The sequence below is a fragment of the Podarcis bocagei genome, assembly GCF_964188305.1.
Source record: "Podarcis bocagei genome assembly, chromosome: 4".
NCBI lineage: Eukaryota > Metazoa > Chordata > Lepidosauria > Squamata > Lacertidae > Podarcis > Podarcis bocagei.
Window position 1 is genome coordinate 15,931,687 of NC_138128.1, and position 576,716 is coordinate 16,508,402.

The 576,716-nt window shown below is 45.1% G+C and overlaps 5 protein-coding genes and 4 long non-coding RNA genes across 21 annotated transcripts; 5 read left to right on the plus strand and 4 right to left on the minus strand.

Annotated features, from left to right (window-relative positions):
* Positions 1–7,949: 7,949 nt before the first annotated feature.
* PLD1 (phospholipase D1) lies at positions 7,950–143,713 on the plus strand. Of its 2 annotated transcripts, none has more exons than XM_081190054.1 (26): positions 7,950–8,073; positions 71,573–71,755; positions 74,858–74,985; positions 76,515–76,660; positions 77,892–78,000; positions 80,510–80,575; positions 88,151–88,209; positions 88,767–88,859; positions 93,891–94,043; positions 95,437–95,586; positions 96,791–96,874; positions 99,824–99,905; positions 103,851–103,961; positions 104,816–105,022; positions 106,112–106,331; positions 107,013–107,141; positions 110,262–110,380; positions 111,230–111,343; positions 114,904–115,014; positions 117,376–117,464; positions 125,235–125,348; positions 126,756–126,805; positions 129,064–129,198; positions 135,457–135,610; positions 136,163–136,277; positions 137,237–143,713. In XM_081190054.1, the coding sequence occupies exons 2-26, from the start codon at positions 71,602–71,604 to the stop codon at positions 137,459–137,461; spliced, it is 3,117 nt and encodes a 1,038-aa protein (XP_081046180.1). In that variant the 5' UTR covers positions 7,950–8,073; positions 71,573–71,601; the 3' UTR covers positions 137,462–143,713. The 2 variants fall into 2 exon arrangements, with proteins under 2 accessions (XP_081046180.1, XP_081046179.1); XM_081190053.1 differs by lacking the exon at positions 7,950–8,073 and adding an exon at positions 26,471–26,754.
* Positions 23,132–37,170, minus strand: LOC308585215. The gene is made up of 4 exons (XR_014007160.1): positions 37,076–37,170; positions 33,398–33,534; positions 32,090–32,166; positions 23,132–23,459 (listed from the first exon to the last, which is right to left on the minus strand). It is a non-coding gene; the product is annotated as an uncharacterized lncRNA (long non-coding RNA).
* LOC308585175 lies at positions 34,142–37,060 on the minus strand. The gene is made up of 2 exons (XR_014007114.1): positions 36,278–37,060; positions 34,142–34,917 (listed from the first exon to the last, which is right to left on the minus strand). It is a non-coding gene; the product is annotated as an uncharacterized lncRNA (long non-coding RNA).
* A 39,890-nt stretch (positions 143,714–183,603) lies between the features above and the next one.
* Positions 183,604–481,014, plus strand: TNIK (TRAF2 and NCK interacting kinase). Of its 7 annotated transcripts, none has more exons than XM_081189958.1 (32): positions 183,607–184,262; positions 231,675–231,740; positions 344,596–344,652; positions 348,319–348,444; positions 359,328–359,438; positions 367,260–367,350; positions 368,771–368,901; positions 377,431–377,485; positions 378,531–378,609; positions 386,561–386,736; positions 389,771–389,837; positions 392,011–392,215; positions 411,928–412,035; positions 415,196–415,282; positions 417,652–417,855; positions 431,873–432,037; positions 435,157–435,396; positions 440,544–440,650; positions 443,595–443,758; positions 444,695–444,792; positions 452,806–452,990; positions 455,489–455,615; positions 459,551–459,715; positions 461,844–461,958; positions 463,432–463,602; positions 464,782–464,925; positions 466,612–466,746; positions 470,083–470,183; positions 473,313–473,462; positions 473,797–473,956; positions 474,218–474,357; positions 474,617–481,014. In XM_081189958.1, the coding sequence occupies exons 1-32, from the start codon at positions 184,206–184,208 to the stop codon at positions 474,698–474,700; spliced, it is 4,071 nt and encodes a 1,356-aa protein (XP_081046084.1). In that variant the 5' UTR covers positions 183,607–184,205; the 3' UTR covers positions 474,701–481,014. The 7 variants fall into 7 exon arrangements, 6 of the variants coding, with proteins under 6 accessions (XP_081046084.1, XP_081046083.1, XP_081046087.1 ...); XM_081189957.1 differs by having other exon boundaries at positions 183,608–184,262; positions 411,925–412,035; XM_081189961.1 differs by lacking the exon at positions 435,157–435,396 and having other exon boundaries at positions 183,608–184,262; positions 411,925–412,035.
* LOC308585223 lies at positions 282,580–325,545 on the minus strand. Its single transcript, XR_014007169.1, has 2 exons — positions 325,452–325,545; positions 282,580–282,709 (listed from the first exon to the last, which is right to left on the minus strand). It is a non-coding gene; the product is annotated as an uncharacterized lncRNA (long non-coding RNA).
* LOC308585168 lies at positions 362,982–375,986 on the minus strand. 3 transcript variants are annotated; one of them, XR_014007103.1, is made up of 4 exons: positions 374,829–375,396; positions 369,304–369,449; positions 364,872–364,923; positions 362,982–363,306 (listed from the first exon to the last, which is right to left on the minus strand). It is a non-coding gene; the product is annotated as an uncharacterized lncRNA (long non-coding RNA). The 3 variants fall into 3 exon arrangements; XR_014007104.1 differs by lacking the exon at positions 374,829–375,396 and adding an exon at positions 375,886–375,986 and having other exon boundaries at positions 363,008–363,306; XR_014007105.1 differs by lacking the exons at positions 362,982–363,306; positions 374,829–375,396 and adding exons at positions 363,349–363,785; positions 375,886–375,986.
* A 17,471-nt stretch (positions 481,015–498,485) lies between the features above and the next one.
* Positions 498,486–524,303, plus strand: SLC2A2 (solute carrier family 2 member 2). 3 transcript variants are annotated; one of them, XM_081190349.1, is made up of 11 exons: positions 498,486–498,506; positions 510,165–510,260; positions 511,126–511,301; positions 513,065–513,189; positions 514,444–514,559; positions 515,759–515,921; positions 518,277–518,467; positions 518,737–518,841; positions 521,136–521,237; positions 522,308–522,511; positions 523,995–524,303. In XM_081190349.1, exons 1-11 carry the CDS (start codon positions 498,501–498,503, stop codon positions 524,196–524,198), a joined length of 1,488 nt encoding a protein of 495 aa, XP_081046475.1. In that variant the 5' UTR covers positions 498,486–498,500; the 3' UTR covers positions 524,199–524,303. The 3 variants fall into 3 exon arrangements, with proteins under 3 accessions (XP_081046475.1, XP_081046474.1, XP_081046476.1); XM_081190348.1 differs by lacking the exon at positions 498,486–498,506 and adding an exon at positions 502,269–502,438; XM_081190350.1 differs by lacking the exon at positions 498,486–498,506 and adding an exon at positions 506,798–506,889.
* Positions 524,304–541,056: 16,753 nt separating this feature from the next.
* EIF5A2 (eukaryotic translation initiation factor 5A2) lies at positions 541,057–550,884 on the plus strand. Of its 2 annotated transcripts, none has more exons than XM_081190697.1 (5): positions 541,057–541,252; positions 543,920–544,109; positions 545,478–545,582; positions 546,736–546,867; positions 547,829–550,884. In XM_081190697.1, exons 2-5 carry the CDS (start codon positions 543,945–543,947, stop codon positions 547,886–547,888), a joined length of 462 nt encoding a protein of 153 aa, XP_081046823.1. In that variant the 5' UTR covers positions 541,057–541,252; positions 543,920–543,944; the 3' UTR covers positions 547,889–550,884. The 2 variants fall into 2 exon arrangements, with proteins under 2 accessions (XP_081046823.1, XP_081046822.1); XM_081190696.1 differs by lacking the exon at positions 541,057–541,252 and adding an exon at positions 541,380–541,759.
* Positions 550,885–551,958: 1,074 nt separating this feature from the next.
* On the plus strand, positions 551,959–556,607 carry RPL22L1 (ribosomal protein L22 like 1). The gene is made up of 4 exons (XM_081192304.1): positions 551,959–552,024; positions 553,761–553,853; positions 554,930–555,051; positions 556,272–556,607. Exons 1-4 carry the CDS (start codon positions 552,016–552,018, stop codon positions 556,414–556,416), a joined length of 369 nt encoding a protein of 122 aa, XP_081048430.1. The 5' UTR covers positions 551,959–552,015; the 3' UTR covers positions 556,417–556,607.
* Positions 556,608–576,716: the final 20,109 nt, after the last annotated feature.

Consider the following 576,716-nt stretch of genomic DNA (forward strand, 5'->3'; position numbering starts at 1 on the left):
CTAAAAAGTAAGGGGAAATGTGTGTGTGTCTTATGGAGCAAATGCAGGTGGGAGGCTCTGCTCAGCGCTCCCTTTAAAGAACCCTGTGGAGTGTGTGTGTGTGTGTGTGTGTGTGGCTCTTGGGGGCTTTTCCCTGAGGAGGGAGAAGGGCCGCACACACGCACCGCGTGCTCTTTAAAGGGAGCCTTCATTCCGCTGCCCGGGAGAGGCTGTGTGCGGCTATCCCATAAGCCAGGACAGCAAGAGGGATCGCTGAGCAGCGATCTTGAGTGCAGGGGGAGCCTTGAGGGCAGGGGGAGCCTTCATCCCACTGCCCTGAAGAGGCTTCACGCGGCTATCCCAGAAACCAGAACAGGAAGAAGCTATCCATGAAGCCAGATCCATCTTGATGTTCTGGCTTCTGGGATTCAGAATATTTTTTTTCTTGTTTTCCTCCTTCAAAAACTAGGTGCGTCTTATGGTCTGGTGCATCTTAAGTTGTTCCCATGATGCCTCACCATTCTGACGTCAATTTAGAAGCTTGGGAGGAGCTTCGGGCAAAGTTTGCCAGTCCCACTATGTGAGCTGTGGGGAACAGACGCAGGGCTGTGATGGCTGCAACTAGCCCTGGAAAAACCTGGGGAATAAAGGAATAAAAGCTATAAATAGACAAACGGGACTCTGTGTGTTTGTCTGGAAGTTGAATCAAGCGGGTGACAGTTTTACACCGCTGTGCGAAGCTCTGCTGGGCCGTGACGGTGAGGAGCTGGAGTGGAAGCGTGCCGGGCAGCTAATAAATCGCTAATCGAGGTTCGTAAATCAATTAGCGGGGGTCACGGCTGATCAAACAGCACAGGTTATGGATCATCATCGCTTGTAAAACTGTCACAGAAGATACTGCCGGGAGCTTTGATCTGCGGTGTCGAGCAGGGGGCCGGCAGGAGGCGGAAGGACTTTTTGCCTGGTGTTAAGGGGCAAAGGAGCAGCTGCGGAGTTTGAAAGCAGCTGGCTGCAAGACGCAGAGAAGTGCCTGTGTTGCTGAGAACTGCCAAGGAGCTGAGAACAGCAGGGAAGCGTTTCTCCACGCCAGGGGAGCTGGAAGTCTTGTGAGTACAGCTTGGGGGCGACTTTGGAGAACGGGAGGCCGGAGTCTGAGGCAAGCAGGCAAGCAAGCTGAAGCCGCTGTGCAGAAAGGCTGCAGAGAGCTTGGAAATGTGCCTAACGGTTAAAGGCAAGCTGACGACGATGCTGAAACCAGCTTGGAGTTCTGCCTAAAGTTCAAAGAGGCAGGGGAGCTGATCTGCTAGACCGGGAGCTGAAGAGCGGCTGGGTGTTTACGTGAGTACGCTGGGCCCCGGGGGAAGTTGGCAGATGGCCAGGAAGTGATTCAAGCTACGTTTGAACAGCTTGAGGAGCGGAAGACAATGGCAGGCAGCCAGGTCTTGGAGGACATTGCGTTTGAGCAGCTCACTCTAAGAAGTTGAGCATGGGCGGCTGGGGATGTGCTGCTGTGTTTGCTATGGAGCTTCAGCAGGAGGCCAGAGCCCTGGGGAAGGAATACAAAAGCCTAAAGATGGCTGGAGCCCCTGTTCCTGATGCTTTAGCCTCAAGGAGTGCTAGTGAGCAAGAAGGGGGGGGCGGAAAGTTCCAAAGGCAAGTTTGAAAACTTTTCCACTGAACCTGCTGGGATGAAGCGGCAGTTCAGGGGGGGCGGATCTGGCAAGAGGTGCTTTTCCGGGAGGAGGAAGGCCAAGCCAGCTGGGAGGAGCCCCAGGCAGTGTTTTTCCACTGGAGTTCAACGTCTGCGTGGCAGTTGCCCCCACCGGAGCAGAGAGACAAGACAGGATGTTTGCAAGGTCAAACTGTTGAATTCTCATGGGAACCAGTCGGGTTTCCATGGCAACTGGTCTGGAAAAACAACCAGGCGTGAGACTGAGGCTGGTGAACGTGCCAGGTGCCAGCAAGAGACTCGTGGGACAAGGCCAGAGCAGAGTGTTGTTATTGGCTCTGCTGCTACTTGCATCTTGATTCCAGAGACATCTGCTGGGAAGCTGCGGAAATGCAGGGCTGTTTTGACAGGGATGACTGTTAGGTTCACAGACGGAACACAAAAATCAGTCTGTGGTGTGATGGCTAACGTGTTTTTCTCTACTTCACAGGAGGAGCAAAAGTTCTACGTTGTGCCGGGACTGAAGTGTTGTCTTTTATATGTATCAGCTCTAAAGAAGCAGGGATACAATGCTCGTTTTGAAAATGACACCTGTTCCATTTTCAGAGGGGGGCGACAACGGGTCAACATGGCGAAGAGCAAGAACAATGTCTTTGTTCTGGAGTCACCTCTGGAGGGTTGTGGGAATGCTGGTAAAGCACAGGTGCAGTGTGCTAAAGCACAGGTGCAGTGTGCTAAGGTTCCCAGTCATGTGCAAAAGTTGCACAGGTGCACAAAAGGGTGTAAAATCACACAAGGTGGGAGGAGGTCCCAAGGGTGCAGGGCATGCACAGGTGCAAAGGTGCTTGGTTTTCCCGGGTTTGGGAGGGTAACCAAAGAGCCCTTTGAGCTGGTTCTCACAGATCTGTCAGGACCCAAGAGGTCTGAGAGTCTGGGTGAGGCCAGGTATGTGCTGTCGCTGACAGGTGACCACAGCCAGGTTGGCTGGTGTTTCTCTCTCAAATCAGAGGGGGAGGTGGCGCAACTGATCCAGGATTGGGTTGCGGGGGTGGAACGAAGGTTCTCCACCAGGGTGCAAGGGTTCAAGAGCGACCGAGGGTCACAGTTTACTGGGTCTGCTCTGGAGAAGTTTTTCAAGGAAAAGGGAATACGTCACGAGGTGACGGGTGCAAAGTCTTCTCAAGGGAGAAGGGAGGCTGTGGCTGAACCCGGTGACGGGGACAAGGTCCAGAATCAGGGTTCAGATCCCGGTGATGAGGACCAGGTCCAGGGTCAGGGTTCAGGGCAGGTTTGGGCATCTCCAAGGGTTGTGAAAGGAGTGTCCAGGTGTGAGGCTTCATCTCCGGTAATGGAGAAAGCTCACGGAAGGGTTGTCAAGTCAGAGGGGGAAACATCTGACGGAGAAGACACAACTGCTGGCCCTAATGGGTCAGTAGGGTATCAGATCACAGGTGCGTGGAAAAGTGTCGCACAGTGTGATTCTGGGAATGTTGAAGGGGTTCAACAGGTGCCTGGGAAAGATGCCGGGAAGGGGCACAAGGCAAAGGGGAAGGTGTTGAACTCAAAAAGGTGTGGTCAGAATGTGATGCAAGGGGGGGTGTTGGAGTTGGAACTTAACTGGTTAAGTTGTTCCCATGATGCCTCACCATTCTGACGTCAATTTAGAAGCTTGGGAGGAGCTTCGGGCAAAGTTTGCCAGTCCCACTATGTGAGCTGTGGGGAACAGACGCAGGGCTGTGATGGCTGCAACTAGCCCTGGAAAAACCTGGGGAATAAAGGAATAAAAGCTATAAATAGACAAACGGGACTCTGTGTGTTTGTCTGGAAGTTGAATCAAGCGGGTGACAGTTTTACACCGCTGTGCGAAGCTCTGCTGGGCCGTGACGGTGAGGAGCTGGAGTGGAAGCGTGCCGGGCAGCTAATAAATCGCTAATCGAGGTTCGTAAATCAATTAGCGGGGGTCACGGCTGATAAAAAATAGCACAGTGTGCGGCTATCCCATAAGCCAGGACAGCAAGAGGGATCGCTGAGCAGCGATCTTGAGTGCAGGGGGAGCCTTGAGGGCAGGGGGAGCCTTCATCCCACTGCCCTGAAGAGGCTTCACGCGGCTATCCCAGAAACCAGAACAGGAAGAAGCTATCCATGAAGCCAGATCCATCTTGATGTTCTGGCTTCTGGGATTCAGAATATTTTTTTTCTTGTTTTCCTCCTTCAAAAACTAGGTGCGTCTTATGGTCTGGTGCATCTTATAGAGCGAAAAATACGGTAAATAGCTGCTGGTGTTCTATTTAGGACAGCACAGGCAGGTACTTATGGAGACAGGTGGTCCTTCAGTTGCCTTTGTCTTGGTCCTTAGCTATGAAGGGCTTTAAAGACCAAAACCATCGCTTTGAAACTGAGCCCAGAAACAGGCTGGGAACCATAGCAGTTGGCACAGCACAGGTATAAAATGGCCATAACATCCAGTTAGAAATCTAACAGCTTGCATTCTCTAAATAGCCTTCAAAGGCAGGCCCATGTATAGCACAGCACAGTAGTCTTTCCTAGAGGTAACCAGGAGCATGGGTAACTGAGACTACGTTATTTCAGTTGAGGCAGGGCCAGGTGGCCTATCAGCAGTACCTCAGATACAGCTTGCCCATCTCACAACAAAAAGGTCAAGGAACAAGACCCTCAAGCTGTGAACCTGTTCCTTCGGTGGAAGTATCATTGGGAGCGTTGAGACGAAAGTCAGTTTGCACTGCAGGCTGACTTGACTTCGATTTCAGTTTCGATTTCTGGGAATGGAGTTGAGAGACGACCTAACCTGGGGAGAAAACAGCAAAGACTTGATGAAGAGAACACAACAGAGGTTTTATTTTCTAAGAATCCTCCGGAAAAACAATCTCTCAAAGGACCTGTTGATGGCATTTTACCATTGCACTGTGGAGAGCGTATTAACTTATGGTCTGTGTGTGTGGTTTGGGAGCTGCACGGCCAGGGAAAAGACAATGCTGTCCAGGGTTGTAAAGACTGCAGAGAGAATAATTGGGTGCACTCTTCCCACCTTAGATCAAATCTATGCTGTCAGGTGCCATAAGAAAGCTGCAGAGATAGCACAGGATAGTACGCACCCCGGAAATGATCTCTTTCAGCTTCTGCCTTCCGGAAGAAGGTATAGGGTCATAAAGACCAGGACTAGCCGCCTGAGAAACAGTTTTTACGCAAATGCAATTCTGGTTCTAAACGCAGCATAAGGAGTCTCTCTAGTATATTGTATTTTAAAATGGGGTTTCGGAGTTTTTAGGGGGGTTAGAATGTTTTGTGTAGTTTTTCAATTTCATTGTTCTGTGTGGGACAATGACAATAAAGATATCGTATCGTAGATACCTTCAAATCTTCCTAGACTTACCTTTTTGCACTGACCTCCTTCAATGTTAAGACTGATTCTCTCAGGACTGGTGACCTCATTTTCTTCTCCAGCCTTTCCTTGGGAGAGGAGACATCTTGGTGTGTCTCTCCTGCTGAGATGAAAGAGCAAGCATAGCTCTTTGCATCTTCACCGTACATAGTTAGAACTAGCATTTTCCCTATCAACAGTGGCGAACCTACATTTTTGGGGCCCTGAACTGTTATGGGCTCCCTTTGCAACCAGAAACAAGATTTGGGTAACCACACTTATCTTCTTCAGTGGAGTTGCTCCATGACAGATCACCACACCTTTACAACATCTCGCGAACTTTGGGATTGTTGAAATATATACAAAATAAAAAAAAAATGGTAGACCCAAGTTGCTTCTGGGGCCCGTCTGGGATTAGGGGCCTTGAAGCTTAAGCTTCATTAGTTTTATAAAGGTAAAGGTACCCCTGCCCGTACGGGCCAGTCGTGACCAACTCTAGGGTTGTGCGCTCATCTCGCTCAAGAGGCTGGGAGCCGGCGCCATCCGAAGACACTTCCGGGTCACGTGGCCAGCGTGATGAAGCTGCAACTGGCGAGCCGGCACCAGCGCAGCACACGGAAACGCTGTTTACCTTCCCGCTATAAAGCGGTACCTATTTATCTACTTGCACTTGGGGGTGCTTTCGAACTGCTAGGTGGGCAGGAGCTGGGACCGAACGACAGGAGCTCACCCCGCCGTGAGGATTTGAACTGCTGACCTTGTGATCAGCAAGTCCTAGGCACTGAGGTTTTACCCACAGGGCCACCCGCGTCCCTCATTAGTTTTATAATGCCTGCCTTTTGTGTACTTCCTGCAATAGATATAGCTTTCTTGTTTTCCCAAACTCAGAGTCTCTGTGTGATTCTATCTAGTGTAAAATGCGCTCCTCCAGCAGGAATAAAACGTTCTGTTCAGCTTCTGTATGTCAACTCCAAACACCAACAAGTACACCAGAATCAGAAAGTACCTGAAAGCAATTTTAGAACTAATAGCAAATCTCCTGGCCACAGGCTGCTCTAACTCAAGGGCGGAGAACCCTTTTCACCTCGAGGGACGGATTCTCTTCTGGGTAATCTTCCAGGAAAAATAAATAAATTGTATGTTTGTGCAGTAAGACAGTTCCTCCGCACACTCACACACCCTTCCCCATCCAGGCAGTAGAGAAGGCATCATCCTAGGGCAAATTCCAGCCAGGCAAACACACTGATGGAGAGTGAAAAGCAGGGCTGGCCAGGGCTGAGGCCTGGGGCCAGGTCGAGAAGCCTTGAAGGCTACATCCAAGCCACCTAGGCCCAAGGTTCCCCATCTCTGAGGTAACCGCTCTAGCTGCCGGAAAGAATGCTATGGACACGTAATGCTCCCCGTTTGCAAGAGAGAGTCGAACTTGCCTCAGGGAACAACTCAGTGATGCTTTCTGCTAATTGGCACTCGAGGTGAGGCCCTTGCAAAACCGGTTGCGTCGCTCGTGTTCATTTTCATAGGCCTACGCTGGAGCGCTTCTTCCTCTCCCGCAAGGGTTGCCAGTCCAGCAGACACACCTGCCATAAGGAGCACTTATTATTCTGACAACGCACTGTGATTAGGAAGGTGTAAGAATGCCAGCCGTGGCTTCTCCTCATCCAGATGGACACTTCAAGGAGCAGCGCAGATCAAGGATTGCTGCCTGACAGTTTCGGAAGAAGGAGGGATGCAAAATTTTGTGATAGGTGGCTGGTGTTGCTATGACACATTGAAGATGGATGGAAAGCACCACCTGAACGTCTGCCCACCCCCCTCCCAAAATCAGATTGCTTATGATAAGAAAAGTGACTTGAAGATGCATGTCAAAGCTTAGGATTATATTTGCTTGACTTTCCAGGGACAAACCTGTCAGTAGAGCACGAGGGTTGTGGGTTCAACTCTCACCTTGGGCAAAATATTCCTGCTTTACAGTGGGTTGGACTAGATGACCCCCAGGGTCCCTCCAACTCTACAATTCTATGACACAACATTGTATATAACCTTTGTATAATATGCAGCTGTCTCATATGGGGTTTCGAACTCGCAACCTTGGCGCCATCAGCACCACGCTCTAACCAACTGAGCTAGCGCTTTCCCAGCCTGAAGCCCTTCAGCTGCTTTGGACTACAATGCCCATCATCCCTGACCACTTCCCATGATGAGAATTAATAGAATCACAGAACTATAGAGTGGGAAGGGACCCTGACGGTCATCTAGTCCAACCCCCTGCAATGCAGGAATTTATGTGAGATTTTGTAGTCCCAAAGCTTGGGGAGAGGGCACCAGGTTGGAGAGGGTTGTCTTCTCAAAGCCTGGCCAGCGTTTCCTGGAAGCCAGCTCCCTCTGAATAAACACATCGAGGAGGCAGCTGCCTTTCTTTGAGCCTGCGGCCCAGGCCTTAGGATCAACAAGCATTGTGCATTGTCTGTTGTTCCTACGAGGAATGCCCCTTGTTGTTCGCACTTCCAGCAAGCGGACAGACAAAAGGATTGTTCCGGGAGATGCCCAGCAGATGTGAATAGCGAAGATGCTGCATTAACAGAACTGCTGCGAGAGCGTCGCATGCACCCAGAGGAGCGCAAGGGATCGTGCAAAGCGCTGCGCCCGCCCGCAGCCTCGCCAGATGCTGCCAGCCCTATCGGGCTCAGTATTGCCTGCACGGACCGGCAGCAGCAGCAGCAGGTCTCCTAGATTTCCCAGGAGATGCCAAAGGCTTGAATCCAGGGCTTCTCAGCTGTGATTCCACCACGGATGAAGCTCCGCGGCCCTCCTTCCCCTTTCGAAGAATCGGAGGCACCCAAAGCCAAGGTCTCCTCCTCGCCGGAGTTGCGCACCCGCCTCCTGTGGGCGCGGGACAGCCGTGACCCCGCCCCGCCCCGCTTCAGCTCCACCAGCCAGGCAAGAGGACTCCTTTCCCGGGCTCCTCCGGCTCCTGGCGTCGTGCGCCCTCTCTATCTTTCCGCGGTGGGATCCAGCTGCGCGCTTTTTGCGCGCGCGCCACAAGCAGGTAAGCCGCGCGCGCCCCCCCTCCCGCGCCAGCGAAGCGCCCTGGCGAAGAAACGCGCCACGATGCCCCTCGGCGTCGCAGTTACTGCGATCCGGAAATTTGCTAGACAGCAGCTCCGGCTGCGTCGATTTGCAACTTCTCAGGAAACTTTTGAAATCGCTACCTCTTTCCCGCTCCAACTACGACTGACAGGGAGAGGGGGAGAGAGAGAGAGAGAGAGAGAGAGCCCCTGGGGTGATCTCCCTTTCTCTCCTTCCAAGACCAGCTACCTGCCAAAGGTGGAACTTCAGCCAATTCAATAACAGATATCGCTCTTCCTATGATGTCATTGTTTGCTGATGGGAGTCCCCCCACCCAGGGGCGTAGCCAGGGTGGGGGTGGGGGACAGCTGCCACCTGTTCAAGTAAGTAAATAGAAATACTTAACTAAAAGTAGAAATTGTAGAAAGATGTTGACAGATTTTTTTCTTAGTTGTTGTTTAGTCGTTTAGTCATGTCCGACTCTTCGTGACCCCATGGACCAGAGCACACCAGGCACTCCTGTCTTCCAATGCCTCCCACAGTTTGGTCAAATTCATGTTGGTAGCTTTGAGAACACTGTCCAACCATCTTGTCCTCTGTCGTCCCCTTCTCCTTGTGCCCTCCATCTTTCCCAGCATCAGGGTCTTTTCCAGGGAGTCTTCTCTTCTCATGAGGTGGCCTTTCTTAGTAAAAAGGGTAAAGGTAAAGGGACCCCTGACCGTTAGGTCCAGTTGTGACCAACTCTGGGGTAGCGGCGCTCATCTCGCTTTATTGGCCGAGGGAGCCGGCATACAGCTTCCGGGTCATGTGGCCAGCATGACTAAGCCGCTTCTGGAGAACCAGAGCAGCGCACGAAAACGCCGTTTACCTTCCCGCCGGAGTGGTACCTATTTACTTGCACTTTGACGTGCTTTCAAACTGCTAGGTTGGCAGGAGCAGGGACCGAGCAACGGGAGCTCACCCCATCGCGGGGATTCGAACCACCGACCTTCTGATCGGCAAGTCCTAGGCTCTGTGGTTTAACCCACAGCGCCACCCGTGTCCCTCAGCCTTTCTTAGTACTTGGGGTCAAATTAAAACAACTGTTTTTGAGACACAGATGGGTGTCCTGCCCCCGCAACATAAATCCTGGCTACACCATAGCTGTGAACCTTCCCTTTTTTTGTGGGAAATTCCCTTATTCCAGAGCTGCTTCCCGCTGCTATCCCGGATTGAGAGCCAACCCCTCACCCCGGGACAGGTGAGGCTGCTTATCCCTTATTTTCGAGGCTGCTGATCCCTTATTTTCAAATCTGAAAGTTGACAGCTATGGGCTACACCCATGCCCCCACCCACCTTTTGCAAACTTTGAAATTCTTCTCCCCACCTTTGTACAGACTTTTGCTTGTGTGTTTGTTATTCCCAACCAGGAAGTATTTGTTAATTGTTATTGTTTTGTAGGTTTTTTTGTGTGCACACATGAATAATCTGAGGCTGAGTGTCTGGTCTCTCTCAGAAATTCCACCGTGAGCCCATCTCATGGATGCAGCTGAGAAGCAGATTTGCTCCAGAGGAGCCTTACTGTGGGAGGACCTGCGAAGTTTCTGGCACCTCGCTGTGGCTGATACTGGGACTTCCTGGTGTTCTCTTTCAGAAAGGGCTGTCTTCTCAGTGGTGGGGGGACAGGGGACATTACCAGACCTGCTTTCTTCTTCTTCTTGAAATGAAAGGTTGTTAGACTTCCATCAGCTCTTGCATACATGGCCAAGGATGGTGGGAGGTGCAGCCAAAAAGCTGGATGGCTGCAAGTTTCAGAGAATGGTAAAGTTGGAGGGGACACCAAAGATCATCTAATGCAGGCACGTCCAACTTCCAAGAGACTGTGATGTACTCCCAGTATAAAAATACTGTCAGTGATCTACTTGTTGACCTTTTTTGGGGAGCATTGCCCAGAGTTGTTGAGCGATTGACCCCCTATGGTGCAGAAAATGAATTTAGGTCTTAGTTCAAGTTGAACAGTGTTGGGATTTGACTCTTAGAGATGCCCAATTTGCTGTGCAGGGAGGTTATAGATAGGAAGCTGCTGTCATCAGCCTTAATTGCACAAACCCAAATTTATGGTAGGCACTTGAATGCCTCCCATGAAATTCTGCAAGTCTGGAGGCAAACTGGGAGCCGTGTTTGTGCCTGAGAACTTGCAAAACTGTAATAATCTGAATTGTGGCATGCATATCAAGCTTCATTCATTTGTTTCTTAATAAAACCTCATTGGGGAGCACTTGGTGTGTTTTACAGAGTACCATAAACAGAAGTCAGATCTCTGGGCCCAAGATGCTCACAGACTAAATTTAGAATAGGGGAAGGAGGAGAAATAGACAACAGGGGGAGCAAACAGTTGCAGATAGCAAGCAAATGCAGTTGCACGTACAGTAAGCCTGCAACTTTTGCGGAGGTTACATTCCGAGGATCATGCCTAAAACCAAAATCGTGTATAGTCAGAACATACTGTGTCCAATGGGATTGCCAGAGTCCCCTTTCCCTGACTCCTGCCCCCTTTCCTCCCTCTTTTTATTTTAATGTGCTTAACTTGCATGCTTACTGCACTTACTGCCCCATTCTATGCATGTTTACTCAGAAATGTCCAGCATCTTGGAGTCACACTTCTGCTTAGAGTAGACCTATTGGAATCAACAGAACTTAAGCTAATCGTAATTCAAGTCCCATTGATTTAAATAGGTCTGGATCCAACCTTCTCCCTCCTGGGCTGTAAGCTGAGAAGAAGGTCATATGCTTCCTTTTCAATCAATCATTCAATCAGTCAATAAAATAGTTGCATGTGTGTTTTACAGCATTACCCTTATTCAGAGAATTTTGTGTGTGGAAACAGTTTTCTGCACAGGGATCAGTAATAATTGGGTGTGCAAAAGCCAGGTACCAGGGCTCTGGTTTAATAGCAAAGCAAGGGATGGGAGTCCACACCTAGCAATCTGGTTTATCTATTTATGTCTTTCCCAATGGCTTGCATATATACTTTTACTCAACAGCAACACCTAAAAAGAAAACGAATAAGAAAACCATCTAGCCAGTAACAGTTTTTATAAATGCAGATAAAACCACCTAAGTTATTATTTTAAAATCTATTAAGTCCTCGTCTGCATCATATCTGAGTTGCCAAAAGCTCTTTGAAATAAAAAGTCAGGCCATACTCTTGTTAGGACTGGCCAAAATGCCACACAATTGTGAATGAGTTTTCAAGTTCTGTGTCAGGTTGAATGTTGAGCAGGAGAGGAGAAGGCCTGACACTGAACCCACAGCCCTCTGCATTTAATCACAGTCTCAAGGCCAAACTAAATATGCCTCTTTCAGTTGCATTGGCTTAAGAAACCCGGTTAGTTGTAGGTGTGTCAGGTTTTCATGAGGATTGTGGCAGAGAAGAAAAGGATTGACCATCCAGATGAAAATTGCTCTTCTGGGCTTAAATAAAAACTCACACAACTGCAAATGGTATGTTTTGCCTGCAGTTTGGTGGAGCGTTGGAGGAAGTTGCACACTTAGTTGGACAGTGATAGGGAACCTGCTGCCCTGCCTGCCAGATGAAGTTGGACTACATGACCAATGATCAGCCAGCATGACCAATGATAAGGGATGATGGGAGTTGTAGTTTCCAGCAGCATCTGGAGTAGGGATGTAAGATGGCAGCAATGCCCATCCTTTCCTGTGTGTTGCAATCAGCACTGTTTCTGTTCTACTGCAATTCGGCTTCCACTAAAATATACATCGTTCATCTCGCTGTTTGTGATAGCTGAAACAAACTAACAATGTAGTTTACTTCAGGGCATTTCAGTGGAAAGGAAACATCAAAAACAATGCAGAAAACAACACAATTATTTACTTAATGTGCACAGTCTTAAGGAACAGAAATAGCTAATCTCACACATATTAGCTTGTGTAATTCCCATTCCTGATCTCAAATGAATATGCAAATTGTGGCAATTTGTACTCCCATTTCTGACATAGGGATGCAGGTTTCCAGGCCTTCTCTGGTAGATGCTATGCAGAGTTTATATTGTCGCTAGGGCTGCTGGGACAAAGAATCAAATAATGACTGATCCCACATTCTTGAAAATATATGTTGGATTTGTTGTTCCAGCAGGCCAAGGTGCAACCAGGGACCTCACAGAGCCTCTTAAATTAAATCTGCAATCTCTTTCTACTTGTTTATTTTGCTGGCATATGTCTGTCCCTGGAGACAATTGCGGAGTGTGCCTTTGGGGGTGAGGTCAAGCTCTTGGAAGGTAGCAACGCTTGCTGTGGCTGTAGAGACCAATGTGGGAGAGACATGTTTTGTTGCAGCCAGAGAAGATGGAGGCGTCTGGTTGTGCTGCTGCAGTTGCACCATGACGTTTCTTTTCCCTGTTCCCAGTAGAAGGGAGAAGTAAATCAGCAGGCTCTGTATTGGCCTTGGATCCAGTCTCATGCTATCTAAGAGTACTGGGTGGCTTAGTCATGTAAATAGGTGTTCCCCATACTTAAGCAAATAGATTGTGCCTTAGATAAACACTTAGGCAAGAGGTGTTTTATTGTTTCCTCTGAGCCACACTGGAGAATGTTTCGCCCGATTATGAACTGCTTTATGACTTCCCATTCAGTACTGGCCAGGTGAACGCCAAGGTTTGGTGTGCGGTCTAGGTGCTGAATTGGACACCAGTTGCAACTTGAAACATCTCCAGTTCACCAGTTAGCTGCCCAGCACAGCTAACTCTTGCTGTAGATGTGTCCGTCCTGTGCCATGTGACAAAACCATGGGCAGAATTTCTGTCCAAAGTAGGCCTTTATCTTGGCACACCCACTTTTGATACAGGCTCCACCTGCTTTTAGGGGTTGTCACCAAATTACAACACCACGCACGCATCAAATAAAATATCCCACCTAGCCCGGAAGATGGTGTTTAGGCAATACATCAAAACAGCAATCCAAATAACATAATTTCCTATTGTAGAGCTGTCATATGTTCTCTGCATCATCTCCTCTAAAGTGCGTCCTGTTATGTCTTTTTGGTGGAAATAATTCTGATTGCCAACAGAGAACTTCCTGCACAAGTTCTTTCGTACTGTTTGCAACATTGCATGTTATGTATTCAAGCCTGCGGATCAAAATAGCTCACAGCATTGTTCATCAGCCACTGACTGAAAAACCACTGACTTTTGCAATACATGAACACAATGGCGTAAGGTGTTGGAGGCTGCCTAACATTATCTAGTCATTAAGAGGCGTATAAAATATGAAGTAATCTCTTGGAGACCTCACTGACTTGGCTTTTGTTACACTGTGCTTCATGGGCTGTTCATTAATCTCCATGAAATATTCAGAATGCACAGTACCTCAGAGGATTCCTGTACTGAAATATTAACCATTGGGACTATGTGCTATGATACATATATATATTTACTATAAAATAAGCATTTCTTCTCTTTCACAATAGATCTAGTGCCCTGTCCTGAGACAATAGTTCACTTTGCATCCAAATCTGTTTAAGTCTCTTGATCTCGAAAGGGACTTGCATAAAAAAAATCTGTCTAACTAATCCGGGGATAGAGAACTTGTGGTCTTCCAGATGTTGTTGGACTACAGTTCCCACAAGTCCTGACTGTGTTGGCCATGCTGGTTGGGGCTGATGGGAGTTGGAGTCCAACAACATTTGGAGGGCCATAAATATATAATAGTTTGTATTCAACCCTTGAGGACGTGACGCTTCGTTTTACTGCCTTGAAAATACCTGTTCCCCAATCCAGCACATCTCATGTGAAGGGGAGCAAGTATGTGCCTGTTCTTCTAGTGTGTTAGCCTCACGTCTTCCAGCCCTTCCTCACTGAGGTGGGATGGCATGTCCATGACATTTAGGATCTTATGCATCCAGTCCATGGGAGTGATCTTTGTGGCTGGACAGGGTTTTGAACTTGGGCCTCTCCAGTCCAAGATGAAACACAGATGAATTATAAACTGTTGATGGGTAAAAGGATCTCGACACCTGATGTTTAAAGGCTTCACCTGCCTCTTTTATGATTTCACAGTAAGCTCACAGTAATTAGTACTCTGCTGATCGCTTGCATGCCACTCACATGGCAAGTCATGGGTAAGAAGTGGGAGAAAGATGTAGGAGTAAATATACCACAGGAGCTGACAAGCCACTCTTGGAAGTTTATTTACTTAGGTTTGTATCGTGTCCTGTTCCCAAGGCAGCTCATGCAAATGTTTACAAACCTATGTTTTAACAAGCAAAAGGAGAAAAGGAAAGAGAGAGAGAGAAATGCTTCTGGGTTGCCATAAAACAGAAGTGGGGAGTTGTGTGTTGTTGGATTACAACTCCCATCATCCCTGACCATTTTGACCCCGCTGCCTAAGACATCTGGTTGAAGCCCAGTAACATCTGGAGGGCCGCCGGATTCCCCATCCCCAAGAACAGCCATACTGGATCAGGCCAAAGTCCCGTCTAGTCCTGCATCGTGTTCTCACAGTGCATAGCTGTCAACTGTCCCTTATTTGGTGGGAAACTCCCTTATCGCAGCACTGTGTCCCGCTGCTGTTCCTTATTGATGATGTCCCTTAAATTTCCTGGGTTTCAAAGGAAGCAGCTCCTCTCCCTCCCTCCCTGCTGGATAGGGAGGAGGGAGGCTCCAACTGTGTTGCTTGGCTGTGTTGCTCACCCAATAAGGAGTCTAAGAACGACTGGGGGGTGGAGCTTGCATGCCTTGTGCCGATCAAATCGGCCGCGTTGCCTGGGGACTCGCCTTTGCTCAGCGCTTCCCAGCGGAGAGGTGACGGTGGTTTTCCTTGCTGCATCCCCTTTGCCGGGTTGTTGCACTATGGGAACCACCGCTTGAGGCTTTGTTTGGCTGCTGGCTGGGCCTTCTGCCTTTGGCTCGGAGGGGCTCAGAAATTGAACATACCTGTGCTCGGAATCGGATGGATATGCCATCAACGGCCCACTCACCCTTGCCAAAAGGTCTGTCTGGAGCGGGGGCACATGGTGGAAAGAAGCTGGATGAGTACAATGGTGGGCGGCGATCTCATGGGATCTGTTTTAGAGGCTCCTTCGATTGACTGTTATGGGGGAAAGGAAATGAGCTGGTTGGCTAAAATCCCTTATTTTGGCTGCTGATCCCTTATTTCCGAGGCTGCTGGTCCCTTATTTTCAAATCTGTAAGTTGACAGCTATGTCACAGTGGCCAGCCAGGGGTCCACGGGAAGCCCAAAAGCAGATCCTGAGCATGACCGTGCTTCCTCTGTTCGAGATTCCCAGCAACCCATGTAGAGAAACCTCCAACCTGGGAGGCAAGGAATAGCCATCCTGGCTTGTAGCTCTGCAATAAATCAACACACAGGAGACAATAGAATAAGGGGAGGAAAATGGATGGAGGGCCAACGGCAGAAGTCTATGCTATTATTTCATTCACACGTACTTGGGATTAATCGCAGCATACAAAATGGGGCGTGAAGAGGAAAGATAGCCTGCTGCGAGGTCTTTGGTGCAGCTTTTTTTTTTTTAAAAAAAATATTTTTATTAAACACTTTCAACATACCAAATTATCAATCCAAATAATCAATTGCATTATTTTTCCCCTTCCCCCTTCCCCCCCCCACCAAGGACTTCTCTCAGCTCCCCTCTCTGATTTCTTTGCACATATTGTTCTCTGCATGTTATAAAATTGTACATATCCTTTCCACATCTGTCATGCGTTCAACTAATAAATTTGTGGATGTTTATTCAAAACCTGCCAAGGAGTCCAAGTCATTTTGCTGTCTTTTTAGATAGTTTGTAAAAAGTTCCCATTCTTCCTTGAAGTCACGATTGTCTTTGTCACGCAGTTTATATGTCAATTTAGCCAGTTCTGCTTAGCTCATCGGTTTTTCTCGCCACTGTTCCTTCGTTGGGGTTTCCTCATTCTTCCATCCTTGTGCTAACAAGACTCTTGCCGCTGTTGTAGCATACATAAATAAGTTCTTTATTTTTCTTGGCAGGTCTTGTTCTACAATCCCTAACAAAAATGCTTCTGGGTTTTTTTTTTACAAATGTCATTTTAAACATTTTTTTCAATTCATTTCCCAATTTTTTAAACTTCTCTACATTCCCACCACATATGATAAAAAGTACCTTCTTTTTCTTTACATTTCCAACATGTATTCGGCCCGGTTTTATACATTTTTGCCATTTTTACTGGTGTAATATACCATCTGTACATCAAGAGTGGTACAGCTTTCAGTCTCCTCTCCACACCTGCATTCCATCCCAGGGAATTCCCTCTCCTCCCTGTCCAGGTGAGAGGCCAACCCAGAGCACAGGTTTCATTTTTCCTGGGCGGGACCTAGATACTGTTCCATCCCTGTCACACTGTTGTGAGGCCTCTACACCCACAATCCAGCTCCTGGTGGCTTCTGCCACAGGGGCTGTAGAGCCTGGCAAGGCAAAGGAGGAAAGCAGCACAAAAAATTCTTCAACGCATCGTTACAGGCCAAGTAGCACACATAGCTCTAATCTCTGGCGAAGGAGAATGGCTGTGTCTGAGGGGCTGTTGCCCCCCAGAATCTGCCTCCTGTGGCGATGGTCTCACTCTGACGAATAACAGGGCCTGTTCTTCTTCAGATAGACATCTTTTCTTTCAGCATGAGCCTAAAAGCGAACAATTTGGATGTGACAAAATAGGCGTTTGAAAACAGTCGCATCACGCAGGCCACACGTGTGTACAGTGGCAAACCCACACTTGTTTCTGTGCAATGTGTGGCGAAACTGGCCTTACTTAGTATTCATGCTCTGCTTATCAAACAGGTATTTAGATTACGTATGGCATTCCCATCGAGCACCTTATCTTTAAAGATACGCTCCTGCAGTCTGCAGATCTCAACCTGTGTTAAGTCAATACATCAGCTTGTGCTTTATCAGGTCCTGTCTATCTGATGAATCAGTCCACAACCATTATTTGGCCACGATACATCTTGTCCCCATATTTTTCCACGGGGCCACAAACTTCTTATTCCGTTTGCACCTGAAATTCCAACAAGGATATCAAGCCTGAATTGTAAATCACACAACAGCTCTCTGAAAAGATTACGCTGAGAATTTAGGACTTTCCCAAGACCAGATAGTGAGCTTTATCACTCTGTAGAAATTTGGACCTGGGCTTCCATCTCTTTAGTCCAACAAGCTAGTCACTACAGCCAAAAAAGAAAAAGAAAAAGAAAGAAAGGATTGTCTTTAACTTGAACTTCTCTTCCCTTTCAGTATGGCAATGTTCTCCCTGATCATCTTTTTCCTATGTGTTATTGCTGGCTGGAGTTTTATGTTTTGTTCTACTGTGAATTATACGCAAGGATGCTGCCACTAGGTGGCAGCCTAGTGGTTTTGTGTTAGCAAGAAAAGAATGCCATCCTTGTTTACAGAGGCAGTTTCCCTCTCAAGTTTATGTGATGCATTTATGTTAGGCCTTTAGCAGAAGGAGAGCTTGTCTGGATCAAGCTTGATGCTGAGGAGAGGACGACAGCCTGAGGCACATGTTGCTTTGGGTTCTGTAGAAGTGTTTGAGTTCACTCTTAACAGGAGAATTTTAGCAGCAAACCAGATATTCAATCTCCCAATGCCTGTTTAGTTAAAAGCCACAGGGAGGGGGAGATTTGAACTGAATATGTGCCAATAGGGGAGGGTTTTTTATTTTAAAAGACTCTTTATCTCAGGGCCATAAGTCAGTGACAGAATCTGTGTATTGAATGCAGGTGGTTGCAGGTTCAATCACTCATATAGTAGAATCGTAGATTCTTAGAGTTGGAAGGGACCCTAAGGGTCATCTAGTCCAACCCCCTGCAATGCAGGAATCTCAGCTAAAGCATCCATGACAGATGGCCATCCAACCTCTGCTAAAAAACCTCCACGGAAGGAGAGACCACCACTTCCCTAGGGAGTCCGTTCCACAGCCGAACTGCTCTTACCATTAAAAAGTTCTTCCTTTCTTGTATACTGAATCTATTGGTCCGAGTTCTACCCTCTGGACCAGGAGGAAACAAACCTGCTTCATCCTCCGCGTGACAGCCCTTGAGATATTTGAAGATGGCTATCATATCTCCTCTCAGTCTCCTCTTCTCCAGGCTTAACACACCCAGCTCCCTCCTAAGGCTTGGTTTCCAGACCCTTGAACATTTTGGTTGCCCTCCTCTGCACATGTTCCAGATTGTCAATATCCTTCTTGAACTGTGGTGCCCAGAACTGGACACAGGACCTGACCAAGGCAGAATAGAGGGAATTCCCTTCATTGGGATACTATACTTCTGTTGATGCAGCCTAGAATAGCATTGTTGTGACGTGGGGTTTGTGATTTCAGCTCTCTTGACATAATATGCTGGAGACAGTTCTCTAGTAACACTTCTTTATTAAGGCAAACAAGACTGAAGCCTGAGGAGGGGAAAGCTACATTTATAGGGACAGGGAACTAGCTAGAAAGGATACATTTTGGAGGGAACAATATCAGGCAATCACAGCCCTGCCTTTTGGAGGAAACCAATAAGACAGAGGATCCAAATACAGCAGCTTAAATGAACCAATAGTAGCTGTACCCTTTGAAACCAAAAGGCAGTTACTTTACCCTAATGCAAATACAGACAATAATAATACAGATATACAATCCTTTGACTCAATACACAACAAGCATTAGCACTTTTTTTCCTTTTTGCTGCTTTGTTTCATATTGACTCATGTTAAGCTTGTGGTCCATCCCTCCCTGAGTGCTGTGGGCCACTAAAACCCCTAGATCCTTTTCACATGTACTACTGGCATAAAAGTAAAGGTAAAGGGACCCCTGACCATTAGGTCCAGTAGTCGTGACTAACTCTGGGGTTGCAGCGCTCATCTCGCTTTACTGGCCAAGGGAGCTGGCGTACAGCTTCCGGGTCATGTGGCCAGCATGACGAAGCCGCTTCTGGCAAACCAGAGCAGCGCACGGAAACACCGTTTACCTTCCCGCCGGAGCGGTGCCTATTTATCTACTTGCACTTTGACGTGCTTTCGAACTGCTAGGTTGGCAGGAGCTGGGACTGAGCAACGGGAGCTCACCTCATACATTGAACATGACCTCTTAAATAGTCTCAAGGTTGGACACCCACCCACCCTTCCTTCTGTTATGAGCAGAAGAGAGGTGCAGAGAACGTCTCTGTGCCAGCAGGAATGGTGGCTGCTGATAGTTGCAGCTTTCTAACTGGCTGATGGAAGAGGGGCCATGCCCAGTAAAAGTCAGGTTATGAACCCCAAGAAGCATACATAACTCCAAAACACTAGGGGGAGGAGTGTCTGAGTGTTATTCAACTAAGTTTACTCAGAGTAGACCTATTGAAATTAACAAACATGGCCAAGTTAGGCCTATTTGTTTCAATCGGTCTACTCTGAGTAAAACTCAGTTGTAGATGACCTTCTGTCTTTTTTCTCTTCTGTTTCTGATAGCTTTGGTTTGCACGTCGCTTTGGGTTGCCTTGGGCAAGTTAACAAATTTAATAAATAATAATAATTCTAGCTTTGGATGGAAGAGGGTTGATTTAAGCCAGGGAAATGGTGGCATATTGCCACCCGTCCCTGAGTATCGTCCAGTTCTAACACTTTCCCCCTCCCAGTCAGCTGCTTTTAACATAAGGGTGTCCTACGTAGTCTGGATTTCAGAGATGGACATTTGGGGATGAATCATGAAGGTCTAGGGATCCGTTTGTTGTGCAAATGGCTGCATTGCTAACTACAGATTTATCTAATGAGTTTTGGCCTGTGTGCGAATGTCTTGCTTGTGTTCTCTGGCTTTGATGCACACTGTCCCCTTTCTTTCACTAGAAGAATGCCTAGGAGAAAAAATAAAAAAGGAAACTTTTCACTAGGTCACCGAAAGGCACTGTATGAGTCAGGAAACAAAATATTCAACGGAACATTAATAAATCTCCCAACAGCCTTCCTTTGTTTATTTCCTGTGCTTTATGAATGGCTCTTGGATGTCTCACTGTAACTTTTTGTCTAGTCGCAGCTTGTGATCCCCAGCATACCTATTTGGAAGTTTTATTTATTTATTATCTACTTAACTTCCAACAAACCGCGCTTCGACATAAAATAGCATAAGAAGGTAAAGGTAAAGGTAAAGGGACTCCTGACCATTAGGTCCAGTCATGAACGACTCTGGGGTTGTGGTGCTCATCTCACTTTATTGGCCGAGGGAGCCAGCATACAGCTTCCGGGTCATGTGCCCAGCATGATTAAGCCACTTCTGGCGAACCAGAGCAGCACACAGAAACGCTGTTTACCTTCCCAGTGGAGCAGTACCTATTTATCTACTTGCACTTTGACGTGCTTTCGAACTGCTAGGTTGGCAGGAGCAGGGTCCAAGCAACGGGAGCTCACCCCGTCGCGGGGATTCGAACCGCCAACCTTCTGATCAGCAAGTCCTAGGCTCTGTGGTTTAAACCACAGCACCACTTAAATTCCAACAAACCACACTTCGACATAAAACAGCATAAGGAGGTACACAGGCTAAGAAACACACTTAGCGCAATAAAAGCACCAGCCGTATCTGTAAGAGCTGGTTGGCCAAGAATCTCAGTTTTGAAAGTCCTGTCTGAGTAATAATACAGTTTTCAGGAGACATTTAGGGGGCAAGATTGGCTGAGATGGGCAGCTTACTATGTAGTATCTGGCTCAGCCGGCATTAAGTCCCCAGCCCCAGCTCAGCCAAAGATACACTGGCTCAAAGGTAAAAGTGTCGGATCTGTGTGATGGGGTGAGCTCCCGTGGCTCTGTCCCAGCTTCTTCCAACCTAGCAGCTGAAAGCATACCAGTGCAAGTAGATAAATAGGCGGGAAGGTAAACAGCGTTTCCATGCGCTCTGGCTTCCATCACGGTGTTCCGTTGCGCCAGAAGCGGCTTAGTCATGCTGGCCACATGACCCAGAAAGTTGTCTGTGGACAAACACCAGCTCCCTCGGCCTGAATGCGAGATGAGCGCCGCAACTCCATAGTTGCCTTTGACTGGACTTAACCATCCAGGAGTCCTTTACCTTTCTTTATTTTATATATCGGCTCAATTTGCCAAACTGGGGAAAGGGGTGTTAGTGGGGGCAGGAGCAGAGTGGGGAGACTTAGACCAGATCCTAAGCCCATTCAGGATGGAGCGCCATTTTAAAGGCTTGTTTTCCCTCTGCCAGGCCAGGCTTAGGAAGAGCAGCAGCTGCAGCTGTCCAGCTGCTGAACGGGGTTTGAATCTGGTGTAGGCTCTACACTGGCTTAACATCCAGCTTCTTGTGCAAAGGATTGCTCCCTTAAAAATGAGCAGGGATGGCTCCTGCCGAAGCCCTATTGGCAAGGAGTTCCACAGGGCAGGGGCTGCCCCAGGGAAAGGCCAGTCATACCTGGGATTACCAGAAGTGTCCTGTCAAAAGACCTCAGAGGTTGAGATGGAGCATAAAGAATCAGGCAGTCCTTAAGGCACTTTGTTAAGGGCCTTGTTCCATAAAATCAAAGTGATGAGTTTTCCGGAGTAACCGGGAAATGACATGTCTGATGCAATATGTAATATTTGTTTGCTTGGAAGCCCCACTTTGATGCTCGTTGAATTGCCGTGTCGTCAATGGCCAAATTGCTTTGCAAAGTGCAAGAGGAATTTGCAATATAAAATTAAAACACAGAGGAGACAATGGAGGAAGGGAGGTGGAAATGATGGAAGCGGTAAATGGGGAAAGAATAAATATGCATTTGGTTTAATTAAGCATACTTAGGTTTATGGTTTGGGGATTGCAGAGTTCAAGAGGATGTGGTTCCATTTAATTGTGTTTAAAGATGGCAGCTTCAGGTCTATTATCCTTATGAACTGAGCATTCCTCTGTTTCTGGTTCAGTCCCAGACTCTTCCTTATTAGCCTTGCCAGGCAAGTATGTTTAAAGGTGGGGCTGCTATATTTCTAGTTTCTAGCCATGCCAACCAGTGCCAGTTTTCACCATTAGCTGCCGCAGGTTCTCACTTTCATTTCTTTTTTTCCTTTTTTTAAAATGTCCTAGCCCTAAGAGTGGCACTATTTTGTCCCAATATGTTGTGGCAGATGTATATATAACAATATAAATTCAAAATGAAATGAGGAAGGCCCTCCTGCAGAAAATGAGTAAATCATTCCCTAAACAGGGCTGCCTTCAGATGTCTTCTAAAAGTCAGGTAGTTGTTTATTTCCTTGACATCTGATGGGAGGGCGTTCCACAGGGCTGGCGCCACCACCAAGAAGGCCCTCTGCCTGGTTCCATGTAACCTGACTTATCACAGGGAGGGAACCACTAGAATGCCCTCGGAGCTGGACCTCAGTGTGTGGGCTGAACGATGGTGGTGGAGACGCTCCTTCAGGTATACTGGGCTGAGGCCGTTTAGGGCTTTAAATGTCAACACCAACACTTTGAACTGTGCTCAGAAATGTACTGGGAGCCAATGTAGGTCTTTCAGGACCGGTATTATATGGTCTCGGCGGCCTCTCCCAGTCACCAGTCTAGCTGCTGCATTCTGGATTAGTTGTAGTCACCTTCAAAGGTAGCCCCATGTAGAGTGCATTGCAGTAGTCCAAGCGGGAGATAACTAGAGCATGCACCACTCTGGTGAGACAGTCTGCGGGCAGGTAGGGTCTCAGCCTGCGTACCAGATGGAGCTGGTAGACAGCTGTCCTGGACACAGAATTGATGTGCGCCTCCATGGACCGCTGTGAGTCCAAAATGACTCCCAGGCTGCGCCCCTGTTCCTTCAGGGGTGCAGTTAAGCCATTCAAGACCAGGGAGTCCTCCACACCCTCCTGCCCCCTGTCCCCCAAAAAGAGTACTTCTGTCTTGTCAGGATTCAACCTCAATCTGTTACCGTGGCAGTAACATGAGAAGAGAAGACTCCCTGGAAAAGACACTGATGTTGGTAAAGATTGAGGGCACAAGGAGAAGGGGATGACAGAGGACGAGATGGTTGGACAGTGTTCTCAAAGCTACCAGCATGAGTCTGACCAAATTGCGGGAGGGAGTGGAAGACAGGAGTGCCTGGCGTGCTCTGGTCCATGGGGTCATAAAGAGCCGGACACGACTAAACAACTAAAAAAACACACAAAAAAACAATGGTGGGGAAAATACAAGAACGCAGAGCTGAGATTGAGGATGCATCTAAACGGTATTTTATTTGCAAATAAGTCTTCTGAGATAATGTAAATGGTTCTTTGGCAACCAGGTTCTTTTGCATATTGGCTTTCCCCCCCAGGAAAGGGTAAATCTGAATTAAATCAGGGTTGTGGAGATACAGACAGGTATTTTGATTCCAGTGATGTTATGCCACTGCTCCAAAAGTCTTTCATGCACAAAGAGCTTCTGACTACAATCAGAAGTGTAGGGGGGGGAGAATTTCTATTCAGTTAGCATTTAAAGGTGAATCTGTCTCATTAACTCCTGGAACAATGGAGTCAAAATACAGTCCCAAATTTTCCATTGCAATTCTCCAACCAAGTATTGTGTACAAAAACACATGCACTAGGTAGAGTATGCTTAAAAGCTGTTATTATTATAGATTTCATTTATCAATAGTTTCCCATGAGGCAACCCGAAGCGATTTGCAATGTGATAACATGTTTAAAGAATGTACAAAACAAATTTTAAGAAGCAATTATAGATACAAAAACAGTTTGAAACAACAACAAAACTTACATAAAACCAATTCAAATCCAAGACGGATACATATTTGAATCAGTGAAGGTAATGTACAAAAATGCACTACATTAGGGTAAATTCCTTGCAAAGATATGCACACTGCACCCAAAATGTTTACGTTAGAAGAAATTTGCAATGAAATGTTGGTGAATTTTCACAAGGACGTAAAAGAATAAATTCACAAACTGATGTGGAAATGTGCAAAACTGCACCGAAGGTTGAAAAAAGAAACTGAGAGAAACCGGTTTTGCTCATCCCTGCCTACAAGAAAAACCCACAAATAAATTCATCTGTCTCTTTAAGTGTGAATTATTACACATTTTTGCATGTAATTTTGTCTAATACATTTTTTTTGGCCCTGCTTTAGTGCATTTCTGTATGTTATTTTCACCAAACCTGTTTGTTCTTATGCACACTTTGCTGCAACATTTTTGTATACATTGCTTCGCTGCAGAAGTGCGTTGTGGGATTAGGAGAAATGCGAATTTCAAAGGGCGACTGCGTTTCAGTACTTGTATTGTTTCAAAACCAAATGATACATGTTTGCCTTTAAATGCAAGCCAAACCAAAGTTCTTCCTCATCCCTATCTCAGACTGTCAATCATGACAACTGGGGTTGACAGAAGTTGGAGTCCAATGACACCTTGAGGGTGCTGGGATCTCCCGTCCCCCCCAGCCTTTGCAGTAACAATGAGTAGGCAAGAAATATGGCTGTATCGTTTTTTGAGAGGGCATACTTGTGGTCTGAAGCAGTGGCGTAGCGTGGGGGGTGCAGGGGGGCGGGCCGCACCGGGCGCAACATCTGGGGGTTAGGGTTAGGGGGCGCAAATCCATGGGTTAGGGGGCGCAAATCCACAGGTTAGGGGGCGCAAATTACTTGCCTTGCACCGGGTGCTGACAACCCACGCTACGCCACTGGTCTGAAATGAGGGGAGGGAGTAGGAGTCATGCCCCCCACAGTTTCTAAATTTATTGTGGTTGTTCTTTATTAATTTTACATACTGCCTGTATGCCAGAATGGCTTCCATGTGGTTTGCAACTCTAAAGCAACATTTAATATTTAAAACAACTTGTTGGAAGACACCCTGGGGAGGCCCGACCAGGTGGGCGGGGTATAAGTAATATATATATTTATTTATTATTTTAACTGCTTGTTTTCCCTCTGCCAGACTTTGGCTAGCTCAGCCAACTTTATCCCCACTGCTGAACAGAGTTTGGATCTTGTGTACTTTAGGCAGGCTTAATTTATGATGGTTTTTCCTACACTAGCTAAAGGTAAAGGTAAAGGGACCCCTGACCATTAGGTCCAGTCATGAACGACTCTTGGGTTGCGGCGCTCATCTTGATTTATTGGCCGAGGGAGCCGGCGTACAGCTTCCTGGTCATGTGGCCAGCATGACTAAGCCACTTCTGGTGAACCAGAGCAGCGCACAGAAACGCCGTTTACCTTCCCGCTGGAGTGGTACCTATTTATCTACTTGCACTTTGACGTGCTTTCGAACTGCTAGGTTGGCAGGAGCAGGGACCAAGCAACAGGAGCTCACCCCGTTGCAGAGATTCAAACTGCCGACCTTCTGATCGGCAAGCCCAAGAGGCTCTGTGGTTTAACCCACAGCGCCACCCACGTCCCCCTACTTGTGTGTTAAGATTGCTCCCTAAGACACTGTAAGTGTTCTTGCTTAATAGAAGGAAAAGAACAGGGAAACCCAGAAAGATAACAGGACAGTAAGAACAGCAGTAAAAAGCCTTTCAACCTGTTAATGCAGACATTTCAGCTATTAGAATTAAAACATCTTATTTCAGACTTTCGTAGCGGTCTGGGTGTCATGGACTGTGGGTTTTGTACCTGTCATGGAAGTAGCTGTTGAGAGAGGAAGCGAAGCTCAAGCATCGCTATTGAAGTCTGCTAGATCTCAGTGAAAGTTGCTTTCTGGAAAGGCTCCAATCCTATGCACACTTTGTTTTGGGTGAATTTTCAGTGAATGGGATTTGCTATACATGTGCTGAGGGTTGCAGCCTAAATAAGAACTCCTAGCACATTAAATAATGATCACTGTAATATGCATGGTTGTGTTAAGAATGATATGAATTCTGTACCCAGAGTGTGACTCTGTTGCTTTGTCGAGGGAAGAGTTGAGCAGCCACCGTAATGAAAAATTGCATCAAGTCCTTTTCTAGGTTTCTCCCACCTCTTTGCATTTGCAATTGGGGTAATAAACACCGACTGTTTAAATGGCTACGATAGACACACCTGGTTTTACAACAGCGGCATGTGATCTGTAGGAACCGACACTGAACAAGCATTGAAAATTGCAGCCTTCTTCACTGCGAACTGCTTGACTTTAAAGAGGGTTAAAATGCAGTGGAATGAATAACATATTCCCTGCAGCCGTCTTCAAAGGGATGCACAATACAGTTCATTTGCATTGTAAACAAGCTGCAGAATCTTGCGCTTTGTGGGTCACAAATACCTTGAAGAGATGTGGGTAACCATTGCAGATGAATATATCTCCAATGAAGTTCATCTACCTGCACCGTTTAAAAAAATAATAATGCTCCCCTGGGTTTTGAGAGAGAGTGTCTAGTGGCAAAACACAGAGGGCTTAATAAGCTCATTCAGACTGTGGCTTTCCCTCTCTGCCTCCCTCCCATTCGAATTGGCTCAAAGGGGAGTGGCTTCCCTTTGATCAGCTCGACTTCATAGGCTGAAGGATCTCGTGGGCTGGATTTTCCCTTAAACTGCCTCTGTGGAACAAGCTCAAGATCTCTGAGCTAAAGAAGCACTTAGCTAGAAGCCGTTTCCCAGTTTCTGAAGAGACCCTGGGAGCTCAGTTGCCTTTTCCTGAACACTGGCATGGTCATTTAACTTAACACTGAAGGAGAGTACTTGGCTATTCTTTTTTAAAAGGAGAAAAAAACACAGCAGAAGGACAATGGGTCGCTTTCCTCCCTCGGGGCACAAGGTTAGTAAACTTCAAACTTCTACGTGTATATGTCAACTGTCCATGTTGATTCTCTCAACTTGTTGCCAAGCTGTCATGGAGCTGGCGACAGCCCTAGGCAGTCGAAGCTTCAGCTTCCTGCCTGCTAACAAGGGGAGAAGGATGACTTTATATTGGGTATTTTTGCAGAACAGGAGGGGTTGCTTTCAATGTAAACGATGGCAGGGATCTGGCTGTTAAAGGATTAAAAATGGAAATTTCTTCTGGAAGGCTATCTGTCACCTTCAGTTTCAGCACGTACGATTTAAAATGACTTTTCTTGCCGGGTTTCGCTTTGCTTTTGATTTGGCTTCGCTCCCAACGCACTGAGCACCCCAGAAGTTTGGAAGGGGAACAACTCCTTTGCAAGGGGCTGGCCTCTTAAAAGATTATGTAATGGGCTTATTAGAAGCTATGTAGTGCCCGAATGTATAGATCCGAAACCTCTGTAGATTTCAGACGGCAAATGGGCAAAGATGGATAGCTCTTAATGAAATAAACTTTTCTGATAAACCCTCAAAGACCTTTGCCAGGCAAAGAGAGCCAGTCCTTCTCTTTCTCTCCCTCTCGTCACTAGAGTGGGCAGCCACAGTACAATGTCTGATGGTCGTTCTTATTGGTTTAACCAGCAGTCATTTTGTTGTAACCACAACTTGCTCCTGTGAAGAAGAAAATGTGCAAACTTGTGTTGATTCCTCAGGTCCAAGTGCTAGCAAGCTCAAGCCCAGAATGGATGGAGAAGTTATATGGCTATGTCCTACCTCTTGGGAATCCTGGTCCCCTGCTTGCAGGATCCTCTTAGGCAAATTGGTTGGCCACTGTGAGAACAGGATACTGGACCAGATAAGACTTTGGTCTGATCCTGCAGGCCTTTTCTTATGTCCTTAAGTGCATGGAGCAGAAGGTCCAAAGGCCTGGAAGGAGAACAATCTGGCACCATCGAGAGAGGGCCTAGTGGCCTTCTTGGTGAGAGCCAATGTTGTTGTTGTTTACAAATCTCTTCCCTTGAGGCATCCCAAAGGAATTTAAAATAATAGGTATGTATAAAGAGATCAATATCAACTTATGCAAAACAGCTGCATCTAAAAGGATTGCATGTGTAAAGACAATATATTAAAACGACAGCAGTGCATGCATAAAATCAATTCAAAGACAGATGCCAACTGGGAAGAAGATATGGATGGGCTCTTGACAGGAACGTCTTTAACAGGTGCCAAAAAGACCATAGGGATGTGCGTTGAGAGGGAGTTCCACAGGACAGGTGCTGCCAGACTGAAAGCATGATTCTGACACTGCGCAGAATGGACCTCCTGATAGGGTGGTCTCTGCAGGACACTCTAGTAGTTAGAGACCTGGGTTCAGAAGCTCACCCAGCCATGAAACACATTCAGTCACCTTGGAGACTTCAGCCTCGCCTACCTCATGGCTGATAACAGGGTACAAGAGGCGAACATGGAGAAGGACCATAGAAACTACCCCTTGCATCTTGTTGGTATAAAGACTGGCTATTGATGCAGATGAAACTGTCAAGGCTGAGGGACTATGCTAGATCTTAGATCTATATAAACAGGCAATGGCATGGGGTTGGCCATTTAGGATTACCTGGGTGATTCAGGTCTGTGGTGCTAGTGACCTGGCTTAAACGGCCTCGGGTTTCTTCCACCACAGAGATGTAGGCGTCATGAAATGGTGTCTTCCCTAAAAGTCTCCCAGGTGTTGACACTATGAGATATGCAGGTGTGTTTTCAAACCTGCTATGGACATGCTAAGGATTCTTTTCTGCAAGTTGCTGTCTGTCCATGCATCTGACTTGCCAGCAGACCTGGTTCATTAGTGCAATTCTTGGGAGCAAGGCCTGGGACTGACTCCTGTGTAAAACTGGTGTGTGTGTGTGTGTGTGTGAGAGAGAGAGAGAGAGAGAGAGAGAGACAGAGACAGAGACAGAGACAGACGAGAGACAGAGAGAGAGAGAATGTGCACACACACATGCTTATACAAAAAATATATTGGGATTAGTTTTGTAATTATTTGGAAAGTAAGCAGAGTCCTAGCTTCCTAGCCAGCACATTTACCTCAGGAAGAGTTCCGTGAATGGCCAGTTCTAGCATAAACACTTCAAGTGCATGTGATCAGGGGCAGTTGGTGCAAAAGGGTGACATCCTATTAGTGGGGATGTAGTGATTACAAGGGACGCGGGTGGTGCTGTGGGTTAAACCACAGAGCCTAGGACTTGCCGATCAGAAGGTCGGTGGTTCGAATCCCCGCAACGGGGTGAGCTCCCGTTGCTCGGTCCCTGCTCCTGCCAACCTAGCAGTTCGAAAGCACGTCAAGTGCAGGTAGATAAATAGGTACTGCTCCAGCGGGAAGGTAAACGGCGTTTCTGTGTGCTGCTGTGGTTCGCCAGAAGCGGCTTAGTCATGCTGGCCACATGACCCGGAAGCTGTATGCCGGCTCCCTCAGCCAATAAAGCGAGATGAGCGCCGCAACCCCAGAGTCGGCCACGACTGGACCTAATGGTCAGGGGTTCCTTTACCTTTACCTTTCAGTGATTACAAACATGAGCATTTGAAGCAATAAAAGAGGGGGGAACCAATGTGTTTTTAGCTTTTATTAGCTCTTTATCAGGGAAAAAATAGATGCAAACTGTTTTCTCATGGGATCCCTGCAGGAGTTCCACTCTCTGAGCATCAAACGTGGGAATTGAGCCAGAGTTAATTGACTCTGCAGAGAGTTATCTAAGATAACAGGGATTCTATTTTTATTTTTTAAAAAAGAAATTCTCAGAAAATAATCCCTTAAGCATTTTTGTCTCCTCTGGTGCCTCCCAAGTTGCACAGGGAGCAATGCGCTTATTAAATTACTTGCATGCCATTCCTTTAATAGAACTTTTGAAGAAGAAAAAGGGAGTCTAAGTGTCAGCCTCACTTTTATCTCTTGTTTATTGCTGGAGTGGAGTGAACCTGGAATTTCTCTAGATAACCAGGGAACAGCCCAAGTCTGCCAAGGTAGCCTAGGGGAGTTTTAGGTCACTAAGACTGCCTTCAGGCTTGCTTGGCAGGAAATCTCTGAAGAGGAGCTTCCCAGGTGTGAACTTGGACCCTTCTGTTTGCCACTTACCTGTTTTACCACTGAGTTCCAAACCCCCAGCCAATAAGCCGAAATGGCCTTGTTACCTACTACACATGTGATTTTTGCTCTCCAAGGTGGGAATTGTGCTGTTAATGGATTCCAGTCTGCTGCTGTTTTGTTTTAATATGTTCCTGCTCACTAGGGTCTAGGGTAGCACCAGTCCATAAAACTGAGGAGCTCTAGACCTGAGAGCAGTTGCAAAGACAGATTTCTAATGGGTCTTTCTCTTTTTTATTTATTTTTATTATATATTAATTTTTAACATATCAATTCCAACAATCATTTAACATAACTTCTTATACAATATTTTATAAGATTGTTATAACTTCCGTCAACAACCTCTGAAGATTTTCCGTTCTTTATCACTTGTTCTGCATTTCTTAATTTCTCTATTACTTTTAATTGTCCTTAACTAATAATTCTTTTCAATATTTCACAAAGTCCTCCTGACAGAACTTCTTGTAGTCCTACTAGTGCAATCTGTTTCTAATGGGTCTTTCTCCTGTCTGATGTTAGAATTTGTTCTCAAGTAAGGTGTTTTGGTCCACCACTCTTCATGTAAATACAGTGGTGCCCTGCAAGATGATGAAGATGAAAAACTCGCTAGAAGGAGTTTTTCGTTTTCTTAGCCACTTCGCAAGACGCATTTCCCTATGGGCTTGCTTCGCAAAACGAAGCTTGCCCCGCAAGCTCCGGGGATAGCGGGGAAGCGCAGCGCGTCTTCCCCGCTGTCCCCAGACCTCTTTTGAAGCAAGGGGCGGCGGGGAGAAGATCACTTCTCCCCCTTGCCAGACCCACAATCTCCGGGGACAATCTCTCTCCCCGCACCCCTTTTGAACCAAGGGGTGGCAACGGGGAGAAGCGATCTTCTCCCCTACGCCCCTTGCTTCAAAAGAGGGGACAGAGGGGAAGGCGCGCGCCTTCCCCTCTCTCCCCGACCCCTTTTGAACCAAGGGGCGGCAACGGGGAGAAGCGATTCTCCCTGCTGCCCCTTCCCTTGCTTTAAAACAGGTCCGGGGACAGAGGGGAAGGCGCGCGGCGCTTCCCCTCTGTCCCCGGACGGTCTCCATAGGAACGCATTGATTGATTTTCAATGCATTCCTATGGGAAACCATGCTTCGCAAGACGAAAAACTCGCAAGAAGAAAAAACTTGCAGAACGAATTAATTTCGTCTTGTGAGGCACCACTGTATTACATATTTCATAGAATCATAGAGTTGGAAGGGACCTTGAAGGTCTTCTACTCCAATGCAGGAATCTCAGACTAAAGCATCCATGACAGATGACCATCAGCCTCTACTTAAAAACCTCCAAGGAAGGAGAGCCCATCACCTTGTGTGGGAGTCCATTCCATTGTTGAATAGCTCTTAGCGTCAGAAAGTTTTTTCTGATGTTTGGTCATAATAATAATAATAATAATTTATTATTTGTACCCCACCCATCTGGCTGGGTTTCCCCAGCCACTCTGGGCAGCTTCCAACAAAGATTAAAAATAAATTAAAATGTCCCAATATTAAGAACTTCCGTGAACAGGGCTGCCTTCAGATGTCTTCTGAATGTCAGGTAGTTGTTTATTTCCTCGACATCTGATGGGAGGGTGTTCCACAGGGCGGGTGCCACTACCGAGAAGGCCCTCTGCCTGGTTCCCTGTAGCTTTGCTTCTCGCAGCGAGGGAACCACCAGAAGGCCCTCAGCGCTGGACCTCAGCATCCGGGCAGAATGATGGGGGTGGAGACGCCCCTTCAGATATACTGGGCCGAGGCCGTTTACGGCTTTAAAGGTCAGCACTAACACTTTGAATTGTGCTCAGAAATGTACTGGGAGCCGCCCCCAGTCACCAGTCTAGCTGCCGCATTCTGGATTAGTTGTAGTTTCCGGGTCACCTTCAAAGGTAGCCCCATGTAGAGTGCATTGCAGTAGTCCAAGCGGGAGATAACCAGAGCATGCACCGCCCTGGTGAGACAGTCCGCAGGCAGGTAGGGTCTCTCCTTTCTTGTAACTTGAAGCCATTGGTCTGTACCTCCTATCCTCTGGAGCTGGAAAACAAAACAAAACAATCTTACAGGACCAGTGGTCCTGCTAGCTAGGGATGATGGGAGTTACAGTCCAAAAACAGCGGAAGACCTCTGCAAAAACACCTCTGCAAATAGACTGCACCATTTGCAACAACAACAACAACAGTGCTTACTGGTACTTCTTTTGCACAGCTTGAGAGTTTGCGTATGAAGAGGCATGTTTCAAACTCGATGGTTGGCTTTGCAGACCCTTGAATTAAGAAAATATGTTGTGAAATAAATGCATGAAACTTGTATTTGGCCCCTTGAGAGCAGCGGCATTTATTTATTGATTCTAGGGATTTATAGTCTCCTTCAACAAGTTCCCAGGGTAGCTTACAAAAACATTAAAATAAAAAAATTGCAATATAAATCCATTCATGTTGTTACGGTGTGATGAATGCACAGGTGAAGAATCACCAAACATTGCCCAGCCATGCACTGAGCTGGTGGTTAATTAGATAGATAGATAGATAGACAGACAGACAGACAGACAGACAGACAGACAGATATAATGTTACGGTTAAAACATTGTGTTGTGCTAGCACATTTCAATTTGGAATATGTTTTGAGCCTCCACCTTAAGCTTAGAACATCTGTATTCTTTCTGTCTCATCTGTCTTACTCATTGAATATAGTTATTGAACTGGATTTCAGTGAAGCTAATCTATTTTGACTCTTTTCCCCAGGATCACTTGAAGCCATATAACATGATGAGCAGTTGTAAACTAAAGTTAACAAACCGTAGCTTATCCTAAAAACCCCCAGAATAGGTGTAGCTGCTGATGCAGAAGAACCTGTCCCTGCAAAAGGCTGTAGAGCACAGTGTCCCTTTCGCTTCTGGGGTGGGTGGGTTCAAGGGTTTGTGAATGTCCTTCACTAGTGAGTGACCCAGCAGGGTTTCCTCCTCTTACTACTGTCCTGTATGTGACAGGATTTGCCACTGGGTGTATGCTTGACAGCCAACCCTAGTTCCTGGCACCCCATGAGGAACAGTTGCAGTATTTGATAGGTGACATGATAGACGTTTATATAATTATGTATTGCATGGAGGAAATGGATAGGGGACGCAGGTGGCACTGTGGTCTAAACCACTGAGCCTCTTGGGCTTGCCAATCAGAAGGTCGGTGGTTCGAATCCCTGCGAAGGGGTGAACTCCTGTTGCTCTGTCCCAGCTCCTGCCAACCTAGCAGTTTGAAAGCACACCAGTGCAAGCAGATAAATAGGTACTGCTGTGGCGGGAAGGTAAACAGCATTTCTGTGCGCTCTGGCTTCAGTCATGGTGTTCCATTGCGCCAGAAGCGGTTTAGTCATGCTGGCCACATGACCTGGAAAGCTGTGGACAAATGCCAGCTCCCTCGGCCTGAAAGCGAGATGAGCGCCGCAACCCCATAGTCGCCTTTGACTGGACTTAACCATCCAGGGGTCCTTTACCTTTTTACCTTTTACTAGGGGTTGGATGAGTTCTTCCTTTTGTCCCATATTCCTCTGTAGTTCTGCTTGCATGTGAGTGTCTCCTTCTTAGAACTTCTTAAAATGCTCTTAAACGTTTGGTCAGTAGGGAGTCTAGAAAATTGCCCTGTTTGAGGAAAGAGACTGTTGCTCACACAAGGACCCTGGAAAGCAGGCATTCAAGTTGCAGCATTTCCGTCTGTTCGCATGCATATAACACCTTTAAAGCACATTCACAGCACAGCCCCGAAACGATTTGGCATGTTAGTTTGTTAGGGGTTGCTTGGAATTGCAGCTCTCTGAGGGGTAAACAACAGCAACCAGACTCCTTTGAGGGAATGAATGTGCTTCAAATGTGCTTTAAAGGTACAGTGGTACCTCGGGTTACATACGCTTCAGGTTACAGACTCTGCTAACCCAGAAATAGTGCTTCAGCTTAAGAATTTTGCTTCAGGATGAGAACAGAAATTGGGCGGCGGCAGCGCAGCAGCAGTGGGAGGCCCCATTAGCTAAAGTGGTGCTTCAGGTTAAGAACAGACCTCCAAAACGAATTAAGTACTTAACCTGAGGTACCACTGTATAGTGCATACAAAGCCCAAGTCCAGGCTGTTCAGATCCAACAACAGTTTATAGCACAACAAACACGAGAAAAAGAAAGATGGCTACAACCAACCAACAGGATTTGCAGAGACATACACAGAGAAAGATGTAAATAATCGAGACCAGGCAATCTGTGAGAGTCTGCAGCTAAGCTCAGAGCTTGCTGAATCCTGAGGTTTAATTTCTGGGAAAGCAGTGTCTTAATATTTGGAGGGACCAGTTCCTGCAGCAGCAGCAGAAGAAGAAGATAATGGATTCTGCTCTACTGGGCTGAAGGTGACTGACTTTGAACAGAGAACAGATGTCTGGTGTCATTCTGAGAAAGCCACTTGACAATCCTGAGATACCATCAGGAGCTTGAACCACCTTCTTTTACTATCAGTTGTCAACACTAGCTAGTGACGATATTCTTTTATATACATATTTGCTGACGAGTTGGGGTGGGTGGGCAGAAAGTGTTACCTTTTGCTGAAATGATGCCCATACCTTCACCTGGGAAGGAAGTTGGCGTCTTTCAAGCTCCCCGTTTTACCAGTGCTTGCAAAACTGGATTGTAACTCTTTGTGTACAGTATTTATGTGTATCTCTTCGAGCAAAATCTGAGTTTAATGGTTATTTGTTCCTCTTTATATGTGGGTGGAAAAGAAAGAAAATGATCTCACTTGTGTCGCCCAGTGTAGAAACAAAAATATGTGGCCAAGAATTGGGAATGAGCTACAGCTGGCCACAGGTGGATCAGAATTCAAAGCCCAAGCTGATCCATATCTCAGAGTTGAAAGTGGGGATCACCTTGCAGTAGGAGGCAGGAGCGCAATGTGTGAATGAATTTTTCTGCCTTTTTTGTAGCAAGACGTTTGCACCAGGACTTAAGGCTATGGTATTCCCTTCCTGGGGGGATCCAGTAAGCGCCCTGTACTTTAAGCAGGGTGGATAAAAATCAACGATTTAAAAAAATAAAAAATAAATCAAATGTTTAAAATAAAATGCTTTTGGAGGAAAAATCTTTCTAAAGATAGTTTTCTGTTTAAGGAAATAAGGATTTGTTTTAAGTTTTTCATGTGCGCTAAAACTCAGTCTAAGTTGTTTTTTTTAAAAAAAAAATTTTGAACCACATCAGTTAACGAACATGTATACATATGCTATAATATTATTGTTTGAGTTAAATAAATTGTCTAGATTGTTACTAAGGAAATGATTATTTTTCTCCTTCCAATAAAGTACAGCAGAAAAGTTGGCTGTCCAAATATAAACAGTCAACTTATTAAACCTCACAATAATTTCATAATTATCCGTCTATGTATTTCTAATAGTATAACCAAATCAGTAATTTTTGATAGAACTGTAAAAACTGCTCTGGAAATTTATTATTGTCTCAGGAGGTACAAATGATATAGGTTCATGAGCCGAATTGAATTTCTCACCCATCTCTAAACACTCCATTCCAAATTACATGTTTTGAATTTATATAGTGTTTGGTACCTGAGTATTCATAGGCAAGTTTATAAAATTCTCACTGAGACCTTCAGACATCTGTAAATGGGGATATTCCTGTCGTACATCATAAGCCCATGGTTAATTAGGCTCTAGAATTCAACCTGTTCCTTCTTCAAATTTTTCTTTCCTCCTTTCATTTTTTCTTGAAGACATTTTTCTATTCCCAGGAGCTTTACAGTCTAACGGGCCCAATCCTCTCCTCTTTTTAGAACTAATTTAACACAATTCAGGCATGGAGACAGTTGATTTCATTGCTGTGTGTTGTTCCCATGAGTATCACTAGCTTAAATATAAAATATAATTTATTATGATTGGGGAAGAGGGAGAGGTTATTTCACTGCATTTCTTCCTGCCAGAGTTCCACACCTGAACTTCAATCCCAAATCCAGGAGCGGCGGCTGGGAGGGGAGAGGAGTAAAGTACTTTGGAAAGCTGTTCTTCTTTGGAAGTCCAGTCATCATTACCAAAAATGAAAGATGCTATCTTGGAATAATTACAGTTATGAAATAGAGTTGAGTCATGAGTCCTCAGGCCTGCCTATAAGTGTCAGGCACAGTAGACCTTGAAGACAGGCCTGCTTTGGTGTTACATGCATACAGTAGCGTACTCAATGTGAACTTCAGGATAGAGCCCTCACAGAGTGCTTTTTGCCTGGTTAAAATGTGTCTTTTGAATACAGCTGTGGCGTTTGCCCATTCGTTTAGAAAATGTCTGTACAGGGGAGAGAGAAAGGGTTAAAAATGTAGACCAATAGGAAAGCCGGAGGCGGAGCCTACCTGTTTATAAAATGGCTTAGCCCGAGGTGTGAGTTAGTTGTTGGTGGGTAGTTGGTTGGTTTTAGTGGGTTGGTTGGTTGGGAAAGGCAGTTGGAAAAGCAGTTGGCAGGCAGTTGGAAATAGAGACAGTTAGTGCTTTTGAGTGAGGGAAGGTAGAAGAGATAGAGAGAGGAAAATAAGACTAAGAAAGTAAAGAGTAACAACGTTTGGAATGCCGTTAAAGTTTGTTTGTGTCTGAAATAAACTACACTCTTCTTTTTTAATTTGAAAACCTGACTGAGACTGAAGTGATTTTTCCAGGGAGGACCTGGTTGGTGGCAGCGGATTAGTGGTGTATGGGTCAATAGTCCGTGAAACGACTGGGGGCTCCGTACGAACGCCACATCCGCAATACTTCTTGCTTGCCTGGGCAGATAGAGAAGAAGGAGGCAGTTCAGAATTACAACAGGGGTCTGAGGGAGATCAAAGCTCAGAGGCAGATGAGGGGAAAAGCTGGGAAATAATGGGAGAGGAGGAAGAAGAAGGAGCACCAGAGGGGGAACAGCTGAAGGACAGAGTGTCTTTAGAAAGCATTCCAGACGCCTCCCCCCAAAAAACTTGGCGGGCATTGAAAGTAGGAGAGCAGAGAGCTCAGAGGCAATCTCAGCACCTGTACTGATGATGCATAATGGGAGAGAGGGAGCGGGTGGAGACTCACTTGACTCCCAAGTGGCTGCCTGTCTAAGCCTCTCTCTGTGAATATTGAATAAAAAGCGCTGGTAAGAACTTTCCTTGTCTTACCAGTTCCTGGTAATGTACTGTGGGGGGTTGGATCCTCTGACACCTGACAGCTAGGTGGGCCATTGGCCTGATCCTGCGGGCTAATCTTACGTTCTTATGTTCTGGAGGGAGGGAGGCGGTGGGGAATAAATGTGTAGAAGCCTTTGGCTTAGTCTAATGTACAAAAGCAAGGTTCGCATTCCTTGCTCCACCCACTTTTGTCCCGCCCCCCTCAAGCGATTCCCCTGAAAGGGATGGGGGCTATTCTGCTGGAGGGGGGGGGGAAGGACCGGTTGTAAGCACTGGCTGCAGGGTTTCAGCAAGGGTTGAATTTCACATGAGCGAAGCCTCTGGGGCCAGTTTAGAGGTTGCCCGCAGAGGCAAAAACAGCCGTGCCTTTGCTCGGTATTCCACCTTGCGGCGGCGATCAATCATAGTGCCCAGCAGATGTTCCATTTTCATTGCAGCTCTCATGTCGTGTCCCGTTGTGTCTGCCAGACTGCTACCCCGAGCATACATAATAATAAGTAAATCCTGTCAAACAAAATGGGCCTAAAGTCAATGTGTGTAGAAATAGGCTGTCAGAATGATGGATGGTGCCGCTAGACCCCCCTAGCTGAGTCTGTTATGAAGCTTGCCCAGCAACTTCTACCTCATTTTTTGCTGGACTCAGACCCTATCTTCACTAAAGTGGTATGATACTGCTATAAATATATAAACAGTCGTGACTTCCCTCAAATAATCCTGGGGATTGAAGTTGGTTTAGGGTGCAAAGAGTTGCCAGGAGACTCGTGGTCCCCTCACAAAGGTACAATTCCCAGAGTCTCTGGGAAGAGCGATTGACTATTAAGCCGCGGGCGGAGAAAGGACTCCTGACAGTTAAGTCCAGTCGTGAACGACTCTGGGGTTGTGGTGCTCATCTCGCTTTACAGGCTGAGGGAGATGGCGTTTGTCCGCAGACAGTTTTTCCAGGTCATGTGGCCAGCATGACGAAGCTGCTTCTGGCGAAACCAGAGCAGCGCACAGAGATGCCGTTTACCTTCCCGCCGGAGAGGTACCTATTTATCTACTTGCACTTTGACGTGCTTTCAAACTGCTAGGTTGACAGGAGCTGGGACTGAGCAACGGGAGCTCACCCAGTCATGGGGATTCGAACTGCTGACCTTCTGATTGGCAAGCCCTAGGCTCTGTGGTTTAAACCACCCGCGTACTAATGTAGGCCTTTGGCTGTATGCAATAAATGGAACTGACAGACAATAACTTTCCTTCCACATTCTCCCACCAAGTCACACATGTTCATCCAACTGGAGGCCATAAACAAGACCTGGGGTGTGTGTGGCACCTTTGCATGCACTCTCCACAGGAAGTAGCTCAGTATGGGAAGGGCTGTGTGGCAGAAGTTTGTGTGCAGTCCCAGCTTCAATCCCCAGCACCTCCAAGTAGGATTGGGAACGTTCCTAGCTAAAAACTTGGGAGAGCCGCTTAGACATCCCCCAGCCAGATGGACCAATGGCCGGACTCTGTGTTAAGGCCGTTTCCTATGTTCCTAGAGGTTCCTGTGCACCGCCGAGCTACAGTGCTTCCCCAGAGCATCGTTTGAAAACCCTGCCTAGTGAATGCCTGCATAGTTTGGCTTTGATTTTGTGAAACGATTGCATTGACACAGCAACAATGCACTCTTTGATACAGGAGGCTTAGGTGGCAAAGCTTGCCAAGTGCTGGCTTCTCTGCCTTATTTCCCCAGTAGTTTTGTGTCCCTTCTCCTGCAATGAGTGGGAAGAGAAAGACATGTACACACACTGAAATATACTCGGAGTCGAGAGTGGATTTCATGCTCTTTATTCAGCTCATAGTGGTGAGGAGGAATGGAAGTTCCCCCAGAATGTCTGCTTTATATACATTCTTTACACAATGGGCCCCACGTGATTGGCTAATTCCGGGATTCTCCTGCAGGCCAATCAGGTTGCGGATTCACTTCCACCTGGAGCTGGATTGGGTGGCTCCTGTGGACCAATCAGACTGCTGAATTCTGGATCCTATTGTTCTAGGACCAATCAGACTGCTGCATTCTGGATCCTATTGTTCTAGGACCAATCAGACTGCTGCATTTTGGATCCTATTCAACTCACTACATAACACCCACATACACAACTTTGTCGCTGGCTGAATTGCTGAGGCCGGCAAAGCAGGGAGCATGCATGCATGCATGCATGCTGGCCAATGCTGCATGCGCCACTTCTCAAGGTACGGGGAGGGTGCATATCTGCGGCGCTCGCTGCCCACACAACTTAAGTTATATAAGTAAGAAACTCATGCTTATTGTTCTGATTGCTTCTGGTTTTGACACTTTCCCAAACCCACCGATGCCTAGTCCCCTCCCCGGGCCCCAGAATGTTGTGGGTGTTTTCTCTCAATTAAAAGCAGATGAAACAACATAAGTGAAAAATTATATAATCAAATCCCAGACCCTGCTCTTCATTTGTCAGACAACTCACCCACTCTCTGCCTGCGTTTCGGAGGTGCTCTAATCACAGAGAAACCATCTGTCTAAACAGACGGAAGAGGGGAGAAGAATGTTCTGCGGACTCCCAGGCGTGCGAGAGTGTTTATGTTTGGTGGCGTATGTGTGGGAACAGAGGACCTCAACATTTTGTAGATGGGGACATCCGAGTTTAACTCCTGCAGTGTGCTCCTTGCTTCTTAGAGTGGCGACAAGTTCCAGGAGTAACAGCACTAGTTGGGTTTGGTTCCCTTTTGGTCATGGAAGCAGATTAAATCTGCTTTGTTTACAAACCATACAAGTGGACTTTAAGCGAAAAGGAATGGCAGGAGAATGTGCAAGGCTGCCAATCCGGCTTTAGCCGTCAGCTCACTCACAGCTTGGCCACATTTGCACCATACTTTTAAAGCACCGCTAACGCTTTAAACACCTGTGGCTTTCCCCCAAAGAATTGTGGGAGCCATAATTTGTTAAGGGTGCTGAGAATTATTAGGAGACCCCTATTCCCCTCCCAAGTGGGGCGCGGGTGGCGCTGTGGGTTAAACCACAGAGCCTCTTGGGCTTGCCGATCAGAAGGTCAGCGGTTCGAATCCCTACGACGGGATGAGCTCCTATTGCTCGGTCCCTGCTCCTGCCCACCTAGCAGTTCAAAAGCACCTCAAAGTGCAAGTAGATAAATAGGTACCGCTCTGGCGGGAAGGTAAACAGCGTTTCCGTGCGCTGCTCTGGTTCGCCAGAAGTGGCTTAGTCATGCTGGCCACATGACCCGGAAGCTGTACGCCGGCTCCCTCAGCCAGTAAAGCGAGATGAGTGCTGCAACCCCAGAGTCGGTCACGACTGGACCTAATGGTCAGGGGTCCCTTTACCTTTACCTTATTCCCCTCCCAGAGCTAAACTAGAGTAGTTTAACAATCCATCCCTCTTCCCTGGGAACTCTGGGTATTGTAGCTCTGGGAAGGGGAATAGAGCCCTTAACAAACTACAGCTCCCAGGATTCTTTGGGGGGAAGCCATGAGTGTTAAAATAGCATCATAGTGCTTTAAACCAGGCATAGGCAAACTCACCTCTCCAGATGTTTTTGGCCTACAACTCCCATCATCCCTAACTAACAGGACCAGTGCTCAGCGATGACAGAAAATGTAGTCTGAAAACATCTGGAGAACCGAGTTTGCCTATGCCTGGCTTTAAACGCATGGGGTGCATGTGGCCTCATTTTCTGCGCTTGCATATTCCAAAGGCAAGGTGGCGTTTCTGCACAGCACCTCCCCTTGCTCTGTGTGTGCAAAGAAGAGAGAGGCCTTAAGGAGCCTAAGAGAAGCGCTGCAGGATCAGGCCCAGCGTCCTGCTCTCACAGTGGCTTACCATATGCCTATGGCAAGCCTGCATGCCCTGCTTTCCCAAGCTATGCCTGATGTCGCCTTCAAAACTCACAGGAGATGCATTCACCATCTTGGGCCCTACAATATGCAGGGAATGCTTTGCTGCTGGCGCCGATCCACTCAGTGAAGTTTTCAAGTAGTGGAACGCCCTTTCTCGCAAGGTGGATCTGTCCCCGACATTATTGGAGGTGGCGCAAAGAGTCAGTGTGTCTGGCTGTTAATCAGGACGTTGGTAGTCCAAGCGCACCCAGGGACAGCTGTGGGCAGGATTCCTGCATGGGGGGGGGGGTTTGGACTAGTTCACCCTCGGGGTCCCTTCTGTTATGTACTGAAGTTCTCACCCTGGGCCAGCAGGGGGATACTGTAGATAGTTTTCACTCAGGTCCACATATGCAAATAAGGGATTGAAAGTGACGTTCAGTGATTGGATAGTTGCAGGAAATGGTTACTGTTGCGTTCTAGTGGAGCTCTATATAAGCAGGCTGGCTAAACCCTTCAGTTCAGTTCTGTTCTGGCCTGTGAATAAACAAGAGCTGTTTGAAGAATCGCTGTGTCGTCTGATATGTTCACCCACAACTTAACACCTTCCAATTCTGCAATTCTACGAAGTGTCAGGAAACCATTTGCTCACACGAACCAGTATTTAGGGGATATTAACCACCCATTACCAAGGAAGCTGTGGCCAAAACATGACTGTTTCCATGTCCTGATGTCCTGATCTAAAGGGCCAACCTAGGCATTTGTTTAATATGTAACAGGCAGCTGTCTATCTTGTTTTTCCCTAACTAATTACTGGCAACAGGGAACCTGAATCTCACTGTGAAGAAAAGTACAGTGGTACCTTGGGTTACAGACGCTTCAGGTTACAGACGCTTCAGGTTAGACTCCGCTAACCCAGAAATAGTACTTCAGGTTAAGAACTTTGCTTCAGGATGAGAACAGAAATTGTGTGGCGGCAGCGGGAGACCCCATTAGCTAAAGTGGTACTTCAGGTTAAGAACAGTTTCAGCTTAAGAACGGACCTCCAGAACGAATTAAGTTCTTAACCCGAGGTACCACTGTAATCCCAATAAACCTGCCCTCTTCCTGTGTTTCCGTTGCAGATAGAATTGGGCTCGTCCAGGGTTGTTGTTTTCCCAGCTGAAACCCTGCTTCTCAGGTGGGCGCCATTGCCATTGTAAGAGAAGAGGGAGGTGTTCATGGTGATTTCTGGCACCTCATCGCTTCCCACCTGTAATTAGTTAAAGGAGAAGCAGAGATTAAGCATGGTGTCTAGTTGGTCTGCTTTTTTGGCCTGTAGTAGCAAATTGCAGTTACTTCCCAAAAGACTTCACATGGAACAGAAATACTATAGCTCCCTAGTGCCCATGGAAAGTTGTAATATAAACTCAGTAAGTATTTAATCAGTCTGGTATACCTCCATGTAAAAACTGTATTTGCCTTATCTTTCCCCTTAACCATTTTTTTAAAAATCCATTTAAAACATGTATATATTCTCCAAATTTGTTAGGGTGTGTGTATCCGTTTAGTATGATCTAATCATCATAATCTGTTTAGACTCCGCTATTTGACATCTGACAACCGTACAATATCCTTTTGTTAACTATAAAAGTGCTGATAGAATGGGTGGCATTATGTCACCTGGGTCAGATAAGAGATATTGTACGTCCCCTGTCCCCCCCCCCCCCCCGCATATCATAATTAAGGGAAATACAGAATTTGAGTGCTTAATTGCATCTATTAAAGCTGAAAAGCCAAATGAGAAAAATGTATCCCCTTTTGTTAAAATTAGGTATGGCATGGTGGCCAATTATAGACATAAGTGAGAGAGAGAGAGAGAGAGAGATTGGGATAATTATTTCTTTTCGGAAAACCGTTTCTGATTTTGGGGGGAAAAAATCACAAGTGCTAACTCAAACGTAAGGCACAGTTTTTCTGGGATTTGATGGGAGATTAAAACATACGTGTATGTTTTTTGTGTATATATGTATGTACACTGTTACCTCTGGTTGCGAACGGGATCTGTTCGCAACATAAAAAGTGTGCAACCTGAAGTGCCATATCTGCGCAGGTGCGAGGCGTGATTTGGTGCTTGTGTGCATGCGCAAGCGGCGAAACCCGGAAGTAACCTTTTCCGGTACTTCTGGGTTGCCGCGGGACACAACCTGAAAAAAGTAACATGAAGCAAACGTAACATGAGGTATGACTGTATATGTATATATATTTGTGTTTGTGCAAGATCTGTTCTCAATATAGCAAGAATTTAAAGAATTTAAAGTGTGTATCATTTTATTTACCCAGAAATAGTACTTTTGGTTTATCTAACACTGATGCCACAAATTGTATCTTGAATTATTCTACACCAAGGTGCCTTTTCGTTGGGAAAACACCATCACTGATAGATTGGTTTGAATGCCTTTAGACTGCTCCATCGAAGGTGGATTTGCATATCTCTCTCTCTCTCTCTCTCTCTCTCTCTCTCTCTCTCTCTCTCATGCAATCATTCTTGGCACTGACATTACTAACAAGCAAGTGAGAATGTAAGAGCAACTTGGATGCCTTTGAAAGGTGATCCAGAGGGCATGGAATTGGTAGCCAACCCCTTGGGATGCTGCTGGAGGGGTGGGAAAATACATGCGCCTCTATCCTTCCCACCTCCCACAAACTCAGGCGTAGGAGGCCCCCGGTGTTCCCTGCCTCTCCCTCTCTCATGCACACGCATAGTCACACACACCAAACAGCTGGTCAGGGAAGGATATGTGTCATAAATGGCACTGGGCAAGCCTGAGACGCCTCACCCAAGCCCCATGTGAAGAAATGTGAGACCTAGAGTATTTTTTACTATTACTACTATTATTAATATTCCATCCTTAGCCTTAAGATCTCAAGGTGGGTTAAAACAAAGCGCAACATTAATCAAAGTTTTAAACCACTAACTCTCTCCTGCAGCAGGTCTAGCCCTTTCCCCCAGAAACTTATCTACCATTTCTGCCCTTTTCATTTGAAAAATCCTGCCTAAGCTTCCCAGAAACATCAGGTTTCCCCAGCCAAGCAGTTCAGAAACCTCTTCGCTAAGCATTCCATTGGGCCCAGCACTTTTGAAAGCAAAAGTTGCTCAACCTTGCTTTCTTTCATGAGGTGAGCATTAGGAGGAATGTTTGTTTTATCTTATGGAAACAGCTCTCAGCCATTGGACTTTCCCCAGCTTAACACATTTGGTTTTTATATCTAAAGGATCAAGCAAACTGCACAATAACCTTCACCTCTGGTATTCTTAGCTTGAATCTGTAGAGCTGAGTAAATCGCTTCGGTTTTGTGGGTGCTCGGCGCTTGAGTTCCTGCTGTCAGTCTATTGATCTCAAAATTTGACTGTGCTTTCGACCTTTCTAAACACTTTCCCACTGCTTAATGTACAAAGAGCACTGCAAGGCCGGCTGAGAGATCCACTTACAGCCCAGGTATCGTAGGAGCGATGATAGGCTGAACAAGCAGCTGTGTCCAATTTGGCTTTGCAAATGTGCTCTATATCGATGATAAATGAACACTTCCCACAACTGTGTATATAAGGAAGTGAACAGAATTCAAGGACATTTTAGATGCTATATGTGGAATGCCTCGTAAAAGCCACTGGCTCGTAAGAAGAGTTTGATTTGATATCCCGCTTTATCACTACCCAAAGGAGTCTCAAAGCGGCTAACATTCTCCTTTCCCTTCCTCCCCCACAACAAACACTCTGTGAGGTGAGTGGGGCTGGGAGACTTCAGAGAAGTGTGAGTAGCCCAAGGTCACCCAGCAGCTGCATGTGGAGGAGTGGGGAAGCGAACCTGGTTCACCAGATTACGAGTCCACCACTCTTAACCACTACATCACACTGGCTCTCGTAACCAGCAGAGTGTTGGACTGGAAATCCCTGCTCCGCCACGAAGCTCACTGGGCGATCTCGAGCCAGTCTCTTGTCTCTCTCAACCTCACCCACCTCAAAAGGGTTGCCGTGAGGAGAAAATGGGAAGAGAAGACCTCGTGCTATTTATTACGACTTTTACCTTCACCCTGCCTTCATATGAAATGCAGAATGGCACCTGCCTGTCATTGGCCCTCCTTCCAACTATTGCTGGCATCCTTGTCTTCTATCTGACCAGCCCCAATGCACTGGTGGATGAACAGGAGTGCAGAGGGAGCACCACTATTCTGGTAGGGTGCCATTGCAGCAGTCCCCCCCCAGACACACGCCATGCCCACATCCTGCGCCGGCGTCACGCCCCCACAGGCGGTGTGTCACGCCCCCAGAATGCACACCATGCCCTTGTGAGCGGCATACCATGCTCCTGTGGGCAGTTTGCCACGCCCCTGGGATGCTCGCCACACCATCCAGGGGGGCCACCAGCTGCGCCCCCGCTTGCTCTCTACCCCCGGTAGCGGAGCATGCAGCTTTGCCACTGCCCCAATGGCCATCGTCAGCCACTGTTAATGAACATGTGTGAGACTGGCAGGGTCAGAAAAAAGACTGATGCTTCCATCTGTAATAGGACCTCTGAGAACCACACCCAGCCAGAGGAGACTCGGTTGCCTGAGTCTGCATAAGACAGCCGACAAAGGTCCGTATAGTTAAAGCTATGGTTTTCCCAGTAGTGATGTATGGAAGTGAGAGCTGGACCATCAAGAAGGCTGATCGCTGAAGAATTGATGCTTTTGAATTATGGTGCTGGAGGAGACTCTTGAGAGTCCCATGGACTGCAAGAAGATCAAACCTATCCATTCTGAAGGAAATCAACCCTGAGTGCTCACTGGAAGGACAAATTCTGAAGCTGAGGCACCAATACTTTGGCCACCTCATGAGAAGAGAAGACTCCCTGGAAAAGACCCTGATGTTGGGAAAGATGGAGGGTACAAGGAGAAGGGGACGACAGAGGACGAGATGGTTGGATAGTGTTCTCGAAGCTACCGACATAAGTTTGACCAAACTCTGGGAGGCAGTGGAAGACAGGCGTGCCCGGCGTGCTCTGGTCCATGGGGTCACGAAGAGTCGGACACGACTAAACAACAACATATTCTTTAAAACAGGCATCCACCTTTCTTTCTACATACTGTGCCGTGCAACCTTCAATTTGTCCTTATTTGCCCTACAGATCAGGGATAACTTCTGACAATTAGAATAGTGCGCTTCCAGAATTATATAAGTTAACACTCGTTATTCTAATCATTTCCATGGCAACACGCAACTGATGTCAAGTCATCTCACTAGGAATTGGGAAATAAAAGCCGTGGTAGCATTTGAGAGATTGATTCCTATTCAGTGCTTCTGCCAGCAACATGGCATTCACTAATAAGCTGCCAGAGGTTTAGAGATGTATGCAGAAGACATTTATTTGTATCCCCCCAAGGAGCTCATACATGGTCCTCCCCAGTCTTACCCTAACAACAACCCTGTGGAGTAGGCTAGGCCGAGAGGCTGGGAGTGGCTGAAGGTCCCCCTGTGAGTATCATGGCTGAGATTTGAACCTCTGGCCTCACAGGTCCTAGTCCAACACTGTAACCACTACACCACACTCTCTCTCCAGTGTCAGATGTTATAAAAGTCTCAGATGTTATGAAATGTATTACTGTTGCAGATAAAAGTTCAGTTCCAAACAAAACAATTTGCCCCAGTTTATTCTTATCCAGTGTCTTGTGTTTGTTTATTGCATTAAAATTATACACTGCTTGATTGTAAAAAAAAAGGAAAACAACCCTCAAAGCAATTTACAAAAAGATAAAATCAAGACAAATCTACAGCCGTACTTAAAAACATACAAATGTTAAACGACTAAAACAGATTAAAGTTACATCAGCTGTCAAGGATGTTTTAGCTGGGCATTGGACTAGGCGACACTTAGGGTCCCTTCCAACGCTACAATTCTATGATTCTATGAACTTTCTGAACATCTGGGTAGACTTGTCTAAACAAGGATGCTTTTAGCAGGCACTGAAAAGAGTACAGCGAAGGTACCTGCTTGATTTCACCAGGCAGGGAGTTCCAGAGTCTAGGTGCTGCCAAACTAAACGATCGATTTCTTAAAATGCATTGTCTTTCCAACAAATGTAATCAAGATGTGTGCACAAAATGACTAAATATACATCCCTCTCAAATATATAAAATGAACATAATTTTTAATGGATGTAAAAGATTGCAAATGTGGTCTTTACCTCTACTACCTGCCTGTGGGACTTTGCAGGGACAGATTGATCCCTATGGTGTTGCGTGATGTCTGTGAGATAGGCTTGGGTTCCAGCAGATATCTCTGCCCTCAGAACTTCCTGTTTCAGGGTTTTTTTTAGTGGGCTCTGATGGCAAGATGCAAATACCTCTGCTCAGTCCAACCCCTCTGCTCCCTCAGCCTGGTATAAAATGGTGGGGGAATTTGATTGCTCTGCCCTTCTGTTTTCATAAATTCCTCAGAGAACACAGCACCACTTTAAACTTTTTAAAAAATATATCTATTGCCAGCATTAAAGTAAATACTAGTAGGATGCTGGAATATTGTACAAAAAAAAATAAATCTTCAGGAAACAAATTTCACTTAGCTACCTGTTAAGAGAAAAATTGGTACAATCGATGTATTTTATAAGTTAAAAGTACATTATGGCAGGTACATTATAAGTTCAGAACTGCGACACTGAATATGCCAACAGTTTTGCATTCCCCTTAGTTGGGCACATACACACAGAGAGATCTTAATTATTTAAATATCCAGACAGTGAAGTATCATGAATCTAGTTTCAGATCCTGTTTTGGAATGGAGGCAAGCTGCAGTTTCTTGTTTCGGCTGTAACAGAAAACTATGGCACAACAACCCCACAAGTGTTCCATTTCGGGGAGCATGTGGGCACAATATTCACCCTCATTCAGTCTAATAAACCATGGTTTCTTAGACTGAGCTTAACTGCTTCCAATCTACAATTAACTTGTTCTGTTGCCGATGCAATCTGAAGTGTACTTAGGTCATAAGGTGTTTCAGAAGATGCTCATCTTCTACTGAAACAGCAGCCCTGCCTCTTCCTTGTTATCTCCCAGCAATCCAAAGTATGTGATGTGAAGTTGCCAAACTGAGTGTCTCTCTTCCTTCTTCACTTCATGGCCATTTGCTGGGGCAAAGAAATTCTGAGCAAGCTGGTGTTACATTGCATGTGTTGTATTACAGTAAGTTACCGAGGATACAGAGAGAGGAGCAAACTACAAGCGATTACTGTTATGTGATCCCTTGGGCTTGTGGCTCATGAGAATCCAAACCATGCTCTTGACTCCCACTTTTCAATGGCACCAAGATACAAAAGTCACATCCATGTGTGCAGTTTTTTCACATCTATCATTGAACCCACAGATATAAGCTGCTCTTCTGACTGATGGCCGCAGCTGCCCCATACATTTCATTCCTAACTGGCCCTGTATTTGAGCTTGGCTGCAGGTCGAGGCATGCAGTCCTGGGAAACCATCTCTTTCACCAGCTGTAATTTCAGAACTCATAACATCTTATCAGGCAGATAAACCTGACATCAGAAAGATGGAGAGCATTTCCCCTGTGGGTTAAACCACAGAGCCTAGGACTTGCCGATCAGAAGGTCGCGGTTTGAATCCCCGCGACGGGGTGAGCTCCCGTTGTTCGGTCCCAGCTCCTGCCAACCTAGCCATTCAAAAGCATGTCAAGGTGCAAGTAGATAAATAGGTACCACTCCGGTGGGAAGGTAAACGGCGTTTCCGTGCATTGCTCTGGTTCGTCAGAAGCGGCTTAGTCATGCTGGCCACATGACCCAGAAGCTGTATGCCGGCTCCCTCGGCCAATAAAACAAGATGAGCGCTGCAACCCCAGAGTCGGTCACGACTGGACCTAATGGTCAGGGGTCCTTTTAAAGATTTTTTCTTAAGATTTTCCCATAATACAGTAAAATTACAACCACAGAAGATACAAATCAAAAAAGGAGAAACAGAAGGAAGGAAGAATAGGAAGAAAGAAAGGAAAGAGAGAGGGGAAAAGAAAAGATTTGTTTTAAAACTTGTGTAAAAAAATATAACTCTTTTTTTTCTCCTCCCCTGTTTTACACAGGGTGTTCTTTTTCACAACCGCCCACATGCGTTTATAGGAATGACAGATAGTACTGATTGATATTTCTCAAATGTTAATTAATGAATTAATGTTGGTTTTGTTCATTTTCAGACTTGATGACATTTTGAGATTTAGATTTTTTTGTCCTAAGGGTAACTTCCATTTTGTTCAGATGAGATTTGTACAAAAACAAGTTTTGTTGATCTTTACAATGCGTCACGATGGCTGAACCTTTGGGATTGAGTAGCAAAAACTAGTTCATTGTCATATACTCTCAGAAGCAAACGTTTAGGCAACGATGTTTTATAATTGTTTTCTGTCTACTCACAAAATTACTATGTAGAATATTTTGGAAGTAAGAAAGAAAAAAATGTGAAATGTGAGTTGTTTATTTCCCCCCCCCCCAACAATTATAGGTTTAAGCTTAAAGGCCCTAAAGGTGTAAAGAGTATAAAACACGTGTAAGATGAACTAATTTGTTCAAAGTTCTACCCCCCCCCCAATAATAATAATTTGTGTTCAGTTCACTCAGCAAATCAACATCTTTATAATGGCCATAGGCCAGTATTAGGTAAAAGCACCTATTTAGAGCATGCTAAATAGGTGATAGGGCAACTATAAGTGCAGAGTATTTGTGGACCGGGACATTCATAGGGAAACCAAAATGCTCATTTACAAAGCTCTTGTACTACCAACTTTACTGTACACTTGTGAAACATGGACCACTTATAAACGCCATCTCCAACTCCTTGAACGATTCCATCAACAGTGTCTCCAGAAAAATTTACACATCACTTGGGAAGACAGTTGAACTAGTGTCAGTGTACTGGAAGAAGCAAAGATCACCATTGTTGAAGCAATGATTCTTCAACATCAACTTTGTTGGACTGGTCATGTTGTTTGGATGCTTGATTATCGTCTTCCAAAGCAGCTACTCTATTCCCAGCTTAAGAATGGAAAACAAAATACCGATGGACAACAAAAGAGGTTTAAATATGCTCTCAAGGCAAATCTAAAAAAATGTAATATAAGCATGGATAACTGGGAAACACTGGCTTGCGAGTGCTCCAATTGGAGAACAGCCTTTACCAAAGGTGTCGTGGACTTTGAAGAAGCACAAACTCAAGGCAAGAAGGAGAAACGAGCTAAGAGGAAGGCACTTTTAGCAAACCCTCACCGTGATCAACTCCCGTCCGGAAACCTATGTCCCCACTGTGCAAGGATGTGTGGATCCAGAATTGGCCTCCACAGTCACTTACGGACTCACTGTGAAGACCATGTTCAAGGAAGACAATCTTAATCAGCCAAGAGTGGTCGCCAAATATACTCAGTCTCTCAATTACTACAGACCAGGATAAGATAAAAACACCTAAGGTACATAAATCAAAGAAGGTGTATACCTATTTTAAGGTACAAGTCACAGATTTTTGAACCAATTCCATCAACTTGCTGTTAAACCAAGCTAGTTCAGTCCAAGCATTATTTTGCAGGAGATCATCTTAAAAACCACCGTCAGCTTTCTCCTGTTCTTTGCCATTGACTCCCTTGCCTTGCCTCTCCTACCAAACAAAACCAAAGCCAACCCCAGCCACTCAAGGCATCGCTGCATAGCATATAGGAAGCAAGTGTAGTATCTCTCACTGCTAGTTGGGAGTTAATCAAGGCCACATTTATGCCATGATTCTGTGAGAACAGAGGGCACCCACAAAATATTGCCTCGGACACAGAATTTCAGCTTCCTTACAACTTCCGCTTTCATTTTATAGAAAGCACGTTTCTAGACCTTATGGTTGCGAAGCTGTGCTTGAAATTATATGTTTTGAAATCTTGGGGGTTAGAGGGATGTTAGAGAAAGCTTTTCAGGCTTCAGTACCCTTCATAGCAAAGCCAGAATAATGTACAGTAGTACCTTGGTTTGCAACCGTTTTAGATTACAACCACGTCAAACCCGGAAGTGTGTGTCCCTTTTTTTGGATTACAACCCATTTTTTTTTATTACAACCCCCCTTTTTTGAGGCCCCATTGGCGAAAGTGCGCCTTGGGTTACAACCTGTTTTTGTTTACAACCGGACCTCTGGAATGGATTGTGGTTGTAAACCAAGGTACCACTGTAGTATGCCTGGCATAATATGGTATGCAAAGTGAGGGAAGTATGCAAAATTTGCTTAACATTATCATGGTGCAGAATCCAGCTTTTCTTAGAAACACAAGTGTGGGTTTTTTTATTTAAAAAAAAATCATGCAGCCTTGGACTGCAGGCTATAGAGAGAGTTATATACACTAGCAGGACTCCAGTCAGCCTAGTGAATCCCTTGCACCCGGCCAACAAGGATTTCTGGACCATCGCCGTTAATTTGATCTTTGTGGATCTGAAAGGTCTTCCCCTCTCCATGACTTAAAGAGGCTCACTAAAATGCGAGTATCTAACTTAGCAGGGCTGTTATTAACGCGGAGCCTTTCATGTCTGGCTTCTTCAGCTCTGCCTAAGCCTGGCGAATGCAGTCTGAGCAGAGCGCCAGCAGAATCCCTTGCTGTCGTTCATCTTGTAGTACTTGAAATTTAATGCAGGAATATGACTTGGCAGGTGGTTATTTTATCTGCCTACCCCACATGTATAAATCCCAGAATAGCTTTCTGCCTGATGCACAAGAACGTTCACGCAGGGCCTTGGCCACCTGCCTTATGAGCGTTTAAGATAATTAAAAGCATGCAATGATTTTAAAAGGTTTTTCATTTTGCAAGTATTTTTGATAGCCAAGGAAAGCTTGGATTGGAAACGAAACTGAATTAAACATAGCTGCCTGGGACCTTTTCATTAAGCTAATGAGCAAAACTAATGCGTGTAGCCTAGTCATTCCTTATCCATTCATTATTGCTCTTGTTTAAACTGCAGAGACTCCTGGGTTATCTGTTCCTAGTAGTTGTTAACCTGGGACCAGAAATTGGTTACCTTGCAGAAATGCTCCTTATTACAAGCCATCCTACTTCACTAGAATCAGTGGGAGTTAGCTGCATTTCTGGGCATGTTTACCTGGGTGAACTCACTTACTTCTGAGTAAGCACATACTCAAAATCGTGCTGTTAGGCGATACAGTCCAACCTTGGTTCTCAAATGGCTCAGTTTCTGAACTTTTCGGCTCCCGAACGCCAAAGATCTGGAAGTAAATGCTCTGGTTTTCGAACGTTTTTCGGAACCCGAATGTCCAACACAGTTTCCATTTGAGTGCGAGAAGCTCTTGCAACCAATCGGAAGCCATGCCTCAGTTGTTGGATGTTTCAGAATGGTTTATGTTTGCAACAGCAGCAAGAATTCTCATCGCAAAGCACTGGAAGACACAGGATTTGCCCACTCTGGAAGAATGGCAGACGCAACTGATAGACTACATGGAACTGGCTGAAATGACTGGCAGAATTCGAGACCTGGGAGAAGAGACGATGGAAGAGGACTGGAAAAAATTTAAAGACTATCTACAAAAACATTATAAGCTGTATGAATGTTAAGAGAATGCACGATAGAAAAGAACATGGCATCAGCAATTTAGCTGTAAGATATATGAGAATAAGTGATGTTTAAGAAAATGATGAAATTTGAAGTAATATTATGTTTAAACTAAGCAGTTTAGTACATGATAAAAATATTTAAAGTTCGGGACATAATATTTGAGAATTACAAAATAAGAATTGAAATAAGGTAATAAATTGCTGCTTATAATTATATGATTGAGAACGCAGGAAAGGGTGATGTGAGGAAGTCCAAAGATTATGAAAGTATGATTTATGGATAATTGTTTTTGTTCTATTCTTTTTTTCATTCTATGTCTATTTTCTAATTTCTTTTTGCTTTTTTTGTTCGATGTATGGTGATGGTTTTATATATGTTTGGTGGTGTATTTTTTTGTGTAAATTTGCAATAAATATCTTTATAAAAAAAAAACACAGAATGGTTTATGTTTGACAACTGAGTTTGACTGTAATTGTTAAGCATACTTGCCAGAAACAGCCCCAATGAACTTGTGAGATTTCCTTAATTAACCAAAATATGCTTTTCAATAGTTAGCGAAACCATGGCTTGCACACTTGCTTAAGGCTCTTGCTGGAACTCCTGAAACCTCTCACTGCTTTGTGTACGTAAAACATCTCTCCTGCAAATGCCTCCATTTGTAGGTCTATAAAATGTATAAGGCACAATTCTGTTTTATTATTTGCTTGGCAAACAAACTCCTTGCAAAGGTAAGGCTGTATCTAGGTGTGTGGAGATGGGCTAAAGGTGAGGAGGGGTGGTGGTGGATTCAGTTCAGTTCACATTTAATCCAGTTTCTGAAACAATACACAGACTGAAAAATTCACATTTGAAATTCACATTTCTCTGAATTGTGCAATGCGGTTTTCCAACCAAGCCATGTGTACAAAAATGCATATACTAGGGTAAAATGTGCTTATAAATGAATATCAGCAGAGAAAATAATGCACACATTTGCATTATGAAGGGGGATATTGCTTTGCAAAAAATGTACATATTAGGTAAAACTGTGTATTACAGTGTTTATGTTTGGAAAATTTCACCGTAAAATGCTGATGAATTTTTATGAAGGCTTAAAATCAGAAACTGGTATGGAGATGTAGAACTAAAGATTGGAACAAGGAGAGACTGGAATAAACCAGAAACTGGCAGATTCGCCTGCTCTTAATCACAGGTGGATTGAGAAGAGGAAAATGCAGGAGCGAGCATTTTCATTCCCGCCCAAGTATGTACGCTGTCCTCTAGTGCTCACATATTAACCATTAACAGATATAGGTGAGGGAGGAGGATAGGAGGAGGAGGAGCTGATAAGTATTCTTAGCTGTTTGTATAGGGAAACGCTTGGGGAGAAAAGCCTGGAAGAATTTGTTAGAGGGAAAATTGACGGCATCCCTGAGCAGCTGTTGTCAGGGGCTGAGTCAGGGGCTGCCAAAACGAAGACGCTACATGGCGTATAATTACATAGAAGTGGTAGCTTGTAATTAGGAAAGTGAAAAGTTCTGTTTAGACAAGAGATTGACCCAAGCTGCTCGCAAGAATCTTGTTTTTAATACAGTGTTGTTCGACTACATCGAAAGCATAAAGAAACGCGGACATTTCCTCTGCCTCTTTTGAAGTTTCTGCTTGGAGGTTTTGAAGCAGAGGTTGGACGGCTGTTTATCACGGATGCTTTAGCTGAGATTCCTGCATTGCAAGGGGGTTGGACTAGATGACCCTTGGGGTCCCTTCCAACTCTACAATTCTATGATTAAGAACAAGTAGCAAGGAGCTTGTTTACTTGGTCGATAATCCCAGGCTCGTTTGGGAAGAACTTTGCTCCACTTTTATATATATAATTTTTATTAAATTTACTGTTTTACAATTTAAAGTATATTTTTACATACTTAAGATATCAGTGACTTCCCTTCTTCTCTTTCCATGGTTCATTTTACATATCATGAATCCCTGCATATTTTTTAAAAACTATACCATTCAGCATTCCATTGCATCCATCAAAACTTGTTTACACTGTTGAATTTATCTTAATGCTGCCAGCATTTTCAGCTGTATACAATTATTTCCCATATATTCAATAAATGTTTTCCAATCTTCTTTAAACGTATGTTCTTCTTCTCTTATTCTGTATGTTAAGTCTGTGAGTCGTGCATATTCCATCAGTTTAAGTTGCCATTCTTCTTTCGTTGGGACTTCGCTTGTTTTCCATTTTGGGGCTAACAAAACACGGGCTGCAGTAGTAGCATACACAAATAACCTTTTTTGACACCTGGGTATTTCAATCTGAATTATCCCCAACAGAAAGGACTCTGGGTATTTTGGGGAAAGTACTATGAAACCTTTTTTTCCAATTCATTGTGGATCATTTCCCAATACAGTGGTACCTTGGGTTAAGTACTTAATTCGTTCCGGAGGTCTGTACTTAACCTGAAACTGTTCTTAACCTGAAGCACCACTTTAGCTAATGGGGCCTCCTCCTCCTGCTGCGCCGCCGGAGCACAATTTCTGTTCTCATCCTGAAGCAAAGTTCTTAACCTGAAGCACTATTTCTGGGTTAGCGGAGTCTGTAACCTGAAGCGTATGTAACCCGAGGTACCACTGTACAGTGGTACCTCAGGTTACAGGCGCTTCAGGTTACAGACTCCACTAACCCAGAAATAGTACCTGAAATAGTACCTCGGGTTAAGAACTTTGCTTTAGGATGAGAACAGAAATCACGCAGCAGTAGCGCAGCGGCAGCGGGAGGCCCCATTAGCTAAAGTGGTACCTCAGGTTAAGAACAGTTTCAGGTTAAGAACGGACCTCCAGAACGAATTAAGTTCTTAACCCGAGGTACCACTGTACTCTTTTGCCCTTTTACAAGTCCACCAAAACTGTGCTCCACCTTTAATGTCTCCCTAGGAATTGCTTTAGGAATGGGTCAGCACCATTGAGAATATTATGATTTTTATTCTGTACCTCCACTCTCTGAGACAATAAGTTTCAGAATGCCGGTTGCTAGGGATCAGGCACGGGCAGAGTACTCTTGGGCTCACGTCCTCCTTTGGGGCTTCCTGCAGGCATCTGCTTAGCCACTGTGAGAACAAGATGCAAGACTAGATGGGGCCACTGGCCTGTTCCAGCAGGACTCTCATTATGTCCACCCTCCTCCCCACCTTCCTCCATGGAGTCTTGTCCCCATTTCATCTCACAACAACCCTGTGAGGTACTTTAGGCTGAAAGGCAGTAACAGACTCAAGGTTATCCAGAGAGCTTCAGGAATGCGGAAGGTGATGTTGGTCAGGATTACATCCAAGCTGTTCAAGATTGGAAACCCCATATAGACTTTGTGGGGGGGGGGAATGAATTTACGATATCTGGGTTTGAGGATTGAAGAAAATATTGGTTTATGGGAAGTGGAATTGTTATTGTTGGGTGTTATCTTGGAGTGGATGTTTTGAATATATATATATATATTCACATACATACACACACAGTGGGACCTCGGGTTAAGAACTTAATTCGTTCTGGGGGTCTGTTCTTAACCTGAAACTGTTCTTAACCTGAAGCACCACTTTAGCTAATGGGGCCTCCTGCTGCTGCCGCGCCGCTGGAGCACGATTTCTGTTCTCATCCTGAAGCAAAGTTCTTAACCTGAGGTACTATTTTTGGGTCAGTGGAGTTTGTAACCTGAAGCGTATGTAACCCGAGGTACCACTGCATATATAGAGAGAGCGCTGACTGACAAAGAATTGGAAGTTTTCTCTTTTTACTCCTTTCCTCTCTCTTTTTTCTTCCTTTTCTTTCTTTCTTTCTTTCTTTCTTTCTTTCTTTCTTTCTTTCTCCCTCCCCACCCCCCACTTCTGGTTTGTGTTTTTATTTAGATTAGTTTATCGTTGATAAGAAGATATTAGGTATTTATCCTTTGTATATTTTTCTTCAAACTTTAATAAACATTATTGGGGGTGGGGAAAAGAACAGATGTTCTTCAAAAGCAAGGAAGGAAGGAAGGAAGGAAGGAAGGAAGGAAGGAAGGAAGGAAGGAAGGAAGGAAAGGATTCCATCCAAGCAAAAATTAAACAGCACAAGGCTGCGAGCAAAGGAATCTGCACATAACAAGATGGGATTCTTCGAGTAAAGGCAGCATGTGTTATGCTTTGGGTCTGCTTGTGAGTGCTGCTGTATCAACACCCAGTAGCTGTTTGTTTAATATTGCAAATACCTAATATATTTAAATCATTTGCCAAAGGAGAGCCTCAACAGTGAGGTGTGCTATGCACAATGTCTGAAGTGTTTATTAACATTCTGATTCTGACGGGGGGAGGCGGGGAGGAAACAACCAGGCTCTATTTCCTAACCGTTGCCAAAGTTATCCCATTAAGCAGACTCGCTGACTCATGGTCTGACAGTCCGTTTCCCTTCCGGGCAAATGGGAGACAGGAATTTTAAATCGATTTAGCTCCAAGGCCGTTCATTCTAATTGCTTCAGTCCCAAGTATGCCAGCAATGAAGCCCTTTTCCCCATTAAATCGGGGGTTGCCAACCTGGTGGGCTCCTTTGCAAGCAAGAGAAACTGTTGAGAGCAGCACACACACACGTCAGCGCAGCAGCCGCCACAACCAGTTATGCTGCCTAAAATAAAATGCTGCTTTTAAGGCTAAATTCAGAGGGGGGCAGGGGGGCACTGTGTGTCCCAGTGAAGGCCCCTTGGGACACCTGGGCACCTGTGGGTGCTGCGTTGACAACTCCTGCATTATATTGTGCATGCTTAAGAAAAAAAGGCTATATGGCAACATTGCAACCCTCTGGATTCCTTTATCTCGCATCCAATATCATACTGGAATCTTTAGTATTCGTTGATGGGTTAGGTTTTGTCATTGAGGAGTCGTTTAGACAGTTATTGCAGGAGCAATGTTGAAATGTGGGAAGCTTCTTCATACTGAGTCAGACCACCTAGCACAGCATTGCCTACACGGACTGGCAGCAGCTCTCCAGGGTTCCAGACTGAGTACATTCCCAGCCTTACCTAGAGATGCTTGAGGATTGAACCTCAGCTGCTCTGTTGCTCCACAAATGCATAAGACTGATATTTTGGAGATCACACCGAGTGGGGCAAGAGCATGGTTATTTCGAGTCTGTAATTGGCCGAATCCCTTTTTGACACCATTTACCATCACCACGAGGGATGCGGGTGGCGCTGTGGGTTAAACCACAGAGCCTAGGACTTGCCGATCAGAAGGTTGGCGGTTCGAATCCCCGCGACAGGGTGAGCTCCCGCTGTTTGGTCCCTGCTCCTGCCAACCTAGCAGTTCGAAAGCACGTCAAGTGCAAGTAGATAAATAGGTACTGCTCTGGTGGGAAGGTAAACGGCGTTTCCGTGCGCTGCTCTGGTTCCCCAGAAGCGGCTTAGTCATGCTGGCCACATGACCCGGAAGCTGTATGCCAGCTCCCTCGGCCAATAAAGCGAGATGAGCTCCACAACCCCAGGGTCGGTCACAACTGGACCTAATGGTCAGGAGTCCATTTACCTTTACCACAACTCTCGTGGCAGAAAATTACAGTATTGGACTGAATATAAGCCTCAATTTCCCCCCAAATTCCGACATGAAAAGTTAATGTGCGGCTTATATTCGCGACTTTACGGTATGCAGCCAGGAGCGCGGGGCAGCGGTGGTAATAACTGTAGAAGTTTAAAGACTATAGTAGGATTAAAATAATTTTTGTGATGTGTATAGGATGTTATTAAGTATCTGCGAAAAAAGAGAAAATTCCATATGAAAACCTGTTGAAGGGAGGGAAGGAAGTCCGTGCGCGATAGAGTGTTTAGAAAATAAGTAGACATAAGACTGTGGAATGTATTCCACAGTATTTATTTATTTTGTTTGTTTATATTAAAGAAAACTCAATAAAAAGCATGGGGGGGGAAGAAACCTAGCAGGCCAGGGAGAAGTCTAAGCCAGCACCCTCTCCCTATGGTAGAGACAGTGGCGTAGCGTGGGGGGTGCAGGGGGGCCGGCCGCACTGGGCGCAACATTTTAGGGTTAGGGGGCGCAAATTACTTGCCTTGCCCCGGGTGCTGACAACCCACACTACGCCACTGGGTAGAGATCATGGTTTGCGTGTTCAGTCCCCCAGCGATTGAAAAAACCATGCCCAAAACACTGGAGAAGCAGCTACCAGCCTACATGGACCATTGGTCGGGCTTTGTATGAGGCAGCTTCTTAACTTCCCAGACATGCTAGCTTTCTGTATGCAGGGAATTATGAATATAAGACAAGCCTGCTGAACCAGGCCAATGGCCTACCTAGTCCAGCAAGATACCTGTGGGAAACCCACAAGCAGGACTCCCCGCCATGTTTTCCAGCAGAGCAGATGGTTGTATTTGTTGCGTCACATGATGGAATGCCCGCCCCAGAAAAAAAACCCTGTTCATGGAAATCTAGCATGTCAGACACAGGATCTACCCACCTTGGAAGAATGGCAGATGAAGGTGATAGACTATATGGGACTAGCAGAAATGACTGGCAGAATCCGAGACCGGGGAAAAGAGACGGCGGAAGAAGATTGGAAGAAATTTAAGAACTACCTTAAGAAATATTGTAAAATTTATGAATTTTAGAATAATGTGGCTTTTAAAACTAAATGGAGTACAGCTGTAAAGATTTAAGTGAAAGGAAAGTAAGGATGATAATTAGATAAAATCAAGGGTGAGGATTTGCTGAATTGAATTTTTGAAATGGGAACGCAGAAAGGGGAGGTATGAGGAGGTCGGTCAAATAAGTTTTAAGAAAATAAGGTATTGAAATTATACTTGTTCTTTTTTATGTTATCTTTGTGTGTGTGTGTATTGTTATGTTTGTTATAATTTGTAAAATCTTAATAAATATTTATATTAAAAAAAAGGAAATCTAGCATGTCAGGAAGGAGGCTGAGTTAGAATCATTCTCTCTGAAATGCTTGCTTTCTCTTTGTGGAGAATGTCTATATTTGGGGGGGGGGGTGCGCATTTAATACACAAGCCACCTTCTGCAGTCTGAATCACTACCAAGAACTAGGCCACAAGCCTTTCTGGCAACTGAATTAGAGGAAAAGAGCAAAGGGTTCCATTATTGTTCAAGGTCCCGAAAAAATCACAAATCTAGCCTCGTCAGGGCAGAACAAGCAGCTTTGTATCGTGCCGGGTCCTGTCCGGTGCTGTTCCCATAGCAGCATTTAGTCAATAGGAGGAACTGTAGGATATTTCCAAAGAAACCTCGCCAGAAGGGTCACTGGTTGCAAAGGGTTGTGGGAACTGGGCTCTGAGTGGGGAGTGCAGGGACTATGGGCTAAGCAGTTAAGAGTCACTGATGTGGGGCAGGGGAGGCAGAACAGTGCTATAAAAGTCCGGATTTTATCCTGAAATAGATTGTAATATGTTTGTCCAGGCACCTAAAATAACCTGCATCAACATTGTAGCCGCATTAACGGCTCTTGCCGAAATGTTAGGCTGTTATGGATTGGCAAGCCTGAAATGCAAAGGGAGGAATTCATATATGATTACACAATCAAAACAAAATACACCTCTCATCAGGCTTGGGAGCCTCAGGACCGGAGGCCCAATGTGGCCCTCTGAGCTTTCATATCTGGCCCTCAGGAGGCCTCTCCTCAGGCTATATCCCTCGTTGCGCCTGCCTGCCTGGAATGTGATTTCTTAATTGTGGTACAGTGGTACCTCAGGTTACATACGCTTCAGGTTACATACGCTTCAGGTTACAGACTCCGCTAACCCAGAAATATTACCTCGGGTTAAGAACTTTGCTTCAGGTTGAGAACAGAAATCGTGCAGCAGCGGCAGCAGGAGGCCCCATTAGCTAAAATGGTGCTTCAGGTTAAGAACAGTTTCAGGTTAAGTACGGACCTCCGGAATGAATTAAGTACTTAACCCGAGGTACCACTGTATTGCTTTTTGCTTGGTGGAAGGGCAAAGTGTGTGCGTGTTTGTGTGGATCAATGTGTTCCCAAACCTCTGACTTCCTGCATTGCTGGAATGTGGCCTGTTTTATGACTCGGATGGTGAAAATACTGTTCAGTTGGCAAAGTGACACCCTCAGTTCACGAACTCTCTCCTCTTGCTGTCTGTGAGCAAAAGAAAGATGCTATAGTTGAGATGGGTGGTTGAGATTATCGGCCAGTGGCTTGGTGTCAGGAGTTATAGGGAGTCTTTTTGGGGTGTGTGGATGTTAGTAATGTTGGTATGGTTGTTGAAGAAGTTAACAAACACCTGAAGTTGTGGTTATGCAAATGGATGCAAAACCAACACGCGCCCCTTTCCTTCCTCCTATAAATTATGCTGTTGCCCCAAGGTTAGTTGCTACTCAAAACATGTTTTCGTAGGGACGTATTGCCAAGCAAGTACCAAGTGTGGCAATTAACATGGGTACAAAGTGCACACTTATTTATTACGGTCACAAGTGTCTTTAAAATCCAGATCACCACAAACCTGTGCTCTAAAATCTTTATACCTTTCTTTCTCGACATTTCTCTTTCTTCCTCACTCTGCTCTGGAGGGATGGGCAGGGTCTAAGTGCTGCCATTTATTTCCCAGCAGGGATGATGATGATGATGTCCTCTGCCCCTGGGACACTGTTTGCCAGTTCTCTGTATGCCAGATAAACAGGCCTTTCTCAGAGAGAAACCCAGTAGGCGAGCTGAAGAGGGAAATAGATTACATTCCCATGCATGCCTAAGAGTTGAACGGCCAGCCTTATTTTGGAAAATCCCCAAATCCATTTTTTAATAACCAATCTAAATATCTCAAAATAGCAAGCAAGCTTTTGAATTCACCAGAGATCTTTGCGAGGATAAATGATATCCAAAATCAGGGTGAATGGTATATGTTTGTGAGGGGGGAAACATGCTTTGTGTTGAAAGCCACAATTTTCTGCATTGGTCAAAACTTTGTTTTTGTTGTCATAGAATCATAGAATAGAATCATAGAATCATAGAGTTGGAAGAGACCACAGGGGCCATCAAGTCCAACCCCCTGCCAAGCAGGAAACACCATCAGAGCACTCCTGACATATGGTTGTCAAGCCTCTGCTTAAAGACCTCCAAAGTAGGAGACTCCACCACACTCCTTGGCAGCAAATTCCACTGTCGAACAGCTCTTACTGTCAGGAAGTTCTTCCTAACGTTTAGGTGGAATCTTCTTTCTTGTAGTTTGGATCCATTGCTCCGTGTCCGCTTCTCTGGAGCAACAGAAAACAACTTTTCTCCCTCCTCTATGTGACATCCTTTTATATATTTGAACATGGCTATCATATCACCCCTTAACCTCCTCTTCTCCAGGCTAAACACGCCCAGCTCCCTTAGCCGTTCCTTGTATAGCCCTAGAGTAGGGTTTGAGAACACTTTTTCAGCTGAAGATGGGAACTGGAAAGCTAGGGGAAGGATAATGGAATCCAGTCTCCTGGGAGAGAGAGTTGGCTGTAACACTGCAATATTTTGTTGCAGCATCCTACTTCAGTCTTCCTGCTTCTTGGTTTTAAAGAACAATCCTTCCACAAATGGGAGACCCTTTGCACATGGGTGCTGTTTGCATAGTCAAAGTTAATAAAACCATGATTTTGTAAATTCTTTATCGCAAGTGCTATTTAATCTTGCCCGACAAGACTTAATGGCCCTAACCAGCCAATAAATTATCTTAAGTCGATGTCAAGGATGAGGGCACAGTGGGAGAGAAAGAAAATAAGAGTCATCTTGGTAGTGCCGGCGTTCCACCTTGTGCCTGGCACAGCCAGGCCTCACTTGTCAGATGAACTTGCTTTGTACATTAATTAGTAAGTTATTAACTCATTGCTGCAAACACCTGTTTTCAGTCGACTAGGCAGCAGGATGGCAGGGAGCAATGCCTCCTCATCACTGTGTTTCAGGAAGTGCCGTTTCCATGACTCTCCTTTGCAAAATACTACAGCCAATAGGGGTGATTTAAGATGCCCAAATTTTAAGCTCAGCTAAACCAACTGAGCCTCTTGGGCTTGCTGATCAGAAGATTGGCAGTTCAAATCCTCACAATGGGGTGAGCTCCTGTTGCTCTGTCCCAGCTCCTGCCAACCTAGCAGTTCGAAAGCATGTCAAAGTGCAAGTAGATAAATAGGTACCACTCCAGCGGGAAGGTAAACGGCGTTCCCTTGCGCTCTGGTTGCCGTTACGGCGTTCCGTTGCGCCAGAAGCAGTTTAGTCATGCTGGCCACATGACCTGGAAAGCTGTCTGTGGACAAACGCCGGCTCCCTCGGCCTGAAAGTGAATTGAGCGCCGCAACCCAAGAGTCGCCTTTGACTGGACTTAACCGTCCAGGAGTCCTTTACCTTTACCTAGTCTGTTAGGGGGAAATATGTAATATCACCCAAGCTCCTAACTGCCTTTTGAAACAAAATATCAACATGTCCAGGTGGTAATGCTTTGTTGTTGTTGTTGTTGTTACAAATAAGGTGCCGTCTCATTTTGTTCAATTGGACTTACTTCCATATGCCTGCATAGCTTTCCAACCTGCTCAGTGAGTTTCATGGCCAAGTGCTAGGCATTTGAACCCAGGTCTACATCTCCAGTTCTTATGCATCACATCACCCTGCCTCCGCTCCGTTATCCTTGGGACATGGGAGCTAGGGCTCATTTTATGGGCTTTCCCTGTGTCCAGTTCTGGGCACCACAATTCAAGAAGGACACTGACAAACTGGAACGTGTCCAGAGGAGGGCAACCAAAATGGTCAAAGGCCTGGAAACGATGCCTTATGAGGAACGGCTAAGGGAGCTGGGCATGTTTAGCCTGGAGAAGAGGAGGTTAAGGGGTGATATGATAGCCATGTTCAAATATATAAAAGGATGTCACATAGAGGAGGGAGAAAGGTTGTTTTCTGCTGCTCCAGAGAAGCGGACACGGAGCAATGGATCCAAACTACAAGAAAGAAGATTCCACCTCAACATTAGGAAGAACTTCCTGACAGTAAGAGCTGTTCGACAGTGGAATTTGCTGCCAAGGAGTGTGGTGGAGTCTCCTACTTTGGAGGTCTTTAAGCAGAGGCTTGACAACCATATATCAGGAGTGCTCTGATGGTGTTTCCTGCTTGGCAGGGGGTTGGACTCGATGGCCCTTGTGGTCTCTTCCAACTCTATGATTCTATGATTCTATGATTCTAAGTCAATGACCATTGTTTCATCAAAGAGAGGCACAGCCTGTACCTACTGCGAAAATAAAGTCGTCACTTAATTTGTTTCTAAGTGTCCCCATCTGTGGGAGAGCTATGGATGAATATGTTCCCCTAAACCATTTAGAATATTTGCTGCCCACTATCATGGAAATTTGCCAACAATCTTGTTCCTTCAAAATAGGTACCAGCAGAATTAGTTAAAGCATGCCTAGGAGAATCCCTCTTAAGGAAGCAGTGATGGGTAATAAATGTTTATGAGAGCTGACGATTGCAAGAAGTGTACGGACATACAAAGAGCCTGACTGCCAGATTCAGGCCATAGGCTCTTCTCACAGTAGCCAACCAGAAGCCCATGGGAAGCCCACAAGCCAGACATGAGCACAATAGTCCTTTCCCTGCTTGTGATCCCTAGTAGGCAGCACCAACAATGGAGGCAGAATATAGCCATTGTGACTAGTAGCCATTGATAGCCTTTTCCTCCTAAAAAGTAAGGGGAAATGTCTGTGCGTCTTATGGAGCGAATGTGTGGTCCCTGGAGCTGAATTGCCCAGGGGCAAAAAGCAGATCGCGCTCTTTCTTTCTTTTTTTTTTAGAAAGAGGGAAGGGAATGTGGAAACAAAGCCGCTGAGCAGCTGATTGGCAAGCGATGGGGAGGGAGATAAGGGACGCTAGCGATAAAGGAGGCTGCCTGGGAGGGGGGAGGTAAAAGCCCATGGATCCTCAGGATTTTTGCATTGGGTCACCCCAAATTCACCATCAGATCACATAGCATGTCCATGGCTACAGCCTGCACCAAAAAATCACGCATCCACTGTTGTGTGGGGCCGCAATGGCACAAAAACATGGTTACAAAGTACGGATCCACATGGATCCCCAGGATTTTTGCATTGGGCTACCCCAAACTCACCATCAAATCACATATCATGTCTGTGGCCACAGCATGAACCACAAAAATCATACATCCAGTGTTTCGTTCAGAATATTTTTTTTCTTGTTTTCCTCCTCTAAAAACTAGGTGCATCTTCCGGTCAGGTGCATCTTATGGAGCGAAAAATACGGTAATCCTCACTGGCTTGATGCAGTGAGTAGCTCCTCTTACAGCCTGCACTAGAGACTATATTAATGGCACATTTTTATCCTGCCCTTCCTGTAAAGACTAGAATAAAAGCTAGAATGTGTGCAGAGTAGGGCAGCCAAGATGATCCAGGGTCTGGAAACCAAGCCTGATGAGGAACAGTTGAAGGAGCTGGGTATGTTTAGCCTGGAAAAGAGGAGACTGAGAGGAGATATGGCAGACGTCTTCAAACATCTCAAGGGATGTCACATGGAAGAAGGCGCAAGCTTGTTTTCTCCTGCCCTGGAGGGTAGGAATCGAACCAATGGCTTCAAGTTACGAGAAAGGATATTCTGACTAAACATCAGGAATAACTTTCTGACCGTAAGAGTCATTCGACAGTGGAACAGTCTCCCTCGGGAGGTTGTGGACTTCTCCTTCCTTGGAGGTTTTTAAGCAGAGGCTGGATGGCCATCTGCCATGGATGCTTTAGCTGAGGTTCCTGCAATGCAAAGGGGTTGGACTAAATGACTCTCAGAGCCCCTTCCAACTCTACAATCATATTGATTCTGTGAAAAGCCACCCAAATTGGTGGCCCTCTAAGATTGTAGGCCATTGGTGGCACATTGGCCATTTTTGTTAGTTTTTAGTTTCCTGGTCTTCTCAACGGTTTGGGGTAGCTCATGAAAGATATGTTTTATCACCGTTGCCAGTTTGCAAGCGTTCTCGAAAATAGATGCCCAAACCCAAGAAGCCCCTTGGTGTATTTGCTCAGTAAGGGTTGCTGATGCGCAGAGAGAAGGTTTTCGGGTTTTTCCTCTAAAACCGCCTTGCTTCTCCCAGCCGCTGATGCTCACGGTTCACAGGAAGAGGAAGTCCAATAATGAGCAACTGACTCACCTCCCACTGACAGGGTCAGCGCTGTGCCAAAAGGAGAGAGATTTCTATATGGAGTACGTTCCTGTGTGGAAGAGCTGTTAGTCATGGAGATGACTGGAGGGAAGGTGAACTTCGGCTCAGTTCCAAGAGGTGCCAAAGATCTACTACAAAGTGTAAAGAGTAGTCACACTGGTTGGGAGCAGCGGCTGTAGTGCTATTGAGTTCAACAGAAATGAAGGGGTTGGCTAACTGTAAGTTGAAGAGGGTCATGTCTCTCTAGGAGCTATTGCAACATTTTTTTACAAAAAAGATGGTACCCACAACTGCATAGGATAGTTGCTGTAGTCTCACTGTGCGAACAACACAGGCTTGGGCCTTTCTAGGGATTGGGGCAGGTATTCAGACCCTTTAAGTGAGGGATTCTACAATCAAGTGGAATATAAATTTTATGAAATCAGTAAAAATAAGTATCACCCAGGATTAACAACGCGGTTTATTTGCGGTGAAATTAAGTGTGCAATGAATGTGATTAGGACCTCCTAAACCCAAGGAGGCGGGCGCTGATGGAAGTTAGTGGAAATTGTTCGGTTTGGTTGTGTACCTTTTGATGTTTATTACTACTTTTGTTATATTTGTAGTTATGGAATTTGAGCATGGTTTTAACTTTGGAAAGGTGGCATACAAATAAAATGATTGATTGATTGATTGATTGATTGACTGATTGACTCTACACCCCTTGGTCTTAAACCCATTCCCACCCAACAAATTCCCTCTACTCTCTCCCTTCTCCATCTTCCAGTTTACAATAATCCCTCTGCCCCCCAACTGTTAGGCCATGCTCCTTTCAATTGCTTCCTCCCACATAGCATTCTGTGCTGCAGGCTCCCTGCTCTGCCCCAAACACAAACACAAAACATGGCTTGTTAGATAGGCATCCCCTGTGGTGCTATCCCACATGGTTATAGTATGTGTGCAAATCCTGTAGCCATCTGGATAGGGATGACTGCAGAGGTCTTCCCCAGCCAACCTAACAATCTGGTGGGAAAGGGGATTAGAATATTCACACACACATACCACAACCCTGCTCTTTGTGGTGCTACAGGTCTGTGTGCGCACAGGTGTACACGAAGCAGGCCACAAAGCGGTGATATTTGGTCCACTATGATACAAAACACACCTTAGGTTAATTGGCGAAGGTGTATTATGCATCGTCTTTCTCTTTGCCAGTTTGTTTGTTTTTTAAATAAACAATTAATAGAAGAGCTTAGGGAGACAAATGGATGCTTGTCGGTTTTCAAGGATCATCCTGACAGCAACAGACACTAATGTAGGTTGCTTCAGCTAGGCACATCTCAAATGGCTTTGCATCTTATTATCCTCCAACCCCCGGAAAATGCAGCGCCGTTACTTAAGTTCATGGTAAGGCTGAGCCTCACGTCTGAAGCATTATTGGCCTGAATCAGAACTGGTATTCCACGTGCTTCAGTAATGCATTGCATTGTGTCTCTTCCCTCTCCTGTTAAATGTATGCAAAAAACACCTGAGCGTGGGCATTCAGAGATTAGGGTTGGCGGTGCTGGTAAGGGCCTTTCACTGCTGCAAGGACCAGCCCTGTGCTGTCCTTACCTGTGATCAGGAATCCTGATTCAACCAGCGCCACTGATTCATGTGTAGAAGCCCTACCAGTTGTGTGCACATAGGGGCCCATTCTCACCTTTGGTTCCAGCGCATGGAAGTTGGGAGCAAAGCCCTAGATGTGTTCACTCTGCAACGTCGCATGCAGGCGGGAACGAAGCTAAAAAGGTTTTCTTATGCTTGCTTGTGCTGTGGCTTGGGTAACCACAAACGCAGGCAACATCCAATTTACGCGGGAATTACGTTCTGCACCTCTGCGTGTGTAACCAAAATTGTGTACTGTATATTTGGAGCACCCTGGAGAGTGCGAGGAGACCCTCCCCAGACCCCAAAGAGGATGTCCTCTTAGGGATCTGGGGAGGGTCCTCTTGTGAGCCAGGGGCGAAGCGAGACTTTGCTGAGGCCTTCCCTTCAACAGCTGACATGCGGGGTAGCGTAGCAGTAGCAGCCACTTCCCTGCACCCCACTGTCTCATGCGAACTGGAAGGACAGTGTGGCTCCCTTGACCGGAAGCTTCCAGAACGAGCAGAGGGATAATGGGCCTTGCACAGGTGACGCATGGGGAAGCAGCTGTTGCAGCTTTGCTACCTTGCATATCAGCTCTCCTCTTCAGGCTCTGGGTCTCCTCGCAAGCCAGCAGGACTGCCCTGAGTTTCCCCCCTGCTTCTGGGTTCCCAGCACCGCATGTGTGTGTGGTCACACGCAAATGCAGCATGCATAAATGGACGTTTCCTGTACAAAAATTGATCATTATGTAGCCAATGGCGGACAACATATTGAGGCTGGGAACGGTGAATGTCAGCATGTGGTTCCATGCATAATCCCAAAGGCTTCCCGCTTAAGCTGTGATCAAATTGCTTTGCTCTTTTCCTGGGAAAGGAAAAACATGAGAGCTATGCATGTAATGAACTAATTACCCTGTTCTTTGCTTACAACCTGTTTCCTTTAATTAACCTCACGCCCCTGTTTAGTGGCTTGTCCGATGATCTGGGAGCATTCAGTTCCCACAAACGACCCAAAATCCCCTCTGGACAGTCATCATTGAAGAAAACTCATCAGTTTAAAACTGCTTTGGGCTGCATAATGTTGACATGCCTTTGAGATTGCATAATACTCACCAGGCAGGAACAATGCAGTGTAAATAAAAGTGGAAGAAAAGACACAGAGATAGTTAACGGAATGAGGAACAGATTCTTCCTGCTTCCCATGCAGTTTTGTCACTCCTGAGACAGCAGTGCTTTTGATGAGTGAGGTCACCACTCTACTGCCCTTCAACATGTGGCAACGTTATTATTTTGACCCCACAGGCAGAACCTGAGGGGATGCATTGCAATATGGGGACATAAGGAAGCCACTGTGGTGTTGTGGTTAGAGTGCTGGACTAGGATCTGGGAGACCAGGGTTCAAATCCCTACTTAGCCATGAAGCTCAGTTCCCTTTTGCCTCGCCCTGCCCCACACATTTGGGTTGGGAAGCCAGAAGACAGCAGCACTGCCCTTCCTGTGCTGCCCCACTCCTGGCCCTGTGTCTGCAGCCGGAACAACTTTTGCTCGTCTCTAGAGCCCTATAGGATGCATGAAGCCCGGCGCAACTTGAAAACTCAAAAGCAATTGAAGTTGCTTCAATAAAGGATACTGCTATCATTGGTTATTTGGCTCCAGGGCAAAAAGACTTAACCCTGGCGCTTCGAGAAATGTCAAGAGCTTTATTACTTTTGCAATTACGCTGCCTGCAAGAAGACCAGCACATATATGAAAGTCAGGCGAATCTCTTGGGCTTTGTCCTCAAGCTTAATGGGTGAAGCAATTCAGTTCCTACGACTCAGGCACATGACTTGGTGTGAAAGACTGCTGATTGGTTGTACAAAAGGAAGATATTGCTTCCTGGGGCTCATCCAGTTCATTCAAGCATGTGTCATGCTGTTTCCATCTGCCTTGAGTTTTCCTGTACAACAATGCTTTTTATATATATTAAATATCTTACGATATTTGCACTTCCCATTTCTGATGGGCTGTACCAGGTGTGTAATTCCAACCCTCCCATAAAATGATGCTTCCTACAAATGCCAGGCTGATTCATTCATATAATTAGCTGTGCGTTTCTCTCTCTTTTATTGGAATATGCATAGAATGAGCTTGCAATAAGGCATTTGGGGTGAAATGAGTGTGCCCAAATGAGCCTTTGTGGAAGCCCAGGAAGGCTCACAATTAGACCTCGAGTAGGAGAGCTGCCAATATATTTCACATCTAGCAACCCTTTGGTTTCAGATCGTAGATGGGTAGGCGAGTCTAAAAAGCCCGGGACACCTATTTTCATGGGCCTCTAACAGCTATAGTAGCTCATTTACCAGAAGTAATGCATTTAGCATTAACTCTTGAAGTATATACCCAATTCTGAGCAAACTAAGCCTCCTGAAGCAAAAGATACACCAGGAGGCATAGTTTGGTCAGAATCGAGTGCACACTTCCAGAGTATATTCCATTGAGCCTTGCAAAGCAAGACCACTTAGAAGCCAGACCCTTCTCCAGACATAAACCTAGCTTTCTGGTATTATTTCACACTTGGTGGTTTGAATCCTTCATCCAAGTACAATATACTCAAGCGCTCTTACATTTCCTGTCCTATTGGAGTTGTACCTTTTAAAATACTTGGCGGTGGTGGTAGCGAAAGGATTGTGGTGTCTACTTTTGAATATTTTAAAGGGATGCATCCCTTGTCATACAGAAATGTGCCCTTCATAAATGATGAAGTGCTTTGTCCTTAAATATTTATACAAACCAAAGGCTTTTAAATTTTAGAGAGCTCCAGAGAGCTGCGTTGGGGAGGGGGCCAGAGAGGGTTGTGTGTTGTTGTTTTGCTAAGGTAATCAATATAATCTTATTTCAACCAGCATATTCTGGAGTAGGGGATCCCATTTTCCTTATTCCAGTCTCTGCCTTGAATGGAGAGAAACAGGTTGCCTCAAGGAACACCCAAGGCCAGGAATTCATTTTCCGTTCTCGCGCTGAGCTCACAGCCTGTTTTACACATGTTTATTATTTATACACATGTTTATTATTTATTCATAAAATTTATACCTCGCTTGATTGTAACACGCCTCAAAGCTGCTTACAAATAGATTGTCGGCGCTTTCCTTTCTCGGTGGAAGGGGAGGCGTATGCCTTTGGGGGTGAAGTCAAACCGTTGGAGAGTTATTGTGCCTGCAGTGGCTGCAGAGACTGATATGGAAGAGACATGTTTTGTTGTAGTTGGGGTAGAGGAAGTTGTCCGGTTTTGCTGCTGTAGATGCACCATGGCGTTTCTTCTCTCTGTTCTCCTCTTAGCGGTCATTCCTCCTCTGGTCACTCTTATGAGGTTGAATCCTGACAAGACAGTACTGTTCTTGGGGGACAGGGGGCAGGCTGGTGTGGAGGACTCGATGGTCCTGAATGGGGTAACTATGCCCCTGAAAGACCAGGTGCGCAGCCTGGGAGTCATTTTGGACTCACAGCTGTCTATGGAGGCGCAGGCCCATTCTGTGTCCAGGGCAGCTGCTTACCAGCTCCATTTGATACACAGGCTGAGACCCTACCTGCCCACGGACTGTCTCGCCAGAGTGGTGGATGTTCTAGTTATCTCCCGCTTGGACTATGCAATGCGCTCTATACCTTTGAAGGTGACCCGGAAACTGCAACTAATCCAGAATGCGGCAGCTAAACTGCTGACTGGGGGCGGCCGCCGAGACCACATAACTCCCAGTACGTTTCCAAGCACAATTCAAAGTGTTGGTGTTGACCTTTAAAGCCCTAAACGGCCTCGGCCCAGTATACCTGAAAGAGCGTCTCCACCCCCATCGTTCTGCCCAGACACTGAGGTCCAGCTCCAAGGGCCTTCTGGCTGTTTCCCCACTGTGAGAAGCAAAGCTACAGGGAACCAGGCAGAGGGCCTTCTCGGTAGTGGTGCCCGCCCTGTGGAACGCCCTCCCATCAGATGTCAAAGAGATAAACAACTACTTGACATTTAGAAGACATCTGAAGGCAGCCCTGTTCAGGGAAGTTTTTAATGTGTGACATTTTGATGTATTTTTAATCTTTGTTGGAAGCCGCCCAGAGTGGCCGGGGAAACCCAGCCAGATGGGCAGGGTACAAATAATAAATTATTATTATTATTATTATTGATACATGACCTGACTGACCATCTCTAGTCAGATAAAACAATAAGATCAAGGGGGAAAATCACAACCATACTTTCGAGCTCCCCCAGAAATAGGGCAAGCCGATGGCTCTTTGACGTTGCCGCAGATTTCAGGTAATAAGAGTAATGGAAATTCTTCGTTTTCTTCACTCAAACAGCCCCCCCTGGGTGAGTGTGAGCCTTTAAGATGTCTCTCAGCAATGAAAGGAAATTGAACACCTCAGCCTTGAGGAAAATAGCCAACGACATGACCAACATCATCGAAAGCCTGGACACAAGGGAGCTCCACTTCGAAGGGGAGGAGGTGGATGCGGACGTGCTGAATGACCCCAAAGCACCTGGTGAGTCAGTGGCGCAAAGATGTATAATAAGGGCCTTCTTCTGCAGCAGAATCGGACTGCTTTGGAATCTCTGGGTTCATTTTTTTATTATTATTTTAAAAAGGTCAATTTGCTAGTCCTCATGAGAGTAGTGCAGGGGGAATCAAATTGTGGGTGGTGCTTGGGAAAATCTCAAAAGGGATACAGGCTGAATGAGAGATTTCGCAGTCACAAGGGAAGTCTTCAAGGAGCTGCGTCACTTTTGAATGTAGGAATCTGCCTTATCCCAAGACAGACCATTCGTCTATTTGGCTCAGTACAGTGGACTCTCAGGTTGCGAACATGATCCATGTGGGATGCACGCAACCCACAGCAGCGCGTCTGCGCACACACGGGTTGCGATTCGGCGCTTCTGCGCATGCGCAAAGTGCGATTTAGCACTTCTGCCCATGCGCGACTGCCGAAACCCAGAAGTAACCCGTTCCAGTACTTCCGGGTTTCAGTGGTCTGTAATCCGAAAAAACGCAACCTGAAGCGTCTGTAACCCAAGGTATGACTGTATTGTCAACATGGACCAGCAGTGGCTGTCCAGGGTTTCAGACACAAATCTTGCCCAGCCCTACCTAGAGATGCCAGGGACTGAACCCGGGACCTTTACGAAGCAAATTCTCCACCACTGTGCCAAAGCCTCTTCCCCAAAGTTTCTTGCTCATCCACCTTGGCTAGTATTTCCTTATTTCCTGTGCTCCAGCAGCCTTATCTCCAGTTGTCATAGCATTCTTCCTTCTGTTACCTGCTATAAAACAATCCACTTTTTTAATGAAAGGCTGCTTTGCTCTAAAGGCTCTCTCAAAACCTGCTTCTTCTACGAAAGGTCGAAGTCAAACCAGTTTTGGTTCGGCTCATCATGGGAAGGAGCAAAGAGCTATGCAAGATTCTCTGCTGGAATCTTCTAACATTCAGCTTCAAATTCTAGCGTTATGAGAAAGGAAGAGAAATTTTTCCCTAGCCGCTTTCTGTGCATAATTTTATTTACTTCTATAAAATGCTGGCTGAGATCCAGAGAGGCCTATAGATGCATGTAATGTTGTCAGTGTTTGACTTAGGATCCCAAGTTCAGAGCTCCACTCAGCAGAATGAGCTAAAGAGCCCCCTTTTCTGGGAAAAAGGGTGGGATATACAGTAAATAAATATAATAACAATATTATGGCCTGAATCGCCATGTATGTCGATCCCAATTTCTGCTGTTGCACATGAAAAACAGAACACGTAGCTCTGTGCTTTTATAAGAAGCTAGCACACATACAGCAAAATAATAATTTGAGCAGGGAGCTTTACATTCTTCTTTGTACACAATGGAAGCTTGTTCCTCTCTGCCAAGCTGCCTGTCTCCTCTGTATTGCTACTTAAATTGTAATATTCCCCTCCTTTCATCACTTTCCAATCTTTCAGTTGCCTAAATGAATTAACTGCAAACAAATAGCTCGGAGGTTGATGAAATGTCGTTTATTTTTCTGGCTTCCTAGTTTCTGCTGGTTTCCAAGAGACTTGTGTAGAATTTATGGCAGGAGCAAATCGGCAAACCCAGCCCAGTAAATAAAAGGAACTGCTGCACCAAGCAGGCTGCGCCCCCACTTGTTTGACAAGTAGAGTTTAGTTTAAAATTCATCTGCATCGCTGAGCAGCAGTAAATACTGTGATGCATATTTTCTTTAACAGGAACCATAGTCTTTATCATACTTTTCATAGAACTGTAGAGTTGGAAGGAACCACAAGGGTCATCCAGTCCAAGCCTCTGCAATGCAGGAATCTATTGTCCAACATGGGGCTCCAACCCACAACCCTGAGATTAAGAGTCTCGTGCTCTTCTGACTGACCTTATCCCAGCAGTATCTCAGTTGCTGCTAAATCTTCTCCCATGAGTTAGAATGCAATGGGACTTTGATGTGTGAATTGAGGGATAACTTTGGAATGAGCACCGCCAGTCTGCTTCAGGTTTTCTGTGCCTCTTCAGATTAAAATCTGTGTTTATTGCAAGGAAATGTAGGACACTCAGCATATGATAGGACAAATTCCTTGGCACATAGAACTCCTTGTTTTTTAAAAAATAAATTTTGTGGATTTTAGCTGTTTTTTCTGCAGTTTAATTATGTAGGTTGTCACCTGAGGCTCTTGTTCCGAGTCTCCCGGGTAAACACTAAACTTTAAGACCAGATTTTCTGAAGCTGCCCCAGTCACAAGGATTATTATGGAATGTGAATCGTGGTGTGTGTAATGATCCACCCCCCTTTTAAACAGAGAAACAGACCAAATTCATGGGTTGAGTAAATGCTTTAAAACCCCAAATTCAATCCCTGGCATATCCAGTTAAGGACTAGAGATGGGTGTGGGTTTTTTGGGTGGGGGCAGGATAAAGAAACACACCTGATTGGTTTTCATGACAACCTTTTTTTAAAAAAAATCACAAGCTGATGTAGAAATATGGTGATGTTGTTAAATTTATTACCTGTCGCTCTCTCTGAGTTCCCAGGGTGAATAACAATTTAATTTAAGAGTGAAAAGGTGAGAAACTGAGATTTAACAGAAAATGACAGAATCATGCATTGCTAAATGTAAAGGTAAAGGTACCCCTGCCCGTTATGGGCCAGTCTTGACAGACTCTGGGGTTTGTGCGCCCATCTCACTCTATAGGCCGTGGGCCAGCGCTGTCCGGAGACACTTCCGGGTCACGTGCCCAGCGTGACAAAGCTGCATCTGGTGAGCCAGAGCAGCACACGGAACGCCGTTTACCTTCCCGCTGGTAAGCGGTACCTATTTATCTACTTGCACCCAGGGGTGCTTTCGAACTGCTAGGTTGGCAGGCGCTGGGACCGAGCAGCGGGAGCGCACCCCGCCGCGGGGATTCGAACCGCCGACCTGACGATCGGCAAGCCCTAGGCGCTGAGGCTTTTACCCACAGCGCCACCCGCGTCCCTCATGCATTGCTACTTGGTTGGAAAAAAATATCCGTTATGTGCTGCAATGTCTCTTATTTAGCAGCTTTCAATATTAAACTTTTGCCTGCTGTGTTCCAAGCTGTGCTTTAAAGGACTGGTACCAAAATTGCCATTTCATCATTTGCAGTGGGCATTCCGTTCTCTGCCATTTATAACACTAAAGGATTTAAAGAGGCTCATACACAGCCCTACCTAACTGGGTGTCCAATCCGAGTGCGAGTTTTGGAAGTGGAACGCTGTACCTCAACAACAAAGGTCAGATCTTATTTTCCAGTGCAGCGCTTTAAAATATATATATATATATATATCAGTTCACATTTCATGATGCATCCATGTTTCTGTTGCTAAGTGCTTTGCTTTTTGAGGTGGAGAGTGGGATGGAAAGTTGCATGAAAATAAAATGGTAAACTAAGGACTGAATTCAACTAAGTCATTGCAGTAGCAGAAGCCAACTCAACAGAACTCCTCCCCTTGCATAACCCTGCACCCTCCCCAAATCGGTTCAGGGGATTGGGAGACACCCCACCCCCCCAGAACAGGGCAGGGAGAAGAGGGGAGCTTGTTCCACCTGGGAGGCAGAAATGTTTGCACTGATTAAACTAGGCATAGGCAACCTTCGGCCTCCAGATGTTTTGGACTACAGTTCCCATCATCCCTGGCCACTGGTCCTGTTACCTAGGGATCATGGGAGTTGTAGGCCAAAACATCTGGAGGGCCGAAGGTTGCCCATGCCTGGATTAAGCAATCTTGTTAGCAGCTCACCGTTGAATTCCAACCTGCATGTTTTATCAGACATACATAACATGACCCACAGAAAACTGCTATTCTAAAACAATAGGAGACCATATGTGGTCCATCTGTAGAAGCTGATGAACACGCTGACTACTAATTGGAATTTGCATTATGGGACCTGAAAGCTTTTTAAGGCAGAGATTCTCTCATTTTGACATGGTGAAACTTTGCCAAGTAAAAAATAATAATAATTCAATTGTTCAAGCTTCTCCAAATGTAATGAAGACTTGTGGAACTGACACTTTTGCAAGCGCCACATAATGTCCATTCTGCACTTGCAAAGAATTGATCCTTCAGTGTGCTCTTAAAGAAGCTCTTAAATGTCTCAGGTAGAGGCCTTTCCTCGTCTTGCTAACTTACATGTCCTTCAGAAATGGTAAGATTGACAGGATCCAACCAAAGAGTCCCCAGCAGTGCAAGGATTTCCACTTGTGCAATGGAACAACACCCCCCACTCCTCCTCGTGCACCCCCTAAATCTGTTTTGGGAGTTTCCCCCAACTCTCCGGAGCAGATTTGGGGAGGGCACAAGCCACACGGAGGAGATGGGAGAGGAAGTTCTGTTGCACAAGACGAAATCCTTGCTTATAGAAGTCATTCGTTGGATGCCACCCAAGGTCTCCCAGTTCCAAGGTCAACTCTCTTCCTAAAGGTTACCAGAGCATAGATGACAGAAGTTAGGCTGTCCCTGTCCAGACAAGGGGCGCAGCTGGACCACTAGCCGAAGCTGATGGAAGTCACTCTGCACCATCGAGACCACCTGAGCCTCAAGCGACAGCAAAGGGTCCAGAAGTACACCCAAGCTACATACCTACTCCTTCAGTGGGAGTGTAACCCCATCAACAGCAAGCAATCTCCCATCCATCTGGTCTGGGGAATGGCCCACTAACAGTGACGCCATCTTATCTGGACTACAGGAAGGTTGTACAAACCCAATTTGTTTTAGGATGCAATGGGGTTAGCACCATTAAACAACTTTGTTCTTTCCTGAAGGTGCCGAGTCTACATGTTTACACCATTGAGTTGACACACGGGGAATTTACATGGCAGGTGAAAAGGAAATTCAAGCACTTCCAAGAGTTTCACAGGGAACTGCTGCGGTACAAAGCTTTCATTCGGATCCCCATCCCTACAAGAAGGTAACAACGGCGCAAAGGCCTTTCTAGGCCATGATTTGCTTGTGGTGGAATTTTAGGTTTCACAGGACATAAGAGCCATTTCCAGAAAACGAATGGAATACCTTGAACGTTTAGCGCTCATTTCCGTGTTATTCGATTCCAGAAAAAAAACACAAAACTGTTTGCAGCCCCTTTAACCCTAAAAATCACGGGAGTAAAAAGTGACAAATTTGGAGGAACCAAAGTACAAATGTTTGGAATGGGTGGCTGAGTAGTGACATCGCCCAGTGACGTTCTTCGTTGTGTCACGTATGAATGAAATTTAGCACTACATGCTAGTATACTTATTGAAAAGCCACAATTCCATAACATAGCAGGTCCTGGAGTGTAGAAGGAACATTAGAAAATGGGACACAAGCACTATAATCAGGAAAACGAACGCAATATTCCTCATGTCCATGCATCTATGATTAGATGGCTTATATCCAGAGGCACTTTATGAGCACAGCTACACCATATGTTTAAAGCATGCCCATAGCTCATTTTAGCAGTCATGGAAACCCCTGGGAAACTGTAGTTTGCTAATGAAGCTGGGAATTGTCGCTCTGTGGGGTCTGCAGCCTTAACAAACTGCAGTGGTATAAGAATGCTTTCAGTGTAGCCTGTTTACCTTAACATGTGAGATTCTGTTCTCCTGCATGGTGGGCAGAATACATGAACATTGTAAAAATTTGAAAACCAATAAAAAAGATTTGGCAAAAAAATCCCCCCAGACGACTGGCAGAATCCGAGACCAGGGAGAAGAGTCAGTGAAAGAAGACTGGAGGAAATTTAAGACTTATTTACAGAAACATTGCAAAATTTTTGAATGTTGATGACGTTGAAATGAATCGAAGGGGTTCTAGCAACAAGGTAAAATGTAAGAGGAGATTGATAAATAGACAAATTGAATTGGAATGAATTTGCTGAACCAACTTTAAAAAAGGGATACAAAAAAGGGAGGCGTGAGGAAGTCAAGAAAATAAGTTAACTAAAGATGAGTTTAAAAAGAGGGAGTTTTGTTTTTTTTTCTTTGTGTGTTCTTCTTTTTTCTTCTTTTTTCTTTTTTGTGTTTAATGTTTGTAGTTTTGTATTTTGACTTTGTATTTTTCTGTTTTTGTATTCTTTCTGAATTTTTTCACTGATAAAACTTAATAAAATATTAAATTAAAAAAAAAATCCCCCCAGACAACCCAATCGCTGTATTTTTCAGACACACGGTCCGAAGGCAGACCATCAAAAGGGGAGAGGCAAGGCAAATGCCAAACCTACCGCGCACCTCTGACAATATGGCCAGAGAAGAACACCTGTCCAGCAGAAGGGTAAGCGTCCTTCCTCTTGTGGATCGTCTTCAACCCTATTCCAAGCCCTTCTCTCAGGCCCTGGGGACTCTCCCTGAATCACACACCCTCTCCCCAGGCCACGAACCCTCTCTGGCTCTGCTTCACAACTCAAGTGTTTCTGCCTGGCTGGAATTTGCCCTTGAACTTTGATGATGCTTCTTGCTTGGTCTGGATGAAAGACAGAGAGGGGAGTGTGAGTTTGTGTCAGGAACTGGCTGGATACTGATGACTGAGCACCGGGAGAAAGCTGGTTGGAGACTGACTTTGAAGAAGGGATCCATGATCTGGGGGAGCCTGTTACAGCCAGGAGAAGAGAGTCAGAGGCAGGAGAAGCTTTAGGATTGGAGAGGGAAGAACCAGGTGCAGGAGGAGGGAGAGAGGGGTCAGGCTGGCTTCCACACCTCCTCCTCCTCTCCCCGTCTCTCCTGCTCCACTGTCTCCCAGGACCAGTAGAGGGGCGAAGAGGGAGGAACAGAAGGTTACCTGCAGGCGTAGTCTTCGGCTGACTGTGCACAGCTTGGAGGGGGGAGATACATAAGTTGAAGTCGGGTGCAGGGCCTCTCTGTTGCGGCAGCTGCCTCATTGGGTGCACATCTCGGAGTAGCCGAGAGATGTAGGACTGATGGACATGCCTTTTCCTAACATGTAAGTGTGCTTTTTGACAATAGTTAGTTCCTTCCTTGCCTGGCAGTGCTGTGACAGTTTGTGTAGAAGCCAACTTGCAGCACACGGGTACAATTTGCATTCATTGTCCTACCCAGTCCACCACTCACATGTGGGAATGTGGCTTTCAGGATGATAAATGTGCACTACCCCTGCCTGGCCTATTGATATTGACTTAAACTTATTGATATTAACAGCTGACCATCCCTAGCTTGACCCGAGTGGCGCCTTGGACAACAGAATGGGATTTTGCAGTAACAACAGATGTGCAGTGCTAACTCCCCAAGTCGATGACTGGTGTGTGAGTGTATGTGTGTAGGTTCTTCTCTGCCAGCATCCAGCAGCCAAGAGGAGTGTTACTGGGGGTGCCCCACTGCAGTAGAGGCCCTAAGTACCTCCTAGCAATTCTGCCATCAGCGTATCAGGGCACAGATAGGGCACTGGTGGCTTTGGATGCAAGGAGGGTGCTGTTATTGTTGTTGTTTAGTCGTGTCCGACTCTTCGTGACCCCATGGACCAGAGCACGCCAGGCACTCCTGTCTTCCACTGCCTCCCGCAGTTTGGTCAGACTCATGTTTGTAGCTTCGAGAACACTGTCCAACCATCTCGTCCTCTGCCATCCCCTTCTCCTTGTGCCCTCCATCTTTCCCAACATCAGGGTCTTTTCCAGGGAGTCTTCTCTTCTCACGAGGTGGCCAAAGTATTGGAGGCTCAGCTTCACGATCTGTCCTTCCAGTGAGCACTCAGGGCTGATTTCCTTAAGAATGGATAGGTATGATCTTCTTGCAGTCCATGGGACTCTCAAGAGTCTCCTCCAGCACCATAATTCAAAAGCATCAATTCTTCGGCGATCAGCCTTCTTTATGGTCCAGCTCTCACTTCCATACATCACTAAAAAGTGATAGTGGAGAGTTTTGACCAAATGTGATCCACCTGGAGCAGGAACCGGCAAGCCACTCCAGTATCCCTGCCAAGAAAACTTCATGGACAAAGACAAAAGGAGGGTGCTAGCAAGGAGAAAAGGGAAAGGAAGCCGTTGCCCCACTTTCCGCTCTGGCCAGCATGAGTTGGCTGGGCTTTGGATGCAATTTTGGCTCCTGTCCTGATTCTCCCAGACCCCAGTTAAGTTCAGATCGCTCTGGCTGTCGATGCTCTTGTAGTCGAACAGGCAGAAAGAGACAAATCCAGGAGGAAGCACGACAAATGTGGGTTAGACACAAGCATCGCCCACCTACAGTTTCTCACTGCAAGCAAACTGTTGCTGGCAGTGGAGGATTTGTGAAAACGCAAACGTTTCAGGTGCGAACCTGCCCATAGTCTTGTGCGCAACACTTAAACATGCTTCTTGTTTTGCATCCATTGTGTTCACCATGAATAAATGCAGTCAGGCGGGTTAGCTGCATTGTGTGGAAGGAGTGGAGTGAGTGATGGATTCGTGGGATGGAGATCCTTGCTGATAATCCATACTAGACAACTGTAAAAAATGCTCTGGTTTTCCTGAATTCTCTGTGCTGTTTTCCTTTTACTTTTCTGCAGATGTCAAGTTTCTAGTCATTCCACGTAACACTTCCCCTGGCGCCTGGGATCTCTTTCTCTTTCCTTTCCCCTTCATTCGTTCGACACCTGCTATTAATCATTCCTCTCCCTTTCCTTCTTCCACTCCTGCCCCCTTTTTCTCATGATGGAGAGCAACAGCTAGGTTCAGGTTGCTAGTTCAAATGGAGACTTGCTTGTTTGTACTGCTTGGACTTTTCTGATTCTGAAAAGCAATGATAAGCCAAGTAAGAAATGAGATTCAATGGAGTATTTTGCGTTTGCCTTGCAGAAACAACTGGAAGATTACTTAACAAACCTCCTAAAAATGCCGTTGTACAGAAACTATCACGGAACGGTAAGTGATGAACCGTGACATGCGCCTCTTCCCTTTGATTTTGTTTGCTAAGTTTATTTATTTTATTATTTATTTCATATTGTTTGTATGCTGCTTGATTGTAGAAAAACAACAACAACAACTCAGAGCTGTTTACAAAAGTTCTTCCAGGGTCACACAGCAGTTGCACATGCAGCCTGAGGTGCTGCTCGGTTAAAAAAAAGAAGAAGAAGTCTTAGCCAATTAGTTGTATCGGTTTCAGTGTATTTAATTTATTTTTAATTGGTTTCAATCTGCATAAATTTTTCTTATCAATAGAAATCGTATATTGCTTTTGGTTACAGAAGATGCATGGAAGGCAGAGCTATAGTAGCTAATATGGTGCCCTCCAGAAGTTGCTGACTACAACTCCCATCATCCCATGGCTGGGGTCATGGGAGTTGTAGTCCACAACATTGAACAACGCCACATTCTTCACCCACCTGATGTATAGGTTGCGCTAGGAGCCATCACAGAAGAGGTAGAGTGGTACCTTGGTTCTCAAACTTAATCCGTTTCAGAACTCTGTTCCAAAACCAAAGCGTTCCAAAACCAAGGCGCGCTTTCCCATAGAAAGTAATGCAAAATGGAGTAATCAGTTCAAGACTTTTAAAAACAACCCCTAAAACAGCAATTTAACATGAATTTTACTATCTAACGAGACCATTGAAAGCAGTAAACAATGTACTGCAGTCACACAATCAATCAATCAATCAATAGCTGAACTAGGTTCTACATAGTCACAAAAACAAAACAAAAAAGAGCCACAAAAATGCAAAATAAATAGCAAAAACAGATAGATCTCAGTGTAACACTCAAAACGGAAGTGTGGCCCTCAAAACAAAGCACATTCGTCTTCCAAAAAAAGTTCGCAAACCGGAACACATACTTCCGGATTTGCTGTGTTTGGCTTCCAAGTTGTTTGAGTATCAAGGCGTTTGAGAACCAAGGTACGACTGTATTCCCTTCTGCGTGACATGAAAAGAGAATACCTTTTGCTGTCTACAGATTTTTGTAAATATTAAGATTAAATATAAGTAATACAAGTAAATGTTTTTTTAAAGTGTGCTTCCCGATAAATCTTTTTTTTTTTTTTGAGAATCAGAACATGCCTAACTGATTAATATATCTGATTCATTTACTAAAGACTGCAGTTATACAAGTCATCCAAGTACACTTCTAGGGATGCACTCCAGGATCCCTTTCCATGTTGCACAGGATACTTGGAGCGGGACAGATTTTAGACCCTGTGCAAGCATAAACTTAACCATAGTTTGTTTTCCCTAACTATGAATGAGCATGAACATCTGCACTTAGTCAGCCTTGATAAAGGCAGCTTCCCACCTCTTAAAGTTCTCTGTTTTCAAGGCAAATAAGGGCCCTTCCTTGTGTTTCCTGATAACTGCTCTCTGAGAGTAGGTCTTAGCTTGGCAGACTAAACCATGGTTCCACCAAATTGCATACAAAATGTGCATATTAAGAGAAATTAGCGCTAGAATGCTGATGAATCTTCATGAGGGCTTTTAAAAAAATCACAGGCAGATGTAGAAATGTGAAGAGGTCTGGGCTGAAGATTGGAAAAATTGAGAGAAACCAAGTTGACAGATCTGCCCATCCCTACATGGCAAATGGTTGTGTATGTTCTATGCTGGTGATCTTCCCAGAAACATCTGTCTGGCAACTGAAATCCCTTTGAAAGGTTTCCTAGGAAGCGATTCATAAATCGAATGAAATAAATGAATAGTTTTAAAGCAATTGCAGGACTCGATGGACCCTTGACCCAGTGGAGCTCTTATATTCCTAGCAGAGTTATTGCAACAAGTCTGCAGTATATGTAGGCTTAGATTAGCATGCATGTGTAATAATATAATTACCTTTTGCTCTTAGAAGCAATGCTATGCCAACTTGGCGCCCATAAATGTTGAGTCATTGGAGAAGCTTAAAGTACATAATGCTTTGTCTAAAATTCTGCTCTTGTGTGTGCTGCCACACAGAGACAGCCAAACCTCCCTCTTTAGATCTGGCAATGTTTTTCAAGGGTCATGCACTGTGTGGGGAATATTTCTCTAACACATCTTAAATGAAGGCTAGTCCTGGCAGCAGAGATGAATTAAAATACGTGAAGGAGGTCATTTCAGGCCAGAGTCTACTGGCCTCTTTTTGTTTTGACTCGTGAGACACAGGCTCTCTCCTGCTATCACTCATTTGCAGAAAGACACACACAAACAACACACACAAATAACACACACACACACAGAGAGAGAGAAAGAACATTGCCTTGTTTTTCCTGTGATTTTAGATTTAGTTTCATCCTGGGATAGCTCAGCCGGTAGAGCGTAAGACTCTTAATCTCAGGTTTGTGAGTTCGAGCCCCATGTTGGGAAAAAGATTCCTGTATCACAAGGGGTTGGACCAGATGAAGGAGCGTCTCCACCCCCATTGCTCTACCCGGACACTGAGGTCCAGCTCCGAGGGCCTTCTGGCGGTTCCCTCACTGCGAGAAGCTAAGTTACAGGGAACCAGGCAGAGGGCCTTCTCGGTAGTGGCGCCCTCCCACCAGATGTCAAAGAGAACAACAACTACCAGACTTTTAGAAGACATCTGAAGGCAGCCCTGTTTAGGGAAGCTTTTAATGTTTGATGTATTACAGTATTCTAATATTTTTTTGGAAGCCGCCCAGAGTGGATGGGCGGGGGTATAATTAATAAATTATTATTATTATTATTATTATTATTATTATTATTATTATTATTATTAGGGGGCTAAATTCTCGATGGTTTCAAAAGTGGCTTACTGTGTGCGCCATGGCAGGCAATTCCCAATGTTTTCAAAATAGAAGCTGAAAAATAAACAGAAGCTTCCTAGAACTAGAGGGGCAGTTCTTTGGGTTCTGACCATAGAATATTAACTCTATCAGCCTCATACCTGGCATTGCTCAGGAATTCTGAGAAACCGAAAGAATCAGTGCAGTTTTGTAAGGTTCAGCCCACTATCTTGATTCAAAATGGCACCCAACTGTATCCAAGCACAGATCCAAAATGTGTTTCTTGGTCTCGGGAACCATTATGCAGAATTTGGTTTCGACATCTTAAGAAGTAGCAAACAAATAAGCAGCTTTCAAAAATATACCGTAGGTGCTACAAGAGCTACCATATTTGTTTCCCACGTAAATGGAACATAAAAGAAATAGCTGCCAGAAAACGAGGCCCGCTGCTGGTGCCAACATTGCATCAAGTTTTCCTTCAGTTTTGGCTTATGAGAATCTGACTTGTGCAGTCAATGGGCACAAAAGGTCCATTGGGTTTATCTGCACCTAACAGCTGTCACTTTGCTGTTTGTTTGTTTGTTTGTTTGTTTGTTTGTTTGTTTTGCATTTCATTATCCCTTCTCCCTTCAGTTGATCCCTCCTCAATGTTCTTTTGATGCAACAATAGGCATTGATACCAAATCCTTCACATTCCTCTGCTGCATAGCTAGGCTATTCCTGCCACAGATTATTCAGAAACCTGAGTGGGTTATTGGGCCTTTCTGAGGACAGCTGGGAGAGGGTCAAATTTCAAGCACAGACACAGAGGATGTAGTTATCCTCTCTATATGTCATTTCTTGGTGATGGAAGCCTGCAGGTTTTAAAGGCATCCTGTGTTGCTCTTAATGATCACTCGGGTAACATTCACAATTTGAGTGACCTGAAAATCTGCAGAAGCAGAGCCTTACTTTAAATAAATGCCTAAGGCAGTTAGGGATGAGTGAATCTGTCTGATTCTCCCCGATTCTCATTTTTGAAATCTTAGCTTCAGTCCTCCATATTTCCACATTGGTTTGCAATTAAAAATAAATAAATCATGAAAATTCATCTGCATTTCAGTGCACACTTCTCTGAAAAATGGTTTGATGCAATTTTGCATAATATACATATTTTTGCCAAGTAATTTTCCCTAATAGAATGCTTTTTTGTTAGCTATTGTACTAATATATATGCATTTTAAGGTATGTTTTATCCTTGTATATGTATTTTTGTACACCTTACTTATCTGGGGAACTGTATTGCAAAATTCAGAGACATACCAGTTTTGAAGGATGACTGTGCTTCAATTTGCATATTGTTTTGACAAATCTGAATTAGGTAGATTCATTTTTCAGGGTGAGCTCAATCAAAATTCTCCCAAATCCCCGATGGCAGCCATAAAAAATAATCACACACACATACATACATATTTTTCATTTTACTAAATGAACAAAGTAATGTGCTAAAGATAAAATGCAAGATTTTAATGATGATAACACTGATGACTCTTAGCACAAGTTACTTTTCTCAATCACTGCTGTGAGAGAGAAAATAAAATATTGTGGTTTCAACTTCCCGATACCAAACCACACTTCTTCTATTCTAGTACTGAGACCTGGGCACCCAGTGCATTATTAAAATGACCACTAACCTCAGATTATGGAAAAAGATTAACCTTGTTTGTTTTTAAGAGCTAATGCACTTTAACTTTCGTTATGTAAGGTTTTCGCCAAACGCAAAGTCAAAATGTTTATTCGGCTTTATGCCCATCATAAAGCACAACACACAAAACAAATCAAATAAAACAGCGGTCTCGTACAAGTCACAAGTAATATAACACAATTCACAGCTCACAAGGACAAATATTGGCAAATCAAAACAGAAATTTAAGATTAAAGTTAAAAATTTAGGCACTACGCTAAAATCAATATCTGATGTCAATATCAAAAATTCTTATAACTATCAATAATCAGCTAACATTCCATTCTGTCTCTTGTACGAGAGGACGGCTGTTAGGAATTTAGCAACCTGTAGAGTAATATAAGGATCTACATCTTGAAGAACCCAGGCAAGCTGTAGGTCTACTGGTTTGTCAGCCATAGGCTGGATTATGGAGTTTAGTATACTAGCACGAGCTGAACTGTACATAGGGCAGATAAACATAACATGATGTAAAGATTCAGATGTTTTCATTTCACAAGCACACATTGAAGGGACTTGGCCCTTAGTGAATCTATGTCTCAGCACGTTTGTTGGAAAAACATTGAACCTGGCTCTAATGAAGGCATATCGGTGAGATGCGGCTATAAGCGATGTTAAGTAGGACGGAGCACAATAGATAGGGGTTATGCCGAGATTTAACGGCGAGCAGGCTCCACCACCAGCTAAGAAATTTTGGCATAGCTCCACATCATCCAGCCTTTGATTTATACACCTTTTTGCCGCGTTTAGATCCAGTTTGAGCAATTCCGTGGGCGAGATCTCATAGGACAGCAATTTGGCATGGATTTTTCCTGACCACAAATTTGTGAAGTCATCCCGCCACATGCATTGAATGAGATAGTGGTTCGGGAGTTTATGCCATAGGGATATCCAATAAATCAAAACTCTCCTCCATAAAACTAACTCCACTGAGGGGATCTTCATTTCTAAGCGAATAGCCGCATTACTTACGCATGTTGGTAGTTTTAAAAGTCGGCGTAAGAATTGGCTTTGAAGCGACTCTAAAGGCAGCCCATAAAGGTGCAGCATAGGCCATTGTGGCCATCACTTTGATGCTATACACTTTCAAGGTCGCAGGGATGAATAAGGCCCCCTCAGAGTAGAAAAAGCGGAGGAGGGAGTGTGATAGGGCTTTTGTCTTGTTTTGAAGATATTCAACGTGCGCTTTCCACCCTAAATTATATTGAAAATAAATTCCTAAATATTTAAATTTATGTACTTGTTCGATTTTCGTGCCCTCCAATTTCCATGAATATAATTTTCGACTCCTTGAAAATATCAGTACTTTGGACTTGGTGTGGTTGATAGACAGATGATTAGAATGGCCAAACGCAAAAATTCATGTATACAAAAAATGATGCACAATGTCCGGAGATCCATACAGCTACAGCATATCGTACATACCTTGTGGGGAGGAACTATAGCTCAGTGGTAGCACTTTGCATGTAGAAGGTGCCAGGTTCAATCCCTGTCGCCTCTAGTTAAAAGGGTAAGGTAGTGGGAAAGACGTCTGCCTGAGACCCTGGACATCCAAGGCCAGTCAGGGTAGATAATATTGGCTCAATGTTCTGACCCGGCATGCATTCAACTCTGCTACAGAAGACACTGTTGGCACTGCCTTCATTGGAATCTCCAGTTCAGAATGCAATGTGTGCTTGGATTCATGAGGCAAATCCAGATGTACAGGGGTGAGGTTCAAAAAGTATTTACATGCTGCTTAGAGAATAACTTGCACCTAAATATTAGCAAGGACGCGGGTGGCGCTGTGGGCCACAGAGCCTAGGACTTGCCGATCAGAAGGTCGGCGGTTCGAATCCCCGTGACGGGGTGAGCTCCCGTTGTTTGGTCCCTGCTCCTGCCAACCTAGCAGTTCAAAAGCATGTCAAAGTGCAAGTAGATAAATAGGTACTGCTCTGGCGGGAAGTTAAACGGCGTTTCCGTGCGCTGCTCTGGTTTGCCAGAAGTGGCTTAGTCATGCTGGCCATATGACCTGGAAGCTGTACGCTGGCTCCTTCGGCCAATAAAGCGAGATGAGCTCCGCAACCCCACAGTCGGTCACGACTGGACCTAATGGTCAGGGGTCCCTTTACCTTTATCTTTAAATATTAGCAAGACAAAGGAGATGGTGTTGGACTTTCGGAGGAAGAGAGGGGAACTAGCCCTGTTGTATATCAGGAGGGTTGTATGGAGAGAGTCTCTTCCTTTAAATTCCTGGGAGTTTACCTTAGTGAAGTCCTCACTTGGAAAAACAATATAACTCAGGTGGTTAGGAAAGCCCAACAGAGACTCCATTTCCTCACGGCCTTGCGAAAGAACAATGTTAAACAACAGTTGATGACTTCCTTCTACCGGTCCACAACAGAAAGTGTCCTCTCATACTGTATCACAGTGTGGTACGTTGGCTTGACAGCCACGGACAGAAAGTCTTTACAGAGGGTGGTGAACACAGCACATGATATCATGGGCTGTCCCCTGAGCCCGCTAGATGACATCGCAAGGGATCGTAGCATTTGGAGAGCGAGAAAAAATATCAGGGACGATTCACACCCCAGCCAGCACCTTTTTAATCTTCTACCTTTAGGCAGGAGATATAGAAGTATAATCAGTCGTACCAACAGGCTAAAAAACAGTTTCTGTCTGTGGGCTTTTAGGCTGCTGAACGGAAAATAATATAGTGCAACTGACCTTCGGGGTTGGTGTGTTGTGCGACAAGCACACAGAGTGCAATGAGATTGAGTGTTTTTTGGGGGGGAGGCTCGGTTAATTCCATTGTACACAGGTTGTACATTGACAATAAAGGTATTATTATTATTATTATTATTATTGCCAGGCCATTGTTAGTCAGAGGTAGAATAAGGATGGGTTCAAAGGCAAAGCCCGTACAGACTTCTTGTCCCCATCACAAACCCACAGGGTAGTGGTGGTGGTAAGGAAACAGCCACCTTTGAGCGTGGGTCCTGTACCCCCCCCCAAAAAAAAGTGCCCCAAACCTTCAACTATTTTCTGGACTTTTGCATTCAGATAATAGGTGTCCTTTTTGCATTTTCAGCTGGAATTCCTTGGTGTAAGTCAGCTGTCATTTATCCATGATCTTGGACCGAAGGGCATGTAAGTTTCGTTGTTTCCTTGCTTCTAAAACATATATCCTGCCCTTTGCCCATAGACCAAGTGGAGGCCTCTTTCTCAAGACTGTGCCTGCAGAAGTTTCGGGGTGCATGTGCTGCCCCCCTCCAGACAGCAAGCATGCGGTAACGCTGGGGAAGCATTGCAGAGCAGCTAATCAATCAAAATGATGTGCAGACAGCTCAGTACTACTGTTGTATCAGGGACATGTTGCATAATACACATGCAGAAATGCAAACAAACCCCAGTCTGGAGGGGCCCTTCGACTAGGAAGCTGTTCACCTGAACAAACAGGAATACATTAAAGGCAAGCCCCTTATGGAAATTGTTAGGAAATGGAATCCCCTATTGGAGATCATTTCTGGTATGTAAAATGGGATTGCATCAAAGTCTTCTTGTATGACTGTAATCTGGCTCAAAAGTCTTCAGTAGTGGTGAGACAGGTTTTGCGTATAGACTTCTCTTCGCAACAGGTTGCGAACTATTGCTTCTTCCAAGTGCTTGCTAAAGCAATGTTTTCTCTCTCTGCTCTTTGCTTTCAGAGAGGGCATGATTATGAAAAGGTCTGGAGGACATAGAATACCTGGTTTGAATTGCTGTGGGCAAGGACAGCTGTGCTACCGGTGGTCAAAGAGGTACTTTTATAAAAATTGACTTTTCAGGTTTGTACAGCAGGGTGGGAAAGTATTTTTCCAGCTTTATGCCAAAACTTTGGGCTCCAGTTGTGTGTAATGCTGAGCCTAACTACGGTTTAACATGAATGAGAAAACATGCCTGGGCACATTTAGAAAATTGTAGTTACTACACTCCTGTCCTGGTCCCACTGCCGCCATGACACCAGGAGCTAAACCATGGCTTGGCTTAGCAATACATTCAAATCTAGACTTGTGGTTTGTCTCCCCTAAACAAACCATGAACAGTGAGACAAACCATGAGCCCAGATGGAGATGCAAGCCGTATAATGCAAAGCCCAACAATGTCTTCATCATTCCCAGTAGCATGGCAGCAGGAGTGAAGTGGCCTCGATTTTCCAGACATGCACTGGCATGTTTTCTCATTTACGCTAAGCCATAGTTTTGCTTAGGATTTACATGCAAAGCAAGCTGACAACAGCAAAAGGAACTGCTTAAGAAAAAATTTACCTACAACTAATCTATGATTTCACACTTAGTTTAGCATCTAGAAGGATCTTACACACCTCCAGTTTTCTAAACTAAACCCCAAATGTAACCTGTAACGTAAACATAGGGGAGTTGATCCAACACCTTGGTTATTTTGGTTGCCCTTTTCTGAACCTCTCCCCATTCTTTCTGAGCTGCAGCAACCAGAATTGGGCCACACTTTCCCAAGTAAAGAATCCTTTTTAGTATACCCTGGTTAAAAGTGAGTACATCTTCTAACAATCCGATAAATTGCTTTAGGATAGAATTCAGCTTCCAGATACAGTCTTTTGTGCCTGTCCATTAGGACGGTTGAAAGCTGGGGCTGTCTTTTAAAGAGCAAGAATGAGGAGTTTGATTTGAGAGAAGGTGCATTAGTAGTGACTGGAGTGAATCGATAAAAGGTCTGTGTGAGTCAGGTCTTGGCTGCACACTGAGATCACCTGTTGAATTAAGATCAATTTGAATACTGTTGCTAATGCTCCCAAGATTCAATTTTTGCAGGTTTTTGGGACCTGCTCAGAAAACACTCCTGTCTAAACAAACTATTTTATAGGCAGGCTTATGTGTTACGCATCCAGTTGAACTGTCATACTTTTAACTTTCAGCAGTTTGTGTTTCTAATGTGTGTGGGGCTTTGAGTATGAATATTCAGTACTGAACAGAACAATCCTATGCCTGCTTATTTGAAAGTTATTTTTGGTAATTAATTCTTCCAAAGAGTGCTGCCTTAGTAGCCTTTGAGTGCTTTTTAGACAAATGTATGAAGTTGGATTCAGACTTAGTCTTGTTCGTTTCAGTGAGTCCACACTATATTTGATTAAATCTGGATCCAACCCAATAGTAGCAGTACCCTCGATTTGGCTGGCTTTAAGATATTTTCCCATTCTAGATTCAGTCTGATGCTATCAGCCTGTCTTCCCCTTTCCCCCTGTCCCTGTGGTACAGTGGTACCTCAGATTAAGTACTTAATTCGTTCTGGAGGTCCGTACTTAACCTGAAACTGTTCTTAACCTGAAGCACCACTTTAGCTAATGGGGCCTCCTGCTGCTGCCGCGCCGGCGGAGCCCGATTTCTCTTCTCATCCTGAAGCAAAGTTCTTAACCTGAAGCACTATTTCTGGATTTGCAGAGTCTGTAACCTGAAGCGTATGTAACCTGAGGTACCACTGTATATTAATTGTGCCCCTTGCAATTTTCACCCTCCCAGGTTGCAATCTAAGCAAACTCTCTAAGGCGTGAATCCCACTGAACTCTGCTTAGCATTGTAGTGTCAAAAGACTCAACCTTAAGTCCACCTCTTCCTTGTTCAACAACAAAATTCTCTTAAGCCTGTTTCCCCTCTTCCTCCTTAAAAAAAATATTATTTCGTTATGCGCCAGAGGCAGATGTGAGACGACCTTGAGCGCCAACTCAGCAAAAGTGCATTGTGTTCCCTGCCTCATTGTCCCTTCCGAGAAGTACTGGACTGTCCTGAGGCATCTCACAAAAACTCGATTCAGTCTGCAATGAGAACACGATGCTGAGCTCTGGTCCTGGCCAGGCTGGGGTCAATGTTACACTCAAGTCATTGTCTCCACCAACTAGCTTTGCCACCAGAGAAATGACCTCAATTCCTCATGTTATGGGGCATCCGATGTCTGGCTCAACTCCCGTCAAGGGGAAGGCAGAGGCGAATCCCTGGCAGATATGCCAAACAGCAGAATCCCCCAAGGCCTAGTCTATCTAACTTACTGTGAGCAGCTTGGCTTTGCTGTGAGGTGGGGTGGAGCCCCTCGCTTAACTGAAGGGAAGCCCCACCTTCCTCATCCTGTTTGGCAACACAGTTATAATATAATAATAATAAATTTTATTTATACCCCGCCCTCCCCAGCCAAGACCGGGCTCAGTGCAGCTAACAACCAATAATAAAAACAAGTTGATTGAAATACAGCTTAAAAAACAAGATTAAAATACATTAAAACATTGAAATGCAGCCTCATCACAGGAGGAGAAAGGAAAAAAGAAAGACAGAGGGGGAGTCAAATTGATTCTAAGCCAAAGGCCAGGTGGAACAACTCTGTCTTACAGGCCCTGCGGAAAGAAATCAGATCCCACAGGGCCCTGGTCTCATGAGACAGAGCGTTCCACCAGGGTGGAGCCAGTGTTGAAAAGGCCCTGGCTCTGGTTGAGGCTAATCTAACTTCCTTAGGGTCCGGGACCTCTAGGGTGTTGCTATTTATGGACCTTAAGGTCCTCCATGGGGCAAACCAGGAGAGGCTGTCCCATAGGTACAAGGGTCCTAGGCCGTGATGGGCTTTAAAGGTCAAAAGCAGCACCTTAAATCTGACCCTGTACTCCACCGGGAGCCAGTGCAGCTGGAAAAGCACTGGATGAATATGCTCCCATGGCAGAGACCCCGTGAAGCAATGCAAGAGAGGGGAATGAGAGGGGTTGGCAGGTGTGCTTTGCACTCAGGTCCTGCTCCCAGGCTTCCCATCGTTGGCCGCTTCCTGGCATCTCCAGTTAGGGCTAGGAAGAAAGGCCTGTCTGAAACCCAGGAGAGCTGCTTCCAGCCAGGTGTAGGGGACTCAGTCCAAGGCAACTTCCTTAGTTCCTATGTCTCAGGTTCTCCACACAGGGCTGTGAGAGACCCCTGCTGGAAACAATGGACTACTGCTGCCAGTCAGTGTGGGCAGTACTGAGCTATTTGGATCAATGAGCTGGCGAAAGAACATTCCTATATTCCTAAGCGCAATTTCCTTCCCCTTGGGGTAAATGCATGCATTCCAAGAACGAAGCTTTGCAAAATGTTCATTTCAGTACACCAATTACGTGTGCCCATGCCCAGCTGGTAAAAATAGCTTTGAAGAGATTTTAGCTATAAATCAGCTCCTCCTCCCACAGTTCTTAGGAAGTGTATGTTGAAGAAAGTGATTGCCATCTCTCCCCACCCAGATTGGTGGCTGTTATGCTGCGGAGCCTGTTGCTTGGCAATTAAACCTTTCTCAAAGCATTGCAGTACAGTGGTGCCCCGCAAGACGAATGCCTCGCAAGACGGAAAACTCGCTAGACGAAAGAGTTTTCTGTTTTGGAGGTGCTTCGCAAAACGAATTTCCTATGGGCTTGCTTCGCAAGACGACAATGTCTTGCGAGTTCCTGCTGGTTCCCCCCCTTTTTTTTCTAAGCTGCTAAGCCACTTATCAGCTGATCCGATCAGCAGATAAGCCGCTAAAAGCCGCTAATAGTGCTAATCCGCTAATCCATCAATGGGCTTGCTTCGCAAGACGAAAAAACCGCTAGACGAAGAGAATCACAGAACGGATTCTTTTTGTCTTGCGAGGCACCACTGTACCCTTCCCATTAACTTTACTGGAATTAAGGAAGCATGCCTTTATATATAAACCATTTGGAATTCTGATTCACATGTCTCCCAGCCCTGCAGGGCTGGGCCTTAGGTGCTCACACAACGAGATAAATCGGGAGCTGGAAGTCACAAGCCAAAGGGACGGGAGTGAGGGCTGGTATTGTCAAGGCACAAATCCCAGTCTAACCTGTAAGCCTCATTTATTTCTGGGTCGGGCAAGCCAGTGGCAGGTCTGCATGGGCCACTAGCCCAGGCTCCATATTGTGGCTTACCATGTTGGGCAGGATTACCCTGGCCAGGCCCACACAGAGAGACAAAATCAAGGTGGTAGAATCCTGAGGTGGCAGAGTAGGGGCGAATGAAGGCATCATGACACCCGGGGCAGGGCATCGCTACGTAGGGCGCATGTGCAGCGTCTCTACGTACAATGCATGCACCCTACATAGTGACGCTGCACATGTGCTGAACATAGCAGTTTGCTGCCGGCGGTGCTCCAGCGCCGTACAGACGGTGCTGGGATCCCTCCTTCGCTGCTACAGCCGTGAATGGAGAATCCTCTACATGCAGCTGTAGCGGCGATGGAGGGATCCACCTCCTGTGATGTATGTATGATTTTTTTGGGGGGTGGTCTTGAGGTACAGGGTGGGCAGTTTCAAAAGTCTATATAAGGGCTGTCACACCATTGTTCTGGGTTCCTCGTCCCTCCTGCGTGTGGTTAGTGAGGACCATGTTGCAACTGTTTAATAAAGATCAGGCTTACTAGCTGCTTTGCTTCTCAATATTCTCTGGTTGGCCGCTGTTATTTTCTCCTACTGATAGGGAACCCTCTTAAGGACTCTTATACGGCCTCTTGGATACCCCATAAGGGAAAAGGAGCAGTTTTTTCCTATAACACTAGAGATGGCGAAGATTGTACCCATGACTTTCTGTGTGCGGAGCAGATGTTCTACCACCGAGCCACAGCCACTTGCGATTTCTGCAAACACATGTATTAAAAAACAATTAACCATATAAAAAAGCCTGATTAATTAGGGACAGTTTTGTAATTGATCACAAAGGGTTTTCGTTGATTTAGCTACCGATTCATGGGCTAAATGTTGAAGCCCTGATGAATATATGTAATTTTGTGTGTGTTTGTTTTGTTTTGTATCTCTTTCCTAGGTGGCTAGTAGTCAAGGACTCTTTTCTCTTGTACATGAAGCCAGACAGTGGAGCCATTTCCTTTGTCTTACTGGTAGATAAAGAGTTCAGCATAAAGATTGGCAAGAAAGAGACAGAAACGAAACACGGGCTACGAATAGACAATCTCTCCAGGTGAGACCTTTTCACACCACGGCTTGTGGTTAGGAATGTGGGAGAGATTCGATTCAGTTCACACTGAAAGGCAAACTTTGCATCTCCTTTGCACCATTGAAACAATACAGCAAATTGAAACACAGCCATTCTTTGAAGTTCACACTTCTCAAGATTGGGATTCAGTTACACACCCACGTAATGTGTGCAAAAAAAGAGAAAGGGTATATGCTAGGATAAAAGTGTATGCACACACACGTATATATATTCAAAGTAATGTATGCAAATGAATTAGGAGAAATTGTTTTGCAAGAATGTTTATATTAGGCAAAATTGCATGGGTATTTGTGAGGCAAAATTCACACCAAAATGCTGTGGGGAGGGAAATGCAGACTGACATAGAAACATGGAGAACTGAACTTAATCCTGGGAAAACAAAAAATAAAGAAGCCATAGTTGGGATATTTGCCCAACTCCCTATTCGTGACACTCTTCATTATTCACCTGACTGAACAAGACTTGTCAAATATTGATAACCCATTGATACATAACCACTTGCTCTCTGTGCCTTGGGCCTCCTTGGTAACTGTAAGAGCTGCTATATATAGCCCAGTCAAATTCAGCATTGTGGCATTTGTGGAGAAGGGTCTTAGTGGCTGTTAGCTAAACGAAGGTGGGCAGGGTAGTGTGAAGACCTTGCTATGGTACCTTCAGCCGCCATATTCGGGGCCAAGGAAGAATTTCTCTGGTAGACGAATTCCCTCATTTCCTGTCTCAGCACAGTCTACAAGGGAAAGGCTGTAGCTCAGTTGTAGAACATCTGCTTTGCATTCAGAAAGCCCTGGGTTCAGTCCCCAGAGTCTCCAGACAGTGGTTTGGAAAACAGCTGGTGCTGCAGAGGGCAGCAGATTTTGAGGGAAATGTCCAAAACGGCCCCACTGTGTTCGTTCATCCATCTACCTGCATGGATATGGGGCATTGCCTTTGGATCACCATCTCTATATAGTGCCAGCTTCTGAAACAAAGCCACGTACCTTGTTAAGCGATCATCAGTAAAACGAAAATAACCTGCTTGCCCAGTCAACATAAGAAAATCAGAACATGGCTGGATCAGACCAAAGGCTCATATATTCCAGCAGTCTATTCTCACGGTGGCCAGTCAGATACCTATGGGAAATCTGCCAGCAGGACCTGAGTTCAGGAGCTTTCGCTCTCCTTGTGACTTTCAGTAACTAGTATTCAGAGAGATACTGCCTCCCAAATCAAGATTTTATTGTTTGGTCTTCCTTTTCTTTTCTTTTAAAGTGAACCGCCCTGAGACCTTCAGGTATAGGGCAGTATAGAAATAAAATTAATAATAATAAATACAGTAATTTCCCCCCTCTCGTTCCATGGCTTTATTTCCCCCTTCCAGGTCACTGATTTTGAAGTGCAACAGCTACAGACATGCTCTCTGGTGGTGCCAAGGGATAGAAGAATTCATTCAGAAAAACGGCACTAACTTCCTCAAACATCACAGATTTGGCTCTTACGCAGCTGTCCAGGAGAACACCTTGGCAAAGTGGTAAGAGGTGGCTCACTGCTTTCATAGCTTTCCCCGGCGTGAGATGCAGTGAGGTGCAAAACCTGTTGACTGCCTGCCTGTTCATGACACAGGAACCATAACATCTAAAAGGGGGGAAGGCGGCAATCTTGTTCTCTAAGCTAGTTTCTGTGGACTCCAGCGTGCAAACCCCCAAATGTGATGTAATTATACTGCGAAGAATCTCTGCCTTTCAGCTTTTTGTAGGAAATTGGCCTTCCTGATGAAACTGTCTGCTACACCTTGATTAAGAGTTAGTAAATTGCCGAGCAAAATTCCCCCTCAAGCTACTGCTTGTCCAGTGGGAGTAAACATCCAGGAATTATGCAGCTGGAGTTTCAACTGGAGAAATGGAACTGCAGGGAAAGGATGTTTTTTTTAAAAAAACAACAACACTCTGGTCCCAATCTATTGTGGCTGCTTTTATTACATTACATTACATTACATTACATTACATTACATTACATTACATTACATTACATTACATTACGTGGGTGGTTATATGTATGGATGCCCTACATTCAGGACTTTTCTTTATGACAGTCCTCACCACTACAGGACACAAGTATTTCTTCTTTCTTTTTCTGTTTTTTTCTGTCCATTGAACCATTTTGTGTTAGCACTTTTATCAATGCATGGGTGGGGTATAAATAAATTACCAACATCTTTTTTCTTTTTCTTTTCTAAAAAAAAGGAGCACTCTTACATCACATCTACTTTGGCCTCTAGTGACCCAAAATATTCTTTTGAGGCACACAAGGGCAATTTTCTTGGTTTCTGGATAGACTTTTTGTTTGTTGTCAAAACTCATTTGTTTTGTAACACGTTCATTAAAATTATAATCAGTTCATTCTTTTTTATTTTTGGTTCATGCTGTAGATTCGAAAAAAAATAAATTACTTAACCTTCAGTCTGTGTGTGTAGCAGACAATAGATACCTCACACAGTGGCCGGGGGCTATTTTGGGGTGAGGGTGGCAGCTGCCAGGAGCAGCGAATGAAGTCGCTTCTCTTCCCGCCGCCAGCGAATGGCTCTTCTTTTCATATCTGTTTGTGTCCCTCTGTCTTTGTCCCAAACTACATGAAAAGTTAACCATATGAGGCCTGCTGGGCATACCTCTGCTATTCCCCTTCCTCCTCTTTCCCTCTCAGTTGGACAGAAATCAAACTACTGTCGTTGCTTTTAGGTATGTGAATGCAAAAGGGTACTTTGAAGACGTCGCCAACGCCATGGAAGCTGCCAAGGAAGAGATTTTCATCACAGATTGGTGGTTAGTATTTAATTTGCACGGTTTGATTCTCTATCTCCATCTGTCTTGTGTGAACACACACATTTACTTCCTAAAGCGTTCCCTTTGCCAAAACCAGAGGTTTTGGATTGGAACTCCTATCCACCCCCAGTCAGCAGGTCCCCAGGCCAAAGTGTTCAATGTCCGCACAGCACTCACGCCACTAGCGACAGAACCAGGTTTGTGGGGTTCAGAAAAATCCAGCTAGATTCCATGTTACTTCACAAACCATGCTGACTAGGGGCTGATGGGAGTTGTAGTTCAAAACATCTGGAGGGCACCAGGTTGACTGCCTTCCATTAAAATGTTCTAAGGCTGCTCTGTTAAGGGCCCTTTCATCCTGGAGGCTGAGCAGCGGGGCCAGATGGTTTGGAAACAGACACAACCGTCGCAGAGACAGGGTGTTTAATGTTGCTTTGCTGTAAAGGTCTTTTCAGGACACTTGGCAGCAAACCAAAGTGGAACCAGCCAAAAATGAAAACGAGAGAGAGAGAGAAGTAACTTTTCAACCAGTGCTTAGTTTTCCATGTTTGCATTTTCACCTTCTTGTGAAAAATCGATGTTTATAAGCTGCCTTCTCTTAACACTTAGCAGCCCAATTGAAAGATGTGAGGCACAAAGACTGGTGCTCAAATTACAGGGGAGCGGATACTTGCCCATTTATCTTTTCTACCAGTTCTCTAAGCTACTGTTTCCAGAATCTTCCAGCTCCCCACTTCCCCCTTATCATTCAAACACTGGAGCAGACTGGATTTTCCATTTGGCAGGGATGGAAATGTCATTATCCACCCAGAGTAAGGACTAAGATAGACATGACAGTGGCAGCCATTATTATTATTATTATTCACACACATTAGTTCCGTTCCCATATAAAGGGCAATGTTTACATCTAAATATGCAACATAGAAGTGAGGCAAGCGGAACTAGGACTGAGTGAAAATGTCACCCACCCACACCCAAAAAAATTGACTGCTCATTTACAGTTGGCAAAATTGGAGAGGGAGGGAAGGTGTGGATTATTTGCAAGTTTCTGTAGTGCTTGCCTGGTAACATTTCTGGCAGTGATAGGGCAAAAGGTAAGGAGACCTAACAGTAGGTTGACCGGCAGAATCACCCCTTGACTGGTCATTAGTAAGGCCACATTTGCACCATACATTTAAGGCACTCTGATGTCACGGCTTCCCCTCAAGAATTCTGGGAGCTGTAGTTTGTTAAAGGTGCTGAGAGTTGTTAGAAGAGACCACTTTCCTTTGCAGATCTCCAGTTCCCATAGTTCCCCGAGAAGAGAGGTGGATTGTTAAACCACTCTGTGAGGGGAATAGGTAGGGTTGCCATATTTCAAAAAGTAAAAACCAGGACGCAACAAAAGTTGTTGAACTTTTATTATTGCCTAAGATCCAGGACAAAGTACCGCCTTTCGGAAATTCTGGGGCAAGAAGTTCCATTCTGATCCATGTTTGCCATATTTAGCTCTGTTTCCATTCTTCATTCGTTTGACTTCTGACAAAAAACTATGTTATTTCTCTTGTTGTCAGCTGTTTGGCAGAACTTTACATAGTTAATTATGTAATTAATTACACAGTTAATTATGTAATTATTCTGTTACTCCATACCATTCATTTCGATGGGAAGGAAACATCAGTTACGTATTGTTTGGAGACTGAAAACAGCAAACGGCGATCATATCTGTCAAATTGATTTGCATTCCAGATGTGGGATGAAAAAGTGAACATTGGCAAGTTAAGCTTCTGTTTCCATCAGAATTCTCCAATGCTCCGTTCAGCCTAATGAACCAGCCTCTAGTGATTTTCAGCTGGGCACTTTTCCATTTTGAACGTATGTTTTTAAATAAAAAAAACCAAAACCACTAGTACCATCAATTTAGCCCCCGCTGCAAACCACCACCACCCTTGCATAATGTAGCCTTGATATGAGAGGCAATTTTGTGTGTGGAAAATGCTAGGACCTAAAAAATGGCCACCCAAAATCTACCTCAAAATCCGCTTTCGTCATCTGAAACCGCCCCATTTTGTCCTGACCCCTGATTTCATGCCCCAAATTTGTGACCAAAAAGCTCCAACACTTCAGGGACTTCTCTCCTCTGCATGACTCACTTTCAACAATGGATTCAGGCTGGAAAAAATATTCTTTGGAACAGTGGCGCATGGGGCAGTAGATTCAATTCACCTAGCAAAAGGTGTGTACCTTTTGATTTTGGGGGAAAAAACACACCTCCCATTCCTTTACAAATGATAAATATGGCAGCCCCCAACATGTTGAGCTCACGTACTGGGGAGTACATCTTGCGGCACCCGCTGGAAAGTAAACACCATTACATTTTGCGCTGCATGAATGGATTTGGGTCTAATTTACAAAACAGCTGCAGTAATTTCAGAATAATTCATGTTGGCTAAGATAGCATGGTGTCCTGCATGTGACTCTGGATTTAACAGGAGCTTCTACTGCTGCTCCTCCTCAGAACTTGAGTGACAAATTCCTCCGTGAGCTCACTCCACAAACAATAGATTTGTTGACTCAAATCACAGATGTCGGCCGTCACATATACTGCAGCATTGTTGAAAACAATGGATAAAAAGCACATTCAGAAAATAAATCATTCCAAGGGGTTTTTTATTTACTAATGCATCAGGGCGGATACGCTGTTTTTACAGATGTAGGTAGGAGTGGCCTTCGATGCCTGAGATTTGTGTTTTCAGAACCTACCCTATTCTTCTGAAGGTAGCATGCTGAACTGTTTTTAATTCTGAGTTTTTAATTGTTGTATCCTGCCCTGGGACCTGCTTTTGAAGGGCAGGTAATAGATCTACTACTAGTAGTACTACTGCTAATAAAAACAATTTCCAATAGATATGCTTATATTTGAAAATGTATTTGAAGTTGGTGCAACCAACTTTTCTTTCTTTCTTTCAGGCTGAGCCCAGAAATATTCATGAAACGGCCAGTGGTGGAAGGCAACAGGTGGAGATTAGACTGCATTTTGAGGCGGAAAGCTGTAAGTTTTCTGTGCTCTCCAAGTCTTTACACAGCTCTGAAAGCTAAGCCCAGAGGCACTGAGTTCCGCCTGACTTGGGGTGGGCGCTCGTCGTGTGTGTGTGACATCACACATTTGACACACGCTTGTGACATCATGTGTGTCTGGAGGAGACCGCTAGGCCTGACAAGGCCCAACACCACTATTAAGCCTCCCCCCACATACTTTAGGGGGCTGAGGTGTCCTCATCCCCATAGAGTTAGCGCCTATGGCTAGGCCAGTATTATCCCCATACTGCAGACAGGAAACTGAGGCTGAAAGAGGGTGGTTCACTTGTAAGCACTTGATGAAACTGAAGTGTTATAGTAATTCTAAGGTCTCAAATATAGAATGAATGTTGACAATTGCACAAGGCAAACACATATACATAAGTACATAAGCCATAAAATAGTAGAGGAGAGCAATCCAAAAGACATCTTGGCTCTCCTAAAGGCTCTAAATATTTCCTCTGCCTCCTTAATCCCCCTTAGCTGAGAACACATAGGCAGACAGCAACCAGGGGAAGTTCTTGAAGAGATTCCTCTCTTATATCTATGAACTTCCTGTGTCTTAATGGTCCTTGTTTGCCCAGATGCTCTGCATTGAGGGATGTCTGACCGGCATCCTGATGGTCTTACCAAACCCTGTTCCCCCTCTGAAACAGCCATAGCTTGAGGACAGGGGAAGGAGTAACAAGAGGTAGAGATTAGGAGCCTTCATTGGATGCAAACCAGGGTTCCAGAGCCTTTGTAGAGTTTATAGGTGTTCCATCTGAACTCTTAGGAAGCCCAGCTGATTTTTGTTGTAAGCTGAAGCAGACTTGCCCGTCGTTAATCCTGTGTTCCTGCCTGGTCTTGGCTGTACTCTTCTCTGCGTACTCACTTTGGCCAACTGCGAATGATATAAACATTGATAACGGTAGATAGCATAAATTGGCTTTTCGAGAAGTTGCCATCGCAGTGCAGCCTGATTTATAATACGTGCCTGCTTTCAGAATGGATTCTCATTACACGGATAATGGTTGGCATCAATCTCCTCCAAGGGAGATAGAGATCTAATTAGGAGAGAATTTCGCTTGGCTGTCTCCATACTCCATACTCTATTCTTATGTGGGCCGGAGCGTGATATTGAGCTTGAGGTGAAAGATTATTTTAATGGGATCTTTCTGTCATCATCATAAAAGGCCTCGGTCAGGAAAACCTTAAGTGCCTTCTCAAGCATTTACGGGTCAGAAAGGATTACTCCCTTCGTGGCAAATGGGCTCCTTCCCTGAATATTGCCTTGCACTCTGGGACTGAGATAGAAATCAAACAATCCATAACATTCAGACTCACGAAAGAGTAGTGAGTAGATGCAGAGAGAACACAAGATTCTTTATCACACTAGAGGGGAAAACAGTTTTCTTGGACGCTGCACGCGGGGGCGAGTTTGTTCTGATTTCAGAACTTGGGATTTCTAGGCCAGTCCTGTGATTAGTATTTTTTCAGGGTTGGTGTGAGGAACCTTTGACTCTCCAAATGTTGTTAAACCTCAATTCCCATTACCTCTGATCATTAGCCATGCTTTCTGGGACTGATGGGAGCTGTAGTTTATCAACACCTAGAGAACCAAAGGTTCCTTGCTCTTGCTTTGGGGACTAACGAGATTTTAAACGCTGAGTATTGTTAGAGTGAGTTTTTGGTTATTAAAGTATTCTTTATTTAGCTATATAATTATTTATAGCCAGTCTAAATTGGCTATAAAACACAACGCAAGAAAAACTTACAATAGCAGCACTGTTAACAAACATTTAAAAGCATAGACCAGCTAAAATAAATGTCCTTTGCAATATAGAATAGCAGTATAGACTGTCTTGCCAGAGTGGTGCATGCTCTAGTTATCTCCCGCTTGGACTACTGCAATGCACTCTACGTGGGGCTACCTTTGAAGGTGACTCGGAAACTGCAATTAATCCAGAATGCGGCAGCTAGACTGGTGACAGGGAGTGGCCGCCAAGACCATATAACACCGGTCCTGAAATATCTTCATTGGCTCCCAGTACATTTCCGAACACAATTCAAAGTGTTGGTGCTGACCTTTAAAGCCCTAAACAGCCTTGGTCCTGTATACCTGAAGGAGCGTCTCCACCTCCATCATCCAGCCCGGACACTGGGGTCCAGCGCCGAGGGCCTTCTGGTGGTTCCCTTGCTGCAAGAAGTGAGGTTATAGGGAACCAGGCAGAGGGCCTTCTCAGTAGTGATGCCCGCCCTGTGGAACACCCTCCCAGCAGATGTCAAGGAAATAAACAACTATTTTACTTTTAAAAGACAACTGAAGGTGGCCCTGTTTAGGGAATTTTTAATGTCTGATGCTGTATTGTTTTTAATATTCAGTTGGAAGCTGCCCAGAGTGGCTGGGGAAACCTAGCCAGATGGGCAGGGTGTAAATAATAAATTAGTATTAGTATTAGATCCAGTTTGCATGCAGCTCTAAACCAAACCATGGCTTAGCTCAAACAAGCAAATGTGCAGGTTTCTGGTGCAAAGATTGTGGCCATGGTGTTCCTCCACTGTAGAATCATAGAATCATAGAGTTGGAAGAGACCACAAGGGCCAACGAGTCCAACCCCCTGCCAAGCAGGAAACACCACCAGAGCACTCCTGACATATGGTTGTCAAGCCTCTGCTTAAAGACCTCCAAAGTAGGAGACTCCACCACACTCCTTGATAGCAAATTCCACTGTCGAACAGCTCTTACTGTCAGGAAGTTCTTCCTAATGTTTAGGTGGAATCTTCCTTCTTGTAGTTTGGATCCATTGCTCCGTGTCCACTTCTCTGGAGCAGCAGAAAACAACCTTTCTCCCTCCTCTATGTGACATCCTTTTATATATTTGAACATGGCTATCATATCACCCCTTAACCTCCTCTTCTCCAGGCTAAACATGCCCAGCTCCCTTAGCCGTTCCTCATAAGGCATCGTTTCCAGGCCTTTGACCATTTTGGTTGCCCTCCTCTGGACACGTTCCAGTTTGTCAGTGTCCTTCTTGAATTGTGGTGCCCAGAACTGGACACAGTACTCCAGGTGAGGTCTGACCAGAGCAGATTACAGTGGCACTATTACTTCCCTTGTTCCTGCTTTCTCTTGGGCTAAGCCATGGTTTGGCTCCCCATTACCTCCAGACCTAGGCTGGTAGTTTGTCTCTCCCAGGAGAACCATGAGCTGCAACCAAGTTTCTTGATTTACTGCTCGTGGTTTCTCTGGAGGTGGCAACGATGTGGCTGCAGTCTTCACTCTGCCAACCTGAATATTTGCTTGTCCATGGTTAAAACCAGGAGGAAGGATCAAGAAGCAACCCGTAAGTCAGTATCAGGAGACAGGACCAAAGAACAAATAAGGTTATAGGAACACTCCAGAGCTCAGGAAGACCTTGTTGTTCAAGTGAAGCTCAATCGGAACAGAAAGTCCTTTTATACTCCTGCCTGGATGGGCAGAGTTAGTCCAGGGCTTCAGAACAGTTCACTGAGAAGCTGCTAGAGACAGCTCAGTAGCTTGCCATAGCAGCTCATGCGAGAAGAGTCCACATAAACTTCCCTGGGAAGCAAATTCCACAGCAGCATGCCACTACCAAAAAGACCCTGCTCCTAGTTAATCACCATAAGGTGGGTCTGGAGAATGATGGCTTAAGTATATGGGCAGATTTATCTAGGGAAATGCCGTTCATGACTAGCAGAAGCAAAATAAGGAAAAGATATACAATTATTATTATTATTATTGTACCTTGTTTGCTGTACACAGGCAACAGACTTCCGTTTTCCTCCACAGTGGGAGACCTGGAATTTGGTCTTGCAAACGAAAGAGAGTGTGTTATAAAATGACCACAAACCATCTTGTTTCTCACCGGTGGTCAGGTCTGCATAGAGTCGTAATTCCTGTTTTGTTTCTTGACAGCAACAAGGGGTGAAAATCTTTGTGATGCTCTATAAAGAGGTGGAGCTTGCTCTTGGCATCAACAGTGAGTACAGCAAGCGTACCTTAATGCACCTGCACTCCAACATCAAGGTATTCGTGCCCTTTATGATGTGCATGCTTATTAATTCCTTTTATAAAATTCATATTAAAAAAGAAATACTGTATTTTTCCGCGTATAAGACGATATTTTTTTCCTTGGAAATAATAGGCAAAATTATTTCGGGTTGTCTTATACACGGATAGCAGAGGGGGCACGGGCGATTAATGGCAGCAGCCAGCAGGAGATTGGCAGCGGCGATTGGGTGTGTGATTGGTTGCTGCGGCAAGGCCTGCTGATGATTGGCTGTGGGAATTGGGCCATCTATTTATGGTAGCGGCGAGGCATGCGTGCAATTGACTGTGGTTGCGTTGAGGTGGCAGGTGGGCTTTTGGCAGCGAGCGTGCAGCCGATTGGTAGCCACGACGTTGCATGCGATTTGCAGCGGTGGGCAGGCTGTAGAGCGATTAACGGCTATTTGGACTATTTTGTTGCGGTCCAAAAAAAGGGGGAGGTTGTCTTATACACGGGGGCGTGCTATGCACGGAAAAATACGGTACTATACCATCCTGAGGTTGTATCTTCAGGATCAGCTTAGGAAGAAGCAGCCCTTTTGGAGAGGATGCCATGGTTTTTTTAATATATATAATAGGTGTGACATTTTCAAAGCAGTTTCCCCTCAATTAGGGAATGGAGTATGCTGGAGAGGACGGAGGTGACTGTCTGGTACACCGAACAGAACCTCCCACACTGTAGCATTATGCTGCTGTTCTCACTTGTAAATTGTAACCGTGAAATGTAAAGTCTTCTCAGGGATTTAGAAATTGTCTTTGAAAACCATTGGCAGCTTTTCTTGCAACATAACCTGAGCTTAAAGTTGGGTTTTCCCCCTCTCTTTTCCATGCAGGTAATGAGGCACCCAGATCACGTGTCTTCAACCGTTTATTTGTGGGCTCATCATGAGAAACTGGTGGTCATTGACCAGTCCATAGCCTTTGTCGGAGGCATCGACTTGGCTTATGGCAGGTGGGATGACAATGAGCACCGACTGACTGACGTCGGCAGCGCAAAACGAATGACAGCGACCAAGTCTGCATCTGTGGTCAACCTCTCAGTGAGTTCAGATCCCACAATCACAGCTGTTGGTCTGGGGGATGCATAGATCTCCAGAGCTGTATCTGAGATTGCTTCTCTGTTCATACTTGGGGTAGATGAATCTGTCGGTTTTGGTTCTCTCCATTTCTCATTTTTAAAATCTTAAATTCAGCACTTCACATTTCCGCAGCAATCTACAATTTGATTTTTTAAAAAAATCCTCAGCATTTTAGTGCGAATTTCTCCTAATAAACACAATTTTGAATGCAGCTATGAAAAATATACGCGGGTGGTGCTGTGGTCTAAACCACAGAGTCTAGCGCTTGCCAATCAGAAGGACGGTGGTTCAAATCCCCGCGACGGGGTGAGCTCCCGTTATTCAGTCCCAGCTCCTGCCCACCTAGCAGTTCGAAAGCACATCGAAGTGCAAGTAGATAAATAGGTACCACTCCGGCAGGAAGGTAAACGGCGTTTCCGTGTGCTGCTCTGGTTTGCCAGAAGAGGCTTAGTCATGCTGGCCACATGACCTGGAAGCTGTACACTGGCTCCCATAGCCAATAAAGCAAGATGACCGCCGCAACCCCAGTCTTCCGCAACTGGACCTAATGATCAGGGGTACCTTTACCTTTACCTATGAAAAATATACACTTTTTTTTTGCTGTATGTACATTTGTAGCCCTGGTCCCGGCCCTCATTTAGGCTGACCCACAGTTGGGGGGGGGGCTAGGAGCATCTCCTTCTTCCCTTTGCAGTTGAGATTCCTGCCTTGCAGGGGGTTTGACTAGTGACCCTTGGGGTCCCAACCAACTCTACAATTCTATGGGACTATGATTGACTTCATGGGAGAGAATTTGGCTTTGCAATTGCTTGGAGAATGTTGATAGAGCCGTTCGTGGATGCATGCAACCAGCCCATCAACCTTTCCAATAGCCTCTCGCGTGCAAGTATATGAACCCTTCTAGCTTTCTGCAGGAGTGAGTGTTCAGTCATTTTATTGGCCCATCTGCCTTCAAAACGGCCTTTGAAGACTGTACCATGTTCTCCCCACCACCACCACCACCACCACTGTTTGGACGAGCCCTTAACCTGTCTTCTTTCCTGCCTCAAGCCTTCAGCTGAACCCACTGATGAACAGCCAGCCACCATGCCTCAACCAGAGCCCCCAATGAAGCTGCAGTTGCAGGAGAACAACGATGAATCTCTGGACCCTTTGAGGATGAAAGGAATAGGGAAACCCAAGAGATTTGCCAGGTTCAGCATCTACAAGCAGCTCCACCGGCACGGCCTACACCACGCAGACAGCGTGAGCAGTATAGACAGCGACTCCAGTGAGTGGGTCTTCACTGTTTTGATGGGCGGTGGGTATAAGGCAAGAAGGACTTAAGATTTTGCCGTCACGTGAATGTTCAGTCAAGAAAGGCTGTGGTGTTTATCGCCTCCTGGATCTCAAAGCAGGATACCATCTAGGGAAAAAAGTTAGCTGTTCCAAGAACAAAAATGCTTGGCGTTTATATTACATTTATGTCTTCTGTCCCTGAAGTAGATTAGGCTGAGAGACAGTGAGCTTTATGGGGATTAAAGCCAGGATCTCCTCACTCCTAACCACTCCCCTGTGCTGGATCTCAAGGGTATGTGAAGTGCTGATATACGTTATATTGGCAATCCTTTCCAAAGTCGTGTGTAAGCGCTATTATAGCCATAACACAGATAGAGCAATTGAGGCTTTGAACCCATTTGCTTGCTTCGGGGCTTGTTTGTTTATCAAAGGATTGAAATTGCTAGGGACATTGCCAAAATTAGAAATGGCAAAAGACTTTCTAGGTGTAAAAGGAAAGAATTAGGAAAGAAAGCAAAGGAGAATAGAAGGGAAGGGGTGAGCTCCTGGCGGCTGTGCAGTTTGAACCAGGGACTAGCTTTGGCATCCATGCTGGGTGTTGCCCGTGGGGTAACGTTGATGTGCGGTTTGTTGAGTTCTCCAATAAATCTCTGTGTTTTCCTGTTTGGGGCAGATAAAGGCTCTATCCGGAGCATGAAAACTGGCGTTGGAGAGCTTCTGGGTGAAACGAGGTTCTGGCATGGGAAGGATTATTGCAACTTTGTCTTTAAAGATTGGATTCAGCTTGATAAACCCTTTGCTGGTAAGCACTATTGCAATTGGGAACCAGTATCATTTCTGCACCCATTTTGTCTTTGGTCAGGGGAAACTCCCCAAACTGGTGTTCCTTGGTGTGTTGGGTTCAGTTGCATGGCGAATTCCCGCCTCCCCCCGGTGGAAATAAAGACACATGACACAAATATTTAGGTTAATGGGCAAAAAATGGCCACAACTTTATTGGTTACAGGAATGAGCGGTATTGGCATAAGCATTGGTCCTAACCGACTATCCAGCTTCAGCCCGATTGCTTGAAGACTGGGAAGGGTTAACCACCAGTAGAGGGAGTCCTGCTGATGCACATCAACTAGGAACTCCCCTGGGGTCACCGCTCGGGGGCGTGCCTTAGGCCCTCACCTCCATAGGCTTCGGACAGGGCCACACCTCCCAGAATGCTTTACCAGACTACCCTTCGATATTTGGGGGAGGTGATGGCGCTTCCTCCCCCCTTCATCTACATGACAATACCCCTACCAATGCCTAACCGCCAATGCTGAGGACGTTGTGACGATTTGCTAGGCGAAAAACCAAGTGGCTGGTGCCAATTTGCCAAGTGGAAAAAATTCCTACTAGGCCCCTTAACGGTAACCAACCAAGGTCCATAGCAAGGTCAAAAGGAAAACCTAAAGGGTGGGAGGGTGGGAAACCCGATGAGCTGAGGTGGCAAAAGAGGGAGATTCCCTGGCTGCGCCAGTGTGATATCGCACAAGCCACGCTCCCCCCAGGCCAGCTGATTGGCTGACCAGGGGATGACTCAGCCAGGGATCCCCTCAATCGTGCGGAGGCTGAGATCCAGCCCCCGCGCACGTGGAGAGGGCGTGAAGCCCGCAACTCCACCTCCTCTTGAGTTCGGAAGTGGTTTTCACACAGCACATTGGGACTGCTGCTGCTGCTTCTGTCTTTGATGATCACTCATAGCCGAGTAAGGTTGTCTTCCATGAACACAGTCTTCACAGTGAGTCAGTAAGTGACTGTGGAGGCCAATTCTGGATCCACACATCCTTCCACAGTGGGGGCATTGGTTTCCGCATGGGAGTTGATCATGGTGAGGGTTTGCCAAGCGTACCTTCCTCTTAGCACGTTTCTCCCTTGCATCCTGAGTTCAAGCATCTTCAAAGTCCACAACAGCTTTGGCAAAGGCTGTTCTCCAATTGGAGCACTCGCAGGCCAGTGTTTCCCAATTGTTGGTGTTTATACTACATTTTTAAAAAAGATTTGCTTTGGGAGAGTCTTTAAACCTCTTTTGTTGACCGCTGGCATTGCGCTTTCCAATTTTAAGTTCAGAATAGAGTAGTTATTGGGGCAGCAACTCCCACGCTATTGAGCACAGATCTTTGAAGGTTGTCCACATAGTTTTTAAGAGAGTTGAATGTGGGTTAAGATGCCTTAAAACCAGTTTTTCCAGGATCCTAGCATTTATCACAACTTTTTCCAACCTTCCCCCAGCTCCCCACAATTGGACATTTGAGATGTAACATGCATCCTTCCTTCCTTGGAGATTTTTAAGCAGAGGTTGCATGGCCATCTGTCATGAAGGATCTAGTTGAGATTGCGGGGGGTTGGACTAGATGGCCCTTGGGGTCCCTTCCATCTCTACAGACTATGATTCTGTAAGCCATGATTTCCTGCTACATGAATGTGTCATGACAAGCCTTAGGGTCATGCCCTTCCCCACCTCCTCTTTTGTGCACCAGCGGATATTGAAAGTTTTTGCCTGTGGTTTTAAACAAACCACGGTTCCCGATAGTGTTCAAATATACGGAACTGTGGTTTGTTTGAATTCTAGTTAGTGAGAACAAATCAGACCAGGTCATGGTTTTAGTGCTGGCCCCAGACATTTTGCTTAAATAGTGTCCTACCCCATTGCTAGGCTCAGTGCTTCAAAAAGTCTTGCTGCATCATTCAGACACTAGTTCCTGCCTTCACCTATTCTCCTGCTTGTAGCACAACCTGATGCACTTAACCTGCTGCATTGCAGGGTCAGGCCTACAGGGCTTTAGGTCATCTTTGTTAATCAACCAGAGCATAAGCAAACCAGTTCGCCAAGATTGAGCGTCATAGGAAAGTAGGGTTAGTTTTAAACTGGAAGTAGAATCTTGCAATCTCTTTAATGGCTTGAAAGAGGAGGAGGGAAGTGCTTTGACTAATTCGTTTCCTGCTGCATCTTAACCAGCACTTGATTTCATGGAACATCTCCATTATGAGCTAGTGAGTCTGTAGTGTAATGAATCATACCGTATATAGTCCAGCACCTTCTTTGCCACATTACCCAAGCAAATACCTATGGGAAGCATATCTAGGGCCCCTTTTAAAGCACTGCACATTTAAAGCACTATTATACCACTTAAAGTGGACATGGGTTTCCCCCAAAGAATTCTGGGAGCTGTAGTTTGTTAAGGACATTGAGAGTTTTTAGGAGACCCCTATCCTCCTCACAGAGCTACAAGTCTCAGGACTCAGCTGCAAATAAAACATTTAAAGTGTGTTGTAAAGTGCATTATACAAACATGGCACTAGATGGCGAAGGTGAGCTATGGCAAATTCAATATATTTTTCAAAATTTATTTTTTAATAAAAAAAGCATTTTCACAACTTTTTTTTTTGTGTGTGTAGATTCTACCTCAGAGTGGTTTAACTATCAGTCCCTGTTCCCAGGAATCTCTGGAGAGGGTATCTTCATGAAGGGAATTGTGGCCTCATTACAACACCCATAGCTAACTACAGTTCCCAGAATTCCTTGGGGTAGGCTATGCCCGTTTAAAGTGGTATGATACAGTGGTACCTCGGCTTACATATGCTTCAGGTTACATATGCTTCAGGTTACAGACTCCGCTAACCCAGAAATAGTACCTCGGGTTAAGAACTTTGCTTCAGGATGAGAACAGAAATCGTGCTCTGGCGGCGCGGCAGCAGCGGGAGGCCCCATTAGCTAAAGTGGTGCTTCAGGTTAAGAACAGTTTCAGGTTAAGAATGGACCTCCGGAACGAATTAAGCACTTAACCTGAGGTACCACTGTACTGCTTTAAATGCATAGTGCAAATTGGACCAAAATTCCAGGTGATACTTCTCAGGTAGATCATGTACGCTTCCTTTTCTGCCTACATAGACTTCATTGATCGCTACACCATGCCCAGGATGCCATGGCATGACATTGCCTCGGTGGTACACGGGAAAGCTGCCCGGGATGTGGCTCGGCATTTCATTCAGCGCTGGAACTTCACAAAGGTGAGTTTGTGTTGATGGAAGCGCTGAGCCTGCATAACTACCTCCTTGTAGTTTCTTAGTTTATACGCTGAGTTCTATGCAGAGCCCCATTCTGAGGCTTGACCTACAAAGGCAGCAGAATGAGGAGGAGACGAAACAGGAGAGTTCTAAGGTGTGAGAATGGGACGTGGGTGGTGCTGTGGTGTAAACCACAGAGCCTTGGGCTTGCCGATCAGAAGGTCGGTGGTTCAAATCCCCGCAACGGGGTGAACTCCCATTGTTCGGTCCCAGTTCCTTCCAACCCAGCAGTCTGAAAGCACGTCAAAGTGCAAGGAGATAAATAGGTACCACTCCGGTGGGAAGGTAAACAGCGTTTCCGTGCGCTGCTCTGGTTCGCCAGAAACGGCTTAATCATGCTGGCCACATGACCCGGAAAAACTGTCCGTGGACAAACGTCTCCTCCCTCAGCCACTAAAGCGAGATGAATGCTACAATCCCAGAGTCGTTCGCGACTGGACTTAACTGTCAGGGGTCCTTTACCTTTAAGGTGTGAGAATAGACTGCACCACTTCAGTAGGCAGGGAAGCTGGGCAAAAAACTTTCTCTCTGATTTTCAGGTGGGGTGGGGTTGCTCACAGGGATATGGGCCTGCATAAGGAAGCATTCACAAATTCTATGAAGTTTTTAATGGTTGATGTTTTATTGTGCTTTTAGTATTTTGTTGGGAGCTGTCCAGAGCGGGCAGGGGCAACCCTGTCAGGTGGGGGGCGTATCGGGGAATATGCATAGGATTGTAACTTGATGTTAAAACTGAACATATGGAAGTCTGACAGTGTATTTTATGCTTCTTTTGTGGTTGTTCTTTCCAAGATCATGAAGCCCAAATACAGATCCCTTTCCTACCCCTTTCTGTTGCCGAAATCTCAGCAGACGGCTGACGAGTTGAAGTACCAGGTCCCCGATGCCGTGTGTGCCAGCGTGCAGGTAAGGCTGCCATTTGTTGTAGGCAATTTACAACTTACACACACATACACACACAGGCGTAAGGTGAGTTTTTAGAGTTCTCATGAGAAGCCTCGTAAAACACCCCTGAAACTGAAACTGAAACTGCCATAAACTACTAGAACAAATGCCATTTCTTTTTAATAGACTGCACTAGATCTTTGACATCTCAGGAGACGCCGTAAAAGAGATGTTTCCTCTCCAGTCCTCCTTTTTAGCACTCACAGTTCTTGATTAAAAGCATAGCCATAGGTAAAGGTAAAGGGACCCCTGACCATTAGGTCCAGTCATGACCGACTCTGGGGTTGTGGCGCTCATCTCGCTTTATTGGCCAAGGGAGCCGGCGTACAGCTTCCGGGTCATGTGGCCAGCATGACTAAGCCGCTTCTGGCGAACCAGAGCAGCGCACGGAAACGCCGTTTACCTTCCCGCCGGAGCGGTACCTATTTATCTCCTTGCACTTTGACGTGCTTTTGAGCTGCTAGGTTGGCAGGAGCAGGGACTGAGCAACGGGAGCTCACCCCATCGTGGGGATTCGAACCGCCGACCTTCTGATTGGCAAGTCCTAGGTTTAACCCACAGCGCCACCCGCGTCCCTATAGCTATAGAGAACCTCAACTAATAACAGAGCGATGATGACTCAGAAGTGAGTCCCACTCTGTAGTCAACATGTTTAGGACTCCAGCCTAAATTACTAGTCCTTGTGGCAAGACAGAGAGTCTTTGAAAATATTATTATAGCTGTATTTTGTAACCATAAGGTTCTTTAGTCTCTATTGCGATTTATGGGGTTTAATGGATGATGTTGGATATTTGGGATAAGCTGTACTCGAGTTCTCTGTTACATCTCTTGAATTTCGTTAATGACATGAGGCACTCCTTGGCCCAGACTGTATAGAATTTTTGCACAAATGATCTTCTGAAGAACTGTGTGGACTCAGTCTGCCACTGAGCTCTCTGCTCAGTATTAGAAGCCAGTTCCGTTGCTGCAATGGGGATGAGATGAACTTGTCAGGTTCTCTTTCCTCAGAATTGTTGGAAAAACACCCCTGGAAATGGCTGCCAACTTCCCAGGTCTTTGGAGCATCTCTCTGGTGGTCCTCCCTGGCTGTAAATCTCCCTCAGTCCAGAGAGACCGGTGATAGGCGTCCCCTCTCTCCTGAAAAGAGCACGCTAGTCTTCTGGCATATCATAGCAGAAAAAGGACTCAATCGTAGTTCTAAAACTACTTTATTTACAGTCTTATACAGTGGTGCCCCACAAGAGGAATGCTTCGCAAGATGGAAAACTCGCTAGACGAAAGAGTTTTCTGTTTTGGAGGTGCTTCGCAAAACGAATCTCCTATGGGCTTGCTTCGCAAGACGACAATGTCTTGCGAGTTCCTGCTGGTTTTTTTTCCTCCCCCCCCTTTTTCTAAGCCGCTAAGCCGCTTATCAGCTGATCCGATCAGCAGATAAGCTGATAAAAGCAGCTAAAAGCCGCTAATAGCGCTAAGCCGCTTATCAGCTGATCCGATCAGCAGATAAGCCGCTAAAAGCCTCTAAAAGCCGCTAATAGCGCTAATCCTTCAATGGGCTTGCTTCGCAAGACGAAAAAAACCGCTAGACAAAGAGAATCACAGAACGGATTCTTTTCGTCTTGCGAGGCACCACTGTATACAGAGACTCCATCAGTACGTCTGTGCTCTCTGAACACCAGCACAGAACTGCGACACAGGCAGAAGTGAAACTAACTTCCACTAGTTCTTAGCAGGAAGAGATAATACAGACTTCCTTTCTCACACTCTCTCAGACACTCACATGATGTATACAAATCATAGTACCACTCACTGGTACAGCTGGAGCAGCTCGGATTGATAAAAATGCTAACACGTACCAGCTGCAGAAATGGTCAGGCATTGGTTGCCAGGGGCCAGGAGACTCTACAGATCATCATCAGTCAGCCTCTGACTTTATCTGCAGCTCCTTCTGTTCCATCTCCATCTTGCGGATAGAGAGCTGGGATCTGTCAGGGGCCAGGACAGATGATCCCCAAATGCACACTCTGAACTTATCCCTAATTATAGTGCACCTGTGTTTAGATCCGAATCGTTGCCTGCTTTGGGAGCCAGTATTGGCTGAATAGCATGGTTTACATATAATCAATTAGTAAGCAATAAATAAAATGGCAACCAGCAGGATACAGCTGCTGAAAGGACCATAACCCCTGGAGCAGGTAAGCCTCTCCAGGGTGCAAATGAGGAACGAATGAGTTCCCGTTGCTCTGTCCCAGCTCCTGCCAACCTAGCAGTTTGAAAGCACACCAGTGCAAGTAGATAAATAGGTACCACTGTGGTGGGAAGGTAAACTGCCCTGGCTTAATTCTGGTTTGGTTTGCTGCCCTGCCCCAGATGATTGCCTGGTGTTTCAGTCAAAGTTTCGATGTTATTAGGGCTTTTAAGATCTTCTATATACTGTTGATGTTCCCTACAGCTAGTTTAAAACTAGATTTAAAACTAGCTGGATGGAACATCAAGAGTATAAAAGATCTTAAAAGCCCCAATAACATTGAAACTTTAAGACTGGAACGCCTGGGGAAAGGAAAAAAATCTCCACCTGGTGCTGAAAAGACCCCAACTTCGGTGTCAGGCCAGATTCTCTAGGGAGGATGTTCCACAATCAAGATGCCAACACAAAAAATACCCTGCCCCACATAGGTACCTCACAAACCTCATTTGGCAGGGGCAGGCAGCAAAGGACCTCATGCAACGTTAAGATGTGGGAAGGTGTATATGGGAGGCACAATCCTTCAAGGAACTTGATCCCTAGCTAGTGTGGGCAATACTGAGCTATATACGAACCAATAGTCTGACTCAACATTTGGCAGCTTCTTATATGCCTCCCCAAAAGCACTGGCTCTCAGCTTTCGTTCCCTAATTGCATAGTGGAAGGAATATTGACCTGCCTAAGAGGACAGAAGTGTTAGAGATTCTTTTGTACATTTAAATATATTATTAGTCATATTAATGGCTTTTTCTTTTCTTTTTTTAGAAGCAAGCACTATATATATATATATATATATATATATATATATATATATATATATATATATATATATATATATATCGCAAATGTTTTCCTTAAGGCACAGGTCTGAATTAGCAAAACAGGACAATTCAATGTTTCTCAGTTTTTGCAATGAGGATAGGTGATTGCAACGAGATAAAAACTTGACTGGTACATGGATGATTAAAAAACAAGGAATAGATGGGTGATAGATGGATAGATGATATATAGATAGATAGATAGATAGATAGATAGATAGATAGATAGATGGATGATAGACAGATAGATAGATAGATGATAGATAGATAGATAGATGAGAGAGAGAGAGAGAGAGAGAGAGAGAGAGAGAGAGAGAGAGAGAGAAGCATTTTAGGCCTTGTTTTATTGCTGGTTTTTAATGTTAACATTATTTTCATTGTGTGAATCGCATCAAGGGACTTCATATAAAAAGCACCTAATAAATATAATTCTAACGAACACCTGATCTTTCCCTTTTTAGGTGCTCCGCTCTGCTACGGACTGGTCGGCTGGGATCAAGTACCATGAGGAATCCATTCATTCTGCTTATGTTAGCGTGATAGAAAACAGCAAACACTATGTCTATATAGAGGCAAGTAGTCGCCATCTGTAGGTATAAAGAACACAGCAGGAAATCAGCACCACATTCTAAAAGTATTATTATTACCTGCATTGTTTCTGCTTATCTGTTCGAAGCTGTTCTCGAAAAATCTCCAGTCGTGAACATCTTTACCTTTTAGTAAAGTGTGTATTTACATATACAGTAGTACCTTGGGATGCGAACGGGATCCGTTCCGGAGCCCCGTTCGCATCCCGAAGTGAACGTAACTCGTGCCCGCTCTTCTGCGTGTGTGCAGGTCACGTTTCAGCGCTTCTGCGCATGCGCATGACGTCATTTTGACGGTCTGCGCATGTGCGCGTGGCGGAACCCAGAAGTAACGCGCTCTGTTACTTCCGGGTCGCTGCAGAGCGCAACCCAAAAATGCTTAACCGGAAGTGTATTCATCCTGAGATATGACTGTAGATGTGAAACACCAAACAGATTAGTCATCTGGGTGAAATCCAGACAAAGTAAAGATATATTAAAGTGTAGCTGGCACCCATTGAAACTGCTGGGGCAGAACAGCAGCAGGTGGATTCATAGAACTGTAAAGTTGGAGGGAACGCAAGGGTCATTTGGCCCAATCCCCTGTAATGTAGGAATCTTTTGCCGAATGTGAGGCTCGAACCAACGACCTTGAGATTAAATGTCTCATGCTCCTATCTTGAGTTAACCCAGAGACAATGAGAGGAAGAGCCAACTGATTCCAGTTTTGTTCCCAACTTTTGCCCCCATTGCCCCATACTTCCCATCCCACCCTGCCCCACACCCCTAGTGGTAACTGGTGGCCACTGGGGCTGGTAGGGCAGAAGTCAGGTAGCCCAGCAGTAGGTGGCACCAGATCCAAGGGCAGGCAGAGCCAACTAGTTCTCGTTTTGTCCCCATCCTCCTCCCTAGTGAGTTCTACAGAGGCAACATTGAGACTAAGAGGGAGGAAGCAGTCAGCCAGGGCTACCGTTGGACTGGTTGTAAGTGAGAAGGTGGACAATGTCCAGGCAGACTGAGGTTGGTGGGGCAGTGCGCCATTTTGTAGAGTCATAGAATTGTAGGGTTGGGTGGGACCCTGAGGGTCATCTAGGTTAAACCCCTTCAGTGCAGGAATCTCAGCTAAAGCATCCATGCCAGTTGGCCACCCAACCTCTCTGCTTATTTGAAGATGGCTATCATATCTCCTCCCAGTCTCCATTTTTCCAGGCTAAACATACCCAGTTTGACCCAATGGACCAGCCTCCACCGATTACAATGAATTTGAGTACAATTTGTATAGGTTTCACTTCCTTTGGGTTGCAGCCTGACTCAGAAACATCCTTCTCCTAGGGAGCCCCTTATCACCAGCATATTGGTCTTCTGAGAAACCCCCTGTGTGTTGCCAAGGATTGTGGGATCCATCCCAGGCTGCGTTCTTTGGTTTCACAGTGGGCTGGCTAGACCTGTTAATAATAATAATAATAATAATAATAATAATAATAATAATAATAATAATAATAATAATAATAGATTTCATTTATACCCCACCCTCCCCAGCCAAGACCGGGCTCAGGGCAGCTAATAACCAATAATAAAAATAAGTTGATTAAAATACAACTTAAAAAACAAGATTAAAATACAACATTAAAACATTAAGATGCAGCCTCTTCACAAGAGGAGAAAGGAAAAAAGAAAGTGGGGGAAGGAATCAAATTGACTCCAAGGCAAAGGCCAGGCGGAACAACTCTGTCTTACAGGTCCTGAGGAAAGAAATCAGATCCTGCAGGGCCCTGGTCTCATGAGGCAGAGCGTTCCACCAGGCCGGAGCCAGAGTTGAAAAGGCCCTGGCTCTGGTTGAAGCCAATCTAACTTCCTTAGGGCCCGGGACCTCTAGGGTGTTGCTATTTATGGACTTTGAGGTAGGGCATACCGGGAGAGGCAGTCCCGTAGGTACGAGGGTCCTAGGCTTTGCCATTGGGTTAGACTTTGCCATTGCCTCAGACAAATGGAAGGCACTGATAACACCCCCTTGCCAGCTGGTTTAGGATGACAACTCACATCTGCCACCACAGACATGCTTGCTGAGGCTGATAAGAGTCATAGTCCTTATGACTCTGGAGGCATCAGACTGATGGACCTAGAGTGTCTCTGGTGCTCTCCTAAGGTTGCACAGGAAGACTGGTAACTGGGCAGGCACTCTTTCAGAAGAACCTGTCTGCTATTACTGGTCTCATCACCAGCGTAGCTATGATAAGTTTCCAAGGAGCCTCAAGGTTCCACGTTTGAAAACTACTGCCTTGGCAGGTACTTCTTACAGCCGTTATCAGATTTATGAACAGCGCAGTCATTTCCCGCTTCTTTCTGTTTTGCTTTCCCACACCATAGAACCAGTTTTTCATTAGCTGTGCGGACGACAAAGTTGTATCAAACCGGATTGGTGATGCCATCGCTCACCGCATCCTCAAGGCGCACAGGTAATCTTGCTGAAAAACACAGTCTGGGTGGGGATGAAGAATGCAGCAGGGGAAATTTTGTTCCTAAGCCAAATAACTCAGCACAAACTTTAAAAAAGCATTTCTGGAGTCATTTTTCAGGGAAAAGTGGAGAACTCAAAAAACGTTTGCACGGGGTGAACTTACTGTTAAAAGACAAGGTGACTAGGGTGAGATGGGAGCACAAACTGGTTTTCCTCTAGTGATTATAATATATGGAAACTAACATGAAGATAACTAGTTCTTGGACTTGGTAAACCACAAAGACAGTCTTTACCAGTTCATGTAAAATTATTTTAAGTAATTAAACTTTTGGACCTGGTGGGACAAATGATCTTGCAAATGATGTCAGGGTCCTGGTAGGCACTGCTGTCTACATTGTCTATAATGACACCATTTTGCTCATCATGTTTTGCTACCACTTCCATTAGTGGTTCTGGCATTCCTTGCAGCTTGGGGCAGCTTGGTGTGTATAATGTCTGTCTGAATTTTCAGGGAATGGGTGGAAATCTTTGATCCAGCTGCAGATTAACTGAGTTACAAGTGTATATACTACAGTGTGTTTTTCTGAGTAGACCTTTGCGACAAAGAGATTGTGTGTGTTCAGTTCAGGGGCACCTGGGCACTGCAACATCTGGGTCTATTATCCAGTATATATCTCTACTACCTTCTTCTTCTTCTTTGGCTATCACTCGTAGCCAAGTAAGATTGTCTTCCATAAACACGGTTTTAACAATGAGTCCGTAAGTGACTGTGGAGGCCAGTTTTCGATCCACACGTCCTTCCACAGTGGGGACATTGGTTTCCGGGTGGGAGCTGATCACAGTGTGGATTTGCCAAGCGTGCCTTCCTCTTAGCACGTTTCTCCCTTGCATCCTGAGTTCGAGTGTCTTCACTTGGTAAACTCTGTTCTCCAACTGGAGCGCTCACAGGCCAGTTTATGACTGGTATAACACTGGAAAGGGGCCTCTGAAACAAATTCACTCCTAATAGTTATTTGCACCCGCTTACTTTTGGGGGCTCAGGTTAAAGCTGACAGCCTGGTTGTCGTTCTTCCTCTCCTGCTCCTAAATGCCTGAGGGGATACCTTTGGATGTTTGCATTTCTGCTTCTTTAATCATTTAAGCTCAGTGGTGCAGGGCGTGGGTGATTTCTCGACAGAAAGCAACTGGCTTTTAAGCAGGAAGAATAAAGGCTCTCCACCCACTGGGGATTCTAATATGATTAATCTGTGGATCGTTGCAGTGTTCCTAGGCCTTGTCTCTGGATAGTGATCGAGGATGTTTACAGTCTGCCCTGCGTTTCCAAAAGGCAAGCTAGTATATCAAGCCTTGCAATCACGAAGAGCAGGCTGCATTTATCTAAAGCTGGAGAAGTCAATATAAATAAAGCCGAGGGTTTTCCGCGTGTCCACAAGATCGCTGTGAGAGGAAGGAGTTTAAACAGCGATCTAAAATATAGAGGGTTGAGATGGGAAACAACACCCAGCACAATAAAACTTCGTTTAAGAGATACAGACAGAGTCTCAGAGAAGAAAAAAACAAGTAGGTGTTTTTCTCCCCTGCAGAGGGTAGGGGCGATTTGGATCAGGAGAAGGGAATAAGTGTTTCCTCCTCCAGTCCTGTTGCTTCAGTTGAATGTGGAGCGTTCCAGCACATGCATTAAAGTAATTCATAAACAAAAAACAGATCACAGATCTCCTGAGCAATCCATCCATAGACAGGGTCAGGGCCAGACTCACTAGAGCTGAGTGTGGTCAGGGCTTGAACCTTCAAGCGTTTCTTAGCTCTTTCACCTTCTCGTATGTCTGCTGTTACCTGACTTCCCTTGTTGTAAACTGCCTGTTTCTCATTCCTTCCTTGGCTGAAAGTGTTCCAGACATTTTTGCAAAACCTGGGGATCTTGTTAGCGGAACAAATTATGCAAATGCACACACACATTAGCATAATTCTAATTGGAAGCCTTGGGTTTCCATGGTGCAGAAAATAGCACTTTTTCTTTTTAACAGCACAGTATATGCTTGCCTTGGTATAATTGTGATTCAGGTGGTGCAGTCGTCGTAGCAGAATGCATTCCTGTCAAATCAAACCAGTTCATTCACAGCCTCCAGAGCCATTTCCTGCAGTTTGCAGGAGCCTGTTCTCAGTCCGAGAGACTTGCTTCGCATAACCTGAACCCCACAACCAAGCTCCTCAGCTTACAGAGCAATAAGCCCGTTACAGCTATTTCCCATAACCCATCTTCCTTGCAGATGAACAAAATGTTCATTATCACAGAGTGTGTGAAATGTGGAATAATGTGTTTCTACATGCTCTGAACAGGGACGCAGGTGGTGCTGTGGTCTAAACCACAGAGCCTAGGGCTTGCCGATCAGAAGGTCAGCGGTTCGAATCCCCGCTACGGTGTGAGCTCCCGTTGCTCGGTCCCTGCTCCTGCCAACCTAGCAGTTCGAAAGCACATCAAAGTGCAAGTAGATAAATAGGTACCGCTCCGGTGGGAAGGTAAATGGCATTTCCGTGCGCTGCTCTGGTTTGCGAAAAGTGGCTTAGTCATGCTGGCCACATGACCCGGAAGCTGTACGCCGGCCCCCTTGGCCAATAAAGCGAGATGAGCGTCGCAACCCCAGAGTCGGTCACAACTGGACCTAATGGTCAGGGGTCCCTTTACCTTTATATGCTCTGAACAGCTTTGCACCACCACCTATAAGCATCCACTGATGGTCAAACTATACATGAAGTTAAATAACTTTCATTCCATGCAAATTTATAACCACATAAATGATACACTTGTGTTTATGCCACCCACAACCTCGATCCAAGCAAGGTTGGGTGGCGTTGTGGAACAGATCAGTTCCCTGTCTGATTGCCCAGTGTGCAGTCTGACTGCCAAGGAATACCCTTGGAAATTGCCACTGGCGCAACCTCATCGTGGCACAGGCCATGCAACTGGGGTCCTGCTGGCACCCAGAGGTGTGTGATATTATGCCTGGGCAACCCAAGCTCTGGCTAGGAGCTTGTGCACCACCTCAGGAACCCTTATGGGGATTTCCTCACCTCCCTTCTGGGCAGAGCAGAGAAGTTTCTGCCCCCTCTCCTGCCTCTGGCACATGCCTGCCTGCTTTTCCCCAGCTACCCAGCTCAGATGAGCTTGGAAGGGGCACCAAAAGCCAGGAGGCAAGGTGGAAAAAGAGGGCAGTGTCTGGCTGGGGGAAGGTGGCCGCGCAAGGGAGGGAAAGAAGGAAGAAGGCACCAACTTGCAGAAAATATTGGGGAGAGGGGCTGGCTCCCCTAAATATTTTTTTGGGAGGTGAAGGGCCCCAAGCCCCACAGAGTTGGCACCTATGGTCCATATGCATGATCCATATGCAGTGTGCATGCACTTTTCTCAGTCTTTTCGTCCAGCAAGTGAGAATCGGCGTCTGCATAGAGATCTCCCTTGTTGGATCAAGGTGAATTAATTCTAATGCTATTACAGTATGTTCACTATGAAATTTTTGAGGGTGGCTTGAACGGGGAGTAGGTACTAATATATGAACCCCCTGGGTCTCATGCAAAAGACGAATTAGCTCTTGCATAAATATTTCAACCTTAATGGAGGGGCTTGATGGAGTTTTCCACCCAAGCGTAAGGACCTCTTTGTTCTTTAGGCAGTACACAGCATATATAATTAATTAGCTCAATATCGACATTCGTAGATTTTCTGGTTGTGGTTTCCCCTCCTTCTGAGCTGGCCATGCTGCTTTTGCATGATGAAAATGGGAAGCTCATAAGTGATTTATTTTTGTAATTAATTTTGGTAAGTATCAACTAATACTCCTCGCGCCCAAGCTCTTTGCCTTGTCTCATGCAGACACCTTTAATTTAAGGCGAAACCCGTGGGTCAGAATGATAACAATGAGCGAATGTACCTCGATTTTCATTTTTTTACAGAAACAAAAATGCACCACTTCATTATTTTCACGTGCCGTTCATTTTAGGAAGCGGTCGGTTAAAAAGACTATATACCAACTTTTCCCAACGGTGCCAATTTCAAACACCTATAGTGGTGTTTGGGAGTGCCACAGTGTAGATTGTTTGAGGATTGCAGTTTTATGACCCGATGTTCAATGTGACTTGGGGTATGTTGAAAGCACTTAACCACTAGAATACAGGAGCTGCCTTATACCAAGTGAGATGATTGGTCCACTTTGGTGGCTCTTATCTACACTGATTGGCAGGTGCTCTCCAGGGTTTTATGCCTTTCCCATCCTTACCTGGAGGTACCGAGAATTTTACCTGGGACCTTCTTCATGCAAAGCAGAATCTGTACTCCTGAGCTATGTCTTACAAGGCTGTTCTGTGCTGAACAGATGCTTGTCTGTTGGGATAATTCCTAGTTCTCCTTGCCTGTCCTGCTGATGTCCTTGTGATCCTTGTCGATCACTTTCCTTTGCTTTCTTTGCTGCCGAACTGCAGATTGTAAACTCCCTGGACGGCGGGATGCAGGCTGCCTCTCTTTTGCCTGTGTTATTCTGTAGCGCTCCATGCATTTTGATGACACTGTAAAACAATGAATAGCGAGCTGACAATCACCTTACCTATTTGACGGGGCTGGATTTGGAGAAAGCGGTGCTTGGATTCAACCGTGCATATGCATGCTTATGGGGCCTTTATAGCCAGAAGAACAAACTATGCACAGATACTCGTGCAACATATGGGTTGAGATGGGTTTCCTAATTTATGTATCCCCCCCCAAGTGCATTCTCAGTTTTACTAATGGAAATATTTTAATTGCTTTTGCAATCTAGAAAATTATTTCAATTATGACTTTGTGGTAAAAGATGGCAATGTTCCCATTTATTTCTGAGCCCAGTATTAACTGCAGAAAATGAATTTGAATATTTGTTGTTTTATAAATACTAGTTCTAGGAAGAATTACTAGGAAATGCTGTATCTGCCTGGTGGAATCTCTAATGGTTTTCAGTGTTTCCTGGAGTTTTATCCAAACTATAAGATGCTCGCCACCTGGTGGTTGTTTCCTACCCTTTTGGCTTACGAAAAAAGCAAGTGTCACTCAGTTTTCACACTCCTGAATTATATTATGGGTGCCTGGAAAGTCAGACTCCATATGAATGCTAATTAGCTGAGATGTAATTGCCTGGCAAATTACTGAGTTAAAAATAAATAAGGAGAGGGACTCAAAGGGTGTCTCTGGAAATGAAACTGTACAGAAATTGACTGGCCAGCATAATAATCATCTATCTGTCAGCCAGAATAAAAACAAATATGTTATAAGGGAGAACGGAGTTTGCAAATTGCTCTGCAATTGTGGCAAGCTTCTAATGGACTTGGCTGCTGAAAACACAGGGTGGGATTCACCTAATGAATCTCGGCAGTGGAAGCCCTGTGCAGGGACTACTGCACGTGCAATGCGGTTTCTTCCTCCTGCCCCCTCCCCAGAATTGGCTCTGAGAAACCCCAGAACAGTGTGCAGGGGAAAGAGAGGGAGGAATCATTCCATCTGGCCAGCTGAAATGCCAGCGGATGGAAGGATAGGAAGAGCGGAACGTTGAATTCCACCCACTATTTCTATCATTTTTTTAGAGGACGCACTCAGAAGTAAAGGTGTGTGAATTCTGACCTTGAGCACTAACAGCATTTCTGCACAGCAAACTTATATCAGTTTCTAGCCATATATCCTGTCTGAGCTGTCATGGATTCCACCAGAGAATTATGGGAATTGTAGTTTGATGAGAGTGTTGAGTTCCCTCTGGGCCCTCACCTGACACTCACACACAGACCGGCACTAAAGTACCCAGAGTTCATTGCGGAGACACACAGGTGATTCACACAGAGCACAGCTAAACTTTCAAAAGACGCAGTGATAGCTGCCACAATCGCTATTAAACAAGTCTGCAGTGTATATGTTTTCATTTCACCCGTTGAAGGTGAAGGGAACCAGCTCCCAACCCTTTCTAGAAATTCAATAATGGCCTGTGACAAATCTGTGGTGCCACCACGCTTGAAATTCTGGGTATATTTATGGTTGAGTTGGAAGAGGTGCAGAAAAGGGCAACTGAAATGATCAAGGGATTTGAACAACCTTCCCGTGAGGAAAAGGGCACAGCATTTGGGTGCCTTTTACGCCTGGAAAAAAGGTCAAGTAAGGGAGACACAATAAGGTTGCAGCTATGTGTGGTATGGAGAAACTGCGGGGGAGGGGGAATCTGTTGCTCTTCATAAACTTTGGATCATCATTTCTGTCAGCCCTAGTAAGCATGGCCAATGTTCAGGGATGATGGATGTTGTAGTTCAGCATTATCTGGAGGGCTACAAGTTCCTCATCCCTGGAATCAGGAGACATTTTCCTCTCTCTCTCTGTCTGTCTCTATCTCAAGTACCAGGAGACATGCAATGAATCCAAATGTTGGACGATTCACACAGAGCACAACTAAACTTTTGGAAGACACAGTGATAGCTGCCACCATCAGCTTGAGGCTTGTCCAAACTTACCCTTCATCCCTTCTTTCTGGGCATGGACTGCACTTTAAAGCTCTGGGTTTGTTGGTTTGTTTTGCTCTGGTGCTTCCTCCGTGAAAACCTGCTCTTTAAAGCTCCGTCGGAACAAACAGTATTCTGTGGAAAACCTAAATTCATGGTTACTTCGGTGGAGCGCTAAAGAGCAGGTTTTTGCAGGGAAAGCTCTGGGGCGAAACAACGACGACTCGGAGCTTTTAAGTGCAGACCTGGGGCAAAATGTAAGCGTGGATAAGCCCTTCTCTGGCTATACGCCTGGCAGACAAATTCACGAAGGAAAAGGCTAGGAATGGCTACTAGTCATGATGGCTGTAGGCTACCTCAGAGGCTGCTTGTCTCTGCATACCAGCTGCTTGGGAACACAAGTGGGAGAGGGCTGTTTTCCCTCATGCTCTGCTTGCGGTCTTTTCACTGAGCATCTAGTTGTCCACAGTGGGTAGCAGGGATGCTGGACTAGATAAATCTTTGATCTGACCCAGCAGGGCTTTTCTAACATTCTTACAATATATTCCTGCCCCAGTCCCTCGCCAGTGCTGTGGGGATATGTTCACTGTTCACACTGGGGAGCCAGTGTGATGTAGTGGTTAAGAGTGGTGGACTCGTAATCTGCTAAACCGGGTTTGCGTCTCTGCTCCTCCACATGCAGCTGCTGGGTGACCTTGGGCTACTCACACTTCTCTGAAGTCTCTCAGCCCCACTCACCTCACAGAGTGTTTGTTGTGGGGGAGGAAGGGAAAGGAGATTGTTAGCAGCTTTGAGACTCCTTAGGGTAGTGATAAAGCGGGATATCAAATTCAAACTCTTCTTCTTCCATGTTTTTTCCTTTCTTATCTTTTTTTGCAGGGGGGGGGGGAGAGGAGCAGTATCACTGAACTATAGAGGCCAGAATTATGGAAGGTCATATCCAAGAGCAATATTATGATAGATCATTACCTAACACCAGTGTTGGCAAACAGATATGGGGGGAAACCAGCTTTTAAATAAAATCTCAGGCTGACTTAAGAACTTCTGCAGCCTCTTGTTATCATGATAATTTCAATTATATTATCATACATATTTTGGGTCCCCCCCCTTTGTATTTAACAGGCTCATCAATGGCTATTTAAATTGGTTAACTGCTTTAATAAAAGGAAGAACTTCTGCATTTCATAAATCACACCACTATTGGGAGTTTCAGGGTTTCTTGTTCTGGGACTGAGGCAAGGTTGGCTCACCTTTTCTTGTGTTTTCTCTCCAGGGAAAACAAACGGTACCGAGTCTACGTAGTCATCCCACTGCTGCCAGGATTTGAGGGCGATATTTCAACAGGAGGAGGAAATGCACTGCAGGCAATCATGCACTTTAACTACAGGTATCTTGGGTTGTTCCGACTGCCCCAAATTATTTTGTTCTCAGCGATATGCTGTGGTGTGTTAGTGAAGGGAATCTAGGCAGCACACAGCTGAGGTCAGCATCGGTCTTCTGTGGAGTCTCTCAGGCAAAGGGATAAAAGGGGATCTCTGATTCAGGCTTTGCCCCAGGATCCAAACACCTGACGCACGGAAGACCTTGTGCACCAGCTTGCACTCTGCAGGATAACAGTGTAATTTAAAAAAAGGTAAATGATAAAATGTAAGGGGGTAGGAGATGTTGGGGCCACCGGACAGAGCTGGAGGAACAAAGTTGGAGACTTGGATAGTATCCAGTGTCCTCGTTCCAATCCACACCCTCTCCAAATCTGCTCCAGGGGTGGGTGAGGGGCATTGTGGAAAACCCAGAGCAGATTTAGCCGGTATGGAGGAGTGGGAGAGAGAAGAGAGAAAAGTTCTGTCTTGCAAGCATGAATTCTTGCAGTAATGCAAAGAAGGACTTAGCATCACTGTGGAAACCAGCCCTTGGATTTATAAACAGAAGCTTGGAGGGAGTGTGTTTGGTGTGGAAGGGTATTTTATAGTCAGTTGCCAAAGCATGCTGAAGAGTTTTCAACCATTCCTCTCCTCAGAGGCCTCCGTCAGAGGCACGAAGGGCCCTGTGTTTCCTCTTGCCAGTTCAAATGAGTATGTGGGTTATTGCACATTTCTGTCAAATAGCCAGCAGAGGGAGCACAGGCTTTTTGTGTTGGGCCTTGCTACGAAAACCTCACAGGGCACATTTGTGCATTGGCTTTTTAATTAAGCTTTCGCCTTCTATTTCCTAGTATCTCGCTTACAGACAACAGGCTGCAAAAGCAAGAGACCACAGTTAGGTGCCATTTCCCCCAAACATCATTTTCCTTTTTAAAAAAGTTGCTCGATAGGCCTGATTCGTGCACCATGACTTGGCAGATGTGCCATGGCTCCCTCTGAGCCAGGCCTGCGACATGCAGCCGTGTTGTCAGAGTGACTCATGTGTATGATCCACTCCCTGGCGGGCCCATGGATCACTTAAATCATCCCGTGTCTGGAAATGGTGTTGGGTGACTGATTGCTTCTGGCTTCCGACACATGTGGTGATTTAGGAGCATAAGACAATGCCTTATCCCAGATCAGATAAATCTAGCCCAGTGTTGTCTATTCTGACTGATAGTTGCTCTCCAGGATCCCAAGAAGGGATCACCAGCCCTGCAACTTTTTGCCTTCCTTATGTTGTGTTGCGTTTTCCTTTGGAATCAATAGTGTTGCTTGACACCACCCACCTGCTTTATATATGAACGTATCTGTTGATTTTAATTAGCCCCATCCTTGTCACCCATTCACATACCGCTGCTTCGTGAGTTTAATCATGGCCTTAATTCTTCCAGGACCATGTGCAGAGGAGATAATTCGATCCTGGGACAGCTGAAAGCAGAGAGTAAGTGCTTTGCTTGGCTCTGTGCGCACTGCACACTGTTGGGCCTCGAGGATACTAAAGTTTGATTGATACGCCATAAAGCACCCGTTAGCTGGCATAATTGCAGGATGGTAAAACCAGTAGCATAGGAGGCCTCTGTTATGTCAAGGAGATCTTCAGAATGAAGGAAGCGAAGTAGCAAAACAACATCTGGGTGTCTGCTGAAAACAGAATAGAGCTGCAGCTCTTGGCATCCCTTTGGATGCAGCTGAAAATGAATTATTCCCTCCCACCCCCAGCATTTTACTTGATAATACTATGGTGAGCAGACTCCCTGGACTAGGTTATGTGATGGGTCGCTGTTAGGTAGAGTTGAGGGATGAATTCAGTTCAGTTCCCATTTTTAGTGAGAACCGGCACAAGGTGAAGGGGACGACAGAGGACGAGATGGTTGGACAGCATTCTTGAAGCTACTAACATGAGTTTGACTAAGCTGCAGGAGGCAGTGGAAGATAGGAGTGCCTGGCGTGCTCTGGTCCATGGGGTCACGAAGCGTCGGACACAACTAAGCAACAATGTCATTTGCACTTCCCAGAATAATGCAGACACCAAAACGCAGCGACCCTTCGAAATCCACACTTCTCCAACCCAAAACATGTGTGCATCATGGGAAAGCATGCATTAAAATGCATACATTTGCAAAAATGTGCATGTTTTGCAAAACTGTACAAAAATGTTTATAGTAGGAGAAATGCAAACTAAAATGCTGATGAATTTTTGGTAAGGACTTAAGTTAGAACAGAACAAAACAAATGCAAACTAATGTGGACGTATGATGAACTAAGTTAAACAAAAATTGAGAGATTTGTCCACCCCTAGTGTCAGGTATGGGGTACATTGTAGGTTCTGTTTCGGGACAATTGAGTGAACAAACTCTGAACCATAATTATTTCTTGATTATTTTTGTCTTTGGTTTTCTGCTACCTATAAGGTACAATAAGGAAGCTACAGCTGTTAACTCATAAGTTGATCTGGTAAGGTGGTCAGTACTGCAACTATTCTCAAACTGCAGTAGCAGAGATGCTTCCTAAACTTATATTTGTGATATCTGACTCCTGGTTGGCTTCAAAAAAGTGTACAGGCTGCTTCCTCGTCTTTCTCGGAGACATGATCAAGATCAGGCAGGGCCTGGAAAGTCCTGTGGAATTGTAGACGTTATTGTTGTTGTTGTTAAATTATATACAACACTTCATCCAAGAATCACCGGATGTTTTACAGTATAAACACACAAAAATATATAACATAATAACAATACAATACCCCCCCTTATTATTAAAGTAATCAGGAAGATAGAGTGACAAATTAGAACTATACCCAATGGTTATTCTAATGGGAAACTTAAGGGGGACAATGTTCAGAATAGATAAAACCTTGCAAATGTGCTAGTGGTAGCCAGAATTATAATTGCCAAAAACGAGGCAGGTGGATTGGGGGAGACAGAGAGAGACAGAAGGTGTCATCTATAAAAGAATGGAAAAAACAATCTGGCACAATATCTTAGTGTATTTTAAAAAAAATGCCCATATTGTACAAGAAGTATGGGAAGGAGCAGTTGATATGCAAAAAGCTTAATTGACAGCTTGGCAGACATTTATTATTGGAAGAGCAAAACAATGTATTCAAATATCAGTAAAGCTGTTTTGTAGGCAATTTAATTAAAGAGCAATTTGTGTATGTCTATCTGTCATCTGTCTATCATTATTCTATATCTATCTATCATTATTATTTTTATTTTTATTTATTTTGTCTATGAACCCTACTAAGCTAGGAAAGAAAAGAAAAACTATCTGTATTGCCTGTCCAGAAATAAGAGTTGTCACACCAAACAAAGAAAGATGTTCATACGACAGTTTGCACCTATAGTATGCCTTAAGGGCTGGATCTAGACACATTAAAAAAAAAGTTTCAGAAAAACGCAATGTAAAGCTTATAATGGGAAATCACGTGCTGAAGGAGCAAACTCCTTAGCACCACCTGGTGTCACAGTGTTGTAACGCATTTAAAACGCTTTAAAAAATACACTAATGTACTGTAGCTGAGCCCAAGGTGTCCCAATAAGAGTAATGACTACCTCTTAGTATTCTTACTATTCCTACCACTTCTGTGCAGCTACTATAGCTGCTTTATATGGTGCTGTTCGTTGTCCCACTGCCACACTTATTCCTAAAGCCTCTTTGTTTCCCTTCACTTTCCCACCACCTGCCACTGGCACGCTTCAGTTGGAGACCAATGGATTAATTACATTTCGTTCTGCGGACTCCGAAACCACGCCGAGCTGGAAGGGAAGCTTGTGACAGAATTGATCTACGTTCACAGCAAGCTGATGATTGTGGATGACAACACAGTCATCATTGGTAAGTGAGAAGCTTGTTAAATAAGAGTGTGTTGTTACAAAGCATTTCAATTAAAACTCCTCTGCAGGTTTTTGGGTTTTTCCTAGGGTCTTCCAATCCTAGGACTGGTGGTGCTGCTGCGCTGATTGCTCAGCTCAAAGTAGCATCCTTAAGCTGATACAGTGGTACCTTGGTTCCCAAACTTAATCCGTTCCAGAAGTCTGTTCCAAAACCAAAGCGTTCTAAAACCAAGGCGTGCTTTCCCATAGAAAGTAATGCAAAATGGATTAAACCGTTCCAGACTTTTAAAAACAACCCCTAAAACAGCAATTTAACATGGATTTTACTATCTAACGAGACCACTGATCCATAAAATGAAAGCAATAATCAATGTACTGTCCTATAAAATAAATAAGACAGTATTGTAGATGATAAAAATATATATATTTTTCTTACGGGCACTGATGACAGTCATTGTTTGGATGTGGGGCTTTTATCCATTTCTGCAGTCACACAGTCAATCAGTAGCTGAACTGGTTTCCACACAGTCGCAAAAACAAGTCGCAAAAAGGAAGTCACAAGCCAGTCACAAATCAGTCCCATAAAATGAAGAACAAGTCACAGTAAAAAAAAACCACAAAAAGCCACACAAACAAAAATTCAAAAAAAGAGCAAAAACAAAAGCTCCAAATATCACCTCTGTGTTGCGTGGGTGCTTGGGACTCAACAGCCGACAGATTCGACAGGAAGCCTCTGATGAGCAGCGGGGGACTCAATTTACAAATGAAACACACTCAACAGGAAGTGGAACATGTTCAGCTTCCAAGGCAAAGTTCACAAACCAGAACACCCAGGTTTGCAGCGTTCTATTTCCAAGCTGTTCATAAACCAGGGTACCACTGTATTAGCATCAGGAGAAAGTATATTCCCCCCCCCCAAAATGCAACATAAATCGTGACGAGCAAATGATACAGATCAGCCATGGGACACTGGAAGTCAAAGACTGAAGGAGCAAGCTGTGAGGGAAACTTGAGTTAGAGGGAATCATAGAGTTGGAAGAGACCACAAGGGCCATCGAGTCCAACCCCCTGCCAAGCAGGAAACACCATCAGAGCACTCCTGACATATGGTTGTCAAGCCTCTGCTTAAAGACCTCCAAAGTAGGAGACTCCACCACACTCCTTGGCAGCAAATTCCACTGTTGAACAGCTCTTACTGTCAGGAAGTTCTTCCTAATGTTTAGGTGGAATCTTCTTTCTTGTAGTTTGAATCCATTGCTCCGTGTCCGCTTCTCTGGAGCAGCAGAAAACAACCTTTCTCCCTCCTCTATGTGACATCCTTTTATATATTTGAACATGGCTATCATATCACCCCTTAACCTCCTCTTCTCCAGGCTAAACATGCCCAGCTCCCTTAGCCGTTCCTCATAAGGCATCGTTTCCAGGCCTTTGACCATTTTGGTTGCCCTCCTCTGGACACGTTCCAGTTTGTCAGTGTCCTTCTTGAATTGTGGTGCCCAGAACTGGACACAGTACTCCAGGTGAGGAATGAGTCAGTACAGATTCAGATGTTTGCAGATGTCCAGGAAGCAGCTGACCAGACCCAGGGATGTTTACGTGGGACTTTCAGTCCTTCTGGGAGCAAATGAAGGCATGAAGAAATGATCTGAAGAAACTGCAGTGAGATAGAATGCTTTGCTGACACATTTCAGGCCCTCTCATTCAGATTGCAAGATTGAGGGTCCCCGACGCTAAACTCTAGGCCCAAAGGAGGATCAACTCCTTTTTTTTTTTAATTAAAAAAATACAGGTAAATTATGTAAGACTTTTGCAAAGGGCACCCAGGGCTCAGTCACCTCTATCAACCTGTAAGCAAACCCCGCTAGACATTCGCCCTCTTGCATTTCTCCTTGTGCTGCAGCTTTGACAAAAGCACACCAGGCACAAAAGGAACGGCAACTTTTAAGCGAGACTCCCCTGGCTTGATTATTGCACTCGGTGCAGTTTGGCATAACTGGGAGGAAATGATGCCCAAATCACCGACAGGAAAGAAATTTGCCCTTCTCTGCGACGGTCTTCTGCGGGGAACTGGGCCCATCTGGCGCGTCTCAAACTTGGGATCTGCCTTGAAACTTTGGCGACTTGTCATCTGCTCTTCAAAGTACAGAACATGCTGTGAAATTTGGATGCTTTACGCTGACATGTGTGCTCCATCGGCTCCTTTTCCAAGGGATTTGGGGAGGGAGGAGGGGGATGTGTTGACAACAAGGCAGTCATCTTCCTGCTTATCTTCTCTCCTGCTAGTGGTTGCAGAGGGCAGACTTTACTCATTCTCCTCCTTGATTTCAGAATAGGAAGTAGACACAGCCTTGTTTAGGTTGCCTTCCAAGAAAGCTGTTGCATCAGTAGGAGCCTTGTGTATGGTAGACATTTTGCCTAAGAATCCAAAACTGCAAAAATCATGGTGCTGCTATTTCCTGTCCCCAGAGTGTCGCAGTCCTGTCTACAGGCGATTGAAGTCCCGTCTGAGGACGTCGGGACCGGGGGCAGGATGGTGGGGTGGGAGCAGGAATGCGAGTCCAGAAGCCAAGGGGTCCGAGGGCCAGGAAACACGGAGTCACAAAGTCAAGGGTCAGGGTCAAGGAGCCAAGGTCCGAGGATCAGGAAGCAAGGAGCCAAACGCAGCAAGGCAGGAAATGTGTTGCTGTGGCAAAGAGCTGAAGCAAAATGCTGACCTTATATCCCTTCCCAGCTCTTGCCACCAGGTGCAGTGAGTTACCAAGCGGCCTCACCTGTGCGGCCGCGCCTTGCCTCTCCAGAACAAACTTAGGAAGGCCCCAGTCCTGCGAAGCCCTACTGCTCACAGGGCCTGGCACACACTCCTGACACAGAGTAGTTTGCTTATTGTATTACTTAAATGTTTCTCGATTTTAATGAAAACTACCCAGAGTGATTTGCAGCACATTCACACAACATCAATGAGAACACCTGGATACTTGTAAACAAATCATCCACTGAAGCAAAGGAAGGCACACCTCTGGAAGGTATTTCTTACATGGCTGTCATTAAGTGGAGCTGAAAAGGCTTCCCTCAAAGAAAAGTTTTTGAGTAATGATAAAGAGAAGGCTGGGACGTGGATGGCCCTGTGGTGTAAACCACTGAGCCTTGGGCTTGCCGATTGGAAGGTCGGCGGTTCGAATCCCTGCGACGGGGTGAGCTCCCATTGTTCAGTCCCAGCGACTGCCAACCTAACAGTTTGAAAGCATGTCAAAGTGCAAGTAGATAAATAGGTACCACTCTGGCAGGAAGGTAAACAGTGTTTCTGTGCACTGCTCTGGTTCACCAGAAGCAGCTTAGTCATGCTGGCCACATGACCCGGAAAAGCTGCCTGCAGACAAACATTGGCTTCCTCGGCCAGTAAAGCGAGATGAGCACTGCAACCCTAGAGTCGTTAGCGACTGGACTTAACTATCAGCGATCCTTTACCTTTACCTTTAAAGAGAAGGCTAAAGTCTTGGGGGGGGGGGAAGTCTCATCGTGGAGGTGGGTTTCATGGATTTTTGCCTTAAAACACCATAATTTCCTAATCTAGCAATGCTGTGTAAGCCAAGGAGGTTAATGAGGCTAAAATATTGGAGCAGGTAACCAGTTTCCAGGTAACCAAGGCTGAGTCAGAACCAAACTAGACTTTGCACAGGAGACACACACAGAGAGAGTTCAGTTATTTTAATTAAAAGCATCCACAAAAAAACCTTGGATTTGATTGGTGCCATGGTGATATGACAGGAATGGTTTGGAGACTGGGGCAAAGCTTTGAACCTTTTTTCCTGTAAGCGTATTTTGTTCAAAATCCCTACTTTTTCACCTGCAGGGAAAATGTGTTTTGGCTTTTCCTCTATGGATTTTAAAAAAACATAGAGCTGAAGGGAGGGTTTGGTTTTTAGTATGAAAATGGGCAGAGTGTTAAGCTGCACCTCCCCTTTCCGATTGCAGCCTTCTGTGTCTTGTTAGTTATTTTTAAAAGGCCTGGAAATAGTTTCTTTCCAGGGCCCCTGCATATCTCTGTTTTATTGTGCATTCGTGATGTTTTGTGTTCGAGATGCTATCAGGGCAGTCATACGTGACACGTTTTCAATCCTGTTTGTGTCTGCAAACGTTTTGGGGCAGGCATCCTTGCTTTGTTTCCAATTGGCGCGTATCCTGTCTATATGCTTCTCAGGTGAAGCAAACACTACTTCCTTGTCCCTGGGATGGATGAATAGATCCCTGTGACACTGGGCTGCTGGCCTCACAAAAAGCAGCAACACTGACAGCTACCACAACATTTCCCATGTTCAGCCTTAGGCAATTTTTTTCGGTCTTACAGTGTAGTTGCATCGCTCTGCAGAAACAGCTTGGAGCTTCTGGAGAAATTAAGCTCCAGACTTCTTTCTTCTTCATTTGGATTGAGAATTGTTTAACCTCTCATATGCTGGAGTTTATGAAGCATGTGTTATGTCTTCCTCTCTTTCCTGCTTCTTCTTCTCCCCACTGTGTCATTGGCTGATTTTATGGGGTTTTGATTCTTTGTACTAGGAGCTGCCTTTGACATCAAGGCTGCCTTAACAGATCTTCACGTCCAGAGCCCCCGTTGCTCCAATTGTGGATAATGTTCACAAGGTATTTACTGTATTTTTTGCCCTATAGGACACACTTTCCCCCCTCCAAAAATGAAGGGGAAATGTGTGTGCGTCCTATGGGGTGAATGCAGGCTTTCGCTGAAGCCTGGAGAGTGAGAGGGGTCGGTGCGCACCAACCCCTCTCGCTCTCCAGGATTCAGTTCCCGCCAGGCTCCCAAGGCTTGCAGATAGCAGCCTGTTCTGGGGGCTGGGGTTGAGGGAAGCTCGGGCTTCCCCCGCCCCAGCCCCACACCTGGGGGGGAAATAATTTTTTTTTCTTTATTCCCCCCCCCCCAAAAAAACTAGGTGCACCCTATGGGCCGGTGCGCCCTATAGGGCGAAAAATGCGGTATATTGGTCGCCTTCAGAGTTTGCACAAATCAGCAGAGGTAATTCAGCCTCCACTGCTCTGTTGCCTGCTGGTGTAAGGAAGAGTTTTCAGCTGGTTGGAGAACTTATGTGGCCCCGTGGATAGTTTTAATAAATGTGAAGGTAGTACGATGGAGGCACTGTTGCCCATCAAAACAGATTTTGCAGGTATTCGTAGTTCTTTGGTTGGTAAAAAGATGTCTGGAGACCAGGAATGAGACACAGCATATAGAAGGGGGTCTTGGGTGACCACTTACATCTCATAAAAAGAGGTGTTTTTAAAGAAACAGTTACCAATTTGCATAAGCTCATATACACATGCACATTTAGCAACGATTATTGTAATTTCACTATGCATCTTGCTGTAGTGAAGAAGACTATGGCCAGGTGACCTGTGTGCCTACTGGTGATGGGTGGCTTCAGGTTCCCTGCCGCTCTTCCTTTTTGGGGATTCTTTTAAACTGCACTAGGACTAGATGGAGGACTCTCCTCTGTAAATTAGGATCCACTTCACAACCCGCGTTGCAACCTTTGTAGGTTTCAAAACAGTGTTTCCCAAACTTAGGCCTGTTTTTTGGACTACAACACCAATCATCCCTAGCTAGCAGGACCAGTGGTCAGGGATGATGGGAACTGTAGTCCAAAAACAGCTGGAGACCCAAGTTTGGGAAACATTGTTTTAAAAGAAACCCTTTTGCAAACACTTCCATGCCTGTCTCTTGACAACCACAAAGAGGGGTAACTTATTGCCAGTGCTTATCCTATTCTCAATCCAACAACAAATATGTTCTGTGAAGACGAAACATCCTACAGATGCTGCACTGGGATATAAACTGAATTATTATTATAGGTCTCGTAATCTGTGCTGCAGTTCAATCTGAAATATGAGCGTCCTTTGTTTGGTCAATTGCCAGGTGGTCTTTTTTGTTAAGTTGTGGGTGAACATATCAGACGACACAGTGATTTTTCAAACAGCTCTTGTTTATTCACAGGCCAGAACGGAACTGAACTGAAGGGCTCAGTCAGCCTGCTTATATAGAGCTCCAGTACAACGTTACTGTAGCAACTTTCTAAAACTATCCAATCACTGAACGTCACTTTCAATCCCTTATTTGCATAACTATCTACAGTATCCCCCTGCTGGCCCAGGGTGAGAACTTCAGTACATAACACTTTTGAGCCACTTTAAAGCATTAACTTACACATACCATGTTTCTGTGTCTCTTCCTTTCTCCCTCCCAATGTTTTCATAGGCTCTGCTAACATTAATGACCGCAGTATGCTGGGCAAGCGAGACAGCGAAATGGCCGTCATCGTGCAGGATACAGACACCCTTCCTTCAGTGATGGACGGAGAAGACTACAAAGCGGGGCGGTTTGCTCAGTCTCTCCGCCTTCAGTGCTTCAGGTACCACCGCAGCCCAAAGCTGCTTTGTCAAAAGTAGGGCTGCAAGCCAACTTAAGAAGAATGAAAAAATAAATTGTTTCATAATAGGAGGTTTGGAGTGCAATCCTATCCATGTTTGCCCAGTAGTAAGTACCTACAGGTCCTGCTTACCAAACACAATGCATTCCCAGGAGATCATTAGGCGACTGTTCACTTAACGAGTCCACAATTTCCATTGATTCCTATGGGAACATTTCTAATCTGTGATTTGTTCAGTCTCTCCCCGCTGTCCCTCCATGGTTTCTTCCTGAAATGGCTGCAGCCAACTAGCAAAAGAGAGACAAAGGAAAAACTGATTGTCCATCTCCTTCCCTCTATCCCTACATGATTTCTGCCCGAAAATGGTTGCCGATGATCAGCAAAGCACAAATAAGTAAGGGAGTGGGGAAACTTCCGATTGTTTGGATATCTGAATCAGGTGTTCGTGTAGTGAGGTTTGGGCATAATTCTTTATGTCTCCAATAGTGTATAATTGCCATACCCTTTTTTTTTTCATCTTCCCCCAATTCTCAGAGTTGTCCTTGGCAATTCAACAGACCCTAATGATATCCAGGATCCTGTTTGCGACAAATTCTTCAAGGAAGTGTGGGTTGCAACGGCTGCACGCAATGCCACTATATATGATAAGGTGATATATTTACTCTTGCGTTCCACTCTTCCTTCGTGAAAGTTATGAAGGAGAATAGAGAGTGCCCTCGCTTTGTGGGTGGGGCATTTAAAGGAGGGGCAATTCTTCTAGAACCTTCCACAAGAGGAAGCAGGGAGGGGCAGAGTAACCGCTTTGGGGGCATTGAGCCCCAAGAAGCTGGGCTCTCTGCCCTTATCTGCTGTTAGATTTAGCAGAGTTTGGTAGTTTTCAGTTTTGTCTGGAAAATAGTTGCAGAAACCCAGGCGTACATTTCAGGTTTTCCTCTGTAGTGGAATGGGTGAGTAACTTAAAATCAGTCAAAATGTGTGTATGAACTTTAACATGGGTTCCCCCAAAGAATCTTGGGAACTGTAGTTTGATGTGAGTACTAGAGGGGGGGAGAAATGCAATTCAGTTCACATTAAAAGGCAAGCATACATAATCGCACTTTCCAAAGAATATGTGAACCAAACACAGCTATCCTTTGAAATTCGTACTTCTCTGAATTGTGCAGCGCAGTTCTCCAGCCAAGAAGCATGCACAGAAGTACACATACTTGGATAAAGTATGCATAAAAAGGCTTACGTCGGTGAAAATAGCATACAAAATGCATTGCGTTGGGGGAAACGGCTTTGCAAAAATATATATATTAAGCCAAACATGTATATTAGGAGAAAACCATACTAAATGCTGAGTTATTTTATGAGGTGAGGGGAAACATTTGCAAACTGAAATGTAAATATGGAGAACTGAACATATGTTTGGGTGGGGAAAGGAGAAAAACCAAAGCTGACAGATTTCGGTTGTCTGTTTGAGATCCCTAGCCCTTGGCACACACCTGCAGTTCCGTGGGGAGAGGTGCTGCCCATTAAGCCCCTTGAATAAGTCTCTGGTGTAGATGGGCTTTTGGAAAGACTTCTGTGCTCACATTCCTTTTCTTCATCCATCTCTTGAATTAGGTTTTCCGAAGCCTTCCCAATGACGAAGTAACTAGCTTGGCCAAGTTACGGGAGTACATCACTAAGCCGAAGCTCGCTTGCGAAAATCCTGCCAAAGCAGCAGAAGAACTCAAAAAGATCCATGGGTTTTTAGTTCAGTTCCCCTTTGGTTTCCTGCAAGAAGAGAATTTGCTTCCCTCCGTCGGGACAAAAGAATCAATGGTGCCCATGGAGACTTGGACATAAGGATCCAGCATATGTTGGATTTAAGAAAGCAAAAAGCAAAAACAGGGTTCTCTGGAGATCTGCTGAATCGATTGTGGTTGCATGGGAATCTTTTTGCCAAGTCCGCACCGATCCAAAAGTGCCTTTTGGTGGAATAGCTTCAGAGAAAACAACAGTGTAGCAGGGCGAAATGTCGAAAGCAACCGATAACTGACAAGTTCTGCTCACAGATAAAAGAGGACTTGCAATTAAGCAACCCAGGAAGGAAGGGAATTGCAAGCCACTTTCTTGAAAGACCACAAGTCACATTGCAAGATGCCACTTATTCCATGCATGCTTGCTCTGTTTGGCCGAAGGCCTCAAAGGGAATTCAGAAACTCATTGCCATAAAGAACTGGGAGAAAGTGCTTGTTCGTCCCACCTGTCTTTTACACTGGAGAATGTTTGGCAACCACTTGCCACAACAATAACTAAGGCCACCACTTCCAAGGAAGTACCTCTTGCACTAGGCAAAGTGAATTTGCACCCATGTGTCTGTCATGAGCTGTGCACAGAACACCGAGTTATTTGCTGCAAATATGCACGTACTGTCAATGTAATTATTACACCCCTGGTGGATTGTGGGCTATAGCAGTTGGTTAAATCTTTGGCCGTAGGCTACCTAGCTAGAATTTATTTCTTTTTCTTTAAACTCCTGTTTTTTGCGGGGGGGGGGCAGTATTCTGTAAATTGACTGCTGAGAAAACACTGCACGCTGCCACTTTGGGCCATGACTGTGATCACTGTCTGTCTGTTGGCACTCAGCTCTCCAGTGCTGTGTTTACAGCTTCTAGTTTTGGAGTGCTTGCATGCATCCCATTACATCAGTATGGGCTGGAACATTTGGAGGCAACGCTCAGGTTTAGTTCCCACTGTTCAATGCACTGGTTTGCATAAAAGCGCTTTTGACGCCGTGGATCGCCAGGGTGCACAGTCCCCCAGCAGCAAGGGTGCTGGCAATGAAGGGTCAACACCACCAAGTGTGAGAGCCCGTGTGGTGTAGTGGTTAAGAGTGGTAGACTCGTAATCTGGTGAACCGGGTTCGCTTCCCCATTCCTCCACATGCAGCTGCTGGGTGACCTTTGAAGTCTCTCAGCCCCACTCATCTCACAGAGTGTTTGTTGTGGGGGAGGAAGGGGAAAGGAGATTGTTAGCCACTTTGAGACTCCTTAAAGGTAAAGGGACCCCTGACCATTAGGTCCAGTCGTGACTGACTCTGGGGTTGCAGCGCTCATCTCTCTTTATTGTCCGAGGGAGCCGGCATACAGCTTCCGGGTCATGTGGCCAGCATGACTAAGCCGCTTCTGGTGAACAAGAAGCAGCACATGGAAACGTCGTTTACCTTCCCACCAGAGCGGTACCTATTTATCTACTTGCACTTGACGTGCTTTTGAACTGCTAGGTTGGCAGGAGCTGGGACTGAGCCATGGGAGCTCACCCCATCGTGGGGATTCGAACCTCTGACCTTCTGATCGGCAAGTTCAATTGATCCATTGTGCTGCATAACGTCATTTAAGTCGTGCCCTTGTTAGCAAAGCACCTGCGGTATGGATCCCCTTCTTCCCAGTGCGATGGCTTCCTGGGGCACAGCCAGTCACCATGGGATACAAAGGTATTTTGGGCTGCAGCAACAGGAGACCTGACAGATGCTGTAGCTAGTGCCCAAGGAAGACTGCTCCCTTGTCCAGACAAGGCCCCAAAGCCTGAGCGGTAGTATTTATTACCTGGAAAGCTGTCTGCAAACTCCGGCTTCCTCAGCCTGAAGCAAGATGAGCGCCGCGCCCCATGGTCGCCTTTGACTGGACTTAACCGTCCAGGGGTCCTTTACCTTTACCTTATTTATTTAAGGCCACCATCTGTAAAGGAGACTGCGATTCGGCAGTCACAGGGAATTCTGATTCGAGATATGCAGCCACCTGCCAGGGGGAATTAGATAAATGATGTTGTACTGTATCCTTTAGCTGTAGAAGATTATGACAGGGTTATATATATATATATATAGACTCCCACCTGAAACATAACTGGCACCTCCATCTTCATTTCAAGCACCTTGTTGTCTGTATAGTAAGCAATTTCATTAGGCGGAGGACAGTCTAGTGCTTTGCATTATGCTGATAAATAAGAAAACACTTAACATTCCTCAAGGGCAGGCCTGCTGCCCGGCTTAGTTTCAAGTTGCTATACAGTGCCTGGCATTTCATGCTGCTAATCCATAGCATGGGCAGAAATCACATGCCTTCTTTGCCGACGCTGAATTAGACGTCTGTCGTGATGGTTCAATAATTTATGCACAGCATCCTTTTAGGAGAGCAAACTGCATGGCTAATGTATGTCTCTGTGACGTGCTGTCCATGGCTTACGATTTCTCAGGAAGTGTCGGCTTTCGAATTCGTTCTGCTGCTGCTGCTATTTGCAAGTGGACTTTGGGGATAATTGGTGGGAAATCGGGTTGATTCGGAGGACTACTGTGATGTGAAGGCACTGTTGTAGATGGAATTGGGTCACCATGGAGCTTTCAGTTCAGTCAATGCTATTCTGCATATTTCCAGGCCAGGGGTCACCAACATGGCATCTGCCAGTATCCCCCTGCCATGGCGCCCATGGAAGGTCCCAGTACATAACCCTGCAAAAATCCACAATACGTGAAACACAGTTTGTTCTTCCTCTTCAGTTCCTGATTGCACTGGCTCAGCCTCTCCTACTTCGAAACCACGATGCCGCCGTTAGGATCCCCTGCTCTCGAGTAGGACCCTGGCAGAGACACATGCCCAACTGGCATGTTCTCTCCCTCCTGGTCGATTGTTCGGGAGCTTCAAAAGCTTTCTTCAGCCCAAACATCACAGCGACTGATGCCAAGAAACATCAGCACACTTAGGGATCCACAGAGTTTGCGCAGTTGCGTAACAAAACTCAGCAACTCAGCATTTTTGCTAATCTACTTTATTTACATCTAAACACACACGGAGCACTGCAACATGGCTCCCTCTCTCTCTAGCATCAGACAGCAAAGAGAGTGAAAAAAGGACAATAGTCCCACTTCACGGAACACAGTAACACAAACATCCTGTCTCCGTCACTTCCCACTCTGTGGAGTCAAAACATACACCATCATGTGATAGACAAAAATCCCATGACTGCAGACACGGGGAATGAATCTTCAACAGCCACACCCAAACAGCAGCCATTTTGTGACTGGTACCCACGGCACTTTCTTGAAATTCCAAAAAAGTCCACCGGCCCAAAGGCGGTTGGTGACCCCCGTTCTAGGTCAAGGGTGGCACAAGGAAAGAGAACAGGAGAGAAGCATGCAATCCTGTCTGCCACTCTCATAGTACGCTGCTGCCCAGGCTGAGCAGACTAGAAGTAAAACCTTACTGAGTCCTTAGGGGCACTGTTGCAATTACACTATCTCATACTTGGGCATTATCTGGTGCTTCCGACTTCACTTCCGGAATGCTGACCCCCAAAGGATGGCCACTATAATCTGGGCTGTGATTGTTTTGTGGGCGAATTTGTAGCCCTCTTTGTAGTTTCACGTTGTGAATTATCGGTTCTGTGTTAGCAGCATTTGCTTTGTAGCCTGAAGGCTTCACGGTGAATACTGTTGCATCAGGCGCACTGTAGCGTCACTAATATAAAGCAAATAATTTCAGAGAAATGTGAAGACCTATAGATTCACCATAAGAAACACTGAATGCGGTTTTGCAGAGAGAAGGGTTTACTGGCCTGCGTGTTATTATCGGTCAGCTTGACTACCAAGATAATGTTCATTGATAGACTGCTTGTGAACTTGGTTGGCCCTTTGGATTATTTTATAGGCACTGCAAACTCTTCTCCCGGAAAAAAATTACATGGCCTAGACAAATGGCAGCTTCAACTGCTGACCTCATGCCCAGTTTACGGTCATTTAAGCTGGTATAGTAAATTTGCTCCATAAAGCTATCTGTTTTGCTCTAGCTATGTTACCAATTTTAACATTGGCATGGATTAATGTTCCTGTGTAGTGCCTCCCATCTATAAAACTTGCTGTAATTTAAATTTTGTTTAAATTTAATTTATGAAAATTAATTCATAGAATAACGCTGAAACATTGGATTCCTTAGATAGGGGTGCTTGCTATATCACACGGCCAGATTTACGAAGGCTTCCATAGCAAACTACTAGGCATCTCATGGCAAACTTTCTGGCTGTGGATCTGTTCAGTTTGCTTGTCCAGTTCATCCATTCTTTATTCTCCTTTTAACTGTATACCCACAATCAGTCATGCCTATTTATTGCTGCTGAAGCGTGTCCGGACCCCTTGGTAAATCATTCCAACTTGACTCGCCTTTCTGGATTAGGCTCTTAGTGTTTTGCTGACTTTGAATCCCTTGTGCTTCCATCTATATAGTTATTTCCCTTGTAGCGTATGGGAAAAAAATTCAGTCTGGTTTGCATTGTAATGCAAATCTACTTAATGTTCACTTCTCAAAACTATCCACAGCTCTCCTCTGAAATGCACACTTCTCTGAATTTTGCTATTCCATTCTCCAACCAAATAATGTGTACAGAAAAATGTGCATATTAGGGAAAAGTGAGCATGAAGATGCATCTGTTAGTGAAAGCAACATACCAAAAAAAAGGATTATAATTGGGGGGAAAGGCATGCTCAGACGCTAATGAATCTTCATGAGGATTTTTTAAAAAGAAAAATTGACAAACTGGTGCGGAAATTAAAATGAGCTAAAGACTGGAAAAAATGAGGAAGTGCAAGAAACCAAAATGGGCAGATTACCCATCCCTATTCTCAGTTACATGCCTTTCAGGCAGAATGTCCTGGGTTGATCCCTGATCCTGCAGCTAAGCAGGAGAGCTCTGTGAGTCAGAGCAAGCAATTCTGGACTAGGTATATCAGCGGTACGAGATAGCTTCATATAGTGTCCATATGATTTACAGAGCCTTGGCCTACTGAACACCATGCAAAAAAATTGCAGCTGATAGAACATCCATTTTTATCATACAATTTCTTATTTTAAGAAGTTCAGTACCTTTATTCATGCATTGAACCTGCCAGAATCTCTTGGCCATGCTTGCTTGGGGCAGAAGGAATTTGGGAGTTCAACAACCTCTGGAACACCATGGCTTCCCCACTACCAAAACATAGGACAGGGTTGTGGCACCCAGACTATGGAACTCTGCCCTGGGAGTCTTGTCTGCCTTGCAGGGGGTTGAACTAGATGACCCTTGTGTTCCCTTCCAAGTCTACAATTCTGTGATTAATTTCTCTGTTGGCCTTCAGGTGTGAGATATAGAAAGTTTATTCCACTGCACTTTTGGCATGAGTAATAATTTCAGGTATTTTCTCTCCTATTGTGTGCTTTAAGCTGACTACTGTTATTTACACTGGTATGCCTGCATCCCTGATACTGTATCACAACACTGATTGCTAATTTTCTGCACTTGTTCTCATGGCTGATTGTTAGCTACCTTGGGGGGCCCAAATGTGGATGAAAAGAAATGTTTCAGTTAATAAGTAAAAGAGGAAGCTTGTGTGGCCAAGACGACATCCTGTTCCAACCACCACTACTCATGTCACTACTTTGAGGACTTTCCAGAAAACTCATCCATTGCTGCTGTAATTGATAAGCCTCTGAAGCCTGCTGAATCAGGAATCCACGAGGTTGAAGGACAAAAGTCAGTATTGATCGAAATAACCTGCAACCAGCGCGGAATCAGAATGGAAAGCCACACAGACAAATGGAATCCAGAACTTCTTTTCCTCCTGACCTTTTAAGGAGTAAAAACAAAACATGCTGTCGTCTTTGTTTCCCCCGCAATTGTTGCTGGGCCATTTGCACCATCGCAGTTTCTTAAAATAGCTGTAGACGCCAAGAATAATTGTAATTTACTTGTCTCCATCCTTGACGAAGAGATAATGGGAGAAAAACAAAGTTAGCTTTTTAATTGGCTGGTCAAACCACTTTCTCCGGATTAACTGAGCAGTAAAACAAGCCTGCATCTTTGTGTGTGTGTGTGTGTTTTTCAGAGGGGTTGGGACAATTCTAAATATCTGTGCAACTACATGAACACTGTGAATATGCCTTCTGTGAAGGATTCGTAATCGTCCTCTGTTTTTGTTTTGTTTTTGATATTGCTAATCTTGCTAATGGCTGCTTTTATTATTATTTTTCCTTCTTCTGTGATTGTGACTAAAACGTAATGTATCTGAAAAGAAAATTGCATCCGGGCTCTTCATTTTGAGAGTTGCTTCTTTCTTCTTACAGCCAGGGGTGGGGTGGGGGGGCACACATTTTTCAGTGCAAGAGCTGTTATTCCCTTCTGGGCAGCTTTCCTGGACCAAATGCTGGTCATTGAGTGGAAGGAGTGAAGCAATGGATGCTAAGTGTTACTTTTCTATAGTAGATTACTTCCTACACACACACCTACACCTGTCTTGGACTGGTTGGATGCAGAGGAAAAGGTGGGAGGAACCAACTGGGGAACCACCAAGGAAAGAGGGCTCAGAGCTTGGGGATTAGTGGTGGAACTACGACGAGGGAGAAGAGGGAGAAGATGGAGAAGACTGGGAAGAGGTGGTGTCAGAAGCTGAAGAGGCTGGGGCAGAGATGAGTCCAGGCTTAGAGGAAGATGCTGAAGCAGGTGAGTGAGAGGAGGGAAGCCAAGAAGCAGATATGAGTCAGGTGGGGGAAGAGGCACGGGTGTCTCCCCCTCCTGCTACAACAAGTTCTCCCAGAACCAGGAGAGGGCTGAATCGGGCAGAGCAAGGAGAGGCTGCACATAGGTGCTTTCTTCAATTGCTTGGGGAAAGCCCTGGAGAAGAGGGGGACTTAGGTGGCTGTGAGGAGACGGGGACATTCCGTCTCGGCAACTGATTCATGGGGTGGCTACTGGGGATGAGCTGCTTAGGCCTGGCCCTCAGCCAAGTCTGCAGAGATCATGCTAATAAAGAGTTAACTCCAACTTGAGCATTGTGATTTACTGCCGGCTCGCTCTTTGACATCAACCCTCTTTATCTTCCATCCAGAGGTGCAAGAGGGTCCATTAGAACCATCCAGCTACACAAAAAGACACAAGGAGAGGGCAAGGTAAGGTCAGTAAAATGGCTGCCCTTAGAAGAGTCCGTAGGGCCAGGTAGAAAGATGTGAAGGGCCACATTCAGCCCTGGGCTTGAGGATTCCCCAATCCTGTACTAAAGGCACAGCTAAGATAATGTTATTTAAATAAGCGCTTAGCCGTGAATGGGGACCTGCAGTGACAGAAACACATTGTTGTTGTTTAGTCGTTTAGTTGTGTCCGACTCTTCATGACCCCATGGACCAGAGCACGCCAGGCACTCCTGTCTTCTACTGCCTCCCGCAGTTTGGTCAGACTCATGCTGGTAGCTTCGAGAACACTGTCCAACCATCTCGTCCTCTGTCGTCCCCTTCTCCTTGTGCCCTCCATCTTTCCCAACATCAGGGTCTTTTCCAGGGAGTCTTCTCTTCTCATGAGGTGGCCAAAGGATTGGAGCCTCAGCTTCAGGATCTGTCCTTCCAGTGAGCACTCAGGGCTGATTTCCTTCAAAATGGATAGGTTTGTTCTTCTTGCAGTCCATGGGACTCTCAAGAGTCTCCTCCAGCACCACATAAACACATCACCAGGAACACATAACACATAGCCAGCAATAAATGTTGTTGGGACTCTGCCAAAGTGGCAGGCATGGGAACCCAGAAACAGTCATGCAAGGACCCTAGAAATGGCATTGCAAGTTGTAGAGATGGTGATGGGCAGTGATGAACCTGTGGCCCATACCTGGCAGACCAAAATGCAACTGCCAGAGCGCCTTTCTGTCTGGCCCCATTGCTAGCAAGTCTTATCAGCCAGGAAGCAGGAAGGGGGGGGCTCCATCCTTTTTGCTTACCACAAATGCCTCCTAGCAATTTTGCTACACCAGTGTTGCCATATTTCAAAAAGTGAAAATCCAGGCAGAAAAGTAGTTGAGCTTTTTTGCCCAAAGTTGTTGAGCTTCTCTCGCAAGATTGCAAAGAAATTGGACGTCTTGATTTACAGAGCTTATTCTCATGGCTAGAAGCTGATTTGCTTATGGAGGAACATAATGATGGGTTGGGCACACAGCTCTCTTGGGAGTTGTATCCAAGAGATTCGAGTGTTGGAGTCATGCAGTGCTATTGCAATTCTGCTTATGAAGAAAGCGTAGGAACAGAAGAATGGTGCTGCTGCGTCAAGGCCAATGGCCCTTCTCGTCCAGCATCCTGATCTCACAGTGATCAGATGGATCCCTATGGGAATCTCACAAGCAGCAATGCTCTTATCCTTCTGAAATTTCAAGCAACCGTTATTCAGATGCATTACTGTCCCCAACAGTGGAGGTAGAAGATAGTCATTGTGTCTAGTAGTCATTCGTAGCTTTCTCCTCCATGAATTTGTCTAATACTCTATGTCTAAATGAATCCAAAGCACCAGGAGACAGCTCAACCAAGCCTGCAATCCAGGCTGCCCAATTCGTTTGTGAATAAAAAAATCCAGGAGATCTTGAGAGAGGGCCACAGATTTATTGCAGGCCTCCAGGAAAAATGTAGACCAAAGCTGCTGTTAGCACTTTCACAGTTCTTTTGCAAAACTCCCAATGCCTGTAACTTTGTTTTACCCCCTCCTAAGCTCCTTGTGATTGGCCGTCCTCACCACTTACTGGAGAGAGAACTGTTTTCTCCATATGCAAATTAAGAAAAAAAGGGAAGGGACATAGAGAGGCAGGGAAAAGGACCGAGAGAGCTGGGGACTGCTGATTGACAACCTGTAATCCTTGACTGCTGAGACTTCTGTCTCCCAATTAACTATCCGCTTGCTCCTTGCCGATTGACATGATTACGGATGCTAAGATCACTATAGCACAGTAGGTTCCAGTCAAGGCCCATTATAGAGACCTAGCTGGAAAGGGATATAGGCAGGATGCCATGAAAAAGTCAACATTTGCCCAGCCAATACCACATTGTTTTAACAGCTGTTTCCTCTTTCCACCACATGATGATTTGGTAATAAACTACCACGAAAGAACTGTCTTAAGATCTTGTTTTTGGATTGCATTATCCTTAACACGCCTCTGGCTCTTTACGAGGGCAAGGAGTTTTTATGTTACAAAGCCGCATCAGGTCTCCACGGTGCCTGTTTCAGGCATTTTCATCCAGCATTGAGAGGCCAAACAAGCAAGATTCAGGATGCTTTTCATCATCAAGAAGGGCACTTCTTTAGCCAAGGAGCTATGAAACAGAGTTGTAACAGCTTGTTCACACTTCTAGGTTCCTCACAAGAGATCGTTGTGACTATCTTCAGAGATAATTGGAGACTTCCAGCAGGCTTCCCATGTTTATATGTAAATCTATAGTAGGGTTACCAGACGTGCCCGGTTCCTGGGGACAGTCCCCGGATTCACCAATCTGTCCCCGGCCAAAATCTGTGCCTGGATTTTGATTACTGTCCCCTGATTTATGCCAGGGGACTTCCGGCAAGGCAACATGGCGGGTGCCATGGTAGCAAGCAACACCGGAGGTCCCGGCCACGTCAAAGTTCCAGCCAACCAATCTGCTGGCGGGGCGGGGGGCTATTTAAACCGAGGCATGAGCCAGAGAGCTTCCTTCTGGCTTGCTTCCTTGATCAACGCTCACCCCGAAATCACGCAGAGCCCCTGGCGCTCTTCTGCTGTGGGCTCTGCGCACCCGAGTTGGCAGGGGCGAGCGAGGTGCTGAGGTGGTGAAGAAGAGAGAGAGAGAGCCTTGTGTGTGTGTTTTTAATGTGTGTTTTCCAAAGACCAGCGAGCCCCTTTACTTGATCTCTCCCCCCCCCACCTCTTTTTTGGGGGCGTTTGTGTGTTTGTAGATGGGCTTCTCCACCTGCCTTGTGTCGAGGTGCACACCTGACAACTTTGGGGTTCCCCTCCCAAAAAAGGTCAAGAACTCTGGGCAACCCTTTCCTAAAATAATAAAACATTAAATAAAAAAAAAAAGTGTCCCCGGATTCCTGGAAAAAAATCTGGTAACCATAATCTACAGTGGTACCTCAGGTTACATACGCTTCAGGTTACATACACTTCATGTTACAGACTCCGTTAACCCAAAAATATTACCTCGGGTTAAGAGCTTTGCTTCAGGATGAGAACAGAAATTGTGCGGCGGCGGTGCAGCGGCAGCAGGAGGCCCCCTTAGCTAAAGTGGTACCTCAGGTTAAGAACAGTTTCAGGTTAAGAACAGACCTTCAGAACGAACTAAGTTCTTAAGCCGAGGTACCACTGTATAGCCCAGTTGGGGAGTGCACACCCAGTGCTGTGTCCCCTGCCAGCTCCCCCCTCTGTTGGGGGAAGAACATTTGCAGATGGAAGCTCCCCCCTTCCTGCCGGCCACCATGATTTAGAAGCCTACATGGTCAGTGATGTGTTGGGCTTCAGGGAGCAAGCCATACAAAGACGTTGAAAGACAAATGTACTTTACTGCAACATAACCAGGTTAAGGGAAAGATCCATCCAGCAGCTGGAACTGGAGAAGATCTACAGGACCCCCATCAGCCCCCAAAAGCAATAATTTAACCCATTAACACCCACAACCATCAGGGTTCCAGATCTCACATGGGAAGTCTCTGTAAATGTAGCAGCCTTCCATCTACACATATTCTCCCTCCCAGCCTTTGGATGAAAGGACCAAGAGTGGGGGCCTGGATAGGACTTCTGTTGCACCTGTAACCTTTGATGCAACTAAAATGCCTAGCTCCCCAATGCTAAATCTATTTACTGTATATGGAAGTAAGCAGTGTTAGAAACTGAGATATAAAAGCTAAGAGCTAAATGGCACCTTGAACCTAGGTTTATGGGCGCACCTATGGAATGTCTAGACATGCCTCTTTAATAACAAGAATACAACGCTGAAAATGAATGAACTGCAGCTGTCAGGGGTTTAGGTGCAGAGGCACGGGCAAGGGAGGAAACAGAGAGCGAAGGGGAGGAGACAGAGGAAAGGATGAGTGATGACGACGACCCGAGATCTCCCAGTCTTTCCAGTGAATCAGAGGATTCACAGAAAGGAGCACCAGTGGCCAGGGCTAGGGGGGCGTCTAGGGAGGCACCCCAGGAAGATAGAGCCAGAGGAGACTCAGGGGGGAGCAGCTGGAAATCGGGACCAGCGTCACCGCCAGGAAGCAGGGAAGAGGAAAGGAGCCAGGAGGGAAGCGCTGGCAGCTCACCACAGGAGGGAGGGCAGGAGTCAGGAGTGGCCACACCTCCATCGGGGAGCGAAGAAACGGTTAAGAGGAAAGTGGAAGGTTGGGCGCGCGCGCCAAGTTCAAATGTAGAGGAAGGCGGCGCAGCGAGCAGCCCCGAAAGGGAACCGGGTCCTAAAGCCCGGCGCAAGGAGGCAGAAGGGTCTGGGTCAGCGTCAGAAGAATCCCGGAAGGAAGAAGCCCCGGGGGGTAGAGGGACCCAGAGGAGGACAGTCAGGAGGAAAAGGTGGAGCAAGGCTAGGATATTAAGTTGGTGCGCACGGGGCGGAGACTCAGACGGAGCCTCGCCGATCTAGCTAGTAGACGTAGAGTTGCAGACAGCAGCGTGAGAATGGAAACTGTAATTCAATAAAGACTTTTACTTAATGACCGCTGGCTAGCGTGATCCTCTGTGAGCTAGGATCTTGAAGCAGCTCTGACAGTAGGCTCCGTCTCAACATTGTGGGCATCTGCAGCCTCGAGGAGAGGAGAGAAACAGGCGCCCACTAGCGAGCTCACGAACGGCAGGAGACATGACGGCTGAGCAGCAGATAGAGGACCTCAGAAAAGCAGTGGCACAACTGAACGCCGAGGTTCTCGCATCCAGGAAGAGAGAGGACGAGGCAGCTGCCGCCTGCAGGGATCTCCAGGTCAGGTTAGACGTACTGGCAAAGCAACCACCCCGGCAGGAGGGAATTGGGTTGGCGAGACGGACAGGCGGGCTGCTCTCTCACTTCGATGGGAACCTGCAACAGTATCCCAACTTTAGAGCCGACGTACTGTGCGCACTGCAACTGTTGCATAAAGACTTTAGAGATGAACAGGAGAGAGTGGGGTTCATCATGTCCCATCTGCATGGGGAGGCGAAAGCATGGTTGCGCAATTTATGGAGAGATAACGATCCGGCGCTCCAGAATGCGGATGCCTTTATTAAAGCGATGGATGAGTGTTTCTTATCAAGTATTGACATTGATCTTGCACGGAAGGAGGTGCATGGGCTGAGACAAGGGAGGGCCAGCGTCAGACAGTATCATGCACGCTTTTTCGCCTTGGTCAGCGCCCTGGAATGGGACAGAGATTCGGCTCCTGTAAGAGACCTCTTTTGGGAGGGACTGCACAACTCGATTAAAGATGAGATAGCGAGGGGGGAGAGACCCCGAACCACCCAGGAGGTCGTTCAGAGGGCACTGGCCGTGGGGGTGAGGCTGGAAGGACGTCCGTGGAGCAAGGACGAAGGACGTGGAGGGCGCGAACCAGCCGGGGGCCCCTCCTTCTTTCCCAGAGAAGCAGCGCGAACGCAATCCACGCCTCCGCCAGGAGGAGGAGCCGAACCTATGGAGGTTGGAGGTGCAAGGGCTCAGTCAGCAACCAGAGCCCTAGCACCGGCAGCAGTGAAGGCGAAGCCTCCTAGAGGGACCAGGAAGTGTTACGTCTGTGAGCAGCCAGGGCATATGGCGAAAGAGTGTCCCCAGAGGCCCCACAAGCTTACTGCAGCCTCAGCAATGGTGACTGCAGCAACGCAGCAGGGAGGACCACAGCAGGGAAACGACAATGTCTGGCTGGAGGAAGAGGCACTGGGGCCCAGCCAGACGTGTTAGTGACGCAGTCCCCAGAAATTTTACAGCCAGTGAACCCCCTCCCGCCCAAACCAGTAGTGAGGCTCACAGCATCTCTCCAGCTGCCCAATGGAATCACCATGGACGTGCCAATCACCATCGACTCCGGCAGCAACGCGGACTTTATAGGGCAGGAATTTGTCGACAGGCACGCTGTGCAGTTGCTGCCGGCCACACTGCCCCTGCAGGTTGTCACGGTGGATGGCAGGGAGCTGCTAGGGGGGCAAGTGGTGAAGCAGACGCCACCAATGGTGATGCGACTTGGGAATCACAGGGAAGTCATCAGCTTCAACGTCACTCAACTGTCTGACACGCCCATTGTATTGGGTATGAGTTGGCTGGACAAGCACAGCCCAACGATGGCTTGGTTCCAGAGGCAGCTGGTCTTCGGCTCTTCCTTTTGTGCTGAACACTGCATCGTACCCAGGCAGGAAGGAGAGGAAGAGGAGTCACAGCTGCTGCTAGGCACGCTGCAAGCGATTCCCCACAAGTACGCAGAATTTCTGGAAGTTTTCTGCGAGAAGGAGGCGGACAGGCTGCCCCCTCACAGACCATATGACTGCAAAATTGACCTGCTGCCGGGGGCGGCGCTGCCTAAAGGGAAGCTGTATTCCATGTCTGAGGACGAACTGCAGGAACTCAAAGACTTCATCGATCATAATTTGGAGCGCGGTTTCATCCGGGAGTCTAAGGCAGTGGGGGGCAGTCCTGTATTCTTTGTTAAGAAGCGAGACACGCCCCAAAAAAGACTCGTAGTGGATTACAGGATTTTGAACAGTGTCACCAAGCCGTCGGACTTCCCCATGCCCCGCATCGACGACCTCCTGGCGAAGGTACGGAAAGGAAAGGTGTTCACCAAGTTGGACCTGCGGGGGGCGTACAACCTCATTCGCATGCGGGAAGGTGATGAGTGGAAGACAGCCATGTTCACGCCTCTGGGTACCTACGAATACAGAGTTATGCCTTTTGGACTGCAAAATGGCGCTCACGTTTTTCAAGCATTTATGCATCACGTGTTGGCGGGACTTCTCTACAAGACGTGCGTCTGTTTCTTGGATGACATCCTGATCTTTTCGGAGTCGCAGCAAGAACATGACAAGCACGTCAAGGAAGTGCTGGGCAGGCTAAAGCAACACAGGCTCTACGCCAAGCTGGAGAAGTGCCAATTTGACGTGCCGGAGGTGGATTTCCTGGGCTACAAGCTGTCTGCCAAGGGGCTCGCCATGGACAGCGCCAAGGTTCGAGCGGTGTTGGATTGGAAGAGCCCACGCAACCGGAAGGAGGTCCAACGGTTTGTCGGCTTTGCGAACTTCTATCGCAAGTTTATCAAGGGCTTCGCGATGCAGACGGCGGCCATCACTGACACCCTTAGCTCCAAGAAGAAGAAGTTCATCTGGACAGAGCAGGCGGAGCAGTCCTTTCAGGCCCTCAAGCGTCTCTTCGCGTCGGAAGAGCAGCTGCTTCATGTCAACCCCAGCATGCCGATGAGGGTGGAGACAGACGCTTCGGACAGAGCAGTGGGGGCGGTCCTGCTGCAGAGGGACCCGCAGGGCGTGTGGCGGCCGGGAGCGTTTTACTCCAGGAAGCTCAGCAAGTCCGAGCAGAACTACACCATATGGGACAGGGAGTTGCTGGCCATTCATGCAGCGTTCAAGGCGTGGAGGCACTTTCTGATCGGCGCCAAGCACACGGTGCAGGTTTGCACGGACCACAAGAATCTGGAACACTGGCGCACGGCACAGTTCCTGAACCAGAGGCAGATACGTTGGGCTGAGTTCTTTGCGGACTTCGACTTCCGAATAGAGTATGTCCCGGGGGACACCAACATCATGGCAGACGCTCTCTCCCGCAAGCCACAGTATCTGGAGGACGCAACACCAGCGGCCGCCATGCACATCTTTGCACCGACAGTGTGGGCGTGCGCCGCGGCGACCGTGGACCTAGAGGCGGTGCGGCGAGCGTTGCAGGGGGACTCCTTCGCACAAACGAAGATGGCAGAGGTGCGAGGGGGCAAGGCAGCGGCCGACGGTTTCCAGCTACGAGATGGCTTGCTCATCCGTAAAGGGGCCATCTACGTGCCGGGTGACGAACTTCGAGCCAAGGTGCTACAGCAGCTGCACGACGCACCCACGGCCGGGCACTTTGGCAAGGAGAAGACGGTGGAATTAGTAGCCAGGGATTTCTGGTGGCCTGGAATGAGAGGGGAGGTCGCAGACTACGTAGCGAGGTGTGACACCTGCCAGAGGGCAAAGCCGGTGCACAAACCGCCGGCTGGACTGTTGGAGCCGCTGCAAACTCCGGTCGAACCTTGGGAAAGGGTGGCTCTGGACTTTGTCACGGATCTGCCCAGCTCAAGGGGCAAGACGGCAGTGTTGGTGGTGGTGGACCTGTTCTCCAAGATGGCGCATTTCATTCCGTGTGCTAAGGTGGCCACGGCGGAGCAAACCGCCAAACTGTTCATAGACCACGTGTTCAAGGTTCACGGTCTGCCACGGTCTATTCTGTCCGACCGCGGGCGGCAGTTCATCTCGAACTTCTGGCAGAAACTGATGGGCTTCCTAAACGTCAAGATCAATCTGGCGTCGGCGAGACACCCGCAGACCAACGGGCAAGCGGAGCGAGCCAATGCCATCATGCAGCAGTACCTGAGATGTTATGCAAACCAACAGCCTGCGACGTGGGTGGATTGCCTGCCGCTTGCAGAGTTTGCCTACAACAACACGAAGCACGTATCCACGGGCGTCACGCCGTTCTTCGCCAACAACGGGCGGCACCCTAGAACCTTTCCGGGACTGGAATGCAGGGGAGAAGGGGAGCCGCAGTCAGCAGATGCGTTCGCGTCGGAGCTGCAGGAAGTCCACGATCAGCTGCGGCGCCACCTGGAGCTGGCTAAACACGCATACAAGGTACAAGCGGACAAACACAGAAGGGTTGGCGAAGAGCTCCACGTGGGAGACTGGGTCTGGTTAGCAGCCCACGCAGTGCCGGCCAGGTCGTTGGCCAAGAAGAAACTAGGGCATAAACAACTGGGGCCCTACCAAGTCGAAGAGCAGGTCAACCCGGTGGCTTTCAGGCTGACGCTTCCGGAGGGTTCCAGAATGCATCCGGTGTTCCACAGATCGGTGCTCACTCCCTACAAGGCACCGCACAGGTTCCAGGAACCCGGAACGGCGCCGAGTCCGCTCAGAGAAGGAACGGGGCACGCGGGAGTGGCACAGGAGGAGCGCATCAACGAAGTCACGGAGATTTTGGACTCCAGATGGGGGGAAGAGGGAGTAGAATACTTTCTCGCCAGGGAGGGCACCCCGGCCAGTGCGAACAGCTGGGTGCCGGACTACGCTTTAGACGAACCTCTGCTCAAAGACGAGTTTCATGCCCTCTTCCCACATAGACCTATGCCAGCAGACTTTTTCGACGACTGGCTTTTCACGCCCACGCTTTCGGACAGCACGTTCAGGGGGTTCGACTCGGACGAGGAACCAACACGAGACGTCCGTTCCCCGGAGGGGTCACCCTCGGGATCGGTCTCAGAACCCTCGTATTGGTGGGACGATAGGCCGGAGGAGCAGTTCCGCAGGAAGTGGCTGGACTGTTCCGGCCGAGCAACGCCGCCTGGAGGAAGTGCGGGAGAGACGGACATGGACATTTTCGGGGACGACCCTGGTTTCGAACACGGCGGCACAGAGATGGAAGAGGAGGTGACTGTCGTCAACGAGAGCAGAGAGGAAGACCTGGAAGAGTTCCGCTGGAGGCCTGCCACGGGAAGCGACCGATATCCGACGTTCGTCCCTTTGCAACAGCAGCCCCCAGCTCCAGCACCGGAAGGAAGGGAGGGGGGACTGGGGGGCTTCGAGGGGGGGATGGATGTCAGGGGTTTAGGTGCAGAGGCACGGGCAAGGGAGGAAACAGAGAGCGAAGGGGAGGAGACAGAGGAAAGGATGAGTGATGACGACGACCCGAGATCTCCCAGTCTTTCCAGTGAATCAGAGGATTCACAGAAAGGAGCACCAGTGGCCAGGGCTAGGGGGGCGTCTAGGGAGGCACCCCAGGAAGATAGAGCCAGAGGAGACTCAGGGGGGAGCAGCTGGAAATCGGGACCAGCGTCACCGCCAGGAAGCAGGGAAGAGGAAAGGAGCCAGGAGGGAAGCGCTGGCAGCTCACCACAGGAGGGAGGGCAGGAGTCAGGAGTGGCCACACCTCCATCGGGGAGCGAAGAAACGGTTAAGAGGAAAGTGGAAGGTTGGGCGCGCGCGCCAAGTTCAAATGTAGAGGAAGGCGGCGCAGCGAGCAGCCCCGAAAGGGAACCGGGTCCTAAAGCCCGGCGCAAGGAGGCAGAAGGGTCTGGGTCAGCGTCAGAAGAATCCCGGAAGGAAGAAGCCCCGGGGGGTAGAGGGACCCAGAGGAGGACAGTCAGGAGGAAAAGGTGGAGCAAGGCTAGGATATTAAGTTGGTGCGCACGGGGCGGAGACTCAGACGGAGCCTCGCCGATCTAGCTAGTAGACGTAGAGTTGCAGACAGCAGCGTGAGAATGGAAACTGTAATTCAATAAAGACTTTTACTTAATGACCGCTGGCTAGCGTGATCCTCTGTGAGCTAGGATCTTGAAGCAGCTCTGACAGCAGCTAAAATATTATGTTCGTTTTTCACCTGGTCTAGTCCTTCCCCTGCCCACCCCCCTAATATTCTTCAGAGGGTCTCTTCTCCAGTCTTCAGAGAGTAGCTGGAAGTGGGGAGGCAGGGAAAGGTCTGTTGGGATACTGCCAGGGAGATAAAGTCCATCATGGCCCCCAAGCCGGCTGCCGGACGATCCATCTCCCGTAGTCACGCAGTATGAGCTATTAGCGACACGAGTTTCCTGGAAATACCTTGCCACATTCCAGGGCTCATGCACACTCTTATCAGCAGATAATGCACAGCAAAAGTCGCACCCAGGAGAGCATTATTTACAAGCTTTTATTCAGCGTTGATCAGAACAAAGAAAGACATGACTGTCTGCGTCAATGTCTTCGACAGTATCCCAACAAGGTCCTCCTTTCCTTCCACTCTGCAGTTTTAATCTGAAATCTTAGGCGCAGTACCGCACCCAAAGCTCAGAAACTGCTTGTGCTGCTGAAATCCCGTCGCAAAATGTGCCTAGTTTCGAAGACTGGACTTTCACTTCCAAGAACGGATGCATGCCATTGATGATCCCTCAAACACCCTTATCTAGGGTGTCGTCATGCTTTGGAATATAAAAAGGTAGATTTCCCCTTTCCACTCCTTCAGTAGAGTCAGAATTAGAGGTAGGTGCTGGGCATAGGGGAACACCAGGCACAAGTAGTGCCCGGGCACTGTGGTTGGTTCTCCCCTTGAAATTAAGATGTAATGAATCAGAGGCTGGCATGGCTTTATGAGTTGCTGTCCAAAGAAATCAGACTATGTAAAAAGGCCTTTTTTTTAATGTGGGCCTGCTTTGGGGGGGGGGCATTCAATGCTCAGGGGAGTGTTCTCTTGCCTCCCACCATATTTTGGGAGGACCAATCTGTTGAATGGTCTCTTTAAATTTGAAGGATCATTATTGTTCCACAAGATGTGTATTTCTTTAAGGGTGAGAGCAAATAACGTGACCCAGTTTTACAGCTGTGAAGCAGTATAGCAGGTGATGTTAAGTTATGTTAATTAAGCTGTTGGGTATAGTATATAAAGAGCAGCACCTAGCTCTCTCAGTGCCCTGGGGGGTGGGTCATGCTTATTGATATATTTAGTGTAAAAGGAGTTTTTGTTATTGTTATTAAAACCTCGCAAAAGTTATTTTGCATTCCTTGTAATGTGTGGTCTCCCCAGCATGCTTTCTGCAGTGCAACTAATCTGCAAATAGCCAACACAATCACGGGTTTTTGGAGCTCAAATCAGAGTTTTGAGGATGGCTCTATATGCTGGTGCTTCATCCCCAAACCCAATAGCAGCCAGTGATCCAGTATTTGACTATTGAGGGCCACACACACACACACACACACACACACTTTACTTCAGGTGATCTCAGGAACTTTGCCTTGCTATTCGGCCTTGCTATCTAGCATCTTACGCTCTTATGAATGTCACATTTATGGAGGACCACTAGCCATAACTGCTGCAGGAGGTAGCCTGCCTTGGCATTCCAGCTGCTGAGAATTGCAGGTGTGAAGAGCCATTGTGAGGGCATGATGTTGGAATATAATTGCAGGTGTGAAGAGCCATTGTGAGGGCATGATGTTGGAATATAATGGGTCTTCTGCCTAATCCAGCGAGGATCTTCTTATCGTCTTATGCTATGTCTTCAGGTGACAGCAAGAAAATAAAATATAAATTAAAAATTGACTTCCTGTCAAGGCAAGAAATTTCACCCAGGAAAATATTCCATTCATCCCAGCCTACTTTTGGCTGACCCTATAATTGACAGAGACTGTCTGCTTTCTTCTCCAGTTTTTGTTTTGTTTTGTTAAAATGTAGTGGGTTTTTTGGGGGGAGAGGGGATATTGTTCCAGTTTCTGGGTCGCATTTTCTTAGGCTTTGTTTCCACGCAGGTACCTCTCGTCCAGTCAAGTCTCCAAGCATCCTCCCTCTCCCTCCCTCTCAAATACACAATCAATCTGAATTCATTTATCCACAGCGCACGTGTCAGCTCATCACGTTTTGCGTACCATCCCTCAGAAAGCACCGATGCAAGCAGACTGATGGGTTCTGCGAGCTCAAATCCCAAAGGGGTGGCGGAAGAATACTCATTTTTTATTGGAAAAATCAAAAGTGACGGGAACAAAATTGGTTCTACCGTTTTGATTGATCACAGGGAATATTTAGCTGGGAATGATTACAGCCAGAGTTCTCATTAAAGCTGTTTCTAGGATGGAAATTAATTTCAGGGATTTTTAAGAATAAAAACCCTTTGAGAGGGAGAGGATATATGCACACACATGAATGTGCTGGCACACATACACACACACACACACACACACACACACACGTAAATACACACACAATAATCACACAATATTCTGCACTGGGTGACAGTTTGTATCATGATGAGAAGTTCTTACTATGATGAATCTGAATTTTTTTAAAAAAACAATGTCTGAAGTAAAAGGGAACCAGCATTGCAGATTGATAACGTTATCATGCTTCTCCAGATTTCTGTTATCTAGAGATTAGTTTGGCCCAGGAGGAAATGCAAGAGTGGTTAGCATGCTGTTCGACAGCACAGCTAATGGTCTTTCTACATTGTCTGTCCCTTCTGGGAAATCTTGCTCCAGTTGAAGTTTTATGCATTTAATCCACCTTAGGAAACCCTTAGTGAAAGGTGGATAGAACACCCCAGCTAGAAAGATCAGAACCAGTGGAAGAAATTCTCATCCAGAGAAGCTGGGCAGTGGAGTCAGTGGCTTGTGGGTGCTGCTGCAGTTTCTTCTTGAGGGTGGGAAGGTATGTCAATAAAAGGTTGTGTAGGCATGGGAGATGAGCAGGTCCTTTTGGCTGCAGAAACAGACTTCACTTAAACCAAGATGGAAATGTGATACGTTTTTTCCCAGCCTTCTTGTACCTTGCACAGACTAAATCATAGATGCACTATACCCTCACATGTAATAACTACAAAACCCATTGTTATGTACTGAGCTGAATCCTAGAACAATAGGATCCAGAATGCAGCAGTCTGATTGGTCCGCAGGAGCCACCCAATCCAGCTCCAGGTGGAAGTTAATCAGTGACCTGATTGGCCTGCAGGAGCAGCCAATCAGGCTCCAGGTGGAAGTGAATCAGCAACCTGATTGGCCTACAGGAGCAGCCTGGAATTAGCCAATCATGCAGGGCCCATTGTGTAAATAATGTATATATAGCTAGATGTTTTGGGGGAAGTTTCATTCATTGCTGTGGGATGTAAACACAGGAGCAGTCAATGACAACATTCCTAGAGTGTACATGTTACAACATGGGGAGGGATGTCTGTCTAACAAGCAGGTAAACTTCCTGGGGACGGACTTCCTCCGCATGTGACCAGAGGTGGGTGTGGCCTCACCTGTGCAGGTAATGACAAAAGCACAGGGCAGGCAGCCATCTCTCTCTCTCTGCCATCACCTTTCGAAGAAGCAGGATGCCCTCTTGGCTCTCAGCCAAGAGAGGAGAGGGCTATCTATCCTATAAGATAGATTCTAAGTGTATTTTACCTTTTTAAGCCTGTCTGCCATCTGGGATCATACTGTGAACAGATCGTGAGTAAACTCTTTATACTTTTATAAAGACTGTGTTGTGTCTTGTATTTTAAGAGGGAACAAAGGGGAAATTACCAGAGTAATTATTATAGAGGTTCTAGCGAACCTGTGCACACGTTACCGTTGCGAACTTAAAGGGGAATGTCTATAAACTCTGCTGATATTTTGGGAACTTGTTAGCACAAGTTGGATTAGGATATAATTAGTCAATATATCCCCTCCTGCACCCCAGAACATTCCCACAATTGCTACTATAGCTGAATGAAGAGCATGAAATTCACACTCTGAGTATATTTCACCCATGATGCAATCCAAGTGTCGACACATCATCCAAGCCATATTGAGCCCTGCATACCCATTGCCCTGTGATGATACATTAATCCCAGTGCTTGTTGCCCTGATGGTTTCAATAGTTTTTGCCCTGCCAAGGAAAACAAGCACCAAAATTGTGCAGTCAAATCAAGATTTCCGCAATTTCCCATTGCATAGTTTATCCCTTTTGTTCTCTTTTGTTTTCTTTAGACACCTGCCATGTAAAAATAGGAAATATTACCAAACATCAAATTCATTTATTAATTAATATTGATAGATATCTACTATGTATACATAACCTCAAACATAAATAGGATGCACTATGTATATCTTTCAGTGATTCTTTTTATAGATGTTACCATTGTGACAAAATCTGACTTCGTACATCTGCCATTGAGTTATTCTGATTCGAATAAACTATAAATGGTTGCCAATTTCCCTTAAATAGGTCAGTGCCATCTGTTCAGTCGTTCCTCATATATAGAGCGGTACCATTATGTTGTTCATTAACCTGATGTGCCAAACATGTCTAAGCCTTTCCTTAGTGGTTGGCTGTTTTGTATTGCTTTGCTTTTTCAGTTCCTTGCTGTAATAATTCTGGCATTGGCTAATTCCAGCTGGTTCCTTAAGGGGGAAAAAAGGGATTTACTCATTTCTTCAGTTTGTTCAGAAGAACCGCTTGGAATGCAAAGAAGACACTGTTTCCTATTATATCACCTGTATTTTTAAATATCTTCTCCCAATAGGATTTTAGGATTCTGCAATTTCACCAGATATGTAGCAAATTTGCATTTTTAACCCTACACCCTCCATGGCACATCTCCCATGAAAATATGTATAGGACTGCAGCCTAAATTTCAGGTGCATAGGAATTTCGAAACAGTAATTTGCAAAAACTTACACTTGTTGCTATATCTAGAAATACTAGTGGTCCTGCAGTTCAAATGGGCTTCCATTTATTTTCAAATACCCGGTACATTCAGCTGCCAAATCTTTTCCCTGTTTCGCTTTTCTTCAAGATAATGGTGTGCATTTTTTAGAAGATGCCTTTATGGGGATTGAATGTTATTATCAACAAATCAGATTGGCTCAGATCCCTTGTTCAACTGCGCTCTCTTTCTATCTTTAAAATCACATTCCTCATCTCTGGATGTTGAGGAAAACAGAAGAGGCACCTTCACATTCTATGTCTTGGCTCATTATAAGTTACACATTTCTTTTCAGCACATCAAACATATCGGTGTGTCAAGTAAGCATTTTTCCATACACAGAACTTCTTCTACCAGAATGTCTAGTACATGGGTAGGCAAACTAAGGCCCAGGGGCTGGATCCGGCCCAATCGCCTTCTAAATCCGGCCCGCGGACAGTCCAGGAATCAGCGTGTTTTTACATGAGTAGAATGTGTCCTTTTATTTAAAATGCATCTCTGGGTTATTTGTGGGGCATAGGAATTCATTCATTTTTTTTTTCAAAATATAGTCCAGCCCCCCACAAGGTCTGAAGGACAGTGGAGCGGCCCCCTGCTGAAAAAGCTTGCTGACCCCTGTAGTTCCCAAGAAATCTAGTGAGTTGGCACTCACAGCTTGCAATATTTCTCCTAATGTTTAACGTAATATTTCATGTTGCTTTTTCTTCATCTTCTTATCTATCACCTTTCTACTGGCTCTGTTCATTTTAGCCCTTCTGTTAAGAGCCCAGGAATATTTTGTGTGTTGTCGTGGTTAGAGTATTGGACTAGGACATGGGAGTCCAGGGTTCAAATGTCCACTCGGCCATGAAACTCACTTGGGTGACTCTGGGCCATTCATGGCCTCTCAGCCTAACCTACATCACAGGGTTGTTTTTACATTTTTATATAATTGTAACTGCTTTACTATTTACTTTTTAAAATATATATCCTATGATTATATTGTTTTAGCCACTCTGGGACCTTCACGGGAAAGGACGGGTAAGCCTTCTTGTAAATAAATAAAAATAAAAATATTCCCAGCAAATTCTGCTCTGATGGTTTACGGTTTCGTAGTTTATTCCTTTCCTGAAATGTGAATGTTCCCGTTGCAGAATAAAGACCATTTTTTTCTTTCAAAGAGAAACAAAGGTATCCAGTTCCTAGGGCTGCCATACGTCCAGGATTTCAAATTGATAGAATTTCTGAAAGGCAGTGGTTTCCTTAAAAAAAAAGATCAGCAATTTTGGGGTCTCCTGGTTTTTACTTTTTGAAATATGCCAACCCTACCAATTCCCAAATCTCGGGAAATGGATTTGAAATGACTCAGAAACCAGGAGCCATCTTCTTCCTGTCCTCTAGATGGCAGATGCAAACAAAACATGATTAAGTTACTGTAGAGAAGAGGAGGAGGTGCCATTCCATTGAATGAAAATGTCCCTGATTTAATGAAAGTTTAAATATGGATTGTTCCTTATTTTTTTAGGCCAGGCCCGCTTAACAGGCTAGAGAGATACGGCAGGGGGCAGAGGATGTTCTGATTTTCAATTAAAAGACGAGACTCCAGGTAGGGTTGCTTAAAACCCTGGAGAATCTCTGCCGCTCATTCATAGCTGTCAACTTACAGATTTGAAAATAAGGGACCAGCAGCCTCAAAAATAAGGGATCAGCAGCCAAAATAAGGGATTTTCCAAACACAGGTATGTTCAACTTCTGAGCCCCTCCAAGCCAAAGGCAGAAAGCCCAGCCAGCAGCCAAACGAAGCCTCAAGCGGCGGTTCCCACAGCGCAGCAACCCGGCAAAGGGGATGCAGCAAGGAAAACCACCGTCACCTCTCCGCTGGGAAGCGCTGAGCAAAGGTGAGTCCCCAGGCAACGCGGCCGATTTGATTGGCACAAGGCATGCAAGCTCCACCCCACCAGTCGTTCTTAGACTCCTTATTGGGTGAGTAACGCAGCCAAGCAACACAGTTGGAGCCCCCCTCCTCCCTGGCCGGCAGGGAGGGAGGGAGGGAGGGAGAGGAGCTGCTTCCTTTGAAACCCGGGAAATTTAAGGGACATCATCAATAAGGGACAACAGTGGGACACGGCACTGGGATAAGGGACTTTCCTGCCAAATAATGGACAGTTGACAGCTATGCGCTCATTGTGAACAGTACCGAACTAGATCAACCAATGGCCTGACTTGGCATAAAGCATCTTCCTATGACATTTGACACCCAGTGGTGCCAAGTGTCCAGTGGGACTGGTGGGACCGAAGACAAGGAGACCAATGGCACTTGGAGTCAGTGCCAACGATTGACGGAGCCAGCTAACTCTAGCTTCATCCCCATCCTTCTCCCTGCAAGGGCGGCACAGAGAATAAGGAGGAGGGAGATGACAGGCCCTGCTGGATTGGTTGCAAGAAAGCAGGCAGGCAGGTGGAAGCTGGCTAAGCACAGACTGAGGTTGATGGGGCAGTGCCCCATTTGCTCCAATGGAACAACCTCCACTGCCAGAGGCAGCAGAGAGATAAGAAGCCAGGCAGGAACTGGGAGCTGCTGGGAGTTGGAAAATAATAATAGTTGTTGTTGGCACCCACCTGTCTCAAGAGACAATGAAGTGTGCCTTTTTCCACCTGGCCGGGGGTTGGTGTGTGGCCAGGACTGACTCCAGCTACAAAAGCTGAGGCTGCTGAACAGACTCTTGGGCGGATTGACTGGGCGGATTGTCGCTGTTGTTGATATTATTATTTTTTCTACCTTTGTTCTAGATGTTATTATGATTTGTGCGGAATTTCTTTCAGTTTGGTTGTGTACTTTTTGACATTTCATTTATTGCTTCTGACTACTTTTGTTATTTTTGTAATGATTTGGGGGGTTTTCATGCTGTAAGTCGCCTTGAGCATGGTTTTAACTGGGGAAAGGCGGCATACGTGTGGTAGACCTGTTGACAACTGTTAATGACTGCAATTGGTCTTACAGGAAAAAGCAAGGGGTGAGATGGCCAAAAATAACTTTATCGTGTATAATGATAAAGTAGGAGAACACTTCAATCTCCCAGGACAGTCTATACAAGATCTCAAAGTAGCTGTCATATTACAAAAGAATTTCAGAAATAGACTGAAAAGAGAAGTTGCTGAATTACAACTTATTACCAAACTTAAAACTATGGAGAGACCTGGTCTGAATAGAGACATTAGATTCTTATCTCATTGTACCAAGAACAAACTTACCCAAGACGCACCTAGTTTTTGGAGGAGGAAAGCAAGGAAAAAAATATTCTTAATCTCAGAAGCCAGAACAGCAAGAAGGATCGCTGTGCAGTGAAAGCAGCAATCCCTCTTGCTGTTCTGGCTTCTGGGATAGCTGTGCAGCCTGCATTCGCTCCATAAGACACACACACATTTCCCCTTACTTTTTAGGAGGGAAAAAGTGAGTCTTATAGAGCAAAAAATACGGTAGTTGGTCTCTTAATGTGCTACTGGACAGGGTTTTTTATTTTATATATATATTTCTACTGCGTCAGACCAACACGGCTACCTACCTGAATCTAGAACCTCTTGCTTGTCAGGGCTGAGGATGGAGAAATGGAGTCAGGGCAGGTGTCAAAACCTCTGGCTTTTGCGTGGCTGGAATGTAGTGTGCAGTACAACTGAGTTTTAAATTGTCATAACCTGTTCTGGGACCTGCTGGCGAAGGGTGTGCAAGCCAGTGAAGCATCTTCATCCAGGTGACCTCATTCCTGCTATGCTGATTTTGGCTGGCGTGTGAGTTTTTGTTTGTTTGCTTTTTGTTTTTCACAAGGGAATATTTTAACATGATAAAGCCTTCTCCCTTGCCACCTGCACTCCAGTGAAAGAGCAATATTATCCTTTTACACCATTCTGAGCATCACACACAAATTAAGTAGTGTTAATTTATCTAATACAGATGTGGGGGACCTTTGCATATCCTCCGACGCGTCCAGGCGAAAAACCAAAATGGCCGCCGTGTTCTCATGCAAAAATAAATGGGATGTCCCGGTTTTATCGGGACAGCTGAGGGGTATGCCTTTGGCCCTCCAGATGTTGCTGAACTGCAATGCCCACCACTCCCAGACAGCATGAACAATGGCCAGGGAAAATGGGAGCTGTAGTTCAACAACATCTGGAGGGCCAAAGGTTCTCCACACTTGATTTAAAAGGTTTATATCCTGCCTTTCTTCCACCAAGGACTCAGGGTGGCGCATGTTGGGATGTTAAGCATTTTTCCTTTCTTGGACTTGACATCTGTCTGTTTCCAGATAAATGGATTAAAGAGTGGGTTTGCAGATATTTTATTTGCTTCTTGGGGTATAGTTGCAACTGGGTTTTGACTGTAGCATCGGAATGCTACTGGGAAGCCATTACTATCTCCAAAGGGAATTGTAATTATCTCTTTCGAGGACGTAAAGTGTGAACAAGCTGTTACAATGCTACTTTTCATTATACTTCCTTGTATAAGTAAGTATAATTATTTATGATGAAATACATCGTATAACTTGCTTGCTTGCCCTTAAATGCCGTAGTTAAATGTTCTTCCCAGAAGGTTGGATTTACTCTCAAATTATGAGTCACTGGAATGCATAATCACCCCCCCCCCCCAAGAAAAGGTCCTTGTGGCCTATAATATTATGTCATCAATTTTGTTTAAAACTAGTCTCACAAACCTTTTTCCTGCAGTGGCATCATCTCAACACACACACACACACACGGAATACCTTCTGAGATATTCGGATGAGAACCTAGATGATGGATCTAGAACATGGGTAGGCAAACTAAGGCCCGGGGGCTAGATCCAACCTAATCGCCTTCTAAATCCGGCCCACGGACGGTCCGGGAATCAGCATGTTTTTACATGTTTTTATTTAAAATGCATCTCTGGGTTATTTGTGGGGCCTGCCTGGTGTTTTTACATGAGTAGAATGTGTGCTTTTATTTAAAATGCATCTCTGGGTTATTTGCAGGGCATAGGAATTCGTTCTTTTTCTTTTTTCTTCCAAAATATAGTCCGGCCCCCCACAAGGGACAGTGGACCGGCCCCCTGCTGAAAAAGTTTGCTGACCCCTGATCTAGAATGACTAACCACTTATTTGCCAAAGCTGTTTCAGTCAGCAACTTTGGGTTTCCACACTCTGACTGGGCAGCTGTGGTTCAACAGATGTCTTGCATAGACCCAGGTGTCTTTCCTCAAGGTAGTAACATAGTTAAACCTTCATTGTCTGTGCTGCTTTCATTTATTTTTAGTTTCCTCTCCTCGCTGATCAAACCAGTTTTGCAAATGAACGCTGCCCTTTGAGATGCACTGGGGGGGGGGGGGGGACAAAGAAAGAAATGAACAACCAGGAGAAATACCAAATCTGGTATTGATTTGCTGTAGCAGATATGTGCGTATGTTGGTATCACTATCACTTATTGGGTAGTACCCATGACGAATATTTTCCCTAAACAAACCACAATTGGGAAGCCAAGAACAAACCTTAGCTTTTGTAGCTGTATTGTAGTTTGTTTGGAGATAAACAAGCCACGAGCTGCTGTTCAGATGTCACAGTAAGCCAAGGCTTATGAATGGTTGCTCTCACTGTTGCAGCAATTTATGTATAGATTGGGGGGGGGGTTGCCCCTCCAGCAGATTTCATGCACATGCAGCCCACTACCTAAATCAGCACAATCACTTTTGTGACTTTTGTGATTTGTCCCCACAAAACACTTCATCACAGTTTCTTCCTATGTATTCAAACGGCCTCTGCTACACAATACCAAATGTAACAATTCACTGATGAATGTATCTATGTACTGGCTCACTGGGTAAACTTCAGAAATTAATATAGACGTGAGCTCAGCTACTCAACAGCCCCTCTGCCTGAGTGATAATTCCTGGCATTCTGATACCTGAGTGCCAGACAGGTAGCCATTCCAGAAATAACAAACCCAGATGAAGACAAAAGGGTGTGGTTAACTTGGTTGGGAAACAGGGAAATTTAAATATCTCTTTTGTTACACTTGATGGGTGTTTGGTGGAGGACAAGGAGAACCATGGGGCAGGGTCCAGGATGCTCAGATTACTGCCACCAGACCTCCCCTTTCATGATGTAACCGGGATGTATGAGTGATGTAGTTTGGGGGGGGGGTAACATGGGGATTAGCAGCTAATAAAAGTTTGGGTTCTCTTTTGTTCGGGGCTTCCATCTTGTTCCACCTTGTGGCAGGTGGGAGTCCTGTCGCGATAGTCTTCAATAAAGACCAAGCCTACTGGCTATTGTTTTGCTCTGGTATTCCTGGCCGGTGTCCTTGTTTTTTGTCCAAGGGAGCCCTCAGATTTCTCCGTTAACATCACTCAGCCACCCAGTGTGACTGGGGAAACCCAGCCAAATGGGTGGGGTATAAATAATAAATTATTATTATTATTATTAATACACACACTCCCAACTCTTAGCACGAGAGGTAATCTCTCTCTCTCTCTCTGTGTGTGTGTGTCTTTTGATCATGCAAAGTAATGTTTAACCTGAAATTGATTAGATCAGGAGCTCCTGGCAAACAGTCTAGGTGATTTCACCAGTCTAATCGCAGGTGTGCAAGAGGACACACCTGCAAAACTTGTGACCTAGAAAGCCAGTTCCCAACTCCTTGTATTCTTGGTCAGCAAATTATGAAGCCAAACTGAAGCTTCCCGAGGAAGGGAATTCCATGGTCTTGGCATCACCATGGAAAAGGCCTCATAATAATAATAATAATAATAATAATAATAATAATAATAATAATAATAATTTATACCCCGCCCATCTGGCTGGGTTTCCCCAGCCATTCTGGGCAGCTTCCAACAGAACACTAAAATACAATAACCTATTAAACGTTAAAAGCTTCCCTAAACAGGGCTGCCTTCAGATGTCTTTTAAAAGTCTGGTAGTTATTTTTCTCTTTGACATCTGTTGGGAGGGCGTTCCACAGGGCGTGTGCCACTACCGAGAAGGCCCTCTGCCTGGTTCCCTGTAACTTGGCTTCTCACAGCGAGGGAACCTGTAACCTGGCTTCTCACAGCGAGGGACCCGCCAGAAGGTTCTCAGTGCTGGACCTCAGTGTCCGGGCAGAACGATGGGGGTGGAGCCTTGTCCTTTATCTCCACAATCCTTGCCTCCTAAGGCAAAGGGACATGGTGCAAGGATGGCTGTGATTCGCTGGTGAATCCCAAGGTGAATGAGGCCACACCTGAATGAGGCCAAGCGATGGAATTAGGAACAAGTAAAACAAAATAAACAGGCTTCTGCCTCTAGGGTAAGACTTCCAATCTCCATTACATTTGCAATGGCACCTAGTTTACTAAGCAAAGTCATTAATTGAAAAGAATTGCTAAGGTCGGGAAATTCCCTGCTCTGCTCCACATAAATGATTGTCTACCCACAGAGACATTTCCCCAACACTGTGTGGAATGAGAATGTGCAATTGTCATAGATACCTCCTGGGAAATGTTCATGATATCACCGGAGATCAAGGGACAACTACACCATTTTGTCAACTCTTACAAGTATTGTTTATAAATTTTGTTGTTGTTGTTGTTGTTGTTGTTGTTCTTTAGTTGTTTAGTTATGTCCAAGTCGTGACCCCATGGACCAGAGCATGCCAGGCACTCCCGTCTTATAAATTTATAAACTTCTGTTTATAAATTTAAGGGAATATAAATTCAAGAGATTATAGATTTCATATCAAATGATTCAATAGTAGTATTATTATTAGTATTCAAATTTGCAGAGGGCACAAAACTGGGAGGGGTAGCTAATGTTGTAGAACATGGAATCAGAATTCAGAATGACCTGAACAATTGGAAAACTCGGCCCAAGCTAACAAAATGAATTTCAATAGGGGCTAATATAAGGTTCTGCACTTAGGCAGGAAGAACCAGTTTGCTGGGCAGTGTTCAAAACTCCCATTGTTCTAGGCGCATTTTGTGACAGGTGATTTCATCAGTGCGAGCAGTTTCTGAGCTGGGTGCAGTACTGCACATTAAAACTGCAGAGTGGAACATTAGAGGGGTGGGCAGGGGAAGGACTAGACCGTGTGAAAAATGAACATAATGTTTTAGCTGCAGTTCATTCATTTTCAGCTTTGTCTTCTTGTTATAAAAAGAGCGTGCCTAGACATTCCGTTGTGGCGCCCATAACCTAGGTTTAAGGTGCCATTTAGCTCCTAGCTTTCATATCTCAGTTTCTCACACTGCTGCTGGGGTTGGTTTTGTTTTCTGTTTTGCTTGTTTGATGACGTGCAGGTCCTTTTCTCTAGGGCCAATTATCCTTTATTTTAAAAGTTTTGAACACAAGGCTCCTCCTCCTTATTTCCTCCATTAAGTGGGGATGGGATTTTCTGCTGGGTTGCAAGCAGCTTCGGCATTGTGCAAATTCAAAGATCAGTTCCTGTTGTTGCTTTAAAAAAAATCCCGAAAGGCCCCCAGTCAGCAAACCTGACTTTCTGCAATGAAGCTCATGTCAACAGCATAATAAGCTGCTTATTCTCTGTATAGAAACCTGAATCATCTAAATCATTATTGCTTCCCTCCTCCATTTCAGGAGTTTGAACAATTTTGAAAAACTGGATTAAAAAAAAAAATGCCAAGCAGGAGAATGCCAGCGGCAGCAGCAGGAGAGAAGGAGCAGCTGGGTCAACTGCAAAGCAGGTAAAACTTTTGTTGCTATCTTCCTGCTTTGCTATTGCTCACCCTTGAAGGGAAAGGAGAAATGCTGGACCATCCCTAGGGGACACTTGACCAGGCATAGGCAAACTCAGCCCTCCAGATGTTTTGAGACTACAATTCCCACCATCCCTGACCACTGGTCCTGTTAGCTAGGGATGATGGGAGTTGTAGTCCCAAAACATCTGGAGGGCCGAGTTTGCCTATGCCTGCACTAGACCCACCAGCCACTGATTTGCAACAACTGGCCTTGATACCCAACTTCTGGGTGGGGTGCAGAGGTTAATAGGTAAAAATTGCTGGCTTGATGTGAATAATTTTTGGACTAGGGGGATGTTGAGGTTCTGTTTATTTGTTAATTAGAGGGTCTGAGTATTGCTTTGTTGAGTATTTGAGTACATGCCCTCTGATATTTCTCTGATGAAATAGGAACAACAACAACATGCTCCAGCCACTCTGGGTGGCGCCCAACATGTATAAAAAACATTAAACATGAAAAAACTTCCCAGATGTCTTCCAAAGGTTGTAGAGTTACTTATCTCCTTGTCTGGGGTGGGTGGATCGCATAACTCCATGCCCTCCAACATTTCTCTGATGAAAATAGGGACTTTCTAAGGAAAAGCGGGACATTCTGGGATCAAATCAGAAATCGGGACAGCTTCTGTAAATCTGGGACTATCCCTGGAAAAATGGGAAACATGGAGGGTCTGTTATGTGTGGGTTTTCTTTTTCAAATGGATGTTATGTTATGTGAAATATTAATCTATTTATTATTTCCTTCGCTTTTCCCCTCTGGTAATATGTATTGTATAATCTTTTTGTTTGCTTGTTTGCTGTAAGTCGCATGGAGCGCTTCGGGTGACAAGTGAATAATAAGTCTAATAATGAAATGAAATGAGATACATTCTAGCCTTGATCTGCAGACCATGATGTGCAAGCGTGGGATGGGACAGGCTGATGCAGCCTTTCCCCAGCCAAGTACCATTCAGATGTTCTGGAATTCAACTCTGATCAACTTCAGCTTGCTTTGAAGCCAGTCCCCATTGAATTCAGGGGGTTGCACTGGCTGTCGGTCTAAGTGTTGTCATCAAAGAACTCAATAGGGAGGAGGCGGTGTTGGGGTGGCGGAGAGGGCGAGCCAGAATTGGTTGGCTCTGCCTGTCATTCATTCTGGCTCCACCTACTGTTAGCCTCCTTGCCAACCACCCAGCCAGTCCTAGAAGCCTAGAATAGAATCTTAGAATTGGAATTGACCACAAGTGTCATCTAGTCCAGCGGTAGGCAACCTAAGCCCCATGGGCCATAAGCAGCCCACAGGGGGTCATTTAACCAGACAGAGGGCCTTCTCGGTAGTGGCACCCACCCTGTGGAACACCCTCCCTTCAGATGTGAAGGAAATAAGCAGCTATCCTATCTTTAAAAGACATCTGAAGGCAGCCCTGTTCAGGGAAGTTTTTTAATATTCAATGCTGTACTGTTTTTAACACTTGATTGGGAGCTGCCCAGAGTGGCTGGGGAAACTCAGCCAGATGGGCGGGGTATAAATAATAAATTATTATAATATTATTATTATTAACCAGCCCATGAGCCGCCCCCGCTCGGCGAGTCCCCGTGCGCTGCGCTAAACCAGTGTGGCGTAGCGCAGGGACTCACTTCTGTGGCACCGAAAATCGCGTCTTTGCAGACGCAGACACCGGAAATCACATCTGCACAGATGCAGGTGCAGACGCCAGAAATCGCAGGTGCGCGTGCGATCCAGTCCATGGAGGGATCTCTCCTGGAGTGAACCGGCCCTGGCAAGGTAAACCTTGCTGACCCCTGATCTAGTCCAACCCCCTGTGATGCAAGGAATCTTTTGCCCACAACCCTGAGATCAAGAGTTTCAAGCCAGTGTGGTCTAGTGGTTAAGAGCGGTGGACTCCTAATCTGGTGAACCGGGTTTGCTTCCCCGCTCCTCCACATGCAGCTGCTTTGTGACCTTGGACCAGTCACACTTCTCTGAAGTCTCTCAGCCTCACTCGCCTCACAGAGTGTTTGTTGTGGGGGAGGAAGGGAAAGGAGAATGTTAGCCGCTTTGAGACTCCTTCAGGTAGTGATAAAGTGGGATATCAAATCCAAACTCCTCTTCTTCTTCTCTACCAACCAAGCACCAGCCACTACTGGTTGGCTGTGTCCTTTCCCCAGGTACAGAGAAGCTAAAAGCAGGCTACATTTTGAAAGGGCCATGGTAGTGGGAAGGTGAGGAGAAAGTCCTGCTTGACCTTTCTCCGGGAGAAATTCGGGGGGGGGGGGTTCTCAGCGGCTGCCGCGTGGCACGAAGCAACCCATCATTTCAGGTCGGCTACTGCTCCCTTCCCACTTCCTTGAGATGGTTCTCAATCAATGTCAAGAGAGCTCTCCGCACTTTCCATCATTGTTTGCGGCCTTGTAAATCAGACTGGCGCATGGCACGGTATAAAACGCTTTCCTGAAATCCAGATAAATGGAAGGCGCCGCTCCATCGTTTTCTGGCAGCTGAAGGGTCTGGGGTGGGATGAGGCTGGAGATGTATTTGCACAAGCCCATTCCTCGCGTAAGAATTTGTTTTAAAGCAACAGAGGTAAACAGAAGAAGAAGAAGAATCCCTGACTAAATCATAGCAGCCATTTCTCAGTATTTTGTGATCTAAATCTATCAGCTATGCTCTTTACAGTGTTGCAATTTTACACATACGTATATAATTCATGTGTGTGTGTGTGTGTGTGTGTGTGTGTGTGTGTGTGTGTGTCTACACACAGAGAGAGATTTTGTGACTGGTGCTTCTGTCTTTCCACACATAATTCCTGGAGTTGATGCTCTAGGTCAGTGTTTCCCAACCGGTGTTCCCCGGCACACGAGTGTGCCGTGAGACACCGGCTGGTGTGCCGCGAGATGCCTGGAGGGAGGCGGGCGAGTCGGGCGGCGAGAGGCGGGGCGGGGGCGGCGAGGAGAGGCCGCGCCTCCTGCTGCTGCCTGGCGCTCCTCCTCGCAGCCGGCAGCGCTGCCTGGGCGCCTCCGCGCGACTCTGTCTCGCTGGGTTTGGTCTCCCAGCAGAGACGGGTCACACGCGCCCCTCCCTCCCTCCCTCAGCCTGCGCGGAGGCGGATTGAGCGCAGCTGAGAGGAGCTGCCGAGGGAAAAAACGTTCACTTTTGTGCGTCCCTCCCGGCGTGACGCTGCGCGCTGACGTCACGGGGCGGGGCTTTAATGGTGGTGTGCCGCGAGATTTTTTTTTAGTACACAGGTGTGCCGTTGCCCAAAAACGTTTGGGAAACACTGCTCTAGGTCAACCACATCAATTCTGCTGCTCTTGTGTCACCTCCCCCCCCCCCAAACATTTGCTGTCATTTATTTCTCAAAATATTTATCTCATATCTTTCATTGAAATATAATCGAGATGGATTGCAATGTACAGTTAAAACCATAAAAGCTGATAATTTAAAAACCTGACACATCGAGCAGCTGCAATCACTCCCACAGCAGCTAACAGCCCATCTGAAAACCACAAGTCGGCTTTCCAGCAAAATGCTGCAGCATGCGCCTGTTTAGGGCTCCAGTCACTGACTGTGCTTATTTTGCACTGGGCTTTGTCCCGCCTTACAATCGTCTTCCCTTAGATATATTTTGTACTTCTGCAAACCTTGGGGTTCCTCTGAGCATAGAATCACAGAATTGGACAGTCGCAAGGGACCACACGGGTCATCTAGTCCAACCCCCTGCAATGCAGGGATCTTTTGCCCGAGGTGGGCTTCAAACCCATGACCCTGTGATTAAGAGTCTCATGCTCAGCTGACTGAAGTTTCCCAGCCCCATGTCAGTTACAGCAATGAGCGCAATGTGGAGGCTCCAGCTTGTGCAAAATGATGCAGCATGCCTGGACGATCGCCAGGGAAGAATTCCACTACAGTCATACCTCGGGTTGAAGTTGCTTCAGGTTGAGCGCTTTCGGGTTGCGCTCCACAGCGACCCGGAAGTAATGGAACATGTTACTTCCAGGTTTCGCCGCTCGTGCATGTGCAGACGGTCAAAATGACATCACGCGCATGCGCGGAAGCGACGAATCGGGACCCGCGCACGCGCATACGCGGATTGCGTTTACTTCAGGATGCGATCGGGGCTCCGGAATGGATCCCGTTCATATCCAGAGGTACCACTGTACAGTGGACACGCGGGTTGTGAACGTGATCCGTGCGGGAGGCACGTTCGCAACCCGCAGTGCCGCATCTGCGCATGCGTGGGTTGCGATTCGGCGCTTCTGTGCATGCATGACTGCTGAAACCCGGAAGTAACCTGTTCCGGTACTTCCGGGTTTCGGCAGGTCCGTAACCCAAAAAAACGCAACCTGAAGCGTCTGTAACCCGAGGTATGACTGTACTCAGAAATGACTGCCCATACACCACTTAGCTTGCTTCGAAGTTCTTGCACAAGGCCCTTCACAACTTGGGTCTAGGATATCTCAGTGACTGACTGGCTGGCTGACTGACCAGTGGTGGATTTATAGGTTTGTGACATATGCACAGAATTAGGACCACTGAGGGGTATACTTTGTCAGCTTTGGGCTCATCCACACTTCCACTTGTCTGGGTGGTTTTCCCCTTTCCCAGGGAAAACCCTCTCTTTAGCACAGCAGACGGCAGTCTGGAGAAAACCCAGATTGCCATTTGTTCCAGCTGAGCTCTAAAGAACAGTTTCCCCTAGGGGGAAAGCTCTGAGAGGATACCTTTGAAACATGGATACAAACAGTGAATTGCCATCGCTGAATTCTAATATTTGAGTTTCATTGTTTCCACTACTTCCTGATTAAAGTCCGTGGAGATACTGGTTCAGTAGCTTTCTGCTGCTCCAGAGGGTAGGACCCGAACCAATGGGTTCACGTTACAAGAAAGGCGATTCTGGCTAAACCGCTCTGAGATCTATGGATTAAGGACGGTATACAAATTTAATAAATATGTGTATATTTATACAAAATAAAATAATCGGGAAGAACTTTCTGACAGTAAGAGCTGTTTGACAGTGGAATGGATTACCTCAGATCAGAAGGTGGTGGACTCTTACTCACTGGATGGCCATCTGTCAGGGGTTGTTCAGTTGTGATTCCTGCATTCCAGGGGGTTGGACTAGATGATCCTGGGATCCCTTCCAATTTTACAATCCTATAATTCTATGGTACCTTCCTCAGAAAAATCCAAACGATTTAAATAGTCCTAGTAAGTCCTGAAGAATAGAGGCATTCAAGGGATGAAATAGCACAGCATTATTTGCAAGTAGTAGGTGTCAAAATATTGCACACCGGAGAGGGGATGGGGGGGATTCAGCTGAGGTCTAGGAGCAGGTTCCAATCTATTCCCCTTCCATCAGCAGATGTGGTCTTTAATGGTCCCCGTCTCTCTCTCCCTCTCCCTCTGGAGAAGAGGCATCACAGCGGGGAGGTTAATTGACTGAGCCAATTCCTGTATTGCTACTGCAGCTTGTTCTAAAAATGAAGCATGGAAATGTGTTATCCGATAAATAATGCATTAGGCCTTCCCATGCAAGGTGCAATGGAGTCGGACGCTATCAAAGACAACACAAATGTCAGCCTTCCGTCTCACGGTAACCAAAGCAGGGCAGCAACGCAGATGGGGATCAAGGCAGTTCCCTCCATGTTCCTTTTTCGCTCTCTTTCCCAGTCAGTCCATCCAGTTCCACTGCCAGAGCCACTCCTGTTCTCCCCTGGCTCTGAGCAAACAACATTTAACTGGGTCCTGGTGTATATATGCTGCAGAAACAACCTTCCCCAACCTGCCCACCCCCAGACAGCGCCATCTTTACCTGGGGGTGCAAGGGGTGTGGGGCACCCGGGCGCCAAATTCAGGGGGTGCAAAATGTATACCTACTGTATACCGGTCCCTCTTGATCGGCGGCAGTGGAAAGCAATAGAGCAGAAGTCCCCGCCCCCTTCCTCCGTCACTCTGTTACTCCATAGTGTTAGGGCAGCTGTCTACCAGCTCCACCTGGTACGCAGGCTGAGACCCTACCTGCTTGCGGACTGTCTTGCCAGAGTGGTGCATGCTCTAGTTATCTCTCGCTTGGACTACTGCAATTGCGCTCTACATGGGGCTACCTTTGAAGGTGACCCGGAAACTGCAATTAATCCAGAATGTGGCAGCTAGACTGGTGACTGGGAGCAGCTGCTGGGACCGCATAACACTGAGAGATCTGCATTGGCTCCCAGTGCGTTTCTGAGCACAATTCAAAGTGTTGGTACTGACCTTTAAAGTCCTAAACAGCTTTGGTCCTGTATACCTGAAGGAGCATCTCCACCCCCAAAAGATCAACAACTTTGGCTCCCCCCCTCCCCCCAAAAAATCAATAAAAGTTAATTTGGGGCACTGGGCGGATCGTTGCACCCCAGCAGTGCATATGCTAAAGATGGCCCTGCCCCCAGATGTTCTGGACTACACTCTCCAGGCCTCTGTCTTGGGCCTTTGGGACTTCCTAAAACACACCTCCTCCTCCTCTTCCCAGGCCACACACCCCTTATTGTCTCTGCTGTGCACCCTCCTTGAGAGTTTTTCTCTGGTTGGAATATGTCCTTGAACTCCAGACCCTCCAAGTATCCTTATTTTCCAGGGACAGCCCCAGATTTACAGAAGCTGTCCCAGTTTCTGATTTGATCCCGGGATGCCCCGCTTTCCCTTAGGACATCTTTATTTTCATCAGAGAAATGTTGGAGGGAAGGAGTTATGCGACCCCCGAGCCAAGGAGGTAAGTAACTATACAACCTTTAGAAAACATCTGGGAAGTTTTTTTTACATTTAATGTTATATTGTGTTTTTATATATGCTGGAAGCTGCCCAGAGCAGTTGGGGCAACCCAGTCAGATGGGCGGGGTATAAATAATAAAATGGAGGAGGAGTGTTAACGTATATAAAATTGTACATATGGTTGATTTGAATATGTTATTATTGATTATGTATACCCAATGTATCAGTCGCCTGGGGGGTTTCACTGTTTGTGTTTTGGTTGTTGGTAAAAAATAAAAAATTTAAACATTAAAAAATTAAATGATGATGATGGAATAGGACATCCGTATTTTCATTGGAGAAATGTTGGGGGGTATGGAACTCTGAAATGTTGCCTAGATAGAGCAGGTGTGTGAGTGTGTGAGGCAACTAGCCTGGTGTACAAAGGTAAAATCCATTGGTTGCTCCACCCACTTTTGTCCCTGGCCCCGCCCACCACTGGCCCCTGGAAGGTTGTAAAGAACGGAATATGGCCCTTGGCCAGAAAACGATTCCCTAGCCCTACAACAGCTCTGCAACAGTTGTGATGGTCATCAAGTTCCCAGGATTATATTCATCAAGCTATAGAAGGAAGCAATTAAAGTCTCTGTGGTGGAATAATTATCTGGGAATTTTCCCATATGGACAGTGCCTCTTCCAGCTTCTTGCATCTTTTGAAATGGCCTCCAGCTCAGAACAGGGTGGGAAGCGATTCATCACAAGAGGACAGATGAGCTGAAGACATGTGCCAGGCCAGGAGAAACCTGGGGTGCTGGTAAGCATGGCATGCAGATTGAGAAACCTACTGACAACATTACGAAAGGAAAACAAGTGAGGAATTTTGTGTGGTTGGGCGTACGGAAAGCATTCAGTCAAGGCAGGGCAATACCTCCCAAGTCAAAATACAGATGCACCATGAAACTGCAGATTAGATTTATTTATCCTTCTTCTTTTTTTTGCAAGCCATTCTAATTTCCCTAAGAGCAGAGATAGTCACCTCACCTTGATTAAAATACTACAGATCCCCTCAAGACCAGGTATATGTGTTCTGTGGTCTGCCAAGTGGACATTCCTGACCAAGTGTAACTTAAAATAAAATTATTTGTAGATGGCTGAATGCATCTCCCTTTAAAGCTGTCGTGGGTGTGTTACTGACAAACAAGTACCTGCTCTGAGCACAATGTATTTGTTGGAAAGGTCATATATATGGATTGGAAATGTATACAGGTATATGGATTGTTAACTGTGTAACATGTCAAATATCTGAGCAATTTCACAGTATGAGTAGGGAACCTCAGATAAAGGTAAAGGGACCCTTGACCATTAGGTCCAGTCGTGACCGACTCTGGGGTTGCGGCACTCATCTCGCTTTATTGGCCGAGGGAGCCAGCGTACAGCTTCCGGGTCATTTGGCCAGCATGACTAAGCCGCTTCTGGCGAACCAGAGCAGCGCATGGAAATGCCGTTTACCTTCCCGCCGGAGCGGTTCCTATTTATCTATTTGCACTTTGACGTGCTTTCGAACTGCTAGGTTGGCAGGAGCAGGGACCGAGCAACAGGAGCTCACCCTGTCGCGGGGATTCGAACCACCGACCTTCTGATTGGCAAGTCCTGGGCTCTGTGGTTTAACCCACAGCGCAACCCGCGTCAGACCTGGGGTCCAAATGTGGCCTTCCAGGTCTCTCTCTTCTGGAAGGTTTCCCTAAACAACACTTTCTCTCCAGGTGACACCCCTTCTTCCCAGCCCCTTCTCCAGCCCTGCTCCACACTTTCCTTGAATGCTTTAATTCCTCTTGCTAGAAGTATCCTTGAATGGTGGAAAGGTCTCTGCTTTGCCTGGATGCAGAGAGATGTGTGTCATTGCCTCTGGCTTCTATGTGGCTCCTCCCACTTTTCACTCTGGCCCTTCCTACCCCCCACCCCACCCCACAATTCAAAGTGTTGGTGCTGACCTTTAAAGCCTTAAACAGCCTCGGCCCAGTATACCTGAAGGAGCGTCTCCACCCCCATCATTCTACCCGGACACTGAGGTCCAGCACTGAGAACCTTCTGGCGGTTCCCTCGCGGCAAGAAGCCAAGTTACAGGGAACCAGGCAGAGGGCCTTCTTGGTAGTGGCACCTGCCCTGTGGAACGCCCTCCCATCAGATGTCAAAGAGAAAAATAACTACCAAAGTTTTAGAAGACATCTGAAGGCAGCCCTGTTTAGGGAAGCTTTTAATGTTTAACAGACCACTGTATTTTAATACTTTGTTGGAAGCTGCCCAGAGTGGCTGGGGAAACCCAGTCAGATGGGCGGGGTATAAATTAAATTATTATTATTATTATTATTATTATTATTATTATTAGGTTGTCCATGAAGCAATGTGGCTTTCCGGCTGAAAAAAATCCCTCCAGTCCTGATTTATAGCAGTCAGTTCAAGTTGTCGGTGGCGGCTTCACAACTCAGGAGCAGCGCATATGCCTTGCACCCTGGAAGTCCCACGTTCAGCCAGGCTCTCCAGTTTTAAAAAGGGATCAGGTAGGAGGTAAGGGGAAGGACCTCTGCCACATGCCCCAGACAGCTGCTGCCAGTCAGAGCAGACGGCCCTGGGTTAGACCAACTGTCTTACTTGGTAGAAGACAGCTTCCTACGTATAAGCACATTTTCTGAATCTCTTGATAATTCATGAACCCACTTCAGTTCAGCCACTGGTCAGTTTGTTCCACACGCCAGATAAGGTTGCCACTTTTTTAAGTGATGCTGCACCTATGCACTTAGCCAGGGGTAGGCAACCTAAGGCCTGAGGGCCGGATGCAGCCCAATCGCCTTCTCAATCCAGCCCGCGGACGGTCCGGGAAACAGCATGTTTTTAATATGAGTAGAATGTGTCCTTTTATTTAAAATGCATCTCTGGGTTATTTGTGGGGCATAGGAATTTGTTCCTTATTTTTTTCCAAAATATAGTCCGACCCACCACAAGGTCTGAGGGACGGCAGACCTGCCCATGGCTGGAAAAGGTTGCTGACCCCTGCTCTTAGAAAAAAAACCATGTTGCCAAAACTCTTGCTCCATGCCAGGAGAACATTTGCCCGCTGCATGCCTGTGTGTTACGCTGCCTGTTTCTCCCAGCTTCTGGTAGGACACTGTAGCTTTACTCAGTGCTTTTCCCTCCAAGAGAAATAGGTGCCGGAACCCACCTTGAAGTTGTTGCACCAAGTCTCCCAGCAACTCGGGTCAGCCCTGAACAGATGCCGGTTTGAAAACAGCCATGTTCACCACCGACAAAGGTGCTAAAAAGTAGGGCAAGCTGTCTCCCCAGCAAGCGGGGCAGGGCTGGCGCATGTCCCGAGGGCATGGCATGCTACCTGCGGAGGCATGTCACCCAGTGTGGGCGGGGGAGCAGCTGCGATGGCACCCCACCAGGATTGCGCTGCCGGGGGCAGTGCGCTCCCTCCCCACTCCTCTTCCTCCGCCAGTGTTCCCCAGTTGGTTTGGGGGTTGCCCTTGATTCTGGTGCAGGTCAAATAAATATGCAGCCCACCACCCTTGTTCTCTTAGAGTCAGGCAGATGGCTGGGGCAGCTTGAAAAGACCTTCACACAAGTGGTGTGTATGTGTATGTGTGCGTGTGTGTGTAATGGTAGAGGCCTGACTAGAAAGCTTAAAGCCCGCTGCCACTACACAAGAGATGGATTGAAGAAGAAATACCAATTGACCCCACCCTGATTAATTGCTGCTAGGAGCGGCTAGGGCATGGCCAAACTTGGCCCTTCAGCTGTTTTGGGACTACAGCTCCCATCATCCCTAGCTAACAGGACCAGTGGTCAAGATTGATGGGAACTGTAGCCCCAAAACAGCTGGAGGGCCAAGTTTGGCCATGGCTGGACTAGGAGCTAGGTAAAGTCATAGATCTAAAAAAAAACTATAGACTTGCACATGTTGGCCAGCTTTCGTTTTGACTTGAAATGTTCGTTTTGGGCTTCAAAGTGGGCAGAAGGGGTGCTCGCCAAATGGTGCCCACCTGAGAGGTGCTAAAACTGTGCTCCCGCGTGCTCCGGCTGAAGAAAAGTACTGACTTTACTCTGTGTCTGCAAGTGCAATGTGGCACTCAGGTCCTGCTATCAGGCTCTCTGTAGGCCCTGATGAAAAGAAACAGCAGGCCTCTTCTTTGCTCAAGCAAACAGGCCGCAAGTCTGCACACTCCCACCCAGCTCCCCTCAGCATGTTTACCAAGGACGCCCTTCCCGTGCGTCAGAGTCGCAAGGTCCCCTGCCGAAAGATGTCTTCTTCAAGGTGCTGGGCAGGCGGTTCCAGAGAACTACTCAATCACTGCAGGACGATGCCGCGGTGCTCCATTCTGTTGCTTCTCTTTGATGACTTTGTGATCAGCGCTAATGATCATAATAAGACATTGATTCAGTCCCATGGCTTGCAAGAGTCAGCCCGGGAAGCAAATGCAGTCAGCCGGTAGAGTTGCCACAAAAAAGGAGAGGACGAGAGGGAAAGAGGTGGAACAGGCTTCTGTTCTTTGCATCCCAAAGACAATCTGTTGTGTGATGAATCTTGTGCTGCCCCACCTACTCCGCATAGTGTCCCTAGCGTCTGATTATGGGACGGCTACCGGGAAGCAAAAGGGCTGCGGGTGGCGCTGTGGTATAAACGACTGAGCCTAGGGCTTGCCGATCGGAAGGTTGGCGGTTCGAATCCCTGCAACGGAGTGAGCTCCTGTTGCTCGGTCCCAGCTCCTGCCAACCTAGCAGTTCGAAAGCACGCCCAAAAGTGCAAGTAGATAAATAGGTACCACTCCGGTGGGAAGGTAAACAACATTTCTGTGCACTGCTCTGGTTCGCCAGAAGCGGTTTTGTCATGCTGGCCATATGACCTCCCGGAAGCTGTACGCCGGCTCCATCGGCCAGTAAAGTGAGATGAGCGCCACTACCCCAGAGTCGGCCACGACTTGACCTAATGGTTAGGGGTCCCTTTACCGGGAAGCAAACTCCTTGAGCCACAGCTGCTGGGCCAAATTACCATACACCACAATCCATAAGCCAGAAAAGGCTTCTAAGTATGTCCAGTGAATGCAGGGATATTTGAACCTCCCTGTTTTTGACGTTACAGGCACTGGAACATGGAGGAAACTGCACAATAATTGCGAGACAGGCTGGCACCCTCCCAGAAGGACCTCTGAGCATTCACTCTGAGCACAAACCTCCATTTCCAACCACAGGGAGGGGGCTCCACACTACCCAAGAGCCCCACGTCTCTTCCTTCCTCGGAGGAGTTTAGGATTGCTCACTAAAAAGCTATTTTGAAAAAGTAATAAGCAAATAGGGACAATATTGACACCCGAAGTCCACGTTCGGGAACAGAGAGAAAAACATGGGCCTATCAACCAATGAAAATAATTGCGTATTGATTAATCATTTTGCCATTCACTTAGTCATTGATTAAGTAACGGGATATGCTGATATAAAATTGCAAATTACAGAAACGTCAACAAAAGGTGCATTTGAGATGCTAACATAAAGGAGATAAGCTGCAATTTAGTAAGTGGAAGCTACCACGCATTCTTGGAAAGCAAGGGTATTGAAAAAATACAAATAAAAAATACTGTACAATTGCAATAATGCACCAGAAGAGTGTCAGAAAGAGCACCCTTCACACACAGCCACATTGATCAAGGTGTAGGCCCCTGTGAGATCTTTCAGACCACCTCCTTTGTATGTGGAGTCTTGTAGACAGCTCCAAATTCAACCCAAGTTTAAGGGTGGGAGGAAATCAATCAGCAGACAGATCTGTGTCTGAAGGTGTGCTCACATTGCCTCTCACTCCACATCCAATGCGCTCCCTTTGCTCATTTTTGAAGCTGCATTCACGTGATGTTAGCCACAATCAATATTGATCCTGTAGTTTCTTGTCAAATGCTGCTGTTTGATGCCCAGTAAGTGGTAATGTGAAAATACCCTAATGTCCATTTTCTTCCCAGGAAACATGCATGGATTGTGGTGTATGGCTATAGTCCTAAGCATGTTTAGCCGGGAGTAACCATAGAATATAGAATCTTAGAGTTGGAAGGGACCAAAGCATCATCTAGTCCAACAATGCAGGAATCTCAGCCAAAGCATCCAAGACTGATGGCCACCCAACCTCTGCTTAGAAACCTCCAAGGAAGGAGAGTCCACCACCTCCTGAGGAAGTCTGTTCCACTGTCAACAGCTCTTGCTGTCAGAAAGTTTTTCGATTGTTTAGTTGGAACCTCCTTTCTTGTAACATGAAGCCATTGGTTTGAGTCCTACCCTCCAGAGCAGGAGAAAACAAGCATACTCCCTCTTCCATGTGACAACCCTTGAGATATTGGAAGATGGCTATCATATTTCCTCCCAGTCTCCTCTTTTCCAGGCTAAACATCCCCAGCTCCTTCAACTGTTCCCCATAAGGCTTAGTTCCCAGACCCTTGATCATCCTGGTCGCCCTCCTCTGCACACATTCCAGCTTGTCAACATCCTTCTTAGCTTGTGATGAATAACCTGGACAGGTGTGGTACAACTAAGGCACAATAGAGTGGTAATATTACTTCCCTTCATTGGGACACTATACATCTGTTGATGCAGCTAAGAATAGTGTTAGCTTTTTTTGCTGCTGCATCACATTGTTGACCCACTTTAAGCCTGTGGTCCACCATAATTGAACTCACTGGGACTTTTGCCCAATGATGCTTTAATAAATGCAGCCTGAAAAATGCATAACCACAAACTCAGGGCTGGGTGACCTTAAGCCTGGGTGTCTCCTCTCCCTGGACCTTGGGAATTAATAATAATCAAGAGTGTCTTTCCACATGTGGATCATGTACACCTCAGTGGTAAACACAAACAGCCTCTTCAAGATTACAGTACTAGCAAAGTACACAGGTTTAAGGGGGTTGGCTTCCTGGAAGGACTGTCTGCCTAAAGGAAAACTACTGTTTGAATAAATTGCACCAAGCAAGAGTAAATCCAGGAGCCTGTATTTTATGTTCCTGGTAAAACACAAGTAATGGTGTTGTTTGTTTTTAATGGCCTCTGTCAGATAAAACCCAGAAACGTCCCTCTGTCTTTCTCCAGCTGCAATTATACGGAAGCTGGGACTTTAGCATCCCCGGCTTGCTTCCTGGGTGGTTGATTTGAATTCATACGGTTAAGCATCTCTCCAACGAAAGTTATAAAATAATATTAACGAAACAGTTGGAGCACAGGCGTGGTCCACTCACTACTCAAGTTGGGAAAGGTCGGTTTGTAACGGTTTGCTGTTGGATAAATTCGGAAAAAACCCTATATGGTTGCAATTAATAAAACTGTTACTTGCTCCCTCCTCTCGCTCACAGTGGTTGATTCGGAATCATACAGATCGAGCCCTCCCCTCGCTGCTCTCAATTTAGGACCGATGCCTCTTATTCAGGCTCAGAGAACTGTAGGGAGAAAATACGATTGCTAGTAATGCACAAATCTCTAGTGCACTCAACAGCCCGATCCAATGCGTTTACTCGAAGGTAAACAGGTTCGGCGGAGCTTTCTTCCAAGCCTGAAGTTTAGGCAGATTTCCTCGGAAGTAGCTCAGCCCTAACCAGATCTACTCAGAAGTCCTACTGAATTCAATGGGGCTTCCTGCAATCCGAACCCCACTTACCTTGGAGCAACCCCACTGAATTCAACAGGACTTACTTCTCCCTGGCCATGATTAGGATTCGACTAGCAAACCTGTGCGGGTTTACTTGGGAGTAAATGCCCAACTTCGGAGCAAAGGACCTCGCCGGACTTTGCACCGGAGAAGGCCAATCAGGGACAGCGTTTCCCCGATTCAATCCCGGGCAAACGGAACTCTTTCCCTTGGCACTGCGCCTTGGAATTGAGACGGTTTGGAGTACCACGATCCGAGCTGTTGCAATTCCCCACCAAAATATGGACATCGCCCCCCCTTGCGGGGAAGGCGTGATATATTGAAGCAACCCGGGGTTTGGAGCCTGTTGCACCGGCTTTTTTCAAAATAACAGGAGGAGCAGGTTGCGCCCAGTGGCACAACTACAGCGACATCGTGCAGCAGCCGCCGCCAGTAAACAGAGCAAAGAGGGGCCGAGCGGCGCTTATTTCTTTGCAACATCTTCTCTCTCCTCCTCCCCCGCCCGGCCGTTCGTCTTTGAAATTAAAGGGAAAGCACGGCGCGCATTAGCGGCGCGCCCAAGCTGCTCGCGCCGCCGCCGCTCGGTTGCTGCTTCTAGTCCTGGGCGCGCAGCGGAGCGCAGGCGCCGCCCCTGGAGCTGCTGTTCTCCCTCCTCCCAGGAAGGCCGCCGCGAGAGGAGGAGGCGGCGTGCGCGGCTCTCGCGTCTCCCTCGGGTCGAGGTGCCTCGGCAGGACGCGGCAAGCGAGAGCAGCAGCCACCCGGGGAGCCGACGGCGACGCAGAGAAAGCATGCCTTGCGCCCAGGCGCCCGCGCCCCGGCCGCCTCGCCGTGCCCCTTAGCCGGCGCTGCTGCTGCTGCCGCCACCGTCCCGAGATCGCGAGCTCAGCCGAGGCAGGAGGAGCTGCCGGGCTCCTTGCGAGAGGAAGCGGCACCGCGCGCCGGGCCGCCTGCAAGCAGCTCTCCGGGAGAAGCTCGCTCGCTCGCTTTCCGTGCTGTTGGTGCGGGGAGCGCATTAGGTGTTGGAGAGAGGGAGGAAGAGGAGGAGGAGGAGGAAGAGGAGGACGGCGGGACTTGCCTCCCCTCCATTGACACAAGCGCACGAAGAGACAGAAGTGCAATACTGTAGAGACAAGGTGGAGGAGACGCGCTCTCGCTCGCTCTCTTTTAACCCCTCCGCTCCGAGCCCGAGACGGACGACTTTGCAAGGTTGCAGCCGCCGCCGTCTCCAAAACCGCCTTGTGCTTTTTTCAAATATTTTTGGCTCGGTCCATTTGCAACCGGCTGAGAAATCCCCCTAAACATGGCGAGTGATTCTCCAGCTCGGAGCCTGGACGAGATAGATCTATCAGCCTTAAGGGTAAGGAGGAACCGGGAAGGGAGGCAGGCAGGGGAAATGTGGGGGACAGAAGGCCACCCGGTCAACCTTTCCGCTCCCTCCCTCTCTGCGCCCCCCTTTCACTGCTTCCACCTTGCCTCCTCGCCTCCCCCTCTTCTCTCCCTTTTACTATTTGAGCACGCGACAACTTTGCTGCTAGAGGTTGTTATTAATGATAAGCAGCGGATATGGGTTGCCCATAGTCATTTTTTCTCCCTTTCCGGAATGCGTACTGATGTAGGCGCGTCTCCCTGCTCAGAGGAGATGAGGGCGCTGGGGTTTCTGGAGAAAGAGGAATGAGCCGCGCACAGCTGTTTCCAGCTAGCCTCTTGTTATCTGTTTTAATGGTGCATTTCCTCCTTCCATCCCCAATCCATGGCTCTCCCTCTCTCGGGTGGAGGCAATGGAAGGGTGATTTAAATGGCAAGGTGTCGTCACCTTTTGCAAATTTGAAGGCTGCCAATTTGACACTTGCAAATCGATTGTGTTCCTCCCTTTCACTTCTCCCCCTGTAGAATCTACACAGCCTTCTGTATTTGGGGCGGAGGCTCACACGTGAAGGCTCTTTCCAGGCATAAATTTGTTGAGAGACCTTAGCTCGCAGCGCTGCAACATTCTCTGTTTCTCTTGAAATGCTGCCTTGCCTGTTCCAGAGTCCAGCGCCACTTTCCTGACCCTTAATGTTAAGCTTGTTTGCATACAACAAAAGAGCACACATCTCTCTCTCTCTCTCTCTCTCTCTCTCTCTCTCTGCATAACAGAAAGAAGAGCTGATATGAGGGGATAGAACATGTCGTTTTGTGCATGTCTATTAAGGAACCTTGGGGGGGTGCTTTCCTAATAAGCCGCACGTAACCATATTGCTATGTGCATGCAGCGATGGTAGAACAAACTGGATTAGCGGCTGCTCCTCTGGTGTGAATGTTAAAAGACTGTTCCTAGTGTCCATTTTGATGATGATGTGAAATGGAATCACATGAACCTTTTAGTGATCTCTTCCAGTCCTCTTGAGGGAAGCAAGTGCACCTCCTGGCTGTTGTAGCCACGACAGGCTACATGCATCACGTTATTATGGGGTGGGGAGAATTGATTAAATGCATTTTCTGTCACAGAGGAATCAGCTTGCATGCATTCATTCTCTCCCTCCCCCTCCCTCTCTCTGAATATATCATAGATGCACGTGCACACGAGCTTTCACCCATTGGAGAGAGAGGTCACTGCACGAGCAATGGCTTCTTGGCTCATTCTATAAATGGAGGGGGGGGGAGCCATAGATGTGTGATCCTCTGTTGCACTTATATGCTAGGTATAGCATTCATCTCCTATCACCCCCCCCCCAAAAAAAAGAACTTCAGAAGGACATAGGAAGCTGCCTTATGCGAAGTCAGACCATTTGATCATCCTGCTCAGTACTGCCTGCTTGTCTACTGTGTACTCTATGCTGATAGACAGTAGGGTTTCAGGCAGGGGTCTTTGCCAGCGGTGCCTGGAGACCCCAGAAACTGAACCCTGGGACCTTGTGCATGCAGATAGTGTGCTGTTGTACAATCAGGCAGATGTGCTATTTGTCCTTACTCTCCCTTCAAAGAAATACATTTTTTATCTTGATTCTACTTTGCCTGCAACATTTTTGCGTGTGTGTGAGCGAGGAGTCGAGAGGAGGACTTCCTGTTCTCTCTGGATTCCTGATCTTGATTCATTGGATCAGTTCTTTGGCCCGCCGGTTTGGTGTTCGTTTTCGCTGGCAAGAGCCTGTTAGGGGGCCTTGGTGTGAGGCAGGCCTTGTCTGGTTTCATCCCTGGGAATATGTGGAGGAGGAGGAATGAAAATGCTACCCCCTGGCATGTGCCAAGGATGCGTTTCCTTCATGGCATCTTCTTCACATCTGGAATTAGACCTTGTGATGCCAAGAAGGCTTCAGATTTGAGTCTCTCTCTCTCTCTCTCTCTCTCTCTCTCTCTCTCCATCAGTTAAGTGAATGGACCAAGTTTTAAAACAGTCCTTTCATTACTCCATGTCTTTGCGTGTCTGATGCTTGCTAATGGGTCTAGACCAGGGGAAGCCAATTTGGTAGATGTTGTGGAACCACAACTTTCACCATCCCAAGATAGCATGGCCAGTGGACAGTCAACATCATCTGGAGGGCACCATATTTGTTACCCCAGTCTGGTCACTGGAATTTATAATAGAAAGGACTGGTGGAATTCTACAATGCAGTCTGGCTCCAGTAATGTGCGATGAACGTTTGTGTAGTTTTTGTTGTGTGCTGAAGACACGCTTCTTGAACCTGGCTTTTGACCCCTGATAAAAAGTTGTGTTTGTGTGTGTGAACTGATTTTAATCCTGGGATGATGATTACAGTATTTGCTGTAGATTCAGAGTAAATTATGGTTATGGTTCCAGTTACAGATAGGTAGCCGTGTTGGTCTGCCATAGTCAAAATAAAAAAATTCCTTCCAGTAGCACCTTAAAGACCAACTAAGTTAGTTCTTGGTATGAGCTTTCGTGTGCATGCACACTTCTTCACATACACTTCTTCAGTGTGCATGCACACGAAAGCTCATACCAAGAACTAACTTAGTTGGTCTTTAAGGTGCTACTGGAAGGAATTTTTTTATTTTGATTATGGTTATGGTGTGAGATGAGTGTTGTGAGAGAAAAAGAGCACACATTGTTCATTTTCCTCTCTTGCTCCTTGATGTTGCCCTTATGGCTCCATGACATAGGACCACATTGGAATCTGGGATGCAACCAAATCTCAATAGAACTAAATGTTTCCCTTTCCAACTTACCCAAACTCCCTTGTACTTCCATTCATTTCCATGAAGTGTTGTAAAAGGAATAAATGAGAGGTTTGTGCGGCCTTGCACTTTTGTAGGCCATATCAAAAGATATTTGTTTGCTATGTAATTTTCTTCCTATTTTTCCCCAGTTACTTTAAGCAAAAATGTGCGTCTCATGCTTTGTATGTTTGTGAAGCACTGCACCCTGCACCCACCCTATTGTTTAAGTCTCAAAGTAGATCATAAGTTAGAAGGGGCCTCAAAAGTCATTCCCTCCCCATGTGGGAAACCCACTACTGCACTGCACATTTTAATCAGAGGCCCCCAGCCTCTGATTAAAAACTTGGAGTGGGAGAGAGTCCACTACCTTCCAAAGGCCTTTTGGTTTGGGTTCAACCATCCAGAGCAACAGCAAAACCAATTAGTTCCTTCATCTATATAATAGCTATTTACATATTTAAAGATGGCTGTCTTATTGCCTGTTAGTCGTCTCTTCTTCAGGCTAAACATGTCCAGCTCCTTCATTCTTTCCTAATGGACTCCAGACTCCTCGCCATCTTTGTTCCCCTCCAGAGTCCAGACACATTCCAGTTTATGGATATCCTCCTTAAATGGTGGTGCCCAGAATTGGACACATTATTCCAGATGTGGTCTGACCAAAACAGAATAGAGTGGCGCCATTACTTCTTGATTTGGATACTGTGCTTCTGTGGTTGACATTTCCTTCCTTCAGTGATATTTGAAGCATCCCTTGGAAGCAAGCTCATTCCTTAGACAAATAGGAAACTGCTTTATAATTTGGTAGTCCATCTGTACACCTAGCTCAGTATTATCTGCTCTTGGTGTAATCAGTGAAACCAATGGCAGTTCTCCCACTGATTATAAGGCATTAGGATTGTACATGTCCCGCGTCAATTTGATGGGAATGTGCCCAGAGCTTTTGACACTAAAGGGTGTGCATCAAGTTGGTAAGTGACTATTTGCACTTCATTAAGCAGATAACTCTTCAAGAAGACGTGCATCTGTCTGACTGTGCAATCCTTGAAGGTCAACAGGATAAGACTGGTCTTTGGCACACTGAATGACAAGATGCTTGGCTATGTTTACCTGAAGGTGTGATGTGTCTGACTTTCATTTGTGCAAGCAGATATACAGCCTTCCTTCTTCTCTTAATTACTCAGTGTGTGTAAAACATTCTGGGCGTTATGATGAATTGTCCACAATGTGTAGATTAAGCCACCTTAGGCAGAGTTGGCCAAGTGGTACATCTTTTTTCCTCTCTCTGCTGGAGGAAATAACCCAGTGGTAGAGCACACCCTTTGAACCTGGAACTTTTTGAATGTAATCCATGGCATCTCCAGTTACAGGTGTTGATCCTTTTTCTGAGACCCCAGAGAGCTGCAGGTGAGCAAATACCCTAACCTGGCATAAAAAATACATTCCTATGTCCTCTCACTGCCAGTAAATCTCCTAGTCCTGTTTATAAAATATTTTTAATTGAAAGTGCTGTAGACTAAACCTGGGAACTTATTTATTTGAACCACAGTGCTCCAACCCTAATTTTTTGGATGAAAATGCAGTTTTTACGAACAAAACCGGGACCGGTATGACCAGTCCTGCCGAACTACTGAATTGAATGCCTTCAGAAAGAGGCCTTTGTAAAACATGGGCTGTCCCATTGAACTTTAGCTTGTCCTCCAGAGCAGCCATCTCTAGCCTGATGCTCACCAGATGTTTTGGACTACAACTACCACGAGATCCGGTTAGTGTGGCCATGACGGCTGATGGGAGTTTGTCAGCCAACACAGCTTGAGGGTGCCATATTGGGTATGGTTGCTCTGTAGCATGGCACATCGCAGGTTTTGAACATGAATATAATGAAGTCAGCTGCTGTTGCATATTTTGCTGCTGTACTGCTATATTTGCATAAGTGATTTTTATTTGGTAGTTCAATTTGTGTGTTTTTTTTTTAAAGGTATGTGCTATATTAGTCATAGCCAAGTTTATCTGTATACTGCATTTCCCACAAATACATCTGTGCTCAAAGTGGTGTACATAGTATACTTTTCATCATGCATAGCTGTCAACATTTCCCTTTTTTAAAGGGAAATTCCTTTATTCCAAATAGGATTCCTCGCAAGAAAAGGGAACAATTGACAGTTTCCTGCTTGGCAGGGGGTTGGACTCGATGGCCCTTGTGGTCTCTTCCAACTCTATGATTCTATGATTCTATGACAGCTATGCATTATGTACTATTGCTAAAACAATATAAAAGTAAGTGAATTGACAATGAACAGTTCCTTCATACAGCAACATTTAAGTGAAACTATGCAGTCACTCTAGGGATGCGGGTGGCGCTGTGGGTTAAACCACAGAGCCTAGGACTTGCTGATCAGAAGGTCGGTGGTTCGAATCCCCATGACGGGGTTGCTTGGTCCCTGCTCCTGCCAACCTAGCAGTTTGAAAGCACGTCAAAGTGCAAGTAGATAAATAGGTACCGCTCCGGCGGGAAGGTAAACACCGTTTCCGTGCACTGCTCTGGTTCGCCAGAAGTGGCTTAGTCATGCTGGCCACATGACCCGGAAGCTGTACGCTGGCTCCCTCGGCCAATAAAGCGAGATGAGCGCCGCACCCCCAGAGTCCCCCACCACTGGACCTAATGGTCAGGGGTCCCTTTACCTTTTATTCAGTCACTCTACATTGATCTCTGATCCTAAACCTTGCGGGACATCTTCAGGAGAAGAAAAGGCTAAACTAATCTGGAGTGGAGTCCTAAATATGGCTGGATGGTGTATTGTGCACTTCCTTCCGGCAACTCCTGCAGCCAAGCTGGTGCCAGACCTATTGATCTGCTTTCCTTTGGACCACATCAGCAAGGCTGGGGTGTGGGTGGGTGTCTTGTCGTCTAGGTAGCCCAGGACTTCCATATACACTGTCCAGGCTTGCTCCCCAGGGAGGTCACTTCAGTGCTGCTAATGCAGAAGTTAGACTTCACCCCTGGGGGCACACTCCATTGTCTCTCGGGAAGCAGCCCCAAAGCTGATGACATTAGTATGTAACATAGGAAGGAAGCTGCCTTCTACTGAGTAAGACCAATGGTCCTCCTTGCCCAACATTGCCTAGCCTAGACTGACCCTCTACAGGGTTTCAGACAGGGGTCTCTCTCAGCTGCATTTGGAGATGTTGGGGATCGAACCTGGGACATTCTGTGATCAAAGCAGATGCCTTGCCACTGAGCTGCAGCTATTCTTCCTCCCTGTCTTTTGTACCTGGACCCAGCGGGGCCAAGAACCCCCCTCATAATTCTTCTGGTAGCATTTCCCTTATGCAGGTTCTTAGAGATGGAGAGGTAGAGCTAGGACCATTCACTCCCTTGGTGGGGAGAACAAAATCTTCTTAAATGATGGAGGACAGCAAGGAAAGAAGTAAATGGAACCCTGTGACCCATTTCAAGGGAAAAAACCATGGTCAATTCACACTTGCTTAACAACGTCACCCTTTTCCTGGAAGGAGGCAGGGTACCGACTATGGTTCTGTATTTATACATTGCAAAATCTTTTATTATTATTATTTTCCTTTAAAGTAAGGGAAGAATAGGCCTCTAATCTGTTAGAGTGTATAGATCAGCTCAACTAAATGCACTTAGCACTTAACAATAATTGTTAAAAGGTGCTGCATGCGTATTGTGAAGCAATCCAATCATTTTGCAGAGCCTTGCAATCAGAAATCAATAGCACATTTGCTGCCTGAGCACAAAAGCCTATAGCCAGGAGGAGTTTTGTAAGTCACACAGATTTTTTTTTGGTTATTAGAAAATCAAGACCCGTCCATATGACTGCACATTAGGTGTGGGGAAACAGGGAAGCGACGTATATCTTCAAATGTATTTTGAAGAAAGATACAAAATCCAGTCCAAACAGAGTGCTTCGTGTCATGAAGCCCAACAGGAAACCCTGACAGGAATTTGAGGGGTGAGATTTTTCCACCAGGTTTTACTGCTTAAGAGCTGGTTAAGCAGGGACGTCACCCCATGAGAGTAATCTCCCAGAGTTCCCTGGGAAAAGGGATTGATGGATAATCCGCTCTGGGAATTGTAGTTCTGTGAGGAGGAATAGGGTTCTCCGACCAACTCTTGGCACCCTTAGCAAACTACACTTCCCAGGATTCTTTGGGGGTGGGGATGGGAAAGCAGGCTCTCCTGGCGCCTTAATTACGTATCTTTAGGCACCAGGTGAAAACGTTCCCCGTAACCAAGCCTTGGGCTGATGGTTCAATCTATGGCCTTTTAAATGTTTTTGTGGGAGAGGAATCATTGGTTGCTAGGTTTCCTTTTGTTATTATGCTACGTATTTTGCGTTTGCATTTTGTGTTTTTATGCTGCAAAACTGTCTTTGATGATCTTCACACGAAGGGGGGGTATATACATTTAATAAACAAATAAATGAAATGAATTGTATTGTTGAGGTGGGGCCTAATGCAGTGACAAAACAAAGAGAGGGGGGCCATAGGAGGTGGTAGTGGAGCATGACACCCACAGCACAGTATCTCGTTCTGTCCCTGGACTGAGACGCCGGATTTAATCTGCCCTAGTATTTCCAGTCATAAGGATTTTGAGGCTGGGAAAGACTTCTGGGAGCTCCTGCCAGTCAGAATAGACTATTCGGTGTGATAACCTGTGAGGCAGTTCTCAACCCGCCACCCCCCCCCCAAATAATAATACTTTTTTAAAACCATCCATGCATGTAAAAACTGACTCATTCTCATTCACACATAAAACCAGAAAAGACCCACACCATAATTTTATTGGTACTTTTTTTTTTAAAAAAATGAATATTTCATATTGTTTTATGTAAACTACTTAAGAGGTTTTTGTTGATTAAAGCTTAAGAGGCTTTCAGTTGATTAAAAAATATGAATCTTGTTGAATATCATTATATAAATTTCTCAGGTGTTGTTTGACAAAACTGAGACGAGAGATGTACCAGTTTAAACGAAGAATATGCCTGTATTTTTAAAATTCATTCAGTGGCTGCCAGCATCTCTCAAGCATAGGGAGGGTCCCCTTATGCCTGAGCTTGGCCTGACTCGTGATATAGAATTGTAGAATTGTAGCATTGGAAGGGACCCTGGGGTCATATAATCCAACCCCCTGCAATTCAGGAATCCTACCCAGAGCCATCCCTGGGTGGGCTCAAACCACCAACCTTCTGGTTAAAAGCCAGATTCACTAACCCATTGCACCACTATGCCTTGATTTATCCTGCCATTCAGTTGCCGTTCACAATTTTGTAGATTGCTAATGTTGAGAAATCTACTGTGTTTCCCCAACCTGAGAGATGCTGGAACGGAGTTTTGGTGAGTTTTGGCTGAAAAACAAAACCCTGGTTGTGGCGACTGTAACCTAGGTTTAAGGTGCCGTTTGGCAATTAACACCGCAGGCAACTTGTGCAGTGCTGTGGGTTTCTCATGTGCCGAAACTGGATGGCATCCAACACTGCAAATGTATATTCCCCTAGCCCTGCGTCTATAAAAACAGTAAATTTTTCAAAGGCCATTTGTTTATATTATAGCTAATCCCTTCCAATTAAGATAAGGCGCTTGTGAGCAAAGCAGAATGTCGCTGTTGCGCCGCTGCCAGTGCCCCACTGGTTCCATTTGAATGGCAAATGTGTTCAAGATGGAGAAGATGCAGAATTAACCAAGGCATTGCATGCATGCTAAGTTCTTGCAGCGTTTACTCTGGGGTCGATGCCGTCTGTTCCCCTATTACGCCAAGGGAGATTAAAGGCGGGCACACCTTAACGCAGAGCCCCTAGTTTGCAAGGAATGAACTCCAGGCTGTGTTTAGAGGTGCCAAATCGCAGGCCAATGTGGCCATGGCCAGTGTGGGCAGCCAAGGCCAGTGGGTGTGACAACTGGGCCTTGACTGTCGGTAATCACTGGCTGTAATTTTAATTAGGGCCCCTGTTCTGCTTTCTGCTGATGTTATGTTACCTTGCAAGAATGCTGAACCGGTCATTAGAGGCTTTTCATGAAAAATTGTCTTTTCACTGTGGTGCTAACTTGGGTGGTTTTTTTCCTTTAAATGGTTTATAAATAGCAACACAAAATAAATGTTTATGCATGCAGAAGATCTACAGACCACTTAAGATTAGCCTGTATCGCTGAAGGCTGGCAAAGCTGGCAAAGGGTGCAACTTCAGAATAGGCGGCTTGGGGATTAAAGCCTAATATGGTTATCCTCCCCCCCCCCCAGTGATTGTGTACCTAGGCATTGTTGGGCATTTCTGCACTATCCAGAACTAACCTGTCCCTTTTCTCTGTTGGTAGTGCTGCCTCTGTGTTGCTGTTGGGGCCTTCTTAGTGGTGGCTCCCCGTTTATGGAATGCCCTCCCAGTTGAGGTGCTTTTGCCTCTCTTGCTATTAACGTTCTGGAGGAATTTAAAAAGAACATTCAGCCACTGCTGAGGGGCAATGCATGTTGTTTACCCGTGTATTTGATGTCTGAAAGATACTCGACCTGGAAAGCTTGAAATAATTAATTGCAAGGGCGTGAGATGGCTTTTTAGATTAAAAAGAAATTGTTTTGTTTTGCTGCTCCGGGCTTCTTTGGAGGGAGGGTAGTAATTTAATAAATACGAATCTACCTAATGCCCTCAGGAAGGGGAAAACCCTGTGATCAAATGTCGCAACATTGTGCAAATTTTAGAACACAACATTTGCATAGAAAAGGTTTAAGGGTTAGTCGACGCCATCTTGGGTTAAATAATCATTGGGGGAAACGCCCTTGCCTGGAATTCTGGGGGTGCCAGTCACTACAAAACTAATTGGACCAATAGCCAAACTCTGTGTACAAGACAGCTTTGTATTTTGTACATTTGAATTGTACATCTGAATTGTACAAAATGTACATTTGAATTGATTTAATATTTATATGCTGCTTTCCCAACAACAGCAGTGTTGAACTCAAAGCAGCTCACAGTACTAGCAATGTGTTTTTAGTGACTTTTCTTTTTTGCTTGCTGAGAGTTCTTGCCCTTTCTTTTCCTTCCTCCCATTATAGGGAGAAATGTGTAGACAGTCCCTTTGAGGATTCTGTTGTAGCTGTTTATTCTGTGGATGAGGCAAGCTGCTTTTCAAACAGGAAAAGCGGATAGCCTCTTTGGCATGTGGCCTGCACCTCAAAGCACCCTCTGGCATTTCCTTTACTTCTTTTCTTCTGGGTCTTTAGGAAATACCCCATCTCTGAACCAGGTACCAAAACTGCTGGCCTAAAATGTGTTGCCTGGGAAGGTTTTTTTTCCCCATTTGTGAAACAACATGGTCAGCTCTGGACAGAATGGAGGAGCGAAGCAGGAATTTGAGCCAAAGGTCTCTGCAGTTTTTAGAAGTGGTTCCTCATTATTTGGAGCTTGGATAATTAACCTAATTATTACTTCCTCTAAAGGGACAAGAAAGCTAGTTGGGTTTGCAGGCGAAAGCCATTTGACAAAGAGAGCGAATCATAATTCTGTCCATCCTTTGTGCCTTGGCTCTATTTAATTAAAAATGTTCCGAAAGCAGTTGCCATTTAAATGCTCCTTTTTCTGATTCCCTTTTCCTCCAATCCAGAACCTGAGCATTACTTTCCTGTATTACTCACACTGTGCCACATTCAAGCTTGTTTTGCCAAACCTGTAGGTTCTGTATTACTAATAGCAATTTGGAGAGTTGGGCAGTTAAAATAAAATAAATAAATACATGAGGTGGCCATAGCTACAGCAGCTGGAAGAATGTCATATACCGTACCTAAAAATAATAATAATACTCTTCATTCTTCCACGTCGGGTGAGTCAAATATAGATATTTTTAGAATTTTCTTTCATGTGACGTGGCAAAGCGCTCTTATTAGCAGTGTAGACCAAAGATTGTCCTAACAGCCTGATTCTTTGCTATCAGTATCGTAAGCAGCACACGATTCAGGTCTTGCCATTGCAAAGCAATGTGCAAACTCATGTTCAGAGCACAACTGCACACCACTTCAACTTAGCGTGGCAGTGTTCTCAGCGCATGAAAACAGCAGGGAGGGTTTTGTTCTCATGAATTTGTTGCCCGGTTCTTCCTCTCTCTTTTTCAGAATAGTTTATGTAGGGTTCCAAAGCAATCTCCAGTCTAGAAAACCATCTGTTTTTAATACAGAAGGTTCAAGGTTCAATCCCTGGCATATCCAGCTAGGCCTCCAGGAGTCTCCACTCTGAAACTCCATTGTTGCTGCCATTGTCAACACCACAGAGCTAGATGAACAAATGGCCTATATTGATAAGGCTGCTTCCTGTGTTTCTATTTGGTGCTGGGTAAGGAAATTGTCATTGGGCACCTTGCAGAAAAAACTGGGCAGTTATTAATTGCCATATTTTAATCATTGGAGGTACTGTTGGTGTTGACCTTTAAAGCCCTAAACGGCCTCGGCCCTGTATACCTGAAGGAGCGTCTCCACCCCCATCGTTCTGCCCGGACACTGAGGTCCAGCACCGAGGGCCTTCTGGCGGTTCCCTCATTGCGAGAAGCAAAGCTACAGGGAACCAGGCAGAGGGCCTTCTCGGTAGTGGCGCCTGCCCTGTGGAACGTCCTTCCATCAGATGTCAAAGAGAACAACTACCAGACATCCGAAGGCAGACCTGTTCAGGGAAGTTTTTAATATGTGACATTTTAATGTATTTTTAATCTTTGTTGGAAGCCGCCCAGAGTGGCTGGGGAAACCCAGCCAGATGGGCGGGGTACAAATAATAAATTGTTGTTGTTGTTGCTTCACAGCTGGAGGGCTTGAACCCCCTTGTGGGCAATCTTCCCAGGGCCACCTGTCTGTGCCAGAGGCAAAAGCGGGTGGAGGAATTCATGTCAGTTTTGTCTTTGCACAACAGGCTTGTTATCCTGCACCCAGACAAGCAACTATTGGAGTTCAAGGGCACATTCCAGCCAGGCAAAACCCCTCGCGGAAGGCCTGAAGCAGGTTCAGTGAGGATTGTGGCCTGAGGAGAATTCCAAGGGCCGTTTAGAGAGGCCTGGGGGCCGTATTCAGACCTTGAGGCTGAGCTGCTCCACCACTGCTGTGTGGTTTGGGCCCACATGTAGCTTTATGACAGGCTTCCTCAACCTCGGCCCTCCAGATGTTTTGAGACTACAAATCCCATCATCCCTGACCACAGGTCCTGCTAGCTAGGGATCATGCGAGTTGTAGGCCAAAAACATCTGGAGGGCCAAGGTTGAGGAAGCCTGCTTTATGAGGTGCGGTTGGTAGTAAACCAGGACAAGCCATTTCTATAGTAGCCCCCCAGTTTAGAATCCCCCCTCCCAGAGCTTCATCTGTCCCCCAAACTACAGGCTTTTAATGGGGCTGTCACTACCGTACTATTTAATCAGCTTTTGGCTGGATTCTATTGTCACCTTAGCATCCACCCAATTTTTTTTTGCTCTCACTACTATGCTGTGTTGTTGTCCAAATGGTTGATTGTGAGTTTTACCTTTTACCCAGCTCGGGGAGTGTGTGTATGTGTGTGTGTGGGGGGGGGGCTTTGAGCAGAGAGCTGCCTCGTATTGTTTGTTTCATTTATTTATTTTTGAGCAGCATGTTTGAAATGGCATCACGATCACCCCTTCCCCCTGCTCTTAGTGCTTCTGGCTTTTTGGCCATTTTCTCCAGGGCAACTCTTTCGGTAATTAATAACGATTAGCCGGTCCCAAGGCTCCATTTCCTGCATCGCTCCTGCCTCCACCACGTTCTGCGTTGGTATGTTCAAACAGGCCGTAATGGGCAGATGGGATTCCAGGAACGCAGAGAGTTCTCCGAAGGGATGCTTGGTGGCTGATGATTGCTACCCTTTCCCTCTCTTTGCTCGGTCTGTCGTCCCCCGAACCAGGTTTACCTGCTGCTTAACTCAATACAAATACAGCTCAGGACACTCTGCTTTGCTGACTGACAAGGAGATAATGGACAAAAGCAAATCTCCCATGCCGGGTACATTGAATCCAGTGCTCTTTTCTCTTGTCATAATGGGCAGAATTCACAGCCATAAAGTCGGAACTAATATTTTGCGAGCTTTTATGGGTGCCGGTAGTGCTGTAAAAGACGGAGCGGTTGGCAAGGACGAAAATGAAGCTGTGAAGGTGGAAACTGGCCCTAAACTGTAAAAAGAAGAAGAAAACTTTTATGACTTCTTTTCATCACCACCTCAGAACAGATCCTCAGTTTGCAGCAGATATTTTGAACTGCAGTTCCCACCTGCTCCAGCAAGCATGGCCAGTGGTCACAGATGATGGGAGTTGTAGTCCACAATGTCTAGAGGGCACCGCATTGCCTACCCTTGCTTGTACCATGGGATGAGATACCACTGTATTTTACCTGCATGATTGCCAGTTGCTTATCCAGTCCTGCTTTAACATAATCTGCAGACAGAACTTAATCTGCAGTGAGGGAACCTCCAGAAGGCCCTCGGTGCTGGACCTCAGTGTCCGGGTAGAACGATGAAGGAGCGTCTCCACCTCCATCGTTCTACCCGGACACTGAGGTCCAGCACCGAGGGCCTTCTGGCGGTTCCCTCACTGCGAGAAGCCAAGTTACAGGGAACCAGGCAGAGGGCCTTCTCGGTAGTGGCGCCCTCCCTGTGGAACGCCCTCCCACCAGATGTCAAAGAGAACAACAACTACCAGACTTTTAGAAGACATCTGAAGGCAGCCCTGTTTAGGGAAGCTTTTAATGTTTGATGTATCATAGTATTTTAATATTCTTTTGGAAGCCGCCCAGAGTGGCTGGGGAAACCCAGCCAGATGGGCGGGGTATAAATAATAAATTATTATTATTATTATTATTATTATTATTATTATTATTATTATTATTATTATTATTATTATTATTATTATTATTACTACTACTACTACTATTACCACACACCCTGTGTTTCCTCACTTGATATTGTCCGCTCACAGAGCTTTGTGACCCAGTGTTCATTAGAAGTCCGGTTGTGGTTTGAGAGGGCCTCTTTCACGGTGGTACCACGATGGTGAAGCTCCACACCCCAGGAAACCTGATGGTACCTCTCCCCCGGTCTTGTGTGTGTGTGTGTGTGTGTGTGTGTGTGTGTGTGTGTATGTCACATTTAAGACGATTCTTTCATTTCGCTTTCTCTAATGGCCAAATTTCTGCAATGGGCAGATTTCTGGGGACTGTGCGTGCAAGGGTGCATAGAATTTGAGGTGCATAGGGTTGAAAACATCCCAGCAATTCAGAAAACAAGTAGTCCCTTTTAGTCAAACAACATTTGTTGTTTGATATGAGCATTGTCCTTCATAAATACAGTTGTTCCGTGGCACAGTAGAGCTAAGGGTGGCATGCTCAGACCAAGGACCACTGGGAGATTGTACCTTGTGTTTCTTGGGGGTGGGGGTGGAGATCATCATGTCATGGGGAAACCAGCTTTATTTCTTTAAAAGATAACACCTGGGGGGCTGAGACAACCCCCTTCAGTCCTGTTTCCTTCCAGCTCCACTGTAGGTTGTATTGCTGGTTGCCCCAGATATGGCAAAAGAGAAGAGGTGGGAACACCACATTGGAAGATAGATAGATAGATAGATAGATAGATAGATAGATAGATAGATAGATAGATATTTCCTTTGTTGCTCCTTGTCTGTTTATTCCTGGCTTCCCTTCCTCTACTGCTGCTGGGTTTTCGCTCTGTCCTGGCTCCGTAGATGTCCCCTTCCTTCCTCTTGGCGCCCATTTTTATTTCTTGGCCTTTAGTTTTGGGCCATTGGAGGGGGGGCTGTAGCCTTTTGGATGTTCTAAGTGTCGGGTGAGCACTTTGGAAAGGACTTCAACAAGGTGGAAAGGGCCTCTTTTCGGAAAGCAGAGCTCTTTTTGGAGATGGATCTCTGCAGTCTTGTTGGAAGGGTGATAAGGAACTCAGGCTGCCCGGGCAGGGGGAACTCTTTCCTGAATCCAGCAGCAAGTCGTCACAGCTGCAGAGGTTTGGGGGACCTTCAGCAGCCCCAGAGATCTGGTAAGCCAGGAAAGGGTGGAAGAGGAGAGTGGGTCGTATTCTGCTCCCCCCGGTTTCCCACAGTCAATGGTACAGCAAACTGATTGGGCTGTTCCCTGCTCTGAGTTTCATTTTCCACCACTTGTGAATTATTTGTCTTCTCTAAGGTGGCAGCCATCCTTAGCATTGTGTGTTTGTAGCTGTGATCCTTTTCTAACAGTTGCATCTCGTTCCCCATTTCTTGGAGTGCCGTGTTAACAACTGGGGATACAAGGGCAGGCTGCTTCTCAGGGTAGCGCCTAAGGTTTGACTGGCCTCTGCCAGATGTCAGACTTTCTTTTATTTTTTAAAAAATTACTATATTATTGATTTTATTAAGGGAAAAAGAGAGAGCTGCAAAGAAAACAAAAGTATTTTAAAAAATGTAAACCAGAAGTCGGGCATTTGGTGTTGCCATTCCCATGCAGTGGAACAATCTTCTGGCAGAGATTTGACAACCACCCTCACTTTTGACTTTCAGAGGTCTCTTAAAGACTTCCGAATGTGAATAGGCCCATGCAGAAATATTTAGGAGGGATAGTCGTTCCTTTCTTTAGGGGAGGAAAATGTGTTTCAGTTGTTGGAGTGACTAAGTGTGGAAACAAATGGACTGCATGTGCAAAAGACTCCACTGGTTTGCTTTTTTTTTTTTAAGGTGTTGGAGGTTTTGGGGGGGGGGGGTGGAACTCAAAACAAGAGGTCAGCCTTCAAATTCGGGCTCAGAAGTTTATAGTGGTATTTATTTGCCCAGTGCATTCATACAAGTTGTCTTCTTCAGGAGCAATATGCTGTAAAAGCATTGTTGCAATAATATTGTTCTTTTCCAGTTTTCTTTGTTGGGTTTATACTTCACCTTTCTTTGAAGGAGTTCAGTACATCATGGTTCTCCCCACGCACCAAAATATCAGCAAATCTGGGAGGTGGGGTTAGGCTGAGAGAAAAATGACAGGCCAAAGGTCACTCAGTGAGCTCTATAGTATAAACTGAGACAGACCATTGGTCCATCTAGCAGCTGGAGTCTGCTAGTAGCTGGTAGCATCTAGGGAAACCCTAGGAAACTGGGCATGCTGGGGATTGAACAAGAGACCTTCTGCGTTCAAAGCAGTTGCCATACCTCAGCTTGACTCTCTAACCATTACATCTCTCCATACAGAGATGGGGTGCTGGACTGCTGGCTTATATCCTGGTCTACGAAGCTTGCTTCCAAAAGCAAGTCATCATGAAGTTAGCAACTTTGGCTATAATCTGTTGGCCTTTATTTCAGCTGCCAAACTTTATCTCAGTTTCTCTTTCCTCCCCCTTCCTCCACCCCCAAAGAAAACCCAGCCTCATGAGACACTGCTCTTCCAAAGTGCTCTTTGCTCTGGCATTGATAAGCTGTGCTTAGTAAATATCTCTCCTGGCTATTTTGACCCCAAGGTTGTGAGAGATGGGTAAATCCCTCTCCTGGAACAGCCTTAACGAAGCAACATCCTTCTGTTCCTTGAAATAACCATAAAGCCACGTCCCATATTGATGGGGTGGGAATAGGGCCTGGCTAAAAGACCCTGTCTCGCTCGTGCCTGCTTCTCTTGTGCACTCAGTTAGGACATCATTGCACAATTCTAGCAGATAAAGCAAGGAAAATTCCCTCGGCTCCGTCTTTTCTGTCTCCCTCCTTATTTTTTCACATGACCTATCACTTGACTTAATCTTTGCCTGTTCTGTTCCATTTCCTTTCTCTGCTATCCTCATGCCCTAGTTACTTTCTGTTCTTGCTTCTGTTCTCAACCCTCCCTTACCTGCCCAGCTCTGCGTTCTGCTTTTTCCTCTGATGTGACAATAGCCAACACTTTGCATTCACAAAAGATTTCATTCACTTTTAGGTAACAGCCTATTCTGTCGAAAAATGTGTTGTTGTTTTTTTTGCTATATGGAACAAAGAAGCTGTATTGCTGGTATTACGTGCGTTCTGGTCATCTTTGGATGTGCGGGTTATTTGGAGATCTCTGCTAGAGGTTGTAACTAGGAAACAGGCTAGTTCAAATAATAAATGTTAGATCTTTGCTGGTCAACACCTTGGCATGGACAGAAAGCCAAAGGTTCGGAGTATTTATGCATTTAGCCCAATACTATGCTTGGTCAACAGCTCTCCAGGGTCTTCAGCAGAGTGTCTTTCTCATTACCTGCTGCCTGATCTTTTGACTGCAGGTTCCAGGAATTCAACTAGGCACCTCCTGCTATGGTCCCACTGTGCACATTTGACCACAGGAAACAGCTGTTTGTCATGGCCAGTGCTAAGCCATAGGTAGCAAGGCACATGGAGTGCTCAGGCAGGGTTGAGGCGGACATTTTGCACTTTTCACATGCTCCTTTTCTATTTTAAAATGTGCAAAGTGGCTTCTCCCAAGTTGGAGCCCCGGGGATGATTTCCTCAGAGGGCCGAGACTAGAAAATGAGGTTCTACATCTGCAGCACAGAAGAATAACCTAGAACCTAGAATGGACCTGTAGGCCTCCAGATCATAGAATCACAGGACTGTAGTTGGAAGGGACCTCAGGGGTCATCTAGTCCCCTTGCAATGTTGGACTACAACTCGCATCAGCCCCAGCCAGCTAGGGATTATGAGAGCAGTACTCCAGTAAGATATAGGTAAAGGTAAAGGGACCCCTGACCATTAGGTCCAGTCGTGAGCGACTCTGGGGTTGCGGCACACATCTTGCTTTATTGGTCGAGGGAGCCGGCGTACAGCTTCCGGGTCATGTGGCCAGCATGATTAAGCCGCTTCTGGCGAACCAGAGCAGCGCACGGAAACGCCGTTTAGCTTCCTGCTGGAGCGGTACCTATTTATCTACTTGCACTTGACATGCTTTTGAACTGCTAGGTTGGCAGGAGCTGGGACCGAGCAACGGGAGCTCACCCCGTTGCGGGGATTCGAACTGCTGACCTTCTGATTGGTAAGCCCTAGGCTCTGTGGTTTAACCCACAGCACCACCCGTGTCCCTCCAGTAAGACATAGAGAGTAGCATATTGTGCATGCTTATCTTGTCAGTTGCTGCCCAGGACAGAGCCAAGCTGTCTGCCTGAAGGAGGCAGGGATAGATGCAAGGGAAGGAAACAAGCAGACAGAAAGCCCAGGGGTTCGATGGGCAGACTCACAAGCAGAGGAACCTAGAGGGAAACTTGGAAGTCATGATGTTGATGAGGCCAGAATCTGGACATTTTTATGGCCAGGCTGAGTCAGGGAGACCCAAATGGGATGCCTGGGGCTGGGACCAAGCTGGGGCCTGGGAAGACAGTACTTCCTGTCCAACATTCACAGATAAGACAGATCTTTCTGTCTCTTGACTTGTAATTTTTTTAAAAAAGGAAGCAGAGGAGCTCTTTGCACTCCTCATGTAGCTTTTTGGGGAGAGCTGCTGCTGCTAAGGATCTGCAAAATGCTGGGTGCAGTGTGGACTCTAAATGAAGCAGCACGTGTGTGCGAAATGCCTTTGATGGCATATGCTGTGCAATTTGTGGCCGCCAGGAAAGCCCCAGTTGCATTGCGCTTCCTGGTAATGGCAGTGCATGCTTCGTGCCGTCTTCGTGATTGTGCAAGTAGGAAGTGCTGTGGTTGCGAAACACCCTGCTGTTCCGTCTTAAAGGCTCACTTTGGCTCCTGTAGCCTGCAAAGAACCCCGCTTTATGTGTGTACCTCTTGCCATGCCTACATTTCGACAGTTACCTCCTGGAACCAGGTGCATGATTCTTGAGAGCTGCAATTTAAACCTTCCATACAAAACAGAGTACTACCATCCAGCCTCAGTTCATAACATTTTCAGAATTGAAGTGCTCTGCAGGTTATTAAAGTGGCTCACTTATTGTGATCTGTGTTGACCATGAGAACCTGGATCAGTTGCAGTCACTGAGTGTGGGAAGTAGAGTATTGGGTAAGCAATCTTTATCTCTGGCTGTGACTCATATCGGTTTGATCTAAGCTGCATGCCATTTCTGAAGGCTTCAGGGGCAGTAGAATCTGTTGCTGTATGGCACCAAATAAGTGTGTGTGTGTGTGTGTGTGTGTGTGTGTGTGTGTGTGTGTGTGTGCGCGCGCGCGCGTGGCTGACACATTCCTCTGGAAACACCTTGGGAAAGAGGACACCAGCCTATAGGAGCATGAAAACTGTTGTGCTGAAGTCAACCAAGACATGGCTGGCCATTTTACCACCCAAGTATTGCCAAATAAGCACTGCTATTTGTGCTGTTAGATCAAATGGTAGATTGAGTAAAAACAAAAAGCAGGTTCTTGGTGCTATCAGATATTCAACTCTATAACACCAGTTAATCAACTAGTGTCCCAGTTGTCAGCTAGTAGTCCATTAGTCTCATTATTTTGTCTCCCCCTTTCCCAAGTACAGTGGTACCTCTGGTTATGTACTTAATTCGTTCCGGAGGTCCGTTCTTAACCTGAAACCGTTCTTAACCTGGGGTACCACTTTAGCGAATGGAGCCTCCTGCTGCCACCGCACGATTTCTGTTCTTATCCTGAGGTAAAGTTCTTAACCCGAGGTACTACTTCCGGGTTAGCGGAGTCTGTAACCTGAAGTGTTTGTAACCTGAGGTGTTTGTAACCCGAGGTACCACTGTAGCTGTTTTGTTTATCAAAGGTGCTGAATGGTGCATGTTCCATTTGACTGCCCTAATATTTTAGAATGTAATTCCATGACACGAGAAAACCTGGCGCATTCATTGGGAGGAAATATAACTGCTCTTCTTGTTTCCCCTACCAATCTCAGGTTTAAGAAACCCATAGACAGGACCTAAGCACAATAGCACTCTCCCTGCATTTTCCAACAGCTAGTTTTCAGAAGCATTACTTCTTTTGACTGTGGAGGTAGCCGTCTCCTCCGTCAATTTTTCTAATCCCCCTTTAAAGCCATCCAAGGTCTGTATCCAATGCTGTGCATACTCAGAGTATTGTCACAAGTCTGACCTTGGGCCTGTGGTTAAGCTCTCTCGTCACCAGCCATTGCTTAGGTCATTGCGGCGTGGGGACTAAATAGACACGAGCAGAGCAAGGCGGCTGTGAGTTCCTTTTTTAAAAAAAAATAGCCTTTATTAGTTTAAAATACAGACTTAAAAGATCATTTACAGCAGGAACAAGAAGAAGAAAAGAAAAGAAAAAAACTGTTTACAAAAAGAAACTGCATCTTCTCAAATCACAATCAAATAAAGATTTTGGATATAAAACTTCCAATCGTTCTTGTCAGGGGTTCAGGAGCAGAGGCAAGGGCAAGGGAGGAAACAGAGAGCGAGGGGGAGGAGGCAGAAGAAAAGATGAGTGATGACGACGACCCGAGATCTCCGAGTCTTTCCAGTGAATCGGAAGATTCACAGAAAGGAGCACCAGTGGCCAGGGCAAGGGGGGAGCCTAGGGGGACACCCCAGCAAGATAGAGCCAGAGGGGACTCCGAGGAGAGCAGTTGGAAATCGGGACCAGCGTCACCGCCAGAGAGCAGGGAAGAGGAAGGGAGCCAGGGATTAAGCGCTGGCAGCTCACAACAGGGGGGAGGGCATGAGTCAGGAGTGGCCACACCTCCATCGGGGAGCGAAGAAACGGTCAGACGGAAAGTGGAAGGTTGGGCGCGCGCGCCAAGTTCAAATGCACAGGAAAGTGACGCAGTAGGCAGCCAGGAAAGGGAGCCAGGTCCTAAAGCCCGGCGCAAGGAGACAGGAGGGTCCGGGGGGTCGGCGTCAGAAGAATCCAGGAAGGAAGAGACCCCGGGGGGCAGAGGGACCCAGAGGAGAGCAGTCAGGCGGAAAAGGTGGAGCAGGGCTAGGATATTAAGTTGGTGCACAAAGGGCGGAGACTCAGACGGAGCTTCGCCGATCTAGCCATTAGACGTAGAGTTGCACGCAGCAGCTTGAGAATGGAAACTGTAACTCAATAAAGACTTTTACTTAATGATCGCTGGCTAGCGTGATCCTCTGTGAGCTAGGATCTGGGAGCAGCTCTGACAGTTCTCATTACACTGTTTATGCTGTGAACTCCTTTTAAGAGACTTGCACATTTTTGGAATTTGCTTGGTTACAACAGTATATTCAGTTATAAGTATATTAAATGGTTGAATTATTTTCTTCGATAACTAGCTGGTACACATGTTTGCTATAGGAGCTTATTCCCATGAGCGTTCACATCCAAATAACAAACCATATGTCTGCAACTAAACTTTATTATTCTAAATGTGTGGTGCTAAAAATAAGATGGTGTGAATTGTATTTATATATTGCAGGAACTAATCTTGTACACAGCTTCTGCATGTTGTTGTATTTTTGCTATTTTCTGACATTATCTTGTCTCTCCTTTTGGTGTTTGGCAGCCATGTCTGTGATTTAAGATATGTTTCCCCCCCTTTGGAGTTGCTTTGTTGTTCTGTGATGTCATCATGTTGACCGCATGATCCCTGATTGGCCAGGATAATCAAAGTCACTAATTCTGAAAGGACAAAAAATCAGCAGCCAGCGGAAATGTATTTGTATGGCGTCAGGTGCTCTGATTGTCTTAGTGTTGATGGGTACACTCCATTAAACAAATGCGTGTTCTGTACGTTTGCCAAGACATGCATGAAGAAAGCCTTGAAATAAGAATGGGGAAATGCATTATGGGTTGGAAATCCCTGCTTGGGACAAGGGAGGATAGATATAACACATGGATTTGAATTCCTGGCAGGCTAAGCAAGCAGGTTTGAGATTCCCATCAGAGGCGACGCAACAGAGTGATGTGCATATGTATTCCCTGGGATATTAAATTTTCTCACACAGGTTTGCTTCCTGTTCTTCCAGTTTCACCCCATACCTGGCATAACTTGGCCTATATAACTGCTGTGGCATTAGGGGCGTGCCACTGTAGGGGGTGAAACTTAATTGTTGCAAATTTATTCAGTCTTAAAATGTGGTTTTGGGTGTGAGGAATTCAATTCTGCTATTATTTTTGTGACTGGGCAACATTTAACTACAATTCCTGTTTAACAATCCCTTCCTCTTTCCAGGGAATTCTGGGAACTGTATTTCCGTGAGGGGAATAGGGATCTCCTAACAATTGTAAATCAACATTGACAGGCTACAGATCCTGGGATTTTTGTTGTTGTGTGTGTGTGTGTGGGGGGGAGCTATGAGTGTTTAAAGAGGTAAAGTACTGCCTTAAATGTTTAGGGCAAATGCAGCCTTTGCCTGCTGAAACTAGGGTGTTTCTGTGTCCTGACTGTCTTCTCTTTTGAAAGTGTTCTGTATTTGAAAGGTTGCCTGCTCCCAAGTCCAGCTTAAAGATAAAGATTAAAGCACAGTTATCTGGCTGCTGTGATTGTTTACTTCTCTCTTCCTCAGCACAGGGTGGGAAGATTGCCTATGTTGCTTTTTATCAGACGATGCTTGACCAAATTAGCTGTGGCGTTTTTCTCCCTCTGTTTGGGATAACATATTGACCCAGAACCACAGCAGTAAATGAGGAACAGCCTCGGACTTTGAAATTCGGGAGTCTCGATTTAAATTCTCTTATCGTCTGGAGTGATTTAAATGCAACAACATAAATAAAGCCACTTCTTCTTTTTGCCCGTCTGGGGGTGGATTATTTACATATTTCGTTTAACCGAAATAGATCAGAGGTCATCCATTCTAACCATTTATACTCAGACTGGTGGGTGGAGTTGTCACATGAAGTTGACATAGGCAATTACCGTATTTTTCGCCCCATAAGACGCACCGGCCCATAAGACGCACCTAGTTTTTTGGGGGGGAAATAAAGGAAAAAATTTTTTATTTCCCCCCAGGTGCGCTGCACTAATCCCGAAGCTTGGGGGCGTGCGGAGCTCAGCACGCCCCAAGCTTCTGGGTGCCGGCAAGGTCTCCGCTAGCCGTGGGAGAGCCGGGCGCCTCTCCCAGGGCTAGCGGACAGCTGCGCTAATCCCGAAGCTTGGGGCGTGCGGAGCTCAGCGCGCCCCAAGCTTCTGGGTGCGTGCAAGCAGTCCGCTAGCCGTGGGAGATCCGCGTGGCTCTCCCATGGCTAGCGGAGCGCTGCACTAATCCCGAAGCTTGGGGCGTGCGGAGCTCAGCGCGCCCCAAGCTTCTGGGTGCAGAAGCTTCTGGGTGCAGGCAAGCTTTTTTTCCAAAGGATTCTTCAGTTAATCAGGAAGTAGAGTTTACCTGAAATGGATCCGGATGATCAGTTTTTTCATTATTATGGGATAATGGTCCCTTGGAACAACTTTGTGAAGAGGTGGCAATAGTGCTGGCTGCAGGGGGTTTTTGTGGGGGCAATTTGTCCTCAAGATGGCTCCCCTTTTTTCAGCTCTCTGAAAAAGAGGGTTGCAAGACAGTTGCAGCAAACTGTCTCCTACCAGGCCCAGTGAATACCATTTCCCAGAGGGAGACCCTCAGGGGTGCCTCTTAAGTCTCTTGACACTTCTCACTCTTTGCATGCTCAGAGAGGGGAGGTGAACAAGTGGTTACAGTAATTAGGGGGTGAGGGAGAGCAATAGGGCCAGGAGCAGGGAGAACTTCAGGTGCTAGATGATCCTGGGCCAAGGCAGAACCTGGTTCTGATAAGACTGGCAGCATCTGGGCATTGCCCTGGGCTATATAAGCAGAGGCAGCAATATGCATCAGAGATGCTTTCGTTTTCCCTGTTTGGGAAGACATTAATGTGAGAAGCAGCCCAGAGGAAGAAGATGCTTGTCTGTGTGAAACTTGCAAGTAAGGTGCTATGTTCCCACTGTTTTCACTGCAAATCCCCCTGAAAAACATTGCTTTGGAAATAAATGGGTGGAACTCCTGCCTTGGCAATAAACAAAAAACAAAAGAAACAACCACTGCAAAAAAGGCACGTACTACGTTGTCATCTCCTGGAAGATGGTGGTGATTAATTTTAAGTGATATTCCTGTCTAGTAGTGGAGTTCCCCACCCCCGATGTGGATGCAGCTTGTCCCATTTTAAAGAAGCAGTGATTTATGCCAGCCAGCCCACCTCTGTGGCCTCTTCAAAAGGTCAAGTGTGATGGCAGCCAACTGTGAAATATGAAACCACGTCCAATCCTGCACCTGTAGTTTGTGCTGTGTGCTTTTCATCCCCAGAAGCACCTTTGCCACAAGCATAAATCCACAACCCCGCTGTGAGGACAGCAATTATTCTCAACTTATTTTCCTTTTCCACACAGTGTCAATATGCTGGTCCCAATCTGAGGCAAGGTGCAGCAGGAATCAATAAATCAATCACTAGTTTGCTGTTGATTTAGTGGGTGGTGTTCTGTTGCGTTTTTTAAAGAAAAAACAAACCACCAACCCTTAGAAGGGTTTTAGAAACTTGATTGCCAGCACTGCAGTTAATTTATTGGCTAATAGAAATGCCTTTTCAGAACTGACATTGAACAGTTAAAAATATACAGTATAGGTTTCCTGGAAAAATCTTACAAGCAATGCACCAAATTAAAAACCAAAATCAGTAAGATGCCAATTGCAACCATCTCAAAATATAAGAGTCTCATTAATGAAAAATTAACCAAATGTTAAAGCTTCAGAATTTTAAATCGCCCACTAAAAGCCTCTAAGAACAGAAAGGTCTTTGAAGACACCCAAAGACCAGCGATGAGGGAGCCTAGTGGACTTTGAAAGGGGTCTCCTTCTGTAGCTTTGGCACACCTGTCCAGAAGGCCTTGTCTTATCCATTTGCCCCTCTTAACTGGATGGTGATTAGAGTCTTTGAACGTGATCTTAATTGTCAGGCAGGTTCATATGAGAGTGGATCACCCTTTCCTAACCTGGTGCCCTCCATAATGTTTTGGATTACAACCCCTATCCGAAACATTGGCCGGGGGGTGGGGGAGGCAGGTTGGGGGTTGCTAGAGTAGGAGATTCTGACACAAACATGGTCCCAGACTGTTTAAGGCTTTAAAGGCCAACACCAGGTCTTCTAATTGAGCCTGGGAACAAAAAGAAAGTCTGTGTAGGTGGAGCAAGATCTGAGTAATACGATCTATACCCGTTCGGTTAGTAAAACAGCAATACTTTTTTGCTTCATTACCGTATCCAACAGTTTGGCTAATAATATTATGTTGAGTTCTGAAACCCAGGGCAAGCAAGGCAACACCTTTTATTGGAACAACTAATGTTTTAAATGCTGGAAGTGGGAGTTGGTGCCTCTCCAGTGAGGTATTTTGAGGCAAAAGTAAGTCATGATGCAGTTTCATGCTAACTAGGGACGTGATTCAGCCTCGGTTAAGTGCTTTAGGGCTGCAATTCTCTCTGCGAATGCTTGGGAGTAAGTTAGCGCAGGAGCTTGAGGCAAAAATAATTTTGGCTATCAAAAGTTTTTCAGCCACATTCCGATGCAATAGCAAGCCTTGGTTTAATGTCATGAGGACAAGCCACAGCAAGCCTTGGCCTTGTGCCCTCTTTCTGGGTGTGACTGCGAGGCAGAATCGAAAACTTTCCTTTCTGCTGCTTGTGTTGACCATAGTTGCTGGAGCTGCCTTGCTTCAACAAACCGTGGCTGAGATCAGCTACAGTTTGTTTGGTAGGAACATCACACTAAACAAGGTTACTCTGAAGTGGAAATGGAAGTGCATTCACCTGAGGGAAGGGGAGGGACCCTGAGGCATGAAAAAGGTGCCTTCTGGGTAATTCTCTGGCGGGTCCAGTAGCTAAGTGGGGCTTTCAAGGGAACACCACCAGCCACTCTTGTGTCAAATGAGCACACTGTGTTGCTTGTACCAACCTGGCCCATGTGTGGATTCAAATTCTCTTTTTCTTTCTACTTTGTTAATTAATCCCTTCAGCTTGTTTCACTTGATTAATGCAATTTGGAGTTCTTCTTTAACAGCGATTTGCCTAGCAAGCATTGATAAGGTTATGAAGTCTTAATAGCTACCGCAGGGACCTTCATGGCAAGAGAGGAACTGGTACAAGAAGCTTCCTGCTGGCGCGTTCCAGGCAGTGAAGTTAGACTCGCCATTGTCTTGTAAGAGTCTTAAGGGTAGCACTATTGCTGGGCACGGGGAGATGCAAGTCTTCAGACAGCCATGAGCTCACTTCTTGTCTGGTTTTTCCTTACGAACACTGAAAAAATGACCCATGTTCGATGGTAGTTTTATATAAATTGTACTGCACACCAACAAAGCATCTCCTTGAAAGATTTTGTTTCCTTTTCTCTTTTTGTAATAAGAAGGTGCACTAAGGCAAAACTTTATGCAGCTCCACTGGTGAACATTGCCACTAGGAAGGCCATTGAAATGTGAAGCGTGGAAATTGTGCCTGCAGCAAGAGGAGATATGATAGCCACCTTCAGATATCTGAAGGGCTGTCACATGGAAGATGGAGCAAGCTTGTTTTCGCCTGATATGGAGGGCAGGACTCAACCAAATGGATGCAAGTTGCAAGGAAGGAGATTTTGGCTAAACATCAGGAAGAAGTGGAACTGTTGGGAGGTGGTGCGTTCTCCTTCCTTGGAGGTTTTAAAGCAGAGGTTGTCAACCTGTGGGTCCCCAGATGTTGTTGGACTACTACTCCCATCATCCCTGAGCTGTGGCCTTGCTTGCTAGGGGTGATGGGAGTTGTAGTTCAACAACACAGGTTGAGAAAGGCTGTTTTAAAGCAGAGGTTGGATGGCTATCTGTCATGGATGCTTTAGTTGCGATTCCTGCATTTCAGGAGGTTGGACTAGATGATTTTTGGGGGTGCCACTCTACAATTCTGTGATTCTTTGACATCCACTTTCAGCCCTGGAGAGCTAAATGTACCAGGTGTGCAGATTTTTATTTTATTTTATTTTATTTTTAAAAAATTGATCTTGCAGCTTTTTGGAATCCTGACATTTAACCTGAATTTTTAACCACATTAATGCAAAACTGCAGTGTGGTTTGGGGATTCATAGCAATGGCAATTCCCCGACTCCAGAAGTGAAAGTATGAAAGTCTACTGTTGCCTTTCCATACTTGACCTTTAATGGAAAGCTTCCCACTGGAAGGTTATGTGATCCCTTCCTTGTAGCTGGCTATTGTGAAACCTGTCGTGAACCAGCTGTTGTTACAAGGAACTAATGAAACATGGGGAGGGGGGAAAATATCAAGGACCCATCTGCGAAGCGCAGTTTCCACCTGCAGGCAACGTGTCAGAATGTAACTAAAGTGTTAAAAGCTTTTTGAATTCAGCATGGACGTCATCAGTTGAGCTACTGAGCCTTCTCAGCTCGCACGTCCTGCAGACTTCTGCATCAAATCCTGACATTTTAAAATTTATAATGCATAAAGCAGAGCATTTCAGAATGTATCGCTGCTTTTGCGTACTGAACAAACTAGACTTGTCCTCTATTCTGGTGTGTGTGTGTGTGTGTGTGTGTGTGTGTGTGTGTGTGTGTGGCAATCGTCGACCACAACTCATGGGCAAAGTCGGATCATTATGGGTGGCCTCTAGTGTCTGTAAGTTACTAAAGGGAAGCAGTCACTGATCGCACATGGAAAAGTCAGAGCCCTGACATACATGCTCACAACTGGATTACTTACCCAGGTGAAACACCTTTCACCATCTCACATGTGGAGCTTTCCTGTGGATTTGGTTCATGCGCTCAACTGTGAGTCACAATCCAGTTCTGTACTTGTTGTTGTTGTTTAGTCGTTTAGTCGTGTCCAACTCTTCGTGACCCCATGGACCAGAGCACGACAGGCACTCCTGTCTTCCACTGCCTCCCGCAGTTTGGTCAGACTCATGTTTGTAGCTTCGAGAACACCATCCAACCATCTCGTCCTCTGTCGTCCCCTTCTCCTTGTGCCCTCCATCTTTCCCAACATCAGGGTCTTTTCCAGGGAGTCTTCTCTTCTCATGAGGTGGCCAAAGTATTGGAGTCTCAGCTTCGGGATCTGTCCTTCCAGTGAGCACTCAGGGCTGATTTCCTTAAGAATGGAGAGGTTTGATCTTCTTGTAGTCCATGGGACTCTCAAGAGTCTCCTCCAGCACCATAATTCAAAAGCATCAATTCTTTGGCGATCAGCCTTCTTTATGGTCCAGCTCTCACTTCCATACATCACTACTGGGAAAAGTTGTGTGCTTACCACATATAAATTAACCTGGACTGTAATATAGATATGAATGGTGACTTGAGCATGAGAGAGGAGGGAGGGTTTCAAAACCACTTTGTGGCCATGAGGCACCTGGTTCCATCCCTGGCATCTTCAGTCAAAAGGATTAGGTGGCAGGTATCTCTGCTCGAGACCCTGAAGAACTGCTGCCAGTTCGTGTGAGCTATACTGTACTGGGCTTCGTAGGAAGGTGTCTTACATAAAGCCTGTGTTAAAATGCAGGAAGCTGCCTGCGTCTTGTCCCTCTGTCCCACAGGAGTCTGTACCAGGGCTATCTGGAAATACTGGTATTGAATCAGGAACTTCTGCGTGCAAATCTTGTGCTCTGTTAATGTTGTCAAAATACTCACATACCTGTGAACATTTTCCATTGAATTCAGTACAGTGGTACCTTGGTTTAAGAACAGTCCGGTTTAAGAATGATTTGGTTTACAAACTCCGCATAACCGGAAATAGTGTCTTGGTTTGAGAACTTTACCTCAGTCTAAGAATGGAATCCGAATGGTGGAAGGGCACTGGCGGTGGGAGGCCTCATTAGCGAAAGTGTGCTTCGGTTTAAGAACAGTTTTGGTTTGAGAACGGACTTCCGGAACGGATTAAGTTCGTAAACCGAAGTACTGTGTATTTCATGCAGCTTGTTTAAAGGCTCTCTCTGAACTCTGTGAGTTTTATCTGTCAGCAAATAAAATATGCTATGGTTTTGTCTTGCAGCTCCATGTTGCCTTCTGGCTTGGTAGACCCACAATTTGATTTTCTTTATCACTTGATGACATTTGTTTTCGTGGGGAAAATGTTGCTTTCTCCCATGCCTGGGCAACTTTTATGAATGCAATCTTATCTACGTGAGGCTGCTGAGACTTCTTACAAAATGAAAGCCTCTCTGTGCTTCCTGTGCCTGACATCTTCATTTAACACGCCACGATACTACTGTTCATTTTGTTTCAGGGTTGCAGATACAATAGTTAATTCTGACCATACGGCGCAAGTAGTTTTGTGAAACCGTGGGAATTTTGCAAAGGAACCAAAGAGCACTGACTTTAATGGTGCCACTCGCGTGCTTAAAGGAGCAAATTTAGCATCTTATTTACGGTCTTGCGTCCAGAGGAATGGTGGATCTCTAGTGTTCATCTCTCTACTGGTTGGGCAAAGCGATCCTTGAACCCAGTGGATAGGAGCATTGGACCAAATTGTTGTAGACAAACTTTGGATAAGCCTGACATGGTGCCATTTTGCATACTGGTTTTTGCTTGCGTGTGTTTAGTAAACCCGTGGTTATCGGGTAGTTTTCTGGCTTGAGGGGTGGTTTCAGCTGTCCTTGGCTCTTGAACTTTCTCCTTGTGTGCTTCTAAACTGATTTGCTATGTTTAAACCCCATTCCTGCTCCAAGTTGTTCAAGGTGGCATACATGGGATCGCCCCCCTCTTTTTTTCTTCCTCGCAACTACCTTGTGAGGTAGGTTCATTATTTTTTTAAAAAAACTAATATTTATTAAATTTTACAGACCATATAAAATTACAAAGATTAAAAAATAGGAAATAGGAAAAAAGTAACAATAATAAAAGAAAAAGAAATACAAAAATACAAAGACAAAATACATAAAAAGTAAAAAAAGAGAAAAAGATTAGAAAAAAGTCCATATTTTCATATCTTATATTTCATTTACTTATTTCCTGACCTCCTCACACCCCCCTTTTTTGTATTCCAGTTCACATGATTAATTCAGCAAATCCTTACCCTCTATCATTTATCTTCACTTAATATCTTAACCAATTATAACTATATATTTCCAATCATTGTCAATCCATATTTACATATTCTTATTAATCTTTTTACCAATACTGCTTATTTTCAATCCAACATCCCTTTAACATTCATTAATTTTACAGTATTTCTGCAAGTAGTCTTTAAATTTCTTCCAGTCTTCTTCCACCACCTCTTCTCCTTGATCTCGGATTCTGCCAGTCATTTCTGCCAGTTCCATGTAGTCCATCACCTTCATCTGCCATTCTTCCAGTGTGAGGTAGGTTCAACTGAGAGACAGTGGCTACCCCAAGGTCACCTGGTGAATGTCATGGCGGAGTGGGGAGTTGAACTGTGCTATATCCCGGGTCCTAGTCCAACATTCTTAATCACCAAACCATACTGGCTGTCATGTGCAGGGAGGTGTGAGTATTTTAACACAGATCACTCAAAACTACACGCCACACTACACTACATCCCACACTGGCTGTCTGAAGTCCAGGAAAGACTGTAACATGATATGATTTCTACATACAATTTGTATCTGCTCTGCGACTTCAGCAGAAGGCTATTAGTCCTGTTAGCAGTTGTATGTGGTTGTATTACTTGATTGTTATCTCCCAAGGCTGGCCCTATGAATTTCTTTAATCCTTTTTTTATATAAATCCATCAAAGATGGTGGACATCACTGCCTTTTGTGGGAGTGAATTCTATCATTTAAGTATGTACTCTGGGCCCAAGTGCTTTAATTTGTCCATCCTGGATCTTCTAGTGTTCTGTTTTGTTGGATATCTTCTCCTTATCTGCTTTCCCTTGCTGGTCTCTCCCCCCCCCAAACTAAAAAGCCCCCAATGTTGTAACTAATAGGGGATTTGCTCTACCCCCTGGGTAATTTTGATCATCCTTTTCTGAAGTGGGGGCTGATTTCATGTATGAACTGTCACAAGAATTGCAGATTTATCACCACCAGAAAACGTGCATAGAGTCGTATCTTGGTTTTCAAACAGAATGCGTTCTGGAAGTCCGTTCGACTTCCGAAACGTTTGGAAACCAAAGCGCAGCTTCCGATTGGCTGCAGGAGCATCCTGCAGCCAGTTGGAAGCCGCGCCGGATGTTCAGCTTCTGAGGCAAAATTCACGAACCGGAACACCTACTTCCAGGTTTGCGACATCCAAGTTATGAGTTGTTCGTGAACTAAGCTGTTCGAAAACCAAGGTACGACTGTATTTGTCAATAGCAATACAATATATTTCAATGGACTGTTCACTTGCACAGGTACACAGAAAATGTTTGTGTAATATATAGAGTCATAGTCAGAAGGGGCACCAAGGGTAATCTAATCCAACTTCCTGCAATGCTGGAATATCCCGTAAGAACCATCTCTCTCATACAAAGAGCCTTGCTTGTCCCCAATAAAAATATTGGCTTGATTTTGGAGAGGTGTTTGTGCTTGGTCTGGCAGCGTCATAATTGCTTTGGCTTCTGTTCCCATTTGGATAGCATATAAATAACACATCCAGTATGTGACTTGAGAGTAGCTGATAAGCAAAGCAGGAGATATATATATATATTTAAATCATCGTAATATGAGATGTTATCGCTTAGGGGGGATAAATCACGCTGCAGTACTGGGATAAAAAGATGGAGATAAATGTGTAAATAAACTCTTCAAGCATCTGTCAAATAGAACGTTTGTTATCTTTTAGAAACTGCAATTTGGCACAATTGACAAATGCCAGTAAGATGCTGTTTCTTGACTAGTAGTTGGGAAGCTAGAGAAGGGGGAAAACAGCAGTTTATTGCAAAGGGAAAAATTAAATGTCTTGTTTACAGTCTCCGTGTAATGCACCTTGATCTAGGAGAATGCCAGGAAATGCTTTGCATCTGTGAATACTCGCCTTGTGAGACTCTTATGGAAAGGACTGGTGGGGAGGCGGAAGGAAGGAGGAAAATATTTTGCCTGAGAGGAATAAAAACGAGGGAGACATAATAAGACACCTGTGAAGGTTTGTATCATACTCAGTGTGTTTCTGCTTCATTATTCAGCTTATAACCAAAGCAACATACCAAAAAATAGCACGGATCCAGGCATCTTTTAGATGCCCCAGGAGGCCTTCCGTAAAGCTGGCTGTTCACACAGAAGGGTTTATATTAGTGGCAAGACTTTGTGAAGAGCTGTCAAGAAGAAAATCTTAAAGCACTCTATTTCTTAAAATGTCTAACCTTAACAACACGGGCCCCATTGCTGGTAGCTCTCTGCAGCTGTGTGTGTGAAGAGAATGTCTCTTGTCTATTTCCAGACCTAGTCTGACTATTACACAAAAGGGATGTTATCTAGGAATAAATTAGAGGCAGTCAGCTGGCCCTGAACTGACCTAGAATTTTTTCCCCTCCTCTCTGTGCATTTTTAAAAAGCCTCTGATCTCTTTGGCCTCGGGTGTTGCACCATTATGGGATGCCACACGGACGAAATTTCAGACTTGGGCCATATTCTTCCGCTCCTCTTAATGGTTATCTGCATGCTAGTTAGGAAAATGCTTTATTCCGGCGATCGCCAATGTGTTGCCTATGCTGTTAGACTACAGCTCCCATCGTCCTTTACCATTGGCCATGTTGGCTGCGGAGGATGGACATTGTAGTCCAGCAACACCTAGAGGAGGGAGCAAATGCTTTTCATTTTGAATCTGAAGTAGTGCTCGGCCAGACTTTTTGAAAAGACGTTGGGTTGTATCCAAGAAAATCGTCCTGTTAGCTCAAGATCTTAAACCTGCACAATGAGACTTCCTCTCCTTTTCCTTATCTGCCCCTCCCCCCCAAAAAAAAACGTGCTCCAGAGACTTGGGGGAAACCCCCAAAGCAGATTTGAGGGATCACGCGGAAGAAGTGTTGGAACTGCAACAGCAGGGATCGTTCATTAACTGAAGGGTACATTTTTATGGTCTGCATTCAGACAGCACTCTATTCTGTTTTCCGAGTGTTTCCTTACCTCATGATTTCCTTATTTTATGTGATCTTTCACACACTGCAAAAGACACGTCTGGAAATCTGGAGGAAGTTTAATGCTTGTTTGCATGTTTATTGTTTCCAAGAAAAAGAATCCATTTTCCAGCCCCGTTTACTCAGAAAATTGCAGGAGTTTTGCTCTGCAAATTTGATGACATTCGGGGCAATATCCTGGCATGCATTTCTTTCCTGCCCTTTAAAACTTAGTGAAACATGGCAGTGTATTGATCAGAAAGCGACGGCTCTGTAACACAAAAGATGTAAAAGACACATTAGAAACCAGGACCAAAGTACCAACATTATAACCAGTAAAACTAATGCAATAAATGCAGCCCCTGTGTTAAAGTTACCTAGCCAAGAGCAGGATGGGTGGAGGTGTTGCTTAGCAACCACAGACTGGCAAGGTGTCCACTGAGATAGCAAGCGCCCTGATTGGCTGTATAGCTCTGAGGTAGTTTTTCCTCTGTTTGTTTAAGTGAATGTCTCCCTTCTGTGTAGAGGTCTGAAGTACTCTGTGTTTTGTTCATTTTCCTCAGTAAAGTGTTCGCAGGATTTCCTTTCTCTCTGGTCTTCGTCTGTGTCATTTGAGTGACTTTGCTAACAAGGAGAGGGAGAGGAAGCATTCTTGCGCAAGCAGAAGTCCTTGTGCCTAATGGTTGGGGCGACTTCATTGAGTACAACTCATTATATCTGAGAAAATTTCGGAGGTTTTTATGTTTTTTTCATTCCTCCTAGGAAAAGAAGTCTAGCTTGCAATTTTTTATCTGACTAGTTCCAAGCTTCTTCTTGTTGTTGTTGTGGTGGTGGCCCCATCTCCTCCCTCTCACCAGCCATCATGCCCCAAACTCCATGTGCTCCTGCCATTTTATGAGTTTTTCGAACAGGTTTTATACCGCTATGTGGAGCCTGCATATACATAAGATTCTTGTTGTGTATGCCACTGCCATTACATGGTTTTGGTCAGGGTTCATGTTACGAATTTTCTAGATATGCCCTCAGAAGACCTACACCTCCCCCCATGCTCTTCAATGTGCAGTGGTTCACCATCCAGAAAATTCTCAGTGACACGAACAACATGAACTGCTTTCTGCTAACCTTTCTTGGGGATTACATCTCTCCCTTGCATGCGAATTGCCCATAGATGTGTCAGATTACCATTAATTTATAACGGGCAACTGTTGTGTAAAATGACCTGGCTTGCATCTATGCCTTCCACATCGGAACATTGTTATACATAACTGCAGTTAAGAGACTTATCAAGACTTTATCTTGACAAGCAGAAATGCTGTTTATTTCTTTATATTTTTGCACAAAACAGTAGAGGAAATGTGCTTATGTCTCTCCCCCATTGGTAGGCTTTTAAGCTGGGCTGCCGCTACAGTTAGGCAGAATGAGGTGACCACCTCAAGTGGCTAATTTTGGCTATCATGAAAGGGCAGTAGTTGTTTTTTTAAAAAAAACTTAACTCAATTTATTGCAAAGCTAAGCAGGGTCTGGTATGGTTTCAAATTGGATGGGGGACCATGTGTCGAGATTCCTGCATTGCAGAGGATTGGACTAGATGACCCTCGAGACCCCTCCCAACTCTGCAATTCCATAATTCTATTATTCTCTGATCATTGTTGTACCTTTACAGTGTTCTTGGGATTTTTCATGTGCCAAATTACTTTGGGCACACCCAACTAAATAATTGTGTGAGTGGAATGACTTTCACTTGCACAATGGGACTTCTCACCTCCTTTCTTCCCCCTGTGCATGCCCCACACAGCCCCAAATTTTCTCCAGAGGGTTGGAGGAACCCCACAGAACAGATTTAGGGGGCGTGCAGGGGAGCAGAGTAGGGGAAAGTCCAATTTGCAAGCAGAAGTCATTTTGCCCAGGCATGGAGAAAACTAGCGCTACTTCTTGGGCTGCCACTGCCACAGTTGGCTACAGACAGGCCCATTCCTTTCTCCTGACTGTGGGATGACCATTTTATTTTAACAAGTGATCACAGGAGTCCAAGGCCCTTCCCATCCATCTGCATCACCAACACACATGTGTGCATTGATTGAATGGCAGGCTAGCATGCATTGCAGGTGGCTTTCATTTCACTTGGTGGATCAGCATATCTGTAGGGCTTTTTCAAGCTGTATCCTCACCTGCTTCTCCACGGTGGCTCTACAAATGTTGATGGATTCAAAATTCCATCATCCTCGAGTTGGCTTGACAGGGAGCTGTCGTTCAAAACACCTGAAGATGCATTGCATAGTTCTTGAGCCAGGTGCAAGAGGGCTGGATCCAAATCCAAGACAAGTTCATGCATCTATTCATGCTTTGCATGTATAAGATCTCAGGTTCAATCACCATCCTCTCCTCCAAGCTGATCTCTGGTATCTGGAGAGTCAGCGCCTACCTGAGTAGACAGAATTGGGCAAGAATAGACCAGCGGTTTGAGACAACTTCATATGCACAGCTCTGTTGAACTGTGTCCTCTTTCATTCATTGTCCACACCTGTTAAGGAACCTCTGCCTATCTACTATGCAACTAAAGTCTTCTGTAGCAGGTTTTGGAGCACACTATTGGGGGAACAGTATGTATGTCAGTCTCCTCTAACCTGGTGCCCTCCAGAAATTGTTGGACTCGTAACTCTCTTCATCCCTGGCTATTGGCTGATGAGAGATGACCTTCAAGAACATCTAGAGGGGAACCAGGTTATGGAAGACTTAACAGGTAGCCTAGGCCTATTGAGATGATAGCCTAGGATGGCACTCAACTTTCCTCTGCATATTGTAAGGGATGGTTGGTCATGAAAGAAAGGCTTTCAGAACTAAGGAGAGAGGCCAGCTTGAGAACTACTGCTTTAGGCATGGGCACATTTGAGAGAACCCTTTTTGGAGCGAAAGCCATCTATAAGGATGGAACATCTAAAGTATTTGGGGCTTTATGTGCTACAGAGATGGATGCTGTTGGATGCCGAAGAGAGAGAATCTTTGCTGTACGTGTGTTTTTAGTTTGCGTAGTTTATCTGTGGTTGTGTGTCCACAAAACACTGGCTGTATTAAGTTACTGGAATGTGTGCAGGGCTGCAGAAGAGGTTTTCAATAGGGCAGAATTTCAGGCTCTAATTTAATAACAAGACCTCTTCTGGATAAACACCTGCAGCCTTTGGCACTGAATTTATTTAGTTCAGGATACAGCCGTTCTCTGGTATACTGGGAGCATCTTTGAATTATCATTTAACAAACCAGTAGGTGAGTAAATTGGCTTTTTCAAGTCTCTTAATGAAATCTTGCTTCCTGGTCAGAGGTGCCTGTTCTTTAGTTCCACTGAGAGGTCCCTAATGAAGAGGGCAAAACCATATTAATGGTAGTCTTTCTCCTAAAGTCGCCCCGGGAAAATTGCATTTGCTGCTCGCTTCTGACTGAAATAGTCTCTGAGGAAAAGTGTGCACGGCTTATCTTAACTAAAATTTGCCTATTTGTTGTATTCAGTCAAATGTGTTTATTTGGGATAGGACTTTATTTATTTATTTGCTTAAAGAGATGGCAGGTTGCATTAATAATAAGAACGTAAGAAACTGCCTTGTACCAAGTATATCCCTGGTATATCTCAGCTCTTGCTTCATCTAGCTCATTGCCGCCTACGCCGCTGGTTTTCAGCCAGTCCAGAACCAGTTTCAGGGTTGTTGTGAGGATAAAATGGGGAGGGGGAGCCACCTTGAACTGTTTGGAGGAAAGGTGGCATATACATGTCATTTGATTGATAGACTCTTTTTTTGCAAACCGATTTGAGGTTTGTTTGTTTAAAAAATCAAGTAGTATATAAATGTTAAATAAATACATGTAATAATAACAAAGCAGTTGGCCCTATCACATTTCATAGAATCATAGAATCATAGAGTTGGAAGAGACCACAAGGGCCATCGAGTCCAAGCAGGAAACACCATCAGAGCACTCCTGACATATGGTTGTCAAGCCTCTGCTTAAAGACCTCCAAAGGAGGAGACTCCACCACACTCCTTGGCAGCAAATGCCACTGTCGAACAGCTCTTACTGTCAGGAAGTTCTTCCTAATGTTGAGGTGGAATCTTCTTTCTTGTAGTTTGGATCCATTGCTCCGTGTCCGCTTCTCTGGAGCAGCAGAAAACAACCTTTCTCCCTCCTCTATGTGACATCCTTTTATATATTTGAACATGGCTATCATATTTCATCCAGTGGATGCCAAGTCAGACTTGCCACATTTTTGGAAGCTGGCGGGGGAAGTGAGGTGCGACATTCTTACGTTGTGGTGTTTGCTCTAGCTGTGTAGAACATGCCATTCTCCTTCACGGGTCTCAATGCAGGGGTCAGCAAACTTTTTCAGCAGGGGACTGGTCCATCGTCCCTCAGACCTTGTGGGGGGCCGGACTATTTTTTTTGGGGGGGGGGCGGAAATGAACAAATTCCTATGCCCCACAAATAACCCAGAGATGCATTTTAAATAAAAGCACACATTCTACTCATGTAAAAACACGCTGATTCCCGGACCGTCCGCGGGCCAGATTTAGAAGGCGATTGGGACGGATCCGGCCCCCAGGCCTTAGTTTGCCTACCCATGCTCTAATGTGACTTTGCGTTGTGGAAACATACCCCATTAAGCACAGGTAATATTGAAACAGAAGCTTTCGCCTTCTTTCCCTCAGAATTTGCTCTTCACTGATATGGGTGCTTCGCTTGTGCAGACTAAGGGGTTGTTCTCTTTGAGTCAGTGATCCTAGAAGAGGGGGGGGAAGGGGGGCTAGATTGTCCGCATGATATTGGTTGCTGTGGCCACAACACAGACTCCTCTCTATTGGGCACATAACTTCCCCAGTGACATTCCTCATGAGCTTAATGTAAATGTTATAATTCCCAGGCGCGTGTAGGATGCCACGCTGAGCTATTATGGAATTACTGTGCTGAAAAGTGGGAGAATCAAACTTGCCACCCACACGAGACAGGTAGAGGCATCCCATCAGAATTCTGAATATCAGAAGCTGAGCAATAGTCCTGAGCATTTCACAGACAAAAGAAATAGGGATTTGTAACACCCCATTCTCATCCTTAGGAGAATGTACTCCTCAGGCTTTTGAATGCTCTGTTCATTTGGCCTGCCATTGTCTTGTCATCCCCGGAGTATGGCTGTTTTGGGATAAAGGCATAATAGGACTATGGATCAGCCGCTCCAGTGTGTGCAATAGTGGACTGTGCATAGCATGGAACTGTAGTGTTGATGTGCATTAGTGGTAAAAGCAGTGTGTCCAGCTCCTGTTTTGAGGTACAACTACTTAGGGAGCTCCATGCTACCTCTCCCCACCCCCAAATGTATTGAAGAAAACATTCCCCGCTGCAGCCAGGCCATCCACTATGGAAGCTGTTCTCCGCTGTTTGTTCGCCACCATGGAAGGTACTGTAGAGTTCTTCCATGTAAGGAGGGACTCTGCCCCATTGTTTCTGATGTAAGTGGCTCCAGTATAGGGGTATGGCTGTGGTATATATCATTTGAGTGTATGTGTGTGGGGCTAGCTCTGTAATCCCCCTCATGCAGTCTTTCCACATGGCGGAGGAAGGATTGTGTGATCTTCCCCCTTGAGACCCTGGAGAGGGACCTGAATGCTGAAGAATGATATGTCTGGCAACTAATCCAGAGTGTGGCAGCTAGACTGGTGACTGGCAGCGGCCGCCGGGACCATAAACAAAACTGCATTGGCTCCCAGTATGTTTCTGAGTGTTGGTTCTGACCCCTAAAGCCTTAAACTTCTTCAGCCCAGTATACCTAAGGAGCCTCTCCACCCCCATCGTTCAGCCCGGACACTGAGCTCCAGCTCCAAGGGTCTTCTGGTGGTTCCCTCACAATGAGAGAACCAGGCAGAGGGCTTTCTCAGTATTTGCATCCACCCTGTGGAATGCCCTCCCTTCAGATTGCAAGGAAATAAACAACTATCTGTCTTTTAGAAGACATCTCAAGGCAGCCCTGTAAAGGGAAGCTTTTAGTGTTTGATGTCTTACGTTTTGTTGGGAGCCGCCCAGAGTGGCTGGGGCAACCCAGTCAAATGGGCGGCAAATAAAGTAAGTTGGTGACATACTTTTCAGACATGCATCATTTTGCGACACAGTAATTCAGTTTTACTAGCAAACCAGAGGTCAAATTAACCCCTTTCCAGCCCTGGGAGGAGCATGGGAGCGTTTGCGCAACACACCGACACACTAACGTGCCACGACACACAGTTTGGAAAGCTCTGCACTACAGGGAAAAGGAAACTTTTAACAATGCATTACCCTGTGGGCAAAACAGGGACAAAATAAGGATTGTGATTTATCTGGGACAAATGGAAAAATGGAGAAATAGGAATGGTGGGAGTGTCTGCCCGAGAACGACATACAGAATAACAATCAGTAGTAGATAGGTAGCCGTGTTGGTCTGCCATAGTCAAAGTAAAAAAATTTTTTTTCTTCCAGTAGCACCTTAAAGACCAACTAAGTTAGTAAAAAATTTTTTTTACTTTGAGAATAACAATCAGATAGTGTGTGCGCACCAGACCCAAATGCCACAGACCTGCCATTATAGTGGCTTATGGAGAGTAGATGCAGGAAGCCAGAAGTGGTGATAGAAGCCTAGACTTCCGTGTGCATACTTAGAGTAAGCTGCAGCCCTATTGCACCCATGCGCACACCCACCCACACACCCACACACCCTCCCTCTTCTGGTTCACAGCAGAGAGCAAGCCATGCCAAAAGCGGTTTGCAATTGCGAATGAGCAGCCTGCTTCCGGCAGAGTGGGTGTCCCTTGAATTTGTGTCGCCCAAGGCAGCTGCCTGCCTGGGGAAAGAGGGTCTGTAAACTCTATTGAGGTGCCACAACATAGTCTCTCGACACCCTAAAGGGTGTGAAGAAACTGGCGGAACCCTGACCTCGCGCCCCCATTTTATTTTTTGTCGTTTTGCATATCTGCATCTGTTTGGCTTTTTCCTTTTAAGCATGGCTGCACCCTTGACAATTCAAGCCTAAAAGGTCACCTTAATTAATATTTCTGGATTAGTGGGATGGCAGACGCGGCGGTTGCTGGTAACAGCAGAGATGGAGCCTTGCTCAGAAAATGGCTTTCCAGGCTGGTGCTCTGGAGCAGAAACATTGCAATTGGGCAGCCTGATATAATTAGAAACGTGCTGGTTTATTTATTTATTTTTGCAAAAAATTAAAAAAGATCGCAGGAAGAAGTGTTCCTTTCCTTGTTTTTAATTTGAGGAATTTCCATTGGTTTTCTGCGTGTTGCTGGCGTTTCTCCCCCCCACTGGTTTTATACAAGTGTCCTGTGGTTTGTACTGGTTAGCTCAGCAGTGTGGATTGACATGGTGTAAGTAGAGTAGCGTTAAAGGGCTACTTGCCCCAGTCTAAACGGGGGTACATAGCCTGAAATATGATGTAATATATTGTCATAATATTCCGGTGAATCATCCCAATCTTGGAGTGGTGAGAGATAGCAGGGGCGCCTGTGTTTAGCTAGGCTTAGGTTTCTTTTGGCATGAAAGCCAGTGGAAACTGTGGTGTTGTTAGGTTATATGGTTTTATTCATAACCTGAGCATAGGCTCACAGCATTGACACTCTGCAAGATCTTGCTTTCCCATTCAGTTTCCAAGGGAGCCACCAGCTGTGGCTCAGGTTCAGGACAGAACAGACATGTCTCTGTGTCTCCAGCTTCCATCATCAGTCCAACCCACACAAAGAATTCTCCCCTTTGTCCTATTGGGTGGCATCCAGTCAGGTGAGATGGGGACAGGCCCACCCATACGCCTCTATGGCAACAGAGCTCACTCTTTCAAGATGCAAATGGCAGGTCCTTAGCTGAGCTTGACAAAGGAACTGGCCTATGACTGGTTCAACAATCTTCCTTCTATAGTTTCTAGTCTTCTGTACACAGACTTACAGGTTTGGAAGGGACCTATGGTATCACACAGACCATTCGCCCAAACCCATAACAGTGTTAATCTTAGAAAGATTATACATGTTGTCAAGGTAGTACATATCTCCTTGCTTAAGAGGCTTTGTGAGAACAGTAGACCAGGTAAGGTATACCCTGTTGCACCTTCTCATTGGTTCTTTGCCTGCAGGCTAGCAAAGCAATGCACTTTCAGGCATTGTCTACTGGTTGTGGCAGAGGGAAAATATTGGCACTAGCATCCAACAAGATTTTCGCCCCAGCAGGCCTGAGTCAAAAGATGGCATCTGTTCTAAAACCAATGTGGGCAACGAGAACTTGAAATTTTAGCTAAATCAATCTCTCAGCCTTTACAGTTTCAATGTGCCTGGCGCCATTTTGGGGGCAAAGTACAGAACTGGGATTCTTCCCACGATACAGTAATTTCTTGGGCTGTAGACTGGCTTTGTGGGTATTGAAGATGCTAATATAATGTCCCTGGTTGGGGGGGAGGGGATGCGGTGGGCAAGCAGGGGGAGGAGGAGCAAAGGGGAGATCCAGCCACAAAGGGAGGGCCTTCGTGGTACCCAAGGGAACCATCAGGAGAACATTGGGACCCCCTGGAAGATCTCTGGGCAAGCAGGAAGGAGGAAATATGGGTTATTGGGTTGTTGTTGCTATTTTGATTGTGTATTTTGTGGTTTTATATCCTGATTTTATTCTGTGAACCGCCCTGAGACCTGTGGGTATAGAGAGGTATATAAATTCAATCCATCCATCCACCAATATTTTCCCAAGTGAGACCCATGCCAAAGAGCCCATATATGGAAGTCCTTTCTGCAAACAGACATAAAGTCAAGCAGAGCTCGCGAGGGATGTAGAAGAGAGTGGTTGTTGCCAAAAAAAATTTCCAAGGGCCAGATAGAGGTGTCCAGAAGGCCACATTTGGCCCCCAGGCCAGGGCTGAGGTCCCCCACCCCGGCCTGTAACAAATAGTTGAAGGGGAGAGGCAGACAGAGGCAGAAAGGGAAGGATGGAGGCTAATACTGTTGCCCATACTTGACATTTGTTACAGTTGGTAGTAAGAAGAAAAACCAACGATCATGCGGGAAAAGGTTGGTTTTGAGGAAGGAGTTGTGTTGGAAAAGCACCAGAGCTATGTGGGAGGAAGGACCTATGATCACAAGGGGCTTGTCGTGTGGTGTCTGGCCCCCACATGGTTGCATTTTAGATGGCCAGCCACATGTCTGCTGTGTGGTTTGTGGTTTGTGCTTGCGCTAGTGTCTGCTCGGTTCTGATATCTCGGTTCCCATAGCCTTTTGGTGGTGGAAAGACAAATAAAGGTATTTGGGTGGGGAAAGGTAATAGCAAGCCCCCTGGTGTTTGTCTGAGAAATGAGCTGTGGGGGGGAAGGTTGAGATTTGCTAAACGGAATGTAGCACATCGCTATAAGCAGCAAAATCCCAAATTCCATAATCTATATAAAAAAGTGACTATATTTGGTCCGAGATTATGCTCTGCTTATGCTGCGCCGGTCTCCATTTAAGCTTTTCTGAATAATTTACAGAGCTCCATTAAACGCTTTCATATTTTGATTCCTAAATGCCAGAGAACATTTCCTGAGCTATTTCAGCTCCCTGTATTCCCTGGCACAGTGCTGCTCTCTCCAGCTCTCAGGTCTCTGTGGTTCTAGTTTGTAGTACTAAGCAATTTGCAATTTCTCCCCTCACCCCATCCAGACAAAGCAAGTATAGCCAAGGCCAGTTCAAGGCTGGTCTCCTTAAGAGGCTATTTCACAGAGTTGGAACTTGGGGTGCTGTTCTGCAGCCCCCTCTGCTGACCTGGTTGGGTCCTGCTCCTGTCTTGGCACTTCCATCCAGATCTGCCCCCTCCAGCTCCCATGCTTCCTGGCCATTATTATAGACCAGTCTGTCCCTCATTGATGACCTGCAGGTGATCCTAGAATTGTAGTATTGGAAGGGAACACGATGGTTATCTAGTCCAACTCTGTGCAATGCAGGAAGCTTTTGCTTGAACCCTCAACTCTGAGGTTTAAGAGTGTCATGCTTTACTGACTGAGCCCTGCTGGGCATCCAGCAGGGGCTGATGGGAATTGTAGTCCAACAACTCTAAATATTTTTTTAACAGCTCTGTTGCAGCAAGTTGAAATGGATTGTCCCTTCCTGGCACACACTTTTAATGCTTACAGGAGAAGATAGAATCCTGACATGTATCACTGATTGTGAGTTCTCAACTGGCGCTTACTTGGTGTGGTACAGGGGTGTGTGATCTTGCGAAAGGACTTAATGGATGTGCGAGAAGTGTCAACACGCTTTCATGTCCTGTAACTTGCTGTATTTATCTGAAGCTCAGGCTAGCAATATTTTTATACAAAGATGGTCTGATGGTAGGGGGAAGGTGTCAAGAATAATGAAGAATCATTATTCCATTGAAAGCTGTGTGGGTAAAAGCAGAATCAAGGACCAGCCCGTTGTTAGCGTGAACGAAGACTAAACGTGTGTTTTTCCCCCTTTTTCTTTCTGCATTTGCTAATAACTAGCATTCTGCTCCAGTTGCCATGGCTTTGGTGAAATTGCAACTGCTAGTGCCAGCTGCAAAAAGAGATGCCATTCATTGACTTGACATAAGCTGCTAGGCTTCTTTGACTGACTGTGGTTATGCAAAACAGGAATAAAATATTCACACACAGAGAGAGAGGGAGAGCATGCAACACAAAAATGCTTTTTAAAGATCTTGCTTTTTGTTTCTAGAAAATGGGTGTGCAGGTGGACTCTAAAGAAGGCAGCCTTAGGTCCTTGTTGGAACACAGGCTCTTGCATGCTGAACATCCTAGGTCCAATCCGTGGCTGTTTTAGCATCAAAGAGAATCGGAGACGATAGGGAGCTACTGCCTGTGAGTGAAAATGCAGACTCACTGCACCAGTGATCAGATGCGGTATATTTAAAAATGGCTACCGACTCACAGGTTGTGAGAATTCATTAAATCAGATCCCATATGCACTGCCTCTGGTGATGGAGCTACCTGTCCTAAGCGCCTAGATGGCAGCGGTCTTGCTGCAGAATGAAATGCACCGGAACATGCAGCAGAATATGCATCTGATGCAGAAGAACTGGCAATTTTTATTGTGTAGCAAAAGACAAAAAGAGTTGTCCACAAGAATTTGTGTAACAGTGTGTGTGTGTGTCTTGGACACTGACCAAACAAAAATGACTGGACATAGGGATAGCTGAGCTCTGCAGTGCTTGGGGGGGGGGTGTCCACCACTTCTTCTTCCCTCCATTGGGCAGCTGGTGTGCCAAAATGGTGAAATGCAGGTGTGAGGCAGAGTGTATTGTTTTTAAAAGGGTGCATGTGCAGCAGCGATCAGTGTTATCAGGTTTTGATCAGCGTCCTTAGGTTCAGATCTGTGCTCAGGTATGAAGTTGCCTGGGAGGGCTTGGGAATGTTGCAATCTTCTTCTTTCAATGGAGAAGGGTTGGGGAGCAGGAGGTGGGGAGGACACAGATCAATATCTGTGGTATGGATTGTGCACCTCGCTGTGTGTGGTGGATGCATGTAGCAGTTTGTCTGGGCATGCCCTTAAGACAGATGCTTTGACATGCACTTGCTTGAACACGAGATACTGAACTCTTGAGTCCAGCGCCCCAACTCCATGCATATTCCGCGTGAAAAAATGGAATGCGTACTGATTTAGTGCCTCCGTGCCCGGATGCTTCCATGCCCGCAGTGTGCAATGCACACCATGCATACAAGTGCACACCTACCTCTCTCCCCTATGTTCTAATCTGCCCTAACTAAACCAGCAAAGCCCTCCTTCAGGGCTGCTACACCAGAGCAGTGTGGATTGACTCTTAGCAACAGCATCCTATTGCTGATTCCTATTTAAAATGAGAGTCATTATAGTTCCCATATCCTTCCCAGTGGTACTTGAACCAGTGTAGTTTCAGCCTCGTTTCTGCAAGGCTTGTTGCTTACGGCAAGCTATTTTCCCGCTCTTGAGTTTTAATGATCAGCAACTAAAAAAAACAACAACACATTTGTTTGGCACCAATGTTCTTTTCAAAAACACGCACATGTACGGTATATCCCCCCCCCCAAAAAAAAAACTTTGTTTCATGCAACTGCATGAGCCGCAGCTTGACAATAGCTCCTGGTTTTCCCCCTTTCCCTTTTCTTTTCCACTTTGTTCCCTGTTCCTTCTCTCTGCCAATAGGAGCCTGCTGCTCTAATGGCACAAAATGCCTTTCAGGTTATAGAAACATCCCACGTCTTTGTCCATTTTGAGCTGTGTGCTTCTGTTTGAATGTTGCTGGCCCAGCTGTGCTCCGCATTCCCCTCGCCCTGTGGCATCTCCCCAGCTGAGAGGCCTTTAATGGCTTCATGGCTGGGCATTTCAGCCCAATCGCATCCTGGGAAGTTCTCTCTGTAGCCTACAGCGACGTGAAAGGCACCATTAAAAAAATCGGTTCTGGTGCCCCTTGCTGCGATGTGGTGCTGGTGGCGGCGGCAGCTGGCATGCAGGTTTGCCTTGGCATGGCCCCGCGCATAAAACATTTCTGATCTTGTGCAACATAAGAATGAAGCCTTCCATTCTCCCCTTGAACATTAAGACGAAAAAAGGCTCTCCTTTGTTTTCCCCCCTACCCCCTAAGCAAAATGATTTTGAAACTGTGCTCTGGAGAAGCGTTGGGGTTCCTTAGAAGCTTAGCAGGGATTTATTGGTGATCTCAATAAAGAAAGTGTAGCTCCCCTGCGAAATGACATCTCCACTTATGACCGAACTACCCCCGCATTGCCCAAGCGCAAGGGGATGTTGGCTGCATCCTAAGGAAGGGGTGAGCAGATGTCAAGAGCTACCTTTTATTTTATTTTATTTTTTGCGCTGGAAGCTCTGAAGTCTTCGCTTCATAACAGAAGAACAAATTATTCAGCATAGTCTGCCTTGTTCTGGACTGAGCTTGCAGGACTTTACAAGAACCCAAGAAGACACAAAGCATACACACACACACACACACACACAGAGAGAGGGGGGGGAACACTGTCTTCTGCTCTAATGGAGCACTGCTTTTTGAGGGGAGGGCTTTTTGGAGTTGCTATTATTAAATGGGAGTCTGGCAGTCTTGCTGGTGTGCTACAAATCACCTACAGATTTACCTGTAGATCCTGATTTGCGTTATTTTCACTCCTTTTATAAGGTTCCTAATTTATGTGGGGCGCAGTCATGAGTCTCAGCCAATGCTCCTTGTAAACTTGAGTTTGTGTCCCAGCAAAACATGTCTCCTAATCTTTCACAGCTCACGTAGTTCCACTGCCAGTGAGTTGGGGGTTCTTGTTTTTTAGGTAGAAATCAATCCTTGGAGCTTGCAGACGTCAGCCAGTGAACGTTGAACCAGGATTATAGACTGAGGATATGGCAACTTTACCAACTGCACCCCCCCCCCCCGGAATGCTTAGTGACCTGGCCATTTCTTGCCTCTGTTCGAACGTAGGTCCCCATACCCCTTCTCCTGTTCTTGACTTTTAACAGATTCAGTTTGCCCCAAGCTGCTTGCATAAAATTAGGCCTTAGGGCTGAAGGTTGCGTATCTCTCTTCCAGGTAGATCCTACCTGAGGTCACAAATGCTTGGGAGATGTGGTTAGTGGGTGGCAAGGCCATGAGAAGTGTATCAAGATAGAACTGTGGCTGTGGTAGCAACGAAAGGTCATCTGTTCTCCCATAGCTGCGAGGCAAAAAATTCCGCCCACAGATGCAATTCTGACAAGGCTGGGCTTCAAACAGAGCTGAGTGGAGTTAACTTGGGAAGCAAATAGTTTGAAACAAGCTATGCTGATTGTATCTACATTGGGGAAAATCTCATAATATCACAAGGTCACTGGCCAGAATGACCAGGCCCACCCCAGTTCCACACTCAAAAGATGTTTGCCGGACAGTGACCCTCAACACGAGCAAAACCTAATCTGATTTAAGCTCTCACCTATCCTTTTCTCCAATGGGCTCACTATTTGGGGTGAGCTTAATGTGGGTGGCATTCTTGATGTATGTTTTTGATAGTGTCACATGGCCTAAGAGTTTATGAGTGAAATTTCAATGGTGCCTAGGGATGCTAATTTGCAGTTTTCAAAACAACACGTGGATGAAAGAAGAGCCGTCCTTCAAAATCTGCACTTTTCCAAATTTCGCTGTGCGAAGTAATAGTGTGTAAAAAAAGAGTATGTGCTGGAATAAAGAGTGTGTGAAAATTCATTAATTCATTAATTAGGGGAAATTGGTTTGCAAAAATGTGAATATTCAGCAAATCTGTGTTTCATGAGCTCCAATATGTGAATGAATTTTCGTAAGAACTTCTTAAAAATAAAATTTGCTAACTGCCGTGGAAATGTGGAGAACTGAATTTAAGATTGGAAAAAATGAGAAACTGAAGATTTCCCCAGCACTTATGGTGCAAGTTAGAAAGTGAAGCAACCTTGCTAGTAGTTTAGTTGTACATGGCTTCTTCTAGAGCACCTCATTTTGGTTTGTTATGGCATATAAATCAAGAATCAACGTATGTTCTTAAGATGTTTTATGTTTTGTTTTTTGCACTTTTGAAAGATACGCAAGAGAAGGGGTTTTGACCCTTACTACGACGCTTGCCCCCCACCCTTCTGAACTCATTCTGTGTCCCATGTCTCCCAGCACTCTGTAAAAGCGCCCCTGCAAAATGCAGACTAGCCAAATTTAACAAAGTTTTTATTTGCAGCCACTTTTAAGTATTTGCTACTGACCGTCTGAAATGCCTTTGTTTATTTCTCTTTAGGATCCTGCAGGCATCTTTGAACTCGTTGAACTCGTTGGCAATGGCACCTATGGGCAAGTCTATAAGGTAAGGCCTTCTGTGTTTTCCCGGAGCATGAGATCACATGCTAAGCATTCCTTGTGTATCTGTCTCTAATTTTTACTGGGCTCTGATTGTAAAGGAAGAATTAACTTCAAGGTGTTTACAGTTTCCTGCTCCCCGCCTTCCTAGTACCTGGTCCAAAAATGTACGATTGTGAAAGAGAACATTGTGTGCCAGTCTTGTGTTTCTATAAATATCTCTGGGAGATTGTACCTATGCGTAAACATCTTTCAAACTGAAGAGAAGTCTTCCCAAGGTGATGGAGAACGTGTGTGGCTTCTTCCAGGTGAGAGCTACAGGTTGCCGAATCACTATTAATATTATTCATTGAATTGGTACACTGCCCTTCATCTGAAGATCCCAGGGCGATTATCAACACACAAATTGTATATTAATAAATTGCATATGAATAAATTGTATATTAATCGCAAGCTGGGACCGGGTGTGCATGCCTCAACAGTTTTTCAGGTGCCAAAGATAGTTCAGGAGGGATTCTCCTCTTCTGTCTTTTCATCACTCACCTCACCCTCCTATTTCTAAAAAAGCAAAATGCGTCCTCTTTGCTGTGGTAAGTGGGAGATGAGGGCCAGTGAACGGACCCTGATTGGAAGCAACGGAGCAGCCTAAGTCCTTTTTCCTGTTGTCCACTTATTAGAGATGGGCATGGCTTGATAAATTCCTAGTGGTGTGTTGTGAGGACGACATTCGTTCCAGTGTCTGAGTATCTACAATTCAGGGTTGCGAAGCTCCCTCCTCACAGACGTTTGCCTGTCACTTTCATTGTTCGGATTTCCTTGACTGCCGAAGACATGTCTCTTTACTCTGGTCTTTGACGTTTTAGATGCATGCAATTAAGACCTTGTGTTTTCAAGTAATAATAATCACTCTGTTTTAATGTGTTTTAAATTGTTGTGATACTCTGTGGGACCTTAGGTCGAAGGGCAGCTGATTAATAATAATAATAATAATAATAATAATAATAATAATAATAATAATAATAATAATAATATTGCCTGTCTCATGCAACATATGACACCATTATAAGTTGATGGGTTTTCTGTTTACGGCCATGGGGTGTGTCTTCCTCAGGCTGTCTACCTCCCTTTGTGATTCTGATCTCCTTAAAGTTCAGGTAGCAAATACATATATTTCCTTGGCTACCTGCACTTTATATAGTTACTCATTTTTGTTTCCTTACTCTCCTGTCGCACCTTACTTCCATAATGGGACCCAAGGCAGCATACATGGGATTCCCAAGCACTAACCAGACCCAGACTGGCTTTAGCTCAGTCAGTAGAGCATAAAACTCTTAATCTCAAGGTTGTGGGTTCAAGCCCCATGTTGGTCAGAAAGACTCCTGTATTGCAGGGGGTTGGACTAGATGACACTTGTGGTCCCTCAAGACCAGGGCCCCAAATGCTGCAGCAGAGGGAGAGAAGGGATGCAGGGCTATTCCACTGGCTCTACTGAATAACCATCTCCATCAGCCTTCTCCTTCCCTCAGCTGTCACCTGGCAGCAGCCATCCAATCAGGCTGCAGCAAAGGAAGATAATAGGAAGCAGGAGCTCTGTTAGACTCCTTCACTCTCGGAACGGTTTGCACCCTAGCTGGTCGCGATAAGAACCGTCACTTTAAGAATTGGTGGCTGAGTTTCACTGTTTTCCTCTTCCCTCCCCACCCCCTTTCCTTTTGTGTTGTGTCCTTTGAATTCCAAACCTGAAGGTGGGAATTTAAAATAAATTGACTTGTAATCCTCTCTGAGAGACTTTTTGGGCAAAGAGTGGAGTAAAAAAATGCTTTAAATAAATAAAATCTCTCATTGCTGCCCCTCCTAATCTCTTAAAAGAGCAGAGTAGTTGTTCTCAACTATTCCCTTTGCTGTGTTCAGAGAGGGAAGGCATGTAGACAGAGGTTCTGGGTGGCCTGTGGAAGTCTTAATCCCAAGCAGAGTTTCATAAGATGTTGCATGATCATTTGATGGAAGGCTAATTCTCATTAGGTCTTGGGGTTAAGATTTTAAAGCTGTTGGATTTGAGTGCATATTTTGCAATTTTTTTTAATATAAAAAAACCTGGATATGGTTTTATAAACTCTCCCTGAGCCTTAAGCTGGAGGCAAGATTAACCAGTCATTTGTACAGGGTTTTTTTGTTTTTTTTTGATTTCTCCTCTAAACCAATGCTTGTGAAGGCGATCTTTTTGGCATTTCTGTTTTAATATGTGACAATACTCCTGCCCCCCCTTCCCTTTGTGCCCCCTCAAAATAAAAGAGGCAAGTGGAGTGTGCTGCTGATCTGTCAGCAAATATTTATTCTGAATTCTGGTTTCTGCATCCTCCGATTGCTGTAGGCTAATCCCTTCAACAAAGATGATAGGAGAGGGAAAGTGAACCAAGACTGAACAGAAACTTCTGGAGTTCTTCAGAAGTGTGAATTTCTAAAATAGCGTTAAACCCTCCTCTTTTATATCTCAGTGCAGGAGACATTTCTACTGAGTTGCTATTTTTCTCTCTCCCTATATTGTTTAATTTCAAAACTGCTCTGCCCCGGTTTGCTGAAGCTAAGAGCATTAGAGTGATGTCTAAACAGTTTCTCTCTGCTGGTAAAATAACTGTAGAGGCTGACCTAGTTCTAAACATGTGCATATTTCTAATAACTGCTGCTGGAAAATGTGACTACAACATCCTTTTGAAAGCTTAATGTTTCAACGGAAAAGCAGAATGGGAAATGTTATCATGCAAAGCTTGTTTTGCTTTCCACATTTTATTGAAGTTTTACTGTTTATGCTTTAGACTTTGATTGCAACCTTTAGCATCCATTATTTCAGCAAAAAGTAAATACTTAAGAGTGGGGGGGGGGTGTTGCACAGAGATTTCTGTCACCTCTCTCCAGATTCTAGCTATTTCATTAGGTTATTTTTGTGAAGAAATCAGCAAGAGCACCTACACCTATTAAAAAATTATTCTAGGCACCAGGGCTGGACCACAACATTTTGCTGGCAGAGGTTGGATAGCTCAGTTGGTTAGAGTGTGAGGCTGATAACCCCAAGGTTACAGGTTCGATCCTATATGGGACAGTTGCTAGATGACCCTAAGGGTCCATTCCAACTCTGCAATTCTATGCTTCTAAGGTGGGACAGGAACTGGCACCTTTCCCAAGCCAAGGTGCTTAGTACTCAGTGCTCATCAAGTCATTTTGACACCCAAGGCAGAAAATTTTCCACCTCCTCAGCAGTACAAATACCAGTAACAATAAATTCATTGTTCGGCGTTCAGTCATCTTAATCGTGCTTGACTCTCCGTGACCCCATGAACCAGAATTTCTTCTCAAAGCTTCTCCTTTTGTCCATGGAGTGTTCATGGCAGAATACTGGAGTGGGTTGCCAGTTCCTTCTCCAAACAATAAATTAAGTAACTGTAAGTTTATGCCTGTTGTCTTTGTCCATGGAGTTTTCTTGGCAGGGATACTGGAGTGGCTTGCTGGTTCCTTCTCCAGGTGCATCACGTTTGGTCAAAACTCTCCACTATGACCTCTCCATCTTGGATGGCCCTGCACAGCGTAGCTCATAGCTTCTCTGAGTTATTCAAGCCCCTTCACCATGGCAAGGCAGTGATCCATGAAGGGGAAGACAGGAGTGCCTGGCACATTCTGGTCCATGGGGTCACGAAGAGTCAGACACGACTAAACAACTAAACAACAACAACAACAAATTTATGGCTCTTTCATGACACCCCCCTGCAATGAGTCTCTTGGGGTCCCTTACAACTCTACAATTCTATGGTTCTAAGTGGCTGCCTCAGTCTGCCTAATGTTAGGACCGGCCCCGTAGAAGCACTTGGTGTGGTCAACACACGGCTAAACGTTGCACTGGGTTTGAGTGTCGAATATTATTTCTAAAGAGGTCAGTAGAGGAAAATGTGGTAAGGCACCATCGCTCATCTGACCTCCGACTGGTCACATTGGTGCTTACTGGGAGGCGTGAGATAGTGGGAAGGTTGTTACAGTGCAAACACACTGACAGCAGTACCAGAATATGCACATATGCACATCCATGCACACATAGTGCACAGCCTGCTGTTTTCAGGGCTGGCACTGGTTAGGTTTATTTTGAACTGTTGATAATCCTTAGGGATAGAATATCTTCGTTCTTTTGGCTAAGTTTGCTTTTAAATTGGCGAAGGACAAGACTGTAGTATAGCAGGCAGAGAGAAGAAGCTTCAGCAATGTAGAACTGCAGGAAAGGGAACATGCAGATGCCATTGGTGTGTTTACAAGAATGATCATGCTTCATCTGTGCAATGCAGGAAGGGAAAATGAAAGAGGGGTTTCAGATCAGCCTTCCCCAACCTGGTGCCCTCCAGATATTTTGGGTTACAGCGCCCATCATCCCTGATAATTAGCAATGCTGACTGGGGCTCATGGGAGCTGTAGTCCAAGACACCAGGTTGGGAAATTCTTTGTTTAGATGCCTGAATGAATTTGTATGTGGGAGTCTCATTGGATTCTTGTTAACCACCACCACCACCAACAAAAAAGCACAAGATCGTTAAAACCTGGACCCTCCCAAAAGGGCTCCTGAATTTTCAGGCTATTTCAGCAATTCGTCTTGAGGAGGTGACATGAGGAGAAAGACAGGGATCCTTATTGATAGTGGCAGTGGCTGTGGTATTTTTGTTCCGAAGATGTTTAGAGCAGGCATAGGCAAACTCAGCCCTCCAGATGTTTTGGGACCACAACTCCCATCATCCCTAGCTAACAGGACCAGTGGTCAGGGATGATGGGAGTTGTAGTCCCAAAACATCTGGAGGGCCGATTTTGCCTATGCCTGGCTTAGAGCAACCCATTGTTATGCCATCACATAGCCTGGGGATGGAGAACTTGTGTCCCTCTAAATGTCGTTGGACTCCAGTTTGCATCAGCTCTATCCAGCATGGCAAGTGGTCAGGAAATGATGGGAGTTGTAGTCTAGCAACCTCGGGGGGGGGGCAAACGCTCCCCATCCCTGGTGTAGCGTCATTTTGGGGGAAGGATAGTGGCTGCCAGGATAACCACCACAGTTGAAGCGGGAGAGGGAAAGATGGTGACAAAACCTGCAATAGATGTGGGCCCTTTCATCCCCCAAAAGTCTTTCAGAATTTGGATGAAATTTCTCCTTGGAGCTTTGGAGGGGTAGACTAGCTTCATTGTTTGTTCATTTGTAACGTCAGGGATTACCGTTTGTACCTAGTTAATTATACTTTTATCCCTATCTTCTTTCAAGGAGCTCTGTGTAGCGTACCTTTGAACCTGGATTCAGACTTGCAGATCAGCTTCAAGTCTCTCCCCCCGCCCCAGCCTCGCCTTGATTTCTAGTTGAAAGCCAGCTCTGGTTAGTTTTAGTCATCTTTAGCGGTGGAGAAATAATGCTGCACTGTCATTAAATACTGACAAAGGTAGGGAGGAGGAGAAGGTGAGAGAGTCCGCTCCCAGTCTCTTATCTGTGGTTTTAAAATGTGGACAGCAGTTGCATCTATATCATGATGAATAGATAAGGCCTGATAAGGCCGGTATTGTGACAGGGGATCTCTGCTTCTGTTTCCTTTTGCTATTTAATAATGTACCTTGCCATATCTTTCTGATCAAGTTATAAAATATTTCTGAGAATTGAGGTTATAAAGAAGAAATTTTGTTGTTGTTTAGTCGTTTAGTCGTGTCTGACTCTTCATGACCCCATGGACCAGAGCACGCCAGGCACTCCTGTTTTTCACTGCCTCCTGTGGTTTGGTCAAGCTCATGTTGGTAGCTTCAAGAACACTGTCCAACCATCTTGTCCTCTGTCGTCCCCTTCTCCTTGTGCCCTCCATCTTTCCCAACATCAGGGTCTTTTCCAGGGAGTCTTCTCTTCTCATGAGGTGGCCAAAGTATTGGAGCCTCAGCTTCACGATCTGTCCTTCCAGGGCTGATTTCCTTAAGAATGGATCGGTTTGATCGTCTAGCAGTCCATGGGACTCTCAGGAGTCTCCTCCAGCACCATAATTCAAAAGCATCTCAGTTCTTTGGCGATCAGCCTTCTTGATGGTCCAGCTCCCACTTCCATACATCACTACTGGGAAAACCATATCTTCTTTAGCAGTAACTGAAAAGAAGGTTGTCAAAGGTGTTGCATCCCGTATATGTTCCTTTCCACACACCTCCCCTTTTCAAGAAGCTGATAGATGACACCGTTCCTTCTGCAGGACAACAGCAAAACCTTTTGCATTAATGGGTGAGCAACCTACCCTGGGGCAGACCTCCCTTGCTTGTCATTGGGACCCCACCGATAAGTAGAATTGGAGGGAAGAGTTTGCAGGGTTTGCTGGGCAGGTTGGAAGCTGCTCAATTAAAACCTGAGGAAAATTTCAGTGCTATTAATCTGTCCAGCAAAGACTTAAGCCACCAAATCTATTTATTTCTTGTTCAGTGTACATTTACGGGATTGCTTTGGCTCCCTGGATCCCTCAATGACCAGGGAGGACAGCTCCTCTTGACTGTGACCGGCATTCCCTTCCCTTCCTAAGTTTCCATTAGCACAGGGGTCAGCAGACTTTTTCAGCAGGGGGCCGGTCCAGTGTCCCTCAGACGGTGTGGGGGTCCGGACTATATTTTGAAAATAATAATAATAAATGAACAAATTCTTATGCCCCACAAATAACCCAGGGATGCATTTTAATTAAAAGGACACATTCTACTCATGTAAAAACACACTGATTCCTGGACTGTCCATGAGAAGGTGATTGGGCCGGATCCGGCCCCTGGGCCTTAGTTTGCCTATCCATGCATTAGCAGATGAGGGTTTAGAGGTCAGGCCTCGGATGGTGGAGGGGGACTGTGGACAAATAGTGGAAAAATCTCTCTCTTGGCTGGAAATAATCCTGTAAGTGTGTGGCTTAACCACAGGTTGGTCATTCCAGAGCGGATGAATGAATCCTCATTCCTTCCAGCATCACAGCTTAATCGGAATAATTTTTGCTTGAATGAGAGTAGACCTCGGTGGCGGCTTATCTCTCTCTTTTTTTTTTATTGAATCGAGCAGGTTGTTTCATTATTTAACAATAACAAACAAGCTTTGGTTGTGCCTCTGATCTATTTATGATGCTGTCGTGTTAATTTTCTAGCTTCTTAAAATTAATGAAATGGCTTGGGTGGCTGACAATAAATCACTAGGCCTGGTCTATTTTTTTGCAAACAGAAAGCCTTCCTTGCCAGTGATAACGTGGCAGTTGTAGAAATCTTACTGATCTGTTTCACCTTCTTTAAAAAATATATCTGGATTTACTGAACCGTATTTGACCTCTTTTGCTCCTCCAAGGAATGATTTTAGGGTAGCAAGCACATTAATTGTAGTGAGATATGCTATAGGCAATAATTTTTGCTTCTCATCTGTGGCAAGTGGGAGGAATTATTTAACCTTGAAGCGAGTTCACTCAGGGTGTGTGCATTTGTGTGTGTGTTCTTTGTTTCTTCTTCGACTGTAACCATCCTTCTGATCTTAGATCAAGGCTTGTCAAATAATGGACAAGGCCTCTCCGTAAGGCCTGGGAAATTTCTGGGGAAGGAGGGGCCTCCTTAGGGAGAGGCCTCCCCCTCCTGGTTTTGTTGTTATTTTGCATAAGAGGTGGTGGTGGTTTGTTTTGAAACGTTTTGTTCTTTTTCTGCCACCCACATGTTCATAATTTGGTTCTAGCTCACACTTTCCTCCCTCCCCTCTTCCCACCCCCCTCCCATTGTGTCAGAAAAACTTTCTAGTTATCCTCAAGGGTTTTTGGGAGGATGGGAGTGGCGCCTTTAAATCATGGGTAGGCAAACTAAGACCCGGGGGCCGGATCTGGCCCAGTCGCCTTCTAAATCCGGCCCTCAGACGGTCCGGGAATCAGCATGTTTTTACATGAGTAGAATGTGTCCTTTTATTTAAAATGCATCTCTGGGTTATTTGTGGGGCATAGGAATTCGTTCACCGCCCCTCATATAGTCCAGCCCCCCACAAGGTCTGAGGGACAGTGGACCGGCCCCCTGCTGAAAAAGTTTGCTGACTCCCGTTTTAAATCTCTGTGTTTTGACTCTCACCTTTTTACCAGCTGCTTTCAAAACAGGCAATAACTTCCTTGTTGCATCAGAACAAAATAGCCCACCTGGTTAAGCACTAAGGGCAGTGCGCAGCTCAGTAGCTGGGGTGGTGCAAGGATTAATGCTAGTGCAACAGGAATTCCCCCATCTCTCCTCTCCCCTCCTCACATATCCTGCACTCTGTCCTCAAATCTGCACTGGAGGGTTGAGGGAGCCAACCAGAATAGATTTAGGAGGCGCAGAGGAGGAGGGGAGAGGGAGGGAGTTGTATTGCACAGCAGAACATTCAACTTAGTACAATATTGCATGCAACCATGTCCCTCTATAGGGATGCGGTTGGCACTGTGGGTTAAACCACAGAGCCTAGGGCTTGCCGATCGGAAGGTTGGCAGTTCGAATCCCCGCGACAGGGTGAGCTCCCATTGCTCAGTCCCTGCTCCTGCCCACCTAACAGTTCGAAAGCCTGAAGTGCAAGTAGATAAATAGGTACCACTCCGGCGGGAAGGTAAACGGCGTTTCCATGCGCTGCTCTGGTTTGCCAGAAGCGGCTTAGGCATGCTGGCCACATGACCTGGAAGCTGTACGCCAGCTCCCTCGGCCGGTAAAGCGAGATGAGTGCCGCAACCCCAGAGTCGGCCACAACTGGACCTAATGGTCAGGGGTCCCTTTACCTTTACCTTATGTTCCTCTATAGGCAGCCAGCCACGTTCCATGGGAAGCTCGCAGAGACACATTGTGATGTTGATGATTATTTATTGAATTTATATACCGCCCCATAACTGGAGGTCTCAGTGTAATGCAATAGTTATGCACTGCTCGTCTCTGTTGTCCATAATTTTACTACCACGGAACCCAAGAGGCTTCATTTGATACATCATGGTTTTGCCATCCATTACATCTTACACCGTTTACATCTGTATTTCTCTAGGTACTTAAATGTATTGCACATATATTGTGTATGCTCTCCCTAGGGAGGTTTGTCTGGCGCTTGCATTATATGTCTTTAAAAAAGGTAAAGGTAAAGGAGCCCTGACAGTTAAGTTCATTCACAAATGACTCTTTAACCAGGCCTTTGGCTGAATAATATTCTACAGCCTTTTAAATGTGTTTGGGGTGGGTGGTTATTGTTTCGTTGTTTTTGTTTTAACTATTTTTTAAATTTTTTAATTAGATTTATATACCACCCTTCCATCATAAGATCTCAGGGCAGAATAAGATACAGAATAGAAGAGCTTATTTATATATAAAAGGATGTAACATAGAGGAGGGAGAAAGGTTGTTTTCTGCTGCTCCAGAGAAGCGGACACGGAGCAATGGATCCAAACTACAAGAAAGAAGATTCCACCTAAACATTAGGAAGCACTTCCTGACAGCAAGAGCTGTTCGACAGTGGAATTTGCTGCCAAGGAGTGTGGTGGAGTCTCCTACTTTGGAGGTCTTTAAGCAGAGGCTTGACAACCATATGTCAGGAGTGCTCTGGTGGTATTTCCTGCTTGGCAGGGGGTTGGACTCGATGGCCCTTGTGGTCTCTTCCATCTCTATGATTCTATGATTCTATGTTTGATTGGCCAGGGGCACACCTTTATGTAAATTTCATGAATGTCTTTGTGTTTCTGCCTTTATCAGCCAGGAGACTTGGGGTGTCTGATTAATCTTGTATCTAGCTAGTTATTAACACAATTTAAAATTGATAGGGGATCGAGTTGATGGCCACCCATTTATCCTGACCAGATGATGTCCGTTGGAAGCAAGGTCTTGCAGATCTCAAATCTCATTGTTAGGGTTCTCCTAGCCATATCAATATCTAGAATGTCTGGCAGCTCTTGGCTGTATTCTAACTACGGACTTGCAAGTCACGTTGAATAGATGAGATTTAAAACAAACGCATGCACATTTTGTTTACATTCTGTTAGAACAAGCATTAGCCTTGTAAGGCTGGTTTGACGCAGGAGAAGTTTGCAATCCTTGGTCATCGATTGATGTCTGCAGCTTAGGCGATGACCTGCATGTGTGAATGGGTCCCATAGACTGAATGGCAAAGCGACTGCTGTTGTCTCACCTCACCTCATCTGAAATGCACTGCTGTCCAGTGGGATCCATTCATAGAGTTGGCAGGCAGAGAATTCGAGCAGTAAGTTTGTGAGGGTGAGCTGTTGTATTAGATGTGCCTGTTTTATCCAGAGCTGGCGCTGAAAGGCTAGATTATCATTTCAAGGAAGTCCTTCTGTGTCACAAAAGGTGGTTCCCATTTGGAGAACAGTCATTGCGGATTCTCAACACTTATTAGTAGGACCCTGGGGAGTTTGATGAGCTAATGCCAAGACAATGATGGCATTAATTGTTTGAATAATCTGCTGTTTTATTATCTCTCTATCTGAAAGAGTGATAGGGAGCAGTTTAATTAATCACATGCTCTTTAGCTGAGTGGGGGAAATAGTTGCCATAAAGCACAACATAATTGTTTCCTGGGGGATTGTTGCTGAAAAGAATCAAGTTCAGCTTTCTATATCGAGCTTCAGTATCCCAAAATATACAGTGGTACCTCGGGTTACATACGCTTCAAGTTACATACGCTGAGGTTACACACTCCGCTAACCCAGAAATAGTGCTTCAGGTTAAGAACTTTGCTTCAGGATAAGAACAGAAATCGGGCTCCGGCGGCACGGCAGCAGCAGGAAGCCCTATTAGCTAAAGTGGTGCTTCAGGTTAAGAACAGTTTCAGGTTAAGTACGGACCACCGGAACGAATTAAGTACTTAACCTGAGGTACCACTGTACTGCGGTAGTTTCCTGAGGGGGGGCGGGTGATGGACTGTGCCCTGCAAGCCATGTGTGTTACCTATTCTATAAGCAAATCTTCAAAACCAAAGTACTTCCTTTGTTGTTGTTTAGTCATTTAGTTGTGTCTGACTCTTCGTGACCCCATGGACCAGAACACGCCAGGCACTCCTGTCTTCCACTGCCTCCCACAGTTTGGTCAAACTCATGTTGGTAGCTTCAAGAACACTGTCCAACCATCTCATCCTCTGTCGTCCCCTTCTCCTTGTGCCCTCCATCTTTCCCAACATCAGGGTCTTTTCCAGGGAGTCTTCTCTTCTCATGAGTTGGCCAAAGTATTGGAGCCTCAGCTTCAGGATCTGTCCTTCCAGTGAGCACTCAGGGCTGATTTCCTTAAGAATGGATTGGTTTGATCTTCTTGCAGTCCATGGGACTCTTAAGAGTCTCCTCCAGCACCATAATTCAAAAGCATCCATTCTTTGGTGATCAGCCTTCTTTATGGTCCAGCTCTCACTTCCATACATCACTACTGGGAAAACCATAGCTTTAACTATACAGACCTTTGTCAGAGCAAATAACTCTCAGCAACCTGAGCAGCCAGATGTGGAGGTGTCTCTCCTAAGATGGCAAATCCCTTGTTCCTGTAACCCAGGTGTTGTCATCGAGGTCGTAATCAGGTTAGATGTGCAATGCATTGTATGCAGGGCTGCCTTTGAAGACTACGACTGGTGCAAAATGGGGCAGCCAGGTTGTTAACTAGAAAAGAAGGTGAGAGCATTCACACACACACACACACACACACGCTCTCACCTTCTTGTCTCAGTTAATATATCTATATAAATAAATCCCAGTTCTGGTGCAAGTGCACTGGCTGCCCATTTGTTTCAGGGCCCAATTCAAACGTGATGTTTTTGACTTTTAAAGCCATATATGGCTCAGGGCCTATATATCTAAAGGACCCCCATTCCCATACAAACCCGCTTGGCCCCTGAAGCGGTCATGTTTTTGCCTGCATACCACTTTCAACGGAGGTTCAGAGAGGAAGTGACGAGAGAAAGAGCCTTTTCTGCACTAGCCCCTTTTCTGCAGAATGATCTCCCCAACTTTAATGTTGTAAAAATGAGTGAGAAAACTTGAACCCTGTCAAAAAAATGCTAAATGTTAAGACTGCTTCACACATGCTTAAATCTCATTTTTTTCTTTTTTTCTCCCTCCCCCCGCAACCCAAACAGTATAAATGTGGCAAATAGGAAAACCATTAAAGATAATACAAAATGAATACAGAAATTCCTCAGTCTGCTTTTACCAACATTTTAAGGACTTCAAAGAAATGTGTAACCCAGCACATACTGGCATTAAGCCATTAAAATTAACATTAACCAATTAAAAACTGCCACAATAAATAACTTGACCATAATCCAGACAAAAAAAACACACAACTCTTTTAGACTTGGCTCACTAATATCTACTTATAGTTACATAGAGAGCGTTGACATACTTATAGATGTAGATGCACACACCTTTAATACAAACACATGAGAAATGTATTGGGATTTAATATCTGTCAGATGGCCAGAGCTCATGAAACATATAGCCTTCTCTACTTGAATCCCACCCTTTAGTTTAGGGAAGGTCCACTCAGTGACAGGCTCAGGTTTGCTCGCGCTTGGCGCTGTGGGTTAAACCACAGAGCCTAGGACTTGCCGATCAGAAGGTCGGCGGTTTGAATCCCCGCGACGGGGGGAGCACCTGTTGCTCAGTCCCAGCTCCTACCAACCTAGCAGTTCGAAAGCACGTCAAAGTGCAAGTAGATAAATAGGTACAGCTCTGGCGGGAAGGTAAACAGTGTTTCCGTGCGCTGCTCTGGTTCGCCAGAAGCAGCTTAGTCATGCTGGCCACATGACCCGGAAGCTGTACGCCGGCTCCCTTGGCCAGTAAAGCGAGATGAGCTCCGCAACCCCAGAGTCGTCCGCGACTGGACCTAATGGTCAGGGGTCCCTTTACCTTTTTAATGTGTGAAATGTCTCTCCCCTCCCGTGTTGTAAGCAACTTGTACTTGGAAGCAGTTAGCTGGTGGCTTTGCTTCATCATCAAGACTTCCGTAGCACACCATGCTTGCATAGTGGAAGTAAAGTTGTTCCTGTGCCCCATAAAATGTCTTCAAACTCTTCAAATGGATGCTTCTTTGCGAGAAAAGGGGGTTGGGGAGAGAAGAAGCCTTGTTGCCAGAGCAACTGGTACATCTTGTGCTTCTTGATTTGTGCGAAAGATAGAGCACAACTCTGGAAGGGGAGACAGGGAAGCAAAACAAAGAACCCAACCCACACACGCCTGCACACCGATATGTCATGCTAACGCTTGGGCGCTGTGAAGAGTTTCCAGGGGAAACTCCCTTTCTCCCTTCTGCCCTCTGGAGCTGCCTGGGTTCCATGAAGGGGAATGGCTGTTTCTGTACCGTTCGGTTTTAGCAATGTGATCTTAGTGGGGTCTGCAGAGACTGGCTGAACCAGCACTTCCATGGCTTCCAACCAAGTCAGCCCCCCTGGGTGCTCTTCTGGTCAGTCACCATCGCTGGCCCTAACATGGGGTATTTGGGAAATAACTTTTCAGGCGGAACAAACATGCCTGTCTCTGTGAAAGCAGCTATCTCCTTTCGACTTGATCTTGAGAGTACTGTTTCCTGCTCCCAGCTTTCATAGTGTCCTGGGAAGTTCCAGGAGAGTTTTATCTGAATTTTCTGTAGAGGGAGATGACTGATCCTTTTGAGGATGTGCATATTTCAGAAACCCCCCAGGGGTTTCATGACCGGTGCAGGTCCAGTTGTGACCACATGGAGATCTCTGGGTGCTAAGTTGGCACCTGACATCTCCCTCTGGCTGGCCCCTCCGGCTTTCTTAAGCAGATAAGCAGAATACCCTGTTTATTGCATTACATCCCACCTTTTTCTCCAGGGAGTTCCATGGTTCACCTTGCTCCTCAGTTAATCTCTACAATGACCCTACAAGGTCACCTAGTGAGCTTCATGTCTGAGTGGGGATTTAAACCCTGATCTCCCAGGTCCTAGTTCAACACTCAAGCCACTACACCACAATGGCTTCCTAGAGTCCTTCTGCCACGGGGCAGCTCTATAAATTAAACTGGTAAATAAATATGAGGAAAGCAAAATATCACTTTGAGGGTTGGATCTAGAACTTTTCCTTTGAAGCTTGAATTTGTTTTATTGTGGATTGTTACATCTGATGTTTTAATGTGCTGCAAACCACTTCAATATTTTTTATTTAAAATATAGAGCGGTATAGAAATAAAGTGAACAGCAACAACAATTTTCGTTGAATTAAAAAAAGGCCCCTAGACATTCTGTTGGTGTGACCGCAATATAGGCTTAAGGTGCCATTTGGTGATTAGCTTATATAGCTGAGTTTCTAACACTGATTCACATATATACAGGTTGAGCAGGTGCAAGCCAGGTTCGGACACATGTAGGCATTTCTGATCCTAAAGAAACATCAATTAAACATCAATTCCCAAAAGCAACAGGAATGTTCTTGCAGCCTACGAACTTGCTTTCTCCTGGCTAGCTGTATGAGACTTTGAATCTCATACACAATCTTTCGAACTTTGTTTTATAGAGTTGCACCTGTTTACTGCGTCCGAGGAAGGCTGCTGTCAGTTAATGGTAAGGGGTGCTTTGTTGACCAGCGCAAAGTGCAGTGCAAGACAGGAGCTTCCTTTGCAAGTTAAGGATTAACAAAATAAGCTTTGCAGAACCTGAGGTGATCAGGGCGGAAGACATCCCGTTGCTTACTTAACCCTGTAAGTGAAGAATAGCGAACAGCGACATTTTCACAACAAAGTAGCTGCAAATCATTCAAAATTCAGCATCGTAAATGGTGTTTATGGGGTGGGGGAGAGAGGACAGTTATCTGCTAGTCCTTTGTCTGTGGTCCTGGGTCAAAGTGGTTCTTCTGGAACCACTAAGTCTGGTGTCATCCATCTTTTGCCGTGTTTTAAAGTGTTGAAATGTTTTTCAAATGAAAGTGAGGCAAGTGTCTAAACCTCCTCCTTGGAAGGGCCCTGCAATAAATATTCTGCAGAAAGTGGCACCCATCTAAATTGCAGATTAAGCAATCTGTTTGCTTAACATCTTTCTGAGAAAGCCAAAGTTGCGTAAGAGATGCGCTTGTCTGGGATGCCTTTTGCACAGAATCTTTCAAAACAACTTCAGGTAGTCTTCCCAGTGTGACATCGCACCAAAGTAATCTTAAAACCACAGTCGTTTTTCAAAGCTTGCATAATATTCTGACATAGACAAATGATAACGCTTAATATTTTAATCAAATTTTTACTTTTGCCAGAGGGTGGAAAAACGTTTGTTCCAACAGACAGGAGAGAGCCAAAGATCTTATTTCCCATGTCTTTTTTATTTTTTAAAAATAACAGTAATAATTATTTATTTAGAATAAGGGACAGATTACAGCATTGCAGAACCAATGCTTTCCTTGTTGATTTATAAGTTCCGTGACCAGAAGGAGGAGGAGTACCAGGAGGAATGGATGAAATTCAAAGACTATTTACTTAAATATGCTAAGATAATTTAAATAGAAATACTTGCAAATAACAGATAGGCTTAGGATTTAAATATGTGATGTTATAGAATAACACTTTTAAAGTAAAGATGAAAAGAAAGAAAGATGTTAAGTAAGTAAGTTTTATGAGAAACTTGTTTTGGAAAACTGTTACAATGATATATACTGAAATTCAGCCAGGGGGATATGAGGAAGTCACTTAACAATGTTACTAAGGGTGGACTAAGTATAGTTAGGATTTATGCTTGTTTGTGTGTTTATAAAAAATGGAAAATCAATTTAAAAAATTGGGGGGGGGGAATGTAAGTTCTTTTTTCCCCCACCTCTAATCACTGTTGTTTGCAGAGGCTAGGTTCAGGAAGATTTTATCTGGATTTCATTCGTACATTGAATTTGGACAGTTTGATTTGCACTTATCTGAAACTACCCCTGCATAAGTCCTTCTAGTACAATGGACCTTTTTGCCTCCTCTTCTCTTTCTGCATCCCTGAAATCAACTGAGTGGCCTGGAGAACAGTGCTCAGGGGGAGGAGAAGGGGGACGGTTCTGTCTGGCAAGCGGCAAATCTCCTTAAAGCTACACTGAGTGTCTCCTCAAGGGGATACCATTTGATTCAATTGACCTGTCAAAAGTGATCCAGAACCACTTGCTTTTTAATGTCAAAATGATTGAGAACATTCATTTCCCCACACTTTTAGTACGCTTTGCATAAAAATCTAGTATTACTTTGTATTTCTAGAGAGCTTTAGAACGCTGAGGGTGGCACATTATTGATCCATTTATTTAGAGGGGTGTATGTTCCACCCAAAAGGGACGCAGGTGGTGCTGTGTTGTAAACCACTGAGCCTAGAGCTTGCCAATCGGAAGGTCGGCGGATCAAATCCCCGTGACGGGGTGAGCTCCTGTTGCTTGGTCCCAGCTCCTGCCAACCTAGCAGTTCAAAAGCATGTCAAAGGGCAAGTAGATACCGCTCCGACAGGAAGGTAAACGACATTTCCGTGCTCTGCACTGATTTCACCAGAAGCGGCTTCGTCATGCTGGCCACATGACCTGGAAAAACTGTCTGCGGACAAACGTCGGCTCCCTCGGCCAGTAAAGTGAGATGAGCGCCGCAACCCCAGAGTCATTCACGACTGGACTTAACTGTCAGGGGTCCTTTACCTTTACATTCCACCCAGTAAGTTAAATACAATGCGACCAACAACAACAACAACAACAACAACAACAATAATAATAATAATAATAAAATAATTTATTATTTATACCCCGCCCATCTGGCTGGGCCTCCCCAGCCACTCTGGGCGGCTTCCATAAAAACCAAAAATACAATAAAATATCACACGTTAAAAACTTCCCTGAACAGGGCTGCCTTAAGATGTCTCCTGAACAATACTATGCACAGGTAGAAATATATCGGTTACGAATCAAAATGTGGGGGTCCTTAATCTGAGAAAAAACACACCACATGATCATTCCTACTGTTCAGAATTACCTTATAGTGCCTTTCTGCGTAGCTTATCTCACTCCAGTACTGTGCAGATGCTGAGGACTACAACTCCCATCCCCAACCAGCATGGCCAATAGTCAGGATGATGGGACTTGTGATCCAAAACTTTTGAATAGCAGCATGTTGGCCCTGAGGGTCTTCTTTTAGACTACCTTCTAAAGTGGGAAGATCCAGATCTCTTTGTTATGCCTGCACGCCTTTTTTTCTACACTGAACCAAATGCAGTTTTTGAGCTGTTTCTGGTTGCCTATTAAGGACTCAATGAACCAACATAGTTTTGCTGTCTTCCTGTGACAAATGGGTGTTAGTGGGAGCGTGGGTGTCAGACACCTGACTGGCTGCAGTGAATGACTGGGGCTGGCTTTATAGCTCACATGTTGGGCAGAGTGGCCTCTTAATTTGGTTCGCCTCCTCGCTCAGTGGCTCTGGATTGTCACAGCCAGGTTCAGAGTCTTATCTGTGACTCGTGTTCCTCAGAGGTTTGCAGGGGGGTTAATGTTTGAGCACTAGCAGATATGGGGGCTGTGGGATCTCCCAAAGTCATCAAATGCTGCTCTGGTTTCTTTCGAGAGGAAGGGCAACTACCCATTACTGCTGTGGGAAGAAAAATGGATATTTATTGATGCTGCAGATACTGTTGGAGCCTAGGGAGCGGACAGCGTTAGTGCAACAAAAACTAGTGTGCTGTTGTTGTTGTTGTTGTGTGTGTGTATAAAAGGTAAAGGGACCCCTGACCATTAGGTCCAGTCGTGACCAACTCTGGGGTTGCGGCGCTCATCTCGCTTTATTGGCCGAGGGAGATGGCATACAGCTTCCGGGTCATGTGGCCAGCATGACTAAGCCGCTTCTGGCGAAGCAGAGCAGCGCACGGAAACGCTGTTTACCTTCCCGCCGGAGCGGTACCTATTTATCTACTTGCACTTTGACGTGCTTTCGAACTGCTAGGTTAGCAGGAGCAGGGACCGAGCAACGGGAGCTCACCCCATCGTGGGGATTCGAACCGCTGACCTTCTGATTGGCAAGTCCTAGGCTCTGTGGTTTAACCCACAGCGCCACCCGCGTCCCAGTATATCTATCTATCTATCTATTGCCTGCATGGCATGGGATGAGCACGTTTGCTGAAGGAATTCCTTACTCCAGCCACTTCAGAGTGCAAACAACAGCTGTACGGAATGGTTATACAGTCGCCTCTTGGCAGGCATTGACGCCAGCTGTGTGCCAACGGTTTTGCAGTGCCTGCCAAATATTTCCACATATGAGGGAGATAGGCACCAGCAAAGATAGCTATCGGAGGCCACTTATGTGAACCGAAACTACTGGGAATTGCACACTTCTCCAACATGTAGGTACCTGATTTTCTTAGTGCCTTTGCAAACATGCAAGTTAGTTCTTACAAGTGAGGCCAGCGATGAAGTATGCAGAGTTTTCCTGCCCATTATGCTAGCCAGGCGGCAACAGCCCCTTCCAGGATTCCTCATTGTGTTCTCCCTCCTTCTTGGAATTCTGTTTCCTCCTCCACCAGTCAGCCATTGAGCATGCTCAGTCCGTTGTATTGTTTTTCTCTCTCTGCCATTACTTTTCAGCATTTCCCCTTGAAAGCTTCCCTGCCCCTTTCTGCGAACCTTGGGGTTGTCCTCTTGTTTGAAATGCCACTTAAAAAAGGGGGGGGAAAGCAAACTGTGTCCAGAGAGTAAAGAAATCTCGATAACACTTTACTGAACAGAAAAGCACAGTATATAACTTGAGGAGCAATAAACAGAGAGGTTTAGCCTTTCACAGCAAACCTTGTAAAAAGCTTAACATTCGCCAAAATATTTCCTCGCAGCTATGGAGCCAGCATACGCTATCTCACTAAAGATAATCCCACCTCCACCGGTTTCTAAGCAGTTCCTCCATCTCTGCCATCAGTACAGTGGTACCTCGGGTTACATACACTTCAGTTTACATACGCTTCAGGTTACAGACTCTGCTAACCCAGAAATAGTACCTCGGGTTAAGAACTTTGCTTCAGGATGAGAACAGAAATCATGCTCCAGCGGCGCAGCAGCAGTGGGAGGCCCCATTAGCTAAAGTGGTTCTTCAGGTTAAGAACAGTTTCAGGTTAAGAACGGACCTCCGGAACGAATTAAGTACGTAACCAGAGGTACCACTGTATATCAGCTAGCCCCTCTTGGCTAGTTGACTCACTGGTAACAGCGTTAACCCCTAAGCTGCAAACTAAATGACCCATGCTGTTGCACTTCCGACATCTCCAACCTTCTCTATATCTTCCACTTGTGTGTGGGTGGTGCTGTTTTGGCAACATGAAGATGGGCCCTCGGAGAAGGAGTTAGCATATAGTGCCGGTGCGTAACTCATGGCCCTGCAGATGTTGTTGGACCTCCCATCATCTCTGGTCATTGGCCATGCTGACTGCTGGGGCTGATGGGAATTGGAATCCCAACAACTGGGGGAGGACTGTGGTTAGAGCTAGGGATGGTGGATGAATTGCATCTTTGTGAATTCTGATAGGGACTGGATCGACCCACACTTCACGGGCTAATGCACACATCAAAACTTAGATGCCCACGATCTTTCACACTCCCTGAGTGTTCCAGCAGAGATACAAATCTTAGTCCAGCAAGATAGGGTGCTCCAGAGATCCTCCACCCATGCTTTAGCCCAGGGGTGGGGAATCCTTTTCAGTCCAGTGGCTGCATTTCCTGCTGAGCAGAACTTCTGGTGGCCGCAGACCACTGGTGCGCAGGGCTAATAATAATAATAATAATAATAATAATAATAATAATAATAATTTATTATTTATACCCCGCCCATCTGGCTGGGTTTCCCCAGCCACTCTGGGCGGCTTCCAACAGAACACTAAAATACAATAACCTATTAAACATTAAAAACTTCCCTAAACAGGGCTGCCTTCAGATGTCTTCTAAAAGTTTGGTAGTTATTTTTCTCCTTGACATCTGGTGGGAGGGCGTTTCACAGGGCGGATGCCACTACCAAGAAGGCCCTGTAGCTGGTTCCCTGTAACTTGGCTTCTCGTAGTGAGGGAACTGCCAGAAGGCCCTCGGGGCTGGACCTCAGTGTCCAGGTACAAGGATGGAGGTGGAGACGCTCCTTCAGGCTTAGAGTCAAAAGGGGCAGAGCGATGAAGGTAGAGCTGTTGTCGTTTTTTGCCTATTGTAGGCTCATTTCTACACAAACATCTGTCTTTCACCCAGGCAAGCCAGGAGAACATCCAAGCAAAGAGAGTGTGATTCAAGACCAGTGAGGGTGTAGCTGGGGTGTGTGTGTGTCCCATGAGCTAGAAATAGGTGCCTTTGTCTGAAGTTCTCTGTCGCTTCTTTAGTCAGAAATCCATCTCCAGTAATTCTTGGACATTTGCGACAGGGCTTTCTAAGACGGAAGATGTGGGAAACGAGACAAGAGAAGCAAAGCAATAGACTAACGAACGTCGTTTGAAAACGTTCATTTGTAATATAACCGTGCATGATCAATAATCCTACGTAGGAAGATAGAGATCTTTCTGTGAAAACTTTTGAAGCGCTGTTGCAATAAAGGAGGCGAAGACCTTCCTTGGAAATGTAACTGATTCTCTTTTCGCTTCACTTTTATATTTGCAACTTGCTTTCAGCACATTTTCTTTGGAAATGCAGCTAAGATCAAATTGATTAAAATATACCGTCGGTAAAAAAGAGAAAAAAGAAAAAATCCTACCATGAACATTATCAGCACCCAGAAAAACTGACAGCCTATCAGCAGCTCTCAGTAGTCAGCTGTAAATCATCTGTGATTAGGGAAAACATTTGAAAAGGAAAGCCTTTTATCCATTGGCAGAAGCCACGGAGGTGAGGCGGCCCTGCTGTTATTCCAAGCTGAGAAATAATAAGGATTTTTTCTTTTCTGTTCCTTTGTGTCTGTGATCTAGTGCTTTCAAAAAAAGAAACACCAGGAATTATTCACTTCAGGTAGGGGGAAGTGTGTACCTGTGTGAAAGAACGGGAGCACTGTTTTTAAAATCTCCAGGCCTCCACATAGAAATGTAAAGATTTACATACCGAATAAATATATGTATATACCGTATTCTCTAATTTCTCTGGGGGATATGGCATCCAGGATTTTATTTACGGTATCTCATTTGTGCCAAAAGGAAAATCCAGTGATCCACACAGGTAATGGTGTAGATTTAGTACTATTAACCAAAATGTATATGTGCATACTTTTCTGTGTATGACCTCTTTCTTTCAATGGAATTATGTGTCAAGCCCAGAGAGAGAGAAGCTTGGAATGACCCTGTTGAAAAACAACAAATTTATTTCAGGGGAGGGAAAAAAAATATGTTTTCTTACGGATACAAGAGGTTTACTTTGCAGGGAGGTCACTGGAAGCGGAGCTCAAAGGATGGATTTCATCTTTTTTCCTCATTCACTGCTGAAAGATATCAAATGTATTAACTCCTTCACCTGACCTCCAGGCCTCTGTGCAGATAACACTTAAGAACAAGACCTAAAGACGTCAACTAAATGCAATGCACGGTAAATAAAACAAAGCAGAACGAACGTGGGGCAAAAGATTCTTCCATTGCAGAGCCGGGTTTGGGCTCAATGACCTTCGTGGTCTCTCCCGACTCTACAGTTCTATGATTTTATGATTCTAAAACAGGCTTCCTCAACCTCGGCCCTCCAGATGTTTTTGGCCTACAACTCCCATGATCCCTAGCTAGCAGGACCAGTGGTCGGGGATGATGGGAATGGTACTCTCAAAACATCTGGAGGGCCAAGGTTGAGGAAGCCTGTTCTAAAAGAATTTCCCCTGTATCTTTAGGACCCAGTCTGCTAAAGGCCTCTGGACACATTTCATTCTTTAGGTGTACACCTAAGACACTTTAAGCATACATTTCCTGTGAAGTGGCAAGCCACAGTTGCAAACACATCTGTGAGTGTGATGTAACAGGCACTTTCCCAAAAACTCGATACAATTGCTTTCTCTCTTGCATCAGGCATAGTTTTGAGAGCTTGGAGATGGAGTTTCTGAATTAGTTGACAACAGGAGGCTGCTGAATTTCAACTTGTAGTGTTTGAGAGATCTGGAGCCACTGTAATCATTGCTGATTGACCTATGTGTGTCATATGCTTAAGAGTAGAATTCTGCATACCTCTACTGCCCCGAAATACTGTGTCCAGATTTCCCCTCCAGCTGAATTCTGTGGCTTGTATATAGATGTGTAAACATGTGTGTAAACATGAACCTCAGTTTTAAAGATCGGGCTAGTTTATTTGGGGGTGGGGGGAGAAGACGGGGGAGACAGGCTAAAAACCCAGCATCCTTCTTTTAAATAAATCTTCTGTGCCAGTTTGGCACACCTACATTTGAAACACTGGTGGAGAAGCTGCGGACCTCTACATGTTGACCATCCCTGAACATAGACCATGCTGTTTGGGGCTGAAGGGAGCTGGAGTCCAGCAATATCTGAAGGGCTATGGGTTTCTCATAGAATCATGGAGTTGGAAGGTACCCTGAGGATCCTCTAGTCCAATGACCTGCAGTGTCAGAATATTCTGCTGTGCCTTACAGGGATTGAACCTGACTTGCCATGATAAGCTTACAAGGAACGCCAAGATTCCCTTGACAGTGTGAAAACCATGGCTGTCAATACACTTGATTGTGGGGGATGGATTTGTATGAGCATCCTACTTAGGATCTTCATGGTTTTTTTACGGTTAGGCTTCAGCATCTGTGTTGTGTTGTGCAGCCGCTGGGAGAGATCATCAGGGGGTTTGGGCTGGGTGTCCATCAATATGCAGATGATACCCAGCTCTACCTCTCTTTCAAATCAGAACCAGTGAAGGTGGTGAAGGTCCTGTTTGAGTGTCTGGAGGCGTTTGGAGGATGGATGGCGGCTAACAGATTGAGGTTGAATCCTGACAAGGCAGAAGTGCTGTTTTTGGGTGACAGGAGGCGGGCTGGTGTGGAGGACTCCCTGGTCCTGAATGGGGTAGCTGTGCCCCTGAAGGACCAGGTACGCAGCCTGGGAATCATTTTGGCCTCACAGCTGTCCATGGAGGCACAGGTCAAATCTGTGTCCAGGGCAGCTGTTTACCAGCTCCACCTGGTACTCAGGCTGAGACCCTACCTGCCCATGGACTGTCTCGCCAGAGTGGCGCATGCCCTGGTTATCTCTCGCTTGGACTACTGCAACGCGCTGTATGTGGAGCTACCTTTGAAAGTGACCCGGAAAATAGAACTAATCCAGAATGCGGTAGCTAGACTGGTGACTGGGAGTGGCCGCCAAGACCATATAACACCTGTGTTGAAAGACCTTCATTGGCTCCCAGTACGTTTCCGAGCACAATTCAAAATGTTGGTGCTGACCTTTAAAGCCCTAAAGGGCCTCGGCCCAGTATACCTGAAGGAGCGTCTCCACCCCCATCGTTCTGCCCGGATACTGAGGTCCAGCTCTAAGGGCCTTCTGGCAGTTCCCTCACTGTGAGAAGCCAAGTTACAGGGAACCAGGCAGAGGGCCTTCTCGGTAGTGGCACCCGCCCTGTGGAATGCCCTCCCATCAGATGTCAAAGAGAACAACAACTACCAGACTTTTAGAAGACATCTGAAGGCAGCCCTGTTCAGGGAAGCTTTTAATGTTTGATGCATTACTGTATTTCAGTATTTTGTTGGAAGCCACCCAGAGTGGCTGGGGAAACCCAGCCAGATGGGTTGGGTATAAATAATAAATTATTATTATTTTTATTATATGAGAGTTGGATTTTTTCAGTTGGAGTTGAGAGGTAGTTTGCAGCATGGATTTCTGAAAAATAAGTCATGTCAGACTAACCTGATCTCGTTTTTTGACAGAATTACAAGCCTGGTAGATGAAGGGAACTCAGTGGATATAGCCTACCTTGATTTCAGTAAGGCATTTGACAAGGTGCCCCATGATATTCTTGTAAAGAAGCTGGTAAAATGCGGTCTTGACTATGCTACCACTCAGTGGATTTGTAACTGGCTGACTGACCGAACCCAAAGGGTGCTCATCAATGGTTCCTCTTCATCCTGGAGAAGAGTGACTAGTGGGGTGCCACAGGGTTCTGTCTTGGGCCCGGTCTTATTCAACATCTTTATCAACGACTTGGATGATGGACTCAAGGGCATCCTGATCAAATTTGCAGATGACACCAAACTGGGAGGGGTGGCTAACACCCCAGAGGACAGGATCACACTTCAAAACGACCTTGACAGATTAGAAAACTGGGCCAAAACAAACAAGATGAATTTTAACAGGGAGAAATGTAAAGTATTGCACTTGGGCAAAAAAAATGAGAGGCACAAATACAAGATGGGTGACACCTGGCTTGAGAGCAGTACATGTGAAAAGGATCTAGGAGTCTTGGTTAACCACAAACTTGACATGAGCCAACAGTGTGACGCGGCAGCTAAAAAAGCCAATGCAATTCTGGGCCTCATCAATAGGAGTATAGCATCTAGATCAAGGGAAGTAATAGTGCCACTGTATTCTGCTCTGGTCAGACCTCACCTGGAGTACTGTGTCCAGTTCTGGGCACCACAATTCAAGAAGGACACTGACAAACTGGAACGTGTCCAGAGGAGGGCAACCAAAATGGTCAAAGGCCTGGAAACGATGCCTTATGAGGAACGGCTAAGGGAGCTGGGCATGTTTAGCCTGGAGAAGAGGAGGTTAAGGGGTGATATGATAGCCATGTTCAAATATATAAAAGGATGTCACATAGAGGAGGGAGAAAGGTTGTTTTCTGCTGCTCCAGAGAAGCGGACACGGAGCAATGGAGCCAAACTACAAGAAAGAAGATTCCACCTAAACATTAGGAAGAACTTCCTGACAGTAAGAGCTGTTTGACAGTGGAATTTGCTGCCAAGGAGTGTGGTGGAGTCTCCTACTTTGGAGGTCTTTAAGCAGAGGCTTGACAACCATATGTCAGGAGTGCTCTGATGGTGTTTCCTGCTTGGCAGGGGGTTGGACTCGATGGCCCTTGTGGTCCCTTCCAACTCTATGATTCTATGATTCTATGATTTACTGTATTTTTTGCTCTATAAGACTCACTTTTTGCCTCCTAAAAAGTAAGGGGAAATGTGTGTGCGTCTTATGGAGCGAATGCAGGCTGTGCAGCTATCACAGAAGCCAGAACAGCAAGAGGGATCGCTGCTTTCACTGCGCAGCGATCCCTCTTGCTGTTCTGGCTTCTGAGATTCAGAATATTTTTTTTCTTGTTTTCCTCCTCCAAAAACTAGGTGCGTCTTGTGGTCTGGTGCGTCTTATAGAACGAAAAATACGGTAGTTTTCTTGTCAAAATTCTACTAATGGGTTTAGGATTGGAGCAGCTCCTATGAAGGAAGGTTTACAGCACTTTGGAACTCTCAGCTTAGGAAAGAAGGCAACCTCCATGACTGGAGAGCGCTGCTGAACTCAGATCCCGATTATCAGCTTCCCATAAGTATATCTGGTTGGCCACAGTGAGAACAGGATGCTAGACTAGATGAACCGTGGGCCCAGTTCCGCAGAGCTCTTCTTCCGCTCTTAGATTTTGGGTTAGCAAAGAGCTAAGCAGGCAAAATGTCAGAAGCATAAGGCCGCCTGCTGGTGTAGCTGCAATATTAACTGTAGCCTGGAGGTAGATAATTCCTTTTATTTATTCCTTGTATTTATAGCCTGCCTCTTCAAAAGCCCCAAAGATACAAGAGCGCAAATGTTTAGCATTGAGATGGCTGTGAATTAGGGTCTAGTGTAAATCCAAAAGCACACTTACTTGAACCGCCAGGACTGCCTTCTAAATAAATAGGTCTCTCTGCTATTCATCAGGCTTCCCCGCACTCATTTTTTGCGTCGTTGGAAGAGAGGAAAAATTAGCTAGCTTTTCCAAACCTGCCAACCAGCATTTCCACTGCTTCCTGGCCCATCTCCTAATTCCAGAGTTGTTCTTTTCTTTTATTTTTGTCCATCTAATGGGCATTGTCCCAAGCCTAGCCTTCGGCCAGTGGGAAAAGTTGGTGGGGGCGTAACTCATCCTCTCTCGGTGGCCCCATATGCACCGTACAACTAAACATTCATGTCTTCCGCTAAAGAATCTTGTGAACTGTAGTTTGGTTACGGGTGCTGAAAGTTGTTAGGAGGCCCCATTCCCTTTACGGACCTGCAATTCCTAGAATGCTTTAACAACTCTTCCCAGGGAACTCTAGGAATTGTAGGTCTGTGAGGAGTATACTTTGTGTAAAGGTAGTATATTTTGCTAAAATTTTGTTCTTTGTTAGTTAGCCTTGCCACTTTTCTCCTTCCCCTATGTTATCCCCCTAATGTCAAACATCAGATTGTAAGCTCCTTGGGGCAGGGATCTACCTCCATTTTGCCTGTTATTTTGTAAACACCATATGTGCCGATGATGTAGAAGACACCAGCTGTCCGTCCTCTTGGGAAGCATATTCCTTCCATTTTCTTTACCGTACATGTTGTGTGGTGATGTGTATAATATAGTTCTATGACAAGGTTATTACCTAGCATATTACCTAGCATTAGAATTATCAGGAATGGGTGGGATACAAAAAAGGAGAGGGAATTGTTTGGCGAACATTTAAAAGAAATGTAATAACCAAGGGACACGGGTGCTGCTGTGGGTTAAACTACAGAGCCTAGGACTTGCCGATCAGAAGGTCGGCAGTTCGAATCCCCGCGATGGAGTAAGCTCCCGTTGCTCGGTCCCTGCTCCTGCCCACCTAGCAGTTCGAAAGCATGTCAAAGTGCAAGTAGATAAATAGGTACCACTCCAGCAGGAAGGTAAACGGTGTTTCTGTTTCCTGCTCTGGTTCTCCAGAAGAGGCTTAGTCATGCTGGCCACATGACCCGGAAGCTGTACGCCGGCTCCCTCGGCCTGTAAAGCGAGATGAGCGCTGCAACCCCAGAGTTGGTCATGACTGGACCTAATGGTCAGGGGTCCCCTTTACCTTTATTAATAACCAGATAAATTTCCAAGTCGGGTTAGATATATGAGCAGCAGCTAAAAATCATCAGAAGATAGGAGGTAATTAAGGAGATGCAGCTCAATAAAGATTAAATAAGACCCCACAAAGGGATGTATGTGGAAGTCAAAGAATGTAAGATAAAGAACGACAACTGTATAATCAATGTATTAAAATATGTAAAATGCTTAAATAAGAATTAATTTATAGTGCTAGAATTGGAATGCAAGATTCCTTTTTAAATATAAATAAATCACAAGTCAATTCTATCTTCTGTCTTCTGCCGTGTTGTTTCCAAGGGGAAAGATCCGTTTGGAGCATGGCTGCTGTTCTCCAGGGTCTGACATCTGTGTATCTGCAGGAACTGCCAGGACTCCTCGCCAACACTTTGCCAGCTTTGATCTCCACTGTGCGCTCAGTGAATTTGCATTTCCCTTTCTCTCTCCTGGTGCTTTGGCACCGAAACGTGCCCTTCGTTGCTCTTCCAGACTGTCAGGTTCAATTCATCATTGCTGGAATGTTGTAAAGGCCTTTTTGTTTCGTGTTTTGCTTTGCTCGCATCTCCCCCCTGCTTCTTCGTCTTTCTTTTTTTTTAGAGCAGCCATCTTATTGTCTCCCCCCGCATGCACTTCTTTGTTAAAGAAATAAAACGCCGCACCTCCCCATTTGACAGGACCATCGCTGCAGCCTATTGCTCAGCGAACAACTTCGGCTGTTTGTCATCGGAGTGGAGAAATTTGGTGAAAAGGTGGCGCAACCCTGATTGTCAGAGTGTGGCAATTCTCATGCCCTGAGCAGGAAAACAGAAGCAGAACTGACAGAAGCTATTTGTGTGGCCTTTTCTTTCCCCTCTGCCCCTCTTCCTTTTCTGCCAGTCTTGAAAAATTCTTCCTGAGTTTCGTGGCTCCAGGTCCTTCGTGAGATGCCCTCTGGTGTGCCCCTCTTATCTAGGTGGGCCTTTCAACCTCAGGTTACATATGCTTCAGGTTACATACGCTCCAGGTTACATACTCCACTAACCCAGAAATTGTGCTTCAGGTTAAGAACTTTGCTTCAGGTTGAGAACAGAAATTGTGCTCTGGCGGCGCGGCAGTAGCAGGAGGCCCCATTAGCTAAAGTGGTGCTTCAGGTTAAGAACAGTTTCAGGTTAAGTATGGACCTCCGGAGGTACCACTGTACTGGAATAGTCAGACCCTCTTTTCAGTCCAGCATAGTTATCTTGTCTTTAGTTGCTCTATCACAAGCAGTTGAAATAATTTTAAACCGCAAAAATCCAACGAAACAACGGCCAACTAACAGCTAGCCTTTACTTTTAGCCTTGCCTCTCCTACAGAATGTATCATTTGCTATTGGAAAGCACAGCCCATACCCTTTCTAGGTTCTAAAACAGGTGTGGGAAATCTTTCGCCCTGAGCTACAACTCCCGTCAGCCCTAGCAAACATGGCCAATGACCAAGGATGATGGGAGTTATAGTTCAGCAACATCTGGAGGGCCAAAGGTTCCTGATACCTCTTTTAAAAATTATCTTGCTGGAAAATTGAATGGTTGAGAGGTAGGTCATTGGGATGACCCAACTTGGTAACTAAACTTTGTCTTGTACTAAGACGCACTCTAGATAAATGCTGCCCAGTCTTCTAATGTTAACTAAGTAGAAATGAACCCTGAACTGTCGTGGGGAATTGCAAGCTGTACAGCAGAGCTTTCCAAACATTTTCATATTGGTGACACACTTTTTAGACATGCATCGTTTTGCAACACAACAGTTCAGTTTTACTGGAAAACCGGAGGTTAAACTAACCCCTTTCTAGCCCCGGAGATGGTTTGAGTGACATACCTACACAGTGCAGCTGACACGCTAACATTTGCAAAGCTCTATTCTACAGATATACAGTGGTACCTCGGGTTACATACGCTTCAGGTTACATATGCTTCAGGTTACAGACTCCGCTAATCCAGAAATAGTACATCGGGTTGAGAACTTTGCTTCAGGATGAGAACAGAAATCATGCTTTGGCGGCGCGGCGGCAGCAGGAGGCCCTATTAGCTAAAGTGGTACCTCAGGTTAAGAACAGTTTCAGGTTAAGAACAGACCTCCAGAATGAATTAAGTACTTAACCCGAGGTACCACTGTATAGGCACTGCTTGTGGTAGTTGATTGTAAGTGAACAGGCAAGAGAAAGAAGCTAAATGCTTGATTTTCCTTTGCAGAAACAACATCATATTAATTGCATAAGAAATGGGTGCTCAATTTACTATTTGCACGTGCTCCTGTAATAGTTGTGGAGCAAATGGCCTTGTAGGTTAGCGATAAGATCTCCTGTGGATCCTTAATTAACTCAGATCAACATGTGCTCGAAGCTGTTGCAATTTGAATGCATTTAGGAATAATCTAATTCTAACATTCCAGGAAAGTCAATTTTCTGCTCTTTGGTACACTACACTGCTGCTAAAGACCAGTACAACTTGTACACCAACATTTATTGTGTGTTCTGCGATTGCTAGTCCACAAAAGATATGTGTGATGCATACCGTATCTTAAATGGATATCTGGCCTCGCAGCTTCCATAACAAATTAACTTTACTTGAACCCCTTCTCCAAGGCAAGCCGCTGTAAAACAAATAAGACAGCTCTGGTTCTACGTCACATGAGATCACACATGAACGTTATAATAATTTATGTGTGTAATTGTGTTCTCTTTTTATTGTACAGGGGACAGTTCAGAGAGTTTTTTTAAAAAACACAACCACCTGACACTGCCAGCTCTGAAACAAATTATCTCATTATTGGAGGGAATAGAAGCGCCAGTTTATGGAAACTGGCAAAATAGTAGCATCGAAGTCTAAAAGAGGTGATTTGTGTTGCATAGAAGACATTAATCTTGGCAAATGGGAAAAGATGCATAAGGCTCCAGAAGAAGCTATATTGGATTCATTCTTGTTGCATTAAAATTAGATGCTATATGCAAGTCAATAATACCCGTGCAAAAGTGTCCCAGCTAAGAGAGTTGATAATCCACAAGCGTTTAAATTCCAAATGAGATAGGAAGCATTTTAAGGCAAGAGGGAGGAGAAGAATTCTATTTAACAAAGAGAATAAGTATTTGCAATTGCTGGTGTGAAATGGGATAATTTTAAGAGAAATGTTCTAAATAGCTTTTGCCACAGATAATGGCTTTTGTTATATTTTTCCAAGGAAAATCAAGCCGGCGACTTTCAATTTCAGGGTTCTGAGATGATCAAAATACCGTAGGGCAGCTTGATCACATAATACCTCACCTGAATGAGGTCATCAATAACTCTTGCCTGGGTGTGATTTACACAGTTGTCTGTATCTCCGTTGCAATAATATATCTCTGCCTGAAAACATTGCTGCGTTTGTGCAATGGTGGGTACTGGTGGGTGTTGATACAGTAAAGTGATCCCTTCGTCTCACTGGTATATATATCCCACAATCTGGGTCTCAAGGCAGAGGCACTGGAAGCAATTACAAGGTCAAATTGCATCCTTTGACAACGAGAATTCGGAGACTAATGCCATCCGCGGTAGATAATACATCTGCACCTTCAAGAAAATTACACGTAAAATGAAGATTTAAAGGTACCTTGTAAGCCATGCGGAGAAAAAAGAAAAGGAAAGGGAGACAAAATCTGTGAGGTAGGAGGAGGATTAGGACTAGGTGAAAGATAAACTGAAATGCTTTCAAAAAGGGGATTTGAAGAAGGTGGGCAGACTATCTGACAATACACTTATAGTGCAGGGTGGGAATGGAGCACATTGCTTTTCTAAAGTGATCCAAAAGCAAAATCCAAATTGCAGTCGAGAGTGGTTTAAGTGCAGCTGAACACCCAGCTGAGGCACAGTCACCCACCCACCCAGTCCTCTTAAAGCTGAATCCTGGCTATCTAATGACACTTTGTGGTGGTCTCCACATGACCACGACCCCCTACTCTCAGCCTCCTCATGTTAGAGGATGATCCTTAGAGGTGCTCTTGGATCTAAGAGCCCCAGCTTATGATAGGGCAGCGGTTCTCAACCTGTAGGTTCCCAGATGTTGTTGGAGTACTACTCCCATCATCCCTGAGCTCTGGCCTTGCTAGCTAGGGGTGATGGGAGTTGTAGTTCAACAACCATCTGGGGACCCACAGGTTGAGAAAGACTGTCATAGGGGATAAGGACAACTCATCAGTATCTCTGGAAGCCAGTATCTCTGGAAGCCATCTCTCTCTGTCTGGCCCCTCCAGCTTTCTTAAGCAGGTAAGCAGAAGAGCTTATTTACTGCATTTACACCCCACCTTTTCATCCAGGGAGTACATGTTTCACCCCCTCCTCAGTTAATCCCTAAAACGACCCTGTGTGGTAGGTTAAGAGGCTGTGATTGACTCCAAGGTCACCCAGTGAGCTTCATGGCAGAGTAGGGATTTGAACCTTGATCTCCCAGGTCTTAGTCCAACGCTCTAACCACTACACCACACTGGCTTCCTAGAGTACTTCTGCTGTGGGGCAGCTCTATAAATTAAGTTTGTTGTTGTTGTTTAGTCGTTTAGTTGTGTCCGACTCTTCGTGACCCCATGGACCAGAGCACGAAAGGCACTCCTGTCTTCCACTGCCTCCCACAGTTTGGTCAAACTCATGTTTGTATCTTCGAGAACACTGTCCAACCATCTCGTCCTCTGTCGTCCCCTTCTCCTTGTGCCCTCCATCTTTCCCAACATCAGGGTCTTTTCCAGGGAGTCGTCTCTTCTCATGAGGTGACCAAAGTATTGGAGCCTCAGCTTCACGATCTGTCCTTCCAGTGAGCACTCAGGGCTGATTTCCTTCAGAATGGATGTGTTTGATCTTCTTGCAGTCCATGGGACTCTCAAGAGTCTCCTCCAGCACCATAATTCAAAAGCATCAGTTAAGTACCGTATTTTGCGCCCCATAAGACGCTCCGGCCCATAAGACGCACCTAGTTTTTTTGGGGGGAAATAAAGGGAAAAAGTTATTTCCCCCCCAGGCGCGGGGCTGGGGCAGCCCGAGCTTCCCCCGACCCCAGCCCCCAAACAGGCAGCTCTCTGCAAGCCGTGGGAGCCCAGCGGTGGTTCCCGCTGCTTGAGGAGAGATCCGCGAAGCCTGCACGTGCTGGGATCAGCGCTTGCAGGCTTCGGGATGCCTGCAACTCTCCCCAAGCAGTGGGAACGTTCCCGCTGCTTGGGGAGAGATCCGCGAAGCCTGCGCGTGCTGGAATCAGCGCGCGCAGGCTTCGGGATGCCTGGAACTCTCCCCAAGCAGTGGGAACGTTCCCGCTGCTTGGGGAGAGATCCGCGAAGCCTGCGCGTTGCTGGGATCAGCGCGCGCAGGCTTCGGGATGCCTGCAACTCTCCCCAAGCAGTGGGAACGTTCCCACTGCTTGGGGAGAGATCCGCGAAGCCTGCAACTCTCCCCAAGCAGTGGGAACGTTCCCGCTGCTTGGGGAGAGATCCGCGAAGCCTGCGCGTGCTGGGATCAGCGCGCGCAGGCTTCGGGATGCCTGCAACTCTCCCCAAGCAGTGGGAACGTTCCCGCTGCTTGGGGAGAGATCCGCGAAGCCTGCGCGTGCTGGGATCAGCGCTTGCAGGCTTCGGGATGCCTGCAACTCTCCCCAAGCAGTGGGAACGTTCCCGCTGCTTGGGGAGAGATCCGCGAAGCCTGCACGTGCTGGGATCAGCGCTTGCAGGCTTCGGGATGCCGGCAACTCTCCCCAAGCAGTGGGAACGTTCCCGCTGCTTGGGGAGAGATCCGCGAAGCCTGCGCGTGCTGGGATCAGCGCTTGCAGGCTTCGGGATGCCTGCAACTCTCCCCAAGCAGTGGGAACGTTCCCGCTGCTTGGGGAGAGATCCGCGAAGCCTGCGCGTGCTGGGATCAGCGCTTGCAGGCTTCGGGATGCCGGCAACTCTCCCCAAGCAGTGGGAACGTTCCCGCTGCTTGGGGAGAGATCCGCGAAGCCTGCACGTGCTGGGATCAGCGCTTGCAGGCTTCGGGATGCCTGCAACTCTCCCCAAGCAGTGGGAACGTTCCCGCTGCTTGGGGAGAGATCCGCGAAGCCTGCACGTGCTGGGATCAGCGCTTGCAGGCTTCGGGATGCCTGCAACTCTCCCCAAGCAGTGGGAACGTTCCCGCTGCTTGGGGAGAGATCCGCGAAGCCTGCACGTGCTGGGATCAGCGCTTGCAGGCTTCGGGATGCCGGCAACTCTCCCCAAGCAGTGGGAACGTTCCCGCTGCTTGGGGAGAGGTCCGCGAAGCCTGCACGTGCTGGGATCAGCGCTTGCAGGCTTCGGGATGCCGGCAACTCTCCCCAAGCAGTGGGAACGTTCCCGCTGCTTGAGGAGAGGTCCGCGAAGCCTGGAGAGCGAGAGGGGTCGGTGCGCACCTACCGCTCTCGCTCTCCAGGCTTCAGCGAAAGCCTGCATTCGCCCCATAAGACGCACCCACATTTCCCCTTCATTTTTGGAGGGGAAAAAGTGCGTCTTATAGGGCGAAAAATACGGTAGGTGAATGAATATTGGGAAAGCCAAATGTGCCTTAGAGAAGGATCTGAAATATTTTCCTTGAAGCTTGCATTTGTTTTATACCATATTGTTTTGTTTGATGTTTTAGTACCATTGTATTAAACCGCATGGAGGTTTTTTTCTTTAAAATATGAGGCAGTATAGAAATGAAAATAAGAACAATAAATTTCACTGGGGGGGGGGGGAAATGTCACCCACAGGTTCCGTTGTTGCGACCGTAACTTAGGCTTAAGGGGCCGTTCGGTGATTCGCTTATATATATATCCGCGTTTTTAACACTGCAGCCCATTCCTTCCCACTACAAACCAGCTAATCATGACTTGGATGGCTTTTGCAAAAATGCGGGTGTTAGGCAATATTTCATGCAGAAATGTGCATTTATCGGAGAAATTAGTACTAAGATTTTGATGAAATGTCATGAGGATATTAAGAAAAACACCCACGAAATTATGTGGAAATGTAGAGACCTAAACCTAAGAGTGGAAAAATGAGAAAACGAGAGAAAACAAAATTAATAGAGTTGCCCGTCAGTATGTGGGTCACATGATTTTTGCTGACCCTCTCTTCCCCCCTCTCCCACTATAGCTCTCTGTGCTGGATCCCGTTGTAGATGGCCCCACAATCCTAAATTGCAGCTTTGTGGGCTGGGGGGTTAAGAGGGGAGGGTGGGTCAGCAAAAATTGGGTGTCCCAACTTGCACTAGCAGAATAGCTTTCCACTAGCACAGCAATGCCATTGGGCAGAAGCCAACTCCGAATATAGAGCTGAAGGGGACAAAGCCATATACAGTGGTACCTCTGGTTAAGAACTTAATTCGTTCCGGAGGTCAGTTCTTAACCTGAAACTGTTCTTAACCTGAAGCACCACTTTAGCTAATGGGGACTCCCGCTGCCTTCGTGTCGCCGCCACACGACTTCTGTTCTCATCCTGAAGCAAAGTTCTTAACCTGAGGTACTATTTCTGGGTTAGTGGAGTCTGTAACCTGAAGCGTTTGTAACCCAAAGCGTTTGTAACCCGCGGTACCACTGTACACGTATTCCATACATCCTTGAATGTTGGGTCACCTCCCCCTGTTTTTTGTATTGAGATAAGGGCAACAGTTTCATTTGGCAACATTGCCCAAATCAAAATTCAGGAAACGAAGTGGAAACATGTCTGCCAGGTGCTGTGCTTCTTTAAAACGAAAAGATCTCTCAAGGAAGAACGATGCTGTATCAGTCACTGTGCTCCACTGTGCTCTGTTTTGTGTTTTTTCTGTAAGGGACTAATGCTGCTGGATGACAGGTCTATGAATGGCAATATGGTATGAATGCTAAATGGAACCTCTTTGTTCAGCGACAGTGCCTGGGGATAAGCAGTTTTGTGTGTGTCAGGCTTGGGGGGGGGGGAAGCATTGCCTTCATACCCAACGACATCTGGCCACAGTTGGGAGAAGAATGCTGAAGTGCCTGGGCAACTGGGAAGAAGTTCCTATGTGGTGTAATGCTGTGTTGATCTAATAAAAGTTTGTGTGCGTTTATGATGAGATCTGCAGAGCTTTAGAGGGGGAACTGCATTACGAGCACTTTGAGAACTGTTATCTGGTCCCAAATCAAAAGCCACCGGTGTCTGTTCCCAAATAATGAATGTTCACGACAGAGCAGTTTCTTGATCCCCAAACCTTGATCCCCTGATCTCCCAAGCTGAATTACAAGCTAGTCACCAAAATTCCAGCTTTATTATAAAACCTTACATGGGTAGTGTCAGGGAACTGACATCGGAGCCAGAGGCGGAGGGAAGGCTCCCAGGTGATGCTGGAGAAGGACCCAGCAGGGAGAGAGGCAGCTCATCAGCTGGGGAAGGAAATCAGCGCAACACCAGGGATAAAGGGGGGCAGATGGGGGAATCGGCGAGAGGGCTCCAGGACTCCTCGCCGGACACCAGCGGGGAGAGCACGGGTCCTCCGCTACCCACACCCTCCCTGCGCAGAAGACTGTCGCGCAGGGAGAGTAGGAGGAGACTTGGTGTCAAACAGCTTTTATGATGGAAAAGGTTTAAGAAACGCCCACTGACGGATTCTGCTAGCGACTGAAACAGCCACGAAGTGAAGGGCTGTCCAGACAGAAATGGTTTAACCAGGCAACCTAGCTAGGAGTGGCGGCAACTTACGCACGAGCAACCCCTATTATTATTACAGGTGGGATGGATATTTTTGTTGTTGTTGGGTGATGTTTGTGGAGTAGCACTTTTAAAAATACTTTTTTGTTTTCCCCCCTTTTTAGTAATTTTTTATTGTGTATTGTCCCTGGTAAACCGCTTCGAGGTGCCTTTGTGTGAAGTGATACGTAAATTGCTAACTACAGTGGTAGTTCAGGTTACATATGCTTCAGGTTGCATACACTTCAGGTTACAAACTCCGCTAACCCAGAAATAGTGCTTCAGGTTAAGAACTTTGCTTCAGGATGAGAACAGAAATCGGGCTCTGGCGGTGCGGGCAGCAGCAGGAGGCCCCATTAGCTAAAGTGGTGCTTCAGGTTAAGAACAGTTTCAAGTTAAGTACGGACCTCCGGAACAAATTAAGTACTTTACCTGAGGTACCACTGTATAACACAAGCTTTTATAATGAACAGCCTGTTCCTTTAATGCATGCGCTGGGTGAGTCCAGGAAACCCATAAGGTAGCTGAGCTTCCACCTCAGTCAGAGGAAAGGTGGGGGAGTTTGCCAGTAGGATCAGGTGTGTGCTTGATCTTCTGTTCATTCCTGTTACCAGTGACCTGGAAAAGCTCAACGTGAAATGATGTTGTGTGCTGTGATAGCAAATGGTGTGGATTAAGCTGCGAGAGAGAAAGCCATGAGTGAGATCTCTCTTGTGGGGGGGGGGGGACAGTTTACAAGGGATGCCTGAGACTTCTGCCAACTCCCCTCCGGTGTTTTTAGTCGTGTCTCCTCTAAATGGAACATAGAACGTAAGAAGAGCGTGCTGGATCAGGCCTGTGGCCCATTTAGTCCAGCACCCTGTTCTCATGGTGGCCGACCAGATGCCTGTGAGAAATCCACAAGAAGGACTCAAGCATGAGCTCTTTCCCCTCCTGAGGCTTCTAGTTCCTGGTATTCAGAAGCATGACTGCCTCCAGCCATTAAGGCAGTGCATAGCCATCATGGTTGTGAGTCGAGGACACGCCACCCGTTTGAGGATAAGAAGGACGCAGTATATTAGGTTAATGGGCTAAAAAAGGCCATGACTTTATGTATTACAGCATGTGAGAGGTATTGGCTTAAGCATTGGATAAAACAACAGAGCATGACTCCACCCTCTCGGGGAGGGTTGAGTCTATCAAGGGTTAACCACCAGTAGATGCAAATACAACTGGAAGCTCGCCCTGATGTCACCGGGGGTCGTGCCATGGCCCTAGCCACCAGCAAGGGCGTTGGACAGGATCCACGACGAAATCCAGCAGCGCAATGAGAGGGCAATGCTGCCGCGGCTAAACCCCGCCCCCTTAGCTTATGCCCAATTGGTTGGTTGCCAGGGGGTGCGGCGCGGCAGCTGGGACAGCAGATGCAGGGGCCAGAACGCCCCCAGCCGACATGGGAAACTGCTCCCGCTCACAACTCCTCCCCTCTGGAAGAAGGAAAAGCTCTACTAGCCACTTCCATGAATTTGTCTAATCCTCTTTCAAAGCCATCCAAACCTTGGAAGGCTGCCATCTTGAGTGGAGAAGTGGTAGCAGAGGGACTACTGAACCCTTTCCCCCGATGACTGTTTTCCTGCTCCTGTTTTCCTCCTCCTCTCATCTCAACCCAGGTTCAATCTCACCTCCAAGCCATTATATAATCTGGGGGAAAGTAGCATTCATTGCAAAATAGCATTGCGGCCTGAAGTACCGTATTTTTCGCCCTATAGGACGCACCGGCCCATAGGACGCACCTAGTTTTTTGGGGGGGAAATCAAGGGGGAAAAATTATTTTCCTCCCCCAGGTTTGCGCAGCCATCCCCAAGCTATAAGAGGGAGATAGAGCGCTCCATCTCCCTCTTCTGCCTTCAGGGACAGCCTCTCTAGCCTCCGTGGGGCAGCAGCTTGCCCCGCTGTCCCCTGAGTTTGTGGAGCTGGCGGGGGGAGAAGCAAGCTTGCTTCTCTCCCCCCCCCCCCGCCAGCCTCCAGATCAGGTCGGGGAATAGCGGGGTGGCGGCACTCCGCCTCCCTGCTATCCCCCGAGCTTGTGGGGCTGGCAGGGGGAGAAGCAACAGTGCAAACAGTGGGACTTCCTTCTGAGAAGGAACAGTGAACAGTGAAGAGTGCAGACACTGGGACTTCCTTCTGAGAATCGCCGGCTTTTGTAAGACCCTGAGAGACAGGGTCATGAGGAAGCCTTAGTGGTAGCAAAGAGGATATTACACGAGGCTGTCCTTGGCTGCGTGTTACTGGAGAGACTGAGAATGTGTGGAGGCTGCCAGAAAGCCTTGGAAATGCGAGAGGGCTGGGTGAGTTAGCTGCCATGTGAAACCAAAGGGAATCTTCTCGAGGTTGCGAGAGAAGCTTGTCATTAATATAGTGTCCCCTTGTAAACACAATCTATGAAATCCTCCTTTTTGTGTCTGGGAAGATTTAACATTTTCGTTTGGCTGAGCAAACACCTCTCAGGTCCAAGTCTTGATTTAGAGCAAGCGAGGGCACTTGGAATTTGCTCATAATTTCACTTGGTTGAAATTCACAGATTGGAGAGTACATAAGCTGCAAATCGAGAACATAAGAAGAGCCTGCTGGGTCAAGCAGATGGCCCATCTAATCCTTCACCCTGCTCTTGCAGGGGCCAGCTAGATAGATGCCTGTGGGAGACCTGTAAACAGGGCCTGAGCGCAAAAGTGCTCTCCCCTCCTGTGGTTTCCAGCGATTGGAAACTGTCACGATCAAGAGATGTGTAGGGTCAGGTTTTGTAGGACATCTGTGTGAGATGCAGCTTCTAAAAAGAAGAAGGGGAAGCAGAGCACCCAGAGGTGCTCTTTTCTCACTGGACTCCCTTCTGCCCTTCTCCCCAGCTGCTCCTGAGGTTCAGAGAGGTGTCCAGCATGGGGTGGCATGTGTCTTTGGGACTCCGGCTCTGTATTGGTGGAACAGCTATCGGAGTTCCTTCCCTTTGCATGAGTGAAAGGGCGTTCCATTTATGAATATGGCTCTCTGAATTCCACCCGTAAAGTTCAGGCTATTCGTATGGATTAATTTCATTCTGATGGCGTTCGGTTCTAGTGACGCTCTTGCAGCAAGAGTTCCAGCAACTTGGGAGGCATTTATGTCCGGTCAACCTGACATAACCTGACATTCAGTGAGATTCCAAGTAGGGTGTGTGTGTGTGTGTTTTGGGGTTTTAATGATAGTGAGAAATAATCTAAACCACAAGACGGGAATGTGCTTTGCCCAGTTTGCCTCAATTGGTTTAAACTGGCCCTAGCCCTACCTGAAAAGTAAACGCAAGACCTCACCTATAAAAGACCTATATAAAAGGATGTCACATAGAGGAGGGAGAAAGGTTGTTTTCTGCTGCTCCAGAGAAGCGGACACGGAGCAATGGATCCAAACTACAAGAAAGAAGATTCCACCTAAACATTAGGAAGAACTTCCTGACAGTAAGAGCTGTTCGACAGTGGCATTTGCTGCCAAGGAGTGTGGTGGCGTCTCCTTCTTTGGAGGTCTTTAAGCAGAGGCTTGACAACCATATGTCAGGAGTGCTCTGATGGTGTTTCCTGCTTGGCAGGGGGTTGGACTCGATGGCCCTTGTGGTCTCTTCCAACTCTATGATTCTATGATTCTACCTCACCACAAGTACCGCAAATACTTTGTGGCTTAGGGCCCTCATATTTATGGGACCGCCTCTCCTGGTATGCCCTGCAGAGAACCTTAAGGTCCGACCTGGTGGAATGCTCTGTCCCATGAGACTAGGGCTCTACAGGATTTAACCTCCTTCCGGCAGGCCTGTAAGACACAGCTATTCCGCCTGGCCTTTAATTTGAATTCAGCCTGATCTTTTATTTCCCTTCTCTTTCCTCCCCCTCCCCTTTTATGAAGATTACCCACTCTGGGACCCCACAGCTAATTCTCCCCTGGCCTCCTCGCTGGCCCAGTCAGGACTAATTCAGCCAGCTAGCCCTGGGGATTATCTAATGCTTATTAGGTGGATTTCCCCTAAATTGATTTCTGAACTTTGAATTTTATTGTTATTCATGTTTTTACACTGTATTTTATGTTGCTTTTACAATGAAGTGTTTTAAATTTGTTGTTAGCCACCCTAAGCTTGGTTTTTTGAACCGGGAAGGGCAGGGTATAAATAAAAAAGTATTATTATTATTATTATGACAATCAAGCCCAACATGTGTTCGACATACCTGATGCAGTATATTAGATACAGCAGCATAAGTCTAAACGCTGAAAATGCATGGAAATGTATTGGAATTGTGCAGGAGGACATTGCTGCACATGCTATGTTAGGAAGAGATCTGATGGATTAGCCTGTAGTCCGTCTAGTCAAGCATCATTCCCCATAGCAAGCAACCAGATTCCGCAAGCAGTAACCTTCTCCTAGCTTTGCTCTGAGGCACATTGCTTCCGAATCTGGAGGTCCCAATAAGCCGTCATGGCTTGCAACCGTTGATATCTTTATCCTTCATGCGCTTCTCTCTTCCTCCTTTAAAGCCATGGAACTTTGCGGCCATCGCTGTCACTGCAGTAAATTCCAGCAATCAATTACACACTGTTACCTCCCTGCAGGTGGACTGTGCCTCTGGGAACCAAGGCAATGAGATGCAGTGCTTCCATATCAAAGGTGCACAAGGGATGTGTTCAGGTTTTTTCACCTGCCCTTAAGACCACAGGAAGCTCTCTTATAAGGACCATTGGTCCTTCTAGCTCAGGATGGTTGACACTGATTGGTAGCGGCTGTCCCACATTTCAGGCAGGGTTCTTGCTTTCTCTTGCCCTACCTGGAGCTATTGGGGATTGGACCCCGGGACCTTTTCTGTGCAAAGCATGTGTTCTATCCAACTGAGCTATGACTCTTGCATCTTCTTTTTCACCCTGGCCATGTATTTTCTGCTTTCTCAGCCCATGCCCTAAAACAGCAGATTTTGAAAAGACATTCCTGGGAATTGAAATTTATGGCCTCGTTAAAATATAATGAATTATAACTTTAATAGAGATTTTGGGCTTCTGGGATCATTAGAGCTACACACAACTCCCTGCTGGTTAATGTGTGTGTACAAATGCATTTGAAATGCTCAGTATTGAGGATGTGTGTTCATGTTTATAAGCAGCTCCTGCTCTTTCTAAATAGCACATAGAATTAGAATATTAATCAGACTGGTGGCTCCTTCCTTCATTTTGCTGAGGAAGTGTTCCATGGATTTCAAGTATTTTTCAAGTGGTCTTCACTCTTTGTGCTGTGAAGACTTGCTCAGCATAACTGGAAGGGAGGACTTGGAGTTTGTGTTTGTGTGAACATCACTGTCACAGGGTGTGGTTTAAATAGATTCAAATACAGTGGTACCCCGGGTTAGGAACTTAATTCGTTCCGGACGTCTGTTCTTAACCTGAAACTTTCTTAACCTGAAGCACCACTTTAGCTAATGAGGCCTCCTGCTGCCGCCGCGCCACAATTTCTGTTCTCATCCTGAAACAAAGTTCTTAACCCGAGGTACTATTTCTGGGTTACTGGAGTCTGTAACCTGAAGCGTCTGTAACCTGAAGCATATGTAACCTGAGGTACTACTGTACATTGCAGAAGTCGAATCTATACGATCCATATTTTTCAACCATCACCTGCTCAACATAGGTTATTTTCCGCCTTTCTTTCAGATTAACACATAACTAATCTTATTGTTTCCATTACAAAACTCTGCAACATCTAGATAGCTGTTCTTCAACCTTCAGTCCCCAGTATGTTGTTGGACTCCAGTACTCATCATCCCCAATAAAGGGTCAAGGATGATGGTCATTGTAGTCCCAACAGCATCTGGGGACCCAAGGCTGAAGAACACTTCTGTAATTCAGTTGTTTCTCTGCTCTTTCTCCAGTGGAGATATGCTTTTCTTAAAAGTACATGTTCGTTTTCTGTTTAGTGTGTTCAGGACACAACAAAGTGTGTAAAACTATGTAAACAGAGGTCTGGGAACATGTGGCCTTCCAGATGTTGTTGGACTGTAACTGCGGCTTATCCAATGAAGGAAGGGGCATTGTCTCAGGTCAATGATACATTCAAGACACATGAGCGCACATGAGCGCATTCAGTGCCCTACACTAACGCTGAGTAGGGCCGGGGGGCTGCGGGAGTCTGAGAAGAGCCCAGAGGGCCAGATAGAGAGGTCTGGAGCCACCCCTCTGCTCTTATGGGTGGGTGGAGATTGTTACCTGCTGGATTTTGCTGCTCACATGTTGCTCAGCGCCCAGCCTGTCTAATATATATCTATTGCTGGTCATTTGGCAGTCCTGTTGCCTTGCTTTCCTCATTAGAAGGAACATGAGGATAGAAATGGATGCTTGTCATGATCTGGCTCTGCTCAAAGCAATGTCGGGAGATAAATGTCAGAACCCCGGGGATGCAACCTGTCTGCTTGTTTGACGGGAATTGCCACCGGGGTGTCAGGTCTTCTGTTGCAGATACAGGAAGAAATTGAATTTTTCAAAATTGAATTGTAGGATCTTTCCAAGCAGCTTGTACACATTTAAAAACCATTAGGTGGCTTCAAAAGCAGTAGCTAGGTCTGGAGCAGTTTGAGACTCAGGGCTTTCCATAAACATCACTTTGACAGTGAACTCAGGTGGTGTGAGAGATTGTGCCTAAATCTTCTCCAAAGCTATTCTACAATAATTACCTGATTTTTTGTTTTAACCTTTTTTATATGGCTTTTATTGTATTGTTTTAGGTACAGTTGTGAGCCAACTGTATTTTCCTTATGAATTAGTGCTATACAATTAAGATTTAATTAGTTAAACTGAGAAACAAGAGAGACATTTCCTTATGCTTGGGGAAAACCCAACATTTGCAAAGTCACAAATGGTAGGACTGCAGTGGAATATCCCGGATGAGAGCACAGCTTCACGATAGAAACATTTCTGTTAGAAGGTGAGACTACACAGCAACATTTCGTTGCAGTCTTCACATGTAAGGGTTTTGGGTTTTTTTAAATGCTGAACATCTCAAGGGCAAAGTTTCCCTATTAAAAATAAAATAAAATAGCTCTTCTGCACTTTCCTTATGGCGCCCTGCTGTGGAATCTTACATCAAACACTTGTCTTCCTTGAGCAAGAACAGCTGCCCTTTGCAAGAGGATTTAATTGGCAGATGCAACCAAAAAGAGGACTATGCCTTTTGTCTAACAATCCAAGGGGGATTTTATATTTAAAGGGGGCGGGGGGCTAAAGCGTTTCTTGTAATATTTGTATTGCTGCTTTTTTATTTATCTGGTTATATTTCAATTCTTCTGCTAAATCGTTAGTAGACCAGGCAATTGTTTTGATAATGCAGCATTTCTGAGAGATTGATTGATGTGCTGACACAGTGCATGGACACTGGATTTGTAAAATAGAGAGAGAGAGAGAGAGAGAGAGAGAGAGAGCGAGAGAGAGAGAGAGAGAGAGAGAGAGAGAGAGAGAGAGAGAGAGAGAGAAAGTATTATTTGGAATATCTTCCTGTTCTTTAGAATAAGAAATGTTTGATGTGGCAGCCTTGCATTGGAGATTCTTGATCATGATGGATACCATTTATGGGATCATGTCTAAATCTTAAGACATTTGTACGACTGGAAAACGTGTATAAGTGAATAGATTTGGTCCCCAAAGAGAACACTCGTTACTTCCTGGTTTTCTTCAACAGACCAGGAGTCACTTGGGATAGGGCCCCAAGCGGCAGGAAGGCGCCCATGGAGCTGTCTTAAACTTGGTCGGATTATTTGTGCGCTCTCAATTAGCGGGGTCTTTCCCATTGGCTGCTACCCAGTCCTTTCAACAGGAGATGTTTAAAAATTTAACCTGGGGCCTTCTGCCTTGCAGGTGGGCAATCAGTGACCCTGGGACCACATGCAGCCCAACCACATTTTATGCTGCCCCTGCTGCCTCTTGAACTTGCAGGGTTCAAATCCCCACTTGGCCAGGAAGCTCACTCAGTGACCTTGGGCCTGTCCTGACCTCTCAGCCTAACCTACTTCACAGAGTTGTTGTTGGGATTAAATAAGGAGGGGAGAGCCATGTACACCCCCTTAAGCTCCTTGGATAAAAAGGTGGGATTTAAAAACTAAAGCACTCGATTCCACTTCCATCATAGGGCTTGCCTTCTTCTTTGTTCCCTCCTTATTCCCCCCCCCCCGCCTTTTTGAAGAGTGTGTTTCCTTGCTTCAGAAAAATTGGGAGAGGACAGGAATTTATCAGGTGAAAATGCATCTCTGTCCCTCTAAATCAGGGGTCAGCAAACATTTTCAGCAGGGGGCCGGTCCACTGTCCCTCAGACCTTGTGCGGGGCTGGACTATATTTTGAAAAAATAAATAAATGAACGAATTCTCATGCCCCACAAATAACCCAGAGATGTGTTTTAAATAAAAGCACACATTCTGCTCATGTAAAAACACCAGGCAGGCCCCACAAATAACCCAGAGATACATTTTAAATAAAAGCACACATTCTACTCATGTAAAAACACGCTGATTCCTGGACTGTCCACGAGCCGAATTGAGAAGGCGATTGGGCCGGATCCGGCCCCCAGGCCTTTGCCTACCCAGTTTGCCTACCCATTCTCTAAATCACATGAGTCTTTTTGGAGCTAACTTCTCATTGCAATGGTGGCGGCGGCGGAGATGGAGGTTACATTTCAGAAGGAAACCATTTTAGAATAAGCACAGTGTGCCCACCAGCCAAAGCTTGGCATTTACAGCACCCATAAAGATGAAATGCATATGCTAAGCCCAGGCAAATTGGTGGCGGCAGCCGCAGCTCCCTACCCAATAATATATTTCCGACGCGGGCCTCTCGCCCAAACAGGTTGCTTATCCCTTCTTTGGGAACGGCAGTATCTGGCTGCAACATAAACATTTCATCGCTTTTTGCATGGCTCTCTCCCTCCAGCTCCCATCCTGGCAGGCGGGCGTGTTACACAGCGCTAGGTTATGGAGCATGGCTGAATGGGGAAACAGCTGGCACTCGGCTGCATGTCACTGAAGGGAGTAAGTGTGTGGGAAAAGAGAGGCTGTAGAAATGAAAATTGGAAATTAGTTTCTCCAATTACGTTTGCCTAAGGTTCAGCCGTACTCGCTGATCTAGGACCCATGCAGTGTGACTAAGAACTCTATCGAATGGATTATTTAAAAATCATCTTTCCCCCACTGCATATGAAAGTTGCTGTTTTCTAAGCTGTTATTGTGAGCCGTCCGAGTTTGCAGAGGCAGGGGGAGCTGGCGTACGTGCCTGGATTCAGCACTTGTTTCGCAAGGCAAGCCTACCATTTCTTCTCAGAAGCAAGGCCCGTTAGGTTCAGTGGGGCTTACTCCCAGTAAGTGGGTCCGTAGGATTGTGGTCCTGGTCAGGGCCAGCTTACTCATAGGCGCTAGGGGTGCGGGGCACCCGGGCGCCGGGCTCTCAGGGGCGCCAGGCCAAGAGTCTGGGGCCCAAGAGTTGAGTCCAGGGAAGAGCCCGCCCCTCAGTTGGAGCGCTGTGTTGGGCTCTTCTGCTGCGGGCGGCTCTGTGCCACGGGTTCGGGGGCAAACGAGACAACGAGACCCTTAGGCAGCCGGCCAGCTCCACCCTCCTGCGCGCCTGGAACTGGGCAACCGGGGAGGGGGGCTCTGGGCGGATCTTTGCACCCTGGCGCCGCTTAAGACAGTCCTGGTCCTGGTGATGGAACCATCATTGCAGGCTAACCACATGGGCTAACAGAGTGGTTTTCAAAGTTTCTGTCCATGCAGGAGACACTCACCACACAGGTTATTGGCTGAGGAGCTCCTGTTTGTCCACTAAGACATCTTGCGAGACAGGCGTCAGACTTGCAGGATCCAGGGCTGTAAGTTTGAGGGAGCCTGTGACATAGACTGTATTTAGGCAATGTATTATCCCATTTCCATTTTTAGAAACTCAGATATATAAGCTAGGCACCATATTGCTCCTTAAACCAAGGTTGCAGTCACCAAAACTGAATGTCTAGTTGCCATTTTGGGGCAAGACGGCTCCAAAGCCTTATTTTTCAAATGATGGACTGGCTGTGATTGATTCTCAGTTAAATGTCTGGCTAGTTCAGATGATAACCTTGAGCTAAGTTAAGAACTCTTAGAACTGAAAGAAGAAAAGTCGCTTGATCCAGAGACTGTCCACATTGGCCTATTCTGACCTCTTTTTCTTAATGGTGACTGCTCCTTCTCAGGCTGCACAGAAAAAGCAATTTGTTTCCAGAAATGCATTCCTATTCTGCAAATAAAATATAATGGATAGAATTCTACAAGATGGGGTATTAGTGTGTGAAAATAGTTCAGATTCAATGATCCCCAGACGGTGGAGGCGTCAGGTGCCAAGTTGGCACCCAGGCATCTTCACTTGGTCTCAAGTGGTCAAAAGCCAGTTACAAAATGCTCCTGGCACCTGGCTAATTTCGAACACTGCCCTGTGTCCAGATATTTCCTTACCCACTATATTTTCTGTGTTTTATGCAACCTTTCTAAAAGACTCTTCTGGAAACCTAGCAGAAGTGTAGTGCCCATTTCTCTGCGACAGAATTTGGGGCGGTATTCTGACATACTTTCCCGCTGGTGCCATGGGCAAATAATGGAGAAAACAGAAGCACACATGAGCATAAGGGGTGGTGACATATGCATAGTTGCATCACATCATGCCCGCTTGTGTGAATGAAATTCAGCATGACATGGAGGTATCAAAAAGCTACAGTTCCATAACCCAACAGGAAATGAAGTATAAAAGGAAAGTTTGAAACTGGAACTGAAGTGAAAGCCAAGCAGGGAAACCTATTTGTACAACGGTAAAATGCACATACATGGCTCCACCCACTTTTGGTCTTGACCCTGCCCACCACTGGGTTGTGGCCTCTGGAAGGTTGCCTCGAAGGGAATGTGGCCCTTGGGCTGAAAACTGCCCTGCTCCCCTGTATTAATGTCATTTGTTTGAACCCTGGTATGTACCGTATTTTTCGCCCTATAGGGCGCACCGGCCCATAGGGCGCACCTAGTTTTTTTTTTGGGGGGGGGGATAAAGAGAAAAATGTTATTTCTCCCCCAGGCGTGGGGCTGGGGTGGGGGAAGCCTGAGCCCCCAGAACAGGCTGCTATCCGCAAGCCTGGGGAGCCCGCGGGAACTCCCGCTGGGCTCCCAGGGCTTGCGGATAGCTTCCTGAAGCCTGGAGAGTGAGAGGGGTCGGTGCGCACCAACGCCTCTCGCTCTCCAGGCTTCAGTGAAAGCCTGGATTTGCCCCATAGGACGCACACACATTTGCCCTTCATTTTTGGAGGGGGAAAAGTGCGTCCTATAGGGCGAAAAATACGTTAATTGGTAGCAGGGGGCCTTTTTAGTGGGTGCCTATATCTGGGAAAGTGTGCTCATATAATTTGAAGTCAAAACGGGATAAAGAGGAAAGAAGTGCTTTTAATGAACAGGCATTGCAGAATTGGAATGCCTGCTGCTCATACGAAAAATAGGGGAAAAACCCCTCTTGGAAAGTAGGTCACATTGTAAAAATGAGTTAGGCCTTGCTTCACATTTTATTGACTCTCTACTAGTTTTTCATCCAGATTGGCTTATAGTTAGCAAAAGAGTGTTTTGTCTTTTTTTGTGGTTGGTTTAAATAAAAGGTGGGTTGGAAAAGAAGCTCTTTTTTATTTGCTCTAGTTAGAGTTTCCTATTTCGAGTAATCGGAGTTTGGATTTGATATCCCGCCTTTCACTCCCTTTAAGGAGTCTCAAAGCGGCTAACATTCTCCTTTCCCTTCCTCCCCCACAACAAACACTCTGTGAGGTGAGTGAGGCTGAGAGACTTCAGAGAAGTGTGACTGGCCCAAGGTCACCCAGCAGCTGCATGTGGAGGAGCGGGGAAGCGAACCCAGTTCCCCAGATTACGAGACTACCGCTCTTAACCACTACACCACACTGGCTCTCTTGTAATGGATACCATTTTTCTTTTTCACTTTCTTTCAGTTTGGGGTTTTTCCACCATTCATTATAAATACTGCTTGAACTGCAGCCGTGAGCCTCAAATATATTCTGCGAAGGGCAAAATTCGCTCTTAGGGTTGCACATGAGGATTGTGAACAACACAGAATCCTCAAAATATAAATCCTGAAAGCACTTGCTGGTAGTTGATGATATTTGGACTATTTGTAAGTGCTCTCAGAATGATATATTAATTTATAGGTTTCATCTTCTGTTCTGGGGAACTCTGCGGTTCCTTACAAGTTCTCAACACTTCCTCAATGGAAAGATTAGTAATGATACACTAACTCCATGAAAGACAGTTTGCTCAACACTATCAGTCGACTTGTGCATTATGCAGGTGCGTGAGAGCATTGGATATGTTCACCTGTGAGGTTTATAAGGGGTGATGATGATGCCCAAGAGGTTTAGTTAATAGTCAGCATAAACTGACTTGTCATTCTTAGTTGCCAGATAAGGACTGATCAGAGAATTTATGCCAACCCATAATTTATGAAGGTCCCATTGCCAAACCATTATCTCTCATCGTTTGAGCGTGTCAGTAACTTAAACTAACTGGAGAGCCAATTGTGTGGCAAACGTGTCCTCAGAGTAAGACCAGAATAGACATTTCTAATGAATTTGTGCATTTCTGCACAAGAAGTACCGTATTTTTCTGTCTATAAGATGCCCCCCTATTTGGGGGGACTCCAGCTTAAGCAAAAATCGTGTATTTTTCTATCCGTGTATAAGACGCCCCCAATTTTTTGACATTATATTTAAGGAAAAAAACTAGTCTTATACACAGAAAAATGCGGTATATAATGACCAGAACAAAGGATATCTGATAGCGGCTGTCTTTGAGAGAGTGCTCTTGAAGACTGTTGCTTCAAAGGAGTGAAGTTTAGTCATTAACCACCAATATATAATATGTTTGGAATAGGAACAAATTACTATTAGAGGGTTTTGAATATAAGATATATAGTACCTCAAGAGAACTTTGCTATAAAGGTAGGAGTAATGGAAGAGCATTGCGTGAATCATAAGGAGCAAAAGGAAAGATTTTGAGCTGTGACCATTAGCTGGAACAAACTACCTAGACATGCATATTTTGGAACGGCATCATGTGTGGAAGTTTTTATCCAGTGGCGTGTGAGGTTATGTGCATAACTTACCTGTCTGTAGTAAACAGGCAAGAGGAAAGCATTGAGTTTCTGGCCATTATCCAGTTCAGTTTTTGAAAACTCTGTGTATTTGTGTGCTTGAGCCTTAGCCAAAGTTATTTGGCCCTAGAAAGATCATTACATAATATGATTGATGAAAGATCAGTTGAGAAATCATAACAAGAACAAGAGTTCTCCCTTCTCTTTTTTATTTTTGGAATATAAAATTTATTTTATTAATCCTTGGTGAGGGCGGTGGACAAGCTGTATAAATCAAAATAAGAGAATAAAACAACATGCTGTAAACGGAAAATCTGATAAAGCTAAGGGGAAACTGATTGATTCCTATGGATTAAATGTTTCTGGCTCTTAGCCATGTGCTTAAGAATGATGCAGAGTTTTCAAAGAATGCCTAACTCCTATTACACCCTGCATAGAACAGTTGTACATTTTTGCTTTATCTTCTGAAAGGCACATGATCCACTGCAAGTCAGTGATAGTGTCCCACAGAATGCATGTGTAAGTTGGGTCTTTGGCCTAGTAGCAGCTGCAGCTAATATAGATGTTAAAAGTTAAAATGCTGTACATATTATCAGGGAATCGCAGATTTTGACTGACTGACAATCAGGTTTAGGGTTGCCATTTTTCAAAGTGAAAATCCAGACACAAAAGTTTTTTCCTTGCAAAATCTCCCAAAACACTGTCGAATCATGAATATGTCTGGGAAATTCCAGGTGTATGGAAGCCCTAATCAACTTTTATTTTCCATGTCCGTTGCCCCACTCTCCCCTCTGACTTTGTCCTCGTCTTCATGAAGAGCATCTCCATTGTTGTTGCTCTTTCTGTTCTCATTTGTGGTACTTTGCTGTGCCACATACACAAAGGTATTGTGACCAAGGCTTGGACAGCCATGTGCCCATGAGCATTATGGGTACTGCAGCTCTTTCTCCTGCCCTGCCAAAAGATACCTACCATATGATGTCTTATATTACCATTAACTGAAATATCCCCTTCATGGATCACTGCCTTGCCGTGGTGAAGGGGCATGAATAACTCAGAAAAGCTATGAGCTATGCCGTGCAGGGCCACCCAAGATGGACAGGTCATAGTGGAGAGTTTTGACCAAATGTGATCCACCTGGAGCAGGAACCGGCAAGCCACTCCAGTATCCCTGCCAACAAAACTCCATATGGTGCTGGAGGAGACTCTTGAGAGTCCCATGGACTGCAAGAAGATCAAACCGATCCATTCTGAAGGAAATCAGCCCTGAGTGCTCACTGGAAGGACAGATCCTGAAGCTGAGGCTCCAATACTTTGGCCACTTCATGAGAAGAGAAGACTGCCTAGAAAAGACCCTGATGTTGGGAAAGATGGAGGGCACAAGGAGAAGGGGACGACAGAGGACGAGATGGTTGGATAGTGTTCTTGAAGGTACCAGCATGAGTTTGACCAAACTGCGGGAGGCAGTGGAAGACAGGAGTGCCTGGTGTGCTCTGGTCCATGGGGTCACGAAGAGTCAGACACGACTAAACAACTAAACAACAACAACTTCTCCCTGGTGACAACTACTTCTCCTTCTTCTTCTTCTTCTCCTCCTCCTCCTCCTCCTCCTCCTCCTCCTCCTCCTCCTTCTTCTTCTTCGAGCACTCATAGCCAAGTAAGACTGTCTTCCATAAACACGGTTTTAACAATGAGTCTGTAAGTGACTGTGGAGGCCTATTCTGGATCCACAGTAGGGGCATAGGTTTCTGGGCGGGAGTTGATCTTCCTGGCTTAGGGAAGGAGGTGCGATTACTCACAAGCACGCCATGACACGTGCAGTCTCTCCCCCCCCCCCCAAATCACCATTGCAAGCTGTCTGGCTCCAACTTTTCCCCTATGAAAAAATTCGCCGCCCTCCACTGTGTTTCAGTCTTGACATGATCAAACCATTCTCCTTCCCTCCTCTCCCTCCTCTCCCCTCTCTCTCACACACATTGCAAGCTGGACTTCAGTTCAATACTAATGGCGGAGTCTATATGACAGAAAGATGGTGTATAGATTTAGCTGACGAATAAGAAAGAAAATACAGTGGTGCCTCGCAAGATGAAATTAATCCGTTCCGCGAGTCTCTTCGTCTTGCGGTTTTTTCGTCTTGTGAAGCACGGCTATTAGCGGCTTAGCGGCTTTAAGAAAAAGGAAACAAACTCGCAAGAACTCGCAAGATGTTTCGTCTTGCGAAGCAAGCCCATAGGGAAATTCGTCTTGTGGAACGACTCAAAAAACGGAAAACTCTTTCGTCTTGCGCGTTTTTCGTCTTGCGAGGCATTCGTCTTGCGAGGTACCACTGTAAATGAAAAACTGCTGCTGTTATAAAGGGTTTTATAGCACAACAGTTCCTTTTATTTAAGTGGTCTTTATGTGGCTGCAGTAGTACGATTCATTTAAATTACGCACTTAATTTTAAAAGGTAATTCTGGAAAATGGTATAAACAGACAAAGCAAAATGATGGAAGGAGGTTGTTCGATAGGCACGGACTGTCTTGCGCTCTGTATGTGTCAGGATTGTATCCAGCTTCTCATACATACTCTTAGAAGCAAAATGAAACTGCAAGTAGTTCAGGAGGAAAAGGGATCCTGAATTAGTTGCTGCTTTTGGAGGGATGGCCAAGAAGACTAAATCAGAACTTTCCCCTCTTTTAAAGTGTCCGCCCCTCCATTAAAAAGAGAAAATAAAACTGCAGAGAACTGAATGTGTAAAAAGAAGAAAGAAGTTTATGGAACCAGTAAGAATGTCATTTTGTATTTCCATTAAGGGATTGTATACATTTGTAAAACATGCCAAATGTTTTACGGTTGCAGACTGCCTCGCCAGAGTGGATGCTCTGGTTATCTCTCGCTTGGACTACTGCAATGTGCTCTATGTGGGCTACCTTTGAAGGTGACCCGGAAACTACAACTAATTCAGAATGCGGCAGCTAGACTGGTGACTGGGAGCGGCCGCCAAGACCGTATAGCACTGGTCTTGAAAGACTTACACTGGCTCCCCAGTATGTTTCTGAGCACAATTCAAAGGGTTGGTGCCTTGGCCCAGTATACCTGAAGGAGCGTCTCCACCCCCATCGTTCTGCCCAGACACTGAGGTCCAGCACCGAGGGCCTTCTGGCAGTTCCCTCACTGCGAGAAGCCACGTTACAGGGAACCAGGCAGAGGGCCTTCTCGGTAGTGGCGCCTTCCCTGTGGAACGCCCTCCCTCCAGATGTCAAAGAGAAAAACAACTACCAGACTTTTAGAAGACATCTGAAGGCAGCCCTGTTCAGGGAAGTTTTTAATGTGTGACATTTTAATGTATTTATAATCTTTGTTGGAAGCCGCCCAGAGTGGCTGGGGAAACCCAGCCAGATGGGCGGGGTATAAATAATAAATCATTATTATTATTATTTGGGTAAAGTGTTTTGAATCTGGGACTCAAAGGGCTTTTAAAAAGGTCAGGTAAAGCACCACATCCAGTCTGGTTTGAGCCTATTAAGGATCAAAACCTGCTTGTAGTATTAAGCATATTTTAAATTAGTAGGCTAAATATATCCCCGGGCATCAGAGAGGCAAACTCTTCCATTTTGCCTCCCCTAATAAATCAAACAGTATTCAGACATAAATCTGTGTGCCTGTAGAACTCCGCACAGAAAGAAAGAGGTGTTTTTTTAAAAAAGTTCTTCACTCAACGACTGTTAAATGCAATCCTGTGTTAGAGGGTGTCATCCCAGGGAGAATGGAATGTGCAGAATGATAAATAATTCTCGGAATGAAATTGCCTGCATTCAAGACGGGACGCAATAAATCAAAGCCATTATCTGAGAGAGCTTCGCCAGGTGGACCCGTGGAAAGAAAAGGAATACGCATGTTCAGCATCTGAAGCACATTTGAGATTATTCTTTGCGGGGGTTGATTAGCCTCTTTTGGGGCTGATCAGTGGTGATTAGGCACATATATATTTTAAATCTGCCTTGAAATTATTGAAATATATGTTGATTCATTATCCTGTTCTAACAGGTAGGTGATAGTAAGCTTGAGTATTATGGTTTTTGCCGGTGTGTATGCTCATGTTAAGAGGCTCAGTAAATGGCAATCACACAATCTTTATAACACCATGGGATATGCAGAGGCTTTTGAATACGTGCACAGGTGTTAGCATTCAAATCTGGTTTGTATTGTATTTGCTGGCTATCGGGTCCTTTATGTTTAATTCGCGATATCACCCTTTGAAAGTGTCACATGCCACTCTGTTACACCTCTGTAGCATGGGTGGGTGGGGGCTCAGGTTCATAGCTGTCAACTTACAGATTTGAAAATAAGGGACCAGCAGCCTCGAAAATAAGGGATCAGCAGCCAAAATAAGGGATTTTCCCAGCACAGGTATGTTGGACTTCTGAGCCCCTACAAGCCAAAGGCAGAAAGCCAAACGAAGCCTCAAGTGGTGGTTCCCACAGCGCAGCAACCCGGCAAAGGGGATGCAGCAAGGAAAACCACTGTCTCCTCTCTGCTGGGAAGCGCTGAGCAAAGGCGAGTCCCCAGGCAATGCGGCTGATTTGATCGGCACAAGGCATGCAAGCTCCACCCCCCATCATTCTTACTCCTTATTGGGTGATCAGCGCAGCCAAGCAACACAGTTGGAGCCTCCCTCCTCCCTGGCTGGCAGGCAGGGAGGGAGAGGAGCTGCTTCCTTTGAAACCCGGGAAATTTAAGGGACATCATCAATCCGGGACAGCAGCGGGACACAGCGCTGGGATAAGGGACTTTCCTGCCAAATAAGGGACGGTTGACAGCTATGCACAGGTTGCTAAACTACATCTCCCTTCATCCTGTGCACAAAGTGGTTTGTGTGTCTGACCCTGTATATGTGAAGGAGGCTGAGAAAGATTTGACTAGCCCCAAGTGTCCCAGTTAACTTTGGGATAAGCAGGTTATTTATTCCAGACCCCTCACACCCAAATCGAGCACTGCAGACCTATGGAAAACAGCCACCCTGCCTTATTAGCATGGGAACTATTTCCCTGTGCTGCCAGGCTCCACAATGGCAGCGGTGTGTGGATATTTTAGCAGTCTGACTGAGGCCAATCACATGGATATCATAGAATTATAGAGCTGGAAGGTGTTAGGATATTGTTCCGTTCTACCTTTAGACCAGGCATGTGGAGTTGTTGTATGTCACATGCCTGTTTACTTCCAGCACAGTCTGCTGGGAACCGTTGTATATAGCTTTTGCCTATGCTGTTTGCTTGGACACGAAGGGAAGCAGACATGTTTTGCCTTTGTCCTGATGCTGAATAAAATGTTTGTAAATACGCTTACATATGCCTCTGTCCGCCCTTCTGTTGCAAAGAGTTCTTATCTCTGCTGGCTTGCGCGCTCAGTCTCTAAAGGTCTCTGAGGCTTGAGTTGCAGTTTTGATCCTGTTCTGAGAACCGGAGTTTGTCCAGCTGGGGACCAGTGGGCTGGAGCCAGCTGGGGGCCTGCCAATTGCCCCTGTCTCCCCGGATGCATCCCAACAGAAGGGACCCCAATGTCCAACCCCATGCACTGCAGGAATCTCAACTAAAGCATCCATAACAGACGGCCACCCAACCTTTTCTTGAAAGTCTCCAAGGAAGGAGTGTCCACCACTTCTCGTGGGAGCCTGTTCCACTTAATGTCAGACAGTTCTTCGTGGTGTTTAGTTGGCACCTCCTTCATTGTAACCTGAAGCCAATGGTTCGGGTCCTACCCTCCAGAGCAGGAGAAAAAAAACTACACTACACTACACATTTACAGCAGTAGCATACTACTTCACATGGTTATGGTGCTGAGAGTGGTCAGGAAACCCCAGCTCCTCTCACAAAGCTCCTAGGAAAATAGATTGATTGCTAAACCGCTTTTGAGATTTTGTTAGCTCCGTAAGGGGAATGGGGAGTCTCCTAGCAACTCTCAGCATCCTGAGCAAACTACCCTCTCTGAATTTCTTTGGAGGGAGCCATGCCTGTTTAAAGTGGTGTGATACTGCTTTAAATGTATAGTGCAGATGTTTCTCCCATGTCAACATGGGGTGTGTGTGTGTTTTTCCGTCAAACGAAAACACCCTTCCAGGTGTTCTTTAACTAGCAAGAAAGATGGGATTTATTTATTTTTTAAGCCAGGAAAAATAAGGAGGGAGTTAACATAAAGGGCAGAACTCAGGTCTGATGGTAGAATGAAGCAACGTCAGGAGGCATTGGGGACTGCATAAACTGAAGTTGTGCGTATGTGCTTGCGCGTGTGCATGCAGCCCATTGCGCTTCATACCACTGACGACCCAAAGGGACCATTATTAAAAATAAATCACTGCCTTGCTTTCCTACATGGGTGCAGGTGAAACCATGCCTTCTGTGTCTGTAATCTTTTATTTGCCATTGCAATGAAGGGCTTCAAAATACCTTATTGGCTCCTGAAATTTCATCACTTATAGCCAATTATACGGATGCTACTCTTCGGCGGAGTTGCATAATCCCTTACAGTAATAGCCCCTTTCGCTGATTGCTCCCCTGCCTGGATGTAAATGAGAAACACTGCATAGATCAACTGGAGCTGTAATCCAGGTCTGTGAAGTGGAACTGGGTCAGTGATTAGCATTTGATATATACAGGTCAGCGATTATTGGAGCCAGTGTGTCAGCTATGTTATCGGCCTCCCATTGGTATGCCTCTGAAGCTGAGGAAAAGAACCCCTGGCTATATGGGCACATAGCTTTTCTTTTCTTTCTTATTTTTGGAGATGGGGAAATGTTCCAAGTGTAGCTAGCTTGAAGCATATAACATGGCACTTAAGAAAGGGTCAAAGGAAGATGTGCCTAGGGTGTTTTTCACTTTGACAAAAGCCCAGTGTGAATCTTTGTCCTTAGCTGATAAAAAAAATGGGTCGGCAGAACCACTGCATGGATAGTTTATTAGGATCAAAGTGAATGGAGCAAACCTCACAGTTGTGGGAAGCTGTGTATTTGCACATGGGGTTGAGTGATGTGGTTGAGCATGGGCATTACGTTGCCTTCAGCTCACTTTTACTCTGGTTAGACCCATTGAAATTAATGGACGTGGTGAGCTTGGACCTATTATTTTCCAGGGGTCTACTCTGAATAAAAGTTAATTGGCTGCAACCCATTGCTATGTAGTGTTGGAGCTCCTGGAAGGCTTTTCATCCTAGCTTCCCATAAGCCGTAGGCCTAGGTTTCCAGATGTTGTTGGACTCTCATCTGCTCTGGTCAGCATGACCCCTAGTCAGGGATGAGGAGAGTGCCATTGTTTGTTTACTGCATTTATATACAGACACACCTCAGGTTAAAGTAGCTTCAAGTTAAGTATTTTCAGGTTGCGCTCCGCGGCGACCCGGAAGTAACAGAGCACGTTACTTCCGGGTTTCGCCGCTTGCGCATGCACAGATGCTCAAAATGACATTACGTGCATGTGCGAAAGCGGCGAAACGTGACCCATGCACGCGCAGACGCGTGTTACGTTTACTTCAGGATGCGAACGGGGCTCTGGAACGGATCCCGTTCGTATCCAGAGGTACCACAGTACAGTGGTACCACTAGTTACGGACTTAATTCTTTCCAGAGGTCCGTTCTTAACCTGAAACTGTTCTTAACTAGAGGCATGCTTTCGCTAATGGGGCCTCTTGCTGCTACTGCACCAGCGGCATACGATTTCCATTCTCATACTGAGGAAAAGTTCTTAACTCAAGGTAACTCTTCCAGGTTAGTGGAGTTTGTAACCTGAAGCATTTGTAACCTGAGGCGTTTGTAACTCGAGGTACCACTGTATTGCCTTTCTGTCCAAAGTGGTTTACAATTCTTAAAACACTGAAGCAAGTAAACGATATACAATGTAAATTTGTCAGGGGAGCACAGTTCAACTGGAACCGGCTCTGTTGTCTTTGCCTCCTTTCCTCCCTCTCTCCTCCTTCTCCAGCAACATATAGAGGGCCATAGGTTTCCCATCTGTGCCTCAGGCATAATTTGTATTGACCACTGAACTTTTGTTTTATCTCCCCCCATCCTCCACCCTACATGTGAAAGACATTGCCTTTTCATCTTGCACCTTGCCCTTAGTATAGGAAGCTGATGCATGCACTGAGTCAGACCCTTGGTTTATCCAACTCAGTGTTGTCTGGTCAGGTGAGAAGCAACTCACTATAGTCTCATCCAGGGTTCTTTCCCAGTCCTCATGCTCATTTAGCTAGAGAAACTGAGCCTGAGAGATTCTGCTTGTGGTCTTCCACTGTTAGTCTTAGGCCCCTCTTTGCCCCATTTTAGCAAGGATATTCATTCTGGTCCAAAATTTACTTTATTGGTCTTTCTGCTGGTTCCTGGGTTTCTGGGCAGGTGGCCTTTCCATTTGATGTGCAAGTTGTGTGTGTGTGTGTTCAGGTACATGCCCACAATCCATACTCCATGCTTCTGTAAACCAAATTCCTCTGCCTGAATAAATCATGCAAACTCTAAGTAAAAAAATTAACACATGTTGACCTAGTTCTGCTTCTTCTGCCGAAGGATATGGGCAAAGAGCAGTGAGAAGCTCTGGAACCCTACTCTTTTTTTGGAAATTTGAGTCCCGTACAACCTCAGCCCCTTTTTGGATTATGGGATTTCATCAGACATTCCTCACAAATTTTTCAAGGCTACAGTGGTGCCTCGCAAGACGAAATTAATTCGTTCCGCAAGTTTTTTCTTCTTGCGAGTTTTTCGTCTTGCGAAGCACGGTTTCCCATAGGAATGCATTGAAGCAAGGGGCGGAGGGGAGAAGATCGCTTCTCCCCGTTGCCGCCCCTTGGTTCAAAAGGGGTCCGGGGACAGAGCCAACTCAAGCCATTAGTCTGCCCAGCTCAGTATTGTTGATGCTGACAGGTCTACCTGGATGTGCCATGAGGATTGAACCTCGGACCTTGGGCATGCAAAGCATGTTCTCAAAGCTACTGCTGATTCTTGATGCTTGTAAGACACCTACAAATAGGACGCAAAGGCAGTAGCTCGCTCCCATTGTTGCTCCTGAGCAACTGGTGTCCAAAAACATACTATCTTTGGAAGCTGGAGATTGTGCAAAGCCGTTGTGACTGCTAGCCATCGATAGACTTTTCTTGAGAGCCTTGAAAAATCGAGTTCATAGAAATAATAGAACTGCAGAGCTGGAAGGGAACCTGAGGATTGCAATGCAGGAACATGCAGTTGGTCCCATACAGGGATTGAACCTGCGACCCTTGGCCTTATCAGCACCACGCTCTAACCAACTGAGCTGGAGAAGGCAGAGTTCTGTGCCTGCGTTCAGTTTACCTGATTGGACAGAACCAAGAGCAATAATTCGAAAGTAGGTGGGCTAGGGACCTCCAACTAGCTGGTTGAGCACCAGGACTCTAGACCAGAGGTTCAGAGGGTAGGGGTGGGTGGCTTTCCCTAGGAATGAGTTGCCCAGGCTGAAGACCAGGGTTGTCCCTCCCACCACCTGACTTCCAAGAAGAAGGTGGAAGAAAAAGGATTGCTTTGTGGAGCCAGTGCTAAAATTTATTACTGTTGTTCTGTGTGTGTGTGTGTGTCACTAAAGCCCATGTCTAGAGTTCGTGCCTAGCCTTAAGGAGGGCTCATTTGCATCCACTAGCTACGCAGTATGGAATAGTCGTGGTAGGTGTGGGTTTGTGATATCGCTCAGCTGCTGCAGCTGAGGGGAGAGAAGCCCTTTAATAATTACTGGATTGTCAGCATGCAGTGATGGCAGGCGCAGAGGACGCACAGCAGCTGTGTGTCGCAATGGACTGTTTTGTTCACGTTCTTATTTTTCCAGTTTTGCACACCAGTTGATACTCCCCCCCCCCCTTAAAGAAAGCCCTCACAAATATTCACCATCATTTTAACGAGCCTTTCTCATAAGACACACATTTTTGTATGCAACCTTGTATGCAATGTATTTTTGCTCATGCATTGTTGAACATTAGGTTGGCTTGTATTAGAATTTAAACCCAGCAGAGTTTCTCTCCCCATCCTTAGCTGCATGGCGCTGCCGTTGCACCTGGAGAAGGGTTGTCAGAATCCATTGTGGCCGGGTGATGCCACTGGCTTGCGCCCAGGTTGGATGCTGCAAACCATTCTCCAGCTGTGGCGTCTGCCTCCATCTCACAACATGGCCTCCTCGGTAGCTCTGCCACCAACACTTAGCAGTGACATCTAAATAGTGCATTCAGACTTCTGGTTAATGCTTCCATTGTGACAGTGACTTGGTGGTAGGTACAGCTTAGCCCCATAATGCACTACACATTTAAAGCAGTACCATGCCATGGCTTCCCCCAAAGAATTCTGGGAACTGTAGTCAGTTAAGAGTGCTGAGGTTTTCCCCTCAGAGAGCTACGGTTCCCAAAGTTCCCTGAGAAGAGGGATTGAGTGTGAGAGCACTGGAAATTGTAGCTTAGCAAGGGGAATAAAAGGTAAAGGTACCCCTGACCATTAGGTCCATTCGTGGACGACTCTGGGGTTGCGACACTCATCTTGCTCTATAGGCCGAGGGATCCGGCGCTTGTCTGCAGACAGCTTCCGGTCATGTGGCCAGCATGACTAAGCCACTTTTGGCGAAACCAGAGCAGCACACGGAAATGCCATTTACCTTCCTGTCAGAACGGTACCTATTTATCTACTTGCACTTTGATGTGCTTTCGAACTGCTAGGTGGGCAGGAGCTGTGACCAAGCAACGGGAGCTCACCCTGTTGAGGGGATTTGAACTGCCGACCTTCTGATCGACAAGCTCTAGGCTCAGTGGTTTAGACCACAGCGCCACCCGTGTCCCTCAGCGAGGGGAATAGAGGTCTCCTAATAACCCTCAACACTCGTGACAAACTATCTTTCCCAGGATTCTTTGGGGTGAAGGCATGACCATTCAAAGAAGTATGGTACTGCTGCTGCTGCTGCTGCTGTTTTATATGCCACCCATCTGGCTGAGTTTCCCCAGCCACTCTGGGTGGCTTCCAACAAAATATTAAAAACACAGTGAAACATCAACCCTTAAAAATTCCCCTGAATATATACTGCAGATGGGGCATTTGTTGTAGCCACATAAGGAAATAGACTGTACCCGATATCTTCTCCATGCCACACAAATAATAAAAGCAGAGGAACCCTCTTTGGGTTATTGGTTGGCAGCCTTTTTTTAATCCCTTGCTTTCATTACTGGCCATGACATGGTCCCCAGTCTTCCAGATCTTTTTGCTAGATGCCCTATGAATTGGTTTTCGGACCGCTTTCGTTCACTGTTGACGGGATCAAGGTTGTACCCAGGCTTCATCTCTGTCTTAGGCTAAAAAAATGTGAGTTTTTATGCATTCAAAAGGTTAGGTTTCTTGCATTGAGAACCTTTTGATATTGCTACTTGTGTTATAACTAATTACAGTATGTAATAATCTGTTACAAGCCACATTACTGCGTTTTACACTCGATTGCCCCCAGGGGATAGGAAACAGAAAACGAGTACAGAAGGATGATTAGAGAGCAGGAACAGAGTGAATTTGGCTGGGGGGTGATTCTGCACACTGTATACTACAGAAGCCTTGGCATGGCCTACGATTCTTCATCATCTTCTTTTTCTTTTTGCATAGTCTATTTTTAAAAAGCTTGGCTGGCTATTTTTAAAATGCAGCGGTGCTGGCCATGCTATCTAAGGGTTCAGCCCTTGCACCATCCTCTCAAACCAGGAACGTTGAGTTTCATAACAGAGCAGCCAAGGCTATTTTTAGCTTTGCTGGAAGTGGCTGAGAGTAACTGACATTCTCCTGGTCTCCAAGGCTTTGCTCTCTAGATAGGGCTGCATGCTCTTCCTTAGAGCAGTTCACGTTTTGAAAACGACTGGTGATCACTTATTGCCCACCCACCATTCCCTGGACTGGATCAGCCTTTAGGTGGTGCATGCTGCGGTATAGGAGCTGGAGCCACTGGGGTCGTGGCTGGGGTGTCTCGTGCTGCAGGAATCAAACTAGGTGTTCCCAGTGGCTGTGATCCCTCATGGGACCAAAGGCATGGGAATGAACAGCAGGCACTGGGGACTCTCTCCTGGGTATAATTCTCCAGAATTGAAGGAGTCAGGCGATTGCTAAGCACACAAGGACCTTTCCTGGTGAGTGGGAGCAGCCGAGACCACATAACACTGGTCTTGAAAGACCTACATTGGCTCCCAGTACGTTTCCGAGCACATTCAAAGTGTTGGTGCTGACCTTTAAAGCCCTAAACAGCCTCGGCCCAGTATACCTGAAGGAGCGTCTCCATCCCCATTGTTCTGCCCGGACACTGAGGTCCAGCGCCGAGGGCCTTCTGGTGGTTCCCTCAGTGCGAGAAGCCAAGTTACAGGGAACCAGGCAGAGGGCCTTCTCGGTAGTGGCACCCGCCTTGTGGAACGCCCTCCCACCAGATGTCAAAGAGAAAAACATCTACCAGACTTTTAGAAGACATCTGAAGGCAGCCCTGTTTAGGGAAGCTTTTAATGTTTAATAGACTATTATATTTTAATGTTTTGTTGGAAGCCGCTCAGAGTGGGCAGGGTATAAATAATAATAATAAAAATAAAAATTATTATTATTATTATTATTATTATTATTATTATTATTATTATTATTATTATTATTATTATCCTGGCCTGCACCATACACATCTGGGCTTGCAGCTGCTGTTCTGAGTTTCCTGTTGCTAAGGAAAATCGTTTGGCTACTGACTCCCATTCTGCCAGACATGGTTCTCAGGCTTTCACCTTGTCTGCCACTGATAACCTGTCTATTGCAAAGCCTTCTGGGGAATGCTATAGGTTGCACTCTCGGCTCATGAGAAACGCTAGCCAGGCTGCTTGCATTTAAGTCCTCTACAGCAGTGTTCCCCAACCTTGGGCCTCCAGCTGTTTTTGGACTACAGTTCCCATCATCCCTGACCACTGGTCTTGCGAGCTAGGGATTATGGGAGTTGTAGTCCAAAAACAGCTGGAGGCCCAAGGTTGGGGAACACTGCTCTACAGCACATGCAGAGACTGCCTTCTTGACTGTTGGACCCAGTATGGGTCTCGTCTCCTCATTCTGCCAGAGCCTGTCTTTGCATGTAGGGGACGTTCCTAACTCACCAAGGATTTGACACTCATCAGCTGCCCTCATCTGGTTTAGCCGGCCAGGGTGTATGGGGTGTTAGGAGAGAGGTAGTGGACACATCATGCTCTTCTGGGGTAGTTTGTCCACCTTTGGTCCCCACCTGACACACAGCTCTCACCTTTGGCTCCTAGAAGCTGTCAGCATGTGACAGCATAGGCGCCGACTCCATGGGGCTTGAGGGGGCTCAAGCCCCCTCAAAAAAATTTTGGGGGGGGCTCAGCCCCCCCAATAATCTCGGGCGGGCGCCCTTTCAGCAGAGCGCCGCCGCCGTCCCCCGCCTCCTCCTCACCTGCTCCTTCGCCAGCCAGCCAGCCGCGCGCCCTAATCGGAGGCACTGCCGGAAATCCCGCGAGAACAGGGGAATCCCGACTGGCCACACCTCCCAGCCAGCCAATCGGCTGGCTGGGGGGCGTGGCTTGCCCTATTTAGGGCCGGAGCCACTTTATTTGCATATTCATGAGCTTATTTATTATTCATGAGCTTTCCCGGGGCCCCCCAATATTTTTTCTAAGTCCGCGTCCCTGTGTGACAGCAGCCACACACCTTGCTCCACAGTCTTGGACGTAGGTCTTTGCTGTGACCTCTGATATGCCTGCAAGTTTAAGAGGTGAAACACAGATTAACACAGATTGAAGTTAAGTAAAGGGTTGTTGTTTATGGGGTGGTATATCATGAGACAATGTTGAATCTGACATTGCTTATGACCGAATGCCAAGGTAGGTCTTTTCTGCTGAAAAATATTTGTATTTGAAAGCATGACCTGGAAAGGAGCTTGAGATCTCTTGCTTCAGTAAGCAACTTGCAGGTGCAAAACTCTTTCTACCCCCGTAAGCCTGAACGGAGACTTTAATTACTGCTTCTCGTAAGCACAACACAAAATAATGTAATAGAACTGCCAAAGTGTCCTTTCCTTTTAATCTGGCAGTGACATTAGCTGACTTGAAGTCTATTTATAAACTGTGCTGCATGGGCACTTATATATTTCAGCTGAATTTAATTTGCTGTTAACACAGTAAAATAAGGATGTACAAGTTGAGGCCCCATGAGGAGTCGGCGGCGGCGGGTTTCAGAAACTCGGTGATGTGGCAGGTAGTGGTGGGAGAACCATGGGAATGGTCATATATGAATATATATCCTAATATATACAATAATAATATATGCATTCTAATGCGCAGTTGACCCCAGCGTATGCATTTTTGCAGGCAATACTTGACTGGAGAACTGGGACGCGGGTGGCGTTGTGGTCTAAACCACAGAGCCTAGGGCTTGCCGATCAGAAGGTTGGCGGTTCGAATCCCCACGATGGGGTGAGCTCCCGTTGCTCTGTCCCTGCTCCTGCCAACCTAGCAGTTCAAAAGCACGTCAAAATGCAAGTAGATAAATAGGTACTGTTCCGGTGGGAAGGTAAACAGTGTTTCCATGCGCTGCTCTGGTTCGCCAGAAGCGGCTTAGTCATTTTTTCTATATTGTTTGTTGGTATGTTTGCTATGTGATTCTCTATTTTATGTTTGAAAACTGAATAAAATTTTTTTTAAAAAGAAGCGGCTTAGTCATGCTGGCCACATGATCTGGAAGCTGAATGCTGGCTCCCTCGGCCAATAAAGCGAGATGAGCGCCACAACCCCAGAGTTGTCCGCGGCTGGACCTAATGGTCAGGGGTCCCTTTACCTTTACCTCTATGCATTTTTGCAGGCAATACTTGACTGGAGAACTGCACTGCAAAATTCATAGTGGTTAGAATCATGGAGTGCTGTGTTTGGATTCATGTCTTTCCCTCAAGAAAGTGTGAATTTGATAGGTTCAACTTTAAATGTGACCTGAATTTCAATTTTTCTTGCATCTCAAACCAAGAACACTTTGGAAGCAGCGGAGGGAACCTTGCAACCAGAGCCATAGAGCAGGGGTCAGCAAACTTTTTCAGCAGGGGGCTGGTCCACTGTCCCTCAAACCTTGTGGTCTAGACTGTATTTTGGAAAAATAAAAAATAAATGAACAAATCCCTATGCCCCACAAATAACCCAGAGATGCCATAGATTACAGTGTTACCTCGGGTTAAGAACTTAATTCGTTCTGGAGGTCCATTCTTAACCTGAAACTGTTCTTAACCTGAGGTACCACTTTAGCTAATGGGGCCTCTCTATGCTGCTGCGCGATTTCTGTTCTCATCCTGAAGCAAAGTTCTTAACCCGAGGTACTGTTTCTGGGTTAGCGGAGTCTGTAACCTAAAGCGTCTGTAGTCCAAGGTACCACTGTATATGGAGCCAGTCTGGGATATGTATGGGATATGTTTTTCTCTTCCTCTTCATCTCCTTGCTTAGAGGAGGGGTGAATTTGCCCCTCTTGGGCAGCTAGGCAAATGAGGAGGCTGCTTTGATGGGGGACAGGGAGCAGTTTCAAGGGGTTGGAAGATAGAGCTCTGTGTGCCACAAAGCCTGCCCTGGGCTCTTCTTTCCAGCTGGCCTGCTGCCCTCAAACACAGTGGAGGGCTGCCCTATTACTTGTGTTGAAATAAGAGCCAGCTCCCAGTCTGGTTGCTTCTATATGTGGGCAGGGGGCATCTTGTCAGTCACCTCAGGTAGACTGACAATTTTCTCCTTTGTACATTCTCTACAATGTGTATATTTCAACCAATGCATGAAGGTCAGGCAAAGAGAGCATACCGTATTTTCTGCTCTATAAGATGCACCAGACCATAAGACACACCTAGTTTTTGGAGGAGGAAAACAAGAAAAAACATATTCTGAATCTCAGAAGCCAGAACAGCAAGAGGGATCGCTGCGCAGCGAAAGCAGCGATCCCTCTTGCTGTTCTGGCTTCTGGGATAGCTGCGCAGCCTGCATTCGCTCCATAAGACTCACACACATTTCCCCTTACTTTTTAGGAGGGAAAAAGTGAGTCTTATAGAGCAAAAAATACAGTAATTTACGATGTGCAGAAAAGAACAACTAAATGCTATCCCAATACTCTGGATCAATTTTTCCTTTTCCTTTTCTTTTTTTTTTGGGGGGGGGGAACCTGTCAATCAAAGGTTTTAACAGTTCAATATTAAGGTTTCCACCTAACTTCTTTCTGAATGCCAGGACATTCCAATAGCTGGTCGTTGAAATAGATCGATGCCACACTCAACTCAAAGCTATCTAACCCAATCACTCTTGGAAATTAGAGGAGTGGGTTTGTGGTTAAAGAGACAAAGTGTGGTGCTGCTTGATCCCTGAATTACCTGTGAAAGAAAGTAAGTAAGGCAATTGCTGCATAGGACATTTCTGCTGGGAGCAACTTCTGATTTCTCCTACATGTGGAAATATCCTAGTGGCTATTTCTCATCTTGCTGAGAGGCAGCTGGCTCTGTCCCCAGCTTTAGAGTCTTCCTAAGTGAGTGCTGACATAGTGCACCACAAGGACCTCAGGAGTCGTGCCGGGTCATTCAAGGTCTAGCAAGTCCAGTCCCTCTCAGATTAAGGACTCCCTAAGCTTCTGTTGAAACCATGTACAGCTCAGCTCAGAGTCTATCATTACATGCCGTCTGCCAAGGATCTCCATCTAATAAAAACCTGTTCTATCTACACTTGCAAGTGTGACTAGAATGAGTAAAAAAATAAAAAAATCAAAAGGCACCCCCCTCTTAATTTTAAGAACACATTTTTCATGAGGAACCACCTCTGTCTTCTTGTATGGCATCAAGTGTTTGGAAGGGCTTAATCTTTAACGTGTGAAAGCTCTTCCAGGCTTCTGATCACATCCCAATCAAATGCAGATGTGTGTGTGTTTTCTGACTATGATTTGGCTGCATAAGTTATGCCTCCAGACACACTCAATAGTTTGTGAGCTTCTGCTTTCTTTTCTCTCCCCCCCCCCCTTCTCTTAAAAGTTACCACTTTATATTATTAAACATGGAGACGCGGGTGGTGCTGTGGTCTAATCTACTGGGCCTATTGGGCTTGCCGATCGGAAGGTCGGCAGTTGAATCCACATGTCGGGGTGAGCACACCAGTGTAAGTAGATAAATAGGTACCACTGCGGCAGGAAGGTAAACTGCATTTCCATGCGCTCTGGTTTCCATCACGGTCTTCCATTGCGCCAGAAGTGGTTTATTCATGTTGGCCACATGTCCCAGAACGTTATCTGTGGACAAACGCCGGCTCCCTCAGACTAAAAGCAAGATGAGCGCCGCACCCCATAGTGGCCTTTCACTGGACTTAACCGTCCAGGGGTCCTTTACTTTTACCGTTTACCTATGTTATTAAACAGTGTTCTTCCTTTTTGCATTTTTAATTTGACTGCAAAATAAAATTATGTCTCTGTGTGTATCTATCTATCATCTATTTTTGCACATAGAATTTTATTTTGCGAGATATATATGCAGATAGGTAGATAGGTCCCAAATTTCATTATTTAATCTACTGGCTGTATGTATTCGAAATTGTATTCAGTCATTCGTCTCCTTAGTAATGAAGCTTTCCTGGAGATACTGATAGTAGCTGTCAGCTTGTTCTGCTGCTCAGCCTCTGTCAGGTGCTGCAACTCTTGAAGCAGAAGCCTTGCCAATCAGAGATTGTGCAATCAATATTAATGACAAACAAAACAAAACAAAATAAAGTCATGTAAATGCAAATTAAGTAGGTAGAATGCCCACTGATTATAATTTTTTCTTAATTAAGACCATTACATAGTATGCTTAATTGTGTACAGCCACATTGTACATTTGTGATTTTTTTGTGCTTTGCATATTTCTTTTCTAAAAAATATGCATATTTACACACACGTTTTCTCTGCCCCGTTGCTCACTCTGTGAACCCTTTGCCCAACACCTTTCACTTTATTTTCTGAATTTGTCTGCTCAGTCAATAATCACCTCTCTTCTATTCTGCCACCCTGCTTTTCACCTGTTTTCACCTTCGTATCCATTTCTTCTTCTCCCCACCCCATTTCTGCACTCCCTCTTGCATGCAGACCACCCTCACGTTAACCTCCTGCACCTTCTCTTCTCATCTTCATTTCTTCCTCCCCACTGATGCTATCTTCGTCCTGCAACCATTGTTACACACTTTGCGGGAGGGGCACATTGCACTTCTATAAATAAGGAGCTATTTCAGAAACTGTCAGCCAAGTGCCATGTCACTTCCTTGGGTTTCCAAGATGAATCTTAAGTAAAGGTAAAGCCCCCTAAGCCGCCTGCCCAGATACATACAATCAAAACGGCCCTGTGTTCAGTGGTAGCCACAGCACACAATTTCCCCACTGAAGTCCCATCAGAAATTGCATACAGAAAATGTGGAATTAGATAACAGGATATTGATGCAGACTCTCCTGCCATCCTCCAACTCTCAGCGGTTGGAGGACGGATGGTGGCTAACAGATTGAGGTTGAATCCTGACAAGGCAGAAGTACTGTTTTTGGGGGACAGGAGACGGGCAGGTGTGGAGGACTCCCTGGTCCTGAATGGGAGCAGCCTGGGAGTCATTTTGGACTCACAGCTGTCTATTGAGGCGCAGGCCACTTCTGTGTCCAGGGCAGTTGTCTACCAGCTCCATCTGGTACGCAGGCTGAGACCCTACCTGCCTGCGGACTGTCTCGCCAGAGTGGTGCATGCTCTGGTTATCTCTCACTTGGACTACTGCAATGCGCTCTATGTGGGGCTACCTTTGAAGGTGATCTGGAAACTACAACTAATCCAGAATGCGGCAGCTAGACTGGTGACTGGGAGCGGCCGCCGAGACCACATAACACCTGTGTTGAAAGACCTATACTGGCTCCCAGTACGTTTCCGAGCACAATTCAAAGGATTGGTGCTGACCTTTAAAGCCCTAAAGGCCTCGGTCCAGTATACCTGAAGGAGCGTCTCCATCCCCATCGTTCTGCCCAGACACTGAGGTCCAGTGCCGAGGGCCTTCTGGCGGTTCCCTCACTGTGAGAAGTGAGGTTATAGGGAACCAGGCAGAGGGCCTTCTCGGTAGTGGCGCCTGCCCTGTGGAACGCCCTCCCTCCAGATGTCAAAGTGAAAAACAACTACCAGACTTTTAGAAGACATCTGAAGGCAGCCCTGTTTAGGGAAGCTTTTAATGTTTAATAGACTATTGTATTTTAATATTTTGTTGAAAGTCGCCCAGAGTTGGCTGGGGAAACCCAGCCAGATGGGCGAGGTATAAATAATAAATTCTCCTCCTCCTCCTCCTCCTCCTCCTCCTCCTCCTCCTCCTCCTCCTTCTTCTTCTTCTTCTTCTTCTTCTTCTTCACCACTTTGGGCTGTATTTGGACCAGTACCAAGAGATTATTGTTATTATGATTATTTTCTGCAGTTCATATTGTAGCTTGACTTGAAAGTCTCAGCTGGTTTCAGATGACATCAGCTTGAAGGGAGGGGGTACCTTTTTATTAAAAAGTGTGGGGGGGGGAGAGACTTGCAAACTCAGCAAAGATATATTTCATTTTTGCAGACTCGTTTTTCAAAACAGAATCTGACTTGGGTGTTCACAAGCCGCTCTCGTCTCATACATTACTGCATTACTCATCATAGTGAGAGGCATCACTATTTGATAGGATTTCTCTCTCGCTTAATCACTGTTGAATGTGATTTTCTGTAGGAACACCAAAACAAAAGCCCGTGGGGGATTTTTTTTATTTAAAAAAATCCCCAGCTGGGCTTTTGTATAATTTTATATACATTGTATTGGCTAGGCTTTTGGCATCTGTAAACAGCTGCATCTGGGCACTCGTGGAAGAGTTCTATTGAAAATAATGAACCAATGCCAGATATTTAAGTACGAGACTGTCAATTCTTAGCCATGCAGGTAGTAAATGACCAGTTTCCTGATCACTTGTGATGAGTAAGAATGTCCTACAAGGTGATTTAAGCAAGCGTACTGTATCAAAAGTAAACATGCTTTCAAGCTACTCTTGGTCATTGTTTTTAAAGGGGCACAAGGTTCAGAACCTTTAATTTCTTACCTGGCTTGTTCATGATCACTGTGTTTTCACCCAAACCTGTGCTAAAGAATGAGTGCTATGATAGGAAAAAGAAACCACTGAAAACACAGCTGAATCAGTGGGAATCCAGAACAGCATTTTTATAAACTGGTTGCCCTCTGTTGTAAGTTTGATTGACAGTGACATTTATAAGCTAACGGAGGCACTTGTACAACTGGGAGAACGGGCTAAACAGGTGAGGAAAGTGGCTGATGGATGAGACTTCTAAGAGGAAATTGCACACACTGAATTCTTATTTTTTTTCTAAAGATACATGTTCCAGTCACTAAATATAACATAGATAACAAAGAAAGTTCAACACTGCTACGGCTCTCAGTGTGCCTAACACACTTCAGAGTGCCTAGCATTTTTTAAAAAAAACTCAATATGCTGAAAATACAACAAATAATGAGGTAACATTTCCCTCCCTACAGGAAATGATAAATATCTTATTACAATACAATATTTAACCACTGTAAACAACATTATTTGGGTTCCAACTGTGGCTGTTGACTCCATTGGCATTTTTTGAACTCATTCAGAGACACCAGTTTCATTGAATTTAAACTCAACGTGGCAGAAAGAACGAGGGAAAAGGGGGTGGCAGAAAGACAGAGAAAGGGGGACACTCTAATCACGTTTGGTTTTGATCCTACCCGCTGTTTACTTCAGTGCTGCCCACTGGCTGGTCTGCGGCCCCTGGTATATTACGTCTGGTGGAATGTGGCCCTCAATAGAGAGAAGCTTCCTCCTTTGTGTGAGCTGGGCTGCAATGGGCAGGACTAAGAATACAGGGAATTATGTTAGCAAGCTATACAGTTTTTAAAAATGTGAAATCAAGCACACCTGAGCAAGCATTAGAAGAGGCCACTCTTAAAATAGATTTTTTTTTTTTGCCTACATTCGGGAAAAAGTTGACGTGAGAAAGTTGTCAGGCCTCATATCGTAAGGTCGTGCCAATTCACCTATTCTGTTGAAGTGACTCTGTCACCAGAGATTCAGTTTGCGATAATGAAGGCATTCTGTGGCAAGAAGCAGGAAGCTGTGCTTCTATTCAGCTCTTATCTGACCTCACTTTGCCTCTTCATGCTGACTGACCACATCTGATTTCAAAGGGGATGAGTGCTGCTTCTGACATCATTGCCTCGCCCACAATATTTGATTCACTTGCTGAAGAGCAGGGGGAGAGGAAAGGAATTGGGGCGAGGAAGCAGATTTTTAAAATAAAAAAACAACAACCCTGAGAGTATCCCTGTGTCTGGCAGATAACACATTTTGAACACATAGGAATATTGCTGTGATTTTGCCCTTGTAGAAGAGAGTTCTGCAGAGGGCGAATTAATATGACAGGCCTGCACCCCAGCACACTTGCAGAGAAATGTTGTTTCTTGATAATTTGTTATAGGCAGAATTAGCCCATTTTGTTTTGTTTTCTTCTATAATTTTTTTATTAAATATTCTGTTTTACATTTTAGAATATTCATTTAAACAACCTTGAAATATCAGTGACTTCCCTTCTTCTTACAGATAGGTAGCCGTGTTGGTCTGCCATAGTCAAAATAAAAAAATTCCTTCCAGTAGCACCTTAAAGACCAACTAAGTTAGTTCTTGGTATGAGCTTTCGTGTGCATGCACACTTCTTCAGATACACAGATACAGTGTATCTGAAGAAGTGTGCATGCACACGAAAGCTCATACCAAGAACTAACTTAGTTGGTCTTTAAGGTGCTACTGGAAGGAATTTTTTTATTTTCCCTTCTTCTGTTTCCATGGTTCTTTTTGCAAAACATAAATCCCTCCATAATTTACATAAACCAAACCATTCAGTATTCCATTATTATATCCATCTAAACGTATTTACGTTGGCAGCATTAAGATAAATTCAAGTGTACACAATGCCCCCCATATATTCAACAAACATTTTCCAATCTTCTTTAAACGTATGTTCTTCTTGTTCTCTTATTCTGTATGTCAGATCCACAAACTGTGCAGTTTAAGTTGCCGTTCTTCTTTAGTTGGGACCTTATTCTGGTCCCAGAATTAGCCCATTTTGAAGTCCACTGTCAGGACTTGAGCTCTGGGAAGTGATTCAGTGGGAGTTAGGAATTGTGCCAGGTGAAAATCTGACGAGGGCTTGGAGGGTCAAGCCAGAAGACAAAGCCAGGAGCAGGGATTCGCAACACTGTATGCCCTGTATGCCCACATCTGCCCCCAGAAGCTTTCTGTAGCACCCACAGAGTCCCCTCACCTGTTGAAGAAACATTCTGTTGTAGCCACTAGAATAGGTTGCAGTGTGGGCTTGATTCCTACGTATTTGTGTGTGGTGCCTGTCACAAATTCTCCAGGTTGCAAATGTGGCCATGGGCCCTCAAAAGTTGGTGACCTGTACAAAGGATTAAACTGAGGTGTTGGGCAGTCTGGAGCCAGGAATGGCTATAGATGCTGAGACATATTTCTAGCGTCCTCGGAAAGCAGAGCCCACCCTGCTGAGGACAGCCACTGGCCATCCAGCTAGATAGATAGATAGATACAGTGGTGCCTCGCAAGACGAAATTAATTCGTTCCGCAAGTTTTTTCTTCTTGCGAGTTTTTCGTCTTGCGATGCACAGTTTCCCATAGGAATGCATTGAAAATCAATTAATGCGTTCCTAGGGAAACCGCCTTCAGACCAGGTCCGGGGACAGTCTGTCCCCCGACCTCTTCTGAAGGCTGGGGGGGGGGGGGGGGACAAGGGCTTTTCTTCCCACCCCCAGCCTTCAGAAGGCTGTTCTGAAGGCTGGTGGTGGGAAGAAAAGCCCTTCTTCCCACCTCCCGCCCCGCAAGCTCCGGGGACAGGAGGGCTTTGCTGCCGACCGCCAGCATTTTAAAAGCCCCTGCTGTCCCGGGGCGATTTTAAAATGCTGGCGGGCTCCTGCCATAGGCGCGCGTCACCTCTCCAGCCAGGAGAGGGTCGCAGGGGGCTGCTTTAGCCCCGCGCGCGCTCTCCGAGCTGGAGAGGTGACGCGCGCCTATGGAGGCTCCTGCCATAGGCGCGCGTCACCTCTCCAGCCGGGGGAGGGTCGCTTTAGCCCCCCGCGCACTCTCCCAGCTGGAGAGTTGACCCGCACCTATGGAGGCTCCTGCCATAGGCGCGCGTCACCTCTCCAGCCGGGAGAGGGTCGCAGGGGGCTGCTTTAGCCCCGCACGCGCTCTCCCAGATGGAGAGGTGACGCGCGCCTATGGAGGCTCCTGCCATAGGCGCGCATCACCTCTCCAGCCGGGGGAGGGTCGCAGGGGGCTGCTTTAGCCCCCCGCGCGCTCTCCCAGCTGGAGAAGTGACCCGCGCCTATGGAGGCTCCTGCCATAGGCTCGCGTCACCTCTCCAGCTGGGAGAGGGTCGCAGGGGGCTGCTTTAGCCCCGCGCGCGCTCTCCCAGCTGGAGAGGTGACGCGCGCCTATGGAGGCTCCTGCCATAGGCGCACGTCACCTCTCCAGCTGGGAGAGGGTCGCAGGGGGCTGCTTCTCTGCTGTCCCGGGGAGATTTTAAAATGCTGGGGGTCGGCAGCGAACGCTTCGCTCCCGCCCGCCAGCATTTTAAGATTGCCCGGGGCAGCGGAGAAGTCTCCGCTGTCCCGGGAAGGCAGGCGGGGGGGAGCAAAGACTTTTGCCCCCCGCCGGCCTTCAGAAGAGGTCCAGGACCTCTTCTGAAGGCCGGCTGTGGGCGAAAGTCTTTGCTCCCGACCGCCAACAATTTAAAACAGGTCCCCGGAGATTTCCCTATGGGCTTTCGTCTTGCGAAGCAAGCCCATAGGGAAATTCGTCTTGCGAAACGCCTCCAAAACAGAAAACCCTTTCGTCTTGCGGGTTTTCCGTTTTGCGAGGCATTCGTCTTGCGGGGTACCACTGTAATTTATTACGGTCCAAGACCAGCTTATAAAACACACTTGGGGGTACAGTCACAGAAGGAAAACAAACAATTTAAACCATGTACAACAATAAATTTAAAAACAATGTACAACAATAAACTTCCGCAGGGAGTTGACCCAGAGTCACCCGTGGAACCAAGTTTGGGGCTTTTCTTGAAGAACTAGTTTGAGTTGGGAGATGGTCTGTGCCTACAGATCTGTCCACAGAATCTGGCGACCATCTGGGTTGTCTTCTGATCTTTGCCTAACAGGAAAAGGTCGAATTTTTGCTTTTCCTGGAGGTCAGCGAGCCTCACCAGTAGGGGATCAATGGTCTTACTACGTGCCTCTTCATAAAAGGGACCTCTAAAGAACAAGTGTCATGGGCTTCCTATCTCTCCCAATGAACAGGCGCAAAGTATCTGAGCATATGGGACTTTTTAAAAGGCTCCTTCCAGGACTGGCAAGGGCAGAGCCGAGCTTCTGGCAAGTGTAAAAGCCTTTCTTGCATTTTTAAGCCATCCAGGTGTAGAATCACAGAGCTGTAGAGTTGGAAGGGACTCCTGATAATCATCTAGCACAACCCCTGCAATGCAATCCTGTCCACAGCCACAGTCCTGTCCACAGCCGTCCCTGGGTGGGTTTGAACCACCAACCTTCTGGTTAACAGCCAGACACACTGACCTATTGTGCCCCCCAAAAGAGAAGAGAATTTCTTTTTCTATCTCTGGTTTTGGATATTCATCCAGTTGTACTGTGTTGCTTTCCTTTGAGCGGAGGCTCTTGCAGCCAGCAGTGCTCGCGGAAACTGGATACTTGAAGTAATAACTACTTTTACAATTCTTTTGAGGTTAACGATGCCAAAAAGCTGAAGTGCTTTTTGTTGGTACATAGCTTCACTTGGAGAATATGCCAGCTCTTAGTGCAGGAAGAAAGAAAGCGAAATGACTAGCTCTCTTGTTGAGGATAAGAATGGTTCTTACAGAGGCTGTGTGCATCGTTCTTGGAAAAGGTTAGTCTTGAACATCTTTGTGCTCATGCTAAATAGAGAGGCGGCTGGAGTGCAGCAAGCAGGGGGAAGGTCTTGGGTATTTTCAGCCATAAATAAATAGAAATCTATTTCCTTGACACCCAATTTTTATCTTCCTGAGTTCAGGGTTGCTTTTAAATGAACAGCAGTGCACCTAAAAAACCCCTCCTATGTTGAGATTTACTATGGTTGTATATATAGAAATTGCAAGGCTTTGGCAAAAGGGTTTACGTTTTTTAAAAACAGAGGAGAAAAAATGTACACTGTCCCAGGTTTTGCCAGAAGGTGAGAAAATGAATATTCAGCTGAAGATTTGCTTTGATCCCTTCCCTACTGAAGATAGAAGGGGGCTGTCCTTTTTAGAACAAGCTGCAGGTGGTGAGCCTCTCTTTATGCGTAAGCAGATTTCTCTCCAGCTTTCAAATATCCTTAGAATCCTTTATTCATTCTTTGCAGCTCATTTGCTAGAACAACAGCACCTCCTTATTTTCCTTAGTAACCTTCCCAAAGCCAATCCGTGGAGGAATAGGGTTATTCACACCAGGAATTCTATGGTAGCCTCACCTGGCTTTATTTCCCAATCCCCCCCTCTTTGTGACCCCCAGGTAAGCTATAAGTTGACTTCCCAACTGAGAAAGGCAAGTTATGATTGAGCAGAAAGGGCCTATAAGCCTTGATCCTTGAGAACTGCAAAATGGACTTACCTTCGATCTACTTAGCCCTCTGCAGCCATGGATCTGAAACTTCAAAGGAATGCTTTCCACATTGACAAGCTTTGCAGAGGACTCTTGGACATTTTCCAGGGTGCGTACCTTGCTTCGTGCATGAACCGTTCACCACAAGGTCTGTTATGGCCAATTGTTGCCCTGTGGTGTCCTGTGAACCTTGACCACCATAGAACTCCCTATACACTGTCCTGCTTTCTTCAGGGAAAATTCTCCACCATTACATTTGGCGTTTAAGGCACCACCACCGACAGCCGGAACTGAAAGTTTGTCTTCAACCACTGGAAGCCAGCATGAACAGCAGCAGCTTTGCTGTTTGATGATGTTTTGGGGAAGATCCGGTGTTGATAATGAGTCACTTCTCCCAAAACTATAGTTCAAACATTTGAAAAGTTTCCCACAGGCATCTGGTTGGCCACTTTGAGAACAGAGGGCTAGACTTTTTGTTGTTGTTGTTGTTTAGTCGTTTAGTCGTGTCCGACTCTTCGTGACCCCATGGACCAGTGCACACCAGGCACTTTTGTCCTCTACTGCCTCCCGCAGTTTGGTCAAACTCATGCTGGTAGCTTCGAGAACACTATCCAACCATCTCATCCTGTCATCCCCTTCTCCTTGTGCCCTCCATCTTTCCCAACATCAGGGTCTTTTCCAGTGAGTCTTCTCTACTCATGAGGTGGCCAAAGTATTGGAGCCTCAGCTTCAGGATCTGTCCTTCCAGTGAGCACTCAGGGCTGATTTCCTTAAGAATGGATAGGTTTGATCTTCTTGCAGTCCATGGGACTCTCAAGAGTCTCCTCCAGCACCATAAGTCAAAAGCATAAATTCTTTGGCGATCAGCCTTCTTTATGGTCCAGCTTTCACTTCCATACATCACGAGTGCAAAATATGGTCTGAAGCTCAACATCAAAAAAAACGAAGATCATGGCCACTGGCCCCATCACCTCCTGGCAAATAGAAGGGGAAGAAATGGAGGCAGTGAGAGATTTTACTTTCTTGGGGGCTAGACTAGGTGGATTAAAATATCTCTTAATCTTCTACCAAAGGTCCTGCCATGAAGCTCTGCAGTACTCCTTCACACTTTTGGCTCTACTGTGGTCTTTGTTGGTCCTATTATGGCTCTTAATTTTCAGGTCTTTTACTCGTTTTTTAAAGGCATTTGCCACTCAAAGAGGCCAAGATACGGGGGGCCCACTAGGGGGCGCATTGGAAGATGGCTGACAATAACATCTCTCCGACCCACACGAGGTAATTTGGAGGCTATGATGGGGGTAATTAGCCTCCTTAACCCCCCAGGATTGGGGGGGGCAGCCCTTGCCTGCTGTGCCCTATACCACCCCCGAATTTGTGGGGGTGGGGGCACTAGGCACAAAGCCCTCCTGTGGGATTTCGGCACTCCTGAATGCTGTCCCTGATTCGCGCCACTAGATGCAGAACTTCAAAGGAAACAATTTGGATGAAAGGAATGCACATATTTCAAGAAAGAAGGGGGAGTAAATACTGCTAACAGAAGAGATCTCTGACAAAACAAGATAAGAATAAAACATGAGAAGATACGCCAAGACAAGGTACAGCAAATGACTGATGGGGGAGGGGAAAAAACCCTCTTCCTTCTTTCCCTATGTGATTAAACAAGAATCCCCTCCCCTCATGAGTCGGAAATGTCGTTTTAAGGACTTAAGCTGTGGATTTAAGGCTGTGTGGAGATAAACTTTCGAACCAAAGCACGTTTTAAGAAGAGTGTGGAATGTGTAAGAGCTTGGGAATGACGCAGTTAAAAATGCCATTCTGTCGGAGGTCTTGAGTCTGGGAGGAGAAAGAGAGAAATAGAGCTGTTTATTTATTGTGGGTTAAACTCCTCAGTGGGACTTAAGAGCGACAGTTTTACGAGACTATGATGGAAAGAGTGATGTTATCTATGAAGGAGACGATATATGGAAACCATCTCGATTTGAGGATTGGAAGAACTGAAAATTCACACAGGACTATTATTACTATTGGTGTTTATCGGCTTAAGGAGACTATCAGAAGAGATCATAAAGAAAAAAGAGAAAATATATGAACAAGATGTGATGTGGAAACAGCAAGATAAGATGGGATAGAACTATGAACTTTGTTTGGACTGATTTGGACTGATTGGGACATTAACGCAGCAGCAAGAAGATGATCAGAATCCCCCTTCGGATCTTGAAATATGGGTCCCCCCAACAAGATTTAAAATTCGGCTTTGTAATTCAGAATTTATGTGATATGATTTAATTTGATGTGATTGGCCAGTTAATAAAAATTATTAAAAACAAACAAACAAACAAAGAGGCCAAGATATGAGAGAGGTAGTTGCAGTATTCTTTTATGCAGACCTCAGCTTCTGCAGAAACAGGAAGCTGATAAGAATGATAAGCATGTAGGTGGATTCATGGCAGCTCACAACAAATATATCAGTTGCTGTATTTGGGGCCTACGCAAAAGACTGCTCAGGGCTCCAAGTTGTCTTCTTGCACTCCAAGGCAAAGGTGACAGATCCATTTTTTGCCCTCTCATAAAAAAAGAAAAGGAAGAAAACAGTGTCATGTTGGAAGGGTGATTATTTTCTCTTTTCTTCTTTGCATTCAGTTTTGGAAAGTTAAACAAACGGTTTTGCTTCCTGAGTTTTAAGCAGCCTTCAAGTTTCATATTGATTTCCCTTCTACTGCCTCAGCATTTTCATGGATATGTGTGTTGTATGCATGTGTCAAATCTGCAGTGTTTTGACTCTGTAATCTGCAGCCCACAGCAATAAAAATACCTCCATCTAGGAGTGTGCTGCATGTTTGCTGATGGCTGGAAAGGTCAAGAGAATCATGATGCGATGACAGGATCTTTCCATCAGTGTATAATAAAAACACAAGATTGTATATGCTTATTTTGTCAGCTGGAAAAGTATATCAGATGAGATACCCATGCAGTGGAAGTTGTCCCCAGTTCCATTCACCACATGGAGGCAGAATAAGGTCCCAAATAGTTTACTGCTGCAGAAGATAAGGCTTCAATAAAATTGTTCCAGGCATAGACATGTACTTGTAGACTTTTGCGGATACAGATATATGTTGTTGTCGTTGTTTAGTCGTTTAGTTGTGTCTGACTCTTTGTGACCCCATGGACCAGAGCACGCCAGGCACTCCTGTCTTCCACTGCCTCCCGCAGTTTGATCAGACTCATGTTTGTAGCTTCGAGAACACTGTCCAACCATCTCATCCTCTGTCGTCCCCTTCTCCTTGTGCCCTCCATCTGTCCCAGCATCAGGGTCTTTTCCAGGGAGTCTTCTCTTCTCATGAGGTGGCCAAAGTATTGGAGCCTCAGCTTCAGGATCTGTCCTTCCAGTGAGCACTCAGGGCTGATTTCCTTAAGAATGGATCGCTTTGATCTTCTTGCAGTCCATGGGACTCTCAAGAGTCTCCTCCAGCACCATAATTCAAAAGCATCAATTCTTCGGCGACCATCCTTCTTTATGGTCCAGCTTTCACTTCCATACATCACCACTGGGAAAACCATAGCTTTCCCCAGATATATACATACAGATATATACAAGTACAAAATATCTCTCTTGCCCCAGCAATTCAAAACATAACACATACTCTGACTCAAGAGATGGACTCACTCACTGACTCCAGACAAGACGACAGACTAACAAACTGACATACCTTAATCAGTTTGTCGGCACTTGACCATGCATCTGTTTGCGTAGCTCATCCCTGGGATGATTTATACTCATGAAAGAGTTCCTCCAACCAGGTTTTTTCCCCTCTACCGGGGCTCACTGGAGCTCAGCTCTAAGGGGGGCACCTCTCAGGTGGGTGCCATTCTAAGAGAACAAGGTAGAAATTCATGGTGAGCGCCAGCACCTCTTTTTCTAGAAAAATAGCACTGCCTCCAACAGATATTAAATGGTGGTGTGTGTCACAAGGGGCTCCTTGTGTGTGAATTATTTTACTTCTGTATACACCCTCACAACATGAACAAGCGTGACGACACGTCCCGCCTGCCAGACATCTGGAAATTAGCCCTCCCCACAAAAACCGACACCAGAACCAGAGGCACACAGAACGCCATCTCCAATCAACCACACCAGACCCAAACCCAGACCCTCTCCACAGATAAATTACAGACACCATCCAGTAGCCAAACCATAGTGGCACCTCCGGATGCTGCACCCCCCTGCAATCCCTACACAGATCTGGCTGGCACAGGGCACAAAACCACAGCTCGCCCCTATACACGAAGCCAAGCCAGAGCACAACTAAGTGCAGTACAGCCATCTTCTCAGAAAAACTCTTTACAAGGTCAAGAGGTCAAGACACGAAAGCTTTAGCAACTAATCCACACCTAATGACCCTCCTAAGTGGTACTCAGAATATCACTCAAGTAATCACTCAAGATATCCCTCAAGTAATTAATGAACAAAAGAAGAAAAGGCACATTAACCTAGGAACTTCCTCTCTGCCCAGAACGTTGGAGGCTATACACCACACCCCCTCAACAGTATTTATAGGAACTCAAACACTGAGATCCTGCTCTGTTCTAGTAACAAGAAGCCGAAAGCACCAGCCTGAAGATGACGAGTGAGACCTCGTCGAAACGTCGCCTAGACACCCCAACTCTTACACGGGAAGACACCCGAAGACACCAAAACCTACATATATATATGTAGGTGGGGAGGGCTAATCCAAAAAGAAACACCCCCCAAAAAGCAAGACACAGAAGAAAACAATGGCATGGCCCTCCTTCCTTATATCAAGGGCACTACAGATAAAATTAGCAAAATCCTCCATAAACACAATATCAAAACAGCCTTTTGCACCAACCAAAAAATAGCCAATATCCTCAGAAACCCCAAAGATAAAATCCAGTTAGAAAACCAAGGGGTCTATGAAATACCCTGCAAAGTCTGCCCAGCCACGTACATTGGACAAACAAACAGACGAATAAATGCACGTATCGCAGAACACAAGAATGCCGTCAAAAAAGAAGAAAAAACTTCCTCTCTTTACCAACACATGAAAGAAACAGGACACGAAATTAATTTTTCAGATTCCAAATTGCTCTTTAACATGGAACACCACCACAAGAGAATAATCATGGAAGCCATCGAGATAGAGAAACACCCTCACAACATGAACAAGCGTGACGATACGTCCCGCCTGCCAGACATCTGGAAAATAGCCCTCCCCACAAAAACCGACACCAGAACCAGAGGCACACAGAACGCCATCTCCAATCAACCACACCAGACCCAAACCCAGACCCTCTCCACAGATAAATTACAGACACCATCCAGTAGCCAAACCATAGTGGCACCTCCGGATGCTGCACCCCCCTGCAATCCCTACACAGATCTGGCTGGCACAGGGCACAAAACCACAGCTCGCCCCTATACACGAAGCCAAGCCAGAGCACAACTAAGTGCAGTACAGCCATCTTCTCAGAAAAAACTCTTCACAAGGTCAAGAGGTCAAGACACGAAAGCTTTAGCAACTAATCCACACCTAATGACCCTCCTAAGTGGTACTCAGAATATCACTCAAGAAATCACTCAAGATATCCCTCAAGTAATTAATGAACAAAAGAAGAAAAGACACACTAACCTGGGAACTTCCTCTCTGCCCAGAACGTTGGAGGCTATACACCACACCCCCTCAACAGTATTTATAGGAACTCAAACACTGAGATCCTGCTCTGTTCCAGTAACAAGAAGCCGAAAGCACCAGCCTGAAGATGACGAGTGAGACCTCGTCGAAACGTCGCCTAGACACCCCAACTCTTACACGGGAAGACACCCGAAGACACCAAAACCTGCATTCCTGTACCCGTGAAAATCTACGAAAGCATATATATATATATATATATATATATATATATATATATATATATATATATATATATATATATATATAAAATTTATTTTATAACATTATTCTTATCTCCAATTCAGCACCTCCATTCTTCTGTTGTGTCTCACAAGTCTCACTTTATTTCTGTGTTCCCAGATAACACCTACCTGTATATCTAAAGCACACATAATATGTATTCAAGTCTTGATTTTGTTCTAGAATCAGCTGCTTTTAACTGCTGTTGTGTTTATGTTTGTTTGACTTGTGGTTTTATGTTGATTTTATTGTTTATTTTGATGTAAACTGCCCTGGGAACCATTTGGTTGAAGAGTGATATATATACCTTTTAAAACAAACATATTTTTCTGTGCCTTCAGTATGCAATGGGGTGGCGGTTTGATCTCGGCCTGATTGTTGCTTGTATTTTAAAGTGGAATGTGATGAATAAAATGCATTCATTTGCCCTTCATATTTGATGACTGCAGGCGTACTTTACGCTTGAAAGTGGTGAGTGAGTATGCCCAGAAGCCACATACAGAGTCAATGAGACTTGAAAACGATATGAGAAATGGTTGATGTTATTGAATTTAGTAATACAACATACTTCCGGAATTTCCTGGACATAGCCAGGAATTGGCCATCTGAAACAGTGTCCGGGTAGGAGTGGCTTAAATGTCCAGGCAAATCCGGACGTGTGCCGTGTTGGCAGTGTTGATTTGGTGAATTTAATATAGCTCACAAACTCACTTGGATCAATAACTTTGTCCCCCCCTCACCCCAAAAGAGAGGAAAAAGAGATAAAAAAGCTCAACAACTTTGCCCCCCCCCTCCAGATTTTCACTTTTTGAAATATGGGAACCCTACCTACATGTGGAAATTTCTATGTGGATGTTTCTCATCTTGTTGAGTGTTCAAGGCTGCTGCTGGCATAACGTCTGTCTCGAGAGACAATGGAGTTTGCCTCTGACGGTGAAGACAAATGGTTGAATTAACAGCACCCAAGTGACCTCCCCAAAGCCAGGGCAGTGTTTATGGAGGTCCTGGGCTGCCCAGATGACCCTCCTCTCAACCTCACTGGTGTGGTCCAAAGGAAAGCAGAGCAATATGTTTGGCATCAGTTTGGCTGAAGGAGTTTCCTGAAGGAGGCGTACAAGTCTCCATCCAACTGTCTTAGGGACCTCACTCTGGATTTGTGTAGGGTTTACTCCTTAGCCTTTTCTTCTCCTGAATATATCCTTCAAGGCAGTGGAGGTTTAGGATCAGAGTTTTCCTTCTAGATGGGAACCCTTCCCCATCTGCCCTTTGTTCAACATGGCATACATAGTTTTCTCCATTCTCATTTCATTCTGTGAGATAGTGACGGGCCCAAGTTCAATCGGTGAGCCTTACAGCTGAGTAGGGATTTTAACCTTGGTCTCCCACATTCTAGTCTGACGCTCTGACCCACTACACCAGGGGTCTCCAACCTTTCAGGACTAGTGAGCCCATTTTGACTTTTGTAAGAGTGCTGGGGGTGCCAGTCACAACATGGCTGCCATGGAAGGGATGTGGCATAACACAACATGGCCACATGAGCAAAGGCGCTTTGCAGGCGCCACTGATCAGCTGGCCTGCTAAGTCCCCTTTCAGCAGGGAGCTGTGCTTTTGCCTCCAATACCTGATGTCATATAGTATGCTGTCAGGTGTATGGTCTGGGGGAAATGTTGGGCCTTGTTGGGCCCACAGTCCAGAGAGCAGCAAGAGAGTTTGCTGTTGTCGTGGGTCCAAATGTTTCTTATGACCAAGATGAGAATAGCAGAGTGATGTTGTGGATTTTTTTTAGTGGATTTTTAGTGGGGGGTTTTAAGTCCCACATCTGGGTGGGAGATAAACCCAACACCCCCCCCATGTATTTTTAGACCTAAAGTGATAAAAGTTACAATAAATGTTTAAAGTGTTTATAATAGCCAGCAGGTACCCTAGGCTGGCTCTTCTCTCTCATCTCTCTCTCTATCGCGCGGCCCTCAGAGGGTTTTGGGTTTAATTTAATGGTTCCAGCGCATGCATTGTAGTGAAAAGGAGCGTCGTATTGCTCTTCGAAGAGAGCTTCACACGTTTCCCGGAGGAGTTAATCTTCCTGTGTGACAAATGTAATGGATTTTATGTCCTTTCTCCCCTTTTCGCACAACCTGCTGCTTGAGTGTACAGTATCATGAGGATGAAAGCGTCCAGTATCTTCAAGCGATGTAACAACTCAATAAAAGACAATTTTGTTGTAGTGTGGAGTCCTGTGATGAACTGCCTCATGTGAAAACAACATTGGTGTCTATTATAAGAGATAGATGATAGATAGATAGATAGATAGATAGATAGATAGATAGATAGATAAAGGTAAAGGGACATCTGACCATTAGGTCCCGTCGTGACCGACTCTGGGGTTGTGGCGTTCATCTCGCTTTATTGGCCGAGGGAGCCAGCGTAAAGCTTCTGGGTCATGTGGCCAGCATGACTAAGCCACTTCTGGCGAAACCAGAGCAGCGCACAGAAACGCCGTTTACCTTCCTGCTGGAGCGGTGCCTATTTATCTACTTGCACTTTGACATGCTTTTGAACTGCTAGGTTGGCAGGAGCAGGGACCAAGCAATGGGAGCTCACCCCGTCACGGGGATTCGAACTGCCGACCTTCTGATTGGCAAGCCCTTAGGCTCTGTGGTATAACCCACAGTACCACCCGCGTCCCGATAGGTAGATAGATAGATAAAGGTAAAGGTACCCCTGCCCGTCAGGGCCATTCGTGACCGACTCTAGGGTTGCACACTCATCTCGCTCAAGAGGCCGGGAGCCGGCGCTGTCCGAAGACACTTCCGGGTCACGTGGCCAGCGTGACGAAGCTGCATCTGGCGAGCCGGCACCAGCGCTGCACACAGAAAACGCCGTTTACCTTCCCGCTAGAAAGCGGTCCCTATTTATCTACTTGCACTTAGGGGTGCTTTCGAACTGTTAGGTGGGCAGGAGCTGGGACCGAACGACGGGAGCTCACCCCATCGTGTGGGGATTTGAACCACCAAGTCCGATCAGCAAGTCCTAGGCATTGCGGTTTAACCCACAGCGCCACCCGCGGTCCCATAGATAGATAGATAGGCCTAATAAGTGAGTAAGGGAGTGCAGCCTCTGTTGCTACCATGTTCCATCCCTAGGGAGAATGAGGAGGAGAAATGGCGACTTCTATTCAGCCAGGGAGATTGAAACAAGCTTGGATGTTCTGAGATATATATATATACAGTGGTGCCTCGCAAGACGAAATTAATTCGTTCCGCAAGTCTCTTCGTCTTGCGGTTTTTTCGTCTTGTGATGCACGGTTTCCCATTGGAATGCATTGAAAATCAATTAATGCGTTCCTAGGGAAACCGCCTTCAGACCAGGTCCGGGGACAGTCTGTCCCCGGACCTCTTCTGAAGGCCTGGGGGGGGGGGGACAAGGGCTTTTCTTCCCACCCCCAGCATTTTAAAAAACCCGGGACAGCGGAGGACTTCTCCGCTGTCCGGGCGATCTTAAAATGCTGGCGGGCGGCATTTTAAAATCGCCCCGGACAGCGGAGGACTTCTCTGCTGTCCGGGGCGATTTAAAAGCCCCTGGGAAGGCAGGCAGGGGGGACAAAGACTTTCGCCCCCTGCCCGCCTTCAGAAGGTGTTCCCGCCCCCCGCCCCACTTCGGACCAGCTTTCCGAAGTGGGGCGGCTGGGCCAGGTGTCCCCGCCCCCCCCGCCCCACTTCGGAACAGCTTTCCGAAGTGGGGCGGCTGGGCCAGGTGTCCCCGCCCCCCCTCCCCACTTCGGAACAGCTTTCCGAAATGGGGCGGATGGGGCAGCTGTTCCCGCCCCCCCTCCCCACTTCGGAACAGCGTTCCGAAGTGGGGCGGATGGGGCAGCTGTTCCCGCCCCCCCTCCCCCCTTCGGAACAGCGTTCCGAAGTGGGGCGGATGGGGCAGCTGTTCCCGCCCCCCCTCCCCACTTCGGAACAGCGTTCCGAAGTGGGGCGGATGGGGCAGCTGTTCCCGCCCCCCCTCCCCACTTCGGAACAGCGTTCCGAAGTGGGGCGGATGGGGCAGCTGTTCCCGCCCCCCCTCCCCACTTCGGAACAGCGTTCCGAAGTGGGGCGGATGGGGCAGATGTTCCCGCCCCCCTCCCCCCTTCGGAACAGCGTTCCGAAGTGGGGCGGATGGGGCAGATGTTCCCGCCCCCCCTCCCCCCTTCGGAACAGCGTTCCGAAGTGGGGCGGCTGGGGCAGATGTTCCCGCCCCCCGCTTCGGAACAGCGTTTTAAAATGCTGGGGGTCGGCAGCGAACGCTCCTGACCCCCAGCATTTTAAAATCTCCCCGGGACAGGGGGAGATTTTAAAATGCTGGGGGTCGGCAGCGCTTCGCTCCCGACCCCCAGCATTTTAAGATCTCCCCGGGACACGGGGAGATTTTAAAATGCTGGGGGTCGGCAGCGAACGCTTCCCGCCAGCATTTTAAGATCGCCGGGGCAGGCGGTGGGAAGGCAGGTGGGGGGGGAGCAAAGACTTTTGCCCCCCGCCGGCCTTCAGAAGAGGTCCTCTTCTGAAGGCCGGCTGTGGGCGAAAGTCTTTGCTCCCGACCGCCAGCATTTCCCTATGGGCTTTCGTCTTGCGATGCAAGCCCATAGGGAAATTCGTCTTGCGAAGCGCCTCCAAAACAGAAAACCCTTTCGTCTTGCGGGTTTTCCGTCTTGCGAGGCATTCGTCTTGCGGGGTACCACTGCATATATATATATATATATATATATATATATATATATATATATATGCTTTCGTAGATTTTCACGGGTACAGGAATGCAGGTTTTGGTGTCTTCGGGTATCTTCCCGTGTAAGAGTTGGGGTGTCTAGGCGACGTTTCGACGAGGTCTCACTCGTCATCTTCAGGCTGGTGCTTTCGGCTTCTTGTTACTAGAACAGAGCTCTGTTCTAGTAACAAGAAGCCGAAAGCACCAGCCTGAAGATGACGAGTGAGACCTCGTCGAAACGTCGCCTAGACACCCCAACTCTTACACGGGAAGACACCCGAAGACACCAAAACCTGCATATATATATATATATATATATATATATATATATGCTTGCCTCAGCTTTTCAGAGCTTCTGAGTGGTCGGAGTCCAAGCGGGACATTTCAGCAAGAGGTGTCGCATGCATGTTCAAGACGCCACCACCTAACATACAAAATGTTCTTTCAGCCTTGGTGTGACAACCATAAAACAACACTAGGTCTCTCCAGGGATTCATGCAAAGTATCCATGGGGGGGTGGGGGTGTTATGGGGCTGTGCGTGCTGCCCTACAACTTCCACCTCTAACCTTCCTGCACTGAGTGAAAAGTTCGGGGTTTTGTGGGAGGTTGTCAGTAGACTTAGTGTAAGCTGTTTACAATCCTCCTTGTGACCAGGAAGCTGCTTGTTGCAGGGCGTTCTGGATGGAGGGGCCCACAGCTCTGAGATTTACCTCTGAGATTGCCTTACACCGCAGGTGCCACATAATACCTGTTACGCATTTGTAAGAACTTGGTCGTTTAGTATGGCAGCCCCTGCAACTTCAGAACTCCCTGCCTATTGAGACCAAGCAGGTACCTTCGCTGTACTCTTTTTGGCACCTGCTAAAAACATTCCTGATTGGACAAACCTACCCAGATACTTAGAAAGTTGAGGCAATTTTAATGTTTTAGTCAGGGCTTTTTTTCAGCCGGAATTCACCTCTCAGGTGGGTTCTAGCACCTCTCAGGTGGGTGCCATTGCCATTCTAGGAGAACAAGGGAGGTGTTCATGGCAAGTTCTGGCACATCTTTTCCTGGAAAAATAGCACTGGTTTTAGTATTTTAACTTTTGTATGTTTTAAGGAAGGGTTGTAATTTTTTCCTGAATTTCCTGTTTTACCATTTATAAACCGCTTTGAGGTTTGTTTGTTTGTTTTACAATCAAGTGGCATATAAATCAAGTAGTAAAGTAAATAAATAAATGTAAAGTAAGAAATCCTGATGAGGGCTTCCACGTTGTTGCTCTAAAACAACTTAGTTTTATTGATGTACTGTCAAGACTTTTTAAAGGGACACTCAAAAGCAGTAGAAGCTCTTAGGTCTCAAACCCACCCTTTTGCCATTGAAGAGAAAGTATGTAATTCTGCTTTCATTAAAAAAAGGGAGGGGGAAGTGTCTGAAATAGGTTTGCTGCTTATTATAGCTAGAGATCCTGAAATATGAGCAATCCGTAATAATTATGGGCTGCATTCACGTTCTGTAGCTCTCACACTTCTCACTCCTGTCTCTTTTCCATTTGAACTAGCAAATGTAAATTTTTAAAAAGAAAGCTGACTATTTTCATGAAAGCAATTAGACTCTAGGAAAGTCGAATAACTAATAACACGCAGCTCATGAGTTTTGATGAGGAATCAATTTGTTCTGCAGCCCATAAGAACTAACATAAAATGAGTCATACCCTTGAATTTCCTCTTGTTTCTTTTTTCCTTCTCCTTAAATTGATTACAATTGGTGTGTGAACTCAGATGTTACAGTTAAAAAAATGGAAAAATATTTTGAGATCTGGGGGGGGGGGGGCGGAGAACCCAGTAGGGATGGTTAATTTGTGCCACACTAGACGGGGTAGGGCCAGGCACCCCCAGGGGGTCTTTTGATGGAAATGCAAGATTTCTAGAGTTCGGCGGGACTTAGGAATGAGTAGTAATCAAGCAAAGGACCACAGCCCAGGTACGCAGTCCTCCCTTTCACTGCTGGAAGAGAAACGCAACTTGATTTGTGTTTTTCTTTTTCCTTTGAAATGCCAACAGCTTACATTTCTCTGACATTTCATTCAATTAAATTTCTGCTTGCTTCTCGCAACCGATAAAAATCCGTCTTCGGAAACCTTGAATGTCTGCTCTATCAACCTGCTATCAATAACCCTTTGGCTGTTTAGTCGTAGCTCATTGCTCTGAACAATAAGAGAGTCAGAATGGAAATAGATTTCTTTGAATTACTGGGCTTTCTGTCCCCAAGGCAGTCTTGCCCTGCCCATCTCCCTCCCTCAGTGCTTTTACACTTCATATTAATACTTTATGCCCTAATACCCCACCCTTACTGTTAGGGGAGGAGTAATACTAACTGCTTGTGTTCCATCTTTTGCCATTTGAGAGCCAGCATCCCTCCCCTCCCCCCTTTAAAGGGTGATTATTTCATTTCAGTTTTCAAAATTTGATCATCCAGTTCTTTCTTAGGGGTTTTAAAGTTGCTTTGAGACATCGACTTATTGAAAGTGATGAATAAATGTAATAAATAATCACAACAATTTATTCTTCCTTGCGTGATTTTGCATGATTTTGCATTCCTTGTCCACTGGTGCAAACCACGGTTCCCTTGCAAGCCAAAGATAGAAACCATGGTTTGAAATGGATCTTCTTGATGTAACTGCAGCATGTAGCGTTATAAAAAAGCTCTTTTCATGAAAATATTCCCTTGATTGGGAATCAAAGTCCTCATCCTTGCATCTGTTATTTTGTTTTCTTTTCTCTGTGGGTTTACAGTCCATGGTAACGAGGGAGCCTGGTTTCTAGTAGCCATATTTTTTTGTTGGTACACAAATGTGAAACTGAGATGGGAATAGAGAATTGGTTGAAACTGACGCTCACACTTGCCTCATTGCAACCGTTTCCTTAGCTCACTGAGCTAATGACGCATTCTGAGCTCAACAGAGCTAATCAAATTATTTGTGGCTTGTAGCTTAATGCAAGCACATCCAATTCTTCTATAAGATCATTTTCAGTTCATAATTAAATGTGTGTAATAATAGACTACTACAACTTTAAAATAAGTTATTTGGAGAGCCTCTTACACTATGGGATTTTTGTTTTCTACATGGTTAAGGGTTTGTCTACTATTTTTTTTCTTGTGACCAGGAAACAGAACATGATTATTACTCCTCATTCAAGTAATATTGGTTTTCATTATGCAATTAAATTCATACATATACCACAAAATAAAACTTGACTATAAAGCTGTATAGGTACTACTACTACTACTACTACTACTACTACTACTACAGTGGTACCTCGGGTTAAGTACTTAATTTGTTCCGGAAGTCCGTTCTTAACCTGAAACTGTTCTTAACCTGAAGCACCACTTTAGCTAATGGGGCCTCCTGCTGCTGCCGCGCCGCTGGAGCACAATTTCTGTTCTCATCCTGAAGCAAAGTTCTTAACCTGAAGCATTATTTCTGGGTTAGCGGAGTCTGTAACCTGAAGCGTATGTAACCCGAGGTACCACTGTAGTAATAATAATAAGGTTCATTTACAGCAACAATAAAAAAGAATTTTCACTATATTTGGTGTTTCATTTCCTTTTCCAAACTTACCTTCTAAGATAAGTCAGAATGACCATGACGAAAGAGTCCTTTGAGGTATTTTTCCAGCACAAAGACTTTGTGCAGATTCACACCATAAAATTAAAGCATGTCCAATGCACATCTCAAATACAGGAATCCTGGGAACTGTAGTTTCATCTCACAAGGCCACAGTTCCTAGTACTATATTTCAGGGGACGTAATGTGTTTTAAATGTGTACTGGGTGTGCTTTTAATGTGCAGTGCAGATCTGCCTGCAGTTTCTTCCTGTTTCCAGTGTTTTGTACATTTGGAGCAGCTGTTAAACTTTCTGGTACCATTTCTGCCTGCCTTTCTCAAATTGATCCTCATACCCATTAATAAATGTGGGTTGTGAACCATGAAGGCATTCTGCTGGGCAGGAGTGCCAGCTTGGCCCCACGGCCATGGATGCCTGGGGCCATGGGTGCCATGCAGTGTCCATGGCCCTGGCACTGAAATTTGTGGGCGCCCGGCCCCTTCATGGGGAATTTTGTGGGTGCTTGGGCACCCAGGGCCCTATGGCACCTATGCGGCTGGGTGTGTGTTTGGGGGAAGAGGGCATTCTCCAATGCCCGCATCAACATTTGTTGCCTCTTGAATAGGGTGCCCATGAAGATTTTTACCCCCTGCCCTAATCTAGTACCAATCAGGGAATGAATCTGAGTTTGAGTGGTCATAGGCAAGTAAGTTGTTTCCTCCAAGTTCTTGGCTTGACTCTTTGTTAAAATCCCAGGAGAGGCACACCATGCTAAAAAGTTGAAGGGCAGATCTCTGTTCTGTGGACTTGTGACCTGTGTGGGACCCAGAGTAATTTGCAACGACTTGTAATATTGATGGCACCTGCAGTCGCTCCAGTACTTCAATGCAAACAACATCTAAATTGTGAAAGCCAGTCCCAGATAGGGAATAGAGGCTTAGCTAAAGCCACTCAGAAAATCTAGACCTCTTTGGTTAGTGTTCAGTAGTGTTCATCTCACCAGAGTAAGCTGGCTTTCCAATGCATGTTAAGAGTAGCTGAATACTTGAGCATCTTTGCTGTATTGATTCCATAGGATGAGCAATATGGCAGAGGGAGAGGTCATATATCTTCCACAGCTTTAATTCTTTCTTTAAATAGCTGTAAGCAATTTACTTGGTCCTTTATTACAAGTGTTTACAGCAAACTGTGTAAATATGGATTTTCAAAGCAGCAAAATACAGGAGTGTCAGCCCAACAAATGAATGCAAATGATTCAATTTTGTACTTGGAGGGTCCACAGTGCTCCACTATATTATTGGGTTTTCAAACTGCAATTGATCCACTTAAATGGATTTCTGTGTTTCGCTGCTTTTTTCTTGTCTTCAGAGCCCTGCTTTAGGGTGATTTCCCATTCCATGGAAACATTAGAGGTGCATCTTTTGATTTCAAAAATTGTTCATCCCAGCCATGTCCTGGGGACGGATCCAGAGTGGAACCTGAATACATCTTTCAGATTGGGGTGGATAGCCTGCATGGAATCCTACAGGTTTGGAGACAGAATCTGGCAGCTTGGCAAAATCTGGTCTTGTGGCTTCTTTACATAGCTCGAATTTCCTGCAGGACCAAGAAATACTAGCTTGTTGGCCACCATAAAAACATGGCATTTGTTAGTAGAGTTCAGGAAACAATGTACAGTACAACCCTAACATGTTTACTTAGGAGAAAGTTCAACTGAACTAAATAGGAGCTTACTCCCTACCCTAGTAGGTGTGCTTAAGATGGCAGTACTGAAGTTCGTACCCTGGGCCAGCAGGGGGATACTGTAGATAGTTTTCACTCAGGTCCAGATATGCAAATAAGGGATTGAAAGTGACATTCAGTGATTGGATAGTTACAGAAAATGGTTAATGTTGCGTTCTAGTGGAGCTCTATATGAGCAGGCTGACTGAACCCTTCAGTTCAGTTCTGTTCTGGCCTGTGAATAAACAAGAGCTGTTTGAAGAATTGCTGTGTCGTCTGATATGTTCACCCACAACTTAACACTGGCGACGAGGATGGGATACGAACCCATGTGTGCAAAGCACAATTTCACCCACAACTTAACAACAGGGTTTTTCACCGCTTCCCTAGCATAGCCCTAGAGCCAAGGGAATCCCTTTCATGCGCTAACCTTCCTGGAAATTAGCTTCTTATTTGATAGGCAAACACTATATTACTTGCTTGAAAAATGTCCAGAACCTAGCAGGTGATGCTTTTTTAACTCACACACACTTCATCAGACTGTCTTTGTAGTTTCAGGTTTGGAGTCCATTTTAAGAGAAGTAATAAGAAGTTACGGCCAATACTTACAAATCCAGGGATCACATGCCGCCTCTTAAAACTTCTGAACCGAAAGCTTATACCTTCAGTAACTAAAAATGGCACCAGAGCTAAAGTTTAGCTTATCCACAAGCATGTGCATAAAAGGCAGCCACCTAAAAGTTCTTTAGTTCTTTAACAGCCCCATTACAAAATGAATTACCTCTTTTACTTGTGGTGGTAGCAATGTAAAGAAGTAAAAATAGGTAGCATGCCCTTCAGTTAAAGGCTTCTTTGCTCCAGCTCAAGTTTTCTGACATGTCTCCTCATATTCCTGCCTTTCCTGTCTTCACTTCTTCCAGCTGTGAACTGGCATAAATCTTTTTAATTCCTTTAGTGACCCCACAGCTGTGTAATAATGTTGCTGAAGACTAGAATAATCTCTCACCAGGCCAACTGTTTGACATCCTCTGGTAGCTGTTGGGTCCCAGCTTCCCACCAGGGCCTAGAGTTACTTAAAAGGTAAAGGGACCCCTGACCGCTGGGTCTAGTCGTGGACGACTCTGGGGTTTCAGCGCTCATCTCGCTTTACTGGCCGAGGGAGCCGGCATACAGCTTCCAGATCATGTGGCCAGCATGACGAAGCCGCTTCTGGCAAACCAGAGCAGCGCACGGAAACACCGTTTATCTTCCCGCCAGAGCAGTACCTATTTATCTACTTGCACTTTGACATGCTTTTGAACTGCTAGGTGGGCAGGAGCTGGGACTGAGCAATGGGAGTTCACCCTGTCACGGGGATTCGAACTGCCGACCTTCTGATAGGCAAGCCCTAGGCACCTTATGCCTGCCCTAATCACTCTGGGTGGGAGGATTTGGATAGCCTCAAAATACCCCTGATATAGCATTGCACAAGAGCATTGCTGGAAAATTTAACATCATATCAGTGCATCGCTGCTGCCTGCTGCCAGGTAAGCACCCTAGGGCTCACTGACCTTTGGGAACATCCATCAGAAGGCAAAGGACCCCCTCAAAACTGAAACTCACCCTGCCTCTACCACATATTTCCATATTGTCCATCCATCTGGGGAGCTTCCTTTCACAAAAGCATGTATAGGAAAGTCTTTGATCATAAGTTCTGGGAAGGGGCCTCCATGTTGTGAACAATACAGGAACCCAATGCCCTCTTTCCAAAGATTGCTGGACTGGATTGGACCCTGCTCAGATCCTTCACTTTTTGTGTCCTTAAGCAAGAATGTGCATACTTAGGATTGCTTATTAGGTGTAATCTCAATAGGCCTTCTTGTTTTGTATATTTAAAACACATTGGTTGACACTGTGGCTTCTAGGAAAGAAAGAAAGAAAGAAAGAAAGAAAGAAAGAAAGAAAGAAAGAAAGAAAGAAAGAAAGAACACTATAAAGTACTCATGGTACAGTAGATGCTAAGTAAATGTTCCTCAAAGGCTGTATTCATTATGTAGAAATGGAGAGCCAGCTATTTGTCTCCTCATAATTGTGAGGAGATTCTTCGGCCTTCCCTCCCCAACCACACTTTTCATTTCTATTTGGTTAGTGCTTATTTATGAACTCCGCTGTACTAAGGTGCTGCTTAATTGCAGCATATTTTGTTTGTTTTGCCTTTTTCCTAATTAAAAAACCTCATGTTCCTCATTTGTTCAAAACCTGACGATTTTTTGCTCTCTAATACAAATATTCAGGTACCGTAATTAGCCCTGTAGATAATTTTGCAATTGCAGTGTAAAACCTTGGGGGGGGGGGATGACGTTAAGCACACCTTGGGAGTAATTATTAACCTTTTATTTTTTGACGCATGTAATTTAATAATACCTACAGCAGTAAGGCTCTTTAAAGAGATGCTTTTATTGACTTTCAGTTAATTTGGTGGTGTTTCTAGTTGTTTGGGCTTTGAAAGTTGTACAGGTTCCATTCAAAAATACGGAAAAACTAACCGGTGAAGAAAGGCAAGCAATTTCCCACTTGCTTTGTGAAGCAGGAGTTGTGAACTTTCTTCCCTTGTGGTGTCCATGATACAAAGGGTATGCCTGAGAGGTATGCCTGGATATAAAAGCCAATTTTTAGAAGTCTACTAAAACGTAGTTCCTGCTGTTTTGACAGTTAACCTGTCAACATGGCCAAAACCGTCTCTCTCTCACTGCCTGCAAATAGGCTAATGCATCTGGGAAGCCATTTTTGATCAACTAGACTTGCCTTTCCTCAATATAAGGGCTGGTGCCAGGATTTATGGTTGGTGTTGCCTGTCATTAATAATAATAATAATAATAATAATAATAATAATAATAATAATAATAATTAATAATTAATAATAATTTATTTATATGCTGCCCATCTGACTGGGTTGCCCCAGGCACTTTGGGCAGCTCCCAACAAAAAATAGTAAAAACACAATACAATATCAATACAATATCATACACTTTAAAACTTCTCCGAACAGGGCTGCCTTCAGGTGTCTTCTAAAAGTCAGGTACAGTGGTGCCTCGCAAGACGAAATTAATCCGTTCCGTGAGTCTCTTCGTCTTGCGGTTTTTTCGTCTTGCAAAGCACGGCTATTAGTGGCTTAGCAGCTTATTAGCGGCTTAGCGGCTATTAACCGCTTAGCGGCTTTAAGAAAAAGGAAACAAACTTGCAAGAACTCGCAAGACGTTTTGTCTTGCGAAGCAAGCCCATAGGGAAATTCGTCTTGCGGAACGACTCAAAAAACGGAAAACTCTTTCGTCTAGCGAGTTTTTTGTCTTGCGAGGCATTCGTTCCACAGGGTGGGTGCCACTACCGAGAAGGCCCTCTGCCTGTAACTTTGCTTCTCGCAGTGAGGGAACTGCCAGAAGGCCCTCGGTGCTGGACCTCAGTGTCCAGGCTGAACAATGGGGTTGGAGATGCTCCTTGAATTATACAGGGCTGATGCTGTTTTGGGCTTTCCTAAACTTCCATCACAGTGCCTCTGGAGCCCCAGCCTGACAATCACCTTGGGTCATTATGTCAGGGCCCCAGAGATATTGTAGGGGAATTAAAAATGGGGCATGGGGGGATAGCCACAGCCAGCTGGCCTCCAACCCTGAGCCTAGAAGGTCGCGGCCAGTATTTTGGGTCGATGAGAGAGTAGGCAATGTACCCTTCTTGGAGCTTTGCCTGTAGGCGTTGCACAGTGTTACCTACTCCTGACATATACCTGGGATGGAGGACTCCACACAAGCAAAAGGTGTTCAGGGTGTTATCAGCAGAGTTGTGTGTTGTTATTTATTATTATTTATTAAATTTGTACATCTCCCTATACCCACAGGTCTCACAGCATAAAAACACAATACAAAAACACAGAATGCATAATAAACATAAAAATAATCTGTCCAAGTGCTATCAGCTTGATTCAGGGTTTCCATTAACCTGCTGGAGCCCCCCGAGCACATCCTTCTTCCGTGTCCTGCTCACCTGCTAGAACTGGAGTCAGTGAGGAACTCCTTGCATGCCCATTGGATGCCCAAGGGATTTCTGTAACCTAAGATGTTCTTCCCTTGCTTTAGCCAACATCCCGGACCGGGTTTGGTGAATTGCCATCCGTACAAACAGAAGATTCCTTCTTGAGAGAGGATGCTTGGAAAAGCAAACCTATTCTAATTTTTTGATTAAAAAAAAAGTGTGCGGACCATTCTGAGAAGATTAACAGCATCCGATAGAGCTTGGCGGCTCCTTGAGAGTACAGAATTTCCATTTCATTGCATCCATGGAAATCTGTGCACGTGTGACACAAATGTTCCAAGACAAAATGAGAGGGGAGGGGGAAATTGGTACCCTCTCTTTGGTAGCTCAACAATATTTGCAGCAAAACAAAGACCGCAGCACACAAGAAGGAAATGCTGGCATTAAAAGGCATTCTAGAAAAGTGTTTGTCTTGACATAGCTGTGTATGTTCGTATCAGTACTAATTCCATATATCATTAGCGAAGAGATACTCTGCTCTGCTAGAAGAATGGAATCTGGGCAATTGCAAAATGTTTATTGACTGTTTACTGTTAGACATTGGGAACAGAGTACAGTACAATTACAAGTTTGCCCGAAGCCTATAAAACCCTTGAAGGCAATATTGGCTGAAAGAATATCCTTCCCCCGCCCCTTTCAAAATGGGAAGAGCAACAACATTGATTTAACATGATTAGATAACAGTTTTGATTGTGATGGGTAATACACTGGCTTGGCTTCTTTAGGCTGCTGCTTGTTGAGATGTGTAGCTTTTAAATCAGGAACTCTGGCTCCCAGGCACAAGAGTAAGCATTCAGATTGAAATTTCAGAATAAACGTTTAGGGTACACACAGCAGCATAACCTAGATAGGGATATCAGCCCCGGGAGGAAACCGGACACGCCTTACAAGGCCATGTTGAATGTTTACAGATTAACTATGTGCATTCTGTGTAAGTTGGGGTACAGTGATGGAATACACTATAGGCAGACCAAGTGTTTGCTTAAAGGTAAAGGGTAAAGGGACCCCTGACCATTAGGTCCAGTCATGGCCACCTCTGGGGTTGCGGCGCTCATCTCGCTTTATTGGCCAAGGGAGCCGGCGTACAGCTTCCGGGTCATGTGGCCAGCATGACTAAGCTGCTTCTGGCAAACCAGAGCAGCGAACAGAAACGCCGTTTACCTTCCCGCCGGAACAGTATCGATTTATCTACTTGCACTTGGACATGCTTTTGAACTGCTAGGTTGGCAGGAGCAGGGACCGAGCAACAGGAGCTCACCCCATCACGGGGATTCGAACCGCCAACCTTCTGCTCGGCAAGTCCTAGGCTCTGTGGTTTAACCCACAGCGCCACCCGCTTCCCTTTCAAGTGCTTGCTTAGGGCACCAGAAAAAGCGATGGAGATAAATTTCTTTTTGAAAGAAGTTCGCAATTAGAAAATCTAGAAAGAAAATATTTTTATTTCAGTGGATATGAAAGTTTTGAGACATTTTGAAAAATAAAATGTTATTTTTTGGTTTAGTATCTTTTTATGTTGAATTGCGTATGGTGGGGACCGTAATCTTTTCAGTGTTTAGGGCCTCTAATCCGACCCTGGTTAGGGGTTGGCATGTACACCCTCAGAGACCTTTCCGGGTGCATCCCCCCCCCCCCGAAATTAGGCTTGGAAGAAGCATTCTGCCCTGCAGCAGGTCATAGTGTGCTTAGTTCAGTCTTGTGCCCACAGCAGTTTACCTGGTTTGCAGTTTGTTCGCTTTCCTGGAACATAGATTGATTAAATGAAAGCAGATAGGCCTTACGTCAACAAAGTTGTTTTCTTTTAATTTACTCTTTCATTGCAAAATTGCTTTACAGTGGTACCTTGGTTCTCAAACGCCTTGGTACTCAACTGCCTTAGTTCTCAAACGTTGACAACCCAGAAGTGTTCCGGTTTTCAAACATTTTTCGGAAGCTGAACGTCCAGTGCGGTTGTCGGCTATTGTTTCTGGGGCGCCTGCACCAATCAGAAGCTGCACCTTGGTTTTCAAACATTCCAGAAGTCAAACGGACTTCCAAAACAGATTAATTTTGGTGTTTTTGTTTTTGCTATTCATTTTGCATTTTTGTTTTTGAGGGTTTTTTGATTAATTTGTTTTGTGACTGTGTGGAACCCAGTTGAGTTACTGATTGATTGATTGATTGATTGAGTGCAGAAATAGATAAAAGCCCCCCCCCCCCCATCTAAACAATGACTATCATCAGTGCAGGCAAGAAAAAACATTCATTTTAATTTTTATCAACTACAATACTGTCTTATTTATTTTATAGTACAGTACATTGATTATTGCTTACATTTTATGGATCAATGGACTCGTTATATAGTAAAATTCATGCCAAATTGCTGTTTTAGGGGTTGTTTTTTAAAGTCTGGAATGGATTAATCCATTTTGCATTACTTTCTATGGGAAAGCACATCTTGGTTTTGGAACAGACTTCCAGAACAGATTAAGTTTGAGAACCAAGGTACCACTGTATTTGATTAAGAAACATAATATACACCCACTGCTCTTTTTAACTATCATTGATTTTTTCTCTCTCTGTGTGTGAAGCTGATTTTTAGGCTCTTTCTATTGGTTTTTGCATTGATATTTATTTTAGGTAAGCCGCCTTCTGTGGAAGGCAGGATATAATCACCACCACTGGGGAAATTAAAAAACAAAACACAGATGTAGAAATTATTAGCTATGTCAATGGGTGAATCTCCTGTAGAGTTGAAAGGGGCTTTTAAATCGTTTGTCTGCTTTGAATAGCTTTCAGAAAAGAAAAGTCCCTTTGAACACTCCCTGCATATTGAGTCTTAATATTTATGCAGCAGTTCTTGTTGGCTCGCGTCCATCGTTGAGCCACTAGCTCAACAGCAGAGCACGTGCGTTGCATGCAAAAGGTCCTAGGTTTAATCCCTGACATCTCCAGTTAAGGGAGCTTAGATAACGGGACTGGGAAAGACATCTTGCCTGAGACCTTGGCAGTCGGATAAGACTGTACTGGGCTCAGTGGACCAGTGGTCTGAATCAGTATAAGGCAACTTCTTGCAGACTGTAGATTAGTGGTAGAGCACATGCTTCGAATGCAGAAGATTCCAAGTTGAAACCCCTGAAATTTCCAGGTAGCACAAGAAACCCTGTAGATCAGGCATAGGCAAACTCGGCCCTCCAGATGTTTTGGGACTACAACTCCCATCACCCCTATCTAACAGGACCAGTGGTCAGGGATGATGGGAGTTGTAGTCCCTAAACATCTGGAGGGATGGGTTTGCCTATGCCTGCTATAGATGTTGTGATGGTCGCAGACTTGGACTGCTTTAAAGGGGGATTGGTCAAGTTAATGGAGGAAAGGGCTACAAGGGGCTACTTGTCTGTGCTATCTGCAGCATCAGAAGTGTATTCCTCTGAATATCAGACACAGAGGAACATGAGAAGGGATAGTGCCATTCGACTCATGTCCTGCCTGCAGTCTTTCCATAGGAACAGGTGGACCTGTGAGAACAGGATGCTGGACTAGATAGGGTTTCAACTTGCCTGGCAGGTGTGCCGCAGGTACAAATGTGGCTCCAAATGAGCGATCAGGAGCTTAAAGTGAGCTCCCATTCATTCCTTTTCCTGAAGTGAGGTCAGTGTCTGAAATTAGCCAGGCGAAATTGCAACTACAGTGGTACCTTATTGTTGTTGTTTAGTCGTTTAGTCGTGTCCGACTCTTCGTGACCCCATGGACCAGAGCACGCCAGGCACTCCTGTCTTCCACTGCCTCCCGCAGTTTGATCAGACTCATGTTTGTAGCTTCGAGAACACTGTCCAACCATCTCGTCCTCTGTCGTCCCCTTCTCCTTGTGCCCTCCATCTTTCCCAGCATCAGGGTCTTTTCCAGGGAGTCTTCTCTTCTCATGAGGTGGCCAAAGTATTGGAGCCTCAGCTTCACGATCTGTCCTTCCAGTGAGCACTCAGGGCTGATTTCCTTCAGAATGGATAGGTTTGATATTCTTGCAGTCCGTGGGACTCTCAAGAGCCTCCTCCAGCACCATAATTCAAAAGCATCAATTCTTTGGCGATCAGCCTTCGTTATGGTCCATGGTGTAGTTAAAACCATGGTTTTAACTATATGGACCTTTGTTGGCAGGGTGATGTCTCTGCTTTTTAAGATGCTGTCTAGGTTTGCCATCGCCTTTCTCCCAAGGAGCAGGTGTCTTTTAATTTCGTGACTGCTGTCACCATCTGCAGTGATCATGGAGCCCAAGAAAGTAAAATCTCTCACTGCCTCCATTTCTTCCCCTTCTATTTGCCAGGAGGTGATGGGACCAGTGGCCATAATCTTAGTTTTTTTGATGTTGAGCTTCAGACCATATTTTGCGCTCTCCTCTTTCACCCTCTTTAAAAGGTTCTTTAATTCCTCCTCACTTTCTGCCATCAAGGTTGTGTCATCTTCATATCTGAGGTTGTTTATATTTCTTCCGGCGATCTTAATTCTGGCTTGGGATTCATCCAGCCCAGCCTTTCGCATGATGAATTCTGCATATAAGTTAAATAAGCAGGGGGACAATATACAGCCTTGCCGTACTCCTTTCCCAATTTTGAACCAATCAGTTGTTCCATATCCAGTTCTAACTGTAGCTTCTTGTCCCACATAGAGATTTCTCAGGAGACAGATGAGGTGATCAGGCACTCCCATTTCTTTAAGAACTTGCCATAGTTTGCTGTGGTCGACACAGTCAAAGTGGTACCTTGGTTACAACCATAATCTGTTTCGGAGGGGCCTCCAAAAATAATTTGTTCGTAATCCCAAAGAATGGGTTGTAATCCAAAAAAAAGTTTGCAAACCGGGACACACACTTCTGGGTTTGACGTTTGTAATCCAAAACGTATGCAAACCAGACTGTTTGCAAACCAAGGTACTATTGTAGATGGTTTGTGATCACAGTTTATAAGCCTCGGACTTAGTGAATGGACGTTCCATTGTGGCGACTGCAACCTAGATTCACAGTGCGATCTGGCACCTAGCTTATAACCCTGGCTTTCTAACAATGAGTGAGGTGTGCTCCCACCGCCCTTTCACAGCTGAAACCTTTGAAACTGCTGCTAAAACGCACCAAGCATAGGTCTGGCAACACCCCTTTGGCTGCCGTTCCTAAGTGCCCGACGCCCAGCTGGCCACTGTGCACTTCGGAACCCTGTGCGAGGGATTTTGACAACCCCCCAGCCAATTACGCAATGTGGTCATAATGACATGTGGTTGGCAGGTGGGTTGTCCCATCCATCTGCAGTGTTGACCCACAGGGGCCGAGCTATTTAAAGATCTGGCCCCTGGTGGCAGCAAGGTTGCCCACTCCTGCTGGGGAGCCACCATCAGTCAATGTAAGCAGTACTGAATTAGACCAATGGCCTGCTTCACTATCTGCCAGCTTCCTGGGGTCACATGGTCTCTTGACATCCAGAAACAGGCTTTGTTTGGGTCTGAAAGTTAATGTAAAAAACCCCCAAAATGCAACAACATTCATCTGAAAATTAAATTGTCATCCCACCTGGAGTGTCTTTAGAAACTCACTCTGGGGATTTTTCTTAAAGAAGAAGTAGGAGGGTTTTGAAAATGTGCTGAATGTGCAAGTATGAATAAAATCTGCACTTGTCTGATTTGATAAAGACCCTTTCGCTCTTTCTCCGTTTAAATGCCCCTAAGGGACACTGTCAGAATGATGTCAGAAAGCAGCCAACCAATTTACTGCTTCTCGAGGAAGGAGAGGAACGAGAGAGGAAATATATTTCAGATCTTCTGGCAAGTAAGGCTCAGGGCAGCAATCCTCCTCCTTCTGCTTCTGTCTCTCCTCGGGTTTTATTTTCCTGCCAGGAGAGAGGTGTGTGGCTGTGTTATTTTGAAAGAAAGAGAGACCCCCGTCTAAAGCAGGGAAGGGTTGTAGCTCATTGGTAGGATATCTGCTTGGCATGCAGAAGGTCACAGGTTCACCCCTTGGCGTCTCCAGGTAAGGCTGGGAAACACTTCTGTCTGAAACCCGGAGAGCCATGGCCTGTCAGAGTGGGCAACGTGACTTGGCATTAGGTATCTTCTAGTACAGTGGTACCTCTGGATGCGTACACAACCCTCGTCCGCGGGTCGCGATTCACCGATTCCGCACATGCGTGTGACGTTATTTTGACCGTCTGCGCATGCGCGAGCGGCGAAACCCGGAAGTAACGCGCTCCATTACTTCCGGGTCGCCGCAGCGCGCAACCCAAAAATACTTATCCCGAAGCTACTTCAACCCGAGGTGTGACTAATAGTATCAACAATGAAAATAATTGCAGTAGAACTTGGGGTCGCCCAATGAAATAGTTTTGCTACTGTTTTAAGATAGGTCAATGAAATAATACTTCATTCAGCACATAAGTAATAACTTTTTACACTTTTGCAGAATGTGGGATGTGTAGCAGTTTAGAACCAAACTGCACACAATGCTTGTCACATTTTTAAATATAGTATTGACTCAAATGTACTGCACACCTTTTTTTTGCCAAACTACGTTGCGAAAATTAGGCTGTGCATTAGATTTGATGGCGCATTAAAGGTAAAGGGGCCCCTGACCATTAGGTCCAGTCGTGGCCGACTCTGGGGTTGCGGCGCTCATCTCGCTTTATTGGCCGAGGGAGCTGGTGTACAGCTTCCGGGTCATGTGGCCAGCATGACTAAGCCGCTTCTGGCGAACCAGAGCAGTGCACAGAAACGCCGTTTACTTTCCCGCCGGAGCGGTACCTATTTATCTACTTGCACTTTGACGTGCTTTCAAACTGCTAGGTTGGCAGGAGCTGGGACCGAGCAACGGGAGCTCACCCCGTCACGGGGATTCGAACCGCTGACCTTCTGATCGGCAAGTCCTAGGCTCTGTGGTTTAACCCACAGTGCCACCCGCGTCCTTGATGGCGCATTAGATTTGCATAAATACAGCAAGTGTGATTAACCTGGCTGCTTTTATTTTGAGGGAAGAGTAGCCACCGGTGCCTGTCCCCCTATCTGAAACAGACTCCCGGTTTGGATTGACACCTGAAAACAGCTCCTTCTTGCCTGCTTTAGGCCCCCAAGCATTGTGTTTTCGGCAAACAGCAACTTTGTGGGGGAAATAGTAGCCGGATGTAGATTGGAAGCACGTCATGATGTAGAAATATCTCGAAAGGCGCCTACATATCTCCTTTATTTTGCTTAGCATTTTCACTGTCTTAAGCATGGAGATTTGTTGAGTTATGCTCCTCCAGGGGCTGGTACTTGAATGCAATGATATTTACGTTTTAAAAGCCAAGAACACGTTTTTTGTTTTGGCCGCTGTAAAGTATTCCTCCAATTTAATGCTATGTGACAGCAGAGATGCATTCACTGCCACTTTTATAATTGCATAGTGGAGTGAGAAATTTGGTTTGCCAACAGTGGTGGCTTATTTAATGGCAATGGGAGCACAAATGAATTTTTACTGTATAATTTTGTACAAACCATTAAGGTACCGTACTTCAGATGTGACCTATTATTTCCCGGCCTGAGTCTCTCCTGGTTGCCATGCTTTCCTGTCTGCCTATCGACTTTCCGCAGAGAAAGAGCTGCATTCTGAATGCACACTGTTTATCAATACTTGTATGCTAATATTCATGATCGAGACTCAGCAACTCTCGCTCCCCTGCCCCCAGGCATCGATCACAAGTCCCAAATACAGGAGCCAGATTGCTGGCCGAGGTTCCATTTAGCACTCACATAACCCGTTTAAAAACAGCTGTAATGGTTGACAGTTTGTTTCAAGGCCGAGTTCAAGGTACTCACATTAACACATACCTTCCAACATTTCTCCAATGAAAATAGGGACATCCTATTCTACTCTTGAGAGTCCCATGGACTGCAAGAAGATCAAACCTATCCATTCTGAAGGAAATCAGCCCTGAGTGCTCACTGGAAGGACAGATCCTGAAGCTGAGGCTCCAATACTTTGGCCACCTCATGAGAAGAGAAGACTCCCTGGAAAAGACCCTGATGCTGGGAAAGATGGAGGGCACAAGGAGAAGGGGACGACAGAGGACGAGATGGTTGGACAGTGTTCTCGAAGCTACCAGCATGAGTCTGACCAAACTGCGGGAGGCGGTGGAAGACAGGAGTGCCTGGCGTGCTCTGGTCCATGGGGTCATGAAGAGTCGGACACGACTAAACGACTAAACAGCAACAACAAATTCTACTATGATTATGATTATCACCCCGCCCATCTGACTGGGTTGCCCCAGCCACTCTGGGCAGCTCCCAACATATATAAAAACATAATAAAACACTGATCATTTAAAAACGTCCCTATACAGGGCTTCCTTCAGATGTCTTCTCAAGGTTGTAGAGTTACTTTATCTCCTTGGCCCAAAAGTCGCATAACTCCATACCCTCCAACATTTCTCTGATGAAAATAGGGACATCCTAAGGAAAAGTGGGACATTCCAGGATCAAATCAGAAACCGTGACGACTTCTGGAAAATAGGGACACTTCGAAGGTCAGTTAACATTCAAAATCTGAAATGAGCCAGGCCCCAAATATCTGAAAGATGGTCTCCACATCCTTACTCACTTGTGCTTCAGGAGAGGAGAGAGGGAGACAGAGGTTCCTGCCTGGTAACAGTAAACCCAAGTGTAGACTAATAATAATAATAATAATAATAATAATAATAATAATAATAATAATAATAATAATAATAATTTATTATTTGTACCCCGCCCATCTGGCTGGGTTTCCCCAGCCACTCTGGGCGGCTTCCATAGAAACCAAAGAACACTAAAATATCATACATTAAATACTAAAACTCCCATCTGCCTCAGCCGCATAGGCAATGGTCAGGGAACATGGGACTTGCAATCTGGCAACATCTGGAGGGCACCAAAACAGTTTACCTAGAAGAGGGAAGAGAAGAATGCACAGGCCTGAGACTCACACATGCAACACCAGATGGGGCTCATGGGTGTAAGACTAAACTTCACTTAGTGTTACATCTGAGCCAAGGCCAGTTCATATGAAAGTCCACAGACTTTTCGCCAAAGTGGAGAGCAAAATAAATACTAGAAACACACACACACACACACACACACACACACGGTCTTGGAGAACAGGTCTGCCATTTTGGATTGACCAATATGGTTACTGATTGGGGTGTTGAGACCTGGGTAGACCTGACACCTGTGTATCTACATTCCCCCCCTCCCCAATGAAAAGCCCTTCTTTTTATAAGCAGCATCTTGGAGCATGAATGGGAGGGATGACGATAAGATGATTCTGCAGGATTGTGTTGGTTTTTTTGCTGCTTATTCCCCCCTGTACCTTTAAAGTATAAGAAGACAGGATTCTTTGGGTGTGTGTCTCGCCATTTGCTAAGCTAGTTTCACTTGGTCCGCTGAACGTGTCTGTGTGGTTGTTTAGAAAAAGCTAATAGCGATTTGTCAGCTCTGCCCTGGTGGATAGGAGGGCTGAGGTATTTCCCTCCCTCCCTCTTCCCCGAAAGTGGCAGAATATCAAATATTTATGCAAGCAGACTATTTTGCAAGTGCATCCTGGTCATTTTATGTGACTAGGTCGAACAGAATGCCTGGGGAAGCTGTCAGGGGTGTGTGAGCGTGAGAGAGAGAGGGAGGGAGGGAGGGAGAGAGAGAGAGAGAGAGAGAGAGAGAGAGAGAGGGAGAGAAGCTCTCTTTCCCATAATGCACTGAGATTTGATCAATCAAATTTAGTGTTGCCAGATGCTCATTCAGATCAGCCCTTTTTCTTTCCCATAATGAAGCCATGGAAGCTCTTGAGGAAGCAGGAGTTCCATCTGATTGGGTATGAGGGAAGCTCTTCTCCATTTTCTGCCAGCTACTTTGAAAAAAAATAATACTGTTCCTCCAAGCTGCTATCTTATTTAGCTGTGCTATTTTGCTCTGTAGCCAAATTAGAAAAATATCAGCAGAAGGCAGGGAGTTTGAAAATCTTCATGGCAACAATTGCATCATGAACCACCCTGTGTTGATGGCAAGTGGAGTCTTTTGCCTCTTGTAGAATCCTGACAATTTAACTAATAATAATAATAATAATAATAATAATAATAATAATAATAATAATAATAGAATGGGCTTACAGCCTAGTGAGGCAGTGTAGTTGAAATATAGGTGTGAAATTGAATATATTATCTGTGTATGTAAGCTAATGCTTAGAAACCTAAATCAAAACTGAGTGTTTGTGCAAATTAGGTTATGACTGTCTTGTTTTTGTTTATAATTCTATTTATTTGTTTATTTAAAACTATCAGTATCACTCCAAGACACCTCTGTGAGGCATCAAAGTCACCTATTGGCATAAAAAGTCACTACCAATCAAATACAGAAAATTCAAAACAAAACGACTGAGACAGTTTCCAATAGAAAAAGTTAGTGTTTGTCTCATAATTTTTTCATAGGGATGTCAGACAATGATCTCACATAAACTCTTTTTCGGCAAAATTCTGTGGAGTGTTGGTAATGGGGGATGGTTTGGCTCTGTTCAATGCATAGTTTAGCATCCTGAGAATGAACTGTGGCAAGCCTTGGGCTCTTGGGTTCCTTCTCTCTCCTCTCTCCTTCATGCAGGATGGCAGGTGATGTGACTCTTCCACTTCTGGTTTGGAAGAAACTGCAGTTTCCTATTGCTTCTGAATTTGGGAAACTGGCTTAGCCTAAACTATGGTTAGTTAAAACACACCAGAACCAAACTGTGGTTTCACACCCTGTTGGGTTTTTTAAAACTAACCATAGGTAAACTAAACGAGTGTCCTGAGATTGGAGGTAATGGAAGGCAGCAAAATTGAAACGATCAGCTTTCAGTCTTGCTCTCTCACACAAGAAAGAGGAAGAGGGGAAAGTGTGTGAGCTTAAGGCTCACTATGGCTCGTTCTTGCAATGTTGGAACCTCCTTGTTTAGCATCATGCCTAAACTGGGCCTTTATGTTACCTAATCACACAGAACTGACTCTCCAGAAGAGACGAAAGATGCCCAGGGTGGTTTAAAGCAGCACACCATATTCATATACTTGACTACAACCTGTTTAATTTAAAAAAAAAGCAATGTAAAAACTGCACCTAGCTTAATCAAGCTGAACATAACAGATGCAAACTATGTTCCATTTCAATGTCACTTAATCTTAGAACCTTTTCCAGCTGTCTCTACAGTGTCAATTTTACCCTAAGAATTTCTACTGATTGAAACAGCTACATTTAAAATGTACAGCTTGGGAACGCCGAGGGCCACTCTGAGATTATATGCAGCGCTGATGAATATTTATAAGGTGTATACATAACCTTCAAAATTCCTTTGTCTTGAAAAACTCTGCAGATTATGCACAGATCTGCCACTCTAAACTTTCTCTGTCACTGCCCTCGTTTTGTGGGAATCTGAGTAACGTCCACATAACACTCATGACATTCTTGAGTTAGCGATAGCTAGGTAATGTTTTAAAGGTAATTAGAGGGATCGCTTCATGCTCAGATGAGTGCTCAATCGAAAACAACAACAGCTTTGACATTCTCACTTGGATAAGCTTCGAGTTGAGTTTGGGTTTGTACTCAAATAAGCCTTGACAGCATATCTGGGGAGGAAAGCTATGCCAACAACATCATGCGCACACACAACAATGTAAAGCAGAAACCTTGATATTGATAAAGAAGAATACATGTATTGACAAAGATGCATGTTTGATGAGCTCAGTGGGCTAAGATAATGAATAGATTTGAGTTGGAAGATAGTATTTGGCTAAAGCAGAGATGGTTGAAGACATCTGGTGCCTGAGGCAGAAAATCCGAGCGGTTTCTCCCAGGGTGATGAATATGTCAGAAAACCCAAACGATGGAAGACCTCGTTGGATGAGGCACCTAGCAAGTGTAACTAACTAAATAAATGACTGTCCATTCATAGTGCTGCACAACACCCCAAATCTGCTGCCTGAGCTGGACCACCTCATTCTTCCCAATGGTAGGGTCAGCTGTGAAAATGCACTGACTCTTTGAGCAGTGGCCAGCCTTTCTGGCCAAATTTGTCAGCCGTTTTGTCCAAAATATGTGAGAGGCATAACTCCTAGGGCAGTGTTTCCCAAACGTTTTTGGGCAACGGCACACCTGCTTACCGGAAAAAAATCTCGCGGCACACCACCATTAAAGCCCCGCCCCGTGACGTCAGCGCGCAGCGTCACGCCGGGAGGGACGCACAAAAGTGAACGTTTTTTCCCTCCCCCTTGCCGGGGTGGGAGGAGGCAGCAGAGCGAGGGCAGCTGAGGCGGCGGCGGCAGCTGAGGCGGCGGCGGCTGCGATAGCGGGCGGAGGAGGAGCCGTCGCCGGGAGTTGCTGCTGCTGCTGTTGCTGCTGCTGCCCGGACATGCCGGCCTCCTCCTCCTCCGCTGTCTCGCGCTCCTCCCTTTTGCGCGCGCTGCCCCGCCGCTCGGCACCACCACCGCGGAGCCGCCCCCGGCTCGACGCGGATCCTCGCCGCCGCCGCCTCTCGCCGCCGCCTCTCGCCCGCCTCCCTCCCACGGCACACCAGCCGGTGTCTCACGGCACACTAGTGTGCCGCGGAACACCGGTTGGGAAACACTGTCCTAGGGCATACTACAATACATATACAGACTCCTGGGTCTTGGAATGGTTTTCTGCATTGCCTGCTGATGAACCACCTACTGGGAAGAGGCATGCTGCAGAAATGTCCCTAGACTGCCACAAACTGATGCTTGCTGTTCTGCTTGTGGCACCTGTCCGTCACCCATGATTTATCTGGATTTTTTCACCTGTCCTCTCTTGAAACCTCTAGGACAGGCATCCCCAAACTTGGCCCTCCAGAAGATGTTTTGGGACCACAACTCCCATCATCCCTAGCTAACAGGACCAGTGGTCAGGGATGATGGGAATTATAGTCCCAAAACCTCTGGAGGGCCGAGTTTGGGGATGCCTTCTCTAGGAGAATCACAGCATGACTAAGATTGCAAACCTAGAAGCGCATTGTAAGTTAAGCATAAGTTTGATGGAATGCAACTAAATTAAAACCACTTCAGCCTCTTGCTGAACCATATTTGTGATGAACCAGCACAACTAGAAGTGTCTTGCAACGCTTCCAGGTAAGGATTGGGCACACATCAAATTAAGTGTTTTTGCTGTGGGAAGGAATTAGTTCCTTGAACTCGGTTTTTTTCTTATAGAGTAGCCTTCAGCAATGGCTATTACCTAGAATGGCCGCATGCAGTGGAGCAGGGGTGTTGTTTAGTCTTGTCCGACTCTTTGTGACCCCATGGACCAGAGCACGCCAGGCACTCCTGTCTTCCACTGCCTCCCGCAGTTTGGTCAAACTCATGCTGGTAGCTTCGAGAACACCGTCCAACCATCTTGTCCTCTGTCGTCCCCTTCTCCTTGTGCCCTCCATCTTTCCCAGCATCAGGGTCTTTTCCAGGGAGTCTTCTCTTCTCATGAGGTGGCCAAAGTATTGGAGCCTCAGCTTCAGGATCTGTCCTTCCAGTGAGCACTCAGGGCTGATTTCCTTCAGAATGGATAGGTTTGATCTTCTTGCAGTCCATGGGATTCTCAAGAGTCTCCTCCAGCACCATAATTCAAAAGCATCAATTCTTCGGCGATCAGCCTTCTTGATGGTCCAGCTCTCACTTTTTTGTGGTGGCTCCCTGCTTGTGGAATGCTTTCCCCAGGGATGCTCGCCTGGTGCCATCGTTTCATGTCTGTGACTAATTAAACAATCTCTGTCCTTTTAAACTGGAGGGGGGGAGAGTATTGTTTTCGTTTGTAACTGTGTTACGTATTTTTGTGTTTCTCGATTATAAACTGCCCTGTGATCCTCAGATGAAGGGCGATACAGGAATTAATAAATGATAAAAAATAATTAATGAATAGGGCTGAAAGGCACAACTCCAGTATAGTCCACGTGCCTTGTCTGTATCCTACTCTTAATATCTGATTTGGGAACAGCTTCTCATTCATTTATTTTTTTAAAAAAATTGTGCACTACTCAGCTCAGGCTATGAAAATTCATCCAGATGACCTCAGTTCACCCTGGTTTCAGGCTGGCTCTCATTAGGAGGCAAAACATTTTCTTGCCAGGAGAAGCGCATTGGCATGCTTCACACAGTCGTTTGAGGAGAAGCCAGCGCATTAGGCAGTTCCATGAGAAGGGCGCCTGCCTAAAGCAGACAGTGCCACTCTGCTGGAATGCTAACTGGCTTTTTAGGTCATCTACAACTGAACCATTGCCAGCCTGGTTCCTTCAAGACTCTTTGGACTCTCATCAGCCCAAATCCCATTCATGGTATACCGTTATTTGCACCCAGAGAACAGTGTGAAGGGCTCTGATGCCGCTTTGCTGAAGCTTAAGTTAAGCTAGGTTTGTTTTTCACAGGTATACATCGCTGTTGAGTGAAAATTCAGTTCTCTTCATAATAGAGAATTAGACACACTACCTTTTTTTTAAAGCCATCACATCTTGCTTCTTTTATGAACTTTTGGGATGGCTCCATGTTTTTCTTTTGAAGGTCATGGATGTGCAGCCTTGATATTAGGAATGCATTAATAAATAAATTTAAATTCTCTGTATTTGTGGGGTTGGAGAAGCTGTATTCTACAACCTGTGTACATTTTACAATTGAGCAAATTTGATGACGTTTTCCCAGTTTGAAAAAAGTTCTATAATTTCACGCTGGTTTTGCAAGTTAACTGATAGTGGCAAAAAGCACTACAGACCTCTGAGAGACAAGTGTGGCACAGGGCTGCGAAAGTTGCGTTAGGACTACAGAGACTTGGGTTCAAATCCCTGTTCAGTTGTGTAGTTCCTGGAGGGACTACAAGCTAGTCACTCTTTCTTATCCTAACCTACATAACAGGATTGTTGTGAGGATAGGATGAGAATGTGGGGGGTGGGGGAAGAACCGTGCTCATCCTTGATGAAGGATACACACACACACACACACACACACACACACACACACACACACACTGGTACCTCTAGATGCGAACGGGATCCGTTCCGGAGCCCCGTTCGCATCTAGAAGCAAACGTAACCAGTGACAGCACGTCTGCGCATGTGCACATCGCTTTTCGCCGCTTCTGCGCATGCGCGTGACATCACTTTGACCGTCTGCGCATGTGCAAGCGGCGAAACCCGGAAGTAACGCGCTCCGTTACTTCCGGGTTGCCGCAGAGCGCAACTTGAATGCGCTCATCCCGAAGCACATTCAACCCGAGGTATTACTCTGTGTGTGTGTGTGTGTGTGTGTGTGTGTGTATATATATAAAATATCACACACACACACACACACACACACACACACACACGTATCCTGTCATGTTCCTGTCTACTTCTGGCTTCTGAGAATTTCAGCAGGCATTGCCCCCACCATGCACTTTCAAACATAAAGGTTTGAAACATACACTTTTCTAATGGAAGCCGAGATTTCCAAGAAACTGAATCCGGCCCATACCATGTCCTTCGTTTCTCCCTTCCCGGCATTCCTGTGGAATCGCAGCACACAGCCTTGAGGGTAGGAACCTGTGTTCTATATTGGGCATCCTTTAAAATACCTCAGAGCGTCGCAAACTTACCACAATTTTTGAGCAGCATTTGGGAGGCGGTGGGCAGAACTGACTGCAATGTGATCCAGTAAAAGCTTTTAAGAGCCGATGCAAAATGCATGAGCACGCCAGCCACCAACAGTTATTTTGTACTGCTTTCCTGGAAGAGAGAGAAAATCTTGGTACTGTGTGTGTCGTGTGGGTGGGTGTGCTCTGTTGCACCTTTACAAAAGGTGCTTGCTTGGAAAGCTTTAGATCTGCACCATCCAAGCTCTGATTGTCCTCACTTCCCCTTCTGTTGCCTGTGTGGAAGTGTGTGTGTGTGTGTGCGCGCGCGCGCGCCCTGGCACACTGAACGTTCCCTCAGGACTCTGGGATCCTCTGCAGTGACCTAGTTTTGTTCCATACAGTGATGAAGAGTTCAGCGCCAGGCCCAGCCTGGGATTTTACCGCATGGGTCTCCTGGAAGGAGAAAGCCAATAATCCGTGGCCTCAGCAGAGTCACTGCCGCTCTCGTGTTGTGAGGAGGGCTGCTGCTGCTGGGCAGTAGGCCTCTCCGCGAATCAATCACCTAGCATTTTCCTCATGAAACTATTTACACTTGACTTCCTTTGCCAATTCGACTATTTATTTACAAAACTATTTGTAGTATCGTGAGGTGCCTTGTACTGCTCTTTTGAGGGTGCGAGGCACCTCACAATTTCACGAAACAACAAAATAAACGGATTTAAATGATAAAGCTGCCAGTTCTCTATCTCCAGGTCTCCAGCTGTTGTTGGACTACAACTCCCATCGTCCCTGACCGCTGGTCCCGCTAGCTAGAGATGATGGGAATTGCAGTCCAACAACAGTTGGGGACCCAAGTTTGCGAAACGCGACAAGAAGAAGAAACCAATTTAAGCTGAATGTTTTATTGCAAAGTTGTTATTTGTATAAGCCGTCTTAGGAGTGTTGCAGTCTTTAAAGGTGACTTGGAAATGCTTGTTATAATAATAACAGGGTTTATTTCTGATCGAAGAAAAGGAGGAAGGGATAGAACTGAAATGCAAATATACAAGGATATAAGCATATATTTAACATACAATATCCATACTCTGCAAAGAAAGAAAGCTACCACTGTTAAAATAAGAACACTGTTCTGCCCAGCTGTTTCCTTTTTCACTGCACTGTTTGCATACTTTACGTCTCTTCAATATGAGGAAGATCTCATTACATCAGAAAATACCCTTGTGCTTAAAAATGCAATGGGTTGTCTGCAACACTGCAGATGTTCCATTTACACAATGGGATTTTTCTCTTCTTCTCTCCCACCCCCTCCAAAATCTGCTCTGGGGGTCCCCCAAACCTCTAGGGCAGATTTGAGGGGGGCGTTCAGGGAAGAGGTGAGGAGGGAGAAGTTCCATTGTGCAAGGGGCAGTCTGCGAAGGTAACAACAATGTTGGAAAAAATCCAATATGTCTGCCTTAAATGTGAATCACAAAATTACATTGGTAATGGGCGGTGGTAATTACCCAATAAATCGGTTGGGATTCCTCTTCCCAGTTTCCCAGGTTTGGGGGCAAGTAATTTGAATTGTAACAAGGTTTGGCATTTCCTTCTCAGAATAGGAATGCGACTCTCATTTGCAGCTTCCCTCAAATTGTAAGGGCTCATCCTGTCAAAGGTTGACAGTTATGTCGTTTCGTTCCGTGTGGAATGAGGCTAATCTACTAATTTTTCCATATCCAGGACCTTATTTAACATCAAAGTGCCGGCTGTGAGGTGTATTATTAGTTGCTTGTGTGTTCAGCCACAAAGTAAATCTGCTTCAGGCTAGGAAGAAAAAATCTAGTATGAAAGAACAATAGTCTTTAAATCCTTAAGTCTCCTCCTGTGTATTTGCCATTATATAGAAGATGAAAAAGAACCTGAAGGCTTCGGGCCCAGCTAGATGATACATGAAATGTGTCGCTGCATTTCTCATATGTGTGTGTGTGTGTAAGAAAAAGGCAGCTGGAGGGGGTGTTAACCCTTACTTCCTGCACTGTATACCTAATTAAAATTGCCCTTTCCACTGAAGCTGTTCCCCCAGGCTGCTAGGGCAACTCCCATTAGCACCAGTGGACACTTCCTTCATTCTGAACATAGCAGTTGTGTATGGTGGGTGGGTGTGATCCTGGTTGCCGTCCCCTTGGATGGGAGCTTGCCTGTTCTTGCTGGTGTTGCACAGCATCTGAAGGAGCAGGTACACAGCTTGGAGGTACTTCTGGGTCCTTGGCTGTCACTTGAGGCTCAGGTGGCCTCAGTGGCACAGAATCCCTTCCATCAGCTTGGGCATAGGACTTTCTCTGAAGACGGTTCGAAAACTTCAGAATTTGGCAGCCAGGTTGCTCACTGGGGCAAGACCGTTTGAGCATATTGCACTGATCCTGGCTCGACTGTGCTGCATCTCTTTCACCTTCCCAAGTGATAGAGGGAATCCAGTGGAGGAGTGAAGCAGATTGTATGGTGAAATAGCAGAATGACTCATAGCAGAATGAACGGCAATGTACTGTGTTGGCATGCACACCGATGGGCAATGAGAATGCTATTGCTTCCTGAATTTTTAGTGAGTTTCTAGTGGGAATGGAGCTATTAACTGCCGTATTCCCAGGAGAAGCACGCACTGAGTACACCAGGGCTGGTGGAGTGGGAGTTTGTGGCCGAATCCTTCCACCATTGCATAACTGGGACAGCTAAGTGATTCCTTTATTTCTTCTTTCCTAGGGTCGCCATGTCAAAACAGGACAGCTTGCAGCTATTAAAGTCATGGATGTCACCGGGGTAATGTATTATTCTTTTCTTGACTTTATGATCGTGCAATCTACTGAACAATGTGCAGCTCCGTCAAATATTGAAACCTCAATTTTGCCATCCATGGGTTTGCATAGCAAGAGAACACCCATGGACTTGGATGGGAAGGGAAGTGGACCCTTTTTCGTTTAAAAAGCAGTGATTATCATCCTCAGTCAGCAGCAGGCTCACCGTCATGCAAGAACCTATAGTTGACCCTCAAGTTGCTGTGCTGAGCTCATTGTGAATCTAGCTTGGATAGGAAGATGCCTTATTCTGTGTCAGACACTTTGCCCATCTAGCTCAATTTTGTCGGCACTGACCTGGCAGCACCTTTCCAGTTTTTCAGGCAGGGGAGAATCCTAGGCCTACCTGGAGATGCTGGGGACTGAACCTGGGACCTTACACATTCAAAACAGATGCTCTGCTTATGAGCTGTGGTCCTTCTGCGCCCAGTTTGATGAGCAAGCAGGACGTCAACAAGGAGGCGCAGACACTCCCACTTGCTTGGCTACCCTCGTTTTCCAGCATCAATCAACCATGCCTGCTTTGATTGGCTGTCGCTGCCCCATTAGTCTAGCTGAGAGGTATGAGTGGCTGTCCTAAGCTGGCAGGCTTGTTTTGTCTTTGCTCTGCCCCTTCCCCAGATGTTTCGAGGGATAATTCTGCAGAATCTGTTCAAATGCATAGCTTGAGAAAATAAATGAATCTCTTCTATTCCTTCACCCCTCCCCTGGTACTAGTCCTCAGGGTCTCACCTTACTAGATGGCATTGTTCCACCCAGGGTTGAGCTGGAACTCACTGGATCAAGAAACACTGCTCAGAATGAGATTCTTTTTACCAATCGCAATAGAAATATGTATGCCACAACTCGGTGTGTGGAAGCCTTTGGTATTCTGAGCCCCGGATTGTTTCACCTTGCAAGAACCCAGAGTTGGGTGCATTGAGCTGTTGTGTGGCTAGAAGATGCATTGCAGAAAATGCATAAATATGGTCACTGAGGAATTTGCATGACAAAAAAGGAACAGGGATTTTCAAGGTATTAAGCTTGTTATTCCTTTAATAGGAGGAAAATAAACTACGTGCTTGCCAAAAGACCGCAGGGGAAGAAAGTGTAGAATCGCTAAAGCTTTCGGAAGCATAAGCACTTCGGGGTTTACTTAATAAGAGTCTTAATTCACGAAAAATCACACACCATGTTTTTAAGCCTCATTCTCAAATTTTGTGCCTGAAAATGTAGCGTGAGATTTCAGGGAGAGCTTGTATTAAGAAGAACACAATTAAATACAGGATTTAAGCCAGTCCCCTTCTCTCCCCACCCCCACTTTCTCTCACACATGCTTCTGCTTCAGCAGCACATCCATCCACTCCTCTGTCACTTACACACTCACACTCCCTTCTCTGAACGTTGTGGGTTCTTCTGGCTCACACTTGCTTTGTCTTCTGGCAGCCATTTTTCTTTTGGCTCAGACAGAGAAGTCTCAATTTGCTGACTACAGTCGCAACTTGGAAGTGGAACAGAATCCGTTCCGGAAGTCAAACCAAAGCGTGGCTTCTGATTGGCTGCAGGAAGCTCCTGCAGCCGATCAGAATCGCGGTCGGACGTTCGGCTTCCAAAAACAGTGCGCAAACCAGAACTGTCACTTCTGGGTTTGCGGCATTTGGGAGCCAAAACGGTCAAGAACTATGCTGTTCAGAAGTCAAGGTACCACTATATACAGGTGCTCATATCTGGCTCCTGGTTCAACGATACATTGGAACGGGAGCTTTCAGCCTGACAGCTTTTAGAATAAACAGCAGATTTTCGTCGGGATAGGTATAACCGCATGTCACTTCACTCCAAATCTTCAGATGACATCAACCAGTGGTTCCAAGTGGATGTCAAAATGGTGCTCACTTCCCTCAAGTCACATCCCAGCCAGCCAGTTTGGAAGGATACCATAGTCAATAATATTGTGAATACCCTTTAAGAAATCTCCAAGAGTCTACAAGTATAATGATTGAAAGGGGCCTGCCATTCAATGGGAAGCAGGGCTAGCCTCAGTTTGAGGGGGGTCCGTGGAGAAAGGCACCCTTTGAACAAAGGAACAGGTTGCTGCAAGAATTGCTAATTTCCTGAATGCCTATTTCCTACCTGACAAGGTTCAAGCTTCTTCTGTTAATTCACAAAGCCCTAAACTCCTTAGGCCCAAAGTACTTTAAGGACTGCCTCATTACTTATGTTCCACCTTGGCCACTGAGATTTTTGGAATGGGGCTCTTTTCATGCCCCCACCCAGGGTTCAGTTTGCTTTCAGCAAGGACTGAGCCTTTAGTCTGGCACACCCTGACCAGGAAACCTCTTGCCAATAGAAATTGGAGCCTGAATCATCCCAGCTTTCTTCTAGCTGTCTTCTAAAAACTAAGGCCTTTGGAATTTGATTTTTTTTTAACCAACAAGTATTTATTGACATGATGTTGATGTTCTCACAGAATTGAGAAAAAACATACTGTAGTAGTACGTTTTTATGTTGTGAGCCACCTTGCTATATTTTCTATGAAGGTTTGTTAATATGTGAATAAAATACAATCGTACCTTGGCTTTCGAACAGCCTAGTTCTCCAACGTTTTGACTCCGGAACGCTGCAAACCTAGAATTGAGTGTTCCGGTTTGCGAACGTTTTTTGGAAGCTGAACGTCCAACGCGGCTTCCGATTGAGTGCAGGAAGCTCCTGCAGCCAATTGGAAGCCACACCTTGGTTTTCCAACGTTTTCGGAAGTCAAGCAGACTTCCGGAACGAATTCCGTTTGAGAACCAAGGTACGACTGTAAAATAAATTATACATTGTTCAACTAACACACTATCCATATTGAACTTTAATTGCTCTGTTTAAATATCCAGGCTGCAGTCCTAGGCATAGCATGCTTTGATAAACTGAATTCAGTGTTAGAAACTGAGATATGAAAGTTAGGAGCTAAATGGCACTTTAAACCTAGGTTATCGGCGCCACAATGGAGTGTCTGGGCGTGCTTTTTTAATAACAAGAATACAAAGCTGAAAGTGAATGAACTGCAGCTAAGATCTTATGTTCATTTTTCACATGGTCTAGTCCTCATCTGAAGAATGCAAAAAACAAAAAACAAAGCCATACTTTCCCTGTCCGCCCCCCTAATATTCTTATGAGGGTCCCTTCTTCAGTCTTCAGAGAGTGGCTGGCAGAAAAGGGTCCTTCTTTTTTTCCAGCAGTGGCAGCTTCTAATCTGAAATCTTAGGCTCAGTACTGCGCCCAGGGCTCAGAAACTGCTTGCATTAATGAAATTCCCTGTCACAAAAATGCCTAGAACAACTGGAGTTTTGAACGTTGAGTGTCTTGTATCTAGAGGTTGCTTCCGCTGGTGGAAGGAGTCTTTTTCATTGGTGGAAACCTTGTCCATTCACAGATGGGAGCCTTTGGATACAACCAACCCAGTGCGCTGAGCTTTCCGTGGCATTTCATTGGCGCTCAACTTTATGTACTGAGATTGTGAATGAGGATTTTTCATTATAAGAAAGGGAGAAGGGTTGGGGAAGGATGAAGATAAAAATGAACCAATTATGATTAAGACGAAGAGAAATAATGCCTGGAAATAAGCCTGTTGTTGATTTGGTGACACTGATTATATTTCTTTTTTATCCAGGATGAAGAGGAAGAGATTAAGCAAGAAATTAACATGCTAAAGAAATATTCGCATCACCGAAATATTGCTACTTACTATGGTGCTTTCATTAAGAAGAACCCCCCAGGAATGGATGATCAGCTTTGGGTATGCAATGTTTCCTTCCTCCTCGTCTTCTTTTTACAAACAGCGTTTATTTTCTTTGGCTTATCTACATGGGACATTCAAAATCCCTGTGACATTTCGCAGAAAACCGTGAAGGATTTATTGTTTCCTTGCCTCTGGAATCTGTGTGCTTCCTTTTTAAGGGCTGTGTTTCTCAGATGCTCTAGATCACCTGCATATTGCTATAAAGGAACAACACTTCCCTTTCTTCTAGCATAGCTTAAGCTCAGGTTTGAAGCAGACACTGTTTCCATAAAAAATATTGTGCATTAAGAATTCTGCAGAAGAAGATGCTGGATGAGACCAGAGACCTATCTTGTACTACAACATCCTATTCTCACAGTAGCCAACCAGATGTCTATATGAAACCTGCAAGCAGAACTTGTGTTTAACAGTGCTGTGTTCAATTGTGGTCCCCAGAAACTGGTATTCAGAGGTATATTACATCAGATTCTGGGGTTAGTACACGGCCATTGTGGCTATTTAACCTTCTCCATAAATTTGCCGAAAAGCCATTTAAAGCCTTCCCTATCGGTTGCCATCACTGCATCCTCTTACAGCCAATACCATAGTTTGATTATGCACTGTGAGAATAGCTACTTCTTTTTATCCTGAATCTTTCACCAGTCAGCTTCATTGGATGCCTCCAAATTGTTATATTATTTGGGTGGTGGTGGGAATTCTCCCAATTCTCTTTATCCACATCGCAATTTTACACACTGGTTCTCACACGCCTCCTTTACTCACCCTTTCCCTAAACTCAAAAATCGCAAATCATAGAGTTGGAAGGGACCCTGAGGATCATGTAGTCCAACCCCCTGTGATACAGGAATATGCAGCTGTCCCTTACAGGGGATCGAACCTGCAACCTTGCTGTTGCCAGCACCACGCTCTAACCAACTGAGCTATATTGTAACCTTTCCTTGTAGGGGAGTTGCTCTAGTCCCATTTGGCTGCCCTTTTCTGAATTCTTCTCCAGCTCTACAATATTCTTCTTTGAGGTTCAGCAACTGCAGTTATATATAGTATTCCATGCTAAATAAAACCTGTAGGGTGTTAAATGCTATAGGGAACAGGTTTGCCACCTGTGTCATGTCTGCCCTGTGCCCCCTTGCACTCCATAATATCTAGCACGATTTGTCACCTGTGTTGGCATCAGTGTGAACCCTGGGTTGAAGGTTAACAGTGGTAGCCTGACGCAGGTTTTGCAAACATGGGGCTTGTGTGTGAATCAAATGACAGTAAGAAGGCATCCTATGGGCCCATAGTTGAAAGCAGTGCTGTGTATTTTGACCCACGTGATTCACTAAACCGCCACGTTTTTTGTTGCCTGATTGAATTAGAACTCGTGAGAATTCTGCTCTTCCTGCGCTGGAGATAAAAATGCTTGTTTATTTCCCCCTCTTGCCTTTGTCAGAATAAAAATCTTTGCCGATAACGCCAGAGTTATTCTCTTTATCAACACTCGGATGAAGTGGTACAAGAAATAATAACAGTGAAAAGGCAGAGTTCTTTCAGTGCAGATTAGGATCTCTCCGAAAGAGCAGGTTTCCGACATATTTTATTGCCACCATCCTTGAAGTGCATCTTTCTATTTTCGCTGCACACATTTTATAATATTTGTAATTTTCATGAAAATGTTCTGTAATTGCTTTTAGCTTGCCATAAGCTGCCCTGAGCGGCGGAAAGGCAGGTACAGGTGTTCTGAATAAGCATTAAAGTGCAGGACAACACAACCCCTTGTCAGGCTCCAGGGATAGAGAGGCCCAGTGGGTGTAGTTTGCTGTCAAGCCAACCCCCACAACAAGTGCCATAATAGAGTTGGTACTCTTTGACAGTGAGGTCTTCACGGGTATAGAGCCTGTGTGCACTCGGGCATAGCCAGGGTGTTATGTACAAAATCCAAAAGAGGGAAGTAACATCAGCGCATGGAACATCTCACTTTATTGTTCTTAGAAAACACTGCTTTCATTTTCTTTTAAGAGAGAAATTGTGAGGATTAAAAATAAACAAATTGTTGTTGTTTAGTCATTTAGTCATGTCCGACTCTTTGTGATCCCATGGACCAGAGCACGCCAGGCACTCCTGTCTTCCACTGCCTCCCACAGTTTGGTCACACTCATGCTGGTAGCTTCAAGAACACTGTCCAGCCATCTCGTCCTCTGTCGTACCCTTCTCCTTGTGCCCTCCATCTTTCCCAACATCAGGGTCTTTTCCAGGGAGTCTTCTCTTCTCATGAGGGGGCCAAAGTATTGGAGCCTCAGCTTCAGGATCTGTCCTTCCAGTGAGCACTCAGGGCTGATTTCCTTAAGAATGGACCGGTTTGATCTTTCAGTCCATGGGACTCTCAAGAGTCTCCTCCAGCACCATAATTCAAAATTCAAAACTCCATGGACAAAACAAATTACACCTTGGTTAAAATTTGGTAAGATCGCCAGGGGACAGGTGAAATTGCTACAAGGGTTGGATTCGCCTCACGGATCCCTGGCCTGTTGTGTGAACATAAGAATCAGGAGAACAGGGTTGCCAGGATCCATTTTATGAGCTAGCCAAGGCCTGTGCAGAGCTTGTCTGAAGTCCCTAGTCGGCTGGGAGGCACAGGGTGTTCTTGACTTGACAGTGTCAATCCGGCAGGGCTGTGACGGGACTCCCTGGCCTGCTTAGACCTCCAAGGCCTAGAGCAAGTGTACTCGGCTGCCCCCTACCTCTGCACAGGCCTGGGCCTAGACCAGGGCAGCTAAACTATGGTCCTCCAGAGGTTATTTGGAGTACAGTGCCCAGCATCACTGACCATGCAGGCTGGGACTGATGGGAGCTGGAGTCCAGCAATGCCTTCAGGGCCATCCCTGACTAACCACTCCTGGCCTATCCCCTATGAACACTTTCAGGCATTGAGATCACAACAATAGTGGGACTCTCTGTTCGCCCACCACAGACCTGCCTCCATTCTTCTTTACCGCTGCCTTGCCTCACTTCAACTCTGTTTTGCCTTGCTTTGCCTCACCTTCCATCTCTCCATATTGCCTTGCTTGAATAAATCCCACCAGCAACCATGGGTGATACTAACTTTGGCAGAGGGGAAGCACCATCCTTTTTATATTATTTCACAGAACCTGGAAGAGGTGAAAACTGTAGAATTTGGGTCATTTATTCAGAGCCTGGAATGTAAAAAAAAAAAGAGGGGGAGAGAATAACTGTAGATGGATGTATCATTGTACATTTATTAGTGCATTAATTAGAGCCATTCACTCAGGTATGCTTACACTCTATCGCTTCTCGAGAGCACAGAGCGCATTGTGGACATGAAATAAAATTTCTCTCCCAAATACTCGTAGACTGCCCTGCAAATATATATCCCTCACTCTTTAACATCCAATTAGCTGTACAGCGTCCAACGACCACATGCTCAGTTTATTAAATCAGACTCAATAGCTCACCAGATTGTTCTCCTTCTACCCCTTTGGCTTTTGTCTTATTGGAAGGTGTGGTCGAGAGGGCTCCATCCTGGTCCCCTATCCTCATTTTTAGTGATCTTCATCCCACATGATCACTCTCCTTTGCCCTACCTGGGCTTGCCTTGTTAGATTTAATGAGATCATAGCAGCAGGCATCTAACATTCCGGGACCTTGTCTTAAGTAATACCTTTGTAGGAACAATGGGGGAAATTAATGCTATAAGGGTTACCAAACAGAGTAAGGGGTACAAAATTAAAAATACATTCCATTCGCATTGGTATTCCGGAGCCTCTTCTAGAAATGTTATTGCAAGCTGTGGAGCCCTTCTTTAATTTCAATATGTTAACACAAAAGCATACATCCACAAGGTAATATAGGTGCCATTCTGCTTTATGTTTGTCATCTGTCCTTGCTGTCTAGGGTGGATTGAAGTGATTAACCGAAAAGCACTGCCATGCATGTACAATGGCGTTGGCTTTTTCGCTGCTCGTCTGCTGTTTGCAGAGTTGCAGTGTTCAGGCAGACAGAGAGCTCCAGGCCGGTGGAAGCTGGGGGCAGAACGCTGGTGACAGAGCCGCTCCCCAGAGGGGATGAGGCTCATGCCTTCCTGTCTAAGGATGGATTGCTTCCATGGCAACCCTCAGAGTTTAGATTTAGAATGGTTGGTAGGTTCGTAATGAGGAGCTGGGTGGGGGCTGAGAGGGAAGAAATGCATATGCAGAGCATTCAGCATACAGTGGTACCTCAGGTTACATACGCTTCAGGTTACAGACTCCGCTAACCCAGAAATAGTGCTTCAAGTTAAGAACTTTGCTTCAGGATGAGAACAGAAATCGTGCTCTGGCGGCGTGGCAGCAGCAGGAGGCCCCATTAGCTAAAGTGGTGCTTCAGGTTAAGAACAGTTTCAGGTTAAGAACAGACCTCCGGAATGAATTAAGTACTTAACCTGAGATACCACTGTAGATATATTCTTGGTAGGGTGGGGTGGATTAATAATAATAATAATAATAATAATAATAATAATAATAATAATAATAATAATAATAATAATTTATTATTTATACCCCGCCCATCTGGCTGGGCCTCCCCAGCCACTCTGGGCAGCTTCCATAAAAACCAAAAATACAATAAAAATATCACACGTTAAAAACTTCCCTGAACAGGGCTGCCTTAAGATGTCTCCTGAATGTCAAGTAGTTGTTTATCGCTTTGACATCTGCTGGAAGGGCGTTCCACAGGGCGGGCGCCACTACCGAGAAGGCCCTCTGCCAGGTTCCTGCCCTTCTTCCACCATGGAACTGAGATGACCATGGCTAGTAATTTCCCCAAACTGTGTGGTTGATAAGGGAGTATATTATGCAATCCATCAGAGGCTAAAATGGCACCAGTCTCTGCATTATTATTTTTCAACACCCAGTGGCCAAATCTGAAGCTAACCGATCAGCAAGGTCTTATACGACACTGGGTCCTTGTTTCACCCATCCTTCGATGGTTCCTTCTAATCGAGAGCCAGTAAAATATCCCAGGCTGCTGGTTGCCAGTTGCCAGTCAATCGCAGCCATTGAGGACCTCCAAGGCAAGGGAGTGGGGCCTATCTGCTGGAACTTGCTCACTCCACAATGACCAGGTGGACTTGGGCTGGACAGACCTTTAAATACAGGACTTTGTTCTGTAAAGTAGGACACATGGCTTCCTTGCATCTTCTGGTGGGAAGGAAAGGACTAGTAGATGTCTGCAGATGGTGAACAGTATTGGGCTGAGCCCATTTTGTTTTGTTTTCCTCAGCAGCACAGCTCTGGAGGGTAGGGGGAATAGCCTACTTTACCTTTGCAAAGTCCTTCCTCCATTTTTGTACTTCTCCCTCTCAGCCATGAGTGCAAGAAAGTACAACTGTTCCAAAGGTAGAACGTTGAAGTGATGGTGTCTTTGCGAATAGTCTGCAGTCTCTTTCGTAGAGGCAAAGAGGTGCTGTTTTTGTTTAAGTCAGGCACCCATTTTGGTTTGGGCAAATCTCTGTTTTAATGTAGTCAGGAACACTTGGTCACATTTGCCATTATTATTGACACCTCTTTTATTTAATACATTCATGACACTGCTAATTGGAAATGCCTCTTTTTTAGCAACAAGTGCTTACAGTAGTGTCCTATTGAGATGGCAGCCTCTTTGAATCAATATTCCACCATCTGTGTCAGTGACAAAACCTGCTAGGGCTGGATGTTTAATAATAATAGTTGAGAAAATTCATGGTTCAACAGAATATTTTTGTGGATTTTTTCCCTAGCTTTTGACAGCTATGGTTTTTAAACCTTGAGTACACATTGTATTATGGTACCGATTTTTGTGGCTTCATTATTGATGTTTTACTGCTGCTATTTTTGTTGTGTTCTGTGATTTATTTTTTATGTAAACTGTTTTGAGGTAACAGGGACATAAACAGATATAATAATGAAAATAATAATCCCCTTCTGTATGTTCTGGATCTTTAGAGGAGCACCAAAAAACAGAGTGATGAGAAACCCTTGTATGTTTAACTGACTACTTTTAATTTCTGGGATGCTTCTGTTATATATTTAGAAGCTTCCAATACACCAAGCCAACAGGTTGCTTCAGGTGCATATTGTTAAAAATTTAATCTTGAGGAGAGAAAAATCAAGGGCAGGCAGTTATGGAGGCTTGAGAGAAGTGAGCTGGCACTACCATTGAGACAATCCTTCAAATTAATGGATGAACGGGATCTCGCTAATATTGTTTGGTCCTGTCTCTTTAATATTTCATGATTGCAATGTGTCATGGAATGTGATCTTCATTTTTCATCAGTTTTTAATTATGAACCGTGTGTACATAAAGGGACATGCTCCCTGTCTCTTTTGGCCTGAAATAAGAAGATAAATGGCCTTTAAAGACAAATGGTCAGTATTTAAAATTCTTTCCATGCTGGGGTGCTCCAGACAGATAAGCTTGTGTATTGTTATACATGGGCACACACAAAATCTTGAGTTTGTTTGTTTTTTCTTTCAAAGTTTTCATCACCTGGTGTTGCAGGCTGTTTGGGTTTGTTGGCTCAATAAAACAGATTACCAGCAGTTTACATAAGGCAAGTTCATAATCACAGGGCAATTTTCTATTCCCTTGAAGTCCTCATGAGCCATTTCTCAGGGGCTTTGAATGAGGGCAGCTATTCCTGCATGTGGTTCAGCATTTGCCTGAACTTGCCCAGACTTTAGAAAAATCTTTGGGGGATCATTAGAGCTGGACATACCAGGTTGTGATTTGTAAGTGCGGTCCATTTGTGACTAACACGGCATTGTTTTCCATGCTTGTTATCACATTGCTTTCCATCACGACGTAGCATATCAATAGAACTGCAACAGAATGCTGCGTGGTAGACTTCTCCTGTTCATATCCTCTGCCATGATACAGGCGTTGACCATTTTGCATGGGAGTTCCATTCTTGGCCCCCCACATGTTGGTGGAACATGCATAGGCCTGCCCCGTTCTGCTTTTCCGGGTAAAAAAGGACCCGGGCATCAGCGGTTGTGTGTCAGTTGGTTGCGTACAGAAAGGTCACCGTCTGTACTTCTTTTCGCTGTTTCACCCACCCAAGAGTCAGCCAGAATTCCATAGCTACTGATCTTAGTTATTCCTCAGTTGTCTGATTTTGGGTTTCCCCTCCACCCCCCATGCTTAGGTTTCCCCCTCCCCCAAAAGTTTTTTTAAAAAGAAAATTAAAAATTGTACACAAAGATTATTGCTAATGCACGGTAATAAAATACAGTGAATAAAATAACAGGGTAGTATTCCCTGCTAATCCTATGCAGATTAGATCCACTGAAGTTAATAGACATGACATGACTAATTTGAGTTTATTAATTCCAGTGGGTCTACTCTGAATAAGACTCAGTTGAATATAACCCAATGTTTTTCGGTACTTCTGCAAATTTTGAGTTCCTTTGAGCCTGTTGACTCCTCCTCCTTGTGAGTGGTCGCTCCATTTTAGCTATGTAAGGGTCTACACTTGCAGAATGAGTTTGTTATTAGTATACAGGCTGGGTCAAACATGTGCTCTACCCCGATGGACGTATGGGTTCTATCCAATGTCAGTGGCCCTAATGAAATTGCTGTGTTCTCCAGCTGATCAATGGAAGTATTGTAGCTATATGTTACTGATGACATTCTGGAGCCACATGGATAATGAATAATTTGTGCCCCAGCTGTGCATCAGAATCTGTAGGACCATCTCTATACATGAAAAAGCACTTTAATTTAAAACAGAAAAAGTGATGTTCATGCTAGCACTTAAAACATCTATATTGGAGTGAGTTAACATTAATTTAATTTAATTTAATTTTACATTTAAAAATACAAATTAGCATGAGGTGGACCTATGCATCCCAGTTATTCAAAGTTTAGCATTCTGGCTGTAAGCCCGTTCCCAAGGAACATCGCTTCCATGCTCTTGTAAACAAACAGTATTCCCAAACCCTGTGGGCAGAATTTGCACACCTTTCTGCTGTGCTTTGGCAGCAACCACAGCATCAGCACCTACAAGAAATGTGTAAAAGTAGCTCTTCTGTTTGGAGCAGGTTGGAAGCAAAATGGGAATTTGAGAACGGTCAGAAATATTGCTGGAGGGAGTTCTACAAAATTAAACAGTTCTGTCTTGCTCTTACAGATCGTATTGCCTTTATTCTATTAAATTATATTATTCAAGTTAGGTGTGATACCACATTAAGCCTGTATTATGTTCTGAAAGGACAGTCTGTTAACTAAATCACCTGAGCAATTTGTTCAGGGCTGGCAGTTTCAGTCATCATTGCGTTTAGGTAAAGGTAAGGCTACTTCTGTAATTGTGAAGGGATATAGACATAGACATAGACACATACTGTTGACTTGCAACTTACACACGTTTAACTTACACAATTTCAGCTTCACGTGCTTGGCTGCAGCGGTGTGTGTGTGTGTGTGTGTGTGCAAGTCAAACACCAGCAATCTCACCTGCCATTGCGCTCACCTTGGGGGAGTGCCAGGGCCAGATTCCTGTATAGGCTAAGTAGGCTGAAGCCTAGGGCCTCTAAATCTAGGGGGCCTCCCCAGCCCACCCACCCACCCCCAGCTTGCAGTCTCCCCTCTCCCCAAATTGCAAACCCAAGATCATGTGAGGGCAGGGCAACTCGGGCCCAGCAACTGTGAGACTCAGGGCCAGCCAGTGGGGCCCAATTTTAAACTCTGGGGCACAACTTGAAATTTTTCTGCAATGCTTGATTTTAATTTTTTTTTTTTTTTGAAATTTTGCAAATCTTGGAGATATAACTCCATCTAGATTGCCTTGGTGCAGGGGCCCCCTTAGAAACGGCCCGCAGGGTCCAGTTTGGCCCAATTGCTCCAATTGCCTTTTGAAAGTGACAAACTTAGACAAACAAATTTTGACGACGTTTTGGATTCTTTTTGCTATGAGGAAGGCTAGGGGAAAAAATTGTAGCCTTTATTTGATGGCTGTAGTTTACTTCTTAGTACGTATTTTAAAACTGACTGTTTAATGAGAACATAAAGTAGATTCTAAAAGTGCCACACTGTCAGGTAATCATGATCATATTGTTTACACTTCCCAGGCAATATAATTTGTAAACTCGAGGTGTGTTTTTTTAAAAGAACATTACAATTTCATTTTCCTAAAAAGTAATGCTTATTCCACAAAAGGTTTACAAAGTTCAGTTATTGCAGAAGTTTTTTAGTGTTAATTTTAACATTTATGCATATTTTTTTAAATTACCATGGTATTTAACAATAACATCTTAAGTCCTTTAGAGGAGAAAATGGTGAATTTCAAAAATTTAATACCCATTGTCATCCTTGGCTTCACTCAATTTTGTTTATAGCACTCTTCCATTTTTTTCTAGTTGTGAGGGTGGGGGATTGGGAGGGGCCCACAAGTGGAGTAGCCGAGGGCCTCTCTTCATCGAACTCCGGCCCTGGAGAGTGCTCAGGGGTGCAGGGAGAGAGTGTGAGTAGCCTTGGGAGAGCCTGTGTGATTTTTTACAGGTCATTTCCCAGTTTTTAAAGGGTTGTTTTGACTATACACTATTTCAGCTTTACACTCTATCCCTGGAACATAGCTTCAGCATAAGATGAGAGTCGTGTATGTATGATAACTGTTGGCCTTCTTAAAAAGTGAAATAGGGCATTCATTTACGGTGCAATCCTATACATATCTATTCAGAAGTAAGCCCCACGGAGTTCAGTGAGACTTGCTCCCACGTAACTGTGTGTCGGATTACATCGTCAGGTGTATGCACACAGCCTGCCACTTGAATATACTGTGACCCCTTATTTTGCATAGCCTAGGAGTTGCATACTTGTGTCTTTGCAGTCGGAATGTTCGATAAAGGATTGTCTTGTGCATCTGGAGCAAAGTTTCAGAAATTCCTGTTTTCTGACTGGCTGGTGGGAAAACATAGATTTATACAGCTATGTCTTTTAAAAGAAGTATGCCAGTTTTCAAGAAAGGTGTCTCAAAGTGACCTACAACAACGTTTAAGTCAAAACCCATTGTGGAAAATCAGAATCCAAGGCCAGACAAAATTGCAGCCAAAAGTCAGTTCAAACAAACATATCTTTGGCCTATCAGTGAAAATACAGAAAGGAAGGGGCCAATTATCCTTCTTCTTAGGAGGTGTTTTGCAAGGAGCCACAGGTGCTTCTGTTGCTGTTGTTTAGTCGTGTTCGACTCTTCGTGACCCCATGGACCAGAGCACACCAGGCTTCCTAATGGAGACCAAATTTAGTTTTTGCATAAGAAGGAATCTGAAACAGGAACTTACTTCTAGATCTTGATGTGATTGTTCATACTCCACACATCATTCTTCTTTCTTCCTTAGAGAAAACCCAACCTTCCTTCGCGCTCTCACATGTACACAGAAGGAAGGAATGACATTGACCCCTGCTGGTTTCTAAAGCTTTTATAGAAACTATTAGATCTCAGAGATCTGTATTCAAATCCATTGTGAATCATTAACTCTACGGGAGACCTGAGTGTTCCTATCTTTCAGCTTCAGTTCCTGATCTGTTAAAATGGGGATATGTATTATCTGCTACCTCCTGAAGTTGCGGGGGATGGATGAGACTGGCATTGTATAGTGTGCAGCGTGCTCCAAAATGTGGCAGAAATTATATAACCAGTAAAGATACCCTTTTTCTCAAGAAGGCGGTTCTGACACCCTGTTTGTATTCTTCCAGATTTTCAAACCTCCCAGGCCAAGGGGAAAGTGGAAAGATTGCCATTACTTAATGATTGCTTTTCTCTTCCAGCAGTGTTGCCTGTTGCCAACTGCAGTGTGTTCCACTGGGTTATTGCAACCCGGAGGATGCTTTCTGTTTAATTATAATAATTGCACTTTTGTTTCCTTTGCCAGCTGGTGATGGAGTTTTGTGGTGCTGGCTCTGTCACTGATCTGATCAAGAACACAAAAGGGAACACTTTGAAGGAGGAGTGGATTGCCTACATCTGCAGGGAGATTTTACGGGTACGTGACCAAAATGGGCTTAACCGCCTTTCAGCCTGTCATTGACAGCAAATGTTGCCTAGATCCAGTGTGAATGCAATGCTGCTTCCGATCAAGCAGTGGTTTGCAAACCATGAGCCAGGATTGGGAATGCCTGCTGACTCTCTCTAGCAAATTACCGCTCTTCCCTTTTCACTCACAGACTTAACCGTTGTTTAGCGTCACCTCTGACCTGATAATTTCATATTTAGTTTAAGACAGCAGTCTTGGCTAGTGTTAAGCAAGGTTAGTTTCTGTGAGGATGTAACAGTAAACTATGATTCCAGCAAGGAGTGGGAACCTGCCCTGGAAAAGCAAACGAGGAACAGGGAGAGCGCAGAATCCCAAAGCTAGTTCCTGATTTGCAAACCATAGTTTGCATGGAACCAACATTCTGCCTGTGCCAAGTCTCTGCTCTGGTTTTTAATGCTTAGAAAAGAGACATAATCTGGAAGATGGCTCCTGAGGTTTTGTGGATAGTCATAAGAGAAGTTTGTAGGTGCCTGTAGGTATAAATAATTCATAGTCACTTAGATATGATGTATAATGAATGAGGGTCAGTTGCCTTTCTTTCTCCCTCAACTTTTAAGCCTATTCTTTCTTTCATAGGGGAAAAAAATCCCTTTTTAACATTAATAGGAACAAAGGTGTGTCTAAATTATATTCAATTTCTTTTTAGAAAAATGTGGGGAAAGAGAAAATGCATTTTTAGGGCATTTCAAATGGCAGTTTATTGTGGAAGTTGTGCTGTTCATATATGTGGGTTTTTCATACCATCAGTGTGACAATGGAGTCATCAAAATTACATTTATAATCCAGCTTTCCAATTCCAGTGGGAAATCTGTTAAATAAAAATACTGCATTATACATCCCTAGTCAATCACAGTTGCACTTGGTCATGTGTGGTGATGTTTGGGGTGATTTGCCTTCATCACCACATCTCCAGGTCCATTAACATTATGTGTGAACATAGCCTATGGATTGAAGTGGTCCTCAGACTAGGTCTTGCGGTGGAACCTTCTCCAAGGAGCAAACCTGTTTAAAGTCAAATCAAACCAAGGCACATTTCATGTTAAGCAGATAAACACCAGCATGGGGAGAGTTGTGCTATTAAAATAGCAAGTTGAAACTCTTCACTGTAATAATTCCTTCTATAGCTTGGGATATGTGACTCCTTTACCCTTGAAGACAGCAGCTGCCGCCCAAAGGTTACTTAGTCCTTATCCACCTAATCTACATAGTGTTTTCACATTGCAGTTGGATCAATCAGGTAATGCCCCAACTCTGCAAGGACAACATCATGTGAGATCAGCAATAATGAAAACACAGTCACAGATGCTTAGCAGTCTCAAGCTAGCAAAACACTAAAATGCTTCATGTGAGTGCATGAGTGATCCGTGTGACTCAAATGTGGATACTTCTAATATGCTTTTAGCTCCTTAGAGGGTTAAGTCAGCAGTACGAAAGAGAGGAAGCAGCGCAATGTTCACCCTGAAAATGAAAATGGGATCTAAACACTCTCCCAATGGCACTTGGTATCTGGTGGTGACAAAGCACTTGCTCATTTACAGTAAACACCCCCAGCTGCAGTCCTTTAGCAACTTGATAGGAAAGGCAAGTGACGTTGCGGCTAATCAGCTATTGTATTGACTTTTCTCATTTCTGTCTCAGGAAGCCACAGTTACCCAGGCTAGGGTTTAAATTTACAAGCTTGGAAAGTCAGTTTCCTAAAATAGTCCGCAAGCAGTGAGTCATGTTCTGACTGTTGAACCATTCCACCAGTGCCTCATCTTTTGGATGTCGAAAGATGAGCTAACTCCATCTTTTCAGTCGGCTGATAATGCAGGCATCTGGGGACGTGTGTCACCATAATAATGTGTAAAGTGAGTTCTGTTTTGAATCAGCAGCTCCCACAGTTTGCAAAGCCTCAGTGTGATGCAAAGGGAAATTACCTGATCTTATGACTTATTACATAACTATATTCTGCCTCTGAACCAAAGTTTGGGAAGCCCCATGCGGACTTTCTTCCCCCTATACTTCATGTCTCACAGTAACATCCCTCATTCCTTTTTCTGTTCTGATTGTGACTACAGTTAGGTTTGCATCTGCACCAACATATTCGCTAAACGGTAATTATCACCAAGGAACAATTTAAAGCCATGATCAGAAGTGGGTTTGTTTGCTAATTACAGTTAAGTGAAAATGTGATGCAAGGTTATTCTAAGCCATAGCTATCTCCGGAACAGAGAGGGAATGTGGAATGCTCATCGAAAAGGGGATCAAAGAGAGGAGCATATAAACCCAAAGGGTGCTTCTTGACATTCTCACCATACCTTTGAAGGTGACCTGGAAACTACAACTAATCCAAAACGCGGCAGCTAGACTGGTAACCGGGAGTGGGCTGCCGAGACCATATAACACCGGTACTGAAAGACCTACATTGGCTCCCAGTACATTTCCAAGCACAACTCAACACGTTGGTGCTGACATTCTAAACGGCCTCAGCCCAGTATACCTGAAGGAGCGTCTCCACTCCTATCGTTCAGCTCAGCCACTGAGGTCTAGCTCCAAGGGCCTTCTGGCGGTTCCCTCCTTGAGAGAAGTGAGGTTACAGGGAACCGGGCAGAGGGCCTTCTCGATGGTGGTGCCCGCCCTGTGGAACACCCTTCCATCAGATGTCAAGGAAATAAACAACTATCTGACTTTTAGAAGACACCCTGATTAGTGAAGTTTTAAATTTTTGATGTTTTATCACATTATTATTATTATTATTATTATTATTATTATTATTATTATTCTGTTGGGAGCCGCCTGGAGTGGCTGGGGAAACCCAGCCGGATGGGCAGGGTATAAATAATAAATTATTATTATAATTGGGTAGTTGAGGCCAAAGGGACGCGGGTGGCGCTGTGGGTAAAACCTCAGTGCCTAGGACTTGCCGATCGCATGATCGGCGGTTCGAATCCCCACAGCGGGGTGAGCTCCCGTTGTTCAGTCCCAGCTCCTGCCCACCTAGCAGTTCGAAAGCACGTCAAAGTGCAAGTAGATAACTAGGTACCGCTTTATAGCGGGAAGGTAACGGCGTTTCCGTGTGCTGCACTGGTGCTGGCTCGCCAGAGCAGCTTCGTCACGCTGGCCACGTGACCCGGAAGTGTCTTCGGACAGCGCTGGCTCCCGGCCTCTTAAGCGAGATGAGCACGCAACCCTAGAGTCGGACACGACTGGCCCGTATGGGCAGAGGTACCTTTACCTTTACCTTTTTTAGTTGAGGCCAAGCCATTGAATCTTAGCTTTGCATGTGTTCCAAACCCAGTGCATGTGTTACTTTTACCATAGGGCCTGGGATTCTGTTGGCAAAAATCCCACCATTTAATAGAATGTACTATGTTATTTCAACCCATGGTGGTCCCGGGTTATGCAGGGGGCTCAGCTAGGCTAGGCCTGCACAGACTGCGACCCGCCAGGCATGTCAGAAAGCCTGTAACAAAACCCGGAAGCTGGGTTTCAAGTTGCGAAGGCCGTCAGAAGATTATGCAGTCAGTGTGAAGGGTTTCCCCCCTTGTGGATGCGATCCCTGGGCAAAAGGAACAAAGCTGCTCTCAGATAACAGAAAACAGTCACTCTTGTCTTACACAGATTTAGATAACTGAAATCAGCAGGACAGGATCAGGTTTCTGACCGCGCAGGACTCTGAGGATATAAATTACAGTCTGTTCATAAACCAAGAGTGCCACAGAGAGAGAAAGAGGTTGGGTGAGAGATGGATATCTCTCCTTCCTGTTTGTTTATGACCACCAGTGATAGTGCTTCAGGAGACTCCATCTTGAATGGACCATAGAGATGGGTTTTCCTGAGGGAAAATCACAAGTGATTCTGTCTATTATTTATTATTCCTTAAATCTATAATATTTTTGAATCTCCTCTTGGCCCATAAGTATCCAAAATGATGCATGGCAACTAAGGCATGGCATAATGCTCCGCTACAACAATGGATATAAAACCCAAATAGGTAAACAGTGGCAGCCCAAACTGTGACCTAAAACAGGACAGGGCATGATGCAAAAACCGGGTGTTACATTCATCTCATTTACATGATTCAGCATTAAAACAGTCAAATTAAATAATCAAAAGAGAAGAGCAGTGGTGAACGCCTCTTGCCAAAAGAGTTTAAATGATGTCTGGCCAAATATTTTTAGGGAGATGATGTGAGGAGCATCCCTTGGCAAAGAGTTCCACAGTGCGGGTTGGGCCTTCACGAAGAAGGTCCTGTCCCTCACCCTAGCAAATCTCATCTGATTTGAATGATGGTCTATGGCATCTTTCTTGGATCTGAGGAAATGGGGAGAAATATATGGGAGAATTAAATGCCTCTTGGCCATCTTTACAGATGTATGCATTGCAGTAATTTAAACAGGAGGTTACCGAGGAATGAGTGGCATGAAAACCTAGCCTCCGCTGCCTCCTGGATATCAAACCGAAAGGTGCAGCTCTTTGGTGCAACATGTAATGACCGCTGCTATAAACAAAGTGAACAAAAAGACAAATCTTCTTAAAAAGGGAGGTGGTTGTTTTTCCCTTGTGGGTAATATTGTTGTTATGATATAAAATAATATAATATAATATAATATAATATAATATAATATAATATAATATAATATAATATAATATAATATAATATAATATAATATATAATATAATATGTAATATAAATAAATAAAATAAAATAAAATAACAAACAACTGTTTCCCTCCAAAAGAATTACCCTTGGCACCTTACAACGAATTTCACACCTTTCACCCTCTGACACCACAAAACATTAAATGCTGTATTTATTGCCAGCTTCCAGCAGTTTAGGGACCCTGAATTCTCTTTAAGAGACTGGCTCGCTTAATCAATATTGTTGATTAAATTCATTATTTTCACAGCTTTGTGCCTTATCTCCCCACCCAGGACACTTTGTGTTTGCGAGAGTGTATACTGTACCTCTCCTTTGTATATTTATCAGTTCTGGCCTCAATTTAAGCACAAGTGACTTGGATCCTAAGAACCAAGGAAGCTCAAGGAAGCTGACAGAGTTTTCTTCTCACATCTTCTCCTTGTCACCACCTGTACCCCGAAAAGCCTCTCTCAGAGGTTGCAGAGAGCTTGTGAACAATGTCAGCTGGGGTGTGGGGACTGCTTGGGGGGAGGAGGAATCCCCCAGTGAGGCTTGGATCCCAAGAGAAGTTAATTTGAGAACATTTGTGTAGAAAAAAGTTTTCATCCCCTCCTCACTCCAAATCAGCAGAAGGCTTGTAAAAATAGCGTCGTGCAATCTAGGAATACAGTAAATATTCCCAACCAGCACTCTTCAGAGTTAAGAGGCAGTGCAGTTAAATCTTATATACTAATAAGGAGAATTTTGGGCCTTCTTACCTTGTTCTATTTGTAATTGTCCCTGAAGAAAATGCAGAGCCTTTACGGGCCTCTTCAAAACAAAACCTTAAAAAGAAATGGTTTGCAAAACAGCAAACAACCCATGCAACGTACCTATACCTTGAATCAGCTCATACCATATATGTACTTCATAAGGAGCCAAGACTGAAAAGCTTAGGGCTTATCCCCCTTTTCCTACTCACTTTCCAGGCACGGTCAGTGTTTTAAAGCCCTGTGTCCAAGCACACACACTTTTTTTTTTTGCTCCACATCTTTCCCCATGAAAACCCGCTCTTTACTGCTGAATCGGAGCAAACTACATTTTGCAGAAAACCCAAATTGCCATTTGTTGCGTGTTCAAGGGGCATGTATGTATGGCTATATGAGGTCCCAAGTGGGAATAGCAAAGGTCTCGGACTGAAACCTTGCAAAGCTGCTGTAAGCCAGAACAGGCAGAGGTAGACTTGGAGAATCACAGAATCATTGAGTTGGAAGGGACCACAAGGGTTCTCTAGTCCATGGTTAGGCAACCTAAGGCCCCGGGGGTCAGATGAGGCCCAATTACCTTCTAAATCCAGCCTGTAAACAGTCCGGGAATCAGCGTGTTTTTACATGAGTAGAATGTGTGCTTTTATTTAAAATGCATCTCTGGGTTATTTGTGGGGCCTGCTTGGTGTTTTTACATGAGTAGAATGTGTGCTTTTATTTAAAATGCATCTCTGGGTTATTTGTGGGGCATAGGAATTCATTCATTTCTTTTTTTTCAAAATATAGTCCGGCCCCCCACAAGGTCTGAAGGACAGTGGACCGGCCCCCTACTGGAAAAGTTTGCTGACCCCTGGCTTAGACAGATCAGTGTTCTGATTTTTTTATAAGGTGTCCTCGTAGGCTTACATGCTGTTAAAGAGCACAAATTTAACCCTAGAATCCAGAGAATATATTACAGGGAAACCTCTTAGGTAACAGCACAGCCAGATTTCTGCATCCCTATTTTTCAAAAATGCAGCCCTGGTGAAATACGAATAAAACGACTCATAAATGCTGCAAGTAGACAGTGAAAATATTTTTTCATTTTGAACATATGAATGCTAATGTGAAATCTAAAGTAGATATGTATATAGCCATGAAAGCAAACCATACTTTACTAGAATTGCAATTTAGGTGGATATTATTTTTTAAACCCTCCAACGTGGATGTGTGAAATAAAAATGGAGCCTACGAAAAATGAGAAGAATTAATGACCTAATAAAAAGGTACAAAGGCAAGCTATTTTACTTCTAGCTCTCAAGACAAGCTTTTAATATGAGCTATGATTAGATTAGGGTCGCGTTCAAGCTACGTAGTAATTTGTGTGGCTGTGGCAGGTTTCTCCTCACTTCCCTGAGCGTTTATTTCATCGATACATCATAGAATCTGGAATTGCAGTTTATTGATACTGAAACTAGCAAGAAGAAGCAAGTGTTTGTTGTTAGGATCACGAGTGGCTTCCTTGAAAAATAGCTAAAATTTGGTTGCATTTCCCCCCATAGAAACAATGGAAGTTTAAAATGATTTGGTGTGTGGCTAGAAACAGTTACCCATCTCCCACCCCATTTTGCCTCCCCTGCAAGCAGTGTACAGTGGTACCTCGGGTTACATACGCTTCAGGTTACATACGCTTCAGGTTACAGACTCTGCTAACCCAGAAATAGTGCTTCAGGTTAAGAACTTTGCTTCAGGATAAGAACAGAAATCGGGCTCCGGTTCGCGTGGCGGCAGTAGGAGGCCCCATTAGCTAAAGTGGTGCTTCAGGTTAAGAACAGTTTCAGGTTAAGAATGCACCTCCGGAACGAATTAAGTACTTAACCCGAGGTACCACTGTATCTGGAACCTTGGGAGGAGGGACACAGGGAGGAGGAGCATTTCGTGAATAAGTTTGGCCTCATTGAGGGGCAGTATTTCAATATGAGTAGGAAAATGAGAGTACCCGCTGAACATTTTTTAAGGAAAAAAGCACTGTCTGGAACTAATGGTATGTCATGATGCAACATTATTCCAGCTGATGCACTCTGGGAAAATAGGGTGGTCTGACTGATAGCTGACTGAAGCTGCTCCCAGACAATTCAAGGGAGCTTAAAAATCTCTGGAGAGAGAGAGAGAGAGAGAGAGAGAGAGAGAGAGAGAGAGAGAGAGAGAAGGTAAGGTTATTGGCAAAGCACCTGTAGACATGAAAAGTAACAAATAACTAAATGGCATTTGGGAGGACCACTTCAACTCCATCCCCTAATGTGATATTTCCCCACCCCCTTGTCATGTAGGGTTGCGTTTGACCCCAGCTGTCGATGGATGGCTAAAAGAAAGTTGAAACGTAATGATGACTTTCTCTTTCTCTTTTTTTGACTCCTCTAGGGTTTAAGCCATCTCCACCAACATAAAGTAATCCATCGAGATATTAAAGGACAAAACGTTTTGCTGACAGAAAACGCAGAAGTTAAACTAGGTAAGAATTCCCACCCCTCCCAACCAGTGGAAAATTGCAGGGAAGCGTGGAATCAGGCTTTTCTGAAAAAACTTAGCTGGTCCTCACCTTAGCAGGACTCGGGTGTTAATACCAAAGTCAAGAGCTCCTCGAAGAAGAAGAAGAAGAAGAAGAAGAAGAAGAAGAAGAAGAAGAAGAATTTATTATTTATACCCCGCCCATCTGGCTGGGCCTCCCCAGCCACTCTGGGCGGCTTCCATAAAAACCAAAAATACAATAAAGAAGTAGAGCTAAAGACTGGCCTGTAAGGAATTTGAAAAGAAGGTCCAGGAATCTGCATGCCATGATCACATTTTGGAATGCAGAACCATGTGGAACCATAAGCAGGCGATGAGAGCTAAAAACTGTGACTTCCCTTATTATAAGTTTCTTAACGGTCACAGAGTAAACCCTGGAAAAAAATAATTGGCAGCTTCTGCTAAGAATTTGTAAAATGAAGAGATTCTGGCTAGGGATATCAGTGGTCAAGGTTTAGCTTTTTCTTTTTTAAAAACCCCACTCAAGATGGCTATTAATCCCTCGCAGCTGTCCCTGCCTCTCTTAGAAACACTTTCCTACTCTCCAGCCCTGCAAATCATTTCCATGCAAATCAACTGTCCTTCTTTTCAAGTCCCCGAGGAACTATGTGGACTTGGGCAGGGGATCAGCATGTAAACAACTCTGGCTACAAAGATCCGCTTGTTTAACGAGCTCGAGACCTCGGTTTCAGCTGGTCCTTGAGGGGATGTGGCCAGGGAGAAGCAGGAGTGGGAAATAATTGGGAGAGGCTAGCGGCATTCCTTTTGCCGGTCTAGTCCAACTCACTTGTGCTGTACAGCTGAAAGAGCTCACCATGAAAATCGCTTAAAAGTAAAGTGACACCGTTTAGATATTTGGCTAAAAGGTGATTAGTGCCTGTAGGTTGCTGGTCTAGGAACACTGGAACACTCAGAGCAGCACTGGGGACTAAGCAGTGTCTGAGTGGACATTTTTCCTGATTGTGTTGGGCCAAGCCTTAGCTCTAGATATGAGCTCTTCTGAAGATAGATGTGGAGCCCTTATGAGCCCACAACAAAGGTAGCACCTTGTTCTCAGAAATCTCAGCTTGAAGATCAACTCTCAAGCAAGTGGCCCGCAATGACTTGAGTCCAAAACCCGCTGAATACAGGGGAGAACATTCTGTGGGTTGAACTTTCCTTGGGCTCCAGTCCTTTTTAAAGGAAGGGAATGCTCTGATCTTCAAAATGAATGGCGCTCCCCATGAACTTTGCCTAGTTCATGGCGGGGGGCAGCATCCTCTTGTCATTTAACATGACTTGCATGTCCTTTCATTGCCTCTCACAAATCAAGCCATGTTTATGCCTAATTAAAGCTCTCCTGTTGTCGTTGCTTTGATTCCCAGTGGATTTCGGAGTCAGTGCTCAGCTTGACAGAACAGTTGGCAGAAGAAATACATTCATCGGAACTCCATACTGGATGGCCCCCGAGGTTATAGCCTGTGACGAAAACCCTGATGCCACTTACGACTTCAAGGTATCTTAAAAGATGATGTTGCCTAATATATCCTTGGTTGCTAATGCTGAATCGTAGTCGTTTTGCGCAGGGGGAGAGGAAATTCCAGTCCTGCAGGATTGAGACTGGAGTTGAATGATGTTCTGAGGAAGTTCCACAGGTGGATCAGCCTAGAAACTATTATAGGGAAGACTATCTGAAGGGAGGTTAAAATTGGGATGAATGCAAGAAAGCTGTTAAGGAAGCTGGCAGACTGGCAAGCAGAGAAGATAGGCAAGAGAGCAGACCTAGGTGATAGGCAGGTACCTGGAGCAAGATGACAGAGCTGTGTAAGCAAGGCTAGAACCTGGTTGTTGATCCAAGCAAAGCCCAGCCTTAACCCAGAAGCATTTATAAAAAGTCTAGGTCTAACAGATGACCTACCTGGGTGGGATGCAGCATGCTTGGACTCAAAAGGACCCTGCTACCCATTCTTGCTCCTGTATCCATGGCTTGCCACAAAGGTCATCACTGCACAAGCCAAGGAATCCTGGTTTGAATCTCACTCAGCCAATCCTGAGAAAACGTTCCTAATGAAAACACAGTGTGCAAATTAAATTAATGGTCAGTTCAGAGAAGTGCAACATTTCAGGGCCAGACTACGTGTGATATTATCCATGCATTTAAACAATATTGTATGTATTTAATTTGAAGATTTACACCCCTCTTTTTGATCAAATGATTCTCAAGGTAGGTTTCAAATGGCAGACGTGAAACCCTAAAACTAATGTGCGTGCACACACAGCCCTTAGTCTCTTGGCTTGTGAAGGAAGCCTGGCTGCTTTTATTTTGGGGGTGGGAGTGGGGGGAGAAAAGCAGATCTTAAATGTCACCATCTACCGTATTTTTCGCCCTATAGGACGCACTTTTTCCCCTCCAAAAATGAAGGGGAAATGTGTGTGCGTCCTATGGGGCGAATGCAGGCTTTCGCTGAAGCCTGGAGAGCGAGAGGGGTCGGTGTGCACCGACCCCGCTCGCTCTCCAGGCTTCAGGAGAGCCCCACCGCCAGCCCCACAAGCTTGGGGGACAGCGGGGAGGCGGAACGCCGCCATCCCGCTGTCCCCCTACCTGGTTTGGAGGCTGGCGGCGGGGAGAAGCATGCTTCTCCCTTCCGCCAGCCCCGCAAGCTCGGGGGACAGCAGGGAGGCGCAGCTGGGCTCCCACGCTTGCGGAGAGCTGCATGTTCTGGGGGCTGGGGTCGGGGGAAGCTCGGGCTGGGGCGGAAATAATTCCCCCCTTTATTCCCCCCCCAAAAAAAAATTAGGTGCGTCCTATGGGCCGGTGCGTCCTATAGGGCGAAAAATACGGTACTTTACAGGCTTGTTGTGAGAATAAAAAAGGAGGGGCATGCATGCCCCCCAAGCTCTTTGGAGGAAAGGTAATGTTAGGATGCACAGTTATTTAATCAGCAGCTAAAATGCATTAAAAATATGCAGATGCATTGAATGCTGATTTCCATGGTTCTTCTGTTTTGAAGAGGGCCAAAGGCCACCCACTTTTCCTAAGCAGCTGGCGTCTAAAATCTCTGGTTGAAATCACCCTCTCATAAACTTGTTCACTTACAGGCAGACAGCAGAGGCAGTTTTCTGAGTGAGTGAAGCCTGTCAAAAGCTTGTCAGTGAAGGCAGACTGCTTTGCCAGCGCCAGATTGATTCCTTGTTAAATTTTCTATTCTGAAAAAAATCTGGAGAGATGAGCAATCCATAAGGCAGTCAGTCACTGGAAAGTGAACTTGATATTCATTAGGGATTTGTCATTAAAATTCTGGATTTCAGGCTTCGTGCCAGATCCTTCTGGACCCGAGCCAGTAGTGCAGGGCTAGACACCTTTTCCCAGGTCCTTTTAAAAATAATTATTACTTCCAGAATAGGGTGTGAGCACAGTGTTTAAAGAAGAAGAAGAAGAAGGGGAGGGGCAGGAGATGCAGGCCTTGCCTTTAGGCTTACGATCTATGTAAGTAGCTAGATAAAGAAGGGAAGAGGAATGGAGGAAAATCACCAGCCAGGAGTTCTGTTTCAGAATACCAGGCTGAGCTGAGGTTTTTTGTCAGACATTTAAAATAGACCAACAGAAGGAGCCAGATGGGTACCAGAAGGCAGAGCTTCAATGATAGGGAGAAGCAAGGGAGAAAGGTTATACATAGATAGGGAATGGACAGTGTGAATTTTAGGCTCATGGAAAGCAACAATACTGCTGAAACAGAGGAAGAGAGCAAAAGAAGAAGCGTGAGTTTAATAATTTCCTCTTTTCTCAAGCACAGCAGTGTACTTTTGCCTGCTTTGCCAGTGTTTGAGAAGGAGGGAACTGGAAGCACTTGACATCACCAAGAGCTTCAACATCCCATCCTAGAATCAGTAGAGTTGACTGTGTTTACAGGTTTTCTGGTCACTTTGCCACTTAACCAGTGGGATGAAGAGCCCTGTCCCAATTTCTTGACACTGTTGCTCCCAGGTAAGGACAGTAGAAATTTGTTTCAGTTCACATTTAAAGGCGAACCCACATAATTTGCACTTCCTGAAACAATACTTTGACTGCAGCACAGCCGTCCTTTTACATTTACACTTCTCTGAATTTTGCAGTGTAGTTTTCCAGCCAATGAACATGCACAAAAATGCATGTACTTGGTTAAAGTGTTCATAAAAATGCATATGTAAGTGAAAAATAACATACAATAAAAGGCATTACATTAAGGGAAATCACTTTGCAAAAAATGAGTACCGGTATTTTATGCAAAATTGCATACAGATGTGTATATTATGAAAGACATGCACAAGAATACTGATGGATATTTAGGAGGACTTTTCTAAAAAAAAAATTGCAAGCTGACATGGTAATGTGCAGAACTGATCTTCGGATTGGAAAAATGAGAAACGGAGACACCCTGAAACTGATAGATTCACCCATCCCTCCCTCTAGGTGCCCTCTTGCCAAGCAGTTGAACAAGTTTCCCATGAGATAAGCTGCAAGGAAAATGACTTGCATGCAGATAGAGAGAAACTCAGGCTGAATATGATCAAGCGCAGCTTGGAGAAGCTCATTTTAGACCTCATCTTGGCTGGAGCAGGGTTGACATTAAACTCCTGTCCCTTTTGCCTTATATTAACACATCTAGCCCAGCTAATTTGATTAACAAGATGCTGTAAATGCACCAGTGCATCAAAGCAGGAAGTGCTGATGCCTCCCTGGTTGAAAGACGAAGTGTTCTGACCCTTGCTTGAAACAAAGCACTTCCTTGGATCCAGAAGACCGTAACAATTATAGGACTGTTTCAACTTTGCTAGTTTGGGGAATAATAGTTGAGGCAGTGTCCACCCAGCTCCATGGGCATGTCATCGGAAGGTGCGCATGATTCCCATAGTTATGATTTTCATATTGGTAAAATAAACCATAGTATGGGAATTGTGGGGAGACTTACTTCATTGGGTATCAATTGTGGGTCTTCACTTGATGCCAGCCAAAGTTCTATTAAGTCTGTGGCTGGATTTGAGAAACTTATCATTTCTTTCTTGGTGGAAATATGGCACTTGATATATGTTAGAATTTATTAACACAGGATGAGGTCAGTATGGTCCTTTTGTCCCTAACATTCAAATAAGCTTCATATACGTAGATGTTTAATTTTAGGTAGTTTTCATAATTTGTTGTCATAGGATACACTTGAGATATAACTTATTGGGCATAATAATCCAATTGAAAAACATCTTCATGTATGCGACAACGGCCGCGAGAGTTCTGGTAGCACAAGGATGGAAGACTGAAGAAATCCCAACTAAAGAATCATGGCAAGAAAAATTGATGGATTATTCAGAACTGGCAAAATTGACACATAAGCTACGGGACAAGGATAACTGTGACTTTAAGGATGAATGGGAACCTTTCACAAAGTATTTGAAGACGCAACAAAGTGAACTGGACTCCTTGGCAGGTTTTGAATAAACATCCACAATTTTTTACTGATAATAATTAGCTAAACAGTTGGAGGTTCTATACAACTCTGTAACATGCAGAAAATAGCATTATTGGTGAAACCAAAGACTGGAACTGAGGGAAGTCGGGGGGTGGGGGATGGGTTTTGTGGGGGGTGGGGGAGGAAAAATGGGGGGGGGGAATAAGGATATGTTTTTGGAAAATATGTTTTGTTATAACTTTGAATCAAAAAATTTTTGTCCAATACGATTAATGCAACTGCTTCATATTAATGCAGCTGCCATCCTTCCTTTTCAAACAAAGTAAATTGTCATCAAAAAAGGCATACGAATTGGATCCTGTCATACTTTGGCTTAAGATAATAAACACAAAACCTCTGGTGACTGGCTACAAAGAGGAAATTCCAAAGTCTACACATACTGGACAGAAATGCCTCTGGTTTCTTTAGCCAAACAGAGCTGGCTTCATAATCTGCCGAATAATACAGTTAATACCACGCGAAAACACTTCATGTGATGGAGGAGATATACAAAAGCCGCTTTGTAATAGTTTTGTTTTTCTCTTCTGTCTGCCATTACTTACTTATCTTTTCAGAAAGCTTCTAAATTTATTCAGAAGCAAAAGAAGATAGCAGTTCATTTCTTCTTGGGAGGGAAAAAAGATAATGCAGATGTGTTAGCCCCTTTTTAAGAGAAAACTTCTGCCTTGTTTTATTTAAATCTTAATTACCACGTAATCCTAACTGTTAAAAGCCAACTGGAAACCTAATTGTTTCTTGTGTTGTTTTGTCAAATGTGGGACGTGATTATTGATCCGCGTAGTGTGACTTAGGAACATAGGGAAGTGTCAGACTATTGGGCCATCTAGCTTGGTATTGTCTACACTGATTGGCAGCAGAGTTCTCCACAGTTTCAGACAGAGGATATTCCCTGCCTTACCTGGAGATGCTACGGATTGAACCGGTCATCTTCTCCATGCAAAGCAGGTGCTCTACCACTGAGTTCCAGCCATTCCCTGCTTTTAGGGTGACTACCAAACCTGTAGTCAAAAACCTAGACAGCATCTTAAAAAGCAGAGACATCACCTTGCCAACAAAGGTCTGTATAGTAAAAGCCATGGTTTTCCCAGTAGTGATGTATGGAAGTGAGAGCTGGACCATAAAGAAGGCTGATCGCCGAAGAATTGATGCTTTTGAATTATGGTGCTGGAGGAGACTCTTGAGAGTCCCATGGACTGCAAGAAGATCAAACTGATCTATTCTGAAGGAAATCAGCCCTGAGTGCTCACTGGAAGGACAGATCACGAAGCTGAGGCTCCAATACTTTGGCCACCTCATGAGAAGAGAAGACTCCCTGGAAAAGACCCTGATGTTGGGAAAGATGGAGGGCACAAGGAGAAGGGGACGGCAGAGGACGAGATGGTTGGATAGTGTTCTCGAAGCTACCAGCATGAGTTTGACCAAACTGCGGGAGGCAGTGGAAGACAGGAGTGCCTGGCGTGCTCTGGTCCATGGGGTCACGAAGAGTCGGACACAACTAAACGACTAAACAACAACAACCAAACCTGTTCCATGGATTGCAAAGGTCAATGGAAACGATTTGGTGTCTACCATCCCATTTCAGGATTTATGATTGGCACCTTGTGGAATTTTGTCAACATCTAGTAAAAAGTAGATTCTGTAGGACATATCCTACTAAGGAGTCCCATCCGTGCAAGGATTTCCACTTGTGCAGCGGGACTTTCCCCCCACATATGCCCTGTACCCTCCCGAATTAGGCTCTGGGAATTGGAGGAACCCTTAGAACAGATGTGGGGGAAGGAGAGATGTTCTGTTGCACAATCAGAAATCCTTGCACTGATGGAAACATTATTGTAATTCTGCATTTGATTTTATCCAATATGCATGTCTCCTGTCACACAGGCAAAACAAATTTACAGCTGGCAAACAAACATCTGGTCTGAGGGACATTTTACGGTATTACCTCTGTGTAAACGTAGTGCTAACAAGGTTCGGGAAGGAGATTCATTGGTGTAAAAAGGCCAGCAAAGGCGTGTGGGAGAAGTGAAATAATTTAAAAGGGGGATAGATGAAAGGGAAAGAAAAAGTATATCTGACCACAGTTGGAAGTACTTAAAAAAATACTTTACACTTTCAGCTGAGACTTTCCTTCAGCTGATTATCTAGAAATGTTGGACTATCTTCCATTCTTTTAAATGCCTACACTTCGGGCTTATTTATCTAAATAAGAGTTCTGCCCTCTCATTTTGTAGTCTAGCAAACTGCCTAGCTTATGGCAATTCTTTAAATACTAAGAAATTCCAATTCTTGATATTTCGTTTTTTGCACCACGCCATCCTTGACTGCAGTTATCTTAAAAACGTCAGTCGTTTGATTTCTCATCGAAAAATGACTTGGGGTGGATGTGTAATGCCCTAGCATTGGCAGTGAACTGCTTGCGATTGACAGGAGCATTCCAAGGCAGTTAAAGTCTGTTAAGAGCAGTTAGAAAAGCCAGTTACAAAAGAGAGCGTTCGCTGTCAATCCCTGGCATCTCTAGGTAGGGCTGGGAAAGACCCCTGCGAAATCCTGGTGAGCCACTGCCCATCAATGTCAACAACACGGAGCTAATGCCCCAATGGTCTGGCACCATAAAGGAGCTTCCTATGTTCCTATGACAGATTAGCCAGAAAAGGAATAAAGAGAAAAGAACTACACCGAAAGGGATATTTTTTCGGTTGCTTATAGTCTCGATACATTTAGCATTAGTTTTTAATTCTTATTTTCTTAGAGATTATGTTAACCAGTTCAGAAGTAATAATCCAGGGATCTGCAACTTTTTGGGGGGTGTTATGTACTGAGTTGAATAGGATCCAAAATGCAGCAGTCTGATTGGTCCACAGGAGCCACCCTATGTGGAAGTGAATCCGCAACCTGATTGGCCTACAGGAGAATCCCAGAATTAGCCAATCATGTGGGACCCATTATGTAAATAATGTATATAAAGCAGACATTCTGGGGGAACTTCCATTCCTCCTCACCACTATGAGCTGAATAAAGAGCATGAAATCCACTCTTGACTCCGAGTATATTTCAGGGGGCCAGCGGACACATACAGAATTTTGAGGGAGTGATGCGGTTTGTCCGTCACGAAATGGCCGCTCTGAGGGCCACGGTGTAACACAAAATGGCTGCCACGTCCGGAAGAGCAGAAAAAGAGACAGAACCACGAAAAACGTGTAGGCAGTCATCCACCCCCCCAAAAAAAAATCAGTAGGAAAAAAGCCACTTAACATCATTCACCCCATTGCTCACAGAGAGAAGCTCTCATCATCTCTCCTCTGTTCAGAACATAAAGGAGGTTGGGTGTCTATTCCTGGCATCCATTGAAATATGGGCATGTCTGAGGGGGCATGTTCAATGTAGGATAAGCCAAACCAGTCAGGAACTGAGCAGAAAGCACAAACAGTCTTTAGTGCATTGTGGATTTTTGAGGAGACATATACTGAGATATTTTGTGAGCACCATAGGCAGTTCCGGCGGGTGCCACATTGCTAACCTTTCTGCCATGATTTGTTAGAATGCGTCCCACACATTTCCTCTTTCCTTCTCTTGTGTGCTTACAATTCAACAGTTCTGGGGTTTCTTAAACCAAACTTTCCATTTACATCCAGACGGTGAAACTATTATGAAGCCAGGAGGATTCGTATCCCGGTTTATAGTTCAAGATTTAAAGCATAGTTTCCTGGTTGGGATTAATGGGACAGTGTGGTTTAAGAAGCCCTGGAAATATTAAATTATGGTGCAAGAGAGAGGGGAGGAAGGAGCAGAGGAGTTGGGGTGTAGCCCCAAACATGCATTCTCAGTATAATAAAAACAGGCTTTATTAGACCAAGAACATTATGTCTGGACTGGGCCAACATCTGTTTAGTGGCCAGTTCTTCAATAATTGCTTACAGATTCCTCGACATCAATTTTCTCTGCCTTTCTGTATATCTGAAGTAAAATATGCATCTGAACGTGTGTGTGTGTGTTTCACATGCCCTGCTTTGGGATTGTTATTATTTTTAAAAAGTGGAATATACTTTTTTGAAATAAAATAGAACCCCAGATTCATTAGCCTTTCTCATGGGGCAGGTGCTCCAATCCGTAAATAATTTTGGCTGCTCTTTTCTGAACCCTTTCCTGCTCGTAATTGCCTCTTGCCTTTGCAGGAAGATTAACTGACAGCCTGTTTGGGTTTTTACATTTCAAAGAGTTATTCCTTTGTTATTGAAAGAGGATCACATTGGATTACATAGCTTCATAGCAATTGTGACCCCCCCTTCCCAGTCTGTGGGGCCCTCCCCATAACTCTTCAGCTCTAACAGTGGGAAGAACATAAAAATTGGTGTCTGAAAGGCCTAAATCTTCTAAGCTTAGGAGATCAGGTACTTAATTTAGACAATGCAGATCAAACTTTGAGCATTAAGTTAGCCAAGAACTTGTTCTGGCCTAGCAGTAGCTCCATCAGACAATTTCCAATTTGCTACAGGTTCAGCTAATGTGCATTTCTTAAAGGGTGTTTTTGTGATTGTTTCTTTCAGAGCGATTTGTGGTCTTTGGGGATAACAGCCATCGAGATGGCAGAAGGAGCTCCTCGTGAGTACAACCCAATTTCACACTTTATCATAACTTGGATTGCTGCTTGTTAAGGTTCATTATGCGCTATCAGCATGTCCAGTCCTGCGGTGATAAATTGTATATAGGCGATCACCAAGTAGAGTGTTGAAATGAGATAGATATGGGATTCATAGGACTGGATTCTCTATTTATCTAAGACAGGGATTGGAATCAGTGCTGCTGGCCACCATAGTGGGAAGGAGGCTTAGCCTACAACACAAAGGTGTGCCGTAACTTGATTCTAGATTCAGGTAGGTAGCTGTGTTGGTCTGACACAGTCAAAAAAATAAATAAATAAATAAATAAATAAATTGTTTGATCCCCGTATGGGACAGCTACATATTCCCTTCAGTGTCCCTTCCAACTCTATGATTCTAAGTATTTTTCAAAGTATTTGCTTTATTTATTTAATATGGCTTTAAATTTGTTTAAAATGCTTTTTTATTTTTAGATGTTTCTAACCTATTTTAAATGTTTTATTTTATTTAATCACAGAACCGTTTGCCATCCTGAACTCCTTTGGGAGAAAGGCAGGCGCATATATATATATATATATATATATATATATATATATATATATATAATATCACAAGAAATAAAAGCCCAAGATGCCTTCACACTTAAGCTTGGTTCCAAGAAATGGAATGCCTGGTGGGAAAAGAAAAAACAGAGGGGTGGGATTGTCCGATTGCAAGTTCTCAGCAAAGTACACCGGGTTCTGTGGGAGAAAATAAAATTCATTCTGGAACATGGCTGAAAGAGAAACTGTGCTGTAAGGGTAAGCCTGCAGCTCTTAGCAGGAGTCACGCATAGCAGTGTGTTCTCACTGGGAGAGCAGAGCAGGCGTTAAAGCCCATTGACAAACTCAACAGGTTCAGCTTCCTGTGGCTCATGTGGTTGTAGAGAGAACACCAAAAGGATTTCAATAAAGCACTGAATGTCTTTGGTAGAATGTTCTATGTACTGTATTCCATTATGTTTTGTACTGTACCTGATGCCTTCTATTTTGGGGTTTTTTCCCCAGCCCTTTGTGACATGCATCCCATGAGAGCTTTATTCCTCATTCCTCGGAACCCAGCCCCCAGGTTGAAATCAAAGAAATGGTGAGTGTGCTCGCCTACCGCTCTCCACATATGAGCTTGATTTGCATGCTGTAAGGGGCCATTGTATTTTATTTATGTTCCAGGCACTGCAAAAACAAGACAAAATCCACCTCTGCAAGAAATGAGGTGTGATTTGGTCTTTATTAAAAACGGATGGTAAAATGTGTGTGCAGAAATTGGACAACTTCGGTGGGGATGACAGGTTTTTCTAATTGCAATCATTTGCTCATCAAAGGTATGGGCTGAATTCTATTTGTTAGGGGTGGGAAATCTATAGCCCATCAGCACCATCCAACAGGTCAGGGATTATGGGATTTGTAGTCTACAAATGACTACAAATCCCATCATCCTTGCCCATTGGCCGGTGCTGATGGGTGTTGGAGGGCAGCATCATCTGGAAAGGTCAAAGGTTCCCTGTCCCTGAGCTAGGCCAGTACTTTTCAGAAGAAAAAAGACTGGGGAAGATGAAATCCTAAGGGTACAGAACAACAAAGACTGTATTAATTCAATAAGTTTCACATCAGATTCCATCTTCAAGGACACTACAGATAACAGCAATGAAGTTTTAGATAGTGTAATGCTATTGAAACAATTTATACAATATAATAAAGGCAAAACTAATAGCATTAGAACATCAGCAGAAAGAGAAAAGGTCATCACATTATCTTCAAAAACATTTGGAATCCTTGTGCATATATTAAAATGTTTAGGGAAGCTTTTAATGTTTGATGTATTACAGTATTTTAATTTTTTTGGGAAGCCTCCCAGAGTGGCTGGGGAAGCCCAGCCAGATGGGCGGAGTATAAATAATAAATTATTATTATTATACAAATACTCATCAGAAAGAACTAAACAAAAAACTTTAGTAAGACTAAAGAGACCTCCTTTTCCTTCCCCCCACCCCCCCTTGATCCCAGTCTAGATGAGCATCCCACCCCACTCCAACTGCTATTTTAGTAGACAAAAGCAAAGTACTCATGGCCAATCATATGCTCAGTGTCATGTCTATTTTGGCTCTGAGAGAGCTCTGGGATGGAAGAACAATGGGAACTGTGTGATTAAGTGTTGGGTGGTGAGCCTCCCCTTCTACATCAGTGAAAGCAGAGCATGCTGAGGATCCTGCCATCTGTCAGCCTTCTGGTTTTTAGCAAGGCTTACATTCACATAGGAAAGCCGCGTTTAAACTCTGTTTGTTCAGAGTCCGAGAGATCAGCAGTTCCCTTCTGGACTCTGTGGTTCCAGAGTCCAAGGAGAAGTGGTCTTAAGTGGGTTTTGACCAGCTTGCCTATAGCATGTGAGGGTGTCTGACTCTAAAGCACTGTAGATGGAGATATCTTGTTAAATATGGAGAAAAATGATATGTTGGCCGCAAAACCCCTTGGGGGCTGAAGATGAGGAAGTTAAGCCAGTGAAATCCACTGATAAGTAGTGGAGGATTTGGAGTCTCACCTGCTGCTTCAAACCGGGGGGGGGGGGGCGGGGCGGGGTGGGAACAGAGGGAACGCCAAGGAGAAAAATGCTCCGCTCAGTTCTTGTCTTTGCATCTCTGCACCTGCTTTCAAATGGCTTTCATTTGCTTAAAAGCAGCGGATTGTTTTATAACTCGCAGTCAGCCTATAATCAAGGCGAAACAGTGATTTCGTTTCATTAAGTGCTAGCATTTCCTCAGTGTGCTGTGGAACAATTTTTATTCCTTTATTCTCGCCGTGGTTGTTTTCTTGTGAATCAGTTCTTAGTAAGCCCCAGCAAGTGGGTTGCGTGCTATTAGGGGTGGCTTTCGTTCAAGGATCTCGTAACGCTTTGCAAGCATTTTCCCCCTTGAATCTGGGCTCTTTCCCTTTTTTACTATCAGCTGTCAATACATGATTTAATCAAGCCCTGCACTCCTTGATTTCCAGGGGGAAAGCCTTGTTAGTCTCTTTTGTAGTAAAAACGACAGTGTTTTATGGCATCTTAAAGACCAAGGGTTGTATCCAGTGAAGTAATCCTGTTAGTGCAAGGATTTTTGCTTGTGCAATGGAATTTCCCCTCCCCCTGCTATTACTGCCTGTACCCCAAAACCTGCTCCAGAGGCTTGGGGCATTCCCCATAAAAGATTTGGGGATGGAGTTCACAGGGTGGGACGATGGATGGGAAATGCCATTGCACAAGTGGAAGTCCTGGTGCGAATGAGAAGACTTCATCTGATACAACTCTTAACACATTTATTGTGGCTTAAGTTCTGATCATCAGATGCACCAGCTGTCATCCCGAATTGCAGATACATGGTTGACAGGGTGGGGTGAAATCAGAAGGAAATCAAATGATGGAACTGTGACTAAGGGTCTATTAAGGCAGAGTCGTAGCTACGGGGGGGGGGGGGCAGGCAGCTAGCCAGGGTTTCTATCCCGGGTGAAACCTCCAGAAGGGCACTATTGATGCTCCCAGTTTGTATCTGTGTGTACACCAACAGACATGGGGGATGCCAAACTGGGTCATTATCCCACATGAAATAAAGCCTAGTTTCACTCTTTGTAGTACATTGTTGCTCAGGGAGTCTGTAATTGTTTGGGTGGGGAGATGCAGCATGTATCCATGCACACATCCACAGTGCTCCCCGGGGTCTTTGCAGTATGCAGACTATCCATTCCCTATTCTTCCATGCATGCACATGTCATCAACATCATCGTTCCACCTTTATTCCAAGAAGCCCAAGGTAGCTTTCATCATTTCCTCTTCTTTAAAATCTTAACAGCCACCCTATGATGATGGCTGCATGAACACAGTCCATTTAAAGCATATGCACACACACACACAAATAATCCTGGGGCTGTAGTTTATGCCTCACAGAGCTACAATTCCCAGCACCATTAATAAACTACAGTTCCATATATATATATATATATATATATATATATATATATATATATATATATCATGAGTGAGCTCTGTGACCCAGTGTTTTTTTTTTTGTTTTTTGTTTTGCTAACACAATGAGCTAGGATCAGTCTGGTTTTGTAACAGATATATATATACCTACTGTCCTATGAAGTATTGAATTTCTTCCCTTTATTTGAGTCTATAACAATAATTTGTCTGTCGCATTATAATTTTGCAGCTGAACGTTTGGCAAATTGGTGTCTGTAGTTAATTTTTCCCTCTGTGCACTCAGGAATATATCTATTATAGATAGGAAAGCATGAGTAAAGCAGAAGCTATTAATCACATGCAATACACAAGAATGTTTAAAATCCAGCTTGGTGGCAGCTGGGGTTCACCATCAGCTACTGCACAGCTATATCCATACAATTTTTACATCCCTTAAACATTAACAAGCAGTCAGTTCATAACCAATTGGTATTTACTGAAAAATAAATACCTTATAAAAGTATCTTGTAAAATTGGTGATTAAAACAGACTGAGCTGTGCATGCTTGGGCCCTGCAGATTTTGCACAAAATGTTTGTTTTATGCAAGCAGATTATACAAGCTAAAATTGTGCCTCTTGGACAGCTTTGGCCTGTCAAGTTTGTAGTCAAATAGCAATAGATCGTCTCTTGATGTTCTGATGGTATCTACATTTTTGAATAATTTGGAACTGTTTATCATTATGGTTGTTTCCCCCCAGAGTGCAAGCGAATCCTTTCCCTGTTTCTCCCACAGTGCCCTTTGAGTTTAAGACATACCCTCTCTTCTTCTTTCTGATACGCTCTTTAAAAGTTCAGATAGTAAGTAGGGCTTCAAAGTCTTAGTCCTCCTGTTTGTCTCCAGCACTGCCATCCCATTTGTGCAGCAGATTTGTACTTGCGGAATAAAAGTTTTGCAAGGGAAGTTTCGTTGCTTCCTAGTTTTGGCGGGAGCGCCATTTTATTTTGGTGGGAGCGCCATCTTAGTCGGCCTGGGTCCCATTGGTATTGTGTGGACGTTTATTTAATACTCCCCCACCTGGTAAGGAAGGGATCGAGATGCCTATTAAAAGGAATCCCAGTCCTGCTCTCCCTTCTAAGAGGGTGATTAGAGGTCCGTCTCAGTCACTGCGTTCAGGACCGACCCCTCAACTTACGCTGGATCGCTTGACTGCCCTTAGACAATACCCAACCAGCCTTTACCCAAAAGGAGCACACAGAAATCAGTATTGAAACTGAGAGGGAACTCTCAGTGCAGCGAAACTACTCAAAGCACTGAACGAAAGCACCCAGAGAGCGACAATCGCAAATTGTCCAAAGTCATGTTAGCTAAAAAACTGCAAAGCTGCAGCTGCAGCCAAATTACAGGGACACCAGCCACTGCAAGGGGAGCCGAGTGGGCAGAGATCAATGGGCAGCAGCAAGCTCCGCAACCAGGAGCTTTCAGGGGCTGGAGAGCTAGAAAGAAGGGAAGTAGAAGGAAGGGTGGGGGGAGGACAACTCAAAATGGAAACAATAAAGAAAGCATTAATAAAAAGGGGAAGAATAATGGAAGGCTATCACCAAGACGATCCGTCAAAGGTAAATCTCTCGGCTGCACAGAGGACATGCTATTAGCTTGTTCTGAATGCACAAGCCGAAAGAGGAAGCTCTGGGTCACGTGCATGGGTATAGATAGGTCCCTTGATTTGTTTAAACTGCGCCTCATTGGCCAGATTGAACCCAACATTGAGGGACCTACCAATCGGGTGTTGTGACCAACCAAGCCAACCCACCCACAACACAGGAGGTCAGTCTCCAGGTCTCACCGCAACACGTGCCCTCTTTTAGGGAGGACACGATAAACCCAAACATCCCCCTGTATAAATATTTTGATAAGGGTTAGCAAGGCAAGAATCATCAAATGTTGGCCATGCAGTAGACATATATTTCATCTCCTGGATTTTTTAATTAGCCTTTAGAATTATATATTTTTAAAAATAGGAACTGAAAAGTGTTATGTTTACAAACCCAAAGGGGTTAGTAGTTTCACTTAGCCTGAAGTTTCCAAACCCCATTAACTTCCGTCTGAATGATTTGCATAGATTAAGAGGCCTACAAGTAAGGCCAAAAAAATGTAGCTCATGGGGTATTGGGGGAGGCATGGCAAGAAAGTTGTAAAGAATCCCTCAGGGTAAAGAATGCCTCTGGCCACAGGGGTACCTAAAGTTTTTAGGATAAAGAGAGCCATCTACTGACTAAAAGGGGATGATCATAATCTGATAGGTCTGGTAAAACTCCCATTGTGAAATACAGCAATATTGTTTAAACTCAGACATCTAGCACAAAGGAAAGTGTGAGCACTATGTATAATTACAGAAACAAATATTGTGACTTAAACACTGGTCAGATCTTCTCTCTTTCTTTCTTAGGAGGTCCAGATCGTTTGATCAAAGGATTTTCTTGCTCATTTGTGTGTGAATATCTGTTTGCCACCTATAAATCACAGGTTTACCATCTTGGTAATTTAGGGCTGGCTGCATACCATACATTTAAAGCAGATGACTTCGCCCCCAAAATCCTGGGAACTGTTGTTTATCGCTACAGTTCCCTGGACCCTCAACAACCTATAGTTCCCAGAATTCCTTGGAGGAAGTCATGCCCTTTAAATGCACTTTAAATATATGGTGTGTGCACAGACAAATTAAGGGAGAAATATTGTAGGTTCTCAGTTGTCATAAAGTTTAATGGAGCATTAGGTACTAATGATATAGACATTGTGAGAAACGTAGCTTGACTACAGAGGAGTTTGACTGCCCTACGTCCAGGAAGTTGAAAAACACAGTGGTCATTGAGGCGCCTTTAAACCTTTTTAACATTATCTTTAAATACTGCTTAGAGAAATGCAGTAAAAAAAGTGACAGGCAATCCTTACGTTTAGTGCAGGGTTACTTCCTGTTGAGGAAACAGTGTTACGGATTAAGGTCAGCCTCCTACTTCCAAAATGTAGCAGTAGATGAAAAGTTGGGAGGTGATCACCACCCAAAATTTATAGACTTTTGCAGTTTGGTTTAAGCATAGGCCTTGGAGAAAGGCCAGAACCTGCTCATAAATCCTGCCTGACTTCCATAGATTGAAGCAGGATTTAACACATAACACATTACAGTGGAAAACATTACAGTTGCCCTGGTCAGTTCATTTAAAGCCCTAACCATGTATTAAGTGAACATCCTTGAGTACCAGTGAATTGCGTCTCTCTCCACCCTTGCACCCCACACCAACATCTCCCTTGTAAAATAGTGCTGAAAAAAGAGGCTGTTGGAATATTTTTGTATTGTTTGGGGGGGACAGGAAATGCCATAATATACCACTTGTTTTTTAAACGCCTGAGATATGACATCATTACATTAGTACCCCGTCCTTTCACCCAGTTGTACCCATATATGGCAGCCAATGCAGGTGACTGACTAGAGAATTTAAGCTTTCATTTGTTTCTCAAATACATGAGCATCTCCATTTCTCTACATGAATATGTAGAGCTTACCATATTTTTCCATGTATAAGACACCCCCATGTATAAGATTACCCCTATTTTTTTTAACCTGAAATTAAGTTGTTTAGCTTTTGGGAGGGTGGGGGAGGTCACTTCTGCCAATCGCTCACCTGCCTGCCCACCACTGCCGATAGCTTGCCACAGCCACTGCCGATCGCACACCTTGCCGCAGCCGCCAATTGTCTGCCCACTCGCCGCCACCAACAGCCCACCTGCCCACTTGCCACAGCTGCCAATCGCCTGCCACAGCCAATCGCCAGCAGGCCTTGCTGCAGCCACCAATCACCCGCCCAGTCGCCGCTGTCAATCTCCTGCTTGCTGCTGCTATTAACTGCACGTCCCCCTCTGCATTCATTATCCGTGTATAAGATGACACCCAATTTTTTGCCTATTATTTTTTTTTAACAAAAAGCATCGTTGTATACATGGAAAAATATGGTAATTTGTCAACTGCCTTCAGGTAATGTGAGGAGCTCTGCTCTTTGGTGTGTACATTCACACATGCAGGTAGATGCTCATTAGTGCAGGCATCCCACACACATGTGTACCAACCTGTTGATTAAAATCTGTCTGTTCTTTTCCACCTGAGGAGTGTGCCAGCAAAACTGGTCTTTTCAGTGAGGAGTGGGCACTTCCTCATTGCTTGTTTAATCTGTTCCTGAATTCAGAAGTACTTTCTTTCTTATCCTAATGAGCGTATTTAGATAAGCAGGAACTGTAAATCAGACAGCTTTAGAAGATAACACTTATTGTTTCATCCTGCAGTACAGTTTCGGTCATATCTGCCAGTTTGAAGCATTAATTTAAGCTAATATTCTTGTTTACCAAAACTGCATGCTGCATCGTAGTCCATCAGAATCTTCCTTTATTGTGAATCCCCAGTAGTCATTTATTCTTTTGCACAATTATTTCAGGAACAGTATCTTCCTACCATCAAATACCTGGGTTAATTGGAAAGTTTTAAAATACCTCTTGAAAGCCAATAATGAAGGAGACAGATGAACCCCACCAGGGAGGGCATTACCACAAGTGAGGACCCACCACTGAGAAGGCCCAATCATAGGTCAATGGCAACCAGGTAGTGCAGCAGCTGGGAGCTGCTGACAAGGCCTCACCTGCCAATTGCAGGGCTTGAGACGCTTGATATGGTTTCTGGTCACAATAGTTCCATGCAACCCCCAATCCAGAGGCAGTATGCCTGTGTGAATACTAGCTTCTGTGGGAAACGATAAAACTTGAAAGTGTAGATGGCAAGAGATTTGCCCTGAATCCTTAGTATGCAGTTATGTGCAATTAGATTATCTAAATTCACCGTGATTTCAGTTCTTAACGATTCCAATGTGTCCTCTGAACCATTTATGTGCCCTGAAGTAAAACATCTAAAGGGGACCCTTGATAAGACTGTTAAATCCAGGGTCTAAGCTTACGTAGCTATACCACTGTCTGCGGCCATCACAAACATTGCCTTTATCTTGTTACCTATACCTTTATCTGCATGTTTTCTTCCCTCCCCCCAAATTATCCAATTTGGGTAGGTCAAAAAAGTTCCAGTCCTTCATTGAAAGCTGCCTGGTAAAGAATCATGGCCAGAGGCCAGCCACCGAACAGTTGATGAAGCATCCATTCATTCGAGACCAGCCTAATGAAAGGCAGGTTCGCATCCAGCTCAAGGACCATATTGACAGGACTAAGAAAAAACGTGGAGAGAAAGGTAAGCAGAGAAGGTTATTCCAGAACCTAAGCTTTTGGAAATGAGAAGATCATTGTGTTGGTCCATAAAAGTGGTTGCCTATTTCTGTTGATAACAGATTTTTCACATTTTCCATATGGAAGATGAAGAAACATGAGAAAATGAGGTGTATCCCAGCACTCTGGGCACTCAGCACCATGTTCAGTTTGTTTTCTTCAGGGTCATCCTTAACAGATGTTACCGCTGAAATTCGGTATTTCAGATGAAAATGAGCCCTTCCATGGAATTAACAAAAATAAAGAGTTCGGAGATACATAAATGGAAGAGAGAATGGAGGGATTCCCAAATGTAATAGAAGATAAGAGAAGATGCATACTCCCCTAGGACCGATGAGAGATGAAAAAGGCACCTACATATTTCCTCAACAGCAAATAAATACTCTGTGGTCATTGAGGAGCAGTAGGGAGATACAGCTTGGGCTGCCACCTGTCCAGGTTTAAGCGGACACAACTGCATTGATTTTATTGGGGTTTCAACCAGGCCAGGGTATTTTCTACTTCATGTTTAAGGCAGTAGGGATTTAAACACAACAGTATATTTAAACAGCAATGGAGACACATGCTAAAATGTAGGCTATCTTTTTAAGTTCATGTGGACAAGCCATGAAATTATCTGGTAATTTGTTATGTTATACTGCATTGCAAAAGCACTCTGAATATTTCAGAGAAGCAAACAGAAACAGAACAAGCTGCCAGATTTGTTACGCCGTACTGTTTAATGCAATAATATTTATTAATGGCTTGGGCTTTCTCAAAGAATAGATTTGATCCTGATTGAATGCTGATTGAATAGGCTCATAAAATGAGGAGCTATTTGCAGAAGAAACTTGCTCAATTAATGCATTTCCAACCTACTAACTTCAAAATGTGAATTTATTGATTTTCTATGATGCCAGTAAGAAGTTCTATAAAATATTTTGAATTAACACATCACTGGCCTGGTTCACATGTCATATTAAACCACAGCTTAAAACAAACTACGGATTAATGTGAACAAGAAGCATGCTCCTTCCCTGGTCCTGCTGCACTGCAGACAGAGCAAGCAACAATCTGGCTTGTCATGTGGTCTGAACGAGCCAAACACTGATTTGCTTTGTCTGTGGCACAGCAGATGCAGGGAGGATTGGCCTAGCAATATTTGAGCGTTGTGCTCTGACATGCTGTTCTTTCACATTAAACCATGGCTTGTTTTAAACTGTGAAGTGGGGCAATATTTCTTTGGCTTTGCCATTTCATCATTATTAATTTTTTAGGTGCAAGCGTATTAGGGCTGAAGTTATGGGGGAAAGGATAGGGGTCCTTAAAGAAATTCACAAGCCTCAACCCCTGACTTACTCCAGCTTTTGTCAAATCATAGCATCCCCTCCTCCTGTAGTATTCTAAAAACAAAAGCTGCTGGGGGCAGTGAAGAAAAGCAGGCTGCCCCCAGCCCCTGTATACCTGTTGTAGGTCATTTTATCAACTCAATCAAAAGCAGATTCTAGTATAGTGTTAGGATGTGTTTTGTCTTGAAAATGGAGGTTATACCCTAGAATGACAAGTAATTTAATAAATGCAGCTCATTCCCCCATTGATTTTGTTTGCCATCATATTCTGCATTTGGCTTCCTTTTCCAGTGTCATAGGAAATGCAGGATAACATCTTAACGGACCTTTTATGTAGACTGGCTAGAAGGAAATGTCAGTGTTAAAGAGTGGTACCTCCGGTTGCGGACAGAATCCATTCCAGAGCTCTGGTTGGATCCCAAGGTTTCCGCAACCGGAGGGACTACTTCTGCGCAAGATGTAGTGGTTCAGAGCGGTGGACTTGTAATCTGGTGAACCAGGTTCGCTTCCCTGCTCCTCCACATGCAGCTGGTGAGTGACCTTGGGCTAGTCACACTTCTCTGAAGTCTCTCAGCCTCACTCACCTAACAGAGTGTTTGTTGTGGGGGAGGAAGGGAAAGGAGATTGTTAGCCGCTTTGAGACTCCTTAAGGGGAGTGTAAGGCGGGATATCAAGTCCAAACTCCTCCTCCTCCTCCTCCTCCTCCTCCTCCTCCTCTTCTTCTTCTTCTTCTTCTTCTTCTTCTTCTTCTTCTTCTTCTGTGTATGTGCGTGTGGCGAAACACTTCTGGGTTTGCCACTTTCACAACTCAAAATTAACGTTACCCAATGGTAACGTAAGCCGAGGTGCTACTGTATTATGGTCATAAGAAACTGCTTTATACTGTGTTAATCCGTCAAGCCCCATACTACTGACTCCTTCAGTTAGCTACAAGTATTCAGCATATTGCACGAATCCCTTTACCAGCCCCACTACCAGACATCTTTCCTTAACAGGATTGCTGTGAAGATATCAGTAAGATAATATATGTGATGTGTAATAAATAATAATAAATGTAAAGTATTATTATTTATTGGCGATTGAACCCAGAACCCTTTGCATCCATAACGAAGTTTCAAGTCACATTACATCTTATTTCAGTCCTGTTCCTTATAGGCTATTAAGATGTCATAGGTATATTCAGTATACATATAGTTGGGGTTTTCCCATGATTCCTAGTTATAGCAGGATGGATTTTGTGTGTATTTCAGGCCCAAATGATGGGGTTGCCCATTAACTTTATGCAGCTGGTCATTTCAATACATAGTCAGGGGTCATCATGAAAAACGTAAGAAGGATCTCAGCCCTTAACTTGCCTCAAGAGCTTGAATTCAGTATATTCCTTAGGTCTGCCTACTCAACTGAACAGGGCCTGATCATGGAAGGTGGAATGTTTTGAATGCAATCTTCTTAGCAGGGTTTTTTTTTTATCTTTGGTAAAATACAAACTTGTGGGTAGGTTGTGAGGTGTGAAGCCAATTCTTTAAACCATATTGATTCCCCGCCCCTCAGTGCCACAAGTTAAAATGAAAAAGTTTTCTGTTCTCACACTACAGCCCAGGGGCCTTCATCTAGCAGGGGGAAAAATGAATGATTTCTGTAAAGGATGCTGACATTCAATTATGTTCCTAGATGAGACTGAATACGAATATAGTGGAAGTGAAGAGGAAGAGGAAGAAAACGACTCTGGAGAACCCAGGTAATGAATAAATTGTTCTTTTCTGACTCTGTGTGCTTAAGACCATTGGAGTTTAATAGAAAGTTGTGTAGGGCTAGAGTGGGAAGAGACAGAGAAGATACATTGCCCTCAAAAATTGTGGCAGAGTGGGCAGCTGTCCCTAAAATTAGATTACTGCTTGAAAGCGATTCCTTCCTCTTGACTCTCACTGCTCCTATTCCTGACTCAGGTCTGCTATACCAACAAACATCTGGGCATGCTAAGAACCTAGAGGCGCTTCAAGATTGCTGCCAGTTTGAGGGTGGGATTCAGTCGCATACAAGCACATTCAGGTTGTGCGGTTAAAGTGGATTTGGCGCTCTTGCGCAACAAACCTGCTCCCTCCCCCCGAAAAAATTGGACTTTTGTTGTAAGAAAAATGATTGGAAAAAGTACTAGATAGCAATTGCTTTACATGGTGGCATGCATAACCACCGCACAAACAAATCAGAACGAATGCTCCATAAACATCCAGTGCGATGTAACCTCCCTGAAAATAATTTACAGAGGATACTGGAGCACATCTGTCTGGTCCCATTTAGAAGTGAAGCAGTAAAGCAATTTCTGGACTGTACCACTTAAGCCTACGTGTGGAGGCTTGTGAATTCCAGTGTTGCTCCCTGGAAAAGTTTCATACAAACTTCATGCCATGAAAGACTGGTCTGAATCCTTTACTGTCTGATACGCTAGCTTTCTACTTGTGAGAAAGATTTTTGCATGGAAGCACTCAACTATGTGAATTACTGTCTAAAGCGGTACATTCCAGGAAAAGTGTTATCACTTGATTCCACCACTTACAGAACCTGGGCTTAGGACTGCGCATAGGGAGCCTTGACAATCTGAACTGCAGTTGTGGCTATACAGATATAAATAAGAGGATGTCAGTCTCTGTAAAGTGTGTGACACAGCTGTGGAAGTACAGGGTTCTCAGAATATTCTCCAAATTAACTGACAGTGTTTTAGAAGTTTGTGTTTAAAAGTGAGCTACTGAACACCTCACAGGAGCCAATTACTACTGCCCTGGCAGACTTAAATTTGCTCCTGTTTCTCACACTCCTGCTTCCGCTACATGATGCTGTGCTTGGTAGGGCTGGGCGATACCAGCTTTCCAACAGCCTGATGTATTGCCAGCCAAACATTGCGGCTTGGTGATATACCGCAATGTTGAAAAAACAAGCTGCATTGGCCTCTGCCCGCGAGGCACCTGGGGAAAGTTCCCCAGCTCTCACCTCAGGAACTGAGGCAGTTTCACCCAGATGTTCGCAGGCTGGGACAACACAGCTTGCTTGTGCAGCTCAGCTGGGGAGGGGGAAGGTTCCCCCTCCCTAGCTGAGACAGCCCCAGTGTTCCTCCTGCTCACAGGTGACTAGGCAGAGCATCGGGGCTCCTTCGCACTCCCCTCAGCTGAGCAGTTTCACTGAGGCCCCCCCCCCCATGGCTCATGGGAGGCAGTGGGGCTCCTGGAACTACTCAGCTTAGGTAAGGGCAGTTGCACACTCCTCATCTGAGCAGTTTAAAGATGCAGAGGGAGGAACAAACTGTATCGGGAGCCTGTTTCTCCCTCTGCATCATATGAGGGGAGAGTGCGATGGCGGTTTCACTCAGCGATATATCGCTGGTGAAACTGCCACTGCTCCTGAGTCCCTCTGCTAGCAGCGCTGCTGGAGGAAGGAACTCTTTACTCCCTCCAGCGGATGCTGCTAGCAGAGGGACTCGGGAGCGGTGGCAGTTTCACCAGCGATATACCAGTGAGTGAAGCCGACATCGCGGTCTGCTCCTCATACCGGTCCTGGGCTTGACTCTCCGTGTTTTGTATTTCAAACACAAAATTTCCTTGGGGAATAAAATGGTGGAAATGAAACATCAGGATGGTTGTTTCGGTAAAGTTGGTTTAGTGATTTACTGCCGAGCAGAGGCTGCGGCTGTTCCCTTTGAGAAGAAGGGGTTATTTCCCCTCTGCTTACATAAAGCCAAGATGGTTATGCACAGCAGATTGATTTTATATTGTGGGGCTGAGTCCTAGAGATGGTGGGAGGCGGATTTCTGCCATTCAAGAACATCTGTTAGTAGTTGATTCAAACAGTTCAAGAACCACCAGTGTTGTTGAATGCTGATGTGCCCCTGGAATGACATGCCTTTGTCTTTCCCTGTGAAGCTCTATCCTAAACCTTCCTGGAGAGTCAACATTAAGACGGGATTTTCTGAGGCTTCAGCTCGCAAACAAGGAGCGTTCAGAAGCCCTTCGTCGGCAACAGCTGGAGCAGCAGCAACGTGAGAACGAGGAACACAAGCGGCAGTTGTTGGCAGAGCGGCAAAAGAGGATCGAGGAACAGAAAGAACAGAGGCGGAGGTTGGAAGAGGTACTAAATGCGCCTTTGCATGTAGGGCTTTCTAAAAGGCCTCAAAGGCTTTCATTTTGGGTAATGGCAGGGAAGTCGACAAATATGTGTTCTCAGCTGTTGGATGCTAGTAAATTTTATGTATCCGCACAAACAAACAAGCTAAGTTCTGAGCTTAGAATAGCAAAGGAAGGACCATATAGATGCATAGGTGCTGCAGCAGATGGTGAGGAAGTAGCAGGCATGCCACAAGTTGGATGCAATTTAATAAAGGGCAAGAGCTTGTATTTATCTTCATGTTGGCTCTAGAAGTTTATTTCTTAAGCTGTGGCTGCCGTACTGTAACTATCTGGGCTGTAATTTATAAGGTTCATAAACAATTCACAGGCATCAGGGAAAAATTAATATGGCTGCCATAGCCACAAATTCAGCTGCTCAAGCCCAGTGCTTTTGGCAATGCAGGAAGACTGAAGCAGAGACACAGCAGCAGTGCCCCCAATATCCATCCAAGTATTACTCAGTGTAGACACACTGAAATGAATGGACATGACTAAGTCAGGTCCATTCATTTCAATGGCTCTACTCTGAGTAAATACCACACATAAATAGAACACCATCCATGAATTCTAAGTATTTAACATGGACCATGTTTCTGTCCATCCCATTACTATCTAGCCACAGTACTCTTTATTTCCATATCATTCCCAGTCTAATAAAGCCTGCACAGAGAATACTGTCTGTCCCACTTGCTTGTAAATTAGGCCTCTTTAACTGAATCAAGTGAGCTCTTTGTTCTCTTGAGTGAAGGACATTCTGACAAAGAGTGGCCCATTTGTGGTTACCTTTGTGATGTCCTCATAGCCACTCATATTGAAGTCATCCCATCCCATTAAAAAAAAAGACAATTAGCTATCTGTGCCAAGAGGTCACTGGACAAAGACTTCGAACAAATGGGCTTTCCTGTTACATGGAACCAGTCATTTCGCCCATTATATTCAGTCAAAGTCGCCTTTTGCTCTCTGGGTTTCTAGGCAATGAACAATGAAGCCTGAGGCGAGTAATTTAAACGTGAAAGAATTTCAAGCAGCTGATTTTGTGCTACTTGAGGAAAAGTGAATAGTTCTTTTCCGTGCTGCTATTATTCAGGGCTAAAAAGAGAAGGCAAAGCATATCTCAAGACAGCAGCATTGTTCAGCCTGGTAAATATATGAGGGCTGTTTCACATACTACTTTGTATTGCCATGATGTTGACCATGACCTACAATAATACACAACATTTCCCATTCACTCATGGGTCTTCAGCTTTCTGTTCACAGTAGGTAGCCCCTTGGTGCAGGACCCCATATTCCATTTTGAAACTCAGGAGAACTTGGATGCGGTTCATTTAAAAAATAAATAAATCTGTTTTTTATCAAGTCTCTCAGACCAGCTTACAAACAACCACAGAAAGCAACAATCCCTGCAATAAAAATAAAACCATCATTCGTGCAATGAAAGAGTTAAAATCAGTTGCCTTGAGAAACACAAAACAATTTGCTAATTCAGAAAAGCCTTGCTTAAAGGTCCTTGAAACTTGGTATTGTTTCTTACCATTCTTTAAAACATGAACCGTGATCAGCCAGAACCACCAATTAAAAAGTCGTATACAATACAGTGGTGTTTTTTTTTTTAAAAAAAATAAAAATCGCACACACGACCACTTTCCCACAGGATGTAATTGGGAAATATTGATAAATGCTTGTGTAAAAACAAATGTTTTACAACGCCTTTTTTTAAAAAAAGAATGTGATGTTCTAGCCAGTTTTGAAACTCTACTGTTTAGTGTAATATTGCCTAGCCACTAAGGAGTCAGAAAGCCCAAATGTACTTGCTTACAGGGTTACAAGGCCTTCAGGGTTAAGATCAAGGAGGTCGCAGTTGGCAATAAATTTTATAAGACCTCCTTTGCCAGCTATACTGGCCTTCTGGATGCAGGAAGTGTTTGACACAGCATTTAAAATATGAACCTCAACCTGCGATGTCACAGGTTTTTTTCTATCACTCTTTGTTATGGGGTTTAATCTGAGGGTTGTTTTTATAGTTTAAAATGTGGGTTTTTTTCTGCTGTATTGTGACTTGCATTGTGCTAGCTGCCTTGAGTTCCTCAGCAAGTAGGCAGGATATAATTTTTTTAAATTACCGTATTTTTCGCTCTATAACACGCACCCGACCATAACACGCACGTAGTTTTTAGAGGAGGAAAATCCGTAGGCATGCCACCCGTAGGCATTTCCTCCATAACACTCACAGACATTTCCCCTTACTTTCTAGGAGGAAAAAAGTGAGTGTTATGGTGCAAAAAATACGGTAATACGTTCAAATATTGACCCACAGTAGTGCAAAGAGAAAAGAGATAATGTGTTACAGGCCGCATGGCAAATGGGGTAAGAAGAAAACAGTGAGTTAAAATGGAGAAACGCTTTCCTATAGCAAATGTAGTGATACGGCCTTCTTGAGTGCGTAAAAATATATGTAAAAGTGGCCCTCGGGATGATAGGGTTTATGCAGCTCTGATCTACTACAAGGAATCTGGTCCTGCCATTGCAATTGGATGCGTCTGCCTCCAAAAAAAGAGCAGGCGATCCGGAACAACCGGGGGATGGAAGAGGAGATGGGATTAGCTGCCGTCTTGTAATAACACAGCGCTGGCTGGCTGTCACGTAGTCAAATGCTCTTTTATGCTGAAGCAAATAATAATAGCCTTTCTCTGCCTGTCTTCCCCCAAGAGGTTTTCATTTGTGAGCTTCATGGCCTTCTGCTTAACAATTTCTTGGTCATTATAGGGGACTTAAGGAGCTGTGGGCACTCTAGCTTACTTGATGGGGCCTGAGGCTCCTTATACCCCTGAGAGCGCCACACATCTTACCCTCATATTCTCCCCACCCATGGCTTAAAGTAGGGTTGGCAACTGGCAGTCTGCAGACTACATTCCACCACTGTCCTGGGTTTATGTGGCTTTCCTTTGCTTCCTTTACCTCCAAGCTGGAAGCAGCTGGCGTGAGCGTCTTTGCCTGCGGCACTGAAAGAAAAAATCCAAAACAATGTGGTCTGTGCATGATGCTGGGAAATTAATGCTTATGCTCCAGATGATTGGAAAAGTCACCCAAAGCGGCTGCTTTCACAGCTTCCTTCTCAGGCAATGCACCGCTTTTGAATTCTAAATGTCAAACAGCACCAGATTAATCCAAGCTTCAAGTAGGGAGACAGCAGATAGAGGGTTTTGTGAGTTTCAGGTGTGCTTTAAATGAGGGCTTTCTAGTTCAGACCAGCCCCATAGATCACAATAATCATTTCTGGATGGACACCCTGGCTTATGCCTTCTTGGTATTGAAAATTGCTGCAGACACCCTAAAAACGATTCATGCTGCATTTTAGCAAATCAAATTGTTACCTAGCCCAGAACCATAGCACCTTAAAGCTGTTTATATTGCGATAAATGCACAGCCATTGCTCATTCCTTACAAAGAATTCAGATTGCTTTCCTCAAGGAAGCCCTTGTATGGTATATGCCAACTTTTATGCAATCATGCCACAACATGTTGTTGTGTAAGTATTATTCTTTCCCCAACTAGTGATTGAGAGCACTGTCTAGACACTTTCTTGCAAAGGGTCACGAATACCTGTTGCCTCCTGTCCGTGCATCACTTGGTGGCTGGTGACAGGCAAGCCATGTCCAGCTTCAGGTGGTATTCAGGCGGAGGTCAACTGCTGAGACTTAACAGGGGCAGTTCCAGAATCACATCATTACAGAGGATTGAAGTCCAAGTAGAGGACTTCAAGAAGTCTAAACACAGGGGCAACCTGAGAAGCAAGGCTTTTAAACCTGAGTTTTCAAAGCCCCACCCACAGCACAGCTGCAAGCCATCCATGCTGCTTGCGTATTTGCTCTACTTGCAAGGAATCCTTGTTTCTCAGGTGAGCTGTTTGGCTTCTAGAAGCTGACTGAGACTGCACCTTTAGGCACCTGTGCTTGCTCGGTCTCAGTGGCCACTTCTGAGTCCAGAAAGGGGCTACCTGTGTCAGGAAGGGAAGGCTGCAATTCTATTTTGCCCGAGGCTCATGGAACCCCCTGGCCTTCCTCCTTGTCCCTCAAAACAGGCTGTTGCTCTGTGACATTTGCAGGTTGTCCTACAAGGAGAATTCCTTGAGTTTGGCCATAGCACCATAATTCGAGCATCTGGGCTGCAAAGAGTGGACTCTCAGGAGAACTGGAACTGACTAGCCTCAAGGCAAAATCTGGATTTACCATTTGGTGCCATTTCTTCCCTATCACCTTCTCCTCTGCTTTGGCTTGAGGCTTATGTGGGTTGGCTGCCAAGCTTTAGCTGACCAACATGCTTCTCAAGACTATACCTTATGAACTAGTCGTCTTCAATTCCCATACAAGTTTACTACCAGGCTGGATAGAGCAAAAACATTCCCCTGCTTTTTGAACAGGTGGAACCGGATGCTGACCGTCACAGTCAGGTGACTTCACCAAGGATCTGTGAGTGTCTAAATAAATAAAATTTGTTAGGGAATAAATGTAAAGCTTCTGGTCACCAGCTTTCAGGTGCTCGTTGTTTACATATAATAGGAAACCTCTGATGACTTAAAACTGATAAAGCGTTTGGTGTGCCTGGAAAAGCTTGATTACAGCATTTTTTAAAACTAGTTATCTCCCACTCCCCTTAATAAAGTCATGGAGGGAGCCAATATCCTGATGCTCACAGCTGGTGATAAAACCTGTTGTCGTCTTCCAGCAGGCAGTGCAGTCAGAAGAAGAATGGGGTGGATTGGTTCCATGCTAAGCCGGCAGTGCATAAGAGTGCTTCACTTGAGGCATCATCCATGAAAAAGTGGTCCGTGGCCCTCAGGTGTTGTTAGCCTCTGAACTCACATCAGCCACAGCCAGCGTGACCAATGGATGGGACTGATAGGAGTTGTAGTCCAGCAATATCTGAAGGGCCACTGGTACATCTTCGTGGCTTAAGGTCTCTAAGCAACATTATCATGTGTCTTGCTCATATATATTCCCCAGCTCCCATGAATTTGTTGTAGAGAAGCAAAAAGCCATCCAGACCCAAAGTTGCTGGCTTAGCATCCGGTAGTATATCTTGCCCTTTCAGCTAGTGTTTTTAGCATCAGCAAATGACTCCTCCAGGAAGCTGGTGGTTTTCTAAAGAGGCTGAATCTGAGCATGACAGTGAAAGGGTCATAGTCAGATGAATAATTTGACAGTCTGGTTGCAGTTGTCTGAAAGCTCTGTAAGTAGTAAATAATTTTCACAAGAGCAGCTCTTCCAGGGTGGATGATGAAGGAGTGCTTGCAGATTTCACGTTTGTGGCGTCCAAGATAGGAAGGACTGGAACTGAGCAAGTGCAGAGAGAATTGTAGAGGACTGAAAAAAGGGAAGCCTGAAGGAAGAGAAGTTATTTCCTAGTGGAAAGACTTTTGAAATAGAAAACTATGCACTGGTCTATGGCTGCATTCCAACAAATCTAATATGTGTGCGTGAAGGAAGGATGCACACAGCAGAGAATTCCTTTGAGGATTTCCCCTCCATTTCTGAAGGAAAAACCTCTTTATGCTCACATTTTAATATATTAATTGTAAAATGGGTTGCTTTTTCAGCATATGGTGACTATCTCAAAGAAAAGGTCAGCATTCAAGGTTTCCAATCCCCACACCCCTCCTCAAATGTTATTTCTACATTGATCTTGGCAACTCTCTGGAAGTACTCAAGAGACCACTGATAATCCTTAGGTCACAGTTTAACAATCTATGCAGTATAAAGTAAATTAGGTTGAGCTAAAACTGGCTAGCCCATTTAGTGGACTATTTCTTTCCTATGACTAAATGCTATCCTACACACACACACACACACACATACACACACACACACACACACACACACACACACACCCTTCCACATCTGAAGTCCTGCTTCATCTGCACAGTAAGGAAAAGCAGGGCCTACTTAGTGATGGTGCCACCTCTGTCTTATTTTAACTCCCATGATGTGTCCATGTAGTTGAACAGATTTGGTGTCACTGAGGACAAACACACCTAACTCAACACTGCCCTCCTTCTGAATTAGATGTGTTTGGCTTCATTGTCTCCCATGGAACCAAATTTACTGTCTCTGCCTCATTGTTACTAGGAAGGAGTGCTATTTTTAAACAGATAGTGACTGCAGAACTCAGCCTAGTACAAAAAAGGAAGGTCTTTTAGGAAAACAGCAGCAAACCAGTACCAAAAAAATGTAATAGTTTTGAGGTCTTTTACCAAAAGGTTTGGAAATGCTTGTTCCCAGTTTTTTAGCTTGGTCCCCCCAAAATAGTTTTAAAAATCATACTAAGAATACATGGAAATAAGATTTATGGAAACTGACTTAAATTTCTTGGGTTCAACTCTCCCTGCTCTATATAGTTCTATGCAAGGAATTGAGTATCCATGCACTGATTTTTTTAGTGATTGTCGAATTTTTGTTTTTAAAAAGTCAGATTATATTTTCTTTTGCTCATTGCCATATTCCGTTTCCTAATGCTGCAGCCTTATGTTGCTATAAACACTTACTCCTCTCCATTGGTATGATTTACTGCATTAGTTAACATCTCAGTGGGGAATTGCATATCACTGATGTACAGGCAGCCCATACCCCATTAGTTCTATAATGAAAGGTGCATTAAAACGGCAAACATGGTTCCAGAAAGGCAGGAGACGTCCCAGTGCTAGCAGGGGAGGAGCTGGAAACAGCTCCGTTGTTTCCATGAACTTCTGCAGTGAATGATTGAAGCTGTTGCCTATTCAGTTCTTTCTCTGTTTTATTGTTTGTGAGAGTCGGGGCCGGCCGACCCTTTAGGCAAAGTGAGTTGACTGCCTCAGGCAGCAGGATCCACATGGGCAGCAGATCCAGCCTCCAAGGAATGTATTGGCCACTGCTGTGGTGCCAGTGACAGCTGCGACAAGCTCCTTGGAAGGCGAATCTGCCACCTCCTTGGCAGCCCCCACCCCCAGTGCCGCTTCTACGGTGGCCTCTTTGCAAACAGGAGGCGCTGCTGGTCTCTTCCTACCCTTGCTCCCGATGTAGATCTTTATTCTCTGCTTGTTCCTGATGTGGATAGCTTCACTCAGCTCTTCTTCCCTGGTGGGGGCGGGGTGGGGAGCACCATTTTGTGGCTTGCCTCAGGTGCCAAAATGTCTTGAGCTGGCCCTGCTGAGAATATCAGCCTTTGGTGCCTGAGATCATCTCTCCATGATGGGAGCAGGGAAGCAATATATGCTTCTTTGCACTCAAGTAGTGCAAAAGTGACTTCAGTCCCATTTGGAAAGCATACAGGAAGGAGCATCCTTGGGCCACATAACTCAGTGTCATGTACACTGGCTGGCAACACCTCCAGGGTTTCAGATAGGAGTCTCTCCCTACATGGAGATGTGGGGAAACAGTGCTTCTGCACATGCAGATTACAGTGGTACCTTGGTTTACAACCATAATCCGTTCCGGAGGTCTGGTTGTAAACCAAAACAAGTTGTAACCTAAGGCACACTTTGGCCAGTGGGGCATCCCCCCCCAAAAAAAAAGGGTTGTAATCCCAAAAAAGGGGCATGCACTTCCGGGTTTGATGTGGTTGTAGTTCAAAACTGTTGTAATCCAAAACGGTTGCAAACCAAGGTACCACTGTATAGGCTCTGCTACTCAACTATGACCCTTCCTTAACCCTTCAAGAATACTGATCAGATTTATACATTGAATTATTAAGCAATTGGTTGCGTAATCATCTGCCTCTTAGTCAATTAATCTGCTTAATTTGAAGATATTTGCATATTACCAAAAGATACCTCATCAGGTATCTTTTTTATTTTTAGCAAGCTTACAGTTTAAGAAACAAAAGCAGCCTCTCACTGTTGCAAGATAAGGCAAATCAGTAATGCATTCCTTTCCATTACAGTAACACATTTAAACCAGAATATTCTCCAAACAGTCAAATGTGCCTTTAACTCTCAGACTCCAAGACTGAAATTGCTTCTTCCACACAATTAATCTAACAGACTAATTAAAGCTGGCAGCCTGAGCAATGATGGATAGGATATGCAGGCTTTGCTAGAGTCTGCTCTCAGGCCATTACATACGCCCATGAAGATCTCAGCAGAGCTATGCCCAGGGTAGCCTTGGTGAGAGGTAGTATTTTCATGAGGGCGCCATATTGTGCAGGCCCCACCATCTGACCCCATAATAAGATTCCCAGTTCACCAGACTGCAGTTCCTTCTTGCTGTTGCTGCTTGTTGCCATTGTCTGCTGCTTTTCTTGGTAGACAGATTGATAAAGCCCTCCTTACTATCAGGTTGTCTCCCCAATCTTGCCTTTCTGTTGTTTTACAGAGCTTTCTCTATGTAACTTAAATATATTGAGCTTTAGTTATATCTACTCTGATCTTCATTTATACTGTGTCTAGTTTAAGCCCAGCCACAAGAATGGCCAAAGCAGATTCCATGAGATTTTGTTTTGAACAGAGCCCTCCACATTGCAACTCACTTTTGAAGGATGCTGTAAACAGCTTCTGGATCTTTTTTGTGGTGGTATTCTGCTCTATGTGGCAGCTGTAAAGGACAGATGATTTCAGCAGACGATTCCTTTACCTCAAGGACCCCCTCTCCCCATATAAACCATCCAAGACTCTGCATTCATTACTGGCTTTATTTACTTATTACATTTTTATTCTGCTATTCCTTCCAAGAGGGAGCCAGTGTCGTATAGTGGTTAACAGCAGTGGACTCGTAATCTGGTGAACTGGGTTTGATTCCCTGCTCCTCCACATGCAGCTGCTGGGTGACCTTGGGCTAGTCACACTTCTCTGAAGTCTCTCAGCCTCACTCACCTCACAGAGTGTTTGTTGTGGGGGAGGAAGGGAAAGGAGAATGTTAGCCGCTTTGAGACTCCTTCGGGTAGTGATAAAGCGGGATATCAAATGCAAACTGTTCAAATCCAAGAGTTCAGGATGCACACATGGTGTGGGTGTCCTCTCTTTATCCTCCCATCAGCCTTGTATGTGGGCTATGTCCAGAGATTGTGCTATGGTCACCCAGAAAACTTCCAATGTTCCAATGTGTCTGGTGGGAAGTTTGAATGTGAGTCGCGCTGCTGTAAGCTCAGCCCTCTAACCCAGAGATAGGCCCTCCAGGTGTTGTTGGGCTACAGCTCCCTTCATCTCTGGCCATTGGCCACGCTGGCTGGGGGACACTTAAGTTGGCTATCCCTGCTCAGACTATTACACAGCACTGCCTCTCTTAAGAGAGGTGAAGAACACACTGTGGTGTGCTTTTATGTGACTAGAACTGTAAAGCTTGTGCTGTTGGCCCAGGGGTGAAATAACTGGGATCCCTGGAAGTTGCCTGAATAATATTGGTGAGGGCACACTGCTTGACATCAAATACATTTCTCTTGGGGACAGGGAACTGTTCAGAGCCCAAAATGGAATTGGGTCGCACATGTATTCATATGTAAATATGTGTTCAGATGCAAATTTCACAGCAGCCTGATTAGAATGCACCTTCTGGAACTTGCATAATGAGTATTTCTTAATGACAGGATCAATCCCTTGGTGTCAAACAGATATACAATTCTAGATTATTAATTTTTAAAAGGATTTAGCTCTTGCTAAAGCCAAAGCCTTAATTAAAGTTTAAAAAGCAATTCTATTGGGAAACAAAATGCTCAATCTTAATTGGAGGGGTTCTCTTTGCAGGGGGATAATTAACCTATGAGCAGGGTTAAATTCAGATGGAGTCGCTTTAGTGAATTTACACAACCCAGTTTTTCCATTTTCTCCAGAGTGAGTCCTCGGGAGTTTGCACCATACTTGTGGTCTAGATAGAAGTGGGTCGTCTCGAAATGGGAAGATTTGAAAAGATGTATTAATAGTCCAAGATGGCATAGCAACTTGAGCCTGGTATGCTAAAATAGGCTGACTGTGATGTTCTTCTTGGAAAATCAGTGTATAAATCTACCTTCAATGCATTGTTACAGCAGATTGCAGCATATCCTTGCTCAGGTGTGGTTCCCAAATCAACACAGGATTACTAGTATAAAATGAATGGTGGACAAGTTCTTCAAAAAGTTTAAAAGTTGTTGTGTTACGCTGTCAAACAAAAAAATTAAATCATTGTCAAAACTGTGATCAGAACAACCCACAGGCAAGCTTGTCTCTCCAGTGGAGATCATGCTTGGTTCCTCACCAGCTCCTGAGTTGTAATGGTGGGGGCACAATGTAAGTTCTTTGCCATGGAGAATCACATTGGCTCCCTCTCTTTCAATGGCAGAAGAAGATGATATTTTTACATTGCGCTTTTGACCTAGGTGGAAACTGGTTATTGATGAGATCTTACGATGTAGTCTTGTTTGGTTTTGCTGTTGCTCCTGTTGAATTGCACTATAATTTTTTTCTGACTTTTGTGTAGCTCATGGTAATAACTCATATTTAATCTGTGTTTTATTTTATTATAATTGATGGCATGATTGTTAGCAGCCTTGAGGGACCTATAGAAAGGGAAAGGTGGGCTAGAGTATTTTAGTAAATAATTGAACAGTGCTGAGTCCATCCCCTTAAAAACTCTCTAGGATAAAATTGTTTTTCCCCAACCAGTTTCCTAAAGGCAAGAGGGATGTGGAGTGGCATCTGGCGCAAGGAGTTCCATAATGATGGTGCTACACCAACCCAAGCATGATCTCCAAGCAGCTGATGGTGGAGAAAGATCCAGTAACCTCAGCGAGAGAATTTTGATGGGGATTTGATGGGGTTTGAGGACAGCATGTGTTGGGAGCCATTGGATTAATTTTTCCAAACCGCGGCTACTGAGGGCTACTAAGTCTCCCTTTGTAGTTCTAACTTGCATGGCTCGGTTAATTTTACAGTTCCCAAGGGAGTCTAGCTTACCACTGAACTGCTGCTCATTAGAATTCCTTTTTAGCAGCGCCCTGGAGGCTTGTGGCTTCAAATGGCATCCCTCATCAATATTTAAGGCCTGTCATTGCAAACGTGGTAGAAAGAAGCTCACTTTGTGGCTTGGAGAAGAAAGTGAAATGGTTTTGGAGGGGTAAAGAGACCTTGTCCTGAAGCATCACCTGTGAAGTTGGATAAACAAACCTGATAATGAATTGGTGGTCTTGCTTCCAATGTATAATAGAGCTGTGTTCTGTGAACATAACCCGGTAGGCCCAGGAAAACCAAGGGAAATCAGGACATTGTTTTCACAGAGACACAAGGGAGAAAAATTGAGACAGGAGATGCTAGAAAGTTCAGGAAGAATGGTAGTTTCACCCTCAGAGAGCTACAGTTCCCACGATTTTTTGAGGGGGGGGCATCTGCTTTAAATGTGCAGTGGATGTGTTTGAAATGTTTGGTGCAGATCTGTCTTCTGTGTCACGAGTTTTAACTCGGGAATTGTGGTGGGAGAGGACAAGCACTTCTCAGTTATCTCGGGAAGATAAAATAATTCCATCTCAATGGAAATGGCTATCACTGATGAAGGTGAAGGAGAAGTGTATGCATTTGTATGTATTTGCATGCATGTGTATGTTTACAGTGTGCGTGTGTTTATATGTCTATTCCCTCTCATAGAAATGGCCATAGACATGCAATACAACTGTAACCACAAATCAACAAGCTCAGAAATAAAGGGGAGGTAGGGTTGTGTGTATGAAACTAGCAAGTGGATTAGCCTTGAGCTGTGCTTTGGTCAGTTACATATGATAGTCATCCACGGAACGTGAATTTAGCCACAAAATTCCAATTTCCACCCCCAGTTTTGGTTGCAGTAGTATTTCATGTTTACGCCGATTCTTTTCTGCTTGTAATCCAGTTTACACATCAGCCGTAATCTTCAGGGGTCATCCCTTGCCAGTTGCAGAACCCAAGCAGCCAGTGAAGCCACAGAGCTAATTCTTTTTTAAGTCCTGGAAGAAAATTAGCCATTACTTTGGTTAACAGTCAGTCTGATGTGACCTGACGCATGACTGCCGTACTAGCTTGGGAGGGAAGTGTTTGGTCCTGATCTTTCACGCTAGACGAGCATATCGAAATTGGCTTTAGCATTTTGAAAAGGCCAAAGAGTTTATTTATATTTTATGCTGCAGATGTGCTATTAAGCAGGAAAGGATAAAAACTGTGCGTGGAACCCTCTGGAAATGCATCTGCAGTTTGCTGAACAGCTAAGGACAGAGAGAGCTGCTTTACAGCGATTTTGGAATATTCTTGAGTTTCTAAAGCTTTTCAGATCACCCTGTGACCTGAACAGATGGTAGAGAGCTGGAAACCTGATCACTGGCTTTGCTGTGCTTTTCCGCTGATACCACTTTATAAATAAACCAGCAAACACTGGCAGGTAGTGCTACAATTCCCACAGTGGATTGTAATCCCCCGTTTTATGTAGCTCTGGGAATTGCAGCTCTGTGAGGGGCATAGGAGGTGTGCAAACAGTTCTCAGCACCAGTGGCGTAGCGTGGGTTGTCAGCACCCGGGGCAAGGCAAGTAATTTGCGCCCCCTAACCCGTGGATTTGCGCCCCCTAACCCGTGGATTTGCGCCCCCTAACCCTAACCCCCAGATGTTGCGCCCGGTGCGACCGGCCCCCCCTGCACCCCCCACGCTACGCCACTGCTCAGCACCCATAATAAACTTTGGGATAAGCCATGACTGTTTAAAGTGGCATGATACTGTTTTGAATTTATATGTGCCCTCGGCCTCTGGGAGCACAGCCAGACATGTCATGGAGGTTTGGTGTCAAAGCTAGGCCATGGGCAGCATTCTAGGGTGATTCAGGAGCTGGGAACCTAGAGTCAGGGATCAGAAGGCATATCAGGGGGCAGGACTGTAAAATAAGCCACAAATCTGAAAAGAAGAGGAAGACCAGAATTGGAAGACAGGGCAAAGCTCAGGCAGGGCTGCTTACTCAAGTGAAGTTCCCATGAAACAGGAAACCCTTGTGTTCCAAAGAGATACTTGCTCTTTAGGGCAAGAGTCATAGGTCAGTGCTAGAGCATGTGTGTTTTATTCAGGAGATCCCAGGTTCAGTTTATGGCATTTCCAGGTAGGGCTGAGAGGGACACCTGTCTGAAACCCTGGAGAGTCGCATTGCAGTCTTGGAATACAATATTTGTAAAAATAGCAAACATTACATATCACCACACTATATTATGTTACACCGTTATAAGCTTTTTTACAATTTGGGAGGGGCAAAATGGGAAAGCGACATCTCAGGAACTAATAATATTATGTTGATGGTTGCAGGGTAATAAAAATGGAAAAACTGCAGAGTCCTTGAGACACTGAGTTCTTGGAACAATGAGCTGTGGCAAATCGGCATGGCAGAAAAATTGACATACTAACTTAAGTTAGTTAAAAGTAAAGCCAATATATTTGATTTTTCTTAAAGCGTGGCAAGATTTTATCTCATATACAAATCAGGGACGTATTTAACACTATCAAAGCTTTTCATCAGATTATAGAAAAGAGATTAAGTTGATGAAGTATAATGGAAATTTCCAGGATGCTAATGGATCTTAAATATACGCTTACCTACCTATATGTAAAAAAAGGAAAAAGTGTTTAGAGCATTTTACCTTCTGACAGTAATTGCGATGTAACTCTTTGTTGTTGTTTGATTTTGTATTTTTTTTTGGATGGGGGAGGGGGAGAAAGAAGGATTCATTCCTGCCAGCTCCAGGTACCTGTCAGGGAACTGACATCAGAGGCACGGGAGAAGGAGAGGGTCTCTGATTCTGCAGGGGAAGGTCCCAGCGCTAGAGGGAGACTCAGCTGGGAAGAAGGGGAAGAGAATGAGTGTAACACCAGGGATCCAGGAGAGCAACGGGACAGGGGCGTGCAGGGGCTCCAGGACTCTTCGTTGGAAGTTAGCGAGGAGAGCCCAAGCACCCCGCTGCCCACACCAACCCTGCGCAGGAGACTCCCGCGCAGTGAGAGGCGGAAACGATTGGGCGTCAAACAACTCTTATGTTGGCAACGCTTTAAGAAACGCCCACAGACAGATTCTACGAGTGACTAAGGGCAGCCACGCTAAAATGGGCTGCGCAGTCAGAAGGGTTTAACCAGGCAATCCGATGCTCAAACGGAGCAGGATTACGCACGAGTAACTCCCAACCACTACAGTAGGGATGGAAAAAAGTTGTCCTGTGAAACCCTGGAAACCTAATGACAGACATTATAGACAACACCAGAGGACCAGTGATCTAACTCAGTGTAAGGCAAATTCCTATGTTATCACTGACTGACGAAGGCCTCAGATAAGTCCCTCTGGAAATCGTGTTTCTTGAACCGTCAGCATGGTGTTTAGTTAGGGAAGGGGGATACAACCATTGTCAGTGTGACAGTGGAATTGTTACCGATAAGGAAGGGTTGCATCCAGAAGGAATTTCCCTTTGCAAGGAAATTACAGCAGCAATTACAATAGAGGGTTGAAGGTAGCAATGCAGAAAGAGGACAGGCAGAACAAAAGCGGGGAAATACTGCAATTCAAGGACGTTGAAGAAGAAGAAGAAGAAGAAGAAGAAGAAGAAGAAGAAGAAGAAGAAGAAGAAGAAGATTTTATTCATACCCTGCCCATCTGGCTGGGCTTCCCAGCCACTCTGGGTGGCTTACAGCATATCTAAAAACATAATAAAAGATGAGCAAAAAAAATGAGCAATTCTCATTTAATAGCATACACCTTAATATTCGACTACCCTCTGCACTTGTGCCATTAATAACCAGAAAACCAGATGGACATTTGTTCTGATTCAGCAGTAATCCACAGGTTTTCCCAGCGAAAGCAGGGCAAAAGAAAAACCTCTCGGACCCATGCCTAGAAATCGCTGGACAAACGCAAGTGTGGATGATCCCAGAGACCCATTGGCAGAGATAATCCTGTAAAGCCCTGGCATCTGTCTCTCTGCTTCTGTGTTTCCACAACTACTGCTGTCTGGTGGCCAGTGTGTCATAGTGTCTGCAGAACATAGCTTGTTTATACAGAGGCTGTGGTGATGGTGGGGTTGAAAGTTTTTTATAAATATATAAAAGCAGATAAAATGACATATCTATATTATTATTATTATTACATGGGATCACATTTGGTCCATGTGAATAATAATAATAATAATAATAATAATAATAATAATAGGACACTTTTGCAATATGGCTCCCTTCCATAGAGTCAGAAAAAACATTTGATCTCTTGGGATATGTACCAAAATACTCCTGCGGGTTCTTTTCTCTTTCTCATCATAATTAGGTAAACTGCACAAAAGGTAAGCAGGGCCCAAAGGTAGAAAGGCCAGGTCAGATTATTTGTCTGTGTAGCCCAGAATTGCCTGTTCTGACTGGCAGCAGCTCTCCAGAGACCCACCTTCCCCACCCCACCCTGTCTCCGTAGTTGTAGCCAGAAGTTCCCTACCCTGGGTCTCTAAGATCATCTGCTACCAGACCTTTTTTAAGTGGGAATGCCAGGACCTGAGACCTTCTGTTCATAGACCTTGTGCTCTGCCACTGAACTATAGCCTATTAGGCGGTGGCAAAGAGCTAAATGAGAATGAGCAGAGATTGTGAATACTACCTGGCTGAGATACCTGTACTGCAGTGTTGTGGAAGTCTGGCAATCTTCAAGTTCTTGCCTCCATTGTCTGAGGCAGCATGGAGATTGTAGGAGCAGTGGCGTAGCGTGAGGGGTGCAGGGGGGGCCGGCCGCACCGGGCGCAACATCTGGGGGGCGCGCTCGCACTCGTAGCTCTCTGCCCCTAGGGCAGAGGGGGCGCAAATTACTTGCCTTGCCCCGGGTGCTGACAACCCACGCTACGCCACTGTGTAGGAGGCTAGAATGCTGTTGCACTCATACTGCTGCTTGATAGCTTCTCATAAGCATCTGGCTGTCCCACTGTGAGACAAGGACGCTGGACTAGATGGGCTTCTTGCTATTCTTACCAGTTTCTCTTGCTTTTAATCAGGATAGTGTGGGCAGAGTCTGGGCAAGAATTGAGCTTCTCCTGGGCACTGTCCCTGCAAAGAGACGCCTTACATTTTAGGGCTTTTCTGCAGGGTGAGAAAACTGGGTCTCAAGCACATTTCAGTTGGGTAATTCCCTTAAAATGCTTACCTGTAGTGGCACACCATGCTCTTCCTTCATGGATCAAACTGGGGTAACCTTGTTTAATCTTCAGCACTCAAAATATAAGGCAAGAGCCTGGCTTTGCACAGTGGATGAAGTATATAGCTGCTGAGCAAATAGTAAATCAATAAACTGAAAGGTTAACGAAATAGCAGGACAGTAAGAAAGGGATGGAACAGATAGCTTGCTCCTCTTTGCAACGTTTAGTTTTCTTAAAAAATAACATGAACTGTGGGCTCATGAAGTGCCACACTGAAGGTCAGAATGTTGCAGCGCTATCTTCACAACAAAAGTGTAGCTTTGTGCGAACCCCAGCAAAACCATGTAATAGTGGTGCAGGCATTGCACTAGAAGCAGATTTTGCTAGAAGGGCAGTAAATTCTTCAAAGTGAAGGGTGAGCATCGCAATAGAAAACCAGTGAAATACTCAACAGTGGAGCGGTGAAAACACGATCAAAATATGGTTGGCGTAATACATTTTTAGGTAAAATGGCATGCAGTGAAAGCCAGCCAGCCAGCTCTGTGTTTCTGATGTTTGCCAGACTGCTTAATGCCACTACTAATGAAGGATTTTGCACATCTTCATTTCTCTTTCAAGACACACAGGCCCAATTGTAGACACATCTCATCCATGGCTGCAATCAATACTGAGTATGCTTTGCACCATGGACCCAAGTGGCATGTAATTATGAGACTGTATTGATTTCCCCGCAAAGAGGTTGCTAGCGTACAAAATAGCAGCTTGACTTTCAAATGACTGGACCAGCAGCCTTTTCTTTCCCTGAGAAAATTAACATGGTTTGGTGAAAGCTCCGAATTCTGTGCAGGGTCTTGAAATCGCATTGTAGCAACACTATAAGAAATGGGTCACTCTCCCCTGTTATAAATCTTCACCACTCCTGATTATTTTATGTGCAGCCCATTTGGCTGCCCGGGAAAAATATTTGGGACCCAATCCAGACAGCTGCATGGGTAATAGGCTCTGCCCAGCTGGGCCTCGGTGCCCCTTCCTGCTGCTGAAAGGGAAATTGGAGATACCATATGTCTGCCTTTGGTCCCTCGCATGCATATGTTAGAATACAGCCATCTATGCATTTAACAACGTAAATCAGTATTGGAATTAGTATGGCTTACTTTTAAAAAAGTATTGGCGGCTTTAAAGAGCTGACGTGGTGTAGCTAAGAGACTGAACTCCCTAGTTTGAACCTGTCCTCTTCCGTCACGAATTCAGTAGCCCTAGACCCTCCATCCGCATTAGGAGAATAATAATTACCAATGTTATGCATATGTCCTATTAAAAAATGAGGTGTCAAAGTATGGCTATTCCACAGTAAATGTCTAGTGTGGAAGTTGGCTGCAATGAGTTTCTTGTGCAAAAGTCTCCTTTTGTGCTGAACCCAGGCATCTCTCTACCAAGCGAGTCCTGATTCCCTGCATTCGATGTAAACACAATTCTTCAGCTTTTTATCACTCCAATATATTAGCTTTTTCTCAGGCCACGTGATGGTGCAAAATTATGTGCTATACCCAGTCACTTTTCCTCAAAGAGCTGAGCTATGTGACCTGTTTTAATTTAACAACAACAACATTTATGTTATTTATACCCCGCCCATCTGGCTGGGTTTCCCCAGCCACTCTGGGTGGGTTACAAGATATCTAAAAATATAATAAAAACATCATCAATCCTTAAAAACTTCCCTAAACAGGGCTGCCTTCCAATGTCTTCTCAAAGTCAGATAGTTTTACCTGTATATGTATGCTCATTGGAACTTGGTAGAAATGGTCAAGAAATGTTCCTTGAAATTGGTGAGGATATTTATAGCAAGAGTAATAAAAAGAAATTGTTATTTAGGGGAACTGAATTTAATTCTAAATTATATTCCGGAAACGTGGGAAATATCAAGGGGTCAAAAAGATTGGATGTACTGTGCTGTATTAGAAGCAAAAAAACTTGTTTTGATGAATTGGAGGAGCCGCAAAAAGATTCCATTGAGCACATGGATTGATAATATGGACAGATTAGCTACACATGAACGAATTGCATGTCAGTGCAAAATAAGAATGGATAAATATGAAGAAATCTGGAACGAATATTGAAGCGATAAGGCGGATAGTGGTGGGAAGTAGGGGGAGGAGAGAGGTGGGAAAATATTGTTTAAAAAGGTGTAGTCATAGGTATATCAATGTATTCAAATCTGAATTGTCAAATTGTGTTACTATTATTATTATGGTTTTTGTTGTATGTGTCTTTTGCAGTTGATGTTTATGTTGAAAAAATGATGAAAGAAATTTAAAAAAAATGGATTCTTTGTTCTGTGTACAGTATTATTATTTTCAGAGGGCGTTGTTGTTGTTTATTTTATTTTTTACATGCCCTCCACCTATGGGTCCCAGGGCCCAACAATTTAAAATGCAGTTAAAAACCATTTTAAAAACTTACAACCACAGAAAACAGGGTTATACTTGCTCCAATGACCCTTTCATGCTATTTAAAATCTATCTATGTCTATTAGCTGTGATGGAATCTTCAGGTTCAGAGTCAGCGTGCTGGTTCAGATACCAGATGCTGGTGAGCCATAGCAGGAAAGGCGAGAATGCCTTTGCGTCCTGCCTGTGAGTTTCCGAAAAGCATCTCGTTGGCGAGTTTGGGAAACAAGATGCGGAATTAAACACGACTTTCAGTATAATTCAGCAAAGATGTTGTTAGCTTTGGTCCAAGTAGTACTGGGTGACACCCAACACAGAGCAAATCTGTTTCAGTCACACTTAACAAACTTGTATGTTTGAAACAGATGTTATATATGCATATACAGTGGTGCCGTGGTTCTTGAACTTAATCCGTTTCGGGAGTCTGTTCGATTCCTGAAACCGTTCAAAAACCAAGGCACGGCTTCTGATTGGCTGCAGGAGCTTCCTACACTCAAGCAGAAGCTGCGTTGGTCGTTCGGCTTTCAAAAAAGGTTTGGAAACCGGAACATTTACTTCCAGGTTTGCAGTGTTCGGGAGCTGATCTGTTTGGCAAGTAAGCCGTTCAGGAGCCAAGGTTTGACTGTAGTTTGAGTCCCATATGGGGGGAAAGGTGGGGTATAAATAAATACATAATAATAATTACTAAAAACCAAGTTGTGTCATAAGGGTCTTCTGACAGTGGGTGGCCCAGAGGTGACATCTGCACCCAAATTGTTCCACGCTTACTGAATTTGCTCTGTGTCTAGGCTTAATGGCATACAGGACTGTTTCATTACCTTTACATCTGTTCAGCAGCTGGTGTGGTTTAGTCCCTCTGGTTCTCTACAACAGGGTGGCATTATGTATCTTTTCACCGCATTAGACAGAATAGGTGGGTTTGCTGGGGAAATCGTGGCAAGTTGGTGCCTCTGACATTGTATAGCCATGGGCCAAATTACCTTGTGAGACCGCTTCCTGATCTGGTGTGCTGCTTGTTCCCCTGAGATCTTATATTTGTACCGGCAAACAATTTAAGCTTTTGCCCTTTTTCCTCCTTTTTTCTTTTTGTTTTGTTCCTCCCCTGCCTCCGCCCCCCTCCCACATTTCTACAGCAGCAAAGGAGGGAGAAGGAATTAAGGAAACAGCAAGAGAGGGAGCAGCGACGGCATTATGAGGAGCAAATGCGCCGAGAAGAGGAGAGGAGGCGTGCCGAGCATGAGCAGGTAACCCGCATCTCCTCCAGGATGAATCTGCTTTTAATGGATGAACCTGCTGATTTCCAAGGTTGGAACCCAGTTTTGTCCCTGTGCGTTCGCCCAATATCAAGCTGCTGTTACATGCAGTTCCCTGGCATATGTGTTGTCATCGAGCACATTCTTCTGATCATCATTGCATTTTTAGGTGTACCCTTAAAACACCATGCCTGCATCCCCCTACGAATCTAATGTTGTTCTTTGATATGGTTCAAATAAAGGTGTAAATGATGGATTTGCCATTTGAGTGCTTCACCTCCAGTGCCAATCTCACCTGAGTGAACCCTTGCAGGTGCTTTGTAAAAAAACATTACCAGCCCCTGCACAGTCTGCTGGGATCTGTACATGTGATGGCTTGCTCAGACATTCGTTTCCAACGTCTTCACTTTCACTTCCAGCTGGCATTGCAGAGTCACCGCTGATTCAAAATAAGCATTAAAGTGGCTTAGTGACTCTGCCCTTGGAAATTTGAGAAACCGTGTTTCATTCATTACACTTGTGTGCTCTGTTGCTTTCACTGCCAAACTCTCAGTCACTTGTTCTATGTTGATTCCTGTCCATTATGTGACTCGCCAGCTCACTAACTAATGCAATAAGGCTGGATATCTTCTTCTCACAACCACTTCCTCTCTGCAAAAAAAAAAAAAAAAAGTTGGTGATTTGTCTCTGGATGCTTTCTAGCTTTCAGTGGGGAATATGTTTAGAATTGACTCAGGTATCTATAATGGACTCTTCAGTTTATCATTACTGGAATGTGCTGCAGTGAGCCTCAGGCTCACACACTCTCCTCTTCCAGCATGACCACAGAGAGGAGAACGGCAGATTTTGCTTTCATGTTTGATTAACTACTGTTTAGCGTTACACCCTGAGTTAACTTGTTAATCTTAACTATGGTTTGTTTGAAACGAGCCACCTTCGCCAGTGGCGTAGCGTGGGTTGTCAGCACCCGGGGCAAGGCAAGTAATTTGCGCCCCCTAACCCGTGGATTTGCGCCCCCTAACCCTAACCCCCAGATGTTGCGGCCGGCCCCCCCTGCACCCCCCACGCTACGCCACTGATCTTCGCAACCCATGGTTTGCAGCTGGCTTTTTTCAAACAAAACACAATTAAGATGTACCACAGTTAATTTGGATGAAATGGCAAGCCGTGCTTACTCCAAAATGGAAGCAAAAGGTGCCAAACTCTTTGTGGTCATGATAGATAGTGGGGAGTGTGCCAGGCGTGGAACCTCTTTCCTGATACAGACATCACTGCAGCTTACCTGCAGCTGGTGTTGGGCAAGGTGGCAGCAAAGGTAGGAGTGTTCAGGTGTACTAATGGCAGTAGAAGATGGACTCCATCAGTGCATTCACACAGCTCTGACCACACTGCTACTCTGTCCTGCCCAAGTGCTGCCCTGGCAAGCTGCCATGATGGTGATATTGGGAGGGCAGCACCATGGCTCTTGCCCACCACACCAACTGCTGCTGGTGTGTGCCAGCCCAGGAATTGCTCCAGCTCATGTTCATCAAGATAAACCATGGTTTATCATTATCTGTGAGTACAGTCTGTTAGTAAACGGGCAAGGTGGTCTGCATCCTGCATTTTTTGGCCAGTGTCAGAATTTAGGGAGAGCTGCAACATTCAGAATGAGTTAATGTAAGATGATTTGAATTTTATGATGTTAAGATTTTGTTTATATTTGTTTTACTGTGTGTTGTAGAACACATTATGCTCTTTGGAGGATAACGATATTTATTTATTTATTTATTTATTTATTTATTTATTTAAACATATTAAGTAAACAAAATACAGAAAATAAAGAAGGAATTTATTAATATTGAAACTGATGATTATATTAAATCTCAGCTGTCAGGGAACTGACATCAGAGCAGAGGGGGGAGGCGAGGCTTCCAGACTCTGCAGGAGAGGGAACGAGTAAGGGTAGAGAGAGAACGTCATCTGGGGAAGGAAGTCCAGGTGACACCAGGAAGAAGGAAGAGGGAGAGAGCATCTCGGAGGTAAGGCTCTGAGACTCTAGCAGTGAAGTCAGTGAAGAGGGTGGAGGACCACCACTGGGCACGCCCACTCTGCGCAGGAGGCTTCCGCGCAGAGAGGCGAGGCGAAAATTGTCCGTTAAGGAATTCTTATGCTGGAGGAAATTTAGGAGACGCCCACTCACGGATTCGTCGAGCGACTGAGCAGCAGCACCCAAGCTGCTCAGTCAGGGAAAGACACAACCGCCCTTAAGCAGTTTGGAACAGCTAGAGGTTTACACACAAGCAACCCCAATTCCCGTGACATCAGCTTTCAACTTCGTTTTCAAAAAGAGAAGTATGTTTTCAGCTCATCTGGCATGAAGACGGGGTTGAAGTGCCTTCTAAACAAAATTTCAAGACCAGAGGCTGTATGGGCTCTTTAAGGAAAAATCTTACAGCCATCATTTTCCTACCCACAATGCCATGATGACGAGCAGCACCCAGATAAACAACACAAAATGAAAAGTTGCACCTTTATAGACATATTTCAGCTTTTCTTGGTGCAGGAATTGGGTACTTGAATCAAGCTTGGAGGTAGCCAAGTCAGCTAACCTGTGACCCTCCAGATGTTGCTGAACTGCACGTCCATCAGTCACAGCCAGCCTGGCCTATGATCAGGGATGATGGGAGTTTTAGTTCAGCATCAGCTGGTCCATGCGCCATCCCTGCTTTTTAAAAATAGCAAGTCTGAGTAGAATGCTTGTTCTCAAATTGGTTGAACAACATCTGATCAGATTTGTTTAAAGAGCTTTTCACCAGTGGTGGTTTGCATTTCTGTTCAGTTTATCAGATGATTTATCCCTACCTCTTTTTACAGAATTTGGGTAACTGTGGCACAGAAATTGGCTTCCTTATTTTATGCATAACATACAGGCAGCCCTGAATGTTACTATGCCGTCTACTTTGTGGTATCTCAGCAGCAGTTTTTTCAAAGTTGCATGGTGTTCATCCAAATGCTTTACATCACAATAACACTGCATTCCCTTTGGTTCCTCTCCTTAATGTTTCTGCGGTTCTTTCTTCAAATTTCAACATGTGGCCACTTCTTTCTCTTTGAAATTACAGTTCTTTCTTTTTCTCTCCTTTTTTTCTGCTCTCCGCTGCGCACCCAGGAATACATCAGGCGACAGTTAGAGGAAGAACAGAGGCAGTTAGAGATCCTGCAGCAGCAATTACTGCAGGAGCAAGCTCTACTTCTGGTAATGGGGAGTCAGGATCCCTGTCGCATCCTTTGGCCAGCCCTTTCTGTGTATAATGAGACTGCATGTTATTAGCCAAATGTGTAACTGGGCCTTCAGACTTATAGGGTTGCCATCTCTTCTCCTGTACATCATAAATCTGAGTACCTTAATTTGTTCAAGCATTGGCATTTGTAATATTTATTAAATTCCCAACACATTCAAATGTTTTGGGGAGCATACAGTAATGGAATGGCCGGCTGGTAGTCCGAGGGTTGGCTCTAGCCCAGGAAGCCATTTTATTTGGCTTTTATTGTTAAAAAGAGATAAATATCCTAAGCCCTAACTAGATGTTACTTCAGAGCTTCATGCTCAGCTCTATTAGTGTATTTTACTTCTTCTTAAAAGCAGCTGCTAGGGCAGGAACCATTTGGATCAGAGGCATGACATTGGGAGAGGTTAGCCCCTTCCCCTCTCCATGCCACAGCCCCAATCCAAATCCACTCCTGGCTGCTGGTAGCTACAGAAAAGAAAATAAACAGGCAAGGATCTGCAGCTACTAGCATCCCTAGGGGAGTTAATTTAGATTGATTACACCCACAGCAAGGAGGGAAAGGAAATTTTTTCCTTGATATTTGCACCAACATACAGGACTATTTAATTTTTTACAGTAATAGTCATCTGCTATCTAGAGCTGGCCAGATTAAGGATTAAACATATATAGTCTGAAATGAGGATTAAGCACATATAGTCTGAAATGCAGTATTCCTGCTACTGCTTCTAGGACACCCTTGTTCATAGGAAAGCATGTGTCTTCTCCCTGAGTTACAGCCTGTGAGAGTAATATTGAAGGGCAGGTGGACTACCAGTGACCAGGCTTGCAGTTACAAAACCAAAAGGCCCAGAATCAAAGTAGTTCTTGATTAAAAGAACAATTTTAGGTGGCAGTCCTAAACGTCTAGGCCAATGTGAGTGTGGAGAGTGTCGTTCAAGAATTATTTTGCCAACTCTTACCCAGGTTCACTCCCATCACCTGGCAAGAGAATTGTCCAACTCTCTGCTGTGCTAAGGATAGCGTGCGGCAATGGTTTCTTCTTTGAATGCAAGCACTGCCACGCTCTGAATGTTTTCGTTGCCTTTTCGCCACTAAATGGAGCAGCCTTTGCTGTGCACGTCTTTTCCTCTGCTCAGTCCGCTTCTAGAACATCCTTCATTTTCATGGAAGGAACAGGCCTCTGCTGTGTTTATTGCAAAGCTATTAATTGAAAGCTACTGGCACTGTGTGCTGGAATACAATCTAACTGAAACGTACTTGCTCCCTGTAATCTCTTCTTGGTTTTATAGGATTCGACGGCATATTTCAGTTGCAGGCTGCTTAGCTTTACATTCCTGACAGAAACATTTTTGCACTGCTTTTTCATGCTGTTTACAGTTTTGACATGGTTTATTTGCTGAATTTCCTGCATATATACTCTTCCCTTTACTCTCCGCACCCTGCCACTTAAGCTAAATTTATATCTTGTCTTTATTTTGGATGTGAATTGTTATTCTTTTCATTTTTCTTTTTTAAAAAACAGTATTATATTTATCAGTGCTGTTGGAGAGGTCATGGCTTGTTTCCCTCTTCCCAATAGATCCATTAATTTATACGACTGGACAACATATGCTAGACATTCCCCAACCTAGAGCTCTCCAGATGTGTTGGTCCACAGCTCGCATCATCTCAAACCATAGGCCATTTAGCAGGGACTGATGGGAGTTTGAGTTCAACATCTGCAAGGCAATAGGTTGGGAAAGACTGGCATATGCAAACCCTTCATTGCATAAATAATGTTTCCCTCCATCAGTTTCATAACCACAGGAGGGACAGAACTTCCAGGCTATAAAATTACAAATTGGACCACTAACTGAGCAAAGCAGCAAGTTTAAAATAAACTATTTAGAAAGAAATACACTGCCTCAGTAACGGGTTTTCCAGACTTTTCTCTGGGCATGCAGTGCGTTCAAACTAATTTTCAGATAACCCAGTGGTACCATCCAGATACCAAATATGCATGATTTAGGAGGCATGCTTAGACTACAAGCTTAAACCACTTCCACACTTGTTTCAGACTGTCATAATTTCCCAACAAAATGTGATGGTTTTGTGAGTATACCCCGCTTCCCCCAAAGTTGTCACATTTGATGGAGAAACCTGCTTCAACATCTGCAAGACCCAGGGTCCATTTGGTCTCTTAGGATTACTACATCCTTGCTATTTGGGCTTAAGTTTCCACTTGATATGTATCTGTGTCTGCCTTTTGTTATTTCCCTCAACACCATACTGGCTCTGTACCTTTCAAGCTGCCATGCTGCTTCTAAATATTTGTTTGGCTTACATGTCTTGGTAGGAATATAAGCGCAAGCAATTGGAAGAGCAGCGGCAGGCAGAGAGGCTACAGCGGCAGTTGCAACAGGAGCGGGATTACCTGGTCTCCCTGCAACAACAGCAGCAGCAACAGCAGAGGCAGGACCAGAGACCAGCAGAGAAGAAGCCCCTTTACCATTACAAGGAAGGGCTAAATGCCAGTGAGAAGCCAGCGTGGGCAAAGGAGGTAGGAATGGCCGTGTTTTCTGTTTTGCACCTTTCCCTGGGGTAGGAAGAAAAAAATCAGCAGAGCCAAAGACATTTACAGTGTTTTGCAAATATTTTCAGTGCTGCCAAAAAAAAAACCCCTTCCCCCCTTTTAAAGCTGATTATTCAAAACTGCTACTTCACCTGCATTGCATTCGTTTGCCCTCTGATGTCATCACAGACCCAAATCTGATTGGCCACATGCTGTTGTTATATGATGGCATGATTCCTGATTCATCCATATGACTAATCCAGGGAGCAAGAAGCATCAGCAGTGAGGAGAAATGAAAGGAGACTGTTTGCACTATTGTTTCAAGTAAATATCTGCCCTATTGAAATTGCTGGTTTTTATTTGAAAATTAAAACTGGACAATGTTTGGTATAGCTGTAGTAGAAATACTATATAATAAATACTGTAAAAAAAAATGCAACCCTTTTAATACCTGCATTAGACAGTTGCATATTCACCATGAAGTAAAGTCCTAGTTGTGGAGATTTGCTTGGAATCCGTTCTGAGGAATGGTTCCACCATGCTCCCCTCTACTTTGCTATCGTTACTCAAGAGTGCTTAGATAAAAGCCTTGTTACATACAGCTTGAAGGGGCTTTAGTACATAAGTCTAGCGTTCATGAATGGAGCCCACAGAAGACACACTGACATCAGCTTATGGTAGAAAAAATGACTCCACTAAGTGGATTTGAGATTCTCATGTCAGATGAATGAGGCCTCAGGCTTGTGCTATAATGAATTGTGTGAGGAGCGAAACTGCGCAGCTGTGCAGCAACCCTCATGAACACCTCTCTGAATGCCACCCTTGTGCAAATCCATTTCTCAGAGGAAGTAGTCCGGAGGGTCCTTTTGGCCTATCTCCGGTATTAATGGTGACCAGCGTCAGTTCTCTGATGAAGTTAATTCGGGCTGAGTTTGCCATCAGCCTCTCATTTTGTTTTAAGTAGTGCACAGTTGCTCCCATTTTCTACCCACAGCATTCCAAAGATTCCCCAGGTACCCCCTCACATAATCTATAGATGCCATAGAAAAATAAAATGGATCTTAGCCTTGAGCGGGGAGGGGGGAGAAAAAAGAAGGGTGTGTGTGTGTGTATTGGGCATCCAATTTGCCTGTCCAACACCATTGTCTATAGGTGCCCACAGTGTCATCCTGGCTGATCCCCCACAGGTGGTCACTCTGGAATATCAGTACTGTACTGTAGGTATTGTGTTTTGAGACCCACCCCAAAAGGTACTTACGGGGGGTGGGGTGGTTTCTGCTGTAATGCACAGGAACTGAACCTAGATCAGTGGCTTTCAAACTTTGTACGCTAGGGAGCCCTTTCCACATATATTCACGCTCTGAGCAACATTTCCACATCTGCCGCAAAAACCTCAGCACATTGCAGAAATCTCTTAGTTTCGTTCCAAGGTGCATGCTCAGTTCATGTGCATGGATATTGTCCATGTCTGATGGATCTCAACCACTGCCTGACATGAACAGAGAGAGGGTGCTGTTGAACGCACTCTGTGTCCTTGTGGCAGGATGTTGCTGGATAATTCAAGTCAATGGCGGGCAAACAGTCTTTCTAGGAAGCTGCTCTCTGTTACTGATCTTCATGTTGAAGAGCTCAGGATCCCCCAGAACACAGTTTGAAAACCACCGGCCTAGACCGTGTTAGGAAGCTGCCTTCTGGCCTAGCATATCAGCAGCTCTTTCATCATGCTATGGGTGCCATCCATTTCTATTTATTGCCTGATTGGCCACAGTTCTGTATGAAAGTCTTTCTCTGCACGTCGTGCTTCACGAGCTGGTTCATCTTCTCCTGTGACCCTGTTGCATGTAATTTGTCTTGACGGCTGCTTATTTGTTAACTTGCTAAGGCGAGAAGCGGGGGGAGGGGGACTTGAAAAAAGAGGACAAAGCTCTGAACACCGGCCCCAGTTTGTTTTTGTGGCTTATTACTGATGATGCCTGCTGATGGGTCAAGGTCATGAACAGCCTGCTCTTATCTCTGCCGTAACTGTGCCAGCTGCTGAATAAGAAACTAGCATCCCCCACACAACACGGTTGCCCTGAAAGAAGGTATTGCCCGTTCAAAAGGAGATCTCGTGTATCACTAGAGTATGGTAATTGCTATCACTTCAAAAGCTTCTTGTCTGTTGCAGACTCTCCATTTGCAGGAGTGTCCTATACACAGCTCTGTTTTATGATGTAGAATTTAGATTCCTGAAAATCGCCACGATCATTTTCATTTCTTCTTATCTGAAAAGCAGATTTCTTGCCCTTGTGGCTGTGGGAATGTGTGCTAAATGGGACTAGGAGTGGGGAGCTTTGTTCATGGGTGGAAACACCCGCATTGCATAGTTTTGTGTGCAATGGGAGCAACCTCCTCGTGGAAGTAGCCCTCATCTAGCAGCTGCATTTGATTGCCCTGCAGATGTAATGGAGGAGTGTTGAGGGAAAGAGAATCAAAATCCAAATGCCTTTTTTGTCATTTCTAATGGGGGTGGTGGTGTTTCTCTTTCTCCTCTGTCAGTCAAGGAGCACTGAAATTGACTAGACCAAGTGACAACAGCTTCTATACTAGTCATTTTCATACCTAGAGGAAGGGAAGAGAAGAAGGAGGATTCCTGAAAATCCTGAGCAGGAAGCAGAGCATACTGTTGAATTTAATTGATTTTTAATGAAATTACTTGTGAAATGCTTGCAGCATTTTTGCACCCACATGGCCCTCATAGCAACTGACGATAGTCAGACAGATAACTGTAAAAGGTATAAAAAGGGCAACCACAATGACTGAAATGTTAGAGCAATTTGCTTATGGGGGGTGAGAATATCTCAGCAGTAGCCAACATGGATTACATGTTCTAGCATCCCTGACTACTGGCCTCGCTGCCTGGGGCTAATGAGAGTTGGAGCCCAACAAAATCCAGCGGGCACTATGTTAGCTACTTTGGAGGCTTTTTAGTTGAGGGGGAAAAGGTGACTAAGCAGGGTGTGATGGAGCTTTATACAATTATGAATGCTTAGAGGGATTGGATAGAGAGACTGTTTTCACTCTCTCTTAACTCTGGAGTTCAGCATCATGCAATGGAATTGATTGGGCGGACAAAAGAAAATACTTAACTAACTAGGCAGGTTCACTGTTGCATGAGACAGTGTGATGACCATTGGCATAGCTAGCTTTTAAAATGGGATTAGAGCAATTTATGGAAGACAGGTCCATACTAGCTTAATGGCACTTCCACGTTCAGAGTGAAGGTCCCACTGAATGCTGGTTGCTAGGTGGAGGGGGCCAATGGGAGAGAGCTGGTGCCTTCATGCTCTCCTTGAGAAGTTCCCAAAAGCATTTGACTGCTCACTGTTAGTAATGGGATGCTGAACAAGACGGCCCCTTGATGTGTTCCATTCAGGTAGTTATTATGCATTCTCTGCAAAATCAGCCTTGCTGAAGAATGCTGGGCATGTTCTGAGTGACCTTCTCTCATCTGTGAGTTAGAGCAACTAGCTTCCATGCAACCCTGGATTGGAGCTGAACTTTCCAAGCAGGCAGGGGCCCTGGTACTTCTTTTGTTAGAAGCCAATCATGGTGAAGGACATTTGCCAATAATTATATACTCGTGCGATTAACCAAAAATATGTGTTTTAATAGTTTGATTTCTGTAATCCTGCTTTCCCAGGTACATCAGCGAGCTTTTAATAACCCACCAGTTATTCCAGCTAAGCAGAACCACAGTTTTGTGCCCCAACAACGGGTGACTTATGTTACTGACAAAGGTGTTTCTTCACAATCCAACTCTAAGCCCCTTATTGTAAAACCTCGTGGTAGACAAAACCAACGAGCATTAGACCCTTACAGAAAGGACTTTCCGGACTCTGCTAAGCAAACACTCTGGGTGCCTGTTATTAAGATCTCCATGCCAAGTCCACAAGAAGAGCTAAAGAATAGACCCATCTTTATAGACCCCAAAACCGGTCTTGGTTTTCATGAGCAGTTGGGGAAAAATGGCATGAAATCCCCCAAAGGGTCTCGGTCGCATGGGTGCAGTCCTGAGAGGCAAATGAGATTGGAGGTCAAGAGTGTGTCTTCTCCCCACCTTCCAGAAGGATGTAAGCCACCACTGCCTCCCTATAAAATCAGAATGAATTTCCAAGAACACAATGTGGACAAGGAGAGGAAGCAACTCCATTCTCATCTACACCCAAGTGTCATTACCTCTTCGAGGAGTGTTCCATCATTATGCAATATCTCGGCAACACGTGATAACCTAGATCTGAGTGCTTCTAGCCCGGCATGCCTCTTGAGAAGGATGAAGATACAAGCTGATGAGAAGAAGAAGCATCATGCATCTTTGGAGAGCCTCTTAGAACATCGCCAGCTTCCCACTGGGGTCCATCATGTGCAGATGCAGAGGGAAAGAATAGGGCGAAGCATGGAAGAGCTTCTTGCTCCCTCTCTGGATCTTTGTCCACAAACTTCTCATCTGAATGTACCCAACTTGGCATCTTTGTCTTCTAGCTCTCGCTCAGCATCTTTAAATTCCCTTTCATTTTCTTCCAACTCGGATCTGATTCAGTCTTCTAATTCTTGCCAGGGTAATTCTTCTTCTGGCATCACTTTGCAGATGCCTCTGGGTTCATTTTCTAATTCCTCCTGTTGGTCTTCCAAACTTCCTTCTCGGGTATCTCATGCGAAGCAGACTCTGGGTGTGCATGTTCATAACTACATATCTCTGTCTTCGAGCACACCTGACTTGAGATATGCTAGGCAGCGTCACTAAAATGAGCTGGTGAGTGATTTCTCTCACCATTGCCAATAAGCTCTTGCCATTCTATAAGCTGGGGCTTGCTCAGGGGCTGGTGCCGTGGTGGAAGCAAATTGTATTGAGCCAGGGAACTGGGTGTTGCTTTGCTTTGTTTATACAACTTCTGGTGACTCCCTGGGCCTCATAAGTCTTTGAAATTATTTTGCGAAACTGACAGCTGCAAAGTCAAGTCAATTAATGGGTTAGGTAAATCAATTAAAAGCATTTTGTTTGATTAAAAAGCTCCTCCCTTTGAATATCTGTAGCTGATTCTTTTAAAAAAGATTTTTAATACATATACTGACAAAAAACATGGAGGCCAGTTTAATTGACTGAAACGTGTTCTTGATAGGCTCGTTTCCTTGCTACTCAGAATTTAGCTGTTGGAAATAAATAAATGAAATATAGCTTCTATTTGGGACCTTATAGTTCTTTTAGGTATCCAGGCCATAAATGAGTAGAAATAAGGCATACCAGAAGTTGCCTGATCAGACAGTATGTCCATTTATCCCAGTATTATATTTTCTATCTGGCAGCAGCCCCCCAGGATCTCTGGTACAGATCTTCCCTATTACCTGCTTGCTGATTCGCTTCAAGATGCCAGGAACTGAACCTGGATGTTTCTATCTTTGAAACATTTTACCTATGCTATGGCTTCTTCCCAAACTGATTAAAGGCCACAAATTACGTGGCAGTACCTTAATCATGTGCATGTATTACAAGCCACTAGGAGATCTTCCATCTTTATCATGGGGAATACTAACCTCTTCTTTTCTATAACTGTAATTGAGTAAGTGGTGTATTTCTAATAATCTCAAGAACTTATTTCCAAAATTAAGTTCACCTTTGGCATCCTGCCACACCCTTACTGTCTGTATGCTCATATCTTTTTTGTGAACTGCCATGAGACCTCCGGGTATAGGGCGGTATATAAATTCAATTAATAATAATAATAATAATTATATATTTTAAATTTTCTGTATGATATTATACCTCAGTATAACTACCATATGATTATATGCTATCATTTTAGGTAATTGTTTCAATCCAGTTTTCCACATATAAATCCACATATCTTTTCCTATTAACATAGTAATTGCCCCCCCCTTTTTTTCTTGGAACAGTAGAGAAACAGACACAAACACAGAGCCCTTCTCTCTCTCTAATGCTCAGCTGTAGTTAATGTAAACCAAGGTTTTAAAACTACCAACAAACCATGGCTTATGAGTTTGGTTTGTTCTGGTTTGTAAACTGCACTTAAGGTGAACAATCAAGTAAACCATGGCTTAGTGTTACATGCACAATATTTTTTAAAAAGAGTTTAACAGGACAGTGACAATAATCCACCAACAACATACAAATCAATATGGCTAACCTGATCCAAAACACCCACCTACCTCACCCACACATGAAAACAAAGATCACCACAGCCAATCACAAGCAAACAATCACACCCTAGGCCAACCCCAACCTCTCTCACCACCAAAGGAACACAAGCGAACAGCACAGGCAACGCTGACACCAAACTCTACATACATTAAACATAATAGAAACACCGCCACCCGACCCCACCCCTATCCATCCTCCCTCTCTCCACCCCCCTTTCTTTTTTCTTCTCCCCCTAATGCCTCAACAAATGAAACGGATTTGTAAAAATATTACATGAAAAAAAAAAAATACGAGGCACTACACTTCTGTAAAACAAGAAAATCCTGAATAAAATAAAAGAAAATTAAAAAAAAAAGTAGTTTGCTATGCAATGTATCTAGCAATACACAAAACCACTTCTGGATATTCAGAACTTATTGTAGAGTTCTTTTGATCCTGGCCTAGATCAGGATCCAAAGGATCCCCTGCTTATTTTTGCTCACTTGGTTTAAGTACAATATCTTTTAAAAAAAAAGAAGGATAATTATAAAATTTGAAAATAGTGATGGGTGCTCACTTGAAAATCAGTGACCATTCCTTTTGAATGCTGAAAAACCTTTGAGGGACTTTTCAAGCATTTGAGAGGAGCACTTGCAAGGAGGCAGTTTCCCTCCCTCAGCTACACTGCCTGCTACTCCCTCCTCCAAGGGGGAAAAGCTCCATCTTCCCAGCCAAGATAGCAGATGGCTGAAGTCTCGAAAAATGAGAGAGGCACAGTGCATCGCTCTCACTATCCAAAGCTAATCGCTACCTCATGATCTGGGTGCTTGTGGCAGGCTGCGATATCAGGTGTCACGGAAAAAGGTCCAGCATCCAAAACGCCCCTTTTGGAGTGATGGCATGTGATGCAGGGAACATAATGTTGCAGGAATCAATGGTTAAGGAGTGGGGATTGCTTAATATTACCTGCGTGCTCAAATTGTGATGAAATACTGATTGAGAAGGAGAATCAAATATGTTTTAAAATTACTTTCAAAATGTGATTGCCTTTTACACTTTTGAACTTTTTATTGTGATTGTGAAATGGTTTCCACCAGTTCGTGAGAGTGGTGGACTTGAGAAGCCTCTTCCTGTATTACCACTGCACCTGAGACTGATTAGAGCATAAATAAAGGCTAAACTCATCTTACTGCAAAGTGTGGTTTGTTCAGCTGTTTGCCGAAGAGTTATTTTTATAAACGTGGAAAACTTTGCAAAGCATATAAGCTGCTGGGGCAGCGGTAATCTTTTAATACGGCAAACGGCGTTTCCGTGCGCTTTGGCTTCTGTCACAATATTCCGTTGCACCAGAAGCGGTTTAGTCATGCCGGCCACATGACCCAGAAAGCTGTCTGTGGACAAACGTCAGCCCCCTCAGCCTGAAGCGAGATGAGCGTCACACCCCATAGTCACCTTTTTACTGGACTTAACCGTCCAGGGGTCCTTTACCTTTTTACCTTTATCTGTTTACTCTTAATACCACCTGATCTTAAATCCATTTACATGGAAATAACTCCCATTGATTTCAGTTACTTCTAAGTGCATTCAGGACCATATGAAACTATCAGGGAAGCATTCCATTGATGGAATCTGAACTTTAGACTTGAAGACACATCAATAACTTTCTTGTGAAACAGATCTACTAAGCAGAAGACTCAGGTGTCTGTTCACTTGCCAGGTTGTGGAAATACTATCGGTTAAAATAGTTGAAGGGTAATACAAGTGCATCTCATACTCCACTTTTTGGATTATTTGCATTGCCTCCTCAGTCCGCTGAGCATCCCGCACATTCCTTCAGGAGACAGGTTTTAGTCTGGTCATCTTTGGTCTAGACTTGAATGTAGGCATGTTTCCTGAAATTCCTTGGAGACCTATTGAAATAATGCTGTCACCCGCTAGACGTCATCCCAATATTTATGCAGATGCATCTTTGTTCTGAAAACATACCGTTTCTTATTCTGTCTCCCAACTTGCCTCATTTCCATGTGATGCTGCTGAGTAGCCTTAAGATGCTGACAGACTAACCCTAGATAACCCATCATAGCTGATTTACAATGCAGTACTGTATCTTTTTTGGATTGCCAAATGCTGTAGGTGACAACTCCTACCCCCAGATGCCCTTGTTAAACCTTTTGGGGGAGGAACTACTCCATACCTAGCTTCTTAACATTAAGCTGATCTTCTTGAAAGCCACAACTGATTCAGTTACGTAGACTGCTCTTCCAGATCAAGCTCATTTCACAACAAAGTGGTCGTGAGCATTCAATGATGACATCCAAAGCAAAGGTTATTTTAATCCTGTTGTCCTGTGGTAGTTTGCTGCCAAAGATGATTTGGCCCCCATGTGGAGTTATTGGAGCCTGTCCCAGAATGCACTCTACACTTACTCTGGGAGCAGAGAACAAACCAGAAGTTCCCAAATATTTGGCCAACTCTATCGACTACTTCACGGTCATTCGGAGGGCGGCAAGCAAGAAGCATCGTAAAGAACAGAACTACAGAGGGCCAAATAAAATATTTACCCGGGGCATTTATTGCTTTGTAAAACCACTAAAATTATGCCCTGATGTAATATATTGGCATGGTAGTTTGTACGTAAAATGTGTGAAAGTGCTTTTTATAATTGGATAATTTAATTCTCCCTGCTGGGTCAATGAGAGGCAGCCAGTATCGAAGACTGCAGGCTTAATTTAGCGAGGGGGGGTACACACGTCACTCTAGTGGCTTAGCCTTCTGTGGAGGGGAGAGGAGACAGTGGGAGATCTTTTTATTCCTTGGCAAATTACCTTTAGACTTCTTTTCATCACAACTCTGAAACAAGCAACCAATCCCTTTCTGATCAGCTTGTCAGTCCCTTCTTTTAACTGCTGCTCCAGGTTTTGTGTTGTGTAAGAGGATTTTTTGTAAGAGAAACTTCCCCGCTCAGGTGTCCCCTCCCCCCCTTTTTTTTTTGAGAAGTCATCTCAGTATCTTGGGGGCAGCCAAAGAATCAACAGAACTCTGTTCAGAAACTATTCTCTCTCTTGAATGTAGTCAGGTTGTTTAAATATAGCCAACTAACAGTCATTCCACCTAAAGTTTATCTAGTGTTTGTTTTTGCTATTTTGAGAATCTCTTTGTAGCACAACTGTAATAAGAAAACTGAAGAAGCTTGGTAAGCATCCGCTTGGTGATGGTGTAAATTTGCATATAAAGATACGAGCCTTCTTGAAATTAAACACTTGATGTGATTGTTTGCGTTTGACTCAGATCTGGAATTAGATTTTGTCTGAAATGATTCGCTTTCTTGATGTTTCTATGTCAACATAATATCTTTTAATCAAGCGTCATCACTGGATTTTGCAGACAAGCACATTGCCTTCTCTTGCTGCCATATTGTGTCACTTTTTGAAATCTCACTTAAAGCATTTGTTTTGTCATTTGTGGTATCAGAAGAGGTAAGGCTGCTCTCGGAATGCAGGTTGTGGTCAGTGGGTTCTATCGCCTCTAAGCCAGCATTTCCCAAACAGAATCCCACTTATTTTCTGACATAAAACTGAAGTCTTACTTTTACGATGTAAGAACTCCTTGTCCTCTGGAGCGCCTACCACCTTGTGCTTCTGTGTGAGTCTCTGTTCAGGACATGCCTCCTCTGAGGTCAAATCATTCTGCTGCATCTTTACATGTTGGAAAAGGCCCAGAGCTCATTTTGCATGCAGAAGGTTCCAGATTCAATCCCTGGTATTTCCAGGTAGGCAAAGACTCACTCCTGAAATCCTGAAGAGCCTCGGCCTATCACTGTGATGGTGAGCCAGATGGACCAATGGTTTGACTTGGTATAAGGCAGCTTCCGGTGCTCCTACCCTACCATACATTATTTGGCCTGCATGAGCAGTTATTGGAACCTTTCACCAGAAGTTCCCAGATACCTATATTGAAGCAATTGTCTGATCAGCCGGAACTGGATGGTAGGAGGCAAAGCCAGAGCAGCAATTCATACAAAGATTCATTAGGCAGCCTCCTTTTGCAGGCAGGTACTTCAAGCTCATAAAAGCTTGAGTCTTTTAATTCTGATTCTCTTGGCCCACCAGCAGTTTTCTAGTACACCCTGGCACGCAGTTTGGAAATTTTGGCTCTAAGCTTTCATTTGCCAACGTTACCTTCTGGCTATGCACTCTTACCGCTGCCCTTGCCTTTCCGAAACCAAAAGCAGAGGTCATAGCAGTGACCTGTAAGTTGTCTGTTGGTTTCATTATGCTGCCTATGCTGTACCCTCTCTGTACAGTCTTTGGAATCGCCAAAACCAAAGAGGTCATTCCCTGGGAAGAGCCTGGTATTCTCCGCCTTTGCATGCCCTCCCTGTCAACAACCTGCTCCTGTTTCTGTGGGGCTTGCTCATTTTGCTATGGCCGGAGCCACACTAGGAGATTTTTTGAACACTACGGTTCAGATTTTGCAAATGACCGCAATCTGTGATCACTGCTATTGTAATATGGCGTAAAAATGCATTTTCTTGCCTCTGATTTATAATCTCCTGGAGCTGTAGAAATGTCAGCAGTCTGCTTGGGCAGGGTTTGATGGGCTGCTTTCTGGAGGCGAGTTGGAATCTGTATGAAGCCTGTACAGCCATTTTTTAAAGAATATGTGAGTAGAATATAAATTGGTATCACAACATTCCCCCATCGTCGCCTAGACACCCCAACTCTTACACGGGAAGACACCCGAAGACACCAAAACCTGCATTCCTGTACCCGTGAAAATCTACGAAAGCAAATATATATATATATATATATGCAGGTTTTGGTGTCTTCGGGTGTCTTCCCGTGTAAGAGTTGGGGTGTCTAGGCGACGTTTCGACGAGGTCTCACTCGTCATCTTCAGGCTGGTGTTTTCGGCTTCTTGTTACTAGAACAGAGCAGGATCTCAGTGTTTGAGTTCCTATAAATACTGTTGAGGGGGTGTGGTGTATAGCTATACACCACACCCCCTCAACAGTATTTATAGGAACTCAAACACTGAGATCCTGCTCTGTTCTAGTAACAAGAAGCCGAAAGCACCAGCCTGAAGATGACGAGTGAGACCTCGTCGAAACGTCGCCTAGACACCCCAACTCTTACACGGGAAGACACCCGAAGACACCAAAACCTGCATTCCTGTACCCGTGAAAATCTACGAAAGCAATATATATATATATATATATATATATATATATATATATGCTTTCGTAGATTTTCACGGGTACAGGAATGCAGGTTTTGGTGTCTTCGGGTATCTTCCCGTGTAAGAGTTGGGGTGTCTAGGCGACGTTTCGACGAGGTCTCACTCATCATCTTCAGGCTGGTGCTTTCGGCTTCTTGTTACTAGAACAGAGCAGGATCTCAGTGTTTGAGTTCCTATAAATACTGTTGAGGGGGGTGTGGTGTATAGCCTCCAACGTTCTGGGCAGAGAGGAAGTTCCTAGGTTAATGTGCCTTTTCTTCTTTTGTTCATTAATTACTTGAGGGATATCTTGAGTGATTTCTTGAGTGATATTCTGAGTACCACTTAGGAGGGTCATTAGGTGTGGATTAGTTGCTAAAGCTTTCGTGTCTTGACCTCTTGAGCTAGTGAAGAGTTTTTCTGAGAAAATGGCTGTACTGCACTTAGTTGTGCTCTGGCTTGGCTTCGTGTATAGGGGCGAGCTGTGGTTTTGTGCCCTGTGCCAGCCAGATCTGTGTAGGGATTGCTGCACCCCCCTGCAATCCCTACACAGATCTGGCTGGCACAGGGCACAAAACCACAGCTCGCCCCTATACACGAAGCCAAGCCAGAGCACAACTAAGTGCAGTACAGCCATTTTCTCAGAAAAACTCTTCACTAGCTCAAGAGGTCAAGACACGAAAGCTTTAGCAACTAATCCACACCTAATGACCCTCCTAAGTGGTACTCAGAATATCACTCAAGAAATCACTCAAGATATCCCTCAAGTAATTAATGAACAAAAGAAGAAAAGGCACAATAACCTGGGAACTTCCTCTCTGCCCAGAACGTTGGAGGCTATACACCACACCCCCCTCAACAGTATTTATAGGAACTCAAACACTGAGATCCTGCTCTGTTCTAGTAACAAGAAGCCGAAAGCACCAGCCTGAAGATGATGAGTGAGACCTCGTCGAAACGTCGCCTAGACACCCCAACTCTTACACGGGAAGATACCCGAAGACACCAAAACCTGCATATATATATATATATATATATATATATATATATATATATATATATATATATATAGCCCAAAAGTCAATTTGGATCAAAACTGCATTCATTTTGGAGTAAATGGATGAAAACTGATCCCATTCATTGTAGGCTCTGGGGAACCTACATGCTGTAGCTATTACCTTTCTTTGTGTTCATTGTGAAATGGAAAAAAGGACTTTCATATTTGGAAAAGCACAAATGTACATGAGATATGTTTTCGTGGTAAGCAAAAACAAGATTGAGGTGAAATGAATAGGGTGCCAGTTTTCAAACATCTAAAAATACTTTCCATAAAGAAAAATGAAAACAGTTGTTTACTAGGACAACTGATGCCCGGGGAAATAGCTTGGAAGTAAGAGCAATTATACTATTTCTATTAACCATACTTTTCTTGATTGCATATGTGAGATATGATACCATTGCTTGATAAGCTTGAAGTAGTAACCTCACATTTCATTAGGCAAAATTTATGGTTTGTTGATCATTTGTAAGCCTTGATTGCGGTGTCCAAGTAATGAGCTGCAAGCCATTCATTACTTATACACCAAAATCCATGTTTACAAATTGTTAGATAAAGTGCACAGTATTCTTTACACACCTTCCTTTCCCATCGCATCCACACACCCACAATCTTTACACATTTTCCTCATAGTTGTTAGATGTCTATTCTTTCAGCTTTTTAGTGGGAGATTGGTTTCTTTTACTGCCTTGTGTCACAGTACAGAGTTAAGAGTGCAATGTTGTTTGTCATAAAGAAGCATATTTTAAATTGTAACGGTATACAAGGTGTCGGTTGTCTGTTTTAAAGGAATAATTCCGCACTGATCAATCGTGATGCCTGGCTTTTGTTTTATACTCAGTTGACTTCTTTTACCATGAGTGAGATGAACTGTGCAAGAATGAGTTTGACACTGAACATTAGTCACGGGGGGCAACAGCACGGGAGATCTGTTGCATGCCCAGGCTCTGTACTCCCCCACCTGACCGACTGATGGAGCCTTCCTGGTCCATCAGGCCCACCACCTAGGAGGCCCTGTCTCTAGGCCTGCCTTCCATTGGCATCTTTCCCACATCCAGCCATTTCATCTTCTGTGTTTTAGAACCTCTCGCCTAATCTGTTCTTGTACATTACCATTCTTTCATTTCACATGTCTTCCCTTTTCTCTCCTTCATCTGGTTTCTATTTTGTTCAATGGCTTGAGTTTTTGTTTTTGAATTTTGCTTAGCTCTCCCTGCTGATTCCCACCCAGTGCTGCCCTTTTCTCAATTCAGTGGGTTCTTTGAATGCAGCAGGTAGATCTAGACATCTGCAAATACCACTTCACTGTCTGCCCGCTAAGTGAAATGTATTAGCTGAACAAAGCATGTTGTAGCATGTTCTTTTTACTGATATGAAAGTCCTCTGCAGTAGCAAAGAATCTGTGTTCAAACATTTAATTGTTAGGGTATTCCTGATGTTTCAGAATGGCTGGTTGGAAATTTGAGCTGAGAAAATGGCTGTACAGGCTCTAGGTGTATTATAGGCCGTGTATTCAGGTAACTTGAGATCACAGCTCCTTTCCCCCCTTGCTTTAGGTGGAGGAACGTTCCAGGCTCAACCGGCAGAGTTCTCCAGCAATGCCTCACAAGGTGGCCAACAGGATATCAGATCCAAACCTGCCTCCTCGATCAGAGTCCTTTAGTATTAGTGGGGTGCAGCCTGCTCGGACGCCGCCCATGCTCAGACCAGTGGATCCACAGGTACAGTGACTCAGTGGAGTCTCATTTTCTTCTTCTGGTCATATGCAAATAAAATACGACACATGGTCCTCATTCAAGGTAATGTCCTGCCTAAATGTGTTTCATCTGCCAAATATGTGTTTCATGCAATCATATTCAATATGCTGACTGTGGCAACGCTGTGATGACAGTATCACAGCCTTAGTTCAGTTTATTTGGGCAGGCTGAACTAATCTTGTAAATGCAGAGACACGTTCCAGTCAACACATCCTATTTCAGCCCCACTTTTGAAAATACTTCCTTGCACATGGTGAGATGCAATACTAGCATGCATGCATGTAGTTTAGAATGCCCAAATTATTTTGAGGGCCAACACACATTGGCCTCGTTTGCGCATAATGCTTAACCATGACTTAGCCTGAACATGCAAAAGTGCTGCCTCCCAGGGAGCAGATCACAGCTGTTTTCTTCCTACCTGCTCCTTTTAGCCCAGTGCAGCATGGCAGCTAAACCAGTGTTAGGCTTGGTATGCCATGCAAATGTGGGGTCATGGTCAAGTGCTCTCCTCCTTAACCATGTTCTGAAGCCAAGAACAAACCAGCATGTTTGTGTGATCCCAGTGAGCCGTAATTTGGCTTCCTTTGACTTACGAACCAGGCCATTGTGTTAACCATTTGGGTTGGGATGGGGGAGGAGCAGACTCTGTCTTCCAAGGTTAGGGTGATCACACATACATTCAAACAAGCAGTACATTTATTACCACCTTAAGGAAATATAGGGTAGGATGGGGAGAATGTAAGTGTCAAACCTGCTCCAGATCTTGCCTTGGATGGGACCATTGGTCAAGTAACGAATAAACGCACCTCAGAAAGGCTATTTTAATTGTCTTGCACTATTTTAAGAGGGCTATTTTAATAGTCTTACACTGATGTGGGGCAGTAGTGCTATATATGTGGTCCATGGGGGAGGTGCATGATGTATTCGGATAAGATGATTTTATTAATAGAGACTACTGCCTATCTGCAAACTGCCTGATGAAAAACAAACAGCCACTGCTGAGCGGTTCTAGGGTAAGCAAGCCCTGTATTGTTTATGTTGCTTTCTCCAAACCTCATAGAACTATCAATCAAGGACGTGTTTGCATGTTATATATATTTAGGTGCATACCTAAGTTGCTTCTAATGTACCTTTCCCAATGAATGAGACGTGCGTCTTAGGAAACACTCATCAGAGGGACAAGATCTGCAACAAGTCCCTGTCAAATGTAGCAACTCAGCTTTCAGAGTATGCTAAATTAACAGTAGCCGAATATCTGAACTTGGGAGTAAAGAAGTAGAATATTTGCATTCTCATGGTTCCATTCATAACCTGATCACCAGTTCCGTTCCAGATCATCCCTCTTCCTCCTTTGTTCCATTGATAACAAACATTGCACTGCTACGTTGTCAAAGCAGGTTTCAATCCGGACGGGCACCTGCCTGCCAAACCTACCATGTAAATTTCTCTCAATTCTCCAAAGAAAAGTACGATACACATGATAAAACATTTTTCTTCATTTTGGAGTTATCAGGTGGCATCTTCCATGAGAGAAAAGTGAAAGATTGTATATGAAACATTGGTCTGCTCCAGTATGGCAACCTTTCTGTCTCAGTTGGGACCTTTTCCTCCAACTATGCTGAAACAAAAAGTACCTGGTAGCGAGCAAAATTTTACCATAATTGCTTCTCTCCCCCACCTCCAGCTTTCTTTTCATTCATGCATGTCATTTAAAACCATCCATCTTAACAACAATTTTGCAGGAGTCAAGTTCCCTTTTTAAAACTGATGGGGAAGTGCTGAGGGACCCCTACCCCAGTACTCTAGACCTCTTGCCCTAAATAAAACCCCTATGCTTCTGTAAATGTAGTATATTTATGCACATCTTAGAGGAGGCATATAACATGGGTTGGATTAGTAAAGTGGGTAGACGCCATCATGTTCAGAAGAGACCACTGAAATGAGTAGAATTTACTGTGTTTCGTAGGCTGCAAGTGATACACAAGCTTCGTTCAGTTGATCCATTGCACGGTGGTAGAAATGTAATTCAAAATCATACAGCATTAGCACTATACATTACAACTACTAACAGCAGGCACAAAAATCATTAAGTGGTCCTTCAAGGCTCTCAACAATTTTCATGTATTCCCGGGGGTGAAAAGGTGTTTGACCTACTGGTCTACTGTATGCATCACTAAATCTGGATCCATCCTAAAGTATTTCTAAATGCAGAGCCCTCAATCTTCCAGAGAAGCAGATTGTACTTGGTTTAACATAGAGTCTACTTTACTTATGCTTTGGAAGCCAATTCACTTCCACAGCGTAAAAATACACATTCGTAGCTTGCTCCTTCCTTCCTTCCTTCCTTCCTTCCTTCCTTCCTTCCTTCCGTCCTCCTCCTTCTCTTCCCTGTCTTTCTTCCTTTCTTTTGGCAACTCAGTGCAACTAAAAACAGAGGAGCACCAGCCCTGCAAATAAGTCTCTATACATGGTTTATAACAATTCTTTATAGATATATACCACATAGTAGTGGCAATGCAATAAAAACTAACAATTTTTGGCAGCTCATCAGAGCCTGAAACTCCTGAAAACAGCCACTTCTTCTTTGCATTTTTCTTTGAAACATGAAGCTAAAATGTCACACCAAACCAATCACTGCACTGCTGCACCAATACATAAAAGCCTGGGGAAAATCAGGTCTCCATTATGTTTTTGGATATGCCTGCAAAAACCTTTCTTTTTTTTTGGAAAAAAAATCTCATGTATTTTCTTAAACCATTTCACAAATAACACATGATCATATAGTTAACAATTATATCATAACAATTATATGTAGAGAGGGGTAGAATTAAGGCTACATGAGGAATCTCATATTTGGCATTTCCTGACCTCATTCTGCTTAATATTGTAAACTTTGAATCTTCTTATTACATTTTTGAATGGAATTCTAAAAAAAAAGAAAAGCAAACCAAAATAAATGTGGAACAAAGTTTTTTTAAAAAAGAAAAAGAAAAATTGCTTTGCAACTAGTCATTTTTTAAAAACACAAAATTACATTTATTTATTTTTTCCTACTGATGGTTTTGTTTTAACTTGGTGCATAGATTCCACATCTGGTCAGTGTGAAATCCCAAGGACCTTCCTTGCCTGCCTCTCAGTCACTGCATGAACAGCCCACAAAGGGAATGGCTGGGTTTCAGGAGGCTCTGACGGTGACCTCTCACCGCACTGAGATGCCAAGGCAGAACTCGGACCCCACCTCCGAAAACCCTCCTCTCCCCCCTCGTGTTGAAAAGTTTGACCGAAGTTCTTGGTTACGACAGGAGGAAGACATTCCACCAAAGGTAAAAATGAGGTCACTGCTAACTTGCAAGGTTTGGAGTAGAGAGTAGCTCAGTTCCTCTGCAATGGCGCCTTAGGCCTTATTTTTCACACTTTATTGGGGGTTCATCAGCACTGGTGCCTCCCACAATGTGTACAGATCTGGGGAGGCATGTCCCCTAAATTCTAGAGAGCATGCAACAGGGGCCCTGGTGGGAAGGGAGTGTGGCTTTCTGACTGAACACATGCTTTGAGTGCAGAAGTTTCTAGGCTCGGTCGTTGGCATCTCCACTTAAAAGGGTCAGATATCAGATGCGCAGAAGACCTGTGCCTGAAACATTTGGAACCTGCAGTCAGTCAGATCAGGCAGTGCTCTAGCAAATGGGTGGATATTAGCATGACCTGGGATACGACAGTTTACTGTATTCCCTGGTAGACCATATCTTCCTGGTGCAGGTCCACTGCACATTTAGAGAAATCCATCTGCCATGTAAACTGGCCCTTACTTATAGATCAGAGTGGGCCTAACATTATCCCTGCCATGGCCTCCATCACAGCTAAGTGAGCCAGCACAAAAGGTAAAGAATTTGGGTCCCTCCCCCTCCCCCTGGGACGCAGAGCCTAGGACTTGCTGATCAGAAAGTCGGCAGTTCAAATCCTCGTGATGGGGTGAGCTCCCGTTGCTAAGTCCCAGCTCCTGCCAACCTAGCAGTTTGAAAGCACGTCAAAGTGCAAGTAGATAAATAGGTACCGCTCTGGCGGGAAAGTAAACGGCGTTTCCGTGCGCTGCTCTGGTTTGCCAGAAGCGGCTTAGTCATGCTGGCCACATGACCCGGAAGCTGTACGCTGGCTCCCTCGGCCAATAAAGCGAGATGAGCGCCGCAACCCCAGGGTCGGTCACGACTGGACCTAATGGTCAGGGGTCCTTTTACCTTTACCCCTCCCCCTAGTAATTGTCCCGAGCAAGTTCTGTACTCCTGCAAAAAAGTCTACTTAACAGAAAGTTCACAGCACCTGGGATAGGTCAGTCAGTAGAGCATGAGACTCTCTGTGTTCAAGCCCCACATTGAGCAAAAGATTCCTGCACTGTAGGGGGTTGGACTAGACAGCCCTTCGTGGTCCCTTCCAACTCTACAATTCTACAGAGACTTTAAAATTTCACAGAGAAGAAGTTGGAGACTAGGCAGATCTACTAGTACATATTAGCCATGGAGGAGACAAAGAGTATCCTGTGATACTCTGCCTAAAATAGGTTGTTACACAAGAGGCTTCTCACAACTGTAGAAAGAGTGGAGACCTTTGATGGTGCCACCTCCCCTAGCATTGTTGAAATGGCCCTCAGGGATTATATGACTTGGGCCCTTTTATACAGTGGCACTTTCATGCCAGGGCACAAGCAAACATCAGTGAGGTATAATTCCGAGTCTTGGCACTGGTGCAGATTTTATACCCTTGCACCAGACCCCCCAGTATTATGGACTAATTTTGTGAGTCTTGGATGTAGCGCCCCAGGCTATAGCATCAACCAACAAGACAAATGTGAGAATATGCACTGCATCAACAAATTAGAAGTGTTGGCCACTCTTCTCTGGCATGTATGTAAAACACTGTTAAATAATATGACAAAGGAACTCCCCAAGTCCTTTACTGAAATCAGAATAAATCATCACCTCTCTATCTTGGCTTCTGTTAGAAGCATAAAACTTGCCATACTGGATCAAATCTTTAGGCTTTCTAGGTTGACGTCATGTATCCAGATGTAATCAATACCCGGTGGAGTGTTCTGTAAGGGTTCCAGAAGTTTTATACCTTAATGATGTGATGGCAGTAGCTCTTTAATTAACAGTGCAATCCCATACGTATAAGTCCCATTGAGTTCAGTGAGGCTTTCTCTCAGGTAAGTGGGTATAGGATTGCAGCCTCTTTTCCAATATAGTAATGCACTTACCTTGTTTCTAATCTTCTTTCAGTTTTTTTGGATGTATTACAACATGGCTGTTAAAAGCTTCTTCTGTGCTGATTCAGCCCTTTGCCTCAGATGATGTGGTTACGAAAAAGAAAAGATCTAGCTAATTCATGTGATGTGGTGACATTGGCTGTAATTTCCCTAAGATGTAAATGCACCAAAGCAACAATTTGCACTGATGATAAGAAAAGTTTGTAGACAACAAAGTGATTTATGATGTCAGCCTATAATGCCTTAGTTGGTAGATTTGAATTTCAGTCTGCGGTTGATTACAAAATTCTTCCCAAATTATTAAAATGTAAATGTTGCATCTCAGTTAGTCTATATGGATAAATAGCATTGAATTATCTGTGAGCAACCAGGCCCAATTCAAGTTGTTAGCACTAGTGTAAACAAAGTAGTGCCAGGTTACCTAAGGAACTGCTTTGCCCAATATATCCCTGCCCTCCTCACATGGGGCACTGCTGAGAGTACCATATGCCCCAGAGGTGTTCTTAGCTTGTACTAGAAATGGCTTTTAGTATTGCAGCTCCAGCCCTCTGGAATGACTTAGCAGCCAGAATTATATTTAAGAAGGCTTATGTGTGACTTTGTCATTTCCACAATGTTAATTGTGCATCTGTACAAATGGTGTTAATTGTTTTTTTAGAATTTGCATTATTTTTATTTACCATATTTTTATTCCGTTCACACACGTTGATGGTCTCAGACTGTGAAGCAGTTTATAATTTCATGAAATTAATGAATCAATCAACCAACGGCTTGGGGGTCAGGGACTTCAAACAATTGCCATCCCTGTGCCGACTTACCTGACCTTAAGCTTGGCAGGGGAGACCCTGCTGGTGGCTCTGCTGTCAGTGGGGACTGTCACCCACAGCAGCACTGAATTCCCTTACCTGGTATAGTGAAAACATTTTTGTTCACCCAGGCATTTGGTACTTGAAGAGCGGTCATAGCTTTTTAGCAGCAGTTGTTGTATATGTGAATCTGGAACACATGGCTGTTCCTTCACAGAAGTGCTTTGCATCAAGTAGTTTGATTGCATTTGAAGCAGTGGTACATGTGACGAGGCAATTTCTGTAAACTCAGAGGTGAGCTGACCATAAAACAATACTGTCGTCATTCCTCATGGAGTCCAGTTCAGATGCATATCTTGTTTGAGCCGCAATACATAACAAGTTTTCAAGAGAGAGAAATTAAATGTATATTAAAAAAAAAATTGCCATGCGACAGTATGCAATTAATACAGTCAACTCCAGGGTCTAAAAACATGGGTTTTTTGCCAAGGGCAGTGCTAAAGTCACCACTTTCTGGTTGTCTTGGAAAAGGAGGAGGCTCGGTGCTTTGCATGCAAAAAGCCATGGGTAAATCTCTGAACTAAATGAACTTGATGCAGTGGGGCAGCATTTAATGGGCATTGCAATATCTTCCATGTAAAACAGAATGAACAGAAAAGCGAGAAGAACAAGAGTTTCCCTCAGACTGTTTTTCCTTAAGACAATTAAATAATTTTCAAGGTGTTGCCAAAAGTCGAACATGCACCAGTAGGGGGCAGCGCTTGCGAGCCCAAGAAGGCGAGTTATGCTTCTGTTGGTCTGTTTTTGAATTCCTCCTGGACAGCAAACTTCCAGGATCCATAACAGGCTGGGAAATCATCTGGACTATGCTCCAATCCCAGGTATTTAACTTACCTAGGAGGATACCTGAATTTTATTTTCACTCCCAGAAGTCAGCAACCTCTATGGGCTGCCATGCAGGATCTGGATTTCTGAGAATCTCTGCTTTCATTCATTTGGATGGATGCTAGAAATTGTGGAAGGGCAGACAATAATATTGCCCCACCCATCACCATGGCTCCTTACACGTTGAGGAATGCTGTGTTGAATTTCTGTCGGGTTCGGTTCTTCACCCGCAAGCTCCCACATAAAGGCCAACGGGCATACACCAAAGGAAACAATTTTGTGCTGCCTGAAGTACGGTATACTCCCATCTTCCCTCTAGACGAGTGCTTTGCCAAAGGAGATGGAGGCATGCCACAAGTTGCAATGTGGCTTCCCCCCCCCCCAAAAAAAATTAAAAAATCCTGGGAATTATAGTTCTCCAGCATCTCCAGGTAGTATCAGTCATTGCAGACAGTACTAAGCTAGATAAACAAATGGTCTGACTCCTTCCTATTTTTTTCCTATTCTTTGGGGGGGGGGTGATGGTGATGGTGATGATGATGATGATTATACACCACCCTATACCCGGAGGAAGGACGCGGGTGGCGCTGTGGGTTGAACCATAGAGCCTAGGACTTGCCGATCAGAAGGTTGGCGGTTTGAATCCCCACGACGGGGTGAGCTCCCGTTGCTCAGTCCCTGCTCCTGCCAACCTAGCAGTTCGAAAGCATGTCAAAGTGCAAGTAGATAAATAGGTACCGCTCTGGCGGGAAGGTAAACGGCATTTCCGTGTGCTGCTCTGGTTTGCCAGAAGCGGCTTAGTCATGCTGGCCACATGAGCCGGAAGCTGTACGCCGGCTCCCTCGGCCAATAAAGCGAGATGAGCGCTGCAACCCCAGAGTCGGTCACGACTGCACCTAATGGTCAGGGGTCCCTATACCTTTATACCCAGAGGTAGTCTCAGGGTGGTTCACAACAAGACCACAACATATAAAATCAAACCAAAAGCAATAACCCAATAAACCCCTCCCCCCCCAAATGCCTGTAGTACAGATACACGCATGTGCACATCTCTGTTCATAGCTGCTGTGTGTGTGTGTGTGTGTGTGTGTGTGTGTGTGTGTGCAAAGCAGCAACAAACAAGTTTTACGAAGGGGTGCTGTTCCACTTGACTTCTGCAACAGGTAAGGCCAATCTAGATATCCCTAATCCAGGCTTCTTTTCTAATGTGTAAATAGCTAACGTAACAATGCACAGAAGAAAGAAAGTCAGCGTTTACTGCTTCAGGGAATGAACTGTCCTCAACTCAATTAAAATATCTCCCATATTTTAGCCTTTGAAAGTGCTGGGTGTGGTTTGTAATTGCTTTATTTAAAAATATTTTCTATTTTTTGGTGATAGTTTTTTTAAAAACAACAACAACAACCCTTCATGCTTGCAGACTTTACCAAAGCTCTGGTCTTTCCCAGTTTGCTGGTGTGAACTGTGGGCCTGATTGTAAGAGCACAGCCTCAATAGCCTTTATGTTTTTGTCATCTTATAGGTGCCTCAGCGAACTACTTCCATCTCACCTGCATTAGCTCGGAAGAACTCTCCAGGGAATGGTAATGCACTAGGACCTCGACTAGGATCACAGCCAATAAGGGCAAGGTAATGCCAACCAAGAAGGAAAAGCTCCCCCTGGCGACTTCAGAACACAAGCATAGAATCAGAGGAATCTCCCTACCTCCCAAGTTTACTGAATTATGTATAGCATAGCAGAGGCATCTGCATATCTAAAATTTTGTATTTATAAGTACCACCTTTTCTATCTATACGCACATACACAAAGAGAGAATGAAGGGAACAATAGTCTTGTACCCACATTTACCTCTTATGTGCTTTTTCTTTCCACTTTCTTCTCATTTCTGTGCTATTACCTCAAATAAATGAGTTATCTCAAACTGTTGTTGAGAGGTAGGCACCTTCCCCCAGCAACTGTAATGATAAAGTAGAAACTGGGGGGATGGCTGAAGGATGTATCAAGGACAAGGTACCAAGGTACACAAAGACTTAATTAATGCTATAGTTGCTGGTTCAGCCTGTGTCTCCTCTACTGATTCTGATTTATTTATTTATTTATTTGCAATTCTATTATTGTCCTTCATCCGAACATCACAGGGTGGTTTACAATATAAAAACACACAACAATGCAGACCATAACATCAAACAAAAACAATCGCCCCCACACACAAAGTTTAAAAGGCCATTGATTGTTTAATTAACCAAAGGCCTGGGAGAAGAGGAATGTTTTTGTCTGGTGCCAGTGGCGTAGCATGGGGGGTGCAGGGGGGGGGCGGCCGCACCGGGCGCAACATCTGGGGGTTAGGGTTAGGGGGCGCAAATCCACAGGTTAGGGGGCGCAAATCACTTGCCTTGCCCCGGGTGCTGACAACCCACGCTACGCCACTGTCTGGTGCCTAAAGACATGTAATGAAGGTGCCAGGAGAGCCTCCCAAGGAAGAGTATTTCATAAAGGTGGAGCCACCACAGAAAAGGCTCATTCTCGTGTTTCCTCCCTCTGGATTTCTCACAGAGAAGGCACATGAAGAAGGGCCTAAGATGATGTCCATGGGTCAGGGGGAGTTCATATGGGGAGAGGCAGTCCCTGAAGTATTGAGTTCTTGAGCCGTTTAAGGGTTTATAGGTCAAAAGCAGCACTCTGAATTGGGCCCAGAAACTAATTGGCAGCCAGTGCAGTCAGGCCAGAATTGGCAATATATGCACAAACTGTGTTGCCCCAGAGAGCACCCTAAACGCTGAATTCTGCACCAGCTGAACTTTCTAAACCAGAGGCAGCCCCATGTATAACGAATGTGATCTAACCTAGATGTTACAATAGCATAGACAAAAGAAGTTAGGCTATCCCAGCCCAGATAGGGAGGTTTGGACTAGCAGCAAATCAAAATTAGTATCAGCACAGTCTCCTGCAATTCAGTGCCTCTGACAGTTGTAAAATAGTCCACCTGGAAGTGCCTGTAGGCTTGCAGCTATCTCAAGATAAACCCAGCAGTTACCTCTTGGTGCGGCTGCCAAGGCGTGAAATGTAATGTGTGCCAAAGCACTGTTTCTCTTCAGGAGGGAGTCAGAACAAGAGTTATTGTATAGCTGGCAAATGAAGTGTCGAATATCAGCCTGCCTGCAGCTTGAAATAAGCTAAGATATAAAACCACTAACATCAGGGAATAGGAGTCCAGCAGGTATCATCCACTGTCGTATTTGCAGCTGCTAAAGAAGAAATGTTTTGGAATGAAAGAATTAACCTGCAGCTAGCTGGTTTACTTAATTTTTTGTTGTGTTTTCAGTACTGTAAATGAAAGTCATTTTGGATTATGCCATCTGTCTTCCCTGTCCCCAAGTGATGTGCGTAACTGTAGGAGACGTGTACATATGCAGTGGTTTGCGCCATAATATAAGTAAATCAAATGGTTATCAGTGATGTATGCTTTATTATGATGTGCCGTTTGCTAATCCTCTCTTGCATGTCATAGGAAGGTCATGTCTGTGTTGCTGTTATGCTTATTTAACATATGCAGCCCCCCCCAACAAGAATCTTCAAGGCTTTCTTAGCAATATTCTCAGCAACTTCACAAAGCAATAATTCCCAGAATGCCTTGCTAGAAGTCATAGTGGTTAACCAGCAGAGATTTGTAGGCCTGATTCAGATGAAACAGAAAACTGTAGTTTCCTAACCATGTGAGCAAGCTGCAACATGCCTCAGGCTTGTTCCCTCCCTTCTCTTCCTTATTCACACCTGCAAAGAGGAGATCAAAAGCTTCCCTGTGCTATGTGATGTGTTTAAACTGTATTTAGTGAACAAATCATGATCCAAGTTTCGATCCAGCAGGGAACTGCAATGATTTAAAATAGGAAGAGAAAGCTTTTAATCTCACATCTGAACTGAGCAGGAGGTTTTTTCTTGAGTTAGGAAGGTGTCAGGTTTGCTTATCACCTGTGCCCAAGGGTGCCAGCTCCTGGGGGACGAGGCACTGTGCCCCCCCATCTTTTTTTCCCCTTAAGGTTCCAGGCCCCCTCAATGTTCAGAAGGTCCCCTGCACAACATCTGGACATCAACGCGGTGTCATGTGCAGGCCCTCTCAGTCCTCTGCCTCTGAGATTCCAAGGTTTAGCATAAGGAGTGCCCAAGATTTTGTGTACAAAACCTGGTCAAAAAAGTTATTTGTAGCGATGTATGAAAATACTCCTGATTGAGGACAAAGGAGACATCCATGTATGAGTTAGAGAAGGGTGTGTGTGTGTGTGTGTGTGTGTGTGTGTGTGTGTGTACGTACGTACACCACTTGATGGTTAAAAAAACCAAAACCCTCTAAAAGTGGTTCATAACAATGTTAGAAAAAGTCATTAAGTTTTTTTTTTTTTTAAACATTAAAATCTACACTAGCTAAAAAGAAATAAAGCATGTAGCGTCTCTATGTCTGGATAGGCTTGCCTAAACAAAAATGATGCCATGGCACCTAATTTCTACTCGCTTCACTTCACAAAACACTTCCTAAAAGACACATGAAGAGTGACACCCAATCCTTCTCCTTTCTAGTAACCCTGACCTACGGAGAACAGAGCCTATAATAGAAAACCCCTTACAGAGGACAAGCAGCGGCAGCTCTTCCAGCTCAAGCACCCCCAGCTCACAGCCCAGTTCCCAAGCAGGCTCCCAGCCTGGATCCCAAGCTGGTTCTAGTGAACGTAACAGAGTCAGAGGTAAGACATGTCTTCCTTCCTTCCTTCCTTCCTTCCTTCCTTCCTTCCTTCCTTCCTTCCTTCCTTCCTTCCTTCCTTTTGCATTCTGCCAAGTCCAACACTCTACCCATCGGACTAGATTCCACCTAAACATTAGGAAGAACTTCCTGACAGTAAGAGCTGTTCGACAGTGGAATTTGCTGCCAAGGAGTGTGGTGGAGTCTCCTTCTTTGGAGGTCTTTAAGCAGAGACTTGACAACCATATGTCAGGAGTGCTCTGATGGTGTTTCCTGCTTGGCAGGGGGTTGGACTCGATGGCCCTTGTGGTCTCTTCCAACTCTATGATTCTATGATTCTATGATTCTATGAAAGGTTGTTTTCTGCTGCTCCAGAGAAGCGGACACGGAGCAATGGATCCAAACTACAAGAAAGAAGATTCCACCTAAACATTAGGAAGAACTTCCTGACAGTAAGAGCTGTTCGACAGTGGAATTTGCTGCCAAGGAGTGTGGTGGAGTCTCCTTCTTTGGAGGTCTTTAAGCAGAGGCTTGACAACCATATGTCAGGAGTGCTCTGATGGTGTTTCCTGCTTGGCAGGGGGTTGGACTCGATGGCCCTTGTGGTCTCTTCCAACTCTATGATTCTATGATTCTATTCTATGATTCTATTCTATGACTGGCATCTTGTGAAACAAAACAAACATTGTAAAACAACACAAAACCATATTTCCGTCTCAACTGTGAACATCTCTGTCCCTAGCACTGGCATAGACCTGCTTTGAAAGTCTCATGATTTGCATGGTGCAGGATCAGTTCCTCCCGAGAGAGCTTTTCAGTGGATCCTGAAGCAAATAGAGAAGGAATCAGCTACCTGGAAGTAAAGCTGTTCTCATTGGCGAGCGGTATGGGGGTAGGAAGGCCATTAATCCAATTTGTGCCTTCTTTGCTCTTTGCCCAGGAAATGCCAAGCCTGAAGTTTCGCCCATCCTCCCGCACGAGCCAGCTAAGATAAAACAGGAAGACAGCAAGGACATGACGCGACCAAGCCGACCTGCTGTGAGTTTTAAATGTGTTTTGTGATAGACTTTTGCCAGAGGAGTTTTTCCTTCAGGCCACAATCTTTTGAGAACAAGTCAAAAAAGAGTCAAATGCCGCTGCTCATCTCCCCACTGACCCCAGTTCAGTTTTGAGTGTAAGAAGAGACTGTAGAAGACAGGACTATTTAGAGAAAGGGTGGTTTGAGTTTTCTCCAGTTCAGTAAAAACCTTCAGCATAGGAATAACTGAAAACATGGTGCATATCAGTGGCTGGGGCTATTTGTATGAAGTCATACTTCTTAGTGGAGTTAATACCTTTGAAGGACATTTTAGTCTCAAGGTTAATCTGATAGAGAAGACATGACATGGTGCAGTCTGCAAGCACGTGTTAATGGTTCCTGTGTTTGTCAAGAGCCAGACTGATTTAGTATTTAGAAGACCAAGGAAGGTGCATGATGCTGTTAAAAGGTCATTGGTTTTAAAGAAGGAAAGCCAGAAACCCAGACAGGTCATTACTGGGCTCACCTGTGCAAAATGATGCTGCTCATGTCAGAGAGGGCAAGATAAAAAGATGTATTCTCATAGAACGGTGTGGAGAAGCAGAAGGCTGAAGCTGCTCCCATTCAAGGGTCTAAACTTTAGGCAAGATAGTGATGGGGTTGTTTCAGGGGCAGAAGGGGCAGAAACACATAATGGCAGGAAATCCCAGGCCATTCGTCCACATCAGCCAGGCAAGATAGTTAAATCAATATCCCAATTTCTGACCAATGGCAGGCATGGGGAAGTGTCACAAGGATGTCTTCCTTCAAAGTCCACCTAGCTGCCTCACATGCCCAAAGAATGCAGGCCCTAGCTTGGTAGTGTCTAGTTACAATAATTTTTATTGCAAACTTCACAAAAGCACACAGCAAACCTATCCAGAGTGCTTGCCCCTGGTTTAGTTTTGTGTTCGGCTATTTGTATTTCTATACTGGCAGAGGGCATGGGAGGAATTTCCATTTAGCCTCTTATGAACGTGTATCTGCTGTTTTGTTGATGTGTGTTTTTTCCCTTTCATACTTCACAGCACTGAGCTAACAATTTTGATTTTATTTCTAACCTGCTTGCCTTTCCTCTGGCATTTTCCTGTCCTGATCTGTTTCCTCTGATGCTGATTAATCTTCCCTTACTCCCAGAGCTATAAGAAAGCAATAGATGAGGTTAGTGATATCTTTTCTTAGTTGGTCATGCCTTTGCAGGGGTGACTAGTTAGAGCTTAACATCAAACCATATTTTCTTGGTTGCTGACATTCAAAAAGGTGATACTGCAATCATGATTCCAGATGAAAGATTTTATATAGAAATAGAAAGCTGCTCAGGAAAAAGAAGGGTGGGGTGTAGCCTAGGTGTAAAACTTCTATTTTACTTTGGGTTTGGCTCCATGAAATCCTTTCTCTCACCAGAAAAGTAACTCTGCATCTGTGCAAATCACTATTCATGTGTGCAATCAAAGAAAAAGGGATCTGTGCCCCAGATGTTCAGAATGCAGTCTCAACATTTTAAGTTGGTACAGCTTAAAATATTGGACCCTGGCACACCCCAAGTAACTCAGTGTTACATAGCGAGGTATGTGACACCACTATGGCAGCCCCTTTTGAAAATGAGGATGGAGCCGTGGAACAGATGGACTTTTCCTGCTCTGGGTTCCCCTCCCCCCTCACTTGCTTTCCCCTTGGGATTGCAAATACTGTATGTGTGCTCCCACAAATTTTGATTCAATAATGCAGGGTGAGTTGTTTTCATATAAATTTGAAATAATTCTTCATGTCTGTAACCATTAGTTAGTTTTATTCATGTGTTATTCTGGGCCAGATTCGTAATGGTAATTAACTATAATGAACTCTGGCAATTTACCCAGCTTTGGTTTCATCCATTAGTACCAAGCAGTGTAGTTGTAAAAGGAAGTTTCAAGTCATGTGGTGTACACACACACACACACACACACACACACACACACTCCAGGAACAGGTGCCACTGAAAAATACCTACTCATATTCAGGTCCATCCTAGCAGCGCACGCTGAAATGAGGGGAACTTCTACTGCCATCTGTCCTTGGAAAGTCACCTATGTTCTGATGGTCCTAATTTTGAAAATCACACAATATGGATTTTACACACTGATGTTGTTGCTGTCTAATACCAGGAAGGAGCATTCCTCAGTACCAGGAAAAATATACCAAGAGACCACACTCACTCTCATTTCACAGAAATCGCTTAGAAGGCCTGTTTAGCCCCATAACTTTCTTTCTAGGAGGGCTAGAGTCTTCCTTCAAAATAGATAAAGAAGGCTCAGGATCTGGAGCGCCTGCCCAGGAGCACCAGTGAAAAGCCAAACACCATTGCACCTGGGGGCATTGGGTTGGAAAGCCCTGCCTTACACTGTAGATAATTCTAGTTATTTTCATGTACCTCTGGAAGTCTAGAAGCCGGTGAAATTAGGCATTTTTCACTTTGAGTCTCTCTCTTTCTCTCTCTCTCTCTCTCTTTCTGATAATTTGTGAGCAGTTGTAGCGAAGCCATTCTTTCTATAGCTGAACCATAATAGCTTGAAAACACCTAAGCCCATTTTCCAGTCTTAGTTTTGGAGTTAGGGGTGTTGAGGAGATAAATGTTTTAAAAGCAGTACAATGCACTTCTTTAGGTAATTGGAAATGATCCAGCTGAAATGAATGAGTCACTAATTATTGAACTATATATTATAAATGTGTTCTTGCTGCCTGAATCTTAATTAGGCCTTCTTTTCATCTTAGGAACAAAAAACTGAAAACAATTAAAACCAAAGAAATTGATCTGGCAGTAATGAAAATATTTGCTTCGATTTGGCCAGGTTTTAATCACAGAGTTCGTTGGCAGTGGAAACAAGCTCTTAAAATCCCACATTCTCTACTCTTTAAAATGGAATGGGGGGTACTCTAAGCTTTTCATTTGGAGTGTAGAAGCAAAATCTATTAGACACTTATCTGTGATTACAGTCTTTGAACAACTGTCAGTCAGCAGTGTTTGGATTAGATCAGGGATAGTTTGTTCATTCAGTCTTTTCCCAATAGTTTTTTAGTAGTAAATATTTTATTCCCCATTTGTCACAACAAATAATAAATAATTTCTCCTAATTAAAAAATATTAATAGTTTAGAATGGCAAAGCAACAACTGAGGGAGCCTGATGGAAACATTTCACTGGCATTCTTGCTGCTCAGGGATACAAAAAAAAGGCACTTTGAATAATATGCTAATGTCTACAGTGACACTGATTCAGCCTCATTCATGTCACTCATGTTTGGTTGAAGGTGACATGTAAGCATACAGTACTGCATTACAATACTGTTAACTTGATAGGGTTCGTTGAACATCAGGCCTCACATCCTCACCATACAAATAGTGTGAAGGCCATTTCTCTTGTTGCAGTCACTAAATGTGGAAATTGTCCCACGATACACCTTCATTCTTTAGACCCAGAACAGTCTCAGAGTTTCTGATTCAGCCGGCACCTCTCAGCATCACAAACTCTCCTCCAGTGTGGTGTAGTGGTTAAGAGCGGTAGTCTCGTAATCTGGGGAACCGGGTTCGCGTCTCCACTCCTCCACATGCAGCTGCTGGGTGACCTTGGGCTAGTCACACTTCTTTGAAGTCTCTCAGCCCCACTCACCTCACAGAGTGTTTGTTGAGGGGGAGGAAGGGAAAGGAGAATGTTAGCCGCTTTGAGACTCCTTAAAGGGAGTGAAAGGCGGGATATCAAATCCAAACTCCTCCTCCTCCTCCTCCTCCTCTTCTTCTTCTTCTTCTTCTCCTCCTCCTCCTCCTCCTCCTCCTCCTCCATGAAGAACCCCCCATTGCTTGGCAGCTGTTTTCTCCCATTTCCCCCAAACATCAGAATTGTTTCTGGCTTCTGTTGCGGTAGATACCTGGAGCAGCTCAGAAGCAGCATTTTGGGGATGCTACAGAGACAGATTCTGAAAGAGATAACTGATTTCAACTAGGTGTTAGCCTGGCATGCATTATTCTGAGATGCTATGCACAACCCACAACCATTTAAAGGACTTCTTAAAGAGTAAATAAATAGGTACCGCTGCAGTGGGAAGGTAAATTGTGTTTCTGTGTGCTCTGGCACTCATCACAGTGTCCTGTTGCATCAGAAGTGGTTTAGTCATGCTGGCCACATGATCCAGAAAAGCTGTCTGCGAACACCGTCTCCCTTGGCCTGAAAGCAGAGATGAGCGCCACACCCCATAGTCAAATACGACTGGACTTAACCGTCCAGGGGTCCTTTACCTTACCTTTACCTTTAATCTAGTTCATGCACCTATTTTGGATACAAGAGTAGTGACTCATGGAAATTATTTCTTGAAATTATACCATCTGACTTAAGCATATTTCCAATCCACCAGAGAGGTTTTTCTCCCTGATGATTGTGCAGATCCCAAATCTTGGAAGCCGTGTGTCAGCCGTGTTGATTCTCTCTCTCTCTCCCGTACCCCTTGCCCTTGAAAATCCCTGTTCCTTCTTACAGAATGCTTGAGTGTCAAGGTGGCTGGCACCGGGAAGATGATTGTATAAAAACTCGGTGCAATATGATGCCTCCTCTTTTGCAAGACATGCTTCCTGTGCTTCAGATTTAATTGTTAAGGCACACCAAGCTAACAATGTAGTGGGTTCCTTTGTAAGTAAGACATGTGCCACATCTCTGCACTGACACAGTAAATCATGGGGCTTATCCACATTTACCTTTCCTCCACTCTTTCCATGCTTTAACGCTCCATGTCTAAGCACCTTTTTCTTTTTCTTTTTGCTCCAAGCTTTTCTCATGAAAACTCACTCTTTAAAGCTCAATCCGAGCAAACAGCAATCCATGGAAAACCTGAATTGTTTGCTCCAACTGAGTGCTAAAGAGCGGGTTTTTGCAAGGAAAGCAGCGGGGGTGGGGTGGGGGGACGTGCTCGGTCATGTAGTTTCAGAGCTCAGACCTGTGCCAGAAAGAGTGGGGCAGAAGGTAAGTTTGAATAAGCCCATGGTCTTGTTCTGCAGAACAAAATAAACATGCCTTTAAAGAAATGGGTAAACTGGCTTATCAGCTGTGATGAGATTATACTGCGGATAGACCTTAATTAAGCACCACTTTAGGATGACTGTAATGATGATAAGATTTAATCTGTGCAGAATTAAAAATATATTGACCTGCTTTTCCCTTCGATATCACTGTTGCTTCGAGTTTGACAGTCTACCCAAGCTTTCCACTGCCTGCAAAGTACACCTCTTCCTGTGGAATATTGACTTAGGGCTACAGGCTTTAATAAGTAAATGCATCAATTGAAACTTTCGTTGATTCATCTGCACAAAGTGATTTTAATTGATTAGGGTTTCGGATGAAGAATGCATCTAGTCGTTCTTTGAGATTCCTTGCTTTCAAGGAGATGCCGTAAAATTTGCAAGGATTGTTCTTTGTAACAAGCCAGGGGCTGATTTTGCTGTATTGAACCTTAGGTTATCTTAACCTTCCTTTAGTAACTCATAAAGTTTCCTACATGTTAAGTTTCTGGCCGTATGTTAAATTCAACTGATCAAAGTATGTTCCGTAGCTTTTACCGAAAGTAGAGTGACATGTGCCCTCAACTAAATTGAAAGATGCCATCGACTTTGACGTTCTGCAAATAGAGACAAAGATGTTGCTCTCTCCCTGCGCCTTTATGGCACAAGTACTATATGCCTGTCATTTACAAAGTGGCCATTGAGTCCTGAGTAAAGCCAGTTGCGGCTGCATTGGAACGGGATATTTTAGGGCTTATCCACACTAATCTTTTGCCCCACTCTTTCCAGGCACACGTCCACGTTTTAAACCCACTCTTTAGTATTCAGTCGGTGCAAACATCAATTCAGGTTTTCCGTGCATTGCTGTTTGCTCTGATTGAGCTTTAAAGAGCGGGTTTTCACGAGGAAAGCTCTGGAGCTAAAGGGGGGGGGCACTTGGACACAGAGGTTTAAAGTGCAGGCCATACCTGGAAAGAGCAGAGGAAAGGTAAGTTAGTCTTGCCTCAGTTTCACTTCTTATGATGGAAGCAATGCTTTAAAAAAAAAGATAAAGGAAGGAAGGCATGTACTGCATGTTTCAGGGCTCATTACTCCTTAATCAGAGGTAAAATTGGGGAAATTGGGACATATGACAAAGAGAGAATATGGCCATAAGACCAAAAACAGCAAAAAAATATGTGGAAATAGCCTTTTTTTTCAATGAGTTTCTTTCTCCCTAACCCTTGTATCTCTGACCAAATGCGTTGATGGCTCCCTCGGTCACTAATATAGGGAGAAATGGTAAGACTAACGACTGCAGTTGCTTTGTTCATAATGTGCATGCCTAATGCAATAAACTCTTCTAACCCATTCTAATTGGAGCTCTCATGCTTTTTTTTTTTTTTGCCTCTACTGCTTCCCCCTGCATTGCTATAAAAGCATGTAAGATTACAAGAAGTCTCCTTCTTCTATATGGTGCTTGCAGTGCCCTTTGTCTTGAGATAATACTGTTGAAGGTTTTGTCAGTGTCATAGTAAACTGAAAGCTCTTTGTGTTTGTTTTTTAAGTTTCCTGGTTGTTCCCCTGCTGCCACCCGTAACTTTCCAAATGTGGTATTTCCACATTTACTGTGGCTGCTATGTGTGTGTGTGTGCAGGGTATGTGTCAATTTGTGCGGGTCTTAGTGAATTCATCCATGCTCTCTATCTCCTGGAGCTGTGGAGGTCTTTTGGGCATTGTTTCACTCAAGTCCCGTGCATAAATCGCGTTATACATCAATCTTGTTTGACCTGTCTCTACATCTCTGTCAGCAATAACTCAAAGTACTTTGCTATAGGCAAACAGCGGGAGTGGAGGCCTTCTGTATTTACTCTCCCCCCCCCCATTGTTAACTCTTAAAATTTTCTCACAATCTTACAGTCACATCCACAACAAACCTTTAAAAGCACATGCCTTCTCCCAAAGTATCCTGGGAACTGTAGTTGAAGGGTGATGGGAATTAGCTCTGGGAGGGGTAAACTGCAGTTCCCAGGATTCTTTGGAGGAACCCATGTGTTTGAAAGATATGGCGTAGATATGATGCCAATCTATAAAGAGATATACTTAGTGAGCTCTCTTTCCCCAGTGGAACGTCACCTCTTCACTGCCGTTGTCACCAGTTCCTCCTCTGTTTGATATCACCTGCTTTATCAGAACCCAAGAATTGAAAGGAATCTCAAAGGGTTGTCTACTCCAATCCTCCACAGATGAAGGAAATCCACTACTGCAGTAGCCCAGCTTACACCCTAATGAAGGAAAGCCCACCCCCTTCCAAGGCCATCACAACTTGTATCCCCAAGAAGTTCTTCCTAAAGATTAGTTGAAGTCCTCTTTATTGCAGTTTGAACCCATTGGTTTGGGTCCTCCATTCTGCAGCAGCAATAAACAGTTTGCCAAACCAATGGCAAAATTTCACACACGTACACCCCGCCCCCCCCATAACGGTATCAGTTAGTGCAGCGTTCTGTGTGAATCAAGGCAATCATATGGTTTTCCCTTCCCCTGTCGGGCATCGTGAGCTGGAAACACACAATGTGAAGCTCCTGTTCACGTGACGTAAGGTACATGGCAATAAATGGCCTCCAAAGGTGATCATGTTTTCCAGTTTACTATGATCGTGACTGAACTCCATTTGTTTTCAACAAATGTAACTGTGCTGTGTCTGTACGTAGAAGCCTACAAACAGATATGTACAAATGTGGTCAAATAAAACCAGCAAGTTTGCTGTTGAGTTTTCAACAAGCATAGAGCCAGCATTTGTTTTCACAAAAGCTACATGCTATGTTGTCTTACGTTGGTCTATGTTTGTAAGACTACTATAAAAAATTAGTGTTTTTTGGTTGCTTGTGCTCTGTGTAGTTAAAGCTTTCAGTCAGATGTGTGCAGCTTTTCTGCAGCCCAATAGGTTGTTGACGAAACTCACCTCAAGTTCCCCTCGTTCCCCTTCCCATGTAGGATCTGACGGCCTTAGCCAAAGAACTGAGGGAGCTGCGTATTGAAGAAACCAACCGGCCTTTGAAGAAAGTTACGGACTATTCCTCCTCCAGCGAGGAGTCTGAAAGCAGCGAAGAGGAAGAGGAGGATGGTGAGAGTGAAACGCAAGATGGGACCGTGCCTGTCAGTGACATTCCAAGGCTTATGTAAGGCACATTTTGTGAAGATAACACCATTATAATTAACACTGTTTATTTGGAGCTGCAGGTGGGCGGAACGACACACTGTGCATCTTTGACAGCAGCTGCCCCCCCAGGTCAGGTCACTCCCCATAATGTGTAGGATCACTCACCCCATGCCATCGCACTGTCATGTTTCAATTGTCTGTTCCTGCTGTACATCAGTTGGATGAAGGGTAGGGGAAATGTATAATGTAATGACCTCACAACATTAGGAGACTTGATCCTGGGCATTGCTGGGAAGAAGAGGAAGCCTTGACGCGAGGATGCTATTTTTGGCAGATGATGTGTGGTCCTTAATTGTGATTGCAGCTTTTTGTGCTTGGGGAAACAGCTGGATACAGTCCCCAGCCATCCTGGCTTGCCAGCAGCTCACTCCAGTTGAAGGATAATACAGTCTGAGTTCACATCGATAGAGTCAGAGACCCATGAAAAACATAGGCAAAAGGTGGTGTAGGGTAGTGGTTCTTGTGTCTGGGAACAGAGAGGAGGCTGGTTATGGATGGTGTTGCACTCCCCCAAAGAACCAAGTGTGTAGCTTGAAGAGACTACTAGATCCAGCTTTGTCGCTGGTGACCTGTGGCATCAGTAACACAGGGTACCTATTTTTCAGCTTTGGCTGGTTCGTGAGCTACAGGCATTCCTGTATAGTGTCAGCCTGGCTACAGTAATCTAGGCCAGTGTATCCCAACCTTGGGTCTCCAGCTGTTTTTGGACTACATTTCCCATCATCCCTCACCACTGGTCTTGCTAGCTAGGGGTGGTGGGAGTTGTAGTCCAAAAACAGCTGGAGACCCAAGGTTGGGAAAACACTGGCCTAGGCTCTACAGACTCTGCGTTATGGAGTTAGATTAGTGCAATAAGCTCTGTGTGGGGCTGCCCTTGAAGATGATTTGGAGGCTGCAGCTTACACAAAATGCAATGGCCAGAGTGTTGGCTGTTTGGAGCCATATAACACTATTTCTGAAGAGTTTGCACTGGCTGCCTATATGCTCTGAAGCCACATTTAAGGTTTTGATGCTTAGATACAAATACCTGGACAACAGAACTCAGTTATCTGAAGGAGTGCCTCTCAGCATTGTCCTCCCCAGGCTTTAAGATCTCTCAGGGAAGCCTGGTGTATTAGCTCAGGGTGGAACCTTCTTGGTGGTGGCTCCTCAGCTGTGGAATGTCGTTTCAGCCAAGGTTCAGCTGGTGCCAACATTGTTTTGTCCAACACCCGCTCCCCACACATATAGGAGCCACCACTTAGAGTGACTTTGCAGACAACACCTTAGTCTTTCATGAAGTTCTCATTTAAATGTTCTTTGCATTATCCCAGTTTCCCAGTATTTTAAAGACTGACAAACTAAACGGTGCTAACAGCTGCGTATCTGGACTTTTATTAGAACATTCTCTGATCTATATTTCTATATTATCTAGGTCAGTCTCTGCCTTCAGGCATAAATAAGCAGCTGCTGCTTATTTTTGTTGGCCATCCATATGTATATGGGTAATGTTTGAGCAGATATTTTGTGTCTTGTTTAGCTTAATGTGGTTTAAAATATGCCATGTTGTAATGTCATATTGTGCCCTGGCTTGTGTACACTGAAGCTGTGGTCCTAGAAGGATTCAGTCTCATCTCTACAACTTGACATCTTCAAATACTGCTGAGAGGCTTGCTCTTGTTGTCCTGGGTGGCCATCAAAAACAAAAATGCCCTGGACAAGATTAGTTGCCGTGAGAAAACTACCTCCTTGTGTCAGGTACTATCTGCCTGTGAGTCTCGCACATCCTCTGAGTCTCCCAACCCCTGCCCCATATTTCTAGCTACTGATGGTCTGCAAGAGGAAATCCACAGTATGCTGGAGTAAATGACACAGTGAATCCTTGAAAATGGTACAAGCCAAGCAGGCATTGCTTCAACACAGGGCAGTAGTTTTCGGCAGCATCTCTCTGTTATCACAATCATCCCATGTGCTCTAGCCTTTAGGTTGGCACAAGGCATGATACAAATCAGAGGGATGCCATCAAAACCAGCGCCCATCCAGTTTCCTCCCTCCATTTCCCATAATGGAAATTTGTAGGGTGACATTGTGAGGTTCTGCATTTGCCCCTTCCCACTTGGCAATATCATGTGCATGCCATGAAGGCGCAGGGGCCACACGCACGGTAGTCTTGTCTGTGTTTCCTTCTCCATTTATAAGGAGAAAATGGGGAAAACTGGATGTTGCCTTGCCATTTTCAGTAGTCATCTTTAATTGCTGCCTTAGAGTATGAATTACTGTAAAAACCTGGCTTCTGATAAAGGAACCTATAACTTGTTCTGGATTTTCATATATGTTGGATTCATGATTGCCTTAAGATTAAAAAATCTTACTGTTGGCATTTGGTCCGTGTAATCTGGACCAACCACTGCACCGAAAATGGTATATATATATATTCTTATTTAAGTTTTGCAAATACCTACTGTTTATATTTTGCAGCCCAACAGGAATGCCGGGAAACAACGAGGCCTACAACCTAGGAATGGTGTCAAGCCACGTTCTAGAACCACCCCATACAGATACGTTTAGCAGCATTTCCAGAGAAGGGACTTTAATGATAAGGGAGGTAAGTGGGTGGCAACTATTTCCTGTGAAACATCTTTGAGAGATTTTGTCTTTATAAGCTATGAATAATCATTGCTCTGTGTATTCTAAGCACAAAGTGATTGATTAAACAATGCCTGTTAGCAGCTGATTAATATAATTACAACACCTAAACAAAAGATGTTTCTCCAAACTGCAAACAGCAATGAATACTGTAGGACGCAGCCAGGTTGTGCCTGGATTCTGATATTCTTCCATCCTGGCCTAAAGCAAGAAAAAACTCCCAAATCAAAGGATTTACACAAAGATTTACACCGGTAGAAGTGAGTTTGAAACCTAGCCCATTCACTTCCATAATAATTCCCCCTTCAGCCATCTGCTGAAGATTTCCAATTGCTTTAGTTTAATTGTAGCTCTTTATCTGAACACCCTAATTGTGATGTCATGGCTTGTATTCGGGGGGGGGGGGGAGAGAAAGACTCTTATAAAGTCAATCCAGAGGCCAACAAATGGGACTTTTGTTTTATTTCGGGAAACATTTGCACCTATGCACATGGATGAATTCCAGTGAAATATCTAGTGGTTATGGGGCAAGGCAGTGGGGAGCAAAACCCATAATATTTTGTTGAGAGTCACAGCCCAAATCCAAAAACTGCCAGGAGCAAATAAACCTTCCTATTCAGCCTCCTCCTGAATAGGTAGCACAGCATGTCTCCTGTGCTTTACCAGTGTTGGCCATTGATAGCAATGGGGTGAAGTAAACCTGTTGCTGGAGAGTAACCTTGCTATGAATGACAGGAGGTTAGATTGTACGAAGCATGCTGTAAGAAAACAAAAGAAGAAGAAAATTCACTAAAAGTGTTTGGGAAGGATAGGTAATTCAGAAAGACACAAGGAAGAGCTTTTGACATCTCACCTTGAGGTCCAGTAGGTGCTGTCCATAGTACTGAATGTTGTCCACCCTGATGTTGTCCATAAAACCAAATGGCCACTTTTTGCACCCTGAGAAAAGGGTCCATTGTTGTTGAAGCCAGCCATTGTTGCTTTCTGGGTGCAGGGGTTGGTAGTTTCATAGCCAGCTAGCTGTGATTCTTCCACAGTGGGTTCAATTGCTATCATGGCGTGATCCCACTGAGCTTAGGTAATAATGGCTAATGATGCTCCCCAGCCAATTACAGCTGACCAGGAAATGCGTAATACATTCCATAAAATAGGCTAAGGAGATGTCCAGAGGCTGAAGCACTGCTGCAGAGGTCAAGAAGGGGAGGAAGGAAAGTGCAATGCACAAGGACCTAAAAGGCTGGGAGATTAATGGCAGATCCCATGAACTTGATGGGGTGGGACAGAACCCTGTCTAGGATACTGAAACAACTGTGGCTGGTTTTTCTCCCTGAAGTGTAAATTTCTCTTTAGCCAAAGTCATAGACAAAGGGCCAAGGTATTTGTGACAGCAGCAGATCCATGTGTTTAAAGGAGAATCTGCTGTAGTTCTGTAGGAAAAGGGATGGGGAGGTCCAGTTTTAAGGAATAAATAGGCTGCATGGAGGAAGGGAATTGAGCCCTCCTCCTTCCTGCAGCTTCCCTCCCTGTGCTTTCCTTTCAGCCAGGCACATCTTTTGTATCATGTCCCAACCCTTCAGAGCAGATTTTCCAAGGACACAAGGGGTTGTTGGAAGTTGCCTCTGCCTCATCCAGTTACTGGATTGCAGGGGGTTGGACTAGAGGTTCCTCAAGGTCCCTTTCAACACTGCAACTCTATGATTCTATTAGCAGAACTCTGCTTGGGATACTCTTGCCAGCAAAAGCCTGCTTAGGATCTGAGGGTGGCATTCCAGTAACTCAATTACTGCTAGCGCAACAAGATTCCACCCCATCTCCTCCCCTGTGAGCACCCTGCACCTTCCTCAAACCTGCTCCAGAGCAGACACCCTAGAACAGATTTAGGATGTGCACAGGAGGAGGAGAGGGGGAGAAAGTTCTATTGCAGTAGCAGAAATCCTTGAGCTGACGGACCCCTGATTTAGCACTGCACTGGACATGACCCTAAGCCATTGTTTGGAGTGTGGAAAAGTGGATTCATGCCTAATTAATGCACTCCTTGTTTGTGAAAGAGTCTGTAAGTGACCTTAAACCTGATAGACCTTAAGAAACAAGCTGTGATGAGTGCCATGCAAGGTGTTTGCAGTTTTTGAATATAAATCATTCTTTGCCACCTGAATAAGTTGAGAGTGTCAAGAACTGTGCAGATGCTGCTTGTGGAGCCTGGGGTAATCTCTTTCAGGTACATTACCCTGCTTGGGCCTGCCCTTAATAGGTGACACATTAGACATAAACAGCAGGTTGCTGACAATTTCTGCCAGGCTTGTAATTCAGCAAAAGAAGCATCTGGGGTGACTTTTGCAATGGAGACAAGTCAGTCTGTTTTGTCAGCTGCCTGCAAAGGCAGAGACCAGAAGAGGGAACAAAGTGAGGTTGGTTGTTTTTTGCTAGATTATAAAGCATTTCCCAAGTTGCAGATGGAAGAGGATTTTCTGTTCTCCGTGGAGACACATAGCTCTCGCTGATGCTAATGCGAGCTTTGCGTGCCTGTCAGGACAAAAAGATCTGTTAAGTCGTGCAGGGGGAAAAGCCGAGGCTGTTCGCTGCTGCCTTGAGTCACATAAACTTACTGTAGCCCATTTGAAAAGGGCACAAGGTGGAAAAGTGGCTCCTGGCTCTCATGACGTCAGAATACTGCAATGTGGGGCTTGCAAAGTGGGCACATGCCACATATCTGTCCCCCAATGGCCATGCCAAAAGGTAACATCTGTGTTTCTGCTTCAAAGTAGGTGTCAGTGGGGAGACAAGGCAACCTGCTTAGGCATAACCTAGATACAGGCACAAAATGGAAACCACCAAAGGTCACGTAACACCATGGCAGTTATTAAAATAATGCTAATTGATGTAATCCTGTCTCAATAATTACACATGTTTTCAGTGTGGTAGATGGAAACCCAGCTTCTAATTGGCCCTGTCCCTGCAGCCAAGAGCATGCTAACAATGCACATTCAGCCATTGGGTTGGTTTGCACATATTGAAAATCCTGTCTTAATGATCTGAGGAACAGGCCATGGGCTCTTGCACTCATGCCTCCCCTGACATACCAAATTCAGTACTTCTACCATGATTCTGTAGAGCACCGTTTTACAGAAACGGGAAGCCGTTCTTCACAAGCAAGGCTTAGACCAGCTTTTCCTTTAAAAGGTCTGTGGCCCAGTTCAGGCATACAGCAGTCCCCCTTTCAGCTGCCTGTGGGAGCATGTAGTTTAGGGCTGTAAGTGAAGGTCACATGGAAAGCTCTGCATGTGGCAACATGTGGTTAGTCCCCATACGGCATGGCCCTTTTTCAAGCTGCTGTGATTGTACAGATAGAGCAACTACATGCACAGCAACTTGTGTAGAGGTTGCAGGTCATCCCATCATCTCCGCACCATTTAGTTTGTGGGTCTTTAAAATACCTTTAAAAACTGTTAAATCTCTGATAATGCAAACAACATTTAAGTGAGAACTTCATGAAAGACCAAGATGTTGTGCACTCCTGCAGGTGGATGCCGCAAAGCATCTGGCTCAAATATAAAAGCAATAAAATATCTTCATTCTGTCCCACTTTTGATAGCATTCACCTGTCGTATAAATAGTACAGAAGGGGCTCAGATGTGCTGTTTAGCCTTGTGGTCTTAACTATCAATAACCATTCTTCTGCTGATGAACAAGGATGCCCTCTCCTTCCAAATGTGCTCTGTGTTTCATTCTCTCTAAATTTCTTCAGTGGAGCTGCTTGCTGAGTCCGCGGGTCAGGAGGACAGCCAAGCCAAGGGCTTGGGCCTGTGCTTGCTTGGCTACGTGAGTTAATATGTTACTCTTGGGGTTTCTCTCTCACACACTCTCCTCTCTTCTTTATAACTTGTGTCTCTGCAGACTTCTGGGGACAAAAAGCGCTCTGGCCACACAGCCAGCAATGGCTTCGCCGGCCATGTCAATCTTCCAGATTTGGTGCAGCAGAGCCACTCACCTGCCGGCACACCGACTGAGGGTCTGGGCCGAGCCTCCACCCATGGTCAGGAGATGGACTCGGTGGCAGAAGTAGGTAGCAGCAGGGTCCTCTGGGCTCAGGACCTGCTCCCTTTCTCCACCTTTGCTTTGCAGAAATATTAACAGCTTGCTATCAAGATTTATCTTGGATCTCCTCTCCGCTTCTTGGCTATCATTCTGTGTTTATGATTATATACATGATGTTGAATTTCTGTTTTAATCCATCAGCTGTTGAAAATGGTGGCAAACAAGTAAGGGCATTTCTGGGTAAAAGCTTCCCTTAGCTGCAAAAGTCAGAAGCGAAACAGGAAGTAGCTTGCATACAAAAGGCACCTGTTATCAGGGAGGCACCATGGCTCAGCAGTAGAGCAACTGCTTGGCATGCAGAAGGTTCGGGTTCAATGTGTGGCATCTGCAGGTAAACTTGGGAATGCCCCCAGTCTGAAATCCAGGAGAACCCAAGCCAGTGTAGACCAGGGTTTCTCAAACTTCTCCAGCTGTTTTTGGACTACAACTGCCATCACCTCTAGCTAGCAGGACCAGTGGTTGTGAATGATGGGAATTGTAGTCCAAAAACAGCTGGAGACCCAAGTTTGGGAACCCCTGGTGTAGACAATACAGAGCTAGATGGACCAAAGGTCTTATTCAGTATGAGGCAGATTCCTAGGTTTCTATTGTCTTTGCACAATCTGCTCTTCTCCTCCAGTGCTGGTCATGCTAGTGTGTTTGGACTGACTTCTATCCATATGGTGATCAGCGCAGCCGACAGGTGTCTGGCATACCGGCATTAAGCAGAATAATAATTGGAGAAAATCAGTATCTTGAAGGCATCCTGAATTAGTGTGATTCCCCTCAATTTCTTAAAGCCACACAGGGTTGTTGCAGAACCATAGGAGAGCAGGATTCTTTTTCATGAACATCATGACTTTTATTTTATTTTTCAAAGAACAGGTTTCTGGCCCTTAACAAAAGGGAAGAAATGGTTGCACATATATTCTAAAAAGTGGGTTGGCAATGCCTATTAAATCTCCCCGAAGCCCAAAGACAAACTCAGTGAGCTTTACCTACATAACTCCTTGTGTTGCCCTTCCCCGTAGCTAAAAGAAGCAGAATAAATCTGCATGTAATTTATGCAGGCCTGTTTACAGATTGTGAGATGGCAATTGAGGCATTGCATCACCAGAGTTTGGAAGTCAGCACATCTATCTCGTTAATAAAACCTCAGGAGGTCTAAATATTCTGCTAAACGTTCACTCGTGAACTCATTAATGCAATCCTTTTCTTCCCCAGTTAAGAGATAGTGCTCGCTTTTCCTGGAAGCCCAAGTGGTGCCCTCAAAAAACTGCTACCTTATGTGTACATTGAAAGAGAAGGAGGCTCTTTCATGAGGCTGGTTATCTCTTTACAGCAGGGAGGCTCGGCAGTTATCTAGGGTGACAGCTGCCTGGCTCCAGCACTCAACCTGGATCACAGACTTGGGTGGCTTTTGAAATAAAAGGAAAAGGCATAGAATAGTGATGATGGAAGGTGGGGCTCCCCCTCCCCATTTTTCTGGCTTCTTTCTATGATGATGATGATGATTTATTAGATTTATATACCGACCTTTTATCACAAGATAAAAATGCAAGGCAAAAGCACAAATAAATAGTTAAAACAAAAACAACAGAAGTCATAACTATAACATTGCTTGGGTAAATACCACAGCAGAAAAACAAGTGCCACGTCGTGGAGGAAATCCTTCTTTTACACCATAGGGCTTACAGCTGTCAAGAAGTAAAGATCACTACCTTTGCCTTTGGATGCTAACATAGCAGAAGATTCTCAAAAGGGGGGGGGAGGTGTAAATATTAGTAGTTCATTATTCTGGATTTCCTTCTAATCAAATCCAGCTCTGTTGTACTTAGCAACAAAGTTATGCTAATTTAAATTGATTATTACCTTTGCATCTACACCAGTCATTAAAGCCAGTTTCTGCCTACTGCGGAGTCATTTTAGGGATAAGGCATGAGTACTAGCTAAAGAATTGGTCTTTTATACCTGCATACATGCAGATGCCACCCATTCTGCCACTGAACTACAACACTTGTGCTTTGAATGTATTATTTGTGTTGGTGTGAAGACTAAAACCTTATTATTACCTTCTTCTGGTTAAATAATATATTTATTTCTCACTGGATAGTATGGAATGGGAAGTAGCACGAAAGCATCTTTCACTCCATTTGTGGATACCAGAGTATATCAGACCTCCCCTACAGATGAAGATGAGGACGATGATGAGGAATCGTCTGCCACAGGTAGGGAAAGGCAATGGGAAATACTTGGGGTGTGAGACACTCGGTCCTGTTAGCACATACTTAGGCAAGTGTCAGCTCTAGGAAAGAGCATTTGAGAAATCCTGCACATGGTGGCCCGGCAAGTGTTCATAACAGCTTACAGCTTCTATAGCACCATAGCAAAACATCCCTTCGAGAGTATTTAGGAAACGTGCTCAAATCTCCAGTGTTTTCCCAGCATGAATGAGTCACTGGAAAGTTGAGGGCAACATGCCAGCATGCACTGAATTTTACTGTGGCTGCTACAAGCCAAAGTAACCTTAGCGCATGGAGACTCTGTGGGCCAGATTCAACTACCCCATTCTACTAGAGGGGGCAGTACAAGTATCCCCCCCCAGCTCAAAGGCTACCCCTCTCCGACCCTGTATACCCACTACCACCCACAAATCCACTCTGAAGGATTAGGGCATCCCCAAAATAGTGGGGATGGAAAGGGGAGATGGTTCCATCAGTGAAGTAGTCATGCTTGCAGTAGCAGAACATAATCCTAACCCTACATTGAACTCCTCCTCCCTATATGTGCAAGACTCTGCGAGATTACCTCAAATCTCATTTGAATTCACACAATCTCACTTGAGTTTTCAGTCTAAAATTTGAAAACATTAAATAACATACAGGTACCCTGAGAGAGAAGGGACACAGGTGGCACTGTGGGTTAAACCACAGAGCCTAGGACTTGCCAATCAGAAGGTCAGAGGTTTGAATCCACGTGACGGGGTGAACTTCTGTTGCTCGGTCCCTGCTTCTGCCAACCTAGCAGTTCGAAAGCACGTCAAAGTGCAAGTAGATAAATAGGTACCACTCTGGCGGGAAGGTAAACAGTGTTTCTGTGTGCTACTCTGGTTCGCCAGAAGCAGCTTAGTCATGCTGGCCACATGACCCAGAAGCTGTACACCGGCTCCCTCGGCTAACAAAGCGAGATGAGCGTCGCAACCCCACAGTCGGTCACTACTGGACCTAATGGTCAGGGGTCCCTTTACCTTTACCCTGAGAGAAGTGGTAAGAAGAAATCAGGATGGCACATAGTTGGCCTCACCACCATGAGTATCCTGTTCACGTCATGAGGTTGAAACTGTGCAGCAGCTCTGTACAGGATATTTGGCAGGAACCAGTGATACATAGCTTGAGTTCTCTGCTGGGCGGATACTTAGTTCGAAGTACTGTAGTTTCCTTTGACTCCTTGCAGTGGTGCTGCATTCATTGTGCAGACAGAAGCCAAAATCAACACAGTCTTGAGGCCTGTGCAGAATTCCAGTTGAAGTGAGTTTATCAGTAACAATTCCTCTATCTGTATATGTTATCAGAGAGATATGGGGGAAAGCCACAGGAAGCAGCTCCTGCAGAGCTAAAGAAACACATGTATTGGCCCTTAGTAGCTGATAAAATCCCCATTATGTATTCAGTAAAGCTGTTTCTGCATGTTTTCCTTTCCAGCATTATTTACCAGCGAGCTGCTGAGGCAAGAACAGGCCAAACTTAATGAAGCAAGGAAAATTTCTGTAGTAAATGTGAATCCCACCAACATTCGTCCTCACAGTGACACACCAGAGATCCGAAAGTACAAGAAGCGCTTCAATTCTGAAATCCTTTGTGCTGCTCTATGGGGTAATCTGTTAATTATCTCATTGAATAGCAGAAATGCCGTCTGCATGTTAAGATTTATTTTGGTGCTTTTTAAGCGAGGCTCTGGCATAATACCAGGAGCTGAGGGGGTAGAAGCAAAACATTCTCTACTTAAGGTAGGGTGCTAAATAGCAGCTCTAGACGCCTTTTTCCTGGGGTTGCTATCATGGCACCTGTGGATTCAGTGGCACTCTTGAAGACTTCCTTTGGTGTTCTTGAAGCCTCAACACCATCCCCACTTACTGCCCACTTGAAAAGTACAGAGAGCTGATGAAGGAAGCTGAAAAAGTACGGCTCCTTTCTATCTCCCTGTGCTTTTGAAGGCTCAGATAGGCACCTGAGAGCATAGGAGGGAAAGGGGAGACATCTGGAGAGAGAGAATGAGAATGGGGACATCCCCCCCAAAAAATCAAATCACGTCTACCATCTGCTCCATTGACTGAAACATAAAAAAAACTCAGATTGGGTGTTTTCCAGCACTGCCGTAGCGCAGAAGCATGACTCTGAGGCCCAGATTCTTACGGATCCTCACAGTTTCCACAAGAGATCCCTCAAAACCACCATCAGGTCACAGGTCACCTCTTTCTATGCAGATGTGCTCTGTGATTTGTTGGTGGCTTTGCTGTCCAGAAATAATTATGATCTATGGGAATCTGTGCCTTGGACCAATGTTTTTATGGTGTTGGCAAGAGCAGATGGGAGCCTGATTCCCTGGATAGCAGGGAATCATTGTGAGTAAGTGAAGTCAGAGGTAAGGAGGGGGTTCAAATAGCCCCATGTGGGGAGGGGTTCACAGGGCTTTGCAGGCAAGACCTATTCCACTTTGGTGACCATGTCTCCCACCTTCTGAATGTTAAGAGTGTGTCATAAATGCCAGTAGATCTCCTCTACCAGTGAACCTGTCAAAGCCCCAATCCCGTGAAGGAGGTCTGTGCCATCACCATCTAAAACTCTCTGAGCACAAACACAGTGGGGGAGCATGGCTGCTGGGCTTGTCATTGGCAAAAGAAAGGGCTAGCCCACATAATCCCTCATCCCTTCAACATGTGGGAGGTTTCCAACCTTCATTGGGAGCCCTTGGTTGATTCCTTTTAATGTTAACTAAAAAATGTCTCCATTCTCCTTAATTTCATCCGCTTCCTCTGCTTGCTCATCGTGCAGGTGTGAACTTACTGGTGGGGACAGAGAACGGGCTCATGCTGTTGGACCGCAGCGGGCAAGGGAAAGTGTACAACCTGATCAACAGGAGGCGCTTCCAACAGATGGACGTGCTAGAAGGACTCAATGTCCTTGTAACAATCTCAGGTATAGCTGTGAGCCTGCAGCAGTGTTTTCATTTTGCTACTGGTTTCTGACAGCCCAGTCTCGAAGTGCAGGGGATGGTGCAGGGCACACACACGGGGAGGAGAAGGAGGAAGGTCCCGCTCACGCAATTATTTAGTTGAATACCACCCTCATTTTTTTATTTATTAAACTTGTTCGTTCTTTGTTTAAAAATGAAGTTATGTAAAAATGAATCATAATATAGATACATTCACACAAAAACGATTGCAAACCATGAAAATATACAAACACCGCCACCCCCAGTAATAGCAGCAGAAAGCTTTAGCAGCATGCTAATAGCAAAACAACATATTCATAGTTCACCCAAAGCCTGGGGGAAATGTTTGGGGGTTTTTAACCTGGTGCCAAAAAGATGGCAGTGAAGGTGCCCGGCGGACCTCAGTGAAAAGAGTATTCCATAAACGGAGCCACAATAGAAAAGGCCTTCTTCCTTGTCATCATCTGAACATTTTTTTAAAAACGCCCTAAGCGCACTGACTTTTAGTGCTCAGTTACGGCAATTACTTAAACATATTTTAACAGCAATATTATTCTTTATAGTTGTCTGTAATTTTCAGCCAACAGAGGTTGGCATGCTTACATACGTTTTCATGCTTCACCTAACACAGATTTCTCTTTTTAAAATCCACCCTTCCATCTGAAAGGCCTTACCTCCAGACAGACAGTTAACAATAATACCGATGAGCTCAATTATAAGACATTTTAGCATATAGGAAGACAACAGGAACACATGCAGAAATTAGCTTCATTCATATGGCTTCGGTTTAGGTTCAAGATTAAAGTTCCAATTACCGTATTTTTCGCCCCATAGGGCGCACCAGCCCATAGGGCGCACCTAGCTTTTTTAGGGGGGAAATAAAGAAAAAAAATCTTTCCCCCCCAGGCGCGGGGCTGGGGCGGGGGAAGCCTGAGCTTCCCCAGCCCCCAGAACAGGCTGCTATCCGCAAGCCTAGGGAGCCCGCGGGAAGTCGGCTGGTATCCCCAGGCTTGCGGATATCTGCCCGAAGGCTTCGGGAAGCAGGCATCTCTCTTCGGGATGCAGGCAACTCCGCAAACCAGGTCGGGGAACAGCGGGATGGCGGTGCTCCGCCTCCCCGTTGTCCCCTGAGCTTGTGGGGCTGGCAGTGGGGAGAAGTGTGCTTCTCCCCACCGCCAGCCTCCAAACCAGGTCGGGGAATAGCGGAATGGCGGCGCTCCGCCTCCCCGCTGTCCCCCGAGCTTGTGGGGCTGCCCGATATCTGCACGAAGCCTGGGTGCAGCGTGCCCCACGGCTTCGGGATGCAGGCTGCTATCCGCAAGCCTTCGGAGCACGACCGGAACTCCCGCGGAGCTCCCAAGGCTTGCGGATAGCTTCCTGATGCCTGGAGAGCGAGAGGGGTCCGTGCACACCGACCCCTCTCGCTCTCCAGGCTTCAGCGAAAGCCTGCATTTGCCCCATAGGACGCACACACATTTCCCCTTAATTTTTGGAAGGGAAAAAGTGCATCCTATAGGGCGAAAAATACGGTAATATTTCCAAAATTAGTTTTCCTCAACAGAAAAGAATGCAATAGAGAAGCTGGCATCAGACAATGTATGGATAGCTGTATTAGCATCCAAGTTGATCCAATGATGGATTGTATCTTTATTGGTTCCATGTTTCAACAGGAAAGAAGAACAAGCTACGAGTTTATTATCTTTCATGGTTGAGAAACAGAATATTACACAATGATCCTGAAGTAGAAAAGAAGCAAGGCTGGATCACTGTAGGAGATTTGGAAGGCTGCATACATTACAAAGTTGGTAAGCACAAGACCATATGCATAAGTGCAGTATCACACTAGCAGGAAGCTCTCTTAATGCTAGGCATGCCTGCTGGTCAAAGGCACTTGGGGACTCTGAATATCCTTGTGCTGATTCCTGCTATTCCCACAGGCAGAGTGAGGTGTAAAGAGTCAGCCTTCGTTGCACAGTCAACAACAGTGAATATTGCATAAAATGCTTGATGCCTCTTTTCTTTGATACCTTTCTGTGGCACTAAATCAACCATGGAGAAAATGCCTAAGCATGACTTTAACTATGCTCGGAGTGGGAGGTATGGTGTTGTCTAACCATCCCTGGGCTTATTTGATAGTGGAACAGGCCCCAGCATATATTAATGTGGTCCACAAGTTCACCCCATCTGATTTTTTTATGAATATTGCATGGATTGGTCATACATCTAAAATCACAGAATTTTAGAGTTAGAAGGGACCCCTGTAAGTATCTAGTCCAGTTCCCTTCAATGCAGGAATCTCAACTAGATCATACATGACAGATGGCCATCCAACCTCTGCTTAAAACCCTCCAAGGAAGGAGACTCCACCTCTCATGGGAGTCTGTTCCAATGTTCAACAGCTCTTACGGTCAGAAAATTCTTCCTGGTGTTTAGTCAGAATCTTCTTTCTTGTAACCTGAATCCTTTGGTTCAGGTCCTGGCCTTTGGAGCAGGAGAAAACAAACTTGCTCCATCCTCCATGTGACAGCCCTTTACAGTGGTACCTCAGGTTACATACGCTTCAGGTTACATACGCTTCAGGTTACACACTCCCCTAACGCACAAATAGTGCTTCAGGATAAGAACAGAAATTGGGCTCCAGTGGCGCGGCGGCAGCAGGAGGCCCCATTAGCTAAAGTGGTGCTTCAGGTTAAGAACAGTTTCAGGTTAAGTACGGACCTCCGGAACAAATTAAGTACTTAACCCGAGGTACCACTGTATTAATATTAAATATTTGAAGATAGTTATTATATCTCACCTCAATCTCTGAGAATTGGACTGGTGGTCATTCATGGACTTTTGCTGCAGTGTGACGTCCGATACACAGATGTGAAGTGGGGCCAACAATGGGATGAGCAGGGATCATCCATCTTTCCCGCTACTCCTAGGCTGTATACAGTTAATGTCTGAATAGGACTAAAGTGCAATATCATTCAAAAAGCTAATAAACCAGTGGTTCGTTTTCTTCTAGATGTTCAGAAACCATCTCCCTCATGTATAACACAACTAGATTTGGGGGAGCCCTAAATCAAGAGTGGGATGCAGGTGGCACTGTGGGTTAAACCACAGAGCCTAGGGCTTGCCGATCAGAAGGTCGGCGGTTCGAATCCCCACGACGGGGTGACCTCCCATTGCTTGGTCTCTGCTCCTGCCAACCTAGCAGTTCGAAAGCACATCAAAGTGCAAGTAGATAAATAGGTACCACTGCAGTGGGAAGGTAAACGGCGTTTCCGTGCACTGCTCTGGTTCGCCAGAAGTGGCTTAGTCATGCTGGCCACATGACCCGGAAGCTGTACGCCGGCTCCCTCAGCCAATAAAGCGAGATGAGTGCCGCAACCCCAGAGTCGGTCACGACTGGACCTAATGGTCAGGGGTCCCTTTACCTTTTTAAATTAAGAGTGACTCCACTAACAGTTGTTTTCTAAGAACTTTAGTTTCGAAACTAGTAGGTTTTTCCAGGCTTAAACCAGCTACAGTGAAAAAAATGTATATTGAAGGGAAAGCATCTAATTAAATGAAGTTCCATTGAATGGCTCACACATACAAATTTCTCACTTGCTGAGTCCAGCACTAGCTGGCTCTTAGCACGTGTGAATAAGCCAAGAAAGTCAACCACCAGCTAGAGCTTTGTATTGCTTCACATCATCTGAAAGGCAAAGCTTTTCAAGCCAATCACTTTGTATATTCAGCTGCCAGTCACCAAGTGTTCATGTATGAATTCTTATATTCACCTTATATATGCGACAGTTTTGTGCCTAATGTTTCCCAGTGGACATAACTAATATAAGACTCCCATATGCTTTTAGTACCAGAATAAGAATTTGCACAAATGTCAGCTGTATCATATCAAAAGCTGGGTAGTAGACAGTGTGCTCCAGTAATGGTATGAAACTCCCTGTGATCCAGCAGTGAAATAAATTATTTTTCCTGGTATTGGATGGCAAATAAGGGTGTGTTTATTGCCACGGTGCTAAATGCTTACATTTCAAAATATTACTTGAAGTCTTTAATTTTATGTATATTCACTCAACACAATTAAGTTATTGAGGTTATGCTTCTTGATTAACTGTTCTTTGTTGAAAAGTGCTAGAGAATAGCTGTGAAAACGGAACATTGCAAAAGCTTTAATGCTTAAGAAAGAAAAACATACCATGCAATCATTTTCCTTTTGGCTTAGCTGGCTAAAATCTGGTAGATCAAAATTTGAATCAAATGTCCTCTTTTATATGTAGATGATTAATAAATTTTACTTAACAAATACTATACAGTGGTGCCTCAAGACGAAAAGAATCCGTTCTGTGATTCTCTTCGTCTAGCGGTTTTTTCGTCTTGCGAAGCAAGCCCATTGACGGATTAGCGCTATTAGCAGCTTTTAGCAGTTTATCAGCTTATCGGATCAGCTGATAAGCGGCTTAGCGGCTTAGAAAAAGGGGGGGAAGGGAAAAAAACCAGCAGGAACTCGCAAGACATTGTCGTCTTGCGAAGCAAGCCCATAGGAGATTCGTCTTGCAAAGCACCTCCAAAACAGAAAACTCTTTCGTCTAGCGAGTTTTCCGTCTTGCGAGGCATTCGTCTTGCAGGGCATTTAAAGAAAGTTTTGAAGTATCACAGTCCTAGCTTAAAATATTTATTTATTTATTTATTCATTTATTTATTACAAGGATAGTAGGGAAGGGTCACATTGCCATATTATTCATCTCAAATCCTGTGAGGTTAGCTTCCTCCCAGACACGCATGCCCTTTCCAAAATACCTGCACTTGCGTTGGTGGTGGTGAGTCTCTTCCGAACTACTGTCGTAATTGGAAGCATGAGTGCCACCATCTTTAATTTGCTGCAGTGGTGGTGTGGCAGCCATGCTGTGTCACATACATGCAAGCAAACACAAGATGGCTGCCCCGTAGCTAGAAAGCACCATCCAGAACTATGAAGAACCTCAAATGAGTCCAAACTATCAGGGGAATTTGCCATTTGGCCTGTTCTTAAAGACAATAATACTTCCACTGACAATATGGTTTCAGCAGCTCTCCCTTAAGATTAAATCATTCGGTTTTGTCTTGAGTGAATTGGATGTTTTAAAAATTTAGTTTTATTTCAATTTTAGTGAAATATGAGAGAATCAAGTTCTTGGTGATTGCCTTAAAGAATGCTGTAGAGATATATGCTTGGGCTCCTAAACCATATCACAAGTTTATGGCATTTAAGGTATGTTTTGTGTTGTTACAAAAATATTAGCATTATTCATACATTTGTTCATGTTTTTTATCACAGATAAGAAAATCTGTCATTCACTTCTGTTATCTATTCATCTGTGGCATGACAAGGAACTTAACCTATATCTCTCTGTGTGGCAAACCTCTGCAAAATTATTAGAGCTGGTTCTCATTCCCATGTTAGACATACCAGCATATTCACAAAGACCACAGATGGTTAGGAACCAGTTCAGATGTGTTTATAGAACAACAATATCCTGGTGCCCGCTAGATGTTTGAGACGACAACTCCCATCAGCATAGAGGGCTGGGGCTTATGAAAGTTGCAGTTGAAAACATCTGGAAAGCTCCAGGTTGGGGAAGGCTGGACTAGAGCCACTGTGTGATGCAATCTACCCTGACAACCAGGTGGGCCTGTCCTGCCAATGGGCCTACAAGTCTATGAGGAATCTCAACTAAAGCATCCATGACAGATGGCCATCCAACCTCTGCTTAAAAACCTCAGAGGGAGTCCACTCCACTGTCAAAACAGCTTTCTGTCAGAAAGTTCTTCCTGGTATTTAGACGGAATCTCCTTTCTTGTAACTTGAATGCCATTGGTTCAGTTCCTGTTGTCCGGAGTAGAAGAAAACAAGCTTGTTCCATCTTCCATGTGACAGCCCTTTAGATATTTGAAGATGACTATCGTCAAGGCTTGGTTTCCAGACCCTTGATCATCTTGGTCACCTCTGCACATGTTCCATCTTGTCAATATCCTTCTTAAATTGTGGTACCCAGATGTAATTTCTACATTCCAGTCATGAGTCTCACCCCACCAGGTTTCAGTAATGCCTACCAGGTCATGTTTGCCATCCTGTACTAAAATCTCCAGCTCATCTTGCTTGTTTCCCATACTCTGCATTTGTGTAGAGAGAAATGAAACCACAAATCGTTCCCTCCAGTTGCTTCCTTCTTGTAGTTCCCTGCCCTTTAGCAGGCTTCTGGAGCACCACCTCAGTTTCCTGTGCATCAATGAAGCTATAAGCCCCACTGCCACGTGCTCTTTTGTCATCAGTATTGTTTTCTCCCTGCCCTCATGATTTAGTGTAATCTCCAGATCAACTTTGTAAGACACTTAGCAAACACATTTTTGCCAGCCGCTATGAGATGCAACCCATCTCTTACCGAAAGTCTTTCCTTAAGGAAACGGACACCATGGTCCAAGAAACCAAACCTTTCCTGATGCGCAGCCAGTGGTTTACTTCCAGTATTTTCCTCTCTCTTCCCAGGCCACAACCTTCAACAGAAGCGAGTGATGAAAAAGCCACCTGTGCCCCAAGGCCCTTCATCTTCCTACACAGAATCTCATAGTCCCTTGCTATACGTTGAATGCTGTGTCTGGCAGTATTGTTGCACCTAACCCACATGAATCAGAAGGAAGGGGTTGTGGTCAGCGGGTTTTATAAGACTTGGCAACTTCTGTGTCATAATGTGAAATTTTGCACCTGGGAGACAGCATACCTCCTGGGACATCCTGTTACCTCCACACACAGCTACCTCTGTCAGCTGTCATCACCACATATCTCTTCCTCCTCCGGGAGTGACAGATATCGTTCTGAATGCTGTACCTCCCACAGCCACCTCTGTGTGTTCGGAGGTTTGCAACTGCTGTCCATGTTCCTCTGGCCCAGAATCGGTGTCCAAGGTGAGGGCATGGAATCAATTTTGCAGCTTCAGTGACACAGCATGGCTCCTGACAGTCCTGCTTCTGTGTGTCACGTTCTTCCAGGGGTTCGTCTCCTGCAATGGGTGATCTTCCTCCTCCTCCCTAGTGACACCCCCATCCCTACATCACTCTGTTCAGGACAGTCCATTCTACTCTAGCGATAAATTCCTCATCTTGCCTGATAGCTTGGATAGGTGTGCCTCAAATTGCTGTACCTTCTCTTCCAGCAAGGCAGCCAGCTTGCACTTCCTGCTGGTGTAGTTTTGTTCATTCTCAGGCAGGAAGATAAACATGGCACAGAGTTACAGTTCCCTGAAGAAGCTCCCTCTTCGTCAGTGTCTCTTGGTTTTGTGTACACAGTGAGATAGCACTCCGGGCCTTCTTCTCAAATTGTCCTCGCAAATGCCCCTGTTTGCAAGTCTTGGTCACGAGTTTCCAGAGGCTGCAGTCAGCTAAATAGAATTGCTGCTGGCTGCTAACTTCTCCCCCAAGTCACTTCCTCATTCAGCCTGCCTTCCTCTCAGCAGTAGTACCTCCCCCTCAGACCATGTGCTCTACCAGAGCACACAGCCACAAACCACAACAGCTCAGACAACCAACCAGCCTTAATCCCAAAGACACAACCTCACTCTTCAGTTTCCTCCACTGGTCATTCGCAGTCGCCCCTGTTTACAAGTCTCAGTCGCAAGCTCCTGGTCACAAGCTTCACCACAATTTCAATCAGATTTAACCCTGTTTTACTATGTGTTGGGTTCCAGCCCTGATGCTTCCTAACTTTTTTTAAAAAAATTAAATGCAAATATAAAAATAATTCTACTGAAATAGGCATGCTGACAGAAAGGGTTAATCCAGGGTTTGGATGCAAGATTCAGGGGATTCTAATGTCCATCTCAAAGAAGAGGTGAGCTTTACAAATCTTGAATTCTTAGAAACTTGAATTAAATTCAAAATCAGGGAAGAATTCCTGGATTATCCCTCTCCTAGCCCTCCTTGCAATCACCGCCACCCCTTTCAAATTCCATTCACAAGCTGGGCTGGTAGCACCAACAATTGGAGTGGTACAGCCACAAGGAGAAGGAAGTCTCTCACTTCTAATCCCGCCTGGTGCTTTGTGCATTGCGTGAGAGCGTACCAGGACAAAAGCCCTCAGGTGCACTTGGGAAATGTAGTTTCCTGCTGCTTAAAAATTAAAAAGCCAAACATTCCACTGACACTTTTCATCTTCTTGTAAGATACCAACAGGTGAAGAGCTAAATCAAATTCCCTAAATGTGTGAAAGATAACATAGACAGCAAAAGCAACGAGGACACATTTTTAAACAGCAAATATAAAAAACTCTTGTTCTTACCATAGCATGCTGTGCATTTATTTCATTTTTCCCCCCATACCACAAAATTGACTGAGGGGTTTTTAAAAGTCTTTTGCAGATCTCCAGCACAAACCATTGCTTGTTGACCTCACAGTAGAAGAAGGTCAGAGGTTAAAAGTCATCTTTGGATCACACACTGGTTTCCATGTTATCGATGTGGATTCGGGGAATTCATATGATATCTATATACCATCTCATGTGAGTCTGAGGCAGCGTGGTGGTGCTCTGCAAACTTGATTATACAGTATGTATAATGTCTATTGAAATAGGTTCCTTGTTAAATTTCCTTTTTGGTGGGCACACCGTAATGCGTAATTTGGTGAGTTTCTCACATTGCTGAGGAGAAGGCTGCTATGCCATGAGTTGTCCAGGAACCCGCATGTTGTATGGGCTAAATCTGTTTATGGGTTGGTAGCAAACGTTGGTTTGACAGTTTTCTGGGAGAAGTTGGCAAATGCTGAAGAGAGCTGGTCTTTGTTGTCCTGTAAACTTGATTTAATGCTGATTTTGGGGGGTTCTGTTCTGTATGCAGATTCAGGGCAATATCACACCTCACGCCATTGTCATCTTGCCCAAAACGGATGGAATGGAGATGCTTGTGTGCTATGAGGACGAAGGAGTGTACGTTAATACCTATGGACGCATAACGAAAGACGTGGTACTCCAGTGGGGAGAAATGCCCACTTCAGTGGGTATGTCAGTTCTTCCTCTTCTCCTTAGCTGTCAATAAATTCAGTGTGAAGTGAGAATCCTAAGCTGCAGTTGGCTATTTTTCTAGATAATGTAGTCCTCTGCGTTTCCTGTGATGAAACCATCTGTGGCTTGAGCCTCCAGCCTTAGGACATAATCTTTTAGACATGGTAACTTCCTGCCAGGTGTGCCACATGGTAAAAGCTGCCTTGGCCCAAATGTTTTCAGTAAGAACGGGTTGCCATTTATTTGTTTTATTTCAGCCTACATCCACTCCAATCAAATAATGGGCTGGGGCGAGAAAGCGATTGAGATACGATCGGTGGAGACTGGGCATTTGGACGGAGTATTCATGCACAAGCGTGCTCAGCGGTTAAAATTTCTATGTGAAAGAAACGATAAGGTAGGTCTGCTCTCAGAGCTGCACAGAGAATGATCTGGAAACAACTGATGGGAGAGCATTTGATGCCCCTTGTAAAAGCAATGTGGTCAAGCCATTAATAATGTTTTTAACACCTACTCTGAGACAAAAAAAAACAAGATAAGATATGACATAACAAATAAGCAAAATGTGTGAATGAATGAGGAAATGAAACACATCCCATTTACAAGTTCATATGATTTTACAGTATAATAGATGAGGATATTTCCTTCCCAAACAGGTATTTTTCGCCTCGGTGAGATCTGGAGGAAGTAGTCAAGTTTTTTTCATGACACTCAACAGAAATTCCATGATGAACTGGTAACAAAAGGGCCCTCGGGTGCTGACTTTGACACCAAGATTTTTTTAAGTTTGAAGAGCATTGGAACGTGTGGACTAACACTGTAGAGGCAGGTGAAGAAGATAATTGTGGAACACGTTGCTTCCTTCTGTGAACACACTCGCACTCACGCAGACACGCTCCAAGAATACGACACACCTTTCTTGTTGTGGTTTAGGAATGGAGGTTTACTCAAGGTCACAAGAATGCAACACTGTATTTGGGCAGAGATGGACAAATGCGCAAGAGGTTTAGCAGAATAAATCTCTTGGAAGTCTTCAGCTGAAACTGTGATAGAGCTGTGGGTCACAAAATTTCATTTTGTTTTTTAAACATTTTCCTTGTCCCTCTATTTGTACAAATGGGGACAGATCTAAGTGTCAAGCGGAGTCTCTGTTTTTAATTTTGTCTGCCTGCTAGCATCAAATATATAGTATGTTGTAAGGTTACCAATTAAAACTCGTGAGAGACAGCACAATAAATGTATCATTTTATCTTTGTGTTGGGAGGCTTTAACCATAGAGATGGTTAACTTTTGTAAAACCTTTTGCCTTTTCCAACATTTCTGTGTTAGTTTTGCAAACAGGTCGACAAATTTCCAACGAGAGAATGAATTAGATCCCCCCCCCCCGAACCCTTCCTTTTGGGAAATCTATTCTAAATGGCTAACCGACTAGCCTTAGATTATTATACAGTCAAGGTACAAGTATATTTTTCTTGTCAACCTGTCAATCTATACTTCAGTATGGATCTTCATATAATGGTGCTCATTGAGAGAAAAAGCAGTGCCATCCTTGGCAATCATTCCCAACTTTGGCCTTAGCATTTTCTTGCCTTTCTCTAAAGCTGTAATACGGAAAGTCTCACAATAAAATTGCAGGTTGAGAAACGAATTGAACTAGAGCAAGATTCTGAAGATTGACTGGAAAGTGTACCTAACTGCATCCAACTTGAATGCATTGAGCCTAGGTCCAACCTACTCTGTACAGTTGTACTTTGCTTTTCGGGGAAGGGGCGGGGATGATCCTTGTAGATACTGGTGTGTGTTTTTTCCCTTCATGAAAATCTCCAGGAGCCAACAGCATTTAATCCTTTGGAAGACGGAAGCCCCAATTGTTGATGGACATTCACCCACTTCCTTGTCTGATGGTGTCCTGTTTTCCGAATATGAAAAAACTTCATGAGATCTTCATCCCATGGTGCAAAGAATAGGAACATTGCAAAAGTGAGAGATAGCAGATTGGAAGGACAGTTTTGTTGGCCTAGAACCTGACACTTAGATTCATCTTTCTGCCCATCCCTCTTTGCTGCCCACCTATATAGTGAACACCAATATGTGTGCAGATGTATGTATTTAGTTTGGGTTAACCTGTGTCCTTATATGCTTTGTTTGAATTATTTCCAGTTTTAAGGAAGTTATGTGCAACATTTCTACTATCGCCAAGCATGGATTCCCCATCAGTCTATGGATGTAACATAATTGGATCTGTGTTGCTGTTTTTAACCTACCTCATTTTATTTTTGTTTCAATTAGCTTTTCCTCATTAGCTCCAGCAGACATCCAGGGAGTTTGACTGGCCAGCTTCAAAGTATTAAACAAGAACAGTGTCTTAAGTAATTAGCAGTGTTTGGCCAGTTCAGGCCGCTTTCAAAAGCAGAAAAGGACTCTCACGCTGCCTTCTTCCAGTTTTTCCTTCAGTGGTTCCACAGTTCCCGTTGTACAGGCCAATTGATACCGCCAATGGCCACAATATGCGTTGGCTGCCAGCAGATTTGTAATAGGGTTAGAATCATGCCAATGTACGGCTGGCATGAACTAGAGCCATGTTGCGGAAGCCGCCATAATTCGCCCAATCGCAGTGGCTCAGAAAGAGTCGCTATAACTGTGCCAATCCCAGGGGCTATGTGTACAGCCTCCACATGGAGACATGATCCCGGCTGGCTTGCCACAATCTTCCTTCTTTGTGTGTTCAACCTGAAGGGAGCCCACATTGGTCCCCTACCCCATGCCCTACCTCACTACTTAATGACTGGTGTATCAGGCTAAGTTTGCTTCTCCGTAGGAGTTGAGCCCAGTTGGAGTCTTGCTATGATGCAACTATCCAAGTCTGCCTGCTTGAACAGTGCACCCTTATCTTGCTTCTTACACCAATTTCCCTTTAAGATCTCCTTGTGTTTGGTGGCTCTCCCCAAAAAGAAATGGGGCAGGGAGAATCATTGGCATCCATCTTTGTAGAAAGATGTCGTTTTTTGTTTCAAGCCCAGGGGTGAGGCTGCTAAGCTGGTTCCAGCCACTTGCTCCCCACTACATTCACAAAAGGGGTAATAATTAAGAGTTGTCTCCAAAACTGTTCCTACACAGAGTAGACCCATTAAATTTAATAGACGTGGCTAACGTCTATTATTTCAGTGGGTCTGCTCCACGTAAAACCTAGTTCGATGCAACCAACTGGATTTTTATTTTTGCCTTTGGAATCTGCAGCCCTCTTACATTAACCTCTAAACAACAAATTACTGATTTACAGTCTAAGTAAATATTTCCATTAGCTAACTTAATAAGCCTAATCTATGCATAATGAAAATGAGTAACCTCAAACAATACACTTTGACCCCATTGTTTTTTCAAAGCCTTTCCTTCCAACACAGACAAGCGTTCATCCTGTGGTCTCGCTTGCTGCTCTTGCAACGCAAGTGGCCTATTTTCAGCACCTTCCCTCCTGATAAAGCTTTTACCAAATGAATTGATGGCTGAATATTAGTTGATTCTGTTCACAACACTGGGATTTATGCAGACCCCACCAGAAGGCTAGTGCAGAGAATTGCAACACTGGGCACATAATTGTTTATGTTGCCATCTTACTGACTCCTTTACATAGGTTAACAAGAACACAACCGGGTGACAGTTTAATTATTTGAGAGTTTAATTATTTGAGCTCTGAACTTTGACCAGTCTTTTTTCTCCAGTTCCTACTCCCAGCACATATGAAAGAAAATATTCTAGTTCTTTCCACATTTCTAGTATCCCAGTGAGTAATTCGTATTAATCCTTTGTATTCTGACAGGTCATGTACCATCTGCCCATCAATTCATAACAATTTTCTCTTACTGTCGTTGTCAATGAAAATCTATGTGTGTTTTTTGCCAATTAAATTTTTTATTGAATTTCACCATTTTGTTTAACAAACTGACATCAAACTTAGCATCAAATTTAATACACTTTTAAAAGTTGACTCCCCGCCCTTCTTCCATGGTGTTTTTATTCTCAACCTTTTATGCTGCATTATGCTTTTATCTATTCCACAAATCCTTCATTACAATTAGAATTATTTTTCTTCCGCAGCTCATATTTCAGTCCTGCCCGCGATTCCATTTAACGTGATATTTTCCAAATTGTCCAAATAAGGGTCTCATTCTTCCATGTGAAATTCATCATTTGATCTCTTCTCTTGCTCTCACCTTTGCCATTTCCACGTAGTCCATTGTTTTCCAGAGGTATTCCCAGACTTCCACTGGAATATTCTCACCAATGTTTTGTGCATCTTTTATCATATAATCCTTGATCATTTGGCTTGCCCTTTTCTGAACCCTGTTGGAGGTGCAGTATCTTTTTAGAGGCTAGGCATGCAGAACTGTACACAGCTGTGCTGACACAATCAATTTATTTCACAGCCTTATGATAGTGGCAGTTTAATTTTCAGTTCTTTTCCCCATTAGTGTGTGTGTGGAGTTAGGCTTCGTTTTGCCCCGATCTACATTTGGTGTGGGACACGGATGGCGCTGTGGGTTAAACCACAGAGTCTAGGGCTTGCCAATCAGAAGGTCGGCGGTTCGAATCCCCGTGATGGGGTGAGCTCCCGTTGCTCTGTCCCTGCTCCTGCCAACCTAGTAGTTTGAAAGCACGTCAAAGTGCAAGTAGATAAATAGGTACCACTCTGGCAGGAAGTTAAATGGCGTTTCCATGCACTGCTCTGGTTCGCCAGAAGCAGCTTAGTCATGCTGGCCACATGACCTGGAAGCTGTATGCCGGCTCCCTCGGCCAATAAAGCGAGATGAGCGCCGCAACCCCAGAGTCGTCCGCGACTGGACCTAATGGTCAGGGGTCCCTTTACCTTTACCTTTACATTTGGTGACACTGAATCATATTGTCCAGTTTACTGCCCATTCACTCACTTTGGAGTGCCTCACAATCCCTTGAAAAATCCACTCCTTATTTTCCCTGCAGTCATGAACGCACAGAAGGGGAGCAGCGCCATGTGTTGACTGTGCCCCTCTAGACCAAGGTCTGAAGGGGGAACCGCCTGCACTTGTGGCAGGAGTTGCATGAAGTAGACCAAGCTCCCTTTCAGACCTTTGCAAGATGGTTGGAGGTCAGAGGGCCATAGCTGGCCACTGAAATGGTGGGAACGTGCATTGTCAGGGGCCTCCTGATCTCCCTCCACACGTCAGTGCTCTACACAGAGTTCTAGATACGTTTTAGCACAAGAACCTCAGAATTGACAAAAGTCAGGTGTGTCCATAAACTAGACACTTAAGCCTGCAAAGGTGGTGGTGGTGGGAACCCAAGAGACATTTGCCACTACAGCGTGATATAGTTCAAGATTTGTATGCCGCTTAGTCATCAAAACCTTTTAAGTGGTATACATGAAACAATATGAGATATGCATTTAAAATACCTATTAAATCGGATGCTAAAAGCAAGTTGTTCAAAATGTAAGCAAGCAAATAAATACATAAAAAAATAAAACAACATGTCAAAATCACATGTTTGGATAGGCTTGCCCTAACAAACATGTTTTTAGGGAGTGCCAGAAACAGGCACCTGCCTAATAACATCAGTGAACAGGAAATTCCATAGCATATCGGAAACATTAATCCCTTGTAAGTGCAAATCAAACATTATGTGACACATCAAAGTACCAGATGTGCAGATCAAAGCTGTCTAGTGGGCATATATGGGGTAAGGGGATCCTTCAAGTTTTGATTTGGTTTTTTTTTCTGGAGGCAATTCTATACCTTAGTTAAACTGATAGAACAGAGTTTGGCAGTATGCCCTAGCTTTTATGCACATTTCAAACCAAGAGTTACTAGTGAAGTATCAGAAGCCTCTCACATCTTACTAGTCCAGAACAATGCATCATCTATCTTGGTAACAACAATAACAACAACAACAACATGGCAGTTACTGGTCAAAATGAGATGCTTTCAGAGAAAGTGCTCTGAGTGATCTGTCCTTTTCTTGTTCATGATCAACTTAACTTATTTTAATTATTAGTGCATAAATTTCTGTAGCACCAAAGGGAAAGAAATCTTTTCAAAGCTGTGCACATAAAATCGAATGTTAAAAACAAAAAAAGGCAAAGATCAGAAGAACATAAAATTTGGGTCACGTGTCCGGGTAAGCTTGTGTAAAAAATTATAATAATAAGCTGGCATCTAAAGCTGAACACGGGATTGCTGTCTAATACACAAATGCAGTGCAGTCCACCAGTGGGTTTTTCCTAGAAAAATAGGTGCCAGGACTGACCAGGAAGTTGTTAACAGTAAGTGTCACACTTTTTTACAACAAAAAACAATGGAAAAAAGCACTGCATTCCACAATATAGGCCTTACTGCTCCTTGTGGCTGCCACAGCGGACAGTTAGCAAGGCTTCTCCAGCAGATTTCAAAGAATGGTCTGGGGTGTATGGAGAAAGGCAATCTTCGAGGTAGGCTATTCCCAAATTCTTTAGGGCTTTATCTGCAAAAAGCAACACCTTAGGTTTGGCCTGGTAGCATATTGACTTACAGCAGTCCAAGGTTCCTTGACATTTTGAGACTTGAGGATATCTTTTTTTCTGAGCACCAAGAGCCATGGATAGATCGCTCCTATGGGAATGTCTTAAGGCTTGAAACCCTTCTTTTTCTCCCCCAAAACACCATTGGCCTTTCACAACTTGCCATGCAAAATAAGGTCCAACCAATGAAGCTACAACGCCTGGGCAAAAACTCTTTGACTTGGGTCAGTTTTAAACTACTGCCTCTTTAGCTGGCTTCTTCTGTTCCCTATATGCTCCTTGTGTTTCTTCCTACTGCTGTAATGAGAGGACCACATGGGGGGGAACCCACATCTATTCAGTACATCAAATTGAGCAATAACATTTCCAACTCAGTCAAGCCACTACTTGTAACTGCTGGGGACTGGTAGGATGAGTAAGAACAAGCTTCATGGCTAATGGCAGCTGCCACCAGCTCTTTTATGTCTTTGCTGTGGTTACCTTTTAAACCGGAAGCTTCTTATTAAATTATGTTGAAAACTTGAATCGCCTGCCTGTTATATATTTCTTTCTTTCCTTAATTGGTGAGTTTCAAATACACCATTTTAAATAACTTTTGATGGGAACCTTTAGGTTGTTCGCAACCATCTGTTTTTATACAATTTGTAGAATTTCTCTGAGGAGAACAGAAGCTTAAATGTTCTTTTTCTGTGTTCCGCTTGCAAAAGTCGTAACTTTGTGATACAGAGAGCAGGGATGGGGAGAAACTCGATTCCGTTCCCACGTAAAAGCCAAACCTCTCTAATTCTGTCTTCCGGAAACAACACGCACAACTAAAAGCAGTTGTTCTTCAAAATTCACTCTTTAAATTTTTTCAATGCAATTCTCCAATCAAGCAATGTACAGTGGTACCCCTGGTTACAAACTTAATTCGTTCCAGAGGTCCGTTCTTAATCTGAAACCGTTCTTAACCTGAGGTACCACTTTAGTTAATGGGGCCTCCCACTGCCACCACATGATTTCTGTTCTCATCCTGAGGTAAAGTTCTTAACCCGAGATAATACTTCCGGGTTAGCGGAGTCTGTAACCTGAAGTGTTTGTAACCCGAGGTACCACTGTATACAAAAATGTATAGGTTAGTGAAAATAGCATACAAAATGCATTGAATTGGCAAAAAATGTGTTTGGCATATGAAAGAAGTGTATTAGGAGATAATTTGCACTCATATTCTGACAAATTTTCATGGGGACGTTTTTTGGGGTGGGGGAATCCACAGTGATGTGGAAATCTGGAGAACTGAACATAAGATTGGAAAAATGAGAAACCTGTGGCTCATCCACTTTCTCTCATCCTGCTGCTTCCCCCCAGGAAAACTGCTCTTTAGCACTCAGTTGGAGCAAACAGCAATTTGGGTTTTCTCTGGATTTACATTTGCTCCGATTCATCCCTAAAGAGTGGGTTTTCCCTGGGAAAGAAGCGGAGCAAGGGGGAATCCCCTCAGACCCATGCCTAGAAAGAAGCACAAGGCAAGCAGGAAACCATGGACTCATGCTTTCTAGGCATAAGACCAGTGGAAGAGTAGACGAGCCCCGAGAGAAACCATCACTAATGGAGACGCAGACTTGCCCATTACATGAGTCACTTGTATCATCTCACAGGCTAAATTGAGAGAATGGGCAGTCAGGGTTAACATCCTCTCTCATTCCTTGACATGACAAAGTAGGCTAGAACTGCCTGTTAGGAGCTCCTCAGTAGAACTGTACCATCTTCCCTTCTATCTCTTCGCCATGCAGGGGAACCTGTGTCTCTCCAGTTGCTGTTGCACTACAACGCTCCTCAGTCTCAAAATGGGCATGGATGACAGGAGTTGTAGTCCAGCAACACAAGCTCCTCATCCCTGTTGTAACAGTACGGGGGGGGAGGGGACAGGTGCCAACAGGCTCTTCAAGCAACTCTCTGTCTCCAACATTCCCGCTGGTGAGCCCTCTATGAAGTCTGGGCAATCGTGATGGGGACTGCTATACACAGGTAGGAACTTCCACATGGCCATACGCAGTGAGCACATGGGGTTGGGTTGGAGTTTCTCTTTCCCCACAATCCAATAATGTGGAGCAGGAGTGGGGGCTATTGCAGCACCCATCATACCATAGGTAATGTAGTTTGGGGCGTTGACAGTCGTTTTACCAAGCAGAGCATGTGGCTCAAAGGCAGCGGCAACTGGGGATCGACTCGCCATGCAAGTTACATAGACAGATGCATTATACAAAGTCGGACCATTGGTCCATTTAGCAGCAGCGCTCCAAGATTTCAGACCGGCCTCTCCCAACCTTACCTGAAGATGCCAGGGATTGAAGCTGGAACCTTCTGCGTGCAAAGGAGCTGCTGGCCCACAAAACTATCGCCCTTTTCCAGTTGAAACAACAGGAATTGCATTGTTGCTTTCAGCACCGCCGCTGCTGCACAGGAACATCAACTCTCAGCAGCTAAGGGAAAGGCCAAAATGCCTTTCCCAAGGATCAGCCATTGCTGCTGGTGCTGTCGGCGGGGGAGGGGCAACCACTGCCATTTAAGGAAGGGCAGAGACCAGCTTTCCATTGCCCCTGCCTTAAGGAACGTTTAATTTACACCATGCTTTATGATTCCGGCAAGATCCACAAAAGTAGCTGACAGGACAAGATTTTACAGAGATACACCCACGTGCACCCATACGCATGGTTTGCTTTTCCTTTAGGTTATCATGAGTTATGATAACGTCCTTATTCCCATTACGGTTTTAGGAATGACAAGATGATCTGCAATTATGTGAATAACGGAACTGCGGCTATATGGTAAACCGGAGGGAGTACGACAAAAATAGGAAGCACGCAATGTCTGCACAACTCGGACGGTAATCTCATTGCCCCCAAGTCATCTCTTGTCTTATCTAACATAAGGGGAGGCTGAGGGGCTGAGGAGCTTAGGTGGCTGTTTAGATGCTTTCCATTAAAGGGTTTTCAAGCTGTGTTTCTGAGCATCCTGACTTGCTTAGAAGCTGATCAGGGGCTTATCAGTGAGAGCACAGACGAGCTTTCCTGAGAAACTATCCAGCGCTAACCACCGAAATATTATGGTGGATGTAATTCAAAATAAAAGCAATAGTAATCCACAGGCGTTAGCCTGTGGTTTGTACATTGTGGGGGAGAACTTTGTTGGCGCAGATACAGTTCGCAAGCTTTAACCCTGGGCTAGGCAAGTGAATTTGATCCATCATAAACTATGCAGGACTAACAGGTTCCCGTCTGTTCATTGGAGCAAGCTGTAAAAAGGTAAAGGGACCCCTGACCATTAGGTCCAATCGTGACCGACTCTGGGGTTACGGTGCTCATCTCACTTCATTGACCTCCCTGCCAATTTAGATACAGTGACTGAACTGGAGGCCCCTCGACTGACTTCAGGTCCAGTGTTGGACCATTTCGATCGAATACTCCCTGCTGATGTGGATAGATTCCTCCGAGTTGGTAAGCCCACCACCTGCCTCCTTGATCCATGCCTGTCTTGGCTGATTAGGGAGTGTCCAGATGTTGCGCGGACCCCCCTGGTTGAAATTATCAATTTGTCTCTTGACACGGGGACATTTCCAGGGGAACTGAAGGAAGCAGTGGTATGTCCACTCTTAAAGAAAACTTCATTAGATCCCTTAGACTATCCAATTACCGCCCAGTTTCAAATCTTCCATATCTGGGTAAGGTAATTGAGAGAGCGGTTGCTGAACAGCTTGGTAGGTTTCTGGAGGAAACATCGGCTTTAGATCCATTTCAGTCCGGTTTCCATCCTGGTTTTGGGATCGAGACGGCTCTGGTTGCCCTAACAGACGATCTCCGTAGACAGTTGGATCAAGGCGGGTCAGGACTGGTGATCCTTTTAGATTTGTCAGCAGCCTTTGACATGGTCGATCATGATCTTCTGGACCACCGCCTCGCAGACGGGATACAGGGCATAGCCCATAACTGGCTGTGCTCTTTTATCTCTGGTCGGGGACAGAGGGTGGCACTAGGGAGGGAAATGTTGTTGCGCCACACCTTGGTGTGTGGAGTGCCGCAGGGCGCAATCCTCTCCCCAATGCTTTTTAACATCTTTATGCGCCCCCTTGCCCAGATTATCCGGAGCTTTAGGCTGGGTTGTCACTAATATGCTGATGACACTCAGCTCTATCTGCTGATGGATGGCCACACTGACTCGGCCTCGAACACACTGACCAGATGCTTGGAAGCTGTGGCTGGATGGTTTCGTGGGAGCCGATTGAAACTAAATCCTTCGAAGACAGAGGTCCTATGGCTGGGTCGGGATGGCATGGGGATGAGGGACCAACTCCCTTCTCTTGCGGGGGCCCAATTAGTGCCATTGCCTTCCGTTAAGAGTTTGGGTGTAATCCTTGACGCCTCCCTTTCCATGGAGGCGCAAGTTACAGCAACAGCCAAGGCGACATTTTTCCACCTTCGCCGCATCAAGCAGTTGGTCCCTTACCTTTCCCGCCCCGACCTGACCACAGTGATCCATGCGACGGTCATCTCCAGGCTTGACTACTGTAATTCGTTCTACACGGGGCTGCCCTTGAAGCTGTCCCAGAAACTCCAGTGGGTGCAGAATGCTGCAATGAGGGTCCTCACGGGGTCTCTACCATGGGAGCATATTCACCCAGTGCTTTTTAAGCTGCACTGGCTCCCGGTGGAGTACAGGGTCAGATTTAAGGTGCTGCTTTTGACCTTTAAAGCCCTTCACGGCCTAGGACCCTCGTACCTACGGGACCGCCTCTCCCGGTATGCCCCACGGAGAGCCCAAGGTCCATAAATAGCAACACCCTAGTGGTCCTGGGCCCTAAGGAAGTTAGATTGGCTTCAACCAGAGCCAGGGCCTTTTCAACTCTGGCTCCGGGCTGGTGGAACGCTCTGCCTAATGAGACCAGGGCCCTGCAGAATCTGTTTTCTTTCCGCAGAGCCTGTAAGACAGAGTTGTTCCGCCTGGCCTTTGGTTTGGAGCCAATTTGATTCCCTCCCTCTCTTTCTTTTTTCTTTTCCTTCTCCTCCTGCGATGAGGCTACATTTTAATATTTTAATGTTTCAATATTTTAATGTTGTATTTTTAATTTTGTTTTTAAGTTGTAATCATTTAACTTGTTTTTATTATTGCTTGTAAGCCGCTCTGAGCCCGGCCTTGGCTGGGGAGGGCGGGGTATAAATAAAAATTATTTTTATTATTATTGGCTGAGGGAGCCGGCATACAGCCAGTCATGTGGCCAGCATGACTAAGCCGCTTCTGGCGAACCAGAGCAGCGCACGGAAACGCCATTTACCTTCCCGCTGGAGCGGTACCTATTTATCTACTTGCACTTTGACGTGCTTTCGAACCGCTAGGTTGGCAGGAGCTGGGACAGAGCAATGGGAGCTCATCCCGTCGCGGGGATTCGAACCGCCGACCTTCTGATTGGCAAGTCCTAGGCTCTGGTTTAACCCACTGAACCACCCGTGTCCCTTGGAGCAAACTGTAGGCCCCTTCAAATGCCACACGGGCAGAAGCTGCACTGTGGTTACTTCTCATGCCACCATCACTCCCAGGAAGGCATGGGAAGAAGACGCAACAATGGAAGGCCTCCGAAATCCAATAGGAGAGAGACACTACTGCACACGGATGTCATGGAAAGCAGGGCCCCTCTCCTAGTGACATACCCAAAATACAAACCCTGGGCGGGGAATGGGGGGGGGACTTGGTTTCTCTTACAGTTGTGGAACATATTCCGGTGGAAGAAGGCAATGCTATTTTCTCTTCTGCAGCATGAAGCAACACCTGATAGCAGCAGTTTTCTTCACAGCAAGTGGGGACATGCTCTAAAAATACCACGCTTCGCACAGTTAATTTAGGTTTCCCGGTTGCAAAGCAGAGCGCTAGATGCAATTAACGTCTTTAGTAGTGGGAAGGGGCTCTTTATCTTTCTTTCCCCCTTTTCGCTTTGTTAAATGGTGCTATATTTGGGGAATTTGTTTCGCCTCTCCCCTCTTCTAGCATCTGAAATGTAAAAAAAAACAATTGGTAGTATCAGATTCGAAGATATTTAGCTTCTGAAGCCAGTGGTGTAAGCGGTTAAGGTCAGGCTAGGATGGGGAAGGACTGGATTCAACACACACACACACACCCGTCATGTACCCCACTTGTGACCCGCTTGTGGAACTTAGAAGCATGCAGGAGATGTTAACAGAGAAATCTGAGGGCTCCCTTGGACAAAAAAACAAGGACACCAGCCAGGAATACCAGAGCAAAACAGCTTGGTCTTTATTGAAGACTGTCGCGACAGGACTCCCACCTGCCACAAGGTGGAACAAGATGGAAGCCCCGAACAAAAGAGAACCCAAACTTTTATTAGCTGCTAATCCCCATGTTACACCCCCCCCAAACTACATCACTTATACATCACAGTTACATCATGAAAGGGGAGGTCTGGTGGCAGTAATCTGAGCATCCTGGACCCTGCCCCATGGTTCTCCTTGCCCTCCACCAAACGCCCATCAAGTGTAACAAAAAAGATATTTACATTTCCCTGTTTCCCAGCCAAGTTAATCACACCCTTTTGTCTTCATCTGGGTTTGTTATTTCTGGAATGGCTACGTGTCTGGCACTCAGGTATCAGGATGCCAGGGATTATCACTCAGGCAGAGGAGCTGCTGAGTAGCTGAGCTCACATGTCTATATGAATTTCTGAAGTTTTCCAGTGAGCCGGTACCTAGATACATTTATCAGTGAATTCTTACATTTGGTATCGTGCAGCAAAGGCCCTCTGAATAGATGGGAAGAAACTGTGATGAAGTGTTTTGTGGGGACAAGTCACAAGTCACAAAAGTGATTGTGCTGGTTTTGGTAGTGGGCTGCACGTGCATGATATCTGCTGGAGGGGCAACCCCCCCCCCCAGCCTATACCTAAATTCCTGCAACAGAGGTAAAATATGCTGCCATCAGTAGTACCCTTTGTCTTGGTTATTGCTGTAGCCTCTCACAGGGTCCGAGCCAGCTCCTCCCATGCTTACTAGGCCCGCTGCCACTTTCTTCCTGGAAAACCCACTCTCTAGCACCAAATCAGAACAAGCACAATCAATCCAAGGAAAAACCAGCTGACTCCAATTCGGTGCCAAAGATCAGGTTTCACCTGGAGAGAGTGGCAAGCAAGCGGAAAAGTGGGTGAGCGCTCAATCACCACAACACAATAACCCCTCAGCTTACAGCTAGGGGGAGATAGCTGCAAAATAGGGCAGGGCATTTCTGCCGTCATAGGATATTTTGCATTTGGCCACTTCTTATATAGGCTGCCATAGGCCTGACTCCCTCTGTTCGGTCCTGGGTCTGAGCTCCTTCTTTGGAGTGGGAGCTGAGAACTCTTTTGCAGAAGAAAACAATTTCCAAGAAGGACTTTTCTTATTTGAGACTGCGTTCCAAAAAGGCTCCCTGGCCCAATATTGTAAATAAGTGCAGCAAAACTGTCCAAAAAAAAGGCCCGGTGTCTGATCTGCACACCCCAGTGAAGAAATATTTTGACTGACTGGTGTTTTCCTGCTCTTAGGAGCAAATGGGAAGCAGCCTAACACCACCATTGCTCCATAAGAAGGTGATGATCAAAAGAACTCAAAAACACGGTGGGAAATAATTAATTACACTGGTCCTGAAATATCCCAGCCTTGTAAATGGACTGAGAATGTTTACTGCAAATGACAAAAGCTTCAGTCCGAAGAATCAATAAAAAGAAAAGGGGGTAGGGAGTTTGGATTTACTCCGTAAGGCCCTTTTATCAGTTGACCTGAACCCGTGTTCTGATAATAACAATGGGCAACCTATACTACAAAGGGACAGAATATTTGCTTTTATGGGGAATCAGCCCCTGATTCTCCTAGGGTTCCATTTAAGCCTTACGGTACAGTCTGTTTGCTATTTCCGTAAGTATAGTAGAGTCAGAGGTCACTGACCGTTATATATTTTTCCTCTTAGAGTTTTTCATGGAGTTTACTGCCCCTTGCTGCCACCCCCCACCCCAGTACAGGAAACTCTCCATTTGCACACATTCGGCATGTGTGCAACCACTAACACGTGCGCAGTTTTCGGCACCAGAAGGGGTCGGGGCCCAGAACGCAGCGGGCTGATACACATCTAGCTCATGCGCATGATGCCTCGGAACGCAAGCTGCCTGTATAACAAAATGCAAGCATATTTCAGGGTGGGACAAAGTGGTACAACTTGAATGATACTGCAAAGACCGCATCTGGCTACCCATGTGGAGCCTTTGCAACCCATCCCTCTCCACACTCCATGTGGGGTTTAAGATGGCCTGTCAAAATGTGGCTTAAATGTACATGAAACGCTACCTGCCTTGGCCAAAATTGTATGGTCGATTCACAGACAATTATCTAAGAGTGGATCACTGGGTGCAAGGTGGGTGGGCATGGCTGAATCAGCCTCATGGGCCAAATGGGGAGGCCTGCCAGACCTAATTTGGCCTGGGGGTTCCCTGCTGCTGCTCTGGATGAATCCTATCTCAAGAGGAGTGCATGCATACCAATCCCTCCCTGCTGAAATAAGAGCATGACGATGACAGCTGACAATATGGCCTGTCCTAAACACGCTGAGGGAAACCCCACGAATGAAGGCAGCTGAATGCACATGACTATTGATTCATGCCATTTTCGCAACACCGATGGAGCCACACGAAAGCCATCGCTGAGTCACAAGGGGGACATTCGCTGAAAATCTTCCCAACAACATCTTGCACAAGGCAGATAATATTTCAAAGTCCTTATCTGGGGACGTGCCCTGGGATGCTGTTGTGCAGCTTAAAAGGGACCCAAAGTCCAAAAATCTTCCAGCAAATTAATCTTCTGGCAGCCAAGCCATAATTCCTCAAGGGAAATGGCGGGTAGTGGAGGAGAGGGGAGAGAAAGTCAATAGGCAGGTACGTGAAGGATAGGAGAGAACCATCTGACAGAGATCTTTTGCAAGAGAGGAAGAAAAGTACAGCACTACATTGAACAGCCGGCACTCAGCATTGTCTGATTCCAGGGTGGCCCATCCCTTTGGCACAGTGGGGATTAGCAATGCAAGCTGAATAATGAACAGGGACTTGGGAGAATAGTTAAGGATATTTGTTTGGCTAATTGCAGTTTGAAAACTCTGCCCCCAACATCTCCTGGAAAGGACACCGTGGAGAGTGTTTCTTGGAAAGGACATTGAACAGCTGCTGTGGGCAGGAAACCCTTGTGAGACCATCTCTGGTGCCATTATAAAGGTAAAGGGACCACTGACCGTTAGGTCCGGTCGTGGCCGACTCTGGGGTTGCGGCGCTCATCTTGCTTTATTGGCCGAGGGAGCCAGCGTACAACTTCCGGGTCATGTGGCCAGCATGACTAAGGCGCTTCTGGCGAACCAGAGCAATGCACGGAAACACCATTTACCTTCCCGCCGGAGTGGTACCTATTTATCTACTTGCATTTGATGTGCTTTCGAACTGCTAGGTTGGCAGGAGCAGGGACCAAGCAACGGCAGCTCACCCCATTGCGGGGATTCAAACAGCCAACCTTCTGATCGGCAAGCCCTAGGCTCTGTGGTTTAACCCACAGCGCCACCCGCGTCACAATATAAGTGATTATAAGCCAATATAAGTGATGCCTTTTAATCAATACATTTATTTTGAGTAGATGCAGCTGTAGCTTTCTGCGGGTAGCCAAGACAGCACTAAGCAAGCATCACTTCAGTGCCAGGATCATTGCCTTTCCTCCCCCTCCTCCCAGTGCGCTCCCCATGTCCTCCTCCCATCTGCTCTGGAGGCTTTGTGAACCCTCTTATTTAGGGGGTGCATCCCCCCATTCCTATTCAAGAGCCTCTGGCAGAAGTGCTTTGTATCATCTCCTGCTTGGCCCTTCCAAACTGATGGGGAAATGTGGAGGGCAGAACATAAGCTTGAAGCAAATGAGTAACTAAGAGAAACCAAAATGATGCATTTGTCATTCTTGCCTATGAGCAATGGTGGAAAGAGATGGGTATGTTTAGCCCAGAGCAGAGAAGGGAGACAGGATAGCAGCCATTAAATAACTGGAGGGCTGCCATCCCAAAAATGCAGCAGATATGGTCTCTCATGCTCCAGAGGGCAGGAGAACCAGTGGCTGGGAACTGCACAGATTCAGATTTTGGGTAGCAATTAGAAGAGATCGGCTTGCAGTATCACCAGCCAATGAGTATACCACTTACGTGTCAAGATTGCTTCTAAGAACTATAAAACCAAACCATTATTAAAATGCACAGTAATATTAAAACATATCTAATTGAAATATGCAATTAAAACAGTGGAAACAAAGTTAAAACATTAAAACCAGAATTCAGTTCAGGGGAATGCTTGCCTAAGCAGGAGCCGACAGAATGCCAATACTGATGGCATCTCTTGTGTTTCTGAAGGATGACCTAAGCAACAACAGCACTGGTGTCACCAGTGATAAAGCTCAACTCTGCATTACCACAGTAAGTAATCATCAGGCCACAAGGAAACTAACCAGGTTCCATTAGCTGATCGTAGTGCCCTTATTGGGCAATGAAGAGAAAGATGGTAACCTTGTCCAGAGTTATTTAGGGCTTTGCCGGCTCCCTCGGCCAATAAAGCGAGATGAGCGCCGCAACCCCAAAGTCACGACTGGACCTAATGGTCAGGGGTCCCTTTAGCTTTACCTATGGAAGTAGCAGAACATTAAAACCGGGTTCAGTAGCTGATAAGCAGCCAGTGCAGGTACCTCAGCACTGCCATGATCTGAGCCCCATCAGGAGCACCACTCACTCCCTGAGCCATGGCATTAAGCCAAAGAATCGGAGATGTTCAACAATGGCACTGACTGCCTCAGGAATGTGATAGTTCCATCCTGCCTTATGGATCCTGAATAGGAAACTGGAGGACATGGCCATGAAATTCCCATCATGGTGTACTTTGGGCTTTTAAATTTCAGCAGCACTCTGTGCAACACCAAAATTCTGGGCAGGGGATTCTTGCCTTCCATTCTACATTATCATTGCAGTGCTCCTTGAGGTACTCTCTCAGCTCAGCACCCTGAGCAGACAAACCTGTCACCCTCTCCTAAATCCACTTCTGATTCCCATTCAACTCTGATTATGTGGCGTTTTAGTGTGTACATTGACATTCATCTACACTCCAGAGTCCGGATCCAGCCACCTTCCCAGTCAGAGTTTTAACATCTAGAGGCATGCATGTGAAGCCTGAAGAACTGTAGTGTCTCTATCCGTGCATGTACACTAATACTTTTTTCAAAAAAAAAAATGCACCTTCAAGAACCCTACCTCCAAAAAATAAGGCACTCTTCCTGCAGTCAGTTCCTAGGAAACATAGACTGTTCCAGGTAAGCAATGATGGCAGGAGGAGTTTGTGTAAAGTGCAATTTCAAGGGAAGATGGCTGCGCTAAAAACTCGATAGTCAAAAGAAGCCTCTAACATTGCCGCTTCCTGAGCTTTGTGCCCAGTGCATGTCTCAGTTAAAAAATACTGCTCCTGCCTGGCCATGCAGATCCAGCCGAGTTTATTGCTTGTAGTTTCCCGACTGTAGCAAGAATTAATAATCAGCAGATGAGAGAGCTCATTTAAGGCGATCAAATTCCAATCGCAAGTACAGATTGAATCACAAGCTTTCCTGCCAAGTTAATATTTGTGCTAATAATGAAGTCCACCTCAAGGCCATCAAAGCTATTAATTTGATTTTGTGCTGTAAACTTTGGCTGTGCAGTCCACATCCAGTAGCGGCTGGGTGCAATCTCAGTTTTCCTCTGCAGCATCTAATACAGTAATAAACTAATATTATTAACTAGTTAAATACCTGTCAGTACATGTTACAGGCAACATGTGGTCTCTTCTTGCAGAAGTGAACGGCTTCAACTAATTTCTGAAAAGGGAAGTAAAGAAGCTGGAATGGAGAACCACCATCAAAACATGGACCTTCTCCCTCAACTCAGCAGGGGAGCACATAACAGGCATGCGAAATCTCCCAGGTTCAGTTCAGTTCCTGGCATTTCCAGGCCAAACTATGAAAGACCCCCGGTGATGAAAAGCTGGGTGTTGTTTAGGTTTTACAGACTCCAAGCAAATGTCCATCTTCCCAACAGCTGGACAAGGGCATCTCTGCTGAATAATGAAATGCCCAAGTCTGTAAGCGATGGTTGGGTTTCTATATTGAGTTAAAGCCTGCAATGTGTGATGAATATTTCCCGATGGAAGAAGCCTGAATTCTATCACTACTCTGTAGGCAAGTCTTTGTAGATGAATGATTAATCAAAGCTGCAAACAGTCACCCCATTATACCTTCTGCTATCGGGTTAATGTGGAGCAAACTCCAACAATGGTTCACTCTAATCAAATGGTGGTTGTCAGATGAGGCTCAAAGATACGCATTTGAGAATGTACAGAATGTGAATGTGACTTTACACTGAATGTCAATACCACAAAGACCTGGCATGTGCCCAACCAATACTAAAACTAGTCAACTGGAGACAAGAAGCAATCTGCAGAACGTTGGCCACATCTCTTTAGGAGTAAAGTGATTTAGACCACATGCTGAATGAGTTGCGATCGCAGCTTCTTTCAAGGATCATCTTGAGGAGGAGCAGCTCAGCTGGCTGAGTCGGAATGCCTATCTTCTTACATACCATGTGATCCAGGGGAGCACTGTTTTGGACTCCCAAGTCCCATGCTGGATGGGGTTGATGGGAGTCATAGTTCAAAACACTGGGAAGGCACCAGGTTGGGCCTCCTGTCATTTGTCGTTCAAAATTAAATCTATGATGTTATAGCTTCAAGTTGGGTCAAGTAGATGTCAGCTTCAAGTTGGGTCCCCACCAAAGATCTCCTGCCCACAGACATGCATGGCAGTAGACACTCCTAACTCCACAATGTGGGGCAAGGATGCCTTAAGGACTGCTGGATCCATTATATCCCAGTCCAATCACTGAGATTATCTGGAAGAGTGCTGCAAGTTGTCCCCCATTTTACAGAGGCCCAACTGACCTCAACCAGAAGCTGGGAATTTGGTGTCACTGATCCTATGTATGCTCTGGAACACTCTTGCAGTAGAGGTTCAACAGACATCCTCACTATTCACTTTCGGGGCTCTCTTGGATAGTTTGGCCCTTGCAGAAGAATTTATAATATACTGGTGTATAAATAGATATATAATAATAATAATAATATTTTTCTTGGACCTTAGGAAAGGTGCTCTACCACTCGGGTGCTGTTTGTGTGCTTCCTATGGGCATCTGGTTGCCGCATGAGAACAGGATGTTGGGCTAGATCTAACAGCCTCTTCTTATATGTTCTTGTGGGTAAAATAACAAAAACAGCATCTATTGTTGCACAAGCCTCTGATGCATGCTGTGTTTGACTTGTTTACGTTCATGGGTACCTTATTTTATTTATGATATCCCAAAAAATATCCAGTTTGGCCCTGAGGCTGCTGTTTTAAGTAAACTTACTTGGGAGTAAGTGCCACTGAACTTGGTAGGACATGGTTCTGGGGGCACCTCCAGACATTCCTCTTCTCGATTATTTGTGCCCATCATGGTGGTTCTTATACACGATTCCACTTTCAATACAATTTGTGCCTGCAGAAGTTTCAGGGTGGACATATTGTTTTGTTTCCAGTCCATGCATTTTACTGCTTGAAATCCTGTAACTCTTGTATCACAAATGTTCCGGTTTATTTTATTTTATTGGTCTGGCTTTTGTTGCAAGAGTGCCCCTCCAGGCAGCATTAATGCAATAGCATGGGGGGGGGGATCAGAGAACAATGGGTGAAGTGGAACAACGTGTGGACAGCTCAGTATAAATCCGCCACTAATGCGCTATTATGGCACTGGTGACGGGTTGCAGAATATACAGCCAAAAAAATCCCAGTGTCGAGAGTCCTTGAGAGAGCCCTCCCAGGATTATCCTGCATGCTTTGCACTGGAACATCCTAATCCCTTTGACAAAAACTCCTTTGCACCAGGAAAATCAGTTGGCATAACTGGAGGAGTGAATTTTTCTCTGCAGGTTAAAGTTTTACTTGCAACCAGAGCAAAGATTAGTCTTTAGCCAAGCACATTCTTTGCCATGTGGAAAGTGCCTGACAGGCAGCATTGCTTGGACAGCGTGGATGTCCCATTCAAAAAAAAGAGAAATGTTTATTGTATGGGCATCCATCCTGTATCTTCTCCATCATCTTTGACTCATGTGAGACTTCCTCGAAGGACAGAGCCAACACAGATTCAATATCCCATTAAGAAAGGTGGTTGGAAGATGGAGCGTTCTCTGAAGCTTGCCGTGTTTCATCATGATGACCAGTCACTGAGACAAAAAGTGGAAAATTCTTGATCCTGCTGGTGGAGACCAATGAAACTGCTGCCAGCCAGACCAGACCAGATCAGTGCTAATGACCTAGAAGAGCCAAGTCACGCTCATTGCCTGTAACTAATTGTGTACTGCAAAGATTAATCGTGTCCCCAGACAAGAAAACAAGAGTGGATGAGCTGATAGGAAAACAGTGCCTTCCTGTGATTCCTCTAAAAAGAAGATGCACTGGGAAAGCACTAAGAAGAATTCTGAATGCTGTTCACAGTGATACAGTTATATAGATTTAATATGTATTAATACGGCCACTGCAGTTAGACATCGTAGTTCTAGGCATCTCGAATACATTTGTATAATAGGATAACTGTTTCTGCAAGCCACATGTGGTCCTCTACTAACTTTTACTCAGAGAAGACCCACTGGAATTAATGAAAATGACTAAGGATGCAATCCTAAACTGAGATTCGGCAAGGTGAGTGGGGCTAGGATCCAACAGATCTATGGCTGAGCTGGAAGGCTCACAGTGCAACCAGGTTAAGGTAAAGGTAAAGGGACCCCATTAGGTCCAGTCATGACCAACACTGGGGTTGCGGCGCTCATCTCGCTTTATTAGCCGAGGGAGCCGGTGTACAGCTTCCGGGTCATGTGGCCGGCATGACTAAGCCACTTCTGGAGAATCAGAGCAGTGCCCGGAAACACCATTTACCTTCCCACCGGAGTGGTACCTATTTATCTACTTGCACTTTGACGTGCTTTCAAACTGCTAGGTTGGCAGGAGCAGGGACCGAGCAACAGGAGCTCACCCCGTCACGGGGATTCAAACCGCCAACCTTCTGATTGGCAAGTCCTAGGCTCTGTGGTTTAACCCACAACGCCACTCGCGTCCCCGCGCCACCCCCGTCATCACTGTAACTCCCCATCCTTGGCTTGGCTGAAGATACACCAGCATATTTCCTCCATCCCAGCCAGGATTGAGGTGACTGAGCCACGGAAAGCAGAACAACACGTTTGGCACCAGCTTGGCTGCAGGTGTCGCTGGAAGGAGGCATACAAGGCTCCATCCAACCATCTTAGGGACTCCACTCTGGATCTGTGTAAGTTTTACTCCTTAGCTTTTTCTTCTCCCGAAGATGCCCCACGTGGCAGCGGAGGTTTAGTGCCAGAGTTTTCCATCTCCTAGGTGGGCTTCCCAGGTGGACGAGCCCCATCTGCCCCTCACTTCTCTCTACAGCACATGCAGATATCGCCTTCTTGACCGTTGGACCTACTGTTGGTCTCATCCACTCAATCCACTGGATTCTTCACATGCAGGAGAAGTCCCTAACTCACCGAGGGTTCAGAACCAATGCCTACCCTCACCTGGTTTAGCATTTGTAGAATGCTCTTCCCAGCTCAGCTGGAGCTCAGACATAGCCAAGCCAAAGCTGGCTAATCCAAGCCCAGTTTGATTCATTCAGAGGAGATGCTCTGGGGTGGCAGCAGGGGAAGGACCACAGAAGGGGGACTCAGGTTGAATCCTAAGCCCGTTCAGTTCATTCGTGTGACCTGGAAACCTGGCACAAAGACCAAAGAACCCTGTTTTAAAGGCTTGTTTTCCCTCTGCCAGGCTTAGGCAGAGCAGATGGCAGTCACCCTACTGAGGAATGGGGTTTGGGTCTGGTGTAACGTTTATACATGTTAATTTACACCGCCTTGCTTTAGGCCTGCTTCTTGTGGAGTAGGATTGCTCCCAGACTTGGGAAGAGTGTTATCAAACAGAGATTATCTTCATTGGGTGGTGTTAACCATAAATATTTGATCTTCTATTAAATTTATTAGAGTGCACTATGGACTTAGCCAGAGACTGGACTTCGTAATAAATGGGTTTGGCTCATGGAGCAGGTACATTTTTTGTCACTGGTAGTGCAAGCCTCTGCATGTCTACTCAGATGTAAGCTCTGCTGAGTTCAGTGGGACCTACCCTCAGGTAAGATAGCAGCAGTTTTCCCAAGCCGAGGTTCGTAGCATTTCTAGCTAGCTCAGTTGGTTAGAGTGTGGTGCTGATAACGCCAAGTTTGCAGGTTCGATCCCCTTACAGGGGCTGGACTAGATGATCCTCAGGGTCCCTTCTAGCTCTACAAAACCATGATTCTATACAGGATGCATTTTGAGAGACATATTCTTAATTACCCTGGCCATAATACCTTACTAACTCTGCACTCCAGCAGTTTTTGGAATACAGAGTTATTAAAGTGCTATTTTGATTGGATCAATATCTCTTTGTGTAAGATTATACCCACTTTTTTGACTTGTTAGGCAAAATGCTGTGGTAGCCAGTTCTTAGCTACACATGCAGTTGTATTCCATTCAGTCTGGTTAGGAGTTCTGTATAAGCTGAATGCCTGCATACCGCAAAAGTCTGGCTGGATAACAAATTATCATTTTATTAATATAGAACCATCTTCCCTGGCATGTTCCCCTCCCTGCAGAACCTTTTCTGTTGTGGAGACCCCTGGTATGTTCCTGCCAGCTTATGTTGACTTGTCATTTAACCATAGGAGCCCACTCCTAGGGACCGAGGGATTTTCATTCCCCCCCCCATAAAATATTTGAAGGGGCCAGTTGATTGGCATTGCCATTCAAATGATGTGCATGACTGCATCATATGCGCGATTTTGTAGGTGGGGCTTACCTGCCCCACCCCATATTTTATTCAGATTGGCACCCCCGCATTTAACGTGTCCTTTGGTTAATTGTGGGACACGGGTGGCGCTGTGGGTTAAACCACAGAGCCTAGGGCTTGCTGATCAGAAGGTCGGCGGTTTGAATCGCCGCGACGGGGTGAGCTCCCGTTGCTTGGTCCCTGCTCCTGCCAACCTAGCAGTTCAAAAGCACATCAAAGTGCAAGTAGATAAATAGGTACTGCTCCAGCGGGAAGGTAAACGGCGTTTCTGTGCGCTGCTCTGGTTCGCCAGAAGCGGCTTAGTCATGCTGGCCACATGACCTGGAAGCTGTACGCCGGCTCCCTCAGCCAATAAAGCGAGATGATTGCCATAACCCCAGAGTCGGTCACGACTGGACCTAATGGTCAGGGGTCCCTTTACCTTTACCTTGGTTAATTGTGCCAGTCATGAGCCACTTTGGGTGTTCCTTGTGAACAGAAAAACAGAATCTGCATAGCTCTGAAATAAAGAACCCGTCTTGTCTCTCTAATTCCTTGTCTCTGAATGAATGTCTAGAGTGCGACACACTCGCAAGTGAGCATTCCAGCCCACTTAGGTGGGCTTATCGATGTGCAGTCCCCGTGCCCTTTGCACTTTTCCTATTTTAACAGCCGGGGAAAAGAAGGTAAACACTAAGGAGTGCTTGGGTTTTTCATTAACATTCAAGTTGATTAATTCTATCCTCCCTGGCCACAAATAAGCTTTCCCCACAGCCCTCCCCACATCGCCTCTTTCCAAGTTTCCCTCCTCCTCCTCCCTCAGAGGGGTTATAAACGTCCTAAGAATGGCTATCTTTACACAGTTCTCTATGTGACAAGCTCAAGTCGAGGTGAGGGGGCCATTCTGTTGCATGCCTTCCTTTTGGCAAGTGACCAGCCCGAGCTTTTTTGGGTTACCTGGATCAATCGAGGAAGACGGAGGTGATGGGAAAGAAACCGAAGGACGGACTAATGAAGGTAACACTGATTTCAAGATCGCGCAAGGGCTGGTAGCTCAGTGGTAGAGCATCTCAGCATCTCCAGGTGTGCCTACGAGATCCTTGCCTGGCACCCTAGAGAGCCTCTGTCAGTCAGTGTAGACAGGACTTAGCAACATGGACCAATGTTCTGACTCGGTATAAGATGGCTCCCTATGTCCCTATGATACTTCCCCAGACTTCGAAATGGGAATTCATGTCCCCCGTATCTGAATTAGCTAATGACACCTTTATTATGGAAGAAATGGCAAATAATGAAATGGGAAGAAGAGGGGAAAGGTGGTTTTTGTAACTGCAAGGGGAAATGTCAAGAATAGCAAGGAATCTCTTATTTTCGTCACTTAAGATTGAAAGCTACAAAACAGAGGAAATCACGCATTGTATCTTATTCTGAATCTCTCACGGATAAAACATGCTGTCAATAGATTTTACACAAAGGGCTGCTCTGGTGAATTTGATGCATATCAAGCATATTCTTTTCATGACAACTTTTTTTCATTCTGCGTTGCACGTTTCCTCTGTTTAGCAAATATGAAACGTGATGTTTGTTTGGTTGAGCCAGTGAACAACATTCTAAACACTTCTATTTTGTAGAGAAATAGTAAACTGTATCAGCCCTCTTGCTTCTTCAGTTGGATTTAATATGTTCCCTATCAATGAACAGCCTTCAGCCTAGATCCTAGAATTGTGTAGCGGAAGAGAGTCAATATTTTTTTTTATTCTTGTTATTACTATGACCCACCTTTCACCAACAGGTCCTATGGCGGGCCACAACAGTTTTAAAACTACAGAAGTTAAAACACATTACATTCGCAAGAATAGGGTGGACCCTGAAAACCTGAGAGACCCTGAGAGAGCCAATGTGGTGTAGTGGTTAAGAGCGGTGGACTCATAATCTGGGGAACCGGGTTCGCTTCCCTGCTCCTCCACATGCAGCTGCTGGGTGACCTTGGGCCAGTCACACTTCTTTGAAGTCTCTCAGCCCCACTCACCTCACAGAGTGTTTGTTGTGGGGGAGGAAGGGAAAGGAGAATGTTAGCCGCTTTGAGACTCCTTAGGGTAGTGATAAAGCGGGATATCAAATCCAAACTCCTCTTCTTCCTGAAAACACATCTTAGGTGCCGAAGGCCAGGATAAAGATTTCAGACAACAACCCCAAACCACGTGTGAGGCAGAGCTGGAGAACTTCCAGCCCTCGAGATGTTGTTGGACTACAACTCCCATCAGCCTTGCTCACTGGCTGTGCTGGCTGAGCCTGATAGGAGTTGTAGTCCTATGAAGTCTCGAACTATGACATGTTCCTCAGCTCTGTGTTACAGCTATAACTGGTTCCCTCAGACAGTTTTTGTTTTTACTTCAAAGTAGATGCCAGTCGCTCAGAACTTGACTGGGTGTCTTTTATGCTTGCCTCAATGTCTTATTTATTCATTTATTTACATTTACACCCCATGTTTCTGCAAAGGAGCTCAAGGTGGCAAACGCGGTCCTAACTTCCTCCCTGTTTTATCCTCACAACAGCCCTGTGAGGTAGGTTAGGCTGAGAGACTGTGACTGGCCCAAAATTACTCAGTGAGTTTCCTAGCTGAGCAGGGGTTTAGAACTCCTGTCTCCCAAGTCCTCTCCCAGAACGCTAACCACTATGCCACACTGGCTGTCAGTTTTCTCAATCTTAACCCCCTCCGAATTGATATTAGTCCCACAATGGGGGATATAATGGGTGGTATACAATTAAGTTGTACTTAAGGTAGACTGAAATTAATAGACCTAACTTGGTCAGTGCTCATTCCTTTTAATGGTTCCACTCTGAATAAAACTTAGTTGACTACAAACCAATATATTTCTTTCCTTGTGTGACTAATAGCAGCTTTTGTGGCTGGCTCTACAGCAGTGTTTACCAAGCTTTGGTCTCCAGCTGTTTTTGGACTACAAATCCCATCATCCCTAACTAGCAGGACCAGTGGTCAGGGATGATGGGAACTGTAGTCCAGCTGGAGACCTAAGTCTCTACTGCTCTACCAGGGAAATGGTACAGTGATGAAGCGATAAACACCCTCTATCCCAGAGCTGTTGCTTTGATCAACTCTTTATTGCGGTGGGGGGCATCCAGTCATGGCTCTCCTGCTTGGGAGAAGGGGGGGGACTTCCAGCCCATATGCTCAGTTAAACCCACCTGCCTGACACCTGACATTATGCACGCCTGACCTAAGTGGTGGAGCAGGTGATTGTTGGGTCTTCAAAGCACAGCACAGGACTGAGGATCAGCTGAGGTCAATGGCTTGTACTCAAAGGGCTTCCTCTCGCACTTTAGATACAACCTGCTTTCTCTGCAGAGAGGGAAATGCTCTACTTTTACGAGCATTTCCACCTGCACAGAAAAATCAATCAGCTGATTGTTTGTTACAGGGAAGCCCTTTGAAGGCACGTTTCCAGTGCCTTCAAAGCGTGCCTTCAAAGAAAATTGCCAAAACTTCAACAGTTATCGTGACCTAATGTTAACTTTAGCAGGTGTCAGTCAGCTGGTGCCGTCATGACATCAGGTGACTGATAGGTGGGGTGGCGCCACCCACCTGTCTGCTGGGTAGATGTGGGAGGTAACATATAGTTTGACTCTTGGGGCTGGTTCGCATGATAGGATTTTTCTGTTTTTACTATTTCCAAGATAAAAAGTTTTTTTTTTTTAAAAAAGCGCAAATTATCACATACAAACTTGAGCCAATAAAGATATCATGGGCAGTGATTCCCAAGCTTCTGGTGAGGTCACAAGTCTCAACTCAATCTTGAACAAGAGATGACCTGCCATGTAAGTTTAATTCAGAGTACAGCCATTGAAATTAATGAAATGAAGTTGGGAATCTTCATTAATTTCATTGGGTGTACTCTGAGTAAACTCAAGTTGAATCATACCCAAATTGTATTGTGCGTTTCTGCTCCGACTTGGTCATTCATAAGGATGCATAACTCCTGAGAGTCAGTGCGGGAGGTTGTCTACAGCAGTTTTCATCCTCTGTTGTCATGAAATGCACCTCAAGACATTGTGTGCGCGCGCACACACACACACACACACACACACACACACATGAAGGATTTCTGGGAAGAGATTTTTTGGGAGCAGGGGACATATTTTGTGTTCTCATTTTGTAATTTTATGCTATGAACCACCCTGTGATTGTTGGGTGGAGGGTGGTATACAAATTTAAAAAATAATAAGAAATGATGATGATGTTGTGATGTAGATGGTACCGCAGGATCTGGTGCTGCTCTTAATCTGGACCTCCCTGTGTACTTGTTTTGCAACCCAGTAATATCTGCCCCACTTGTTTCATTGTGAGGAAAAAGGCTACATCCATGCTAAGGCTACAGTCCTATGCAGACTTCTCTTGGAGTAAGCACCATTGAACACATTGTAGGTTACTTCCGAGTAAATGTGCATTCCGTTAACTGAATTTTATGAACTCACTGTTTTACTCTGGTTGGAACTGTATGTTTAGTGTTTGTTTTTAATGGAATTGTATATTGGTTCTTAAAATGAGGTGGCTTGAGAAAGTTATAGTCCTGAAAAGAGCTTAGAAATACCTGAGGGGTGGGGTTTTTTTTGGGGGGGGGGTACTTCTAGAAATCCAGAGCAGAAACCAAAAAATGGAGAATAAAATTCTTCACCCTGGAAAAAAACCAACCCATTATTATTATTATTATTATTATTATTATTATTATTATTATTATTTGAGGGCAATATGGGGCTGTTCCTGGTATGCAGGACAGTTGGAGATGGGTAACTGTTCCTTCGTCTTATGGAACCTTGGGAAGTATTATTTTGTGATGAAAGAGGCAGAGAATTCTCAGCTCTTACCAATCTGTAGTTGCGGTGATTCCGTTGGGAATCCTCCCAACAGTGGAAGGATGGCCGTTTCACAGGTATAAAACTTTAATTGATTTGTAGTATAGCTAGAACCTTCTCAATCTCATTTTTATCTCTTGTGATATGTGCTTTCTGGAAATGGATTTTTGCTGTGCTAACTAAAAGATATTCAAGCTCTCTCTCCCATCCTCTCAGGCCAAATTGTCTGCCTGAACGCTATTTGTGATGGCCAGTAGAGTTATGAGATTCTGCAGTAGCGGCTGGTGGGGTCGGTGGGCCAGCAGCCCTCACCTGGCCTCCTGACAGCGGAGTCGCTACAGCTTACCAGGAGGAAGATGAGGAGGGACAATGTGGTAGGAAGGCCAGGGTAGCCCAAATGCCCCAACAGGCACACCTGTCTGGGTCCACTGGTGCGTTTGCACCATGCCAATGTCCCCACCATCTTACCTCTCCCCGTCTTCATTCTGGTATGCAGCAGTGGCTCAGCTGTTGAGAGGTCAGGTTAGCTAGCAATGGAATAATATTCATAATAATAATAAGAAAGTGATAAAACATCAAACATTAAAAACTTTCCTAAACAGGGCTGCCTTCAGATGTCTTCTAAAAGTCAGATAGTTGTTTATTTCCTTGACAACTGATGGGAGGGCGTTCCACAAGGCGGGCACCACTACCAAGAAGGCCCTCTGCCTGGTTCCCTGTAACCTCACTTCCCACAATGAGGGAACCTCCAGAAGGCCCTTGGCGCTGGACCTCAGTGTACCGGCTGAATGATGGGGGTGGAGACACTCCTTCAGATATACAGGACCAAGGCCGTTTAGGGCTTTAAAGGTCAGCACCAACCCTTCGAATTGTGCTCGGAAACGTACTGGGAGCCAATGTAGGTCTTTCAAGACGGCCGCTCCCAGTCACCAGTCTAGCTGCCGCATTCTGGATTAGTTGTAGTTTCCAGGTCACCTTCAAAGGTAGCCCCACGTAGACTGCATTGCAGTAGTCCAAGTGGGAGATAACCAGAGCATGCACCACTCTGGCGAGACAGTCTGTGGGCAGGTAGGGTCTCAGCCTGCGTACCAGATGGAGTTGGTAGACAGCTGCCCTGGACACAGAATTGACCTGCACCTCCATGGACAGCTGTGAGTCCAAAATGACTCCCAGGCTGCGCACCTGGTCCTTCAGGGGCACAGTTACCCCATTCAGGACCAGGGAGTCCTCCACACCCAACCACCCCCTGTTCCCCAAAAACAGTACAGATTGTGTATACCCCCCCTTTAAAAGCTCCATGCAAACTTGGACACATAATCATATTGGGATTATGGAACTGGGAAACTGGACAGTAATTGTCACTATTGTGGGAAGAGACGCCATGATGTAAGATGGGGAGCCTGTAACCCTCCAGATGTCGTTGAATTACAGCTCCCCTCATCCATGACCACTGGCTCTGCTGGCTGAGGCTGATGGGAGTTGTCGTCTTGTAACATCTGGAGGGACGCAGCTTCCCCAGCTTTGTGTTGGAGCAGTGGCTAGATCTCCAGACATTTTTGTGGCTGTCCTGTGCTCAGAACTTGACTGGCTCAGTGAATAACAATGGGAGGTGGGGCCTTTTGTGCTTTCCTCAGCGTCCAATCTTAATCCCCTCTAAATTGCTATTAGTATCACGGGGAAAGGGGATAATATATTTTTTCCTCATGGAACTAATAGTCGCTTTGTGGAGGATTTGGACTGCGAAGGAGCGAGTTTCATAGTTTGACTACGCATTGTGTGAAGAAGTACGATCTTTTATCTGTCCCCAATCTTCCAACAGTCAGCTTCTTCGAATGTCCAAGAGTTCTAATGTTATGAGGGAGAGGGAGAGAGAGAGAATCTTTTGTTGTTCAATGTTTTGAAGCCTTCCTCTCCCCAACTCCAGCCAATCATCATTTTTCATTCCAGTTACGAAAACTGTCCTCAAACCCAGCCACCATACACAGAGTTTTAGAGAGGGCTGGTTTTCTTATTTTGAGTGTCTGGGCTGATGTGTCTACCTACATGACGGTGTATGTTGGGGACTGATGCGTAGTAGAACAGGAGGGCATCCGTGAGCTGTGGGGCATGTCAGCAAAAGGGAGGCAAAAAAGAAAATAAACGTTGACACAGATGCGAGCCAAAAATCTTGTTTACCTCCTTTTGTGCGGCTTCCCACGTGCTCTTCTTTTTACAGCCAGTTTTCCTTTCTCTCACTGGGCGAAGATGTCCAGATTCAGTTTCTACCCAATACCACACTTCCACATCAGATTGTGAATTTGGTTTTTCAGTCCTTGCAGAAAGTATTTCAGTGCAATTTACGCATTTTTGCGATGCAATTTCCTCCTAGCATAATACCCGTTTGCATGTTATTTAAATTCATATATGCACTTACATGCACATGTAACACTAGTATATGTATTTTTGTACACATTACTTGATTAGAAAGCTGCATTGCAAAATCAGGATAACTCTTTGGAAGGAGGGCTGTGTTTCAGTTTGCATTTTGTTTCAGAAAGGGTGTGTCAGATAAAATACAGTGGAACCTCGGAACTGAATGCCTTTGAACACAAACATTTCGGCTCCCAAACGATAGAAAACCAGAAGTGATTGTTCTGGTTTTCAAACAATTTTCGGAAGTCGAATGTCTGGCACGGCTTCCCCGGCTTCTGATTCGCTGCAGGACGTTCCTTCAGCCAATTGGAAGCCACGCCTTGGTTTTCAAACTGTTCCGGGAGTCAAACAGACTCCCGGAACAGATTAAACCAAGGTACAACTGTAACCCTTAAATGCAACTGAATCAGATTTCACTCCATGTTTAGATGTCATTAAAGGATAGCATTTTTGTTTTTGTTTTTGTCTTTCCATTTATTACTATTGCATTATGGCTGACTGTGGAAATTTCTGCCTCAAGGGCTAAAACAACTGATCTGGTTCTGGGTCCCATTACGGACATTGATTTGTGTGAGATGGGGTCACAAGTTGTACCTCTATCTCTGACAACAAAATGTCTTGGGCTAGTTTGGGGGTGGATCTACACACAGGGGAAAAACGCTATAAATAAGTTAGCAATTAGATCGTTACAAAAAAGGGGGGAGGACCCTATGGGAAATCATGTATAAAAATTTCCTGCCCTCTGGTGCCATCTGGTGTTACATGTTTATAGCGCATTCAAATTGTTGTTTCTTTACTAATGTAGCCTGAGTCCCTGGTGGTGTGGTTTGGTCATCCACAAGGACACATGCGTCATGGAGGGGGATCAGTGCAGGATGTTACCTCTGACAAGTTGGGCTGGCAGTCCTGGAACACTGCACCTGTGTGTTGTGGCGGGCAGGGGGCAAAGGTGTTTGATTTTGATTTGCAAAGTTCCTGTAAAGGTTTCTTAGCAGACGCTGGTTGGGGACAGATGTTGCCATTAATCTGGACCTGCCTGTGTACTTTGCTTCAGCACCCCAGTAATATCTGCTCAGCCTGTATCTTCATAAGTGAGCGGAAATCACTATACCCAGGCTAAGTGAACTGCCCTCTTCAGACTTGTCTGGGAGTAGCCCCGTTGAACACGGTGGGGATTACTTTTAGTAAATGTGCATAGTCTTGCGGTGAATTGAATTTTATGACCTGGTTTTTTTATTGTGATTGGAACTGTATGTTTTGCAGAGTTGCTGCGAGGCTTTCTGGGCAGAAGCTGGTTGGGGATGGGGACAATATTGCAGGGACTGGTGTTTCTTTTAATCTGGACCTCCCTATGTGCTTGTTTCTGCACCTCAATAAAATGTGCCCAACTTGCATCTTTGTGAGCAAAGATTACTATACCCACCCTAAGGCTACAGACGTTTCTGAGAATAAGCTCCATTGAGCACAACGGGGTTACGTCTGAGTAAATGTGCATGAGATTTGTTGGATTTTATGAACGGGTTGTTTTATCGTGATTGGAATTGTCTGTTTCAGCCTTTGTTTTTAATGGAATAGTATATTGGTTATTAAATTGCCACTTGTCCAGTTTTAATTTTAATTTGTTTGAATTAATTGTGGGATGTATCTTAATTTACTGGTCGCTTGTTTTTATGCATTGTCTTACTTGTATGATGTTCGCCGCTCTGAGCTCGGCTTTGGCCGGGGAGGGCGGGATGTAAATAAAATTTGTTGTTGTTAATTTGTCTTGGGAAGGCTATAGTTTTGAAAGGAGCTTTAAAAACACCCGGGTTCTTCTCCATTAATTTTTGAGGAAGGCACTTCTGGAGACCCAAGGAGGGAACCAAAATCAGGAGGAAACATTTCACACCAAAAAAATAAATAAAACCCCAAATCTCACTTGGAAATAAATGGATTAGGGGCTGTTCCTGGTAAACAGAGCAGAGGGAAGATGCATAGTTGTTCCCTCATGTCATGGAACCTTGGAGAGTATTGCTCTGTGATGCAGCAGGCAGAGAATTCTCAGCCCTTAACAGTCCGTAGTTGCCATGTTTCTGTTGGGAGGCCTCCCAACGGTCGAAGGATGGCCGTTTCACAGGTATAAAAAAAAATTATTGATTTGTAGTATAGTTAGGGCCTTCTCAAGCTAATCTCTTGTAATATATGCTTTCTGGAAATTGGTTTTTTTCCTGTGCTAAGTAAAATATATTCGACCTTTCTCTCTTCTCAGGCTGGATTGTGTGCCTGAACTCTGTCCATAATGGCCAGTACAGTTATGAGTTTCAGCGACACTCACCTGACCTCCTGAAAGCTGGGTCGCTCGCTGCTACTTACTGGGAGGGAGAAAAGGGGGAGATGATAATGTGAAGGCGGTGAAGGTCCTGTGTGAGTGTCTGGAGGCGGTTGGAGGATGGATGGCGGCTAACAGATTGAGGTTGAATCCTGACAAGACAGAAGTACCGTTTTGGGAGGACAGGGGGATGGGCTGGGGTGGAGGACTCCCTGGTCCCGAATGGGGTAACTGTGCCGCTGAAGGACCAGGTGTGCAGCCTGGGAGTCATTTTGGACTCACAGCTGTCCATGGAGGCGCAGGCCAATTCTGTGTCCAGGGCAGCTGTCTACCAGCTCCATCTGGTACACAGGCTGAGACCCTACCTGCCCGCGGACTGTCTCGCCAGAGTGGTGCGTGCTCTGGTTATCTCCCACTTGGACTACTGCAATGCGCTCTACATGGGGCTACCTTTGAAGGTGACCCAGAAACTACAACTAATCCAGAATGCGGCAGCTAGACTGGTGACTGGGAGCGGCCGTCTTGAAAGACCTACATTGGCTCCCAGTACGTTTCCGAGCACAATTCAAAGTGTTGGTATTGACCTTTAAAGCCCTAAATGGCCTCAGCCCAGTATACCTGAAGGAGCATCTCCACTCCCATCGTTTGACACTGGGGTCCAGCACCGAGGGCCTTCTGGCGGTTCCCTCACTGCGAGAAGTGAGGGTACAGGGAACCGGGCAGAGGGCCTTCTTGGCAGCGGCGCCCGCCCTGTGGAACACCCTCCCATCAGATGTCAAGGAAATAAACAACTATCTGCCTTTTAGAAGACATCTGAAGGCAGCCCTCTTTAGGGAAGTTTTTAATGTCTGATGTTTTATTGTATTTTTAATATTTTGTTAGAAGCCTCCCAGAGTGGCTGGGGAAACCCAGCCAGGTGGGCAGGGTATAAATAATAAATTGTTGTTGTTGTTGCGGGGTATAAATAATAAGTTGTTGTTGTTGTTGTTGTTCAGCAGGGAGGCCAGTGTGGTGTAAAAACATCAGCAGTAGTGCCAGATTGGCTCTGCTGGGGCATTTGTTCCATGCATGGGCAGCAAATGTTACAAAGTAGTGAGCAAATGTCAAGTTTTCCAACAGTCTACTTAGGATGCAAGAGTTCTGGAGATCTGAGAGCTTGTTCATTGTTTTGTGAAATGTTTCCAGGGTACGGGTTGCCACTACCCTTTTGGGTTCACATCCAGGCCCAAAATTAAACCACAGTTTCTCAGTTTGGATGAAAGGAGGTGAAACCCTGGCTATGACACGTGACAGAAGTAGGAAGGAAGAGGGAAGAAGGAGTAGCTCAAAGTCAGGGCCGGCCCAATATATTTTGGCACTTGAGGCCAAACTACAAAATGGCGCCCCCTCCCTGCCAGGGAAGAAGGTGTGAGTGAAGATTAACATCAGGAACAAGGGGGGGACACTAAAGATCTACATCAGGATCTGCCGCCCCTCTGGCTCCTGCTGCCTGAGGTGGATGGCTCACTTTGCCTCCTGGGTGGGCCGGTCCTCCTCAAAGTGGCATACATGGTTCTCCCCTGCCTCATTTACTGCCCACAACAGCCCTGTGAGGTAGGCTAGGCTTAGAGGCAGTGACTGGTTACCCAGTGAGTTTCATGGCCAAGTCTCTCAGGTCCTACTCCCAACAATCCAATGACTACATCACACTGGCTCTCCTATGAAGTCATAAGACTTGCCATTTCTCAGGCTCATTATATATGAAACGCCAAAAGAGCTGTCAAGTCCAGCTGTAGAATAAGTGCGGGTTATTGAGATTATATATGTGAGGTGGTTTGAACATTTTAAAAATGTGCTTTATAAATGTTCGGTGAAGGGATCATCTGTTTGTTCATTCCCTTTCATTTACAAATTGCATCCCATGAAACATATCAAAGCAAATTAGCTATGAAAGCATCAGCAACAGAAACATATATGAAAACAATTACATAACACAAACAGAATTTCAATTCCAATGCAGACTGGGATAGGAGAATCTTAATATTAATATTTAATATTAATACAGTGGTACCTCGGGTTAAGTACTTAATTTGTTCCGGAGGTCCGTACTTAACCTGAAACTGTTCTTAACCTGAAGCACCACTTTAGCTAATGGGGCCTCCTGCTGCCGCTGGCCGCTGCACCACCGGAGCACAATTTCTGTTCTCATCCTGAAGCAAAGTTCTTAACCTGAGGTACTATTTTTGGGTTAGCAGAGTCTGTAACCTGAAGCGTATGTAACCTGAAGCGTATGTAACCCGAGGTACCACTGTATTTACCTTTCAGCTAACAATTCTGGTGTGTCGATATACTGATATTCAGGTCATTTGTAGAGAAGTTAAACATAGTGGGGGGAGTGGCGCAGCCCTGCCATGGTCAGTAAATCTGCCCCACTATGAGGTGAACATAATCCTGGTTTTGCCCCCCACCCTAGCTATGCAGAGGAGCAGAATAACAGGGGTGCTCTTTCAGTGGGATACTGACTCAAAACCGTCACATTAGCATGCTGACAGCTGCTGCATCTGGTTTTATTAACCCACAATTTGGCATATTATTGCGGCCATGTGAATTTTCCCTTTAGCCAAACCACACATTTGGAACGGGAAGGAATTGCATCAGGTTTCACAGCAGTGAAAGGTCAATGTGATGCTCAGTTTGTAGCAAGCAGGAAACTCGGATTTGCTAACCACCACATATCATTAATGCCCATAGCATCATGGCAATGCTTAACCCTCGTGCTTGCCTTATTGTTGGAGATGTTGACTCCTGTCTGTTTTCAGGTGCTTTGTTCCAGGGCTGGGAAAACTGTGGTCCTCCAATCATTGTTAGACAACGGCCCCCATCATCCCTGACCACTGACTGTGCTGGCAAGAGGCTGATAGGAGTTGTAGTCCAATGCAGCGCCACAGGTCCCCCAGCTCTGCTTTCCTCGTACTGCCTTTTATGGTTTTGGGATTGACTAAAAATGAAAGGTTGGAATATAATGCATGCCAGATCTAGTCCTCAATCCAGAAACTTAAGGATAAAAAGTGACGCTGTGCCTTCGTTTGTTACCCCTTTCCTAGGATGTCACAGGGACCCTGTTTTTAGCCGTCTTCTCTGCAGTCCTTGGCTTTTTCCAATATGGGTACTGCATTGGAGTCATCAATGCTCCACAACAGGCGAGTAAATGTGCTTATTATTTTGTTTTGATTTGGTTTGCCATATTTGATCATTGGTCCTGTGTGTATCAGAGAGGCAGGACTGACTGCCGTTTCCTGGTGAGTCTACATTTGGTGCCAGCCAAATCCAGCTTTAACATCACATGAATAGCCCCTAGGATCCCAAAGGATCGATCTGTGCGCAGTGTAGGGCCAACGAAATTACTAATATACAGTATTTTTTGCTCTATAAGACGCACCAGACCACAAGACGCACCTAGTTTTTGGAGGAGGAAAACAAGAAAAAAAATATTCTGAATCTCAGAAGCCAGAACAGCAAGAGGGATCACTGCGCAGTGAAAGCAGCAATCCCTCTTGCTGTTCTGGCTTCTGGGATAGCAGTGCAGCCTGCATTCACTCCATAAGACGCACACACAATTCCCCTTACTTTTTAGGAGGGAAACAGTGAGTCTTATAGAGCAAAAAATACGGTACTTTGTCATTTATCTATTAATTAGATAAAGTTGGGGGGTATACAAAGATTAGTATCAAATGTCCAATATCTTTTTATCCAATATAAAAAGCTAATCTAAATAAAAACACAAGCCAAAAGGAAGAAGAAGATAAGAAGAAGAAAAGAAAGGAACGAAGGAAAAAGGAAAGACAAAAAAAATGAGAGAACTTCTGTCTTTGTCTGTCAGCTATATGTAGAAAGTTGTTCAAAACATCCACTCCAGACTAACATCCAACAATTCCACTTTGTGTAAACCAATATTTTCTTCAGTTCTTGAACCCAGACATTGTAAGCTCATTTTCTTTTTCATGCAAAAAGTCTATAAGAAGTTTTGGATGTTTAGTAAATATTGCACTTGTATCATCATTATAGATCATCATGCTCCACTACGGTAAAGTGCTGAATATTGCATCGTCTGGAAATGGGACAGATGACATCCTTAAAAACCCCACCGTCCTGATGCTCTGGTCCACCTCTGTTTCTGTATTTGCTGTGGGTGGGATGATTTCCTCCTTCACTGTTGGCTGGATTGGTGAAAAGATGCCAAGGTGAGAAATTCTGGTTTCACAAGCGGCCAGGAAAAAGGGGAAACAAAACTTACGCAACATGGGCTGTGGAGATGGTTCTCACTGGCATGTGAGGGAACATCATTGATACACAAATCAAAACCAAGTACTCATGCAGGCAGTGTTTTTTTTCAGCCGGAACTTTCCGGAACTCAGTTCTGGCACCTCTCAGGTGGGCGCCTTTGCCGTTCTAAGAGAACAAGGGAGGTGTTCATGGTGAGTTCTGGCACCTCTTTTTCTAGGAAAATAGCACTGTGTGCAGGCCTATGGTAATAAAACCCACAGGATCAATAAAATGCTTCTATTAAGAGCAGAATAACACAGAATTGTGTTCCACAGACTTACCTAGGGTGAAACAACACACTATGAGCAACATGGGAAGGGGGAATGGAATCCTGGTTTCAGGTTTTCATTCTCTCCCTCCATAATTTGAAGTAACATGTGTTCCTTGTAGTGATGTCTTATGTATATTTTATTTATTTACAGAATAATTAGCTATTTATCCGTTCACGTATTAGAAGTTTGTGTGCTGTATTCACTTCTGGGAGAAATCTCAAATGGTAAAAATAAAGTAATTCAAATTCAAATTTAGAAACCAGAGCCAAACAGACAAGACGGCCAAATCAACACCGAAACCAGCAAAAGATGGTCAGAAAGAAACAGGCAAATAGATGTGTCTGTAATGTCCAGTGGTATGCACTTAATTTCACACAAAGGAGCACAGGAAGTTGCCTTATTGCAGAGTCAGACTAATTGCTCCATCTAACTCAGTATTGTCTGCTCTGGCTGGCAGCTGCTCTCCAGGTTCCCTACCTGGAGATGGTGGGAATTGAGCCAAGGACACTTCTGAACGTAAAGTAGATGCTGAGAGGTTATTCCACAGGATAGGTGCAGCTGTTGAGAGGACACACTCCTCTGCAGTGAGTCCACGTGTACAGCCTGGCCTCCCCTGAAGATTGCAGTGACCTGGGACAACTTTTGGGGACATAGCTCGCCATCATAAAAATAAAGCAATATATGCATTGTGTCTTTCCTTCTACCTCCACCAGTGACAACCACCTGGCCAGAAATCTAGATCAGTGGCACAGCACAGCACATTTTAACACCATAGCATGGGGTTAATGCCCCAAGGGACGCGGGTGGCGCTGTGGGTTAAACCACAGAGCCTAGGACTTGCCGATCAGAAGGTTGGCGGTTCGAATCCCCATGAGCTACCATTGCTCGGTCCCTACTTCTGCCAACCTAGCAGTTCGAAAGCACATCAAAATGCAAGTAGATGAATAGGTACCACTCCAGCGGGAAGGTAAACGGCGTTTCCGTGCGCTGCTCTGGTTCGCCAGAGGCGGCTTAGTCATGCTGGCCACATGACCCAGAAGCTGTACGCCGGCTCCCTCGGCCAATAAAGCGAGATGAGCGCCACAACCCCAGAGTCGGTCACGGCTGGACCTAATAGTCAGGGGTCCCTTTACCTTTATGGGGTTAATGTCAGTACACTTTACAGAAGAAACGGGAGTTCTCAACATTAGAACGGCATGTTTCAATAGCACCCTACGTTCAGGGGTTAAAATGTCCAGTGTCCATATTGTCTCACAGTCAGGGCCTTTAGCTGACCTCTAGCTTTCGATCTGCTATGGAAGGACCTCACATTGTGTGGATACTCTCGAATCTCCAGTGGGCAAATGTGGCTGAACTTGGCTCTTTCTTTTGCACAAACGTTGACTCCTTGCTTCCCTTCCTCACTGCAGAGTTAGAGCGATGCTGCTGGTAAACATTTTCGCAATCTCTGGGAATCTCTTTTTGGCCATTGCGAAATTTGGCCCCTCCCACATTTTCATCATCATTGGAAGAGTACTGACTGGGCTGCATGGTGGTAAGTCAAGGCGGGATCCAAACAGGGGATTGCTTCTCTCTGAGTTAACCTGATGGTTTGCTGGCTGCTTGGAGTTGGGATCAGCATGCAAAGTGGCAGGAAATGCAGAATCAGAGGGAAGGATGAAGGGAAAGAAGCCCTGATCTTTTGGGAACACTGTCTCCGTCTGCTGTTGGCTCCACCAATTCATGTTATCTAAGCACTAATTTAATTCCTCAAGACAGTGTGCTGTGGGACCCTGGGGTGCCTTGAATGATGGTCAGGGTTGCCATGGGCAACACCGGCCTCTGTCTGTCTTTCCTTTCCTCCCTCTTCTGATGCCCTCTTGTGTCACTGCCTCCTGGAGGCGTGCACAGCTCACCAAGTGAATGGTGCCTCTGGGGCTGGCCAGGGGGTGGTTCCTAGGCCCCTGTGGGCCGTGTGAGGACGGACCTCTCTTTTGGGGCAGAGGGGGCAGCTCAAAGATCAGGGGCAGCAGCTGCGGCTGCCCAGAGGACTCCCAAGGAGAGGGGAGAAGAGAGGAGGCTGAGGGCACACTCCACAAGGGGGAGAGGCTGCCAGCTCTGCAGGCAAGGGGTGACATTACTGGGCTCCTGGGCCCCACAAGGGTGCCACAGAATGAAGGTAGTTGCTCAAGGGAGCCATTGACAACCTCTGCCTTAAGACCTTCTTAAGACAGCAGGGAAACTTATTCATCTGGTTAGTAAATTGGAATATTTGTTCCAAACATTCTAAAACGATATTTGAAATTTGTTTTTATAAACACTTTATTAGGTTAACTACAATAGCAATCTTGCGATGTTTAAAAGTTCTGGGGTTGTTTTTTACATTGTATATGGGTGTTCTTTCTTTCTTTCTTTCTTTCTTTCTTTCTTTCTTTCTTTCTTTCTTTCTTTCTTTCTTTCTCTCTCTCTCTCTCTCTCTCTCTCTCTCTCTCTCTCTCTCTCTCTCTCTCTCTCCCCACACACACACACATACAATTTTTCATGTCTTATTTTATTCGGTGCACTTACAATGATGTGTGTGTGTGTGTCACTTTTTATCTTTCAATAAAAGAATATATATTTTAAAAAGTTGGCATGATTTAGCCTTCCTCAACCTGGTGCCTTCTAGATATTTTGGGCAGCAGCTCCCGTCATCCCTTGACCATGAGCCTTGCTGGCTGGGCCTGATGCAAGTTGTAGTCTGGAGGATCTGGAGCGCACCAGCAGCAGGATGGATTAGATGGTTGATTCATCTCCATGTTTTGCCCAGGGCTCTCCTCCGGACTTGTTCCACTGTATGTTGGAGAGATTGCCCCTGTCGCTCTTCGAGGGGCTCTGGGATCAATGAACCAGCTTGCTGTCGTTATCGGCATCCTCATCAGCCAGGTGTGTACCAAACGAACAGAGGACAAATTGATCATGGAACAAATTTATGTTTGTGCAAGTCAAGTGCTAAATGGGACAGTCATAAGCCCCTTAATGAGATGGTGATGATGATGATGATGATTAAAATTTATATACTGCCCTATATCCATAGATCTCAGGGCAGTTCACAAAACATTGTTGAATTTGTAGATTTCATTCATAGTGTGGGGTCTCAGAGGACCCAACAATAGTTCTCAGGGTGGGTTCCCAACATAAAAACACAACATTAAAAAAACACAAAATACATAATAAGAACAAAAGCAAACTTTTCTCCATCTTTTAGTTCTTTGTTTTATCTGATGTTTCAGATCTGATCTAGCCCTTACCATTACGTGCAAGAGAATTCCTGGCTAGCACGATTTTAAAGCAAACCTGAAAGCACAAACAGCTGCCTATGTCACCAGGTCTTAGGGTTGGGCGGGTTATATTGGTTTTTCCAGACTCAGGGACGAAACCCTTCCCTGTTTGCAATGCTACTGAGATCACAGAAATTGCTGCCGGCTAGATCTGTGATAAGATGGTTCATACATTATCTTTCTCCACATGATTGCACGGCAGGACAGCATGGGAGCCCTTTGTATGGTGTGCAGAACTGACGCTTAATTTACAAAGCTCTGCCAAGGGCAAATCTGTATTGCTGAACCATTCCCATGATGCAGCAGGGTTTTCTAAGAGAGCCATTTTGCTCACAGGACAAAATAGGTGCCTAAGATTTAATACCAAGAAGGTTGTTGATTTGATTTTGTCCATGAGGGGGCGCTCTGGGGCTTGGTGGTCCAAAGTCCATTTGGGACATGCAGTGTTTTCCATTGTAATAATGACATCATCTCTGAAAAACAAAGTCTATCCCTTTAGAAAGAAATGCGCTGGGGCAAATGGCTACAAAGCTTCCAGTAATTTTTTTAGAAATCAAAAGAGACATATCTGCCCGACTGCCCCACCCTCTCTCTTGGGCATTCAAATCAGCACTGGGAACTGTGGGAGGGACTGGTGAGGTGCCTAGCAGTGATGTCACCAAGATTTCCATTTGAAGAATATCTCAAAACAATTCTAAGTAAATGACACATTCATCATAAGTAAGTATTGGACACAAATAACTCTTTTCTTTATTTCAAAAACGCAGCAACGAAAAACACTGGTCCATTTCCCCCCCCCCTTAGGTTCTTGGCCTGGATGTCTTGCTAGGAAATGATTCCACCTGGCCATTGCTCCTCGCTCTCTCTGGCATTGCTGCTGTGCTCCAGATCTTCTTGCTCTTTGGTTGCCCAGAGAGCCCCCGGTACTTGTACATTAAAGCTTCAAAACAAGAAGAAGCCAAAAAAAGTAAGGTTATCTCCAGGGGATACTTTTCTCTGCCAGTCTACATCAGTCCCCTGGTCCTCACGTCTCACTGGCACATTGTGATCCATTTCAGGGATGGGGTGGCGATGGCAATTTATTTCCCCTCTAAGATGGGGCCTGGCTTTGGTGAGAAAGGGAGGGAGAGCAAGCTGCTGTCTACTGAGTTTCCTCTAGCCCTACGTGGCAATGTTGGGCATCAGGGTTGCCAATTTGAATAAAATAGGGGGGGCAGATAAGCCTCGCCCCACATCATCAGTGACAAGATGTGGGGCGCACACACCATTTGAATGGCAATGCCCATCAACTCGGAGGGGTGGCCCCCTCAAATATTTTATTGGAGGGCAAAGGGACCTCAACCCCTAGGAGTTGACTCCTTTGTTGGGTATCAAATCTGAGACCTTCAACATGCCAAGCAGAAGTTCCACAGCTGAATTATGGTCCTTAACTTTCTGAGGCTTCACTCTCCTCTCAATAAGTCAGGGGCTGGATTAGAGAGCTGGGAGGAAACAGACAGCACTCTGGGAATTAATTGGGATGTGCAAAACATGGCTGGTGGGGTTGGGTAAGAGCAGCGGAAGAGTAACAGGAGGCAATAACATGTGAAATGCTATAGACTTCTTACAAGTTATGAACACAAAATATTATCTTCTGCAGGGTCCGACCATTTATTGACACCAGAGGTTTCCAGCATGGCCTTTAGATGATGACTCCCAACTTCCATCAACTCTAACCACTGGTTATGCTGGCTGGGTCTGATGGGAGTTGGACGCCATGTTGGCTACTCCTGGTATACACTGATGGGCAGAACTTCTATAGGATGTTGGGCTGAGGTTCTTCAGCCAATCCTTTAATGGAGATGCTACTAGGAGTAGCACCTTCTGTATTTAAGCAAGTACTGTTATCACTGCACTACAGCCCTGTCATTGAATTCTACTCAATATTGAGCCAGAGCAAAACTCCAATGTATAGTTAGCAGAGTAAAAACTTAAACACGTTGCAGGATTCCCAAAGCATAGACCAGAGGCAATTAATATTTCATCCAGCAGAGCTACTGCTACTGAAGGCAAATGAGCATAATGGTCATAAATCTGTCTGTAAGAGATCCAGTTGCAGCAGACTTAACTTGAACTTACAATAACTTATAATAAGTCTAAACCTTAACACTATGTACAGACCACCACACCAGAAGGAAAAGAGATAGAAGGAGAAAGTGAAACCCAGGCTCCTTCTGGCCTATTATTATAGTCAGCATGACTTTCACTGAAGAGATAACAGAACCAGTTTAAGCCAGCTGTACTCAGCTTCTCTGAAGGTATAACCCAAACATCATGAACCTTCTGCTTGCTTCTTTCACACAGAGAAGCTTCCAGAACCCTTGTGAATTAATTAGAGTAGGAAAGATCTCTACACATCAGAGCAGTACTTTCTGCACTAAGAAATGCAAACTGACAAACCCTTCCCTGCTTTCTGTAATTACGAAGGTGCAAAACGTCATTTATTCCAGACTTGTCAATATCCCCATGTTGACATTTCTATGTTTCTATGGATTAAATGGGGAAGAGACAGCTGAGGCATTGAAGGCCTTCTCTTGAAGACAGGGATGCAGTAGAAGCTGGCTCATTAGGGGCACTGCTGCCCTCAGTCTGCACTCAGCCAGCCTTCTATCTTACATCCAGAGGGTGGCATGGGCTGCCAGCTTCCTCCCCCTTAGTGTCTCAGTGCTGCCACTGCAGAATTCAGTAGGGGGGAGCATGGGGGAGAGAACCAGAATTGGCTGGCTCCAGTGTGGTGTGGTTAAGAGTGGTAGACTCGTAATCTGGTGAACCAGGTTTGATTCCCCGCTCCTCCACATGCAGCTGCTGGATGACCTTGGGCTAGCCACACTTTTCTGAAGTCTCTCAGCCCCACTCACCTCTCAGAGTGTTTGTTGTGGGGGAGGAAGGGAAAGGAGAATGTCAGCCGCTTTGAGACTCCTTAGGGTAGTGATAAAGCAGGATATCAAATCCAAACTCTTCTTCTTGTTGTTCAGTCATTGGTTCTGGCTCCATCTATACATAAGACGCTTTGCTTTCAACCCTACCACTCCCAACGGGTATCAGCCCCAACTGCCGCAAACAGCTGCAAAGTCTGCATAGTCCTCACCTTTAGAACCTATTGAATATTTGTTACAAATAGGCTCATGGAACGTCACATGTTTTCTCAGATAATTTCCCAGAAGGGTGGCCGTGTTGGTCTGTTGTGGACAACACTTCTCTCCTGCAGCACCATACTGGTAATTTTACTTCCACGGGCCATTTCTTGTCAAAGATGGAACCCACAATCCCTTTCCTTCCCTAGGCTTGCAACGGCTGAGAGGAGAAAACTACTCCCCTGACAAAGAGCTTGAGGAGATGGAGAAAGAGAAGGAAGAAGCCTCCAAAGAGAAGCCTGTCTCCATTTGGCAGCTCATCACCTCCCCTCTCTACAGGCAGCCATTCCTGGTGGCCATCGGGGTCCATATCGCCCAGCAGTTTTCGGGAATTAATGCTGTGAGTTCACCTAGTGATGGATCCTGGCAACTAAAGATATTTAAGCAGCTAATCAAACAGCGCTGTAGCTTTGATGCAAGTTTGTGAGAGATCTTGCTCTTGGTCTCAATAGATTGTCAATATGCATTATTGTAGATACAGCAGAAAACTAATTTGTGCCGCTGACACACTGGAACGCTAGGGAAATGCTTTCCGTGTTGATTTGTCTAGCGCAGTGAGAGGAGAGCCATTGGTGCCTCTAAACCGTTTTCTCCTTTCTGCTTTGTTAGATTTTCTACTACTCCACCGATATTTTTAACACTGCCCGCATCAGCCAGCCTGTTTATGCGACCATAGGCGTGGGATTTGTGAACACCGTCTTCACTGTTGTCGCCGTAAGTCTTGCCCAGCCGTAATTACTGAATTACCTGTGTGGTTCTTTTTCAAATAGTTACATGAGGGGTAATACCGTATTCTGTCACTAGGTGGGGTTGTAGTGCACAACTGGCACCATTTTGTCAGTGCAACAGTGGTGTGCTGCTTTTTGCCTAACAAAAATGAAACTCTTATTGGCTTTTAAAAATAAATAAATGTAGTGCACAGTGTTGGGAGGGTGAGGGTCTCAGCTCAGACCTAGAACGTTGGCAAATATCTAGGAAGGCCTAGATTTGAGAGCATGCAAGGAATGTTTGGGAGGAAGCACTTCCTCAGTATATGAAGATGGGACATTGTCCAGCTGGCCTTAGCTGCCTTAGTCAGACCATCCTTCCCTCTGGCTCCATATTACACTGACTGGCAGGAGTTCTCCATACCTAGAATGAAATCAAACCTAGAATGTTCTGCATGCAAAGTGTTTGAAGCTAGTTAGGCAGGACAATGACTGCAATCCTGAGCACTTACACAACCTTTGCTGAAATCAGTAGGCATTGCGTCTGCGTTAACCTGGTTAGGATGGGGCAATAATAATAACCAAACTGATGGAAAGTATAAAAACAAAACTATTCTGTTCAGTTAGTTGGGCAGAGGTCGATTAATCTATGGTGCCGGTGGCAATTTTTTTTAAAAAATATTTATTAAAATTTTCAAAATGTTACAAAAAGAGAAACAGAGAAAATAGCAACGAAAGAAAATACAAAGAATCCCCTTCCCACCATGTAAAAAAGAAGAAAGAAGAAAATTCCAAATAAAAAAAACAAAAAAGTGACAAAATTGCAAAAATCCCAAACTTTAAAAAAGAAAAAAAACATTTAAAAACAAGTTCATTATTTTCAGACCCTTAACTGTCTTTTGCCGATGGCAAAAAAAATTTAAATCCTGTCTTTCATTTGACGTCTGTGATAGATGTCCTGCACGGCTTCCCTCTCCGCTTGTGTTTGCTCTTTTCTTCTTTTGACCGTGAGACTTTAAATATTACCTGACATTTATCAAAAAGTCAACAGCAGGCGATCCAGATCAACAGGCCTGCTAGACATAATAACCACTTGCTTGGACCTTGTCCACCAAAGTAGCAGAAAGAGCAATCCAAACAAAGTGTACTGGGGCGCCAGGCCAGTTGGAGGGCTAGAAAAGGGATATGCGTACAGATATACCATCCCATGTTGTCAGAAAGGGATGCAGCTCAGTGGCAGAGCAATTGCAGAAGGTCCTAAATTCAATCCCCAGCTTCTTCAGGTAGGGCTGGGAATGATCCCTGCCTGAAACCGTAGACTAGAGATGCAGGAGGAATTCATTTCAGGTTGCATTTGGGCGAACCTATGTAATTCACACTTTCTGAAACAATACGCAGCCATCCTTTGAAATCAGCATTTCTCTTAGGGTGGATCTACACACAGAGGAAAAAAAACCAACACTATAAATAAGTGAGAGATTAAATCATTATAACAACAACAACAAAAACAAAAACACTATGGAAAATTGCTTAGAATTTTTTTGCTCTTTGGCACCATCTGGTGTTGCATGTTTATAATGCATTCAAAACGCTGTTTCTTGACTAATGTAGCCGAGTTCTTAGTTTAGTAGTGCTGTTCTTCAGACAAGTAATTTGTACAAAAATGCACGTACCAGGGCAAAATGTTTGTAGAAATGCCTATATTACTTAAAATGTTAACATGCATAATATTTGCATACAAAAATGTGTATATTGGGATAAATTTGAGGAATCAAAATCAACAGTCGGCCACCTTTACCCTGGGCAGCTGTTGGCAGTCACTGTATAAAATAAGGTGCTAGATCAGGTTCAGGGGAACTTTGACCCTCCAGGTGTTCTTGAAGTCATAAGCCGTGCTAGTTGGTTCCCCACACCCAAGCTATATGGACCAATGGTCAGACTTCGGTATACATCACCTTCCCATAATTCCTACGCGTGCTCCCCAATCCTGCAACTGGTCATATCTTTAGGATGAGAGCAATCACGGGAGACTTACGGGTGCCTCTAGGCAGGAGTTAAATATACCAAGCGGGTCATTCAGATGAAACTCTGCTCAAACCCCCTTAAGATGCACCAGCACCACCGATGTGATTGGATAAGGGGAAAGGGTTCTTTCCACCGGTGACTGGTTGTCCACCTGCAAATTCAGGTTTTGTTTGGGGACAGTGTGGATACAGGCCTGCGAGGAGCTGAGTCTGGTTGCCAATTTAAAGTCAAAACGATGATGGGCTAACTGAACTTTTGCCGTTCTACACCCAACAGGTTTTCCTGGTGGAGAAAGCAGGGAGGCGTTCGCTCTTCATAGCTGGCCTCGCTGGCATGATGGTGTGCGCAACCACCATGACTATTGGGCTTGTCCTGCAGGTAAGGCTCCCCTTTGCGAGGGTCCTCAGAGGGGATTTATGCCACTGCCAGCTGAGTTTGAACATCCAATAGCACAGGTGTGGGAAGCCTTTGGGCCTACGGATGTTGCTCAACTACAACTGCCATAATCCCTGGCCATTGGCCACACATTGGCCTCACGCTTGCAATAAATCACACCTGTGGTCCACTTTCAATTGTTGTTTGAGGGGGTAATACCGTTTTCTGCCAGTTGGTGGAGCCATCGTTGCATTTGCACTTCTTGGTGTTTGAGGCTTTAGACATTCTCTAGGTGGGGGAAAAGCAAACAGTAAGAATATTAGCCAAAGGTAGGTGTCGGGACTGAGGCCCACAGTGAGGCTTCACCATGTCCTGAGGACTATACCTACTGTATTTTGGTTGTCTGTCCCTCCATTAATGTCAGGGGACGCCTTACTAGAAAAATTAACCAATAAACTGAAACTGACATGGGGACAAATAGAAGAAGATGCCTTCATCCCGGTATGGCTCCCCTTTATCACATACACAGCCTAACAAGACAATGACAAAAATTCACCAACAGCATACAAATCAATATGGCTAACCTGATCCAAAACACCCGCACACCCCACTCACACATGAAAACAAAGACCACCACAGCCAACCACAAATGAACAGCCACACCCTAGGCCAACCCCAACCTCTCTCACCACCAAAGGAACAGCAGAGAACCTGCACAAGCGACGCTGACACCAAACCCCACATATATTAAGTAAAATAGAAACATTGCCACCCGACCCCACCCCCACCCATCTTTCCCCCCTCCACCTCTTCCCCCCTTTTCTTCCTAATGCCTCAACAAATGAAACTGATTTGTAAAAAATGTTACATGGAAAAAAAATACGAGAGAGAGACATTGCACATACTTTTGTAAACCAAGAAAATCTTTAATAAAAATACATTTTTTTAAAAAAATAATAATGTCAGGGGACTTGTCTACTGAGAGCAACTAAAGACAGATGCATTAAGACAGACGCTCAGGGAATGTATCTTCTAATGCTGTTAACACGGTTCTGCTTTGCTTTGCTTTTTAGCCCAAAATCGAATGGATGAGCTACATCAGCCTGGTTTCCGTCTTCCTCTTTGTCAGTTTCTTTGAGATCGGGCCAGGACCAATTCCCTGGTTTATTGTGGCCGAGCTATTCAGCCAAGGCCCCCGCCCTGCTGCCGTCGCAATGGCCGGCTTCAGCAACTGGTTCACCAACTTCTGCATCGGAATGTTCTTCCCATATGTCGCTGTAAGGAAACTGCGTTGTGATGGAGACAGCCGAACAAGATTTTTCTTTCTTTTCTTTTCTTTTTTTAAAAGGGGGGGGGTCCATACATTTAGAATTCAAAGTAGGGAACAGAACAGGCTACCAATCTAGAGTGACAAATGAGAGGGGTTGGGAATAAATTTCCAGGCTTTGCAGCAATGTCCCATGGATCCCTTCTGCACTGATGCTGCAAGGGCACACAGAGAATGGCCAATATGTTGACAAAAATGTCATAGGTTAATAAAGAGGGGTGCCATGACCAATGCTAGCGGATGACAAGGCTCAGGCCAGTACCTGGCTTGGGGACCCATCACTGTTCCACTGTCTTCCCCGTGTCTTCAGGAAGACCTGGACAGATCAGACAAAGTATGAACTATTTCTGGCCCAGCTGGACACTGTGTGGTGGGCAACTGGCAGCCCATGAGCTAGATATGGCCCGAGGGGGCCTCCCAATCAGCCCCCAGTGCCCTCTCCTTGCTTTGGCCCCTATGTAGGTTTAAGCTAGAAAAAGACCACCATAAGAGGCTTCCTCCCCCAGTCTAAATGTCTTCAGGCTCCCAGGTCCCCACAGAAGCCCCAAGCCAGCCCTGAAGAGAGTTACACTGCTTGCTTGCTTGCCATGCACTCGCTTGTTCAGCATGCAGGCGTTGCTCCTCATCATTCTCAGATAGAGGCGCTGGCTCAAGTAGATTTTGCCCATCCTAACTGGGTGAACTCAAGAGATCACTTAACTTGGGTTCGTCTCCCAAGCTCCCTTCATGGTTCAAGCCTGGCAAAACTGGAGGGTTTTCATCCCTGTTGTTCAATTCTCGCTTGCAAAGGAAGTACAGGGTCCTAGGATGATAAGTGTTTCCAGTACAGGCGACGAGGGTATATATAACCTTCCATCTATGGTGTAAAAAGTTATTATGAAAAGCCTCCCTCACAAGGTTGTAGTGAGTATAAAAGGAGGAAATGAATAACGTGTGCCGACCTGGGAGGAAAGACAGAATATAAACATGATCAGCAGCTGTGGAAGGAAATAAACGTAGCTGATCTGAGTGGGGTTTGAAACCAACTCCAGAGAGCTTCTGATTCCAGCAGAGTTTGCACTTAGCAGTGCTGATCACAGCCAAATGCAAAGTCCACATTGGGCAGGGATTTTGCACCAGTTGGGAGTGCCCACGTGAAGCCAATCCGGTGGGGCTTGCATTCGGTGCCTAATTTGAAAGGGGCCAAACCCAAGAAGCCCTCGTAAAAGAACAACTGGGAGTGCTTTTAAGGCATTCAGTTGTTCCTTTACAGATGCATCCTTACCTACCCTGCATCTGATGTCATGTATGACGTCCATTGTGGGACAAGTCTTAGAGAAATACATATTCTGCAATTGAAGAAAGGCAGGTTGTTTTGGCTGATCAACGTTGCTGGCAATGTGGGTGAGAGAATGCTACTAACTGGTCTTCTCTTTCTCTCTTGCCCGTCACAGAACATCTGCGGACCATATGTGTTTCTGATCTTTGCTGGCCTGCTCGTCCTCTTCATTGTGTTCGTTTATTACAAAGTGCCAGAAACCAAAGGCAAGTCCTTTGAGGAAATTGCAGAAGAGTTCCGCCGCCGAGGCAAAGGCGGGGGCCAAGGGCCCAGAACAGCCACCGAAATGGAGCGTCTGGGAGGCACCTCCGAGGCATAGTGCCTATCCCTGCAAGAAGGAAGAATGGAAAGAACATGCTGCCGGGATACATTCTGGAGGAAGCATTTATTTAAAACGTAAAAAAAAAATGGGAAGTGATCTTGATAGGTTGAGTCTGTTCTGTGGCTTTGGCTGGATGTCTTTTGCAGAGCTGTGTCTGTTTCTCCCACTACCTTAGGAGTTTGTCTAATGCAGAGTTGCAAAGTCCAAAAGCTATTGTGCCAAAGAGGCGGAGGAGGGATCTGTGCCCCAGTCAATTTGTTATGTGGTTGGTGCTGGGTTGCCCCGGAGAACCAGAATGTAAAGGTGGTGGAGGAACTCAATTCGTTTCTCACGTAAAAGCGAATTTTCCCAATTCACACTTTGCAAAACAAAGTGCAATCTGAAACTCAAAATTCACTCGTCACCAAATTTTGCAATGCAGTTCTTCAGCAGAGTAACGTGTACCAAAAATGCATCTAACTAGGGTAAAATGTGTGTAGAGATGTAAATATTGGTGAAATTTACACTGAAAATGCATGGCTTGGCAGGGGGAATTGCTTTGCAAAAATGTGGGATTAGGCAAAACGGCATACAAACATAATTAGGAGAAATTTGCATGAAAACGCTGGTGAATTTTCGGGACCTTTTCCTTTTGTTAAACGCAAACTGGTGTGGAAATGTGGAGAACTGAATTGAGGACTGGAAACATGAAAAACTGAAATGGACAGATTTGCCCATCCCTTGCAGAGAGGTGGTGAGGCAGCACAGAACATGCAACAGGTGTGCTTCTGTGTGGCCATTCATTCTCAGAAATGGGACATTTTGCCATTACAAAGATCACCAACGTACTGCTGGTGGAAGGCATTTGGTCAGTTCAGCAGTACAGCCACTATTGACTTAGCTCATGGTTAGTTTCCTCATTTGCTAGGAATTTAAGTTTGCCATCATCACTTTAAACTGAAACAGGAAACTAACTGGCAGCAAGTACAAGTTGGCTTGGTCCCTATGACCAGATGAAGAAATCAGTAATAGAAGGACTGACTTAAAAGTAGTTCTGCCAGTCTTTCTTTATTAGTATTTCTTACCTTCTGCAAGGCAGAAGAGTATTGGTGCTTGGTAGCATATTACCCAGGATTCTGACTGGCCTCCTTTGACATTAATAGCTCCTGTTTGCTGTTTTTTGGATTTCTAAAGCAACAGAGCTCCATGGGGAAAATCTCATGTTTCCTGACAGTGATGTTGGTGTACAGACATCCCTGACCATTGGCCATGCTGGCTAGGACTCACTGGAGTTGTAGTTCAGCAATATCTGGAGCACCAAAGGTTCTCTACTTCAGTTTAGGGCAGGCACCCCCAAACTCAGCCCTCCGGCTGGTTTGGGACTACAATTCCCATCATCCCTGACCACTGGTCCTGTTAGCTAGGGATGATGGGAGTTGTAGTCCCAAAACATCTGGAAGGCCGGGTTTGGGGGTGCCTGGTTTAGGAAATCAAGGCTACCTCAGCCCTGAGCAAATGAAAGATACCTTTTCATTGGATCTGACATTTTAAAAAATCTAAAATATACAAGGTTTTTTTTTAAAAAAAAATCAAGTAATTTTAAAAGCAGAGGTCTGATCTCCTTCCATGCACAGATATAAGCAGGCAGAAAGGTACCCGAGAGCAGCTATGAGCAGCCTCTGGGAGGGGGCTTCCAGAATGTTGATTTTTTATTTATTTTTTTGCAATTGAATCAATCACATCTCAGCAAATTTAAGGTGTGCAATGAAAAGTTGATTTGCAGCTGTTATACAATAAGACCACTCCCTCCAAAGATTGAACATTTCGCAGTAAGGAAAGTGGCAGGAAAACGAGTAGGAAAGCACGGGAAACTCTTGCTTTGATGCAATAGAGTCTAATCTTTCTTCAAACAAATCAGGGTGAATGCTCATTAAGTAGCCAACTTCATTTAATCTCTCCACAGACAAATTGGGTTGAATGCTCAATAAACAGGTTAACTGGGAACAACCTGTATATCAGGGTCTGAAGAGGAGCAAGCTGCCACTTCATTGCACATACCAGAACTTTAGGCTTGTGCAATTCGAGTATATTAAAGTGCTCTGTTGCTCTACTGTAATGACAGTATGACAATTTGTGGTTTGGAAAGTGGCTGGGAAATGCACTGGGAGGTGAACTGGTGACTAATGGGAAGAAGTGCAAACACTTCGCAAGCAACTGGGATACATGCAGGATGAATGCTCATTATCGTATAACCATCTTGTAAAGAAATCAGAACAGATGTTCAGTAAAGATGGGATATAATCTAACCTCTGCAAACGCTTTTTGCAAACGAATCAGGATGGATGGTCAATAAGCAGGTCATCCGGAGCAGCCTTTAATTCTACCAAAAAGGAAGGGTTTGTATATACAGTATGGCAAAATACAAAGAGGGATATGGAGGTACCACTGTGATAATTTGCATGCTCAAAATATCACTGCCATTTTCTTTAGAGCAAGATCTGGGCAACAACAGTTTTTGGAACCCAGATATCAGATTTTCAGAAAGTCAAGAAATTTTACATTTGAAAATGAAAATTAGAAAGTCCTCAAATTTTAGACACATTGCAAAATTGTTGAGGGCGCTGTTTTCCACATCTACTACTGAAACTACTTGTTTTGCGAAATATGTTGCTCATCTGAATCACAATACTACTCTCAGAGCAACGCTCCACTAGCACCGTTGGTTTAAACCATGTACCACTACTGTAAAGGTTGGCAACTCAAAACTTACTTAAGTGCTGAAACTAGCACCTTGAAATGCAATATTACCACAGCCTGGCACTGTGGGTTAAACCACAGAGCCTAGGGCTTGCCGATCAGAAGGTCAGCGGTTCGAATCCCCGCAACGGGGTGAGCTCCCGTTGCTCGGTCCCTGCTCCTGCCAACCTAGTAGTTCGAAAGCACTTCAAAGTGCAAGTAGATAAATAGGTACCGCTCTGGCAGGAAGGTAAACGATGTTTCCGTGCGCTGCTCTGGTTTGCCAGAAGCGGTTTAGTCATTGGCCACATGACCCGGAAGTTGTATGCCGGCTCCCTCGGCCTATAGAGCAAGATGAGCGCCACAACTCCTTTTGTCTGTCCTGAATCTTCCAATGCTTAACTCCATTGGATGATTCTGGATTTGGGAATTATGGGGGAAGACAAAAAACATCCCTCTATCCACTTTCTTCACGCCATGTATACCTCCACCGTGTCCTCCCTTGCCATTTTTTTCCTGAACCCAAAAGCTCTGAATGTTATAACCTTTCCTCAGCAGGAAGTTGCTTGATCATTCCAGTTGACCTTTTCAGAACCTCTTCAATATCGTTTTTTGAGGCAAGATGACCAGAAGTGTACACGGTATTCCAAGTGCAATCGCACCACAAATTTGAACAAAGGCATTATGATCCTGGCAGTTCTATTTCCAATCCCTTTCCTAATGATCCATAGTGTGTCCTGCACCTGAGTCAACATCTTCCTTGAGCAACACACTTATGACACCAAGGTCACATGACCCATTCAGTCCGCATTACCATATATGTGAAGTTATTGGGGGGGTTTTTGCCCCTAGTGTGCATCACTTTGCAGTTGCTTACACTGAATCACATTTGTCATTTTAATTAACACCAACTTACCCACTTTGGAGGGAACCCCTTTTTAGAGCTCCTTGCAACCTCTCTCTCACCACCCTGAACAATTTGCTATCTTCAGCAAACTTGGCAAGCTCTCTGATCACTCCTAATTCCGGATTGTTTATGAACAAGTTAAAAAAGAACAGGTCCCAATGGCAAGCCTTGGACCAACGAATGGACAGTGAGAACTGCCCATTTGTCGGGACAGGCAACTCCCAATTCATGTGGCAGCTGCGTTCCAAGTCACCACACATTTAAGTGAAACTGCGTATATTTGAAACACCATTTTAAAAGCTTGCAAACACCCTGTTCTGCCTTGTTCCTCCGCTTTTTGTGACTTTTTGGGTCACTTCCGGGCTCAGCGCGATGCACACTTGCACAGTCGTGCACATATCAGATGCACCTAAAACAGTTGCTGCCCGTACACTCTGCTCCCTATGCTTTTAGCAGCTACTAATCCATAAGCAGACTCTTATCCCAGGACTGTTACGCTTACTCAGGATCTTTGGTGAGGGATTTTACTGAAAGCCTTTTGAAAATCTAAGTACACAATGTCAGCCGGATTACCCCTATCAGTATGCTTGTTGACACTCCCGAACGCTAAAAGGTTAGTGAGAAAAGGCAGCCAGAGACACTGAGGTGCTTTGTAAATAAAATAACTGTTTAAATACTATTGACCATTAAAGTATTTTTATGCGTGTTTTTACATATATCTTGGCTCTTCATTGTAGATAACTGACGTTTTTATTATTTGCAAAAAGCAGCAGCAGCAGCATGCAGTCTGTTTGTGACCAGATGCCATGTAAGCCGCCTCATAAAACCAACATGCTAAAATCACTATATTTCACCGTCTTGTCCCGACACCGAGCAGAGGGGAGGGTCCGACACAGGAAGGATGAAATTCTTGGGGTACCAAGGATGCAGGTGAGGAGCAGGCAAGGTTGGACTGGAGCAGCAGAACCTCTGAAGTAGAAAACTTGCTCCCGCAAGGCCTGGAGCCAAACTTATAGCCACTCCTGACCTAGCATCTTTCACAGGCTCTGCCACATCTAAGTGAAGGTATCTAAATGGCCGGGAATTTTCTGTTTCATTGAGCCTCAGCTACACATTGTCTACCCCGATATGCTGTCAACTTTGGCAAGTAGGTCCAGAACTGATGTCTGTTTCTGGACCAGTGTGGTGCCTCTGCAGCCCAAGTTACTAGACTTCAGAGCTTTCTGGGACTTTCAGGTGTGTCTCCTCAACCAACTAGTGTCCTGCTCTCTGCTCAAAGTGTGACATGCACACAAATATTCCACATATCACTTGCAGTGATGAAAGGCTCTGAGGGGGGATATATAATTTAATTTCATTTGTTATATCCAATCATTTGTCCAAGGTGTTCAAGATGGCATACGTGTGTCCCCTCACTTTATCCTTATAACAAGGTGGTGTGGGGCTTGTTGTTGTTGTTACATTGTGGTTTGATGTCTGGGAAAAGGCAATTCCCCTCAAGAAAAATCAGAGCCTCCCACAACAAATTAGATATTCATTGACCAAATAAGAAAAAGCATCCTCAGCCTTAACAGTGTTTATCTATTTAACCTGTAATTTTTTTCCATTAAAAAATTTGTACTCTTTTTCCACCTGCAAAGGAGTTGTTCAAAGCAGCTTATAAAGAGAAAAGCAACCAACCATAAAAGCCCAAATTATCAAACTGAAAACAGCAGCAGCAGCAGCAGCAAAAAGAACAGCAGCACCAGCAATCAATAGGCTAATATTTATTCTTTTTAATGCATAAAATAAACCAGAGCTGTCGCTTGATAGTTGTTTAATCAAATGAGCCGTGATGGATCCAATCGGCTCACATGGGAACAATTTAATATAAACCAAACTGGAACAATTGCATATATAAACAATTCCAAATCCAATACAGATCCAGACTAGGATTGCAGGGTGGTGTGGTGGAGACATCTTGCCATACTGGGGAAGATTCTGACCAGGTGACAAGGGTGCCTGCTTGGTCTGAGGTCCAAGTACTAAGTGTTGATGGGGGCTTCATGGAGAATGAGGCTAGCCATGGCTACAAGCCACAACGTCTATGTTTGGCCTCCACTGCCGGAGGCCACATGCTTTCGAATGCCAGTTGCTGGAAACCTCAAAAGAGCAGAGTACAATTGTGCTCAGCTCCTGCTTAGGAGCTTCAAATGGCTATCTGACCAGCCACTGTGAAAACAGGGTGCTGGACTAGATAAGTCTTTGGCCTGATCCAGCCAGGCTTTTATGTTCTTAACCTGAAGGCACTTCCGCTCTCCCTTCCTAGGGTTATCGTTGGACCGGGCAGCCCTTCATATAGAGGCCTGTCCTCTGCAAAGTAGGACACATGGCCACCCAACTTTGAGGGTGCAGCACAGAATCATTGGTGCTGCCAGGTTGTGGGGTAAGGTCAATATGTGACTTGGCCAAAAGCTGTGTGTGTGTGTGTGTGTGTGTGTGTGTGTGTGTGTGTGTGTGTGTGTGATGGGGTTTGTTTTCACACCAGCCAGATCCAGTCTCCACCCCCTGCTTCACTGGACTGGGTTCACTGGGCAGCTTGAGCTGCACTGCTTTCAATGCTGTAGCTCATTTCCCTTGCTGCTCAACACTCATCCTTGGTAATGGTGGCATAGCATGGGAGGCAGAGGGGCAGTTGCCCCAGGCATAGCACCCAGTGTTGCCTCAGCACAGCTGTGTGCTTCTGCTCCATTGAAAATGGCTTCCCCATGCAAACCAGGAAGTGACCTCTCTAGGAAACAGAATAACTCTTATTATCTCTGCGGCTGTCATCTCCTGGGTGACACAAGACGCCCTTAGGCAGTTGAATGTGTACTTCGTCTGTTTTTCTCTCACCAACCCCCTCGGCGCAGCCCTGGGCACTGGCAACCCACCCTACGCCACTGCTTGGTAAGCTTCCATGGACCATCAGGGAAGTGCTGGGTGTGAGGGGAGGATGTCCCACCAGAAGGCATCTTCCCCAAGGCCCCATCAAACCTGGCTCCAGCCCCGATTGTTGTGAATTTCGCTCTGAATTCCTTGGAGAAAACATGTAGGATTTAGAAGAAGCCAACCGTTAGTGTATACACATTTTTTAACATGCATTGCCAGGTTAATCAGGCATAGCTTTTCCATCAGTCTAAAGGCTCTTGATTTATTAACTGATTAACGAATCAAATATTGCAGCCCTAACGTGTTTTAAGATACAAACCCTTCCCAGACACGGTGGATTTTGCTCCAGAGACAAAGGCTCTTGCAAAGAGTGCCAGCATGGTGTAGTGGTTAGAGCATTGGCATCAAGAGAACTGGGTTCAAATCCTCACTCAGCTTTCTCGGGTGGGTGAAGGGACGTTGGCCAGTCACTGTCTAATTGACCTAACCTGCCCCACAGAGTTGTTGTAAAGATAAAGCAGCAGGGAAGAGAACCGCGCATGTTGTCCCAAGCTCCCCGAAAGAAGGGCAAGCTATAACTGAATAAATGAATATGGTTACCCTTAATTTGGGGTTGCAGGATCAAAGGTATAGGCACTCTCTTATCTTTTTTGTTGTTTTAACCCTCTGCGTGCTCAGAAGAGTTTTTGCAAGGGTGAATGGAGTTCATTAGGCCAAGCTATTGTGGACATAATTTTGTTAAGTTTAGTGTTTAAAAGTTCCCCAATCCCTAGGTTTGCACAGATTCAGCAAAGCAACATGTTAACTACAGCTTTCCACCACTCCCATCTGGCAATTAAAATGCCTGGACTTTATCTCTGTCCGCTCAATGAAGTTCCCAGCTAAAATTTGTTCCTGGGATACAGATGATCTGGCCGTCGTTTTGGGTCTCTCAACGGTATACTTTGACTAACTTACTAATCACTAAGACAGTCCCAGAGACCAAGCTGCACATATTAGCTAAATGGCTAATACTTTAGCTTAACATTCAAACAATTTTCCCGGAGTAGGGTTAGCTAATAATGCATTATAATTAACAAGTTTACTAAAAAGCCTCTTGTCAGCATGGCTTTGATGGTGTTTTCCTAAAGTGCCCAAATTACAGCTCTCAGGAGGGTTTTTTCCCCCTGTTGCATCTGATGAATTGTTGACAAGTTCACATGTGCTCTGTCCTTTTCAAAATGAGCTCGGCGTCCTAATGCAGGGAACGCTGGCCATGTGATCCCATTATCATTTTCCATTAGGGGTTTTTCTGCCCCACTACATGCTGTTTTTCATTATCCCTTTCAGCCTGGAAACTGTCTTGTGACAGAATAGCTGGGGGAGAAACTGAACCAAAAATGAAGCAGAAACACTTAAGGTGATAATTTGGGGACCTCATTTTTGTGTGTGGGGGGGGGAGGCATTCCCTAGTTTCCTGAGTAACCTCACGCACGTTACTAGTTACTATAGGTTGAAGGAGTTTGAACTTCTCCTACGTTCAAAAAGAAGATGGCCACCCGCATCGCCGGCAGAAATTGTTGCAGTGAAAAAATTAAATATGAAAGAAAATTGGGCTACCTATAAAATTGTATTAAAGGAAGAAAATGGAGAATTGGAATTAAAGGATTATACAGAAATTAAAGCTCATATTAGTGATTGGTTCCAATATATTCAAATTAAGTATAGATTAGCGAAAGACAAAAAGTTAGGATTTGAAAAAGAAATATCAAAATAAATACATAAATACTTGTATAAATACTTAATACAAGAAAAATAAAAAAATAAAAAGGATGAATTGGTTAAAGCATCAATGATTAAATGGGCGCAAGATATTGGGGAAAATATTATGTTTGAACAATAGGAAAAATTGTGGAAAGAAGATATGAAATTCACTATGTGTTATATATTGAAAGAAAATTACCTCTAAATAAAACATAGATGGTATTTAACACCTGAAAGAATAGCAAAAATAAATAAAAATTGTAGCAATATCTGCTGGCGATGCAACACTGGAAAAGGTACTATGATACATATATGGTGGAATTGTTCAAACATCAATTTTGGGAAACAATATATAATGAAATGAAAAAAATGTTCAGATATTCATTTAGGAAAACACCAGAAGGTTTTTTATTGGGAATAGTACCAGGAAGCCTAAAGGCTATTGATTGTGAAAAACTGGAAAAGTGGTATTGTACCGACAAAAATAGAGTGGCTTGCCAAATTATTGGAGTACTACAATATATCCAAAACAATGGGAGAAATTGGAAGGATCTCAAAAGAGAAGATAGATAGGGACTGGAAGGTGTTTAAAAGATACTTGCAAAATCATATTGAAAAATCAGAACTCCTATTAGAATAAACAAGTTCCGTTTCAAATACTGAAATACTAAATAAGATGGATAACAATGTGTAAAAGAAAAAGAAGTATGAAATTAGGTTAAAGGTGTGTAAAAGAAAGTAATAGAAGTGGAAAGAAATTGCAATTGAGTAGATTGGAAGTCTAACACAAAGGTGGGGTGAGGGGCGGTGGATGGTGATGGGAAAAGGAATTATCTGTGGGATTGAGTGTAAGTATGTTTGAACACTTTTAAGGATTGTATGAAATGTATGTTTGTATGCTTGTATATTTGTATTATATGTGTATGAATTATTTTAACAAACAAAAAAAGAATTATTTTAACAATATGAATTATTTTAACAATAAAAACAAAAAAAGAAAACAAAAAAGAAGATGGCCACCCAACCTCTGCTTAAAATCCTCCAAGGATCCGAGACAGACCGTTCTACTGTTGAACAGTTCTTACTATCAGAAAGTTCTTCTTGGTTTTTAGTCAGAATCTCCTTTCTTGTAACTTGAATCCATTGGTTCATGTCTTATCCTCTGCAGCAGGAGAAAACAAGCTTGCTCCATCATCTTCTCCCTCATTTCAAAAAGCTCCATCATGGGCAGCAAAGCAGAGAAGGCAAAAAGTCATGGCACTTCTGAGCTCTCTTCCCTTCTCAAAAAGCCAGAGCACTCCCCCCCCCCAACCACAACACCCTCCAAAAACCCAGTTTCCATCAGACCCAGCCATTGCGGTCAAGGATGCTGAAAACTGTAGTCCTAACAACATATGAAGGGAACCACCTGATGTAAAGCCTACATAATTATTTTCTGTAGGTGAACAACTGAACCCGTTTCAATTGGCCCCCCACAATGAATGGAGAGATAGACCAAGTTGCTTTGGAGGAACTGGAAGGCACTTCTGGCTGGCATCTGCCCCCTCAGTTACTCTGGTAAACACATTTCAAATTGTTCCATGACTCTCTGGATGTTTCTTCCATCTTCCTGAGCACGGAGCATGCTGACTGGGGCTTATAGGGTGTGTGGGAGGTATAGCTGTTAACTTTTCCCTTTTCCTATTCAGAATAAGGGGATTTCCCTTAAAAAAAGGAAAACGTTGACAGCTATGGTGGGAGGCGGTGGAAGACAGGAGTGCCTGGCATGCTCTGGTCCATGGGGTCACAAAGAGTCAGACACAACTCAACAACAAGTTCAGCAACATTTGGAGAGCCACAGGTTTGTACCCCTTGGTTTGGGTATAAATATGGCGTTTCATAATGTCTGGGTGTGGAGCAAAGGCCGTTAGTTAAAGGAGGAGTATAATAAGGCTGGCTCTAAGTTACAAATAGCAAAAAAGAAGCACTTAAGTGCAAATGAGAATCTAAATCACATCATGCCTGAGACCTAAGAAGACAGATAGATGCTCATTAAAGAAAACCTGGTTTAGACAGCAGCAATGGACCATTTAAAATGCTAAAGTAAAATTGATTTCTTTATCATGCTCAGCAGATAAACTGCAGGAAGCAAAGAAAGGGCTTTCTGACTCACAATGGGGAATTTAGCCTAGCAAAACAAGCCATCCGCAGCTGTGAAGGGCTGTGAATAAGTTTGCCCACAGATGCTATTTGGATGGATTTTTTTTCTCCCCACAACAATACTCACCAATACTCCATTGTTTAGAGCTGTTTCTATACACTGCTCTGATCTGTGTTGCCCAGTGGTGATTAAACTGGCAGGGTCTTTATCACAGGATACATTAAATGGATGTGGTGGTATTGCTGCAAGCACCATGGCAGCCGATAGTGAGATTTTAACAAATAATTAGCAGGCTTCATGGCCCCACTGTGACACATTAGGAACAGAGGAAGCTGCCTTCTGCCTAGCCGGACCAGTTTCCCATCTCATTCAATGTTGTCTACACTTGTTACACGCCACAACAATCTCCACAAGCAGTGTGAGGAGATTCAGGGGTTCCCGGCTTGTGTTTCTGTTTGAAGAAGAAGAGTTTGGATTTGATATCCCGCTTTATCACTACCCAAAAGAGTCTCAAAGCGGCTAACATTCTCCTTTCCCTTCCTCCCCCACAACAAACACTCTGTGAGGTGAGTGGGGCCGAGAGGCTTCAAAGAAGTGTGACTAGCCCAAGGTCACCCAGCAGCTGTATGTGGAGGAACGGAGACACGAACCCGGTTCCCCAGATTACGAATCTACCACTCTTAACCACTACACCACACTGGAAGATTGAGGCACAGCGGAGGCTGGTGTCCTTAAGAAATATGGCTCATTAACACTTATTTACACCTGGAAGTGTGCAGTGGAGGGGATGTAGAACATTATACCCCAAGGGTGCCTCCCGTTACTCCTCTCATAGCTTCTGTACGCTTGGGTCCAATGTAGCAGTCAGTCACGGCCCCCAGTATCTTAGCACAGCCTCCTCCAGCAGGATGGATGGCGGCTAACAGATTGACGTTGAATCCTGACAAGACAGAAGTACTGTTTTGGGGGGACAGGAGACGGGCGGGTATGGAGGACTCCCTGGTCCTGAATGGGGTAACTGTGCCCCTGAAGGACCAGGTGCGCAGCCTGGGAGTCATTTTGGACTCACAGCTGTCCATGGAGGCACAGGTCAATTCTGTGTCCAGGGCAGCTGTCTACCAGCTCCATCTGGTACGCAGGCTGAGACCCTACCTGCCCGCAGACTGTCTCGCCAGAGTGGTGCATGCTCCAATTATCTCTCGCTTGGACTACTGCAATGCACTCTATGTGGGGCTACCTTTGAAGGTGACCTGGAAGTTACAACTAATCCAGAATGTGGCAGCTAGACTGGTGACTGGGAGCGGCCGCCGAGACCATATAACAACGGTCTTGAAAGACCTACATTGGCTCCCAGCACATTTCTGAGCACAATTCAAAGTGTTGGTGCTGACCTTTAAAGCCCTAAATGGCCTCGGTCCAGTATACCTGAAGGAGCGTCTCCACCCCCATCGTTCTGCCCGGACACTGAGGTCCAGCGCGAGGGCCTTCTGGTGGTTCCCTCACTGCGAGAAGCCAAGTTACAGGGAACCAGGCAGAGGGCCTTCTCGGTAGTGGCACCCGCCTTGTGGAACGCCCTCCCACCAGATGTCAAAGAGAAAAACAACTACCAGACCTTTAGAAGACATCTGAAGGCAGGCCTGTTTTGGGAAGCTTTTAACGTTTAATAGGTTATTGTATTTTAATATTCTGTTGGAAGCCGCCCAGAGTGACTGGGGAAACCCAGCCAGATGGGTGGGGCATAAATAATAAATTATAATTATTATTACTATTATTATTATTTTGGAGGAATGGGCTTTGTTCTCCTTCTTCTTCCCAGCTGCCTGAAAAACAACACCTTTTCCTGTCACCTTACACCCCTCCCTGACACATTGGCAACCCGTTTTGCACAGACCTGAGGACCTTCTCTGATGTGTAAATGCCCAGCCATTGTTTTATAATGGACTGCATTCAACCAGACCAGCAGGCTGGTTTGCATAAGCCAGCCCAGGGATTCTCTGTCTGGCACCGTTCTGTAGCTTGCATTTCCCCTTCCTATCTCCAATATTAGCTAGATCCTGACATTCATTAATTTCTTGGGCTTAGGAGGGGTCCCCCCTGCCAACTTTTAACAATGAGAAGCTGTCTTCTGCCTAGTCAGACCATTTGTCCATCTAGTTCAGTGTTGTCTACACTGACTGGTAGCAATCTCCCAGTGCTTCTGTGATAGGAATTTTATGGTCTTAGATATATGGTAATGTTCACAACTGCACATACATAGATCAACACAGGAAGATCAACCTGGAACCATTTTGATTCCTAAACTGACCAAATCCTTTCTCTGCAAGGTTAAGCTGGAAAAGCCTCCCCATTGTCTCTTTCCTCACAAATCCTGTCTCAAGGATATGTCTGTTTGAATAAGGTGTGAGCCTCAGCCCAGGAAATAAGTATTTTACCACTACAAAAGAATGGCCAGGCTCCCCAGGAAATCCAATCAAGCAACCTGCCAGACAGGAGATAAACAAGGACAAGAGAAAAACAACATTTAAATTTCTGTGATGTAGGTGGGATGTATCTGAGGGGTGGTCTTAGGTTACACCCCTTCTGTGATGTATGCATAATGTTTCTGGGTGTGGTCTGGATCTAGAGGATGGGAATTTCAAAAGTCTTTATAAGGCCTTGCACGCCATTTTTGTGGGTCCTCTTCCTCTCCTGCGTGTGAGGGGAGTACCCTGTTGCAACAGATCAACTAGCTGCTTTGCTTCTCAATATTCTCTGGTTGGCCTCTGTTATTTTCTCCTACCAATAGGGAACCTATGTAAGGACTCTATATGGGCTCTTGGATACCCCATAAGGGAAAAGGGCATATTTTTATTTACAACACTTCAGACAGTCTTTCCCATCTCTACCTGGAGATGGTGTTGATTGGACCTGGGACCTTCCACATACAAAGCAGATGCTGTACCACTAAGCTGTGGTCCTTCCTCAGATTAATACATGGGATTGCTCCTGGATTCAACATTGTCATGGAAGGCTCAGGCAGTCTCAGAGGCTAAGAGTGCCCTTTTTCCAGCTCTAGCTGGTTCACCAGCTACGGTCTCTTTCTGAGAGAGACAACTTGGCTGCTGTGCTCCATATTTCCAACTTCCAGACTGGATTACTGCAATGTGCCCTTTGTGGGGCTGCCCTCGAAAATGACTTGGAAATGGCAGCAGCCAGAGTACTGGCTGGGGTTCCCTCCAGATCTCATATAACCCATTTTAAAACAGCTGCACTGGTTGCTAATTAGTTTCTGGGTCTAATTTAAGGTACACACCTTAGTCTTTAAAGTCCTAAATAACCCACTGTCTCCTTCTTTATAGGCCCTCTCAGGTATTAAGACTAGGGAAAGGGGCTACATAGAAAAAGCAAGTACTCAGTTCTCAAAATATTCAGTTTCTAGAATAAAAAGTCATTTTTATGCAGCCTTGGTTAGATTTTGTTTTGCTTTTTCCCAGGGTGTTGAACTGCTGAACTAGTAGCAGAAAACCCAAGATTCCAACCATTAATTTCTGTATTTTGAAGTGGAACAGACATTTTTCATTTCACTGTCCCTTTGAGGCTTTTGTGAAGTTTGAATGGCTTGTTTTGTAATCTAATTAAGCATCTGCACAAACTACTTGCTTACATCCAGCACTGCTGAACATTAGTTGGCTGAAATAAAAGGTTATTGCCTCAATTACTTTGCATTTTCAGTTCTAAACGACCTTCTCTGTTGTTTCAAAATCACCAGCACCATCTGCTGAAGGAAATCGTGAAATACACGCCCCCACAAGATTGTAATTCTGGCAACTGCAAACCAGTTCCTCTGAGGGGTTTAATTCACTTCAGTTTCCAGCAGGTTTTGAGCAAACTATGAAGATGGGAAACCTTTCTTTTGTTTGCTCTAATCACTAATGAATTTCCCTTTTGAAAAGAATTAAGGTTCTTTTAAGAGGACTCATAAATGTGACATGCATGTAATAGGAAAAGCTCTCAGGTAATGTTCCTCAATGGAAAGCTTCAATACTTTTAGAAATACAGTACCCCTAGAGTTGTTAGGGTCCCAGCAGAGCTGTGCAAATCCGCCTGCAGTCCTAAACAGATTGAGACTGCATATACAGTGGTACCTCGTGTTACATACGCTTCAGGTTACAGACGCTTCAGGTTACAGACTCCGCTAACCCAGAAATAGTACCTCGGGTTAAGAACTCTGCTTCAGGATGAGAACAGAAATTGTGCTCTGGCGGCGGAAGGCCCCATTAGCTAAAGTGGTGCTTCAGGTTAAGAACAGTTTCAGGTTAAGAATGGACCTCCGGAACGAATTAAGTACTTAACCCGAGGTACCACTGTACACCACACACTTACAAGCACATTTGAAGCAAAGAAAAACCTGGAAACTGTATTTTACCTATAATAGAGCTTGACAAATTGCACTTCCCAGGATTCTCTCTCTGGGGGGTGGGGGGATTCCTGCTTTTAATATACGGTGTGTATGCAGCCCTACAATCATAGGAAGGAACTTGGAAATCTATGAACTAGCTCATGTCAGGATCTGTAATGCAGGATGCAACTATAGCAGCCTTCCCCAGCCTGGTGTTCCTTCTGAAATGATGAAGCTGAGCTCCAAGACATCTTAGAGGTCACAAGGTTGGGGAAGAGTGCCTTAAGGAGTTGGAGTCCTCTGCAACACATATCCTAGGACCTAGGCTTATTTCAGGCTTAAAATGTGGCTTGGAAGTCAGGGCTGGGGTACCTGTGGCTCTCCAGATGTTTTGCACCACAGTTCCCACCAGCCCTAAACAGGATAGCCAATGGTCAAGAAAACCTATAGTTCAGCAACTATTTATTTGTCATGAACTTATAAACTGCACTGTCATAAAACTATAAGCAAGGATATATCAACAAGAATAAAATCAACAAAAGATGCATAAAAACATCAAATGCACAGTGAGTCAGACTCTTGCATTACCCAAGGGGCTCACTGTCCACATTATCTTCTTCTTCACCACTCATTGTCTGCCACCCCCCTGAGGAGAAAAGACAATCAACATTCCCAGTGGGCTTCACTGACCTAAATTCCCCTTTTAAGTTTCAACTCAGTGGAGCCTGGTGCAGCCCAGCACTTGACTCACACCCCCTTGTTTTTTTAAATGGAGACCTTCCTAATCTAACTGATTGCAGGAGTAATTGGGGGAGCCAACAAGGGGTATAAGACAGACTTCTGAGGGAGCCTGTTGTGCGAGGTAAACACTTAAGCAGACAGGCAAGCTAAGCACCTGTGCAAATTAAGTAACCACTATATTTCTTTTGAGTACGGAGATAGAGAGATGTTAAGTTTTATCTGTTTAAAGCATGTTTAGCCTGCTCTTTAGTCGACTCACACTCCAAGCATGGCTTGCAAAAATAAATAGTAAGGGAGTCCCTGCCCTAAAGGTTTTATGAAAGGCATGACACACAAGGAAAATAGGATAGGGGGGAAGGAGCAAGCTTAGGCACCAGTTCTTATAAGTGATTAACTTGTGGATATGTTCTGTAACGCTTTTAGCCTAATTTTATAGAGTTAATTGAAAAAGAAACACCAGCCCACTTTCTGCCGACGGTTTACAATGGAGTTGGTTAATCCCAGAATCAACCGCCAAAGTCTTTGTCCTAGTGGAATCCGTTCAAGCAGAGGCGGCCTCTGGCCAGGCACCCACAAAGTTTATGGGCACTGCTATTCAAATGGTGCCTTGTGATCGATTATGCAATATTTTATTCAAGTTGGCACTCTACCTCTGACCCAAGAGTTGGCGCGTGCGTGGATAACTATTATTAAATTTCTCTGCCGCTCTTCATCCGAGGATCACAGAGCAGTTTAGAATATAAAAACACAAAAATATATAACATAGCAACAAAATTACATAACATAGTGGGGTGTTTTTCTAACACTATTAAGACCCCTGAGCTAGATTAATGTCCCCAAACGTCATGGTATGTGCCAACCTACTGACACTACACAAAGCTTCTTAAGCACCCCCTAACCATTTTCGTATGAAAAAAAGATGGGGTGCTGCTGCTCTCCCAATCCACTAACTACCAGCCCGCTTCAACACAATGCTGCGCGCGGCAAGAGCCCAGGCTTTCTGATCCAAGCCGCTTTCCGTACCGCTTCCGGGCAAAGCCGAGCACATGCTACGAAGCGCCCACACGTGTACGAAAAGTCCTGGCTTAGCCGCGAGTTGGCGCAAGCAGATGACGATCACAGACGCCGTAAAAGTGTAGACGTCCAGGATGTGGAGGGAGGCGGGGGCGGCGCCGGCCTGGAGGCAAAAGCTGTCACGTGGCGTAGAGACCGGCGCGCAGGTCCGGGCTCGCGCCTTGCGGGGGTTGGGCGATAAAGCGGCCAATGGCGAAGGAGAATAACCTGTACCGATGTGGGCGGGGCTGAGGGGATTTTCTTCCTCCCTCCTTTAAATTTGGAACGTACGGCGCGCGCTCCCTTCACGCCTAGGGGGATTCCCCCCTCCCCTTCCCGCTCTCTCTCTCTCTCTCCCCCTCCCTCCTTTTCTCCACCCACACGCCTCCCTGCCTCCCTTTACGGCTGCTCTGCGCGTGCGCGTTGCTGCGACGCTCTTCCAGTCTTTCCCTGCGCCGTGGGAGGTAAGTGCTGGCTCCTGACGCGGGTGCGTGCGGCGCCCCCTCCCCCCCACTTCTTAGTCCCTCCGCTCAGCCGTTGGAGCCGTTGGCGGGCCGCTTGGAATCCTCTCAGGCCAACGGCGAACCGGGCCGGACTGGTCTGGTGCAGAGCCGGCTCCGAGGCGGCCGGCGCCTTCCCCTCAGGCTTCTCCCCGGCGCCGCCTGCTCTTCCCACGAGGCGGCCATGCGGGGCGCCTCCCTCCGCGGGAGCTGGGGGGACTCGGGGCTGAGGAGATGGAGGAATCGCCGGGCGGGGGCTTGAATTTCCCAGGCCAGCGGATCGTTTCCTCAGCTCTGTTTCTCTCATTACCCGCTCTGTGAGGAAAGCCATGTTTAAATTTGCCTGCTGACTGCCCCCCCCCCCGCATAATAACGGTGTATGCCGCGGGGAAGCTGCGGTGCCCTCCGTAGAGTCGGATGGGGTCCCCAAGGGTCATCCATCCCAACCCCTTTGCCGTGCAGGATAGCCAGGTAGATAGCGTTGGGCCCACACCACCTCGTATCACACACCCCTCCCCGACCGACCTGGTTAGGAGCTGTTCGGAGTCCAAAGAATATCGGGAGGGGGGGTCGCAGCTTCCCCACCCATGATGGCCTTTTCGCTTCTTGGTCACGAGTGTTTAGAATTGCCCAAGAAGGAAAGGCAGCCATGTTGGTCCCCAAGAAAACTGCTAGAATTCATAGTAGTCGTCGTCTTTGGCGATCACTCGTAGCTGAGTAACATTGTCTTCCATAAACACGGTTTTAACAGCGAGTCCGTACGTGACTGTGGATGCCAAGTCTGGGGCCATCTCCATTAGGACTAACCAAGATGAGAAAACGCCCTAATAAAGATACTGCCCTATTGCGGATTTTGGAATGTGTTTTGGGGATTTAACAGGTAGAGGAGCTCATTTGGCCATTGTTTTCCCACACTGGTTTCCCCTTTTGGTGGCTGGGTAGGTCAAAACGTGGCCCTGTGTGCTCAATGTGTGTGAGAGAGAGTAAGAAAGTGCACACCTACTAAGCTTCCTTGTTCCTCTTAAGAATTGATGTGTAGGCTCTGTCCAAAGGTCGTCTAGTCAAATCTTCCCATACCTAGTACACCATCCCCCTCTGTTGAGCAATAGTGGGCACCCAGATACCTTTAAGATGCTCACAACCGCTTCCTGAGAGCAATCCCGTTTGTCATGCAGGGTAAAATAAGCTCTGTATCTGTTCAAATTCCATTCTCCTGTGAGAGTTTTAGTGATGCAGCAGCCCCATCTGCTTTTGCTTCAGCTGCTTAACGCCTATCTGCTGCATTCCCTACCAGTCATGGTACACCCTTACAGCTTTTAGACAGTGATGAAACAGGTCCCTGAGATCACTAAATGATAAGTAGACTTGCTTTGGCTGCCAGAATTGTGAACCACCACAAAATGCCTACTGTAAGCACCCTATATTAGTTATCCCTTTGCTCTTTCACATCACCTCTCCTCATGCATTTCATTTCTGGCTTGAGGGTAACTGCTGTGATTGTAATATCATGAAATGGCTGTAGTTGTTGCCAAAAAGGCACTTCTGAGAGATGCGATTCTTCATGCTGCTGCAACCATCCTGTAATAAGAAGCCCCATTTCCTGGTAATTGCTCAGTTGTATACTACACCATACAATCAGTGTGTGTGGGAAACATGCTACAGTTATAATTGCTGTGGTGTGTAAGGGTAAAGGGACCCCTGACCATTAGGTCCAGTTGCGGATGACTCTGGGGTTGCGGTGCTCATCTTGCTTTATTGGCCAAGGGAGCCGGTGTACAGCTTTCCAGGTCATGTGGCCAGCATGTTTAAGCCGTTTCTGGTGAACCAGAACAGCGCACGGAAACACCGTTTACCTTCCCGCCAGAGCGGTACCTATTTACCTACTTGCACTTCATGCTTTCGAACTGCTAGGTTGGCAGGAGCAGGGACTGAGCAACAGGAGCTCACACCGTCGTGGGGATTCAAACCGCCGACCTGATCGGCAAGCCCTAGGCTCTCTGGTTTAACCCACAGAGCCTGTAGCTCTCACCAAATAGGAGCTGGCATTTGGCAGCAAAATACTGTTCATGTTTGAGTCAAGTGTGGGACAGTAGCACTTAATCTTCAATAATCCCCCAAAATTCTATTCCACAGCTTCAGAAACCAAATTTATAAATCTATTGTTCCAGTTTATAAATCTTGTAAAATTTGCATTTCTTATAAATCTTGTAATTGTAATTTTACATTCCTTGTTACCATTTTCTCCTGCAACTTTTCTCTTCCTACTCTCCCCGTGCCCTGGCTGAGCCATAACATGGCAGTTGGGACCCCTGAGAGTAAAATATTGCCCTTCCCATCCCATATTGCAGTCTTGAGCTAGCATTTTTAGGATGTGTACTCAGTGACCACAGGGGACAGCTATTCCATTTCACAATGCTGTCGTACTTGCAGTGAAGGTGGAGATTGTTGATATGTTCAGTGCTGGACTGAGTATAGTACTTTATGTAACATGGTTCATTATATTCGAAGTATGGTATATAAGTGAGAGATTTGTGTTCATTTGCATATCTATTTATAACTCTATTAAAGATACAAATACTTTATTATGTAACTGCTGCATGAAATAACGGGATTTATTTTTAAATTTTATAGTATTTGCCAGAACACACTACATACTATGGCTGATGAAGTTGATTTTACCACTGGAGATGCTGGTGCTTCTGCCACCTACCCTATGCAGTGTTCTGCACTCCGCAAAAATGGCTTTGTGGTGCTGAAGGGACGTCCCTGCAAGATTGTAGAAATGTCAACTTCGAAGACTGGCAAGCATGGTCATGCAAAGGTATTTGCTTGGTAGAGCTGTCTTGAGTTTTACTTTTGTTCTGGTATGCCAACATTGCTCTTCAATGAATATTAGTTTACTGATATTAAACATTAACATCGGATTTGCCAGGTGCATGGCCCAGTCTTACTTAACTTGCCACTATCTGTCCTTTTCTTGTAGTGCAAGTCTAGCTGGCTGTCCTAGTATAAGGTTTCTGACTTGGGTGGCATTCTCTGCTAGGGGAGAACATGGAAAATGAGTCCCCCAATATAGTGCACACTGTTTTTTAGTAAATTTGCAACCTCTCTTATTTAGAGAGGTGGTCTGAATTGTGTATCTGATTCCAAGTGGTACACTGGTTCAATTCAGACATTGCATTCTTATTCTCCAAATCATGGTTTGGAGGATTACAAACATCCTGGAAGCTCATATGCTCCTCTCTAGTTTTGCATCACAAATGGAGGGAATCCGATGGTGAGGGTGAGAAGGGAATCAGTACAGATCTGCAGCACAACATGGTCCTCCCGGGTTTGGAACATGCCAGGATTAAGCTTGTGAATTTAAGTCAGAAAATTGAGGTAGCTTGAGTTACTCAAGCCTCTCTTTTGGAGCTTGTGTAATTTGTATCTAAGCACATGATTAAGTTCAGAACTGTCGCCATAAGCAAATATGATCTTGATAGTTCTTCAGTAAGATATCTCCTTGGTAGAAGGATTCTTAAAGGTGATGGGCATGCATAGGTGACTTGAATCTAGGCAGTTAGCATAGAAGTTACATCCAAACATCAATTTAAATGCTAACTTTTGGTTTGTTGTTGTTGTTTAGTCGTTTGTTTAGTCGTTTGTTGTTGTTTAGTCGTTAACTTTTGGTTACAGAAAACTATATGTCTCAGAATTCTAAGCTATTTGTGGAGATGGGTAAATCATTCATGACTTTTCTCTCCTGAAGTAAGATACTGTACTGTATAGGCTAGCCCAGCCTTTCTCAACCTTGGGTCCCCAGATGTTGTTGGACAACAACTCCCATCATACCTGACCACTGGTCCTGCTACCTGGGATGATGGGAGTTGTAGTTATGTGGAGACAACTCTTCCCAAAGCTCAGTGCCTCCTTAACTGGTTTTGGGTCAAATGTTGCTGAGGGCTGCCAAAAACGGCTTTGAGGGTCGCATGCAGGATTCATGCCGTGTGTTTCACTGTCTTGTTCTAGTCAACGATAGACTGAAATTTGAGTATCATTATATGTGGCTTTTCTTTAGAGAACTGTTCCAGCTTTAGTCTCTGGGTGATGCACACGGCTTTCTATCTCCCCCCACCTACCCCAAACTTTGTTCTTGGAACATACTGTTCTTGGTAGCCTAAATATATGTGCATGAACATTCTCCTAGGTCCACCTAGTTGGCATTGATGTGTTCACTGGCAAAAAATATGAAGATATTTGTCCTTCCACTCACAACATGGATGTTCCTAACATCAAGAGGAATGATTATCAAGTAAGTCTACATTTTAATCTATACAAATAGAAAGTCCCTTCTGGGCATAGCCTGATATCCTATGAAAAGACTATGCTTCCTTAATTAAAATTCCACGCCTTAAATTACTTAGCCTTCCAAAGGACCCATCAAAATGAGCTGGGTTTTGTAATCTCGTGCCTCTGACATTTCATTTCCAGTCAAATACTTAACCCTTGGTGCAACCCCTGGACAACATAAAATGCCATCATTAGAGGGAGTGGAGAGATTATTACAAATGCCATCTAATCATTATGAATTGATTTTGTAGGATGGGGGCCACCTTGAACATGCTAATAGAAAAGATGGGATACACATACACTTAATAAAACATGTGGCCCTAAATATTCCCCTTGTGTCCAGACTAAGATGAATTGTTTCTGTCAGACTAAAAATTTTGTGCAATTTTGTTGTGCAGTTCCTTGCTTTGATGTATATGTTTAAATACAGAGCATAGTGTAGGTTAGTAGAACTATCTTCAGGTACTTTGCAGTACTATGAAATACCTCATGCTGGGTTAATATGGTAGGAATTTCTTAAATAGGCTTTGCTATAAAATATTCAGGAATATTTGAAGCAAATTACATTTGCAGAACATCTGCCAATAGCAATATTAGGAGCCACATATAAAATTACTTGGCAGTTTTAGATCATCTTACTATATTTTTCAGTTTCAAAGCTGCTTTTGCTAGAAAGTGCTACTGAATACAGCATTTTTAGCTTTATCCCTTTAGTGACTAAAGCTGTGATTCACACTGAATAGATCCTGAGCTAAAAATGGTTGAAACTGGGTTCTGTGTATTGGAAATGTGCAAGGTTGTTCTTCTGTAGCAGTGGTTCTCAAACGGTGTGGTGTGCCACATTGATATAGCAGGAGACAATGGCAAGTGTGGCAGAAAGATTCCAGGACAGTCAATAAATATAATATGTGAATGATTCATATTCTCATTCACATTGTTTTATACATTTTTATTCTGAAAGTGTGGTCCAGAGAAAAAAGTTTTGAAAACCACTGGTCTATAGCAATCAGAAGCAAAATGCTAAGTTCAGAAAGCAACGCCCATATGTCAATACTTTTGATTGAACTTCATTCAATTATGAATAAAATTGAATTGGAATTGTTAATTTCTTGCAGCTGATCTGTATACAGGATGGATATCTCTCTTTGCTGACAGAAAGTGGTGAAGTTCGTGAGGATCTGAAGGTGCCAGAAGGTGAACTAGGCAAAGAAATAGAGGGGAAATATAATGCAGGCGAAGATTTCCAGGTAAAATCTCAGAGGTTTGAAAAAGTCTGGGGTTTTATTTTTCTTTTGACACCCAAGTTACCTTGAAAGTACTTTATTGCTGCTAACGGTTGATCTAAAATAACTTCCTGGGCCTTATTTTAATGGGGAGAAAAGAAAGGGGGATAAAGTGGAATTAGTTTTCTATTCTGAAATAATAAGTGGCTTATCTCTTGTAATTGCAGTTGGTTTTTTCTTTATTCATATTATTTATTATACTTTTTAATTGCTTACTAACTGAAGGTCTCCAAGCAACTTGCAACACATTTAAAATAGAAATACATTATACCTTAAAAGCAGAACGTATCGGCCATGGGAAGCTTTGGCATCACACTAGTAACAAAAACCAACATGTAAATCTAGTGGTTCCTAAGTAGCTAAGTACTGTAGACTACCTGTTTTTCAAAAGCCAAGCCATGGTCCCCCTACTTTTGAAAATGTAATATTTGTTACGTCAATGGTGACACCATACCCCCCAAAATGTCCCAGCTCAACTGTGGTGTGCGTCTTCTGGACCACACTCCTACACAAGAGCATAGCCCTAAAAAAAATGAGATGTCCCGAGCAGTTGATGAGCCATGGACCCCCTGGATAGGTTATGCAGACCTCCAATTGGGAACCACTGTCTCATTTTGTAAAAAACCTAGTGCCAAAATAATTACATGGAAATGATATCAGTGTCCTCCTAAACTTAGATGATCAGGATAAGTTAAAATTCTATTCCTCAGCTTGTCTTTATTATAAATACTCCTTCCTATTTTTCAGCTGAACTCAAGCTATTGTTATGTTAGATTAGCTTAATTATGTGCTTTGTGATTAGCTTTTTGCTGGGAGGTTGACTAAAATTGGAATACTGGTGCTAGAACTATTGCCATCACAACACTTGTTGTAAATGTAATAGCTGTTTTGTGTATCCTAATAATGCTTTTTCTCTCTCCTTTAGGTATCAGTCATGTGTGCAATGAGTGAAGAATGTGCTGTAGCCATAAAACCTTGCAAATAGGACCATCTGGATTTGAGCAGCTGCTCATATCTCAGCAACTGCAGATTTCTTATTTTAGTTCTAATTATCACCAAAGCTATAACCTTCACTAGCAACCTCGTGTCTTTGCTTGAAAATAGTGCTGGCTAATGTTGCAAGCCATTTGGCAATATTAAAATTGCTGAAGTTCAAGTGCTTACAGGAATGGCAAGGCAGTCAAAACTGTCATTTTAGATCATGAGGTATTAACTAGTATGCTTTGCTCGAATGAGACTGTATAGCAGTGCCAATACCAAGGTAGTACTAAGTTTGGGTTTAAGTAAGAATAGTGTTTAAATACAACATTTTAAACAAATGCGAATAACCACTTTTATCTTAAAATATGGTGAAATGTGGCTTGCACTGAACTGTGAATAGTCATTGAGCTGGAGACAAGGGAACTCATGTGATCAAAATGCCAGTGCTGATGGCCATGTACAACAAACTTATATCTGTAGTCTTGCTGGCTGGCTCACTCTTAACATGTCACCATTTGCCTGTGATGCAAACATCCAGAATATTGGATGCTTTCATACTCTGGTTAATAGTGCACAAAAGCTTGGGGTGGGAGGGAGGGAGAGGAGATTCACTAGAGGCCTTTGATTTCAACATGGAGTTCAGCCACTCTTCTAGTTTAAAAGAAGGGAATGCCTCAAGTGTTTCAGTATTAGGCATATTTGTTTTTGATTTTAACTCTTTAGTTTTGTAGCACAAATAGACTTTTTGACTTTTTATTAATGGATCAAAAGTGCACATACTAGCTTGTATAAAGGCTTATTATGAGCCTGGTTTCACGCAAATGAAATTAGGTCATGGGTTGTACAGTCCCAAAAAGAACTATGACAGAGTGCTCTATCAAGTACAAGAACTTCAGTGCTGTGTTAAAGGGTCACACTGACTCACAATCTACTTGTACAAGATTTGATTACACTGAACAGGCAAATGCCTAATCGCTAATAGACAATTTGTCTACATGACCTTCAACTTTGTAAGATCATGCTTCTGCTTCATTAGCATTTTGCGGGACACCAACTTAACTTAAATTTGCCTTAAATATTGGTAGCAACTGACTAACTTGAACTAGTGACTGGGTTCTTAAAACGTGCTTAGTTCATTACTGGCAGCTTTTTGTGTGCATAGGAAACAGGATTTTGAGCTTCAATTAGGAATATGATTGCCCTTTAATCAGTGAAGTTAGTTAGACAACAGGTGTAAATGAACTGCATCAGGGTCTAGTGGTAGGCTCTATATTATAAGTATCTATGCAGAAAAGGGGCACAACGCAGATTGATTTGGCAATAAACACTCGAACAAAGCACAGTCTTGATGTGGTAGTAAATAACTACATATTTCAAGATCTAGGGCTACTGGAAAGCTGAAGGATTTTAGCATATTTAGTCTAATCATGTGAGTGTTCCTAGATAGTTGATTCTCAATAGTCATGGTTTGAATGAGAAGTCCCAGTTTGAAACATGGACTCAGCTAGTATCATTAGTCATGAATGTGAACAGTTTTGAGAAGTAAACTGGTGTCATAGTATCTGAAGAGTCCTACTAACATCTTAACTGCTTGCATCATCTTAAGGACGTATGCAACTAAAATGTGTAGAGGCAGGTGGCTTTTGGAAATGTGTTACTGAAGTGTCCTCTTATACTTCGGAAAACATACTGTCTTAATTTCAACTTGACTTTTAGCAATCTGGAACCACAGAATATCTAGACTAGATGGGGAATCTGCTAAGTAGATCTGTATGGCACTCTTTTGCATACAGGTTTTGCAATGTCATTTCACCAGTAAAAACTACAGTATTTACAATAAGACAATAGCAAAGCCATTTCATTAGTAGAGAGCAGTCTCTACAAACCCACCAGGTTTACAATAAACTAACTTTGCTAATAAAAGCTTAATACTGTATCTTTCAGGTTCTTTAAGCTATTTCAGGGTAATCATGTTTCTCTAAATTCACTTTTAAATGGTTTTTACTTCATAGTTGGAACAAACTGTATTTAGTTGGAGCAGGTGGAAGCTCTTCTAACAAGCTGTAAGCCAAAATTAAGGCTGTTGATATGAGCAACTCAGTCCTGCTGCTGTTCTGTAATGGTGCAAGCTTTCTTGTTTGGGTCCATTGATGTTTTGTTCAGTGTGCTGTAGGTTCTCTTGCCTCAGATGTTAGGAACTTCTTTTTTAAAACCCAACTTTACCTCTTGATGTGTTGTTGTGTCTTTGTTCAACAAAACCACTGCTAGTTGAGCCATGACTTGAATATACTCTTCTCAGGGCTGCTCTTGTGAAGAATTGAAAGAGCTTAAGTTGATTATTTTAACAAAGCTGCTTGAAAGTCTTACAGGGTTTTGTATTCCATAAATTTATAGCATGCCTATGATGCAAGTAGAATTCTAGTACATTGAACCTTAGTCTAACACAGTCAAACATTGTGACCAAGCTATTCTAGTGACTAGATGACATGTTTGACTGCAGTAAGCTTTAAGTATGGAAATGTTGGCTGTGTCTGGAAACTTTCATAGAACAAGCTGTGCTTAAACATTTTATTCTGTGTAAAGCATATGACTCTCATACATTATACTCACATTTCCACAGTACAACTCGGACAATGATCTCTGTGGCTTTTATTTACATTGTTTTATCTAGGTCTTGTAGTGAACGCTCATGATCAGTGACTGTTACATTAACATATAATTGTAAACAACGTGTGGGGAGAAGGGGTTTTTGTATTTGCCACATACGGTAGCTCAGACAAGTATGCAATATACCTACTGGCTAGCAAATGGATGCAGTGTTCATTGTACAGGAGTGACTTTTGACTTTAAAAGCAAAACTTGAAAGGTTTGTATTTTTTCTGCATTTCTGTAATAGCGTATTCATGTGTTAAGAGTTCTTGGCTTTTAACGACTGTTTTATTGAAAAGTTTGAATTATGATTTGGATCACAATGAGAATAAAGTTTGAACCTAAGTGCTACTCTTTTGACTTTTTTCCCTACAACTGCTAATAAATGCCTTGTATATGCACTTCCACAGATTATGAATTCTATAAGGACGTGACCCTACTGTAGTTTCCTTATTAAGCATACATCATTGATCACAATTTCACTTGAGAAGGCAGGCTGTAGATTGCCCAATAAAAACTGACCTGAGCAAATACATTTGCTTGAACAGCACAAAGGTGCCCAATATTTCTTCCATTGTAAAACAAGGTTTGGGGAGGACCTGACACCCAAAAGCTAGAACTGATTGTTAATATCTGCTGCATTGCGAAGAGGGGAGAGGTTTGGGGTTGGAAGGGGCTTCTTGAACCCCTGTAATGTAGTCCACTGTTACTTCAAAGGTGGGCAAAGAGATTTTTGGCCAGCTAGTATTTGGGGTCGTCATACATCCAGAATAGTTTCCCGGTGGAAATCAGTCAAAATATCCAAAATATTGTGTTAATTTAATTTGGTTTTGATTTCTTAATTGAAACATTAAAAAATTCCGGGTTTTCATTGTTTGAAATATGGTAACCCTAAATAGTACTTGTCTAATTGGGAAGCGCTTTTCCAAGAATAGCTTGCCTGCATAAAAATGCAGTGTGTGTGTGTGGTGGAGCCTTGTGGCATTTCCACACTCATAACAGACTACGGGTTCCAAAAATCCTACAGCGATTGTAGGGAACCTTGGGAAGAGGTGTCGCTCGGAGGTAGAGCCTCGCTCGGCATTCAGAAGGACTCCAGTCCCAAGCCTCTCCACCCGGGGCTGCGTATGCCCCCTCCCCAGTCTATTGCCCTGGGAAGCTGTTTCCGGTCGGTTCTTCCTCGCGCTCCTTGGGTTTCTTATTTCTATTGATTAAACTTGGAAAAAAACCCAAAATAAAGAAGCGCCGAGACACCAGGACCCGCCGGCCGGAATCTGTACCAGCCAGCTTCCGGTGTGCGCACGTTACCGGAAACGAGCGGGCGCGTGGCACCCGGAAGTATTATCCTTGATCCGAGCGTCAGCTCTCTTGCTTTATCCCTCGAGCGTGGTCCACGCTGCACGTCATTGCGTCACGGCGCGGATATCTATAAAAGCGCGGCCGCGATGCTTCCGCCCTCCCTTTCTCCATTGCCTAGCCAAGATGGCGCCGGTGAGTTTCTGAGCCGGGCGGGCTGTGGCGGGAGACACGCGCTGCGGGTGGGTTAAAGGAGGGCAGGAAGACTTCCCTGCTCCTTTCCGACACGCTAGTAAACCTTGCAGGTCTGTTGGGAGGCTGCTGTGTAGCTGTGACCCTAAACCCCCCCTTACCTGGGAGTAAGCCCGTTGCATTCAGTAGGATTGCCTGTCGTGTTTGGCACCCTGAATTCATGGGCGCCACACACGTTTTGCAAGATCACGTACATAATGCGAAATAAGGTCTGGAGGACTCTTGTGAAGAACTCTCTTAGCTCATTGCCAATTTTCTAAAGTACCTCATTCACGTCGTGGTGCTTTTCGGGCATGGGTTTCGTAATGCTCTCACGCAAAGGGAGATGTTGCTAGATTGCAATTTGAGGTCATTCTTGATCATTGGGCCCCGCTATCTGGGAGTCCAGCAACATCTGAAGGTCACTCAAGTTTGCTGCTCCAGCAAAAATGCATAGGACATCCATAAAGGGACATGGGAAATCTTGAAAAGCCCATAGATAAATAAATGTCAACTGGCAATAGTAAATGATGAGTGTCCCCAGTTCTTCATCTTGTGTATTACCACCACTTAACTTTAGGTATACAGGGGTACCTCAGATTAAGAACTTAATTCGTTCTGGAGGTCCATTCTTAACCTGAAACTGTTCTTAACCTGAAACACCACTTTAGCTAACGGGGCTTCCTGCTGCTGCTGCGCCGTCGCTGCACAATTTCTGTTCTCATCCTGAAGCAAAGTTCTTAACCTGAGGTACTGTTTCAGGGTTAGCAGAGTCTATAACCTGAAGCGTCTGTAACCCGAGGTACCACTGTACATCTTAACATTAGGTATACATCGGATGAAGGGGGGGGGAAGCCCAGTGCTATGATAACCACAAATGAAGGAATGACACTTAATCCTGGTCTTCCATAGCACTTAAGTCCAACCCCCCCCCCCGAGTTATTATTATTTATTAAATTTCTATAAACCCTTCATTGGAGGATCACAAAGTGGTTTACAATATAAAAATACATAGTAACAAAACCAATACGCCTCAAACCCCCCCCCCATTTAAAATACCATAGTGTTTAATTAGCAAAAATTCAAGGTGCTGTACATCGTTCTTCCTCTCATTGAATCCCCACAAGAACACTCAAAGGTAGGCTAGGCAAAGAGGTAGTTACTGGCCCAAGGTCACCTAGTTAGCTTCATGGCTGATTGAGGGTTTGAACTTAATCTCCCATATCCTAGTCTAGCATTCTAATCTCCATACCACACTGGCTCCTAAGACCCTTGACTGCCCTGATTGGACAGATTCTGCCACCTCACAGGTCCTGGATAAGGGCCCTTTGGATTCTAGTTGGTGCTTGTGGCAGAAACTGCTCTTGTTTGTTTGGCGCAAGGTCCTCCGTTATTTTAGTTTAAAATAGAGTAACAAAAAAAAATTGTCCCTAGCCCTTTGAGAGGAAAACAAAGTTAGCTATTAAAGAACTGTTAATTCTTATGCTTGGCTTGCACTGTAGTGAGGGTAGGTGATGAAATTTTCATTACTAATATATTTTCTGTGTTAAGTGAAAGTTACAGGATAAAGAATATTGGTTAAGTAGAGAAATATATTAAGGCATCTCTGATATATGAGGTATATATTTCCTCTTGACTATACTGATCGAATATAAGGATCATTTATACTAACTTCAGGGGCATGTTTGGTTTTCTTTTAGCAAAAGGACAAGAAACTGAAAAAATCAACTTGCAAGTATAGCCTTGACCTCACCCATCCTGTAGAAGATGGAATATTTGATTCAGGAAATTTTGTAAGTAGTTCTGCTGTTCACACTTCTTTGGTCATGTTTTAATGGCAACATACATTGAAACTTAAGGAAGGGGAAAAATTCAAATGCTTGAGGTTTCTTTTAAAGGAAATTAAGTCTATGCGTGTTTATAATAAAATTCATGATAAATAGTTGCCCTTTAGTCAAATCAGCCTATGGGTAAGAACTTGACTCCTACAACTGTAAATCATTCCCAGCCAATTAATCACATCCTGTTTTAATTCTTACTGCCTGCAATTACCTTTGCTTGTGCAGGGAGGTTTGGAGTTACAGACCTGGATGGGATAATTATTTAGCTTGGCTTAGTGACTATCTTAATCATAATCCAGATGGATTCCATACTAAATGTCTATCGTACCAATGTTTTGGTTTCTTAAAATAAATATATATAGAGAGACAGATATTGTATGTTATGGATTACCGTATTTTTCACCCCATAGGACGCACTGGCCCATATGACGCACCTAGCTTTTGGGGGGGGGAATAAAGGGGGGGAATGATTTCCCCCCCAGGTGCGGGGCGGGGGAAGCCTGAGCTTCCCCAGCCCCCAGAACAGGCTGCTATCCGCTAGCCGTGGGAGAGCTGCGCGACTTCGTGCAGCTCTCCCACGGCTAGCGGAGCGCTGCGCGAAGCCCAAAGCTTGGGGCGTGCTGAGCTCAGCGCGCCCCAAGCTTCTGGGTGCCAGCAAGGTCTCCGCTAGCCGTGGGAGAGCTGCGTCTCCCATGGCTAGCGGATAGCTTCCTGAAGCCTGGAGAGCGAGAGGGGTCGGTGCGTGCCGACCCCCCTCGCTCTCCAGGCTTCAGCGAAAGCCTGCATTTGCCCCATAAGACGCACACACATTTCCCCTTCATTTTTGGAGAGGAAAAAGTGCGTCCTATAGGGCGAAAAATACGGTACAATAATAGGAATATTTCTATTAATATTTCTATTCATTTTTCTTGATTCTTGCATGATTTATTTGCATTTTGTGACTGTAATAATGGATTGTCTGGCTAGGGTCACTTCCCTAGTTCCACATCTAGGGCACCATTCCCTAGTGTTGCATTTTTTTGTTTTAGGAACAGTTCCTGAAGGAAAAAGTTAAGGTCAATGGAAAAACTGGAAACTTGGGAAATGTAGTTCATATTGAACGCTTTAAAAACAAAATCACAGTGACATCTGAAAGGCAGTTCTCAAAAAGGTGGGTGTTCTTTATTTTGTGTGGTGGGCTTTTCTTTCTGATTTTAGCTCCAAACCTCAGGACACGTAGCAAGAATTGTAAACCAATTTAAAATGTGGCTTTAGTTGAAATTCCCCAGTTAAGCTAACCTGAAATAGTAGCATTTGAGGCTGTTCATTATCTCGTGTCTTTAGCATGTGTTTCTGTGCCAAACGCACACTTGACACCTGAAGACTATTCTCAGTTCTCTTCTGGAATATCAGCTTTTGAAAGAGAACTGGAAGGTGAAGTTGGGCTGTTTAATTTGCCCCATCTTCCTACAGTTGATTTCTTAACTAGTATATATTTGAAAGGAAGCTAATGGATTTCACTTGATTTCCAAATATGTGTTCTTAGGTTGTTGTTTTTTGTGGGAGAGCAGTGTAATATTTTGGCAATTCCTGGAGTGGCCTAGTTTTTGCCTACTCAATTGGTCACTTAGGATCATATTAAACTGTCCCATACCAAGTCAGACCATTTACCTTTTTTCAAAGAGGGCCAGATTTGATGCTTGAGGACCAACCAAAGTTGTTGAGCTTTAACCCCAAGCAATAAGCTGCCACAGGGGCCAAATTAGGCTCGCAGCACTCCAGGGTTTCAGAGACAGAAGCTCTCCCAGCCCTATCTAGAGATGCTGAGGGTTGAACTTAAGACCTTCTGTATAGGGGGCAGATTCTCTGAGCTATGGCCCTCATCCTTTGGTGAATTAAGTTCATCTTTTAAGATAGATTGCATTAATACGGAGATTCATTTCATCACATGTAATAGTATTTATACAGCACCTCAGGGATTCAGATTTTTTCATATAATTCTCAGCCTTTCAACAATCTTGTAAGGTGGGTCTGCTTGACCTCCTGGTTGTAAATGGGGCAGATAACAATAGTGGCTTGCCTAAGTCCATTCAGTGAGTTCATGACAAGCAACAAATTTCACCTGGGAACTTTCTGGTTCTGAGTTCAGTTCCCTATACATGTCTATTCAGAAGTAATCCCCATTGGGCACCATTAAAAATTCTCCCTTGTCTATAGAATTGCAGACTTAGGTGTTCTGCTAGACAGGCTACGTCTTGAGGGTCAGCTGCTCAACAAATAATCATTGTTGCTTTTGGCAGTCATCGACTGCTGTCATGTATCACGTCTTTGTAAACGCTTGTGATTAAATTACATCATACGCTTAAAATCACTTGGCCTTTTGTTTTAAAGGTACCTTAAGTATCTCACAAAGAAGTATCTCAAGAAGAACAATCTCCGTGACTGGCTGCGCGTGGTTGCGTCTGACAAGGAGACCTACGAACTGCGTTATTTCCAGATCAGCCATGATGACGAAGGGTCTGAAGCAGAGGAGTAGAATAAGCTTTTATGTGGAGCATTGTCTTCCCTGGTGCACAGCGTGTACACATGAATCATCTATTTATGAGAATGAAATCATTTATTACCAAAGAAAAATTGTACACTGACTTTACTTATAGATTGCTGTGGGCACCTGGGATCTGTTGTGTTTCAAAAGTTTCAATAAAGGAGCCTCCTGATAAATTATAATCTGCAGTTCTCTTGTGGACATGACATGAGGTTTTGCCTACCTCATGGGGGTTGATCTGGCTTGTGTGATGGAGACCTGGGTGCGCGAAGGGGAAACTGTTACCTTATGAGAGATGGCACCCCCGGGTTTCTCGGTCCTCCACCAGTCGCGGACTATGGGCCGGGGGTGTGTGGCATTATTAATCCGGGAAGATTGTTTCAGGGCTCTACCATCGCCATCGATCCCCGGCATTGAATGGGTTGGCCTAGTGTGGGGCTCCAAGGTGAGCTTGGCTGTCTGGCTGGTGTACCGGCCACCTAGCGCACCAGCAGCCACCCTGTCAGGCCTGTTGGAGCCGGTGGCCGGCTGGGCCTTGGAGTTCCCTAACCTATTGGTATTGGGGGACTTCAACATCCATGCTGATGCCACTCCCTCCTCACAGGCTCTAGACCTGGTGTCTTCCATGGCGACACTAGGGCTCTCCCAGTTTGTTTCGGGCCCCACACATCAAGCAGGCCACACGCTGGATTTGATCTTTGGCGTCGGTATAGATGTGATCATGTCTCCTTCGATGAAGGTGCCATGGTCTGATCACTACACTCTGAAAGCCAGGATTGATTTTCCACCCCCACCCTGCTTAGGTGGCGAGCCAATTTTGGCTCGCCTGCAGAGGCTGATGGACCCTGATAGATTCCGTCAGGCCTTGTGGGACCTTGCTCCCCCTGGCGACTCACTGACTAAGCTTGTTGAGGGCTGGAATATCCAGCTCCTAGCAGCCATCAATGAGATTGCACCTAGGCGCCCTCTGTGACCTCGCAGAAACTGGGCTCCCTGGTTTACCGAGGAGCTTCGGAAAATGAAGTGGGACCTCAGACGGCTAGAGCGAGCGTGGCGGGGTGCCTGTGACGGAGCCTCAAGAACATCTTATAGGGTTTTTATGAAAACCTATGAGATGGCAGTGAAGGCCGCTAAGAAGTCCTACTTGGCCTCCGTTGCCTCCGCTAGCTCTTGCCCGGCGCAATTATTTAGCATAATTAGGTCTTTAACGTCCCTTGAAGGACAGGCAAATTTAAATAACAATTTGACACACAGCTGTGAGGCATTTGCGAGCTTTTTTGCGGAGAAGGTCCTGTTGCTCCGCCATGACCTCCCTGCCAATTTGGATACAATAAAGGAACTGGAGGCCCCTCGACTGTCCTTGGGTCCAGTATTGGACCACTTTGACCGGATATCCCCAGCCGATGTGGACAGACTCCTCCGAGCTGGAAAGCTCACCACCTGTCCTCTTGACCCGTGCCCGTCTTGGCTGAGTAGAGCGTGTCCAGACGAGGTGCGGGCCCCCCTGGGTGATATCAATTTGTCCCTTGGCACCGGGATATTCCCAGGGGAACTGAAGGAGGCAGTGGTGCGCCCGCTCTTAAAGAAAACATCATTAGATCCCTTAGATCTATCTAATTACTGCTCGGTTTCGAATCTTCCGTTCCTGGGTAAGGTGATTGAGAGAGCGGTTGCTGAACAGCTTGGTAGGTTTCTGGATGAAACATTGGCTCTGGATCCATTCCAGTCTGGCTTCCGTGCTGGTCATGGGACCGAGACGGCTCTGGTCGCCCTAACAGATGGTCTCCGCAGGCAGCTGGATCGAGGCGGGTCGGGGCTGCTGATTCTTTTAGGCCTGCCAGCAGCCTTCGACATGGTCGATCACGAACTCCTGGACCACTGTCTTGCCATGGGGATCCAGGGCACAGTCCTTCAATGGCTGCGCTCGTTTCTCTCTGGTTGGGGACAGAGGGTGGTGCTTGGGGGGGAATTGTCATCACGCCACTCCTTGGTGTGTGGAGTGCCTCAGGGTGCAATTCTCTCCCCGATGATTTTTAACATCTTTATGCGCCCCCCTCGCCCAGCTTGTCCAGAGTTTTGGGCTGGGTTGCCATCAGTATGCCAATGACACCCAACTCTATCTGTTGATGGATGGCCATCCTGACTCTGCCCCAGACACACTGACCAGATGTCTGGAAGCTGTGGCTGGATGGTTACGTGGGAGCCGGTTGAAGTTAAATCCTTCGAAGACAGAGGTCCTCTGGCTGGGACGGGGCGATATGGGATTGAGGGGGCAACTCCCATCTCTTGCGGGGGTGCAATTAGTGCCAGCATCGTCCGTTAAGAGTTTGGGTGTAATCTTCGATACCTCCCTCTCTATGGAGGTGCAGATTACAGCTATAACAAAGGCGGCATTTTTTCATCTCCGCCAAGCTAAGCAGTTGGCTCCTTATCTCTCTCGCCCTGACCTAGCCACTGTGATCCACGCAACGGTCACCTCCAGACTGGATTATTGTAACTCACTCTACGTGGGGCTGCCCTTGAGACTGACCCAGAAACTCCAGCGGGTGCAGAATGCTGCAGCGAGACTCCTTATGGGGTCTTTGCTGCGAGATCACATTCATCTGGTACTATACCAGCTGCACTGGCTCCCGGTGGAGTACAGGATCAGGTTTAAGCAGCTGGTTTTAACCTTTAAAGCCCTATACGGCCTAGGACCCTCGTACTTACGGGACCGCCTCTCCTGGTATGTCCCACAGAAGAACTTACGGTCTGCAAATAAAAACATCCTGAAGATCCCAGGCCACAGAGAGGTTAGGCTGGCCTCAACTAGAGCCAGGGCTTTCTCGGCCGCGGCTCCAATCTAGTGGAACGCTCTGTCACAAGAGACCAGGGCCCTGCGGGACCTGACATCTTTCCGCCTGTAAGACAGAGCTGTTCCACCAGGCCTTTGGTCAGGGCACAGCCTGACCCCCTCCTCTGGCAATCTGCACAGAATTTTGCTTAAGGGTTGCCATAAATTTGATTTTAATTAATTTTTATAATGAAAGGTTTTTAGAATGCTGGATTATTTTGACTGTTGTTAGCCGCCCTGAGCCCAGCTTCGGCTGGGGAGGGCGGGGTATAAATAAAATTTATTATTATTATTAATACATAACACAGTCATATATTTATACTTAATGGCCACATTCCTGTAATCTCTGTGACTGACCAGTCCATTATACAGTGATACCTCAGAGGTCCGTTCTTAACCTGAAACTATTCTTAACCTGAAGCTATTTAACCAGTTTCTAGATTGCGCTCTCTATATATATTTAGTGGTTGCAGAGTCTCCTGTGTAGAATGACTTCAGCCATATATAGCTGGTTTGGAATAATCTGGTTAAGGCAGTTAAATCAGAAACTAATTTCAGAAGAAAAGTCTTAGTCTTTCAGTTCTGCTATTATGTTTGACCAAAGGTCAGTTCCCTACAATGGTTATGCAAGTGATTTATTCTGCCTTTCCCCTCCCTCCAGAGAGCACTTTGCATATAGCAAGAGCATTGATGGAATAATTTTATGCAAGCCCTATTTGTAATTTTTGGTAACCATACTTTCAAAAGTGAGTGGCTATCTGCAAGACGGCCGTTTGCATTCGTGATTATTCATTATGGGTGATAATCAGCGTTCATCACACTCATGAGTAGACCCATTGAATTCAATAGGCAGGTTTTAAGTCAATTGATTTATGTGGGTCAAGTTGAAGCATGACCTAGGTGGATGTCAGCCTTTCTACTTGTATCCAGCCTTTCTTCAATAACTCAAGGTGAGATATGTGTTGCTCTCAGATGGCTTCCCTTCCCAGCACTGACCAGACCTGTGTGACTTCAGCAAGGTTGCAGCGTTGCGTGCCTTCAAACCCTGATGATCTTACTGTTTCAACATTAAAGATGATTTGCAAACAAAAGAAAGCAGTAATAATAATAATACAATTCCAGCAACAATGTTAAAAATGAGAAGATGTGTTTTTTTAAGCTGTAGGAACATAAAACAATAGTTGCCTGACCTTGTCAACCTGGTGCCTTCAATATGTTTTGGACTACAACTCACATCTGTAGTGGACACCCCAGTGCTCTCTGAGGCTGATGGGTGTTGTAGTCCAAAGCAGCTAGATGGTGCTAGGTTGGCTAATAATAATAATAATTTACAGCGGTACCTCTGGTTACGTACTTAATTCGTTCCGGAGGTCCATTCTTAACCTGAAACTGTTCTTAACCTGAAGCACCACTTTAGCTAATGGGGCCTCCCGCTGCTGCACAATTTCTGCTCTCATCCTGAAGCAAAGTTCTTAACCCGAGGTACTATTTCTGGGTTAGCGGAGTCTGTAACGTGAAGCATATGTAACCAGAGGTACCACTGTATTACTTGTACACCGCCCATCTGGCTGGGTTTCCTCGGTCACTGTGGGCAGCTTTCAACAGAATATTAAAAACACGATAAAACATCAAACATTAAAAACTTGCCTAAACAGGGTTGCCTTCAGATGTCTTCTAAAAGTCAGATATAGTGGACCCTCCAGATATGAACTTAATTCAATCTGGGGGTCCGTACGTACCCCGAAAGTCCGTATCTAGAGGCGCTGCTTCTGTGCACACGCATGGCACAATCAAGTGCTTCTGCGCATGTGTGCAGAGCGCTTCTGCGCACGCACGCACAGCAAAACCCGGAAGTATACACTTCCAGGTTTGCTGTGTTCACAACCCGAAAGTTACGTTACCCAAAGGTACATCCTGAATTGTAGTTCAACAACATCTGGAGGGCCACAGGTTCCTCACCTCCCAGGTAGATTTTTGTTCCTCATCCACCAGATGGCTCTCAAGTCTCCAGTGACTGACTTACTATTCAAATATAATGTATGGGTAGTCCGTGATTATAAAAGGACTGGCTGTTCCGTTTGGGAACTCGCCTCTCCCAATAATCTCTTTAATAGACCTGAACATCCACGTAGTCTTTAGCACTGTTTTTATGTACACTCCAGTGAAGTTATATTGCCGGTTTAAAATATTGGTTCAATGGGCTGCTAACAGTCTTCGCCACTAGCTGGCTGTATTGCACCATAATAATAATTCGTCAGAGCGTGCAGCTTTAGAAGGGAATGTAAATGAACATCTCAGGCAAACAAGCTGGCGTCTTAACACTTTTTGTACTCCCTCCCCCTCCCCCAAGAGCCATCTGGGTCGGAGTATTGCCCCACACAACTTGGTTAATGGGCGGCTCATTATTCATTGCAAAAGCTACCATATAGCCTTTTGAAGGTCAAACAGAAGTTGCAAGTGAGCTTCTGAGTTCTTCAAAGCTCTTCTTCCAGTTAAGAATGTAAGAAGGACCCTGCTGGATTAGACCAAAACCCCCATCTAATCCAGAGCTCTCTAGGCTAAGGTTACCAGACGTCCCCGTTTCCTGGGGACAGTCCCCAGATTTACAAATCAGTCCCCATACAAAACCAATTGAAGTTGAAATGTGTCCCCGGATTCACTGGAAAAAATCTGGTAACCTTACTCAGGATAGAGGGTTTAACCAGTTGCCTATGGGAAGTCTGCAAGCAGGATTTGAGTGTTATAGCATGATCCTCAGCAGCTGTTATTCAGGTACACTGCCTCTGGTCCTATAGGACATCATGACTAGTAGCCATGAATTTATCCCATCCCTTTCTAAAGCCATCCAAGTTGGCATCCACCACTGCATCTTGTGGCAGTGAGTTCCATAGTTCAACTGTGCACTGTGTAAAGGACCTCCTTCCAGCTATTCTGGATCCCCATCATCCAGCAGTATGTTAAACCAAAGGAGCACCTAGTGCAAGACTTTTGGGGCAGATGTTTGGGGCTCCACTGAGAATTAGCAGGAGGACCCCCCGCCAACCGGAGTAAATGATGTATCACAGATTCTCATCTAAAGAATGGGAGCCAGCCCCCACCCCATAGGACCAGCTGAACTAAGTGATGCTATGCACATTGAATTGAATATGGACTAAGCAGCTGAACTTAGGTCCCACTGAAATCAATGGGACACAATTTAGCCATGACTTTCACATAGCATGGGATGGGATCATAAAATTGGAAGGGACCAATTGTAGGCTGACCAGAAGAGGATGTGGCCCTTGGTCTGTAAAAGATTCCCCACCTCTGGTCTATTGTTAGATAAGAACACCCCCCCTGTTAATTTAAAAAACCAGGCTGGCAGGTGGAGGTGTGAGGAGGAAAACCAGGTGTGATGTTGGAGTCCAGAAGTGCAGTTTGTAACAGTCTTAAGAAGTAGCGTGGGAGGTGTCAGGCAGATGAAATTAAATGCGTTCCCTGCAGTGTAAAACAGGCTGCATTGACAGCTGCAGTGACAAAGAATCTGGCAGAAGGCGCTTGCAAAGTCAGGTGCCAGCTTGGTTGACAGTTTCCCTCCTGATGAGGTGTTTTTGGAAACTGCACCTGGCTGCAGGCAGGATCTGGGCAGGGGAGATTTTTATTCTGGCTATATTGGCTTGACAATCTGGCTGGCCACTGTGAGAACAGGATACTGAACTACATGGGCCTTTGACCTATCTAGCAGCACTTGTCTATTCTTGTGTTTTTCCAGACCTCTTAAAGTAGTTTCAAAGAGGTTTTGCTTTTTGTGGTTTCAAAGTGGGGCTGTGCCTTGATGGTAGAGCCATCCCAGCATCCAGATCGGGGTGGGGCGCATCCCAGCATCCACCATAGAGGTGGGGTGCACCGTGGGGCCTCCAGAGTCTGCCTGACTCCTCCCTACAACTGGAGGGGAGGCAGCGGGCGGACTATTTGGGCAGCACGGAGCCTGCACGCCCCAAGCCACCATGTCTCTCCCAGGAGAGAAGTGTGGCTCGGGTGCGCTGCAGGCCCTGCAGTGCGCTGCAGGCCCCTCAGTGGTGACACTCGGGGCGGCCCACACACCCCTTCCTCTGCCCCTTAATCCATTATGCCGAGGTGCCAATTTTTGCCTCTGGCTCCCAATCCACTGAGATGCCATTTCCTAACTGACTCACATTCAGAAGAACTCAGAATTCTAAGGCCGCCATCACACCCAAGACATCTGAAGGCAGCCCTGTATACTATAGGGAAGTGGGGTTTTTTAATACTTAATGTTTTATTATGTTTTTATATATATTGGAAGCCACCCAGAGTAGCTGGGGTAACCCAGTCAGATGGGAGGGGTATAAATAATAAAATTATTATTATTATGGAATAGGACGTCCCTATTTTCATCGGAGAAATGTTGGAGGGTACAACTCTCAGAGTGGTTTCGCAACCAATCCCTTCTCTCAGGGAACACTGGGAATCGTAGCTCTGTGAGGGGAATAAGGGTCCCCTAACAACTCTCACAAGGGACGGGGGTGGCGCTGTGGGTTAAATGACTGAGCCTAGGGCTTGCCGATCAGAAGGTTGGTGGTTCGAATCCCCGCGACGGGGCGAGCTCCCATTGCTTGGTCCCTGCTCCTGCCAACCTAGCAGTTCGAAAGCACATCAAAGTGCAAGTAGATAAATAGGTACCACTCCGGCGGGAAGGTAAACGGCGTTTCCGTGCGCTGCTCTGGTTCTCCAGAAGCGGCTTAGTCATGCTGGCCACATGACCCGGAAGCTATATGCCAGCTCCCTCGGCCAGTAAAGCGAGATGAGTGCCGCAACCCCAGAGTCAGTCACAACTGGACCTAACGGTCAGGGGTCCCTTTACCTTTACCTAACAACTCTCACACTAGGGACAGAGACTAATGGCAAGGGCTGGGGACACAGGAAATTGCCATATACTGAGTCAAACCATTGGTCCATCTAGTTCTTAATTTCTTACTCTAACTGGCAAAGGCTCTCTAGGCTTTCAAATTGGCTATATTTCCAACCCTACCAGGAAATGTCAGGGAATGAACCCGAGACCTTCTGCATACAAGATGGATGCTTTACCACTGAGCTGCGACCCTCCCCAAGAAGTTGTGTTGCCCTTTACATCCCTTGGGGAAGAATAAGCAAACGGCACTGCTAGTGGATGAAATATCCAGCTCATTTTCCTTTGTATGCAATATTGAGAAATGAGTGATATTATTTTTAATCTCTCCCCCTCACTCCTTTTTGGATATTCAGCTACAATATGTGCTTGAAACCAAGCCAACACAAGGCAAAGACTCTGATTAAGCATCGCACCCCTGGAGCAAGGCAGACAATGCCCCCTTTGTTCTCCAGAGTGTATGGCCTGCTAGTCAGGCAACGTTTGTTTAGCCCACGTGTAACACAGTTTATCGTAACTCAAAAGCTCCGAAAACAAGAGGCCTACACACAGTGTTGCCGTTGTGCTGATAGGACTCGCTGCGAAACGGCCAATGCCCTTCTTTGTTGACCTTGATGTTTCCAAACTGATAGTTTTTAAAGGAAGCTTTGATTGTTTCCTGAGTCCTGTTCTTTTTTGCTGACTGATAAGACAGTGGTTGGGGGGTGTTTTGTTGTTGGTTTTTTGGTTGTTTTTTTAAGCCTGCTTTGTTCAGTGGCCTCCTCAGCTTTTCACAAGCTTGAACGAAACGTCAGTGCCAGCAGGTGAATGATGATGAGTAAAACGAAAACCAAAAATCAACAACTGGATTATAATGGAATCAAAAGGGGGGGGGGGATGACTGTTGTTTAACCAAATGGTTTCCTCCCCGCTGCATTAATGTTCCTTTTGTTTGCTTGCTTGCTGAATTTTACAGCTGTGAAAAGGCAGTGGATTTCATACGAAGGACCAGCAGGAAAAGGATCTAAAACAAAAATGACAGTATCATAAGAACATAAGTAGTGTGTTACTAGGATCAGGCCAGTGGGCAAACTAGTCCAGCACTGTGTTCTCATGGCAGTCAACCACATGCCTATGGGAAGCCAGACAGGACAAGAGCACTCTATGCCCTTTCAATTCCCAGAAACTGGCATTCATAGGCATTCTGCCAATGATAGCCGCATTCCCCATAAATTAGTCTAACTAACCCTCTACTGAAGCCACCCTAGTTGGTGGCCATTGCTATTGTCCTAATACAACAACAATGCCTTTCTGCTAATTTATGGTGCAGCCGTGTGTCATAGTGTAACTTTTCTTCTTCTTGAAATCTTTCCATTCTTGTTGGTCGTTAACATGGACGAAGAAAAAGCTGCTCCTTTCCTTCTCCCTCCCAATCCCTTTTCCTTTTGTGCTGTGTCTTTTAGGATTGCCGGATGGCAGGTAAGAGACAGTTACTGATCCATGTGCACTGTGCTGGGGGGGGGGGGTTCTGGCTGAAGAGCAGGAGGAAAATTCTAATGATCAGTAACTGTCGACCAACTTCTTTGTAAACCGATGCTGGTCAGAATATGCAGCTTTGTACTCAGAATAGCTTTGTCTGCCAGGGGTAATAACCCTAAAGTTCCTGTAATCTTTCTACCACCAGCCTTACCAGACCATTCTTTCTGCATTCTTCTGTTACATTCACCCCAGCAAATGCTCAACATTCTCAAGATACAAAATTAATGCAGACTAAAATAAGATGCCGTGACTCAGTGTGCAAGTTTGCTCCGAAGTAAATCCCACTGACTTCATTTGAGCTTACTCCCCAGCCCACACACGTGCAACTGCAACCCATGGGACACATGCAGCCCTCAGAGGTGTTTTGTGCAGCTCTTGTGGGCGCCCAAGCCCCGTCTCCATCACTGAATTCTTCCGCTTCCTGTTGCAAATTTTGCTGCCTCTGGATGAACGCTCATTGCCGTATAACTACAAATGCCATCAGTTGCAAATGCTCACATCAAACCTCTGAATAATAATAATAATAATAATAATAATAATAATAATAATAATAATAATACTACAGTGGTACCTCGGGTTACAGACGCTTCAGGTTACAGACGCTTTAGGTTACAGACTCCACTAACCCAGAAATAGTACCTCGAGTTAAGAACTTTGCTTCAGGATGAGAACAGAAACCATGCGGTGGTGGCACAGCGGCAGCAGGAGGCCCCATTAGCTAAAGTGGTGCTTCAGGTTAAGAACAGTTTCAGGTTAAGAATGGACCTCCAGAACAAATTAAGTTCTTAACCCAAGGTACCACTGTAATAATAATAATAATAATAATAATAATAATAATAATAATAATAATAATAATAATTTATTTATACCCTGCCCTTCCTGGTTTAAAAACCGGGCTCAGGGCAGCTAACAACAAATATAAAGCACTGATTAAAATGTGACTTGAAAACAGCAGAAAATACAACATAAAATGCAGCATCAGTATCAATAAAATTCAAAAATTCAGGGGTCATTTTTTGGGGTGGGGGGACCCAGTCAGTAGACATCAAATGATCACCAGGGCTAATTGGCCAAGTTGGTCCTACTAGAGCCAGCAAGGAGACCAGGGAGGAATTTAAATGTGGGGTCCCAGAAAGGGTTTCTTCTTAGAGGAGGAAAGGGGAAAAGAGAATAGAGGATCAGGCTAATTCAAGTTGAAGGCCAGGCGGAATAGCTCTGTCTATCCTAGGCCGCATAGGGCTTTAAAGGTCAAAACCAGCACCTTAAACCTGACCCTATACTCCACTGGGAGCCAGTGCAGCTGGTAGAGCACTGTGTGAATATGCTCCCATGGCAAGGACCCCGTGAGGAGCCTTGCTGCAGCATTCTGCACCCGCTGGAGTTTCTGGGACAGTTTCAAGGGCAGCCCTGCGTAGAGCGAGTTAAACGTTCTGCAGGCAAAACGTTCTGCAAGCAGATCTGGATGAATGCTCAGTAAATTGGCTGTCTGGAGGAGCCCACCAAAGAGCAAAGAACAGTGTTTCCTCCAGTAGGTGGAGCAGTATCTTTAAATTACTGAAGATTAGTTTGGCATACAACTGCAGTTGTCTGACACGTACCTTGCAAGGAAAAGAAAGACCACCATCTATATTGAATACAGCCCATTCTTTTAAATGTCGTATTGTTATCCCCTGGCATTTTGATGGCTCGGCATGGCGTACTTTTTGTGCATGCAAATGATTTCATTTGCAAAAGCTATCGGAGTCATCGTTGTCTGTGAGGCTCAGGGGACGTGTACTTCCATTCTGCAAGGAACACAATGCAAATTCCTGTTCGCAAGGAGAATAAGCCTGGTGTGATACATTATGCGCTGGGTAGCTCCGTTGGTTAGAGCATGGTGCTGATAACGCCAAGGTTGCAGGTTTGATCCCTGCATAGGACAGATGCATATTCCTGCACTGCAGGGGGTTGGACTAGATGATTTTCAGCATCCCTTCAAACTCTTCAATTCTATGATTCTAATGAAATCAAGTCAACCCCCTGTCTAAGGAGGACAATTCAGGCTGTTGAGGCTCATCTTCAGGAAAAAGGTTCCTAGATCTCACTGATTTCAGGGTTTGGGTCTCTTGCGTGTCAAGACCCCGCAACACCCCCTCGTTAAAGAATAAACACACAGGACACAAATATTAGCTTAATGTTATTGAGCAAATTTTGGCCACAACTTTATTGATTACAGAATGTGAGCAGTATTGGCTTAGGCATTGAATGGACCCGACTATATCTGACTCCTGCCCATTGCGCAGGGAGTCTGGTAAGGGTAAACCACCAGAAGGGGGAGCCCCATCGATGAAGACCAACTTGAGCTCTCCCAGGTGTTCCTGATGGGGTCGTGTCATGGTCCTGGCCCCGCCCCGGGCTTCAGACAAGATCCACCCACACCCCGGATTCCTTTAACGGAATACCCTTAAGCTTGGATGGGCAGGTGATGTCCACACCTCCCCTCCCCCATCATAAGGTCAAACAATGCCTAATCGCAAAACCTTACAAAGTTGTGGCGATTGCTTCGAGGTAGGCAAAAACCAAATGGCTCCATGCCAATTTTGCTAGGTGGAAAAATTCCTACCAGGTCCCTCAATGGTGACCAACCAAGGTCCATAGCAAGGCCAATGAAGAAAACCTGCAAAATAGGGAGGGAGGGCGGGAGATAGAAGCAGCGAGCCAAGAGGAAGCCCTCCGGCTCACGCCTCTGCTTAAATGGTCCCGGCCACGCCCCCACCAGCCAGCGGATTGGCTGGCTGGTCGTTGACGTGGGCAGGATCCCCCAGGCAACGCAGGACTTTGTCCCCCACCCCGGAGGTGAGTGGGTGGCCACGCAGTCCACCACAGCTCCTCCCCACAATGAGGTGGAGTGGACTTTTTCGGTGTCTCTGAAGAGCAGGAACAAAATTAAGGTGAAGGGTCAGGTCCAAAGTGGGCAAATCTGCCTTCTGCTTGGCTTGACTCGAGAGCTTTTGCTGTTTGGACCGCTCACCTAGAAGCATAGAATTGTAGAGTTGAAGGGGACCAGAATCCTAGAAGCTGGGACCTTTTGCTTGCAAAGTGCATGTTTTATCCCTCAGCCATAGCTCCAACACTGATGGGAAGGCCCAATAGGCATTGATGAATGTTATTCGCACCAGCCTATCTCTACTGGCTAAATGCAACCTGCAGGCCTAGAGGTCAAAGATTTTCTTACCAGCAGTTCATTTAATAGGCAGAGATGAATGGTGGAAAAAAGTGAATGTAATTGAATTCTTTAGGGCAGTTGATCTTCCCCAAGCCAGTTCTGCTATCAGTTTTCAGTCGAGAAGGAATATACAGCATCTTATAAATAAATTGAACTTGTTTTTTTTCCAGGAGGGCTTGCGGGGAGGGAGGGAGGAATTAGATCTGGACCACTACATGCAAATCCTAGCCAGCGTGTATCTCCAAAATCGCATTGACTTTCTCAGCATTCCTGCAGCGCCGCCTGATCTTAAAAGGTACCAGGTGCCAATGATAACAAGTGGATCAGTGATTTCTCATAAATGCCCGGTATATACAAAGCAAGGAGAAGAAGCCAGGAATCCAATAATAAATACAACAAGGTGCACAAATAGCAGAATTGGAACCAGATGAGCACCAGGGCTTGGTTTCAGTACAGAGGGTCAAGAGGCTGTTTCTTCTCTGGGCAGCTCTAGACAGAACATTAATGCAACACCATTCTTTGCTCACCCCTACACACAGCCCTTGGAGTTGGTTTTGGAAGATTAACAAGGCTTATCAAATGAGTCACTCTTGATTAGCACAATTAGTCCAGCTTACATTCGTTAAAAGTCCCTCCTTTCCAGCATGAGTCAGGGGCAAGGGAAACAGTGTTTATTTTATTTATCCAAGCACCCGCCATTGACAACATAATATATACAATTAGGTTGCCAGCAATTAGCCTTGTGAAAGGAAACGGCGGCGCTTGGAAGCGGCTGGGTTTCTCCTGCGAATATATATAGGGTTGGGGCGGGCGGGGAGAGGGTCCATAGCAAAAGTTTGTGAACTCAGCGGTCAGAAGAGAGAGTTGTTGTCGTTGGCCAGTTGATCGTAATCGCTCGACTGTAGTGCAAATGGTTTGGGCATGAGAGCAGTTTAAGCCTGCGGAAACCAGGATCACAAACCTCCATCCCTGTTTACTCAAGACAGACAGCCTGGGGACAGGCTGTGGGTGGCCATGTCTGAGCCCAGATTTGGAAAGAACTATCTCCAGCTCCGGATTAATAACCCAGGGCCACAGATCAGCTGAGGAGGGGAGGTTGTGTGTATGTGTCCTCCCTTGCATGCAGGGAGATTTTGATTGAGGGCTTGTGTGCTTCCACAATGAGTGGTGTCTAAGTCAGTGCCCTGGATTCAGCCAAGGTCTGACTCCCAACATGAATTTGGTTGATTTGCAGGAGGGGGTGGGGATCTGGGCTTCAGCCAAGTCAGATGGTGACAGCCCTGGGTTGCTCTAGATTAGGCCATTCAAAAGATCCAGAGCTGTTGGAGAAGAGAGTCCGGTAGGAAGAGAGACCTCAGCCAGATGGAATCCTCCACTCTTCTTTTGTTCATATGTAATTGTAATCTACCCTTCACCGAATGGCCCTCATATTGAAGGGGGGCACACATATCTGCTTGTGTGGTCCTTCAATATTTATGGGACCGCCTCTCCTGGTATGCCCCACAGAGGACCTTAAGGTCCATGAATAACCATAGTTTAGAGGTCCCGGGCCCTAAGGAAGTCAGACTATCCTCTACCAGGGCCAGGGCCTTTTCGGTGATGGCTCCGACCTGGTGGAATGCTCTGTCCCATGAGACTAGGGCCCTTCAGGATTTAACCTCTTTCCGTCGAGCCTGTAAGACAGAGCTATTCCACCTGGCCTTTAATTTGAATTCAGCCTGATCTTTTATTTCCCTTCTCTTTCCTCCCCCTCCCCTTTTATGAAGATTACCCACTCTGAGACCCCACAGTTAATTCTCCCCTGGCCTCCTTGCTGGCCCAAGTAGGACTAATTCAGCCAGCTAACCCTGGTGATGATCTAATGCTTATTAGATAGATTTCCCCTAAATTGATTTCTGAACTTTGAATTTTATTGTTATTAGTGTTTTTATACTGTCTTTTATGCTGCTTTTACAGTTAAGTGTTTTAAATTTGTTGTTAGCCGCCCTGAGCCCAGTTTTTGAACCGGGAAGAGCGGGGTATAAAAAAAAATATTATTATTATTTATTAAAAGTATCACAAGTACAAAGGAGTATTAAAAACACAGCCTGAAAAAAACCCACAAAACCGACAAATGACAAAGTTAATTAAACAGCAGCAGGGAAGAGCTCTGTGAGAGGAGGGAAGGCACCCACTCATTCAAAGAGTAAATAAGTGTGTCTCTCGAACAAATCATTCCAAAAGCCGATGGCCTAAGATGCACCTCTTTAACGCCACATCAGAGATCCAATAACTAGTTTTTTTCTGGATAATGTCAGTCACGCCATAGATCTGTGTGGAGTGCAGGTGCACACTTTAGATCTGGGTCATAGAGAAGACCTGTTGACGAAGGCCTAAGAAATGACAAAAGTAAACATTTAAACAAAAAGCAGGCCGCAGCGAAGATGCTAATGAAAGCTTTGCTCTGCAAAGGACGGCACATCCCCAAAAGAGCCCTCCTTGCCTTCAGTATCTCTCTTTCAAAATAGCCTCAGTAATTATGTTCTGAGAACTGAGGAAGAAAATGATACACAATGGCAGTTGTGGGCAGTTCAGAGATAAACACCAGCAGGCAAGCACAAGCTGTACTTTGGCGTTTCCTGTAACCAGCTGAAAACAGTGCCGGGCACGAGGAACTTTGACTTGCCAACCGAGATTTAATTTTGTACCTACTCTTGGCAGCTGGTGACTTTGAGTAGCCTGGGGGCAAACACCTTCTAAACTAAAGTCTCATACCCTCCAAGTGTTCCAGTTTTCCAGGGACAGTCCCAGAATTACAAAAGCCACCCCAGTTTCTGATTTGACCCCAGGATGTCCCTATTTCTCCTGCCTGCGCTGAACCTAGGGGGAGGGGGAGCTGTCGCTTGCCCAGCGGCAGTGACAGCAGCAGTGGTAGCTGCAAAGGAACCCCCCATTGCCTCTCAATGGCTGTGAAATAAAAAAATAAGGTCTTATATTTATATAATAAATGTTCGTGGATTTGCTAGGCAAAAATGTACATTAATGTATGGGCCACATGTCTGAGGCAGCACAGGAGGGCAGTCCTGGAGCCATTTTGGCTCCCAAACTGACCAAATGTTTTCTCTGCAAGGTCAAAGGAAAATGGAAAAGCCCCCCATTGTCTTTTCATTCACAAAACCTGTCTTAAGGGTATATCTGTGTATGAATAGGGTGAGCCTGTGACCTGGATCAGGAACTAAGTATTTGTCACTACAAAAGACTGGCCAGGCTCCCCAGGGTATCCAATCAAGTAAGCATTAACAGGTAATCTGCCAGACAGGAGATAAACAATGACAGGAGATAAACAATGCACTCAGATTTCTGCTGTAGACCGTCCTTTCTGTGATGTAGGTATGATGTATCTGAGGGGTGGTCTTCAGCTACACCCCTTCTGTGATGGATGTATGATGTTTCTGGGGGTGGTCTTGGACTCCAGGGCGGGTAATTTAAAATGTCTATGTAAGGGCTTGCACGCATGGCTCGGGGTCCTCCTCCTCTCTCCTGTGTGTGAGGGGAGCACCCCGTTGCAACAGTTTAATAAAGATCAGGCTTACGAGCTGCTTTGCTTCTCAATATTCTCTGGTTGGCCTCTGTTCTTTTCTCTGACCGATGGAGCACCTACAAAGGACTCTATAAGGGCTCTTGTGTCCTCCATAAGGGAATAAGGGTGGATTTTCATTTATTACAGCTGCCATGGCCGGCCTCCTCCTTTGAGCAACTTATAGCAGCTGCTGGAGAGCGGGCAAGGAGGGGAAGAGGCTGCCACCACTAAGGTCCAGGCTTTAAGGTGTGCAAGGCACTCTGTTATTTTTGCTGCAGCAGACTAACACAGTTACTGCCCTGGAAATCACTATTTTAATACCCCCTGCCCCATAATTTTCTATTGAATTTTCTGTTTTACTTTTTAGAATATTCATTTAAAGAACCTTAAAATTTCAATGACTTCCCTTCTTCTCTTTCCATGGTTCATTTTGCATAACATAAATCCCTGCATATTTTGTATAAACTAAACCATTCGGTATTCCATTATTACACCCACCAAAACTTATTTACACTGTTGAATTTATCTTAATGCGGCCCACATTTTCAAATAAACACAATTTCCCTCCATATATTCAATAAACATTTTCCAATCTTCTTTAAACCTATGTTCTTCTTGTTCTTTTATTCTATGTGTTAGGTCCACAAGTTGCACATATTCTATCAGTTTAAGTTGCCATTCTTCTTTAGCTGGGACAGGAAATCACTAATTTAAGCACCTGTAGTTATAAAATCATATTTTTAAATCAATTGTTCAAATTTAAATCTTTTGGTATATTACAAGCATCTCAGAAGAGTCACTAACAAGGTTTTTAAGGAAGCATAAGATAACTTACATTTTTTTTCAAAAATATCTTCTGTTCACTATTAGATTGCAGTCTTAGTTCTTTGTATAATACATTGAAGCCAAAAGGACATATTTAAGCATTTATTTATTACTGTCACTAAATATAGAAACTCGGGATATGGGAGAAATTTGATTCAGCTGATATTTAAAGGCAAACCTAGCTAATCTGCATATTCCAAACCAAACCAAAACACAATCATTCTCCAAAATCCGCAGTCCTCCCCATGTTGCTATGCAGTTTTCCAGCCACATAAATTGTACATTAAATACATATACTAGTGCAGGGTCTGTATAAAGTGCATATATTAGTGAGAATAACACCCCAAAATGCATGATATTAGAGTGAATTGCTTTGCAACCCTGTGTACATTAGGGAGAGTTGCCTACAAAAATATTAGGAGCAAAGTTCACTAAGATACTGGTGGATTGACGACTTTTAAAAATAAAATAAAATCACAAACTGATGGCTGTCACATGGAAGAGCGAACAAGCTTGTTTGCTTCTGCTTTGGAGGGTAGGACCTGAACTCATGGCTTCAAATTGCAAGAAAGGAGATTCTGACTAAACATCAGGAATAACTTTCTGACAGTAGGAGCTGTTCGACAGTGGAATGGTCTCCCTCCGGAGGTTGTGGACTCTTCTTCCTTGGAGGTTTTTAAGCAGAGATTGGATGGCCATGGATGCTTTAGCAGAGATAACTGCACTGCAGGGGGTTAAACTACAGTTCTATGATTCTATGACATGCAAATGTGGAGAATTGAACACTGGAAAAATGAGAAACTGAAATAAACCAATATAGACAGATTCTCCCAATCCTAATACAGTGCTACCTCAGGTTACAGATGCTTCAGGTTACAGACTCCGCTAACCCAGAAATATTACCTCGGGTTAAGAACTTTACCTCAGGATGAGAACAGAAATCGTGCAGCGGCAGCAGGAGGCCCCATTAGCTAAAGTGGTACCTCAGGTTAAGAACAGTTTCAGGTTAAGAATGGACCTCCGGAACGAATTAAGTTCTTAACCCGAGGTACCACTGTAACACCACAGCTTCAAAATTGAACCAGGGTCCCCTAAAGTCACAGTCCCTGTACAAATTCATCAGCTTAAGTTTTATTTAACTGTTGCTCCAAGCTATTGTGTTTTCGTCCTCCTTCACTGGAATAATAATAATACAGAAAACAACCAGAAAACAATATCCTTTGCATCATTCCTTGCAGAGGTTTCGTCCCGATACTCCTTTTTAGCTGTTTCTTCTTTCGTGTAGTTTTACCAGCTGAAGGAAACTTAGCACTTTCCCGCGAGTAACATTTGCACGTTCAAGCCTGTAATTGGAATATTCCTAGAAGGGATCATTAAAGTTTCCTGCCGGCAGCTGGGTGAACCTACATCTTCTGTTTTGCCACACCAAAGAAATAAAAATAAATCCACGGCCTAATTTAGCAATAATTAAATCAGAAAGAAGCATAAAATTATGAGCGAAAGTTAATTGTGCAGGTGCATTCCAGATGTGAACAATACAGCTCTTTAGCTTAGCACATTTCCCACAAACTAATATATATTTTCCCGGCTGTTAGCTGCAGCTGAGCTCAGGGGAGAGAAGGAGAGTGATAGGGAAGGGGTGTGTGTTTGTGTGTATGCAATAATAATAATAATAATAATAATAATAATAATAATAATAATAATAATAATAATAATAATAATAATAATAATTTATTATTTATACCCCGCCCATCTGGCTGGGCCTCCCCAGCCACTCTGGGCGGCTTCCATGGAAACCAAAAATACAGTAAAATATCACACGTTAAAAACTTCCCTGAACAGGGTTGCCTTAAGATGTCTTCTGAATGTCAGGTAGTTGTTTATCGCTTTGACATCTGCTGGAAGGGCGTTCCACAGGGCGGGCGCCACTACCGAGAAGGCCCTCTGCCTGGTTCCCTGTAGCTTTGCTTCTCGCAGTGAGGGAACCGCCAGAAGGCCCTCGGCGCTGGACCTCAGCGTCCGGGCAGAACGATGGGGGTGGAGACGCTCCTTCAGGTATACTGGACCGAGGCCGTTTAGGGCTTTAAAGGTCAGCACCAACACTTTGAATTGTGCTCGGAAACATACTGGGAGCCAATGTAGGTCTTTCAAGACCGGTGTTATATGGTCTCGGCAGCCGCCCCCAGTCACCAGTCTAGCTGCCGCATTCTGGAGTAATTGTAGTTTCCGAGTCACCTTCAAAGGTAGCCCCACGTAGAGTGCATTGCAGTAGTCCAAGCGGGAGATAACCAGAGCATGCACCACTCTGGCGAGACAGTCCGCAGGCAGATAGGGTCTCAACCTACGTACCAGATGGAGCTGGTAAACAGCTGCCCTGGACACAGATTTGACCTGTGCCTCCATGGACAGCTGTGAGTCCAAAATGACTCCCAGGCTGCGCACCTGGTCCTTCAGGGGCACAGTTACCCCATTCAGGACCAGGGAATCCTCCACACCTGCCCGCCTCCTGTCCCCCAAAAACAGTACTTCTGTCTTGTCAGGATTCAACCTCAATCTGTTAGCCGCCATCCATCCTCCAACTGCCTCCAGACACTCACACAAGTGGTGTGACTGAGTGACACTCACACCCACATGCAAGTTCATGCAGTTGTAACATTTTTACAAATCCACATTAACATTTCTGTTATGTACTGAGTTGAACAGGATCCAAAAGGCAGCAGTCTGAATGGTCCTAGAACAATAGGATTCAGAATGCAGCAGTCTCATTGGTCCTAGAACAATAGGGTCCAGAATGCAGCAATCTGATTGGTCCTAGAACAATGCAGCAGTATGATTGGTCCCCAGGAGCCATCCAATCCAGCTCCAGGTGGAAGTGAAACCGCAACCTAATTGGCCTACAGGAGAATCCCAGAATTAGCCAATCACATGCGGCCTATTGTGTAAATAATGTATATAAAGCAGATATTTGGGGGGAACTTTCACTCCTCCCCACTACTATGAGCTGAATAAAGAGCATGAAATCCACACTCGACTCCGAGTATATTTCAGTTTCCCACTGATTGGTCTCGGCAGGAAACCCTCCCACTGCATCTATGGAAAGTATTACGAGGTCCCAGGTTCAATCCCTGGCATCTCCAGGTAGGGCCAGAAAAGATTCCTGCTGAAACTCTTGAACACCACAGCCATCCCCATTGGCCCTAACACCTCCCAATCCCTTAATCCTGGATGAGGCTCCATTAAAAAGCTGGCACGCCATTTTAGCAGTGGTGAGGAAGTTTTAATGTCTTAGGTCTGTCACCAGGGAGTTTCAAATGCAAAAGTTTGATCGTTTGTTGTATTATCTCCATTTTCCTTCTACCCTTTTAGCACTAATTTCTCACAATTTTCACAATTTTATATGCAAATTTGCTGGATATACACATTTTTTTGCAAAGCAATTTCCTCT

What these genes read in the sequence shown, in the direction of transcription:
- PLD1 (XM_081190054.1), top strand. Translation starts at nt 71,602, where the DNA reads ATGTCTCTCAGCAATGAAAGGAAATTGAACACCTCAGCCTTGAGGAAA. An exon ending in CAGTATAGACAGCGACTCCA is followed by an intron (nt 106,332 to 107,012) that starts GTGAGTGGGTCT and finishes TGTTTGGGGCAG; the next exon opens with ATAAAGGCTCTATCCGGAGC. An exon ending in AGCGCTGGAACTTCACAAAG is followed by an intron (nt 110,381 to 111,229) that starts GTGAGTTTGTGT and finishes GTTCTTTCCAAG; the next exon opens with ATCATGAAGCCCAAATACAG.
- TNIK (XM_081189957.1), top strand. Translation starts at nt 184,206, where the DNA reads ATGGCGAGTGATTCTCCAGCTCGGAGCCTGGACGAGATAGATCTATCA. An exon ending in CGCGACCAAGCCGACCTGCT is followed by an intron (nt 444,793 to 452,805) that starts GTGAGTTTTAAA and finishes CTTCCCATGTAG; the next exon opens with GATCTGACGGCCTTAGCCAA. An exon ending in TGAGGAATCGTCTGCCACAG is followed by an intron (nt 461,959 to 463,431) that starts GTAGGGAAAGGC and finishes TTTCCTTTCCAG; the next exon opens with CATTATTTACCAGCGAGCTG.
- SLC2A2 (XM_081190348.1), top strand. Translation starts at nt 502,292, where the DNA reads ATGGGTAACTGTTCCTTCGTCTTATGGAACCTTGGGAAGTATTATTTT. An exon ending in GAAGGATGGCCGTTTCACAG is followed by an intron (nt 502,439 to 510,164) that starts GTATAAAACTTT and finishes CCCCTTTCCTAG; the next exon opens with GATGTCACAGGGACCCTGTT. An exon ending in TCGGCATCCTCATCAGCCAG is followed by an intron (nt 514,560 to 515,758) that starts GTGTGTACCAAA and finishes CCCCCCCCTTAG; the next exon opens with GTTCTTGGCCTGGATGTCTT.
- EIF5A2 (XM_081190696.1), top strand. Translation starts at nt 541,668, where the DNA reads ATGCCGCGGGGAAGCTGCGGTGCCCTCCGTAGAGTCGGATGGGGTCCC. An exon ending in TTGCCGTGCAGGATAGCCAG is followed by an intron (nt 541,760 to 543,919) that starts GTAGATAGCGTT and finishes TAAATTTTATAG; the next exon opens with TATTTGCCAGAACACACTAC. An exon ending in ATGCAGGCGAAGATTTCCAG is followed by an intron (nt 546,868 to 547,828) that starts GTAAAATCTCAG and finishes TCTCTCCTTTAG; the next exon opens with GTATCAGTCATGTGTGCAAT.
- RPL22L1 (XM_081192304.1), top strand. An exon ending in TATTTGATTCAGGAAATTTT is followed by an intron (nt 553,854 to 554,929) that starts GTAAGTAGTTCT and finishes TTTTTGTTTTAG; the next exon opens with GAACAGTTCCTGAAGGAAAA. An exon ending in GAAAGGCAGTTCTCAAAAAG is followed by an intron (nt 555,052 to 556,271) that starts GTGGGTGTTCTT and finishes TTTGTTTTAAAG; the next exon opens with GTACCTTAAGTATCTCACAA.